Raw genomic sequence first — 533,597 nt, forward strand, 5'->3', positions numbered from 1 at the left:
GTGGAAAAAATTCCCCCTCTGATACAATATACATTAGACCCCCTTTTTCCCCCACGGGAGGTTCAAAACCTATGTGAAACCCGGTCAGACAGCTACCCCGGTGGGGGGTGTTTAAGAAAGGCGAGGGGGAATTTCTCCTCGTGATGACTAAGGCTAAATTAGGACAGGGAAAGCCTCAACGAGATTGCGGAACATGCATTAGTGGAGAAAGCAAACACCCAGCATTGGAGGGGGTAAGGCTAAGGAGAAGACGACAAGGAGGGCGGTATCAGACCTGATGTGAAAAGCAGCTTATTCCCTACCTGCACACTGCCAAAGTCTTCAATCCTCTTCCAAAACCTCTGGATGTTGTTTAGGATAGGGAATATTTTGCATCTCCACATGCTGCGGAGGAGACTAGCAGGGCTCCCAGCAGCTCCCGACCACCTGAACTCTTCCTCTGGCCTTTTTTGGGTGACCCTGAATGGGGAAGTCCATACCCCTGCCTGAATCAAGGGCCTGATCCTGACCGAGTTTGCCCAGCGCTGCAGACTGTGGAAGTGCCCTTGCCTGGCAGTGTCCAAAGGATCTTGGCCAGATGCGATGAGCTGCAGCGGCACGGCTACTCCTCTCTGCCAGCAAAGGGACACCCCTATAATGAAAGGTCTGATTTTAACGCCTAAAACTTTCTTCATCCTATAGCAATTCCTGCTCCCTGCGATGCGGGACTTAGAAGAAGCAAAGTGTTGCTCGAGGCTAGCAGCAAAGCAAACATATCTAATGAGCACGGTCTCCAAAAAGGCTTGTCTGCATTTCCTTAAAGCACAGAGAAAGGATGGGCCGGTGCTTAGGGAACTTGCTTGGGATTCAGGAACAAATGCCACTATGCCACAGACAACCCGCGTGGCCAAAGGCACGTCACGTAACCTCCCCATGCCTCCCGTCCCCAACAGGAGCAGCGCACAGATAAACACACCCAGCATCGCGAAGTCCTTGTGCACGAACACGTCCCCGTGGCCGATGCGGGTGACACCGGCCCTCGGAGCAGCAGCTTGCTGCTGGGGGCTTGTTCTTCCGTTTGCATTTTCCACCTCCTTGTACCTACATGGTTCTTGTTAAATGTTATAATTGCTCTCTCGTAGGAAAAGAAAATGAGAAAAATTAAAATAAGCAGGACCCCCCTCCACGCAGCCCAGGGAACAAAGCTGGCTTCAATTTCTTCCCCTTTTGTTACTGGAGTTCAAAAATCCTCTCTCGAACGGCTCTTCCCACCCTCCCCTCTCTCTCTCCTGCTTGTCTTGGATAGGAAAATTCCCACTGGGCTCTCTTATTCTGCCTTTTGTTTTCCATCCCGCTCCCATCCGTTCTTTTTCTGCCCGCTTCCTTGCTTATTTTTGGGCTTCTCCTAATCCAGAATTCATCGTTTGGCGAGGTTTGGTCCCTAATTCCTTGACTTGTCTTTGCAAGGGCCTGGTTTCAAGAACATATCCCCATTGCTTGTGTTCAGCTCCAACCTGGATCGATTAGGTAGATACGATCCAAAGCAGGTTCTGCTCCCCGGTGTCATGGATAAAGCACAATCCTGTGGGCTGAATGGATCAGAGGACCCCATCGGAGTAGCAGTACTACAGTCAACCCCAGCAGGGAGGAAGTCAATGATCCAGACCCCTCAGCTAGTCGTACCTGGTCCAGCTGCTGCAAATCCAGACTATGCCTAGAGATAATCACCTGCAAATCCACCCCGTACTGTCCATACTGTAACGGGGGAACCAAAAGCCTCGTCTGGGATGATGGAGTTGGGGCTGGTGCCGCTTGGACGAGGTGTGACCTCCTGAGCTCCCTTCTCACCTGAATTTTCTATTATTCTCCAATTCTATGAAAAAATGTTTTACAAAAGAGATTTAATGCCAGCTTGCACATCTAGCACCAAACACTGGTTGAAAAGGTTGAGGAAAACAGGTTTGGGGCAAAAACCAAAAAAAAAGTCATATATCTCTATATCTAGATCTATCTATCTATCCACCTATATCTATCTATAGATATCTACATCTATCTAGATATTGCAAATGGGGAAAATTGGTCCATATCTTCAAAATGGTTCCTTTGGCTGAACTTTGCCGAAAGCTTTCTGGAAGAGGGCGTTCAAACGAGTCATTCAATTAACTTGTTGAAAACCAATAGAAACGGGATTGTCTCAATCCCTGAAGCAGAACCCACCTCAAACCTTTCCAAGGCGCTGAGATCTGGTCCATACGTCTGCACCGTGCCCAGCAGACAGCACCGTACCTAGACTTTTAGTATGGGGCCCCCTTTCTCCAGAGATAATGATAATTATAAAAACATTACCATTTTCGGACTCCTTTTCTGTCCAGACCCCAGTTTGCCCATGCCCATGTCCGGCCCTGCCAGCAAAGCGGGGTCTGGAGCGGATCAGGGGCTCTTGGGCACCTCTGCAATGCAAATCATCATCGTGATATTAAGTCTGCAATTGCACTGGGCTCTTACTGCCTTGGTCATGGGTTGGGTATCTCTAAAGAGCAAGAGAGATCATGGTGAGACACATCCCAAAGAGGCCGTTCCTCCTGAACTATATTTTGAGGCACCCCCATAGATTGCATGCAGCTAAACGGCCGCAGTACCCACCTTGGAGAAACCCAGCGGGGCGCTCCTGACGGGAGAGGAGCAGGTAAGGGGGCAGGCGCTCCCATTCACATGGTAAAACACTCACGCCGCTGAACCCAGAACCGGGCTGAAAAGTATCGCTGTGCCTTAATAGGACACAGAGGGAGGGGGCAGCGGGGGAGTGTGTTTTCAGATTGTTTTTTGATACACAGCCTAAAATAAGGCACAGAGGAACTTCTTTTAAGAATGATTGCACTAAAATAGCCCTCTCCATTACACAGACACTAATAGAGCCTCAGTCCATTATTCCTATCAAAGTGCAATTTGCATTTACAAAGGGCTCCTGGGAAATGATGGATGGGGAAGGAATGGAGAAAGCGTTGTACGGCTGAGAGTGTTCGGCTGGGAGTACATTTCAAGTACAAGGCGTTTTTTCTTACACCTTTCCCTCCCAAGAAACTCGTGACGTCTGCTTAAATGAGCATTCAGATGCTAGCCTTTCACCCGCCAGCCCATCAATAAAAACCAGGGGATCCGAGGAGGGAGAGATCCATTTATCTTCATTAGGACTCTCGCCAGCCCCTCTGATCACAATGTCAAAGTGGCTCAGGAGAGAAAAAGCTACTGTTCGGCTCGCTTGCTTTCATACGCGCACACACAACTGTGTTTGCAAATATTTAGGGATGGAGAACCTGCTTTTCACATCACACCACCTGCCCGGAGCACAGGGAGAAAGATAAATTCATCAGCCCACGACACTTCCCCCCATCCCCAGTCTCCAGGAGGGAAGAGGGAGGAGGGGGAGGTTGAAATAAAAAAGCAAACAAAGATTTATGAATATGAACCCTCCATCCATCATCTCTGCTTGATCTAAAACCAGATTAAGGACAGAGGCCCCTTATTAACACTCATGTAGAGGAAATATAAAACCTTCTATTCTCATCGTTGTTATCAGCAGCCGTAAACACAGAATACTTGTCTTCACGTTCAAGATCCTTTCCGAGCGGTCCGCGCTCCGTTTGCCGTCTTTCAGTCGCTCTCAAGAGGTCGGCTTCGACGGAGGAGTCATGAGAACGCCTCGAAGGTTGGAAAGCTGCCGTGGGGCGAGAGAGGCGAGGGGCTCAGGCTTGTCACCTTAGCAAAAAGTACAGGGGAGGCTTGGACATCACCCACAAGTGCCAGGCTGCAGCACTTCAATTCTGATAAGACAAGAGCTCCTCAGCCCAGCAAATTTGCACAAGTTTAGTCTAAAAAAAAAAAGAGGCGCCCTTCTTTTTAAGGGTAGGATATAAAACCATTGGAGCAATCTTCCGAGGGTTTCGATGAACTCTTCATGGCTGGAAATTGTCTAACAAGGGTTGGATATAGATATAGATATCTCTATGTATCTAGAGATCTCTCTCTCTCTCTCTCTCTCTCTCTATATATATATGTGTGTGTGTATATGTGTGTGTATAACTCTCTCTCTCTAGTTATAGGGCTATTTCTGTGTGTGTGTGTGTGTGTGTGTGTGTGTATATCTATATATAAAACTATTTCTGTCTATCTGTATCTTCTATACAAATATTTTTCTCTATATATAACTAGAATTCTCTCTCTATATATATACAATCTAGAACTATATATATATATATATATATATATATATATATATATATATATACATACACACACACACACACACACACACACACACACACTCTAGAACTATATATATATATATATATCTAAAACTATATATCTCTATATAAATAGAGATAAATAGATGGTTCTAGATAGATCTAGAACTCTCTCTCTATGGTTCTAGATTTTATATATCTATCTCTATATATAGATCTAGAACTCTCTCTCTGTATATATATCTATTCTATATCTATATAGATCTATATATCTATTCTATATCTATATAGATATAGATATATATAGAACCATCTCTATCACTGGATAGATATGTGTCGTTGGATTTATACCTATAGATCCAACCTTGGTTAGAAAGTTTCCAGCCATGAAGAATCCACCACAAACCTTGGAAAATATATAATACATATATTAGATCTCCTTCAGTTCAGGCCCGAAGTGTCGAGGGAAGGCTTCTGTCCTGTGATACTGAGCAGAAGTCAATTTGACAATCACACCAGTCCTTTCTGGCCTTATAATCTCACTTCTCAGCAGCAGAGTAAGCTAGTCCATGTTGCGCCGCATGCTGCTGAAGCTGGACTGCTATTCGAAGCAGGGCCAGCTTGTTTAAAACTATCTGGGGTCTCCTTATGCTCCCATATCCTTTGAAGCGCAGACAAAGCCAGGCGGGACTCCCAGCACTGGCCCAGCGCGCACAAGAACAACCTAAACAAGACAGCCTCCAGAAAGGATGTATAATTACTTCCGCACTCCCAGGACTCGTGCTTTCCACACCGTCTCACAACGGCAAAGGCTTTTATTCAATACCACCGGCCTCTCTGCCCCGTTCAGCCCCAAGCTGCTGAACTACGTCACATAATAGGTGTTTTCCATTCCTGAGCTCCGGGCATGCATTATTGCATTGCTTTTTTTTCCTTGCGTTTCTCGACGAAGCATGTGTTTGAGCAAAAGATAAATGACATTAGGATCAAGGACGGACAGATACGTGGCTACCCCAGGGTAGCTGGCACAGTAGGCAGCTGCCATTGGGGGTGAGGAAGAGGTAGGTATGTGGAAGACGCAGGTTTAAGACACGGATATAAATCAGATATAGTGGGAACTTGAACATAGGCACCCTGCAAGTGGATGCTCTTAGCCTTGGGTCTCTATGGAGCAGGGGTTTCCTTCCATTGTAAACCCTAGAAACCTTCTGGATGCATCTACATTTTCCAAAAGCAAGAATAACCCACTGGAAGAGTCCTAGCCCACTCTGAGTTTCACAGCCGATGTCAGCCAACTCAGACTAGCAAATCCCATAATCATAGGAAAAGACCTCATGGGTCACTTAAACCCCCACAAGTCTCATTGCCATATAAACTTTGCAACCATGGACCGTCCTTGCCCTGATTCAACTCTGCCATTGGGGGTTGATAGGACATAGTCGAACCAACTTCCCTCTTGTGCACAGATGATGTTAAAATGCAGCCCTGAGCTCTGCTTTTATCAGCATTTATAACAACACCATTCATAACCAACACTAATCATGTTAATATTAATACTCAATGCCAATACTAATCAACACTAACAATATATCCGCTGTGTTTTTTTAAAAGGCTATATCCTATCGCATGCAAAAGGGCATCTAATTATAGGCAATGAAAGCTGAAGTGTTGAATGCCTTTTTGACTTAAGTCTTCAGGAATAAAGTCGGGTACCAGATCACACGCGCAGTTGGCTACACAGAGAGCGAAGGAGACAAGGAGCCGGGATCCTTTGGAGAAGCCCAATGTTTTCGGGTCAGCAGGGGCAGATGGGATGCAACCCCCAGGTACTGAAGGAATTGGCTGAGGTCATTTCAAAGCCTTTGGCCATCCTTTTTGGGAATTCAGAGTGATCAGGTGAGGTCCTGAATGACTGGAAAAGGGCAATGTAGTGTAGTGCCCATCTTGCAGAAGACAAGAAGAGGATGCAGGGATTATGGATCAGTCAGCTTGGCCTCGATACCTGCAAAGATCCCGGAGCAGGTCCTCAAGGAAGCTACTGTAAAGCACCTAGAGGAAAACCAGGCGATCAGGAACAGCTAGCACCGATGCACCAAGAGCAAGCATGCCTGATCAATCCTTTCCTCCTCTGATCGCGCGACACGCTCTGTAGGGATAGGGATGAGCAGCGGATGCGATCCACCTTGACTTTAGCAAGGATTCATAGATTCATAGATGTTAGGGTCGGAAGGGACCTCAATAGATCATCAAGTCCGACCCCCTGCATAAGCAGGAAAGAGTGCTGGGTCTAGATGACCCCAGCTAGATGCTCATCGAACCTCCTCTTGAAGACCCCCAGGGTAGGGGAGAGCACCACCTCCCTCGGGAGCCCGTTCCAGACCTTGGCCACTCGAACTGTGAAGAAGTTCTTCCTAATGTCCAGTCTAAATCTGCTCTCTGCTAGCTTGTGGCCATTGTTTCTTGTAACCCCCGGGGGCGCCTTGGTGAATAAATCCTCACCAATTCCCTTCTGTGCCCCCGTGATGAATTTATAGGCAGCCACAAGGTCACCTCTCAACCTTCTCTTGCGGAGGCTGAAAAGGTCCAGTTTCTCTAGTCTCTCCTCGTAGGGCTTGGTCTGCAGGCCCTTGACCATACGAGTGGCCCTTCGCTGGACCCTCTCCAGGTTATCCGCATCCTTCTTGAAGTGTGGCGCCCAGAATTGCACGCAGTACTCCAACTGCGGTCTGACCAGCGCCCGATAGAGGGGAAGTATCACCTCCTTGGACCTATTCGTCATGCATCTGCTGATGCACGATAAAGTGCCATTGGCTTTTCTGATGGCTTCCTCACACTGCCGGCTCATGTTCAACTTGGAGTCCACTAGGACTCCAAGATCCCTTTCCACCTCTGTGCCACCCAGCAGGTCATTCCCTAGGCTGTAGGTGTGCTGGACATTTTTCCTCCCTAGGTGCAGCACTTTGCATTTCTCCTTGTTGAACTGCATCCTGTTGTTTTCTGCCCACCTGTCCAACCTGTCCAGGTCTGCCTGCAGCTGTTCCCTGCCCTCCGGCGTGTCCACTTCTCCCCATAGCTTTGTGTCATCTGCAAACTTGGACAGAGTACATTTGACTCCCTCGTCCAAGTTGCTGATGAAGACATTGAAGAGTATCGGTCCAAGGACTGAACCCTGCGGGACCCCACTGCCCACAGCCTTCCAGGTCGAAGCCGACCCATCCACCATGACTCTCTGGGTGCGACCCTCCAGCCAATTCGTCACCCACCGGACTGTGTAGTCATCCCAGTCACAGCCTCTTAACTTGTTCACCAGTATGGGGTGGGATACCGTATCGAAGGCCTTCCTGAAGTCTAAGTATACGACATCCACCCCTCCTCCTGTGTCCAGGCGTTTCATAACCTGGTCATAGAAAGAGACTAGGTTGGTCAGGCACGATCTGCCTGCTACGAACCCGTGCTGGTTTCCCCTCAGCATAATTTGCCCTGCCGGGCTCTCACAAATGTGAGCCTTGATAATTTTTTCAAAGACTTTACCAAGGATGGAGGTGAGACTGACCGGCCTATAGTTGCCCGGGTCCTCCTTCCTCCCCTTTTTGAAAATGGGGACCACGTTAGCCCTTTTCCAGTCCTCCGGGACTTGGCCCGTGTACCACGAGCATTCAAATATTCCCGCCAGTGGCTCTGCAATGACGTCGGCCAGTGCCTTCAGCACCCTGGGATGGAGCCCATCCGGGCCTGCCGACTTAAAGGCATCCAGTTCTTCCAAGTGACTCTGCACCACCTCAGGGTCTATGCATGGCAGTCTGGCGCCTTGCTGCTGCCTCTCTACAACCCCCGTGAGAGACTTGTCGTGCCCCTCGCTTAGGGACACTGAGGCAAAGAACTCGTTGAGGAGTTCAGCCTTGTCCCCCCTGTCTGTCACCAATTGCTTCTGCCCATTTAGCAGGGGTCCTATTCCTCCCTGGGCCTTCCTTTTACTCCCTATATATCTAAAAAACAATTTCTTGTTGTCTTTTACTTGGGATGCCATCCTCAGCTCCATGGTAGCTTTGGCCCGCCTAACTGCCTCCCTACAAGCACGAGCAGAGGAGGTATATTCATCTTTAGTGATCTCACCCTGTTTCCACTTTTTATGTGCTCCCCTTTTGGCCCTTAGGCTCCCCTGGATTTCTCTGGTCAGCCATGGAAGCCTCCTGGCCCCTTTCCCTCTTTTGCCTCGCTCGGGGATCGTCTTGCTTTGTGCCCGAAGGATCGTTTCCTTTAGGCACAGCCACCCTTCTTGGGCTCCCATCCCATCAAAACTCCTACTCTGCAGTGCGTCCTTGACTAATCGCCTGAGTGCATTGAGATCAGCTTTCCTAAAGTCTAGCACTTTCACCCTACTAGTTACCTTACCCACTCGCCGTCTTATGGTGAATTCTATCATAAGGTGATCACTGTCTCCCAGATGGCTACCGATTTGGAGGTCCCCTATCATGTCATCTCCTGTTGCCAATACCAGATCCAGTATGGCATTCCCCCTAGTGGGACCATGCACCTCCTGTGTCAGGTGGAGGTCCTGTACACAGGATAGAAACCTGCGTGAGCGATGGGACCTTGCTGTCTGCGTCTCCCAGCAGATGTCCGGGTAGTTTAGGTCCCCCATGACTACCGCCTCTTTAGCTTTTATGGTCTCCGAGAGTTGCCTCAGGAGCCCCGCATCTATTTCTTCCCCTTGGTGTGGGGGTCTGTAGCAGACCCCTACCACCAAATCCCTTTCTCTTTGCCCCCCATGTAGCCTAACCCACAATCCTTCTACTTCCTCAGCCTCGGATTCTGTCTTGATGAGGGTTGATGTATATTGCTCACTGATTTTGACACCGTCTACCACAACACTCATTAATAAGCTAAGGCAATACAGTCTAGATTAAAGTACTGCAAGGTGCAGACACAGCTACTTGGATCATCGCACTCAACAAGCAATCATCAACAGCTCAGGAGGCATCAAGTAGGGTTCCCCAGGGGTCTGCCCTAAGTCTTACCAACTTCATTCATGATTTGAAGCATGGGATCAAGTGCATGCTTTGCAAATTTGTAGATGGCACTGAGTTGGGTAGAGCCGCAGACACTGTGGAGGACACGGGGAGGATCAAAACTGACCGGGGTGGACTGGAGAAATGGTCCCTCTTGTTTTCTTCCACGTTTTCTTGCAAGGGAAAACATTGTACTTCTAATTAACGTCATCTTCCTCTGCTAAATGCTCATTCTTGAGGTCATGGTACTCAGATGCACCCATGAGTCTTTTCTCAGCCGAAGTTTCCTTGTCAGGGTGGGGAAAAGGGAGCACAGAGGGCTGTAAAACGCAGAACGGAGCCAGCCAATCTAGGTGTGTCCAAAAGAAACCCAGCGAGGCAAGCGTGTTATTCAGTGGCTTGTGTACAACATGATAGGGTCACGGCGGTGACTCCAGAGTTAGGTATGTAGTAAAACAGTGTTCATTATGAGCCTGATTTTCCCATGAACTCAAACTTTCTTTGAAAAATGAGTTCCCAGTAGACCCAGTCAAAAAAAAAAAAAAAAAAAAAAAAAAGAACATTTCTCCCCCACTCTCCCTACCCAAAAAGCATGATCCCCCACTGAAATCCCCCACATGATCTCCACTGGGAGAAAATGGTCAAACTGCTAATAATTTCCGTCATAAGCTGAGTTAGACTCATAGACAAGGAGGGTGGGAAGGGACCTCAGGAGGTCACATCCAGTCCAACCCGCTGCTCCAAGCAGCACCAGCCCCAACTCCATCATCCCAGCCAAGGCTTTGTCTAGAGATGACGTGCAAGGGCCGCCCCGGTGATGAAAGTATCATAAAACAAAGCAGGGAGGAAGGGGGAATGGTCTTCGTAGGGTTATGGAGGTTGGGAAGAGCTCTCTCTCGTCTTAGCACGAGGGCACCGTTCAACCAGGGAAGTGATTTGACACACACAGCCAGGGGCAGAGCCAAGAAGAGCTTGCACTCCAGGTATTATAAAGAAATTGCTGCCAGCCAAATGCTCCTAGCAGGCATTATTTCCCCAAGGGCAGCACTAGCTTTTCAAGCTATGATCCTGGTCAACATAAAGAAATCTCATGGAAGAAATCACTCCCTGTCGAGTTCCCTGCGGCGTAGCCAGGGATGAGATACCCAGACTGAAGATGCAGGTGCACAAAACAGGAGCTTTGTAGACGGTGCCTGGGTCCTAATTCAAGATAGGTGCTCTGTTACCTACAGGATGCTAAGTAGGTGCTAAGCAATCAGGGCTCGTGCACAATAGGATGCTAAGCAGGTGTAAATTATTTGAGGTGTCTGAGTCAAACCTTTTTAAAAATCAATAGAAAAGCTCCCATGGACTTCAGCAGGCTCCGAAAACCCCAGAAGCCCCATCCCAGCCTGCAGCAGACAGGATGTAAATCATTGAAGATTGGCGTCCTCTTTGCAAACAGGTTCTTGAGCTAAACCTTTGGAGCGAGCCCATGCACACCATGCATGCAAACACGCAGAGAAAAGCCAATGCATTGCTTGCCTGCCTGCCTATGGAGATCGCCAGCACCTCATGCCATCAGGTCACGATCTGAGTCACAGTCATAGTCTGAGGTCATGTCATTTCAAAGCATGCCACATGCCACCGACCTTTTAACTCCAACCGTTTGGGAGGCGACATGCAAGAGTTCATTGAGCATGGGGGGAAAGGGACAGCTGGCTTGGACTTTGTCTGCACTCTCTTCGAGTGCAAAAGGACGGTGCGGGGCGGAGGATACTGTGAAATGGCGCCAGGTCTTGCTGTCCGATGGCCGCAAGCCAAGCAGACCTGCAGCAGGAAGGCACACCTTTCTGGCAGGACGTTGCTCAAGTGGCTCCCTGCTTCCATCACAAAGGTATTGCACGGCCTGCTGCTCTATCCCGGGACCGTAGCCATCAGATGCTTGCCTTGAAGTTGCTCAAACAATGGAGGAAGACCATGCAACCTCTTAGTCCTGAGGCTCGAGTCCTGGGGGGGCCGTGGGAGACCAGTGCTCGGCTCCCAGTTCTACACCAGACTCCTAGTGAACCCCCAAAGCAAGTTGCATCGTATCTGTGGGCTTCAGGGCCCCGACAGTCACCTTCACCGTATCACGGGCATGTCTTGGAGATGTCCTCGTGGTCCGGCTGGCGGCGTGCTTTGAGAGGAATGCAACGCACACCGGTTTAGCAACGGGACTTTCACAGCTTCTTTCGGGAGGGTGGAATAACGTCCTGAAAGGGAAGGGAAAGACCAAAAGGAGCAAAGGAAACCCCTCCATCAGACCTATGGTCCATCAGAGGCATCTTCAATCATTAAGGGGCACGTCACTTAGGGGCGGTTTGACTCTCTTCCAGAGGTCGGCATGCATCTTAGAGCTGTCCCCCTGCCCATGAGACCTACAAGGCTGTGGTGCGTCCCACGCGGGAGATGCCAAAACCCCCCATTGCTTTGGACGTTTAAACCTAGCAGGGCAGAAACACTCGTCCGTATGGCATAGTGCAGGGAGCGAGCCTGTCTGGGCTGGAGGCAGGGACCAGACAAATACCCCCAATTTCATCACCACTTCCCGCAATTTCACCCAAAACAAAAGCCGGGCCAGCTGCTCTTTCAGCTGTCCCCGATGCCTGCTGCCTTCCCGCGAGCACGCTGGGGTGATCGCGGCCGCAGAGATGAACCAATCGCAAGTAGGGATGTTCAGCTACAGGAACTTCACTGGCCAATCAGAACCTTCCTTTTACAACACATTTGAATACCGCCGATTTCTAATTCCCACCAGGATCGGGGTCATTTTCTCACCATTAGCACAAGCACTCTATTATTTGTTACATATAAACTACATGATATTTAATTAAAGAGAATAAAACAGACCAGCCCTGACCAAACCATCCCAGCCAAGGGTTTGTTCAACCTTTCCTAAAAACTTTTAAGGATGGAGATGCCACCACCTCTCTGGTGGCCTGTTCCTACATTGAACCACCCTTCAGGTAAGAAAATTAATCCTAACTACCAACCTAAATTCTCCTTGTTGCAAACGAAAACCATTGCCCTCCTTGTCCTGTCCCCTGTAGCAGCCATCCTCTGCACAACCATTGCCATCACCATCCTCTGCACACCCATCACGATCACCATCCCCATCCTCGGCACAACCATCGCCATCCTGTGTCTGCACATCTGTCACCATCCCCATCCTCGGCACAACCATCGCCATCCTGTGTCTGCACATCTGTCACCATCCCCATCCTCGGCACAACCATCGCCATCGCCATCACCATCCTCTGCACAACCATCATAATCACCATGCCCATCCTCGGCACAACCATCGCCATCCTGTGTCTGCACATCTGTCACCATCCCCATCCTTGGCACAACCATCGCCATCACCATCACCATCCTCTGCGCAACCATCGTCATCACCATCCTCTGCGCAACCATCGTCATCACCATCCTCTGCGCAACCATCGTCATCACCATCCTCTGCGCAACCATCGTCATCACCATCACCATCCTCTGCACAACCATCATAATCACCATCACCATCCTCTGCACAACCACCCTTCAGGTATTTGAGGCCTGTTACCAAATCCCCTCCAGGCTAAATACTCCTATTTCCATCCATCTTTCCTAATCAGCTTGCTTTCCCAGATGTCTACTCATTTCTGCAGCTCTCTACTGGACTCCTTTTAATCGATCCATGTCTGCCTTGAAGTGCGGGACCCAAAACTGGACACAGGACTCCAGGAGAGGCCGCACCAGTGCTAAATAGAGCAGAAAAATGACTTCCCTGGATTTGCGAGTGCTCCTATTAACACAACCCAGAGTGCCGTGGTGCAACGAGGATTGTAAACCACGAGCAGCCAAGAAGGTGCGTGTAGGCTTGCGACTGTATGACCCATCCATGGGCAGGACAGCCTGTCCCCAGCGAGGAGGTATAATGAATACAAACGAGCGGGCCGTGCCCCGCCGCGGGACCATTAACACGTCACAGCTCTCCGTGACATTGAGTGATGGGTGTTCGCCGTGGGCCTTAATCACCCTACGCGCCTGGCTACCCCGCCCCGTGACGGCGACACGGAGATGAATGGGCACCCCAGCCACCCGGCTCCAGGATCATTTTTCATCTGCGGTGTCGCTTAACCTTTGGCAAGCAAATGAGATTGATTTGCTCCTGGGCCCCTGCAGCCAGGGGAGCCGTGCCCAGGATGGTTCCCGCTGGGTCAGGGAGGGACACGGGTGATGAATGTCTTCTCCCTGCTAATCCGATTCTCAGCAAGTCGGATACGGACGGGCTCTCGCCCGTGATGGACGGCTCTCATGAGCCTTCATTCAATTACTCCCCCGCTTCACGCAATTAGCCGGGCCGCAAAGCCACGTGCGCCGCATGCCTTCCTCATCGCAGCACGCTGCCCAGATGAAGGGGAAGCCACCGGGGAGGGTGGAAAAGAGCCACCCGTTCCCTGCACACACCGGAGGCCGGGAGCAGGGAAAGGGCCTTTCCTGCAGTGCCGTGACCTCTCATTGCCTTCCAGTCGGCCCGTCATTCATGCATGAACTGCCTTTCCCCGTCTTGCAAGTGGCAATAACGCTCCCATACCCGAATTGTTCCCTCCAACGGGCCCAGCGTCCCGTCCTGCAGCAAACTCCAGTCCCTCTTTTGCTGGCCAAGTTTCTGACTTAAATCCTTCATGCCTATCAGTGCATGTGCACTTCCATGGCTCCTCTTCAGCCTCATCCACCTCCCTCACTGCTTTATCCCATCACTACCCGCACATTTTGGCTGGCATTCCCACATCCACCGCTGCAGCCTCACTTGGTTGGTTTTCCACTTCCAGTTTGCATGGAGATGGCACGACTCTCTTCCAAATTCATCTGTTATTGCTAGCTCTGATCAATTGTGTGAGCATTAACCCCCAAAGATAGGCGCCCCAGGTACTCCAGCTGGAGTCCTGGCTGTCGAAACAATGCTCCGAAGAAGGTCTGTCAATAGTTGGACACCCAAAAACCTTCTTCATAGCACCAGTCCTTGCTCCAGCTATTTGCCTCCTTTAGGGTGTTACATTTCTGCCCTTCTCCACCTTCACGGACCAGGAGCTTTCTGCTGGGGGGTCATCTCGGAGCATCTTCCCCAGCCTGGCAATTTATTCTAGCTTAGCACTGCTATGTGCCCCAACAGGCAATCCACGGGTTTTTCTCTCCTCCCATCAGGATTTGTGTCTTTCCTGACCTCCTCCTGACAGACCTAAAGAGTAATATTCTGCACAAAAAGTACCAAATGTGCCGATGGTATTTGCCAATGGTGCAATGCTGGGAGGCATCCCCCATATGGAGGAGGATCGGGATATCCTACAAGAAGAACTGCGTCGTCTTGAGGATGGGTGTCACGGAAATGGGATGAGGCTCCATAGCACAAAGTCTTGCATTTAGGGATTATTAGCCAGAGGAAATCGCTGCTGGAAGCTCATCAGATGGAAAGGACTAAAGGGCGAGAAAAGCTTGGTATGTTAATTGAGGATTATAAGCCATTAACATGAGACAGCTGCAAAAAAAGGTCAGCATGAATCTAGGAAGTAGCTGGCAAGGCATTTCCAGGAGAGAGAGGACGTAGGGATTGCAGGGGCACGTGAGACCTCACGGGCACACCGTGTTTTAGAGAGATTCGTTCAACCCGAAAGAAGTGCAAAAAAGGCCGGGGGAGTGAGTAGGGGAAGATCTCATGCTTTGCCTTGTTCCACCTAGGACACACAGGCAAAAAGGGGATGCTTTTACTTTCCTGATGCATTTCCAGAGACCAAACCCCAGCAAGGAAGAAAAACTTTTGGCCCCAAAACGAACAGGGAGACGCCTGCAATGACTAGACTTCACCTGGAAACGAGAAGCTGGTTTCTAGCAGCCCTTGGACAGGCTTCCTCATAGGTAGAGCAGGGGCAAAACCTCCTTGGGTTTTAAGATGCATCTTTATACATTTCCCAGCAGGATTATACAGCGGGGATGCAGGGACCTGGAGGCTTCTTTCAATCTCGTGTCCCTAAGAAATTGGCTGCCAAATGCAGACCATTGCTGTTCAGAAGCAGCTTTTAGGTGACAATTTAAGCCCTGGCTGGGATGATGGAGCAGGGGCTGGACTAGACGTGACCTCCCGAGCTCCCTTCCACCCTCGTTGTCTATAAGTCTATGACTGCCCAGCGAGGCTCTCACGGCCCCCCATGCTGTTGTCCCAAACCCGCCAGCGGTCGTTTCCCCCTCCGTATTTCCACCAAGACAGGCCAGCCTGATGCTTTGAACAGCGCTCTTGGAGTATTTACTTTCCCCTCCTCCAGGCCTGCTTTCACCTTGGTTCACCTCATTTCTCCTCCCTCCTGAGCTCAGCGGAGGGAAAGCGAGGCGTAGGTGAGCGCACGGGGCAGGAACGGGCCCCGCGGGAGCCCCTCGAGGCAGGCGGCTGCAGCAAGCCCGGGGAAGGCAGGTATCGAGGGAGGAAGCAGGGACAGGAGACAAGGAACAAGGGACCTCCTGGATGCCCTCGCATGCAGCAGCCGGCCACCCCATCAGATCCTGCTCATTAGCTGACCCAGCTCCGTCTCAAAGGCCGTTCCCAAATCTCATTCCTCTAACGGTGAGAAACCTTTGGGTTTCCAGCGGTCGCGTGCTCCTACAGACGGGCACGCGCCGAGAAAGCGGCAAGCCCGTGTCGTGCCCGGCGTCACAACCCTGCAGCCACCAGGCTGGCAGTACAAGAGGGCTGTCCAGAGCATCGGGGCTGTCTCCGGCATTGCAGAGCACGCTGCGGCACCTGCAAGCCAGGCCGAGAAAAAGGCTCATTAGCAGCTCCCAGCGTGCTTAAAACATCCCTTGAGCTTCCCTTTCCATTTGCAAGTCCTTGGGAACACTTCTAGTCGCGGCTTATTCACCCACAGCACAGCGGGTCAGGACAGCAAGGCGAGTGCCTGCACCGTGTACTGGGGAGACCTGCTTTCAAGTCCCTGCCCTGCCACAGACTTCCCAAATGCCCTTGGTTGAGTCATTTATAACCCATTTCAGCCTCAATTCCTCCACTCTGCCCTACCCAGAGACCTGCCTTCAAGTCCCTGCCCTGCCACGGCCTTCCCAAATGCCCTTGGTCGAGTCACTTATAGCCCCTCAGTTCCTCCACCCAGGGTTTTGTGAGGATGCATGCATTAAAGATGAGGAGGCGCCCCGTATTATGGCAATGGAGCCCTGGAGCTCTCTTACACAGATAGATGAAGCACACTAATAAATACCTAGTGCACTGATATTTTCACGGCCTCGCGGGCACTGGCTCCGCTCAGCCTAACGAGGAAGGACCATTACCACCATTCAGCTTGGCAAGAGCAGCACATGTCCACGGGCAGATAACACAGAGCAGCTGAAGCGTGGTGAAGCCAAGCCTCATTGTTCCTCCTCCGACGCCCTGAGGCCCAGGGGAATGAAAGGCGCTGCCCAGAGTCGCACAGCGCGACGGCAGCTCAATTAGAAAGAGAGCCCAGGCGTCCTGGCCTGCTGCCGGTCTGGGTCACGAAGGAGGTTGTTATACGTTAGCATTTGCACGTGCTAGCCGAGCCTCTGGCAGTCTGAGGCTGTCGAGTTGTGGCCGTCCATCCTCGTCCGGGGGAAGATGGGGAGCGTACACTTGGGATAGCATTAAGGGATTTGACAAAGGTCATGCAAGGAGTCGGTAGCAGAGCTCTTAACCGAACTCCCTTCTTTCCATCCCAGCCACCGAGCTGCTATCTGAACACAGCCCAAGTGATGTGGATGCTGCAGTGACCTCCCCACCTCCATCCCTACACACACCCCTCTATCCCAGGGCAGTGGGAGATGCCCAGAGGGCAGTGTCTGGGGGGGAGCAGCCCCACTCCCGGCTCCCCATCCAAGGCAGAGGTGCTTTCACCTGAAAATAGTGCTGCAGCCGGCAGCTCGGGGGGCTGTGACGATGCACAGGGACGCGAAGAACCGAGCCATCCACTGCTGGCAGCTGGAAATCAGCCCACGCAGGAAGGATGCCGAGGCTCTGCTATTGCTTCCCTGCGTGACCTTTGTTGAGTCCCTTAATCTCACCCCAGGTGTCTGCTCCCATGGATGACCACTGGTTGGGGATGATCTAGGCACCCTACTTCCCCACCACACCTGCAGACGGGATGTTGGGCAGACTCATAACCCTACCCAACTATCCCAGGCCAGAGCTATAACGGGACACACCAGGGCTTGGGGCACCTGCGCCATTAATTGCATAATTACTTTGCACGAGTGGCCGGCCTGAATTCATTGTGCGATTAACCAGTTCATTGCATAGTATATGTAATGTGTAGCAGGGGTCGAACAGTCCCCCAGACCAGCAATGCAAGAACTGCAGACTTCATCTTACTTGGGGATGACTGCCTGCCGCTCCGCGAAGGGCAGTGGAGGCAGGGTCGTTGTAAACGGGGTGTCAAATTAGGACTAGAAAGTTGCACCTGTTGTTAACCACCCTCCTCCAACCCAAAGCACAGCCCAGGGTCCCCCCTGGGCCAGAAAGAGCCGTTTCCACCGGCCCAGAAGGTCACCGTCTCTCAGCGCCGAGGCAGGATCAGGGCCGGTCCGCGGGAAGGGAGCCGTGCCCGCATCTCAGAGCAAATGTGACCAGACAGGTGACTCCCCACCGGCGGTCAGGTGGGCGCCAGGGCCCCGTTTGCCATCTCTGGCATCGAGCTGTGCAGCCGTGCAGGGGCTGCTCTCCCACTTCCAGGAAAGCGGAGGCAGGCAGGCCTGCCCGAATGCAAAGAGCGGGCCCGTGTCTGGCCTGGAGCCGTCGCTACTTGAGCCAACGGCTGGTGGATTCAGCAACAGGCCCTGGCTCTGAACCGCAGAGACCAGAGGCATCTGTTAAATGAAGAATACGCGCTATTTCCAATGAGGCTGGAAGAAAGCATCATTAAGGAAGAAGCAATCAGGACTCAAGGTAGAGGTGATATCTTTTATTAGACCAACTAGATTTTTGCAAAAATTTTCTTTAAGGAAGTTCACTGCCATGGGCAAGCGTTTCATTATCATCCCCTGTAAGCCTTAAGAGGGCTTTGTTCGGTATCATAAGGGTCTATGGGGTGCTTTAGGGGGCTATTAACAGGTCCACGGATCTCCCATCCAACGATATCCACGCTCTCCTGAGAGCTATCGAGCCGCCGGACACTTTCTCCCACCCAGCAGGCATATAATTATCCCACGCAATGCAGAATAGGGCTAAAGGGTGGGGAAAGGGGTCGACAGAACGACCAACAGCCCAACAGGGACAGCATGCCCCTGGGAGGTGGGAGATGTCTCATGGTTTCTAGATGCAGGGCCCTGGATGTAGGCAGGGATCAGGCCTGGGAATCCCACCAGGAGGCAGCCCCCGAGTCCCTGGAAGCCGGGTCTTCCCCGCAGCGCTCAGTGCAGGGGCTGGGGTGCACCTCATGCCTGGTGCAGGGAGCCTGGGTGCCCAGCGTGCAGCTTTGGCACCCAAAGAGGAGGGGAAAAAGCCCTAAGAGTGAAGTGCCGGATGTCCCCAGTCCCGAGTCCTTTGGGGAGCCAATTTACACCACAGCAGCAAGGTGTCTCTGGGTCTCTGGGGACAACCCATCTCCGGATATGACCACGGGGCTTCTCCCTGTGGCTGCGGGAGCTGCTGTGCCAATGCAGCCAGCACCCAGAGGGATGACATGCCATTTGTTACTTGCCACAGGTGTTTCTGGCTTTTGATTGCTCTTTAATTATGCAAAATAGGCAGGAGGGCAGCAAACGGGGGCGATTGCAGCATTCCCCTCTGTGGACAGCAGCGCTGGGGGCGAGTTGCCCAGCTCATGAGAAGCAATGTGGCCTGGATCTGTCCTCCCACCTCGTTTGACACCTCTAGTCTAGACAGACGTAGTAGATCACCTCGCATAATGCCTAATGATCTTGCTTTGGTCCTAATCCCGGCCCATCGTTGTAACGAAGCACACTGTGACCAGCATTGGTCCCCGAGAAAGTCTCCCCGAGGGCATCTGTTGTCCCAGACTCATAGAAAATTTGGGTTGGGAGGGATTTCAGGAAGTCGCCTCTAGTCCAACCCCTGCTCCAAGCAGCACCAGCCCCAACTCCATCATCCCAGACAAGGCTTTGTCTACCTGGATCTTAAAAACCTCCAAGGATGGAGACTGCACCACCTCTCTGGGTAACCTGAGTTTCACCACCCTCCTCACGAGAAAGTTATTCCTAATATCCAACCTCAACTTCCCTTGCTGCAGCCTGAGCCCATTGCTCCTTCTGTCATCTGCCCCCACTGAGACCAGTCCAGCTCCATCCTCTTTGCAGCCCCCCTGCAGGGAGGTGAAGGCTGCTATTCAATCCCCCTCGGTCTTCTCTTCTGCAGACTAAAATATTCAGTCTCCAGCCTAAAACACCTTCACAATATTCCTCCCATTACACACAGGAGAACTCAGAAACAGGCAAGTGACTAGGATGAAGTCCCGGGTGGGACCCTCTCCCCTGCTAACCAGATGTGGTCTCCAAGTCTTATTTTCGATGGAGTATTGATCCCCAGAGATGAGGGGAGTGATGAGGTGAGCAAGGCTGAAGAGGCAGGCTCCGAGAAGGGCTGGGCTAGATGCAAAGGTGCTCGTTTATGGAGGAAAATGAACGAACAGCGGACAAGAGAGGAAGCAAAACTCGGCTTCCACCTTCAGCATGCGTTCGATGGGGTGGGATAAAGAAGATCAGCACTTTCATTAACAAGTCACTTCCTCCAGGACCAGCAATAGAAAACAGTCTTTACAACAAGTTTCTATAATTAAATGAAGCAGCGGGTAAAAATATCGCCTGGCGTTTAAGGCCAGACTTGACCATTTCCTTGAGTTCAGCAGGCCCGTGACTGATGGCAGAAAAATAGCCCAAGCAACTCAACAGGACGCTCGTGTCCTTGCAGCGTGCGCTCAATCGGAGCGGATGCACATCTGTATTGTGAGGGGAATAAAAGAGAGCGAGGTGCTGTCTGAGACCCAAGGGATAGTCTGGGGGGAAAAGGCAATAATTGCAGAAACCAGGAGCTGATTCTGGGGATGCTCATCATGAAGAGGACTGATGGGCACAGCTCGATGGACTCTTGGCCGGGCACCTCAAGGTAGATCTTCTCCAAAGCGAGACGGCGATTGCTACGTGGACATGAGTCCATCCCAGGCCATTATCATGCCTCCAGCGGTGACCAGCTCGCTGCAGAGGTACAAAACCTTGCAGCCGGGCTAACCTGTTCCATCCTTTTGTCAATCCCGTCCCCGTCAAAATGCGGCACGAACCGCAGGGGAAGAAATAATCCACTTATCGTGGAGCAACGTTCCCACGTTACAGCAAAGGCTGCGAACGCATTTCCATCCGCGTCCCGATTTTGCTCCGGGTAAGCTTGCTCTTTGATGTGAAGAAAGCAAGATCAGCATCTTCCCTGAAGCTGGAAAGCTTCTTTCCAAAGCTCTCGATTAAAGCGTTACTTGAACGACTTTGGAGGGCTTCGTTCACTGCACACACACTGAAGGCCCTTTTATAAACCCCCATCGGGGTTGGGTTTCTATTGCTCGGGGGGTGGGGGGCAGACCAAAGCCACGGACCTTGGGTTTGGAGCTAAATTTCGGCTGGGCTCTGATCCCGAGTCCTCTCCGGTTCAGGGAAGGAAAGCGTTGAGATCGAAGGGGACCTGTAAAAAGAGGAGTTTTCCTTCTTGTTCATGGGTAAAGGCAACTTAGAAGAGGATCCTCCCCTCCAGATAAAACACTGCCCTTACTTTCTTCACTTTGAATAAGGGGTATCAAATCCGGCCTTCCCAGAAAGCCTCGGTAGTGTCTGAAAACATCTACTGCAGACTCTCGTACCTTGGAAAAAGTGAAGGTTGAGTCTTTAATGAAGACAGCCTCTTTTCTAAACGTTAAATCTGCACATTGGACGCATAAAAACAGGCCACATCTCTTCTTAAGATACTCAGCTTCCAGTCTCTGATAATATCATCGTTTCACAAGCCGTCCAGTCTCCACAAAGACACGCGAGGTAGACGAGAGCCGAATCTCTCAATGAACAGTGGATTTAAAACCCACACATTTTTTTTTTAAGCCATCTTTATCTGGGAAAATAAACACAAGGATGAGCCTCGGCGCCTCTCTCCCATCGCAGGCATCTCCTTTAATGTGGAGCATTGAACCCGGATCTAGTTTCTGCACAGGGCTCCGCCACAGACCCATTTGGGACCCTGGGCAAGTCACTTAATGTCCCCTATGCCTCACCTGTCCCTCTGTAAAGTGGACATAATGACACCTCCGCAGTTTGTGACGCTGCTCAAAGGCCCAAGCAGTCTTTGGGAACTGTTGTAAGACCCTGGCAAGCTAGACAAGCACTATGGCAAGATTTCACTAGTCACACTAAAAATGCCAAAAAGCCGGGGGTGGGGATGGGAGTGGATAGCATTCAGATAAAATAAAGTGCACGATGCTGTTTGGAAGTGACCTCCTGCTACAATGCAGCCCCATCGGGTACCGCTCCTGCAGCGCCTGCGATGGGAATCCAAGGAACAAGCCCGCGATCCTCCATCGGGGCTGCGATCCCCTCCTCACATCAGCTGAGATCTCGCGTCGGCCAGCCCTGAATTAGCATCGCACCAGCTACACGTCAGAGGAAGACGGGGCAGACCGAGGGCAGAGGCTTTTAGCAACCCCGGCACGAACAGAAGGGAAACCTGAACCCCGCTGTCTACGGAAGAGATAAGAGGATGGAGAGCGAGACAATGCATGCGGGTCTCTTGCTTCTCTTCTCTCCTCCTCCTTGCCAGACCTTGGGATCTTTGTCCTACTTGTGAGAGCGTGTCCAATAAAGAAACATCCATTAGCACAAGGGAAAAAGGAGGGAGGGGTGGAAAGGATGAGGGCGGTTAGTATGACACCAGGAATGTCAGAAGAAAGAAACCCGGAGGTATTAAAGACTTCCCAACCATCCTTGACCCATTATTGGGAGGGCTTTCAAGGGACTTCAGCATACGCCGCAAGGGAAGCGTGCCCTCGAGAGCGACGTGCTGAACAGTGCTGGTTTGCTACTCTGGACAGATGCGTGTTTGGGAGGAAAAAAAAAAAATCAGGGAAAGCAAGCCATGGGAGGATTTTTTTGCTGGGCATCTTGCATAGCTGGAGAAATTAGCAGCAGGCATCGCACAAGGTTATATTTCTAAGGGGAGGGGGGTCTAGGTGCAACTGCATAGACATGGAAGAAAAAAAAAAAAAAGTAAAATACAGTTTAGGAGTTAAAGGGAAGAAGAGAGAGAGGTTCCCTGGTGCAAAAAGCCCTTGGGTTACTCATCAGCTCTGCTCCTCTTGATATGTCTGGAGTCACCTGCGATCTGCAGCTGCAAGCAAAGGCTTGTGCTAACTGCGGCTAAGGTTTGCCCATGGCTCGAGCAGGAGCGTGACTGCCGCGTCGGGGAAGCTGGCATAGATGTGCCTCGCTCCGAACAAGCGCGGCGGCATGGACTTCAGATGGAGCGAGCCACCGACCAGCACCCAGGGCCCCTGCACAGCTGCTGCATCTTCGCTGCTGTTGTTACCTGCACCAGGTAGAGCGGGTACGTACCCATGCTGCCACCATGCTTTCAGCAAAACTGACTTCAAGAGGACCTGGATATTCATGTGGAGGGCATGGCAGCAGAATTAAAACTTATGAAAAAAAAAAAAGAAACCATTTTTATTTATTTTTTACCATTCAATTCAGGAAGCACAAACCAGCTGCGGACGTTTCCTGAGCCTGACGAAGGGTGTTTGTACCTGAAAGCTTGCAAAAAAAAGAATTATCCCAACTATTTGAGTTGGTCTAGTAAAAGATATTGGATTTACCCAAAGAACCTCGTCTGCCTGCGTGCTTAGAGCAAGTTGGCTATGACCTGTACCCCTTAAAAAAATAATATTATTGCAAAAACGACCAAACTTTGGTTTCAGACTTCAAACGCAACCTCTTACAACTCCGGGGTGTCGAGCTCTTTCGCATCTGCCTGCTGCAAGGGCCTCGCGTCTTCTTCTGAAGCAGCCAGCACTGCCCAGGGTTAGAGACGGGACAGTTGGACCAGAAGGAGCCTGCTTCTCCGTCAGCTGGGAAATTCCCACGTTCCCAACCAAGGTGGACTCTATTGACGCCCACCTTGTTAATCATCGATAAACTCAATCTGCAAAACAGCAGGTTAAACTCACACCCGGTCCTTAAGCAGTGGGTTAGTCATTCATCTGGGGCGAGAATTGTGTTCCTTGAAAGGCAGAGACCTGGGTTCAGGGCAGTAGTTGGGAATAAGGCAATGGATGGGTTTGCTGGGTACTTGTGAGCCAGGGTAGGGCTGACAGAGGAGACGGAGCGGGTGCAGGCTCCCTGGCACTGGAGAAGCAACGAAGAGCGCTGTGGTTGTAGGATAAACTCCCCGAATGCTGTCAGACCGGGTGGCCCAGGGGGTTAGGACACCAGCCCAAGACCTGCAGCAAGATCCCACCAGCAAACGCTTCCTAAACCCCCTCGCTCCTCCGTCTTAACATGCGTAGGCAGAGTTTTAACTCGCAATAGTTTCTTTGGGCAGGAGCAGTAGCCAGAGCTGAGCACCACGTTTCACCAGCACGCAGGTAATGCTGCAAACCTCTCCCCATAACTGCACGCGCCCATCAGAGAGGGCGGACGGGACAGGAGGGAAGTCCCCAAGTCCCTGCCTTTAGCCCGCTGCAGGTTGCTCCCCATCCGCAGCGATTCAGAGACGCGCACAAAAGGCAAGCACGTATTTAGCCAGATGTATGCGATGTATTGTTTTAATAGAAGTTACAATAGGATAGATGTACAGTCAAAAAATCAACATGCTAAATTTCTAATGCAATTTTATCTGTAAACCATGCAGTCCGTTTTGAATCAGTAGCTCCGCTAGTGTGTTTTAAAGAAAAAATAATAATAATAATAATGTTCCCTTTAAAAAGTTAAACCTAATTTACTAAATAGTCCCGTTACTGTGCAATGACTTGTGCAAAAAAAAAAAAAGAGAAAGAAAAAAAGCGGTTTTCACCACATTAGTTCACGAAGGATCCCCTCCCTCCCCAATAAAATACAAGCAGCCGATGGACACCGGTGGGAGTGGGCACGTGTGTATGGTGGTGGGGGGGAGGTCAAATCAGGACAAGCAAAGAGAAAGCAATTCAGTGCAGACGCCCTTCCCGATTAAAGTAGAAGCACTATGTTGGCAAACACGGAAGTATCTGGAGCGAAGGGTTTGCCCTGCCGTCCCTGTAAGTCCCTTTAAGTCCAGAGGAACTGGAGTGCAGGTTTGGAGGTATGCGGGTCTGTGTCTACACTAAAGCCCCTTCCCATCTCTCCAAGAGCCACGCAGGGCTCGGAGAATCAAACCGATGGAGCTCCTTATGATTGAGCCCAGCCAGGAACCGGGTCTAAACCATGGCTAGCTGCCATTGTCCTCCTCACAACGCGTCCTTGTCTGTGCTGAGCGAAGGGCCCTGACGAGCATCGTGCTTGCTAGCCTGGATCTTCATTGCCGTGTTTCCAAGACGGCATTTGTAAGCGGGGCTTTGGAAGTTGGGGGTGGAAAAGGGATGGAAACGCACAGGAAACAACAGCAAGCGTCTTCTGCAGGTGAACCCTACTCCAACCAGCTTCACCCCTTCGCCTCGTGTTTCTTGACTTCATCGCCCACGTTAAACCAGCTCAGATTTAATCTGATTAAGAACCAAACCCATGAAAAATCCTTCGCGGCTCACAGCATCGAGGGCCTCTCCCCGTCACGGACCTATTCATCAGATATTCAGCGAGAGGGTTTGATATCAAACCAGCGCTTTGCCTTGCAAGAGCTGGGATAAAACTCAATTTGCTCTCCAACTGCTCGGGGGTGCACAAGAAACCAGGTGACAAGAGAGGCCTTGCAGGAGGTTTCTCTTTGATCAGGTGTGCATCTAATTAACCGGACCGAGCCCACCGTGCGGGACAAACGAGCTCTGCAGTGTCATCTCTTTGCAAGTTCCACCTATTATAAAGAACCACTTCCAAAAAAACCTAGATCGTGAATAAAAAAGGGAAGCCCCCGGGTAAGACAAGTGATAGGGAGAGGGGAGGAGGGATGGAGATAACGCAGCAGAACCTTTTACTACTTAGGAAAAGGAGATAAAGCCTTTGATCAGCACGGTTTCCACTGGGAGAGCTGAAATACGCCCCCGCCGCTGCACGTGCACTGCCGCTTGCCCACCTCCTCTGCAATTGCACCTGATGCTGGGAGAAGTCCCGCCACGCCAAGGACGGCTGTGCCGTGGAGCAGGAAGTCTTGTTCTTCTTGGTTTCCGCTGGTGACAGCACATTTCAAGGGAGCGATCCAAAAGAGGCCAAGGTGACCGGTCCCAGCTAACAGAGGCCTGATACGGCGATGTATTCTCCTCCCGCACGGCCGTCCCCAGTGGCATTTGCAATGCTCCGAGACCATCGGCACCCCGCAAACCATTTCCGAACGGCACGGGAACATCCGAGCCATGACAAAAAGTGACGTTGAAGCCCAATTTAAAAAAAAAAAGCAAAGAAACCCCCAAAAAACCCAACAGGACATCAAACAACGTGCCCAGCACAGAAACCGTGGCTGCATTTAAAACAAAGTGCAAAATCGCGAAGAGCTTCCGACGGGAGCTCCAGCACCGGAGCGAAGACGCACACGTGCTGAAGTCTAATTCTGCCTGCTAAGTTAGTGCATTAAAGACTACAGAGACCATCCCCAACGGGGAGGCTGTCGCCGGTTTAATTTACACAGCCGCCTAAAGGTTACAACAGGAGATACCTGGGCACTTCTAAACAAGGGGAGCCATCTTTCACGGATGCTAAGACACTGGGGCGGGGGGAAAGGCGGACAACGACTCTAGCTCAAACTGTCGTAAAACTACGTGAAGTTCAGCTATGTATGTGGGTGGGTTAATAGCAGCATCATTTGTTTAAAGTGGCTCGGGGTTTATTAATTACAGTGAAGGGTGCCACCCCCGCTTCTTTATCGCGCGGCTAGAACAATCTTTCCCTCCTAAGCAATACCATCCGTATCAGAGGATACAAATCATTAGTAAGAGCGTTAGAGGGGATTTGACATGTCTTCCAGGGCTTTTTAAGCAATCTGTTTAAAAGATTAATTTTATTTTGAAGGGACGGGGCTGCATCTCTTGGAACAGAAAGTTAATTGGGAACAGAGCACCGAAATTCCATTTTTCATCCCTGTTATGCGACTTGCGGTTAGGTGGGTGACCTCCCGAAATCGGAGCCTCGCTGAATCTCCGACTTGGCGGGGGCTGCGTTTCCCCATTGAAAGTCCTGAAGGCAAGAGCCAGAGATGGTTCACATGATCCTGGTCCAGGCATGTTGCGTGGCCTCTCTGAGCAGAGCTTGCGGAGAGAGAGGAAATCAATCCCGTGCAAGCCTGGCAATCCCATTTCGTTCCTCTTTAAATTGAGCTTGTTGGAGACGGGACAGAGAGCCTGGATTCGGGGCACGGAGGGTCCCTGACTCTGCTAACGATGTGTTTTCTTTCTAAATAAAATGAATAAATAAACTGTCGCAGACCTTTTCCCAATGAAAAAAAGTGGAGATGACTCTTGGGAGCAAACTCTCAAGTCTAAAGCCTGCAGCAGGAGCTTAAGAGCTGGCTGCCTTTTCACTGCTCACCCCTCCTGCCGCACGATAACCCTTCCCCATCGTCCAGGCTGAGCCGATGCAAAGGTGCCCGACACCTCGGAGGGTGTTTCCCGCTGCCCCCCCTTCCTCCTTCCCATCCTCTCTCAAGGGGTGGAGGAAAATAATAAGCGCTGCAAAGCCGCCACCCTACCCGGCAGCGAAGTCAGAGGCTGACAAATGCGATTAAAAATTGTGTTTGACAGCTTACCCTCCCACTAATAAAAACTGGAAATGCCAGAGCACCTTCTTTGTCATGCCTGCTGATGCTCAATTATATTCTTGCCAGCAGCTGCAGCAGTTCGATTCTGCAGTATTTTAAAGTGCCTGTTACTCTTTGCGGCCTTTAGGTATCGAGTGGACTCAAACCTGGTAGTCGCGGGACACAGCTCTGCAAAAGCGGGGACAAAAGGATGCCGCCTCCTGAATTGGGGAAAGTGCACGGCTGGTGATTGGGCGGACGATGATGAAGCTGTCATGCTGGAGGCAGCATCGGGTGTGAACAGAGCCAAGCCAGCTCCCGCTCTTCTGCTCCTGCTTCGAGGAAAGCTTTTGCTTCTTTGGTTTTTAGGTCCCGTCAGCTCATGTGACCACTGCTCCCTTCCCATCTGCATCAGACACTTGCCGGGTGCCCATTCCTCCACTACCTACTTGTCCCATCACCTGGATGTAGCCAGGACAGGGAGGCAGTGCTAGAAGTTTATTGCTTACAACCCTGGCTATTAGCCTTTGGAAAAGTAATAGGTGCCCTTGGGAAAGTGTGCATTGCTGAGAATATTGGGGAGGGGAAGAAATTACCATTGCTATAGATGTATGCAAAATCGCGCACCTTGTGCAACCGGTGTGTAAAAGACGTGGCACACGGTAGCAAGGAAATGCAAAGACATCAGTCCACCGATGTGCACGGTGGAAATAAAGTGGGCTTGAACATGGGCCTGGAGAACCGGCCACCCAGACACCCATCAGGGACTAATGAGCATGTGGATGAAATGGGACGTGAACTAGTGCCATCAGCACAAGACTTCTGAGGAAAAGGCAGCAAAAGGAAATCTCTCTCTCAGGTCAGAAAAGGAGCTTTGGCTTCCAAAATACAACAGTCGTACAAGTTAAAAACTAAACAAATAAATCCCAACACATTTACATAGATGCCAAAAAAAAAAGTGCTAAGCTTGCTTATGTGTTGAAGCAGCACTACTGATGTGGATATGTGTATATTCAAGACCTTATCGGTTCCCTTTCTATTAGCTGTAGATGAACGTGGAGCTTGGCATGCCTGCTTTTATAGAAAAAAAATGACTCGCTAGCGCTAGAATAGTTTGCATCTGGACTTGATAGGAAAGGGGGAGCCCTTAGAAATGCTACCCCTAGAGTAGTTACAGTTAAGAGGGTAAATACAAGGCAAGGGCAAAAGTCTCTTCTTTATCAGGCTGAGTAAATCTCTCTGTACATAGCACGCCAACTGGCTTCCCTGGCGCAGGAGGGTGTATATGGAACTGATTCTTGCTACGGACAACAGAGGAGAGTTTTGCTCTTAGGCACTTTTTACCCAGTGAATTGTTGATCCAGTGGGTTGCTTGAGAGCTGCACGTGGCTCCAGTGAGTCCACAAGAGTCTGTTCAGGTCTCCTCTCGGTCGTGGACAGAGTTAGGCTAGCAGCAGCGCTCCCGCGCTCCGTGGATCGGGCTGGAGAAGCACTTAGCAAACAGACTCGAGTCATTAGGATCTCATTGCATCCCTCCAGGCGTGCAGACTGGGTGGAGAGCAGAGACCAGCTGAGAGGAGAAACCCAAAAAACAAAAAAACAAAAAAATCACGCTGCGATGTCCCACTTCATCTGTGCAATGCATTTGACTGGGTTTTCCCCCCTACCCACTGCTGCCGACATCACAGGACTATGCTGAATCACAGTGAAATAACTTCCCATTGCAAAAACGGCTCCACGAGGACTGGACATCCTAGTAGGCATGTTTTGAGGCCGTCTCCAATTCCAGTTGACGATGGCGGGGCACTCGAGTCGCTCTGGGCTGAGTATCATCGTCAAAAACAGCAGCAGCCCAAGAGTTACCCCGATGACAATGTCTGTCCCTTCCGAGAGACCCACCGCCAGCCGTGACAGATGTGTTGTGTGCGTTTCTCTGGCCACCTACCCGCAGGGAGTCTGCCAACGCGGCCCGACGTGAGCGCACGCAGGAACACAATAAAAGGGAACGGCTTTGCCTCTGTTTGCCCTTTTCCCCTAAAGACACCCAACGTACAAGCTGCACTCGTGCATGCCTAGCAGAATGACTGAAGAGCATGAATAGCCTCCGAAACTACAACACTCCTTATATTCCTTTTTTTTGTTTTCCTTTCCTGCTCTTAAATAACTTAATGTCAAACTGATTCTGTGAATTTGGTTAGTAAAAAAATTCATCTTGGAGTGAACATTTACCTTCAGCTTTAGTCTTTAGGGTCAAGGGAGAAACCCCTGAACGTAGGAGCTGACAGTGGCACCTGCTGGCATCACTTTTGCTGCAGCCGTGAAACCCATGCTGTGATGCGATCCCTTGATTATTTTTTTGTCAAACAATTATTTTTCTATCTTCAGAAGGGTAGGTTTTTTGAATACTATACATGTGAATAAAAAAATACATATATTCTCTTGGAACATGAATCCCAAAGTCCTGGCGCCTGGTGGCCGCAGTGCAGAGATTGGCACGTTCTGGAGACCCCAGAGTTTCATCCCGAGCCGCTGGCTCTCACAAATGGTGGCTATTGATCAGACTCCGGAGCTGTTTAGCCACAGTGTCTATCAGCTTCTGCTTGTCCCTCTCGTTCTTCCGGAACTGGGCAAAGACGTTGTTCTTGCGGCTGGTGTCTTTCATCCTGTGCGGAGAGGAAAGAACAAGTCAGGACACTTCCAACACAAACCTTTTGCTGGGGATCCCACCTCAAAAAATCACAGAGCCACAAGTCTGCTTTCCAGGATAGTTCAGCTCAAAGAGTAGCTTAATGTCTGATGTGTCCTCAGGGCGGCAATGATATCCTTGTATTGCCAGAGGGGTGGCATGGGATCTAGACGGTCTTTCCTATTGCTTACTCGGACGCTGTGTGTGCCAACAGGAGCATGCAGTCACTGCAACTAACACCATGCATTATAGAAATGATTTGCTCTTTGAGCTGTGCAATTGGAGGAAAGCGCCAATCTCCTTGCACGATGCTGGCTTATGCACAACCAATAATGCCAAAGCGCTGCCTAGGTTCGTGGCTCCCTAAGCTATATCTATCTTCCGCGTCCTTCCTCCCCACCTCAGCTCTGTTCATTATACCCATAAAGGCCTGTTAAATGGTCAGTGGATCATACCGCAGCCCTACGGTTGCTGTTTCAACTGCATGGGGGTCAGGAAATTCAGAAACGAGGTGCACGGTGTTAACCTTTATTGCTTAAAATGTGATGAGTTACCAAGCTAGCGGGAGGACTGTGACGTTCCCGACTTGTGAGTTTAAAATATTATGATGCAGTGTTAGTCATGGAGTTCCTGCATGAGCTTCCCGAATCCAGAAATATGTTCTCAGCTGCACTGATTAAAAAGTCTGAATATAAATTGCATTAATAAGACGGGCAAGGATTTCTTAGGGTGATCTCTTTTATTGGACCAACTGTGTAGCAGGCTTAGACAAGCACACAGCTGGTCCAATAAAAGATAACACCAAAGCAGTCTTTGCCCCTCACATAATTTCTGGCCCATCACAGCTACAACAGGACTCTTACACTACCGTAGAGACAAGCACACGATTAATGCTAGGCTCCTTGCGACACAGGGATCTGATGCGTCAAAGATGTGGGGAGGATGGACAGGTGGGATCAGAAAGTGAAACAAATGCAGCTGCGTTTCTTTCCAGCATGCGAAGCTTCAGGTTCATGCATGCTTGCAGGGCGATATGCATATCTGGGGGGCGCCACGCCTCATTACAAAACATGGTTAATGCGTTCACGACACGGTTTACTGCAGATAGGGCAGCGGAGGCAGGTGCCAGCTAAAGTCTGCACCCTACGGGACCAGTCAGCACCTGATGAACATAATGTTTCAGATGAAAACAGACTGAATAAAACCCAACCTGCTAGGTCTGAGAAGCTCCTGCTTTAGGAGAAAGTCCTCCTCTGTAAACGATGTTTTCCCAATCCGGCTTGCCAAAGGCACCTGTCGTTGGCCACATCACTTGTTCCTACTTTTTTTTGGACTTGGCTGCCTAAGTTAGACACTGAAGTGACTGGGACGCACGGACTTCAGTCACCGGATCGCTGGCACTTTTCCAAATTTCGGGGGTTTGAGTTATCGAAAACACAAGCCAAACCTCTGAAATGTGCCCTTAGCTCTTGCACGCTCCCTGAGCTCTTCTGCAGCATTTTATCAATTCAGTGGGTTTCAAGACCCTTTACAAAGCAGTCTGCTTTATTCCTTTTATTTTACAGGTGGGGAAATCAAGACACGGTGATGTGACGTGACGTTCCTGGGGTAACCTGAACAGGCCAAGGGCAGGGTCCGGCACTTCCCCGAGTGCTGGCCCAATCCCTCTTCAGTAGGCCACTCCGCCTCATTTATTTTGGCACCAATTACCTTCAAAGTGTTTCTAACCTTTTTCTGCCCAAGGGGACTCTGCAAGCTTGCAAAGGACAATGGGTGCGAGTAAAATTGCTGGATCAGGGCCACCTCATGGGTGAGTGGATTAAATCAGTGCATCAATTTACATTGCGATTGCAGGGGTGAAGACAGATAAGCTGGAGCTGCTACGTTTGGAGCGAGGTCAAAGCTTATCAGAAATGTGGGTGGGGGTTTGGAGGGAGCAGTCACCAGGATCTAGGAAACCCTGTTCAATATTTGCCAATAACATGGGTGTTAGCAGGTGGAAGGAACTAGCTGCCTCAAGAATTCAGCCAGCCGTAGGAATGGACGGCGGCCGTGCCAAAAATCACAGGCTGCTGACAGCATATTGTGCAGCGCTATGGCAAAAGCCATGGCTCGGGAGGAAAGCTGAGGGACCGTACGGGCACAGGCTATTCCAAGGTATGCCATACGAAGACAAAAAAAAATAGGAGACTGCATTTTTCTATCTGATTACCAATCCTGCCACCCAAGCTGAGCTGACAGGCTCTTGAGCCATTGCCATCATGCCGATATCCATGGCAGGATGGGAGTTTTAGATGTCTGGGGCATCGTGCAATTAGCACCAATTCCAGCAGCTGTCTAAAAGTATACTGGGACCCCCAAGCTGATCTGCACGTGCCGATGGTGCAATACGATATTCTGGGACATCCTTAGAGAGTTGACCAAGTGGCATGGTTTGGATAGTTTTATTCCGGGTATGGTATCCTTTACAACCACAGGAGGATGGGGAGGCAGGATATACAGGCAGCAAGATTCAAAAAGAGACCAGACAAATTAATGGACAACAGATCCATTAATAGCTATTCGGCAGCACAGTCAAGGATGTATCCTCTGGCATCTCTACGCCAAGCATGGCAGATGCCAGGGAGTGTATGAAATCAGTGTATGATCACTACGCTCTCCTTCTAAAGCATCCCTTCCTGCCGCTGTTGGAAACGGGATACTGGGCTACGCGGACCATTAGCCTGCCCCAGTATGGCACTCCTTATGTTCTCGTGTCAAGTTTAAGCTAGAGCCTACATTACCGCCTGAACGTAGCTGGGTTCCTTGCCCCGGACAGTTTCAAATCTCTAAACTGAAGCACATGGCCCAGTGTAAGTGGCCTGATCCCTATTAATCTCTGTGCATACAAAGTCATTTTTGCCAAGGGGTGGAAAAAACCAAACAAACCAAAAAACCCTTATTCATCTGTTGTTAAGAGCTTCCTTTCCCAAACTGTTAAGGGTGAAATCCCATCTTCGAAATATGCCTTCTAAGCTCCAAAGCATGTCAGTAGCACTCATGCCAACACCAAAGGGCACAACTTAGCCCTAACAACAGGTTATGAGTGTTTATTCCCATCAAATTAGGCATCGGCATACTGAGGAGATGGCAGACTACAGGGGTCAAGTCCCTTTATTTAGCTCCATTAGCGTCAGGCTAACTGAAACGGCTGACCTTGGAGTAGCCCCTAAGCAAGAGGATGGGTAGGATTTTGGAACTGGGTGATAAGAGGAGCTATATGCCCTTTGGAGCACAAAATGTCTTTATTATGTTACTGCACCACTCCCAGCACAATGGAGCCTCTATGCACCAACACAATGGAGTTAAAAAGGGTAATAAAGGAAAAAGTTAAATGTGGAACCCGCCCCCGCCAACCACCACCTCAAATTGAGTCAAGTTTTGTTGAAATTAATCTATTAAAAAAAAAAAAAAAAAAAAGCAACACGGCAAAAGCTTCTCTTTTAGTTGTAATTAGTGCATTTGAGACGATAAAGTTACAAGAGGGAACGGTTTCAAAGAGAGTTTGCATTTAGGTCGTTTAGTGCTCCATTTAAATCAAACAATAAAAGGATTCATTGCAAGGTGAATGTAAAAGCCCAAACGAGCAGCATACTTACACTCGTGATATCCTATGAGAGAGGTGTGATTAGGAAGAGAGATAATCATGAAAACAAGTTAAAAAAAATAACCAGCGGATCAGACTTTCATGTCGACTTGTTGGCAAAGCTAGGCACGTACAGATACGATTTGGGTTCTGGTTTTGGCGTCTAGGAGAGGGGAGGAAGCTTACATGCGTGAAGTCAATGAGGGCTTCAGCATTAAAAATCAACCTGTGGCATTGTGAATGCAAGCCTTTTTGGAAAACAGAGCCTAATGGCACGAGGTGGATTTGGTCTTAAGCTACACTGAGGACCCAGGAGACATCGAACGTCTGATGGGCGCATGAATGAGGCTGTTTAAGCATGTACCCGAACACCAGTGCGAGCTTTACAACAAACCTAACAGAGACACACGCTGAACTAGGTGCTACTCTTCAAGCGTCTCTGCTAAAGAAGTGGGATGTGTGACATTTGAGCAGAACGAGATATATTATGCGACACGGGCAGGGGGAATTTTTTTTGGTGGCCTTTCAAAAAAAAAAAGTTAGATTCCCTGTGGGTGTCTAACATTCGAGGGCAGACATATGGCAAGTGCCAAGGACAGATCCATCCTTCTTTCCCCTCCCAGGGTTTTCCAGCTTGGCAAGACCCATTAATGAATGAGCAGGATGAGATATCCCATCTGTCTCAAAGCTCAGTGCCGTTCTGCTAAAGCACCACGTGGATCGAGCACACAGGTACGATGCTCCGAATAACACTTAGCACTTGCATACAAGGGATGTGCAACTCCAAAGTGTTTTTGAAACATCAGCTAATTGATCTTCCTCCTCATTTCATAGATAAATGGCATCAATATGGCATGAGGCAAGGTGGAATTTGCTGTTCTCATCCAAAGGATGCCAGACAGGGTTTGGGGTTGGGGTTTTTTTGAGGATTTCTGTTCATTGCGTCGGCCTGTGGATCACAATATGCAAAAATAAGATAGCTTCCAAATATGCTGGGGATATACAAATGTGACACCAGTGAGGGGTCTAAACGAACATGCCACTTAATATATGTTACCAGCAATTTTCAGCATGGGGGACAGGTGGGAGATTAGATTTTCAAAAGAGCTTAAGGGAATTAGGTGCAGCTAGCATCACTGGCCGCAAAGGCTGTACATCTAGACGAGCAGCGTGCAGGGTTATCCCAACCAAGCACCCCGTGGAATAAACACCCTGGAGCAGCACTGTCTATGCTTGTGGAAGAAGAGAAGCTGGGGCTTTTGTCTCACAGCCCTTAGGCCTCCTTCGAAACACAAACCGCAAGGCCAATATACTGAGGACTCCAGCCCTCTCCCATAACCACACTCGGCATTGCAAGCGTGCAGTTATCTTTCTTATAGGGCCACCGCAGTCCATAAACACACCATTGAAAAGAAAAGCCATGAAAGCCTGCCAGGTGTCAATTTACAGCTATTTTTGGTGCCTCTATTAGACACGTCTATGCGGCGGAAGTTACTTATACTTGGCTTCAAGGACGCTCTGCCTAGAAGAAAGCAGAACGAGTGTTTTATGTAGCTTCAATGAAATGTGGCACGTAGAATGCAATTCCTGTTACAGCGGTAAGTACCCTGGTGCCAAAAAAGATGAAACCTCTGAACAGAGACAAAAATGCCAGCGAGCAATTTTTCTCCCTCTGAGACTGCAAGACTAGGTAACGCGAACAATGAAATGCATCGCTGGGAACATGCTTGCTCGTTAAAGCAAGTAGAGGAGCTGAAACTGTTAAAAGAAAATCTGGATCTGCACTTACTTTTCCAAGAGGGTCAGGGCTGTTGTTGGGTTCACACGAAGATACTTGCAGGTGGGTTGCCCGTAGTCAGCCAGGTATGTCGACCAGTCCCAGTGGAGGAACAGATCCAAAAGCTGCAACACAAAAAACCACAAGTGATGAACATACTGGCACAGGCTATATAAAAAGCAAAACAGAAGGTGCACCCGAATGTTAGCAATGCATCACGGGAGAGCAATCCCTTGGAAAAGAAGTTCAAAACACCTTACTCTCATCAGTTAGCCTGCATCCCTATCAAGCTGGGTAATCAAAGGGGAAACCGAGGCACAGACTGATTAACTGACTTGCTCCAAGTCTGACAGGGGGTCACTGGCACTCAGGAGCAGGATGCAGATGCCCTGGTGCGTTCACCACAAGATGCCCTTATGCTGCTGTTCAAAGTAGTACTACGTTTCTCCCATCTTCAGCTAAGCCACCTGCTACTTCACTCATCCTTGCCCAAAGACGACGCTTGCTGAAGACCGCTTCATGTGTTCAAAGAGCTTTACAACGCTTCAGACCGTGGTAAGAGAGGCGCTCGAGTTTGAATTCGTATTGGAACGCCAAACTCATTTACCGAGGAATGCTGGATGCACACACGCATGTTTTCCTGCAGTCCTGTTTCACGTTGCAACCTCCTCTCAGTCCCATAAGCAGTTCTAGCTGCAGACCACGGCCCTGGAGCTCTGGACAAAAGGTGGGAACGGCGATTATCTCTGAACCACTTCACCCACCCACGGCATCATGCACCCATGCTGTACATTGTCACTCGCTGTACTATGAGCACTCTCCAAACTGCTGGTACCATGGCTGAGAGCACCAACAAACGTCTTGCTACTATGGATTTGCATGGGGTATAACCAAAGGCAGCACAGAGGCAGAGAGGGCAGGGAGCAGAAAACTGAGCAGTGAGCACAGGGCAGGGAGAAGAAAGCGATGCAGGAGATTAGGCAGGGCAGGGGCACCGGAGGAGGACGTGGGGCTAAGGTGTAGCATGCCTGCCAAAGAGGTTGGCCCTACGGTGCGAGTAGATTTTATATCACAACTACAGCAAGATAGCAATACCAAGAGAACACCCAGCAGCCTAATCCGCACCACGTATCAGCACGCTGCAAAAGCAAACCTGCTGAAGAAACTGCACCAAAAACTTGTTTCCTTCATATAAAATCAGGTAAGAGATAGGAGGGAAAAAACTCATGTTCAACCTAGAAGCTGCATGTCAACGATCTCGGTATAGCGGACAGCTTTTACTGTACCTTGGGATGCTTTACCTAGGTCAGGAAACTTTCATTAAATAGAAGTTGCCGAAAGGATGGGACTGTCTATCAGAGTGCAAACTGTTGCAAATAGGGAAAAAATGGCTCAAGTGTTTTTAAGATCAACCAGTATCTTCCCTTACTTTGCCTTGTTTCTCAGGAAAGCCAATTATTTTAGAAGCAGTGGGCTTCAATCTTTTTCATACTGGGAGCCTCCTTTTTTAAGGAAATTCCACCCCATCCAAGAGATGACCTACTCCCCTGCCCAACCTGCATGAAACTTTTACCTGTATGCAAATAATAGCAAGGTGATTATGACTCCCAGTTCAAGAGTCACCATCTTCAGAAGAAAGGCATTACTGTTCTCCAAGTCCTGCAAAAGTTCAGGTGTTTGCCAACTATGAATATTAGGGATGCACTGCCCTCCTGCCACCTCTTCTACCTTCTCTCCCCAGGTCCCAGCGCCCTCGCGGTCACGGCAGAGCCCATGAGAAGAACAGCGCAGCTATTTTATCTAGTGCTTAATGTCCAGAGGTAAAAATTGGGACCATAGAGCCCTTTGTGCCAGCATCTCCATGGTTTTCCTCCAGGCTCTGGTCCTGTTTAACAACACAGCCCACCCCACAAAGAAGGGATTTGCCTCCATGAGGACCTCGAGGTACAAAACAAAAATGTGCAACAAGACTCTGTTTGACTATGTAGGTCATGGCAAAGAAAACAGGCTACGGGGAACAATCCCGCACGGGCAGGGGGGACGGATTAGACTGGGACCTAAGAGGGCTTTTCCGTCTTGCAAGTCTATCGGGCATTGTACGGCAGGTCAGCTCCGGCCCATTGTGTTAACTGCAAACTGAAGTTCAACATCATCTGTAGCAGTTTTTCCAAAGAGATGCATTAAAAAGGCCTTAAAGAAATAGATGCTTAAATATGATCCCACGTTCTCTCTTCATGGGTTAACTGCAATACGGGGCTCGCGGCCTCCTCACTGGGTCGGTCGATTCTACCACTAAATTGTACAGATATTCTGCGTTGCAGATAAAGCAGAACACAGGACAGCCGCACGCCCGTCCCGGGACGTTGACTCGTAGCGTTTCTGGTGGGCAATTTCTTTTTTCTTTTAATTTTTTTAAAAGAAAATCCTATGAGGAGTTCTTGTTCCTTTTGGACCAGGAAATCTCTTGCTATTTGAGAGAGGTTGCAGGAAAAAAAAAAACTAGACAAAGAAAACAAAAACCTTTTAAATTATTTTCAGATATACTTTTAAAGGGAGGGTAGTTGCACCTTATTAGACCCACTGAATTGGTGATGCATGAGCTTTCACGGGCACATCTCACTTTGTCATCTGTGCTCAAGAAAACTTATGTATACACCTCTGATTCAATTAATCTAGAAGGTGCAACTCTACCCTGGCTTTTGCCCGACTTCTGATTAACAACCATCTCTGTATGGTACTTGTAAGTTATTTCAGACTACTTTAAGTGCCGTCTGGCTACGGACAGAGGAAACCAGAAGTTAATCGCGAATAAGCACACCTGAAACAGAGCTCAAGAGCGGTGGCGGGCCCGTGCCAGGAGCTGCTTGAAGGCCAAGCTGCTACTTCCTGATCAAGGTTTGGTGCAAAAGGACCAGGAAGAGGTGAGCAGGGCGAGCTCCACAGCTACATCCCCAGCCTTGGTGCAAAGATAGAATTGATAATCCCTTTGCAATGCATGGGGTGACAGCTGGTTTCCTACAGATCGCTGGGCCAGGCTGTGACAATCTCAGCATTTAAATAAAGGCCTATGGCAGAGAAGACCCAAAAGGCCTGACCCAGGCTTTTAAAGGGACTTGATTGCAGAGGGAGAGCCACGAGGGGAGACCGTTCTGCACAGCTCTTCCAAATGACATCTGTAGAGCGTGCAGTTGCTACCTAAACGGGCATGAACTGAGACCAGGACACAACATGAGGATGGAGAGACAGTGGATTGGGGTATAAACCAGATTGGTGGGGTATAAACCAGATTAAAGACCACTGAAATCACCCCAAAAAGACTAACCTAATCTGGCCCAGGGGCATAAGACAGGGCTGCAGCAAGCGTCCGTAGGCATTTGAATTGAGGAGGGTACGTTTCAAATGGACGTATGAGCAGGCAGCGGAGCTGTGCGAGGCAGGGGTGATGTACTCAGGAACAGAAGTATTTGGCTTTGAAAGGGCTTGTGCCTGGCTAGACCCCCAGAAAGGAGAGCATCAAGAGGTCCTGTGCATTTTTAAATAGCAAGTCAGTGAGGAGAACCACTTCTCTGGGTCAGGAGAAACATGGTGGCAAAAGGAGGAGAACTTCATTTTAAGAAGCATAGCCAAGTCTCCAAGCCACAGTTGGATGCACTGGACCCTTCTGTAGGGAAACACATATTTAGTCTAAAAAAAGGTCTCTTTTTGTTTTGAAGGTCAGACTTCTGCCACGTTAAGGGCATAAAAGAGATGCATCCGCAGTGATCAGGCCTCTCACAAAGGAAGATCTTCCTCGTTAGGCTTTCCCATGACCAGGACCCGGCTGCGAGCTAACTGAGTAGGACAGGACCCTGACAAGACAGAGGCGAGGAAGGCTGAGAGGTCATCGCGGATAGCTCCCATCGTGGCGTAGGTTGAAAGTGCACAAGCGAAGAGTGCTCTTCGCACTTCAGTGTGGCGAGGAGATGGCAGACTTTCCCTTCGGGTGCTGTGTGTCGCCTCCATCATCCATCTCGCTGCAAGAGTGCTGCAAGACTGAAGATCCATACTTCAGTGCTGCAAGACTGAAGATCGCTCTTGGATTTCATGAAAAGGACCAGCGGCTGACCTAACGGCATGTGACAAGACATGTAGCCTGGACTGGTTGCTGCTTCACCTCTGGGTTCAATTCAAGGGCCCAGGGTCAAATAGACCCCTCTCCCAGTGCCTTGAACTGCATCCGAGACACTTGAGCTAACAACTGTCGGAGGCAAAGGGGGGCACTGCCAGTATAAGGCCTTCCCTGGGTTCAAGAGAGAATTTGAAGCAAACCTGTCTGCTTATGCTGGTGTCTCCCTGATCGAGTGGACTGGGGTTTTTTAAAAGTCAAATCCATGGTGTGATGTAGGAATCCACAATTGCGTGCACCCTTTAGACAGCAGGGTCAGCACGTTTTAGAAGAATCAAACAGACGCAAGCCATTCTTTGTGCAGCCAAACACCACTGCGAGGTCCAGACCTTCTGCCGGCGCTCGGAGATCACGGTTCCCAAGAGCCCAAACGTGACAGTGATGGATAGCCTGTGTATTTTACGACTGTTTACCCACATCAATCTTGCCAGATAGGCAGGCCGGCGGATACGTGGGTTGGCCAAGCCTGCACCTTTGGACTCTGGCTTCCTCGTATCATGCAGTCTGCAGGTATGTGCGGTGTTTGCTCAGGCGCCCGGCCTTGCAGTAAGGTGGACTGCAGGACCATTTCGTGTTCCTCCTAGGGTAGGAGGGAGAGAAGCCTTGAAATAGGAAGCCTGACAGCGAAGGGCAAGCTGTCTTGAGACAATTTATCTGTCACATAAATGTGGTTTTATTGGCTTTACTGTTTAAACTTTTCACCTCTGCTGCTAAATCTGAAAGTAAAAAAAATAAATAAAGGATTGTGCGCCGGCATTCACGCTGCACAGCTCCGCGAAGAGTTCAGTCTGTGCCTTCTGGGGGAGATTCCAAAATAAAATATGCAAATACCATTAATTCCTTAAACTAAAGGAGTCTACTTCTCAAGTGTATAAATCACACTCGACAGCACACACACGGGGAGGTAGGGGGAAGGGAAAATGAGCGTTACGATGATGCTATAAAAGTGCACGAAACTCTGAGCGCTGCCTGTGTCTCTGGGCTACATGCAAGATGATCGGCGAATGCAAACTTGCAGCTCGCTATGTGCCTCACGCATGTAGAAGCACATGCTCTCTCTGGGGAGAGTTGCTCCAAATGGGTCTCTTCGCTTATTTTTAAGGAAAAGTGGGGAGAGACAGAGGTTTAAGTCCTAGAAAGTTAAGACCAAAGGCAACACAGCTGCAGTAGGAACCTCCTTGTCCTGCCTCACTAGTAACTCTGATGTACAGAGATTCAAACCTCTGTCATGCCTCTGAGAGCAAGGGGTCAGGTCGATACCGAAGCTTAATCTTATCCCATCTCTGCTATAAAAGAATTTAAATAGAAAGGATAAAATAGGAGGCAAAGAAACATGAAGGGTGACTAACTTCTTAGCAGGACATTAGCTATCTTAATCAGATATTCTCTTGGAGGAGGCCAGGTTTTGGGGACCATGTCTTAAGAGTACTGAGGTTCGTCCCTTATCTAGAAATAGATTAATCATATGATCTTTCAGAAATGTGCAGTTTCTGGGCCTTAGTTTCCCATCTGTACAACAAGGATACACCTCCTCCTTTTATTCGCCTTGTGTGTTTTGGATCAGCACTCTTCTTTTTTGTCTGTATGACACCTATCGCAACAGGGCACCGATCTCACCTGGGATGAAGAGGCACTACCGTGCTACCAAGCAGTGGTTTTCAAACTGGGGTGCCTAAATTTTAATAATGGTGGTGTACCTTCCGATCAATCAACGTGCAGTAACGGCGCTGCCGTGTATTGATATCAGACATACAGAAGACGTCAGTGAACACATAGGGGATAGGAATAGCAATGTTTTGTGGGTAACAGGGCACGCAGACAAAAAAGTTTGAAAACAGTCTCAAATTGCAGCAAGGGAAGTTAAGGATAGAAATTAGGAAGATTTTTATCACGAGGAGGGTGGTGAAGCACTGGAACAGGTTACCCAGAGAGGTGGTGCAGGCTCCATCCGTGGAGGGGTTGAAGACCTGCGTAGACAAAGCCTTGGCTGGGATGATGTAGTTGGGGCTGGTCCTGCTTGGAGCAGGGGGTTGCACTAGATGTGATCTCCTGAGCTCCCTTCCAGCCCTAATTTTCTGATTCTGTGAAAACCCCTGCTATATAGTAATAGCTTTAGTTGTTAGGAATAAGATATACCATCTTTGCTCAAATAAAAGATAACTTTGAATGTAAAATGACCCCCCATCGTTAGATTCTATATATGGAAAACTTATAACTTTGCTAAAATTTTCCAGGAACAGAATCTAACTATTGGAGGTTTGCTTTCATCCCCCATACAGCATATAGTACCCATAGAATTAGTTCATCCAGAATTGATGCGTTTTACCTGTTTTGAAACTGCTTCAAGTTTTAGCTCAGATACCCCATGAACACACTTTTAAGCAACGCTTTTGTACTGACTTATATACAATATGAACCATGCATGATATTAGTCCAAAGGCTCACAATTTACCATATAGTTCATTGGGCTGGGCCCCAGCAGAGTCGAGAGCATTTTAAGCCATGGTGACCCCACAGCTCATTAACCAGATACCCTCCACCAAAAAGGATCCACGTGCAGCAAAACCATGTGAAATCAGTAGGTTTCTGCACGAGCCCTAGTAATGTTTGATAGCCTTGGAAGATCTAGGACCTGAAAGTCTGAGCGGCATGTGGGCATGGGATCCTCACATGGATTCAATTCCTGCAAGATGCGGCTATGAACCACTGAAAACAGAAGCTGTTGAGTTTCACACAGCAATTACTAATACCACCTAATCCACTCAAGAAGATTTCAGGGCTGGATAGAAATAAGATGAAGCGTACTTCCTAAAAATGGTCTAAATGACTAATTGACTTGTTGCAAAGTCAAGAGGTAGAGATGCGGGGAAGGCTATCACTGAAGGGAAAGGGCAGAAGCTGAAAACAACGGAGCGATATAGCAGGCAAACATGGGCTGTGTTCAGTGCGACCCCTCTCCCTCCCTCGGTCACAGATCTGCTACCAATTTAAATTGCATCTAGAAGCCTTCTTCCAAAGAGGGTTATTTTGATTTCGAAACTGCCCAGACCAATCTGTCAGGACAGCGTACAATATTTAAAACCACACTACCCAGAAAGAAGCTGGCCGTCACGGACAAAGAGACGCAGCCATACTGGAATGAGAAAAAAAATAAGCAAAACAGGGTGGAGGGTTATAGCTGGGGTAGGAAAGGGAGGTCCACAGGTTCTAGGATGAAACCCAATCTCTACAGAAAGGCCGCACTTCACCTACCGAGGGTGGTAGGTATGTGCAAGGAAGGCGTTTCAAGAGACTTTCCCCCCCCGCCAGACCAAGAGACATGTTTAAGATAAATCTGGCAGCTGGATATAAAATATTCACTGGTGTTTATACATTTTCAGCTACTGCATTTCTGGAACCCAGCTTACTCGGACTCCCTCTCCCCTGAATCCAGTCCCGCAAGACTTTGGGGAAATATTTTTTTGTTCAACTGGAGCCCTACCACCACCAACCATGGCAAAGTTAACATGGATTCACAGCAGGAAATGCTACAGACCTTCTCTTGCCGCTCACTGAAGAAGCCTAGCGTGCCTTATGAACAAGTCCAAAATTTTGGCGCTCTGGCTGGATGGCAGGGAAGCTGTCATATCCCCATTTTACTGAAGGAGCAGCTAGGTGAAAAGCCAGGTACTGTTTGCATTAAGTAAAAGGCAAAAGTTCATCGAGTCCAAAGTGAGCAGGCACACGCCCTATGTGAGCTGCCCAAATTCACAGAGGTCAGGAATGGAGCCCATGCCACTGGATTCCTTCCTTTGCCCAGCAATCCTCCTCTTTCGCTGCTAAGAGGACACCTTTATATAGGCCGTCTGCCCACGTGGGTCCTGCAGGAGCCAAAATAAATAGTCGTCTGTATTTGTGTTTACCGTGGTGTCCTCCCACCACCCCTTCCTCTTTCTTTTAGTTTCTCGGAGCTCTTTACTCGGCCAAAACAGCAGCAGACCTATCTGCATTTGTAACATGCCCATCATCAGAGCATATCAGTACCAAGGCTCAGTGGCTGCCACGTGGATTTTCAGTTGCTAAATAGTAGGGAAGAAAAATATACTCCTGAAGACCAATTCTTACTTTATTTCAAAGAGTCATAGAAAATGAAGGTTGGAGGGACCTCAGGGGCTCACATCTAGTCCAACCCCCTGCTCCAAGCAGGACCAGCCCCAACTACATCATCCCAGCCAAGGCTTTGTCTTCCTGGGTCTTCATCACCTCCAAGGATAGAGGCTGCACCACCTCTCTGGGTAACCTCTTCTAGGGTTTTACTATCCTGCTAGTCAGAAAGTTCTTCCTAATATCTAACGTTAACTTCCCTTTGCTGCGAATGGGGAATTTTGATCCCGTACAATTAACCCGAGGCCCTTAAATCAGTACAAACTCGCATGCTATACACTCTAAGCAGGCTAATGCTAGAAGCCACACACACACACATCTTAATATGCTAAGCTATTTCTTTTCAGACCAAGCAGCAAGATCATTAGACTGCTTGAAAAGAAAGTCCTTTGCCAACAGAGATGCAAAATATAACTGCATCCACCAACCACAGGGAGGGGAGAAACAGATAATGAAGGTGGAAACAAAACTTCCCCTTTGAGAAGGTCCAAATTAGGGCATTTCTAGTTTCCATACTCCTACCGCCCCTCCAGTCATTTGCCTCTAGGCACATGTACCACAGGAGATACGCATGGGCTTAAGCTCTATTAGGAGTTTGTTGATTTTCCATGGTGCTCAGGAATTACAAACTGTACTATGCCAAAGACAGACAGACAGTCGTGCTCAGGAGCATTATTCCTTAACAGAGAAATAACCGCAATTAAAAAAAAAAAAAAAAAGCAAACACACACCATTGAGGAAAAATACACACACACACACACACACGAGATGAAAAGGTAGAAAAGAACAGAGACCATTAACTAGCAAGTCTTTTAACCTGTTTAAACAAATTTAAGCGCAATTATCCTGGATTTCTTACATTAAGTGGAGCTGAAAGAATTATAGTTAACGCACTGCATCTTCAAGCGAGAGACAGTCAGGCGTCTGCGAGAGCTCGGCCGGGATCTAGGTGGTGCCAACAATGGCTGTTTGCAATTCTTCCCCAGAACGGGGTTTTCTGGGGTCCAATTCAGCGCCCAAAAAGATAAAGTAAAAAAGGGGGAGCTGTGCCAGAGGAGTTTGTCAGCCAGCAGTTTCTTGAATAGTATCAGTGTCTTCTGCTTACCCTGAATGCCAGGGCTCAGATTAGCACATAAAAAGCCAAATTATTTTATTATATTTTTATTTTTTTTTATTTTTATTATTGTTATTATTTTTTATGATTTTGTTTCTTTTAGCTGCAAGCAACACTCATACGTTGGCTCTTGAATCATAAACTTTAAACCGAGTCACTCAGCCAGCCCCCTGCCTCTTAGCTTTTTTGCAGGGAAGAAGCTAGTAAGAGAGCAGAAGTCTTCTCTACGCCAAAGGAATTTGTGCGTCTAGGTTCAAATAAGACTGCTTTAAAAAGCTACAGCATCTCTGCTCCTACATACACTTGCCAATCTGGGAACCCATAAATTGCACCTTTTTTTGCCCCGAGAGGATCCATCAAGCATCTTTACTCCTTGCTGGTAGCAGACGCCATACACAGATGCTTGCTTGCTGCCTTCTATGCACCGGTACTGATTTTTGTCTTACCGCTCCTGAAAGACGTTCCTAAATGTGGCCCTGTCCACACTGAGCTCCACCCTTGCTGCTACCAGTAAAGCTCCCCGATGAGAGCAGTGCAAATAAAGCATGCCCATTTTTACCCATATCATCTAACCCTCCACAGAGCTGGTCCAAATGGAGTCACAGAACATCCCCGTAAGACGACCTCGTCTCCACTATTAAAAACACCCCTTCTGCACACCAAGGATGGAAGCAAGAAATGCAATGGCATCAGTGCCAAATAATGGTTTGCCCCTCTCTGCTTCCAGCTACGTTCAACATTGCTTCAGCAGCATCTATGGCTAGCAATAGGTAATTTCTGTAGTGCAAAAAAGCCCCAAGAGACTCCAAGATGAGCACCGATAGACTAATAAAAGCAAAATGTTTATTAAAAAGAAAAAGGGTTCCTCCATGATCATATCAGGAGAGAAAGAAACACGCCTTTGAAGGACTGGCTGTGTGTGTGTTTGCACAATATTATGACCAAGATTAAAAGGAAAAAAAAAAAAAAAAAAGAACCGGTGATAACCCTTGTTCATTCACTCGCTTGTGACATGGTCCCGTAAAAACCAGGAAGAGTTTAGTCACCGATTTCAAATGGAGCCAAGGCCTCACCTACAGTATCAGCCTTTTGTATTTTTATTCACCTTTATGACCACAGATGCTTTGCAAAAGTCCTTTGCAGTAAGAAAGTGCTACTATCCCCATCCAACGGAAGGGGCATCGAGGTACGGAGACTGAGGGCTTACGTATACCGCAGTGGCAGCATGACCCCGTTGGGACACTCTTGATCGCACCCTACACAAGCGTGGGAGTGAGGTGGTGAAATTTCACTCCCACGCTTGTGTAGGGAGCGATCAAGAGTGTCCCTCTGGGACGTGCCTCGGAGACCGCTCAACACCGACTGCTGTAGAGAAACCTGGAGCTCCTCAGCAGCAAGTTTCCACACCTAGAGGCAATATCATTTTTGGGAGTGGATGGGGGGTGTCTGGGGCGGCTGCTGCAACACTACAGCTGTGTCCTAAATAACCTGCTGGAGGAAGCCACAAAACCGTACCTGCGTTTCCTCGGGTTCACCCGACTGCTCTGCCTGGGGAACGTTTAGGCAAAGGACACAGTGTTCTTCTTCCTGAATTTTAACTGGAAAATTGGACCTATTCTAGAAAGTCTGGATGTTACTTTTATAGTCCTATTTTTTTTTTCCGTCTTCTTTGCTGTTCTTCAAGGTGACACAATTCTTGGAAACAGCAAAAGAAAAAAAAAAGCTGGACGGTTTATGCAGAAAGGACCGGATTGAATGGAGCAAGGTCTGTGACTGACCACACCCAAAACCCAGTTTGGATTATTTTTGGACTCCTATTATTGCCTGTTTATAGGCTTTTGTATTCGTTAAAACTGGGCTTCCGGTGGGAAGGACTCCGACAAACTTTTTTCATCTGCAGTTTTTATATACAAAAAGGCTTTATGTTCTTTCATCTGTAAAGGTTGATAATTTATTACGAGGAATATCCCTAGATTTCCATTTACTTTGAAGTTATAGTGAAATTACACTGCAAGATTCCCTTTCCCCCAGAGATGTATATAAAGAAGCTTGTTAAAATTTTACAGCTATGCTGTATGTGTATCTGACTCACTGTATTTCTGATTGTAAACTATTTCAGCGTCCTCTGAAGAAAGAACATTTTTGGTTAATATTCATTATGGAGCACTGGATTCTTTAAAAAAAAAAAAAAAGTCTGCAAAAATTTAGTCTGTATGACTAAACTGGCAGCAAGCACTACAACTATTGCCTGGAATTCAAGGAGTTTGATGCAGAGCCGTGCAAGATGCAAGGGTGGGGCTGGATTAACTTGTCACGTCCCAGTGGCAGTCTTGTAGGCATTTGGAAATCCCCATAGGGCTTGATCTGTTGCCAATTTAAGTCAATGATGAAGCTCCCAATTACTTTAATGGTAAAGGATCTTAAAACCATAGAAAATGAGGGTTGAAGGGAGCTCAGGAGGTCACATCTAGTGCAACCCCCTGCTCCAAGCAGGACCAGCCCCAGCTCCAACATCCCAGACACGGCTTTGTCTACCTGGGTCTTCAACCCCTCCAAGGATGAAGACTGCACCACCTCTCTGGGTAACCTGCTCCAGTGCTTCACCTCCTTCCTAGTAAGAATTTTTTTCCCTAATGCCCAACTTCAACTTCCCTTACTGCAACTTGAGACCATTGCTCCTTCTCCTGTTATCTGCTGATTGGGGCCCTCAGTCACTTAAGTCACTGGACTGGATCCAAAGGGAAAGCTAAACTGAATTCTAGGGAAACTCCAGGGCTCCAAACCCTTTATACAGCATCTGCAAGAGGAGGGTGAAAACCGAGACGATGTTTTTAAATGAACATCTTAATGAAAACTGTAATCTCAAAGCTTGCAAACAATCTGGTTTGATCCAGTGACAACTGACTGGATGAGGAACAGGGAGTTACCAAGAATGACCTACACACCGCACAACTTCTTGCCACCTTGAATACCCTGAAGCAGCTATTCCCCAAGCTATTTATAGATTCATAGGTTCAGAAAAGTTTGCAAGAGTCATCGCAGTTCTGCACAGGGAAGATAAATAGATGCAATATAGGCCAACACAGATGTGTGGTGTTTTCCAAGTAAAGAAGAGGTTAACATTTCTGCCCGAGACCCTAAAGATGACCAATTTTGGGATGCAACGAGAGATAAGAAAAACCATCCTTGGAAAAATGCTATTTAATAGTACTTTACAGAACTTAGTACCAACTGAGAAACATTAAGTGCCTGGCAAACATTTCATTAGGTTTCCTATAAGGTATTTTTATGCCTCGTTTATTCCTGAACTGACTTCACAGGAGAAGGTAAGTGAGGAGCGGGAAAGACCCTCAGCACTTTAACCAACGTGGGAGACTCCAGGTGCTCTGCATTTTCCCTGAGCCAGAGGTGGGGGAATGGATTAAGCCACAGTGCAGATTAATGTTCAAATGTGCTCCAAAAAATAGAAGTTGTAAAAGGCAGGATTTGAAGAAAGGGGCAAGAATATCACGGGAAACATCTTCAAGAGGGTTGGGTTTTTTTTCTTCTTTCTCATTCTTTCAATATTTTCTCCGGGCTTCAGGAGCTAGGGAGCTCTCAAAGTCTGTCGCTGGCTTTGGCAAACCAGCACCTGCAGCTGTCAGCTGACAGACAGCAGCTGAGTTCTCCATCTCAGCCGCCTTTCCAGGCCTTTTTCTATGGAAACAGAGGCCGTGTCGGTGAAAATAAAGCAAGAGGTGAAAAAAAAACAAACCTGACAACACTTGAGACAAAACTTCTCCAGCCCTTCCCGTCTACCTTCCTGGCTTTACCCGATTCTGGGCCCTGGCACACATCACATTTAGGATGCAATTAAGGTGTGAATGGTGCTGTAAATAGTAACTTTGCCACATGTTAAAGCCAAGCTCTGGCATGATGGATAATACAGCAAACCAGCCACAAAGCTATTCCACATGCAAATATGTAACATCTTTGTGGCTCGTCTGCATCGCGTCGTAAACGGAGAGTGCAGCACGTTGGGGTTGGTCCATGACAGATCCCGATGCTCAGCTGAGCTTAGGGATTCAGCCTGGGGAAGCCCCAAGGTCTGGGACACATCTGTGCCCAAAACTATCAGTGGGATTGACCTGGGGGCAGCCCAGGGTCCTGGACCCAAACCCCTGCCCAGATCCCCAGAGGCAGTATCTCTCTAGTCTCAGGCTCTCCTGGGCTCTACTTCCCTAGGCCAAGGGAGCTTTAAAGAACAAGATGAAGCAGCCTCCTCCGGGCTTCCTTGCTGGGGGACTTCAAACCCTGTGCTCAGCAGCCCTCCCTAGGGTGCCAGAGCATGGGGGACAGGAGATTCCCAGTGAGGTTTAAAGTCTGCAGATGAAGCCCTCTGGCTCTTCCCCCAGCCCGCCCCTCTCTCTGGGAGCCCGCCAGAGATGCTGAGAGCGGGGTCTCGGGTATCAGCCGATTGCCAGTTTGACCTAAACAGCCTGTTTTGATCCGGACTGGCGTCATCCCAGATGGGGCCAAAAAAAAAAAAAAAATATCAGACGACTGTCATCTCACTGGTTTGGGAACTTCAATGAGTTGATCGTCAGTCCCTGGTCCCAGATCTTATGGGAGCTGGTTCAAGTCTCTAGTGTGGTCCCAGGGATGGATCGTGACTGCAGCCCCAGCTGGATCTCCAGGCACTCCTCTTTTAATGTCAGTGCAGGGCAAACCTGGGATTATGATCCTGAGCATCGGCAAGTACTTACGGTGCAAGTGGGATCCGATTCCTGATCGGACAGTTGTGCCTCCTGCCATGCACGTGCAGGAGCCAGGATCCTTGGGACTGGGATCAGATCATTAAACAAGCATGCACAGGGGCCTCACATTTCCATACCAAGAGGTTTGAGAAGGGCACCAGAAGCTGACAAAGAAAGAACATCTCTATCGTTTCAGCTGCTAATCGGAACATGTGAATGTGGAAGAGGAAAATTAATTGAAATTCGTTATGTCAGAAGGAAAGGAAAAGGGTCAAGGGAGAGGGATTGAAAGCTGAAGACTTCAACCCAAAAGCCCCGGTTGTGGTGCAGATTAGAAACCAAAAATTAATACAGCAACAAGCAGTCTTACTCTGCACTTGTGCACCACGAGGATCCCTGAGCCCATCCAGATGCTTCTAAAAGCAATTCAGTCCTCCCAGGCAGTCCTCTAAAGGTGGGTTTTGCTATGTCTACATGAAAGACTGAAAGCACAAAGATGACAAATGACTTGTCCAAAGTCACAAAACACGTCAATGAATGAGGTAAAACTGGAGCCGCTAATTGCGGTCCCATGGTTTCACCATTAGACCATACTTGCTTTCAGAATATCTTCTTGCCTATTACACTAAAAAAAGAACAACTCACTCTTTTCCATGCGATGACCTTCAGTTTGGGACTTCTCTACCTTCTAGCTATGTAGAGCTGGAACGTGGCTGCTATCCCCAGGGTAAGAACTCGCGTATCAGGAAAATCATTTACATTCAACTCAAAGAGGCTGAAGTGATTTATGCGAGAAAGTTACACATGCAATTTTAAATTACACCATTAGGAAAGGAAAAACATTTTCTTCATTAGACTGTATTGGATGCCTAACATTTTCTCTTCAAGGAAGTAGTTTGCATAACCATGCTTGCAATGCATCTGCTGCATGAGGATTCAACACTCCTCCAGGGCTAGCTTCCAGTGCACTCCTAGCTCTACTCACACTCTCCCACGAATGTCTATATCATAGAAGCTACCTCTATGGCAATCCTCATGACAACCTCAACAGGCTATTTCCATAGAGGTTTCCAGAGACTAACCACCCCTCTTTTCCAGGTGATGCTGTTGACGCAAGACTGAGCCATGCCGGTACGCAGAAAACACGCTGCTATTGCCTATATTTGCTTTATATGGAGAATATCAGTTTCTAGAACGGGCAACTCAGCATCGTTCACCACTGCCAAATTCGCCTGCGTGAAAAAATACCCCTGAAATCATCACCACGCAATGAGGTTTACTCCTGTGCTGAGCACTGACACACTCCATCTTGGGGCGTGATGATTGTGTAGGGGTGTCGACCCTCCCAGATTGGCCGGGAGTCTACCAGAATTGGCATCCATCTCCCGGTGGCTATTGAAAGCTATCTGGGAGCTTGATATTGCGAATGGGTTGAACGGTGCAATTAATGACATTGTTATGTTGGATAAAAAAAAATTCCCAGAATAGCTTCAGTCAGAGTTGGCAACCCTACGGCCACGGGACATTCGAGTTGTAGAGATGTTGGGTACATGAGAATGGGAGTTTGTCAACTACAGATGTATACTTGCTACTGAAATGCACACATCAGAACTTGTAGCACCCTGCCAATATGGTTATTTGCACTGTTCAACACTTGAGAACTGAGACTTTTTGAGAAGGAATACAGGCAAAAATAGCCCCAAACAGAAGACTATAGGCTGCCTACCATATACCCCCCCAAACATCAATTTAGTTACAGATTCCTGCATTTTATAGACCTATAAAATCAAAGCTGATGGAAATGTAGCTGCTCAGTTTCCTTTCCATCTTGTTTCCTTCAGTAACAAGGAAAAAAAACCTATTAAGCTTCCAGGAAAGAATAGTCTGGGCTCACCGACACCTCCCAAATGCTAGCATCAAAACAGCTTTTGCATTAGGGGATGATAACTATTTCCTCCTGTTGTGTTAGTTTGGCACTAAATCCAAGATGCAGGCCTGAGCCACAGTCAAGTTCTGCATAGACTTTTTGGGAGATGGGTGGAGCTCGTCTCTCCAATTAGCATTTCAATGCATTGTGGACAGGTGTAGCCGTGGCTTGGTGCCTGGATGCGTAGGCGAACGGGCTTTGGAAGACCTCTACTCTCACTCATGCTGGAAAGTCTCCGTGACATGTCCCAGGGGCTTCCACACAACTACTCCAGAAGAAACCTGGAGCTGACAGAGGAGCAACCAAAGGCTGAGAAGTTACAGCTGGGTCCGGCAGTTCCAGCCCTCCTTTCGGATAGATGAGAAAGCAGGGACATGATTGGCACACCCGAACTAGACTACTCTCCAGTCTCAAATGTGACTGCTCCTCTGCCCTCGATCCGGGTGCACCTACCCAGGTGAGTGTCAGGACCGGCAGGGTGCCAGTCCGTGCGGTTAGCGCAGCTAAGCCACTATTATTTCCCTTGTTGTTAGGACTACCCCAAGTCCATTGCAAGTTGCATTTTTCTTTTGTTTACACATTAAAGGCAACAAAAAAAAATAGGCGACCTCTCGCTAACCCCAGCCCGTCTGCGAGAAGCTGCTGCTGCCTTCACCTCTGAATGAACTTTCAGATTATCTTAGACGAGATTCACCTTGCATTGAACTTGTACGCTGCTCTAAAGCACACAGTCACGTAGCATTGATTAAACATTACAGTGCAACACGGCTATAAATTTAAATGAGCGTTATTGGTGCCTTTTTCGTTCTTGGAGAGAGAAATCAAGCAACGTGAAGTGGTTTCAGAAACAGGGAAGGCTTGAGGAATCGGCTCTTGCAAGGTCCTGTCGCATGCAAGAAGCCCGGACAGGTGCAACGAGAGGACGCTGCAGATGACGAGGCTAAAGCTGTACAAAAGCAAACGAGCACTGGTGAAACCCAAGCATTTTAGAGAAAGTTAAGTGGAGAGCTGGATTCTGGGCTCTGCGTCTCTCCCAGCGCATCATTCAGCTTATGCACGGAGTGGGGCAACCTGTCCCATGTTTGCTATCTCCGATATTCCCCGTGGGCAGCCTCCAGCCATGGCAAGTGTGCTACGTGAGCCGTGGGAAGGCTATTGCATCCTTGGTTGTCCAGAGTGGTTTTACAGGTCTGAGGCAGCAGCTGTAAGCTTAGAAGAGCTTAGAGCTGCCTCTAGGCTGCTCTAAACTCTGCTACAAATTGAAATAAAATTAGTTGCGGGTTCAAGGAGCTCCTACTGGTTCTCCAATAGGTTGCCCCTCTTTAATTCTGCGCTGATCTGTTATTGTTTGAGGGTCTAACTCCAGGTGCTATTGGACAAGTATACACACCACAAAAGACACCGCTGCCACCGTCGCTGCCTGGGACTCTTTTGAGGATTCGGCAAGCATGAAAATAAACCACTATTTACCCTAGAGGTGTCATGGCGTTCAGGGCATGGAAAAGGCAGGATGCCCAGAGGTAAGGTTGGCGAACTAATGCCTGTCATTGCCCGAGTTATCGCCACTCTCCAGAGCAGGGATTTCAGTCTCCAGGGCTGTGGGCCTAATACTGTACACAGCAAACACATACAAAGTAGTCTCGATAGAAAAATAACAGAGGCATTTTATCAGCTGATGATCAGTTCACTTAAAGGAAGAAAGGAAAAAAGGACTAAACTGTTTTAAGCTTAAAAAGAAAGTGCACGGCTTGGATAACTGAATGTATTACACTGGATCAGCTTCTCATTCATATGTATTGATAAGGCTTCAGGGAAGTTAATGGACCTAACAACTTGGATCTGCTCGGAGCTGACTTTTTGCCTTTATGCAGCTTACCTGACCATCTCACAGGGACAACAATTAAATACTCGCACCCAAATGTGATTCAGGGAGTCCTATAAAATGACCTCGTTCTTTCAACCCAGCCTCCTGAGGAACAGGTTCTGCACTGGCAAACTTACAAACAATGGTGTCTACTAGTCAGACCCAGAGGGACAAATGGGAGACAACACTAGGATATCGTGGGCAGGGAGGTCGACACAGCTGCTATGTTATACTCTTGGACCACGTAGAGACATTCAGTTTTTTCCAGGGAGAGTTGCTGTTTTCCCAGGAGAGACCGTGAGTGTACAGATGTTCAAAATTTTTCTCCCAGAGTAAGTATGGCTGGTCCAAGACAAAAGTTACCTCGGAACAACCAGGGTTAAATCACTCCCAGGAGAGCTTCTCCTGCGAGAGTGTGAACATTTGTACACATTTTTTGTCAATCAACTCTGCCATCCAGGGCCATCACAGTCCGTTTCATCACTGCTAAACTGACGGCTGGATTATTCCCCACGGATATACAAAGTCGGAGCGGCAAATTCTAAGCTGACCAAACCAAGTGAAGTCATCCAGGAACAACCTCCAAGACTAGGGGAGTAGCGTGGTTGGTGTAGCCTAATTGAGAAAATATTAAGAAGGAAGGAGCGCATAAAATAAGCAAGGTGGCTCAAGGAGCAAACCTTTCCCCCACTGGAACAGCCAGTGAAGCCAGCCTCATCGTTTATGGCAGGATTACATTATAAAAGGGGTCATGACGATAGAGCAGTGCACAGCACATCTTCACGACCCCTGTCAGCCTTTGCCTTATTCTCACAGCTCTACAGGCCATGAAGCAAGTACTCAAGCACAACCTAACATGGGATTTCGCTGCCTTTCTCTACCTGAGCTCCCACTACTTAGATTATGAGACTGAACTTGAGAACAAAGCCTGAAGCTACAAGGTTAGAGAGGCGTGCGGATGAGATGTTCGCCAGTTAAAGCAAGTCCGGTCTGGAAACGAATACGATAAGAGGAAGAGAAATGCCTTTTGTCCAGAGAGATTACTTCAAAAAACAAACAACTAACAAAATGTACAAAAGTCAGCACATGAAGGATTTATATGGCGGAGGAGAGAAGGGAACAATGCTATGGAAAAAAAAAAAAAAAAGCAGTACTTCCCAAAGGCGAGGGCAATTGGTACAGTAGCCAGAGGAGCAGTGTGAAAGGGAGTTTATGGTAACCCAGAAGGAAATCTTTTTCATGACATCCTCCTAAACTCTGGATGGCCTCTCGCACATAATGCGTTATTGAATGACACCGCACAGCAATTTTTTTTTCATACAAATACTCAGTGGGAGGCAGGAACAGTTGTGTCCCCCCGCCCCTCTCCCTTCTTATAGATGACACACAACTAAAAAACAGCAAAATACTGCAAGTTTAGCATGCACGCTGTCAAGAGAGATTCATGCAGGAAAGGTCACCTAGCAGTTAAACAGGATAGCGTCTGGGCAGTGAAATAGATATGCTTGGAATCTTTACTCAAGTTCAAGTGCCTGAAATACCTTTTTATTTTTTACATTCACTCCGAGTTCATATATCTGCTATTTTTCCATGATAACTTCCTCCTCCTCGTTCTGTTAGTTTTGTTTATTAAAAAGGATTATATCCATTGTTCTTTAACTAGCCTTGCCCTGGGGTCCAATTTGACTTCATTCGCATTTTTCTGCGTGTAAGTAATCCAATGCTTATTTCCTTTATTTATATTTTTAAATATTAAAGTGCACTGCAACGCCCTAATGTGGATTGTTAGCGAGCAGGATCTAACCTGGGACTTCTGAAGCTCTACTAGTCTGAGTTAAAAGGACCCGGGACTGTTAGCTGAAAGGCTGGAATAGACTCAAACCTCTACATACTCCAAGCACTAGTGAGAGACTGGATTAGAATGGGTTAAAATAAGGAAAAAGTTTGCACGGTCTGTGACAATGGTCTGGTTTGACCTCCGAGTCTGGAACCAGGTGTTCTCCGTCTAGATCTGCTGCTGGTTTGCTAGCGACTCTGAATGAGGTCTGTGCAAGCTTCTCCATCAGTGTAAGTGGGGCACTATGGCTTGCATAGCAGGTCGGACTCGATGATCTATTGAGGTCCCTTCCGACCCTAACATCTATGAATCTACATAGGAACAATTCTGGATCCTTAGCAGGAACTATTTGGTTTGCTTGACTGAAGTCTCTCATGCCGTACCAGTCTGTAACAGGTTCCACCAGCAAAGCATTTCACCAGCGTTAGCGGTACATGCAACGTTTACTCTCCTTATGACTTACCTGAGCTCTTAATGCATTGGTATTTTAAATTACCATGCCAAGAAAAGTCATTGAAAAAAACAGCCTACTGATCCTCCAAAAAATCCAAGCACACAGGACACCTAGTTGATGCAACAGAAAACTCTAGTAAAATGCAAGTTAGAAGAGAAATGAACACAAAGGTACACGTGAGTAGTGAAGAAAGAGGTAATTTTGGCATTCCTCTTATTCTTGAAATTAAGCCTGAGTACGAACTATCTTGCAGCCTTAAACACCAAGGAGATACTTGCTCAACTGCTCCCTTCAGGCTATGGATAGAAGTTGCACATAAACCGGTTTAAGTAATCAGCTACTGGTTTAAACCCGTAACAGCACATGCGTTCCGTGCACATAAACCAGTTTCAATATGGCTGAAACTGGTTTACGATAAACCTGGTCGAACATAGCATCAGATTGTACTGATCCGAGTCAAACTGGCTTATGCAAAGTCTGTCTTAGACCACAAAAACAGGACCTCATCTCCTTCATGCGTTTTGGAGACAAAAACTGAAACTGAACCTATCCGTACACTTTACAGGGTACGGCAATGACAGCTTCAGAACAGGCCTCAAGGATCATCTAAGTCCAACCCCCCTGCACAGATGCAGGATGCACTGTTGCTAAACCATCCCCTGGGAAGAGATTTTAGTGATGGGGGCCTATTACCTCGGAGAGGAGGTTAATGACAAGGGCCATCAAATAAAACTTGTGACCTAGAGGAGGACCCAGAGCACTGCCCCACGCGAACAAAGCTAATAGCTGAACCTCCTTACATCAGCTGGGCAGAACTTGTTACCGAGCATCTCTCTATTCTTATTTATTATATGATGCACCCAAGTCCTGGAAGGAGGTTTTAATGACATGCCACGTCATCACTCCCACCTTTACAGATCCAGCATCGTTTACCAGTATCACGCATGTTCAACCTGCCAGGAGTCCAGGTGTCAGATACCTGACATTTCTGCATGACTCAAATTATTCACAACGTTAAATGAATATCAGCACACATTGCAACATATATTGCATAAAAAAATCCACTGGAATTGGGTCAGTCTAGGCAGCAGACAGACAGACAGGGTTGGGGTTTTGTTTTGTTGGTTTTTAATCCTCCAGCACTTGCAAGTCATGCTGCCAGAACACACAGACAAGCTACCGTCGTCTTCACCGGTAAAAGTTTCCTCATTGCAACATGCCAGGCAAAAGGGAAAACCCGGGGTCATTTTCCCTCCCTCTGCTGCCCATTCAGTGAAGAAGGAACGGCTGCCCGCTGCAGGGATTTTCACCTAGGACTTCCCGGGCTTGCACTTGTTGGTCGGTGCACGTCAAAGCAAGCAGCAGAAGACAGCGAGAAAGAGCACGGAGCCAGAAAGGAGACAGCACTAAGTCCCGATCGACACACACTGAATGAGGTGTTCGTAGCAAGAGAGCTATTCCTCCAACACGGTGGTAAATGGAGACCGACATGTATGCATGCCCAATGCCAAGCACTGATGCACTTGGTGCACTACCGACCTCACAGCTTACACGCCGTCCTAACAGGTAAGAGATCTGGGTGCTCTCCTCCTCGGCTCTGCTACTGTGTGGCTGCGGCTAAACCACACCGAGCGCCAGTCATATTTTTTTTTAAATACAAAACTCGGAAGTGATGCTTCTCCACAGAAACAGCACTTTATTTTGAGGGAGTTAAACCATCTTTCACCATTCGGGACTCCTCTGGGCCTCAGTTTCTCCATCTGTAAGAACGGGAATGAGTTTGCACAGCAGAGCACTGGCTTCCAGGAGGCTCCTCAAAGCAGCAGTTAGTTCTTCGGACTCACAAGTCCAACGTGTCCCCCTAGCTCCAGACCAGGAGGGTACCATGGCTTAAGCTCTCTGGAACAGATGCTGAGAAAGGGGCAAGGCTGGGGGGGGGCATTTATTAAGTAAGCGAGGCCACTTGCCTGTCTAGGAGGGGCATTTGACAGGCTGAATTAACACTCGGAAAGTTCCAGGGGCAGGCCAAACTGGTGACAGGCAAAGTGCTCTCCTCCTATTAAACACCATGTACAAAACTAACTTAAAATAAACCCACCATTTGGTGGTTTTATTCAACCTATTTTTATAAGGCTACTTGATCCACATTTCCAGAGATAGAAATATTATTTGGAAAACAGCAAGAGTCATCTAGAGCTATTCTATAGAGAGATAGGCGCACAAGCAAAATGGATATTTAAAACAGCTGGAAAGACAAGACTGGCAGGAAATATTTGGCTAAGAAATAAAATAATTTTGCAGAATAGGGAGACAAGGTTAAAAAAAGTCAGTGAATTTGGTAAGAGGCCCTTTTTAAGGAAAAAGTTTTAGTTCTTATGCTTTCCAGAGACTAATAAATTATGATAAAAATGTAACCCCCTCTGCTAGTTCCAGATTAGACTCCATCTCTTCAAATTCCTTTTTCCATCCAGGCACAAGCCGTAGCATCCACTTTCAGTCTTTGTATTAGAGACTAGCAATGCCCTCAAATCTGTTACCTAGAATCCCTGCCACTTGGACAGGATGGTATTGGGAGGGCTTAATATTATGTGTAATATAATATAAATCTATCCCTCTATCTATCACTTTATATTACTATAAAGGAGTTTGCATTATATTGTATACAATAAATGTATATATCTATACATATAAACATATATATGTATAAATATAAAATTTATACATTTATATAAGCAGACAAGCTTCTTTGGGTGAATCTGAGATCTTCTATTAGACCAACTTAAATAGTTGGAAAAAACATTTTTAGCAAGCTTTCGGGTTTAAAAACCCTTCCTCAGCCTGAAGATGGGTTGGTCTAAAATATTTAAGTTGGTCTAATAAAATATATCAGATTCACCCAAAGAACCTTGTCTGCCTACGTCCTTAGGCTAACACAGTGACAACCTACACCCCTATATTTATATAATATACATAAATAAAGGGCTTTATAGATACTTATAACCAAATATGTTATTTATAATAATTTATATGTATATATTTATTAATAAAGGGAGATATCTCTTTATATAAAAGGCAAGTACTGAATGAGGATGTTCTCCACTGAAAAGAACCTTAACAGAAGGAATTGTGAAAATGAAGCAGCTGAACAGATATACTTTGATTCCCCCCCTGGTGCATTTTGCTCCCTTTGGGATCTACACGGGGAACCAATACACAGGTCCTCCACGATTTCAACTGAACGATGGTCTCAGTCACCGAAACAGCCATCCTGGGTGGGATTTAAACCCACTCCCAGGCTGTGTATCCTATTACCTGGCTTCCCCCAGCTGAGTTGCACTGATCTGATATACCGGGGGAGTTTAGAGGAGCCTAGGTACCCCAGGAAGGTTGCGATCTTTACTGTGCAAGAGGCCACAGAGCTGCACCAGGACGATTTTCAGCCACAGAAACTGTGGCATTAATGCTTCGATGCAGAGGCTGCAGACCCCACGGAGGGAATGAAGGCACTGATGGCATCAAGACTCAAGACTAATGACAACTTGGGTGAATGCCCCTGTCCCTCCCCACCCAGCCCAACCAGGATCATTTTTCTGTGCAAAGTTAAGAACCTTTTGAAGAGACTACCCTAAAGGAAAGGAGGTCCCTTGCTGAAAATGCTTTTTTAATAACAAATGCTTATTTCAAAAGATAGCATAGCAACCTTCAACTGTGATCCACCAGCCCGCTTGTCCACTCAGGCTGGTACCCTGCCTGTAAAAGTTGCCAGTAAATTGAAGCTTTAAAAAAGGAGGACAAAAAATTACATGAAACACAGGGTGATATCTTGTATTAAACCAACTAAATAGTTGCAAAAATGTTTTTTTCTTTGCAAGCTTTTTTGCAACTATTTAGTTGGTTTACTAAAAGATATCACCCTCTACCCCAAGAGTTTTGTCTGCCTATGCCTTTAGACCAACAAGGCTACAACCAATATCCATGAAATGCAGACGCTTGTGAAATTGCGTCCTAGGCAGGTCTAAAGGACTGCATTTGCAAGCCAAGTTTACTCCTCATCTTCTATAACAGCAAAGAAAATACTGAGATTATTCAACCTCTGCCCAGCTTATAGTTTGTGGAAGTTTCTTGGGGAAGGTTAAAGTGCAGGTTTCCCAGAGGAAAGCAGTCTTGCTGTATGGCAAGAATAAAGGTCTCCTGAATATACCCAGGGTAACTGCAGCTCAAAATAAATCAAGTCAAACTTCTCAAAGAACATGTTTTACTGTAATTTAAAACAATTTAGCTCCCAGGACCAGCATCAGGGTGTGGGGGATGATGGATTTACAGTTAAAGTAGCATAAGTGATGGTAAAACATTTAATCCTGATATTGTATCTTACTCTGTTTGTTCCTGCAATGAGCAGCATGGAGTGGCCCACTCCTGGCACCAACAGAAAGAACAGGATTTATGGCTATTTGTTGCAGATTAAAAAAAAAAAAAAATTACAGGAGGAATCCAGAAACAAAGTGAGAACTTTTCCTTTATGCCATGCAACACTAACCTCTGGATGGCCCCGCACTTATTGTCGTAGCCTTGGAAAGGTACAAACAAAGTCAGATTTCAGATGCCAAGAACCGGGCTCGGCTGGCCAACGAAGAGAAGAGGAGGAGACCGTACGAGCATGCCGAGTGCCTGAGAAAACTACCTTTGCAGTGACGCGAGCTGTATAAAATGGATCTCTATCTAGGTTTCCAGCATGCACAAAGAGTTGCTTGCCTCTGCAATACAAAGCAATTTCCCATGAAAGAAGTGATAATGGAAATGCCAGCCAGCTTCCAGGTCAAGAAAGTATCACGACACCTGTAGAGACTGCCTTCTGGAAATGGGCTGGGCTCAGCAGTGCAACAAAAACACAGCACATGATTTGAACAAACCCAGTGCAAGTGGTTTTCAAATGCCGAGCTGCTCAAATCATCAGGAACAACACTGCATTTAGTGGTTTACTTCATCCGGGGGAAAGAAATGGGTATGAAATTCAACAAGAGCTCTCTGGTTTGTGAGCAAGTGCTCTGCGCTGCCTTGTGCAAGAGTAGTACTGCTTGAACCGGTTGGTGATGATGTGAAAGTAGTCAGAAGACTATTTGATGGACTGAGTCCTTCAAGCCCGTGATGCTCAGCCCCCAGCCTGCAGGGCTCCCCACAGATCTAAGGGAGCGGTGACCACATTTATTGCTGCTCCGTTGATGCCAAATTTCCACTAGCATGTGGGGTTAAGCTGGTGCATAGCTGCACCGGGCGCATGGGGTTGGGGCACCACTCGTCCAGACGGTTTGGGAAGTCTACAATGGCATTCATTGCCTTGACTAAGGATGAATGCCACAGCAGGTCTTCAAAATCAGCGTCTTCCCCCCCAGTAGTGGCCTTAGGGGAGGGCAAACCAGGTGACTGCCTGGGGCCCCACGCTTTATAAAAAATATAAAAATTAATTACACTGAAGATTTGTATTATCAATATTGTATTAAGTACTTCACTGCAGTTTCATGGACAGGGCAAAGTGAAATTGAAATTGAAAATGTCCAACTTGCTTACAGGTCATGCAAATTAAGCCTCGAAGGGGCCCCAACAACCCTCAGGCCACCACTGTTCACCCCACAATTAGCATCTGAAACGTAATAGCCTTTTAAACTATGAACTGCTCTTTTCAAACGCACTTCCCCAAACATTTCCACTCAACTCCTGGAAGCAGAAAGCAGACAGCTTGGCTCTGTACCGCTGTCTGTACCTATCGGACTGTGTGTACATCCAGGACTCGTTAACAGCAAGCTTTCCGATTCAGCTTGGGCTGCATATAAAATCAGCAGCCATTTCATCCCTACGGGTAATTTGTTTGGGAAAGCTTCCAGGACATATAAGCTGACCCAGGTCCTAAACTGAAGCTAAACTCCACACCCTTTCCTATTTGTGGAACTGCTGTTTGGGTTTGAACCTATGCTGTTCCTGGTTCTGATTTTGAACTGGAAGAGTCTACTAACCATTTCCTGTTGTGAAGAGGCCCGGGATGGTGGGTATTTTGCAAGACCCCAGTCCCTTGAGATTCTGGGAGCTAACCAGACATGGATGTCATCAAACCTAAACCAGCTCAAATGCAAAGCACTAACATCACTTAAAACAGAGGATTAACACCAATGTGCCTCTTTGGCCATATGTCGGTGCTATACAATACAGCATTGCATAACTTCCTTCTATTCAGTCCATTTATTCTTCTCAAGGTTTCTTAGACGTCAGGGTTTACACACAGGTATGCCTGTTTCCTCCAGCATTTTGCCGCTTCGTTGACTTATTTCCGCAGCTTTATCCAGGATGTGCATATGGTCCTACAGGCAAAGACAACTCAAGTGGGCCAAGCTGTCTACTCTCTGCTTCCTGCAGTTAAGTGGAGGTGCTTGGAGAGGAGGAAACGCAAAACCATGTCATCCTATTTACAGAGTTGTTTACTACTATTTTTTTTTATTGCTTAGTACGAACATAAAGCAGGACCCCAACAGATCGGCATCAGAGATCCTCAACTGAAAGGACTTCTTGCAAATTTCCTTTTTTGTTGTTGCTGTAAACCGTCCCGGGGTTGTGAACTCCTTAAACAAACAGCTGAGGTCACTGTTAATAAAAAACGAGACTAATGTTACAGCCACAGTCGAAGCTATTCTGGAGGGAAGGGAGGCAAGATGCCGTATAACGAATCCGCTTCCAACAGCACGGCTATTGAAATACCTCATTAATCATAAGAATCAAGACATTTGCTAACCAAGAACAACTATATGTATCCAACCTATATCTGTCAAAGAACTTTTGCTCCTTTCTTTTCCACGTTATTTTCCATGGTAAAAAGCATGATGCTAACAACATCCCGCTCTTAAAAAACAACTGGATCTCAAGTGGGACGCCAGGTTTAAGCCCTTTCAAACTGCAGAGAAATGTTTAAATCCAGATGCAAACTGACAAAGAGCGATCCAAAGAGGCATGGATAAAATGCCTCAGATTCACGCTCTCCTGTGCATCATCAATACATCCCCCAAAACTAAAAAAGATGCAAAATGGTTAGCCTTGTTCATAAAGAGCTCACTGCTATAGATCAAGAGGGAAGTATAGTCTATGAAAATTTGGGGTAGGGGAGAGGGGGGAGATCTGCTCCCCCATTTTCACCTATCATAGGATGATCAATAGTTTCAATCCTGCCAGTCTCAGAGTAATGACAAGAAATGTGATGGCCAATGGCTTCTTAAAACTAGATATAGATGCATACGATTTCAAAATTAGGATGCAAATTCTGGCCAGGACGGAGATTTTAACACTTCCGATGACTGATGAAACTCTGCATGTAATCTGCTGCTGGGCAATAAACACATATATGGCATAATCAGCACCGTCCCATGCTGAACTGAAGTGGGGGTGACACTGCAGGTGTTTAAACTCTGAGCATGAACTATTTAGGAAGGAAGTGAAGAATAATTACAGGGGAATACCATGACCAGGGCAGGATGCAATCAGCTAAATCAAAAGGCAAAGGATGACTAAGAGATGCTAACAAAGAAAATGTTGAAATCAATAAACCAAGTCAAAAAGGAAAACCTGAAAGAACAGAGAGGGGTAATGGGACAGCCAGGCCGCCTACTCTGACCTGACAGCTATAGACATAGGATACGGGCAGACAGATTTTTCCTCTCCCCGACCTACTACGTCATCGCTGGATCCATACGGGATACAATCACCCGGGCAGACCCAAAGGCAACCACTTGCAAAGCTTCATTTCAAAGTGCCAGAGATACCACCATCTCCACTCCATGAGATTGCTCTCGCCCTTTTTTTCTTTGGAGCGCCCATGGAGAACCTGCAGCCGCACCGTGCGGGAACAGCGGAGACAAGCTAAGGGATACCTATAACAGAGGCTACCTGGAGTCGGCCTCAAGGCACAGCAAGGTACGAGGAGACTCCAAACGACAAGCATGAAGAAGTGCCCGGCAATTCAACCTCTTATTTCTGCCTTTCAAATCCTACAAGCTAGGTCTTGTCAGTCTTTCTGCTCTCAGATCCCTTTGTTTCTCCCAGGACAAACAGCTGGCCTCCTGAGCTTCATCTTTCATTCTTGCCGTGGTGCTTTTTGTGGCACTCCTGCTCAGTGAATCCTCTCTGCGAGCAGATCAATTGTGTTTGCTTCCCCCTCTTTCACATCGCTCCAAAAAGGCCTAGGCAGGTCCGGCCCTCCCTACGGAGAAGCAGGAATAAGTTGCCTGGCCACCTGAAAAATAACCTGTTATGAAAAAAATAAAAGTAAAAAAGCCAAACAGAAAACTTGTGGCACCAGCTTTGCATATGGTAAAATTCCCTCTCTGCTCAAGTGAAGGCTCATTGCATCCCCTAACTCAGCAGTGGCAAACTCACCCCACTGCCCAGGGTTGGATCCTGACCACGGTGGGGCTGGTAGCTACAGCAGGGTCTAGGGGTGGGGAGCCAGGCGGCTGCAGGGAAACTGAAGATTGGCACACAGCCCTTGCTTGCTCTCCCTCACCGATGGCCGCATCCAGTGAGGCCCAGGGGTCCTGAAGTCTGTGGCAGCCTATGATCCTCCATAGCCATGTCCCCACCACCTTCTTTGTAGCCCAGAAGGAACGGCCTGGGGGTCAGATCCAGCCCGTGGGCCACATCCGACACCCCTGCAACCCATTTAGACTAAGTTCAATGGTTTAGTGATCTTCAAAGCCCCGATAGCGATATATAAATACTAATAAACTAAGAAGTGCTTGCCCTCTCTCACAGTGAGAGAGAAAACAAAATCTATATTAAAAACATAATATATTTTAAATGCACAAGAAGGAAATTCGTGGTTTTTTTTTTAAAATAGCATATACTTAACCCTATGGGATGACTGGATTTAACACTATTAAAAAAAATAAACCAAGGAATTTATATGACAAAACATCTACAATTCAATCCTGCAGGACCTTGAACCTCTGTATTTTTCAGGTGCATCTAATGCTTAAAAGAGAAGTTAAAAGAAGCCAGCACACATTATAGGTAAAACAACACTGGCTGTTAGTGACCCTGGGAAGTTAAGGTGTTTTATATACTGGCATGCAATAAAATACATTGGTACTCTATATATTGTGTGCACGCGCAACTATAAGGTATATAAAATATACCTTATATACCCAATAGACATATATTACAAGGGTGGGTGGGTGTGTGCATGCACACACACACGAGCTTTCAAAATGCACTGACATGCAACAAAATACTTTGGTACTCAATACATTGTGTGTGCATGCATGCATGCAAAATATACCTTATATTAGGTACATAAGGTGTGTGTGTATGCACACACACACACACACACACACACACACACACACGATCTATGGAGCACCAAGGAATTTTACTGCATGTCAATGCATTTTGAAATCCGTACTGGGAACTGATCACCAGGAAGAAGTTGGTGACCTCAATGGTTTCAAAATCAAGAAATGGAAGAGAACCGTGAGGTCATAATTTACCACTGTCTTGTGCAGGATTCGTCACTCATGCACCTTTATTGCTGTTTTGTCAAATATTAGCTTTAAACGACAAGTAGCAAAAAGCAGCGTAACAACTTCCTTGGCTGGATGCTCCCACAGTAGGGCTCGCTGCGCTGTTGGGTACTCTACAACCAGATATGCTCTGAAGCATCCTATCAGAGATGGACCGGCGGTGAATGTCTCTATGGCAATCCCTCCTCTGTGTCGGAAGATAAATGCTGTGCCTCCAACTGATCTGATTCACGATGCCACGTGTGTTATGCGAGATAAAACGAGAATTTACGTTACCAGTAATTATGATACAAGCTGCTACAATTAGCCGAACAGAGGGGAGCCCTGGTGCTGTCTGCTCCCTAAATGACTCATTTTGCTTTAGTGATCAACGATTAATAAACTGCAGCTGGAAGTGACAGTGCTCAGTCAAACACAATAGTCCGTCTGCTCTCAAGTCTGACACAAGCCTTTGAGTCTCTGTGCTGCACTTGGGAGTGGACAGCGCAGGAAAGACAGCTCCAACTATTATAAATGAGCAGTGTGCAAAGCGTGGCAGTAACCTAGTCCTAGTTATTATCACCATCATCATTATAATAATACTTTACACCCAGACCTAAATGTTCACTTAAGGATTTTGTATTGCTTCACAATATATCAAGCCTTAAAACAACCTGCATGGTACAAATGGGGAAAACTGAGGCCCAGAATATAACAGCCTGATTTTTTCAGAGGTGCTGAAAGAAAAGAAAGAAATGAGACCATAAGTGACTCGACTCGAAGACTACAGAGGAAGTCACTGGCGTACAAAAAGGGCCGAGTAATAGCAACAGCAATAACTACCACAATAACATCATGGCCGGAAGATGAATAATATTCTCAGGATTTCTCATAACTTGGTTACAACATCCTTCCTACAAAATTACATCAAAAAGGGCTTTGTAGGCTAGCTAAAGAGTAAAATAAGAAGAGCGGAGGACAAAAATGAAAAGATGTCGGCAACAAATGTTTGCAGCTCAGACTTCAAAAGGGCATGGAAGGTGGATGAGGTGCAAATAAGCAGGATACTCCAGAGGACGAAGCGCAGAGAAGACCCGAGTCTTTAGAGAAGCACTTGTAGGGGGTGCTTTGGATGTGGAGGTTTTTGCTTTGAGCAAGGGGCCGGACTAGATGAGACTTCCCAAGGTCCCCTTCCAGCCTGACTTCTCTACGGTACTATGATCCGTGTCCACAGTAAACCTATATGCAAAATGACTTGAGGAAATAGAGAAAATGCTGATGTGAAGCAGGAGCAAATTAGAAAAGGACCAGTCTATAGAGCTTTAGCAACACAATTTTAGACTCACATTGTGCCCTGAGAGCTGAACTTGCAAGTGCTGAAGTAGACACTGTCATGAACTGCAGAGACCCAGCAAGCTCACTGCAGCTACATTTATGGTTACAATTAATATTAATTAACAGAGATTTTGGAGCAGAAGAGCGATCCATTCTTATAGCCAACTCCCTCCCCTCCACCCCCCTGGGTTGGAAATGAATTAGCTATTTGGAAAATGCAATGGAAAAAAAAATATCAAAACCTCTAATTCGTTTTCAACCCATCCACCAAAATGATTTAGCTCTGGGAAAGTGTGCAAGCCCCAAGTTATGAGTATAATTTACAGACGATAAAGATCTGACCCATCCTTTGCGGTTTACAGATTATGAAACAATCCAGCCTCCCTTGCCTGCGCTCCCCGTGCCTGCTCTGTTGCAGACGGGGTAAAAGGACGGGTTTGCGTCTCTGGTTACTTTGCCCTCTCTCCCTCCCTCTCTCTCTCTCTTCTAGGCATCATTGTAGAGTTTACAATTTAATTTTCTGCCTTTGTAATCTGCAGCCTTTGTGTACATAATGTCTAATGAAAAGGGTCTTTTTTAAATTAACGTGGTATTTGGAAAAAAACATATGTTTCTATTTCATTATCAAGCTACATTTATAAAGGAATAAAATGCTCAGGGTCGGGGTGATCAGGTTCAGTCAGGAGGAAGCTGAAATGCATAAAGAGGAGCGACGTTCACACGAACACCTCTAGACTACCAAGCCAACGTGGGACGTGGGGTAGGATCCTGCTCTTGCCGGTAGCGGCCAACGTCTTCCAGCAACACGCAGGATTTCCGAGGTGTGCATCAGACCCAGGCTCTCTCCCCAGACCGGGTGGAGCTCTGCCTCCTCCCGCAGCTGCGTGCGGCGTGTGCTAGCTGAATCGCCACGTCCCAAAAGGCAGCTTCTTCCAATAATTGATGCAAAAGTCTCACGTTACGTGATGCCCAGTAGATAAACAGCTGGACTTGCCAGATTTCCACCCCCTACCCCAATTCTTTTTTTTTTTTATTCTGCTTTGCCTCTCTCTCTCTCTCTCTCTCATTTAAGAGAGGAATGTAGAAAAGTCTAATTCAGAGACGCACCCAACTGAGCTTCAGGAGAAGCTGCATGTTCTTGGTGCCTCTCAGAAGCTGGCCATGGCACTTTAAATTTACAGGTATAAGCCACATGTGGCACAGACAGCTCACGTGACTGAGTGAATTGAGGCTTTCTAGCTAACCCTATCTACCGTGCCCTTCAAAAGTTAAAAAAAAAAAAAAATCACTAAAAATGCAGAGAATAAAAAGACAGGTCTTTTAGCAGCAATTTACATTCTTTGCATAACAGAAATCTTCGAAATAATGCATCAAAAGGAGCAGGTTGCACTGCCTTTTCAGGATACCGAAAGCTGTTAAGAGAGGTCTTTGCGAGACATCACAGAGCATTAAAAACCGGCAACACGGCCGGTCTCAAGTTTCTCGGTGTCAAGAACGATCAACTAAAAAGCTGGTGTCTGCTGCACACAGACCGGCAAAGGTAAACCACGAAGTGCCCCCGTCACAGCCCCGCTGATCGAGCAAGAGATGAAGAGGGACATTCCACAAATTTTAGTGTCTAGTCACATTTTTTCATTCCTCTCCCCCTCGCGTTGCTGACACCGATGATGCCTGATAAAGGGTATGTATTAGACATGCCTATGGACCTGCCTCCTTACAAATACTTCTCTTTTCAGGAATTACAATCAATCTTCTAACGTATTCTTTTTGCATATTTCTCCTATGACAGTCTTCCCTGTGCAAAACCGGGCAATAGCAAATGGTGCATTCAGCCGCCCCAGACAGGATACTAGCCTTCTACTGCTATAAGAGAGGTCTGATGCCTGGAGAGAATCGCAGAAAAGTAGGACTGGAAGGGACCTCAGGAGGTCATATCTGGTCCATCCTCCTGCTCAGGCAAGATCATCTCCGACTACGACATCCTGGACAATTGATTGTCTACCCCAGCGTTAAAAACTGTAGGAACAAACCATCCCACAACTACTAGGCACAATGTTTGAAGCATCCCAAACATGTCTCTAACTTGCTGCTGCTTCTTTCACACGGCGTCGGATATCAATTTCTAAATCCATTTGGTTTCATCACTCAACGTGCCAATCCCATTTGCCCGCCTGGGCATTTGTAAAGACTGTAGTTTTTGATGAAGTGCTGTGCTGTTGCATAGATGTTCGGGTCGGAAGGGACCTCAGTAGGTCATCGAGTCTGACCCCCAAACGCGTATGCATGCTGGGCACCGCATTCACACGGGGCTAGGGCACTGCCAGTGCCTTGCCACTGAAAGGCCAGGAAGGACTTTTGGTACAATATGTTCAAGAGATCCAAGGAGGAGGACTACTCTTCCCCTGCTTCACAGAGGTGGGTGAGTAGGGGACACACTTCTGCTTCCGACGCCGATCAGGAGACCAGAAGAGGTGCTTACAATTTCTTGCGCAGAACATTGCACTGGATGAGGAAGCAACTCCATGTCTTGTCACATGCAGATTTTATCAAATTATCTGATTTGATAAGATCATACTGTTGTCCACGTTTGTCAGCTCCTCCCCGCTTTCCAAAAATTCTGCCCAGATAAAAAGTTACAGCCTAAGCTGATGAGGGAGAAGGGGGTTGATGTTAAAAAAAACACTGGGTTACAACCTCAGAAATCGGAGTCCCAGGCTCAGATTTCCTGCAAGCGTGGAAGAGTCAGGTTAACGTTTCTTTGGCCTGGTTCACAACCTGTTAAGTGGCAGTAGCAATATTTCCATCTCCCTTCACTTTGTCTATCCTGTCTGCTCAGACTGCAGGCTCCTTGGGGGAGGGTGTATTATCACTAGGTGGGCACAAAGTAATATGGGCCTTGATTTTAGCTGAGGTTTACAAGTCCTACTGTTATGTAATGAAATGGATAAATAATAATGTTAGGACCTGCCTTTTTCTTTGGCAGGATGGCTCCAAGCCAGTCCACATCTTTTTTGGCGTATATTTTTAAACAGGTGACCCGCGGTCCCCATCCATTCCTTTCAGGCCTCTGACTTCAGAAATCGGAGCTAGAGAGCTGGAAGTCAGAATGCACAAACCATCACCGATCTTGCCCAACACATCTCCCAGGTTTGGATTCGGGGAAGTAGTATCCCACCTAATGAAACGGGGAATCAAACTGACACAGTCGTTTCTCGACGCAGAACGCTTGCCAATGCCCGGGGCCAAAGGACTTTATCTAGACAAATCCCCAAAGACTTCTCCCTTCTGTGCCGGCACCGGCACGCTCTTCTGCATGGATTCAGGCTCCAGTCTCCTTCCAGGCCCTCACCGATGCGAGTCTCAAGAAGCACTTCTTGATGGGGGCTTGTTTGTCCCCTCAAGGATTTCCACTGGATCCCAGGGAACTCCCCTGAATTCAGGACACCCTTCACCCCTATTGTTTCATCCTTTATCCTAGCATCTCAAAGGGAGCAAACTACTTTGCCTTCTCCAATCAGCACCACAAATCTACGGCGTTATCTGCAATAAAAACTTCTAAGAGTGCCGAACTATTTTGTTTATAAACGGCGTGACCATCTCGACGGTTTTCACCATCAAACGGCCCCCAGCAAGCCAAGTCTTCTTAGCTTTGCAGCCTTTCTATGAAGTCACCTTGCAACGACTTTCCTTGAAAGCAGAAAACTGTTTCCTTGCCACATTTCTGACCCAGGCAGCCTCTAAAGAGTTCAAAGTGACACTATCAACCTAACGGCATGCATTATGTTTCTACCTCTGCTTTGATTCGACTCCTGATAGAAACAGCCTTCGAGAACAAAAAACGGATTCAACAATTCCCTGGTTTTCCCTTGCCCCTGCCCAAGTGTTCACCTTTTGACAGCCTTTACGCCGTTTTACTGTTTCCCTCGAAGTGTCAGCTTGCCACGATATTTATGGCTCTTGTGCACAGACGAGGAACGGTAAGAGGAAGAGGATATTTAAACAGAGAAGTGCCACTGTAAACCCAGCAGCAACAGTGGATGCTACCTGAAGCTCTTAACTCATTGCTTGTTGAAAGGAAGACAGCATTTTCTGAGCTTGCAAAGTAGCTACCACAATCTAAATAATAAATCACCCGCCACCCTTTAAGCAAGGAATTTTGTCATTGAAAAGTCACTAGGTGATTGTACGATGTTTATTACCAAGATGACTAAGGAGTCGTTATTTTGGTCCCATAAATTATAAGATGAAAATCTAGGAGTGGAAAGTGCGATTAGATCTCCTGGCCCTGCCAAAAGAAGGGACGTCCCATTTCTGTGCACGTAGTAGCATGTTGCCCAGTTTAATTCTAAACCTATTAAATAATAGAGCTTTGGGGATTTCCGTGTGCTTATAAAAATCCCAGTGAGAAAACTTCAGTGTTTCAATCTCAATTTGTCACTCCCAGGTAGCAATCTCCCCCATCCCTCCTTCATCAGACTAATACTTTTTTGGCCTAGTGATTCTCACACCGTTTCCAATACCTGTGGGGTCCACTTACACAACAGGTAGCTGTGAAGAGCAGGACAGAAACGAGGAGTACGTACACATCATGGGACGGGGCATCGGTTTTAAGTGCGGCACACACAGATTCGCAGGTCAGCGATAAACTTGCAAGAGGGAATGGGTGAACTCCAAATGACCAGCTACGGTAGGGAAAACTCAGCAAAACAAGAATTACTGGAGCACGGTGGAATGACAGATGCGAGCGGGACGTTGTAATGCACGGCTATAAACTAAGCTGATTAGGACGGAGAGGTCAGGGAAGCCTCAAAGGAAAAGGCTGTTTGGAGCAAGGGCCGTATTCTCTATCTGGGTGCGTACAATGGCGAGGACAGCCAGGCCTGTGCTGCTTGGGCAGGACAAGTGATAACAGGCACAGCACAAAAAAAGGAATTAGAAACAAAGCATTTCATTCTTTTGTGCTAACGCCAGGGGTAATGATGGTTTATTACAGACTCCCAACCAAGGTCAGGGCGCATTGTGTTGGGGAGTGTACCTACACCTTCCAGCCCAGACAATATACAATTTAAACGAGAGAAAACAGTCATTTGCGGTGTTGGCGGGGAGCTGGGCAGAAGGCAGGGCAGCGTGGCACCCTGTAGACCAACTCGTTCAGAGCAGCGTGTGCTTTCAGAGGCAACAGCCTGCATTCAAAGCATCTGATCAAGTGGGCCGTCGCCTACAAGACCTCACCTGATCTGATACACCGAACGGACCGAAGCAGATTGTTGCTTACAAAACCCATGTCTCTCTCAATGAATTAGTCTACAAGGTGCTACCCTGCCCTCTCTTCTGCCTAATGGAGGAAACATCAGAAAGGAAAGAGGCAGAATCATCCTGCCCCCCTCCCCCTCTTTTTTGTAGAAAGGAAACTGAGGCACAAAACTTAAGTGACTTACCCAAGACCACACAGGAAAACCAGCAGAGCCAGGAATACATAATATATAATAAACCCAGCTTTCCTAAATTGCAGTTCAAGACCATCCTTCCTCTCCCCAGGATTTTGGGGGTGTCTCAGTCTACTGTATTGTTCTTCAAAAATAAGGAATTTAAGTGCTTCAGGGCTAGAGTCTTGAGACCCTCCAGTCCCCTCGTGGCAAATTTAAACACACTACACAGTAACAGTGCAAGCCAACAGAAGCCTGGGCTCCGAATTTCCTTGATTTTATCTGAGACTGTCAGACTAACATTATTTTGAGATTGCTTTTGGTATTTAATACTATTTCAACACTGGATCTGACCTCATGGAAGTGTGAACTGTAAACTGAGTGTTCCTCTGAGGTTACGGCCTTCAGACAGATGGGGCGGAGGGGGGGCACAAGGCAGGTGGGGAGGGAAGGCTGTAAGGGAAGTAAGGCATACGTTTTTGCCTTGCGGCGCTTGTGTAATCCTACTCAATGCACTTTATTAATTGTTCTTCCAATCTCTCTAGAATATTGTGTAACATCTTAAACGGGAGTTACGTAGAGGACACCGGGAACACCATCCCAGAGGCACGCAACTTCATACACCCGGCGTTGCGAAGGCACAAAGATCACAGACTACAGGAAATTATGGAGACTGTTCGCTGTCGGACAATGCACCAGAGAGCAGCAATGCAAGGCCATAATTTTCAAGAACAGGAGCACTGTATTTAGACCCTCATACTTGCGCACCTCAATTAAGCGCTCTGGTTTTCAAAATGGTAAAAAACAATGGGGTCCCATTACCTCAAGTGGAGCTATGCTACATGTCTCAAGCCATGCACCATCTGAAGTTCAAAATCCCAACAATCCTGAAAGGGCCCTGCCCCTCCATGCATATTTACCTCATCCCTGGAAAAAAAGGGTGCCTGATTTCGTATGTTGACCCATTTTTCATGATTTTTCACCTTGGGTAACTGCAGATGCTCCCAATGGTGATAAAAAAAAAAAAAAAGGTCAAACGGATTTATGTACTAAATCCAAGCACATTAGTGACTCTTTGGGGTCTCTTCCCCCAGCCCTGGTTTCCGCAGGTAGACCATTTACTCTGGAAAGAGCATTGCTCTCTGCCTCAAGTTCACAGCCTTTCAAATGTCACTCAGCTTCCTGGATTGTCACAGGACGGGGCAGAATTACGAGCCGAGACTGACTGGCTTTTTTCATTATGCTGTTTTTGGTCCAGCTCATCGTCTTGCCAATGACGGAGTAGGAAAATCACTGCCATTTCACGCTTCACGAATCCCCTGGAAGTTGTCATCACACGCTACCTCTCCCTTTTTTCCATTACAGCTTACGTAAGCTATCTGTATAAGCAACAAGTGGCAAGACTGCCATGAACTGGACTGATAATTGCATCCTGAAGTGGGGTTCCTGCTGGGCCAAATATCACAACTTGCTGATGAAGGGAGCCAGGAGTAACAGGCACAGAGAGGGGTCTGGAGCCAGCTCACCAATTTTCCTCTTCATGGTTTGAAACGTGCATGTGTATCCCCTTGGGATCCAGCAATCATCCCACTTTCCGTGGAAATCGATAAGAATAAGCAGGTGAAAAATGCACCCACCCCCCTGGTTTATTACTGTTATTCTTTATGGGTGAGGAGCAAAAGCCTAGTAACTAGTCGTCCCAGATTCCCCGAGAGACTTCAATGCAAAGGCAATGCTTGTCGGCGGGGATGTGGTCAGACCTTTCAAGCCTCTCTGGCGAATGCAGCCAAGCCAGCGGTTCAGCTTCTGACTTTTATGGCTGGTTTGATACAAATTTCAGTTCTTTTCCTCTGATGTGTCCCAAGACACTTTGCTGCAGCTTTACTTAATGATTCCCCTGTCATCAAAACAAACCCAATCATTTTCATTATGCACAGTCTAACAAAGCATTTCAAAACACATTATTGCGTGTGTTTATGAAAACTAATCTCATTTTAATGGCCTCCCTCACCGAACAGATTTTGCTATGATTTCATACTTGATATGTTTGGCCTTACAGATGTCTTAGATTTTCCTCCTTATTTTATTTATTGATCATATAACATTGATAGGACATTCTAGAGATAACTGCAAACCAAAGCAATTAACCGGGAGGTGAACTTTGGAGCCAAAAAGAGTTTGCCTGTGAGAATGAATCCGATTGGAGGCAAGATCTTTTTGTGGCTTTTCGCCGCGTTGTGTCAATAAACCTGATGGAACAAAGCTCAGCACCCCTCAGCTGAATTTTCCAATTTGATCACTTGAATTTTCCAACTGGATCACCTTCAGAAAGCCTCACTCAAAGTCCTGCAACCTTGCGTAACCAAATAAATACACGTGAATCGACGCTATCCGTGACACTAGGAGCAAGCTCCAAAACGGGCTGAACTCGGACCAGTTCCCTCATGTTGACGGACGCAGCACGTTGCAATGCATTAGGTACCCTACATTCACAATGGGGAGAGTAGAGAAACAGCAAGCTAATCCCGTTCCCTCAAACCTCCACGTTCAAGACACCGACTTTAGGTCTATGCTGAAACCCAGAGGTGCTACCGAGTCTCCACGGAGGCATGTCGAGCGTCTTTTAGAGTAGCTAACTAGGGCAACCAGTAGCAGTCTACCTGAGGAGCACGGGTTCCCTGCTCCCCTCCAGAAGCCCAAACAGGACTCTAAGACCTCGTCTGCTCTGCATTGCTTCTACTGCCAGAAGTTGCGGGAGCAGAGAGCCACTGCTGCAGGGGAAGGTGCAAGAGCTTGCACACATGTGGTTGTGGTTCATCCGCTGTGCCGGCCAAAGGCCCCGGTGCCCTAGGACCATTGCAGCTGGCAAAAGGCGTGGGGACAGAAGCCTTCTTTTTCCTGCCTCCGCGTGGGAGCTAGGAGTGTGGATGCACTGACAGTTTTGCTGGTAAAAGTCGAACTCTGCCAGCATTACTATGTACCGTATTTTCCCACATAAAACAAGCCCCCGAAAAAAATATGCACCTTGTTTTTGAATGGCAGAGGGGAAAAAGAAATAAAAAAAGACCTTTACTTGAAAATATGGCAAGTACATGGAGTCGGCTGAGGGCCCACGCAGCCAATTCGGCAGCCAGGGCTCGGCTCAGCTCCGCTCCGCTCCCGAGTCAGCAGCAGCTTCTGCAGCAAAAGCCTCTGCTGGGGGGAAAGGGAAAGTGTTGACAGCCGGCAGCGAGGCAGCCCATGTGCCTGTTCAGCACATGAAGCGCGCCTTTCTTTCCCGCAGCAGAGGCTTGAGCTGCAGAAGCTGCCATCATCATATTTTCTTGCTTAGCACGCACCTCCTAATTTCCAAGCAGCCTTTTTTTGGAAGAAACCATGTTTGTTATACGTCAGAAATTGCAGTCGTATAGACCAGGTGTCAATATTTAGAGATGGCTACAGTTCCCTGCAATTGTACCTGAACTAGCTTTAAACTAGCTAGCAAGAGTAGAGCTAAACAAGCTGCAAACGCACCGCTGGGCTGTGGTGTAGACATACCCTGAAAGGTAGTACCCCCAAGAGAAGAAGTGGTGAAACTAGGCTAAAGCTAGTTCAAGCACAATTGCAGTGAACTGTGCTCATCCCTAAATTTAGTGTAAAGAGAAGACTCAGAGAGGATTTAACAGCAGCCTGCAGGGGGGTTGCAAAGAGGATGGAGCTGGGCTGGTCTCAGTGGGGGCAGATGACAGGACAAGGAGCAATGGGCTCAAGCTGCAGCAAGGGAAGTTGAGGTTGGATATTAAGAAAAACTTTCTCCCGAGGAGGGCAGTGAAACACTGGAACAGGCTCCCCAGAGAGGTGGTGGCGTCTCCATCCTTGGAGGTTTTTAAGGCCTGGCTAGACAAAGCTTTGGCTCGGATGATCTAGTTGGGGTTGGTCCTGCTTGGAGCAGGGGGTTGGATCCCGAGGTCCCTTCCTGCCCTCCTCGTCTGCGATCCTAGTCACAAAAGACTCGCACGTTGTGCAAAGCAAGCCCCCACCAGAATCCAACCGGGGTACTGACAAATGATAACACCTATCAAGAAAAAGGGACACTTTTTCTGGCTTTGTTACTTATTCTTTGAACGGCAATTATTTAAAAACTGCTCAGAGATCTGAAAAAGAAAGATCTTCAGAGCAAGGGATATTTCTTTTACTTCCCCATAAAGTAACATGCACATTTTTTGGCACTGCAGAAACAAGCAGCAGCCCCCGTGGAGGAAGCATGGGCTTGTGGTTAAGATACAGGACTGGGACTTGAGACTTCCAACACACACAAACCCATTTAAAAACTAAACCTCTGACCACCTTACGCCCCTCTCACTGAGGACCCAGAGCGGTTCAGTAAGGTGAAGGCGGAGGTTTAAAAGGGTTTGTGTGGCTGTCAGATTTCTAATGGATCACACGGTACTCGCCCCTTGTCCTAGGTTTGCCTCTGAAGGTTCAGCCGTACAAATTACATTCACAGAAGGGAAGGAAGCCGGACTGCTAAAATTAGATAACTCTGAATAAACCTGCTGTTGAAGAAAAATACCCAGTTGAATCCAAAGTGGAGATCAATTTTTGGTGGTGACAACTGTCATTTAATCAATAGCATGTGCAGCCCATTATTCTGATGTTTGACATAAGCTCTTAAGTGCTGTGTTAACAAGGCCTAACGTGGGAGACCTTACATTGCGCAGGTTTGCCTGCTACTGGGAATACTTATACGATACAGTCTGTCAAGCCGGTGGAGCTGGGATGACATTTTTGATGATCAATGAAGTGTGGAAACGTTTCGTTCAGAGCATTCTCTGCAACAGAAGGTCTGACTGATAAATGACCATCTTACTGCTAGGGATTTCTTTTCTTTTTTGCATTTCTATTTTTTTCTATTTGCAGCGGGACTGCACAAAGGAAGCTTTACGATGCTTTTAGCAATGCTGTTTATTTAAGGACATACTGCGACTCCTGTAAAGGCCACTTGCTCTGCTGTTATAATGTCACTGGCTCCCCCCTCCCTCCCCCAGGAATACTCAAAGCAGCGCAGTCATTAACTTTAAACAAAAAGACTATTTAAATATACAAAAGGAAGAGAACAATAGCTGCATTAAACTATCTAACAAGCAGCCTGTTTTCCAAAGGGAATTCCTCGGGAGAGAATTGGTTCGGGCACATCCAAAAGGGGCAAAGCAGTTTATTTCTTTTCCTGGGGGGTGGGGTCGAGGGGGAGAAGGGCTGCAAAGAGCTGTGACGGCGCCGAGAGGGCCGAGCAGAGCCTGTTATCGTGGGGAGGGATTGGAAAGATTAGGGCAGCGGGGAGGGCAGCACGAGCCGTTACAAAACGGACAAAAGCTGCAGAAGAGCCGGGTGGTAACAACTTTGACAAATTATGTATCGCTCTTTCCTGTGCGATTGTTTTGAAGCACACTGGCCAAGGCAGGGAAGTTTCCAGCAGGTCGACGGACTTTTTAAAAATGTTACTTGGTTCCTTTAATAGCACCCCAAAGCCTCGCTTACACAAGTGACACTGGTTGCACTCTGAAGCATTTTAAACCACCTACCACGGTTACATAGTATCATAGTAACTAGGGTCAGGAGGGACCTGAACAGATCATCTCGCCTGACCCCCACCACAGGCAGGAATGAATGCTGGGTTCACAAGACCCCAGACAGGTGATCATCCAACCTCCTCTTGAATTTGCCCAAGGTAGGGGCGAGGACCACTTCCTTGGGAAGTTGGTTCCAGATTTTGGCCACCCTAACTGTAAAATATTGCCTTACCTCACACTTGGAGTCCGTGCTCGTTTCTGGAGAAGTTCCCCACCGGTGCCGTGCAGGTTAAGGGTCAAGACACGCTGGTTCAAGTCAGCTGTAGGCCAAACCAGCCTAGATCAGAGTGGATGAAATGGTTTGACTGGTCTCCCACGACTGTCCTGATAGGCTTGGAAAAAGTCTCCTAGAAAACCCTGCTTCTAGCAACTCGGTCAGGGCAGAGAGATGCCGAGAGGCTATCCTGTAGGCTGTGCGGAGTTTAAGCTGGTACCAGTAATCCTACTGTGCTTGTCAAACCAATTCAGCCAGATACAGATGGTCTCACTCAATCACCTGAGTCTACACTGGCTCAATTCAGGTCTCTACAAAAAAGACCAGGCCAAGCAGTCCTGGCTGCCTCAATGCGATCAGAGGGAACTCCTACCTTGAAGAGCCGACCAGTTGGTTCCTGACATATTATCGGGAAACCAAATCCTAGGAGGGATACTGCGCAGAGGCAATGAAAAGGTCTGCAGCCACTCAGCCAAGGCTAGCATGGGGCCTGCTGGAGCACTTTTCTATGAACTGAAAGTAAGTGTAAAGCATTGCCTGGCTGGTTTCTTGCAGGTGCTGTGGTACAAGCGGTTACTAAGAAGGGATAACAGCTGCTGCTTAACCAGTTGGGCCCAAGCCTGTCGCAGTGCATGGGATTTTGAGAACAGAACAATCCCATGCGCCGGGACAGGCTGGGGACCAACTGGCTAAGCAGCAGCTCTGCAGAAAAGGGCCTGGGGGTGACAGGGGACAATAAGCTGAATATGAATCAACAGGGTGCCCTTGTTGCCAAGAAGGCTACTGGCATCCTGGGCTTTAGTGGTAGCAGTATTGCCAGCTGATGGACAGCAGCGATTCTTCCCCTCTATTCGGCACGGAGGAGGCCACATCTGGAGTCCTGTGTCCAGCTGTGGGCCCCCACTACAGAAAGGATGTGGACACGTTGGAGAGAGTCCAGTGGAGGGCAACAAAAATGGTTGGGGGCTGGGGGGCAGGACTGGTGAGGACAGGCTGAAGGAACAGAGCTGATTGAGTCTGCAGAAGAGAAGACCGAGGGGGATTGAATAGCAGCCTTCACCTCCCTGCAGGGGGGCTGCAAAGAGGATGGAGCTGGGCTGGTCTCAGTGGGGGCAGAGGCAGGACAAGGAGCAATGGGCTTGTTGCAGCAAGGGAAGTTGAGGTTGGATATTAGGAAAAAACTCCCTCATTCAGAGGGTGGTAAAGCACTGGAACAGGTTACCCAGAGAGGTAGTGGACTCTCCATCCTTGGAGGTGGTTAAGACCCAGCTAGACAAAGCCTTGGCTGGGATGATGTAGTTGGGGCTGGTCCTGCTTGGAGCAGGGGGTTGGACTAGATGCGACCTCCCGAGGTCCCTTCCAGCCCTCATTTTCTAGGATGCTGCAATAAAGAGAAAGAAGTCAGCGGACCAGTTCTGGCTTCCCACGTGTAGAAGGGCAGCACTGAAACAAGGACGCTGATACCACTGGCAAGGTAGAGGTGTGAAGTGGAAAAAGGTATGACCAGATAAAAGTCAAGGGAGATGCATTTATACAAGACCTTAAAGGTATGGTCAGAAAGATTAAGCCTGAAAGGTCAAAGTCGGCTGCTGGATTAGGTATTACAACTGCCTGGCAGGACCCAAACACAATCCTAGTGACCATGTTCTGTATGAAATGAAGGAAGCCATGGGGATGGCAGGGAGCTGAGAGAGAAAGAGGCTCCAGTAACAAAGATGGGATGGGAAAATGGCCCAGATGAGAACTTATGCTCTGCGACTGTGCACTCCTTTGGACAGCCACCGTGCAGCCTGCTAAGATTCAGATGACCCAAGCGCTCTTCCAGCATCGAGCAAATTGTACAACAACTGCCCGCGGAGAACAGGGATGCCAGGAGTTTTCCAGGCACCTGAAACCATAACCCAAATTCTTTCTAAACTTGCAACAAAGGCCCCATACAGGTAACAGGAAATCACATCACTGCAGAAAAAAACAGAAAATGATAGCAGCAATTATTTTCCCTGGACTGCAATGTCCTGCATACATATCTATCATTACCACGATTAAATTATGCAATCTTCTTTAAACACCGTTAGCTGCTGTTATTAAATCATCCTTTAGCATCTGTATAGTGCGTCTCAGTAGTATCAAGACACTAAGCCGTGGAGCACGGGGAATGAGCATCGGGGTAAGGGGCAGGATGGACACAGGTGCTCAGAGATGAGGTTACAAATTGCTAAATTGGACATCATAGTAGTGCTGAAGTTTTTAGATTATTAATGAAAGTGTCACTGCCGGCATGGCTGTTTCTTTCTACAGTCCCTTTCACTGAAAAGCCAGAGAAAATTACAGGGAATGCACTACTATGAAACTGTACCTGCAACCTGGATTTTTTTTTTTGTTGGTTTTTTTTTTGTCTTCAGAGTGCAAACGATGCCAGCCTCCGAGGGCAGAGATGGTCCCGTCCCCCCCAGTCTGGTGCAGCAGCCAGCGCACGGTCAGTGTTCAACAGTAAAAAGTTCTCTTTTTGTATCTGCACTGCCTTGCAAACAGCAGCTATCTCTCTTACATTCATAACAACAAAGTTTATTTTGTATCTGCAAAGAGCAGATGCATCTCTTACATTCACCATCACATTGTAACAATACTATTAGAGACAGTCCATTTATTATGCATCTATTTCAATCTACTGCACACACAAAAAATCCAAAAAACCCCATTGTAATAGGGCAAAACCCAAATGTATCTGTGGCCCTTAACAACAAACCAGAAGATCCAAGATTCATCCATGGTTTAGTTGCCAGAATCCCAAAAACAATTTTATGGGGATTGAGTTAAAACACTTTATAACAATTTTTTTAAATATAAAAAGTAAGACATTTCAGCATGAAATGCTTCATTCCAAACAAATCTTCTCATCCTTAGTAGCAACAAGTGTTACCCACATTTGCACTACGGTAACCTGAAGCATTGCATATTTTCCCATGTGTTGGACAAACCACAGGCGGCTGAGAACTACAGGAGATATGTATATATGATTTCTAAACCCACCTGCTTCAGGGTTATAAACCAACCTCTATGAACTGGTGGTTAAGAAGGAACTTTCATGGCAGGCAGATTACTCTAATTGTTCCCAGGGGTTTCTTAATTCTACCAATGAAGCAGCCAGTATTAAACGATGTCAGGCCAGAAACAAGATCATGCAGAAATCTGGTCCAAGATGACAAGCCTTTTATTCTGAGGCATAAAATTCAGGCCCCTAAATCTCTCAAGTCTTCTCCCCCAAAATGCTCCAAACTGGAGATATTTAGATCTCAGCACCTTGAGTAAAAAAACAAACAAACAACCATCCAACATATTAAAAGCAGCTTTTCATTCCATTTATGAGATGCTCAATTTTGCACACCCGACTTTTCCGGGGCACAAGCCCCCTAGTCATGATGGTCATCACCTTTAGAAAACCAGAGCTTGTTTTACACCAGCAAGGACCCAAAAATTAGCTGCCACTTTTGAACATAAGAGTCTACCCAACTTGCTTGGGGCCATACTCAGTCAACAGCAGAAGCAGCCAAGGCATTAACCCCGTTCTCTCTTTGCTCTTTGGGAACGGCCAGGAACATCCCCCCCACCCATGCACACGCACCCACACACGCGTCTGTGTAAAGCAGCTACAATATTAAAACTGCACCCGCAACACTCAGCACAGTGACGTACAACTGCTTCCTAGAGCAATAGGCTGAATTCACTCTGTAGCAAAGCAATGTGGAGGGGGGCTAGGGGGGAAGGAAAAAAAAGTTGAAAATTGGCAGGTTTCCCTCCTGCCTTGGTTTACTGCCAAGGTCACTGAAGGGTCAGGCAGAGTTCTTGGTTTGGCCTTTTGTGTTTTCTTTTTTCCCTCCCTTATGTACACACTGATATGGTTTACAACCAAACCTCAACAGTGTTATCGAGTGGGGTTTTATCAGCGCAGAGTTCAGGGAAAGCAGGAAGAGAGGTCAGGTGCAGGGCAGGGTGTGGTGTTGCCCCACTGCGTTATCAGCAACTAAAGAAAGTGAATCCACCTGGCTTGTTTCTGGCTGTTAAGTGCAGCAAGGTCAGCCAGCATGCGAGAGGGTCACTCGAAGTTCACTTTTATGCAGGCCTTAGTTATCTACAGGATTTAGTTCATCAACTTTTCCAACTTGCAAAGACCAATTTCCTGCGCGGGTCCTCCCTCCCCGTAATCTGAACAGACAAGCCCAGAGTTCAGCCCCAGTTCCAGTCTTGAGCTTTATTTCGGGATGCAATGGTGGCTCCTATGTCTGCCTGAAATGAATAATTGGAATAAGGGCCCGTTGAGCAAGGCTTTCATGAGGCAGCTTCAGCTGGTCTCTACTGGCTATTCATGCCTCAAGAGATCTTGAATAATAAGCATCTCAACCTAGCATCCTATACTTGGTACTCCAAGAATTTATGCATTCAATCCAAACAAATCCCAAAGCTGCAGCCATTTCAAGGCAGTATTATAGCAGCAAAACCATCTGCTCCATCGGGGTTTCCAATGAAATGCTGGGGTCTCCAGCAAAAGCAGGACTGAGATCTGAACTGCAGAAAGTTCATTTAGTTCGTGTCTGTCTTCTGCACATCTAACTCATGTTTAGTGGTGACAAGTCTCAGCAAAAACAGCAACAGCAGGAATAATAGCTCAGCTTGGGTCTCTGTACCAAAGACTAGGAGTTGGGTCTTAAGTTAGATACGGTCCTGAATATGCCTTGGAAAGGGCAGCATTAAAAAGTGCCCAAGAGGCCTTTACTATAGGCCGAGGATGACAGAAAGGACCAAGTCTTATTAAGAAATAACAAAGCTGCATTGAAATGAACTCTCCTCCCTGCCCCGCAGCTCGGCTCACCCAGAATTAACATCTCTAATAAATCAAGACTAAGCTTGTATGCGTAGAGAGGCTGACCGGCTTCATCCAGAGCTTTGTCCGGGTCCTTAACCGAACGATGGTAACATGAAAGGTGCGGTAATGAACGTGCAAGACGAGACATTTTGCTCCTGTGCAGGGCATACCCATGGCAGCACATGCTCTTCCTGCAAGTAACTGCTCTCTGGTGTCCTGGAGAGACTACCTGCATGTACTCGTTGCTATTCGGAGAAGACTTACTACGGTGTTTGTGGGTTGGGTGGAGAAAGCTGACAAACTTCTCCAATCCCAAAAAACCTGCTTCACTTTTTGGAGCTGGTTGCTTTGCCTCTTAAGCCTACGGACTTCACAGAAAGTGCACTCATGAGATGGCAATGATCCTACTAACTGGATAACTCCAGCCAGTTAAACCCATCACAGGCAGCCACTTCATTTATGAATCCCGCCACGGGAGAAGATTCAACCAGGCTGTCAAACGACCAGAGTGGAAAGTCGGTTTGTTTAGTCTAATGACGAGCTGCCCAAGCCAAAGTGGAAGGGAAACAAAACCAGCCTTTGTCCCCATTAACGTGCTTCTCAAAAGACACCACATAAGACCGGGGGTGTTTTGCCCGACATGCGAGGTGACTGCTGCAACCCGTTCAGACCATGTCATGCACGTCAGCCAGTTTATAATTTCTTCATTAGCACCCATTAGTTCTTAATAAGACCTTGCCCACTCAGCTTTTTGCCCAGACATCACCACATTTTTGCTACTAGCATTTCACCTGCGTAGGTTTTCGGTGTTTCGTTCTCTCGGTGCCATTCAAAGTCGGTTCCATCAGCACTTCAATAGGCCACGAACCGTTCAGGCACCATCTCGCAGCCCTCAACTGCTAAATTACGATTTCTCTCAAAAACACAGATTCAATATTATTTTCCATTCTCAACCATCTCGCCAGGCCACTGTAACATCAGGCTCACCTCCCCCCGACACGTACTTCAGGAATCAATTCACTCCACGTGGTCGAGGGGAATCATTTTCTCTGCAGCTTGAAACAAATTGCTCGACTTCCCGCTGCAGCGCAGAGCCAAAGCTCGTTTTTATTTTCCAATTAGCGCTGTTCAGTTAATCCCACTCCCCCTGTACCCAGAGTTAATCTGCTCTAAAAAGGCTATAATCTTCCCCCCCACCCTGCAAAGTAAAATGAGTCCTGGATTTAGCTCTGATCTTCACCTGTTCGGGGTCTCGCAGGATGCAGAAAGGCAAGTTCAACCAGCGTGCCAAGGGACCACGCAGAGTTCAGACTAACACCTCCGCCATCGGCAGGTTAATTATAACTTCATTTTCTCACACACACCCACACACACACACACACTCACTCCATGCTTTTGTTCAACTCCAAATGACCTCACCTGCTTAATTTATTTTTTTTTGTCTATGTAGAGTAAATTTCTTGTCAACAAAGCAGAGAGGCCAGGCAGAGTTCATGGTAACAATTCACATTTTTAACAGGTTGCCTGGGACTAAATCCTAGTCTTAAACACCAAACCTTCTTTGGACTATACAGTAGCTTTAAGCAAGGAAAAATATAAATCCTCCACCATTCTAGCATTGAAAATAATAGTACATCAATGCCTCCTGGGCTGGCTCCTACGGACTGCAGTCGTCCGTCAGTCAGCCAGGAGCACCTCATCTGCTGGATATTTATGTGATGCTTAATTGCAAGAACAAAAACAACTTTCCAGACTGTGAAGTCTCCACAACGGTGGTTCTGAGCATCATAAATTACACCTGTACTTTTTATGGAGCGGAGCAATAGGCAACTCGTGTTTCATTCTGCTTTCACACAGATTTACTGCTGTTGGGATGTTGCAAATGATCTAAGATATCACCTTTCTCTCGTTATCCTTGCAGTCCCATGTACAGTATGCACGGTACCCTATAGAAAAGGCTGCACAGGAGGAATAAAGGAAATAGCTGATAAAAATACTGCTCTGGAAAAAAAAAAGAAATCGAAGAAACATCGGCTGCTTAGTGGCTCAGGGGACATGAGTGCAGGTGTGACATGCCTAGGACATGGGGATCCAGGCTGCAAATTCTTACATGATTTCTACCATCCAAGGGGTTTTAAATGTTTTAGGACATGGGAACCAGACCAACTTCTCAGTCTGGGCTGCACATGCCAGTGGGATTTGGATTAAACCTTTTCCAAGGTAGATCCTGCAGATCAGGGTGGTGCCAACATACAGTTAACCTTGCATTGGCAGCATGGACCCTGCCTACTGCAGTCAGAGACAAAATTGACTTTTAAAAAAACACTTTAAAATCCCAAATGTTATAAACCGGGGAGAGGCACCGGCATGATCCTGCTACCTGTAAATGCAAGTCGCCGTTACGGACTGAAACAGGAAATCATTAATCAGTAGGTACACGATGACTTGTATTAAAGGTAGGCTCCAAGCTTCTCTGGAACACGGTGACGAATGGCCTATTGAAATACATCTACTTCCTCATGCCCACGCATCGCCAACTTCCTTCCATTCCTGGCCAATCGCCTTTGACAATTTGACATTGCAGGTTTTATGTTATTTATTCACCGCCCCTTAAAATATTTCTTTTGACTGGTGATGGCTGATGGTGCAACGACCCTTTTAAAACTTGCAGATGTTAACCGCAGGATCATGCCTGGGGCGCTTGTCAGCGCACGCTGCCAAGTCATGTAGCGTTTTTTTGGTTATGTAATACGATGAGGCCAGTGCAGCAATATCCTGCGAAGGGGAGAATTAGCAGCATAAAAAGTGAACGTGGCACTACTTTCTTGCATTAAGGGATTCAACTTGGCGATTGGACTACAGACCTGGGAATTGGGACTTCAGGGTATTACTCTCTCCTCTTCCAGTGGATTTGGACCTAAGGCAGTTGACTTCACCTTTTGCATCTTGGTTTCTCTCTGTAAAATGGGTACAATAGCACAAGACCCATTTATCTGCCAAGATTTTGAGGAGACTTAATGTTTGGGCATTTTTTTAAAAAAGCTTTTTGGCTATACACATTAACTGCAGGAGTTTATTACCATGATAACATATCGGAGGTAAGCATGTGCTAAGTAAAAACTTTCAATAGTCTAGCTGTAATGTGGCAGATGCATAAATCATCTAAAAATGGATTAAACACAATGTGCTATATATATCCACAGAGAAGAAAAAAAGCAAATCACCTGTACTCAATTACAGAGTCAACTCCATCAAGGAATTCCTAAACCATAAGAACACCAGGATCGCCCCACAAAATACTTGCCTTGAAAGTCACATAGATCATCAATTATTTCCTGTTATACACATGCAGTGCAAGCTCCATAACCTAATATTTTGCAGGCTTTATTAGTTTTCTAAATTACCGAGGCATCTTACAAATATATAGAACGTCCCTGAAAACTGGCAAATTATTTACTTTGGTAGGAACAGCAGGGGTTTAAATATCGACTCCCAGAGACCGCGCAGAACCACCGACAAACGTAAACTACCACCATATGATAAATGCTTCTCTGAAGCTCAAAAACAGTAGCCCACATCCGTAAATATGCCGGCATTCACAGAGTATAAGACAAAATACTATACGGCTAAACTTTCTGCTAGGTCTCCCAGCATGTCCCGTGTTATCTCTCTGGGATAGGAAACCTGGGCCAACTGCTCGCTGATTGTAATCAAGCTGAACACCATTGTGTTTGCTACAATTTTGCTTACTGATGCCAGGAAAAAAATTTAGCCCCCGCTTTTTTATTGCTTCTGGATTATAATCCAGAAACAATGTCTATTCTCATGCGAGGTACAATATCTGGTATTTAGTCAATACTGTTCAAAAGGTCTTAAAGCATTTCCAAAAGCAGTTCTTTTTTATCCCCGCGCTCTGGATGGAGAAACCGAGGCAGAGACAGCGATTGGGCATCAGATCCCAAAGTCTGCTGCAGAACTGGGATCAAACTCAGTTCTCTGGATTCCTTCGATACGCCATCCAAAGGTGCAAGGCACGCAGCTTGCACAGGACTCTGGTTATTTTGTGAAGGAGCAAGTGAACAGCGTCGTTCTTACCTGTTCACCAGTTTATACAATAAGCAAAAAAGTCCAATAGCCAGTATTTGCCTCAGGGGTCTACCACGACGGACAGCAGGGAGGGGAAAAGCGCCACTCAGTTCTGGCCTTTTTCAGCCACTGATCTCAAAATGCTTTACAAACACGAAAGGGTTAGGGTTGCGTGCTCCTGAGACGTACATCTCAGTATTAGTACTCATATATTTATTTTACAGATGGGAATTGGTCACACGCATGTTAATTGACTTGCCAGGTTTACTTAAAATGATTCAGTGGCAGAACCATGAATTATAGCCTCCGTTAGTCACTTGACAGCACTTGCCTTCCACCTTTAAAAAGGGAAAGGCACACATGCCAATTGTAACCCTGTAATAAATGACATCTTACGCTGATTTGCATAAGGCAGGCAATAGGCATGGTAGAATATGGGCCTGGGAAATAAAATAACGATTCATTTTTCTTTCACATCCAGAACCACATACAGCAACCCTATGTACACAGAATCACAGACAAGGAGGGTTGAAGGGAGCTCAGGAGGTCACATCTAGTCCAACGCCCTGCTCCAAGCAGGACCAGCCCCAACTACATCATCCCAGCCAAGCACAGTTCAAATACAGCATCTGCGTTGTTAGACAAAGTTCAAATGCAGCATCTACTCAGTACGAAAACGTGAATATTTGCACCGTTTAAAAAGTCTGGCCAATCTTCAGCAGAACTGCAATAAATCATTGGTGTCAGCCTAGAAAGCATTTCTCATTTTCATATACAAAACCTTCCTTCAACTCCCAGCTCTATCCTCTTTCAACATTTGGACTGATTCTCCCAGATGATGTTAATGAAACCTCTTCAGGCACACGGCGGGTGCTGGTCTGAATCAACGTTGGTGTTAAGTTGTTCTCGCGGTGCCGGGCTGAGAATGACGGGCACAGGAACACACTGGGTGGCAGTGCATGGGCTTGTATTTTTCCAGAAGATAGAAACATAGAAATCACAGAAAATGAGGGTGGGAAGGGACCTCAGGAGGTCGCATTTAGCCCAACCCCTGCTCAAAGCCCCAAGTAGATCATCCTAGCCAAGGTTTTGTCTACTTGGGTCTTTGACACCTCCAAGGATGGAGATCCCACCACCTCTCTGGGGAGCCTGTTCCAGTGCTTCACCACCCTCCTCGGGAGGAAGTTTTTCCCAATATCCAACCTCAGCTTCCCTTGCTGCAGCTTGAGCCCATTGCTCCTTGTCCTGCCATCTGCCCCCACTGAGACCAGCCCAGCTCCATCCTCTTTGCACCCCCCTGCAGGGAGGTGAAGGCTGCTATTCAATCCCCCTCGGTCTTCTCTTCTGCAGACTCAATCAGCCCAGCTCCCTCAGCCTCTCCTTACCAGTCATGTCCCCCATTCCCACAACCATTTTCCTTGGTGAGGGGGAGAATCATGATCAATTTGACTATGCAGATTTATTAAACAGACACGTTCAAATTCGTTCTTTGCTTAAACCTTTGCCAGTGCAGAGGTGCAGCTGAGTACGGAGCGAAACAGAAAAGAAAGAATCCGAAGCCTGGAGCCACGGACCCTTCTCACCTCTTCTGCTCAGAAATTTCTGCCGTGCCTCAGTTTAAAAACTGAAACCGTCTCAGATGATCCCACACTCCTTGCAGACAATGGGATGATAATCTTTCCATCAACAGTCAGTTCCTGATCACTGGGGGCTGGATTTTATACTGCTGTAATTCCCATTTTAAAAAGTAGGTAACATTTTTAAAGCAGCATTTCGTCGTGCTGAGCACTTTGCTACCTTTGTCTTAATCGTTTCGAGTTAGCTACTGATCTTTGTGCGGCAATTTGAGAGTGCAGCAGTTACTTGCTATATATGTTAAGAGCCAGTCATGCACACAGGCACCCTAGGAGACAGAGTCCCTGCCACAGAGACTTATAGTTCAATAGCAGTGTATTACTGAAAAATTAAATGAAAAATATTCAATTAAGTAAATGCCTGACATTCATCAATTTGAAGGCAGATAGGACCATTAAATCACTTAATGTGACCTCCTGCATAATTCAGACTGTAAAATTTCACCCAGTTACTCCTAAACTGAGCCCAAGGACTTGTGCTGGCTTCAGGTACATCATCCAGAGAGAGATTCAGTGATGAATACTTCAAGAAAGAAACACTAATCAGTACTTTCAGCTACCGCATCCATAAAGTTTTTCATTCGCTTTTATCCCCGTTGTAGGGAGATAGAAACTGAAGCAAATAAGAAAAATGTTAGGTTTGTACGTAGGGGTTTGGGTTGTAGCCATGTTGGTCTAAGGACATAGGCGGACAAGGTTCCTTGGGCGAATTTGATATCTTTTATTACACCAACCCAAATGGTTGGAGAATAGTTATTAAGCAAGTTTTGGGGTTCAAAAACCCTTTGTCAGGCTAAGGAAGCTTCAGCAGTGCTGACAAAGGGTTTTTGAACCCAAAAGCTTGCTTAATAACTATTCTCCAACCATTTGGGTTGGTCTAATAAAAGATATCAAATTCACCCAAGGAACCTTGTCTGCCTAGGTTTGTACATATGTTCGTTTAGGCACGTATAACTGTTTCACTTAATTTTGTAAGCGTGGTATTTTTTCAGTTAGCTGAAGGTCACAGGGAACAATTACTGAATTCAGATAGTCCAAAGGATTTTCACTGTAATCAGTCGATTGACTCCGTCAGAAAGTCTCAAACGGTTTTGAATGGGACTGTGTTCTGGTCCACTAAAGCCGTGGCCCTGCAATAAAAATTGGCCCAAATTAAAGTCAAAGGGGTTTCCTTTCAGACGCCAGGATCTGCCCGTCTCCACTGATGCGACTGCATGAGCTTGCATTGCAAAGACTTAGTTCCCCCTTCCCACTTTGCTCAACAGAAACTCTCCAAAGTGCTTCAACCCTGAAGCCTCTGCCTTGATGAGTTAAGTATTTTACCCATTTCACAGATGGAAAAAAGTCTGTGTCGGTCTTTAGACAGCTAGGCATCTCTAGCCCTGGTGCTAGTGACAGGGCTTTTAGGTAATACTAACTGCCAGCTTTTACTCTGCTAGCCGCCTCGACCTGCAATGGTTGATTGAGCTCATGAATTCTGTCATTTAAAATTATTTTTTTATAACTTTCAATATTACTGGACAACCTTGAACAAATAATTATCAGAGGATCTGACCTGACCGGATTCTAAGCCCCGGACTGGCGCCATTTTAATCAAAATCCCAAGGGGTCAGATCTATAAATGCACAACCTTATCATACAATTGTATTTTTTTTATTAGTTACTTTCGTCTCCATCTTTTACAATCTGAGAGAATCATGGATTCAAAATTACAACGACAGACAAGCTGGCTAATGGCTGAGAGCTGTGCTATGTCCGGTAATGCCTTTGCTGGCATCTTAAAACAATAATACAGCGTTTATCAAAATTAGATTACGCTTTGCTGCAAGCCTCCTGGACTAACAGCTTAATAACGAGGTCTGAAACCGGCAAAATTCCCTTTGGGATGTGGGAAGACTTAATCTAGTGAGCAACACCCGTTATTAAATCATTTCCCATTTGACAAAACACCATTGTCTTTGCATTGGACTATATGGTTTATTTAGATGGTTAAAAATGTACCCAACTTGTACTGGGGCCAGGCCTAATTGCCAGGGTGAAATCATCTGGGTGGTGCCACCTGTGCCAGAGCCACGCACCCTTTAACGAGCCGCTCTCTGGGACTGCCCGACCTGGAGGTGTGAACGCACTGCCCGCACACTTGCTGCTTCACACATTGCAGAAACAACTGTGCACCATTTCTGACCTATCTGACTTCAAAGTGATAAATGTCAGGTATTTACTTAATGGAATATTTTTCATTTAATTTTTCAGTGATGTAGTGCCATTGCCCTTTTTGTCTGTTTTCTTTTTTTTTTTTTTTAATCTCCTCATTAGACCCATTCCCTTTCCTCCTGCCAGGGACCATTATCTTCTGCTATTCCTCCTTGTTTTACTTCTCGTCCCTTTTTTTTGGCATGCACATTCTCCCACTTCATGAAATCGGTTTCGATCCCTTAACGCCATCTTTTAAGGATTTTCATGGCTGTTCCTGACCACCTGCTCCAATCTGCTTCCCTCACCCCTCGGTCCCACATCCCCCCCGCCAAAGATCAGCAGCTTCAAGCGCCGTGCTGACTCCCGAGAAAAGAAAAAAGTTCTGCTTCAGCTGCTTGGCTGCTACATCCACCTGGGGCTTCAACGAGGGGAAGCCATCCTCTCCTTCCACCTGGGGCTTCAACGAGGGGAAGCCATCCTCTCCGTCACTCAGCTGCCCCGTGTTTGATGCTCATCAATATTTGCAGTATCATTTTTAACCATTCCTCATACATTCACAGTCACTTGCTTTTGGCACGCTGTTTCACACTGAGCAGAGGACTTCGCTGCTCCCACCTTTCCTTCCGGTTGTCACACAAGTAATCACAATCTCATTACGCTTTACCATGAAACCCAGGCAACGTCACAGCGGTAAGACTCGCCCAAGGCAGTGGAATCCAGTGCTGCATGCTCATGGCTAGGAAACAGTGCACGACTTCTGGCGGTCCCCTTTTCCTCACCGAAGAGTTTAAACAGTTGTGCTGGAGGGATTACTACTTAATGCTGAAAACAACTGTATTCATATTTCCAAATGGCAGAAGCCATGATTTAGAAGCTGCGATGACAGCACCCGTCAGGTAACGTTCAGAATTTTACATGGAAATATTGCATTTGCAATTGCATTTTGGGGATGACTGCATAAGGATTTCTAGCAGTTCCTTGCTCTGCACGTGTAGAGCCAAGCCCCGGGAGATCCTGGCAAGGGGTCACTGCCCAGAGGCACGTGCGGGTTAGCAGGTGTCCCCCTTCGGGTAGCGTTCCTACCAGAGCCCTACCATGACCGCTGCATTAGATACAACCCCGCACGCAAGATGCAGTAATCATGTTCTGAGACCGGTTTTGCTCACCGCTGTGTCGGTTTTGAGACTCTTCGAGGATGCCAACATTTCCATCCCCTTCCCAGGTGTGCCTTCCCTTGAAGCCATCCTAACCGGTTAACACTGGGGATAGCACACAGAGTGTTTGGTTTCTGCTCACATCAGGTAACTGAAATGAAATCTTGGCATTAGGTAGCAGCTCTGCGGACTGTAGCTTGGCACTGATCCCAACCAGAGATACCTGCAAGGCAGAATATGCCTCTATCAGGCATTTTTTTCTCCCCCTCCTGTTCCCCGACTTTTCCCTCATCTGAACATGTCAGTTTTCTGATCTCATTAAAATCTTCCTCTAAAGCAATACCAAAGACATTCTTCTAAACACAGCCTTTGACTTAACATATGTACTAATGATTTTGAACACGATAATAGCTTGTTTTTCTGTTGCACAAGTCCCCATGAGGATCCTCAAAAGCTTTTTAAACCAAGCCAGCCCTGCAAAATTATACTTGAATATTTGTCTGAAGCAATTCTTTTCTTATATACTTCCTTTATTATTGACAGGGTGGCCAGTAACAGTAGGCGTGGTAGTTTGGGGGTCTGGCCTGGTAAATTTTTAGGGCAATTTTGCAATGCTGCATTGAAGCCCCCTCCTGCAAGATGGGCAGAGACACTGGAAAAATAAAATGAAATTCCTACAGTAAAAGAACAAATTGGGTGCTAAGTCAGGAAAATAATCCTGTTGCCCCGTCTCCCTAAGAGATGGGATTTCCAGAATATTTTGACACTTTTTTTTTTTTAAAGCAAAACATTTTGCGTGGTGTCTAAACGGGCAGAGCTATTAACCCACTTCTGGTAGCAGAAGTGAGAGGTTGATATTTTAAAAATCTAAGAACTGCTCCGTCGTGTGTATTATATACATACACACATATGTAGACATGTGTGCATGCATGCACGCACACACTATACACATGCGCGTGCATGCACACACACACACACGCATAAAACTGTTGCAGCGGACAAAGGGACTGTCAGTAAAGCCTTGGCATAGTCTCTGTCCCACTGAACTGAGGAGACAAGGAGAGAGCAGTGCAATTTGACTCTCTCCCAGACTGCTCTTGCTGCAAACCTGGGATGCAGGAATGAAGTGAGAAAAGCAAGACAACTTTTCAGAACAAATGTCTTGATTTCCTGGGACAGAGGAGCAAGCAGATTTAGGACTCTTCTGAAAGACAGATTTGGAAATCTTTGCTGAAATAAGGGTTTGGTTTTAGTGGCCAACATAAGGTAGAAACATTTACCTTATTGCGAGCGAAAGGGTGCATGGGGGCATTAGTCAGTGTGCTGACTAATGTACAGATTGCTGTGGCAAAGAGGCTTCAATTATAGGGATCAAAAGATTAAAAACTGCTAGTTGAAACACTTCAAGAGTATGAATGCTGTTTTCCCTCATTCACAGGACCATTGTGAGGCTTAAGTCGTTGATGAAGGGTAGTTATAAGGTGTAATCAGTCTTTATCCAAAAGGCCAATCTTTTTGGAAAACACATTCATAATCCTACTGTCCTTTGTTTGAAGGCACTTGGGCTACTGCCAGCTGATGCTTTGGGGATGGGTTGAATACTGAAACATCTCCAGTGCAGTCTGGTCTTCCTGAAATGGATGCTCTGTGGTTAGAAGTCAAATGAGTTTCCTTTGGCCTATTCAACCTGGGGAAGGTGACACAAAGTTAACGTGGGGGCCAATCTTCAGGACAGTTCAACTGCACTAGGGGCACCTACGTGCAGTGAAGCTCAATACACTTCCAATGTCTATAAAGCCACAAGGAACGGAAGTACTAAGTACAGGCTATGAACGTCCACGGACAGAGGTAATTTAGCATTAAGTGCCCCAAGTAGACGAGACCTTCGTGGAATTAGGATGCTTAAAATAATTCGCCCGCCTGCCCCTGCAAAAAGTAGACGTGCAAAAAAGGCACAAACACAAAAGCACAACAAAAAAGGATGACCTGGCACAGCAAGGAAAGACCGTGACATTGGCTGGAGGATTTTTCGTCTCTCTTGGCACCTTCCCCCAGAGACCAAGTGGAAGGCAGGACTCTTCTGGGTGCTCAGTGAACATGCCACAGCTGGACCATTATTGCTCCATTTCGCGTGCGTATACAGAACGTGCCAAATCAAAGTATTTTGCTCTTCTGCACCACTTCGAGCCCAGCTTCTCGCTCTGCGCTAGTCAGACAGAGTCGGGGCTCTGCTGCCGGCTGAGCAGGCACTTGGAAAACTACATTTCTGGGGAAGTTTCCATCCTGTAAATACTGCGGGAGTTCCACCGCGGGTCAGGATTCCTTTGCTTTCTGCTGCAACTTATTTCTTGTTCTTCGGCCAACTTACATAACCCAGAAAGAACAGTTCTGTCGTCAGAGCGGGAGATGGAGACGCAGGATGTTTGGGCTCAATCAGTCAATGAGCAATACAACTCTGTTCGTGGCCACCTTTGTACCTTGGGTAACGTCCGGGACAACAGGGACATCGTAGGGGATAAAGACTACTGGCAAGAAATAAGCAGCGAATCTCTCGGACTGCTTTGGCATCTTTGGAGAAAGAAGCGCTAAGAAACCTTTGCCGTTCTTCAAGCCCACATGAAAAAGAGGCAACAGCAAATAAGAAATGCGCTGGTAAAAAGCACGTAAAAATTTTGCGTCCCGACATTTGCTTCGATCGCTCCAGAGGGACCAAAAAAATAATAAAAGTGTCTGCTCCTCGCGGCTGGAATCTGACAGGCGCCGCACACGTGACAAGATGGGGATCCAGAGCGGCGCCAAGCAGAAGCGGTGAGAAACGAGACCAGATGTCTGCTCCGACACCGTGGCCCTTCCAAAGGAGGAGCTGCCGAGCGGCGTGGAAGACAGCCAGGCGAAGGAACAATGGATGCCTGCTTGGGGTTTTCCCTTGTTATTTAATAGGTGAATGCTTAGCCTGCATACTCGCTTCTTTTCTTTCGCAGAGACGCATGGCGTACCTCCCGCCTCCCTTTATAAGGGCACACGCTGTGCGTCAAGATGCACGGCAAGGATTTGGGAACCTTAAGTTGCTCCGTCAGCTATGCACCGTGCTACCGTGGCACCGGTCTGGTACCGAGTTCTCCAGGACACCCCGTTCCAAAAGATAATGTTCCTTAAATCTCCGGATGAGAGAGAGCATGCTAACAGGCTGATCTTTTGAAACTCTCCCGGTCCTCTCATAATTTATTGATGAAAGGATTCCTCGCTGGTTAGGTAATATCCCTCTGGATCAAAGCCTGGCTGCGTTTCTCTTCTTTCTCCCATCTTCAGTAACTTACACGTCCTTTCTAATGGCCCTCTGATGAAAAATTCACTACTCAACCGGCTGCAGCGCCAGTAGCGCTGCTGGGGGATTGTGTTACTTTTTACCTGTTCAAATTAATCAGGTTACAGCTCAAACCTGCCGACAAAGCCTGCCCTCGCACCTCAACTCAAAGACCTCAACCCACTCCCAACGCACGAGTCCTGCAAATGCTGCACAGTTATGAGGACGCCTGGAACAGAGCCCAACCTGCGGCTCCGCCGAACCAACTCAAAGCACAGCTTTCGGTTAAAAAGGAAACCTTTGTTTTCGCACGTTGACACTTGCACCGAGGCACAGAGCTGCTTTTGCAAACTGGGAAAGCACCGGTAGAGTAGGGCAAACACTTAAGAGCTCTGCCCCTAACCTGCTTCAGACAAATCGCAGCGTCTCCACAGTTGTTTCCAGTCTGTAAAACAGGAATAATACATGCTCGCTCCCCCGCACCGCCAGCGCTGTCTGGAAGTTGAATTCATGTTTGCAATGTTCTGGGAGTGGCTCGTGAAGGCAAGGTGGCATAGTAGCGCTTATTATTAAGTTAGCAAATTCAGTACCGATCTGGCATGTTTATTCAGCCTTAAAACAAAGGGCACAAGGCCAGGCACCGCTTGAGGTCTGCAGAGGGGATCTTAAACAGCTCGCTGTTCGTGCGGCGAGGCCCTGTACAGAAGTGCATCCGAATGCTTCAAGAATATTCAATTTGAGAGAGCACTTCATAAATCAAGACAGCACTCAAAACTAGCCCATTTCTGTTAGTCTGGTTCTGGCTATGTGGGAACGTAACATCTCTTTGCAAGCCATTACATTAAAACAGTATTCAAAGGGCACGTCTACACGTCGCCCTCCGGTGTGGTAGCAATGTGCTACGGTGCGCTACGGCGATCACAGGAGTGATCACAGCAGCTATGTCGGTGTAACGGCACACTACCCCTGTACAGCGTGCTGCTACAAGCGGGGAAATCTAACCGTGCACGGCACGCATGGTGCAGTACAGGCATTTACTGCACCGTGCTGCAAGTAATACTAAAGCACGAAAGAGGCAGAAATGAAATAGTTTGTCAGTATTATCAAACTGAAATTGTATAGTCATTCTACCCAAAGACATATGTAATCTAGGTCGAGGGGGAGAGACAGACGCACCAGGCTGCTGTTCATCCGAAAAGAGCAGCTCAATTTTTTTGAGTATATTCATACCAAACTTGGAAGCCTACATCTCTGCTGACTGCATGAAGGACATGACTGATCGGCTGCAGTTGTTATACTCTGTTAACTAACCATCTCAACATTGAGAAGACGGCGGGCATAATTGCAATGCTTTATGCTGGCATAACCTAAATCAGGGGACCAGCACCAGTTGAATTTGTATAAACGCTCACCTGCGGATGTACTGCAACTCTGGGAGCCAAATTCATTCTTCACGTCATGCCACTGACCACGTCCATTGTAATGTCAAAAAGAATATGAACTATCAAAAGGAAGCTTTGTGGACCGTCTAACCAACTAGCTGAGAGGAGCCTTGAAGGCACCTAAGAAAATTTAAATCAAAGATTAGCACCAGAAGTTGACAGCTTGATCCTGCCATAAACTGTCTATAATTTGAGGAATGAGAGTAAATGCCCCAATTCACCTACTACATCAATAAGCGAAAACATAATGGTCAAGAAGATGCCAAATCCAGCGAGTAGCCGAAGTCTGAAAGAAGTTAGAGGTTTGCTTCAGTTCAGCAGAAAAATGCGGCCTTGCGGACTCTGAAACAATGAGTTTCAACCAGTTTCTTAACCTTTGGAGGCCAGTGTCCTCTTGTTTCAAGTAAAAAGCATTCGCATCCCCTTCAGCCAAAATAAGGCCCGTCAGGTGAATAAGACTGTTTTAAACAATATGCAACCCCTGATCTATCAATATTAAAACTTCACCGAACACAACCTCGCGTTGTGCATTGCTGTTCAGCCAGGAAATGGAAAACCAACTTAAAACCATGAATAAAATAGCACCTACCTTCTACAGAAGAGCACATCCTTTCAACAGCTGTGCGAAATCAGGAACCAAGGGCTTAGAGCTACGATTCTCAACCAGGGTGTCGCAGCACCCAGGGGTACTGCAGGATGCCGCACAGTATTTGCACCACAGGTGTGCAAACGCCTACACACGATTCAAAAGAAAAACCCAGAGATTTAAACAGGAGTCCACAGTGTCAAAAACTTCGAGGACTGTTGCAAAAAACTTGGACACAAGAGAAGAATTGCTCTATCGTTTCCACAGGCAAAAAAAAAAAATGAGCAAAAGCCAAGAGCTGACATTTTCTGCGGGGGCCTAGGGCTAGGAGGGGGTACTTTGCATCTAAAAATGTTGAGAACCACCAAGTTAGATGATTTACCAATGGTCAGTGCGATGTCATGGTGGAACAGAAACCACGATCTCCAGCCTCCTAGAGCCTTCCTTGTTAAAGCTGGGGAATTTTCTCCCTTGTCTCAATATACTCAGTCATACTCGAAAAACAGATTCAGGAAGGTACACCTTTCTTCTGTAGTTTCTCATGTTGTCTGGATGGATGGTTTGGGGCTGCTGGGGGCCTCCCAACTTGGGTTCCACTATGGGAATTAATCAAGCAGGCTCGTTTTTTACAATTTGCATCTCCGGTTCATTTTTTCAAGGAAGTGCCCAGAAGTGATCGTTAACCAAGATCAGGCCTCCCTGCAAAAAAGGCGACATTCCCAGAAAAATAAAGTGCTTCAGAAATGTGAGCAATGCACGTGGACCAACTGGTGAAGGACTAGTGGCTGCAACATCTGGCTTAGTTTAGTTCAAAGCCATAACCAAACCACAGTCTCCTCCACAGTGCCGACGCTGCTCTTGTAAAAGAAAAATCGTATATTATGAGATGACAGTGTAGTGTCCCAGCAACAATGAGCAAAATCTCTCTTGATTAGGTGTCAAGTCCAGCCATGCTCACTAAACCAAAACTCATGATAACCACGGCCTCAGAAGAACTCTGTTGTACCATGCAAATGGATGGCTTTGGAAGAGATGCATGCATATAATATGTCCTGGAGAAACAGGTGGGCTGAAATGCAATAGCTGAATGCCACCCAGCCCCGACAGCCTGTGGAAGAGCCGGTGGAGACTACATCTGAAGACAAACAGAAGAGCATTCATGCCCTTTGGAGTCAACATTTGTCAGGCTGTACAGCACAGGGGGACCTGCAATTATTAGACCTTATTCAAAGAAGAGTCAAGTGCCCACAAACCCTGCCGGCTGCAATCCACTCACTAAATACATGAATAAAATCAATCAATGCCCATCTTCAGGTCACTGAAGACAATGAAATTTAAGGGTGCCCAAACCCATTCCTGGCACAAGAATGACCAAAACCATTTTTTAAAGGACAAAAGCAGTAGCTTTAAAGGTCACAATAAGCTGGTTGAGGCATACACGCTAAGAAAATTAATCATGGTATTTTGCAGCAGTGCCTTGTGTTCTCCAGTAACACCTCCATGAAGGTAGCATGCAGAAGGGAAACGCTATTTAATGTGCGCTTGACAAATTTTATTATGCCAATAAAATAATCATAAAGCTGACCAAAACATGGCATTAAGTGTTGCAGGCCATGCAAATATACATTTAATGAGAGAAAAATCTGCCTGGTTGTTGGAACTGTAAGACCAAAGGAAAAAAAAAAAAGAAGAAAAGTGAGTGGATGTAAGGATGAAGGAACATAACTCCAAAACTAGTGCATAAAGCTGTCATGATTTTCCATTTGTTCACAAAACGAAATTTCAAAGGTGGTTCACACACCTGGGACAAAGCCTAGCTACACTGCCTGTTTCTTCAAAAGACGCAACATGGGTGGAAGTTTGCCCACTGCATGTCAAAGGACGGAGGCTGCACGCAGCCTGGGTGGGTGCTCCACAGCGATCTTTAATGCTAAATTGCACATGGGAATTTTGAATGCAACCTTGAAAGTGTGGCGGGCCAATAAGGGGTGCTCCTGCACCGAGACACCCGCCTCACTGCGTCCTACCAAAAACCAAGCTTCAGATGCCCCCCCAGGGACGCCAACTTCTGATCAACCCCCTTCCTGGGGCACACCCACAAGCCTGGAGTACCGCTGCCACCACCTGCTCTCAGGTCTCTGTGTGGGCCCTGTGCCATCCAGGATACACAGGCCCCATAGACCTTGGGATTTTGGGATGCTTCTATTAGCCAGAAGCATTCACCGTCACCCTCCCGTGCGGGAGGAGAGTAAAATAACCAAGCACACCTTAGCGGGTCCCTTCCCTCTTAAGCCCACACAGCGAGGCGTGCTAAACCGGATAGATTCATTGATCGAAGTGGGATGGGGAGGAGAAGGATTACCAATAGAAAAATACAGAAAGAACACCATCCTGAGCAAATCTGAGCGGCTTGTCCACCTTTTGTCACACAACCAGATTACAGTCAACTAAATTCCTAGTTGGGTTTCTGGTAATTTACTCACTTCAGCACCCTGGGAGAGAGGGAGAGTTGCAGAAGCTCAAGATGCGGTGTAAAGGTCCCCACACGGCTCTGCTTCTTCCTGGAAAGCCTCTCTCTTGAATAGCTCCCCTGACCTCACCTTCCAGCCCCAGTCAGGGACAGGTGTTGTTTGAGGCTGACCAACTGATTTGAAAAGCATCACAGCCTGACCGGACTCAAGCCACTGCTCCCCACCACCTGGGTCATGAGGCCAGGGCTCAAGACAAAAGAAGCTAGGTCTCCATCCTCCCACCGGACTCGGACCACGTATGCTGCAGCCCAGATCAACAGACAGGTGAGGAGACAGGGAGAAAGGAAAGGAAAAAAAGCCCCTGCAAGCTGGAGGCTGGAAGAGGATTCTTCCACAGGAGGCACCAGGCGCCATGAAGTAAAGGGCAGTTCTCAGTCGGTGCATTTTGCCTTGTGCTTTCAGGTGCCTGGCTCAGCACCAATCTGGATGATAAGCAGCAATCACGACTCTCCCTCTTCAACACGGTGGCACTGGAGTGGTTTCGCTGTAGCGCGAGAGCACGGACTGCCACAGCGCAGAGCCTTGCTCCGTTAGGGTTGGGGACCTGAAGGCATGCTGGGCATGGATCTTACTCCAAGTGGTGTCAATGGACGTTCTTCTAGGGACCTTAGCGAGCCTTGAATATGGCTCTAAGGGGAGGAGGGCAGTTGATCACCCACCCACTCCTTTCTGCTGTACAAAGAGGTTTGGAAGCAAATCTGAGCTCAGGCACTGAACAGCGACTTAGAAGCAGCTCCAACTCATGACCTGGCTGTTTGGAAGACATAGCCTCATCGCAGCATCAGGTGCCAGCTCTATTTATTCACGAGGAAAGTAAAAAATCAGCAGCAGCGGAGGCTCGCAACCTCACCCAAGCAGAAGTGCGACCCCGAGGGACCCCCTCAGCAGGCGACAGCTGATTTCACGCTGCACGTCAATACACTTGGCCTCCTTGCCAGAGATCCTCAAGAGCGCCCAGAAGCGGCGACTGCAGAAAGGTAGCTTTTTTCATAAGGAGCACGCATGCCTCCCAAAAACTAGACTCCACTTACAGAGCAGGCCGTTACTCGGATAATAAGCTTCGGTCTGTTGAATCCGAACCACTGTACTAGAGCAGGCCTGCCACTTCTGAACGCCTACCGAAGTGGGAGAACTTACTGAGGTCACCAGCTTTGCTGCCCCATCATTTACAAAACCCTTCTCTGGCTCAATGTAGGCTTTTAAAAAAAGAAAAACACCCTCCCCTTGCACATTATAAATAGGCTATTATCCACTGTAGTCTGTAACCTTTGTACATGAAACCTTCAAGGGTTTTGCAAATAGAGCGAGCGAGAGTCAGTTTTGCTCAGTGTTTTGACAAGTTTATGTAATGCTGGATGCAGCTGACTCATTAGTTACAGAACTAGCCACAAATCTCTTCAATAGCTCACACAAAGTTGAATTCAGACAGACTGGAAAATATGTGGACACAAATCCAAATTAAAAAAGTCAGGGAAGTATTCAGAACTGTGCTGAATGTTAATGATTGATCATTTTACTTATTGTCATCTCCAAGCCCCGGAGCGTTCTCCACTTCGATTCCAAGCAGTGATCCATGTCATTTTTGCTTTGCAAGGGAGTCAGACCACATTTGGTGTAACAATCTGTATTGGTTGTGGAAAGTATTTAGCCAATACCACCAACAAAACTGGCTGGTCCACGCAAAGATCAATAGGGCTTGTAAGTCAGAAATCGAATTTTTAAAGAGCTGGCTGACATCTTGTAGGAGAGAACATCCTCTCTTCTAATAGTGAAAGGAGGATTGTTTTTCCATTAATTCCTCATTCTTATAACACCACGGATCTACAAGTTTCCATGTATTTTACAATGGAGACCTGGAGCATTACCTCCATTTTACAGCTAGAGCAACTGAGGTATGGAGGTATGAAAGTCTGTTCATGGCACAATAATGCTAGAACAGGGGTCAGCAACCTCAGTCCCTGGAAAAATCATGGAGCAGGTCCTCAAGGGATCCATTTCTAAGCACTTGGAGGAGAAAGTAATTAGGGACAGTCAGCATGGATTCACCAAGGGCAAGTTAAGCTGGACCAACCCGATTGCTTTCTGTGACGAGATGACTGGCTCTGTAGATGCGGGGAAAGGAGCGGACCCGATAATATACCTCGACTTTAGCAAGGCTTTTGATATGGTCCCCACAACATTATGGCAAACAAGCTGAGGAAGTCTGGGTTGGATGAATGGTCTATAAGATGGATAGAAAACTGCCTGGAGCATCAGGGGGTAGTAATCAATGGCTCAATGTCCAGCTGGCAGCCGGTATCAAGTGGAGTGCCCCAGGGGTCAGTCCTGGGGCCGGTTTTGTTCAGTGTCATCACCAACGACCTGGAAGATGGGATGCAGCACACCCTCAGCAAGTTTGCAGATGACACCAAGCTGGGGGGGAGTAGTAGATAGGCTGGAGAGTAGGGCGAGGATTCAGAGTGACCTTGACACATTGGAGGACTGGACCAAAATAAATCTCAGGCGGTTCAATATGGACAAGTGCAAAGTCACGACAGGACAAACCCATGCACCGGTACAGGCTGGGGATCGACCGCTGGGCAGCAGCTCTGCGGAGTAGGACCTGGGGGTTACAATAAGCTGAATAGGAGCCAACAGTGCGGCCTTGTTGCCAAGAAGGCTACCGGCATCCTGGGCTGCGTGGGTAGGAGCGCTGTCAGCAAATCAAGGAGGTGATTCTTCCCCTCTATTCAGTACTGGTATTTTTACTGCTATAAATGATCCCATGAACTGTAACCGTGGCTCTCTTCTTCTCTGTGGTTCAGTCTCTATCCATCAGATGGAATCTTTTACTCTTCTACTAGGTGAAGCTATTGGGAAGTTCAACTAATTTCTGTAAAACACAGAGGTCATCACAAAAAAGGTGTCTTTTCTGGATCACACTATTCAGAGACACACTTCTAATAGCATAAGTACCAAAAATGTTATTCTCTAAGAAAAATCCCCAGTAACAACATGCTCTGAGTTGCAGAGAGAAGCTCCTTGCAGATAAACTTGTCTATGGTTAGAGTTGCCTGAAACCATCAAAAGCTTTTTCCGTCAACGAGAGAGAGATCCGAGTCGAAAACAAAATTTTCTTCTGAAAGCATCCGTTTTTCTCGGGAAGCCAAACCTCTAACATTTCTACAAACTCTGTTTTCTTCAGAACCGTTTTCGCAGGAAGGAAAACAACCTTGCGTGTCCGCTTGTAGGTGTTCTCTCAACCCAAAAAGTTCAGTTTTGTTACTGTTTGGTACCTACATGGTAACACTTTCTACAATGGAATACACCTTCGAAAGAGTTCATCTGTCATTTCCTCTTTAAGAACAAGTCATCGGATGATTGAAATGAAAAACTGGTTTTCACAGATTCACAGATGTTTAGGGCTGGAAGGGACCTCGTGAGATCAGCGGGTCCAGCCCCCTGCTCTGGGCAGGAAAGACTGCGGGGGTCCAAAACCCCCGGCAAGGTGTGCATCCAGGCTCCTTCTGAAGATCCCCAGGGTCGGTGCCTGCACCACCCCCTTCGCTCGGGGTCTATTCCAGAGTCTGGGCACACGAACCGTGAAGAAGTTTTTCCTTATATCCAATCTGAAACATTCTTGTAGGAGTTTATGACTGTTGCTCCAGGGGACTGGGTGAATAGTTGTTTGCCCAGCCCCTGATATATTGGTAAGCTGCCACCAAATCCCCCTCAAAGTCTTCTCTTTTCTATGCTGAGCAGTCCCATATCTGTCTGCCTTTCCTTGCATGGCTTGCTCTTCAGGCCTCTAATCATACGAGTGGTTCTTCTCTGGACTCTCTCCAGCTTCTCCGCATCCTTCCTGAAGTGCAGCGCCCAGAGCTGGATGCAGCGCTCCAGTTGCGGTCTCACCAATGCCGAGTAGAGCGAGAGACTGACTTCCTTACTTTTGCTTGAGATGCATCGGTCGATGCACACCAGCATACTGTTTGCTCTGCTACAGTGGCATCACACTGGTGGCTCATATTCATTTTATGGTCAATTATGACCCTCAAGTCCTTTTCAGACGTGGTGCTAGCTAGCGTAGCACCACCAAGCCTGGAAGCGTGTTGTGTTTCATAACTATGCCTGGCAATCAGGCATCGTAAATGGAAGTCACGTGGGTTCAGATTCAGATCTGCTGCAAGGAAGAACACACTGAACAAAGAACAGAGGAGTCATAAAGAAGGAGAAGGACAAATGGGGATGGGAGTGGAAGAGAAGCAAAGGGAGAAATGCTGGTGGTTTTAAGAGATTTTCCTACAAAGTGAGGCCAGATGCACTGTTTGCAAATAAATATAACTACAGAATTAGTTACTAAACAAAAGGCTTGATTTTGCTCATGACTTCTGCTCAAATCCCCACTCCCCCTAGTTTTTTCTGAACCACACCCAACTGCTTCAGGTCATCCTCATCTTTAAAGAAAGAAAGAAAACGCCATGACTACTAATACTATACCCTCATTCTCGTTCTCGATTCCATTGTCTGGACTTCTGCACAACACTGAAGGGGGGGGGGGGGGGGGGGGGGGGGGGGGGGGAATAGTAGTCCTACCATTTACATTTATATCTGGTCCACAGACCATAGCTAAACATGGAATGTGATGTTCTCCACCCAATGACTTTGGTGTCCCTGTCGCATGGTTTCTTGTGAACGCTCGACTGTTGGAGCAGATTTTAGATTTTGATTTGATTAGAACACACTGAAATGCTTGTTCAAGGGGAAAATACACCAAAACGCTCTGCTAGCAGGCACAATTAAAAAATAAGCCTTCCAACATTGGCAGCAAGTCCAAACATTCTTGTGCTTGTAGGTTTAGTTGTGCAAATACTCTGCATGCATCCTTCAAAGTAACATTTAATGGGGAATCAGCAACCCCAGCAGCTTTAATTCAAAACTTTCATTTTGCATTAACTAAAATGTACAATTGATTCTTTTTTAAATCTGGAACCTGAAGCGTGCATTTGGGAAGCCAAGTTCGGAAACAGTTTGATGCCTACTCGCCCAAAAGAACTCCATGTTCCCTCCCTTTAAAATTGGGCTGGTGCTACTGCTGTTCTCGTAGCATCCCCTCCTGGCAGAAAACCTAAAAGCCATATTTATTCTTGGGTGCAAATTAGAAAGAAACAGAGGTGTGCATACAAAAAACAAACCTGTAAACCTGTATATCCCCGCCAGCAACCCATCTGCAAGGTGTGGTAGGTTACAGGTTAGAACCAAAAGTGACAGACTTTCAGGGAAAAGAACCACATCATTTCAACGCGCACAGCTCCTTTCAATTTTTACACTGCTGGACTTGCTATTGGGTTTTCCACTGCACAGGCGAACAAGTTGGTGATTTATTTCTCAGGCTTAACAGAATCTCATTTTTTTAAACAGCAACTGTCCAGAACATAACAAACAGGGGGGTGGGTACCGTTACTGCGTGCTTGTGAAGCAGAACTGCCCACTTTAAACGTGTCCCTTTCGTAACTACAAGCTGAGTTACGGATCGTCCTGTCGCATGAATCAGGCAATCCCGAAGGAGTTTACAAAGGGAGGCACCTTCATTTTATACGTGAAAACACTGGGGCACAAACGAGTCGCGTGCGCTGCATTACGTCATTCTGTGAATAGTTAGCAACGCGTGCACCCCCAAATCCTGATGCCCAGCTCTTGATCTAGCTATTAAACCCTGCTGCCATCCTTTATGAAGCCACTTTTTTTCCTTCGAGGATGCAAGTAGCAAACACCACACCACAGGGCACTCCAGGGGAGCAGCCGAGGAGACGGCTGGATGATTAAACTAAACGGCGTGCAGTCCATTAGGTCCCTCCACCAGATGATGATGAAGGTGAAGGTGCAACCTGTAAAGATGAGGCAACGTGGTCTGGAGCCAAACAGGGCTGTCCAACTTCAAAGGGACCAGGGCCCACGTTGCCTCAAAAGCCTCATCAAATGGGGGCTCATCAGCAAGGGCCATGGGCTTTCCCACACATGCAGGGCACCCCACACTCTGCCGTAAACTGGGGGAAGGAAGGGTGCCCCAAGACCCTGGCTGCTGCTGCAGTTGAAGAAATAGGAGCTGCAACGGCCAGGTGGGAGCCCGTGGGCTGCATGTAGCCCATGACTGGACAGCACTGGATTAGAGGACGAGAAAACGTGCAGCAGGGCAGGAAAAGTATCAAACACAGCAAAACTAAAGCAAAAGGCTACGATGCATCCTTACAGATTTCAGAGGAAGGCTCATTAAAAAGGGTTCATCCCTCTCTGCATGCACCAAAAAGGGAGAAGTGACAAAATAAATTAAAAAAAAGGGAGAGCACACACATTTGGCTACAAAACCGGGATATTCGGTTTTTCCTGTATACAGTCTCTTTGGCTGCAGAGAACTGTCAAGCCGCCCAAGCAGCACTTATGAAGTACAGCAAGCTCCGGGTGAGGAGCATCCACGAGTTTGTCTAGTCCCTTTTTGAACCTGGCAACACTTTTTGCTTCTCCAAGCTCCTGTGATAATGAGTTCAAGTTAACTACGTGCTGCATAAAAAAGGACTTTTTCTCGTTAGTGTCGAACCTCTTTTCTACACATTTCAGCACTACAACCTCGTTTGGGATTTGCAGACTAACGGGTCCCTATTGACTTTGTCCACCCACTTCAGGACTCGTTATTTCATGTTTCTGCATTCATCACTTTGGAGCAGAAGGTTCTTCCCCGAATGTCCTCGATGCCTGTCGTGTCCACCAGGACCAGCAACCCAAACAATGCCGGCCAGGCCCCGGCTCTCGAGTATAAACTGGTGTGGTGTGTCCAAAAAGCGAAGGTATTGCAGGACCCTGGCACGGATCCACAGCAGGAGCATGTTCCCGGGGTATTGCTTTCAGAGGGAGGAGAGTGCCACCTACTGAAACCACCAACTCTGCTTCTCGCTGCCTGGGGAGTCTCCTTTCTGCATTACTGGGCCAGCAAGAGTCAACTGCCTTGAACAGCACAGTGCCTTGATGGGAAACACTACCCTGGTCACAGCATCTGCCTCGTTCAGCTCAGGTCACCACATGCTCCAACTCTTCAGACTTCCATCTCCTGCTTATAAAAGTTGATTTTTAACCCCTCCCCCATGCACACACACACACTTGGGGTTTTTTTGGTCTTGCTTAATGAACTGCTGAATCTACTCAACACCTCCAAGCCATGACAGATGGCTCCACATGCTGCTGCTAATGTGCTGGAAACAGCCAATGGATGCAGCTCTCTGCTTGAGCACTGTGTGCAAGGAATCTGAGAGCTTTAATAAAGTGGTTTACATTTCAATAGATTTGTGCCTTTTTCCACTATTTATATCATAAGTGTGATCAGATGAACGGAGGAATTAAAAAAAAAAAAATGTTAAGTCCACAGTCCATTACATCACCTTTTCCTCCTTGAAAGACATTTATTTTATTCCCCCCCCCCCCCCCCCAAAACTAAAACATTTCTGCCATAAACAGAACATGGTCTGAATATATGGGGCATACAAAAAGTACGCTATCCTTGAGGAATAGCGACTGCAAGCAACACGTGTTTCGTTTCATACAAACCTATCCGGAGGTTATCCGTGCAGTGGTGACGTGTAAATACCTGAACATGAACAGAGTTTGTACCTTCAGGTTTTCCACCCAGAAGACTTGTTTTTTTCCTGGTAGGCAGGTACGGCCTTGGAAGGCATTCAATATTACAAGGAGCATTCAGTCTCCTCCCTGATGGTACAGTTAACATCGACTTTTATCTTTAGATAAGACATTATGAGATCCAAAAGCGGAGTCGGGGACAATTAGCTAGCGATGCTTTTGCTCTGGAGCCGACTGGTTTTATGAGACTTAAAGCAAGGGGTCAGAATAGGAATCGTGTCACTGTACAGGGTTGGTGCTGCTCCTGTTGAAACTGGGATTTATGTTTAAAAAAAAATATATTTCAGTAATAAATGTCTTCAAAGCAGTGAACTGCTTGTTCTAAAACCTGCACATGTTAACAGTTAAGTCCCACTTCAGTTGGAATAAGGGGACCAGGATTTTACTCTAAAAATCCTAGATAGGGTTACAGTCCGCCCCACTGCGACAAAAGCACAGGAACGTCATGCCCGTGGGACTGTGCTGCAAGTTAGGGGCCTGTGTCATTGCTCGTAATCATGCCTATTTCTAACGAGGCAGGGAAGACAGTCGAACAAATTGCATGAACGCAATTTGACCTTAAAGAAATCCCTTAACCTAAAAATATAAAAGACAAACTGTTTCCACTGAGAGCTGCTATATAAAAACCGCCCTCAATAAGAGTGCCGGACTTCTTTCAAACTAACCTCAAACACGAAGCAAATTCCAATCTGCTATTTTCTTCTGGCATCCTGGAATGTAAATCTCAAGGACAGAACTGGCTGTTCAAATTAGTTCCTACTCCTGCAGAAGCAATTGTTTTCAAACACTTTTGAAAAGTAATTTTGCATGGGGTGTGCATTCTGGGGAGAAATGGCCTCAACAAAGAGCGCTCTCCTCCTTCCTCCCCCCCCCCCGCTCATACTTTAGGCATTAGGAAGAATAGAAAAACAGACTTTGTACAAATCTGTTCAAAGTTACCGGATAAAAGATGCATTCGTTTTTACTTTATCTCGTAATCAAAACACCAGCGCTGCGCTCATGACCTTTTTGGACCGGGTCTTGCAGAGTTCAGCCCTGTGTTTAGATGAGAACAAGTCACTCCGTCTCGAAGAGGAATCGACCTTAATTAGCAGGGTTTCGCCGCGAGTCAGTGCCGAAGCTCTGTTTCAGGTGATGTGACACACCTACCAGGTTTATCTCTTCAAGGTCTCTCAATCTTTAAAAAATGCAATCGTATCCATTTCACTCTCGTTCCTGATTGCCACATCAGACGCGATGTCAGCAACTATATTAAGGTATTAAATTCTGGCACATTTATCACGATTAGCTTTGAGAAACATTTACTCTCCCACTTGGATGGACATGATTTCTGGTGTCTGGGAGTCTGGTAGCCTGCCAGACAGAGCCCAGCTTGATATGCAATGTGGTTTCTTCTCTTGGGGGTGAGCTGACTCCATTTAATGGAAAAGCTGGAACAGCTTTGGCTACAAGCTCGCTTCCAGCACGTCTTGAGGAATATCTGCCTCCAGTCCATTAGCTACCGTTTCACACAACGCGAGCACAGATTTTCATGCTAGGAACCCTTTTCTAAGGATTTCACTCCCCCAAGTCCTAGGAGCTGCCCCGCTGCAATCACACCGGAGGTCTGCCAAGCCTACGGTCCTCTCCCTGAAAAGCCATCAGCACCAGAGGCCTTGGGTGTAGGAAAATGTGCATACCGTGTGAAATCTGGTCTTGGCTTCTAAGGGCTATAAGATGGGGTCCAGCCCCACAGTGCAAACCTGAATACCCCTGCCATCTCTGTGCCTCAGGGAACAGACCTTCGCGTACCATCCAAGCGACTTGAATTTAAGCAGCTTGGAATTTTCTTACAGGTTTTCATCAAAGATTCAAAACTTCAAAATCAACAACAATGGACAAAGCGTCATGATTTATTTTATTTTTTTTACTTTGTTTGTCAACCAACTTGAAGGTAAGTGTAACCTCTCCTCCCCTTCAGCAACTTTTCTACCAAGGCCTCTTCTTATTTAACCCTACAATCCAGTGGGAGGCTGAAAAAACTTGTTCCTTGTGCATCCTTTTCCAAGGATTTCAACCTTTCCAAGGAATGCAACGTTTCAGGCATTCACCAAGCCGGGGGGCTGGAGTTAGACCTATACATGCGGGGCAAAGGGGCTATTAAGGCATAGTACAACCTGATTGAGAACAAAGCATATCCTTGCTTTCGACAGAAAATAATGCAGTTGTGTGAGTGGGGGTGTGGGGGAGCACTATTACCAGGAGCGTTTCTCTTTCAGTTGATATAGCAGAGAGGGAGGGAAGGGGGCTGCAGTTTTGGAGGCAGAAATCTAGGTTTTGGCACAACACAGTTTTTAGCGATCCTGGTGCTCAGCAGTGACAGTCACGTAGTCTTCAGTAGAGCTGAGTCACCAAGCATCAAAAAGTACCCAAGTTTGCCACTTAATTCTGGCCTTGGAGAGCTCCGAAAGAATGGTACGAGCCCCTTTCACCCAGTGCCCTAACAGATGAGACTGGCTCAGACCTCGTTAGCTGTGGCAAGACTTTTCCAGTTAATGGAAAGATTATTTTTGCAAGAGGCTGCTTCGCAATGATAGAAAAGGATGATGCAGCAGCTCCCTGAAGCTGTCTTTAATAGATCAATTCAAGCAACAGTCTCGCTCTGCAATTAGCGTGCCGATCGGCTGGCCAACGAACGTGCTTGTTTACACTATCTGGCAAACGGGAGATCGAGTGTCATTTCATCATCAGGCTTCGCGCCCCTCAGCCAAGACCAACAGACCACGGTGGTAACTTAAACACTGAAAGCATGCACAGTATCGATCCCCAAGACATGACGGCAGCTAGCCGTTATGCTAAAACATAGCCCCGAGGGGATCTGCCTTAGGGAAGGACTGACAGAAAGGAAGGATTTCTATGAATGACCGGGAGGACTACTCGAGAGACTAATACGGACGAGCGCACGACCTGAATAGCGCTTCGTTTTACCCGATCGAAAAGCAAAAGGGTCTAGGACCTTGTAGGAATTGCTCACCGTTCGCTTCTCAAAGTAACGTCAGGTTAATTTTATTTTCAGTGCTGCACAAGCGAGTCCAAGTGTAGTTTGTACTTTGAAAAAAGGGACCTTGTCAAGAGAATGTCACAACGACAAGGCTAATGGCAACTCTGCCTCCGTTTTTAACAAGTGCATGTTACCTTCTTACCCATAGATCTGGAAACTTAAAAGTCTACCACTCAGGTCTGGACTCAAACACCCCCTCCCACGCACACCAGCTCCCTACTACTGAGGAAGCGCGTGCTAGCTTGGACCCTGCTCGCTCCTCCCCGCGCACGGTGATGCTGCCATTAGAGGAAACGAGGATTTACGGACTTCAAAACAAACTGTCGACGTGCATATTTTGCCTCGCCTAACCGTGCGCATCATGACACGTTAAGCAGGATAAGCTATTCTCCTTCTTTCCAAAAGAAAAATCAACCCACGTTAGCTAAGAAAGCAAAGATCTTCTCGGGAACAACCCTGGTCATAACAAGATACAAATTCTGTCATTAAGATGGGATCTGACTCCAATCCCAAGAACTGCGCCTCCTGCCACGCCGCACGTGCATGGCGGGATGCATGATTTTGGAAACGGGGATCCGGTCCCAACTACACCTGACTTGCTAATGCAGGGGAACCCCGAGGTCACAATTTGGGGCTTCCCCTGCGCCACCAAGTTGAAAGCTGGATAACCAATGCTCAGCTGAGAGTCGGCTGGCTCCGGGACCGTACCGAGGCCCCAGTTTGGCCCAGTGCCGTCCCCAGAGCACGGTGGAACCGACCACAAAAGGAGTACACAATTTTCGGGTAATGTTTTTGTGGCTGGTTTCACCTTTTGTGGCCCCATTAATCCCCTGAACATGTATCCAGGTTACTATTTAAGACACGATTAGCAGTTTAACTGCATTTTGAGCATAACATCTGCCAGAGGCCTTAAGCTGCGTGTTATGTAGCCTGCATGATGTAGTCCCAGTGTTAGGAGCCTACTCGGCCTTCTTTTAGTGTAGTCTTACACAGTAGTCAAAGGACATGCATTACATTTTGGATTGCAGTTAGACAGTCAATAATTCTGTTGGCACATTGGCCAGAATAAAATCCAGCTCTTTCTCCCATTACTCCTGCTGGCAGCAGAGAGACACCACCTCCAAAATGTATTTTTGTAATGGTAGCAAGAAGATACGGTCCTGAATACATTTGCTGAAAAAGCTTTAGACCTCAGAGGAAAGCCAAAAATCAGACAAGCGGCTTAGGAACAACACCCCAATTTCCCAGCTGAGCTACCCCCCGCTCAGATAACAAAATGATACTATGAGAAACGGATGGAGTATTTTGTCTGGCCTATTACGTTTAACTCGTCTAGGGATGCATCTATTCCTTGATAAAGAAAAACCCGGGATTCACTAATATTTTGTGAAATACAAATAAGAGCAAAAGAAATGCAAATGATTTATGCAATTACCGAACGGGAGACATGGAAAAAGGGAAATATGGGAGCAGGACATCACCGGGAGAGAATTTCAATACACTTTGCTGTAAAATCTGCTGTTTTATAGTGCCACCTTGCTGTCAATTAATCAATCAAAATTGATATTAGAAAAGAAATGCATGCCTTTTTAAAAAACATGCTGTGGCTTAAACTAGACTAGACTTCAACCAGGAATTACTGAGTGTAGCCCTACGGCCTGTGCTTCCCGAAGGTCAGGCTGGCTCACACTAGTGCCTTCTGGCCTTAAAAAATTAAGAACATTTTATTTAGACAGTTACTGCAGAGCTTTAATACTTCAAAGACTTCAGATGCGTCTCTGTCCTGCAAGCTCCCCAGCAACGCAACAAGCTCACTTAACACACAACCCTGATATCTTAGCCCCAGATTTGTGGAGACCCTTGTACAGCCAGTCCCTTTCTCCTTTAATATCCCCCGCTGGCTTTCCAACCTTGTCAGCACTTGCCAGATCCTCTCACTGGCTTGCTGTCTTTTAAGGCATCAAGTTCAAGTTCCCACTCCTCAACTTTTGCCTACATTTCACATGGCCTTTTTCTCTTGTATCCTGTTCTCCAAGTCTGCTTGCCCTATCAATACAATCTCACTTTTTCAATGCTTTAATATTCTGTTTGTGCCTTCTCCAAGAAGCTCTCCATAATTTCTCTGTCCTGGACTGGCTTCCCAATATTTTGTTATGTTCATGCTAGGCTAAGACTTCCAGACAGGGGCTGGGTCTTTTTTGATCACCTGTAAAGTGCCAGCTACATCTCTGGCACTAAACAGATCTTTAAAATACGGCTTTGGTTCAGAGGAGAAGCCCTGGAAGATCATGGCAATTGAATAGTTACCAAGGAACATAATGGAAGATTCCTGGAAGATCAGGACAACTGAAAGGTTTTCTGAAGAACTGCCTTTGGAGATCTCAAAAACAATTTACAATTTCTGAGAAATGTGGTACTCCAAGCCAAGAACAATGCTGGGTGGTTAGGCTGGTAGCTTTTGATGGAAGAGGACTACAGAAAGTTTGCATGTTCTTAGCACATATGCATCTCTCCACCTTTAAGACATCAACCACAAGAATCCCTGCCTCTTGTGTTTTTCCTAGACTATCAGAGCTACAACACCCCCCCCCTCCCCCACACACACCAAAAAAAGACCTAACAAAAGAAAGATTCATAGATTGAAAGGCCATTTACTAGGTCAGAGCCTATGTCCATCCAGCCCTGCGTCCTGAGGCGGATGGAGAGTGTAAAAAGGACATGCCCAAACTTCGCCACACTCTACTCTTCTCCCATATGGGGTAGGCTTTGTCTGCTAGTTTTGCTGGGTTTTTGGTTGTCGCTGTGTTGATCTAAGGACGCAGGCAGGCACGGTTCTTTGGGTCGACGTGCTATCTTTCATTAGACCAACTGAATAGTTGGAAAAAAGTTCCAACTTTTTCCTGCTACTCAGCTGGTCTAATAAAAGACAAATCACATTGACCAAAGAACCAGGCCTGCCACCAGTTTGCATATTTCAGCATTTTAGCAATTCATAACCAAACTCCAATGATTATCTACCTTGAAATACGGGTTGTTCAACTGGACAACCACACCAGGAGTCCTTTCTCCAAAAGGCAATGTGCTCTCGTGCTGGGATGACTACAGATCAACCCCATTCACACTCTGAAGGGGAGAAGGCACTTTGAAAAAATACATATATTGGTGAAACCATTGCCACACTACTTCTGACGATAAAGCACTGCACCGCAGCCCCGGCTTTCCACCCCGACGTTGTTGGACCTGACGGTGGGTCTCTCACCATCACTTCCCTTGTTTCATGAAGTAGTAAAACAAGTACTTTTAACACCAACCCTACAAGGTGAAGCTAAGACACCAAATGACGACAGTTCAATAAAGGTTTCTTTATGGATGCAGCCTGCACTGTTCTCCTAGACAGGTTACGAGTGACAGCTTCCAAACATGCATTGCTCACGTGCGTGTATTGAGTTGCATAGGCAGGAATCCTCCTGAGGTTAAGGGCAGCCACCTCTGGCCCTCTCTAGCCACCATCAATCCTGCCTCAAATCAACAGGTTAAAGGTGAAAGTGGGCCTTCCGACTCAACCAGTGTCCATTTCCCTCATCAGACAACTGCCTCCTGATCTCCCGCAACTCCAGAGGATCTGCAGTCACAGCCAGGAAAGGTTTGCTGTTACCCCCCAACTTGCCAAGAGCATCCAGCTGTTGACGATCGTGGCCACTCACCACGGCAGATGCCTGCAGTGACGGTTTGGTTTTGGGAAGGAAGCAACAGCCATCACACGTCCAAAGGAGGTTTGGCAAAATTCAGGATCAGGTTTAAAAAGAAACTTTCTCAGTCCAGATGCAGCTGCTCCATTCACTGAGGTTTTCAGTAGAACCAGAGTCTTTCCTGCCTGAATATATTGCTTGTTCCATCATCCAAGGAAAAGCAACTCGCACTAAGACACAGCAAACTAAAAGAGAAAAGGGCATTCCCCTTACACTTTTCCTCCTGCATCGTTCTCACAGCTCCACCTGGCAATCCTGGAAAGAAAAAAAAATCATGATCCTCCCCAAAAGCTACTAAGCGCTTCCACTGTACCCAGGAGTGGACAGCCTGAAAAAAAATTGAGGTTACAGCCAAGCACCACAGTACTAGAGCTAGCGGGTCGTAAAATGAAACCATTAGGTAGCAGGCTTAAAACTAACCAAAGGAAGCTCTTTTTCACACCACATGCAATTACCTGGTGGAAATCGTTGCCACAAGATGTGGAGGCTTAACGCAGTTTAAAAGGGAGTTGGACCAACTCTTGGAGGAAAGGCCCAGCAGTAGGTATTGCAGAGTTGGAAGGGACATAGACCAATTGCGTAACTGGTCCAATAAAAAACAATATTACCCATAAAAATCCTTTCCTCTCACTTTTCTTATGTCCTTAACTGATCTTTCCAACACCCGGTGCAGACACATTTCAACACATACAGGCTGCAGCAATCCCATCGATTCCCATTAGACCTTCCTAAGAATCAGACCACGAGAGAGAACAACACAGGAAGGACTAGGACTGGACAAGAGGCCAGATTTTGAAAACCATTTTAAACACCTTGATCTCAGTTGGAGTTAGACTTGTCAGTAGCCCACAAAAACCTGGCCCAATGTGGTTGTGCAATAGTTTAAGTAGGTTAATGGATAGAGAAGGTAGAAAAATCCCCCCCCCCCCATTTAATTTGTTTTTAATTTTTTATTTTCTCCTTCTAATGACAACACTTCTCACTGAGACACTGCCCTCCCTCCCAAAGCAAGTCGACACACCAACACTATCCATAGCTACACCCTAATGAAAGAAATCTAGGCAGATTTTCCCCAAAGCGATAGAAGTGCTAACAGAACATGCCTGCACTCCTGATTTTTCATTTGAAGGCTTTGAGGAGCATCCAAGCTCCCCAATTCCTCAGCATGCCAAGACATCCTTCCTGGAGAAGGGGCAATGGCTCTTGAGGGAGTCTGAGCAGCTGAATGGAGTAAGAGTTTTGTGATTTTACTCTGGCACGAGTAAGGGGAGCTGCCGACTGTCGGTGATTTCCAGCAGAAACCCTGAACCGTCCTTCCTTTGGGAATCAGACATCTAGCATTAGGTAATTCATGCTTTTCAAAGAAAGGTGCCCCTTGCAAGATAGCTACTTTTTAGTGCCCCAGACCCTTCTTGGAGAATTAACATGTCCATGCAGGTGTTAGCACAGAGGTGCACCCAAGGGAGCAGAGAGCCATCTCTCTGGATCACGAGACCGTATAGGCTGGAACGTGCTTTGAGGAGGGTACACCGAGAAGAAACTGGAAATTTGAGCAGTCCCTGAGGCTGCTGTAACTTAATCACAAGGCTAGATCCACAGTTCAGGAGCTTAAATCCCAAGAGAGGCTGGGGGGTTTTGTTCCATCCATGTCTATTGAGAGGTGCAGTGCTTATTCAGAGTCCTGGCTCCTGCAGAGAACAGTGCATGGTCTTGGTTTTTTACCACTGAAATCATAGAAAAATGAGGGCTGGAAGGGAGCTCAGGAGGTCACATCTAGTCCAACCCCCTGCTCCAAGCAGGACCAGCCCCAACTGCATCATCCCAGCCAATATAGCAGGATGAAAAAGGGAAAACAGGGACAAAAGGGTGGGGGGGGGGAAGGCAGAAGGACTAGGTGACAATAAGATGAGGAAATTAAGCATATACCTATCATTGATAAAAAGATCATTGTTTCTTCCCTTTTTCTCTCCCTCCACTTCTCATGGCACTACAGGTGTAAGGGGATTTCAAGGGCTGTTGAGTGTCTCGGCCAACAGGGCTGCAGAGGGCATCTACAAGCACGAAGGGTAGCGTAGAAATAGTCCTGGCATATCCCAGGTCAGTGGAGCAAGCAGAACCGTCTCATGGTTGGACCACAGGAAATCAGGGGTTAGGACCTGCTAGGTTTCACACCTGGTTTTGCCAGCAATATGCTGAATCTCCCATGACACCAGACCCTTGGTAATTTAATTCACTGATAGGTGAAGTGGGTATGCTGCCAATCTGCCTCAGAGGCACAGAAGTTTAAAGAGACCCTCCCTTGGAGGCATTACCGAAACCCGTGATCCTCAGCCAGGATACCACAGCACTCGGGGGTCCCCGGAGATCTTTTTAAGGATGCTGCAAAGCACCATGTAATGTTAGCACTGTTGGGTTTGCAAACGTGGTTCATGAGATAAACTAAGCTATTTCAAATAGGAATTTGTAGTGTTAAAAACTTTCAGCCCTGCAACAGAAAAATTGCTCTATTATTTCTTCCTCTGATCAAATAATGAGTGCAAAGTAAGAGCTGGCGTTTTCAGAGGTGTGTCTTGAGCTGAACAAGGGGTGGATACCTTAAGTCAAACAAGGAGTGTCCTGAATCTAAAACAGGTTGAGAACCAGTGACCTAAACCCCACATTTAACTATTCAGAAGTCTCCCATAGGGCCAGGTGATTAATGCAGTAGTCCTAAATACAATGGAGATTAATTTAGATGGGTTTTTAAGGAATCCATGACTCTGCATAAATTGTCCTACTTTCAAACAAAGGATTAGAGGATATATCTTCAAAATACAGGCACCTGATCCAAAATACAGATCTGGAAGTCTGAAGTCAGTGCCTATGTTTGAAAATACTGACCTGTAGGCATGCTTTATGAAATTAGCATTGGATTGTCTGATTTCAGATCATTTTTGAGGGGAAAGTAAATGTTGAGGAATCCAGGAAGGCCCTAATGCTTCAAGAGCCCCTGGGCTGATGATAGAGAACAATTCAGATATGTGCTTCTCTAATATCATTGAGTATCATGGAGAAGTTGCCTGGAAGGGACCTCCACAGGTCATCTAGTCCAACTCCCTGCCTGAGGAAGGATCAACCCTAACGTAGTATCATAGCCAATGCTATCCAAGCCATCCTATGCAATCCATAATACAAACTCTACCCAAGATGACCGTCAACCCTGACACAACATAGACATAACACCCTAGTCTGCCACAGATAAAGCAGGGGAATCAAGGCAGCAAACGTCCTGCTTCAGTGATTTAGCAGTAAGAGAAATCTGTGCAATTTTGGACTTCATAAACCAGAGGCATTAGGTCAGAGGACAAAGGCAACTAAATCGTTACTATACAAACCCGATGCAATTGCCCCTTGTAAATCCTTTGGAAAGCACCATCACCACCAGACTGAGTGCTATACCACCAGATGCTATTTATTAGGAAATATCCTGTCAGCTGCATGTTGCATCCATTTCTTTTACCCTTTTTGCCTGTGCTGCCTCTTTAGATTATAAACTGATCTTCAGGGTAGGAACTAGGTCTTAATCTATGTTTGCAAGAAGTATGTAGTGCAGCATGTGCCATTCTGAAGTGGCCCTTGGTTGCTAACAAGACAAACGATCATCAACCATGAACATCCTACTACTTTAAACAGATGTTGACCAAGTGGAGGGGATCCAGGGAAGAGTAGCAAAAATAATTAGGGGTCCAGAGGTATTATTTGAGCATAACTGAACTCCAGAAAGCCATGTCTGAGGTAACATAATGACTATCTTAAACCCAGCCAGTCAGGGAACTGCAGAATTAAGACCGGAAATCCTCTGTCGAAATATCCATGATCGAATACAGGTACAACTACACCTGGATCATCCCTGACCCATGCTTGCCCAACCTCTGTTTTTGAACACCTCCAGTGATGGAGTCCACAACTTCCCCAGGCATTTATTCCACTGCCTCCCTATATTTGATCGTGGATATTTCTCATGCTACTATGCTTTGCTGGCTCCCTCATAGGACCAGGAAGGAATTTTTTCCCTTCCTGCAGATACATGTGTCCGAGTTTTCTTTTAAAACTTCCCTCAAAAGCACTGGGTGTTGGCTGCAGCCCAGGCTGGGGAATTCGACTAGACTGCACCAACGCTCCTGCTGGGACTTACACCCAGAGTTTCCTGGCTAGAGGGTCACATCCCTCAGCTCAAGGTCAGACTGATCGCTGTATCTGGGGTCAGGAAGGAATTTTACCCCGTGGTCAGATTGGTACAGACCGTGGAGGGCTTTGCCTTCCTCTCTGGTGGGGGGCATGGCCCTCTTCCTGGGATCTACCCAACATATTTTAGCAACTTTGCATACATAAGCAAGACATTGTCTGCCGTGGTCCCCCTGCTTTACCAGGCAAGGGTGTCACGTCTTGTGGTTGTGAGGGTTGACTGCGCAGTGTTGCAAGGAGGTTAGCACAATGGATTGGTATGGGATGGTTTGGACAGGGGTGACCCTGCCTCACCCAGCGGGGAGTGGGCTAGATAACCTCTGGAGGTCCCTTCCAGCCCTGCTTCTCTTTGACTCTATATGTATTTTAGCAAAGAAAGACTTAAGCTGGTTTTTGCATGTAACAAGTGTTTTTATACAATCACCACGTTTATTTGGAGAGCGGGGGCCCCTGGACGACGGGCACATAAACACGTTGCCGCGTGGTAAACCAAATTTACCTACAACAAATGGAAGAATCAGGGCTTACTGTCCGAGGACACTTTTGCATGGCCACGGCATTATGCTCCCATCTTTCAAGGGCAGCTGGGGGTGCATTTGCTTCCAGCACAAAATTGACCAGCAGGACCCAAAGCAGAGAGCAGGGAAGGTGACGAGAGCCTTTTGGAAAAGGAGCAGCTAAACCTGCAAATTTTTAATTTGATCAGATTTTAATATAAAGCTTCTCCATGACCGTTTCAGGCTGGACATAAAGAAAAACTTCTTTACTGTCCGAGCCCCCAAGGTCTGGAATAGCCTGCCGCTGGAGGCGGTTCAAGCGCCTACTTCGAACGCTTTCAAGAGACATTTGGATGCTTATCTTGCTGGGATCCTATGACCCCAGCTGACTTCCTGCTCATGGGGCAGGGGCTGGACTCGAAGATCTTCCAAGGCCCCTTCCAGCCCAAATGTCTATGAAATCTATGAAAATCTATTAAATATATAAAAAAAAGTCTAAATTGGAAATCTATACGTTTCAAAACTATTGCTTTTCATCAAGTAACATTATAATGACCTCTGTCTTCCCTTGTAAGTGGCCAACGGGTTATTTAGATGTACAGGCAGTCCTTGACTTAAAACGTTTCGAGTTACAACGAACGGCACTTGAGACATTTATAATCTGCCACCCTGTTTCGACTTTCTGACATTAGCTTCAACTTTACGACGCTTAATCCGATGCCACGCCAGGCCAGCGAACAAGGAGGCTGCATCGCCCGTCTCCCTGGAGAACAGCCGTTCAAACTTTCTCGGACACTTTAAGAAAGCAGACAAACCTGCAGCCAAGACTCCCGAGAAGACTCCAGCCAAGAGCCCTTCAAAAAGTCCAGCAAAGTCACCTCAAAGAAGTCCTTCCAAATCAACGTGATTGCTATTTACAATATAAATCCATTCACGTAGCTATATTACTCATCTATAATTGATTGAGTACAAAATTCTGGGTTACTTTTGGTGAAAATCGGGTATTGGGCCTTGGTTCAGGAACCAATCCCTGTTTATAACATTGTTCCTATGGGGGAAAAAAAAAAAATAATCGGTTCCGAGTTACGACGTTTCGATTTAAGATGCAGTTTTCAGGAACCAATTGTGTCATAAGTCCGAAGACTGCCTGTATCCCATTTTAAACTCATTACATACTTCTTGCACAAAAAAAGCAGCTCACTTGCATCTCTACAGGTAACATGGGAAGACGGGGGGGCAGGGAGGGAACGGTATACTTGAGGGATGCATTCTTTTATTGTTAAGTATTTGTATCAGAGATAATGAGAAAAATATTAAATACATCAGAGCGAGACCTGATTGGTCGCTGGCTGTCATCCAACACAAACCCACAATAACCACAATTGGCTTTGAAACGCAGTAAAAAGAACATATTAAAATGTTTGCCATGTGATGAGTGGTAAGCAAAATGGCAGTTATACCCTCAAAGTCAGAAGTTGGCTAGCACTCGGTCCACCAAAGGGATTTGAAGAGGTGCCTTTCACGTTCGCGAGCTCTGCCAAGGAACTACTGTTGCAAAGGCTACAACAAGTGACGGGGGCACCTCTCCCAACACCCTAAAAACCTTCAGAGTGAGCAAAAGATGGAGTCTTCCTGCGAGTCTGCACCTCCACTGGATAGTTGACAGAGATTTCAAAACCTACTCGACAAATGTAAGACCCTGCAGTGAGGACCCCTCTGTCATCTGGGTAAGATGGTTACCCTTTGGAGCCCAGAGGAAAAAAAAAATTGGCAAGTGCAGGAGACAGTCTTCTTGGAAACTAGCCAAGACTGCTGAGCTGGCTTCGAGGAAAGATCAGGATAGCCCCAGACGGCAGCAGCTTCAGAGGAAAATGTAAAACCCTCTTCTCCAACCAGCCTTCCTACAATAAACCCATTAAAATGAAAAGCTAAAACACTTCCAGCTGGCTAAGAGATGGGGAGAGCACAGTAGCGAACTTCAGGCGTATGCTCGCTTGGGGCCGACACCAAATCTTCCAGGAAGTCATCGACGCTTTTCAGACTACTAAAAGTCCACACCACTTTCGACGAGGAGACTTGGGAGCCGAAATCACTTGGTCAACTTTATCCAATATATTTTCGGAACCAACCACATTTAGGGAACCAAATTTCAGTACAAGGTTTTACATAAAATGGGGATTAAGTCTGCTTTTAAAGGAGAAGGGAAAAATCTTCCTATACCTTCCTCTTTAAAGACACAAAAACTTGAGTATCTCTGCAGGGGGCAGCTGTTATATAAAGAACATTTTGCAGCAGGATGAGATGCAACTGTTTACCTTATCTCTAGATTAGAGGTGTTGATAGATTTAAAACCGACCTTGCATAGGAGGAAAGATCAGTCACGGGGCTGAAGTTTCAGGGACTGGTTCTGATTCTCGTTATTAAGCCGGAGCCTTGAAATCAACCTCTGGCAGCAGAGCAGCAGCTCAGATCAACTCTACTGTGCCACACAGGGGTGAAGCTGCTCCCAATTCCCTCCAATAAAGAGGAGCATCAGGGCCCTCTCCTTTATAAAGGAAGAACGTACTCGTTTATTAAGAGTTTATTGCATTAGAATTAACAGGGACGTTGGTGCATTCAGACTGTGAAGTTTCATGCTTTTCTTACAAGGATTCATATCCGAGACGTGCATTTATTCATCTGCGCTCAAGTTCAGATGTTGCACCAGGAAATGCATTTATCAGCCATTCGTTTCATGGGACTTCAATCTCGCATTGCTCTAAAACACTCTTCCTACCTACTATTGTTTTGCAACGGCCAAGAACTACCATTTTTGAAAGACTTGGATGAAAACACGGTGATTCTCAATTCTGCCACTTTACTTTGGATAGCATTTCGTAGAGTCATGTTTTCCCCTTCACAGTGAATTAGTGACTTTCCCTTCTCCATGCGGTTCTTTCACTTCCCCACAGAAGACAGGAACGGCATTTGAAAAACAGGTAATGTCACTGTAAAACCACAGAAGTTGGCAGGACAACTCGGAGGTAGGTACAAGACCTGAAACTACACTTTTTTTTTTTTTTTTTTAATGAAAGGTTAAAAGACTTCTAGATATTAAGTTGGCGGCATCCCTTTAAAAACAACACTGCAGTTCCTGAAAACAGCAGAGTAGGTCGAATACACACACACACACACACACACACTTTTAACTGGTATCTTCCTTCCATTCAGCGCTGTTTAAAATCAATATTGTGTTAATGGTAAGTGACTTGAGAAAAAACAGCCAACGAAGAGAAAAAATCCATTGCCAGACGAGCACAGCTTAAAAAAACATGGTCTGTATTTGCTGTAACCCTCATGCATCCTTCCTTCCATCTGTTTTCCGCTCTATCGGTATGCCCGATGGCCCTGCAAAAAGCTCTGGGCTGGCGAACCCTGGGTTGGAGAAGTCCTAGCTGCAGGGAGTTAGCTACAGACAATTCATGAAATGAGCAGAATCGCAGTGAGGTTGCAGAGAGGAGAGAAGAGACGCAGGGAACTTGTCCTATGTATTAAAGAGTCAAGCATGGCCCAGTATAAAATAAAATAAAAATCAATTATAGGCCAGTCCAGAGGTCTCAGAATGACACACAAGGATTATCTACTACTTGAGCAATACCCTCCTTGTATCAGTAACTCATGAAGCTCATAAGATAATGGGATGCTGCCTGTCCTGAACCCGTAGACTTCATTCGGCTGTGTAAGTGAATCAAGAATTTACCCTGTCCCTGGCTCAGGTCCATTTGGACAAAATCATGAAAAAAAAAAACCTGAAGATCCATATTTAAAAAGAAATCACTCTAGAATCAAAGAAAATGAGGATTGGAAAGGACCTTGGGAGGTCCAGCCCCAACTACGTCATCCCAGTATCACCATCCATGAAAAAAGAGATTGGGAATACACCTTGGAACAGGAACTCGGACAACAAACCTAACTACTCTCCTCTGGATCAGTTTTCTTAGTCACGAAGGAGCAGAAACACTGAGAAGACCATCCTTTAGCTGCCTCCTTCAGATTGGATCCAGTGGCCTGCATTTTATCCTTAGGAATCATATTAACCTTTCACATGCACTGGCTTGCAGCTAACACTAAACCTCTGGGAAACAATTTTGAAGGCATTTCATTCTTTGGAAAGCTACAACCTCCCTCTGCAAAATCCCCTTATTCATCCTTACACATCTGGAGAAGGACCAAATCCTCTAGATTTCCTAATACATCAGGGTCATGTGCACTTTAAAGACAGCTCCACACTGCCAAAATGCCGTATCTAGGTAAAAGTATCAGATACAGGAATGGCAATGTATTTGTATTCTGTGTAGCATCTATGACCATTTTGCAAATGGACTGTACGTTTCATGGCATGCCCAAGTACCTTATTGAACAGCCCGGAAACCACAAAGAACTGAATTTTGAAGTGTAAACGAGTTTATGAAGTCCCATTACTATTATCATTATTATTATGGAACCTAATGCAGCTTCGCACAAGAATCGCAGGAGGACAAACTGCACCAAGCATCAATCCAACTTGGAGAAGAGTCTCAAATCCATTAGGAGGGAAAAGCTGTTCAGGCACGGTGGCGAGGAGATCATAGATCGAAGGGACTATGCAGATGTAAGAAATAACCCGTGCGTTCGAACGTTTTCAGAATGCAAGCTACGTCAACCCTGACAACAAGAGGCACTGCATCATTATGGCAGGACACACAAAGAAGAGGGGTCTAAACAGACAAAAAAAGATTGTTTTAATAGGAGAGAAGCATCAGTCATCGAGTCTTACTTCATTCAGACTTTCTATCCAACCCCATCCATCTTCGGTGCCAAGAGATGACAGGCCCGGCTTACTTTTTTCCCCCTGCCTGGTATATCAATAACGCCCATTTCTATCCAGAACAAATGGCTTGCTAGAATGGGCCTTTCCCCTAAGTCGGCTTGCCAAGCCCTAGCAGTGCCTCGGTACCTGCTATGGTCAACATGGCTATAACGGGGTCCCTCGGGAGGTAGGCATCAGTGGGCGGAGCCTTTTGTAATCATCGTCATAAACAGCCACTTAGTCATTCATGGCTGGGGACCGTCTGTGAAAGAGGGAGTCGGGGAGGGGGGCAGGGAATAAAGAGAAAAGGGAAAAAAAAAGACAGACACATAGACCCTCCCTGCACAACCCAGAATGCAAATTCCTTCGCCCTCCTGAAATGCTTCTCCGGGCATTATCTGCGAACAAAAGTGTTCCACGCAGGCGGTCTCTGCATCACTGCCTTCTCTGTTAGCAACACCTGCTTAGTGTCAGCTTGGAGAGTCTCAGAGCTATCTTTTTTGCCATGTCTGCAGAAGCCAACGGCAGCACAATTGGCCATCGCCTAGGGTCACTCGCGTCTTTCTACCTCCCTCGCACGCCATCGGCCCTTTTCACCTCCGCCATCCCAAGGACCCCAGATAGCTAAAGCAAGGAGGTGGCCTTGAGCGGGGGGGAAGGGAGAATATAGGTCTCTGGCGTGAATCCCCAAATGCCATTTCCCCTCCCCTCCCTTTTCCTTAAGACCTGATGGTCTTCAGTCACACATCTTAAAAGAAAAACAAAAAACAAAAACACAAAGACTTACTTGTCTCAAGTCGATGAAGGCCAACTGCAGCGTGTCCCCTTGGAACCCAGGCACTGGCCCGGATCTGGCAAACTCTGTGGGAAAGAAAAGAGGATAAAAAGCGCCTTTAACTAACCATGGACAGGGAGATTGGCAGACGGATGACAAGGAAGACAAGAGAGACTGGGGGAGAGGAGGACCGCGCTTCTAAGGAGTCATGTCTCCCTCCCTTCAGCTTCTTTGTTCGCCCTTCAAAATTCGTGTCATCAAAACACCATTAATTCCACCGTCCTGACAGCAAGGAAACTGTACTAATTCGACCTGAAATTTATTCCCATGAGCCGCACTGGGCTTCAGAGTATTTGTTTTGTGAATGGACAAACAACTTGCAAAGAAGAAAGGGGGGTGGGGGTTGAAAAGTTTTTCCTCTCAACACAAAATCTTCAGCTGTGAAACTCTTTTCAGTTCCGAAAGCTATTTATATTTTAGGGCGCTGAAGGAATTTTCTAATTTCACGCCTGTCACCAGGTTCCATAAGCATTCATCAAAAAAATATGCCCAGCCGCATCACTAATTATTCTGCGGCAGATTATCTGCGTTATCTGGTATGGTGCACTACTGCCAGTATACGAGCCCCCAAAATGGGAAGAATCGCTCCGATTATGTGGCTTATTTATTTATTTTGGATGAGGACGTTTGACATCTGAATAACATTGACTCATAAAGCAAAGAGAACATTTCCAAGGCTGCGTTTGCCTCTTTCTGGTGTAATCTGGCCCCAATTTCATACGCACGTTGTTTATTTTTCTTCCAACGTATTGTTTAAACTCGAGCCGAAAACCAGCAACAGGGACTGTGCATTATGATCTCACTCTAGGGAACCTTGGCTGCAGCCGTTTAACAGCTCCGTTGAAAACTGCCATGAAGAAGCTAATAGCCATATTTCGCTCTGCTGAGCGTGCGTGTGGAAGGCATGCTTGCAACCGTTTGAACTCCCCCAACTTCATCAAGCCAAGTGTTCAACATTGATATCAAATCAGGGCTTCATTTGGGCACGGCGGTAATGGCCAGAGTGCCAATCTCAACTCAACCCCATCGTAGCCAGGAGGACGCGGTCCTTGAAAAGTCACTCGGAAAGACCACACATCAAGAGGCCATCACAGCTAGAGCGGCCTTTCGTTGCGTCCATTGGCTTATGGTATGTCCGACTCACGGACAGCTCATTTCTAAAAGCTGATGTTCATTTGGTGTCATAGTTGAGAAAGAGGGGACGGATGAAGAAAATACTCCGAGCATCATGTTTTAAGCAAAATCATCCCAAAGCCCAGTATCTATGAGCCTCTTCAGGCCAGTTATTTATCATGCGTTGGCACTTGGGCCAATGCCCTCAGCACCACACTCATGCCCCTAAGAAGGAAGATGCTGAGGAAGCAGAACAAGCTTTTAATTCCCAACCGCATCTTCGGATTCGGTTCCTTGTAGCTGTGGGTGAGGGGTCAAAGTGGCAATTTTGAGAACTCCTATGGTTAAGGACTGCCTGTAAATGCAGAGCATTGGACATGGTGGTCCCAAAAGCCCTCCCCGGTCCTGTGTTCGTTACTGGAGAAAGCCCCGAGGGTTCGTGCAGGGTTTACTACAAAGCCCTTACTGCTTCCAACCTCCCTCTGCAGGCCCTTTCCCTTGAAAGTCTCCCTCCATCATTTGCCTTAATCATGTGGAGAAGTCCCGCAGGCTGGTAGGGGCAACATGTGTATAAATGAGACACTCGGGATACTGCCTTTTGGTCAAATTCTGTGGTTTCTGGCATGAACACAGAAGTTGCTATTGGTTCCCTGATCTTTACGGTAAAATTTTGGAGGGAGCATATCCTAAAAAAAAATGGAGAGTATATCTTAAAAAATTTAAAAAAAAGGATGACGGCTAGTGGTCAGGTGTATCATATTACTTTTCAATGTTTTAAAAACACCAAAACAAACAAACAAACAAACAAAAAGAGTTCTGGCATTATCATCTCTGTCAATCCTTCCTTAAGCAACTGTCACCATGGTATGGTAATGGAATAAAATATTTTCCTTTGGAAAATTAAACCAAGTTCCCTTGTTATCAAATTCACTCAGACACTCAGGTTAACAGACATGTAAACCAAATCAACTTTCCTTACTTGTGCTACTGATAGAAACCCAGATAATTTAACACAAAATTGTTTTTATTTTTTTAATCTAAATTTAAATGACATCATTTAAGCTGACCAGGAACAAAAGGTTTGTCTTTGGTAGTGCCTAAATATGAATCTGAAAGCTTTTAATTTAGCATCCCAGCTTGAAGAAGGCTCTTGATTACCTGTATACAACTTGCAATTTCAACTGAAAATAGGCTGCAGGGTTTCTGTTCACTTTTTCTGAGCAGTGCTGCCATGCAGGGGCTACAAACTGCCCCGAAAAAACCTAAATGTATCCTAATAAATTATTTAAATTGATTCTATGTTAATAATTATTTTAAAACAATATTCTAACGCACTTTAAAAACATTAATGTCTTTAACAGAGTGAAATTCATCCACGTGCAAATGGCAGAAAACATCCGGAGGTGGGGAGAAGCCATGCATAGGCCTTTTTACAATAGGCAAATTTCACCCTTGCAAATCAGTCCTATGATCAGCACGGCAGCACCTGGGCACATCGTATGAACCCAAAACCCAAACAAGCCTAAAAACACGGATCAAAAAGCCAGCTACCACAAAGATCTAAGGTACAGGAAACAGCCTTCTGGTTTCCCATGCATGCATGAAGAAATATCATCAAGAGAGAATTATCTAAAAATCCTCTGTGTCACCTACAACGAATACGAAAAGGAAAGGGTCCTGAGTGAGACGGGGGTATGTTAATCCCCATTCTGGACAAGAGGAAAATTGTGATGTAACTATAGCTGAACCAGCATTCAAAAAATGTGAGCTCCGCATCATGAAAGCTCATATTCTACATCTCTGCTGTACTTTGCCTGCAAAAAGGTAGTACAAATCTACCTTGCCTCCTCCTTTGAAAGAAATCAGATTTTGAACTTCAACAGTTGCTAGAAACTAAGCAAGATCTGTACATTCAATTAGAAAATTCGTAACTGGCACAAATCCATTGATATCAACTACTCGTGCTTTACTATCAGAGAATGATCTTCATCAGATGCGAAAGGGTCATCGCTCCGATTTATTCAGGGACGCTTCAAGACTATGCCCTGTGATAATTCAGGTAAGCACTCTCGGCTCTAGCTGGATTCATTTAAGAAGCTTGTTACAACTCTGTCTTTAAAGGGATATAAAAGAGTTCGGTGAAACAGCTGTCACATGGGTATGATCTCTAGGATTTGTGGAAATCCAAGAAATCATGCACGGGTATGATTTCTATTATGCTATCCGAACAGGCAGGAGAAAACCATGTAATAGCACTACTGTAGGAAACATTCCCTGTAGTGTAGACTGGTTTAAATGGTTGCTGTCATAAAGCAATGCTAACGGGCACACCTTGCACTAATAATGCAGCCTGATATCCCAGAAGTGTAATGGCCTAGGAGATCATCATGGCTGTGACTATTTGTATGGCCACGCACATGAAATCAATAATATTGCTTATGCAATGGAAGAACGGGTACCACCGGGTAAACTGACTTCCAGGGACCGGAGCAAGAATGAGTGGGGTGTTTCACCACAGTTACCGCATGGGGCGGCAGTGCCTTTGGTAATCATAGGTCACATTTTACATACTAATGCTGCAGACTTATTGGAGAAGAGGAAACGCACAAAGTCCTTAAAAAGAAAAGAAAAAGAAGAGAAGAGAAGAAAAGAAGAACAGCTTTGGGGGAAAAGACACAGCCAGTTCTTCTTGGTTTTAATCTCCTCAATCAGATTTCAGTATAATTTTCTCGGAACAACCAGGCGCGGCGGTGGCCTCGGCACTGTCGGATTCGTTTATTGTACTTTCTCCACTACCAAGGCAAGCGGCGAGATAGAGCAAGCCACCTACAGTACGGCCCCTTGAGCAGAAAATCACCAGAGAATAGAGCAGATCAGTATGCGGCTGTTTGTACAAAGCATTCAGCCAGGCTAAAGGTTTGAGAGACTTGTGTTCAGGCCAAAAAAGTAATGTCTTTGCAAGGCCTACAGGCTAGGGCCACCCAGGGCAAGTTACAGAGGGACTCTAACCTCTCTTCCAAAACATTTCACCGATGAAAGAATCGAGGGACAGGAACCGTTAAGCCCTTTACAATGAACAAAGAATAAAGAGTTCAAACAAACAAGGAAAAAAAGCATCCACTGTAAATTAATTACACAGAATGAAGGATTTTTTTTTTCCAGACCCGGTACACAGCAAGTCTAGGCAGACTCTCGTCTAGATTGAGTAGTTAAGAGTAAACACAGATGGCTACTTTTTTCCTAAAACTATCTATTTTAATGGGAAGGCTTTTCTAATGTACGTGCCACACGAAGACTATGTAACGGTGTGGGCAAGTTGATAAGGAATATATTGGTATACACTGACGATAAAAATCCAATACTCTCATGGATTATATCCAACACTCATGGATTATATCCACTGAATAGAAGTAGCTAGCCAATAAAACTTTCAATGAATACTCATGCAAACTCATGTACATATACACACACACACACATTTTACATACACTCTCTCCTCATCCCACCCCATCTGTCAATCTCGAGTCCCACAGAATTTAAGTGTCTATACCTATACACCTGCATAATAAATGTGTGTACACATATATGCATAGACATGCATATGTTATGAAAGTATAGGGTGTGTGGGGGTAGGTATTGTCTCACACACACACACACACACACACACACACACAGGCAGTCAATTAAATTTTATATATAGTCACACCCAACCACTTGCAAACTCCTAGTATTCCCATTTCCCCAGACTGTTCAATTTAGACATTTTTTCTTTATTATACGTGAGGGAGGAGATTTTGTATGGAGGCTGGCAAACTTTCCTGCTGGTTTTGCAAGGCAGATATATATTTGCACTTCACAGCTACACGTTTTGCATTGTTTCAAGCGCGCTAAAGTAGGGTTTCCAATTTGAGCCATCCAAGATCTCCCTCCCCTGCTTTGGGAATGTTACGTCCAATGCTGCTACGGGTCTTTTTGCCAGGTATGGGGACTATGCCAAGCACCGGAGTTAAAAACAAAAAAACCCAAACCCAGGCCCCAAAGGCCTCTAGGTCCCAACAGGAACAAGGAAGGGCAGTTTTCCTGTTTTGGAGGAGAGAAAGATAGCTTAATCTGAGAAGCCTGGAAGTCAGGATTCAAATAATAATGGAAGGAGGAGCATCCCTCCCTCCTCAGCCAGCTCCATACTACGAGTCACTGGGTGAGACGGAAGCAAGGGGTAGCAGGAGAAAGAATCAGCCATGAAGAGTTGGAGGAAATATGATAAAAATTAAAGAAATTGTGAACAGGAGAGAAGCAAGTTCATCTGGCTGGGACAACGCTAGGAGGGGAGGAGTAGCTGGGTAGGCATTAATAATAAGGAAGCAGGAAAAAGGTTAAAATCGGCACACCTGGAAGCAAAGGAGTAGTAGAAATGAGGTCTTGCAGCCCAGACAGTAGCTCTGCTGAGTATTGGATAGGAGTTTCAGACCCCACAAACATAATGCATGCTGCTCACTGAGGGCTCTGGTGATCTGAGGCCAACAGGTCCAAGGCAGACATTCGGGTGACAAATGCAAGAGTCCCTCTTCACCTTTGCATCTTAGAGCTGCTAGCGGACACAATGCACACATTTTAGATGGGAGCATATCCAGTAACTGTTAGGGACCTAGGTGGTCCGTCCAAATGGCTGAGGGAATGCAGGGGACAGGAGTTGGGTCAGAGGTCAGGAGGCAAATTACCAGCTCTGGAAAGAAATCCAGGGGCAGGCTCCAAGACGCAGGGCAAGGGCTGGGTCCAGGAATCAGATGTCAAGTTACCAAGTTCAAGATCAAAGTCTGAGATCAGAACCAAACCCGGGTCAGGAACCAGGAAAGCCATCGGGCACTGGGACCAGAAAGCTTGCCGAGCCAGACTTGGGTCAGAACAGCTGGCTGGCCTAGGAGTCGGCTGCCACGGCTGGGACTAAATGGCTATGCAGCGCTCCCACGAGCCAATCGGGAAGCTAGCCAGGTCATTAAGTGAGGCAAGGCTCATTAGCCAGAGACAACACAGGTGCAGCTACTTGAGCAATTAACCCCAGCTGGGCTGCCTGACGAGCATCCCTGACAAGAGCTGGAACATCCCACTTGCTGGCCCCTGGATGAAAGGTGTCCAAGGAGCATCTGCTCGGTTGAGTTTGCTGCAAATCCTGTGGCAGACAGGGCAGTTTTCATGGGGAGAAGACTGACCTCCATGCAGGATAGTTGGGATTTGGCTTTTGTGACGAGATCTGGGGTCTCCTTTCCATGGTGCTCTTAACAGCTGTTGTTTCATTGAGCTGTTGGGCACTCGGAGAAGAACAAACCAAGCCACAAGCACCATGTTCCCCAGTACAACCACCAAAACGGGGACTAATGTTCCCGCACAAAGAGCAAATCATGTCCTGGCTTTCGGGGGAGCCGGACACCAAACTGCAATCTCTAAGGAAACCGAATATACCCATCTTAAAATGCTTTCTCCTTAAAGCAGGCTCTGAGCAGATTACCGATGACAGAGGGCTTGTAAGCATCAACCCTCCACGATTTTCTGGGCCACTGAAGCAACTCGAGCAGTACACAGTCAGGGCAAAATGCAAAGCTTTTGAGAACTGGGGACCCTCAGGAGAAAGAGGTAAGGAGCCATGATGGAAAGGTTGATCAGGGGCCTGCAGAATAGACATCTGGAAATTCTGCCGGACGAATGAACATCCCTCTTCACAATTTTATTATTGACCTTTAACTTTTCTTGATAGCTTTCCAATCCAACAACCTTTTGAAAAAATTCTCTCTGCAACAGCTAAATGTTCAATGTTTCATCCAATATTTAGAATTTCAGGGAATTCAATATACAAAAACTGGATCAGATTCAATAAAAAACATCCTTTCCTCACACCCTGGAACAAGAGTCTGGCATCTAGTTGCAGCTTCAAGAATAAACCTACTAAGTGTTGTAAAGGTGTGCCTTTGCTTCCTGACACCGAGGGCTCTGAATTGCACCTGCAGCAATAGTGAGTGACTCCCTGCTAGATTGGCAGGCGTTTTAAAGCAGAAGAAATGAGTTTTGTCATGCAACTTTTTCATGACCTGCAACTAAAGGCTGGTGTCTGTCAGCAAGTGAAAAGTCGACATGCAGCCAGTTCACAGACAGGACAAAGTTGAGAAATGTCCAGCGGTTGCTTTGCAAAACCCAGCAAGGAAGACAAGCAACGGAACTCACCAATTCAGGGGCTAAATATTAGGAAGACCTGAATTAGCTTCTCTAATGATTATCTACTCCAGGAGGAAGAGGGAGGAGTTGAACAAAGGTGGAAAAACAGCAGTGGTGCAGACAATACTGCTTACATAGGGGTGACAGAAGAGAACAGCTCATACACGTAAATATAAAGGCAAAGGAGAGAGAAAATGATTACGAGGCAGATGGACGCTGGAGGAGGCAAGGTCAAGAACCGCATGATGGGAGCCAAGCAAGAGGTCCTAGGTGAGGTAGGAAATGAAACTACTGATGAGAAACTCATTTCTCTCTGACAGTCTGCAAAGCTCCCAAGGTTTGCTTGAGCCAGGCCCATAAGGCTTTACGAAGTGCTGTGCTAATTTAGAGAGCCATATAAATGTTTCATCCTCACAAACAAACAAATGGATGCATTTTTGATAGCTCATAAATAGAGTCATCAGTGCTTTTACATGCAATATTTATATGCGCTAATACCCCGTGGAATCATTTTCATTGCCACCGTTACTCATTTATAGCCTTTAAAAGAGAGGTCATAAGAGGGAAAGGAAGGCAACACTAAGAAATTCAGTGATATGCCACTGGACACAAATTCATGCAGGGGGAAAAAAGAGGAGAACAAATGTAAGCATCAGAAGGCAGCACAGGCCGAAGAATTTGGTTTCTGCTCCCACTAATTCCAGGTACCCTACTAATTTAATAGCCGTGTACAAGAATGCCTATGTGGTCAAGTCTGGATAGAAAGATAACTTTCAGTGCAAACTTTTTTTTAATGTCCTAGGAAGCCAAGTTGTGTTTTTCCGCACAGAGCTGACATCTGATAGATGAGATGGTAAGAAGGGAGAGGACTTGCTTCTCCTTGGTCTTCTTGCTTGCAAGAAATCCTCTTGCCACAGATGCCGAAAGCAATACTCTTTCTATCATATCCGTGCTTGCTTTTGTAGCACCTTTCTCTGTTTTGCTTTATTGTTCCCATCTTCCTGGCTCTCCGTCACCTAGGAATGCCCCAACAGATGGGACCGACATCCTCCCAGACTGATTAGTAGGTGAAGTGCTGGTACAACAACATTTGGATTCAAGCTGCATTTTCCCCACCTTGGTGGTTTCAAGCGAGGGTGAGCTGCGCTTTTAGGGATTGGTTTACAAAAATTATCGGGGAAGAAAAACAAGGAGAAGTTGAACAGATTTAAAGAAAATGAAGTCTTATTAAGCTAACTGGAGGATGAAGGAAGCCCACAATACTACAATCAGATATTGCTACAGTTGGCAAATTAAAGGTTTCCCCTTATCATGCAAAAACATGATTGTTGTACTGGTGTTTTGTCCTTTTCCCTTCTGTTGGCTTATTCATGCGTTTCCTCTACCTGCAGCATCATAACCACAGCCTGGAAACTCTCTACAGTCTAATTTATTTCATCAAACTGCATCAAATACAGGAGGGGGCAAGGGAGGGGTACGTAACAGTCGAAGAGCTGACACCAGTTAGGTGGGGACTTGCTCGTAGAAGCGTTTTGCTCAAACCCTTAGATCAGGTTCTTTCCGCTGAACGTAAAGAGCAAAAAAACAAAAAAAAGAGCAAGAAAGAGCATATTAAATGTCCCGTGATTGCACGGTTGGCTAGGAAGGAAGAAGTTAGCATGGGATCTGGATTCCAGGCGTGGTGTCGGTCTCCATTCATGCTGCGAAATGCTTTGTTCAGCTCTGTTATTATCAATTAATAGAAGTACGAAACGTCAAAGATTAAAAGCGCATCGGGCAGCTGGCTGCGAACTTTGCACGTTACAGACATTGGCAACCTGCACCCGAGCAAAGGGAGGATGCACACAAGATTGTGGGTGAAGGCTGCAGTATTAAATGAATAACGGGATTTCCGCGTGAGAACATTTCTGGAGCCAGCAAACGTAGCCAAGAATGAGGTGGTAAACAGTTGCACTGGGACCAATATAGGCACATTCTGGCAGACTTACTTATTGGGTTGTAGTACTCCTCAAACTGGTTAACACATCTGTGTTTCTTATTGACTACACCCATGAGTGGTTTGAATGAAAATGTTCAGTTTAATGAAATTTTAAATGTAATTTTACTGCACTTTTAATTTCTCGTAAAACAGCAGTTAAAAGACTTTAGAGATTATGGAATTGCTTATTTTATGATCTAAGTACTGTAAAAACAATCTGCTTTAAAAACCACTGGAATCTGTTACATTGATGTAAAATACTTTTCTAAGAGTAATAGCAGCCTCCTTTTCTTTCCCTTCCTTTCTCTCATAACATCCAAATTTGGGTTGTTATACTTCTTTCCAGCTACCTCTGAGGGACGCAAGATTTGGAAAAATCTCAGAAACAGGAGGTCCTAAAATATTTTTTAGAAAGCCAAGGATGGAACTAGGCTACAAGCCACATATCAATGAAAGAAGCACGGTAAGCATTGTTAAATCTCAGGTTATTAGAAAGTTTTGGAAGTCTGCACACAATCCCTTCTTTAAATACATTTTCCCTAAAAGTATGGCCATCACTTTTTTGATTGTGGCCCCACAATATAGCGCATATACTGCTTTATTTCCTAATTTAATAGAGATGCTCTCTCTTTGGAGAGAAGAGCAATGCAGAAACCCAGACTTCTTGGGATGAATTTCAACTAATCACAGACTTGTTGCATCTCCCTGGACAACTTAGTCTTTCACTCTGCATTAAGAAGGTGCAAGTAATAGATGCTTCTCACTGTACTACCTGTAAGGGTCTTCTACACCTGCCTGGAAAAGGATGCTATAAGGCTATAATATTTGTCACTTGTCTGTTGTTCCTAGTAAAGACTTACTAACACTTTAATCGCTCTCGGAGAGCCACTCCGTCCTGTGTATTCAGCGTCCCGCACTTCAAAACGATGGCGGGACGCTTGAACTAAAGTTTATCAAATAAGGTTTAGTTCAAGTGCCCCCACCACCATTTTGAAGTGCGGGAATGCTGAACAGATGCGGCATGGAGGCTGCTGGGACACGTTAATTAAGATGCTCTGACAGACTCGATTAATCAAGCATGCGTTGGAGCAGATATCCGGCACGAGTACAGGTGCCCAAAATGACTTGTGCCCCTCTGCAGGTGTCGCACACAACAAAGTGTGTGGGAGCTGCTGTCACTAAATGCTAAGGAGGCCAGTAGTGTAACTCAGTTCAAAAATACATTAGATAGATGGGAGGAGAGGTCCATCAAGGGTTATTAAACTCGACGATTAAGGACATAACCGAGAGCTGGAGACCGGCAGGGTGGGCCGGGAATGGATCGCCATCGTGTTTCTTACGGTCTTCCTCTGAACATGCTGCTACTTGCCACCGCTGCAATTAGGAGAGCAGGCTCAACGACCCGAAAGCCCATCCTGAGCAAGACCTGCATTTCCAACATCGCACCAAAGACAAAAGCTGAACATAAAAAAGAAAAATCCATTTAAACGTAACGCATCTCTTGGGAAACAGCTTGGACTTGGAAGAGCAGCTCATCCACCTTTATGTGCAGGGCTGGCTCCTTCTCTCTTCAAAGCTGTGTCCAGCCAGTTTTAGACGTTTCAAGCAATATGGTTTCCTTTCCTCAGGGGGGAAATTCCACAGGAAAACAGATCTCATTTTTCACAGGTTTCTCTTCAATAGTTAGCCTAATACATTTTTTTTAAACAAGCTTGCAGCGCAACTCCTGCTTGCCTCTCTCACATCACCAAGCCAGCTGATATTCATTGGACTACCCATGTGAGGAAGGCATGCAAGATTTAGTCTTTAATGTTTATTTAATTTACCACTTCTCCCCAGGCCCCAGAATGCTTTCTTTGTGACGGTTATAAAATGAATGAATGGTTATACATAATGCTTTGAATACACACAGCACTATCCAAAAACTGCTAAGTGCATTACTTCTGAGGAAGAATTTAAAGTACAGACTGAGGCGTCTACGACGACCATGCCCTTCTCCTGCGTGTCAAATACCCGGGCTTGGTGCAGTGGTGCGATGCCTGCACTTGGATCCAGGCATCTGCTTGATTATTGGTTCTGCGGCCCAATTTTTATAGACTCATACATAACAGGGGTTGAAGGGACCTCAGGAGGTCACACCTATTCCAACCCCCTGCTCCAAGAGCCCCAACTCCATCATCCCAGCCAAGGCTTTGTCTAGCCAGGTCTTCAAAACCTGCATGGATGCAGACTGCACCACCTCTCTGTTCCAGTGCTTTACTACTCTCTCATGAGCAAATGTTTCCTCATATCCAACCTCAACGTCCCTTGCTGCTGCTTGAGCCCATTGCTCCTTGTCCTGCCATCTGCCCCCACTGAGACCAGTCCCGCTCCATCCTCTGTGCAGCCCCCCTGCAGGGAGGTGAAGGCTGCTATTCAATCCCCTTGGTCTTCTCTCCTGCAGACTCAATCAGCCCAGTTCTCTCAGCCTCTCCTCACCAGTCCCATCCTCCAGCCCACAGCCATTTTCACTGCCCTCCGCTGGGCTCTCTCCAATGTGTCCACATCCTTTCTGTAGTGGGGGGTCCACAGCTGGACACGGGACTCCAGATGTGGCCTCCCCAGTGCTGAAGAGAGAAGAAGCACTGGCCTCCATCGGCTGGCAGCGCTCCTACCCATGCAGCTGAGCATGCCACTAGCCATCTTTGCAACAAGGGCACCCAGCTGGCTCATAATTTTCTTTCATAATAATTTTCCTTCCCCCAGAGCAGGTAATATGGGAGAGTCTAATGGGTTCTACTAAATCTACCAGCTAAGGGCAGCGGGTAGTCCTGTTCGCTTCAATCTTGCATGGCTCTCATTGCTATGGCAAATGGCACCAAATATATTTGTAAAATAAACCAAAGTGCCTGGAAAAAACGGGAATCGCTGGTGCATTACTATTGCCTCAACCCACCGCAGTTGGTTGCGATTTGGTGTATAAATTATTTTTCTTAAAATGCATATTATTGACTCTAGGCAAAAATGAATCCATTGCAAATAAAAATTGTGCCTTAGCTCACAGGTTCTTGTTTCTATGCAATAGTGCGACACTGAAACACTACAGAAAGGTGCAGAGAGCTACTAAGCTTTCCTTTAAAAATCCTCAGGTAATTAAGGATTCATTTTATTTTTTTTTGCAAACTTCTAGTTGGTCTAATAAAAGCTATCAGCTCTACCACGAGTCCCGATTCCAGGTAATTAATGAAGCCCCCTTGCTGGGCAAAACATCAGGGAGCGGAGGGACAGGGGCAGAGCAAAATAAAATCCACTGCTAGCCATAACACCGAGGCAGACGAGCGCACACCGCGTTTCGTGGTAGAGAAGCTGTGCCGCGGTCGATGTGTTTTCTCAGTCCGCCGGTGCACCTAGCGATGGGGCTGTGTTTGTTTTTAGCACTGCATTAAGACCCTGACGTGCCGCCCCTCAGGAAAAGGATTCAAATCATTCACGCTGTCAGCAAAGCCACCAGACAAACAAGCCCGGGAAGAGCGCGCTTTTCTGCGAGCTGAAAAGGAAGAAAGGACTTTGTCTGCGTTTACCATTCTCCGCGGCAAACAGCGGGGTTGACAGTGATGAATAGGAAGGTTAGAGCGGCAGCATCTGTCTCAATTTTCCTGACAGAGATGGCATCTCGGGCCTTGGCTGGGCGGAGCAGGTCGCCTGCCCCTGCTGCTCAGGTTGGCGGCACCTGCTATTGAATGTCTGAGTACCCCTGATTTTTGTCTCGCACAACAATTGCCTCCAGATCTCATGGAATTTAAGGCATCGGGCTTTTAAAACCTATATTAAATGTCATCCATTTTACTTAGTGTTTGGGGTTTTTAAGAGAATAAATAGACGCTGCTTAGTGACCCATGTTACCAATGCGGGGGGATCTCGACAGGGTTACGAAAGTCTGTTTTCAGCCAAGCAAGAAAGAACTGAATTATTATTAATGACGGACACTTCCCATTATTTTCAGCTGCACAGACTGGTCCTCCATGGATGCAGATGGAGAGCACAGCTGCTGCTGGAGCCAGAAGATGCTGATGGAGACAATTTACAAGCCAGAGAATTTGGGACCGGAGGCACTCTTTATTTTTTTCCTAACCGAAATAAGATGCGACCTAGCTTACCGCATGTGACAATATCGTGCAGCTCCAGTGCAGTTCACGCTGCCCGCTCAGCCCCTACTCCCAGAGAGGTCAAGAAGAACTTTGAAAATTAGGGAAAGAATAGAAGGGCTGGGTCCTACTGAAGGAGAAATTTAAGCAGGCGACCTTCCCGAGAACTGATCTAACCTTCGGATAGGAAATGTCAAAGGTTGCTGCTTAATTGAAACAGCATTAGTTACACCTGGCACTCAACAGGGACACATTTTGCCTGCATCAAGCGGATGAGCAATGCTAACTGGATGTGAAAAGCAGTGACTATTAAAAAGACGTTATAAAGCTAGATTATAATCAATGTGAAATGCAGCAAACTGTTTCAGGGCCTGACGCTGCTCGACTCAAGTCGGTGACAATTTTGCCGTGGAGCTGAATGGGAGCAGTACTGGGTTGACAGTGTCCCGGGCTAATAAGATTGAGATACAGCTGCCTGCCCAGCACAGCCCAGCCAGAAAAGCAGAGGTGGGCATTTTCAGAACGCTACAATAATTTGTTTTCCCGAAACTGTTTCCTATATTGTTTTTCTGAAACTTTCTTTTTTAAATGCCCATCAACCCATGCAGAGGAAGTTTCATCGTCGTGAAGCTCAATATTTACTGTAGAAATGGGTCAGGATATAACAAGAGAACAACAGCTTGATTTTATATTGTGAAATTTTAGAGAAAATTAGTCTGAAATGTAGAATGGTCTTTTTTTTTTTTTGTAAATGCCATGAAAACAGCCTTGTCACTTAGCAACATGCTCACTGAGTATGCACGTAACATTTGGGTTCTGTAATAAATGGAAAAAAATAGCTCCATCAGATTGGAACATACCTACCAAGCCCTCCATATACCAAGGTAACATGCAATGTGGATATACATGTCTATAACTGGAAATGATGCAGATGGAAAGAACCTGTATTGGGCATCATCACCCAGGTGAGGCTCTGGGACTGGCAGCAGGAAATTTTTAAAAACTATTCACTGAGCAAATCATCTCCCCAAATCAGTGGAACCCAACGATTAATCCATCTGTTAATCCAGTGAAAAGTTTACTGCCACATTTTAAGGTAGAAATGCAAAAGACCAGGCTCTTTAGAGGGCACACGTGTTATTATGTTATCAACTAACAGTATGGTCTACGCCAGGGGTTCCCAAACTGCGGTACTCACACCCTTGGGGGTATGCAAGACATCTCAAGGGTGTACACTGGAGAAGTTGTGTAATGGCAGATTTAATTTTCATCATCATCATCATCATAATCCAATTATTAAGGGGTTAAAATATAAAACATGCTGGTAGGGGTACATGGGCAGCTGGTAAATCTGGAAGGGGGTATGCAATAAGAAAAAAGGTTGGGAACCGCTGGTCTATGCCTTATCCTACTGCCTCCCCATTGGGTAATCAAATCATTGTGAAGAATAATTAAGAAAAGCATCATAGCCATTCACTGCAGGAAAATAAATGTGTGGCTAACACGATAAATAAAAGATGCGTGCTTGGTATCACCAACTGTGGTGCCATTCAGTTATTTCAAATGAAAGTTTCTTGGACTTACCTGGGCTAAAAATCAAAACAGACCTATTAGAAAACTAGTCCATCTTTTGGCTGCTGCAGGATTATTCCCTAAATATAATCTCTAGATTTTTGCCTAGTCCTGCTTTAAATAGCCCATCTGATGGGGTTTCTACCACTTGTCCTTCAGAGAATTGCGTGCCCTGCCTAACGAGTGTCATTGTTGATACTACTTTTGACTAGAGAGAAGAACCGGAGAGATGCGATTACAGAAATTAAATTCAGATTGTACAGGTTACACCAGAAGACATGCCTGGGATGTGGGGAGCCCTACTACAGAAGGCGCCCCAGTGATATATTTTCAGTGCAAGCCTATCAAGCCTCTTGTTTTCATACTCTCTCTACTTGGCCCTATTGTGGAACACATGCTCCTAAGGGATAGGGACCATCTTATACTGTGTTTGGACTACACAAATACTTAATAAAACAGTAACGTAAGAGTAAAAATAACTTTAAAGGAGAAGTCATTTGGCTTTTGTTCAGTAAGTGTTCGCAATCAACTTACTGCCCGCATAGCCGGTCCCAATGCTCGCACAACTACCCAAGGTGAAACAATGAATGGAATGATTTTGTCCCTTACGTTCACACTCTTCCACATCCAGGTTGAACTGCTGCAAGGCCCCCAGGGTCAGCTGCCTCACTTCAACTTCCAGCAGCAGCTGCATCAGCGAAGTGGATAAGTGTTTGCAGGCCGACATACATGCAGTCTGAGCCACCTTACCCTGGAAAATAAATGGGAAATTAAAGAAAATGCACCAGATACCAACAAGTTCACTTTTGTCAACAAACAGTACCACCCTCTTCAGTACGTCCCCTTGGCTTGTCGGTGTTGGTACGGCTCCCAAATGTATGAAACTTTGTTGCAACCATCCTCATTAAAAGGATTCCCTTCTAGCAAGACTAGAACTTGCAAGATGCACAATCCCCCCTGAGAACAGCTCCGAACCCCAAGTTCTTGGGTGTGGAGAATACTAATGAGCACCAGGGTCATAATACTTAAGTAACAGGTTGAAGCTGTAGGATAATTTTATTTTGAACACCTAGTTTCATGAAAAGTGCGTACCTCAGAGGTGTGTCTTAGTTTTCAGGACAAAATAGTATCATTATGTGCAGTCATACGTTCTACAGGCCCAAATCAATAAACGCACTGACACCTGAAGACTTTCCAGGATTTGACAACTCTTAATATTCTGACTCTGCTCCCATTAAAATCACTGGGAGTTTTTAATCACTGATGACAGGAGGAGTAGAGTCATCCCTATTTGGGATGCCCACTAGGACAGTAACATTAGGTCTGAAACATGGACTTGCTAGGTCAGCTCCCCGGCACTGGGTTGGATGAGCAGTGGAGTGGGTACGAATACGTTTCCCACTTTGGGCTATACACAGCTCTCTTGCATGGAGTTGGAACAGTTCTGGAGACTGGAACTAGCACATTTGGTGCTCTTTGGCCTACTCCTAATACCACGTGGCACCTTCCGGACACAGCAAATGAGCTGAAGGAAACGTCCTTGAAGTAATAAAGTAATTGAAGTAGCCGTGGCTATACTGACAGAATCCCTCCTCGGCGGGGATTCGAGTCTTGGAAGTTCACGTCTGGTCGTACCATGTGGAATGAGATCCTCAACACTATCCTTCCCTCAAGCGATACCCAACCCATCAGCGATTAACTAGTGAAGCGTGCAAGAAAGAAGAGCAGCCCAACTGCTATCACACACGAGTCATTATTAAATGCTATTGTAGAGAAAACCAAAGCTAACTGGACTGGATAGACACTTGAAATGTGTGCCAATACCAACTTCTGCAACCTTACCCTGAAAAGAATAAAGGAATTCAAGTTAAATTGGCCAAGAATACACCAATAGGGATGATATACTGACTGCACATACAAGCATCCGAATTTTATCAAGTGACTTCTTGTGGCCCAAAAACCAAAATCACCATTTACTTGCTTTCCTCCTTGGAAGATTAAGAGTAGGCTGAGAAACACTTGTTTAGGATGGTTTAGACAGGGATGCTCCTACTCTGAGTCAGGAGTTTGCTAACATGACCTCCTGAGAGCCCATCCAGTCCTATTTTTCTGAGATTATAGAAGTTTGCCAGAGCTTTCCCCAAACTAGGGCCATGCCACTCAAAGAAGCATACCAGTATAGCCATGGTAGTTTCCCGAAGACCAATTAAGTTACTGCATAAGGGGGCTTCCCCAGGCCCTCCTCACTTTAGCTAAAACCACTTCCAAAAAAGACACTGGCCTTCTAAATCTCAAAAGACAGGTGTCATGGAGTTATGCTGGCATAGCTACAGTGGTACAATTTATTTATATGCAACAATCATCGTTAATGATTCGGATGCTAGAACAGAGAGCTTCTTGAGCAAGTTTGCAGATGTGAAACTGGGAAAGGCTGAGCACACCAGAGGACAGGAGTGCAACTCAGAAGGATCTTGGCAGATGGGAAAGCTGGGCTGGAGCTCGCAGGATGACGCTCAATGCTAACAAATGCAAGGTGCAACACACTGGGAACAATAATCCAATACAAAATGGGTGACACCCAGCTGGATGGCAGCACTACACAGAAGGATCTAGGAGTCCTAGTGGATCACAAACCCAATGAGTCTGCAGTGTGATGTTGCTGCACAAAAGGCGATACAGCCCAAAAAACTGCTTTCAACAGAAGCATTAAGCGCAAGACATGGGAGGCGACAGGGCTTCTCTACTCGCCACTGGTGTGGCCTCATCCAGAGAACTGTGTGCATTGTTCCACATTGGAAAAAGGATGTGGAGAAGTAACAGAGAAAGGCAACAAAAATAACAGGCTTGGAAGGCAAGTCACATGAGGAGGGGTTGAAAGGAACAGGCATGTTCAGCTTACAAACAGACATGGCAATCTGGAAGCATCTGAAGGGCTGCCGTAAAGGAGGAAAGCACCTTTCCTCTTTCGCCGCAGAGAGGAGGATACAGGAGGATGGCTTGATGTTGCAGCGAAGTAGGTTGAAACTGGATATCTTCTTCACTAGTAAACAGTAAGGCAGTGGAATAGATAGTCTAGGGAAGCTGTGGGATCTCCATCATTGGAGGGTGTTCAAGAAGAGGTTGGACAAACATGGATCAGGGATGATGTAGGAGTAGCTATGCCTATGCTCTACAATGGGTATTTCCCTGTGCTTTTGGGCTTTGCCAATTGCCATGTAGGGATAGGAAGGAACTTTTTCCTCCTCCTATTCCTGTGGCCAATAAGTCAGAAAATTTATCATTAATAGGTGAAGTAAACAATAGAGTGTATGCGTGTGGTGTATACAACTAATAAAGCAGCAGCAGATGGCATGAAGAAGACAGAACAGATAACAAGGGGAAAGCTGAGGTGTCAGCAACCAGAAACAGGCCGCTGAAGGCCAGATGTCTGTGCAACATCCTTGGCAGGAAGACTGGTTTGGGCTGGTTAAATAAGGGGAACCTTTCTATGTGACAACCAAACAGCGCATGCCTTGGAAAGAGGGTTCGAGAAAACTCGCCCAGAAACAAACTGTGTAAGAAGGGGGCAAGAGAAAAGATGTGGGAATGCCTCGCCACCAGAGCCCGTGCCTGTGCATGCCAGGTCGGACACCCTGCTCCATCAACGGATAGTGACTGGCCATCCTATCTGCAACGCCCTTGGGATTACGTAAGTGTCTCATCTGCAAGAGGGTATGGGTGAATGTATGTGCATGGTAGGGTAGTACAATTTTAAAGAAGTTAATGGTCTCTCATAAGTGTACAACTCCCCATTACCCTTCGCAATAAACTACCCTGCTGAAAACAAACTAACTCTTGTCATTAGTTCAATTTTTGGGTTGCATTCCTACAAGCATTAGGGAGAGATAGGAGGAAAGAGGGCTTCACCTTCCTCAGAAGCACTGGGTGCTGGCCGCAGCCAAGGCTGGGGATTTTGACTGGGATGCACCAATGCTCCTGTTGGGACTTGAACTGAAGGTTCCTGGCTACGGGGTCTTGCCCCTCCACACAGGGTCAGACTAATCACCATATTTGGGGTCAGGAAGGAAATTTCCCCCATGGTCAGACTGGTACAGAGACTGTGGGGGGTTTTGCTTTCTTTTGTAGTTGGGGGTGGGGGTTATATCCCTCTTCCTTGAACCTCTTGAACATATTTTAACAACCCTTGTAGCAGGTGAACCTCTTAAACACATTTTAAGAATGCTTGTAGCAGCAGGACATGGGCTACTATTGTCCCCTGGCTTTACCTGCGTCACGTTAGGGCGTTATGGTTGCACCAGGGTTGACTGTAGTTTTACTAGTAGGTTAGACAATGGATCTATAAGAGATGGTTTGGATAGGGATGATCCTACCTCGGGCAGAGAGTTAAGACTAGATTGACCCATCTATTGCCCTGTATATGAGCTAACTATTACTATTTTAAGGCATGCCTAGTCACAATTAATGACAGCTTGACACCTCCTTCCCTCTCCCAACTACACACGACTTGGTTAGCCAGCACAGCCTTGTCAACGATACCACACGGGCACAACTGATATCGTCTGGCTGATAAAAATCTACTATTGAACTGAAAAGGTTCGACTGAAAGCGGATTAAAATAGTTATGAGACAAAACCAAAACAAAAAACGGTTTTGTTCTTTCAACGGGAGAAACCAAAATGTGACAGACTGAATACCAGCTGGCGAACAACCACGATGTTTAAAAGAAAACAGTGGCAAGGAAGTAGACTGAGACTATAGTTGGGAGGAGATAGGGGAGAAGAGAGTTTTACTTAAAGAATTTAGGGTGGGACAGAAAAACCACTCTTTTTTGATTACGACAGGTCGCTAAGACCTGCGGTTCACCCACTCATTCAGCTGAAATCCCAACAGACGGGACAACTCCCAGTGCAGAACGTGCTGTAAAGCTGCCCAGCCAGCAGCTAAAAAAAGGGTAAAGCTTAGCTAAGCTTTTAGAAGGGATTCTTCTAAAAGCTAAATTAAGACGCTAAAACCTACAAAGGAGGGCTCACGAGGACAGATGGTGAGAAGACCCATGACGAGCACAACAAATGTTCCCAACCACTAAATCAGCATTAACTGCTAAACAAACTTCCAAGGGTGGCACCCAGGAGCCCCAGGCTCTGATTTATGGGGGTGGAAGGCAAAGCTAACATCTTCACAGTGGCAGCCACCAGCCGCAGCTGCACCCGTGCATCCCACGGCCCCGGTGCCTGGTGGCCTTGTTACACGTCTGGTGGCATCTCCTAAAGTGCAAGGCAACCAGAGCTGGCAAAGCCAGCATTTCCTTGGCCTTGTTACCATGCTTTCCCTTCATCATGTCCACATTTACCACCACCTTGATCTACTCCACTTTCCCTTGAACAGCTTTAGTTCATAATCTATCCTGCCGTAAGGAATCGAGTGCATAAGCGTGGTCTTCGTTCCACCGCGTTAGGTGCCCTAGAGACGGCGCAGACCTGGAGAGAGGGGAGAGGAAAAGACGACCCCAAACCTCCAATCTGACATGGCATTATCTGGGAATCTGACACGAAGAACAAAAGATCCTTCTGATACATTTGGACTCGCTTGTGTTACTGAGATCTATCCTGCTGCAGTAGCTGGAATTCGGGGAACCGATCGCTTAAGGTCATTAAAGATTTCATGGCATTTGTCTGCCTATCTGAATCCCTCCATCATTTGCAATTGCTTGCAGCATTTTTCTTCATTGCATACTTTGTAGTACCCCTACGTGTTGCTCAGGATTTGCTGTGTTCCACCCAAGAGGTTATATCTGCACACGTTTTTAAGTACATGAATACTTCGGGATGAGAACACTCTAGATACACTTACTATAATTACCCATGCATCTGCAAGCAGCCATATGTGTGTGTATGTGTAATTTTAAGGTTGTTTCCAGATAATTAAGACCAATACACAAGCATTAACATCAGTCAACTGGGTTAAGAAGCATGAACAAGGATACTGAAAACAAGGACTTCCTTATGCACCAGCGCGTTATTACAGGAACTTATAACATTCACCTCCAGCGATTTCCAACCCGCGTGCCACAGCACCCTGGGTGCCTTGAGATCGTTTCAAGGGTCTGTGCAACGTTAGCATCACTAGGTATGCAACAACTACTCACAAGATAAACCACAGATATCAAATAGGAAGCCGTTGCATTAAAAACAAATCTAATTTGTTGTAGTTTTTGAGGTCTTTGCACAAAATAAAACGAGTGAAAACTAAGAGCTGACATTTTCCAAGGGTTGCCTTGGGTCTACCGAGGGGTGACTCCAGTCTAAAGAAGCCGAGAACCACTGTAACATTGAATTGGGGGAGGACTATTTTATGGTTGAGCAAAATATAAAGGTTTTTTCCATCATTATAGTAAGGAACAAGTAGATTTTAAGGCTGTGCTAGTAAGCTGGCAGGACAGTTTCACGAAGCTGTTTTAGAATAACTTTAAAATAAATCAATGTCAGTTTAGTATATCTTAAATAAAACCTAGCAATGGTTTTAGTTGGCATCTTCTACAGTATGGGATTTTCCTTCTTATAAAAAGATGCAGATCTATCCATTACAGGGAAAATATACTGCGTCTCCTATCATGAACTGCAATAAACAATATCCGTGAGCGCTGCCTCAAAACAAACAGCTTTATTAAAATTAACATGAAACATGGGATCCATTAAGCCTACCATAGCCACAGGCTTTTTACATTTTATCATTTACTTGTACCCTTTTGACACACCGGGTTATTTAAACAGCATTTATGCCAATTCTTCATTTCCAAACATAGCGGTAATCATAAAACTATGTCCTGGTAACTTGTGTGTATTGGTTTGCAATTTTGTACAGATCCAGCCAAAGCTATCAAAAACGATCATTAGCATAACCAGGGGTGGGTGAGCGGCACCAGCCCCAGGCATCAGTTTTTTAGGGGTGCAAATACAGATGCCCCCAGAGACCTTATGCGCCACGAGCAGCAGACGACGTGCAGGTGACCATGTGGTGGCAGTGGCAGCCGTGGCCCCGGGAGCTGCGACTGCTGAGTTTCGGCTAAGACGGTCCCTTGCTCAGTGCTAGACTCAGAAACAACTCAAAACTCTTGTAAGGGGGCAAGATTAGGGAGAACATTACAGAGTTTATCTGATGTATGGAAAACGTACTAGCCTTGCCCAGAGCTGCACAGCGAAGTCTGTGGCAGGACTGGGAACAGCACCTAGGTCTCGTGAATCTCAGTCCCATCCTAAATCCCTTAGACCAGCGAAACCCTTCTATTAGACATGTCATCCTTCATAGCATCCCTATGCTCAAAAGCTGGTTTGAGGACTCCATAACCTATTCACATTGCAAAAGGTAGATGTGAATAGCTCATGACATGTTCATCAGGTATTTTGCCCTCAAGCTCATGCTGTCAGCTGCAGTGCTAATCATTTATTGCTATTATCTTATGGCCCACAGATCTGTAGGAAGCACCGACAGCAGCTATTCTTTTTAATCCATATCGAAACCAAGGTTGTTGCTGCTATTTCTCATAGAAGGTGCAAAAATCAAGGTCTCGGGAACTTTTGAACAAAGTCCTTATGCACTTTGCACAAGAGCGCTGCACTGATATTAAAAACCGGACGAGAACTAACTCCAGTGGTGCCACAACCTCAACCACGCAGCAGCCGGTTTTGAGGTAGAGTCTTGTCCCCAGAGTAGAGAAGAGAGCGTGGAAGAGGGAAAAGGAGAGAAATCCCAGCATGGCCTCCTCTCCCCTAAGGAAGGAAAGACCTGCAACTTTTCAAGACTGATCTGTGGCTCAAGGATCCGACTCTTTAAGTCACCTCAAGAGCCAGGGTAGAGATCATCCTCGAATCGAGAGATTATTGCCGCTGCTGCCAATATTAAAAACGAGCAAACTAAGTTCCAGGTCCAGCAATCACTACCTGCCTCTAAATTCCCTTTGTAACGTCAGCTGGAAACAACAGGTCATACTTCACGATGTAAGTGGTTGCATGCCGGTATGTTCAACAGCTGTCACATCCCACCTAAAAGGGGGTTTGCATTTCAATATGGCAGTGATCCTTGGCCATAATTTGTACATTTGTAACTTAACCGGTTTAACCGGCTTTGAGTGATTGAGATATTTGTAAGCCATAATCAACAGCTTTCATTCTCATATCAGCACAACTGGTGGCTGTGGATCCCAGGCACGCGGGACATCGAGCAAATCCCCATCTTGGCACTGCTGAGAGGTCCTGGCTAGAAACATCCTTTCCACACATACATACAGATCACATGAAGGGAAGGGCACATAAATAACTTGAGTCTAAGTACGGTACTGTGAAGGCAGGCAAAAAGAACAGATCATTATGATGAAGTATCAAGTTAATACACTGAATGCAGGGGGCAGAGGGAGGGAAAGATCATTTTATTATTATAGCATGACTGGACAACATCTTTGCTGAATCTCGATTGCCACTGTCCTTCGCTCTGAAGACGTTTCATTATTTTAAAAGGTTTAAAATTCTGCTCTTAATGTTTTACGATAAAGTCTGGTCACTGAGATCCAACATTTTTGGCTCTTTAAGATAAAAATACCATATACTCTACTCATATACTCACGCCCGATGCACACACATCTTTGCCCCCAAAAATAAGCCCTCCAAAACTAGAGTTCCTCTTTTAAGCAGGGAAGCTATGCTGGAATAGAAGCACAGAGATGCTGCAATGGCTGTTTGGGCTTTGCTGCTCTCTGGCCAGCATTCAGCAGTGATGGAGTACTCAAAACCATGATCAAACTGGCAGTACCTTTTAGCTGAGCAGCCAAAAGCTGCTGCCAATTCAGCAGCAGCTGCAACCCAGTTAAAGCTTGAGTTATTGCCTGAAGCAGGCAGTGAGCTGGATGAGGGCAAATAGGCTCCATGCTGTCAGCTCAAAGTCATGCCTCTTGGAAAATCTTTTCTTCTACATTTGGCCTTCCCAAAACAAGGAGTGCAGCTTACTTGGGGACATACAGTATGCAAGAAAATGCGCTGACAATTTTTTTCCATAATTAAAAAAAAAATCCATTAACACACTTATGAGCAATCTGCCCTTTGTCTGCTGGTGGACTAAAGGCTTACTCTCTCTCTCCCTGCCTCCCCTTACATCTATTGGCTACACTACTGAGCTACAGGCATGCAGAAGCAGCCATACTGGATCACACCAGTCCTCAGTGTACTCCCAGTATCTGCCTATAACAAGACTGGAGGAAGATAAAAGAAAGCCTTCCAGTGATGGTATAACCGGTGGATCTTTCCTCCTATTGCCCATCAACTAGATTGGCTCATACCCTGAAGCACAAAGGTTTTTATCCTTTCCAAAAATTATACATTTTTATGATTATGAACCTAAAAAAGCCTCTCCCTCTCTCTCACACACACACACGCACACACTCCAGGTTGTTTAGGTTTCTGCTTGGGATGTGCACAGATGCACGGACATGAGCTGCACTAATAAGGGTCTCTCTTCCCCTCCCCTGGCGAAGCCTGAAGCTATTTGTTCATACATGTTCACCTAATGAAGTGAACTTGCCTACATTCATATACCACCCCCCAAACTCCATGCCCCGTGCACCGAGTGCTGTGCAGCGTGAGTACATTGGAGGAACGGCCCCCTTCCTTTCCCTCTCAAAGACTCTTCTGGCCAAACAATCAGTTGGCGCGTGTCATATACAACCCAACGTGCTTCAGTTTCTGGAAGGGGAGCTTTTGTGGGGGTTTTTTTAAAGGTAATTGGCATTTTTTTTTTAATGCCATAGGGGTAGATCTAGGGGTGGCGTTGCAGTGCGGCCACATCCCCTCCTGGCTGTGTGCAGTGAGCTCCCCGAGCTCACAGGCATGTCAGCGCAGCTACTGTGGGGAGCTCCACGCGTGCTGTGAACACGATGAGCTCACCAGTACATTAGTGCAGGCTCTGCCCAGAGTCCTTGCTTTCAAGCAGCTTTGGAGCCTGCCGCCCTTCACTCTTCCCCATTCAGCAGCAAGGGAAAGGAGGGAAGGAGGAGCAGCTAGCGTGCAGTGCTCCAAGGGCTCCATCCTGCTACTGTTCAGAGGGAAAGGAGGAGATGGGATGAAGGCCTTGGCGGGGAAGGGAACAGGGAAGGGAAAGCAAAAGAGCAGTAGGCTTGCAAGCAGAGACTCCGGGAAGACCCCGCATTGGTGATCTCGCAGATGCCGAGAGCTCGCTGGCATCCAGGATCACAGCGAGGAGCCGTAGCCCTACCCCCTTCAGCTCTGGCACATGCACAATGAGCCTGCTTCTCTTTGTGTATGCAACACCGCCAAAGGGGGCAAGGTCACACTCCCAGCGCAGCACTCTACCCACGTCTCCCAGCCTCTTCTGACCACTCTGCTAGATTTCACCAACTGCATCTGCCCCGTTAACAATAACTACGTGTGCGTAACGGCATCAAGGCCTTGGAAGGGAACAGGATGCTTGAGAGAGACGCAGGGGACCTGGGGCAGGCGCACTAGGTCCAAACTACAGCCATTCGTCTCACCAACTCGGCAATGGCACTAACAGACTTCAAAAAAAGCCACAGCTTGTCTCCGCGCCTAAGAGGGCAAGTTAAGCCTAAAGCGTAATCTTTTCATTCAGATGACCCAGTAGCACATAGAGGATGTGATCAGTAAGGTCTTATGGGTTGAACTCAAATCTATCCCCATAATTCTCTCCAGGGCAGCTGTACAAGCTACCTGTTCACTATCCCTCAGGCATTTCACAGACACTGGTGCCTCCCCAAATTCTCCAACACATCAAGCTCAAGATCAAATCTTTTCTACAAGACGGGCATGGAGAAGGAGTGTAACTTGGACCCTGAACTGTCTCAGTGAAGGACATACACACACACACAAAATAAAATCTTGTTTTGATCAAAGTTACCAATAGGTTATAAAATAACTTGACAGAAAACCAAGGGGATTAAAATATTAACAAACGTTTCCAGGAAAAAATCTTTCTAGTATCTATTGTTTATTCAAGACCTTTATAAACCTCATAAAAAATTAACTGGATTTGAGGAGGAGAACCACAGGTCATAGGAGAAGGCTTACAAAAGCAATGTTCGAGACGCCTGCATGTCTGTCCCTTTTGCTTTCAATACTCTGCGCATTGCGGAGTTACTAAGTGGTCAATACCCTAAATAAAACACTCATCTCCCAGACACATCATTAAAGTGGGATTCATGGGCTTTGGTTTTTTGAAACTTGAGTCATTTTTAGAGCTGTTTTACTCTTATTTTACATTCAGCTCATGGCTTTAAGTGCAATCCATGCATCTCCGAGCTGCATCTCCCCCTCTGCAGTTGGGGTTTCCAGGACTCTCTCTCAAGGGAGAATAATGCTCCTTCGTGGACCTCTCGCTGGTTCCCGGACAGGCATCCAGTATGGCCCGCTGGAAGTATGCCAACAGATCAGGTGCAAGAACTCAACTTTCCTTCACCTCCTGGCACTGAGCCTTCCAACTATTTTGGATATAAATACAAGACAAGGTGAGCCTACAAGAGTTGTAATTCACAGTCTACCCCTGTACATGCCCTACAAATCCCTGCTGAGTCAATCATGTTTCAGGAAATCAGGCATGAAATCATCTAATTTCATTTGTATTTCATCCTTGGGCGGTAGATTAAGCCCTTCAAGTCCCAAGAGGCAGAATAGCCACCACAGGGAAGGTCAGCACGGTAACTGCAGAACGTCTGCATTGTTCATGGTAGCATATTTGTTTGAAAATAGCAAATATGTTAACAATTAGAGAAGGGGAAAGCTGAAAGGCTGCCTTGTTAATTAAGGAACTTGCTATCAAAGGACTCATTAAAAGCTACTGAAACTGGACGGCTGTTAAAATAAATACCCATTAATCTTAACATGCAATCAGGAGTATGTTGCCACTACCTACATCACTGCAGGGGGAAGGGCAAGGGTTCCTCACATACACACCTAACACTGTTAGCAAGCCTAAATATTTCTATCAATCATGTACAATGAAGCTATGGCTTTGAAAGTCCAGAAAAGAGTCTCCCATGGGTTATTTGAAGACTTTTACAAAGTCACAGAGATGCAGAAATAAGTGTTTTTGACTAGTTAGTAATTGAGCGAAGAAAGTGCTTGTATAACATCTGTTTATCTTCCAGGTAAAGATATAGCAGACTTCTCAAAAATGAAGCGCAGGCCACTCAGTGCTAGGCACCACATACTACATACACGGTTCGACAAAGGTACCCGTCCACAAGTGAAATAAGGGCAACATTTCATGAATACAACGCCAGACTTGACAAAGTGGCCCCAGGATTTCCATTCTGATCGCTACCAAACAACGAAAAGTCTTTAACTTTTAACAAACATTAGGGGAAGGCGAGGTTTAACGTAACTTCACCCTGTACTGCGTGCACCTCTTTCAAGCACAAGACAGCAGAAGGGCAGTGGATCAGCTGCCCAAATTCACTAGTAGTGGAAAGCAGCGGGACTAGGACTGGGCCAAAATGCAGCCAGTGGCCATGGAGGAAATGGGCCCAGTGCAAGACGCTACTGGAACAACAAACCCCGAGAAGCAGACAAAAGCACCAGCCAACTTATTTTAAAACCGACAACATCCGCTTCCACCTGAAATGTGCACAGAAATTTCCCCAATGTACACACTGCTATGTCCCACGCAGGCATCACAGGTAGGTGCCACGGTATGTAGAGCAGGCTGAAGCATGGCTGATAGGCAGATTTCCTATTTCCCAGCAGTTTCTTGCCTTCTTGTGTTAGCCTTGAAATCACATTAGTGATCCGTTCCATATTTCTGTGAGGTCCTTGATCCTAAAATCGACTCGCTTGCCTCAGGACTTGGTTGAGTCACGTTCTGCAGCTCCTCAAAAATGTAAAGGCCTTCATCTGGCACAATGGTGCTTATTATACTATTGTACATTTAAAGACACCCATTGAACAGCATGCCCACATAGAAGCAACTTGGCCTATTAAGGTTCTCTGGGAACTTTAATGTTGATATCCTGATTTTTCCAAAATTAAACTCTGATCTTAGTATAAGGCAATGAAACATTTTACATTAAATAGCCATCTTTTTCTTTCAAAAAAGAAAGAAAGAAATGGTGGGGGAGGGAGGGAGAGGGATGCATTTATGCCCTTGAACTAGATGGCCATAGAGATGTTTGATAACATCTTGCACTCTCAGGCATGTGCTCACCCATATACAGTGTATAAATTAAGCATTACTGTAGAGCAATTGCAAAACTAGGAGGGAATCCCAGAGCTAAACAACTTGGAACTGCTGGATAAGCGGTCAAGAGATCAAGTCATCTTTGCGTCTGATGCCAAGTGCTGGGCGGGCATCATGGATCCAAACTTGGATGGTGCGGGAGACCAGACCACACCATTTCCTGGCCTGGGGGCTGACCAAGCACGGCCAAAGGACTGAAGCACTGAACAGGGAGCTCAGCAGAAAGAGACGACCAACAGAAACTGTTTTTCAATCCTAATGACCAAAGGAGTTGCACCCAAGGAGACCGCAAGACCTAGCCAAAGAGATTTCTGAACTGTTAAATGTCAACCGTAAAAAAACCCCACCAGGAACATGGTGGAAGCTCCAGAGGAATGGAAAAAAGCTCAAGTTGTGCCAATATTTAAACATGGGGAAATGAGACAATTTGGGAAACTTCACAAGGTCTACCATGACATTCATAGATGTTGGGGTCGGAAGGGACCTCAATAGATCATCGAGTCCGACCCCCTGCACAGGCAGGAAAGAGTGCTGGGTCTAGATGACCCCAGCTAGATACTCATCTAACCTCCTCTTGAAGACCCCCAGGGTAGGGGAGAGCACCACCTCCCTTGGGAGCCCGTTCCAGACCTTGGCCACTCGAACTGTGAAGAAGTTCTTCCTAATGTCCAGTCGAAATCTGCTCTCTGCTAGCTTGTGGCCATTATTTCTTGTAATAATAATAATCCGTCCCAAATAAAATCACGGGAAAGGCAAAATGGGAAACAATTGGTACAGAATTAAATTGTGGTGAGCATAATTAATGTCCAAGCAAGGTACTTGTATGGAAACTAAGCCCTGTTGAAAGGAACCTCTTTTTTAAATTGAAATGACGTGCTTGATGAAAGGGAGCTGTGTCCGCATAACGTATTTAGACTTCAGTCAGACTTAGCCCCTGCCTCCACAATACTCTTATGGAAGTTAGCACTCAAACAGTAGAGCCCATGTTAAATGGATTTAAAGCTGGCTCACAACCTGATCTCAAAACGTAATGGTAAACAGGGCATCGCTATCCAAAGGGGCATTTCTAGTGCAGTCTTATGGGGAACTGTTCCTATCCCAGTACTATTCAATAACTTTAACCATCTTTTGAAAAAAAAAAAATCAACAAAAATTATATATGGGAACAGGCCAGCTAACTAAACCAATCACAATCATTCAAGAAGGCAAGCTCACTGAGTAACAATTTTAATGCAGCCAAATACAACACCATGCACCTAGGCACCAAAACCGTTCTGAAACAGGTCTTGGAGCTCACGATAGCTAGCCGAATGAGAGCTTGCAATGCAATGCTGTATCTCAGACTATGAATGCAATCATTGGATGTAAAAGCAGGGACATACGGCCTCTATAAATGAAATACCACAGCAAGTCTGGGTGTCCAGATTTCCAAAAGGATGTTGACAAACCAAGAAGGCTTTACAAAACAGCTGGAAAATGATTTCATGGCTGGAAAATATACCTTACAAAAAGGAGACACACAAGAAAGACCTTCTGCTCAGGGTTAGAGCAGTGAAGAAACAGCCTGGCTATTTTGAAGGAAGTAGATCACTAGTCTCAATTCACCTCCTACCTACACCTTTGGGAAGCCAGGCAACTTGCTGTTTTAGTCGCATAACTTAAACTAAACATTTCTTGAACAAACACGTTATGTTTTTCCGTTTAACAAATGCCTCTACTTTTACTTTTTTCTACACACACACATGCACGTTAAGCCAGTGATACTCAACCATGGTGCAGTGGCACTCTTGGATGCTGCAACATGCGAGGAGATCAAATGTAGGCTCACGCTCGTTCCCCCCCCCCCCATGCCTGGTCCCTCTGCAAGGAGGTAAGCCCTGGAATAAATACATTTGTTTTAGAAATGGGATGTTGCTCAATTCACAAAAGTTTATCCAGGGGCACCACAAGTCTAACAAGTTGGAGAACCACTGCTCTAGGTTGACTGCATGTCCCACGTTCACCGGGACAGTCCCAGCCTAAAAGCTGCCCCCAGGCAACCTGCTGGTTTCATCAAATGAACCGTTTTGTCCCATGCTCAGGAATGTTTCAGCTGAGACTACAGTTCAGAGACAACCGCGCGTGCTGGAGAGCCAGGGAGAGGAGTAGCGTCCCATTCTGCGATTGGGGGAATACGGTCAGTCCTAACACAGAGCGAGTGAATGCAGTACGGTCCCATGTTCTCTGCTTTATATTAAGAGAGGACATGATACCAACAGCTTTGCTTTTGAAACTTTTGTTCTGCTCCAAGCAACCCACTTTTGGTCACCTGTGAGCTTGGAATAATATTAACCATCCTGAACGGGTACTCGGACACAGTCCTTCAGTGTCTGAAAAGCACTCGGAGATCATTTAGACTCCACACCTCAAAAAGGAGATAGAAGAACAAGAGAGGGTTGAGAGAAGAGCAACATGGATGATTAGTGGTACGGAGGGACTTTCATATGAGGAGAGACTAGATGATAGGCCTATTCAGTTTTTTAAAAAAAGAAAAGGGGGGGGGTGACATAAGGGTTTACAAAATACTAAATGATGGGAAAAAATAAATAGGAATTTATTATCTACTATCTATCTCACAATACAGGAACTAGTGCTTGAATACAATACAGGAGCTTCATAAAACGAAGCTGCAGGTAGTAAAAGTCTAAAGCTAACAAAAGGAAGTTCTTGTTCATACCTTGTGCGATTACAGCGTGGACCTCATTGCCACCACGTGCTGTGGCAGCTGACAGTTTAGCCAGATTCAACAGGGGACTGGACAAGTGCCTAGAGGACAAGTGCATCAGTAGCTACTGAGTGTCGGGAGTGAGGGGCACAGCCTCTGAACTACAATTTCCTGGACCTTACATGTTGGGGACTGCAAGCAGGAGGGGAACAGGAAAAAAACCTTGGTCATCCCCTGTTTCGTCCCTTGTAGCCACTACGCGACACAAGATACTGGGCAAGATGGACCTATGGTTTGACCCAGTAAATAGTTCTTAAGTTCCCGTATGTTCTTATTACACAGAATGACATTGCCTGCATTTCAATCTGCTGCCAAAGTGGGGTTTGAATAGGTATTTAGCCACTAACATATCAAAATTTGGCATTTCAATATATTTTTCTTCCTAGAATATCCCAAACCTGCCAAAAACAGCTTTCACAGTAAACGTCTCCCCACCATCATAAGCACAGGTCTGAGACACAAGGATCTTTCTATACCCATGTGATAATTTAGAACAATTAACAACAGTTAACAAGATAGAGCACGGTCCACACCAGTGATTCATCATGCAATGCTAAAATATAAAAAGGTTATTTTTGAAAAAGTATAACTTTCACATGACCAACCTAAGATTGGTGATCAACACCCTACAGACAAAGGCTGCCTTAAGATGTGCTCATTAATGTACTAATTAGAACATGTCACGTTCCAATTCAAAAGCTCCAGCGGAGTCTCACCGTCACGTGTATTAAGCCTTCAAAATGGAGGGGCGCTTTATCTAAACTTCGCTGGATGAACTTTAGATAAAAGCACCTCGCAGCCATTTTGAAATGCACGGGGGCTTAATACACGTGACAGTGAGCTGTTTTAATTACAGCGGCTTTCTGGGAACTGCTCTAATCAAAACGGCCCCCCCACCCACATGTCTAGGCAGCCAAAAGGCCTGGAAAAAGAGGACGACTTGGCCATGATCTTTTAAAATCCATTTCAGGAAAATTTAATTTCCATTTACTAGCATTAGGCATATAAATTGTGCCCCTAACGAACACATGCACTTACTACAGCTGTGTGTGAATCAAGCAATTGCATGAACAAATGTCCAGTGCCGAGTAGGACAAGCAATCATCAGCTTCACACCCAATGCGGTTATATATAAAAAAACTGGGACCACAACTGTACAATGACATTGAGAAGTCATGCCCCAAAATATATGGTTTCACTCTTAATGCCCGAACATAAAAATGCCCTAATTTTAGATAAAGGTCAACAGCATGCTGGGAATGGTGAAGCCTTGAAGTCCACAAATGTCTATAAATCCTCCCACGCAACCTCACCAATTACATCACAGCACACGCAAGTGCATTTACAAATATAAAGTTGCTTGTAGACACATCGGCATTTCTTTTGCCTTAGAACATTAATTCCATTTACATGGCTGAAGGTTTGTTTTGTGGTGTTTTTACTGAAAAAGGGAAAAATGTTTTCTTTCAAAATTATTTACATTGTGGGAAAAAAATTGCAGCGTGGTTAGCTGGTTTCAGGAGGGGAATGTGCTCTGGGTTAAGACATGTCTCTCTTCATTATACATGACCGAGCAGGAACTCAAGAGGATGAGATGACTGATGTGTGACTTCATCAAGCGGGAAGATTAACGGGCACTTCTTGACTTCGTACTGAGTCAAGTCCTGTATTTGATCTGGATCTATGTGAAATGATCACACAAGCCTAAACACTGAAGCCAGTGTGTTGAGTACAGACTTGGATGAGGAGAAGGACTGGCACAAAATTACGAACTACACCGGTGAAGTTTATGTGGTTTCAAAATCTGCCAAGGATAAGAGGAGGAAGCTTTCTAGCCATTAAATTAAAGCTAGTGATGGACAGTGTTTATACACCGTGAGGGTTGTGAACACAGAGCAACTCCTGTTGGGTTAATAGTTACCACTTAATCTGGATACCCTGTTAGGTCCATCGCATTTTATGGCCATGATGAGGTTACTGGTATTCTGGTGCCCAGATTTACAGAAGTCCAGGAGAAATAGTAACAACTCAAATAAACTGCTACCTTTAAATAACATTATGAAATGAATTTAGGGCTCTGGGCACAACTGGCGACTCCTCGCTGGAATCTGTGATGTCACCCTGGTGTCAATGACCTCAGTTATAATATACGTGGCACCACATCAAATTGCAGAACGCACGAACCTCTGAAAGCCCTCGTTTATTCCTAACAAGATGTCACCTTGTGCTCAAAACTCTTCCATTCGATGTTGGTTTGGGTTCTGGCTACTTGTGGTATTTCCTCCCTTCCTACAATGTAGATATGATGAGAGAAATGAGATGCCTGGTTGCAAAAGAAAAGGGTGGTTGCTTCCACTGGTTACTAGTCTGGAACAAGGCCTCTCATCACCTGTGGCTATGGAACCTCCTCATTTCTGCCAATCACCTTTGCTCTAGTCAATATACAGCATGGGTCTATAAAAATAGAGTTCTCAAACTGTAGCATCTTCTCTGTTCCTACCCCAGTAATTACCACATTTACTCAAAAAGAAGATAACCCCCCTAATGACTACAATTCTACATATAGAAAATGTATGAATTTGTTATAATTTTGCAGATACAGAATCTAATTATTGGAAGTTTGCTTTGAATTTATCCCCCTCCCCTTGCTGCTGCAGAAAAAAAAAATCTGGAGTTGCTTTCTGCTTCCCCGCAACTTTTTTCCCCCTGGCAGCTCCTTCCTCCTCTCCATACCGTCACACCCTGCTCTCCCTGAGCACATGGAAGTGAGGAGCAAATTTGAAAACAATAGCCTTGAAATTGAAACATGGCTGTAACAATCTGCATACAATACCCATGCACTTAGTTTATCCAGAATTGATGCATGTTACCTTTTTTTGAAACTGCTGCAAGTTTTAGCACAGGTACTCCATAAACAGACTTTTGAGCAGCACTTTGGCACCTACTTAAACATAGCACAAACGATGCATGATATTAGTCAAAAGCCAAAGGCTTCTGGTTTACCACATAGTTCACTGGGCTGGACCCCACCCGAGTCAACAGCATTTCAAAGCCATGGTGACCCCACAGCTCAGCACTGCTCAGTATGTGGGTGTACTCCAGACCCCCCCCCCCCCCCCCACACAAAGGATGCATGTACTAATTAGCTCCTATTCATGACTGGAACTGGGTGTTCTTGTCACAAGTCCTGGGATGGAGAGGGATTCTGGGGGAACCGTGTGCAATGCTGTGGCTCACCATGACTTGAAAAACAGCTGCCAGTGAGGGAGACTGTATTTAGTAGGTGCTACCATATGTCTTATTCAGATGGGTTACACTGACTTATTCTTGTGGTAGGTTCCCATTAGCAATTAAACTGATAAGGACAGATAGAATTTTATTAGCAGATGTTTAAGATTGTGAATCCAAAAAGATGACAAAGCCAGCAGGAAAATTCAAATCGCCTGAGCAAGGGACTACAATTGATCTTAGCACGCAAGAGGTCAGCATGTTTGCCCAAAGTGGGCCATGTGTTTTATAGCCATGCTCAGTGTTGGCTGCATTTAATCATCTTCATCATTGGTTTCTATTACTGAGCACATGCTGCTTTTGGAACCAATTTAATGACGTAATATATTTAGTGAGATTCCCTTGTATGTGATTATAAGACGAGGGGCTCCGCCCCCCCATTCCGACTGGGGCGGGGGGAACTCATCTTGTTTCAGCAAGTACAGTATGTTAATAAGCACAAGGAACCATAAAAAGAGTGTTGGCTAGCACAATTTCAGAGTAGGGGCATTTCAGAAACTCACTCACCTCAAGTTTGCATGTCTTCTGCGTCTCAAAAAGCAGACCAAGGGCTGGATACCTATATCATACGGTAGGACAATGTCCTTGGACTGTGTAATTGCTTTCAGAGATGTGCTAAAAGCCAATGAAAGCCCACCTTTAACTGACTCCCACAAGGCGTATAAAAGATAAAGGGGATGTCGCCGCTTTGGAGGTTAACATTTGCCATGACTTATTGTCTACGCCAAGCAGAAAGTGAAATTGTATGGTCTCACATACTGTGACGAGGCAGCAAATGGCAAACACTTCTGGCCAAGGCAAGAAGCTTCTAAACAAGTGAAACAAAAAATAGCAAATACTTCCGTTACCCCCAAACAGCAAAACACAGCAAACGAAACAAGTACACAGCCATCCCAGATATCAACCTTCACAGCTCTTGTGGGAAAACTCAAGTTATTTGATTAACCCTGGAGAATGTCCAATACCAACTAATTCAGGATATATTTTAGATCAAATGAAAGGAGAAGCTGCGTTTCCAGAATCAAGGTGAAATCGCAGTGGATATTATGCCAGGAACCAGATTATAAACACACAAAAAACAGGCTGAAAGGAGGACCAGCAGACTTTCAGTGCTATCCAGACCTTGGCCAATAGGTTTGAGCAAGAGCACAACAAAAGAAAGAGGCACAATTTCTTAATCAGAAAAATGCACCGACTCTTGGAAAACTTCCCCACTGCACAACATAGGAATAAAAGGGACCCAACAAATCCAGTATGAACTAGAGATTCAAATTCTCTAAGAGCAGCCAGAGTTTCTCCATAATGATTATGGATCGACAGGAGAGGATCCAGGATCTAGCAAGGGCAAACAGAGAGGATTTATGGGGGTTTTCTTCCTTGCATTTGTTGTGCTATATCAAGAAAAAATGGAAAATAAAAGAAAGGGGAGGGAAGTGCTGTGGACTGTGAATGTCACAAATAACCAAAGCACCATTTCTTCAAAGCATTCCAGATTTATATATAAATATGTACATAGACACAGTCATTTCTCTGCAGGTAGCCAGTTCAGTATTTTGCTACAAGTTGTAGGTTAAAAGCTTTTAAGGCTGCCTAGACAAACACACAGTGCAAATGCATATTTTCCAAAAGCCGTGTCATTTGCCTCTTACAGCGCATGGTCCTTCATACAGATCTAGGTCCAGAATCCGTTTGGTTTTGTTATTAATCATTTTTTGAAAACCCGTGTACCATGAATCCACTGAGCACGTATAGTGAGTGGCCCAGCTAGTTCCTGGTCTCCTGTGGTGACAAATAGCAAGCACGTCAGCAAAAGATGCCAAAAACTCCACAGCAGACAATCACGGAGTAACCTGGTCCTTCCAAATGGGTGTTAATTGGGACGCTTTGAAACACGAGGAAGTGGCCATCCTAGCAAATGAAACTTACCTTTATTCTCATTTATGAGACTAGAAAACCCCTTTCCAATTCCACACTTCCAGCAATACCTTGCGGCAGAAAATTCAACCCATTACCTATTCCCTTTACCAGTCTTTAATTCATTGCCGTGGTGTTTTCATTAATGGTCCATGTGTTGTTGTATTATGAGAAATGACAGTTTGGTCTTTGCTACCTGCCTGTTCTCGATCATTATATATTCAGTACACCTAATTTCCAAATACACTATGTCATTCTGCCCTGTAATGAAACTGCACATTCAAAGTGCCTACACTCTAAATTAATATCTAACCTCAACGTCCCTTGCTGCAACTTGAGCCCATTGCTCCTTGTCCTGTCATCTGCCCCCACTGAGACCAGCCCAGCTCCATCCTCTTTGCAGCCCCCCTGCAGGGAGGTGAAGGCTGCTCTTCAATCCCCCTTGGTCTGCTCTTCTGCAGACTCAATCAGCCCATTTCCCTCAGCCTCTCATGACATGAGTCATGTCCCCCAGCCCCCAACCATTTTCACTGCCCTCCGCTGGACTCTCTCCAATGTGTCCACATCCTTCGTGTAGTGGGGGGTCCACAGCTGGGCACAGGACTCCAGTGATGCACATGGATCCAGAAGGGAGGCCCAACAAAGCCTTCTCAGGTGAAAAACAGAGAACCTCAAGAATTGAGGAGAAAGGGAATACCAGATGGAAGTAAGTAGTGATTTAGGTACAGAACCACAGAGCTGGGCAAAAGACTATGATTTTCTGCATGTCTTCATCTTTGATACTGTTAGATGTTCTAAAGGCTGAATCAAAGGACTTAAATTTAATTGCTTAAATAGGGGTGGATGGATTGAAAACTTAAGGCACAACACCTGCTTTCTGAGACAAGTCCCACCTTCTACACAGCACCATACCTAGACTCCTGGTGGCCCGGGGCAAACCCCCTTCACCAGAGATAATGATGATGATAATAATATTATCATGATTATTCTCATTATTAAAAATTACCATTTTCGGGCCCCCTTTTTGTCTGGGCTTCGGGCGGCCACCCGGTTCACCAGTGCTCATGTCCAGCCCTGCCTCTACAGGAAGAGATCTCATCACAAGTGGCACGAACCAACTCTTACTGGAAGTCTTAGCTGAGCCATCGCAATGAAACGACCTTCTTCTCCAAGTGATGTATCTGGAAGAAATCGGAGCCCCACTGCAGTGGTAATATGAGGGGAAGTTGTATTGACAATTAACTGGACTGTGGGGAAAGAAGAGATTTCTGTTTTCTGAGCCATCGGTTTCCCACTTTCCCATAGCACTGAGTTTTTATACAAAAAATAAAAACATCTTTAAGAACAGTTGACAACACAGGTTAATATAGTTTCAAACAAGGGTACAACTGGCAGAAGACCGAGTTACCGTGGACTGGGCACACATCAGGAACTCAAGAAAAAGGGAGTTCAATCCCCATCGACCACAGACTTGCGTAGGCTTGACACATGACAGCCGTTACATTCTTCCTGCCATTTATATTATATCCTCATGATACTTGACCTCTCCCCACTGAGCAGGATGAGAAAAAAATTCATTCATGCTTGCGAAATACTTCGAAATCCTGGGATAAAAGATGCTAAGGAACGATGGAGAAACTTGGCGGTCCAACCGCTGGGGTCTTCTGCCACCTCCGACTGAAGAGCATCTCGAATGAAAAGTGAGTTTGTTTACACGTATGAGCCATCCCTAATTCTCCTTCAAATCGGGTTTGACACTACAGAAAAATACTTTGGAGAGGAAAAGTCTTTCCACGCTCAACTAGATGCCCTCTTGTTCTTGAAGTGCACAGGGCGAGACTTTCAAAACTATCTGAAACAAATCAGACCCGCTGCCCACCGATTATCAGTGAGCATTATTCCAAAACGGGGACTTGAGAGAAAAAAAAAAAATAGATGACATTTTCATGCTGCTCTTTTGTGGCTTTTATTTCCTTCTGTTATTCGCTTTGGGAATAGCATTCTTTCCATTGGGAAGAGGCCGATTTTCCATTAAATATAAAGCAGCTGCCATATTGGAAACAAAAAGTTGATTAAACGCAGATTTTTTTTCCTAACGTATATTCAAAGAGCTAGAGCCATGTTTATTTTTTAAAAAGTACCCTTATTACCTTAATTGGCAGATGCTTTGCCCCAAGAAACCAGCAGGAATAGATTATACAAAATTGCAACATCTTTATTATAGGATCTTAAACAAAATCTATGCATTAAGCACAAGGTGAAAGACTGACAGTATTTGGAACCACACTGTGTACCCAACCCACACAGCAGACTTTTATACGTATAAAAACATAAGTGGTGGCACCAAAAGTTTCCTCATGCATTGCTGCTGCTAATGTGACTAGTTCAACTTTGCTATTTATTCAGGTTTACAGACTGTTTGCTGAGACTACCAAACACATCTGAGTGGAGAACCACAGGCTCCGGGAAATGGGCCTATGACCTGGACTCCAGTCATTAATGTAGAAGTGACTCAGACTGGTGAGCTAGCAGAAACCCCCCCCGATATCATTTCCAATCCCATCTGACGGATGTCAGGGGACTTGATTATAAAGGAACAGCGACCAGTACGACACGCGCGCATGTTGGCTCATTTTGCATTTCTTGCAATGCCCAACGCACAAATTCAAACCCATCTTAAAACATCTAAGGGTTAGATGGGAAAGCAAGAGACAGCTACTGTCATTAGCAAAGGGATTTAGCCCGGTGTTTGATAACACACCGGTTCTGTGTTGCCACTTACAAAACACAATGATTAAAGGTCTTTAATCTTGAGAATGGAGCTAAATCTGTAAGGACCTGTACTTAAAGGCTTTGCATTTGCCTCTATTGATGTTATTATGGCCTATCGAGACTGTACGTTGTCTGAAGAATGGAATTTTTAGGAAATGCCATACACAATGATGATGCTTTATGGTTAATTGTAGTCATTGCTGTAGAGCTAACTAGCATTGTATTCGAGCACTCAGACTGCTGTTGAAAAGAATTCAACTTAAAAATAGCAGAAGCTCATAGCATTTCCAGTGCAGCTGCAACTCGCAATACTCTGAAAAGGGATTCCAGAAGAACTAAAGGTAAATCCGTCGCATTTGAAGATTTTTGCTCCTTCCTTGAAGGCAGGTGGGTCTGCTCTTGCGGTTACATTAAGCAAGGCAGCGAGGGGCCTTTGAAGCAGACGCGGCGTTAATCAGCATTCCTTTTCACAGTCACAAGTTAAAGAGGAGACTTACAAGATCGAAATGAAGGAAAAGCACATAATTGCAAAGTCTACTGTACTTGAGCCTAAAGGGAAAACATGCTTTAACGTCTAATAGGGCTCCTGGAAGGTGCCTGCTGGAGCTCTGGTGCAGACAGGTTTGAATCCTTACCTTCACTGATGGGCTTTCTAGTGCCAATTTCAACGCTCCACGCAACTGCTTTTTTTTTTTTCCTCCTATTGCAAAGGTTTAAGCGCATTATAATTTCTCTAAATCCAAGCCTGCAGAGCCAACCTAAAGCCAAGCATGCCAACGTAACCGAAGGAATAGAAGCAACACCTAGGTGAGTAGGCACATGCTGGTTTAAAGGATTTATGGCACAGGGCATGTTGGCTTCAATTACTTTTCAGAGTGTTGAAAGCACACAAAAAGCCATGTAATTACAAGATAACTCAGCTTACCCAACCTCTAGTTAACCAACCCTCCCCTGGGTTAACCAGAGGTCAGGCTCCTCACCAGTCAGCAATGCGCACCAAGCAATAACATCTCTGCTGCCCTTCATGCCTGTCAAGGTTTGGGGTTTTGAATACTCTCCCAAAAGCACAGGGAAGTAAGGCACAGCCATCAAACCAGCACAAGGAAGGCAGCCCGGGACAGCATGTCCATGCAAGCAATCCTGTCCCTGTTCACCGCCTCGGTCTCTCCCGTCTAGAGCCGGCTGGGTTTGCGGGGCGGTTTGTCCAAGCTCCTACGGGACTGGCTCTGTACCATTATAAGTCAATAAGAATAAGATTAGGCCCAGCAGAGAAGTGCTATGAACACAGCAGAGATTTCAGGAACAGCCCTTAGTCCCATTTTCAGTAAATTAAATCACAAATTATAATCGCCTTTTTCCATTGTTATCAGTTGCAAAAACACGTTATATTCAGGCTATAAAAACCATCATGTAACCTAGTTGGTAACTAGGTTAAGACATGCTTTTTTCCCCCCACCCCCCCATGGGCAAGAAAAACATTTCTAATGGGGGAAAGGGGGGGGGGCTGGACCACAAATATTACCACTATTACACTTTAAATCTGGTTACAGCGCCTTTGTAGCAAAGCAACTTCATAGCATCAGATTTCATTTAAGAAAAAAAAAAATGAATTAAAAAAAATGCACAATATGATCCACTTGACCAATCTGTTCAAAAGATGTAGGGGACAAAAAAAGGATTAAAATGAAAATAAAATCTGTGGCAGTTTAAAAAAAAAAAAAGACACTTGGGAAAGTCCCGCCATAAAAAGGGATTATTTCACAGCTCACACTTTCCAGGGAACCTATGGAGATTATTTTTCACCGATTTAGACTAATGAAACAAATGCACCCCTCTCCATAGGAAGCCGACTCCATGTCTAGGCACTGGATTCAATTAAAAACAAAAAAACACACACTAAAAAGGTACATCTGGCTTCTGGATTGTGAAAGTTGTGAAGACTCAGAAGCCAGGCTTCTTTTTATATTTGTGTCCTTCGTGGTGTCCTGAGGATAATCACCCGGGAGAGTCCAAATACACGGGAGGACAATGTCTCCGATCCCGGGAAGGGGGGCGTTAATGCGAGGCACCCCTGTCCTGCAAAAGGCAGAGCATGCAGCTTCCCAGCACTCGCACTCCCTGCCAGCGCCGAGGGGGAGTGACTGGGACCAGGAGCCGAGCCATAGCTTTGATGGAATCGAGCCTCAAATTGCTTTAACAAACCGCTTTCTTTTCAGAAGCTGGCATTGATTTGAGACCTCGATGTTGACTTAGAAACCCCCAGGTGTCTGAAGCCTGTACGCACCGAAGACAGCGCTATGCTCAGTTTCCAGGAAAAGGAATATGCACACCCGACTGCATCGTGAAAATGTCAATACTACTGAAACAGCCCCAGAGGCAGCTTTAATAAGGAGCATGGGTTAAATGCAGAAGCTTAGAAGCCGAGTTAAATACTACAGATTAACATTTACTATCTCGCACCAGTAGAGCAGAATTGAGTCTACAGAAATGAGGTGCACTTGTTAACACGTGCCTTGGCTTGCAGACACTGGAGTAGAAAAAACAAGGTAGCTAGAGTGTACTTTGTTTGTGATCTATCCATGAAAATGCCACAGCTTTTCTACTGAACATGAAAACAAGCATAAATGACAACAATTAGAGGCATTCATTGAACCAGAATGCAGGTCCGCAAGGTCCGCTTTGCTTTCTTTGGACTAATTGCCTTAATCCAAATAGCGTGATAGTAACATCAAGCACTTGCACTACTCACAGAGAAACTATTCCAGCAATACAGCCAGAGGGGAAGGCTGAATGGTCTAAAGCATCAGATTTGGAACTGGCAGAGGGAACCTCAGGTTCAAATCCCAGCAGCGCTAACTCAGCCTGTCATCCCCGAGAGGGAGAAGAGTTTGAGCAATATGCTGTTTGCAGGGTATGCAGAAGAGGCTCTTTCAAAAGATCTTAACTAAGGCCCCATCTGCTCTGAGCAGACTCAAAACCCCCTGGTGCTTTCCCTAACGACAGGAATTTGTCCCAGTTTCTTTGGCCAGATGCTGCCAATCACCATCACTGTGGAAGGAAGCAGGTAATAGGTGCACCCCAGGGGTGGCCACCTTTCAGCGGCACCATATAATTTATACAGCACTTAAGGATGCATGGGAATAAGAGGCACGATTGAAAAGAAGATTATTATTGTTATTAGCTCAACAGTTCAAAATGTGCTTGCATGTAGTACGACAACCCTGCCCCTTGGGCAGTACAGGGAACTGGCACCAACCAGGACAAAACTTGGCCTTTTGCTCTGAGCTCAAAGGAGCTGACAGCCAGCCTCCCAGTACATGCCAACTCCAAGCCGTGCAGATGGGCTTTGGAGCAAACTGTAGCTGATACGCCTTGGCTAGAAGGTTTGCTATGGCTTTGGAAAAAAGGTATGGGATGCTGATGGACTAGATTTCATGGGCGATAGCTCTGAAGTCGCTCTTTATAAAAAGGATACTGCATCAATGCTTCACATCCTTAACAGAGAGCACCTTGTCTGTTGGGAAGCCTGCTTTTCCACAGCACCCCTGGATGCTCTATTTACTTTTCTTTAACTTTTGGAAACTGGTGGAGGAAAGGCTGTACGTTCTACCGGAGTCAAAGGGGTTAAACGTCTTTTCCGAGACATTCGGGTTCAGCTTTCTTCCCTATTGCTTCCTCCCTTCCCAGAATAAAGACCTTTTCTGGTTCAAATAACCCTCTAATATTTAAACTGCGAGCAGAGCATACCGAAGGCATACAACACACAGTCATACTCACCGACATTGTAGAATGGGCATCTACATCCCCCTACAGAGGACAACACAGGGAATTCAAATCAGAAGCGTAAGAGAGCAAAGAAACAGTGCGAAAGGTAGGGAGGAAAGAGGAGTTCAGTAGCACACTGGTTAGCACTCAAAGTTTACTCTTTAAACAAGACCGTCACGTGCTGCTCAAGAACTCAACAGTGCATTTAAGTAGGTGGACACAATCATTTAAAAGGACTCTTTTCCCCATGGGAAGTCGAGAAGGACTTGTCAGGTCAGCCCACGGCAAGGTACCAGAAGATCAGACTTCTATTCTGGGCAGTGAGGTTAACATACTATGTAATCACGGCAGTCACAGCCTATCTGCCTTGGTTTCCCCATCTGTAAAATAGATGCAATGCTTACCAGCCTCACAGACACACTTTGAGACTTAAATTTTCTAGTGCTTATTTAATGGCATACTGGTATTTGGAAATCTAAATACTGAGTTGCAGCTTACTGAGATGGTAGACATGGTGTTCTACTTTCCTGCCTGATGATAACTTTCTCCCTTCCCCAACTAAAATAAAACTAAGCTTCCTGACCCAAGCAGCGAACACCCTGGTGACTGTAAAGCTCTGCACCATTTTCCTTCTTTTAACATGTCATGGAAGCAATGTTTCACCTACTAAAGACTCAACATGGGTCGGTGTTTTCTTTAAAAAGGAAAAAAAAGAATCCCAACATTTCTTTTAAAGCTTGCTCACAAATACATGAGTCGTCAGGGTCACTGTGCTTATTTGCAGCATTGAAGAGACGTCAATACGGTTAATAAGGCACTGGGCAAACCGTTCCAAGGAACGAATCCTTGGAGTTTACACAGTTCCAGCTGAAATCTGTGTCTGCCATCTGGCAAAAAACGAGCACAAAGGAAAAATCTCCCTTTGCAAGGAGTTCATGCTCGAGACGGGAGAGGTTCTGGTTTGCCCGGCCGCTAAAAGATTACTTCCCCTTCCCAGGTCACCGTAACCTCTCGACCTCCCCGGATTACCTTCCAGAGAAGGTTATCAGGATACAAGACTAACAGAGGATTAAAGGAAACCTAAAATAAAAACAAAAACACGCCCCTTTCCCCAACTCTTCCCCGCTCCAGCTTTCGCTCCCCCCTCCCCCTTCCCAAAACAACATCCTTGCTTTGTTAACCTGACAGTTCACGGTAGGTGTTGACACAGCTCTCCATCTTTGAAAAGCTTAAAGTCAACAAATCACCGTGTTTGGAGTAGCCTTGTCAATGCAATTTACATTAACTTGTCCAACGAGAACTAGAAACAACAAGCAGCCATCGTGGACAAAAGGCCGTTTCATTCGCTCCCTTCCAGCCCTCGTGCGCCAATTATTACTCTACCCCAACCACGGCCCTTCACCCGCCGAAGAGCAAGGAAGAGCCCCTTTCCTTTCTGATGCATTCAAGTTCTTCGTCTCGGCTGGCAAAGCAGGAGAGCGTGCCGCGTTTTAATAACGGGGCAGCAAATTGCACTTGCTAATTCAGAAAGGAGAAGGCCACAGGGCCTCGGGTCTGCTGTGCTTTCCTCTCCAATAACACGCTATTTGTTTTGAAATGCCGTGAGCACTTAACAGACCATTTTTTAATTGTGGCTGTAAACCACCAAGAAAGTTTTGTGCAGCAGCGTAGTGCTACAGTCCCATTTGTTTAACCGTGAACTCTTCACCCTGAAACATGTGCTGGAGGTATGCTGGCGTTCTGGATCCAATATGCAGCCCTAAATTTGCCATCTTCCCAAACGAGCAGCAAGTTAGGAAGAACCGCACAGACCTCCTCAAAACAGCCCCGTCCACCCTGGCCATCAACCCGGCAATTAGGGCCATCAAGCCCACATGTAAAGCCAAAAGAGTGTTAACTGTTGAGAGAGAAACGAAAAGAAAAAATTCAAGGATCGAAAAGTGAACAAAAAACTGCTATTTTCCCCACAAATAAACTAACTACCCTCGTTTCAGGCCCTCTTTGCCCTGATGGATATTCAAAACTGCTACCGGCAGCTCTCCTCTCTTAGCCCCACGGAGGTTCAGCTTTTCTCCTGGGAAGGAGAAAGGAAGGAACATGTTTTGAATGTCTGGAAGCCTCCTGCGTCTCCAAGCATGTCGAGCTGTATTAACTACGACTGTATTTCCTTGCATACCACACGCACCTTTCCCCAAAAACATATCTTCACAAATGGGGATGCATGTCTTAAGTGAGGAAGCCGATGCTTTTCTGCCCAGAGTAGAAGCATGAAGACGCTGTCACAAAGCTGCTGCTGCTTTTCCTCTCCCGCGCGTCCGTATTCCCTACCCCACAAAAGGGACAGCGTCCCGTCTTCGGCAGTAGCCGTCATTTTAACACTTCCACAGCTGAACTGGAGCAGGGACAAAACCTCATCTTCAGCAAGCCCTGCCTTTCCTGCTCGGGGGAAAGCAAACAATTCAGCTGGGAAAAAGTTCAAACTAAAAGGTTTTACCTGAACAGGAAAGGGAGGGCGAGTGAGCTGAAGATCAAGCTCTGCCCCATGCAGCTATAAAAAGTCTGGGGCAGGGGAAATCTTCCCTCTCCCTTCCCCCAAACAAGGTGCGTGTGTTATTAGGAGGTACGTGGTATAAAGAGAATACGGTGATAGTTTGGGTCAATATTGGAGCTCGCTTACAACTACTGTAAAAGCACAGCTCTCCGGCACTCAAAAGCAAGGAGCGAAGCCATAATCCAGCTTAAATCTTAATTTACCCTGAGCATCGTGCAAAGTTACTATCCGAGTTTTTCTTTTCCCTCCAGGGGAAATTCTACCTCGAGGCACTTGGATCCTTCAAGGAGATTTGATCTACCCGACCAGAAGCTGAAAGCCTTAACCCTAAAGACCTCTGCTACTGCTCCATTAAAAAAGAGAGGACTATGTTACATATATTAAATTAAGCACACCTTCTCAGGCTCAAGGCTTTGGTCTCAGATTTATTATGGGACGGACCAGCTTTCTATAACTAGCATGGCCATGAAAAAAATCCATAGGCTTAGGCAGGCCAAGCATTTTGCTTGCTGGTCATAGTCACCATTGGAAGAAGTCCGTAAGTAGCCCTAACATTTCGGCTGGTGAAGGTTTGGGACAAACACATAATGCCGCTTTAGTGTGTATCATTTAACCCGTTTCTTGCTATTTAAGGATCTTGTGAGCTTGACAGATCTTCCTCTAGTGAACTTTTGTGAGTTAAAGAAAATAAAATATCCTCTACAAACTATTCTGAGTGAACAGAGTAACCGTGATCAACAGTCTTGGAAAATGACAATTACATATACAGAGAAAAGAAACAGGATGGGTGGGAGTGATGGGGAGTTTTCCTGATAAAGTGTCTCAACTCTGGTTTGCAGGGGCCATTTCAAGGAACATGAGGACAGCTCACTCTGCATGGACCCATCACTTGGATTGCTAAGTGAACAAACCATGGGTTTTGGAAACAGGACCGAGACTTCACCCAATGCAACAGCCACTCGTCCTGTATCAAAAGTCTTACGCTACTAATGACCAGGGTTGGATTCAAACCAACAACCTAGAGGCAACAAGTGCTGCTCTTCCACCACAGTGCCATAAATATCTTCTTCTATATGCTAATGTTTCATAGTTAGTCTTCCTTATTTCTGTTTCCATTGCCTGTCAAACCTTTTCTGCTACTTGCTTTCACACTGCTTCAATAGGCTGTTTTATAAATTTCTATGATGTACAATGCTATAGGTAGACCTGGGGCTTCTCTAGGGAACAGAACTGAAGTTTTATTAGCTGAATGCAATATAGTTAGAGACACACAAATTATAGGATCAATCTGCGAAAGTCTGCCAAGCCTTACAAGAACAGGGACGGGGGGGTGTGCACGACACAGGGGTTTAAATCAGCCCTAAATTGAAGCGGTGTTTTTTTAAAAGTCACTGCATCAATTTAGGGCCCCCATTTTGTCTACACATGCCCCAAGGAAGTAAACTGACTCTGTTGTAATTCAGAAAGCACTATTTTTTGTTTAAAGACATAGTGTCACAGTTCCTCCTGGCCTTAGGTTACATAGGAACCCCTCAACAATTTGGAACGAGGGTGCATTTTCAATGTTCTTCTACAAAATGTAGCTTTGATGCATCCTAAATTTTAGTTTTATACAAATAGTTTAAACCAGATCCACAGCCTTAAGCATTATTCTTTAGAATCTAATTAAATGACCCAACCTACCTCACAGGGTGGTGCTGGGAATTAAGCACATGTACAATGTTTTGAAGCTCATATTCTGAACTTATGGGACCCGTGCAGCACTGTTGTGTGTGCATGCGCTGGCTCCGTATCATTAACCTGGTAACTCATCATTAGGAATAGGTAGAGCAGTTTTTGGAGCAGCGATGGATCTAAAAAAAATTTTTTTTTTTAAACCAGGGTTGGAACAGAGAGGTTGCTTCCAGGCGGCACAATCTTTTTGGGGGCTAAGTAGCTGCCTTTCCCATTTCCAAAACAATTTTGATTAATTTGAAAAGGAAACGTTAATGTTTTAAGGAAGATAAATCACCCTGGGTCCATCTCATAAATCATTGCGGGCATGTCTTTCCTCTTTCACATCTCCATGTTAGCTATGCTTCATGCTTCAGTGAAAAGACACCCTGTCAAGCAGGGGATAGAGCAAGACTTCACAGAAGCAGAGAATGAACAAAGAGGGGATTTCTGCCCTTACTGGAGAGGAAGTGAGAGAGAGAGATGGAGAGACACACACAGAGTGAAAAAGAGAGAAAGTGGGTGAGTGAGTGAGTGAATGAATGTGTGTGTGGTGAAAGAGGAGAATACATTGCAGTGCTTTTTTTGGTTTTAAGTGTTTGATTTCCTAATACATATTCACCTGTATTTCAATAAACTGCCTCCCCTTTCATCCTAGGCTTACATGCACTGAAATCGTCACTACATCGCCCAAAATGACCTGGTGAGAAAGCATGAATTCCACTTACGCTACAGCACAACCTCTGCCATTGTTATATTCACAAATATCTTTGGTTTAGACACGGTACTTCGAAACACCACTCAAGGAACACTTTAAACTGTGTGCATCCCCTTTACCAGCTGATCCACATGAGACAACAACCTACTACTGCGACTAGCGTAGCTGCTCATCCGATTCAAATGACCAGATTAAAAACCTGCCGACGCTCCATGGTGGCAGCCATTAAACTTGTCAGACACCTATAAACTGAGAGGTCTAGTAGTTGAAGTATCCAACTGACATTCAGGTATTTCTATATCCCAATGCTAGATCCAACACCAAGGCCCAACCCAGCCTTGTCATCTCACCGACCTGTGCTGCACCATGGAATAGAGCCGGTTTGGAAATGCACTTGACCCAAAGCAAAAGTCACCCAATCATTTTGACCCCAAAAAAAGTTAGCTGTGGTACACGCCAGATTCAGGCATGTACTCCCTTTTGCAGTTCAGCCTCAATGGTGGACTCAAGTATGAAGGACTGGAATCAACTTCTTAATCTCACCGTTGGCATGTCAGCATCCCCCAACAACCAGAACTAGCCTTTTTGCAATTGTCAAATCTCCTTGACATCATGAAGAGCGCTCTCGTGGGGTCCAAAGTGCCACGGACGCTGGATTTCCTAAATGTACCACTAAGACATTTAGGAAATGTTTTAGCACTGGCTCACTGACACTGCTGGGTAGCTAAAAACCTTTGCAGTAGCTCAGTCACACAGGTATGGACAAGAGGAATGAAGCAAAGGCAGACAGAACTGCAACTGGACCAGAACATGCTTTGTCATCTGACTTCAAAGTAGGCAAAATTTACTGTGATGTATCGCAGCATTGGAAACCTCATATGAGAAAGCAGCAAGTTGTGAAACAAAAGCAACAAGTCGTTATTATACGCTGTATAAATGCCACCTTCGATGTTATTTCTTTCCACTGCAAAATTGTAAAGGAAGATACTAATACGTACAAAATCTACGAGACCCAAAGTAAAAAAGAAAGGAGATGCTTGTGAAGAAGTGAAACTGCCTGATGAAGATGTACTTTTACTCAGTGGGATACTACATTTCACCTAATCAAAAACACAATGAAAATGAATAGGTGTTTTTTTTTCCTAGGAACAACAGGTAAGAAAACTGAAGGCATATTTTAGATGAAGAAAAACTAATCTCTACTGTAGGATCCAAAGCTGTAGTTTGAGCCAGGGTTTCTGGTGGCTTCACGAGCACATTTGGGACATAAATACAACTCGAAATACCCAAAGGCAAAAATACATCCTCAAACTATGCAACGTTCTTCATAAAAAAAAAATTTTTAAAGTTCAACGCTATTTAGAAAAAACCCCCTACAATCTCAGATACTTAAAATAAAATGTAAACATGAATACATAATCAGTTATGTCCCTGACTTTCTTATCACTGATCTGTACGTTTCTCCCAGGCTTTCAAATAAACAAGCTAATTCAGGAGAAGTTTAAGGAAGCCTGACTTCTGATAACACCCGATAGGATATACTAGAATAAAACCATTCTGTTCATGACCTCTATCCCCATCGGTTATTATTTATAATATACGCTCCAAGAAAAACAAGGTTAACAGCCTGAAGCTTCAACCGTGGCATCAAACCCTTCTCCCCTCTCAGCTTCCATAAACCGGGCCAGGCTGGCACTTACAGGGAGGTGTGTGAACACGGCAAAGGTGCTGCGCAGGAAGGCAATCAGATCTACAAGGTAATCGCTGGCTCTGCTGCCCGGTTCTGCTGCCATCCAATCATAATCCGCCAGCTGCAAGAATTGGTCGATCTTCTGGTTCAGATTGGTGTAGATCTCTTCCTCTGCAGCATGGCGGGCATCCTAGAAAGCATGAAGAAAAGACTGTGGAATATGGTCCGAAAGGAAGTCATGCCTCCTAGCCTGGGCAGTGTGGGTGATACTAAGGTATAATGCAGAAAGGCTGCACCCTTTGCTTGTTCTTCATTAGCTTCCTTTTCCATCCTGTGCGTTATGTACTAAAGGTCCCTTTTCTTCATCAGTCAAGCCAGAAATGCCTGGTGTACTCTTCCAGTAGCACGTCTGGTCCTTTTTTCTAACAGCATAACAAAACACTGTGCTGCCAAGTAAAGGCTGAATTCACAGAACATTAACTCTTTCTGAATGTATTTCCATAATCCTTCCAGGTATCACAGGCACGAAGCGAGACGTTTCTGTCCAAAAGGAGTTATTTAGGTAGTCACAGAAAAACTACATAAGAGCCTACATTCAGCATCGATAATCATCTTATGATGAGCACTTGGTCTGGAGCAGACTTGGTAAAAAAAAACTTTGAACAGTCTCAACTTTAAAAATTTGTAACAAAAATGTTGGTGGGGGCCAGACCCTTCTCTCTCTTTTTTTAAACTTACTTACTCCCCATGATTTTCTATCTATATAATATCAATCAATTGGAGCTTCCGATTGAGTTTTCCCAAGAAAAAGAGATTTAGCCATACGGCTCCCACAAAAACGAACGCATTTTGTTGTTAAATTCCCTCGCCGTCGCAGCATTTGACTCTTCTGCTTCCAACAGAGTCAGCACTGAGACAGCATGTTGGCATTGTCAGCACTACTTAATAAGTAGGCTGACACAAATCCCTTCCTTCAAACAAAAAAAATAGATGACATTTGTCACCTGAACTACACAGCAGTCTCTTGCCCCATCTCACTCCTACAATTTTACTATCCCTCCTTCTCATAGTCTTACTAGAGCATCTTTCAAATCCCATGTCATCGAGCAAAGTCCAGTGGTCTCCTTCTGCCTACGGCATCTCTCTGCTCTTTACAAGCTGCTACCCAGAACAGAAGAGCTTGCACATTTCCAAAAATTGCTATGAAGCAGTCACACACTCTCTCTTGTTCGCTTGTGCTCGTGTTCTTTTGGGAGGTAGTGTTTTCTACTATTTGGTTGTGCGAGGAACTCGCTGGTAGATGCACTGGTGGTGGCTGCTATAATGCCCCGTTAGTAATATACACAGTGGCCAGGAGAGACATGTTGGTAAGGTAGTTTGGTGGTATTCAGATGCCATGTCAAAAGGTAACTTCAATACACTTGGGGCACAAACTAAGGAGCAAGCACACACAAAACTAACTTTTGGAACATAGTCATATATACCATGCCTTACTTCTCATTGGTTTTCCTGGCTGCTTTGCTTCTGTTGGGTGATAAGCACTAGCAATTGCACGTCTTTTTTAAAAAATCCCTATTTAAAACAGTTCAAAAGAAAAAGCATGTTGAAAGGACATTGCAGATTAAGAGATGCTCAGAATTTCTGCATCCGTGTTGTTAAAAATATTTCACACAATAAGAGTCTGTGGAATACGAACAACAGCTTACCCCCCCATAAATCATAACCTACAAGAAAAGCAAAGGCTATTTCTCACTTTGAATGTGGTGGTCCCATACAGTTTGGTTGTGTGGACCGTCTCTGGGAGTACATTGGTTATATTGGTTATGAATTCCTCTAGGAACCGGCAGGACTTCTCCAAATGGGTTGTATTAATGATAATTTGCACAAGCTGTAAAGGAAAAAGAATATGTTCAGATGCGTCTCGTGTTCTAAAAGTCAGGTCATGTCAAATGAACAAATACCAATTTATAAGGGGCTTTTGTTACTCTTGACACTGTCAAAACACACCATGCCCTTCTGAAGGCTAAAGGAGGATTGCCCCGTCTTAGCAACACATGAAACTTAAGAGAGATCACACTTGGGAAAGTGTTAACATCACAAGGATTTTATGAATTTTGTGAATTCAACTGTCAATCATTGCCCCTTTCAGGGCACTTCAAACACCTTTAAAATGCAAGAAGGTTACACAAGGTACCAAATCCCGACCAGAAGCATAACCCTAAATAACCTGTATTTCTGAGTGACAGCCAACGATATCACACAAGGGCATTTAAAAACGAAACCACAGACAGCTTGCTGGTAATCATGAACTGGTTTTACTTCACTACAGGTGGTATGTGCTACAGCATTCCTCAGCCTCCTGTCTTTGAGCGTACTACGTCTAACTTTTGTGGCTTTATTTATCTTTTGTTTTCGCTGCTTCCTTCATGAAGTGAGCAAGTGGCATGTAGACAGGATAATAGCTTGTGACGTTATGGACAACTACAAAGCAAAACACTCAGCTGGAGTCAATTCAATTCAAGTGTTTCACGTCCAGGGCAAGACAGTCCATGCTTCTGTTAGAGAACAACTTATTTAGCTATTGATTCAGATTAGTAATTTCTCCAGCAGGAACCCTGCCTTCTTGCAAATCACCTTGCATGCTATGGGTATAAGACAAACAAGAGAATAGCTTCAAGCAAGACATTTAATCTCCATGTGGCACTAAACACTGAAGTGTCCTCAGATTGTGGGGCTGATTGATGGACTAGATAGACTATTTGCAAAGGGAACTGCACTTAAGGCACTGGGAGAGAGAGACCAAATACATCGGTGATATGCTGGCACGTGCAGCATGAGATCTCCCGTAAATACCACCCAGACTGAAGTCCCCCGTGACAATATTTTTCCTACAATTTATAGGATTCATACAGAAATTAAATTCTTTGTCTGTAACCACTGAGTTTACCAGTCCACGCATACAAACCCAACCCCCAGTGACTGAATACTGATGTGGACACGGGCTGATCTAGGATTTTGAATACAGGGGTGCAGATGGCGAGGTGCATCATCACATATAAAACAACATTTTTCTCCAGTTAAAAAGCTGGACGCTTTAATCTGCTAGGGCCCTAGGGCTGTATTTTTCAGTTTAAGGTGGAAGCAAAAACAACTATAACTTTACTGGAATGAGTTCAATACAGTGCACAGGACTGTAAAATAGGAGCTATGTCACCAGGTGCAACTAGCAGGCCGCAGAATTGCAGAAGGGTAGTTTGATTAGTGGAACATGAAGACCATTCAAAAAGGAAAGGGTCGTTAATAATCATGAAACAAAGCAATTAGAAGGAATCAGATAGATTATAATGAGCTACGAAGCTAAATGAGTCCCTCATTGCTGCCCGAATAGAAATGCTGCTGTCACTACCAGGTGGTTGGGTTTTAAACAGAAATCAAAGGGGGGGGGGGGTACAAGTACATCCCCTAGATCCACCCCAGAAGTGATCACATTTATGTTCATAAGTGAGCAATTTCGGTTCCTGTCATCTAATCCTCAGGCTCCGACCAGTGGTATAGAGACAATTAAATTACTCTATCTTCTCATATACAGCATGCCCCAGAATAAGATATACACCTGGTTTTTGAAAGGCAAAATGAAGGAAAGAAAGGTCTTTTCTTGCAGTAAATGAGTTTCTTGCATTTACCTGCATTTTCCATCCAGGAAGAGCACACACCAACTGCTAAAACTTCCTTAGCCTGACGAAGGGTTTTTGAACTCAAAAGCTTGCTTAATAACTATTCTCCAACTATTTGGGTTGGTCTAATAAAAGATATCAAATTCACCCAAGGAACCTTGTCTGCCGATGTCCTTAGACCAACACAGCTACAACCTAGACTCTTGCATTTACCTGGGGAGCTGAGCCTGCTCATTGCTTTGCTCCCTGTGGATCGCATACTGACTTTAGTCTCTTTTGTCCAGTAATGGAAGAAACTCCTCTATCAGATTTCCTCGCAGATAATAAACACTTTTTGGGGAAAAGATGCAATGTTATATACAAGAAGAGGTGGTACTTCTCTGCACATTCCTCAGCATGCTGGTTCTCGCAATCTCGATTTTGGGCTTGATGAGTGCTCATTCATTTCCCTTTTCGTCTTCTGCATGTTGTTTATATAATGCCCTCCTGATTTGGCTTGCGAGCTTGGCCCTTGGAAGACGGATTCCCCTTCCAGAACTAAATACCCGCTCCCAGAAGTGGACCAGTGCTCCACATGACCAAAACCAGCTTATATCACTTGCCTAGCTAGGGGTTTCCATTTCCTGTCTAGCTGGGGGTTCCTCTTCTGCCAGTCTCACGGCACCAGGACGTCCAAAACAGACTGCACGTACTTTTTCAGCACTTCTTGGCTGCCCTACATCACAATAGCCTGAAGTATCCCGAAAGGGAGTGCCACTAGTGTGAATAGGCAGGCAAGGTTCTTTGAGTTCTTTTATTAGATAAAGATATCACTTATTAGATAAAAGAGATCACATCTACTCAAAGAACCTCGCCTACCTATGTCCTTAGACCAACGCGGCTACCAGCAAAAACCCCGCATTAATGTGAATACACAACATCATCCCAAGATCCTTGCTCAGGCTTCAGAAGCCTGCCCTGTTTCATCTCGTGCCCTGGCACCTGGATGATAGAGGACACTTTCCCACCTATCCCTTGCACAAATTTTTCAGACACATTTTCTGCATTTGACATGCCTAGAACCTGCTAACTAGCCATGCAAAGCTCCTCCCAGCCTTCCCATCTGCAGTAGTCAATCTGCCCGTGCCAGCCATCTCCAACCCCACATGCCAACTGGTTCTCTTGCCACAAACCAATATCAACTGTTCAAACTCCCTCTGGCTCCTTGGTACTTGACTCCTCTCCTTCTCAACTTTGGGATATAATGCTTCTGCACCCAGTAGCCCAAACAACTGGGAAGTTTTTTTTTCTTCTCCTGCAACCCCCCTGTGCCACCACTGCATTAGTTTTGACCCTCTCTTCCTTGTTAATGGATATGCCATACTACTGTCTCTCTGGATGGGAGATTGGGATGCATCTGGCTTAAGAGGTGATGTGCAAATTGGTAGATGGGAAAAGTCATTGTCCCTGCTGCAGCATGCTTAGCAATTAGATGGTGCTGATCTACCAGATCCCACAAGCATCTAGCACATTCATATTCAAAGCGTTTCTACAAAAAAAAAGAGCAGCTTACTGCTCATCTCCCAGTAACTGTGGTTCCCCACTTCTCTTGGAGAATTATAGTTACTCTCATAATTAACTATTCAAGTCTTTGTTCATGCGGGTCCTCCTCCTAATGCTTAGCTAGCAGTTCTCAGACCGACATGATGGAGGACTGAGCAATCATTACAGCTAACTGAATAAGGATTGCAGAACTGCCCTCCTGAGCTTGCCACCTGATCCAGTCGCCAGACACAGGGCATAGCCTGTACTTTTTACTAAGGGTTTAAGCCTCTAAGTATGTTCACAGATCTTATCCCATAGAAGACTTCTGCAGATGTTGCCTGAGCTCTACTTGAGCAGGGGCATTTGTTATCTGCTACCTGGTCACAAATTCTAATCCACAAGGATAATATTTGGGAAGAGAAAGCTTGACCTTTCATGGCCTTCTCTCATACCACAAAAAACTGGACAATTTCCTGAAAGGATTTTTTAATTCTGTCTAAAGGAAGGCTCCTAGGCTTGCACGCTTTGGGGGAGAAAACAGAGGTTGGTGGTCTACTTTAAAGGAATATTCAGCAACCACTTTTGCAGGAAAGCCAGAGTGAGGTTTCAGTACCGCCGTGCCCCTGTGAAAAACTAGCACCAGGTGATGTGCCATCGATGCTTAGATCTTGCCCACTGTCAGAGTTAAGATAACAGCAGCTAGGAGAGTCTGTTGATGGATGAAGCACTTTGACAAGAATCCCAAAGGGGTTTCAATTAAAAAGTCACAGGGAGAAGAGAGGAGAGAGAAAGAGAGAGAGCTATCTATATCTCTCTAACTAATCGATGGACAGATGTGGACCAAACTTTTCAGAAAACTGTAAAGTGTAAAATGCAAGAACAACATGGAAAGCTTGCACTGGAGGTCGCAAGCTGAGTCCTGTATCTTGTAGAGATAGTTGCAGGGGGTAGGAAACCTTGGAGACGCTGGTGTCTATAGGGTTGTCACTATGTTAAGGATACTCCCAAGCCAGGTGCTCTGCCCACTTTCCAGTCTCTCCTGCGCTCAAGGAGGAGCACCATTTGTGTCAACAGCAGACTCAGGGTGAGGAGGGAAGCTGAGGACATAGCCTTAAGTGACACGTGAGCATACAAGGTTGTAACCCTTGATCTGGCTCTGAGAAACACATTGAGAACGTGTAAAAAGGACTTCAACAGCCTCAAACGAGCTCAGCAAGCTTCTCCTTTTAGGATCACAGGCCAATGTTTGCCCCGCACTAGAGAGCTCAAACAATCGATTTTCAGTTGCAAGGTTTCATCTTACTTGCTCGTGACTAAATTGGAAAGGAAAGTTACTCATTTAGGCCAGTTTTAAATTAAAAAGTAGAAACGTGCTGCTGAAACCGTTCATTTGTAAGCAATGTGGAGCCGGCCGGAGAAGCCAGGCTTAATCATATGAAAAGAGCTCCAAAGCAAAACACTGTGGGCAGGCACCTCCTGACAAATTAGACCTTTGTTTTAAACTGGAGTCTGAAATGTCATGACCTGTCGGCATTTCCTGCAGGATCCTTCTTCAGCTCCGGAGCAGCAGCGCCAGCGCAGCTGAACAAACCCTCCACCTCCGCACTCTCCTCAGCCCATTATTTTCTTCTTCTAGCATCACCTTCCCTCCCAGAGTGAAACACACGCCGAATCAGGCTTATACTTAAAGCAGGGCTGAGCAGCTACCATGGTAAAATATGAAGTTATTAAGAGCCATTCACAAAGTTACTAAGAATTTGATTCTTTCTGTATACTCCGTGGCTTATTTCTAAAACGGGTAGAACAGGGTAGCAGTGTCATTGCATTGCTTATTCCCAGGGATCCCCAACAGGACAGGGGAAAGAAAAGAAATATGCCCCCAAGAACAAATGTACTCTGAAGACACCATCTATTGACTCCTCTGTGACATCCTAGGAAATATGAACTTTCACTTCTACCCAGAACTTTTACAATCTTTTCTCCAATGTCTGGTTTGTTCCTGAAAGCTTGCAATTGAAGATTTTATTTTTTTTTGCAAAAATCTGGTGGTTTAATAAAAGATATCACCTCTACTACGAGTCCCGATTGCTTTTTCCTTTAAACCAATACAGCTACAACCTGGATACTTCACACTCTGAAGAGCAGGACAGGGGTGAATCCCAGCTGGAAACTGGAGGATACCTACATGGGAGGTCTTGACGTGTTGCAATTCACATCTTGAATATAGAAATATTCCTAAAACACTAACAACGTTCAAGGCAAAGCAAGTTACAGCTTTCTCTTGTGCTCCGTTTCTATTAATTTTGCCTTTTACTGTAAGCTGCCCTGAGCCTTTCATGGGAAGGCCAGTACAGAACTTGATTAAATCAAAGCAAATGTTGATCAGGTCTCATCTTGGTATCCACAATCAGTAATTATAATACTGATCAAGGATATTACTACTACTAGTACAGATATTACAGAATTGCGCATTGTCTCTGATTATGAAGTCCACTGGCCTAAGTATGGTACGCATGTGTATGCAGCTTATAAATCTACAAACATTCAACTGATTTAACTTCTGAAAAAGTCTCCCGCAAACAACACGTGCCAACATGAAAACTGTTGGCTCACGACCACTTTGAAAAACTATCAGGAATGGTGTCTTCCATGTAGGAAGTTACTTCTCCGTCCCTGGACAGGAAATAATTTCTGGGACAGGGACTGTCTTTTAAAGTCCATGTTACTATACCACCTAACCCAATGCTGTTCTGATCACACACTACAATGCCAACTGGCTGCCTGAATATAAATGCTAGTCTTTTTTTTAAGACTATTTGAATTTATCATTGCCATATGTTCCTTGTTACACTAACTAGCTGAGAACTGAGCAAAGATATTCTTCTCTCCCCAAGCACAGAGCTCAGCAACGCTATAGAGCTTCCCCATAGGATTTAAAAGGTGAACACTTGACAGCAATACCGATGCTACTCCATTAACAAGGCACCCTCAGTGAGCTGTGAAGGCCGTACAAAGATCACATAACCTGAAACGTGGTATTGCTGTGATGAGAGGATTTTCCTGCTGGAAGGGAAACGCTTACCTCCGTCAGCCCTATGTTTCTCCTCTTAATAACAGTTTGTAAACAGTTGCTGAGTGTTCGAGTCAGGAGCAAGTTGGTGGATTTTCTAATCATGTCATCAACCTCGGTGGAGCTGGAAAGCAGAATTGAAAGAAAACGATTTGCAAACTGCTTTAAATCCAGGAGAAGGAAGGAGATCCCAGGTCCCCTCTACCCGGTATGAGACCACCTCAAAATCTTTAGCACCTTCATTCTCATAATTGCCCCTGTGAAGTATCATCGACCCTGCCTTCCAGGAGAGCGAGTGACGTACCCAGTGTCCGTGTCAAGGAGGTAGGACCTGAAACTGTCTCCTGAATCCCAAGCTAACACCTTGAACCGACCACCCTTCTGCTTTAGATCCCAATAACCAGAGGTGCCATTACATGCAGTTCCCACCCCCTTCAAACTGGAGCCGTGGAAACTCGGCGCTTCTGTGAATCAACCCCACAGGCCCTGTGCCTCTTTTACAGTAGTGCTATAGACGTGTATTTTTATACCATGACAAATCAGATTTGGGAAGATCCCTCAGCCTGAACAGCTGTTTATACAAACAATAAATGCAGAAGTGCAGCGCTGTCTGCTAGGCTGATTTTCAATGCTCTGCCTGCCAAAGCCCCACCACACCCAAGTGCAGCAGTGTCCCAGTGCGTGGTTAGAAGAAGGTCTGCAGAGCTGGCCCAGGTCTCCCCGCTGGGGTTAGTGCTCCCCCTCCTCTCCTCCATGCATACCGAGGCAGTGCGGAGTACAGCAAACCTGTGGAGGAACCTACCGTGAGGAGGGAAGGTCCTGAAGAGGAAGAAGGAGCCTAAGGAGGAAGCTGCCCCCTGCCCTCTGCTGTGATCTGCAGAAGAGGGTGTGGGAGGTTAACAGTGCCCCTCACCCAGCATTAACTCGCTGGTGCGCACTTTTCCAAGCCAAAAAGCACAGCAACCACTGGCAAGGCAGTGCCTGGTTCTTGCCATGGCAGGGCAGGAAGGACTCCAGTGCCGCCGAGAGCACACAGCTCTCCAATTTTACTGGGACAGATCTCAGAGATAACCATCCTCTAACGTCCCAGGGCAGAGGTGGGCAAAGTTCAGCCCATCGGCCAGCTCCTGCCAGCAGTGGAGTCCATTTCCCAGCAGCCCCTGCCCATGCAGCTGGGGCTGGTTTCCACAGAGACTCCAGCAGCATCCATACTATGACAGCAGAGGGCTGGGGTTTCCATGGAGACCAACCCGAGCCGTGCTGGCAGGGCACACAGCAGAGCGGGGAGCTGCTCCGGGGCTGGGTTGGGACCTCGCAGCCTACATGCTCCAGGCAAGGCCGTGCAGGCAGAGGATCGCGGCTCTGGACCATGCTGTCACCGCTGCAAGGAGCCGAGGCAGAGCTGCGATACGCTGCCTGCACGGAGCATGCCAACTGCAGCTCTGCCCTGGACCACACCGTCACTGCTGCAAGATCCCAGCCCGGCTCTGGAGCAGCTCTGCGCCCTGCCACACACCCTGCCAGCGCTGCTGGGGCTGGTCTCCACGGAAACCCCTAACCCTGACCCCCCCATTATCACAGCACAGCTGCTGCTGGGGTCTCCATGGAAACCAGCCCCAGCCATGCAGGCAGGGGCTGCTGGGAAATGGAGCCTGGCCGCCAGAAGGAGCCACCATTTTGCCTTGGCATGCCACAGGCCACCAGGCAGAGGACAGTGAAGGAGCTTCGGGGAGGGACCCCTTCCTCCAACTGAGCTGCAGAAGTCTTCCCAGCACTTCATCAACCTCTGCACGGGCCAAGCCTTTGGTATTAATTGGCATTACAAAAGGCAGATGTAGTCACACAGCAGTAAAGGGAATACTAGCTCTTCAGCTGCATGTAATCCTCCACCACGCATCCCAAGAAACACAATGGTGTAGCACCAGGAGACAGAATTACGCTTCCAAGCTAACTGGGGGACAACAGCATGCCTGAATTTCAAAGTCACGCGTATACAAATGCACGTTTACAGCTACCAATTCTTGCACGCGCCGATACCTACCACGCTAATAAAGGTTGGAGTTTTTCACAAGCATGGACTTGCGCGCAAACAGAGCGAGGTGCATCCGCACACGAGCAGAGCAACACCGCTATCTCATCATCACGCTGCACTGACGGCTCTACTGAAAACAGCCCCAAGCTGCTATACTTCTATTACCATAATTGATCTTTTCCTTCAAGCACCTGAGAGCTCCACCTGGTCCTAAAGGTCCCATTTCAAACCTGGTTGATAATCCAGGATGGGGAAGAGGGGACATTACGTGTACAAATGCTTACTTTGAAAGTCTGCTCCCTATTTTTTTGGCTGAATCAGTCTCCTACAACTGAGAACATGCAATCCTCTAACAAAGCTTTAATAGTAGAGGACTCAGCACTGCCTGGATTTTGGGAAGGGATGTTTGGGGTTTTAAAAGGTTCTTTTTTCCATTCACTAAAAAGCTAAATCGAGGCCATTAAGAGAGGCCATCTTTGCAGGTCACCTAAAGTACTGCTGGGGAAGCTCCTCTGGCCAGCAGCCCTGCCCTCTCCTCCCAGCTAGGTGCAATCCTTTCTTTTTGAAGCAGGTTTGGGAAAGCAAGTGAAATGCAGACTCCTTTGATCTATCGTCGGCAGCGCATTAGGCCTGAAACGACAGAGCCTTTATCTCTGAGAGCAGGATGACAGGCAGCTGGACAGCAAAGAACATTTCAGACTGGAAAGTTCAGAAACATTAATAACTTTAGGGCTCCTGGTAAATCAACCCTGTGACCTTTTGCTCCTTATCCTGTTTTACCTGACAAATGGCGAGATTACAAAGCAGAGAACGACAGGATAAACAAAAGAAAGCCTTCAAGTTATCTCCAGCCACTTGTGTCTGAGGCAGGCTTGCTCTGTACTTAGCTATCTAGCATGTCAGCTCCCTGAAGCCTGTCCTGGCAGCGGCTTGGCAGGCCCCTTCCCACCCCACAGCTCCCAAACCCGCTGATGTTGAGTGCGTGTAGTTGCCCTTACCTCAAGTGGGCTCAACCACCACACTCCAGGACCTGTGCCCACCCACAGATCACCCCCTTAAATGCCCCTTTACAATTCGGGTCCCAATTCCACTAGACTCTGGGCACATTAATCTCTTATTGCTATCAAGGGGACTAGTCAGCAGTCAGCACTCTGCAGGACCTGGCTCCTGATGACATTTTTAAAAGGCCCACAGCCAGCTGAAGCCTCACACTAGGTCCTTCTGGCCACAGTGGTAGGGTTGCTCTTTCTTGACCTTCCTTAGATGAACATGGTGCTTTGTTAGCGTGGGATGGTGCCTCTCAGATATTGCTTGATCTCTTCTGGCTGGTTCTTTATATGGCTTCTAGCATACTGTATCTTGGGTTTGAGCACGGCCATAAGCCACAGCCCAAGGAGCTGGTATCTGGACATCAGGCTCTTGACTCAGGCCCGCCTCTGGTTGGATGCTCCATTCTTGACACCAGCGGTGGTTTATTTCTAAAGCTCTCCCCATCTCCCCTCCCTCGCCCACCCTGCTCGGAGTTACTTCTTGCCAACAAAGCAATAAAAAGGTTAAATACAGCCAAAGCATGAAAGAAGCCAGACCTGTGAAAATTCACAGCCGGTAAAAGCAAACCAAGGGTGTAAAAGACACCGCTGCCAATGGGAGTGAGGCCCCCCTGCTCCTTTGATCCCACAGTTTCACTTTGCCCTAGAAGAGCTGGAGCAGCACAGGGACAGCAAGCACGGGGAAGATGTGGGGAAGAAGCCTGCAGAGACCGATGGTGAGAAAAGGAAGATGCACGTTCAAAATGAAAAGAAAGCAGGCCTGTTACATGCAAGAACAGAAGTGAAGCCTGCAGCAGGTCCTGACAGCCAAAAGCCCTTTTGTCCTGCTGGTGAATGATGTAAGATAATCATAAGATCATCCTCTTAAGCACAGAAGGCATTTTAGACTCCTACAAAGGTGGCCACTCCAGAGACCCAAGAGCAGCAAATCTCAATCAGGGTGCTGCGGCACTGGGGTGCCATGAGATGCTTAGGGGTGCTGCAGGGTAGTCATGCAATGTTAGCACAGTTTGGCGTGCAAACACATACACGTGACTCTCAAAAACGCAGAGATTCGTAGATTCACGGCAGCCCTGAGAAATGCCAGTTCAAAACTTTCACTCATTTTTGGATTATGGAAAAATACTAGAGCAGGAGTCGGCAGCATACGGCCTTGTTGAGCCCCCGGATCCAACCCACAGAGCCCAAGAGCTTTGGCTATGCCCGTGACCAGCTAAGCTGCGAGATGGTATGCCAGGGCTGGGCAACTTCCAGCTGCACCCTGCTTCTCCCCACTGCAACCTCTCCCCAGATGCAGCATGGGTCCAACTCCAGGAGCTGCACTGGGACTTGGTGGCTGGAAGCTACGTCCACGCAGCTGCTGCTTCTCCTACCCTGCATTATGGAAGTGGTGGCAGTGCGGACGCAGGTTCTGGCTGGCCAGCCCTGGCACAGCTCCCCACTGGCTGGGAGCAGCATGCATGCCCCAGGCCTCAGTAACGAATGCTTCTGGCAGAACAGGAAAAGCTGGTGGCGTGCAGATGCTCCTCTGGTGCAGATGGTGCTTTCTGCAGAAGGTTATTACACCAGTCTCCCTCATGCCGCCTGGAATAAAAGGCAGACCACTCCGAAAATGGAGGGTTTACTTTAGTCACTAACTTCACCTTTAAAATCAGCAACGACATTTTAACCATAACCGCGATGAACCACCGATGCTTAATGACAATGCTCAACGTTGCCACGGTGTTTCAGAGCTTCAAAGGGCTTTCTTTTTCAGCTCCCTGATATTATGCTGTCTGGCTCCAGACTCTCCTTTGATGCACGAATACATCAATTTGTGACACAAATAAGGTAAGTGATGGGTTTCAGTATGGAGAATGGCATCATTTCCAGAGGCTTTTAAGTGTTGTTTTCTTAGTAAGCAATGTGACCCACCGTGTTTTCCGGGCAGAAAATCAGCTTCCCCACTTAAGACACGCACCGCAGTTTTGGGGGGCTAACTTTTGGGGAAAAGGTGTGTGCACTATGCAAGTAAATACGATATTCAAATATTTCACTTCTAGTTCTATGTTGGGATAAAGGTGCTAGGTGAGCGCTGGGCAAGTCAACTAGGGATGATACTAATGTACGTACGAGACATACAGAACAGCCATTCGCACAGCCTGCACACGGGTATACTTCAGACTCCAAGGTGGGTTTATCCACAAAACAGGTAAAATTTGAGCAGGATTCCTCACGCTGCCCAACCAAGAGGCTTCAGTCATGACCTCTGGGTAGACCTACACTGTAGGGACAAGTCAGAAGCTCAGGTGTCTCAGACTGATTTGGTGATGAGCCACGATGAGACGACTTGCTGACAAAGGGCCAATGCGCATTCATGGGTCCTGGTCATTTTTGTGACACGGAGTGGACAGGGAGAACAGATCTCAGTCCACCCAAGTCAGCAATTAGTTGGTAACAACTTCTGGTCACCATGGACCTGGGTGCTCAGCATACGGTCTTGAAGTATAGCATCTACTGTGAATTCTCTCAAGTCACCAAGAATGAAAAGATTTCCCTAACTTCCTCTCATTCCCTGGAGTAGGACCATAGTATTTATATTTACTATATTAAGGATTTTTAACCTTTGGTCTCATCTGAATCCCAGCTACAGCTTGTTTGAGGCTCTTTCTATCCGTGCCATTCACTGCAGTATCAATCCTTTTGTTCTCCTCTTTCCAGCAGCACAATATGCTGATTTCTAATGCATACCTGAAAAATCAATTTAGAGACTGAGAAGCAGGATGTCCAAAAAATGGAATCCTTGGTTCGAATCAAGCCATGATGTAAAGACCGACTATTTCTTGTACTGCAGATCCTTGGAGTCAACTTCTGCAATCACTTATACATGCATAACAGATTTCAATGGGCCTACACACGCGAGTAAATTCACCGTTGCTTAAAAGTGGAATTTCAAATGATTTAGGTGCACAAGCTTCACTGACTGCAGCGACTTGCACTCCTAAACTTCTTTGGCACCAAAAAAAAAAATCTGTACTTAAGTTTTTGCAGAGATCGGGCCTTACGTTTGTAAGATCAAAGTGCTGTTCGACATAGAATTGACACATTTAATTTTCCACCTACTGATTCCAAGAGGAATATCTTCAAAATGAGAAATTCCTCTGGAGCTGGTGGAATCTGTCCAACAAGTGGAAATTTTTCAGGGGAGCTACTTGGGAGGAAACTTCAGGATGCATCTTATACAAACTTGTTCCAATGAAGAAATACTTAAAAACTGAGGGGTTTTTAAAATCAAATTAGTCAAGGAAAATAAAAGAAATGTGCATGTGCGCACACACACAGACACACTGTTTAAAACAAGAATTTAGTTTAAATACTTTAAACATCTTTCATAATCACGTCAACATAAAAGGAGAATATTTCTGTCCAACAAATACAAGGAGCTGGTTTAGAATAATAACTTAAAAAAATATGAGCCATGTTTTCTGCCGTAGGGTCTATTCTTCAGGAAAAGACTGTAGAGTATTTAAGAGAACTGTCTGTATTAATGACAGCTGATGTCCCATATCCCATAGCAGTAGCCATGACCTTCATGCCTACTGTGATTGACAGCCTGACCCCAATCACTCCAGGGTGCAAGGTAAATGACAACCAAGGAAGAAAAAGAAAGAGAAAGAAAGAAAACTTGCTGCCGGCTTTGTAGCCAAACTTCCTAATAAAAACTAATTCAAACTGTCAGGATGAAATGAAGAAAGTGTCAACAGGGGTTTTCAGAGAAATATTCGGTGCGTTTGGCTGGAAAAACCCAACAGCTCGGCTCCCTCCCCCCGACCTACCCCAACCCACCTCTCCAAAAAAAGGCTGAAAAATCCAATGTTGAAAGGAATGTTAATAACTTGTCCATGGGGAAGCCCCGAGGTGGGACCCAGGAGAACACTTTTCTTCCATTCTCTGACAAACCTAATCATCTCTGTAATGGTTAAAAGCATAAAGCTCTTAGTTGCGCTCCAAGACAAGCAGGGCTGGAGGAGCGAGATGGATCTGACATCTCTATGAAACGGAACCATCTCGCAGAAAGAGCAGAGGGCAAGGTGGCTTCGGAAGCCAAAATATTTAATGGCGACCCACGGGGTAAGACCCTAGGGGCCCACCAATGAGAATACCCTGCCATCCACTGCAGGATGATTAAATGCCAGTACTGACGGTGAGAAACCCCCCCCTGGATCTTAGCTTCCATGGCAGAAAAAAAGTGGACTTCTCCAACAGCTTCTCTGGTCAGCAAGGAAAGCAAATCAATGCCTACAAAGCATTGCACACGCGCTGGGAAAAGCTTAAGATATGGGCACCCCGCAGTCCCATGACTGCAAAACCTAATATCAGACCCACTGATACGCTGCCCAGCCTCCAGCAACAGTCAATAGCTGCAGCTACACAAGGGGAAGACAGCCGAATGCAGCAGAGTGCCTAGCTAGCTGCCCACTGTACAGACCTAAGGGATGGATGGTTGCCCCTTTGCATGAAGAAGTCACTACTTGTTAAGTCTATAACCAGAGATTTAAAAAGTCCCATCTTGTAGTAATTAAATAATATAATTGTTCTCCAGACTTATCACACACTTGCACCTTCTTGGGAAAACTGCATTAGGGCACCTGGGCAAAGAGGAAGGCTAGTAAATAATATTTTCTTGCATGCAGCATGCCCAGAATACAAGCAAACCCCTGGTTTTTAACAGACAGCTTGAAGAAAAATAGATTTCTTGCCTTGTAGTACAGGTAAAGGAATAGAGCTGGCGCACCAGGTCTGGGGCTGCGTATTCGGTCCACCCCTGCATGCCGGATCCTGGGTCACGTGCCAAGTTTAAGGCCATGTGCCGGGTCTGACCCTACATCCCGGCCATATCCAACACGCCAAATCCAGCTGCAGCCTGACCCTGTGTGCAGGCCTGATCCAGCATGCAGATCCACATCATGCAGCAGAGTGCGGGCTCCCCAGGGGTCCAGACATTTGGCAGCAGGAATGGCAGTAGCATTAAGAGCCATGGGAGCCAAGACAATTAATCTGCCACCAATCCTTGCTGTCAAATTTCCAGACCCCTTGGGATCCGTATTTTCCACATTTAATAAGGACCCCAATTCCCCCCCAGCTGGGTTGGGGGTAGGGAGGTGCATGTTTTATGCAAGAAAATACAGTATTCAGGATTTTTGGAAAACAGATTCAAACCTTGTTTGCTTTATTTATAAAACCCCAAGGAAAAAAACCCAAGATGTTACCTATCTAGAAGGAGCTGGAATTTCTGGAGCCGCAGAGCTCAATGAAAACAATGCTCTGACTGCAGCGAGTATTTAGCAAAGACAGCACGCGATGCAAGTGACAAGTCCAGCCCTTCGGTTTCCAACCTTGGTTTCTATTCCTGACTTGGACAATACTGTGCAACCCTGAGCCAGCCTCTTGACTGGTCTGGGCCCGAGTATACATGCTACACACCTACCTCACAGGCTGGACAATGGGGAGGGTTGAACAGGAAATCTCTCCAGCTGTTTAATTCTTTTATTTTTTAAATACTTTTCTACCAAGCTAGGCCTGTGGGTACACCTCTTCCCTGCCAGCAAATGAAGGAGCTTGAATCCTTTGGCTGAAGTCAGCCCCTATATATAAAGGGGATTATGGTCTTACCCTTGCCAAGTGAAACTTTAGGAGTTCTTCTCCAAGACTGTTTCATGAAATTCATGAATTTATTGAAATAGCCAGCTGGAGAAGTTTCTCCTTTAATCCATGTAGTAGAGGCCTGGGGTGGTAGCGTTTTGGCTGTCCTGAGCTTAGTTGTCCAGATGGTTGTCCTTGGCCCTAGACCAGTAACTCTTAACCAGGGTGCCATGACACCTGGGGTGCTCTGACAAACTTTCAAGGGTGCCACACAACATTAGCACAGATAGGTGTGCAAATAGGACTCATAAGATCAACCCAGAGGTTTCAAATAGGAGTCCATACCATTAAGACCACTCAGCCCCACTGTGGCCTTTTACCGAGTTCTTTCTACAGAAGAACTGCTCTACTGTTTTCTGTAGGCCAAAAAAGTGAAAGCAAAGAACTGACATTATCGGAGGGGTGGGTGCCTGGAGTCTAAAACAAGGGGTACTTTGAGTCTAAAAAAAGGGTGAAAACCACTGCCCTGGACAAACTGGTTGCATAGCCAGATGCCTATAGAACTATTCCTGACCTTTCCAAGACCTCTTTAAAGCAGTGCAGATGTTTGCTGAGAGGGTCTGTGGGGAGGTCCCGTTCTGAAGAGGCACAGGTGGATATCCGATCTAAATGGGGAGAAGGGAGCTGTGCACGGACTCCGCTGGTATTAAGGAGCAGGGCTTGTTGCTGTCCTCTCATAGTACACATAGGACCAAGAAGGGATGGTTTAGTTATTGATGAACCTGCTCTGAGCAGGGGGCTGGACTAGATGCCCTTGAGAGATCCCTTCCAGCCCTCCTTTCCTATGGTGGGGTGCACTCCTGGTTTTGACAATATGCCTGTAATGCTACATTGCCACTTTCACACAGCCCAGTGGGGAGTGAAGGCAACAAAGGGAAGGGTAGGAGGAATGGCCCGAAGAGGAAGCCCTGTCTAAAAGCGTCCCTCGGAGCAGGATAAGTGGGGCAAGTCTGAATTTTCAGGAGTAAAGCCATTATGCAACATCCCCTTGGCTCCCAAAGAGGTTGCACTGGGGGTTTAAGAATTCGGGTGGAAGCTAGTTGACCTACAAGTTCCCAAAAGAGGAGAAGAGTTTCATAGGCCATCCTCTGTACTTCCTGCCCCTGTACAGAAGAGGATACCCACATTTTTAGTTTCAACAAGCTCCTCACCATCCTTTCAGAAGCACTGTTCAAGACAGATGCTCAGCAAAGTCTCAGCCTCCATGTCTGATAGTCTACTCAAAATGGCCATGGTTACCTCTCTCCAGTGGGGTCAAGCTGCACAATGCAAACAAGTCAGAGATGTCCCAGAGGAAATGCACCAATTTTTTACTAGCCACCAAGGAAGCCAGCAAGGTACCGTGCTCTTTTCCTATAGAAAGCAGCAGGACGCTTATATGTACATAATCTCCTATCACAACAGAGGGGAGTGTGCCATCTCCATCCTTCCGCTTGGAGGAGGCAGTTCCAAATCAGTTTGACTGACAGAGGATTAAGGAAAGAAATGTTTATAAAGCTTTGTGAGATTTTCCAGAGAAAAGAAATAGAAACTACAAAGTTATCTTTGTATTTCTGTGAGTAATTGTGGGTAGAGTCATACTTTACCTCAGATGAAGGTCTTCAGAGAACTTCAGACAGGCGTAGATGAATTCCTTAATCTGACTGTAAACTTTAGGCACAAACTCGGAAAAGGGGAACTTCTTTGGAAATGGTTGCTGTAAAGTGCAAGAGAATTCAAATGAGCCCCGCAGCAGACACTCAGCGGAGAGAAACTCCTCACGGCCAAGCCTGGCGAGGGAGCCGCTTTCCAACAATGCGTTCCAAGTATTCAAATTAATTCTAATATTCAGCTAAGTTGAGCAACGAAACAAGCAGCCAGCATTTATTTTATATTATATAAGCTGTTCAGCCAAGTAAAAGATCAGATAATCACTTACAAATGGCGCAGCGGTGTGTAAAGGATTTGGATTCTGAAATGGGCCTGGAAGGGAACGTGCAGCTCAAAAGGAGCAGGCGGAAGAAAGCCACCCCCATGCCCATCTCCCGGATCCCTGACTCGCACTGGAAGACCCCACAGCTTGGATTTCCCACCGTGCCCCACACCAGACACTTTCCTCAGTCTCTTTCCACCATTTCTGTTTCCACCTCCAATAGCGGAGGTCTCGTCCTTGCAACAAAACTCTCCTTAGCTTGGATTCAACTACAGCACAGATGGCCCTGAGAGGGAAAGAAATTCAACCCTAGGTTGGAGGGGGAATGGACTTTTTAAAGCCTGAATGCTTAAAGAGGATTGAAAAAAATATCTGCCATTCATAATTATGTTGCCCAGGCTGGGAGCATGCTGTCTACCAGATGTTGAGTCCACAGCCAAGCACGCTTTTAAGAGACACTGGTTCAGTCAAATTTGGCCCTTCTTTCACATTTTGTGAAAACAAGCTTTTACAAAATCCAGGATGTAGCTCGCTTAGAAATCTGAAGAAATTAAAACAAATAAATAAGATCAATCCAAACATTTCCTTAAAATTAAAGTAAAATTCCAGTGGGAGCAGATATTTTTACATCTCCCTTGTCTTAGACTGCAAGCGCTGCAGACCAGGGTTTGCACATAATGCTCTGAAAGCAAAAATGACTAGACACCAACAAATTATTTTCTTCATCCAAACCGACAAAAATAAGCTGGGGGAAGCGCACTTGAAATGCTTCCCACGTTAGCCTTAAATGTTGGTAACAACCAAGAAGCAGCAGCGGACTTTTAATGGTACACAAAGGAACTTTTATCCTGACAGGGGCCTGTTATAAGCTTTCCTTACCTTTTCAAGTTCTGCATCCTGGAAGGGGAATTGCCCTACAATCTTCTTATAAATTTCTTCATTAGCTACTGGTATAGGACTGTAGTTATCCGAATCAAGTATATTTCTGTAAAACACAGAAGAACAATTACAGCGAGCCTCCATGGGGAAAGCATCTAGTGGTGTCGAACGTGACTTTGGGTGGAAATTTGCTCCTGTGCAGATGGGCTAGCCTCACCAGCAGGACAAAGGTATTTGCAAACAGACGATGGAGTAAGTTAATGGTAATGTTGTAACACTGTACTACAATACAAGAAACAGGTGCCACGAGTTGGCTCATAAAGACTTAATTTGAAACAGCTGAAATAGGCTTAATACTGTCTCCACGGCCCGTGATTATAGGTATTGTCCTTACCAAAGTGGTAGCCTAGGCCTTATTCAGGTCCCTTCCTCCTGCCCCCAAACACACACCCCTCTGGACCCAGTTGAGGGTGCTTTGGACCTTGAGAAATTAGAAGCAAAAGCCCAAGTAACATTTTCCCCAAAGACGCAAGCTAAACTGTTGAGTACTGTAGTCCTCCAGTGATCATTTATGAACCCCCATAGACCCAGAAGGACAGGTAAGTTCCCCCACAGATCGCTGTAAATGAAGTGTCAAGAGGCTCAGCTTATGGCACCACAAAGCATCATGGGATACATTCCCAGAGTTCTTCTGATGCCATTAATACGTGTGGCTCTCCTCCAAGCATAGGAAGTTGGGTATGACTTGACAACAGGCGTGCTTGCTCCTGGATGCCAATTATGCAAGTCAACACTATCATGAAGGTATCCTACGTAGAAGGCGGTCCAGGGCACAGCGTACGTTGATGTCACACAGTTAGCATGTCCCTCTATGAGATGTGTGCTATGGTGTTTTTGTATTTTCTTTCCCTGTCTCAAGACGATAGTTCACAGGCAGCGTTATAGAGGCCAACATTTACATGCAAGCATGTTACAAGTAATCCTTTGAATAAGAAAAAAAATTTGACGCACGTAACATCCACGTGCATTATTCAGTGTATTTTTTCTTCAAAAGTTTCATACCTGAAAACTCCTGACCATTTCTTAAGGAGGGTCTCACTGTATTGGTCTCTGATTTCCAACAGCATGTCAAATAGCTGGTTTACGGGGAAGCCATATCCCTGCAATTAAAAAAAAAGGCACCCAAGTTCAGTGAAGAACTGCCGACACTGGAATTAAAAAGTCAATTCTGCTCTTCTCAAAGTCACCAAATTTACACTGCTCTAAAGACTGGATGGCCCAGGGATATGGAAACTATGCAAATGATTTCATTCCTAATAGCCAATTCAAATTCAACCCAGATTTGTAGTGGCTGAATACTAATGGCTTAAGAATTGCTATTTACTAGGTCATACCATAGGTCCATTTGACCCAATATCCTGTATCGCAGGGCAGAGAATGAATGCTGAAAGGGAGAGTGAACAGGGGATGACCAGGGTTTCCCCCCCTATTCCTCTTCCACTTATAGCCTCCAGCATTTAACGGCTAGGAAGTTCCCATTTAGAAGCCATACTCCTGGCTTTAGTTAGACAAGCTTTAGTTAAAGCACCCCAGCTCATTCTGAAATGCGGGGATGCTGAATCCACGCAACGCAGAGGCTGCTGCAGCGCACTAATTAACGGAGTCTGCTCCGACATGTGCTAATTAGCATGCATCGGAGCAGAGGTCCATCACATGTATAGCTGCCCATGGACACTGCCCGCAGGTTGCGCGTCCCGTGAGGAAAGCAAGCTGGCTTCCAGACCGTCAGTCTGGCACCTGAATTCATCCCTCGCCAAATGCAAAGGAAAGCAAGCCAACACGGCAAGCCGACATCCATCAACAGGTTTAAATCCTTTCACAAGAAATGCAAACAAGAGAGGGGAACATACCTGGAGCGTGTCTGCAAACAGCACTATGAGGTTCTTCAAGTCTAAAACCAGGTTCGGGTCAGAACAGTACGACTAGAGCAGGGGACAGGGAGAAAACAAAAACCGGTTTTAATTTCTACTAATAGAAGTTGGAGTCATTCTTTCAGTAATTCCTCATAGCAGGTGATAATGCCGAGACATTTGATACAGCCTGTCTATCCGCAGGCTTTTAACAAGCCTTTATTACACATTGTGATTTGTCATAACAATAACAAGTTACAAATACCGATACATTATTTTGTTCCACAACAGGTTGCACTTGGGACTCGACATGATGAATAATCATCTAGGATGGAGCACAGCTGCCCTCGTATAACCTAAAATACCCAGGAGTTTCAGTTTTCAAGCGTAGGATTAAGGAGGAAAAGGTAAAAAACAAATAATTATGCTGACAGACCAAAGAGAGTTAGCATTACCTACTACTGAATATTAATTACGTTGCATTTAATGTTAATAAAGGTATTGCAAAACACACAATACCCCCAAGCTCCCTTTATGAAGAGGATCATCATTTTTAATGGGAGGGCTCTGGTGGCATCAGAGGGAGAAACCAAACTGCTTGGCTATTAAAATTAATGTCCAGATTTTGATGCAAGCAACAAGGGTTTACAGCTGTAAGATCTCAGTCTAAAGACAGCATATCGCCTACTGACACAGCAGACCAGAATCACAAACGTCTCGTGTAACACTGCACATCATCTTTACACTAGCAGACAACTTTGCTAAAAGGTGAAATATGCAAAATGTCAGACTCTTACCAAAAATAGAACCACTATTCATACGCTGGAAAAAGAAACAGATTTAGAGCCCATTGGAAACTCGAGAAGGAAGGACTCTATTAAATCATCGTGAAAGATTGAAAGAGACATTTTCCATTTCACTGTCCAAAAAAAAGAAAGAAAGTCAAAGAGAAAGATGGTGCCCTAAAGCTATCAGGAATGATAAAAGATGTCCCGCTGAAACGTAAGGAAGGAATCCAGGCAGAGATTGGCTGAATAGAAATATCTGAAACAGCCTCACTAATGTGACAGCTTCCCAGCAAATCCGAGTACCATGGGACGGACACGATGGGTCTCTGTGCACACTCCTGTAGTTGCGTATAAGTGCTGATGGACTGAACACAACTCTGATCACTAAAGACCTCTTTTTATTGCAGATTAAAATTCGGCAACACCAGTCAGCACAGCTTGTCACACCATCAAACTTGCTGGAATTGAGAAGAGAAGCACTTTGATTTGCTTCACTCTCATGGTTTGCACTGCCACCAAAAGCCCCTGGATTAAAGGGAGCATGGCTTTATATTAGTAATATTTGCATCTATTTTTCTCTCAATTTCCACATTAAAGGAAGGGATGTTAGTGTTAAGCGAAAAGCTCTGACAGCATCCACCCCACCCAGGTGAACAGTGGTAAAACACCCTCCAGTTCAAAAGAGGAAAAAAGCCCATGGGTACAACATTTATGGATGTATGGCAAATTTCCAACATTATGGCACCCATATGCAGCCTTGCCTTTAGCACATTTGTTATGAAATGCATGCCGTAAACCCTTGAAAACCTCACACCACTAGCATTTTCTGCAAAGAGGCTTGTGTTTCAGGAGCCACGGTCTGAGCACCGCTGGCTGATCCCCATCAAAAGAGCTACCATGCTTTGGAAACATTTGAGGACCACAGGGAGATGCTGTATTTAGTCAAGGGCACGCTGAGAGCAACAGGTCTGTAGCATGGGTTCCCCAACTATGAGGAAAGCTGCACTGCTATTTTATAATGCAATTCAGACACGGCCACTACGACCAAAACTAAGCGAATGGAAAACTAAAGGTGGTTTAAAAGTAAAGCACACTATACGCTTTTGAGGCTTTCCTGTCGCACAAAAACAGTGGACCTAAGAAATAAGCCAGAAGCCATTCTGAAACGCAGGGGGCTTAATATATGCGACGGTGAGGCATTTTAGTTAGAGCAGCTGTCTGGGAACCGCTCTAATTAAAACACCTCCCTCCCCACCTGCAAGCACATATACAGGCAGCCTATGTGCAGCTGGATCCAGTAAGACATACCTGCCATAAACTGACCCAAAACACCTTCTCCCCATTTTCAGAAGTCACCAGCTGTCATTGAGAGTAGCTGAATATTATTTTAGTTTCACCCAGAAAGAGAGGCTGTTAATTTTAAACTAAACTAATTTCAGAGTAACGTAGGAAAAAAAAAAAAAAAAAAAAAATCAAAAGAATTGTAAGCAACCTAAAAAAAAAAATCTAGATTTTTCTTCTAAAACCTTAGACCAATGGAACTTTTTCTTCCCTTAACAGCACGGAGACACTGAAAAAATTCCCTTTGAAATGTTTGCGACTGGAACAGGGCAGCATTATGCTAGCACGAGAAGAAAAGTAAGACTGACTAGCACTCGTTTTGCCCAAACAGACAAACGCCAGAAGTATAACTGTCGCACGAGTGGTAAAAAGTAAATTTAAATTCTTTTAAATCCCTTCAGTTTTAATCGTCCAAGACACTAACATAGGAAAGGAAATCTACATGTTTGTTTTTAAAAAGCCATATGATTTTTAACTTGGCAGTGTCTCGCGCTGGCATTGATTTGAAGGGAACACCAAGCCGGTCTGTATCTCAAATAGAGATATTAGTCGAGTAGAGAACAAGCTGGGGCCCTCTGCTGGGGCCTTTTAAAATGACTGACCAAATAATGAATTAACGATTTTTTTATTTTTTTTTGGCAAAAATCTAGTTGGTCAAATAAAAGATAATCACCTCCACCACGAGTCCCAATGGCTTTTGACCAAATAATGGAGAGCTGAAATGAGGATGCAGTCTTCTGAACAGATGAGGATCATTGCAGAAGATCCTGGGGGATCCAGGGTTCACAGACCCGAAGAAAAACTTCCCGAAGACGCCACCAGTATCTCCACCCCAAAGCACCCAACAAACTGACCAACCCGCCCCAAGCAACACTACAATAAAAAATAAAGCCTTCCAAAGCATCAGGTCATACTCATGGCAGGAGCCGAATAATCTGTAGCTTTTACTTACCGAATGTGTTCTTAGGGCTGCGATGGTTTTTGACAAAGCCATTTCCCACAGCTCATCAATGTAGGCTCTGTTTACCAAGCCCTGGGTTGTATGCAAGATGTGATCTTCAACTACAAAAAAACTAACAGGAAAGAAAGTGGCAGAGCAGTCAGAGCTTAGAGTCCATGACTTCCATGTGGTTTTACAAACATCGCATGCAAATGACTTGCAAAACGAGCAAAAAACCTCAAATCACCAGCTGTATAGAGAAAAGAATTATGTAACTAATGTGCAGGCATCTCTCCTAGCCATATGACTATTTTGCTTTACAACACTGAGTTAGTTATTCGGTCCTTCCAAGGTAAAGTTGTTCTCCTGAAATACTGTTTTTGCATTTGGACTGTCGAAATGGGTGAACTGTAATAATCTTGCCCCATTTTACTCTGGCTTTTTAATGTTACCACCTTTTAATTTTACACACTAAAAAAGCAGTTCAGAAAACAAAAAATGTCACTCTTCCTAGGAACGGGACTCTGTGCATAGAGAGGGACAGAGTTTTCATCCACTATTAATTGAAGTTATCTATCTAGTTGCTTAAGACGTACTCCTGATTAAAACTGCATCGGTCCAGCCAGCAGCAATCAGAGTATAGTTGTGCCACTCCAAAGAAACCTCTGCTATGTCTCTCTTTTACTGGCATTTCTTCTAAGCCAGTTTACATCTGTGAATGCAGTAGAAAGCTCAGTCCATCAGAATAAAATAATTGTCTCCATTTCTCCTGTTGCCAAACATGGTAGCAAATCACAGCAAAATTGTGCATAACACATTAAAAAAAGGCCAATGCACAGAATCTAGACTGCAAATCTCTATCCAGTGGGGAACATTTAGCCATGTGTCCTAAAGCAGGGGTGCTCAACGCATGACACGTGGAGCCACATGATCTGACCAGCCAGGCTCCCCATGGGTCTGGAAATTTGGGGTGGGGGTCATGGCAATTAGCACTGTCACCACCCCGTGGCCCAAATGACATGACCCTATGCACAGGGACCCGACCCAGCACCATGGGGCTGTGAGCAGACTGGGATAATGGGGACCCACGCAGCGTGCACAGGGCTGGGGTGGCTGGAGGCACCAGGGCCCCCACTCAGGCAGGAGGGCTGAGGGAAGAGGCTAGTGAGCCCCATCCAGCACGTGCCACCCCAGGCCCAATCCAGCTGCAATATGGCATGTCAGATCAGGCCCCCAGACTGGAGGCAGACCCTCCCTGCACCACTCTTCCAGCCTGTGGGGCCAAAAGCTTGGGTACCACTGCTCTAAAGCGACAGCCAGGCTTCACGGTACGTTTCATTAATGCCGACTACTCAGATGGATAGAAAGTCATTTCCAGTCTTGATTGATTAGCATTTCTCCAGGCCACCCCATTTGTTCCAAAACAGCCGCCCTAGGTCCTGTTCGCTCGAAGTTTGGCTGGTTTTGAAAGACCGGGCCATACACCAGGCTGCAACAGCCAGGAGTTTTCTGTACCCACAGGGAAAGGCTGCACAGTTATGCCCACGTCACCCCAACTCCTTGCCAACCTCCCTCAGGGAAAAGTCTCAGTGTTCAGACCAAGATGGTGACAACGTCGGCATAATCCAGCGTGACTCTGGCTTGTTCATCTCATCCCAGTACTCAGCTGCCGTACACGGTGCACAAGCCATGTTTACTCCCAAATATGTGAACTGTGCAGAATAACTGGTAAGTCTCTAGACTGCTGGCACCGGTGACAAAGTTTACGGATGCACTAAAACGCCTCTCCCTCAGATGCTTCGGAAGCACAAACCGCAGTTTTCCTGCTTTGGCTCCTTAAATGAATTGTCAAAAAGATGAACATTTCCTTTTCTGTTTGCCATTCAACAACACAGCACACACATATTTAGAGAATGTGTATATAAAAAGAATACCTACCCTACAATTTGATTAAAATACTTCCTGTAGCCGTCTAATGTTTCATGCTGCAACAAAGAGAAGTGAACAAGGATTCAAACAAAGGAGGACACTGAAATTGGAAACAAACAAGAGACCACACACGCGCAACAATGTGGAGACAACATTTTGCTGTGTTATCAGGCAAAGCAACTGTGAAAGCCAAAGCTATTACAGGCGTACCATGTTTGAAGGGGGCTGCAGCACCAATCTGGCCTGTTTTCTTCTCTGTTTCCTGTAATAGTTCTCGAAGGTTTCTCGGGCACCCTGAAAAACAGATCAAATTCATCTAAACCACCGGCGACAGCATTAAATCCATCCACCTCCATGCAAAACTCCTGCATCCGCAAATTAAAAACGTCATTTGCTCAATTTTTTTTTCTGACCTCAGTGCCACATTCCCTTACAGAGTTCGATGCAGACACTAAATGTCAACAATTTGCTCCGAGTACAATTACAGGCGAGTATTTTGCCACAAGAACATCTTAAACAACCCTGTTACGTTCGTACACCCAAACTCTTCCAGTTCTACCGTGCAGAAATTGTGCATGTTTCTACGTATAACTCCCACACTTACTATACTAGACTGCAAATAATACCATCAGGTTTTGTACAAAAACCTGGCGATGGTGGAGAACAAGAACGTTAAGTGCTAACAAAAAAAGAGAGAGAGAAGGGGGACCAATCCTACAAAAGGTTACAGAAAATTATTCAATTATTCCTTTATTTATCTGGACACTGGTAGCAGCCATCTCTGTCTGAGCAACTATAAAAAGCACACGGATCAACAAAGCTCGGAGTAGAAGCAGTGCTTGCAGCTCCAGATACACGGGGCACTGACCCTCGAGTTAAAAGGAAGGTGTCGATTAAAGCTACAAAAGATCAGAGACTTCCTACTGTGAGCTCTTCCACTTGGCGATCATCTCATTTTGTCTACCTTTAGGAGAGATTTGGAGCATCCTCAGTTATTCTCATTGATGAGATAAAGACATTGAACTCCTGCACAAACACCACAGTCACCATGTTAGCCGTGCTTGTTTTATCCATTGCCTTTCCTTCTTACACCATTGCTACTTCTCTCCCCCCTCCTGCCCCGTCTATCGGTTTATGTGCCTGAAATGAGTCTACAAACTATTTTGGGAAGGAAAGGAGACGCTCTATTTGGGCTTTGATGAGCCAAGCACTTTTTAGATCCCTTGAAAGGACATCAAAGGCAACAGTAAGCGTTACCAGTCTGGGAAAGGGAGAATGAGAGCCTTGGGTCCGTATTTAAAGTGGGAAAAGTTAATTAAAAGAAGCTGACAATGGAGTCAACGAGGTCTCCACCCATCATGAGTACACAAATATTCTGATTTAACAGGCCCTTTATTAAAAAGTTCTTGGGAAAATTCTGCAAATAACACTTTTAATTGTAGACACTCCTCCTCCTCCTCCTCCAAGAGAAGATGGGGCTCCACAACCATCCGCACCGCTCTCACTGGGTACCACCAGGGTGCTTTTAACATTTATTATCGAGACTCAAGGCAGATTTGGATTTAGTGTAAGCTCTTGTGACTTTGCAGGAGTACAGCTTGAATTCAGCTTTAAGTCCACAGGAAGCCTAATCTTTTCAAAGAAGCATTTTAGGTGCCAGAAGCTGCTTAAGAACGGGGCGGGCACATCGGAAAATCCTATCATCTATCTTCTGATAACACTCCCGTGTGACATAACCCCTCTACTTCATCATCCAGTGCAGGTAACAGGACTGCAGGGCAGACATTCATATATTCACACAAGTTTAGGGCTGGAAGGAACCTCGTGAGATCATCAGGCCCAGCCCCCTGCTCTGGATTTGCACATTTTAAGGCCAGAAAGTGACTTGTGGTCATCTAGTCTGACCTCCCTCGTAACAATGCCAACAAGCAGTTCCTGCATCAAGCTGTTAAATTCTGGTTGAATTTTTCCTCATTACCCCAAGTTTTGGTTTGAAACTCTCCACCTTAACCACCGCCTTTTACAAAAGGAAAACGCCATTTTGCAATAGATGGACACCCAGTTTGAGGACTCAAGGATTTCCTCCTTGGTCATCACCAGTGAAAACACGAGGTTCGCAGCCCAACATGGACAAAAGACCAAGCTGGGAAATTCCAGAACTCAATGCAAAACTAAGCACATTTTTTTTTGTAAAATTATTCTGTGCGAAATATGCAATTTGGAAATTTCATATGGCTCATTCTAGATTAGTAGAACAAGAGTATTTTGTGCTAAGCATAGAGGTAGAAAGCTGTGAAGTCAGGTAGAAGAAAGGGCAAGGTAGCACCTTGGAGACTCACTGGTTCAGAGAGCCATTTTCATAGTTGGTCGGGACGGAAGGGACCTGAGCAGATCATCTAGTCCGATCCCCTGCCATGGCAGTAAAGGATGCTGGGGTCAAGTGACCCCAGCAAGGTGATTATCTAGCCTTGTTTTGAAGACCCCCGGGGTAGGAGGGAGCACCACCTCCCTTGGAAGTTGGTTCCAGATCCTAGCCACCCTGGCAGTGAAGTAGCGCCTCCTGATGTCTAGCCTGAATCTACCCTCTGCCAGCTTGTGACCGCTATTCCTTGTTACTCCCAGGAGTGCTCGGGGGAACAGGGACTGTCCCATAGCCTTCTGGTCCCCCCTGACTTGTTTGTAGACGGCCACTAGATCCCCTCAGCCTTCTCTTGTGAAGGCTGAACAGGTTCAGGTCCCATCACCTCTCCTCGTAGGACCTGCCCTGCTGCCCCCCGATCATGCGGGTGGCCTCCCCTGGACCCTCTCCATGCTGTCCACATCCCTCCTGAAGTGCGGTGCCCAGAGCTGGACGCACTACTCCAGCTGCGGCCTGACCAGTGTGTCACATAGAGGGGGAGGATCACCTCCTTGGACCTGCTCAAGATGCATCTGTGGATACATGACAAGGTGCGGTTGGCCTTCCTGACCGCGTCCCCACACTGTCGGCCCATGTTCAATTCGGCATCAGTAATGACTCCCAGATCCTTTTCTACCTCTGCACTGACAAGAAGGGAGTTCCCCAGCCTGTAGGTCTGCTGCTGGTTCTTCCCCCCCAGGTGCAGCACCTTGCACTTGTCAGTGTTGAAACCCATCCTGTTCTCATCCACCCACCCCTGTCACCTCTCTAGGTCCAATTGCAGCCTATTCCTCCCTTCTAGCGTGCCCACTTCCACCCACATCTTAGTGTCATCCAAGAATTTGAACAAGGTGTTTTTCACCCCCTCGTCCAAGTCGCTGATGAAGATGAAGAACAGCGCGGGCCTGAGGACCGAGTCCTGGGGGACCCCACTGCCCGCATCCCTCCAGGTGGAAAATGACCCATCCACCACCACTGTCTGGGTACGGCCCTCCAGCCAACTAGTGACCTATCTGACTGTGTAGGTATCAATGCCACAGTTGCCTAATTTTTTTTTATGAGAATGGGGTGAGAGATGGTGTCGAAGGCCTTCCAAAAGTACAGAAAAACTATGTCCACTGCTATCCCTGCATCCAAGGATTTTGTGACCTGGTCGTAGAAGGCCACCAGGTTGGTCTGACAGGACCTGCCGCTAATGAACCCGTGTTGGTTGCCCCTAAGCATAACCTCCCCTGCCGGCCCCTCGTGGACATGCGCCAGGATAATTCTCTCAAAGAGCTTCCCTGAGGACCGAGGTAAGACTAATGGGCCTATAGTTTCCTGGGTCCTCCTTCCTCACTTTTTTGAAAATGGGGACCACACTGGCCCTTTTCCAGTCCTCCGGCACCACACCAGAGCACCATGAGTGCTCGTAAAGCCATGCCAGGGATCCCGCAATGACCTCTGCTAATCCCCTCAGCACTCGGGGGTGGAGATCGTCAGGATCTGCTGATCTGAACACGTCCAGTCCCTCCAGAAGTTCCCTGACTAGGTCCTCACTGACCCGAGGCCTGGCTGCGCCTCCCCTGGGGCCTTCGGGGATCCTGGTGGGTGGGGGATGTCCCAGTCACTGCTCAGAAAAGTAGAGGCAAAAAATTTGTTAAAAGAGGTTAGCTTTATCGTCTGGTGCAACCACCAGATTTCCAAGCGTGTCCTGCAAGGGCCCCACGTTACCAAGTATCTTCTTTTTTGTGGGGAGAGGGGTTTAGGTGGTAGCCGTGTTGGTCTAAGGACACAAGCAGACAAGGTTCTGTGGGTGAATCTGATATCTTTTATTAGACCAACTCAAGTAGTTTGAAAAATTAGTAGAATTTTTCCAGCCATCTGAATTGGTCGAATAAAAAATATTCTGTGGGGAGAAGCACTTTTTAAACGCTACGTAGCAGACGGTTAATGGAAGTTAAGGATTCACAACTGGTGCCCACACTTTACTCTCTCACCTGGCTCTTCCACATCCTCTGATCTCCTGACAGAGAAGAAATGGATGGAAGAAATGAGACCAATGCCCTATTCCCAGCCCTTCTGCCGACTTACTGAATTACTTAAGGCACGTCATTTAACTTCTTGCCTTGGGCTTCACAATTTGCATAAGCAGCCTAATTGAATTGCCCTATGTACAGGTGTTTGCAAGACTGGTCCAAGAACAGCTTGAGAGCCTTAGCTGAAAGGCACTACCCACAACAGCAAATTGCATTTGTACATAAAAAGTGTTTAGAAACATTTTCTGTGTCCTTGTATTTCCCCAACAGCATGCCAGCATTCAGGGGCTGTTGGTGCTTGGTGATGAAGAGCACCAACCGCTCAACAGTGCTTTCATTGCAGGCCCAATTAAAAAAAAATTTCCATTCCAGGCAAATACAGCACTCATTTTTACTTTTATCTTTGAATTTCTACATTGTATTTAGGGCTGCTGAAGCCTCATCTTTGAGGCTGAAGTCCCCGTTGCATCCATATGGCAAGCAAAGCACTAGCAGGAGCCGTGCAGGACTCTCCGTAGCACATCTTCCAACGTGCCTCATCTTTGAGGCAAGGGATGGACTGCAGGTCAGTCTGCATGGCCCATTCGCTTACTGACTGCTTTGCTGACACTGCCAATGCAGGGACAATTTCGAGCAGTACATTAAAACATAAGTTATAATATTTTAAGACAAGGGAAGAGTGTCTGCTTGGAAGCACCTTGAAACTGTGAACAAAAGCTACTGCAGCACACTAAACCCAAGTTTAAGAAACAATCTGTGCTGGCATGGATCCGAGGAGAGGTTAAATGCTCTGTATTTCACTCCATTCCTGCAAGCTGCTCAAGTGTCTTCACTTTTACCGCTAGAACTCAGTGATATCAGCCGTATGATCTTGCATTTCTTAAGGTGAAATATTAAACAGGACAGGGTTTATGCCAGGTCTGGCTGCTAGGCCCTTCAAGAGAGTCAGCTTCCATCATCCCATTTTAGATCCATCATATTTTTCCCCTCAATAGGGAAAAAAGTTCAATGCACAGGAGGGTCTCCATTGGGAAAACGGAGTGAAGAGAGGTAGTCAGTCATGTTAGTCTGAAGTCAGGCAGAAGGCAGGGTAGATTTGCACCTTATAGAGTAAACCAGAGATGCACCGAGTTTAAGCTTTCCATGAACCCAAGCTCACTTCATCAGATGCTGTGAAAGGACATGCACAGAGCAAACGGTGTATAAAATGAAGAGAATGATTTGAATACAAAAGACAGGAAGAGAAAGAGGGAGGGGAGAGGGAGAAGGAAGGGCAGTGCTGGGAAAGGTAAACAAGCCAGCAAAAAACCCATGGGAACAATGGGTTCAAAGCACTAATCCAGGCAATAGGGGAAGTATCTGTAGCCCAGTTTAAACCATACTTGGCACACTCCTATCTGCAGATGATTTCTTTCTGCAATTTCCCATTCAACCTGGTTTTTAGGATTTTGCTACCCAAGAACAGCCACGCAGGGGTCAGCGATGGAAGGTCCAGAGACTTTTGCCACAGGCCTTTGTGTCTTTCTGGGAGTGTCAGATCGGTGTAAGCTCATTTTTATACGCATGGATCGCTCGGTCCATCCAACACAGATGGCAGAGGGGCACCAAGCAGGTATGGTGTATACAACATTGGCATATACAACCTTGGCTGTTCTAGTCCACATTATTTGGTCCAGTGCTGATGTATCTGTATCGATGAGGGGACACAGCTGACATCTAGGTCCACTGCAAGGCCTGGTGCCTCCATGAGTATCCGAGTCGGGTATCCTGTTGCTTGAGAGACTGAATGAGATTGGGGGGGCTGTCCAGGTCAGAACAGGTTTCTTGCAAATGGCTACCCTGAGAAGGTCGTCCTTTTCCAGGAGGGGCTGGAGGTCATTAATGATGCATCTTAAGGTGTCCAAGCTGAGGGCTGTAGGTGACAACTAGAGGGACTCTGTTGTCCCTGTCCTGGGGTTGCTTACGGGTCTGGTGAGACCCTTACCAGGCACAGCCGAAATACAGCTGGCAAGAAAACCCTCCTCGCTACCTCCAAGGCTGAACATGGCAGCAGCTCCTCTCCGGGAGCATCATTCAGATCGAGTGAGACCGCTCGGACAAGCGCGGGGCAGTCTGCTGTTATCACTGAATGCGCGGTGCAGGCTCGCACCAAAGACTACTTTTCACTTGCAAGAAAAGCTGCGACCCCATGGCTGCAGGCAAACTCCAATGACAAACGCCGGCAAGTGCAAACAGACTGGGGTTCAGCGCCGTCTTCTACGCGGAAGAGCACACACGCCACTGTGCTGACTCGATGCAGCATCTTCTGGGAGTCACGGGGTAGCTCGTTCCTAATTATTTACTGCACGCAAAGCCTGCCATCTCACCAAGCAGCGTAGGCGAGATTTTGTGGTAACATTAAAGGGCTCGGGGGAGACTTTGAACGCGACTAACTAGGAGCGTGGTGCCAAGCTAAAACTGATCAGACATCTTAATGTTACAGCGTCGTTCCAAAAACAACTTGGTAGATGACACGTCTTGCAGTTTGGGACTAGCCTCAACACTTCAGTTAAGATTAAGAAGGACAGACGCCTCCGTTCGTCCCACAAAAATAACCAAAACATTTCTTAACCCATTAAGGACTCTTCCTCTTCTCACGTGCATTTCAAAGAGAAGAAGATCTGAACATGGCCCTTCCTCCTACAATCCCTTCAGCTGCCAATAAACCTGCCAGCTTCTTCCACCTTCCTGTGATCCTAGCATCCTCTCTGCTAGTTGCGACTACCCTGTATGTATTACTGGGCTTACGCTGGAGCACATCGTGGGCATGGGGCATTAAACGAGTGGCAGGCATCCTGCGACATAAAAGAATACAGACCCCAAGTGCAGACTATACTACCGAGGCTGGTCCCCAGCGACGGAGAGCACCAAGAACAGCCTCCCTCCCTGAAAAGCCACTACTGCGATCGACTCTCGCAAACCGAGTTAATTCGACACAAACTGCCAGCTTCCTTCGCGTCTTTTAGGAACGCATGCTGGCCGGCAGGGATTTTCTTCTAAAACAAAATTAAAAGGGGCAGTTTAGAGAGAACAGTTTCTAAAATGAAACATTTGGAGCAACTTTAATAACGTTCTCTTGCTTTCTTTCCAAAGTAACCCGAGTCCAGGATCAGCAAATACTCTCGAGATGGTACCAGCAAGAGTTGCTTGGATTTAAAACCTGGGATGGAGATTTAAAAACCAACTATTTTAAAACAGATTTGCTTGGATTTAAAACCTGGGATGGAGACCCAAGCCTATCAGACTATTCTCTTCCTTTTGGAACGAAGGCTCTTCACCCCCACAACTTCTGTTGTTTCACAATTTCTGAAGCACAAATTACCCTTTATCATTTTTTCCCCCCCAAACTGGGAAAGGGGTAAAGGGGAAATGGCACATGAAGACACTGAAAGGAGTTAACGGATGTTAATGCTTTCTATTAGACACAAAATCCCCTGTGGTTCCTCCCAATGATCTCCCTAGCCATGCCACGTTATTCCCCAAAGTCCTCCTTGGGGGCAATTTGGGATATTTAACAAGAGACTACACAAAAAAGAGGAGATAATTCAGAGACACTATGCCAGTCCATAACATGTTTGGTCATGAAGTCTTTTCTGGCCCTCCATTTATACTTTAATTGCTTAGTTACAGCCTGGTTTCCTGATTCTGCTCCCCGGTACCTCTAAAACAGTTCTTCACTCATTGTGCGCCCCGCTCCGCACATCACTGGCACAGCCTGTTTTCCCTCGGTTGTTGCTCAGTTATCTAGTTTTTTAAAGACAATCTAATTTATTAATCCTCCAAAAAAAAATATTCCTTTTCTGTGAACACCAAACATATTCGATTCCTCTGGATAGCAAGGCGAACAAAGATGAATGCGGTCATCTAAACTGTCAAAATGAGGGAGTCAATAGGAAGGCAGAACCACTCCTGGCAATCAGACTGTATTTTCATATTATTCTCTTAGAAATCGCCACACAGAGTCATGAACCGTTCGTGTCAACACTTCTCTTTGGCCCTTAAAACTTGCACTCCATCTCGACAGGCTCACAAGCCATCGGCACATTCGGTGTTGACCAAGGAGCCTCTGGGAGATTTGTGGTGGGCGCGGCAGGTCGAAAGAGAAAATCCTACGGTAGACAGTATTTGTACCATGACTGGCAGAGCTAGAGTGTGCCTGTGCTGCGTTATTCACATCTTCAAGAAACACCAGCACAATGCAGTAAAAAACGACTCTAAGCATTTTCTGCAAAAAAAAGCCACAGGTGGTAACTAAAAGAGCCACTTTGGGGGCTTCAATGGGAGTCTCCTTGCTGTAAAGCATCATTAATCTACCTGCCTTCCCTGTTCACTCTCAGACTCTTGCAACAAGTCATTTTGCTGGATGGTCTACACGTCCTCCTGACTGCTGAAAAATCTTCCAGCTTCTTACTAGCTACTTCTCTAGAAACCGGCTGTTTCACTCGGCGTAAACTCAACAATCAGTCTCAACAAGCTTCAGCAAATGGGAGGACTGGACCAAAAGAGACCTCATGGGCCGTGGCCAGGCGAGGGTGGCGGTGCAGTATGTGGCGCTGCAGACACGTCTGCTGCACATTCAGCTGTTCTCCGCGCTGCAAGATAGCAGCATGGGGTTGGTTTGTTTTTAATTATTATTATTACAGGATCTCCCAGGGTAAAAAAAAAAAAAACCCTGAAAAAAGTTAAATAAAATTAAATTAAGTAAAACCAGTGTGGAGCAGACACACGGGGTAGTGTATACCACCCAGAAGTGGAGCCTGGCCAGCCAGAGCCACACTTCAGCTGCTGGCCAGGCTCCAAGCAGCAAGATCACCACTGTTGCAGCCCCAGAAGGACCCCCAAGATGCCGGGTAAGGCTGCTGGGGACAACCCAATGCTGGCCCCAACCTCTTCCACCCCTCCTGGGGTAACTGCTGTGTGCCAGAGGGCGTGTGGCACAGGTGTTCACCAGGGACAAGTAGCAGGCTCACAAAGATGTGAATGCAGTCATGAGGTTCAACAAGGACAAGTGCAAAGTCCTGCACTTAGGAGGGAGCAATCCCATGCACTGGTGCAGGCGGGGGGGGGGGGGGGGGGGGGGGTGACTGGCTGGGCAGCAGCTCTGCAGAAAAGGACCTGGGGGTGACAGGGGACAAGAAGCTGAACAGGAGCCAGCAGTGTGCCCTTGTGCCAAGAAGGCTGACGGCATCCTGGGCTGCATTGGTGGGAGCGTTGCCAGCAGATGGAGAGCAGCAATTCTTCCCCTCTATTCAGCACTGGGGAGGCCACATCTGGAGTCCTGTGTCCAGCTGTGGGCCCCCCCGCTACAGAAAGGATGTGGGCACACTGAAGAGAGTCCAGCGGAGGGCAGCGAAAATGGTTGTGCAGCTGGAGGACAGGACTGGTGAGGAGAAGCTGAGGGAAATGGGCTGATTGAGTCTGCAGAAGAGAAGACCGAGGGGGATTGAATAGCAGCCTTCACCTCCCTGCAGGGGGGCTGCAAAGAGGAAGGAGCTGGGCTGGTCTCAGTGGGGGCAGATGACAGGATAAGGAGCAATGGGCTCAAGCTGCAGCAAGGGAAATTTAGGTTGCAGATTATGAAAAACTCTCTCACGAGGAGGGTGGTGAAGCACTGGAACAGGCTCCCCAGAGAGGTGGTGCAGTCTCCATCCTTGGAGGTTTTCAAGACACGACTGGACAAAGCCTTGGCTGGGATGATGTAGTCGGGTCTGGTCCCGCTTCGAGACTTGCATTAGTAGCACAGCAAAACAACAGTCGCACAGAAAGTGCCACAGCATCGTTCATCTCCTAACCTCTGTTCTCTGCTTAATATCTTGAATCAACTGAGAGCTAAAAGTGGGTAGCGTGTGTGGTTTCCAAGATGTCTAAGAGGATCTGTAACGCACTCAGCAGACTTTCCACCTAAACAGTCTTGTCTGTGCAAATAGGCTTTTATACTTCACTGGCTGTCTCTCAATAGTCTCCAGAAAAAAAGGGGAAAAAACCCACACACACATTTGCTCATTTATTAAGATTTATTTGATTGGAACATATTTCTCCCCCACCCTGTCCTCTAGTACTCGAGTAAGCAGCCAAAAAGATTCAAAGTTTGTCAGACTGCACATTTATTTTAATCACTGGGCCAGGAAAAGTCATCAATAATGCCATATGCTTTATAAAATTACTGGGCAGAACTTTATTTCTCAAATTAGCTTTGGAGCATCCAAGGTTGGCAGTGACTGCCAGATGATTAAAGCTTGAAGAACACCACTTCAGCTGCCATCAGGGAAAATGGAATATAATCACAAAAATTCAAATGAACATCTATGAAACCAAATAAAGTCTCCTAGCTCAGGGGCAGCAGACAGTTGAAAGTACATCGAGTTATGAGCTGCATGACAGTTACTACAGGCTTCATGTTCAAAACTGAATATACGATTTCACCTATTTTAGCATCATTTTCAGCAAATCTGCTGCACAATTAGGAAGAAGGTTCACAGCTGTCAGCCCCGAAAAGTATATTTTGGATCCAAAACATGCTGAATACACAGCATCTCACTAGGTTAATAAAGAGGTTTAAGCATTACTAGTCTTGAAGCAGGGAACTAGCCAACATACTAATCATTTGAGAACAGACTACTGTTGTGTAAAATGGGGCAGTGATCATTCCTGGGTATTAATCCTCGCTGAAGACACAGCGAGCATTTCACAATCCTTGTAACAGGTAGACACTCCGTAAGCTCACGTGTAAAAGGTCTTTATAAAAGTAACCTCCGTGGTACACTATTTATCCACCTCGAAGCGCGGTGTTTGGCTCAACCCTGCTGGGATCTGAATTTATAGTTGAAAGGAAACCAGGTATTTCAAACCTAAAGTCTCAGCATAATCCTGGGAGCTAGGCTCAATTCGCCAGTCTCCATACGCTTCTCTCACTGAAGTCAGGAAGAGTTATGCCTACGGACCAGCTAGGGTCACTCTAAGCATTTGGAGGAGGTAGGTTTCAGATCAGTTGAAGAGCAGCTCATTTACAACCACGGGAATCCCATCCTCGTTACATCTCCTTCTAATCACTGGGGCTCATGGGCGACAAGTGCGTCCCGAATCGGAGGGAAGGGATATGCACCAGATCCCTGATGGGGGGGGGGGGGGGGGGGGGGGGGGGGGGAAATCACCCAGCGGGCGATCACCAAGCTAGCGGTGAAACCAACCAGAAATGCACTTCTGGTTTCGCGGCTGGTGCTTTCAGCAGGTGCACGGCCGATCTCAGGGGTGCACGCACACCTGCGTGCACATCCTACACGTCACCAATACTGGGGTTTGGTCAAAAGTAAATGGGTTAACAATAATCTCCATCTCCCACCTGTTTGTGATAATCCTAAACCAGAACGCCAGAAGCTATTAGTACATGCTACTGCTCAGCCCAGGCTTTTCTTAAAAGAATTTTTTGGGCTTTTTGTGCTCCTCTCTAGACCTTGTTCCATGGAGGTTTTTCTCAGGCACCCGCTGCTTCAGGAGCCTGCCCCCACACTTTTCTTTAGAAAGATAGAAAAGATTCTTACTTTCTCAGGGAAAAACAAAAAAAAACAAAGCTGAAAAAGCATCACACCCTTCATTACATACCCCTACTCCCGCCAGAAGTTTAAAACAGCCATTCACAACAAATGTATATGGGACGTTTTAGGGGATTTATAGACGTGCTCCAGGGGGGTGCTTTAATTAATTAGCAAGCCGTGCTAAATTAAAAGCACTCGAGTCAAGTGTATCAGCGTGTAGTGGTGGCAGGGCGCTTTGAACTGAAACTCACTGAATGACTGTTAGGTTAAAGCACCCCGCCGCCATTTTTCAGAGCAGGGATGCTGACGGAGGCAATGCTGGAGGAAGTTAATTAAGACTCCATTAATCGAGTCTGCTCTGACATGCTGGATTCACAGCACATTGCAGCAGCCTTGCTGCATGTCTATAGGAGCCCTTAGTGCTCACACAAGCCTGCTTGCCAATTGCTCTTAGGTCACAAGTGGAAATTACTCCCATGTTCTCAGTACAAGGGGCAGAAGACTGCTGAAGCCAACAACAGCCTCCCCCTGCCCCCCTACCAAGCACGCACCTTACAAAACTACGCTCAATCATCTTTATCACATCTATTCGTTAAAGATCTCCTCGTGCCACCTCCCTGCACTGGTGCAGTTTAGGCTGAACTCCAGCTCTAGGGATTACATTAGGGCAAAGTCAGCTCCGCCAGTCTCAACTAGGTGCACCACACACTTCTTATATCCACCCTTTCCTCCACACTAGTGTTCACCTGGTAGGAATGGCTGCTGCTCATTTTAATTAATATACCATACATTTGTAATAATACAACATTATGACCATACACCCATTAATAAATACTAGAGAACAGTGCGATTCTGACCTCACTCCTAGTATAGGCCATGGGTGGAAACAGACGCTGCTTCATTGCCTTTTTGCCACCAAAAAAAAAAATGTTATGGTGCTACAACGCCCAAGTGCACAGACAGTCGTGCCTCTTGTCACACCGCAACTGCCCAAAATTTTCAGGCGTGACAAAGGTGGTGTTAATTTGCGCCACTGTTTAGTGATGGATATCTACTTGCTTTCTGGCATGAGAGCGGAAGCAACCTGGACCTGCTCGCACTCTCCAGCTGCCCCAGGAAGGTGCTCTGGGGGATAGCTTTTGTCTCTTACAGAGATGTGCCCCCTGCAAATCTCCAAGCGTGTGTTTTCATATGCAGGAAAAACTGGGGTACCCTTCTTCATAGAGAAACATCCCCAGGATCTCTAGGGCGCATCTCCAGAAATGGGGAAACCAGAGTTTCCCTGCTTAGAGATGCACCCCCATGTTTTCCAGGCCACATTTCCATAAGCACAGGAAGTCAGGTAGGTGTTCCCAAGGCTCAAGGGACCTAATCCTGTGTGGAAATTTTCAGCACACATGGGACATAGTTCTGGGAGACCATGCTGCCCATTGATGCTACGGTACCCAATGCAACAGGTGACGCGTTTCCCCCAATAAAAGCAGATCAGTTGTGCCAGAACACATCCCAGTACAGCTGATCCACTTAACTTGACTACTTCTATTTCTAGTCCATAGTGTTACTTCTCCCAATTTTCTCCAACAAGCAAAAAGTCAAACCCACAGCTCCTTTTCCAAAGCTGTTTAAGTTTACAGTAGTGTAGCAAGCGGGTGTCCCGGGGCCCGTTTAACCACAGGCTCACCCAGGTGTCTTAGGGCCAGCAGCCCACCTCCTCGCCTGCCATGCCTTGATGTTACTAATTATCTGATGTTAAATCAGGCAGGAGGCTGCAACGTTTATCAGCCCTGATGACAAGGGCCTATCTATTCCTATAATCTATACCTATCTAGCTCTCTGATCATCCCTTATCATATCCCATGACTCGCAGATGTTTCTTCCAGCGAGGTAGCTCTGGAACTCAAGTTGCAGAGTCTCACGTGGGCCTCACTCCCCACCGGCACTCGCGGGGTCCCAGTGCCCTCCCCCTCGGTTTTTTCTTTACACACACACACACACACACACACACACACACACACACACACACACACTGGGCCCCAGGCCCCACACACTGGGCTCCAAGCCTACATACACTCTCGAGGCTCCAACCCCTTCTCTGGGATCAGGGCTCTGAGCCCTGGCCCCAGCCCTCCCTGAGCTATCCCCTTATCCCTGGTCACAGAAGTTTCCTTAATAACTCCAAGGCTCAGGGCCCCACCCCCTGGAGCTTCATGCTGGCTCCTATAAGCAGCCTCAGACCTCCACCAAGAGTCTAGGCACTGCCACAGGTCCCTCCACCAACTAGGGCCCTGCCTCAGTACTCTGGGCGAGTCTGGGTTCCCCTTGCTCTATTTCACCCACCAGGGATCTGGGGCTGGGGTTAGGTGGTGCCCCATACTTACCTTTCACCAGGGCAGTAACTGGCCTGGCACTTCTTGGGGACTGTCCCATCACAGATAATCCTACCAGGCCACTCGGCAGGGTGCACTTTCTGGTCAACCCCCAGACCATGAGGTCTTCTTCCCCACAGCCCCAGCCCTTACCTCCAAGGGATGTTCTGCGAGCAGCAGCTCAGCCAAGTGTTGTTCCTTTGGTTGCAGCAGCAAATTGCTGCCCCTTTGCAGCTCAGGGCTCAGCTCTTAGAGAGCACAGCTGGGCCCTGCTTCCAACTGGGCAACTCTGCCTAATTGGCATTGCAGGCAACTGCGGGTCACCTAGCTGCCACTCAGGCCCCTGCTAGTAACAGAGCACCCTGTGCTGTTACAAGTAGTAATCCAGACGCTGTACAAAGAATAAGAGCATAGGTCCATCTAGCCCAGCACTCTGCATCTCATCGTAGCATAGAGCAGGTGAGGGTACCAGTCTGAGGTATTACAAAATTTCTGGAATCTCAAGGATTACCTCTAAATGATTTGTGGACGACAGAGCATTTTAAAGTGGTGTGTGAAGAGGTTCATGGTTGTTTGGCACTTAACAATGCATAGAGCAACATGAAATAATCTGCAAAGCTGAAAGGTAAGTTTGTAAGGTGCTTGGGAACCCTCAAGACGAAGTGAGATCACTAGTTGATGCGCACCCCAAGGAAACAAGGCCCCAGTCTAGAGTACAGCTCTTAAGCAGATGCACAAGTAGCCCTAAGTGAAGCACACAGGGAGACCCTTTGAGCTCAAGTTAAGCACATGAAGTGCTCTGCTGGACCAGAGTTCAAGAGAAGGCCTTTGCCCAGCTCAGACTGCAGCACAGAACAGCAACATCTGAATATATTAAACACGTTTTGATGGGGAACAGAAGACAAAGGAAGCTAACAGAAAAAGGAAAAAAAAACCCAGCCAAAAGCTCGTTATGAAGTTCAGGCCCCTTGTGAAGACGACCTCCAATACCTAGAGCTGCACACTCTCATTAGTGCCCACTGTAATTTCTACAACCACTGCACACTTGGAACAATGCACTGACGACAACAGCAGCAAATGGCAATCCTTCTGCCCTTTCATCTTGTCCTGAACCCCTCCAGCATGAAGGGATGGCAAGTCACCTGGATCCCACAAACTTCAGTTTCTTATGTGCTGGACATTACAACTAAATAGCTTCCTGCTTGTGGCTGCCTCCTTTCCCCGTTCAGTATTGTTCAATCATTTCTCTTCCACAAGTCAGCTCAACTTGATGGCACTGAGGAGGATGGCAAACACAGAAGTTGTTTTTTCTTTTTACCATATTTCATCGCCAGATCTTCAAGTGAACTGCCGCAAGCACAGATGCATCACTTGAGCTCGAAACAGAAGCTCTCTTTATCCACAAAACAGGTAAGACAGCAGCAGCTGAAGTATCTCATGCTGCCTTCCTCCCCTTGCAAGTACATCCAGCATAGTGGCCACAGTCCAAAGTCTTCTAGGTCACAGGATATGGCAAACTCCTTTCCCACACCCCCGTTTCACCTATGTCCAACAACAGAATATCCACTGTTAGTCCCTACCAAACCAGGGTAGATTCGATGAAATTGCCCACTAGAGAAAACTGCTACATCTCATTTGAAATCCTTCCAGCCCAATCAATCCACATCCACCGCTGGGTTTCAATACAACACAGTAAATTTGTGCACAAGGAGTTTAACCCCTCCAGAGCTTGTAGAGAACGGAGCATGAAAGGGAACCTGTGGATTTTGTGGCTAGCTATTCAAAACACCTTGAAAGCTGTGGCCAGAGCAGGAAGCCGGTGTGAAAGGGAAGCAGCATTCAGAGATCACTTGACACCTCCAGAAGCCAAAATTAAAGAACTGGGTGTGGATTAGTGAGATTTCAAGAGCAACACAGAAAAACAACCCAGTGAGCACTTAAAACTTGCGGCTTTTGCTCACTTTTTTTGTTTTAAACCTAAAATGTAAGTGAGGTCAGACTGAAGTAAGTTCTTTGAAATCCATGCCCCACAGACTGAAGGGCAATGTGAGCCCGTGTTAACCGGGGGGGGGGGGGGGAAAAGAGAGCAGTAAAACACACGCGGCATGCAGCTGCCAGCCGGCTGGAGATGGGCCGAGTAACACCAGCCTGTCTCCCGGGGACGAAGGTCTGAAGATTCAGAGACAAAGGTCCCTCCAGCCCCGTCCAGATCTGGCTCCATCGCTCGCGTAGGTCTCAGCTAGCTTGAAGCCTGCACTGCTAGCACACGAGCTCCACCAAACCGACATCAAAGAGGTTTTACTAGAGGGGAGGATGGACGAATAGCTGGAAGCAGGCCTAACAACCATTTCGGGAGCAGACACGTGTGGTGGTTTCTCGCATACGCCCAATGACTGCGTGGCTGACCACTTCCGTCAACTCTCGGATGCCGATTTGCCTTCCAGAACCACAGAGGTAGTCATGATGGGGTTAAGAATATATACACACACACACCTTTTTTTATATATTTTTTTTTAAAGGATTCCCCCCTCTTTGGGGTGTTTTCACAGCAGCCACCCTCTCTAAGGAGCCTGGGCTCCCTCCTCTGAGAAAATAAGGGCATTATCCCTCCTTATTGATCAGGATGTCAGTGCAGCATTGTTCTTTCCGCTTAGTCTATAGGAAGCAATATCTATTTTCCATTTAGGCAGGGGTAAAGCCTTTAATTTCACCATCCTGGCTGCAGCTGGAGTTCCCTTTTAACTGCCTGGCCATGGGAGTGAAGACAGTTTTATATGGGGGAAAACGCTGAAAAGGCCACTTTAATATGTTTGCATGTGAAAAGGGGAGTGCTTTTCCTAGTGCTCAGTAATGAGGGTCAGCGGGATATTACACTTCGCCATATGGCTAATTTGCACAGCAGGTCAAACGCTCTATTTGCTTTTTAAAAAGGCGGCCCTATAGATCGGGCTGCACTGAAAACAGGACAAAGAAGCACGAGTAAGAGATGCCCCCTACCGGGGGAGGGGGGGGAACGCCAAAGAGGAGATGCACACACATCTGCACACACACATCTGCACATGCACACAGCCAGTGCCTGGAATCCCAGTCATACCAACGAACGTGACTTCCACAGGGTTTTGCATTTCTGCATTTGTTTTCCACGAGGTAAGGACACGCTGAAGATGAATTAGCAAAGCCTTCCAGTAAGTAAGGCGGCAGGCAGAAAAGGAATGCTGCTTCAGGGAATCCCAGTGTTATCAATCCGTTACTATCCACGGAGACACTTGCCAAACGGCGCAGACTACTCAAATCAAGCTTTCACTCAATTTGCTTGCAATATGAACCTGTGCTAACTCTTGTCCCCCTTCCAAGCGGCTGACGAGCTGCCTGACCTCCTGACTAACGAGTGCTGTTTATTAGCGTGATGGCCCTTGTAACCCATGTTTGTCTTGGCACTTCCTCCTCGCTGTGTCCCAGGCCTGACCCAAAGAAGAACTTCCCCTGCAGGGGCCAGCAACAGTCTGCGGTACTAAGGAAAGAAAAAAAATCTGATCACTAAAGATTATGGAGCGGTGGGGCCCGGGCTTTTGAAGAGAGTAAACATTATGATTAACAAGCCTGGCCTTTGTAATCCGCTCGCACCCCTCCCCTCCAGACCAGAGTGTTAATTTATTAAATATCTTAACAAAGGGCCTTTATTAGTGGCCTCGGCTAGGCTGGCTCCTTTCAGAACATGACCAGCTACATCCAATAAAGCTTTAATTGACTACTACTTTTCATAACCTCTGACCTGGGATGACAAACGGTTGGACCATGCTGGTGAAAGGGTAAACCCCCAAGGAGTTTGCATCCCGACCAGGCTTAGCAAGCCATGCGTCTAAGATGCATTTGCTCGAATGAACACGACGAAAGCAAAATGAGGATGGGTCAGTCCCATTATTCCCACTCTGGCCTTGAAAAGTTCTTCTCCCTCTTCCGAGTTATTCCTAATCAGGAACTACATTTATCCTTGCGCTACCCGTTTTAGGTAGACAAGCATTCACATTTTCTAACCAGGTAAGGAATGGTTGTTCTCATAAGAGACCTGCTGCCACTCGGTCGGAAATGATGGGCCAGATGAAGCAGGTAAAATGTTAGGTAAAATGTTAGGCCCCATACTATGCAAAAGGTCAAATCAGCTTATAAATTTTAAGTCAAGAGCCCAGTACCATCTGAGGCACAGAACTTTTAAATCATTTGTCCAAGGCTATACCCACAACTGTATTAAAGCTACAATTAGAAATCGGGAATTAGTGTCTCCCAGTCATGCGCACCGACTTTCCACTGAAATGGCTAATTACTAACATCTCTCTCCCCTGTTCTCTCGCCCCTCTTTTTAGGGGAACCAGCTCAAAAAAGGAAGTGTGTGCATGGGGAGGAATGCAATTATAAAAGACAGGAAGCCTGAGTTCCTTGAGTATTATCAAAGGGCTGCATTTTCTGCAAGTATGAAGTGTACAGCACAGTCATGACCAAACTTACCCAAGGCAAGGCCTGCCCTTGGCAACCTGCTGGGAGTCTGGGGCCTGCCCTCGTTAATCTGATGTGTGACAAGTAGCCAACACCTTGATCATTCCTGGAGCAACTAAAAATTGTGGTATGTAGTAGTCTGCCCTGATAAAAGCAACCAGCTCACCATAGGCTATAACCTCCCTGCTGCGCCCAGGAGTCGAGCACAAAAATAAGGAGAAATCACGGCTTTGGTGCGTGCATCTTTTGCATTAAGAACAGAAGTCACCAAAAATACCCATGTGCACACACACGTGGGATAAACCAGCGATCCTCAACCAGGGTGCCCCACAACCAGTGATCCTTCTAAGGCTGCCCCACCAGATTAACGCTCGATTCACAAGATAAACCCAGAGATTTCAAATAGGAATCTAGTGTTGAAAACAAATTGACCCACTGTCATTCAAGTTCTTCACAATGGAAACTTTTTCCATTAATTTTTCCAAAGTCAAAAAATGACTTAAAGCTAAGGCCTGGCGTTTTTCCAAGGGCTGCCTTGGAAAAATGTGGTTAAAGCCATCGGCCTGTAGCAAATTCTGAAGAACACACGCCATTATAATACTTTTCCTTAGCGGTCCAGACTACCAGGAGAACATCAAACCCGTCCTCTGCTCATTATGCTGATCTTCCTTTTAACATCAGAGTGCGAACCTTATCTTCAAGAGATGGCTGGGACGCAGCATATTGAAAGTATTGCTTGGAGAACCAGAAAAAACCACTCCTCTGGCAGTGGAGGTGCTCCTCTCTAACCTCAGTTATCAAAAGAGTAAAGTTCTCCTGGACAGGAGAGATTTTAACTTTAAATTTTATTTATTTTTGAAGAGCGAGGCTTGGGGTCAGACAGCATAAAACAAGTTCTCACGGGAACTCGAGTCCACCCCAAACCTCACCACCTCCACTCCAAATGCAAGGCACGGCAAAGGTAGCTGGAGGGCCAGCCATCACCGAATGGCATATACATAAAACACCCCAAATGCATGGCATACGCATTCCCTGCTGACATGAAGATCCAGAATAACAGATTATAGTCATGTTGCTTGACTGGAAGGTGTTCGGATGCCATGATAAATAACAAAGGTAGCATTAAAACTTAGAATATAGAATAGAGATAACTGGCCCCGTCAGGAAAAATGAGTGCTTTGCTTCTATCAAAGCATTTTACAAAGCAAACAACTTACTGGCCAGGTACAGACATTGGGGAGGTTAAACTGGGTTCCAAATGGCTCGCCCTAGTCTCAGTGACCGGCAATCGGTCTAAACCTGTAACTAAAAGGAAATCCCGTGGACTCAAACCGGTCTACAAATTGCAGAACCTGGTTTAAGATAAACCTGGATCTATGCAGTATCAGACTCACTCGATTTAGGTCAAACTGGTGCATGAAACTTCTGCTACTGCCCTTGCACAGCCCTGGGGCTGGGAAAACCCAGCCACTGGCCCCAGCTCCAGGGCTACTCTTTTCACACCCCCTTCCCTTGCACTGGTCTGTTTTTTGCTCCCCATGCAGCCAGCGCTCTCAACCCCCATCCCACAAGCTACTCCGGGCGCAGCCGCTTTTATCAGCGTTCACCGCTGCCAGAGCCGAGCAAGTAAGTCCCGGTGGGGAGAGGAGCGGGAAGGATGGGGGTGTAGCTTTCCTGGAGGGACCTCACCCCCTGCGCGCGGTCATGCCTGCCCCCTCCACCCCAATGAACCCCGATCCCCTCCAGCCTGCACTCCCAACCACCCCGACTAACACCCCTCCCATCCCAGCTTACCCAATATCAAGCAGACATTTCAAATCAATTTAACCTGCCCCCAATGCCCCCGAATGTCTGTATTAAGCCTTTATAAGCTTCAACGGATGGGAACAGGAATGCTGATACACTGCCTTTCACAACCCATTTGATCTTCTGTTTTCCTGGGCTTGCTGGTCTCAGGTAAAAGTGAAATATTGCATCATGGGAGTAAAATTAAGATTCACCGTGAATTTTATTTAATGCTTGGAACGTAGCTCCGTGAAACTTTGAGGCCTGCGACTCCTTTACTAAAGCACAGGATGCTGGCTCATTGAATGCTCTTTAATTAAAGCATTTCTTAAAAAAAAAAAGCAAAGCAAAGCATAGCTACCAAGAAAGAGCCTAGAGTTGTCACGGCAAGGGACTGACGTCAGAAGATCTGGGATCTCTTTCCAGGACTGCCAGCAAAACTGGGGAAGTCAGCTTCTGCGTTTCATTCCCCCTGTCTGTAAAATGCTAACCTTGCACCAGAGCAGTGAGACTCAATTCACAAAGGTATAAAACACGAGCCAGGAATGTTTTCCTTTGCATATAAAAGAGCGACTGAAAAAAAATCTATTGTAAGCGTCTACCACTCTTTGGTTCCTTGTTCAGTATTGCTGCGTTTATTCAGCCCCCAATATGCCATGCAGAAGCACAGATTTTCAATTTATCCAAAGGACGATTTCTCCACCTTCCACCACTCTTGGTTAAGTGCAGCTTCTGAAATGTTTACTCAAAAAAATCTAGAAGAGCATACAACCGAGCGCAGACTTTCTTCCCAATCCCACGGCACTTCCAGGACAACCTGAATAAATCACAGGCTACTTTGGTGCTCACAAATTCTGAGAGATGAGACTTTTAAAGATTACATTTTGGTAGTATTTAAAAAAAAATCTACATATTTCAAATATATTTTTTTAATTCTCTGACAGAGAGAGAGAAATACCCCGGGCTCTTGCCCCCGCTAAGCGTCAGCATTTCCTTGTCCAATTGTTTAGAAGACAGCTTAAGGAGGGAAGAGCACACAATCTGGAGCTACTGCGGCTGGCAAACGAACGCAATCGTTATCGTGCTGATCTTTAAAAACGTGAGCGAGAAACTAAGTTTTTCTTTGTTGATAGCTTTGGCTTTCACATTGCTCTGCAGCTAATACTCCTCAGAATGGGTGGGGAAAAAAATAATGTGCAAATTAAGATGCATTGGCAGATCTAATCCACTTGACTGATTAATAGCCAAAATTATCTCCAACTGGTAGCCGATTCCCAGGAGTTCAAACACCAGAGCACACGCAGGAAGAGTGCCCAGTCCTCATATGAAATCCAATTTTTTCCTTAATTCAGTCGCTTTCATTGGTAGGATTTCTCAAGTGATGAAGTGTTTAATAGGGCACGTTTAGGGTGCATGTCTAAGTGGCCCCGTACACACCCCTCCTCCCACGTCCGTTCCTGCATCTGATCCATCTTGCCCGAGGAGTATGCTAGGGACTGAAATAGTCCAGATTCCTTCTCTTTACAATCAAGGAAGTTGAAAAGTCCATTTTAATTCAACTTGAGCTTTAAAAGAATTTTCCTAGAACGACTCATATGTGCATTGCCCTCGCTAGAGCAATCACTCAAGCCGACTGCTGTATCTCTGGCCTTCCTCACAACCCTACCAGCTACCCCCCACGTAGCAACCTGACTGCGTTTGGCTCCAAACCTCTCCGAGGCAGGGATCACGAGTTCGAGTTTGTTTTGTAAAGCATCCAACACACTTTAGGAACCTCAAGGGGCAATAAATACTTTTAGATGGTGCAACGTGCCCACGGGCCAGCTAGAAAGAACAGCATCTCCCGAGGCATTTGCTGTCAGGGTTATCCAGAATTATAGCCTTGCTTTCTAGGAGTTGGCAGAGCTCTCTGGAAGCAGAGGATCAATTTGGGGGCAGAGAGAGGTATTTAAGAGATATTTTTAAACATGCGTTTTGGACTAACCTGCTTTAAAAGTGCTACCAATAAAAAGAAGAGTAATGACTCTCTCTTCTATATTGTTTTTCATCCTCAAAAGCTTTGCCAATGCGCTGACTACAAGCTACAAAAATAAGGAGTCAGTGGCAGCATTTTGGTGAAATGAGGCCGTCTCAGACTGCACGCAGCAGCACTGACCCACCGTCTAGGACAGAGCTTCAGCAACCTTTTGCCACCACAAGCTGGAGCCTGCAACGTAGCCTCCTGCCACTGACCACAAATCTCCCCTCTCCCCCCGCGCCCTCCCCCCAACCAAAGAGCTCAAGCTGCCTATACTTACCCTCATTGCAGATTTATAGATACTTCATAGATGTTTGGGGTTGGAAGGGACCTCATAAGATCATCGGGTCCAGCCCCCGATATCTGCCCCCCTCCACTGAAGGTAAGTTCAGACATAAGAAAGCAGCAGGAAGGGGAGGGCTGCAAAGGAGGGTGCTGCAGAGGGGACAGGTGGTTTGGTGTAGCTGGGTGCTGCCCTGGCCTGGGTCAGAGATTTCTGGGCCAGATCTGGTCCCTGGTCTAGAACAGGAAGGGTAGAAGAACTGGAAAAGATCCTACGGTCAGGGTGCTGGCCTGAACTTGGGGACCTGGATTCAATTTCCTTCGGTTGAACACTACCCACGTAAATTTGGATGAGCCATTATGGGCATGGGCATACTAACAAGTTCCCAACAAAGGTGGGAACAGCTAGGCATAACTAGCAGTTAGTTAGGGTATAACTGCTCTTCTCCCACTGCAAGTGGGGCTGGACCCAATGATCTTGCAAGGTCCCTTCCAGCCCTAATGTCTACAAAAATCTATGAAAGTGGGAAGTAGATAACTGACGGGGTTGAATTAGTCTGCATTACCACAAGCCAAGAGTTGGCAGATGCTATGGAGCAGGAACATGCCAAAGTTCACACCGGTGCCCTGAAGCAGGCTGTTGTGCCCCCATACCCTTTGCGTCTTGGCTCAAGTTCCCCATCTATAAAGCAAGATAAAGGCCACATACATACCTGGGAGAGAAAAACAGAAGACCATTGTATTGACACAGCAGGAGGAGCCACTCTAGGAAGATCATAAGCTAAACCTTTACAAGGCTGAAAGAGTCGAATTCACGTTAAACCATGCAATAAGTTTCATTTGAATACATTTACTAGGGACCGCTCTTCGTCATTCTGTTGGAAAGTGCCACGCCCAGCAACAGTGAAGGACACAGGAGCACATGCCAACATGAGATGCACTTCTCTAGACTTCAGTAGCTAAAGAGGAAGCCACGTCCATTTTCAAGTAAACTTCTGTCCCGTATCTCTAAGAGGAGGCCAAGCTCTGACAGACTAGACCTTTACAGGTTAACAGAACGCGAGCTGGAAGAAAGAAACTAATCTCCGAGACGAGCACTGGGTAACGTTTTAAATAAATGGCTGTGTTGTAACAATGGAATATTTGTCAAAGTACAACTTGATCACCAGAATTCATCTGTTTTTCATAACTACGTTTGACCTAAGCTGCATTGACTGAACAAGGTAGCCTGTGTTTTGCATTCTGCAAAATATGGCTTCCCCTAGGTTCCTCCCCCCTTTCATTTTTAAGACCTCACTAGAAAAACCATAGTTATAATGTGACTATAGCCTAGAAGACAAAAGTGTAGTAGGGTCTGGCCAAGGATGATGCAGAATGATATTTCCGCTTTACAACAACAGCAGCTAAACATTTTCAGGTCATCTCTCTGGCAATCTCCCATCAGTTTAGGTGTCCTACACAGTTAAGCTGTGGCACATCCGCCTTGCGTGTACTGTTTTTCATATCTGTCTGCATTACCAGTCTTCTTTTCCGTTTCCAAGAATATTCCAGCACCTTTATTAAGTCCCAATGAACTGACGTAAGTGGAAAGGGTTTACGGTTAGCATCCATTTCATACCATATTTTAAGTTTATAGAGCTTTAGAGCGGATACTAGTTAAACACAAAAAACCAAGAGACAACCATTCCTCATAAGGTCCCAATAAACAAAGCCCTTGAAGGCAATATTGCTTGCAATACAAGCTTTGCACAGAAGGAGCTGGCTACATCCCTTCTGGAAAAGAAATCAGTGCTAAGAATCAGCAACGAAGGATTCATTCGCAGGAATAGCACCTTACTCTGTTAATACCGCCTTTCCTTTCAACAGGACTACCTCAAAGAGCGTGGCGAGAGGTGCAGAATTGCTCCCAAGTGAAACAAAACCATGGGGGCAAAGGAAACATGAAAAGAGGAAGACAAAAGGCGGCAGCAAATTTGGGGGGGGGGGGGGGAAGAAAAGCTTTAAGGAAAGCACTAGCTGGAGAAGAATTCAGGTCATTTATATTTTTCCTGTTTTGCATTTTGCCTTCTTAATCACTACCTCTTAGTACAGAGCTAATAATCACTGACAGACAAGTACTTTGCATTAATTGCCTGGAAAAGGATCACAGGAAATATGCCACTTAAATGGGAGACCTTCACATTAGAAAAAAAATACTATGCCATTACACTAAAGATGGTTTTATTATTGCTCTCCTTGGCAATAAGTCTCTTCATTGTACCCATTCAACTTCAATACTTTGAAGTGACAAAACATATCCACCCTGCACATGACCTTAGCAGCAAGTAAAAGCACACTGTGAAATTCTAGGCCTAAGACTGTTGTGGGGCATTTTAAGCCTGGGGATAAAAAAAAATATATATCTCAATTCAACTTGCACATTTGCTTTGTCTTCTAATGGAAGTGGCTGTTAAGCCAGGTTGGTTAAAGCATGACGTTAACAACACTACCATTGCAGGATTGATCCCTAGTTGGACTAGATCTGCTGGGAGAAGCGGTCAGCCAAATCTAACCGCTCACGTAGGTTCTTAACCTGCACACAGGGCCGTCACCCAACGCAGGAATGGGCTTGGTGTTAGCTATAGCGGATGACCTGGCAGGGAAACTGCAAGCACAAGGGAACCCAGAAGATAGAGATCATGGATTGACTGAATTCACTATTTGGCGAAGGGTAGGTAAACTAACTAGCAAGGCTGAAGTGCCAGACTTCAGCAAAGCTAACTTCAGTGCGCTCAGGAGATTAGTTAGTGCGGCGTTAAAGCTCCAGAGCATTGCCGAAACGGGGGTCCAGGAAGGGTGGTTGTTCAAGGTGTGGGAGGAGACAATCCCATTGTGCAAGAAAGAGGCCAAAGGGGCCAAGCAGCCCTCTTGGCTGATGGGGGAAGCCCAGGAAAGCCTAAGGGCAAAGAAAGATGGATACAGGCTGTGGAAACAGAGGGAGCTACCAAGGAGGAGTACAACTCCCTGGCTCGCACTTGCAGGGAATCGGTTAGGAAGGCCAAACCAGGATGAGATCTTAGGCTGGCGACAAAAATGAAGGACAACAAAATGTCCTTCTTCAGGTATATAGGGAGCAAAAGGAAGATGCAGGGCAGCATAGGACCCTACAGGATAGACAAAGGCAGCTGGTGGCAGGTAGGAGGGACAAAGCAGAGCTCTTCGATGAGTTTTTTGCACCTTTATTCCTAGACACAGACCAAGACAAATCTCCCAGTTGGATCATCGACACAGGAGGGACACCAGCCCACCAGTTGCAAGTGCAGACTTAGTGAAGGAGCACTTGGAGGGGCTGGATGTATTCAAATCAGCGGGTCCGGATGAACTTCATCCAAGGGTGCTGAAGGAATTGGCCCGTGTCATAGCAGAGCTGCTGGCACAGCTGTTTGAGCACTCATGGTGCTCCCGTCAGGTCCCAGAGGACTGGAAAACGGCCAATGTGATCCCTATTTTCAAGGGAAGGAGAGAGAAACCAGGAAACTATAGGGCAGTTAGTCTCACCTCTGTCCGTGGGAAAACTCTAGAAAAAAATCATTAAGGATCACATTTGTGGGAGCCCAGCAGGGGAAATAGTGCTGAAAGGAAGTCAGCACGGGTTCATTGCAGGGAGATCCTGCCCAACTAACCTTGTTTCTTTTTATGACCAGGTCACAAAACGCTTAGACGCAGGAGTCGAGGTGGATGTCGTCTACCTACACTTTAAGAAGGCCTTCGATACGGTATTGCATCCTATTCCCATAAATAAACCGACACGCTGTGACGTAGATGACAACACGGTGCGATGGGGTGGCCCTGGAACGGGCTCCAAGGGAGGTGGTGCTCTCCCCTACCCTGCAGGGTCAAGAGGAGACAGGACAAGCACCTAGTTGGGGTTGTCTGACCCCATCTCTTTCCTGCCCAGGGCAGGGGGTCAGACTCAATGACCTACTGAGGTCCCTTCTGACCCGAACATCTATGAATCTATGCATCTCTTGAGGTCCCTTTCACTTTACTAATCAAATCTATTAAAAAAATTACAGTAAAAGAAAAAAAGGAGGAGCTTGGTATATTTGCACAAGTTTACCTGGGATGAGCAGTTTTACAAATGCATTTGATCCCATTTTGGGGATGAGAGGAAAAAATTAAAAGGGGAAAAAAATAAAAAAAAATCAGTGTCCATACCACGGAAAGTCCTTAGACTCCACTACAACTGCCAATAAAAGTGTGGTGTTAGCTCCAGCTACTGTGATGAGTGCCATATGCAAAGGCATCGCTCTGTCCACATTGTTAGGGTTTAGCTGTAGTCTCAGCTTACAGACTGGGTAAATCAGTGGTCATCCACTTCGTTAGATTCAAGGGCCCCCTTAGAAAATACAGCCCTTCACTTGCACTCATTTCTTGATGATGAAAAACCAAAAGCAACTATTCTTCTGTTACAAAGAAGGCAGAAAGGCCACAGCAGGTCAGGATACTTTTAACCCTATGGATTTTTATCTGAACTCTCTGGGTTTATCTTGCAAGTCGCACATAACCGTATGCACACTGAAATATAGCATGGGAACTTGTGGCACCCCTGAGATGATCTTGCAGCACGCTGGTTGGGAATCGCTGGGGAATAGCCTTTGTCGCAGGAAGGAGGTGGTGATCCAATAGGTGTTTTCCACCTTTACAACATAACCCAGGGACCATCACTTTTCAGCCACTACCAAATCCCCTGCAGTCCAACTGGCAACCTATGTGCTCCACGATTCATGGCTGGGTGAAAAAGGAGCCACGTGTGGCTCTACCCTGAAAAACATTGATAGCATCTTCTGTCCAGTGCATTCAATCAGCTCCGCTTGCTTTGCTGGAGGAACCACTGCCACGTTTGAATCCCGTCAACACGGCAGAAGTAATATGGTTTGAGGGCTTGGGACAAACAGCGCAGGACTCCAAACTGGACGGAGGGGAACAGAAGTGCGGACGTGGGTTTGAATCAATTCTTTGTAGCCTGGCGTGCATTAAAAGATGAATAGATACATGCTTCTACGAAATCAAGGGGCACGTGAGACGAGCTCAAACGCAAAGAAAACCTGGCATTCAGCAACGAGGCTGTAAGTGCCTCCATTCACCTTCCACACAACAGCATTTGTAGGTAACCTAGCATTTGACCCTTCAAGACAACATGGGGATGATAATAACTCTGGCTTGTGGAGGGCAGACAGGTCAGGAACCCCAGATTAATAAATAGAGGAATCACTAAGGATGGGTACCATGCACATACACCCTCACGCCCTCTCCCTGCTACTCAGGTCACTGGGTTTACGCGACTTATTTCAACTTGGGGCCTATTTACCCAATTAAATTTACAACAGCTCTTTAGGGAAGAGCCTGTGCTTCATGATCTGTTTGTATACCATCACCACAAATCTCACCATCCCACAGCATAAACACTAAATAATTAGGTCCACCAGCATCACGCAAATGAGAGCTGTTTGGCAGGAGAATCTGGAAGTCGGCTTAGGTGCCCCTTACTTAAAAAGGGGAAAAAAAAGCCAACAGAGCACCCCAGATGTCCAGACATTTCTCCAATAATTCACATGCTAAAATACATACAACAAAATGGTATCTGATTTTCCATGCAGTGGGACAGAAGAGTTGCATTAAAGTCCCCAGTCCACAGCTCCAGACATACCCTTTGGTTAATGTTTGCAACAACTATTAAAAAAACAGGAACTGTTTATATACTGCATTCGCACACATCCACAGAAAGAGCAGCTCAACTTGAAGGTTTCCAAAGCTCTTCAAACTACATCTCTACAGCAATACCGAGGGGCAATCATCTCTGACATGAGAAGATATTAGCCAGGATGGAGGCCCATGGTCAGGGTAGCACCACCCTACGCAAGGGTACCAGCTGCATCCCCGATCTATTGGATGCTCAGCCTCTATGAGCAGCCTTTGGGCCACTGGGTTTTTAAGGTCTGACCCAGGTAATTCAAATGCAGGAGGCTACCTGAAACTTGCACTTTTAATCCCAAGGAGGCAAAGGAATGAGTCAGTCTGGGCAGGATTTTTAAAAAACAAACAAACTTGGGAATCCAGGTGTTTGCAAAATAGGAGTCAACCACAAAAGGTGCTGTGTATATTTTGTTAAACATCTACCTAGCATTTATCAATTTGGATCTCAATCTTTGTTTTTGCTGCATACCAGCCATGAAGCCACCAAAGCAGACTGGCTGCAGAGCCCCTTGGTAGTGGTATTCAGCCTGTTACTCAATGCACTTATCTTCCTTTCTACTGTTAAAACAGCGCCATTTTATCAGAAAGCAACGCATGGGCACCCTATTCTCAGACCGCAACGGCACCGCTTGTCCGTTGTACAGGCTGCGCCTTATTTCCACATTCTCCTGAACAAAGGAACAGGCCCCTGCAATAGTGGGCATATGCGTCATAAGTCTGTCCTGCACATTGCTCACCCTTTCCTGCACAAATATTTGTAAACAGGCTGAGAATTAATGTTCAGTCAACCAAGAACCTTCATAAAAGGAGGACCTTTATTAAAAACAGGATGACAATCATTTCCCAGCTCCAGTACCTATAGGCATTTAAACTGCGAAACACCATGCATAGCAGGAAAACAGCAACCCCACAGCTGTGCAATTCAAAGAAACATGGTAGCTTATTTTACAGCCCTTCTTTAGAAAGGGGAATTTCTGGTCCACACATGACAATTCTCTTAGGATCCATTTAGGTACAAAATACGTTGCTGTAGTATCAGAGTGCAAAAAGTAGCATGCAAAACATTCACAACTTCCTTAGCAAGCGGCTCTTTAAGAAGTGCATATTTTCTGTTCGTTCTGCTGAATAAAAAAAGCCACCTCAGGGCATGCAAGAATGCCAAAACTTTAGGTATTTCAATGAATCTAAAAGTGTGGATATCAGACCTGTAATCATCATTGACTGATATAAGACAGAGGGAGCCAATTCAGTAGGTAGACTATCAGAATCAGGGCACGGGGGTCCAGTAGAAAACTCTGCACTTCCATGGCATACCCGGAGCAGTATCCACACCAGGTACACTCCTGAAAATGTCAAAGGGCGCTGCATTGCTTCATCCATGCTAAATTTGGCCCCTTGACCACTGGTACCAGCATCCTGCTCCCTGTAAGCACAAGGCTGATCACAACAGAAGCCAGAGGCTGTCAAGACCAGTCAGCCCCAAGACAGCATGCCCCCACTGTCCAGCTGTGAACTAATCCCAGCTGCAAAAGGAGGGAGGCTGAAATTCTCATTGCAGCAGTATTAGAAAAGCATCGTTTACAGGACCAGAGACTTCCTCTGGGGAGAGCAGAGTCTAACAGCATTATCTGCTAGGGCGGCAGAGACCTGTGGCCTCAAGTTTCACCTGAGAATATACTAACTTTGTTGAGGCAGGCTTTGTTGTGGTGCGAACGCAATACTCTTCCAGACAGACTTAGCAGATATGTGTTCCTCTTCAACACTGCTCCCATCACCCTTGATCATCCTGAGATGTCATTGTTCGAACACCTTCCGTACAGCAGAAGTACTCCCCAAACTCTCAAAATGTTTCTGCGGCTCTTTTGTCATAGCCACCCTCAGGTGTTTAATTAGGGGGAGAATGGATTGGACTAAACAAGGAAGATCTATTAAAAGGTTACATGGATCGGCAACACGCAAGTCCATACTGCAGAACTCAGCAAGGTGACTGCATGCAATAAATAAAAATGGGTGGGTGTTCACCTCTAAAAACCACCCTCTGCAATCTGTCTTCCAGGGACAAGGAGCCTACACTGGGACTACAGTGGGGAAGAACCATGGATTTCATCCTAACACATCTGTTTTCTAAGCTGAATAGTTGGAGAGCCAAGGCTGTCTGTGATCATATCTAAGCAGCTTAGAATGAACACTGATTTCTTTGCTGCTTCTTTGATTGGAGCCAAGTGGTATCCTCCTGGGTAACAAGGTCACAGGGTTAAAAGAGCAATATGACAATTACAAAAAGTTAAATCTATGACCATTGCAGACAGACATACTACCCAGAGTCCATTAGCACGTAATACAGAGTGGTTATCACAGGTCACTGACACCAGTTCACTCTAATGGCTTTTCCTGTGTCCTTATCAATCCGGTGCACAAAGTATCTCAACCCCAGCCGTTCCCTATGATCTCAGTACAGTGTTTACAGCTATCTAACTCCACCAGGCACCGGTGGGTCAGCCAAGTCAGCAGACGGGGAGATATGCCACGGCAGAACGAAGGGACAATCTGTGAAGTGTCTCAGATGAACTAAGAGTTACCAGAGGTTTCTAGAAGGAAAATTTTCCACTCAAGGGGGAAGAAAAAAAAAAGTTGAAACAATTTTAAATAACATTACGTTCCCAAGGACATGTGGAAACACACTTTGCAACCCTGGTTTAAAAAGAAATTTGCCACAAACAACCCAAATTGCAGTTTGCATTCCAGTATTAATGAATTTCAAATATTTCAAAAGGGGAAAAGGCAGTACAGTTCACAGCAAAGATGCATTTGGGCAGCTATTTGACTTAAACTGTCAATTCAATAATATAGACTATCAGCTCATATGGGGATAAACACATTATTTTATTACCGTCTCAGTGCTGGGCAGTGGACAAGAAGAAAACTAAGGAAGATCTATGATCATCAATAATGGCAGACAAAGCAATAGCTGGCAGTCTGCAATGCAAATGAAACATCGGACCAAACATCCCAAGAGGAGGAAGGTTAATACTTTGAAGTAGACAGCAGAAGAAAAGGGAGAAAGATTTAGGCTAGAGGATTGACATTTAAGACGTGGATATGGGGAGAGCCTTGCAGTGCTCCATGTCTACGGGGTCTTGAATTCCAGATTAAATCCGTTCTGTTTACAGGCAAGGAGATATGACGACTAATTGCCAGACTTACAAATGCAATCTGGATCCTGGAAGTTCCCGGGGTTCCCCTGTGGTTCATGAAACACTAGCTCTAATGTTACCTGCAATCTAAATTTAACCAACAACCCTATGGACAAGTGATCCAAACTGGACGGCGGCTCCCTCTCCCAGCCAGTGTTGGCTTTGCCTGGTGATGCAAGCAAAAGCTGTTTAAAAATTGCATTAGGTCACTAAAGCAAGGAAAAGGGGATGACCAGACAGGGAGACTTGAGCTGAGCAAGAAAGGGAGTATTTCTATAGTAAACTCTCAAAGTAGGACTCACTTTGGACATCATAAAGTGAATGAGGAGCAAGGCTAATACATAAACAGGAACAGAGCTCTGTAACCTTAAACCCATGTCTACATTCGGTTTAAAACCAAACAGACATCTTTGGACATTTGTTCTTTAGCCTAACTCAATCCCTTTGGAGCCTGTTTCAAAGCACAGGGAACATCCGCACTGGCCGTCACAGGAACGTTAGAAACCTCAAGCTAGCTGGTAGTCAATTAATATGAGGTTAAAAAAAACTCGAGAAGACAAATCTCAAGTCAACATGAGCAGGCCATTCTCACTGCCTGGAAAGAGAAGCCTTTCTTCTTCAATTAACATTCTGCAGCCTCAAGCCAAATGTATTAAAATGCATCTACACTAAGAGTTTCAAATGAACTGAAACACCTTTTTTCCTCTTTTCCTTTCTACACCGCTATACAGGGATCACCAGGCAGGGCTACACCACAGAGCTCTGCTGCTGGAGCAGTGCTGGCACAGCCCCATAGCCGAGGCAGAACGTGTCAAGAGGGGTTTTCCTCCAGGTAGCTTGGCTCTACCACCTCCCTGAGTGGCATGAGTTAAGCCAACGAAAGGCCTCTTCCGTTGGTATTGCTGTGTCCTTGCCATGGCTTTTGCTGGCATGACTTTCATCAGCTATGTGCACGTGATGTCTTTGCATGCCTAGCCCACTTTGCAATGTCAGCAAAACTTCACAGCGAGCCCAAACCTCAAGTGTCAGAGATTCTGCTGAAACCATAGCCCAGGACTCCACTGACTCTTGTTTTTGACTTGCGCGCTGCTCTTAAATTACTGTTGTTGGATGAGGTTCCTTTCCCTACTTGCTTTAACTTATGGGAAACATGAAACAAAAACTGTTTTTCATTTTACATTATGTAGAGCGAAGCAATTCCATGTCTTGGCCTTGAAATACAAGACTTGCAACAGCTGTTCAGAGGCTCCACCAGATAAACCATCTGGCCAGAAGCTCACCTTTCCTGCTTTATTTTGGGTATAGATCAAAGCAGCTTGCATGCTCCTTTGGTCAAGGAGAACCTAGAACTTAAAGCTTCAGTGGCAGAATCACAACTCAGATATGCTGTAGTTTGTTCCCTGCTTTATAAAATATATATATAAGCCCAATCCAGCATACTTCTCTACTGCTGTTAGATGCAGATATACATGCAAAAGCCCAGGGGGCTAGCCAAACTGCAGATTCGCACAAGAATTTTAAATGGGTGCTTTTAAATAATGTCTTACTGTAAAATAGGAACTGGGTATGTATTGCTATTTATATGCAACTCACTTGGCCTAATGGCGGTCAAGCCATCAGAGCAGAGAGGGGCTGTTGGGGCTCTGCAGGTGACTCCCAACATTACTCCAGGCAGGGCATCAGCAACTCCCGTTTCGAAAGCAGTCCCAACCAAAACAATGCCAGGTACTACAGCCAGGAGTGCCATCAGGAGACGACGTGTGTGTAGGGGGTTTTTTCAAATGAAACTAATAAGCCAGCAATGAGGAAAAAAAAGATGCATGCCCTATCAAGTCCGACTTTCCCCACATGATTCAACATGTTGTAATGCTTGTTGCATCCAGAGAACACAATCTGGATAAAAACCCTATTGTTTTAGATATGGGTGAGGAATGAGACTACCAAAACACTCTTCCACCCAGCTTAGGAGTGTACTGTAAGTCCCAGAATGACAGACCATGAGGGCTGGAAGGGAGCTCAAGAAGTCGCATCTAGTCCAAGCCCTTGCTCAACGCAGGACCAGCCCCAACTACATCATCCCAGCCAAGGCTTTGTCTAACCGGGTCTTCAAACCTCCAAGGATGGAGAGTCCACAACTTCTCTGACCAACCTCTTTCAGTGCTTTACTATGCTCCACATGAGAAAGTTCTTCCTAATATCCAAACTCAATTTCCCTTGCTGCAGCTTGAGCCCATTGCTCCTTGTCCTGCCATCTGCCCCCACTGAGACCAGCCCAGCTCCATCCTCTTTGCAGCCCCCCTGCAGGGAGGTGAAGGCTGCTATTCAATCCCCCTCGGTCTTCCCTTCTGCAAACTCAAGCAGCCCAGTTCCCTCAGCCTCTCTTCACCACTCATGTGCCCCAGGCCCCAAACCATTTTCGTTGCCCTCTAAATCCCTTAATCTATTCTTTTAATTTGAAAGAGCTGCATTGCACAGATACATTTGGGGTTTTTTTTAATTGCCACTATTTAAAAATGCCATCGTTCTCCCTCTGACCCTCCGGCCACCGTTGACTGCCCAATATTTTTACAACGAAAGGGACTGCTGACGAACAATTCCATAAAGCATCCCTATCAGGGCCTGTCTTTCCTAGTTCTGTTACAAGTCAAGGACCAGTGCTCAATTAACCACAGGCTGACCCTTGTTCACTTTCTTTCCCTCTCCTTTGCCCTTCCTGCGAAAGTTCAGCACTTCCTGGAAAAGTCTCCCTGCCTGTTTGATATTGTACTTCGCCTTAGTTGCTGAAGGAAGGATTTACAGGTGCCTGGCCCCGTCTGCAAGACCATGACCGAAGGCTGACCTCGTGTTACAATATGTGAACTTCTGCCCTGCTGATAAGGCTGGCAGATATGAGTAGGATTTTTCAAATAATCCTTTGGGAATTTATAAGCAGCACAGCCATAAAACCGAGGTGACTGGAAGGTCGATTTCACTAAAAATAATAAATATTGCAGTGTTTATTCAAAGTGTGCCTTTTTAACTGCAGGCCAAGCATTTAGATAACGCTATTGTAAATGACAAATATTAGGATTTTTTTTGGTAGCTATTACATTATGATCCTTCCGTCTGACATTGATGTGACCATTTCCCTTGATGCTCGTCTGATCTTCGACATTGTTCCACACAGGCTGGGCCCGAGCAAGCCAGCTCCGGATTCAGCCACAGGTCAGGAAGAGGGTAACCAGTCTCTCTGGAGGTCTCTACATAGTTGGGTGCTTTATTTCCCTGTCCTTGCTTTCCAAACACATCTCGAAGAGTCTCTTCTAACTCTCTTGCTTCTTCCGGGCTTTCTGGCCGAGGCTCGGCATTGTGGGGGTTTGGTCATCTGGTCTCAGCATCAGCCTACAAGACGGGAACTCCTGAATTTTAACCCATTCACGAAATTCCCCCTATGACTTGCCCATATCAGTGTTTTCACCCCCCCCAAATCTGTCAAACAGGGACCATACCTATTTCTCTATCCCACTGGGGTCCGTGTTTGGAAAGTACTTTCCACTTGTATAATGCTAGGTAAAATGCTGGGCCCCAAACAGCTTGCTTCAAGCTTTTTAAGTACCTTGCTAGCATCTCCACACCCACGTGATGTAGGTAGAAATAGTATACATCTGCTGGGGGACTCTACTCTACCCTCAGAAGAAGGATAGATTTGATCTAATGCGACTTTTCCCATCTCTGGCTAGTTTTTGAGTACATTAGTGAGGCTCCAGATGCACTCTCTCCCAGGACATATTGGCTGAGCTAGCACATTAATTATGCTTTGCTCCCAGCTCCAGCAGAAAAGCAATCAAATCCAGATCTGCTGCATAGCAGTGCAGAGCATTGGCCATGAAACCCGTTTGCAAGAGGTCATGTTTTTTCAAATATACCATAGTGGACCACACAGCCAAGGGCTTTTCAAGACAAAGAACGAACAGCAAGTGCTGTAAGCATTAGGTAAACCAGAAAATAATCTCATTGTCTAATGGCAAATATGTACTATAAACACCATTACTCTGAACACCTAGTGATGGGGAAAAAAAAACTAATGTCCCATTTTCAGCTCTTACATAATAGCATTACATACACCCTTCCATTAAACAAATATATGCAAGGCTACAAGAACAGTCTCTGATTTTGCTTTAATTATACAGATACATCACTAAAGCTCTTCCAAATAAAATGACACTAAAATCTAGTGAGGGCTTCAGACCAGCTGTAATCTCCAATTAGCACACTCCCTGAACCGGGTTTCCAACATAGTATTTTAATAAGAGTCTTTGTCCAAGACAAATACATCACAAGTACACTCAATGCAACACATTCTGGGTAAGTTAACTTTTTCATGCCAATAAAACATCACTGCAGAGTAGCCAAATTATGTAATTATTAACAGATGAAGACACACAAAGATTATATATACATTTTTATGATGATTCCTTTCCCTCTGCAAACTCATTTGTACGTATTGCTCGGGGGACTGGCTTGAGATCTACTATAAAACAAACAAGTCTCTCTCAAGTCTGGCTTCAGGGTAGCAAGCGAGTTTAAGCTGCTGAACTGTGCACACTCATATGTACTACCATGGCTTTAGGCTGGCTGGCCGCTTGCAAAGAGCCCTCTAAAAGGTCTCTGCAGGAGTTTTAATTATGCAGGAGAAGTAAAGGTTGAAGCATCACTCATGAAGGCCACCTCATCTGCTCTTATTGAAAAGGAAATTCATTTTTATCTAGATACCTGCAACCAACACCTGCAAAACCATGCCTGGGTCAGCAATGGAGAGGAGCAAGATGTTAATTGAATCGTAAGGCTCTCGAGAACATGACCTGGGCCCACCGGTCTAGGCAGATCGAGTGTTTCAATTTCTAGGCTCATGGACTTCAAAATGCGGATGGAAACTTAACTGGATCTGAAAACGCTGAGATGTATGTTAGGAGTTTTATACTGCCACCCAGAGTATTTGAGAGCGGTCCAAGAAAAATCATTTGCAACACCAAAGACCCTCAGGGCATCATAGATCCTCTGACTTTTCAGAGAAAAAGCTCTGCCTGATGGGATGTTTGGAGGAGGAAAGAAGTGAGCAGGTTGGGTGGTTTATTAGTTACAGGCTATTATCTCTACACTTTTTTTGTGGAGGGGAGTATTTGGCACATTTCTACCCACTGCTGTAAGTAGTGAGAAGGCTTTTCCACCATCACAGGTGACCAGCAAAGTTGAACAGTTGTTGTAAAAATGTATCCTAACAACAAAATAGTGATCAACTAACTAAAGGGCAGCACAAAATGGTCTTTTTTCTTGAACAGTATCAAGATCTGTTGGGCTAAGGAAGACAAAGTAATGTAGAGCTGCCAAAAAAACAGAACCGAAGCAATAAAATTGCAAATTGTTAGGCAGCATTAAATGCCTTGATATTTTAACGAGGGAAAACTCTCCCTTCAAAATAGGAGAGGTGAAAAAAACAGCCAAAAATTGCTCTTTCATGCTTACTCAATATATTGCTTTGTACAGATTTAACAGTTACTCTGGTTAACGGAGAATTCTTTTAGAGAAATAACACGATTCAGAAATATGTATTTGGCTCACTAGAAACCCAGGAACTGCAAGGGTAGGAGAAAGTTTCACTTTATAACTTTGTGGTCTGCTAATATAAATTAGCAGCTTGCTTTTCATTCAAAACCCTTCCTCCGCTACAGCCTCCCAGGTATTGCCTTATTTCCCCTTAATCACATGCTTCTAATTTGAGAAAGCAATCCATTTTCTATCAAGGTGTATACTAAAAACACCCATGTATTAATACACATTATGCAACAACTTTTTCCCCCAAGCATGTTGATGTGGAGGTGCTCCCTACCCACACCATTCGAAGCCAAGTCACACTTCAGTGCCACCAACACACCGCGCTGTGTGGACTTACCAGTACAGAATATATGTGCAAGCATCGGTGCACGGGGGAGAAGTCCACCAAGTCCTGAGCACCAGGCACCTACCAAGACACCAAATTGAAAAAGGAAATGATTAACATAAAATGGACAGAACCAGTGGCAGCAATAACAGCATACCGTACATCAATTCAGCTACGCAATATGGAAGGGACTTGGACAATTTTGTGTGTATTCAATCTTCAATAAATACTGTATAAAGGTTTATTTCTGCTAGCTGATAAAGTTTGGATTCATGCTACATCTACCATTCTGCTTCTTCCCTTCTTGAAGCAGCCAACTAGAATCACTGGGCTCTTTTGTTAATCACTCAGAAAAGAGGCAGGAAATGCATCAAACCAGGATAACTAAAATAGCCTAAAGGTGCAGAGAGCTGAGGTGCACAGCTAGAACCTGCTACTAACCGTGCTTGGATATGGTTGGAAATTTAGCCTCCAGCGCTGCCGACCTGGCATTTTTCACCAACTTTAACACTGATGTAAAGACCTAACTTCACCATTTCTCAGTCATATTGCAAATCCAATCCAGGGCTGGGAAACTACAGAAGGGAGGGCAAGAAAATAAGCCACAAATATGACATTGGCTGCTGTGGCTCCCCTGGATTTCTCCGTGGATTCTGTAGCTCCCCTGGATTTTTGCAGGTTTGAGTGTTAGGTCTGCATTGCAACAGGGTTGATGGCTGTCTTACGCAGAGTTTAGATGATGGTTTGTCTGGGATGGTTAGGATAGGGATGATCTTGCCTCAAGCAGGGGACTGGACTAGATGTGACCTCTGGAGGTCCCCTCCAGCCCTCCTTCTCTAGGATTGTACTTTTGCAGGTTTTCACCATGTGATTATGGTCCAGGTCAAGGATGTTATCACAGCAGGCTTAAGCAGAGATTACTCTCTCTGGATAAATCCTCTTTTAAAGCAAAGATTAGATTTGCTAGTTCTACACACATGCACAGCTGGGCAACTACATGCGTCTCCTGCCCCACTCCCTCCATACCCAACCTCCCTTCCAAAAAAATCTTCAGTCTTAAGCGATCTTGACTCTAGACTTAAACTAGGCGTGATTTAGATGGAAAATCCTCCAGACAAGACCCTTCTCTTCCAATGCGACAGTTCAGCGCTCCCAACAATAGCTCCCTAGGGGCAGAACAACAGAAACAAGAGACATGCTTCACCTGCCTATGACACAAACTACCACCAAGACACCCAACGATTCTCCATGATACAGAATATAAAAGCAGAGGTTTCTTTTTTCAAAGTGTTAGCAGGGGCAAACAGTGGTTCCCAAAGCTACTGCTGGTGGCCCCAGGTGACATCTGGCAAGGAAGGAGGAAGCAGGAAAGGAGCTGATGCTTGAGGGGCTCTCTTACCAAGGAGTGCATAAGATTTTAGACGTGCTTTACTACTGAAAAAATATTAAAGCCAAACTTGCACAATATACCAGACAGTGCTTTAGAACCAATTAAGACCTCCGACTGAAACCTTAAGATTTAAATGGACTGCTTATTTAAAGCATTTCCAGACACCCATGTACAACTTCTGTATAACATGCATTAAAACCACCTACACGTACTCAAGCCAAGTGCTCAAAAATTGTTCTAATATCCAGCCCTGGGTTGAAATGTGCTTATGAGCAAGAGGAACACCTCATTTCCTTCACATGCAGCTGCAAGTTTGATTGAAACGCCACACCCTGTCTTTTGGGCTCTTTTCAGACTCCATCCTCTGCACGTACAAAATGCCGGAAACAAATAACTGCTGTAAGTTTTAAAACATTGCCCAGCTATCTGCATTGTCCCTGGACAATGGAAAACAATACTTTTATTGCTCTCCTCCCATTCATTTGCTTTCCTGGTTAGACTGTTGTGTAACTTCCACCATGCACTTATCAAAAGAAAACACCATCAATTAAAAGTTTTGTATGAAAATCCTACAGGGCTGGTCCATGAGAAATGCCATAAGGACTGATGTCAGCATGACACCACGTTTCTTATGAACTTTCCATTCTGACAATGCTCACCCTACAACATGAGGACAAAGCTTAACACGAAAAGCACTGGAGGGCACGGGAAATGAGGCACCCTTGAAAGCCAGCGTACTTCTGCCCACAACGATAACTGAGGCCTTCAGGAGAACAGACATCGCCAACACACACGTTGACTGCAAAGCTTAACCAATCTCTCCCCGAAGCACTTGTTTTACCCTCTTAGCAAAAGCTTTTTGGCTTTGTGTTCAAGGACCAACAAAAGATTTTTCTAAGCCAAAAGGAGAGGAACCTGTAAAACCTCTGAATTGTTTTGGGGGGGTTTTTTGTTTTTCGGTTGTTTTGTTTTTTTAAGGTGGGGGTGGTAGAAAACAGCCAATACTCTGCTGTCAGCACTTCTACTAATTCTCTAATGTTAAGTACAGAAAACATCTCCAGCCAACCTGAAATTCTTCCATCTTCAAACAGCAGCAAGTCCTCAGACCTTAAACACAGGTCATCACAAAGCTGAGCTGTCGGTCCCTTTGAAGTGCATTGCCAGCTAGGATACCTTCTGCATTAGCAAGATAATAGCTCATTTAGCCTTTAAGATGCGATATCTTTTATTAGACCAAGTAGTTGGAAAAAAGTTCTTAACAACTTTTCGGTGACTGCACCCAAATCTTGCTAAGAACGTTTTTTCCAGCTACTCGGTTTGTCTAATAAAAGATGTCACATCTACCCAAAGAACCTTGCACCTCATGGCTTAGGAATATTCTCCTTTGCTTTCCTCCCAAGCTTGCCCAGAGTGGACTGAACCTGTGGCTCTTGTTGCCGGTATACAGAAAAAAAGTCTCATTTAAGTCTGGAAACACTTTCCTAAATTCCAGTGAGGAAAAAATCCCAGTCCTATAGATACTTTTCAGTGCCCATTAATTTGAGTGCTCTATTCTTTGTACTCCTCCAGTTAAACATGCAGTAAGCACCTTCTGAAGTCCACATCTAGTAAGGCTTTAGTCCAATGCATAATATTTAGCAAGCGTGGAGGGGGCTGCTCCTCATCTCTCCATGTAGTGCAGGTTTTTTTGGGCCAAGCATCTTCACTGGCCTTAAAGAATAAAGCATTTGTCAATGGAGGAGCTCTACTCCTGGCTTTGCACGTCTCCAGTACACCTCGTTTCATCTAGCTAGATGTTAATGACACTGCAGTTCTTTTATCCCCAGAGTGAGGGATTATAAAAAAGAATCGTGCTCTAGATCTGCTGCATCTTCTGGCGTGGTCTGTGTGTACTGAGACTGCCTTAGGGCATGGCACACATTAACCCACAGATAAAAGCTTGCTCTCCTGGCACCATCTCATGTGTGCAGTAGTAGAGTTTACTGGATAATCCTTGAAAATTAGACAGCAAATCCTGGAAAATTAGACCCTGAGGTTATGGACACATGAAGGCCGCATTCATTAGCTGGAAGCAGAGCATTCTCTCTCCGATTAAAATGACTTTTGCATAATTGTGAGGGGACACAAGACAAGGATATAGATCAGGGAGAGCTGATCAAGCAATGTTTCCCTGGGAAACCAGTTCATCTCTCGATGCAGGGTTATCTTTAAGGCTGTCTCTCCCTGCTCCCAGAGTGCTGGATAGAGCCGACTTGGAGTGCTGTAGCCTTCATTCCCACAGTCGGATTGACCTGAAAGAGCGCCAGAGCTTGACAAATGTAGGCTACGCCTAACACCTGCTGACATCCCGAGTGCCAGACTTTTCCCCAAAAGGAAGTACTTGGAATCTGCCGATTTCTTCTTGAAGGCCAGTACGTTCTTACCCAGAGCACCTCTTCCTTTTCAAATACTCCCCGCCCCCAAAAAACAACCAGGCCATCAGTTCCAGCCCGTCTACTTCACGGGGAAAATGTTAGACTCGGAGATGGCAAGTCTTTTTGAAAGGGAAGAAAGATGGGGGCTGAGGTAGAGAGGGTATCATCCCTGTAGCACTCAGCAGATCTAAATATGAATGCAGACATCTTGGCACCGTCAGATAAAACAAAGAGACCCCTTTTCTCTTGGCCTTCTGGATAGTCCTGTTAAAGGACAGCTGGGGACTAGCAAAAAAAAGACCTTTGGCCATAACCCCAACACCTGGATCCCTTCTTCCCCAACTGAAGGACGTTCAACTTAAAACCTAAAGTTAGATTTCTTCCCCTCCCCACCCAATTTGTTGTATGCAAATCAAAAGGAAATATTAATCAAGTCTTAAGACTCAGGGGTAGACCACTGCTCCCTGGTTTAATCTGCTTAGCGCTCCTGAACGAAGAGTGAAGAGCCAGCCCTGCCCAGGCCGCGAGGTCCATGCACTAGTCTGGTGAAGAGTCCAAAATCTCCCTAGAAATAGCCCAAAAAACATGCCTGAGTGGTCCTAGGCCAACACCACTACTCACTACAGTAGATAGGATGAATAATTTCCTCCTAGTAGAGGATAATCTGAGGACAAAAACAAACATTGTCCTTTTCCAACTGTGAGGAGGAATGCATGAATAGCTGGGGCTGGATCCTGAAGCCCCTTCACTGCTCTTGTGTTCACGGCAGTAGAAAGCAAGAGCACAAGCTGGCAGAGCAACTGGAGATCCATGCTTGGCTTTCCTGCTGACTTGTGGTCAACAGCTGTGGCTGCTGAAGGAGACTTTCAGGGCCTGTTGGTCCATGTGCCCCGAGGATGCACCTTACAGAGGACTTCAGGGATTTGTGCCAGTCATGTTTTGTATTTCATTGAGAGCTAACCCTGGATAGTTCTTCTGGAGAGAAAATCATGGCAGGGTACCAAAGAAACAGGCCTCTATCCTTCTGTAACCTGCAGCATATGAAGGATGAGAAGACAGCGCTCTCCTTTAAAGCCATTTCCTTGTCTGCTGTCAACCACAGCTCCTTCCTTCTGAAGTCTAAGCACCATGACGGTAGCTAAAGTTAGGAGTCAGCCCCTTCCCACCCTGAGGTACTGTAGCTGTGAAGAGCACCGGTTTGATCAGAGCTTGGGAAACTATTAGGTTTCTTGGAGACCGAGGTCTGTTGCAGCACATCTAATTTCTGCCTGCCCATCTGCCACTAAGACGACAGAGATGGGTGAGAAAACGGGGATCTCCAAGCTTAAACTCACTCGGGGTGAACTTGGCCATTGCCTCTGAAGCTGCAAGCCAATGCTAAATACTTACCCGAGTAAAAAGGTTAATACCGTACTTTTCGGTAACGTTCTCTAGGCCACTAATAGCTGCATTTCAGCGTGCTCCCTTCCGGATGATAGCAGGTACATTTGCACTAATAAATGATTGTTTCCTTTCCTTGGAGCCCCCTGCCCCCCCAGCCCATGCTCCCAGGAGACAGAAATACAATTAAGACAGTTAAACGCTTCCTTTGCCATCAGCAACAAAACGTGTGAAGATATTTCACCGCTCGTCTCGAGGAGTTAGTGAGGAAACAAACAGGAGCTGGCTTTTCAATTAATGCGTTCAGATTTGAAGTGGGCTGAGTAAACATTATTTCTGCACTTGCTAATGACAAGATGCTTAGCCCCTGCCACTCTCATTACTGCTCCCTCCGGACCTGCTGCAGCTTCACGACGGATTTCATCACCAAGGACAGCAACTGCTCCTTTCGGGACGGACTCCTGTATTTGCAAAGACAGCTCTGCTGCCAGTTGAAACCATCCATTTTCCAGGAGGTGCCATTAAAACAGACACGAAAGCGTCTCTAACTGCCTAAGGAGCTAGGGATCGCAGAGGCTTCTTCGGTCGTCTAATCCATCATCCTGCCAACGCGAAGCTATTCCTCACCATGCGGTTGATTAGCCTTCTGCCAGCCTAGCTTTAACTATGCCAAGAATCGGGGCTGTCACGCTTTCTCCAAAACTGCCGACAGCTCGATAAACCGCACCACTGGGATGCTTCTCCTAAACTTAGTCTAAAATACTCTAGCTTCATCTCATTTCTCCAGTTTGCTGTTCTAAGTCGTTCCTTTCCCTTAATACTTGTGCCTTTCCGCTATATGCAGATTTAACAAGCCCCGTGTACCCTGAAGCACACCCCTGAGTTCACCAAGGGGCATTTTTACCTTATTCTGAAGCAGGCTGGACATAATGGACACAGACCTAGTCCAGAACACAAAGGGGCTGGTAAATTAAAATATAATCAAACCATTAATAAATCCATATTATTCCTCAAGAAGAGACATTCCTACCCTTTTTCTATATGCTTCCCCTCCACTGTAAATGTGAAATTGGGCACAAATAGTAGTACAGCACAAAAACTCAGTGAACCAAGCTGAAGTATTGAGAGTCACCATCACACCCCAGCACTATCAGGATCAAAAGGAGGAGCCCTGTCCCTCCTTCTGGCTGCTGCCTTGAGGTGATCCGGCAGCAAGAGAAAAAAGAATGAGAGAAATGATCATGACAGGAAGGTACCAAGCAGAGAGTAAGAAGCTGGCTGAGCAGCACACAATGCTGCACTCTCTCTACAGCAACACAGGGTATTACAACCACAAGCCTGCCCTCTGCCTCCTACCCTGGCTTCCCGTAGGATGTCAGTCAAACTTCAGGATACTCGAGGGGCTAAAATATATAGCTCCAGGTTAAAAACTGGGGTCAATTAATTCCCTTGGCACAGTGCTACTCTCTAACCTGACAGAGTGAACTCACCACTTAACAATCCCTAACCTTGCCCCACTATACTTTAGTTTGTCTATTAAAAAAATCCAGACCTAAAACATGCGCGCTTCAAAACAAGCGACCAACGCTTCATCACACAGGTCTCTCTCACTGGGGAGTGGATGAGAATAATCAATCATGTAACAGATGTTAATTATGTCACGTAACGCATTAGCAAATGATGATTAGATACCATGCCAGTGGGTACAGTATTGTAAGAGATATTGAATACAATAGAAACAGACAATGGGGCAGGGAGTCAGACTGTGCATTCAGGAATCTAGCAATAAGGCTAAGAAGAGATATTGCATTTATGCTTGGGTAAGTTGTGCCTGTTTGTCCCCCCCCAAAAAAAATATCCCAGGATTGGCATGTACACACACACACACACACACACACACACCACCCTTCTAACTGGGGCTTAGTGAGCAGCTGAATACAGTGCCACTTTTCGGCCATTGATTCAATGATGAAATCCCAGGATAACTGTACAGACATACACTGCAATATCCCGGGATAAAACTATTATTACCTCTTATCCAGGAAACTTTCTTAGGATTTCTCTCAGGAAAAATGGGAATGGCATCTATACAATTTCACTTTGACCCAGGGGGGGAAAAAAAATGGTTTATCCTGGGATAAATGTGATACCCATTTGCAGTCTAAGACTGAAAAACAGCAGTTGGATTCCTCTCAGGACAAAGTCTTTTACTCTGGGTGCCAACAGACTGTACAAGCCCATTGTACCATCTGACGTACCTGTAAAATATCAAGACAACCTCTCCCCCACCCCAGCAACTGGGACTAATTTAAGGAAATTGCCATTCATATTGCAGGTGTAAATGACTGTCCCTGAACCTGCTTTGAGGCATGTCAAAACTTGGGGCAATCAACCTTGGGATAAACCAAACGTCTGTTTTTAGCCTAAGGGTCAGAAAAAACACACTGTGCACACACACACACACACACACTGCACATTGACTACTGGCATACCTCTTGGACTTCAAGGGAGAAACACAACCAGAGAATTTGGCCCTGATCTGGGAAGCATTCTTAGCGTGGTAGGATTTAAACCTGAACCAATACAGAACCAGGTATTTAAATGACCTTTATAATCAGTTTGAACCAGAGATGTTCATTCACTGTCAGCCAAATGTATGCAAAAGGGCAAAAAAAGCTCGGATGTTTCATAGACTTTTTTCTTCTTTTAACTTAAACACCCATGAAGGATATCAGATTGCCATCCCCCATACAAGAGTGGGAAAGGAAGAAACCCTGACCTGGCAGAACCACTGGTTCTGGTTCATGTTGAGGCTGCCAACAAGATGTTGACAATAGCTCACAATAGTCCATGCAAGAAGTACCTGTTCACTTATGAAGTCCACTAATCAGCTTTCGTAAGATAAAAGCCAAAAGAGGCTAAATGCAAACCGGTGAGCTAGGTGAGAAGTACTCTTTGTCCCATTAGCAATCCCCCAAATATCTAGCCTCCTGGCTTCCACTTCATACAGTTACCTCTTCATCCTCCTCCTCATCTTCAACATCCAGGATACCCGAATCCTGCTCAGACATGGGGCTAGTGTTTTTTACCTCCAAATCTGAGCCTGCACAGACTTCTTTCTTGGATTTCTTTCCACCGCCTATCCTGGGATGCTGAGACACAATGTTATCCAGGTTTCTTTGCTGCTGAGCCTAGAACCAAAGCAGATTAAAAGTTTTATGTTAGTTTCTACAAATTTATGACTTGGGGACAAGAGATATTAACTATTCAGAAACTACTATAAAAAGGGGGCAATTATGGCACACTTTCAAGTCTGCAAAGCTATTTCACGTGTTTATTAACCTAGATATTCCAAAGAACCAAAAGACTCGTTTGAAAACCATTTGAGAGATTATACAGTACAATAACTAAAAGTGTATCACGACTCCTTACAAATCAAAATACCATCATGATCAGGCTGCCACACTGATCTCTTTACAACACACATGCACAGTATATTAGGCTATAGGCCATATGGTGACTGTCACAAGATTAATTTAAAGGACCTACTTAACTCTTGGATATGTTCCTCTTTCCAACCCATGTCAGCACAAAGCCTTCCACATCTGGACCCCAGAGATTCCTGAAAGCATTTTTGTGGTATCCTGGGGGAACTTAGTTGTACCGTGCTGATCTGTGTGACCTATTGAAAAGGTACTTAGCCAAAACTCTTGCACTGGTATTATCACCATGATTCAGGGACCGGAACAGGTAATGCAACAGAAATGTCTTCACACCAAAATTAGTGTATGGGCCTCTGGTCTTGATCTTTGTTTCTAGGGAGGATTAGTAGAATTGTCCTGTTGCAAAAACTAAAATTGGATTTTATTATTAATAAACGTGACCGACAGACAGGAGAATTGCCTAGATTCACAGTGCCACTGTGCATCTTCAAACTGAAGTGCAAACCTGGAACCGTATGCAGATGCTACTGTCCTAACCACAAATGCAACCCAAGGCAAACAGGACAGGCTTATTCTGAAGCAGAACCGGTGCTACGCACAGGATAAGATTCATTTGGACTACATCATGTTTTGTATTTGTCAGTGATGCCGAGGAGGGAAAGAAGAGAGCTTGAAAACTCCCATTTAAAGGGGTTAACTTTCATGAATGTATTTGGAGGGAGAGTGGGGGGAGTTGATGAAAAGAAATGTTTGCAAGCATGCTTTCTCCTGCTCTGTCTGCAATGTAGAAACTGTGATATTGCACTACCATGGACAAAACTTGGAAGGGATGGGAACTAGAAACCAAAGACTTTTCATAGCCCAAAATGAGGAGCAAACAAAATATTTAAAACAGTGAAAGGAAAATCAGAGATCCCCCTCTCCTTTTTTTGTTTTAAACTTTCAAATATATTAATCACATCAAGGATGACGGCCGCTCTTTTAATATCAATCCCTTCTTAACACTTGTACAACACTTTGCCAAAGGCAGGGTAATCTATCCAGATTACAGCTACAAAGGAGCTGTAAAACTGAGCTAACATGCTATGTTAACAAGCATTTGATGCGCAAAATACACCAGGATCTGTTATGCCATAAAACCAGTTGTGTTCAATGTATTCATCTTTAATTGAGAAAAATTACATTCAGATCAAAGAACTTTAAAAGGAAAAGAGCAAGGCAAGGATGACCAGCGTCCGCTGTAACAGACTGATGGAGATGAGCATGAATCAGTTTGAATGGTAAAGGCCATTGAAGCTACTTATTGTACTGTCACAGCACAATCTTGACCTCTAGTGGTTGGAAAGCAGTAGAAATAAGAGTAATTGTGTCTTTAAATGACGAGAGGGGAGGAAAAATAATGGCTAAGCAACAGAATTAGCAAAAAGATCCCCTCCTAAATCCCTCTCTCAGCAACAGGGATTTAGGACAGTCTCAGGAAAAGGTCAGTCTACCTGCATTGCGGAAGAGAAGTCTTGCTCACAACTGCCCTACTTTAAACTGGGAAACCTAGTGGTATACCCTAGATTAGAGTCCAGGAGCTCACCTCCATAAAAACCTGTTGCAACATCATAAAAAGGAGAATGAGGAGTTAAAAAATAGCAATAAGTACTTGCTCATTTCGCAACCCAGAGACCTTGGGCTTGATTCTGCTCTCAGATACACCCATTTACATCATCGACTAAAGTGAAGCAAAATGAGGCAGTAACAGTGAATCCATTGTAAGCCATACCAAAACCAGCCAGTGTTTCCCTGAAATCTCCTTAGCTTATATAATCATGTTTCCACTTGCCCTTTTTAAAGAGAGAATAAGCAGAATTGTCTCTCAGTGGACTCTCTTGCAAAGTTTTCCACAAAACCATCTTTAAACGGATCATTAAACAGGTTGTACAAAGAGAACGTCTAGAAAAAATAAATGAAAGCAGTCAGGCTCTGCTCTCCCATGACTCGGTGCAGCGAGGATGCTGCAGCTTAATCTGGTCTTTCACTGCCCAAGCTCGAAATATAACAGCCTTACCAAATCACGCTGGAACACAGAATTAAAGGAGGAAAAGAGAAGAGCCCTTAAGCATGCTCAAAGCATCAGAGCAGAGGTAAAGTTGTGCTCCTTCCCATGTGTAGATTAACACCATGCTTTTGTTTGGAGGCAATACGCTCCCCAATTCAGTTTGCTCTTATGCACACAGTATTAATAGCAGTACCAAATAGGTTTTGAACAACAGAAAGGATCAGAACCAAACCCCCCGACTGAAATACACCTCTAACAGACAGAAACGTCGCGCCCAGATCGGGGCGTTCAAAACCCAGATCCGAAGGCAAGCCTTCCTGAGGTTGAGCTAGTCTGGATTCACCCTGTTAAAAGAGAAGGGAATTTCGGCAGCAAATCCAAATCCAAGCCTCTCTCTGAGGTTTATATTGTGGTTTTAGTTCAAGCCCATCTCTATTAAAGATTATTCCTCCTTATTTTTTCTATCCCACCACCCACAGATCTGTGAAAGGCAGTTAGAGAGATTCCCATGACGACTTAAAGCTTCTCACCGTGAGAAGAACAGCTGCACACTTTTATGGACTACAAACGCGTCCCCGATAATAAAATAAGCCCCTCAAGCACAGAATTTCCTAAAAGGACTACATGCATCTTCGTTTAGCTCAGAAACTGCTTAAATTATGCTTAACAAAAGCAACACAGCCATCGTTTCACTCTGGAGGAGGTTCTCACACCAGTTGAATGCTCAGTGTTGCCAATGCGCTAATACAATATTATGGCAGCTTGCATTTCAGCAACACCACATCCTCTCCTGCAAGTGCGACAGCAAGCTTGAGGAGTAGTCCACAAAGCCCAGATCCAGCAAGGAAGGAGGGTGCAATACGGGTTGATTTGGTAATCCAGGTATTGCATTAGAGCTGTAGTGGTGGGGAAAAGAGGGGGATTGATTTGCTATTAGTTATGGGTTTGGGTTTCATGGGGTTTGGTTTTTTTTTTTAAAAGCTTGGCGAGAAGCAAATATGGACTAAAGTGACCTGTAAGTGAGAAATATCAAGTTTTCTTCAGCTTCAGCAGACTTGGGTGAAGTCACTGGAGTTTCAGTTTCACCGTGTGCAAGAGCGAGTCGCGGAGAGGCCCAAAGGAAGCAGCACACATTTCACCGCCAGCCAACTCCCCCTTGCCTGCACCTTCCAAGCCCCCTTCCCTTCTGGGTTTTGGCAAGGAGAAAGCTCTGCAATATGTTTGACACTGCACATAAAGAATGAAAAATGACCTGCGGAGCAGGCACATTTGGATTTTAACATTCTGTTTCACATAAAGGCATCTGTAGGAAGCCCAGAGAAGAGGCCACATCAAAGCCCAGGCGACACTCCTGCCTGCCCTCGGAAAATAGAGTAACCCGGAGCTGAAGGGAAGGAGGGAAGCCCTCAAGGGACAAAAAAAATATATATATAAAAAGCCTTTACCTTTTGGTGTGGTTTACATGAAAGCAAGTGCATTTTTCTATTATTCTGTAAAATTACCTCTATTATCCAGGACTATCAATCTTTCCAGGCTCTGCTTAATGTGACAGTAAAAGAGGGAAGTTTAAAAAAAAAAGGCTGTTCATAACCAAAGTTATATTTCACAATAGGACATGAAGTGTTCGATTCACATAGCTTAAATTCCCTTTAAGCGCAGCTATTTACATATGCCCACAGGGTAGTGGCAGGATAGGCCAGGCTGACAACTGTCCTTCTCCAAAGCCACCCTTTGGGGTGCGATGGGGAGGGCTGAATAGCTCAGGTTGCAGGATGCAACCTCCAAACTGCTAGTTCAAATGGAGATGGGGGATGATCTACATTTGCTCTGGTCACTGTCTACAGCTGGCCGGTGGTTTCAGTCCACTCCCAGACCTGGTGAGTGCTCACCTAACCAAAACCCCCAAAACAGCTACTCTGCTTGTTGGCGTTGTCGGACACCGCGGACTGAGAGAACGAGCAGAACAGGCTATTCCCTCTTGCAGCACACAGTCCCGCTTGCAAATCCTCATTTTGCCATTCCATCCTTGTACTTTTGCCTCCTTGATCAAACACCGGAGAAGAGATGAGCAAGACCACAAAGATGGGTAACTAACTGGGTGACTACATGATTACTGGGGACCATGCTTTATAGGTCAAGCAAGCCTCCACTTATCCTTGGTGGAACAAAGCCCTCATTAAAACGCATCCTCCTCCTCCTAGGCAACTAACCGTTTTACAAAAGCAATGCAAAGGTGGATTTTTTCCTATTAGTTTGCAATGCTGAGGGCAAGCACATGTCAGATCTTCACTCCCGGCACCCCCTCCCCTGGCCACGAGACTGACAATATTTACTATAAAAGAGATTCTAATTAGCTCTTTCCTGATGAGGCAGCAGATAAGAACAGTAAAGGAAGATTTATGATTTAAACAGGACTGAAGTATCGCTGTGGTTAGCTTTGGTGGTTTTGATTAGTTACTGAACATTTGCTGCTGTGATTGTTTTATAGACCCTCCTAATGGACTGAGACGTGGAACTTTAAAATATTGTTTCACAATATCCCTAGGAATGGAATACATATTCCTTAAAACAATATTACAAAAAGCAGACTGGCTACGGGGGAAGGAAGAAGAAAGTTAATAAAAAATGACAGTGTACCTGGCTCCCTGCCAAAGATCCATTTGAAAGTTATAAAATCCCTCTCAGATCAGATAAAAGTGTGTATTATTATTGTAAGGTGTAAACTCAACGCACTGACACAGCTTCTGTTTTAAGTTTTAACTAAAACCCAGTCACTTGTCAGGACGACAAGGGCTTTTGCCAATCTGCTTTCTCAGCATTAACTCATTATCATGGGGTGCAATTTGTCAAAACTGAATCTGACACAGTTCACCGTCAGTGCAGGAAACGGGGCCTAAGGACGTGATTTTTACTCGATGCTTGGTCTTAAAAAAGGCTGAAGGCGTACTTCTCCGAAGAGTTAATACCTCTCCAACACGTCCAAGTTAACACCCAGGGCAGAGTCCTGAGAGCATCTATTCTCCTTTCCCAAGGAATGACCTAACCCCTCCACGCCCCAGTGCTGGAAGCCAGGTTGGGAACTTGAGCTAATACAAATGATGGCAAATACCAGCTTGCTGTAATACAGACTTACTGGACAAGGCACAAAAACTGGGAGCCAGGAATTCCCGGTGCTACTTACTGCCTCTGCCCTGGCCCGAGCGATATAGCCTCCGAGACGCGTCTTCCCCATCTCTGAAATGGTCACCACTACACGCAACCTGCATCCAGGTTTCATAGCAACTACCGAGTTTACGTTCGGTCAAAGTCTAGAAATTTTAACAAACTATTAATTACTATTATTGGCAGGTTTTGTGACACTTGCTACCAGGCAATGATTAGCAAGGAAGATCTAAAACTTGAAAATGATTCTTCAGGTTCAAGGTGTGGTCTTCAAAATGCTCCCAGTTAAAAACTTTAGCCAGTCAAAAGAGGTGGGTCAATTATTCATTGCAGAATGGGGCTTAAAGACATTTTTTGGGTTGGTTTTTTTTTTTTTGGTTAGTTAAAGAAAGTCTCTTTTCATTGTAACATCGCCCTAATAAGACCCCTGTGCATGCACACCAGAAGTGACTAGATGATAGTATGTAATTACATGATTTACTGTTTGCATTTCTCTTGAGTACACAGTATAGAAGAGCTGAGAATTATTCATTTTACTGAATAAATGAGCAAGCCAAAAATCAGTTGCAGCAGGAATGCTCCATCACATTTCCCAAACACCATGCTTTAACTGAACAGAAGCTGGTTACCCGATAAAGATCCTAAAAACTTCAAAACTTAAAAAAAAAAAAAGGACCAAAACCCCATTCTGACTGCTGCTTTATAATCCAAGGCAAAAGTAGGCAATTCCTCCTACTCGGGTGACTTCATACAGCCGTCAATTCCCACCAATTCCTATTCAAAGAAGTTTCTGATTGTAAATATTACATGAAATGTCCTGCCATTCACAGAATTGCACGCTCTGCCTTTTTTTGTTTTTTTTGACTGCTGTCTTTTCACTGAGGCTACAAAAGATGCACGATGTCTTTGCTGAAATTTAATTATGCCTCCAGGCAGAAGTGGAAACTCTTAGACTCCGATTTCAATTCCAGTTGCATTAATCAGAACTATCAATCAAGGGGAAAAATGAGTGGCATTTCATTTTAATCATGGAAAAATATGTATTTTTAGTTATTTTTAATCTGAAAATTGGGGATTTTTTATTTATTTATTTTTTAAAATCAGAGAAAACCCGGGTCCCTGCTCATTAGCAAAATGTTCCACATGCGTATGCCCTTCACAGGACAGGCTGCCTGTTCTCAAGGGGACAGACCACCATTTTAAACACGGCAACCCAACTCACCAGTCCTTTTCGTTTCTTTAGAGGGCAGCCCTCTGTTTGCTAGCTCATCCATGCCTCCTCCATGAACACTAGTCGCTAGCTAGCACAGCTATAGCAGTTTGACAAGAAAAACTCTTGGAACAGCAATATCAAAAGTTTGGAAGATGTGCATTTGGAGTAGAGACTGCCGTTTGGTACGCGTTTTAATACTGCCTGAAGTAATATGCCACAATCCTGGCAAGACCCCTGTGAAGCTCCTCTTACACTGACTGTTACTATTGATTGATGCCCCCTTTCTTCAGAGGGGAACTGGAGGCACAAAAGGGTTGAGTAACACAGCAGGTCCATGCCAAAGCTAGGATTAAGTGCCTGGGTCTCTGCCCTGGCATTATTTCTCTGAACGCGCATACTTACTAAATAACTGGAGGACATTTTTGAGCATCTTTCTCCAATTTTGGCCCCAGCTGTTTTCTTTTTAAAAAGCCATTTTGTCTGTGGGAGCTTCAAAGCTGCTGCGCTTCACAACACTCTCTACATGCCTCATCGAGGACTGCATAGATAAAAGCAGAATCTGGAAAGGACGCTCGTTTCCATTTGCCAATTGGGTTTTGTTTTCTGTCTGAGAAACAGCCCACTGGACTGAGAGAATATTCCGAGCACCTATCTTAGACAATCACGATTATCCAGGACCATATGAAGATACGGAGAACTACTCAAGGATGCCGCTACAGTGTCTTGGACAAAATATATCATTTATGGCCTTCTCCCAAGCCAGCCTGCAAGTCTGATTAGCCCATAGGAAATATCTGGGAAGACAACGGCCTTAATTTCAGTCAAGTAAGAGCTCTTTCTACAAATCTAGACTATGAGTCAGATCTTGCGCGATGATCTGAGATAACAGGTCCCACAGCTGGTCTTCAACAACTTCAAAGCTATCTGTAGTCTTCCAAGAGTCGGAGCAGATGAATGATGTTCCCTTCTGGCTTCTCTCCATGAGAAACAGAAGGATTCACTCCTTAACTAGGCTGTGCAAAGAACCACTCGTGTCTTCCATCACATCTGCACCAACGGCTCATCAGGTCTGGGAACTTAGCGGTGCCCCATCCTGCTTGTGCGTCTCCTTCGACTCATTCCACCTGCCTTTGACTTCGTCGCAGGTGGCACAAGTTCAGCTCTCAATGGCACAGCATCTCAGTCAAAAAGGGCTGGGCAGCCATACATTCACGTTAAAAACGGGAGGTCTGGAAAAGCTGAAGGGATTCCCCAATACCTGACTCAGCGCTCTCTATGCTGCCACTCACCCCTGCAGAAGATTCCCTTATCTGCACAAGGAATGCCTAATTCCCTTCAGGAAGGATGAAGGTGGAAATCATACAGCCTGCATTCCAGCTAAGTTGCAGTAGTGGCATCCATTATGAATCACCAATTTATACTGTGCTCACAGAGTTCAGGTACTGAGCAGAGGGACAACAGTGGGGTTGCTTCTTTCTTTCTGCATGGAGATCACATCAGAAATATCAGCACACATAAAGCTCCCATCAAGGAACGTTTCCTATTGCTATTTCTACTTAAGTTAGCAGTTTTGCTGACAGCCCAAACAAGACCTGATCGTGTATCCCAAGCAGATCTCGAGTGCTAAAGTGAAACCTCAGCCTTGTCCACCCATAGGCAGGAACCTAAGGACAAGTGACAAGCTTCAAGGAGTACAACTACTGGACTAATCTCCATAGCAGGTCTTCCTATAGTGGCGATTCTCAACCAGGGTGTCTTCCCGTGAGATCCTTTGAAGATTGCCACGAGGTACGAGGAGATGAGCAGATCAGCACAGGATCTTGTCCCTGATCCTCCCCACACAGTGTGGGTGGGGGTAAGCACTGTAATATATTCATTTGGTTTTGAAATTAGGTGCCACTGAATTCCCAAGTGTTAGAGGGAAAGCCTCAAATCCAAAAAAGGGTGAGAACCACCTGCCTATAGAAAGGAAAGTCACAACTCTTTCCCAAGCACCCAACTCATCTCAGGCACACTTCTTAATTGACGAGGACTGGGACTAACAAATTCAGATTTTAGGAAAAGCCCACAAAAATCGCAAGGGCTATTCTAAAAGAATTTATGCTGGAAAAAGTTAGAGCTGGAAGCCTTGAAAAGAAAAAAATCCTTTATTCTGACAAAAAACGAGTCAGAAATATTTTAGCACTACTAGGCTCACAGAGACTTCATTGAGATTATTAAAAGAGACTTGAAAGTCATCTCTGGAATCCTCCATGCTCTTCTCAGACAGTAGAGACTGACCGAGATCTCAAGCCCTGAAAGACCCATCCACTCTACCGCATCTCTCAACCATACCAACTCTCTCGTATTTTAATTCTCAACTAAAAACATTTTCTTTTGCTTATGCATAAGATTAATTCATCACATTTCTGCTAGCTTATCCTGTACTCACACGGTCATTTGATGTGTGGACATACCCTCAGAATTTGCATTATACCTTTTCTTATTAAAAACTTCTATACAAAAATGACAGAGACGATGATAAAAATACAACTGTCACTGCTCCTTAAATGTCCAAGAATAATTCTGTTCTTCTCCTAATTTCTCCAAGGAGGAAAATCCCATGGGAGGGTAGGAGGGACAGAAAAAGCAGAGGGAATAAGAAAGTCACCCCTACTTCTGCAAGCACGTCATTTATAATGGATACTTAAATACATATTGGGCTTTTCTCTTCTTTTTAAAGAAAGCATATTGTATAGAAGTTGTGTACGAATTTTCTTAACATTTCTTTCACTTAGATTGCATTGGGACTTTTAAATGTGGGATGTAATATCCTATTAATAAGTACACCAATTTTTCAGCATCTATTCTGCAAGTTTGCTTTTTTTTTTAAGAAGGATTATGAAAAGAAATAAAAAGGAAAGGACTCCTACATAAATCCACTCTCTCAAAACTATCTAGACAAAAAAAAACTACTAATCAAAAACAGAATTTATCAGTAAATATACTGAACAACTACCTCCTCCTTCAAAGAAGATTCCTAGGAGAGACTTCTCCCCCCACCACTGTGTACTATTTGCACTCCACTGTGATTTTTTTCTTCTAATCACGCAGTATTGGCAAGTACTCCAGGCTGTAACCCGAGACTTGAAATTAGCTCTTAATTCCCACATAAATTGCTAACAATGATAAATTTGAAGTTAGTCTCAAAATGAAGAGCAACCATTCATGGAGATTTAAAAATGCATATATAGATGCATTTGAGTGTAGAGGGTAGACTACGAATATAGATACACACACGCACACCCCCTCTACACTCAAGTTTCAGTAATTCCTGTCCAGAATGATAGTGTAAAAGCCAGTGTTATTTATTGTACGTGCTCTGCCCTCTACAGGTCAATATGGAAACTACAAAGAAAACTATTTTTTAAATGGTTTCTCAGCATCATAGGTGCACGGCCTGTTGTCCTGAAGGGTCAGAAGTTGAACCCTAGAAGAGGAGTTTAAAGGGCTGTTATACACATCTGATTGTATCACTGCAGGACTGGTTACCTGCCTTTGACCATCACACACAAGGGAACTACAGTACCTTCTGTTCCATCTACCAGGTGATCGAAGACTCAATAGTTTTTGTAATAGGGATGAAATCCTGGCTCTGCTGAAGTCAATGGGAATTTTGCCACTGACTTAATGGAGCCAGAATTTCGCCCCTTATACATGAAATATAAACCAGATAAGATCCGACACTGAATAGATTCCCATGTGTTTTACAACTCGGTACTGTGAAGATAAATCCCCCTTTTTGAACACCCCTCACCCCCTCCACAAATACAAAAGATTGGCCATGATAACCACACAAATCCCAATGCAAAATACCCGTTTAGCAAACAGATCTAGGATTACAGTATTTTTAATTCTAGCAATAAGCAAGATCTTATCTTCGAAATATCCTAGCAACTGACCTCGACAGTCTCCCCGTTTTGGCTAAAACGGACAAGTCATTACAGCCCACGGCTCCTACCCTTTACATTATTTATTTCATAAAAGTAAGGTATGCATTTCAACCCCCTGTTACTAGCTCTTCTAAACTGAAGAACATCAGCAGCATAATACAGTCGAGCCATTTGATCCAGAGGATGCTTTTCCTCAGCCAAATTTTGTAATTTAAGTGATGCTGTCAGCAAAAGTAAAGAAAGAAAAGATCAACATTAGTTTCAACGAAGTACTACATGTATTGTTATTTCATATCTTTTTATGATAAGAGAGCAATCACCATATATTAAATATATTCACACAAGTTAAACCTACACTAGACGTTCTCATCCAACATGCTGCATTTTTATATTATTCACTGCATGGCACTAATAGCCCAAAAGGGGAGGGGTTACAGCTGTATCAGTCAGACCCTGATCACTTAAAAACCAGCATAGCTGTTCTTCACAAAAAAAAATAAATAAATAAAAATAAAAATACCCACTCAGCTGGAAATGTCCGCGCCTTCACTATCCCCATGCAATACGTGGGGCTCAGCCCTGTGGATACCAATAGCATCACCTGCATGCAGTCAGATTCAAACTGGTGTGCCCGTTTTCCAAAATCCACCGACGGGCAGCAAGAGCGGCCCAATTTTGGGGTGTGCTGGATACCTTTAGTTCTCAGCTAATGGGCATGGAATATGAAACTCAGATTGCTTATATCTGCATGTCTTAAAACGAGATTAAAGGCAACTTGGGGACACCACAGTTGAAAATTCTGGCTTAAGTAACCCCCTCAGGGAAGATTCAAGTACTTGTCATGTTCTACACTGAATGTACGTTACTGCTTGATGTGTTGTGGTCACCCCGCCTGAAGGCAGCCACTATTTCATCAAGTGAATTCTGCAGAGGCTGATGGAAAAAAAGAAATCTTTAAGCATTTAAGAATTAGTAGCATATTTTACTGACAGGCTTCCTTCACAGTAGGACATGTTACGTGTCAGGATTAAATAAGGAAGCATTTTTCCAAGTGTTTTTTTTCTTTCTGTTTTTGTTTGTTTGTTTTTTAAAGTAAGTAGGAATTGGGGTAACTAGTTTCATATACGATATTCTTGCATACTTGTAAGTCACCTCTGATGGCTTACATTTCTAATCGATATAGTATTTTAAGACTTAATCCAATGTACGCAGTATCAATATTGCAAAAGATGACAAAAAGAAAAAGAGAGACAGACTATATACTGACTTCTGAAAAATAATTTTTCAACCCTTTTCATTGCCCTACGTTTGCATTATGAAGCTGAACTTGAACAACATACTGGTCCTACATACAAGACAGGCTTGTCATCTCCCAAATACTGAACATCTTCTCTAAAATTGCTTTCACAAGGCCTTCCTGTATTTTGATATTTTCCTGGTGACACCGTTTAGCTTAGTGGGATCTCTCATGGTATCACACTGGCCCATGAAGTAAGGCTAGCCGAGAACCTTGTTTTTTTAGCCAGCTGTCCCTCTAAAGAGCACTTAACATTTCACAACCGCTAACGCCGATTAGCATTCAACTTTTCTGCTTACCAAAAGGTCAAGCACACTATCCCCATCTAATAGCTATGACTCTTGAGCATGGATTTCAATTCCAATGGTGAAGCTCCCCTGATTTCACATGGGAGATAATTTCATCTATGAAGACCCAAACAGGTGCTGGCTGATTTGCTCAACCTTCTCGCTGGCTGAATGGGAAACCAAATGCTCCTCTCCCAAATGTGAAGCCCATTTTCTGATCATAGATTCATAGATGTTAGGGTAGGAAGGGACCTCAATAGATCATCGAGTCCGACCCCCTGCATAAGCAGGAAAGAGTGCTGGGTCTAGATGACCCCAGCTAGATACTCGTCTAACCTCCTCTTGAAGACCCCCAGGGGAGGGGAGAGCACCACCTCCCTTGGGAGCCCGTTCCACACCTTGGCCACTCGAACTGTGAAGAAGTTCTTCCTAATGTCCAGTCTAAATCTGCTCTCTGCTAGCTTGTGGCCATTGTTTCTTGTAACCCCCGGGGGCGCCTTGGTGAATAAATCCTCACCAATTCCCTTCTGTGCCCCCGTGATGAACTTATAGGCAGCCACAAGGTCGCCTCTCAACCTTCTCTTGCGGAGGCTGAAAAGGTCCAGTTTCTCTAGTCTCTCCTCGTAGGGCTTGGTCTGCAGGCCCTTAAGCATAAGAGTGGCCCTTCTCTGGACCCTCTCCAGGTTATCCGCATCCCTCTTGAAGTGCGGCGCCCAAAATTGCACGCAGTACTCCAACTGCAGTCTGACCAGCGCCCGATAGAGGGGAAGTATCACCTCCTTGGACCTATTCATCACGCATCTGCTGATGCACGATAAAGTGCCGTTGGCTTTTCTGATGGCTTCGTCACAATGCCGGCTCATGTTCATCTTGGAGTCCACTAGGACTCCAAGATCCCTTTCCACCTCTGTGCCACCCACAGTGATCACTAGACACCACTCTTGCCAGTGGCTTGGAAATGCCAATATATTTCTGCCTAGACTTGGAAACCAGTCAAATTGAAAAAGACCAAAACTTAAAGACTTCGCAAAAAAGTGCCATTACAAAGTTCACATTTCTTGAAATTCTCTCCCATAAAAGAAAAAAGTTTTATAACCCTCCTACATATGGCACTCAGGTATAACATACAGCAAAGAATAATGCCCTCGACTACATTTCATCAGATGTAGTAATGTTTCATCATTGGCAAAGATAGCCTGGATCCTATTACTAACTTTTTTCCATTTTTAAATTTACTAGCTAATTTTATAGAAACAAATAAAGGGACCTGTATATTATAGATGTAATAACGATAAAAAACACAAGTCTGAAAGAACCACAAGGAAAATCTCACCCCTTCCAATTTTAATTTATAAGCTATAAAAACCAGCATGCCACAATTGTGCTGGGTGTTTTCCCCCTGCTTGTCTCCAGTAGCTCTTTCAAGCAACTGGCACACATGCAGCCCAGCTGTGCGTATTTAAAGCAGACAGGTGCTGGAATCTGGATTGCTAGACAGCACTTAGAGGCAGTGGGCAAATGACACACGGCTCTCTCACAGGTAAATCCACCCGCTCTTGATAAGTAAGAGATTTTTTTTTCTGAAAGGCAAGCTGTCAAAGTGTCACCAAGTGAGGATAACAGGGAAAGTTGCAGGAGCCAATTCAGATATGGCTTACAAAAGATATAATGGAACGACGCGTTCTTTTTCGCGAGTGCAGTTTTGGCCCAGAAAAAGCATACGCGATTGACTGAAGTTCTAGGTCAAGAGACATTTCTAGGATAAAAAATAATAAGGGTGGAGCCCCAGAAAGATAACACTGAACCAGCAGCAACTTTCTGGACTGACAAAAAAAGCAGGGTCTTGCTACAGGTCGCCACAATGAACCTTAAAACCAGTATTTAACACAAAACAGTTGACCTGATTAAATCTGACCTCATCACAGAATAAGAGAAAGCCCAAAGCCATCTCTGTACTTCAGAGCACCAAGAAATGGAAATGGTTCACCAAGCCCTTGAGAACTAGGGCCGACTTGGCTGTTACTTTACTTCTGAACTCTTCTGCACTCCGTGGCGTTCCAGGAAAACATTCCTCGTCCCAAGATGAATCTGGCCTGCACATGGGATATGGATAAAAGGTGGTGGTGGTAGAGGACAACGCGACCTTCAGCGTGTTTATGGGAACATCTTCAACGATGCAAGTCAGCATGGGGTGGAAGTATGTTGTCAATTCCAACCTAGGGCTGGGAAACAAACAGGAGACGTTGCCAACACACATGCTTTTTTTCAGAACGTTCCACCCCTCTTGGAGTCTCGGGACGGCTAAGAAGTTTTGTGTTTTTTTTTTTACTTCTGCAACAGTTACTTTTTGTTCAGTTCATTGTGTTTGTCAAAAAAGAACAACGGTAGTGAAAGGCAGCAATGGCTATGACTGCTCATCTTTATGATCAATCATTCACTTCCTATCCTTGTAAGTACTGAAACTGGATTGAAGTGACATCTTCAGGCATCAGGTTTCTTCAGCTGATACTGTGCAGAACCCTTCACAAACAAGCCAGGATATGTATTTTAGTTCCTTTTCTGATTGAAGAAATATGTTAACAAGCTGGGAAATTATGTATCAGGCAGTCTGCCCAACAGGTCAATGTAGAATCAGAGAAAGTGAGGGTTGGAGGGACCTCAGGAGGTCACATTTAGTCCAACCCCCTGCTCCAAGCAGGACCAGCCCCGACTACATCATCCCAGACAAGGCTTTGTCTACCCAGGTATTCAACACCTCCAAGGATGGAGACTCCACCACATCTCTGGTTCCAATGCTTCACTATGCACCTCATGAGAACGTCTTCCCTAATGCCCAACCTCAACTTCCCTTGCTGCAGCTTGAGCCCACTGCTCCTTGTCCTGTCATCTGCCCCCACTGAGCACAGCCCAGCTCCATCCTCTTTGCAGCCCCCCTGCAGGGAGGTGAAGGCTGCTATTCAATCCCCCTCGGTCTTCTCTTCTGCAGACTCAATCAGCCCAGCTCCCTCAGCTCCTCCTCACAAGTCATCCCCCGGCCCCCGAGATGCATTTATTCCCCTCCACTGGACTCCCTCCAATGTGTCCACATCCTTTCTGCAGTGCAGCGCCCAAAACTGGACACAACTCCAGATGTGGCTTTGCCAAAGCCAAACCGAGGGGAATAATCACTTCCCTTGATCTGCTGGCAATACTCCTACTAATGAAGTCCAGTACGCTGTTAGTCTTCTTGGCAACAAAGAGCACACTGCTGGCTCATATTCGGCTTATGGTCCACTATAACCCCCAGGTCTGTTTCTGCAGAGCTGCTGCCCAGCCAGTCGGTCCCCAGCCTGTCTCGGTGCATGGGATTGCTCCATCCTAAGGGCAGGACTTTGCACTTGTCCTTATTGAACTCCATGAGATTTCTTTTGGTCAAATCCTCCAATTTGTTGAGGTCTCTCTGAATCTGAGCCCTTACCTTCCAGCATATCTACTACTCCCCGCAGCTTGGTGTCATCTGAAAACTTGCTGAGTTGCGCACTTCCATCCATTAAAGTTCATCATGGGGGCACAGAAGGGAATTGGTGAGGCTTTATTCACCAAGGCACCCCCGGGGGTTACAAGAAATAATGGCCACAAGCTAGCAGAGAGCAGATTTAGACTGGACATTAGGAAGAACTTCTTCACAGTTCGAGTGGCCAAGGTCTGGAACGGGCTCCCAAGATTCATAGATGTTAGGGTCAGAAGGGACCTCAATAAATCATCGAGTCCGACCCCCTGCATAAGCAGGAAAGAGTGCTGGGTCTAGATGACCCCAGCTAGATACTCATCCAACCTCCTCTTGAAGACCCCCAAGGTAGGGGAGAGCACCACCTCCCTTGGGAGCCCCTTCCAGACCTTGGCCACTCGAACTGTGAAGAAGTTCTTCCTAATGTCCAGTCTAAATCTGCTCTCTGCTAGCTTGTGGCCATTATTTCTTGTAACCCCTGGGGGCGCCTTGGTGAATAAGTCCTCACCAATTCCCTTCTGTGCCCCCGTGATGAACTTATAGGCAGCCACAAAGTCGCCTCTCAACCTTCTCTTGCAGAGGCTGAAAAGGTTCAGTTTCTCTAGTCTCTCCTCGTAGGGCTTGGTCTGCAGGCCCTTAAGCATACGAGCTGCCCTTCTCTGGACCCTCTCCAGGTTATCCGCATCCTTCTTGAAGTGCGGCGCCCAGAATTGCACGCAGTACTCCAACTGTGGTCTGACCAGTGCCCTACAGAGGGGAAGTATCACCTCCTTGGACCTATTCGTCATGTATCTGCTGATGCACGATAAAGTGCCATTGGCTTTTCTGATGGCTTCGTCACACTGCCGGCTCATGTTCATCTTGGAGTCCACTAGGACTCCACGATCCCTTTCCACCTCCGTGCCACCCAGCAGGTCATTCCCTAGGCTGTAGGTGTGCTGGACATTTTTCCTCCCTAGGTGCAGCACTTTGCATTTCTCCTTGTTGAACTGCATCCTGTTGTTTTCTGCCCACTTGTCCAACCTGTCCAGGTCTGCCTGCAGCTGTTCCCTGCCCTCCGGCGTGTCCACTTCTCCCCATAGCTTTGTGTCATCTGCAAACTTGGACAGAGTACATTTGACTCCCTCGTCCAAGTCACTGATGAAGACATTAAAGAGTATCGGTCCAAGGACCGAGCCCTGCGGGACCCCACTGCCCACACCCTTCCAGGTCGAGACCGACCCATCCACCACGACTGTCTGGGTGCGACCCTCCAGCCAATTCGCCACCCACCGGACTGTGTAGTCATCCACATCACAGCCTCTTAACTTGTTCACCAGTATGGGGTGGGATACCGTATCGAAGGCCTTCCTGAAGTCTAAGTATATGACATCCACCCCTCCTCCTGTGTCCAGGCGTTTCGTAACCTGGTCATAGAAAGAGACTAGGTTGGTCAGGCACGATCTGCCTGCCACAAACCCGTGCTGGTTTCCCCTCAGCATAATTTGCCCTGCCGGGCTCTCACAAATGTGAGCCTTGATAATTTTTTCAAAGACTTCACCAAGGATGGAGGTGAGACTGACTGGCCGATAGTTGCCCGGGTCCTCCTTCCTCCCCTTTTTGAAAATGGGGACCACATTGGCCCTTTTCCAGTCCTCCGGGACTTGGCCCGTGTGTCATGAGAGTTTGAATATTCCCGCCAGTGGCTGTGCAATGATGTCGGCCAGTGCCTTCAGCACCCTCGGATGGAGCCCATCCGGGCCTGCCAGCTTAAAGGCATCCAGTTCTTCCAAGTGACTCTGCACCACCTCAGGGTCTACGCATGGCAGTCTGGCGCCTTGCTGCTGCCTCTCTACAACCCCAGTGAGAGACTTGTCGTGCCCCTCGCTTAGGAACACTGAGGCAAAGAACTCGTTGAGGAGTTCAGCCTTGTCCCCCCTGTCTGTCACCAATTGCTTCTGCCCATTTAGCAGGGGTCCTATTCCTCCCTGGGCCTTCCTTTTACTCCCTATATATCTAAAAAACAATTTCTTGTTGTCTTTTACTTGGGTTGCCATCCTCAGCTCCATGGTAGCTTTGGCCCGCCTAACTGCCTCCCTACAAGCACGAGCAGAGGAGGTATATTCATCTTTAGTGATCTCACCCTGTTTCCACTTTTTATGTGCCCCCCTTTTGTCCCGTAGGCTGCCCTGGATTTCTGTGGTCAGCCAGGGAAGCCTCCTGGCCCCTTTCCCTTTTTTTCCCCTCACTCGGGGATCATCTTGCTTTGTGCCCAAAGGATCATTTCCTTAAGGCACAGCCACCCTTCTTGGGCTCCCATCCCTTCAAAACTCCTACTCTGCAGTGCGTCCTTGACTAATTGCCTGAGTGCATTGAGATCAGCTTTCCTAAAGTCTAGCACTTTCACCCTACTAGTTACCTTACCCACTCGCCGTCTTATGTTGAATTCTATTATTAGGTGATCACTGTCTCCCAGATGGCTACCGATCTGGAGGTCCCCTATCATGTCATCCCCTGTTGCCAATACCAGATCCAGTATGGCATTCCCCCTAGTGGGACCATGCACCTCCTGTGTCAGGTGGAGGTCCTGTACACAGGTTAGAAACCTGCGTGAGCGGTGGGACTTTGCTGTCTGCGTCTCCCAGCAGATTTCCGGGTAGTTTAGGTCCCCCATGACTACCGCCTCTTTAGCTTTTATGGTCTCCGAGAGTTGCCTCAGGAGCCCCGCATCTATTTCTTCCCCTTGGTGTGGGGGTCTGTAGCAGACCCCTACCACCAAATCCCTTTCTCCTTGTCCGCCATGTAGCGTAACCCACAATCCTTCTACTTCCTCAACCTCGGATTCTGTCTTGATGAAGGTTGATGTATATTGCTCACTGACAAAGTGCAACCCCCCCCCCCTTTCTTCCCCGACCTGTCCTTTCTGTACAATCTATAGCCCTCAATATGTACCGCCCAGTCATGGGATGAATCCCACCAGGTCTCTGTTAGCCCCACTAAGTCATAGGTAAAGGGAGGTGGTGCTCTCCCCTACCCTGGGGGTCTTCAAGAGGAGGTTAGATGAGTATCTAGCTGGGGTCATCTAGACCCAGAACTCTTTCCTGCTTATGCAGGGGGTCGGACTCAATCTACTGAGGTCCCTTCCGACCCTAACGTTTATGAATCTATGAATCACATCTTCCAGGTCGCTGATGGAGATACTGAACAAAACTCGCCCCAGGACCAACCTGTGGAGCACTCCACTTGCTACTGGCTGCCAACAAGCCCTCAAGCCATTGCTTTCTGCCCTTTAAGCCTGACAATCCACACAGTTTTCTATCCAATTTAACAGTCCATTCGTCCAATCCATACTTCCTTAGTAGTTTGCAAAAATATTTTGCGAGATAATTAAAAAAAAAAAACTTGCTCAAGTCAAGGTTCATCATGTCCACGGATCTCCCCGCATCCACAGAGCCAGTCATCTCATCGTTGAAGGCAATCAGGTTGGTCAGACATGCCTTGCCCTTGGTAAATCCATGCCAACTGTTCCTAATCACCTTCCCCTCACAGTGCTTTGAAATGGATTCCTTGAGGATCTGCTCCATGATTTTTCCAGGGACCGAGGTGAGGCTCACCAGTCTGTAGTTCCCTGGATCTTCCTTCTTCCCTTTCTTAAAGATGGGCACTATATTTGGCTTGTTCTAATCTACTGATCACCACAAATTTCCCAAGGTAACAGCCAGCAGCTCTGCAATCGCATTGGCTAACTCCCTCAGCAATCGTACAGCTCTTTTACATAGAAGTGCAACTTCTCCCCTTTTCCTTGCAGTTGCTTTTGATCTGGTCAGGGTCGCCCCTGACAGTATCATTGGTACCCACATAGATCAGCAGCATGGTGTAGTCATCAGAGGGCCGTATGGTTCTCAGTAATCCCTCCATGACCTCTCGGATTTGAGCTCCCGGAAAACAAATGACTTCCCGAGACACATCAGGCCAACAGACTCTCCTGCAAAAAGGAGTCTCCAACCACCACCACCTATTGCTTCCTCTTGGTCACAGTGGTCTGAATCCTCCCATCCTTGGGGATGACTGGCCTGGCCCTCTTATACCAATGAAATATGCTCCTTCTCCTCTGTTGCAAGGGCTCCATATCTATTCTCCAGGCAAACTGCTGCAGGTGGGGATGAAGACTTCTGCTTGCTGCCAGAGGTCACAAGCTTCCAGCTTCCCCCTTCCTGGGAGTCCATGTCCTCTTCCTTCTCTAGCGGTCCTTCCTCCACAGTCCCAGAGGTCTCTTCCAGCATCAAATCAATGAAGTCCTCATGGCGAAGGATGCTACGGAGCTTATTCCAGTGTGGATACCTTGACTGTGAAGACGTTTTTCCTAATGTTGAGCCTGAAACAGTCTTCTAGGAGTTTGTGGCCATTACTCCTGGTCCCCGCCACCCAAGGCTGCCCTGCTGAACAGTTTCTCACCAAGCCCTTGATGCACTCCCCTAGTGTAGCAGTAAGCTGCTGCCGGGCCCCCTCTCAGCCATCTCTTCTTCAGGCTGAAGAGTCCCAGATCCCTCCGCCTTTCCTCATATGGCTTGCCGTGTAAGACGGATCATACGAATGGCTCTTCTTTGGACTCTCTCAACCTTGTCCACGTCCTTGTTAAAGTGCAGTGCCCAGAACTGGACGCAGTACTCTAGCTACGATCTCACCGATGCCGAGTGGAGAAGAATCACCCCCTCGGTTTTGCTGGAGATGCATCAATTGATGCATGCTACAGTATTATCTGCCCTGCTGGGTACAGCATCACGCTGCCAGCTTATATACATACTGTGGTCTGTTATTACCCCCAGGTCCCTTTCATTCCTGGTGCTGGTCAGGTTGGCGTTGCCAAGTCTGCAGGTGTGCTGGGGGTTGTTTGTCCCCAGGTGGAGCACTTTACATTTCTTGATGTTAAACCTCATCGGGTGCCGATCCACCCAGCTTTTCTAGTCCGTCTGTATCTGCAGTCTATCTTCAAGCTTGATCATGCTTCCCCATAACTTGGTGTTGTCTGCAAACTTGCCCTGTGAGCTCTTTACCCCCACATCCAAATCACTGAAGATGTTAAAAAGCACTGGACCAAGCACTGACCCCTGCGGGACACCGCATGCCACTTCTTGCCAGGATAAGACAAATCCGTTCAGTAGGACTCTCCGGGTCCTACCCCGCAGCCACCTCACTGTCTTGCAGTTAAAAGCCACAATCCTCCAATTTTCTCATGAGAACATTGTGGGATATGAGAAGCTGGTGAATGGAGCCACCGCCAAGATAAAATAAATAAAAGTTCAGTTTTCATGCCCATTCACTCACTGGCTTATTTTCTGCTGACAGTGACAAGGAGGTGGCTAATTAGCATCAATTTTACCCTGACATTTTGTGATAGGAATACCTGCTTCCTCAGACCTGGGCAGACCGCCAAGTTCATTTCACCAGTGCCGGAGAAAAGAGACGGGATTTATTTGTACCATCAATGGGCAGTTAAGCAAGAGGGTAACAGTACAGAAATGGATGCATCATTTTTCAAACCACAGTACTTCAGCAGAAAAAAAAAAAAACAAAAAAAAAAACCATGCATGCTTTCTAAAATGCAATGATTTCATCAGAGCACCAATACTGAGCGCTAGGTTACATGAAATTGTGGACATTTATGACTGTTTGGTGCAACGGGTAATTTTAGAATCAAATTTCTAGGTCAGTGCCACCTTTGCCTCCACCTTTAATTTAACTCTTAATTCTGATGTTACAATGACTCTACAATATCTTGATAACTAAAAAAAAAAATAAAAAAATACGCAAGTACCTAATTAGGGTCTTTGTAGTACACCTTCCACCAATCTATGAAACAAGGGGAAAAGAGCAGAAATACCAAAATATAAAGTTTATTCCTTCCCCTGGCGTGGCAAGGAGTAGAAGCGTGAAACTTCCTCATGAAAGTGATACGACATCTTTCCTCGTGTCAAAAGCTCATAACAGGCTGGGCCTGACAACCGCTGGTGGCCCATAACTCTAGAGACCCCATCAGCAAAGGCAGTAAACCATTTTCTGAACCAATCAGGGGTTTTTGCTTACTAGTGAAAGAAGACTGCAAATCATGTTAGGACTTGGCAAGAAGGAGGAGGTTTCTTTCTCTTGTAATTAACTGGACGCAGATACTAACTTTTAGCTGGAAGGATCTCAAACGAGTGGGTTAGACCTGATGGACCTTGGAGAAATCCCAAATTAGACCTTCATTTCCCTATCATTAAAGTGAAAACTTTAAAGCTTTCCTCTCTCAGAGATCGCAAGACCCTGAATTCATTCAAAGTGCTTGAGATCCTTTCACAGAAAATACTAGGGGAAACATTAAATAATTTTATCATCTGTCTGGTCCCCAAACACCTAATGCAAACCTGCTTCTATGCTCCTGAATCTTCTTACCCGTAAGCAGTTGATGCTTTTTTTTGCCCACAATGCCAAACAGCTTTCTTAAAGTGAATTTTATAGGCTCTGCATGGGTATGGAAGAACAGGATGGATGGTAATACCATCACACATTTCAACACCAAAATTCATATCCCTAAGCACTGGCAAGATGGAAAAAGGAGCTAATCCTGACTTCCAGCTCCCAGAATGCGTTTATAACCCCACCACTAAACAGAGAAAAAAAAAAAGTCATCTGAAGAAGTCTGCCATACAAGTCATTAAAATAGCAGAATATTTTGCTGCCTTTTTTTTTGTGCACAGTATACACACTCTTTGAGGATTTGTACTGACTTTGTAGAAGCACTGCAACTTGTTATAAACTATTCAGTGACCGGGCGGGGGGGGGTCTGATTCCATACAATGCGGAGAGGATACAGACCGGGATTTCAATCATTGCTCTGCTAATAGCTGTACAATTCAAGCCAGAATTAAAACTTAGTGTGTGGCTAGTGAAATGTCTCGTTCTTTTCCCTTTTGCTGGAGCTTTTTTTTTTTTTTTTTTTTTTAAACAAACAACACTATAAAAGTTAGCATCATGCCTTGGAAACGTGTCTAGAAACCACTATTTTAACAGCTGGAACATGACTGTGTCTAGAAATATACATTAGCTTTCTAAGTCTATCCTGGTGGTCATAAAGGTGATTTTTTGTTCCCACGCTGGGAAGAGCGGAGGGCAATAATAAAAGGACTCATCCAGCTTGTGGAGGAAAAATGGTTCCTTATGCATTTCTGAGGGAAAGTTCAGAAACTCCTGGTACTTCCCACTCAACCTCTCACAGGCCACATGGAAAGCCTAGTACACTGCACATGTGATAAAAAATTTAAAAAAAAAAAAAAAGAGGTTTGGCAAGGTGTCAGTCTTCTCAGTGAGTGTACAAGGAATAAATACCCTTCGATCCTATAAAATCTCTCAGCACCAAGGGGTCCCCAGGACCTCGTGAAGGAACACCTTGAGAGGCTGGACACCTTCAAGTCAGCCGGTCCTGACAGCTTACATCCCAGGGTACTCAAGGAGCTGGCGAGCATCATAGCTCAGGCCCTGGCACGGGTGTTCGAGCACTCCTGGTGCTCTGGTGAAGTACCCAAAGATTGGAAGAAGGCCAATGTGGTGCCTGTCTTCAAGAAAGGGAGGAAAGTGGATTCGGCAAACTACAGCCCCATCAGCCTGACCTCCATCCCGGGGAAGGTCTTGGAAAAGATTATCAAAGAGGCCATCCTTAACAGACTGGCCAATGGCAGCATCCCGAGGGATAGCCAGCACGGGTTTGTTGCGGGTAGGTCTTGTTTGACCAATCTCATTTCCTTTTACAACCAGGTGACCTATCACCTGGACAAAGGGGAAGAGACTGATGTCATACATCTTGACTTCAAAAAAGCCTTCAAATTTGGTATCCCATGATCACCTCTTAGGAAAACTGGCCAACTGCGGCCTTGGCTTCACCACAATCCGCTGGCTGGGGAATTGGCTCCGTGGTTGGACCCAGAAGGTGGTGGTTGATGGAAGTCAATTGTCATGGTGTGCTGTGACCATTGGGGTCCCCCAAGGCTCTGTCCTTGGGACAACACTATTCAACATCATCATTAATGATGTGGACATTGGTATTACAAGCGGACTGGCCAAGTTCACCGACGACACCAAACTTTGGGGTAAAGCATCCACACCCGAGATCAGGAGGGTGATCCAGGCGGACCTGGACAGGCTCAGGAAATGGGCAGACGCAAACCTGATGGTGTTCAACACCGAAAAATGCCAGGTTCTCCACCTTGGGAGAAAAACCTGTAGCATGCTTATAGGCTCGGCAGTGCTACGCTGGCTAGCACCACGGATGAAAGGGACTTGGGGGTCATGATTGACCACAAGATGAACATGAGCCTTCAGTGCAATGCTGCAGCTAGTAAAATGACCAAATCGCTGGCTTGCATCCATAGATGCCTCTCAAGCAAATCCCGGGACGTCATTCTCCCCTTGTACTCGGCCTTAGTGAGGCCGCAGCTGGAGTACTGCGTCCAGTTTTGGGCTCCACAATTCAAAAAGGATGTGGAGAAGCTTGAGAGAGTCCAGAGAAGAGCCACGCGCATGATCAGAGGTCAGAAAAACAGATCTTATGACGACAGACTGAGAGCCATGGGACACTTCAGCCTGGAAAAGCGCAGGCTCAGGGGTGATCTGGTGGCCACCTATAAGCTAATCAGGAGTATTCACCAGGATCTGGGGGAACATCTGTTCACCAGAGCACCGCAAGGGATGACAAGATCAAACAGTCACAAACTCCTTCATGACTGTTTCAGGCTGGACATAAGGAAGAACTTCTTTACTGTCCGAGCCCCCAAGGTCTGGAATAGACTGCCGCCAGAGGCGTTTCAAGCACCCACTTTGAACGCCTTCAAGAGACATTTCGATTTGTATCTTGCTAGGATCCTATGATCCCTGCTGACTTCCTACCAATGGGGGCAGGGGGCTGGACTCAGTGATCTTCTGTGGTCCCCTCCAGCCCTAATGTCTATGAAATCTACTCTAGCATAGAGGGAAAAGTGTCAGCAGAGATGCTATAAGCAAGTCTTGCCATTCACCCCATATTTTGGTGAACTAGCTACCTACATATGGACCTAAGAGGCATTTTGCTATTACTGCTTCTTGAACAGTAGGGCCAATCTGCTGAGGCAGGTTATCAGCCCATAGTGATCCAAACCTGCCAGGACCAGGTGTGGTTTGCTTGGACCTTCAAAGTAGTGCAAGGCTAACTGCTTTTCTTTCCAGTTTGTTCATACAGAAAAAAAGTGTCTCAGGCTCCTCGATCATTTGCTTTGCAAGCAGCTCCAAGGAGACTTTTGTGCAATGTTAGAGTCCCAGTGGGACCTGCCAGCACAATCCACTTGAAGAGGTGGGCAGGTTGGAGGGAGGGGGCTTCATGACAGTCAAAGAGCTTCTTAGGGGTTTGATTTGGATAACCTTGGCTGACCTTAGCCTGGTGCTCTCAATGTACCCTCAGACTGGAGATCCTGTCCACTTCACCTTCAGGAGACAGCGACTCGACTTCGACTGCAGAGGCCTTGAAACTCCTGCTTGCTCTCGCAAAGCTGGTCAGCAGCTTCACCACACTCCTCAGATCCCAGCGGTCACTGAAACTAGACACTCAGGAGGCTACATCAGTTAAAGCAAGGAGACCACAGGCTCTGCAAGGCAATTGCTAAACCAGTCACACTACTTGGATGCAGCAGAAGGTACATACAGATCTACAAAACCCAAGAAATATCTGTATGCAACAACTTCCTTTCCAATGTCTTCACCACTGTTGAACCCTGTAGGTTTTGGTCCTTCAAAGATCCTAAAACCCAACCCATCCTCAAACTATTTCTTACAGGTACAGTCCTCTGTGGCCCACAAACGATGAGGTCCAAGGAGGGAGAGAAGGGAGGGTTTGCTTCTCTGCTTCTTTGTCTGGGAACAGGCACTCCCACCCGATTTTTGGGCTGCACCTCTCCTGCCAAGGGTCACAGGTAGTTCAGTGTTTTCCACTGGGCTCTGGGATTCAGTCATGATTTACCATCAGATGTAGAAACACCAGGCTGCGTTACGAACACTGAAGTTCACACTAGTAGGATAATTCATTGAAAATTTAAAAACACTTTAAAAGCTGTATTATGCAGATACTTTGACTCCAAGATCAGTACCAAGATACTAAAGAGAAAAAAAAGTTTGGGGCAAGTGAGATCACCCTAAAGATCATCCTGAAGTGTGAAATCAGCACCAAAAGCAACAATCACAGGGAAAATTTTTCATTCTATACACTCCACTTTGTTTTCTGATGTTTGTGCATTTTCTGTATGACCATAAAGTATAATTAAGATGTTTTTACAGTTATGTTGGCCACGCTGACACAAATGCACATCAGGAAACATCTAAAAAGAGATCTTGGGTTTATCCTGGGGCTGACTGTCCTACGCATACAGCTTGGTAACAATTCACTCAAATTATCCACTGCTGTCCTGGTGCAAAGTGGTAATTTGGATTAATAAATACTTCACACAGATACTTAAATGTAGGACAATAGGTTTGTCCCTCTGGAAGATCCCAGGATAAAAAGCTTTGTCCTGGGAGAAATCTGATATCCATCTGAGGTCAGTTCTTAGCCAAAAAACCATTGCACATAGTCAACAGTTGTGTATAATTGAAATACATAGAAGACTTGAATTCTTTGCACTCTCAGACTCCTTTAAAAGGAAAAGCTTCAAACAACAAGGGATGACTTCCTGGATCTCTGACATGTCCTATAATGCTCTTGCTCCTCAGTGATTTACGGTCATATTCCATGTGCTTTAATTTTCTGTTCCCCTTAACCCCATCCAGTCTCAGACAGAAAAAGTTCACGTTTCTGATATTTTTCCATCTTAAGTTTTTTGCTTTCTTGTTACTGGGCCATGTTCAAAATAAGCAGAACTGGCAAGTCCTACTTAACGTAAGCTTTCAAAATGTTGTTAAGTGAAGAAAAACCTTTTCTTCTTAAAATGGGCACGGCCTGGTTTAGGAGTTTAAAATGTGACTAACAGTTTTCTAGTAAAATATCTTCACTTTTTTTTTTTTTGGTTTTGAGGTACGTTTCAACATGCTCTTTCCTACGTGGGAACAGACCTACTAGAGATTATATTTTCTACCTTCTCCAAATGGTCTCTCTTTTCAGAAAGACCTGTTTTCCTCAAGTGCTGACTCTTGAACCATTAAGCCTTGTAGTAGGCTATTTAACAGGCAAACTTTTACCAAACCACTCCCCTACCCCCCCACCAAAAAAAAAAAAAAAAAAAGTTGCTTTAAAGCAATTCTATTCTTTCCTCCCCACAGAGCAGTGCTTTAAATTGAGTACCTAAAAAACCTACATCAAAATATCTTACCTAAAATCTCTCTGCTAAAATCCAAAGACTGTGATAGCCCTCATCAACCAACTGGATACTGTAAATAAATAAAAATACTGAGGCCAGCTCTCAAGAGATGCTGAAGCTAGCATATTAATGTCAACTATAAGTTTCTGCACTGCAGTTACCTGTGTAAAAGTTCTCTATAATTGCCTAGAAACTGAGAGTATATACCATACATAGAGAAATGCATAAAAAACACACTGGGAGAGCTTTGAGCAATCCTTTTGAATTGGGAAGCCAATATCAAAACCAGAAGTCCCCATGATAAATCAAATGGTAAAAATATTTGGACATCTCTGCAAAAATATTCTTACATTTATACATACAGTAGGTTTTAATTATATGGTAATAAGGAGCTATATGCATGTACATTTTTTCTGATTTACTAGATCACTTTTTTTTAATTATAAAAGGTCATTTAAAAAATTAAATAATTAAAAATAGAAACAGCACTGTGGCAAACATTTGGAAAATTTTCAGAGTCAAATGTTTATTGGGACTCCAACTGATTTTAATGAAAACATGGTTATAATTTAGAAACCAGCACTTTTATGTATTGCATAAGGAAGGTCCCTACAACGCAACCTCCAGGGCATTTTTAAAAATCCTGAAATGGTCGCAGGGTTCCCTGGCCAAAAGCCCTAAACGAAAACCAAAAGATGTGGGTTGCAAACTATTCCAAATATCCACAACAAGTGAAACTGGATGTAGAAAAATATGTTCTCAACATTTACTTCTGTTTATGATGAAACTGGAAACAGATGACCACTAACAACATATTGTGTGAACGGGTAATTAACCAGCTGCAGATGGAGCACGGCTGCTGATCGTTACATTCACTGTCCTGAACATTTCCACTCCGCTCAAGCAGAAAGGTTAGTGAAAGGGTAACCTGGGATGCCCATTTCTGCAAGATGGAGTCTACGAGGGGGAGAAGGAGGAGGAGTTGCACTTGGTGTAAAAAAGCCATACGATTGCTCAGAGCCCCAGCATGAAACTGGAGAGAGGCCTGTTAGGGCCTGCGTTAGGGTCAGAGGGGAGAGCGACAAGAGTGATGCGGTGGTGGGGGTCTGCTACAGACCACTAGACCAGGAGGACAGAGGTGCATGGGGCTTTCTTTGGACAGCTAGCATTAGTTTCCCAATCATAGGCCCTGGTTCTCATGGGGAACTTCAGTCACCCTGGTATCTACCGGGAGGGAAATACACAGATAATCCAGGAAGTCTTGGGAGAGCGTTGGGGACAACTCCTTGGTGCAAGTATTGAAGAGGGCAACTAGGGGCCATGCTCATCTCAACCTGCTGCTCACAAACAGGGCAGAATTGGTGGGGACTGCAGTAGTGGATGGCAACTTGGGCAGCAGTGACCATGAGATGACCGAGTTCAGGATCCTGAAGAAAGGAAGGATGGAGAGCAGCAGAGTAAGGACCCTGGACTTGAGAAGAGCAGACTTCGACTCGCTCAGGGATTGATGGGCAGGATCCGCTGGAGGCCAGTCTGAGGGATGAGTCCAGGAGAGCTGGTTGTGCGTCTGCGATTCTCTATGTTCTGCCACATTTTGGAGATAGCATGCTTAAATCAATGAGTGTTGACTGGAAATGAGCAACACCTTTCAGGCTCATTTGAAAAAAATCCTTTTGTTCTTCTAAAGAGGTTACAACATGAAGGTCAAATTTCAGTAAGACTGTTCACTGGTAGTACGATACCTTTCACGGCTGCTTGGCTGACCAGGGAAAAGTGGAAGGGGAGCCGACTTCAATGCTGATACCACGCGGCACATGGAGAATGCGGCTCTTACCAATGGACCTATTTTTTTTTCTTATATTAGCTCCCCCCAGTCTTTACATAACAGCTTGAGATCTTATCCCCTTTTCTCCCCCACCACAATCTTCCCCACAAATTAGTACTCTGGCTCTTTATTTCATCACGAGCTTTAACCCACCGCTGGGCTTGTTTGATTTCATCTGCTCTTTCCCTTTACTCCAAGACTTTTGCAATGCCGAACGGAGGAGTCGCACTGGACGCTTCATTACCTGCACTGATCTCCCACGCAGATTAACTTTCCACCTCCTAACAGTTTAGGAAGATCCAGTCTGTCCACTGCACCATGCTAACCACATTTCTTGGGGTCTGTTTCTGAGATACCGAGCACCTTACGTGTACTTACACTGTTTTCTCTCAAACCCACTGCCTTATGCGGTTATTCCTCACCCTCCCCAGCTTTCAACTGTCCTTTAGTTAGTGCACACCCAGACCAATAAACATCGCCTATTCTTATTCTCATTAGAAAGAAATACAGGGCAATCACTTGCATCAAACACAGGGATTGCTAAAGCTCCAAAAACACCATTGCTTTTCAAGTACTTTAGGAATAAGCAGAGAGCACTGCCTCTTGCAGGTGGCACCATATTACCTAGAGATTTCAGCAGAAGTGGGTGGTTGTGAGGACCATATAGGAGTATACAAAATAGAGGGCAGTTCCTCCTAAGCATCTAATGACATGAACTGCTGTTTACAAAAGTAGGGTTGGGTATTTCATAGTTGTTCGAGTCGGAAGGGACCTCAATAGATCGAGTCCGACCCCCTGCCCTGGACAGGGAAGAGCGCCGAATAAAGTTTAGGCAATTGACCAATCAAATTTTGGTCAAAAATTTGAAAAAAAATTGCCAATAGATCCATATAATACACAAAAAGCACACATTTTCCACTAAAAAAAAATTGTCAAAATCTTTTTTTTTTTTTTAATCATTTCTGTCCAGAAAATTACAAAAAATGTAGGTTCTCTTCCCTAGGTTATTTTATTTTATTTAAAAATCGGTCAAAGATTAGCATTCAGTTGACTGGTCAATTGAATAATATTCAACCAGTCAACTGACTAGCTTGCCAACCCTATAAAAAAAGCTTATACATTTCTGATTTAGTTAGTCTGCAAGGTGCAAAATATACCCTGCCTTCTGCCTGGCTTCAGACTAACATGGCTAACTACCTCTCCCAAGACCACATAGGAGCAAATCTTAAATAAGGAAGGAGGTAGGACATGAAATAATCTGGCTACAGAAGTTGTATTACTACTAGAAATACCATCAGTGGATGCCTAGCCAAGCGCTCCATGTTTTATTGCAAGTTCTGGCACAGATTTGATGCCTACATTTAGACAGGTTCCCCCCCAACTTTGTAAAATGGAAGACATGGTACTGGACCCACTTTGGTGATGGCTAAAATACAAGTGACCGGGACTTGATCACATCTGTTAAGTAGAAAAAGAATAAAGTCCAAACTAGTTTGTGCATGCTTATGTTCACACACACAGCTTTAAAAGGGGCCAACTTCACAAAAGCTGAAAACAATTATGAGCCAAATCAGTTGGGAGAAAGAATTTAATCAGAAAAATGTGAAGGCTAATTGGGAATAGCTTACAAACACTTTACTAGATGCTCAAAAAGCCACAATCCCACAAGCAAAAAGGCAGCCACCCGAATTTAAAAACCAACCTGGATTAGAGAAGTTACAGAAGCTGCAAATACAAACATATAAACAAATGGAATAAAGGGAAATGCTGGTAACAGCTATAAATCACAAGTTAGAAACTGCAGCGGAAACAACACGCAGAAGCAAAAGGACAAAATACAAATCTGTGACCAAAACAATGTGAATACACCAGGAGGAGAAAGAATCCTTCAAGGCACCTTAGACACTAACTGGGTCAGAGAGGCTGCAGACTAGCACAGCTAACTACCTCTCTCTTTAAAAATTAATCAATAAATACAATTTTTAAAATGGTATGGGTCCATTACTAGATGGAGATGGCAAAACTTTCTGGAATCCTGGTTCTTATAGCAATACCCACAATTCAAGATGGGATACTGAAAGAAAAAAAAAAACTCAAGACTTCTTGAAAAGGAACCAACACATGGCAAAAAATTGAAAAATATACTACACATTTTTAAGAGACTCAAAGTAGCTCAATTTACTTAATGTAAAGTAAGTACCAGAGATAAAATCTGGTAAAAGGGGATGTGGTTAGAGTCGATAAATACCTACAAGGTGGAATAAAATATTGACAATAAGCAAAAGAACAACAAGGTCCACTAGCTGGAAACCAAAAAGCTACATACATTCAGACTAGAAATAGTGCCTTAAAAAACACAAAAAAAACCCCACTGAGAGTAAATGAAATGAAGTGATAAGAGCAAGCTCATTCTGAATTGGGAGATAGGAGATTTTTTGCGTTAGAGTGTGCACTCTTCGAGGACAACACCACAGCAATCAACATACACTGAATGTATCTACAACCCCTCAGAAAACTAAAGGACAAAGACTGGAGAGAGGGAAAGAGAAGATAAAGGAACAGACAAGTAGGACAGGTCAATAAAAGAGAAGTCATTAACCTGATTCTTGAATAACGGGAATCCAGTAAAACCAATGGTGGATGTGTAAGATGAAAGATGGTCTCAGATATTTGATTTAGCAGTTTCAGGAAAATCATGAATTAATTCAAACTGGCCTGGATATAACTAACACCTACCATCTTGGTTGGCACCAGGGAGTGAAATGCAAAAACCTCTAGAGCTGAAAGCCTGTCTACAGGCTTGAATAAAACAGTCACCGTGTCAAGGCAATGTTGGCATCTGGGGGAAATCTGAGGGTTATTTCTGATAACCTCTTCCCTGCAAAAATGAATTCTCCAATAGAGTGACTGGAAAAGCAACCTTTATGAAAAGTGAACTAAGAACATCACAATATACATCCTGATGTACTTTTATAATCCAAACAGAAATAAGCAGACTTACAACTTCAAATCTCTGTACCTTAAAATCTTAAAAATTGTTTTTAAAAGGTGGCCAGCCTGTTGGGAGATGTTACCAAAAAAAATCGAAGACTAAGATCTCTTCATTACATCTGCAGATGGAAACCTCAGCAAAGGATGCCAGAAGAAAACTCTCCCAGAGAAGTGAGCCCTAGGATGTTCCCTTGCTTATGACTCCGTTCCTTTTATGCTACTTCCTTTAAACTTCACTTACACCAAACTTGGCCCACCTTAAACTTAACCCAGCCAAAGGACAACTTGAGCTACTGTAATGCAAGCTAAAAGGATTCAAAATTAACACAAAGGTCTATGACAGGAACCATAACCGCCCATGACCTCTGTCTGGCAAGATGTCTAATGCTTACCGGACAGCTGTAATGGACAAGTGAGAAGAAAACACACATTTTAAGAAGATCAAGCAGCTATGAAGAACAGAGAAGTGAAGCTGTCCTACTGAATCTCAAGCAGATGCAAGAGCCAACCTCTTTAAGACTCCATGCTCGGAAGCCCAGCACCACAGACCAGGAGGGCACAGTCCCTCCCTATCCAGCACCAGTCATACTTGGGATGCCACTGAAAAGAAAGGAAAAGACAAGGAAAAAAGAAGAATTAAGGGGCTGAATCTGATGAAAGACTAGAAGGCATGGAAGTGCATTGCCTCGCTACACAAGGAAGGGAGAGAGAACTTGTAAACAGGCATTTATTATATGAAAAGACAGTTTTGCTGCAAGGAAGATATCTGTGGGTCCAAAGATGGCTGATGAGGCCAGTCTGGGATCGACAGACTCTGTTGCAATGGGGACGTGTTTCTGTGCAGGGCGGGTGGCTCAGGATTCTTGCTTCGGTCCACAACACTGTTTCAGCCGCTCCCACTCTTCGGTATCCTGTTTGGCATAAGGCTTGAAAGTAGTGAGATGCTTGCAGCAGACTCTTCCTCCGTTTGGGAAGGTCCTGGGTGTTCGTCTTCCACAAGCTGATGTTGATGTTACATTTTTTTTCAAGTTGGCTTTGAGGACGTCCTTGAAGTGCTTTCTCTGCCCTCCTCTTGAATGAGCACCTTAACTAAGCTGGGAGAAGAAAACATGTTTCGGGGGCCTGGAATCAGACATCCAAATGATGTGGCTGGCCCAGCAAAGCGATGATCATCCAACATCAACTTCGATGTTTGGGGCATTTGCTTGTGAGAAGACACTAACACTGGGACATCTGCCTTCCCATTGGATTTGGAGGCTCTTCTGTAGGCGGTGTTGATGGTATTTCTCCAACAACTTGAAGTCTATCCTATACATTGTCCACATCTCAGCTCCATACAGCAAGGTGGGGATCATGACTGCTTAATAAACCATGAGCTGGGTTTTGATTCTGATGTTGGGATCTTCAAACACCCATTTCCTCAGCTGTCCAAATGCGGTACCTGCATTTTTAATGCAATGTTGGATTCCTTTGATGTCAGCCTTCTGCAAGAGATGGCTTCTGAGGTATGGGAAATACTCAACGGTAACCGGAGTCTCGCCATGAATCTGAATTACTGGAGCTGCAGGCTTGCTCATTAAGAGCTTCCTTAGTCTTCTGAATGTTAAGCATCAGTCCCATTTTCTTGTACGTCTCAATAAAGACCTCAACAATTGCCTGAACGTCTGCTTCTGAGTAAGCACGCACTACAGCATCGTCAGAGTACTAGAGCTCAGTAGCTGAGGTCGGAGTGGTCTTGGTTTTGGCTCAGAGTTGGCTGAGATTAAACAGCTTAACGTCTACTCAGTAGTTTAGCTCCACTCATACGGGAAGCTTGTTGGTGGTCAGATGTAGCATCGTGGTAAGGAATACAGAGAAGAGTGCTGGAGCGATGACACAGCCTTGCTTAGCTCCCAATCTTAACCTCAAACAGATCTGCGATAGATCCACTACCAAGAACCACCGCTCACATCTCATCACGGAGCAGGTAAAGAATGGCGACTAATTTTGGTGGGCATCCATACTCCAGAAGGATCCCCTCCACCACGCTTCTTGGTTGACAGTCAAAGGCTTTTGTGAGGTCAAAGGCGGCCATGTAGAGAGGTTTATGTTGTTGCCAGCATTTTTCCTGCAGCTAAAAACAGTACACCACATCTGTTTTAACCTAAGACATTGCTTACTGTGACCCAAAGGAAAAAAAAGAGAGAAAAGACAAAAAGGTAAATCAGAGAGCAAGGTGATTTATATAAGGCCAAGAAAGGAGGCAACATGGGGAGGCTTAACAGTGTTCTTAGACAGAAAGTAGCAGGACAACTGACTGTCATCTAAAACATGTATGCGCTAATGTGGGAAGCACAGGGAGTAAAGTAGAAAGAAATGCAAGTCCTAGATCATACTGCTTTGATGATGCTACCTGGATAAAAAGTGGGGCAGGGGGAGACTTTGCATAATTGAAATGTTTTCATGAAAGGGTATAGCTCGGGGCTCAGCAACCTATGGCCTGTGGGCCAGATCCGGCCAGTGAGCAGACCGATTTGGAGCTGCAACAAGTCAAGAAACAAGCAGCACATTCCAGCCAGAGCAGCAGAGGAGACATCTCAAAGGTCCATTTGCTTGCCGTGTTCAGTTTATTCTCTGCAATGGGGGGGTGGGGAAGGGGTATCCCCAGAGTCTTAACACTTGTCTTTTTTTTATTCCCTTAACTGCATCTGCCAATTGCCAGGTGGCGCAGGGGTGGTCCATGGCAGGAGCTGGGTTGCAAGCAGCAGCCTATGGTGGCAAGAGGTGCCAGCCCACAGTGCCAACCCACGGTGTAACTTGTACACGAAGGATAGGAATCTTGTTTAGTACCATCTCTGTGATACCCGTGTTGCCTCTTCAGCTGCAGGCCTTCATCCATCTCCCTAGACCAGCGGGGGTCTTTTTAGCAGGTATGCCATAAATTAGACCTGCACCCTCCCCAAGTGCCACTCCAATCCCCTTCCCCTGCATGCTCTGTTTTTGACTTCTTCGCCTGTGCTCCCTGCCCAATCTGCTGCTCTGCTTTTTGCTTCCCAACTGGCTGCTGCTGTGTTGCCGGTCGCCTTCCTGACCTGCCATGTGCTATACTCAAAGGCAGGACTGCCAACTGTCTGTCAATTTACACACAATCTGCAGAATAAACCATAAAAGTGTCCGTAAAGTCCATAGAAACACTGAGCTGCTCATAAAAAAAAAAAAAAAGACTAAGTCTTTTTTTTAAAGATGCATCATCTTTAGGCTGGATGCAAGTGCTGATGGGCAGACGGAGCAGAGCAGCACCACCTTGTACCTGAAGAGTGCAACTTGGTGTCCTGAGAGAGCTCTCCATCACGGCCCTGTGGCCCACGAAGCCTCCATAGCCCCCTCCACCCTAGCCACGTGCTGCCACTGCATCCTGTTGCCCCCTGCCTGCCTGTAATGGCTGCTCACCTTGAGGACAGGCAGGTCTGTATAGTCCCAGGCTGCCTGAGGCACCTGGCAAAACAGAGAAGGGGGGGAAAATGAACTGTATTTGCCCAGGTTCCCAGGTGTGGGTTTGAGCCTGATTTAGGAAGTTGTTGTTAAATTCCTAAATTTGAACTCGACCCTTGTTCCTGCAGTCCCGAGCCTGGCAGAAAGGTTACATTACCATTAAAGTAAAACACACTTCAGAAGAAAAAAAAAGTTTGGCTGTCTCTAAAAAGTTTGCAGATTTGTTAGTAAAAAAAGTTATTCAGTTGGCAACCCTGCAAAGGCTACTCATGGTATGCGTGACACCCACATGCTCAAATATCCTGGTGACACATGCAGTATAAGAACACGAACAAAAAAAACAAAACAACACAGACGCTTTGGTATTGAAAGAAAAGCATCAAAAATGAAATCCCAAATCTGCATGTGCAGCAATGGCCAATTTTAATGCTGAGCATGAGAAATGTAACAGTGTTCCTCAAGGTGCAGTTGTTTTTCCATCTCTAATGAAAGATACAAAACCAAGTTGAGTTTGAAACTTTAATTTCAGCTGGTTTTATGTTTTGTAACCAGGGACGAAGGGACAGTTCATGCTTATGTAACTCAAAATAACTGATATTAAATTTTCCAAGCCAGCTCTCCTTTGGGTAGAAAATAAGCAGGCATGTCTTAAGCCTGAAGTCCTTTATTTGAGAAGTAGTAAGAAGATGAGAAAAAGAAGGATAAGGGGACCAAGACCGCAACTCATCTTTAACTATAATATTTGCTAAGGGGGAATGATAACAAATATATGCCAAAGACCATCAAGGAAATACTTTCCAAGTAATCAAAACTCTGGTATGTATAATTTCCCCTGCCACCAAGGTCAGTCATCCTCAATTGAGTCAGACCTTTATTCATTTTCCCGTAACACAGCAAGTTTAACAATCCAAGAATTTTCTAGTGTCATCAAAATCCATAAACACATTTTATTCTATCCAGAAGAACATTGAACTTGGCGGGATAGAGTACCACAGCAGTGGCCCCAGTTCAAGAAAAATCCTCTTTCAAAGAATCGAAAGATCTTCTAAGATGGAAACGAATTAGGTCTGGAAAAGTGTATGTGTAATCTAAATAAAAACACTCTTCTCCTCTAAACAACCATACACAAGATGTACTTCGCCTTTCAATTATTTCACAAATGGCTCGTTTTCAGATCATCGTAGGACTGGGGCTGGCAACCTTAATAACCTGTGAACTAGAACAATGCAGCCCCAGCCTGGAACGGGTTGAGTGGCTTTGGAGGTGCATCAGCAGGGGTGGCGGGGACGGGGCGGCCTGTACCTGTGCTGCTGCTACTTCTCCTAGGCTCCCATTCCCCAGCCAGGGCTCAAATGCAGCTTCCATCTGATGGTGAACTGAGCCAGGGACAAGCACCAAGAAGCTACACCTGCCCTGCTATCACTTCTCCCTGCTTCCCCTCCTCGCCTGCCTCCTGGATGTGGCTGGAAACTGCCTAGCCCCTGCTCAGCTCCCCACCAGCTGGAAGCTGCTCCCATGCTGCAGCTCAGCAGCACGGGACTGGGAGGAGCAGTAGCAATACAGGTACAGCTTCCAGCCCACGCAGTCAAAACCCTCCATCTCACACAAGACCCAATGGCTCCATTGGGCTGGACTCAACCCATGAGGTTTTAAATGCTGCCTTCAGATGACAAACTAAGAGCACAACTTCTAGTCATTAGTGAAAGTCTCACGACACTATAAAAGGTGAGGAGGTGAAGGAACGTGGAAGAAATCCTTAGGATTAGGTCAGTTTATAATTCACGCAACAGAGTTCCACTTCTCGTAGCTGTGCACTAGTCTACTTCTAAAACTGCAAAAGGGACAGCAGTGTTTTAAGAAGGAAACTGCATTAAAATACGGAAAGTTAAATCAAGTCCCCTGCTGAGGGGAACACCCCCAAGCACTCCTCTTTCAGTTGCCATGGGGAGATTAGGTCCATCTGTTCCCACACAGGTTCTGGCAAAAACAGACATTCCTGCAGGACACCCTGAGGTCCATTGGAATAGATCCCACATCAAACAGCTTTCAGTTTATAGGCAAAAATGGAGGCACTTCTTGAGTTGGGTGGTCTCAAACTCAAAGGGCCTATGAAATCACCCAATACATGGCTGTTTCTTCCACAGGAGTAGATGTGTGACCAAAGTCCACCATGCCTTGTCAAAACTCAACTTATTTCACTGCATTCTCCTATGGCAGACTGGAAAAAAAGCATTCACCCAACTAACTGGCATGCTACCGCAAAGCTGTTCCAGACTAACGCTATGTACCCATGGCCCAGCAGACAGCACTCGATGACAACTCAGTAGATACAGACTCGATTCCCGGTGCTCTCGCTAACTTGCCGAGTGGCTTGGGGCAATTCACTTCACCTCCCTGTGCCTGTTTCACTATATGCAAAGTGGAGAAAGAAGCTGACCTTCACAAAACACTTTGAGATCAGCTAATGAAAAGCACTATATGGAAAAATACTTTCCTATCATCCTATATAGAGAGGTGGCTATAAATCAAACCGCTAACAGTCCAAAAGGAACGTGTGATAATTGACATACGCAGAAAAAAAATACTACGGACTCGGTGAATCTTGCTTGATAGCAGGATTAGGAACAGAAATAGCGAGTGCCAGAGTACATAAACAGTAGATGTCGACAGCTTTGCTCTCCCGTTTTACACAGACTGAAAGGCCAATCTGTACGCACGCTGTATTACAGGAGAAGTTGTATTCAGCTTCAGCTCCAGTGTTTTTCCCCCTCATTCCGTTTCTAGAGAAGTTTCAGATTACTTTGAATCTGCCTGGTCCCAATCCTTACCTGTAATTATAGGAAGGAATAACTTCCAAGTCTGTAAGAGCAACCATAGTAAGAGTTTGAATCATCTCCCTTTAAGTGATTTTCAGTAGACAAAAAACCTGTGCAAGGGGGTAAAAGGGAAAGAGCGTGCAAGGGCTAGGTAAGCAATCATCCTCTTATCTTCTGTACCCCCTTTTCTTTCAAATCTTCAGGTCGTGACAAAAACCTTTCTAACCTTCCATTGACATCTCATTTACCATCTGGAATAAGAAATTTTCCCAAATCCCAAGCATGCATCAATAAAATGCTCTGTACGTCATGAATTACCTCCGCAATCCTGCACGCAAACAGACACAAAAATAACCAGGCTCGAGTCCATTCAATTTGAGACCCATCTGAATGACTTGTGCGTCTCACTCGACTGTAAATCCACCACAGGACACGCTTCCAGAGGCCCACCTCCAGTATGCAATGACCTGACCTATGGTTCACATTTGGTCAGCATTTCCGACAAACAGTTTCCAATTGATTTTACTGCAGTTTCCGACTGAACTAACATTTTCCAAACCTTCAAAGAAATTAAGCCTCCTCCATGTACTGGACAGTCTTCAAAGCTTTTGTTTTTTTGTTTTACCTAAGACCTGATTCTACAGGAACCCTTCTCATACATCAGTCCATTACTGGAACAAGGAAATATTTTCCACCACATTTTTTACTAAGGCCTGGAAATAAAATTAAAGCGAAAAAATACATCAATCACTCCAAGGAAAAGTTAGATAATGCACTAAATGCTTAAATAAAATCAGGCTTGCAATACTGATCATGAAAATTCACCGCCTAAAAAAAGAAGGTCTGCTCCATCCTAACCGTGACAAAGAAAGAATTCTTTGAAAATGCAGCCAAAAATGCAAAATTTGTTCTAGGAAAGCGTGAATGAGGAGAACAGTGCATACGTAAACTGTACCAGCGTTTTTCAAACTATGGTTTCAGAAATCTCTGCGGTAATCCACAAACCCAGCAGAACAGAGGAAATCCTGGTGGAAGAGGAAACGAGGTACATCAGATTCGATCTCACTTCAAAGAGGTTCAACAAGATGAAAGGCCCGTAGAATCCAATTCACAATATTTCAGTAGTAGCCCAGGGAAACAAACCCACCGGGGACCAGTGAGCTTTCCCACTGACAACCTTTGCCAAAACAAGGCTTTGATCCTCAAAACTGAGCCTGTAGGCATTGAAGCAACATTGGTAACGAGGCCTGCACCATGGGAGCTTGCAAGATGGCTATCCTGAATGCTGCAGTAGGAAGAGAGATGCACAAAGTTCTTGAGTCAGAGGTGACATCTTATTAGACCAACTAAGTAGTAGCAAGAAAATTCCTCTCTTTGCAAGCTTTTGGGCTCATACACCCTTCTTCAGGCTGAGGAGATCAAAGATTGTAAATGTTCTCCTAGGTAGAAAAGAAACTATTTTGCACAGGGAAGGTAGAGGGTGGAAATTTATTCTCCCGGATATCTCCGAGTCCTTTTGTGAGAGTGCTGCTCTGTGATGTGCAGATTAAGCCGTCTTCTTCCCTGGAGATGTCCGACGTCAGAGTCGGACAGGGACTTCCTCGGTTAGCAATGAAGTTTACTTTTCCAAATGACTAAAATATGATATCTTCCATGCAGTAGGAAAAGCTCTTAAAAGGGCAATTTACAGCTCAGGCTGGGAGTTCACTGAAGGTGGATGGCTCATTCCAACAATCCATTCGATGCCATGTGAAAAATGCTGTAGCTTGTATGCTCGTTAAAAAGGTGCTAAAACACTTCATGCTCTACTTAGTTCTCTGCTGAAAAGAATTTATTTCAAGGATGCCTTCCAAAGTCTTGCGTGGTATTGGCTGAACTTGCCCAACGGCCATCTCTGCTTGCCCAGGCACCTTGTATGATTACATATGCCACTGATAAAACAGTATTGAGAACAAAATGGAAGAGACTTATAGATGAAGGAACCAGATGCTTTCATACAAGTGAGGGAAGCCAAGGCTAAAGAACTTACCATCCAATTAAACAAAAACCACTGTTCAGCGCTAAATGTACAACCTAATTCACTTTGACTTGGTTTTTCTGCATTTAGCCTCTCAAATGGATCAGAATCCTTACGTTTTACCTGAAAAAAACAACTCTCACAAAGTCAGTGTTTTGAACATATTCCTTCAACAAAGCTAGAAGGGAAAAAGTTTTATTTATGTGGTTTTGCATATTTTTGTGCTTCTTTCCCCAGGAGCAGCACTCGGCTGTACCATGATGTTGGGAGATGATAAAAAAATCTAAATAAAGACCAGGCGTATTTTCTGTCCATATGCACACGGCTCTGGGGCTTCACTGGGATCATACATCATTGCAACACGGTACATTGCTTACCAAATGGCAAGGAGATGCATATTTTACTCTGAAGTTGTACTATCTTGTCAATCAAATGGCTAGCCTAGTGATAACAGAGATCCTTCAGATGGCATATTCAGAGGAGGAGTAATGGTGCCTATCTCTCCATAAATCTAAAATACTGCAGAATCATTCATGGCGGAGTCAGAGAAATAACTAATGTGCTGTCACAGAAAGTTGGGCTAAGGGATTTATTTAAATAAAACTATTTAAGAGATCTAAAATAAGAGATATTATTGGCATTAAAATTGAGCAAGAGAGCCTGGCACATAGGTTTATGAAAGGTATGTCTAATGGATTGAGCATAGGACTTGGAACAAGGATCTCAGGGCTATGCCAAGCTATGCCACTCTACATACCAGAGATAGAAAAGAAATCTCATTCCTCCCACCTCTCCACTTTTTGCGATGAAGTCTACAGGAGGTTGTCTTCATTCTTAACAGCAAAGGATCTATAGGAGAATTCATATTAAAATCCTAACGCTATATAAGATGACTATTCACTGACAGACCTATGAGAAGGTAAGGCAAGAGGAGAAGTAGGCATCCAAGTCTTCATCAGCGAGAGTTACATGTATGCAAGTTTTCAGGAGATGTTGCAATCCAGTAGACTAGCACAAAGTCCAGAAGGCTCTGCTGTGCAAGAGAATAATATTTATATCCAACACAAATCCTGAGCATATCAAAACACAAAGAAGAGAAAGGAAGGACAAGAGCAAGAATAAATACCTTTTTAACAGCTTAACAAGGCAAATGCATATCAACAGATCCATCTAGTGAGATAAACTTATTTTTATCACTTTAAGAGATATTATTGGCATTAAAATTGAGCAAGAGAGCCTGGCATATAGGCTTAGGAAAGCTATGTCACAGAAAAGGCAGGCAATAGGAAATTCCACAAAAAAATTGAACAAGAATTAAAACGGTAATAAAGTCTGGGGGAAAGGGAGGACGAATTTTAAATGCGTGCCATAAAGTGTAAATGCATAACGAGATCACAAGATGGAAGATGCTGTAGAAGCGCGGAGCATTGCCATCTGCCTTTCCCACAGGGATGTGCAAAAAAGGAGACTTTTTGAATGTGCAATTAATCATCTTCAAGGCAGGTGACTCTTCCACGAGCACTTGCACTGCAGTTTATCTTCCCGAACACTAACTCAATCAATCAACCCACCCCCAGAGCCAAGTGTTTTGTCTACTTTCAGCCTGGGGCAGCCAGTAAAAGAAGTTTTGGCCACAGCCATCTAGCAACCTTATCCCCATTTCCCAGCCAAAAGGCTATAGTGATGATTAGCAGCTTCAAAGTACCATAAAAAAAATGTAACAGGGCAGCAGATTCAAAGAGATCCATGTTTTACAGAGTAAGCCTACCTTTTAAGAGGCTTTTCAGTCTTTAAAAACGGTCCCCCTCTTACACACTAAAAATCACTTGTCTTGGGAGTCTATACAGCTTGGTCTGATTGTTGAAACCCTCTGCTTGACAAACTGTAAGTTATTACAGAATCAGGCAGGATCCTTTGATGTGGCATTAGCAGAGAGGGCCCCATCTAATGTGAGGAGCATTTTAAACATCTTGGGTTTTGAAATCAATTGCAGAAAGAGTGTGTTCTCAGTTTACCCCAACTCGCTGCAGCCTGAGAAGAGATGGGCAGCTTTACGTGCTTGGCAGCCTAAGCAAACGCCATCTGAAGGAACACTTGCGTCTGCCTTTAGCAAGCTTTCCAGGAGCGAACCAATTTCCTTCCTTGTATCTTGTTTCTTTGCAGGTTCCTCAAGAAGTAAACACTAACTTTTGAATCTTAATGAGTGAGTTTGTGCAACTCCCTCCCTTTCTTCTCCCCCAGCCAATATATGCAAAGGAATTTTGGTAGCCAGAAATCATCCAGGCATGAGGATCCGGCAAAAACCATTGGCGTTAGAGGTTCACATCCTGAGAAATAGCAAAAGTTCTTCAATGCCAACACACAAGAATGACCTTGGTCTTCAGTTGTATTCGACAAACAACCCAAAACAACCCCCAGAAACACTGCCACCCTTCCCTAGAATCCCCCCAAAAGGGTGCAGACAACAGAAACCAACTACTGATTCTCTAATCGAAGACCAAGAGGTGAGCGGAGGGGGGTTGCACTGATCCCACCGAAGAGCTGAACACACAAGCATGTGTGCGCGTCACGTTTAAAATGATGGGGACCTGAAAATGCAGGCAATTCTTCCTTGAATGATGCACGCACAGAGAAGAAGGTGCAACCACATATTAAAGGGTTATTTACATCAGTCCTTGGGCAAATAAAGTTTTTCTTCACTGCATTTTCTGATGTGGTGCCCAGTCTACCTTAAAGAAAACCCAGCAAGGAGGATTGCATCACCTTCACTGGAAGATTATTCTACTGCATATTGCAAGCATCTATCAGGATAGTGCTGTTGATACCTGCATTTTCCCTTCTCTAATTTCATTTCATGGACACTCAGCTATACCTCCTTATGCCTCATTTTTCGACAAAAGGTACAACATTTGAAGGCTCTCAAACTCAGCTCTCTCATGATCAAAATTAATAGTTTCTGGAGAAAAAGATATGCTATTAGATTGCTCTAAAATTTCATCAGTTTACTTGATAACATGACACCCGTAACTAAACACAGTAGTCTACATGCCGGTGGAGCTGCATCTGAAGGAGCTCATTTTAAATGTGCTCCATAAACAGGATGCACCTACAACTATAAGACATGCGTTCTTCACTGCATTAAACCAATTTCTAGAGTTGTTTGCCCATCACTGTACACTATCCTCTTCTCCTGCATTACTGCCTTTCAGGTTTTCCCATTATCCTCAGTTTTTGCTCTAGATTATTTTTAATTGACTCCAACTTTGATACTTGCCACATGTTTCTTTGGAGACCTCGCCTCGCATCAAGGTTCTTTTTTCTCCGTGCTTCCAGCTCCTCCTGCTGAAGTGTCATCTGGAAGTTGTCCTTCATTTAGGTCATCAGTTAAAGCACCAAATTAAGATGCAGGCTAACCAAGTAATCATTTCACTAGACATCTCCCAATTTAATACATTCCCATACATAATTAACCTTTTCAAGTACACACCAAGCCAATTTTCTGTCTATCGGGCAATATCTAATAACTGGATCCAAGTATATGGAATTAATTGTGTAAATAACCACAACAACAAAAAAAAATGTTATTCAGCTAATTAATGTGCAAATTTAAAAAATGAGAAATTCCGAATATGCTGCCATCATTCGGAACCACAAAGGGACCGTATTTGCTTTACATTACCATGGCAGGCATTTGCCTTTTTCCACATGCAGTCTAAAAAGATGGCACTGATGCAAGTAGCAATCAGCAAGATGAATCACAACTGGTCGTTTCCTTGCAGCTCTGCTGGTCAAAATAGCTGGTCTTTCATCTCCAATTCTGTTTGTGTTGGAGGTATGTAAATCAAGAAAATATGGAACTAGAGAACATTAAAAACGCAGGGATACTGATTGTTCTGGTACGTCTTCCAGTGCTTCATGTCCTTCCAATGAAGAAATGCCGAGCAGTCTCTAACACATGCTGCCTTACTCTTGCTATGTCCTGTTAGAAGTTGTACAGTAACAGAACCATGTCTTCAACCCATTTCTCCAGGAAGTTAATGGCGTTTCATAGAAGGAAAATCAACCAAGTGGGAAGGGGACAAGTCAGAGGCCGTTCAATGCAAGCCCTGAGGTCCCTACAATAGAGTATCATTTTATTTTACTAATTTCCACAGGCCTCATATAGTATCATAGACAATGAGGGCAGGAAGGGGCCTCAAGAGATCACATCTAGTGCAACCCCCTGCTCCAAGCAGGACCAGCCCCAACTACATCCTCCCAGCCAAGGCTTTGTCTAGCTGGGTCTTCAACACCTCCAAGGATAGAGATACCACCACCTCTCTGGGGAGCCTGGTCCAGTGCTTCACCACCCCCACGAGAAAGTTTTTCTTAATATTCAACCTAAGCCTCCCTTGCTACAAGGAGCAACGGGCTCATGTTGTCCTGTCACCTGCCCCCACTGAAAACAGTCCAGCTCCATCCTCTTTGGACCCCCCTGCAGGGAGGTGAAGGCTGCTATTCAATCCCCCTCCATCTTCTCTTCTTCAGGCTAACTAAAACCAGTTCCTTCAGCCTGTCCTCATAAGTCGTGTCCCAGCCCCTGAACCATTTGCACTGCTCTCTGCTGGACTCTCTCCAACTTGTCCACATCCTTTGTGTAGTGGAGGGGCCAAAACTGGACACAAGACTCCATATGTGGCCACACTAGTGCCAAATAGAGCGGAATAATCACTTCCCTCGATCTGCTGGCAACGCTTCTACCAATGCAGCCCAGGAAGCCGTCGGCTTTCTTTGCAACAAGGGCACACTGCTGATGCTCATTCAGCTTCTTGTCCATTATAACCCCCAGGTCCTTTTCTGCCCAACCAGTCAGCCCCCAGCCTGCACGGGTGCATGAGATTGCTCCGTCCTAAGTGCAGGACTTTGCACTTGTCCTTGTTGAACCTCAAGAGATTCCTTTCGGCCCAATCCTCCAATTTGTTGAGGTTATTCTGAACCCTAGCCCAACCCTCCAGAGTATCTGCCACACCACCCCCAGCTCGGTGTCATCCATGTACTTGTTGAGGGTGCAATCCATCCCATCTTCCAGATCATTAATGAAGATATTGAACAAACTTTACTTACCGATTGATTACCGAAATATCAACTGGAAAAAACTTTAAAAGTACACAAATTAGGCAAACCAACTAAAATACATGCATTAAATGCCAAGCAAAAATTAAAATTCTTACAACACATGGGGTCTGCCACCATTTTTCCCCATTGCTATTTCATGGAAGGATACCATGCTGCTCCACAAAAGCCTTATTGCTATTCAATCAAAAATTGGTTTTTCATCTTTTCATCCAGATGCTTATCTTGCTGGGATCCTTTGACTTCCTGCCCCTTGGGCAGGGGGCTGGACCCAACAATCTCGCAAAGTCCCTTCCAGCCCTGATGTCTATGAAATCTATAACTGGACGAAACCATCCAGTGGTCAAGGGACATCTAGGCTGAGCATATCACAGGCCGTTGCCGGTATGAAGATGCCTGACCGAGACAATCCAAATGTGAAGGCACAAACTGAACCACCCCCCGCCCCCGACCTACAAAGACTGTGACTGCCGTTGACTATTCCCCACCCCAGCAATTGTAAACCACATGCTAAAACCATTGTCAAAAAACATCCTACCACCTTACAACTCTGTACGGTGTGGTTACCATGTGCAGGGTCTTCCTCCGTTTCCTATCACTGGAGCTTCTTAACCATTTACCCTAGGCTGTATGACTAATTGCATGTTCAGAGTGCAAGAACACACATCAACTATGCACCCACATAGCTACCATGCCAGGGTCCTTTACAAAGTCATGTAAATAACCACAATTAAATAACCTAGCATGATGAGACCCAACCCAGTTGGGACAAAGACTAATGTCATATACCAAGCACACAAAATTCTGGCTCAGGAACTTGAGTCATTACTCTCCGTTCTTATAACTTTAAAATGGGACTTCTTCCTTCATTTTTCCCCACCCTCAGAGTACAGATATAATGGTAGTTGCAGCTTTTTATCTATACCTCGTAAATCAGGATATCAGATTTGTCTAAAAGCAATGGTGTTTGAATCTCCAAGTCCATACCTACAGTTCTGCAAAAGGAAAAGACTTGATAAACGGGCTCACTTAGTTGGGTCCTCCTTCCAAGACCCACTGGTAACACATGCACTTAGTGCACAGCATTTACAGCATGACTTCACAATCCCATTAATGCCCTCAAGTTTGAGGAGTTGCATACAAAAAAAAAACTGTTTAAAAAAAAATCAAATCAATTAAAATGATTTTGAATAGATTGTAAAACACCCCAGAATAAGGACCTGGCCCCTAAACATGCTATTCCAGTAGGGTCCACATCCCCATCTAAAACTCCAGACACTGCTGCAGTACAAAAAATAAGCAACATTTTACAGACATTAATTTAATCCCTTACATTCCTGTGAATTAAGTATTATTAGTCCTCTTTAGTAGATGAAAAAATTGTGGGAAACAAAAGGATAATGATTTGCCAAAGCCACCCATCGAGTCAATGCTAGAGCTGGGGCTACAAGCCACAAGTGGCTAAATGAATTCCCTTCTCAGTTATAGGGTTGTATTTAGAGAAAAGAAACCTACTGGAGGTCATTTTATGCATCCTCTCATCCTTGCCTCAAAAGACAAACTCTAAAGGCTTGTTCCCTACAGAAGATTTCATAGTTTTGTAACTGAAGACTGAGATCCTGCAGTCAGCAAGCAGCTATGCACAAGGGAAGACTGTTTAGTCTTTTTTTTTTTTTCAGCTTTAAGATTAAAAATTATTCTAATGAGTGGAAACATTTCAGTGTATTAAAGACCATGCTTTTAATACCTCAATTCCTACCCTTGTTAAAGCCCCACATTAAAATATAGCTTCACAGGAGGCGAGGGAGAGAAAAAAAAAAAAAAATACACTTTGCTCTTGTTTCACAGCCTAAACTGAAACTCGTGCATTTTCCCACTGCTTTATTTGAACCAGACAGCCTGCCTGGTAGAAACACAACAGTAGGTGCATCTTCACGTGGAATCTGTCCCTTGCAAAGCTGATCATAAACCAGCAACATTAGGAAAAGCAAAAGATGATGTTGCAAGATGTTTCTACTACTACCAAAATACATCCATTTCTATTTGAGATGAGTGGCTTTACATGCAGCTGAGAACATACGGCTTCTCATGGCAAGAGCACAGGTTACTCTGCTGCAAAGGGCTAAGGAGGCCGATCAGATGGATTAAATGAGCAGTACTGACATAGCAGCCACTCTCTCCCTGCAGGCTCTTCTGAGAAGACGAGCAAGGAAAGCAAGTGGTAAATGTAGGTTAGTGAATAAAAGCACAGAATTACAGCTCAGGACACCTTACTTCTAAGTTCCCCTCCAGCACTAACTTGCTGAGACTTTGGGAAAGCTGCTTCGTCAGTCTGATCATTTAACCATCGATCCTTTCACAGCACATCTGTGCAGCATCTACCATAACGGGGTCTTAATTACTCTGACCAGCTATATTTGAATCACTTACTATACTGTGTGAACTGCTATACACGTGTGTTTAATCTGTGAGTGATCAGCACTGTATACAGTTAAACAGCAAACGGTCATAAACTTCACGCACGAGCATCTGGGGCAGCACATTTGCACAGCTGGCTAGTAAAGAGCATTTCACAAGGGATGCTTCCCCTCTTCTGCTCATGTCTATTGGCAGAAAGTGTAGCATCTTCTCCATGCCCTCAACTCACATGGCTTTAAACAGGCGCAGGCCCACTGGGCCAGGTCCCAAGCACTTTCTTCCAAGATGCGCTCAGGTTTGGGCCTTCTGGGCTGGCCCCAGTTGATCCCAGACAGAAGTCACGGTTCTTAACTGGGCCCGGACCCGGTAATCCAGTGCTAGCTAATCCAGCTGCCCAACCGCTCCATGGAGAGTTTTGCATTGCAATGGGCTGCGTTGTTCTTCTACCGAGCTATGCAACTGAACGCCACATGCTCCTGGATGGGTCAGCCTCATTTTCCACAGGCTCCTTCTCTGCGTGTCAAAGCCTCATTTCTGCCAAGAAAATTTTTATTCAGTGTTTGCTGGTTGTTGTAGATCTGCTGGTTTTCTTCTTCACTGGGGACAGCCTGAAGACCTTCAAACTAAATATTTATTTTCTTTTAGGTTTTATGTCCCTAGCTTAGGATGGATTTGCCCCAAGGAGGTTCCTACCTCAGTGACACTACAACCCACACCATCTTTTTATTCTGCATTCAAGTCGAAAGGTCATCTCAATCCAGCCGTCCGCAACCCAAAGGCAACCCTTATGCAAGCTGCCTGTCTGTGTGCACATGCTGGGTGGTCTCGAATTGACCGGCACTGGCAGGATAGTGTTTCATTCAATATTTGCCACTCCTTTTTGCATGAAAGCCCATTGTACAAGGCCCAGCAATTGGAGGAATCTGCAGCGACACCCAGTGCAAGACCTCACCGACTGTGGATGCCAAAACCAGGTATCCATGGCTGGAAAATAAATAAATAACTAACTAACTTCCTGTGTTACACAACGTGGCTATCACAGCATGTGGGAAAATGCAAGTGCTCCAACTGCGAGGGGGCGGCTGACGGTAAAAAGAGCAGACGAAGACGGCACCCAAGATCCCCCGTAGCGGGAGTTACCGAAACACCCGAGATCCACATCAAATTCTGTAATGATTTCCTGCCTATCCTAGCTTTGGAGCAACGACCAAAATGGACCCTGCAACACTTGGCTTATATTCTGGCATTTGGCAACAGCTAAAAAAAAACGGTTTTCTAGCACAGAAAACACTTCCATTTGGGCCGAAACATCTACCGGACATCTCGACGGGCCAAATTCCCAGAACAGAGAAATCGAAACCTCCAAATGGGGGGAACAGGCTAATTACCTGCCAGCAACCTCAGGAGTGGAAAGCCAAGGCCTTAATAACACAGCATGTTACCATCTGGCTACCACACAGTATCTGGGAAAATGTTATTGTTCTAACTGAGTTTGATTTACTTGTCAAGATAATTGTTTCAGTATTAATTAAATGTTCCCTTCTGCAGCTGCAGGGAAAGCTCGCATGGATAACGCACTGATCACACAGTGCACACTTCCCTTGAATCAACAGAGCTGAAGCATATGGCATCCCCAGAGCAGGTCCATTAAATATTTTGCCTTAATAATTTTAACTGGAGAATTTGATATCACGAGTACCTGCGGGTGAATTCGGCACAGTACACAACTCCATCAAGCAAACAAACTTTACACGAGGAATAAGCAGTCCTCTGCTGAAAGCTCAGTGCACGAGTCCCTACCATGCATCTGGCTCAGTTATGTCCAAGAATAGCACTGACTCAAGACAACGGTACTTGGCTCTCAAACAGTGTTTCTCAACTCCAGAACTGAAGGCGCTTCAAAGCTATCCAGCCCCAGGGTACCTCTGGGAAGCAATCTCCCGGGGCTCGCTGCTACCCCCAGCATGCGGTGCAGCATGCCTTGACAAGCACAGCTTGGTCTTCTGGATGGTCAGGTCGGGGACACTGTCCGCAGGGTTGGTTTATGTTTTCAGTTCACTATTTTAGGCATGTTTTTTTCTAGGAAGACACTCAAGAAAGCCATGCAGATTTTGCAAAATGAAACCTATGCTACATGATTCACTTTGTATTTGCTATTTTTGTGTATTGCTCATACTGACCACTGTGTTGGGTACTTTTTAAAGAATACAGAAAGGGACCATACCAGCACCAAGGAGCTCACAGTTGGACAGGTAGGCAGATAAAAAGGTACGGCAGCAGTTCCCAATCTGTGGTATGGGTACCACCAGTGGTACACGTTAACAGATTTATTATAAATTATTTTATATCACAAAAATTTGCTGGTGGTACTTAAGGTTGCATCATTTTAAACTGATGGTATGCAACGTCTCAGTTTGGGAAACACTGGATTAGGGAAAGGGGAGAAAAAAAAAAAAGGTTTTTTTAATAGGAATTAATTGATTCGATCCAAATTGGCTAGCTGAGTGCTATAAGCATATCATTCCTCAAAACAAAGATGTGTGCATTGTCCTAAACCAAACTCTTGAAATTCTTTAAATTAAAAGCATAACAGAGGAGCTACCCATCTGCTACCTTGCCAGTCCCGTCACCTCTTTAGCCTATCATCCGTAGGAGAGCCATCGCACTGACGCATTTGCTTTTTCAGCACTTACCCCCATTATACAGGTCTGACCAGTCTGAATGCTGTAAAGGCATGCTCCTCTGATGCCATTCTGGCTGCACAGAATCATGACCTTTCAGCATGTAGAGCTCTATGGTTTCACTTGCACAATTTTCCATCATTTTGATAAAAGCAGCCAACAGCTTACTTCTCTAGATCTTCCATTTTAAATGCTACAAGAGATGGAACAAATTTGAAGCTACATCCCTTTGGCCCTATTTCACCCTTGTTCTGGGTTCAATTTGTGACCACTGCATTTGGAAAGAGTTGTGTTGACTAAGTATTAGAAAGCATCCACAGCTTCTTACAACAGATTTTTACTTTGCATTTGCATAATTCTATTTCTTTGTTGTTAATTATATCAAGGCATTTTTCTATTGAGATTATAGGCTGTGACATTGCCTTTGCAACGTGTGAAGTCTCTCCAAAACCTCCTTTAATTGTGTTAGGGTAGCATCTCTCAGTAGAGTCCCATGCTGTGTACATTTGTGCTGTGTTTTGATCAAAGTCCTTTTCATGCTTGGTGCAAATTTCAACACTTGCAGTAGTTGGACTCTCTAAACCAAGTGCAGGTCTTTGCCTATCACCACTAATTGCTCCCTGCAATTCTGGGGAATGATTAGACACTGCTCCTGAGTGAACCTGACATTAAAAAGGCTGCTTGAAGTGCCATGACTGGTAATTATTATGTAAATCCTTATCTGTTTAATTAGGACATTGAAAATGCTTAAATTGTAGAGAGAACTCAGTACCCTGTTCTCCAGCTAACCTACACAGTCAGTCAATCTCACAGAACAAGAAGAAACTTTCTGTTTTTCAGATGAGCATGAACTAAGAACTCTAACAATTGTTACAGAAGAATAAACTTCCATTAAATGTTATAGTTGGGAAATGCCATGAAAGAAATCAGCACATTTTAGGTATTTTTAAACAATCGATGAAGGTGATTATTATTACACCAGGAGATTTATTTCGAATCTACCTCATTTCAGATGGTTTCAGATAACAAAACTTCCTCTGTATCCACAGACCTTAGGGTCCAAATTTTAGTATATGTACTGCCGAAGGAACATTAAATCAGATCCAAAATCCATATTTGCTACAGTTTGAAAATCATGAACAAGATCACTTGCCTGGGAATGAACCTGCTAAAGATGTGAGATGGTGAGTGATCTCAAGTCCTGCCACAGGGGGAGACCGTATGGCATATTCCGCTTCCAGATGCAGAGGTTAAGTCAAATCTACCAAAACTGATTTACAACAGGTGGGGACACTTGAGGATGCAGGTTCCTTTCTGCTTAATACACTTTCTGCCATGTAAACTGTATCATTCTTCTCCCCTTAAAGATTAGCTACTCTCTGGGGTAGGTTTGGATGTTTCCTTCCAAATTAATTTACGTTTATGAAAATCCCATTATATGGCAATAACCAGAAAAGGGTGGTTACACACAGAAGTAATGGTGCTCTAAGACCAGGGTGCAAATTATGGGGGAGTTCAGCCCCCCCCCCCCCATAAGAGACGACAGCCCCCCTGTAAGATTTGAAAACCATAAGGGGGGCCTCCAATTAGATTGCTCCTTCCAATGAGCCTGTTTAATTTTTGTGCATGTCCCCCCCTTCCCCACCTCCAGTCAAAGTGTAATTCGAACCCTGCCCAAGACTTCAATGAATCATTGCATCCTCAGCAATTAGTACCATCCTCACGCTGGTTCTGACACCCATTCCCTGGACTGAACAGAGATCTGAAGGAGCCCCTCCATTATCCAAGGTGGCATCTGACATGAACGCTCTTATTGTGGACCCCCTAAAAAAATTAATCTGATCTTCTGCATTCAGCAACTGAAGGAGTAGAGCATACAACAGGATCTTGATCCCTGCCAATTAATAGACAAGACACGATGCAAAGGCTGTAAGAAGAATTCTTGGATAGGTCTCAACTTGTGATCTACAGAAGTAAGCTTGTAGTAAGATAAGCATTCTCCACAGGCTCCAATAAGGAGATCTGTTTCTGATAACATAACCATTTTTTCCTTTATGACCATCTTCATATTCAGAAATGCTCTTCTGAGATGAAGCCTTGTACCCCATAGCATTAATCTGCAGCCTACAGCTGAAATTCTGGGGCACCCCATTTATCTGCATAAATCCAAATGTAGGAACCGTCTCAATTACTCTGTCTAAAGCCCCGATTAGCAAAGTTGTCCAGGAAGACAAGAGAAATGATTTCCTTTCCTTAAAGCCGCATTCAGATTCCTGCAATCCCTGGAAAGACACTACCACCATCCTTCAAATCAAATGGCGACAATCAAAGAGGAAAAATAAAAGCTGCTACCCACATGCAAAACAGAAGAGCCATGGGTGGAATGGCAAACGTGAAAAGAAGCCTTCTTCAGGACCTTAATTTACGCAAAGTCTCTCTCTGATGGCTAATTAGGTGTCCGACAAGCTGACTCCTGAAGTCTAGAAACAGGATGAAGATTAAGAACCACTCCAGTCTGACAGACAGCAGACTTTTGTTCACATCTTTGGATTTGTTCCCAAATCTCAAAGTCAACCTACGGACAGAGAAGTTGCCGTGTTTCTTGTATAACTCCATGGGTGCCTCCACCCCTGACAGACCCCACTTTTGACCAGAGCGGTTTGCTCCTAAGTTGTAGGAGCTCGGTATCAGAGTTTTACTCAAATTGCAGATAGCGCCAAGGAGATGCATACCTCTTCCTCAGCACCCTCCATTTGCTCTAGGTACCACTTGCAAAGGACAAACTTCTTCAACCTGCCACTGACCTGTATTCTTTTTTGTACAGTATCTGGCAAGAGCCAGAATTAAGGACTTTTCCAGCAACTCCAAATAGTCTCAGCTCTCTAAAGCAGAAGCTATGAAAAATAACTTGGTATTATTGCATGGTGACCTGCACCAGCAGCCAGAAATGACAACCTGGATGTCCCAAGGCTACGTGCAAGTCCCCGTGTCTTTATTATATGCTACAAGTACACGTAGGGAGGGATATACAGGTATCGTTTTCCTACAACGGCCATCCTAATCATAGGATCAATACTTTGCCAAAACAACTCATCCAGTGGATTGTTTGAAGTCTCAACTTTTTGCGCATAATTACGTAAAAATTTGCCTTAAATCTGACAGCCTTTATCTGCCAAGAAAATAAATTGCTTTTGTTCATGTGCAGTATCCTCACAAAAGAATCGGTTTGGTCCAAGACTCAGTCATCTGTGCACGTTCATGCAATGCTAAATTCCACTGGAATAAGCATAAAGGGGGGAAAAAAGCACTGATTTATTCTCCCTAAAGAATATTTCCCCTAAGATCTCACGTGAGAGGCTGGGGCAAAACAGGGCCTAGACATTTCCTCAAAGTTATTGGTAGTGGCTCATGCTTTCTTTGACCCAAGAGAGGCCAATCTGGTAGTCTACTCCCCGCTACAGGGGTTCCCTTCTGGGTCTCCCAAATACTGGTTTCGGATGCAAGGGTGATTTCTTTCCCCAAACTATCCCACCCCCGCTTCCCCCAAAGAGTCTGTATATGGGCCCACCTCCCTTGAATGAAAAGCTCACACGCACACACACAGAGCACATGTTTAAGTGTTTTTCAGAAAGGGGATGGATTTCTGTATCCAGACCTCAAACAGTTTTATTTCAGGACTTTTAAAAAACTTAAAGTAACTTATGGTTTCTCTCCTAACCAAAAATGAAAAATTAATATGGATGCAATGGTATTTTTCTTGGTAACTGTCATGTTTTTCCAATTCTTTCCATGTTATTGCACTCCAGTTTTATATATAAGCATTGTTTGTTCAGCTGATCCACTTCAGTTTATCCCGTATGATTAAGACATTCATTTGGAGTTTTGGACAATGGCGACTCCTTTTTTTCCTTTCAGAAATCAGGAGGGATTTATACTCAGTACACTAGCTATTTTTACCACAGAAGAGAGCTTTAGAGTTGCATTGATATTGGATGATATATCAAATTTGAATAGACTTGTTTTATACCGTGCCATCCCTTTGTATCCGAGCCTCTGCATACTGCAAATTTAGACAAAACAGAATCTCTACTGCAGCCTTTTAAGATGACTGGCAGTGGAGACTTAAAGGCATTAATTCCTCAGATTTTGCAAGACCAGCTTTAACTACAGCAGGAGTTATACACGTGTAACCAAGGGCAGAATTTAGCTAAATGGCCATGGGATATAGGGCTAGTACAGGCACATGATGCATCTAAAGCCCATCAAAAGGAAGGGCATGCTTACACTTAAAAGCACAAATTCTTGTCTATAAGATATTTTTTAGTCTCCAAGTTGAAAGATGTCACTTTTAACACCACTCTGATCGGTTTCTGAAAAGCAATGACTTCAGTCGTTGGCAGCGGAGCTTGGGGGTAAATGCAATTGGTGTGGTTTTTATAATCATTTCCCTTCCCCGCCCCCTGCAAATCTCCAAACTAGTTTCTCTCATCCATTGCTGTGTCCAAAAGGAGAACATACCAAGCCATTCAAGGGGAATGGAGGGAGAATAACAACCACCATCCATAAGAGAACAGAGGTAAAACAATGATATCAACTGTACCCCCTCCCAATCCCTCCTTCATTTTTTTCATTATAGACATTCACGTGCTTATCTAACATGCTCTTACACACACCTCCAAGGCTGGAGTCTCCACAGCCCTGCTGGGCAATACATTTCAGTGAGAAAATGTTCTGCCTAATAACTCACCTGCTGCAATTTAAGACTGGGACTCCTTGGCACGAAGAACAGCCTATAACCACCCCTTCATGTATCTGAAGATCATTATCAAATCCCACTTCTCTTTGCCAGACCGGTTGCTCCGATACTACTATGGTAAGGAGGGCCATACGGCCGAGGTGCTGATTGCACCAAACTACCTTGGACAACTAGTTGCTCCCCTTCAATAATGCAGCACTGGTTTCTACAGCATCATATTAGAGGCTTTAAATCAGATCTAGGGCACAGAGTACTGGGTACCAAATGGTCCCTGTCCTGAAGAGTTGACATTATTCAGACCTGTGATGACTCCACTTTGAAGTGACCCAGTCAAGGGCTTTTCTGCCCGTTTCCAATGCTCTGCTCAGCACTGCTGCCCAGTTTTGGCCATCACATTTTAAGAAGCATGCAGAGAAATGGAAGAGCATTAGACATGCATGATAAAGATGGCCAGGGGACTGGAAAGCAAGCAGGACAGAAAGGTTGAAGACATGCTTAGTGTGGAGACAAGGAAACAGAGGGGGACATGATAGCATCTCTCAAATATTTAACGGTCTATGCAAAATTCAAGCCTGCCCCATCAGGTCTGTATGATGGAGTGGCAGGAGAGAACAAATAAGATAAAAGGTGCAACACATGCTCTACAAGCAATGAGTCAAACTCCTCATCACAGAAGCCCCAAGCCACGGTCTGCACCACCACCACCAGCGGTTTGTAGCGATCTAGCTAGACGTACAGCACCAGTTCTTCCAAACGTCCAGCTAGCACCGACATCAGCATTAAACTGCAGCTGCAATGCCGACAAGTAACAAATCCTTGTATGGGATGGTTTGGATAGAGATGATCCTGCTTTGAGCAAGGGGTTGGACTAGATGTCCTCCAGAGAGCCCTTCCAGTGCTTCTTTACTGTGATTACTCAGCCACAGAAGCGGTCATGGAATTGCAAAAAAAAGAGATGAGAGCCTGTCCATACGACTAAAGGGGAAGGCATAAGGTCCATAAAGCAGCCTCTATATTAAATTGCTGCCTGTGCTATAAATGTTTGGGCACCCTGGACTTAGAGCTTGAACCTCCTGGAGACTTCTCACTGCCTGCAGCAACAATGAACAAGACTTACTAGCTTTCCCCCAGCTGAGTCACTCAGCAAGAGCACTCCTAAAAACAGCACTTTTGCAGAGAAAGCTGTATATTCCCCAATGGTAAAGACACGTGTCTAAAGCAGCTCCTGAGGTTAATTTACTAATTTTGCTCTTGTTTTCAGATTAGCTAGGTTAACCAGTAGAAACCCAAAGGAAATTGTCAACAATCACTTCTTTCCTGGGGGGCAAGGAGTTAAGACTTCTATCCCGACATGTGGAGCCTATGTCTGGTTTTACACTGTTGTTTTTGGCTCTTCAAAAGGAAGGAAATTAAATGAACAAGTTCATTTTTATCCTCCCGAATGCCTGAATGTTTAGATGCAGAGCCCTGGCACTGAAATGTATACATACCTCTTTCTTCTGGCCATGCCTTTTTATCAAAGCTGTTAAATTCAGGAGTCCCTCCAACATAATCCCCTGCAATTGTTATCACCCACACACTCAGCACCCAATAAATGCTCCAGCCACAAGTCTGCCTTGGCAAGATTAGTAGATCGTAGGATATTACAGGCTAGTAACCAAGGCACATGGATAGGGCACCTCCTGGTCCTGTCCAGCCACGATCTAATGGACTGTCTGAACAGACTCATTTCAGCATTAAACTGTCCACATGAATTGGCTTTTAGGACCTGTGCACCTCATCCCTAAAAGGAGCATTGCACAAGTTACAGGAGGCATCTCTGGACAAGTCACCAGCCTGTCCGGCGCTCTATAATCACACCCAAAACTGTCCCTGCTCCAAGCAGCCTACAGCTTAGCTCAGACCCAGAACAGCTCACTCTCCTGCACTAAAAGTGCAAAGGAACGAATAGGAATCGCAACTTGTGGTAGAGATGATATCTTTTATTAGACCGACTAGCTTTTATCAAAAAAAAAAAATCTTTTAATTGCAAGCTTTTGGGCACAAGCACCCTTCTTCAGGCATAGGAGAAGAGATTGTAAAAGTTCTCCTAGGCAGAAATTAAAAGTTCATGTATCATAGGAGAGTTGAGGGTGTGGTGAAATCTCCTGTTTGAAACAGTTCATTTCATCTGCAGATCAGGCTCAGACAGAAGTTGAAATAGTCTGAACAGTGAAAAGTTAAATGAATAGTGCACCATGAAGACTAATGGGAATCAAAACTGGCCATGGGAGCTGCTACTAGTGAAAAGCTGGTAAGACAACATGAGCTGGGTCAAGATTAAAGCTACAGAAAGCGGAAGAGTTACCGGGGTTTAACAAAAGATTCAGTAACACCTTTCTTGGGAGGTTCTTCCAGGATAAATGAACAAAAGCATAAGGGCTGAAGAACTTAGCTTTTAACATGGGAGTAGACAAGCGTACAGACCGAGGAGACTCACAGAAGCTACTGTTTTGTCAACCTTATTTCTAGAAAAAGGCCGGCAGCCAGATTAAGTGAGATGTAGGTGCCTAATAGGAAATTAGTCACACTGTAGGTCTCCTAGTCCAAAACATCCCAGCATAGTAGCTGTCTAACCCATGGAGGGTCCCAACCCACCCGGCATCTCCTCTTTGGAGCTAAACTTCCCTATGCACTGGTTGCTCTGCTTCTGCATGTGCCCAGAGCTGCTCCAGACTGCAGGAGGGCTGGGGTGGGTGCCACAGGGTTTGAATCCCCGTTGGCTGGAAAGAAACTGGAACTAAGGTCTCTCCCACTTCATAGACAAGTGCTCTAAACATTAAGCAAACTGCACACGAGGCAGCAGCGCTACCACCCATGGCAGAGGCAGCGCTCCTTTAAAGCCCTGCTCAGTTTGAATGAAAGGTTGTTAGACTCCTACCCTCAAAAGATGACCCCAGACTCTGGGTCCCAAGTGGGCAGAGGCATGCCCCTTGCAGCACTGAGTCAGGCTCCTCAACCCCAGAGGCACCTTATGCTCAGCCTCCAGCTTTGCTTTTTGCTTGCCCTCCCATTGCCAAAGCACCTAAGTGTGGGTTTGGGATCCTGTTTTAAGAGCCTGGCACCTCGAAGTTAAGCAAGGCAGCTCAACGCTCAAAACTGTAGGCACTCAAGTCTTTTAATAGACTTGGCCCTCTGCCTTCCTATTCTCTGGGCCCATGCTTCGCTTTGTTTCCATTCCTCCCATGTTGGCCTTCTTCCCACAGTCTTTTCTTGACCCTTGTCCCCTCTAAAACACTCTCCTTATTTCTCATTGGCAATTTCCATTAAGAGAAGAAAACAGAAGTAGTGAGTGATTTAAAAAGGGGGGGGGGGGGGAAGAGAGAGCATGCGCGCAAGAGAAACAGGAAGAGGTTTAAAAGGATAGGAAACCAAAGGAGGGGCTATCAAAAATAGAAGCTGACAGTGACTGCTGAAACAAAATCTGGAACAAATTGTGCCCATTCCTAGACTCGAAACTGCATTTGACTCGTTCCCCTCAGCCACCCTCCTTCCCCACAGTTTATCACTCATTTGTCCAGCCTTTGCTTAAAACCAGCTCAAGCTCACGACTGGCATTGCCCTTTCACACATCTGCTCAACAACTGGCTCACGGGGGTCCTCCTACCGCTCTGGTGTCGCTAGTCGCTGGATTTCTGAGATTCAGCTTTTGACACTACCACCTATCCACTGAACCAGCTAACCTACAACAACCCGTCGTATAATTTTTCGAGGCTCTACAAATACTTTCTGGTTCATAACCCAATACAGGAGGAAAACATAGTACAGAAGCAGACCATAACCACCCAGTCAAACCAAGCGAAACAGAGCTCTCATTTCATAAACACCAGGGGAAGTCTCCCTCAATTGCCATGGTTTTTTAAGTCAATTTTTACATCAGAATTGAGACATTAACCAGCTTTCCCCGAAATGGTAGCTTAGAGCAGCCTGATTCTGCCTCCAATTAGGAAGTTGAAACTCGCTGCCGAGACTTGACAAGAACACAGTATTTCTGAAGGCAGAGTTTAGAGACTGCGTTTCCAGCAGCCACAGCTGCCGGGAGCAAAGTGCTCCAACGCAGATTACAAGAAATAAATAAAAGAGTTAATAACTGGTGAAGTCTCTCAATAAAGCAAAGACTCACTCTATAATTGCCCTCTGGGGGAGTGGAGCAAGAGCAGGGTGCAAGAGAGACCATCAGAGCAGGAGGACAAGACTGGCAGGTTAATCCAGGATGAGGAGAAGGTAGGGGCAAACCGAGCAGTAAATATGCTGAAAGTCGCATTGCATTAGCCAAGTGAAAAAAGCTCCTGTGTGTGCCTCACTCTATGGAAACAAGGGGATATACCCCAGGAACCTGAAAGACTTTACACTTGCAAATGAAAGAAATATTTTAAACAGCCATAAATGTGTAATAGATTCTGTGGGTCTCTCTCCTACCAAACACCCTGAGGCTGAGAACATAAAAAAAGGCTTGCAGATGTGCACAAATGACAACATCCATCTCCTTCCTTCCAGATCTCTTTTATATACATATACATGCACACACGTTCTCAAACTTATGTCACACTTGCCTCGTTAGGAAAGATTATTCTACAGTTGTCCACCGTGAGGATTTTCACATGTTCTTCTGAAGTACCTAATACCTAGTACCCATTCTCAGACTGAGGCTGACACTGGGGAGGTGGTGTCATCTGGAAGGACAGTTCCTACAGACAGCATGCAGAGAAGTTTATTATGTTTTTAGGATGATGACAAATAAAATGTTATTACTTGGATAATTTTGGCAAATGTCTTCCCAATGATGAGCCACGGCTACAATCATGTGAACCAATTACAAGACATGGCACAGATGTACGAGGAAAGAGTGAGTTTCTTCTCAATTTCTTCATGCACTTCAGCACGGTCTTAAAAAAATACTCTATGCTTAGCTCCTCAAGTCTTCAAAACAAACCTCATCCCTTTAGCCCTTACAGAAAAGTGTATGGGTTGCCTCCGGTCACCTTTGGGATGGTTTCCATATAAGCCGTCTGGCATTAATGAACTCCAATGCGTTCTCAATGATACTACCACCTAACAAGGATTTCTTTTTGAAGTCCCCAAAGAATTCACAAAGCATTAACAGATAAAATGATACACGTATTCTGTAGGCCTGGAAGAACTCCCAGACTTCTTTTAATAGGGTGGGAACTACTCAGGTCATTCTGTTTGTACAGACAATGATTTTAAAAAGTTTATTCTCCCCAAAATAAAATCAAATGAGTTCCTTCTGGAAGATCGGCAGCCTTGCAAGCAAGTCCATCATGCTAGATCTTAAAATCAGTAAACAAATACTTGGCATCCAACATCACAGCACTCTTACAGAACTTAAATCCACGCCCCTTGGACCTTCATGCTGGCTGCTATGCCGCTCATCGTGCCCTTTCCAAACTTCACATGGGACAGAGAGAAATCGATTCCTTCTGCTACTAAGGCAGTAGCCCTCTACCCCTCTTGAGCAAAAGACTTTCATTAGAGAGTGCTCCACAGATGCTGCGGAGCAGTCCTGACATTATCCAGTAAAGGGGAGTGAGGCGCACACAGAACCAGCTTGATAAACCAGAAACCGGTCATCATCTTTTGTAAAGCAACATTAGCCTTCCTCATGTTTGCTTTAAAGATATCAAAGTTAGTAACTAGAAAAAACACACACGTTAGGCCTAAAGAGCAACGATGGTATCGCACATCAGAGTTAAGTTCCTGAAGTTTGCTCCTGCGGTTTAAGGCACTAACCATATGACACCTACATAACATGTCTCTCAGTTGACAGGCTCAGTATGGACCGGCTTTCATCCATACCAAGCAAGGTGCAAGACAGATGCAAGCAATAAGAGGTCCCCTTGCTGTCAAAGTGAGATGTGTAATCCCAAACTGTCACCTGCCCCTCCACTGAGTGATATCAAGGCAAGCTTCTTCTTCGTCACGTCCCCAGTCCAACCTTCCTATACGGTCTGCTCCCGTTATTCTGCGCAGGCCGCTGCTTCTGGTGCGAGTGTTGCCAAATCTTGTGGTGCTACAGGGCATCTCAGGAGACGATCAAGACAGGCTATGCTTTCCAGCAAGTAGAGCAGGGACCCGAAAGGCTGGACACTCCTCTTCGAGTCTCGATTCTTCTTTGAAGTCAGTGAGCAACCGAGAGCTGCAGCACACAAAGGAAGTCCAGGAACCTCTGAGCTTCAAAGAACAGATCCAAAAGCACGCACCTAAATCACACTTAGAAAAATGATCCAGAGTGGCCACTGACACTGGTTTCCAGACCTCTCCTCCAATCCAGCACATCAGGGCAATACCTCACTCTCCCTGAAAATACCAGAAGTTGTTCAGCCGTTTACATGGGCCTATGCGCTTCAATCTTGGGCAAGATCCTCTGCCTTTGGCCATTCAGGGCACACTTCCCTCTTTATGCATTGCAACCTTGAATTTTATAGGCAAACCATTCAAAAAGTCTCAGCCACCAAACCTACAAGAAAGAACACGATCAGTGCTAGGCATGCAAAGAGCAGTCAAATGTACCTTACCGTCTCAAAAAGCACCTTCATTTGTTTCTGATCACCCTACTGGTCTGGCTCCATTCTTTCTATAGCTAGGAGTCAAGTGCTGCACCAGTGAAACATTCAGTTTATTCAAACTAACTAGCTCTGTGCAAACCCAAAGCCCCTTCAGATAACACCAGCATGCTTTACAAGAAAAAGGCATGCATCTCCTAAATGAGCCAAACTGCCTGATCAAGCATTCCTCGGCAGAAAGATGTCTATTCTATTCTCTCCCCATCTGTACAATTTGATGAACATCAGTAAAAAAATGTTCAATTGGTGGAAGAATTCAGGGTGCAGAATGTAAAATCTGATATCCGAGTAGTTATCGTCAGAAACTAGCTTCATTTCCAATCTGCTCTGCCTGCTTGACATCCTTCCGACTACACTAAGTGTTGCACGTAACGCAGCCGAGGAATTTCTACAAACGTCTCAAAGCCGGGTAGGGGCAAACAGGCTGCAAGACAATCAGCAAGAGGTCTCACACACTTCCAGCAAGAGCAGTGAAGGTCCTTTCTATAGTAGGGAAGTAACTGTAATTTTAGTGTCAGGACAACTTATTGGTTAGGGATAAGGAGGAATGGACCTTGAGTTTCCACAGGTCGCCCCACCCATGTTGCAAATAAATCACTGCTGTTGTCACCCATCCAGTCCTGAAGGTCCATGCCAAACCCCATCAATGAGGCTTCAGCATGCTCCCCTCACCCTGACCCTCATGAGCACACCCGTTTCGACAGTCCTTGCACTCATCCACTTAGGTTGGGGTTCTTGTTCACTCCCCAACGTTTTACCCGTGAGAAAGGGAGCGAGAGAAAACCCGTTCACAACTGCATCTCATTTGAGTCCCCCGCAAGCCTCCGCGAGGTTCTTTATCTTGTTATTCTAATGCAAACAGACTTCTGTGATTTTTTTCACATCCAAAATTTCACCATTGCAGTAACCGCAATCCTGGCAGGCTCTCTCCAGCCTGGAAAGGGAACAAACTTTCAAATCATTTATAAATAACCATTTCAAGAACACAGCTTTTATTCTTTCATCCCACAAAAGGCAGAAATTTCGCTCGGAACCACAAGCTGTCAACTTCCCAGCAAACCCGAAATCCTACTTAACTCTCTATTGTAAACAGTGTAGTATTGAGCTACCACATCAATAAATAAAATTCTTGAAGGAATTATTTCTGTGTTTGATTCACATTTGTTCTGCATATGCCACTGAACCCAAGGTATTCATAAAGCTCGACTCCTAAAAGCCCCCGCTTTCAAAAAGGACCACGCAGAAGGGGAAAGAAATAGCCTTCCCCAATCCTATCATTGTAGCCTCACCCCAAAAACCAAGTAGCACACCACCAGAGAGGAGGTTCATCTTATCAGTCTCCTTGAATATGTTTCTTGGGTCAGAGCTGAAGGGATTGAAACGTCCCATCAAAACTTGACACCAACAAAATCTCCCTGGGTGGGCAAACTGATGCAATTATACTTGATCCTTCAATCTGGAGGCCCTCGGTTTTTTGTTTTTTTTTTTAAAAAGGAGGGAAAAAAACCCAAAAAACTTTGGCTTCGCCAACACTTTCAAATTTGCTCCCTGATATCTGGTGGAGATTTTACAGTTCATAACCTTTGTGGAGAAAGGCAGGGGTTGCTCTTGGAAAGGAAAGCAACCAAGGGAAAGAGTGACTCATTAGGCTTGTGCCGTCTAAAGGCTGGGAAAACCGTTTTCGACAGCTGCCAAGCCATCGCCCAGCTTGAGAGAGCTGGGCAGCTATACCCGATTTAACAGCTACCTAAATTCGCTCCAGAGGTGGCTGCACTTCAGTGAGGAGTGGTGCAATTCCCAAGCAGCTTCTTAATGGCTTTGAAAGCCTTCAAAATGAAAGGTGATGAACCCAAGACAGATATAATGAGGAGAGGAATGTACTCTAATTACTTGAGTAAAGACCTGGGAGCCAAGAATAACTCTGGCAGCCTCCCGCCGGGATCAGGGTGGGAAGGCTCTCCTTGCAGACCTGGGTGAGCAGCTGCACACTAGGAAGTTGATCCTCTGCAAACCCAGGTGCAGCAAATTAGGCTGGGCCATCTCCCTTTGCACCCAGAAGGACTATGCATGCAGCAAGCACTGACACTAAAGAAAACCAGGGAAAGAAAAACTTCTTAATTAGGACCGGTGAGCAGACAAGTCATCCTGAGCAGCATTACAATTAGCTAAGATTTTTAGCAAAAAAATCTCTTAAGCAAATGCTTATCATCAGCCTTCATTATGAACAGCTTGGCATTCAATAGCAGGAGAGCATACGGGCTGACCATTTCAACTTTCTGGTCTCCTTGAAGTAACAAAGAATTCCTCGGGAAGATTTCGGAAACAGAAGGATTATTTAGCCACCCACATACCGACAAAATTAGCTAGTCATGGAAATTCAAGATAATAAATGCCATAATTTTGCCTTAAACTTTGCAATTTTTTTCCCCCTTCAGAAAAGCCTGTTTCTAATTTCTGAAGAGGGAAAAAGCCTCATTAGTTTGTTTTTCCGTGGACCAGAACTCCCGAAATATAAGAAAATTAACACGCTAATCTAAACACACCACCCGAGCCTGGTCTTCCACTTGCGTTGCAGGAACAGAAGTTACCCAGACAAAAAACAGCCTCTCTTCACTGCTGAGAAGCCTTAAGTTGAAATCCTGTTTATCCAACTTGTATTTTTTAAGAAAAAAGTCCTTTATTTTTACACGCACACACTTTTAAAAAGACAGGACTAAGTAAATATCAGATTTTAAGAGAGGAAGGAAGAGCTCAGCTTCAGCACATTTCGAAAGCTAAGTAAGTCAAGAAAGAAACAAAACTGAACAATTTTGGCTTTCTCCACACTGCACGTTAAGTCATCGTTTATATTATTAGGCACTTTAAATTAACTAAATCATGCTATGCTCCAATAGTTAGCGTTCGCTGCCAGGACCTCATAGAAGTATAGCAGGATCCGTACAAAATACAGGAGCTTTATTTTCAGGTTTGCTCCAAAACCTGACACTTTAACTAGCGAAAGAAAAAGCAAAAGGACATTTACAGTTGAGGCAGCCGAAGTCCTACTACATGTTTTTTCTACAAGACGACACGACTACTTCAGGTGATTAGTCACCCTAGTACAGGGGACCCTAACAAGGCCAAGGACATCCCGTAACCTTGCAGTAGCGTAGTAGAGAAAGTGCTCTGCGAAGGTGGCTGAAAGAGGCATGCCCCACATGCCACTAGGTACCAAATGGTCTTGAAGCAGGTGGGGACAGGCTAGGATAACCATGATGAGATTGTGCAAGCACCTGAACCTAGATCCTCAAAAAACACTTGCCAGGAGGTGCAGCAGCAAAGCCACCTCTGTGCCTACGTGTTAATTTTTCTAAATGCAAAAGGCATCCATGTTCTTGGGACTGCAGTGGGCGATTTTAATATTAACCCTGTAATGGGACCTGCCAACATTGCAGGCTTCGTGCGGTTCATAGGATGCATGCTTACGCTCTTTTTTTTTTTTTTAAACTAGTTTATGACGTTTGGGTCCAGGCCACTTTCTTCTCCAAGTCTACGTGAAGTTGAGCACACACCAAATGGGGTACAATAGTTTTCAGGGCTTTTGTTTGGGTGCTATGTAATACCTAAAATAGAAACCACGTGGCACTTCTTGAGGGATGAAAGCATGCAACTTTTCGAAACTATTAGCTATTAAAACACCAGTTGGAAGCAACTATTCAGTCCTTTGGTGCAGCTCAACAGCCCCAGTTGGCTCAAAGCCTCACCCTCACGTTGGGGTAAGGAACCTAACCTGGCATAATATCCAGAATGCACTGCAGCATCAAGGTACATGCATGGAAAACATTGTGCTGCTGTTCAAAGCTTTTGTTAGAGCTGTGATTCTCAGTGGTGGTGCTGGGGTGCCCTGTGGTACCACCAGATCCTCTGACGGGTGCCTTGTACATGTGACGAGATAGGCAAGTTGTAACGAGATGCACACGTTAAGTTAAACACAGGCTCAGGCCAGTCCCTGCATGAATGATGAGCCCCACCTGTACTGCCCAGCCCCTCAGCAAGGAGGTAAGCACTATGCTATATAAATTCATCATCGAAACTGGTGCCACAGTTCACAGACATTATGGAGGTGCCTTGAGAGCAGTGAAGGGTGTTGAGTCCAAGGTCATCAACAGCTGTTGTACATGTAGAAAGTTGACAGGGCTCTTTGGTTCACAGGGCAGGGAGGGAGGGGAAAGGATCGCAACACCCCCCCACAATATATTTAAAATCTAAAAAAAGGGAAAAGCTTTTATCCCCATACAAGGTGCAAAGGGCCTATGGGGCTCTCTGCCACAATGCAGCAGATGACTTCTGCAGGATTCAAACACCCCCCTGCCCCCCAAAAAACACACTACAACCTGGATGCTTATTTGGACACTAAAAACATCCATAGTTAGAAGACTAGTGAAGATTAAAGCAAAGCCACCAAACCAGAGTGTCTTGGAAAGGACAAAGTCACTGCTTTAGAGATTACAGACACTAAAAGGGGACATGGCCGGGGGGGGAGGAAAGGAGGGAAAAACCTTTCCCCATCACTTACTGTAGATTTTCTGAGAAGCAATCCAGAAGTCAGTGCACTGGACGGAGATTGGACATCTGGGTTCAATTCTCAGATCCACTAATGATCTGCTGCTTGAGCACGAGCAAGTCTTTTTTACCTGCCTGTACTTTTGCATTTCCCTTCTCATTTGGTCTGTCTTCAAGATTGCAATGGTTTCTTTTGTCTCTCTCTACAGTGCCTAGAATAATGGGGCCTGTAGGCCATACGGTAACAAATAATAGTTCATGCACCATACTTTGAAGCAGCTCACCTGGGAATACTGTAACTAGACAGACCAGATTAAAGATACAAAACTTTCTGTAAAAACCCCCAAAATGGACACAGTGAATTAGACGCACATGTTGGACCCCTCAGAATTATTTTTAACTCATTTTTAAATGCTCCAGTTTCAAATTGATTGCGTCCTTTTAACACAAAGCCACATTTGTTTCCAGCTTCTGTCCGTGCAACATGAGCTTTCTGTGGAAAGATTCACTTCCCTCCATTCAGAAATGACATTACAAACAGAATCAAACTATTTAAAGTCAGTCGAGAAAAGCCTTTACTCTCCAATCTTTGGTGAAACAGGACATAAGGGATTGATTGCTCAAGTTTGAAAGTTACTTGGGCCTCTACTGAGATAATCTTTATAGATCATAGGATCTATTGAAGTGGTTTCCAAGAGTTAAATCCTCAGATCAGCTTGTCAAACTTTGGGGCTGGTAAAGTCAGAGAAAGAGCAAAAAATGGTAAGCAACTGTCTTCAAATATAGAGAGCATGCATACACACACACACACACACAAAACACACAGCAGCACAATCACATCCTGCATTTATGCAACCCTTTCCATAGCAAAGTCCCAACCACACAATTTCATTATCACTGCCGAATTCCTTTACAAATGAAACCATGCGATGGAATGAGGATATTTCTCACTCTAATCCTAAATACATCTAACATTATAAACAACCCAGACAGTTGTGACAGCCACCAAACCAAATGCTTGTAGCCTAGCCATGGGCCAAGTGTTTTTTAATAAAAACACTAAGAAAACCACAGCAAAGTGTACAGGGCATCTGTAGACTGGTACCCAGTCGAAAGAGGACATACAATACACACAACCTATGAAGGATGTCATCAGTTAAAAGGTCGACTTAAATATATCATGCTAAGTAGGATTTATGGACGGGCAGGAGGTGCAAAAGGAAAGGAATTGGCATATAGGGAGGAAAAGGTTGATCCAAGTGTCAGAAGCATAAAAGGGAAATGAAGGGGGCACCAAGGAAAAAGAAGGGGGTGCAGAACGAAAGCAAGAGGCAGAGATGTCCGTGAAGATGGATTTGCAAAGACCCCTTCAAGAAGCGGTACAAGTGAAGAGATACTGTGTTTTATATTTGGCTCAATTCGACTTTAGAGGCAAAGATGTGTTTTTTAACCCGTTTAGCTTTAGCATATTACAACTCATTCTGAAACATTTTATAAAAGGACATACTGGCATCTGCGAGCCCTCTCAAATTGATGTTAAAAGGACAGCTCCAGTACTACAAAGCATTTCCTTTGGAGAAATGCACTTTACAATACCTATTCATGCACTCCCCACTGGATCCAAATGTCAGAGACATGTTGCAAGCACTATCCCCTGCATACCAGAGAAGAATTTCGATTTACACTTCACATTTGTTTCAGCAGCGTTGTGCTCTTTTGTCTGGAAAAGTAATTTTTCAAATGAAGTGCTCAATCCTTCATCCCTCAGTACAGTACAGCAAAAAACATCTTTCACGCACAGTATGGTACACAATAGGCTTTGTCTTGTTAAACAAAAGAACATGGACTTCCTCTCAATTGTTTCCAGCTGTTTGATCAAGGTTTTATGGGATCAGAAGTCAAGAGTAATTGGCATCTGGCTACCTGCATAAAAAATTAACATTGAAATCTGAAGAGCTCTGTAAGATTAACTGATCCAATTATTACTCCAAAAAACAAACATCAAATAGTGTTTCCTGAGAATACACAATGCTGGTGAAATGTAATGTTTGTGCACTTGGAAGTGACCAAGTGTTATGCAATTTGCTATTGTGTGGGATTGTTTGCTTTCTTCACTGAAGACACGAATGTCTTCCGATTGCAACGTATCCCGTATTGCTTCAGAATCGGGAAGGGCATCTGAGCAGCTCTGACGGAGGAGCAACTTCCAGCATGCAAAAGTAACAGCCAAAACTATAGCACCAAAGCCACGGGCTCAGATGGGCTTGCTATTCGCTTGGACTGGGTTTAGAACTGGGACTTCTTGACTGCTAACTATCAGGGGATGGGAAAAGACCACTGAAGGGAGAACCAGCAAAACCACAAACTAAGTCATTTTGTTCTAGCATATTTAGCAGGAAGAAATTTTGCTGAACACAAGGAAGTAAAGGCATTCGTTCTTACTGAAAAAAAATAGGCTTCCACATAAAATGATTAACTTTTTGCATAAGAACTACCCAAGATCCCCACAATCTGAAGGGCATGACTAGCCCACTCTTCCTGCCAAACGGGTATTACACCACTTCACACATTTTAACTTCTATTCCAAGTGCTATCCTACATATTACAACCCCAGAAATTCTCTCTTAATATATCTGTGCATATACATTAATATGCAATATGCATATATACACATACACAATGATCACTATATGTGTAATATACATATTAATACACGCATATATATTATACACACAGTGATCATCGTCCTGAAAAGCAGCACTGAGGTGGCCAAGGCAGGCTACAGTCTGGACCTTCTTCTCTCTCTCCGATGATTGCCAGTGCTGTGCATCTCAACCTTTGATATTTCGGGGCTGTTGGTTATAGCCGTGTTGGTCTAAGGACATAGGCCAACAAGGTTCTTCAGGTAACTGTGATCTCTTGTATTAGACCAATTAAATAGGTGGGAAAATTGGGTTTTTTGCAAGCTGTCAGGTACAAACCCCTCCCAAAACCTTGCAAACAACTATTTTTCCAACTGTTTAGTTGGCCTTATAGAAGATACCACGTTTACCCAAAGACCTGTGCCTCAACTTTTGACACACTTCCCCACCACACCCTTGAGAGGTTGGGGTGTGCTATCCTCCCCACTGTGAGGAGCAGGGGCAAAGAGACTAATGCATACACCCCCCAACGAAGTATTTAGGCACCTAATTTCTATTGATGTCAATGGGAGTTAGCGGTCTACTTGACTTTGAATATCAGAGCCAGTAACTTGTCCAAGTCACAAAGCAAGTCTGCAACAGAGGATGGAACAAAGTCTCCAAGTCCCAAACTAATACATTATCCACTGGACCATAGGAATTAATATTTGTCATGTACTGTGCAAGAGATGGAATAATACATTGCTTATTAACTTGATACCAACTATATATAAGTGGACTTTACTGAAGGCTTAGTCCTGGGCTCAAATACCAAAAAAACCCCAAAAACAAACAAAAAAAAAACTTGCAAGAGATGGACACAGTTACTGGACTGGTTTTTCTAGATTCCCCAAAAAACCTAAAGAAACCAATATCGTGTGGAAGCAAAAGCTATATTCACTTTAGAAGCTGCACCAAAATGAAAGCCTGAACAAGTTTTCAAGATCTAGTTTATAATAAACCCTTCCTTCACAGTTGCTAAAAATCAAAGATGCCTGGAATAGTAAAATGACTGAACTTTGTAACTAGGTTATAGCTAAAAGATGCAAGTAAAATCAAATACTGGTGTTTTGCCTCTTGCAGCTCGTACTCCGTTCCCTGGAGCATCCAGAGGCTTTAGGTCAAATAAAAAAATCCAAGTCACAGCTGCTAATGTTTTACTTGAAATCCTCTGAAAATACATATTCATAAGCAGCTGTTCACACTTTCCATCTCCCTCATAATGAAACCTGGGTTGCTGAACATCTGCAACTCAGTCACCCGCTACTGTCTCCAAACGTATCTTCGCCACCACTTCCCTGCAATCCGATTTCACTGCCCAACCTACCTTGACCCATCCACGCGACGAGCTATGACCAGCAAGCAACAAAACAGGGGTAGGGCTGCTTTAAAAAAGGCAGTTGAGTGCACTAGAGTCATTCTTCTGTCAGCTTCAGGTAACTTCTACATACAAATGGATATTTATTTCCCTGGCATTACAACTGCCAATAAAGGATTACTGTAAATAGTAATGACAAGAGAAGCTGCTAAGAGGTGAATATTTTGCTAACTCATTTATGCCTGGGAGGCTAAGACTGGGATTGAACCATGCAACAGAATCAGCAGAAAGAACTTAAATATCCAGTGATAATATTAGGGCCCAACCCTTCGGGTCCGTGTAATCCCAGTAAACCCAACCACAAAATGCATGCGTTTCAAGCTTAGGGCACACACATGCACCTCTAAAGCATGAGGAGATTGCTAGTGAGGAAGGATAACATGGACATTTTGAATTCAAAGTGGGCTCAGAAGAATATGCAGATGTTCTGCAATAATGCAAGCACAACAGTTAAGCTGGCACAAGACTTCATTTCTGTAACCGCTGTCTGCCCAGGCTCCCATGTTCCTCAACAACCATTTGAATAAAAGCAAAAAAAAGAGAACAGGTCCTGGAAGATTGTAAATCTTACATTACTGGAGATTTCATCAGAGAGGGATCCTATCTTGTAGGAGAAGAAAAGCTGGGAGTTGGAAGCTCCCGAGCAACTTCCAGAACTGGGAATCCTGCACCGAAAACCACATGCCTGGAGCCACCTCTTACTCACACGAAGGAATGGGGAAGTTCTTAGCTACAGTACCTCGTTGTCATGATCACAAGTCAAAAACAGAGGTACCATGCTATTAGGAGCAGAGGAAAGTAAGGCTGGAAGGGCCCTCACAAGGTCATCTAGTACTCGTCCAGACCCCGGCTCAAGGGAACATCATCCCTGGCTACCCCACCCCGGTCAAGCTCGTCCAACCTGCTCTTGACAATTTCCAGGGATGGAGATTTGACAACTTCTGGGGGCAGCCTGTCCCAATGCTTGACCACCCTCAGAGAAGTCAGAAAGTTCCTGCTAGTCTCCAACCTAAGTTTCCTCTGCTGAAGCTTAAGGCCACTGCTCCTAGTCCTGTCCCTTTACAGAGAAAAGGGGACAGGACATTCTCTCTATAACCGCTCTTCAGATATTTAAAGACGTAACAAATCCCCTCTCGGTCGTCTTCTCCAGACTAAACAATCCTAGCTCTTTCAGCCTTTCCTTTGATGTCTTGCTTTCCAGGCTTCGAGTCATTTTTGTCACTCTGCCAGACTCTTCTCAATCCAGACTGGTGCTTTCAAAGCACTGGATGGGCCACGATGCCAGATCTTCCTCATGCCCAGAAGCATTACCTTACTGAGGGGAAAAGACAACAGCTTCCCATTCTGCAGCTTACATAAAGGTCTTGGGCCTTCAAGGCTATTACACAACAGCCTTCAAGTATGTTGGCCAGAAAAGAAGGACCAAGGAAGCCATCGATCCATCATTAACGAACCAGGGGAACTCCGAGCAGAAGATGCAAAGGTGGAGCTACTCAACAGCTACTTTGCCTCCATCTTCACAAAAATTTAAGCCACAGCCAGACACCTAGTAATGATTATCTGGATAAGGAAGAGAGCAAGCTGAAGGATGAGATTAAAAAAAAAAATTAGATGGTCAAACAGCTTTTCCTAGGACTGAATGAATTTAGAGTCAGCAGGGCTGGATGAACTTTCTCCCAGGGTACTGAAGGAACTGGCAGAAGAGATCTTGGAGTCATTGACAACGATCTTCATGATGTTGTGGGACACATGCCAAGTATCGAAAACTGGTAAAGGGCCAGCGTAGGACTCGGAGAGCTACAGACCAATTAGCCTCACCTCAATGCCTGGGAAGCCACTGGAGCATATCCTAAGGAAGGCTATTTGTAAGCACCTGGAGGAGGAAAGGCTGATCACAAGCTGCCAGCATGGATTTATGGAAAAAATGAATCAAACTAACTTGATCTCTGGACTTCAGCAAGGTTTAAAAGGTCCCACATAGCCTTCTCATAAACAAACTGGAGAAGTGTGGGCTGGACAAAACTACAACAAGGTGGATAGTAGCTGCAAGCAAAGGGTAATCAGTAATGAATCCATGTCAGAATGGCAGGAGGTTTTAATCCTGGGCCCAGCACTGTTCACCTTGTTTATTAATGATTTGGGTGCTGGCATAGGAAGTCTCGAGCAAGTTTGCAGACAACAAAACCAGGAAGGATTGCGAGTATGTTGGAGGATGCAAGCACAATTCAGAAGGATCTCAACAGATTGGAAAGCTGGTCTAGAGCTGACAGGATGAAGCGCAATATGGACAAATACAAGGTGCTACACCTTGTGAAGAATAATCAAAAGCACAAATACAAAATAGGTTAGACTTGGCTGGATGGCAGCACTATGAAACAGGACTCGGGAGCCTTGGTAGATCACAGACCCAGCGACCTACAGTGCGATGCAGCCACACAAAAGGTGAATGCGGTTTTGGGCTGCATCAAGAAAAGAATTAGGGGAAAGACGCAGGAGGCAATAGTGCCTCTACTACTGGGCACTGGTTAGGCCTCATCTAGGGAGCAATGTGCAGTTCTGGACTCCACAGTTTAAAGCAGGATGTGGAGAAGTTAGAGGTTCCAGAAAAGGCCAACAAGTTAGTGGACAGCAAGTCATACAAGGAAAGGTTGAAGGAGCTAGGTATGTTCAGCTTGCAAAAAAGGCAATCAAGAGAAGACAGGATAGCAGTCTTCAAATACTTGGGCTGCCATATAGAGGGAAAGCACCTTTCTTCTCGTGCTGCAGAGAGAAAGATGTGGATCAGTGGCTTCAAGTTGTAGCAAAGTAAGTTTAGATTGGATATCTAGGGAAACTTCATGGCTAGAACAGGGAGGCGGTGGAACAGACGCCTGGGGAAGGTGCGGACTCTCCATCGTTGAGGGTGTTCAAGAAGAAGAGGTTGGGACAGTCACTGATCACAGATGATCTAGTTGTAGCTATGCCTAGGTTATACGATTGGTATTTCCCAGGTTTCTGGGCTTTCCTGGTTGCCCCTACTCCACCCTTTCTGCATATGTCAGGGTGTTTTTAAGCCTCCCTTAAAGGCATTGGGTGTTGACTGCAGCCAAGGTTGAGGATTTTGACTGGTGTGTGCCAATGCTCCTGCTGGGACTAATGCCAGAGGGTCTCACCCCTGTGCTCAGGGTCAGGGCTACTGCCATACTTGGGGTCAGGAAGGAATTTTATCCCGTGGTCAGACTGGTACAGACTGGGTACAGTCTTCCTCTGCAGCAGGGTGTATGGTCCTCTACCCAGGACTTCTTGTGCACATACTGAAAACATTTTATAGGAGCAGGACATTGACTGCTGTGGTTCCCCTGCTTTACCTGGACCAGTTGGGGGTGTTATGTCTGTCTGTCTCTGTTGCGTCAGGATTGACTGTCGTTTTATGTATGAATTGGGATGATCCTGCCTCAGGAAGGGGGGCTGGACTAGATTACTTCTGCAGGTCCCTTCCAGCCCCACTTCTCTGCGATTCTCTGAACCTTTCAGCCACATGAAATTTGCCCTAAGAGATCAAAACAGAGTCACGTCTGCCAGCAGCGTTTTCTATTCAGCCTTTTCCATTCAGCCTTTTCCTGCAAGCATAAGAAGCATCTAACACCGCACAACACCGAGTCCTAGCCGCCTAGATTTACAAAATATGGAAGACATTACAAGACTCACTTTCTCTGAGAAAAAAAAAGAACATGGACCTATAAGCAATGCCTTGAGGCATTTCAGCAGCTTAATCCACATGGGGCTTTGAATTTTTTTTCCTCCATTTTTTTTAGTCCGTTTTAGAAACTGTTGGGTCCAGGAAGCAGTAAATGACAAGTATTTGGCTGAACAGGGAGAAAAAACAAATAAATACTTTTTTCGTGGAAAAATCGCTTAACATTTCCAGAGATGTGTTTGTTTGCGATAAAAAGACCGCAAAAGCTCAGCTGGACACAAGCTGTGCCGCCTTGGCGCGGACTGACATTTCATTACAGTGGCACCGTGCAGACCGCCAAGCAATGGGGGCTGTCAACATTTCCATCAGCAACAACTGCTCGTAGGGGTTTACAAAGACAGAAGAACACATTTGCTCCAGCCTGGCTGAGGTTTCGTATTCAAGGTCTCCGTCTTGGCAGAAATTAGTATGATAAAAGTATATCATCTGCAGAAGGGTTTTGCTGTTGCTGCTGGCAAAGGAAGAAGAGATATACATTAAGAGTGAGATGAATGCAAAAAGCAAGCAAGCAAGCTTTGTATACAGTCATAGTATAGATAAAAATGCCATGGAACGGTGACAATACTGAAATTGCCCTATTGCTGCCATTTTTCTACTAGACGCAATATGCTGGGTGCTACGAGGCCACACGCAGCTAGTTATGGTTTTATGACTGTCCACCAACTGCAAGCTCTCCGGTAATCCATAAGAGCATAACAGAAGCCTGCCCGCGTCTATGCACGGCTACTGAGCTGGTGATAGCAGCCACTGTTGAGAAACTCTGAAGGGTCTTTTCATTGAGGCAGGCTTTTTCAGATACCCCCACCTCCCATACGTATCCGAGTGTATTCTGCCACCTCTCACTCTACTTAGATCATCCAGTATAAAAGTCCAGACAAATCAATGTGTTCTTAACATGCAAGACGTCTAGAAACAAAGCAAGCAAAAAAAATTGCTAGCCGAGAAGTGCTATTAAAAAGAGAGAGAGAGAGAGAGAGATGATTTTTGAGGCCCTTGGACTTCGAGGCTCAGACGCAGAGTCAACTTGTGCCTCCAAAACATGCCCCATGCAATTTTCACCCTTCAAGACACTCAGGTGGGAAGTTTCCAAACTGTGCATGCATGCACCCCACACACAAACATATGCAAAATATATTTAAATTCTGCAGTAGCTATGACAAGCTATCCAAACTGCAGCTGCAACAACAGCCCAGCACTGGAAAGACGCCCCAGCAACATCTGATATATTAACTTTTTTAAAAGTCTGATTTATTGGGCCAGTATCCCCACTTAAAAATAAAACATGCACAGGTGGCTAATAAAACTGGACTTTAACAGCCACGCTTGCAAGAGAAATTTATAAGAGCCAGCAGAGCTCATAGCCTTTTAATTGCATGTCAAATATTAGGACCTTAAAAAAAAAATAAAACTAGTTTTTGTTTTTTGTAGCCTGTGCCAAGTGCTTCTAGAGATCAGATATCTGGCATTGCCCTCAGATACTAAAGGGTTACTGCAACCTCTGAAAGGCCACTGGAGGTTTACTAGCTTGAAGGCAATGCCACCAACACTGAAAGAGGATGAAACAAAAAAAAGAAAAAAACAATGTTTTGGTATGCTAACTTGGCTAAAATGAAGGCTTTAAAACATTCTCATTTGTTGTTAATAGAAACAGTGCAAGAAAGAGCTTCAAGAACCCTTTTCACATACTAACATGCAAAATGCATAATATATGACAAATTTCCTTGATACCGAGCATCCAAATTGCTTTTTCCTACAAATCCATTCATTAAATATTTCAATAAGCCACTTGTGCCACTGCACTTGACAGGACGTTTAGGGAAAAAAAATACTTCAGAAAACAAATAGCACTGATTTCCCTCACTTTGGAAATAAATGCTGCTACGTTCAGAGGAGAGGTCGAAAGGCAAGTGCAGCACGCTGTACCACGTCGAGACAACACGCGGCATTTCCTTCCAGACATTTCTGTTGTACCTCAATACCAAACCACGACAAGGGAGTGTAGGTTGTAGCCGTGTTGGTCTAAGGACATGGGCAGACGAGGTTCTTTGGGTTGATGTGATCTCTTTATTAGATCAGCTAAATAGTTGGAAAAAAAAATTCTTCTTTGCAAGCTTTCAGGAACAAACACCCTTCTTTGCAGGCTTGGTCTACCTGAAGAAGAATTTTTCCAACTATTTTAGTTGGTCTAATAAAAGATATCGGATTTACCCAAAGAATCTCGTCCACCACACGGCAAGGGAGCCATTCCCACTTGACAGCAAGGAGATTATGGCACAGAAAGATTATGCGACTTTGGCTAAGCCACGTAGCAAGCAACAGATCCAGAACACAACTCAAGACTACCAATGCCAAGTCCGCCGATCTAGCTAACGGACCATAGGTTGCTTCTGCGAAGACAGACAACTGGAAACACACAATTATCTTCAAGCATTTTGGAAGGGCGGGGGGAGTACACTACTAAAATACCAGGGCCCTACTGGAGGGTGCTCCATGTACAGGCATCATTTGACAGTCCTCACGTCAACTAACGCACAAATCCAGTTATGACATGATTAAACCAATGCATTACAAACCAATGCCCCTTTGCAGTGGATGACAAATCAACATTAAAGCAAACCGCCACACATTAATCAGAAAATTAACTGCTCCCCCACCAAGCTATGGACTGCATCAAATTACCATCAAGGGACAGACCCTGGAGGTAGTCAAGCACTTCCCTTCCCTTTCGCCACCTCCCTTAGGAAAACAAACCTTGATACGGTGTTCCAGCAAAGGATTTAGTGTGGAAGCACTTCCTGTGGGAAACTGTTTGGCCATGGTTTTATTGATCACGACCTCCAGAGATACGCCAAGATCCAGGTCTGCAATGCAATCGGCATCCCCACTCTCCTCTACAGATATGAAACGTGGGTGACCTACCATTGATCTCTCAAGAGCCTGGAAAGCCGAGAAAGCCCCGAACACATCTTCTTGCCAACAAAAGAAGAGGATTCCCATCTGGCATGTGCCAGACTCTCCTCCAGTCCACCATTCCCCTAGGCCTCTTGCTCAAGCTCTCAGCAACCACATCTGCCAGCCCAAGGAATCTTTTTAATTGACAAGTAAAACTTTTTACTAACAACTAAACCTTTTTACCAAAATGTTCCATGTGATGTAAAAGTGTAGCCCATCTGCCAGACCCTGGACAGCAGTAACAAGCACTGTATTGCCCCCACACCTGGGGCACCTTACTCACCTCACACCCTGAAATCTTCAATTGCCCCCTACATCATGCTGTCCTCACCAGCTCATCTTCAAACTGACCCCCCACTAGCCCTGCTCCCCCCCATCCCAGCACAGAGTCCCACTCACCACCTTTCCCCCCCACCTGGCCCACAGCTCCATCCTAGCTGCACTGCCCACTCCAGACCCCCAGTAGCTGTTACAGGAAGGCAGCACTGAGACACACTAGCAGCATGTGCTAAGGATGAAGGGGAGGAGGATATGGAGGCTCCCATGGACCACAAAGCCCTGATGGAGGTCTCACTGCAGGGGGCTGAGCTGTACCCCCATCCAGACAAAGTAGCTCTGCTTTGTCTGTCCATTAACACTTGTATCCAGCTTAATTCCCATAACAAATCTTCAATCAAGCTCGCTGTTCCTTAGTTTTTCAGTGGACCATTCAACTTTTCTTTTCCTTTAACAGACAAGCATTTTTTTTTTTTTTTTAAACAAACTGTTTGTATATTTATGGACAGTTACAAGTGCTCCTACTGTGCTATTGATAACTGTTGGACCCAGGAACCAGGACCTCACCACCCTCCCAAGACCGTACATTGTCTGGTGCATGCCAAAAACATCCAGCCTCACCAGAAAGTCACCATACTGTCCTCTCAGCTTACACAAACAAGCGTTTTAAAATAAAACATTTTGCTACAAATCCAGCCCTGTGGAATCAATACTTGTATGCGTGAGATACTGCCTTGTGTTTTCAAAAATCATTTATAGCATGGTGCACCTAACATGAGGGAAAAAGACATGTTTTGGTTGAAGTAGAAACAGGTGTCAGGACTCAGTTTCATAGTTGGTCGGGTCAGAAAGGACCTGAGCAGAACATCAAGTCCGACCCCCTGCCATGGCAGGAAAGAGTACTGGGGTCAAACGACCCCGGCGAGGTGTCTATCTAGCCTCCTTTTAAAGACCCCCAGGGTAGGAGCAAGCACTACTTCCCTTGGAAGTTGGTTCCAGATCCTAGCCGTGCTGACTGTAAAGTAGTGCCTCCTGATGTCTAGTCTGAATCTGCTCTCCATCAACTTATGGCCGTTATTCCTTGTTACTCCCAGTAGTGCTCGGGGGAACAGGGCCTCTCCCATTGCCTGCTGGTCTCCCTTGGCCAGTTCATAGACGGCCACCAGATCCCCTCTCAGCCTTCTCTTGTGGAAGCTGAACAGGTTCAGGTCTCATAGCCTCTCCTTGTAGGGCCTGCCCTGCAGCCACCTGATCATGCGAGTGGCCCTCCTCCAGACCCTCTTGACGTTGTCCACATCCCTCCTGAAGACTCAAGTCCCATTCCCAATGCTGCTGCCACGACATGGCAAACACACTGGCCCAATCTAGTCTAGCTTCCACCTCTTAGCAATACCATCTGCAAAATGGAAGCACTCGCCTTCAGCCACTTCTGACAAACCATTAGTCAGGCACTTAGAGCAACCGGGAGAAAGCACCAACACACTTAAAATCTCTTAAGACTTTGCAATCAGGGTGCAAATGTGTCAGGATCAGATCTCCCTCAATTAGACACCACATGTGATGATCGACTGCATACAATGATATCATCCTCTCCTGGAGAGTAAGTTGAGCTCTATCTCATCAGTGAATCTATGAGCACTTGACCTTGCTTGCGCTTATTTAAGCTCTCACTTTTTTACATCTGCTCTGAGGGAACACAATGTTGAAGGACACGATAAAAAACCCTATTATTTCCATATGGAGTTGAAAATAAAGGGCTTTAAATTAAAAGACCATCTGAGGAAAGGGCTCACACAGGACCTATAAGCAGTAGTATGCATAAGTGCTCAGAGTCGCTTTTTCCCTCTTCAATGCTTGATTCTGCTAAGACAAATACTCTAGCCCCTATATTGTAGCAAGACATTTCTTTGCATGTCATTTGGCAGATGCAATTGTGGGGCCCTGCCAATTCACCCTGAAGCCCTCCGTTTTAATCAGTATCACATAAAGTTTAACACATGCTTTGAAATGTGCACCAGATTCAAAGCTTCGCCTCAAGGGGGTCCTGCTGAATAACACATACCATCCCGGCCGCTGCTCCTCTAGCAATTATCTTTCAACTTTGGCTGAACCATTAGAACTGTCAACGCCAGCACGCTGCCAACCAGAGGAAAGGTTGTGGGGTCAGAGCTAAAAACAAGACTCCTAAAGGCTGGAGTGCGAGGAGGATGGTATGGGGTGTTTGTTTATACTGCTGTCTGCTTATAAGAAGAACTCCCAGGGTGCTTGTTTTATGGGTTAGCAGAACTACAAACAGTGTTAAGAGGGGCTGAAAAAGGTTAACAATGAAAAATGAGTGTCAGCATCCGCTAAGCCCCCCTAGAAGGCAGAGAGGTCTGGGATGTTGCACGTCATAATAGGCAACAGCGTCTAGGGGTCAGAAGACCGAATGAGCCAGGAACTTCCAAATTCGAATCCTAGAGCTAGGGCCAAGTCTTTCCACTGCCCTAGTTGAATCGTGAACCCTCCGAGCGTCACTTCTGCTCGCACTGTAAATTGCAAACCATACACACCTACTTCCCGGGAGCGTTGAGGATTTGTGCTCGTTAAGTGCTAAGAAGATATAAGAGCACTAGGTAGTCCGATGACTGTGTGGGGATTATGGTTTAACAGAGCTGGAAGCAAAGCGAGACAGAGATTAAACAAACAGAGCCTCCATGGTTGGCAGGTGGTCAGTACTGGGATTAGGCAGCTCCCTATACAATTCCAGCTGGAGCGGTGTGGGTAACTCAGGCCGCTGACAGACGCTCAGTTTAAGGCACAACAGGATCTAATCTGCAATTCCAGCAGTCGTGTCTGCTGCCCAGCTATGCAGGGATCAGACTGCAAATGGTACCTTACTTGCCAGCACAGGGGCAGCCCAGGACCATGCTCCCAGGCTCCCCCTGCACCAGGAAGTTAAAACCTGGGTGTCAACAGTCAGCTAATTTGTCAGATGGGGCCAGGGAAGGAACCAGCATCTAGAGCTGGCCCCAGTTTGGTCCCCAGCCTAAGCCCCAGCAGACAATCAGCTGATTGTCAAAACCCCAACCGGGATTTTTACAGGTCCCCGTCTGCCAGGAGGGGAGCACGCAGGGCTTTACATATCCTGGCACACAGGGACCAAGATCAGGGAGTCTCTCCAGTCCTTGAGTCCCAACACACTAGGGCCTTTAAAAACTGTGTGCAGCTGCCTGTGTGGTTTTCTGACATCCCCAGTACACAGGGACCCTAGATTAAGGAAGGGGTGCCTTGATCCCAGGGCCCCTTCATATGCCAGGGACAGCAGAAAGCCATGTGTTCAATCAAGCTGCACAAATGGGTGCAATGAGCCTGAGATTGGGAAAACACTCCCTGACCACCAGACTACCTCCCCCTCATCTGCCTCCAGAAGTCATCTACAGGCCTGGGGTCCAGGGACTGGTCCAGTCCTAACCTAAATGGGTAGGGGACAGCTGTGTTTGCCCCATGCTAGATCCAGATGCTCAGCTGAGGTGCTGGGATCTATCACGGGCCAGCCCCAACCAGCCACACATTCAATTTAAGGTGGGATAAAAGAAATAAAAAAAAAACCAAGGTAAAAAAAGTTTCTACCCATGGAATAAATTTGTGGCTCATTTACTGTATAATCATGCCTTAAATTCACTTGACTGTGTGACCAGGTTACTATTTATGGCAGTGGTTCTCAACCTGTTTGCCATAGTGGGCCATACTCGCAGCTCTCCATGTGTTGTGGGCTGCACCCTGTGGATTCATTTAAAAAGTGTTTTAACAGGATGTCGCATGGGCTGCAACAACGTGCCGACTGAACCACATGCGACTTGCAGGCCGCAGGTTGAGAACCACTAATTTAAGGTGTGGTTAACCTAATTGGATCTTGAATGTAACATGTGTCAGGGGTCAAAGAAAGAGCCTTGCCCCATGGTGAGGCAGGTGCCAAGATGGGACTATTGTCCATCGTACAAAAAAGACAACTTTCTCCTTTCAACATTACTTCAGCATAGTCCTTCCTACTGTTGCATCTCTTGGTTGCATCTGGCTATAAAACGAGACCAAGTATTTTGGGGCATACCTGCACAATCTCCATCAGAGAAAGCCAAATTTCTCTATTTGTAATACAAATACATATTAGGATTTTGTTTTCCTTAATATATAATTTTTCGGTCACTCCACTGCTAAACTGTTGTGCCTTGTAATCTCTCTTCATATGAAGGACCATAGTGTCATCTAGGAGCCCTCTGCATAGATGCAAATCTAGGCTTTGCTCCTAAACTTCACCAGGTTCATACCCATCCAGCCTCTGCTTGAAAAGGCAATTAAGCAACAGGCTACTAAGAGAAGCTGTGGAGTCTCCATTCCTGGAAATTTTCAAGAGCGGGTTAGATACACATGCAGCTGGGAGGGTTTAGTCAAAGATGGTCCTGCCTTGAACAGGGGGCTGGACTAGGTGATATCATGGGGTCCCTTCCAACCCTATATCCCGTGACCCTGGACTTCCAACCTGTAAAGAACAATAGGAAAATGGAACAAACTGCTTGGGGGAGAAGAGGAGGCTGGAATTATTTCTTAAGATCTGACCTTAATCCAGTTTGTTGAAGTTTAAAACCATTGGCTCAAGTCATGCACACATCTGAACTGTGCCATCAAGTCCACCCCCCCCCCTTAAATCTCCTCTTCCCATTGGGTTTGCATCCACCGTACCCCACCCCCAATGCTTCTCAGCAATGCTACTGCCAAGCCAGTTATCCCCAATTCTGTATTTAGGCATCTGGTTCTTCCTCCTTATGCAAAAAGCCATATATTTATGTTGGTTGAAATTGTGCACGTCATCTATAGCCCAGTTCTCTAACTTATCAGGACCCCGTTGCATTGTAATCTTGTTCTCCACTGAGTTTTCAGCCCTTCCTAGGTTTGTCTCATCTGTAAATCTGATGTGCATACTCTAGCCATACGTCCAAGTCATTAACAAGCAGTAAACCGCAGAGGATGAAGAACAGACCCTTGCTGAGCTCTGTACGAGAACTGTTCCCATTCTGACATGGATCCATTTGTAGTTCTTTGTTTGCGGTTACTCAACCAACCAACTGCACAGCCACGTAATGGTAATTCTGTCAAGCCCACAGAACGGCATACGAGACTCTGTCAAGAGCCATAGTAAAGTCCAGATAAATTATGGTCTGGCACATTTCTTTCATCCAAACTGGTCAGGAGAAGAAAGAAAAGGAAAAAAAAAATTGGCTGGGCATGATTTATTCTTCACAAATGCAGTGACCGATAGTCGCCATCCCCTCATCCCCCAGATATTTACAAAGAGAATATTTTATAATTTGCTGTAGCGATTTCCCAGATAGTGAAGTTAGACTGATGAATGATAAGGCCTTGGTCCACTTTTCCCACTTTTTTAAACAATGACACTCCTTAGCAAGGTCCCAGGGGGGTAAAAAAATTGGGCTACATTCATCAAGTATCTCTCACAATTTGAGAGAGGCTCCTAACTCACAGCAGGCAGTTTGCAGGTCATGATAGATACCATGCCCTGGGACAGCTGTGTGTCTGGTCAGTTGGTATGCCTGCCTAGTCACTGCTGTTGGCTCCTCACCTTCACAGGAGCAATGTGCATGCAGAGTTTAAAAAGGAAAAATTAAAAAACCCAAGAAAAATGCCATTCAGTGCTTCTGAGAACTGCCCCTCCTAATTTATGTCTGCTTGTCATCTCCCTCCTTTAACAGATACCAGGACACAAATCAACATATTCATTAACAGGGAGAACATGAGACCCCAATTCTTCCTGGTTTAATGAGCCTTCAGGATCTCCTGGGCAATGCAGAAAGTATTCCAGAGACTGCATTTGATATTAATTATGTTAATACCACATGATTTCTGAAACAAAATTCAGTTCCCAATCTCAGCTCATCACAGACTTTGCTTTATGAACCAAAAGACTGATTTATTTGTACTCATCCTATTCATACAGTGTTTACGCGAGGCTATTTGGAACTCGCTATCTCCAACCAGGAACACTTGTAGCCATTGCACTGCTCTTGCTACACTGCTGCATCCTCAGCTGGTATAAATTAGCATAGCTCATTGATTTCAGTGACTCTTTATACCAATAGCCCTACACTTAACTCCCCTAGGCTTGCTTTCTTGAAATAATACCCCCTTTTACTGCTACTTTCTATGGAGCCATTCCTTATTATGCTAAATTCAAGCAGCTTGTGATCATTGGTACAGAGGCAGCTTCATCTTTCATGCTCACATTTGCCATCAGTTACTGCAAAAAAAAGAGCAGCAGGGTCTCTTGCTGAACCCACACCACTCCTGCTTCCAGTTTATCACCTTCTTGTTCTGTTAAGAGTAAAAATTAATATTTTATAGTCTTTGGGGCTTCCTACATACATCCCGTGAAGACCAAGATAATTTGGATGGTATTATTTCCTCCATATTAGCAAAAAGTTGATCCAGGACAACTTCTTTTAGTTGGCATCAAATTTTAAAGCTGTAAAGCTGTCCGATCGTGTCTTAGGCACACGCCAGGTGGTGTGTTCCTACTTGCAGTCAATGCTCTACATCTGGGTAGTTACATTTCTTTGCTTTCCAACAGACAAATACCTCTCCTGCTTTGCTTTCCCTCACTCCTGATGGTTCAAGGCAGATGTACGTTTTAGTTATTCTTTTGCTCTTTTCCACTCCTTGCACCTTAAAAATGTACTTCACTGCCACTTTCCACTGTAATATTAGATTTCAATGACAGAGTAAATCTTCTGTTAAAAGCGCTATATTAGTGTCTCCTGTGAAGAGGGGCATTACTGTTGACTGACATCATAATGCTACAGGAAAACGAGGGAGTATAAAAGCAAGTCCTTGGGCTCCAGTGTTGACTCGCTGCGTGATCTCCATGTTACTCATTCATCTGTAAAATATAAATAACGCTTTCTTCCTTCACACAGTGTTGTACCAAGTACTAGAGCATATTTTAAGGCTGAGAGTACATCACCAGCACCGTCACTCACCGCTTTCCTACTTGCTATTTAAAGTGGAAAACTGGTGCTACAAAGCCTCAAATATTTCTCCTCCAATAAGTGCTAGGACATAGGCAAAAGCTGGCTTAAATAGGAATTGTACCTATTCACCAAGAGGGAAGACAACCTCCTATTTCCTGTTGACAAAGACGGCCACTGCATTTTGCAAATAAAGGCAGGCATCTGCTATAGGGATCTTAAGGTGTGAACACATCAACACAACCACTGCGGGGTCATTTGCCCTGGATTTGGAGCCACAGTAAAATTCGCTCTGCAGTAAGGCGCAGGCACGCAGCCAGTTCCCCCCAGGTGCTATTACAGCACCTATTGCCACTCGCTGGTAGGGAGTCAGTTTGCATGGAGCAAACTGCTACCCCAGGCTGAAGCTGGCCAGATACATGTCAGGTGTTATGGCCTACATCAGGCAGCCCAGGTGGTGTTCAACAGCCAGTCTGCAGGCTCCCAGCCAGCAGCCACTGCAGCTGGGATCTCCAGGCTCACACTCCAGCGTTTACTTCCTACCCCACCCCTCCGGGCAGGGCAGCCCAAGAGCCCACGCAGCAGGGCGTAAGCCCGTGACGGTCGCTCAAGGCGAGGTCCAGGGCTCCCAGCCACTCGAACATTAGACATCCCTGAAATACAGCATACTGTACTTGCATACCTAGGCATTTTCAAAAGGAAACTTTACTCAGGCTTCAAGTGATTACCACACAGTAAATATAGCATGTGTTCACGTCCTTACAACTGAAGTTGGGCCAGTAAGATATAAACAGCGCAAGTTCAAGTGCACGAGGCAAGGGGAGTGATATTCATAGACGTTCGGGATGGAAGGGACCTCAGCAGATCATTGAGTCCAACCCCCTGCCCTGGGCAGGAACCCCCTAAGTTAGGAGGATAGATTTTGAAAAGTTCCCTTCAGCTGCTTCATGCTAAGCTGTGTGGACTTTACAACCCCCTGAGAACAGACTTTAAGACTCCAAACCACCAAAGAAAACCCAAAATAAAACACTCGAACTTGCAGATCTACGATATTGCACTAATTATGCTACAACATTTCCTCATAATCATTCTCCACTACTCAGGGCCTCTCCCTCGTGTGAAGAAAGGTTTTGATTTCTTTCACAAAATAAGCCCATGAAAACACTTAATTTTTCTTAAGTGCCATTAGCAGAGCCTTTCCGTCCCAATGACTCGCCACGCTCAAAGGCTGCAATGGTTGGGTGACTCCTGAATTCAAACAAACCTAATCATGTATCTGATGAAGACCTTCTCCTTCCCTCCTTAGGCTCCATTTCCACTTTTGGGGCGGGGGGAGGCAAGGGAACAAGACGAAAGTTTTGATTTAAGATTTTATTTACGAACAAAAAAGGGGAAGCTGTTCTAAATTTACAATAAGTGAATTAGAAAAGCATGTTAAGAGGCTTAAATGACCAACACTTGTCAGCAGAAAGAAGAGGTTTGTGTAGTTTCCAAAATTAAAAACAACTGAAAAAAATCATTTAAGGATTTCACTTGGTAATGCAAACGCCCACCCGTCTAATTTGTACAGCAGTCTCATTCAAAGGGCACTCAAAGTTAGGTGCTATGCAATCCTTGCCCTTAAAAAACAGATATGAAACTCTTTTGTCAAGTTTCAAGAGTACATCAAACCACCCAACCTCTCGTGTCAAAACAAAAGAAGTCTTTGATATATTCTAATAATACGACTGCTTATTAGCAAGTCAGATTTTAGCATTCCCACGGGTGCCACCAAACTCTTCTGCCGAGTTTCATGTTTGTGATACCTTTCCTTGTTGCTGGTGATCTGGGCAGATCCCACAAGGCGAGAACCTCGGGCCCCTCTCAATGGGCACTCTGCAATGACGACACCCCGGCAGAGGAAAGACAGCACACAGCACAAAAACAAAACTTGCAGATGGAAGTTGTCGGCTGAAGCTTCGTGCACCCGTGGGCATTAGAAGACTAAATTCCAACATGAACCCTCTACAGTTTTACTAGAAAACAACAGTCTGGAAATACCTGGGGCCTAATCCTGACACCACAGCCAAGAGAGACCTAGGGGTCATAACTGACCACAAAATGTAGCATCACAGTGGTAGCTCATGTTCAGCTGGCTGGCGTGCATCAACAGACACATCTGACGCAAGACTAAGGATGTCATCCTCCCGCTCTACTCGGCATTGGCGAGGCCACAGCTGGAGTACTATGCCCAGTTCTGGGCACCGCATTTCAAAAAGGACATGGAGAAGCTTGAAAGAGTCCAAAGGAGGGCCATGTGAATGATGAGAGGTCTGGAGAGCAGGCCATACAAGAAGATGCTCAAGGACATGGGACTGTTCGGCCTGGAGAAGAGAAGACACAGGGGGACTTGGTGGCAGCCTATAAGTATATAAGGGGGAAACATCAGGGGCTGGGGGAGCATCTGTTCACCAAGGCACCCCAGGGGAAGACAAGGAATAAATGGTCATAAATTGCTAGAAGATCACTTCAGATTGGATACAAGGAAAAACTTCTTTACAGTTCGAGTGTTCAAGGTCTGGAATCGATTCCCCCAAAAGGTGATACAATCACCTACTCTGGAAATCTTCAAAAGACAACTAGACACACACCTTGCTGGGGTCATTGGACCCCAGCAGTCTCTCCTACCTAAGAGCAAAGAGGCTGAACCTGATGATCTTGTGAGGTCCCTTCCAGCCCCTAACATCTATGAAATGGGCTTGCATATCTAGGACAAGTCACTGAAGCGCTCTGCCCCTCAGATCCCCTCAAGTTTTTAGAGTGATATCAATGTTACCCACATTTGTAAAGTGCTTTGACATCTCTATCTAAAGATTTCCACGCTGATACACAGGGCTAGACGCATGCTGTTCGCCTACCAGTTTAGCACATACTCCCAGAACCATAAATCCTCTTGAAGTATCTACCATCAGCTTTAGTAACATTGGGACAGGAATGTCCACTACTGAGAAACAGTAAGAAGGTAATACAACCTACGCAAAGTATTTACAATTTAAACAGCAGAACAGTAAAAGATCAGTAAATCATGGGGATGGTTCAGCACAGTACAGACATGCATGTAAAATGCAACACCAGCTCTAGCTCGCTTTGGTGCAGTACTGCAGATACCTGGGGCGCTACCGTTCATAGCACAACACAACAAGTTGGTGATGGTTGTTTCCAGCAGGGGAGCCCCTTGTTTCTGCTACACTTTTTCCGACAGAGCTTGAATGTTATGACAGTTGGATGATGAAGGATTTATTTTGAGACGCTTCCCTCGGTTTTCAAGGGTTTAAAATGGATCGAAAAAGCAACCACGAAAAAAAAAAAAAAAAAAAAAAAAAGCTAGTCCAGCATATGGCTGCCCTGTAGTTAAACTTTTGATTTTATGATGTAGCTTTGTCTATGAATAGTTTCACAGAGCATAGCATGCTACAGGGATAGTACAGTCCCTGTGGCCATTAGTCATACGTACGCTGAAATAAATAAGCTCCATGATTTAGAAGTTTCATTTTTGAGGTCATAAAAAAATTCAGAGGAATACTCATTTTATTAATAAGTTTCTATAAAGTATACATTTTAAACACAGACTTAAAGGCCTAGAATGCCTCTTAAACAAACAGAAAAACATTCCATTGAAAGCCAGGAAACGTTAGAATAAAAGGTCTTTTATGATAATAAGCACATTTGTGCTCTGCTCTTGTGATGTGGGAAGCAACCGAGTTCGAGAGAGAGCACAGGGAAGTAAGACGACCTTGAACAATGTGCACCACCGGGGACAGAAACATGCTTATGTCTGCAAACATGCCTTTCACTGCCTCCCCAACGTGGCCCACATGTGCTGCTGGCTGCCCTCCTACCTATACGCAAACATTTTCATCAATTTGCCCAATGCCTTCATCTCCTGGACCGAGTCTCCTAAAGATCCTGTTCTCCAACTCCAACCTAGTCGTTATGCTACCACCGCCACCTCTCCCCCCCAGATTTACCTATATCATACCCCTCCGCAGCTAACTCGACAGGCTCCCCTATTTGTTTCTGGATCTACTAAACATATCCTAGTTCTTAAAAAAAAAACAAGTCATCATCATCTTTCACAATTCTGCTTCTCTCCTCCTGGCTTCTTGTGCCCTCTATTCATGCAAAAGCCTTCTTTTTTTGTTCTGCACACAACCTGCATCTAACTTTCCCTCTGATCACCTGCCCAATCTTTCCCATCCTCTCCCCTAGCCATTTCTGTAAAATCTACCTAAATGTGCTGTACAGTTTGCAGGAAAGGTGCCACTCCTCGGGAGGGAAAAAAATGACTCCAAAGTTTTTGCTCGAGCATGGTGCTCATGTGAAAGCAGCACACTGGCTAGAGTCCTAGCTCTAGCTTTAGTACCCTGCGGTCCAAACATCTGCTGCTCAGCTCTGCCAAGGTACCTGCCCCACTTCCAGCAACATTTTTTTTCCTGGCTGTGCGCGCCTATAGCAGCAATGACCAGCTACAAGAGGCAGTTAACCCATGGAGCACACCAAGGGATGGGGCAGATGTGCTAGAACTTAGTTTGAAAGGAAAATTTGTCATATTTTCTAGCATGCAACATGCCCCCAAATAAAACATGAACCTTGTTTTCGCAAGGCAGAAGGTAGAAAAGATTTTTCCAGCATTCTGGCCAACTGTGCGAGACAGAATAAACCCCCTTGGGAACACCGAAGGTCCAGAATACATGACATCCCACGACAGTCTGGGTGAGGCAGAAGGAGCTTCAGGCTGGTGCCAAGCCAGGAAGGGTCCTGTAATACCTAAAAGCTTATGTCTATACCAACCATACAGTTGGTCCAATAAAAAGATAACTCAGAACAATTCTTGCCTTCTACCCGTCTCCTGGATCATCATGGCACCATCATCATCTCAACATTCACACAGGGTAACACCAGACCCTCACAAGGGCAGCAGCAATTCTATTACTGTAAGTAGTTCTTTATTTCAAGTCCCTGAAATTAAAGTGCCATTTCCACATCACATGCTTAATTAAGATAGTGCCAGCAGCCCACTTGTGCCTGAAGCAAAGTTACGGTGCTCAGCCAATAACTACGGCTACGAGAGGATTAACAGGACTCGCTCTCGCTCTCTCTCTCTCCCGAGTCAGGCTAGCAGCAGCTATTTTGGCAGCTGCATGGCATGCACAGCATCTCCAGATGTGCTTCTTTTCCAGTGAAGGAAGCAGCCTCCCTGCTTCATACATGCACCCCAATTTTGCAAGGCTGATTTTTTCTTCTTTTTTTGGGTGGGAGAAGAGAGGAAGAAAAACACAGTATGTGGAATCAGGAAGGCATTTCCAAGCAGTTTCTAGGAAAACAATTTTAGGAAAATAACTTTTTTTTTTTTAAAACCTCATCCACATCAGTTATAGGTAGAATACATTTAAGTTATCAAATCTAGTACTGAAAAGCAGAATACACTGGAATCATTCCTAGAAGTTTTCAGGTTAATGACAACAAAGGATAACATCATCAATTAATGCAGCAAGTGCCAACAAGCTATTTAACAAGTAAGTAGGAATGTAAATTTTAAGCATCAAGACAGAAGTTATGAAGTAGCAGAATGTTCAAAGATTCCTCCATCCCCATATTTTAGTTCATAATGCATAGAAGAACTATTCATTTTCTCAAGCAATTTTCAACCGGCTTGAGCTGCTGACAGCAGGGTCCATGCCTTGGGAGTTTGGATCGCTGTTAATCTGTTGCATTAGACTCTTTCTGCATGTGCATAACTGCCATGTAAAAAGCTATTGACAAAAATAATTAGGTTACAAGATTCCTTATCCTAACCTGTGTTTTAAAATGTTAATTCTTGAATAAACAAAAAGCTTCTTTGCTAAGTAAAAAGGATGCTGTTCTACTGTTATGTCCATTCCCTGCCTGTTAGTTTGGTTTCATGTGCCCCCTTTTCATAGGCCTAGACTAGAAGTCCTCTGGAGCCTGAATTACCTCCATAAAACACGCCTGAACAGCACCTAGTACAATGCCACCAGTAAGTGCTATAGCTTAAGATAAAAACAAAAAAAACAAAAACAAGTAACAGTAACTAACATAAGGGAATCTACTGCGTTTATTGCATTTAGAGAAGAGAGAAGTACACAAAGTACCACATCTACTTGACTGCAACACAAGGTCTTCCCCAATCAACGCAGGGGGAAAAGCCCCTTGTCTTGGGATCACATTTAAGGAAGCCTCACTAAATATGTTATCATTAAACTGCTGCCAAAAGCAGCATGGGCTCAGCAACGAAAAACAATTACGAAGCTGATTAAATGCAGCCAACACTGAGCATTGCTAAAAAACATACGGTCCATATTGGGCAAGCAAACATACTGATAGAAACCAGCCACAAGGATAGGTTAATACAGTGCACTTGAAAATACTACACTATTATAATTTTACTTACACACACAGAGCTGTGCCCCTCAGCGCCAACTCCTTTTCCAGTCATGGTGAGCCACTACACTGCATACATTTCAACTTCTTCATTTCTAAGGCTGAGCTACACCTTTCTTTCCCATTTCCAATTATTCTTGTTCCTTCACCAGCCTTTTATGTCTGGCAAGCATCACCAAATGGAGCTCTAAACAATTCACCCGGAAACCCTCTACCTGTTGCATATGATTACTGTGACTCCACCCTCTACAAGGTAGAGCCACACCAGGTTGCCTTGAGCCTTATCTACATATAAATTTTGGAAGACCCCAGGACTCAGGACAAGGACACCTGGTTCCACTCACGAGTTGGGGGCCAATTAGCACATGGATCATTTTGGAAGCAGGAGGAGGTGAAACATATCTGGAGCACACACACACACACCACTGCTGATCTGTGGGCTCACCATAGCTTGAAATACTGTTGATTCCACTGGGATCCAGCCCAATGAGCTATATGGTAAATCAGAAGCCTCTTGGCTTTAGACTAATATCATGCATAGTTTGTACTGTATATAAATAGGCACAAAAGTGCTGCTTAAAAGTGTGTTTATGGAGTACCTATATTTTTAAAACTGCTGTAAGTTTTTCCAAACTGCATCAATACCGAATGCACTAAATCTACGGGAATCTCTAATAGTTTGCCTGTAGGCAAATAAACACATCTAAACATAATCATATCTATGGTAATTTCACGGTCAGTGGTTTCAAATTTGCTCCTCAGTTCCACATACTTAGGGAGCACAGAGTCTGACTGTAAAGGGAGGGGAAGGGCTGCAGAGGAAAGTGTTGTGGGGTTCCCTGGATCCTCCTTCATCCCCTTCTTCAACATGGGCACTATATTTGCCCTTTTCCAATAGTCTGGGACCTATCTGGACTGCCAGCGTTTCCAAAGATGATGGCCAGCTGCTCTGCAAATCACATCGCCCAGTCCCTCAGCACCCTCGGATGCATCCTATCCAGCCCCACGTCCAGCTTTTCTAAATAATCCTTAACCTGTTCTTTTGCTACTGTTGGCTGCTTATCTCCTCCACAAACTATGCTGCCAGGAACAGCAGTCTGGGAGCTGACCTTGCCTATGAAGACTGGGGTGGAAAAGGCATTAAGTACTTCAGCCTGTTTTGCAAGTTTTTCTGCAAAAAACACCTAGAAAATTAAAACAAGTTTACACATTTTCCATTGATAAAATCTAATCATTGAGGGGTCATCTTATATTGAGGGTCATCTTAGATTTCAGTAAATATGGTGAGTTGCCTTATAATGTATCCTAGGCCAAAATGACTGGCAATAGGTTTTTTCCCCCCTCCCTTTAAAACATTGGTTCTTCACATTTTTAGACTCGAGGCACCCCACAGAAAATGTCAGCTCTTAGCTTTCACTGCATTTTTGAAGGCAAAAAAAACAGAGCCATGCTTCTGTTGCAAAAGAACCCAGAAAGACCACAATAGTTTAGAACGTTTTTCAACACACTGGCTTCCCAGTTGAAATCTCTGGATTTATCACAAGAATCATATCTGCATACCTAACAGTGCTAACACTGCATGGCACCCCTGAAAGGCTCTCTGTTTTAAAGCTTCCTTGCTTTTATCATACCCAGCCTTACTTTCAGCAACTATAGTTTTCTGCTTATATAAAGAAAACATTTGGTGTGGGACAAAATTCAAGCATGCCCAAGAAGTTCAAATCTAAGTCCTTTAAATTGGTGTTTGTCCAGGTCTGCAAAATGATTTTACATGCATGATAATGACCAACATTAACATATCCAGCCCATGTGGCAGCGGATGCCAAGATTAAAACAAGACACGCACAAAAGGCCAGGCAAGGCAAAAAGAAGTGACCTTTGGAGCCAATCTACTCCTGCCAAGAGAGACTGACACAGTAGAACAAGGACATTCTCTGCACAGTGCATGCAGAGAAACGCAGTTAAATCTAATTTACTATAAAATATACACATACAAAGCAAAAACAACTTCCATATGCACTACAGAAGATTACACAAAGTTTAGAAATCGCGGGGACGACGATAATTAAGAGCACTGCACAAACTGCATTTTTAAACATTTTTCTGGGCCACCGAAAGGCCAGCAATCAGGATCTGGAGTTCTAACAGCAGTCTGAGAAAATGTCATTCTATCCCCCTACCGAGGCAGGAATGGTTTGCTCATGTGGCTTGGAGTGGTGTGCATGTGTTTGCATTTAAAATGAAGACCAGGGACATAGCGGGATTTCCCAATAATGCTGAAATTGCCACATGCCACGTCTCTACTTATCACCATCATTCTAAATAAATTAACTGACAAAAATACAGCCTCAGATCTCTGGAATGCTGTCAGCTATTGTCAAAGCAACCTGAACCGGCAAGCCCTGCAGCCCACTCTGGGCCCCAGCTGGCCCCTAGATCAGAGTCCTGAAAGTCAGGACTCTCATACCAGGGATGACCTGCTCACCAAGTCATCTCGACTTTGGTGGAACCATCAGGCATAATATACTACTTGATATGAGTTAGGGGATGCTAATCTCGCCCCAACTCCATTAAGTGGATGGCATCTAACCTTGCAACCTCACAATATTTCACTTAGCCAGGACAGTTTTCACTCCTGGATACGCAAGCTACGGGGGTCACACATGCCACAGCTTCTGCAGCCAAACCTATTACCTTCCACCAGTTCTGCTGTTCCTCCTACCATCTCCCTCTGCCTCCTCGCAACCTCCCCAGGCCTGCTCCCATCTTTGGGGCTCTGGGAGCTCCCCTATTTCTCCCATACCCCAAAAGGCAGGGGTTGAGAGACCTACATTTTCTCCTCTGCCACATACTGGTGTCCTCCATTCCCTTTCTTCCCATACCAGAGGCTTTGGGTCATGCCTGTTCTCATCTCTTCCTATACCAGTGGTCCCTATTCTCTCAAGTGATAATGCCTGTGTACAGCTCCAGGGCCTGTTTGAATACTTCAGATCATCCATACATATAGCCTCCCTGCTCTGTCTCTATTGTCAGGGATGAACACATACCTATCCCCCACATATTTGCCCCTTATTTCTCCCCCTACAGAGACCTGTGCGTCCTCCCTACTCCCACCTATCTCAGTCACTCTCAGGGGTACGTATGTCCCACACCAAGAGCTGTATGCTTGTCTCCTTACTTAGCATGTTATACTTTAGCATGCTGACACCTGAGAGGAAGAACAGAGACCTGGTCGAAGCACTATTATGCTGGAAGATATCTGCTGCCATCCACTGGTGCTCTGATCAGCAATTGAAGAGCTGCAGCTTCAAGCACCTCTGAAGAGAGGAAAGGAGTTCCCGGTGCCATCAAGCTGAGCATATAGCAGCCTTGGTAGTCATCATGCAAAAGAGCAGGCAAGAAGATTTGAACTGAGCTGGTAAAGTCTCATGACTATTTTGCAAATGGAATCCATTAAACTCTTTGGCAAAGCACCATGCATAGTACTGGTGCTATATACATTATTTAGACAGTAAATCAGTGTGTCACTTGCCTGCTATTATTTATGACTTTTTTTTGCATAACAGTATTTCTATAACATATGCAAACTGGCTTTAAGAATTATGTCGATCTATGCATTTGTATGTGCACGCTGCAGAAAAATGTTTTTAAAATAAATATCCATGCCTGAAGTTTTATAACACAAATGATTACTTATTTTATTTAGAAAAACAACACACCACAGATCAGATGACCAGCCAGTTTCACACCCTAAGTCTCAGAATAGTAAGAATAAAAAGTAATAGGGTGTCAATACTATTACTATTATGTATTTTCAGAAAAGAAGCAACATTAAAATGCATTAATGGTTCAGAAAGCATAGCAAAAAAGTTAAAATAAAAGCAATACAGGGTGTTTAGCACCAAGCACTGCAAGTCTAAAAAAGCTTGGGAGTGCAATTAAACGTAACAAAAAATCCAGAACACTACAATAGAGAAGTACACAGTCGGGACACTCAAATAACCTTAATTGTGTCTTATGATGATATCTTGCAATAAATGATAAAGTAATGATTAGCGCATTAGTGATTGTGGTCTCAAATTAAACTGATTTTAAAAGAAAATATATTTTTCTTCATGAAGCCAGCTACATCTGGGGCCTGCTTTGGTCCTATACTACAACTTTAAAAGGAAAACATTAGATAAGCAAAAGGGCAATAAGGATAGCAGCATATATTAAAAAAATATTTTAATGATATCCTTATCTAAATCTCAGCAAGGAGGGAAATGTTGCATCATAAATAAAAGGAAGAAGAAACTTTTTGTATGAATGAGTAGCTTTGTTCCTAACATGAATGGAAATGCAAGGTACCATCAGACAAAATGCCATTAATCTAAAATGAGATTAACATGTCTGTTTTGTTTTAAAGAGTGCATTCATTCATTCAGATGCCTACTATGCTTTGCCACTTCGTACAAAGATATGGCCCTACGCTTCACAAGTTACACCACCTCAACGCACAAAAAAATGGCATGGGTCTATTTTCATCATTCAATTGTAATATCTGGCTTGGAAAAAAATAGCATCCATTGCCAAGAAAAGTAAATACTACCTTGAAAAAAAATGCAACAGGAACACCAGTCCATTCAAGCTAGTAACAAGAGATCACTACCTATTAAACATAAGCCTAAAAAGTTCATCCTACTGATGCTATGAAAAATATACTGGTTTCCATCTGTCTATTTGAAAGGCAGACTGCATGTTTTGGCTGTCCAGACATAAACTTTATCCGATAATGACTTTTGGATTGGTTATTCTTGGCCCCCTGTGTAGAAACAGTTACAGAACTTGCACTGGATACTTAGCACGCAGCACCATTTCGAGTGACCTCTTTCACGTGCCTCACATATTTCAGATGTTAAGCTAGATAATAAAAACACATACCGGATATCATCAAGTGTTAATAAGATGAAATCCATCCCTAACCACCCTGCAACTAACTCTAAGCTGGAAGAAAAAAAACAAGTTCACGGGGCCAAATTCCAAAACAACTTCAATAAGCAAGTGCAAGTGTTTCAGCATTGCACGCTGTATAATTAGGAATAATATTTAGGGCAGCAGAGATTCCCATAGGATCACAAGTAATAAGGTTCAGGATTTTTTTTAAGCACACATTAGGCAAAGGACTCAATGAGGGGTCGTGATTTTTTCAAGTCATAATTTCTCAATGAAGCAACACAAGAGCCTCCCGTTTCCTTTGCAGGATTGACCCCAGGAACTTATCACTTGACTTCACCCCCACTGGCGGTTTCCTGTCCAACAGAGGGAGCCAACGAACTCCCAGCATCTGAACGCCGGCCAGAAACGCAACGCCGGCTCCGTGCCTTCCAAGACAGATCCTTCCGATTATCGCAACGTGGAAGTTTCAACTCTTGTCATCGTCAGCCTCAGACTTGTCATGTTACAAACATTTCCTTCACCATCGGATCAAGCCCGTTCTGCTCCCGCTGGTGAAATCAAACAGCTTCAAGGGAACTTGCATGACGCTAATTTAAACTGAATGCGTATTCCCTATCCCAGTCCATTAGAGCTGCCAATCACGGCTCCTCAACATTCCCCCAGGCCTTTTGCCAGTCCAGACTATTACACAACAACTATCAATCAGCCATTGAAGAGATGGAGAAAGCTGTTGCGATGTAAGAACTGGCACTGGTAATTTAGCGAGGGAGTTCTTCGCTTCTGGTCTCATCAAAATAATGGAAAGGGACGCTACGCCGCTAGAGACGCCCAAAGCTTGGATCCTGGTCATTAAGAAGGTTCGATGGCACTTTTCGTCAGCACACACACACACACACACACACACACACACACACACACACACACACAAAAAAAAAAAATCAAGTTCCAACTAAATTTCCCAGCGGGAGCTACAATTACACATGGCTCTGTTTGCTCCTGTCCCTAAAGCGCGGTACAGTAATGTGACATTCACAGTAAAACATGCTGACAATTATATCCCTCATACAACTCAATTCGGCAGCAAAGGAGTCCTATTTACAGTTTGCATCTTAAGGCCCTAACATGTTGCACGTATTATGCAATTAACTGGATAACTGCGCAATATATTTTGCTACGCATGCAAATTAATCGCATGATAAAAATGGCCAGCCAGCTACAAAGATGTTGCTTGAAAAGCATACAACATTTTTGTAGCTGGTTTCTATCAAGCATTAAACTGAACATGTGACATACCACATATCCAGTGATAAGGTCTTTGCTGGGTCCTCCAGCATCCAGAGCACAGAGCTAGGCACAGGGGAAACCACTTCAACCCCAGAAGCAAGAATGGGGGTTCCCCTTCCACTCCTTGAACTGAGCAAAACACAGAGGGTGTGGGGTGAAAAATCTCCCCGACAGAGCCAGGAGCACAGGAAAACCCCTTCCCTAATGTAGAACAGAACCGAGAGGAAGGGAAGGGACCCCCAGCCCTGCTCCATGCTGGACAGGACTTTCCCCACATGCCTGGCTCAATGTTGGGGGGTGGGGTGGGAAGGAAGGGCTTTTCTCAGCATGGGGAAGGAACCCCTAGTCCTGCTCTGCACTAGGGAAGAGCCTTCCCTGCACTCCTGGCTCTCTAAGGGTGAAAGGGATGGGGGGCAGGATTCCCCCCTCAACCCTTGCTTTGCTGAGCAGCAGGGAAGGATTTCCTGGTTATGTCTTTTGCTTGGCACGGGGGAGGGATTTTCCCCACCACCCTACACTTTGCCCAGGGAATCCTTGGCATACATGGCTCGCTGGGGGAAGAGGTCTGCCTGACACTCCTAGGCTCTGCTCCAAAGGAGGGGACCCCCTGTGCTCTCTGCCAAAGCCAAGAGCCCTCCACAGCTCAGGGGAGGGATTTCTCCCATACATATTCTGCCCAGCACCAGGGGAGGGAAATCAGGACAAGGATTCCCCCCAGCCTCTTCCTTCACCCAGCTCTGGGTGCTGGGGGGGCATGGAGTAGGGGATATTTTTTCATGGAGTCCTGTCACTCCTACAGTTGTGCTGCTGACCAGCATTGAGCTCTGAGAGGAGCAGCAGCACAGCCTAGCAGGCCACTTTCCCCACTGCCCTCTTGCCAGCCTGCCCTTTGCACACGTAGCCATGCACATGGCACAATATTTTCATGGCATGAAAAAAGCCATGGCACAGTTGACATGACACCTGCCAGGAGCCCTAGTTCAACAAGACAGTAGAGATCTTCTGGTACGAGAAAAAAATTTATGAGCAGACTTTACTGCAGCCTTACACATGCAAGGTTTCTCAAATCGTCAATAGTGTGTGCCGTGTTTTCAAGTCCTTTCTGTGCAAGTCTTTCACTCAGGAAAAAGCAGATTATCTTGAACATTTTCCCCACGAAGACACTCACATAAGGATGATCTTCTGTGCAATACAAGAGAGCCACTGGAAAGCCCTATAGTTCAAAATTAAACAATTCAGTTCAGAAGCCCTTGTGATCAAAAAAGTGTGGAATAAATAGAAAAGAAGTGCAAGATCGACCACTATTACAGAATGAGAGGCAGCAACCAGAGGAGAGGGGAAGCAAGACATGAGAGCATCAGTCTATGGAGGGGCCACATTAAAAGGCTGATGGTCAAATGCAGGGCTGAAGACCAGGAAGCCATGGGCAACTTGCACTGTGCAAGTGCTCAAAATAAAAAAAAAAAAACTCATGTCAAAACATGAGAGAGACGAGACTAAGGAGAGGAAGCAAGAGTGATATCTATGACCAGAGAAAGCATAAGCAGTTAGTAGAGCCCTTGATGATGCCGGAGGGGAGAGACACCGAAAACAAGATCAAAGGAAAGGTTGGAAGTGGAAATGGGGAAAACAAGTGTCCAGGACAATGTATGTCAGAAGAGAGACATCATCAGCACAGTAGTGCATAGAAGTACCAGGAACACAGTGGACAGAAAGAGCCAGGTTTCAACAGTCCAAAGAGATGGAGAAACAACAGGTCAAGGAGTGGTGCAGATACTCCATAAGGAGGCAGCAGAAAGAAGAGAATGAGGATGGGATTAGTTTGTGAGAGATATAGGGGGAGGCGAGAGCAAGGGAAGCCTGGGGCAGAGCAGCAGACAAACATCCTGCCCAGAGATGAGGAAACAATGCAAAGCAAGATACTGATTTGCAAGGACAAAGAAGTGGTGTCAGACTTTTATTCTGCCTACCAATTTTATTGAAGACAAACATTGACAAAACTATGCATGCGACTGTCTCCCCCCCCTCAACTTCCCGTCATCTGCCAACAAAAGAAACCAATGCCCGCCTCTCAGTGAAACACGAGTGATCTAGTCTCACTCTTCCCCATCATGGCAACGCAGGTGGGAGGGAACAACAACACAAAACATCTGCATCCCTTTTATGTGCCAATTATTAGGAAACACTAATCTGGATGTGAAGCATATTTAAAGAAAAGCCCATTCTCGGCATTAGCTGTGACAGCAAAAGACAAATAAAAACTCTTTTCTATGCACGCAAAGCAGCAGGAACAAAGAACGATCTTTCAAGAAAGTAAGTTGCTCTTATGACAAAAGCTAAAGCATTTCCATTAAAAATAATAGTTTTCTAGTAACTAACTGGCCACATCAGGTAGAATTTCTGCCATCTACTAAAAGTAATTTTAATAGAAGTTTCCCTCGCTTTATGCGGATTCTGTAGGTGCGAATTGGCTCTTATGCCATGACCCTTTTCATACAAAAAAGTGTATTATATGAGAGGTAGATTCACTCTTATACGTTCATTGTGGTGGAAGCCCGCAGTCAGTTGCTTTGTGCGGTGCATTGTGGGAGTGATACTCACCAAAACAGTCTCCTGTGTGGGTCTGTGCTCCTCACTCGTTGGCTGCGAGACACGTTTCTATAGCTGCCATCCCCAACATGATAGTGCCCTGTGCTTGTGTGTACTGTCTGCTGCTGGCAAGTACCAAAATTGTCTTGGAAAGGTGGTAGAAATGGGTCTAGGGGTCAATACAGTCAAGGTCATGGAACACATCCTTATTCGTTACATTGTAAAGTACGTTCCCTTCATGCGAATTCGAGGTATGCGCTGTTTTCCAGGAGCATGTACAGCATACAGCGAGGGAAACCTATACACAAAACGAGCACTTTCCGGACATAGTTACAATGTGTCTGGGTGTTTGGTAGGATGAGATCAGCCACTCTCTCTGTAGATTCAGATTTCAATCATAGAAGAACGGGACTGGAAGGTACCTCGAGAGGTCATCTAGTCCAACCCCTGCCTGAGGCAGGATGAGCCCCGTCCAAGCCATCCTATACAAATACACTGTCTAACCTCTTAGCACCAAAGATTTGTTAACTTGATTTAATATTAGAAATACTAGTTATGCTAGAAGGAGGAGTCTACTCTCCTTTATTTTCGAACTAATGGAATTACGAGTAGAAAGCAGATTTTTCAATACTCCAGAGACTTTTTTTTTTTTTTTTTTTTTTTAATATCCTAAAGAGATCAACAAGGATAATAAAGCAGCACGCATATCATGAAAGACAGATAAATGGAAATCCTCAAAACAGAAGAGACTAGAAAGAATGCTGTTCAACAGATTAAAAAAAGAGGGAAGAGAAAATTAAAAGGGTTTCTGTGCAGTTGACCATTTCTTCCTAGGTACAAGAGTATAGATAATGAACCAGGTTTATTTTCCAAAACATTAACCCAAGGGCAGAATGGTTGTGAAACAGTATAAAGATGTACCTAATGTTTTGAATGAGTTTGGGCTGCAATGCAAAGTCGTACTTACCGCAAGCTAACATTTCACCCCTGACCACAGCAAACTGACACCAGCTCCTTCAGCTCTGCAAATTTTCACCATGCAAAGCACAGCAGCCCAAATGCTGCGTTACCCCATTAAGTGGGAGATCTGGCTTATACAACCCAACTCAGCCTCCTAGACTTTGGGCTACTAGAAGTCTAGGGCAAAGTACAGAAAAACATGTCATCACTTTGCGGCTGTACATGAAACAGAAAACAGGCCCTCGCGCCAGCCATGGAACAAAGGATCATTCAGTTTCATACAGCAACAGGACTCGCTCCACGTTTCAAGAGTCATTTTTAACTGTTCCTACAAATCCTTAGATGCTTTGGCACAGAAACGGACAGTCTAGCATAGCCCGTGTGTTTTGCTTTTCCAAGACGCCACAAAACAAAACCCTACCTGTTTCATTGCTGTCTCACCAATCTTGTCCGAGTGCTTGCGGATACTCTCCAGGAAGTCTTTGAGGTCTGACATGGAAACTTCTTTGATTTCTTCACGCAGTTTCGGAATGTTATCCACCATGATCTTGCAGAAGCGGTAGTGGCTCACCTGCGGCAGATACGTGTGCTCAAGGTGCTCTAGTGTCTTCAGTGCAGGGTAATGTCTGGGGAAAATAAGAAATCCAATTCAGAAATGGGCAACCTTCTTCTGCATTTCTGTATCCCCTCCAAGGACGTTGGTGCTGAACAGGCATATCAATATATGAAAGGACTTGTACGCACACCTCAGTGCCCACACGCACCACAGTACTGCCAAGTGGCACGTTCCCAGGTGGCCAAACTGAACGACAGCAAGGTTAGAAAGTGGACACACTCCGGAGAAGTGATTACAACACTTCCTCTTTACTCAGATTTGTTCCTGTGTGCATGGATTCCAGTCTCATTTCCTTTCCAATTGTTTAAGTGTTGCCGAGCACCATTATACACTTTCAGTGTCAGAAGTGTCTACATCTACAGAGTAGACCAACCGATTGCTACATACCTTTTTGACCCCCTCAAAAGGTAGGTTTGTAAGGACTAGTGTTTGCAAAGCACTTTGAGATCCTTGCATAAAAAGACCCTAGAACAGAAAAACATTATTTGTGCCCAGCCAGCTTTTTGTTGTTTTAATAAAACGTCTAGAGATCAGGGAGATTTCAGGCCAGGTGCTGTTCAAAATCAGTGACAGTCCTTGCTTCAGAGAGCTCTGTTACAATTGTTTTGTTTTGCTTGTTCATATATGAGATGACACGAGTGTAATTAAGTCCTTTTGGATGCAAGATGAAGGATAGCTAACCGTGAACAAAACTGAACAGATGAAGAGCAGGAGTCAAAAAAAAAAAAAAGTGTGCCCCTGTGTTAGCTGTGAGTCATCAGTGTAAGAAATTTAAGAAATTATTTTAACATGACTAATAAGGCAGCCAGTTCTCTGGTGGAAAAAAGGCAATTTTCAGCAGCATCCAAATGTCAGAGATAATGAAGAATATCGTATCCAAAAGGGAAGCACTGGGGAGGTTCGGATTTCACAAGACCGAACACAAGACAAAGGTGAAATCTGGCCAGCACCACCTGGAGTGAACACCCCCTACTCGCAAAAAAATGTTTGGTCATAAGATACGCACCAACGTTGCTCAAACCTCTATTCAAAACAATGCTCGCTTCAACTACAGGCAGGTCAAGGGGAAGTTATTGTAACTTTTAAATTGTAGGGCCCATCAAGGGCTGCAGTGCACAAGTCCTATGGTTTAATCCTGTAACCCGGTCACTGTTTATGTTACTGTGAGGTATGAAAAACTATTTGCAATAAAATGTAATCCCCTCTAGAGAGAAACTTAAGAATGGACAGAATGCCAGAAACAAAGCCAGAGGAATAAACACACATTGGGATTTTGTTATATTTTAGGACAATGTTTGTTGAATTAGAAGAAGCTAAAAATGTGGCCTGCAGGGACAGTGCGTGTTCACTGATGAGGTCCATGACTGCCTGCCGAAAACAAAGTCTAAAACATCTGGGGCAGAGAAGAGTTCAACATTGTTCTAGTTTCATAAGTGCAAAGGCCAGCAATTCCTGCTAACAGAGTACTGCGGCTTCAGCCCCACCATACCTGGAGTGTCCTTTGCACAGCAAGGCTTCCCGCTGCGTTCTGCTCTTTGTACAAGAATTGCAATGAGCCAAGGTGCCAAAGTCTGAATTTCTGCATCTCTAACAAAACCATCTTCTATTACATCATATTTCACCCCAAAGGATCCCGAAATGCTAGTCAAGCTATAAGCACAGGAGAGTGTGGGGGTTTTTGGTTTCTTTTTTTAAGCCAGTGAAATGCAAGACACTGATTTCAATTGGAAACTCCATCCATTCATTAATGTTTTGGGTTGGGTTTTTTTAAACCAATGAAGGGATGGTAGTCAGGCACAAACAGGCCAATGGGGGCAGGAGGTTCTTTAAAAATCGGGAACACTTTTGTTGGATTGGAGAGTATAAAGGAAAATATGTTTCCTGCCTTGTTCTTTCCTCTCCTACTGGTTCCACAGTGTCTCCTGTGGGGTTAAGCTGCTCACTTGAATTTTCATCTTATAGCCCCTGCCCTCCTAAAAGTATTAATTTTCTGTCACACACCAACATAACCCATTCCATCTACCTCAACAGTGCCTTATGGGATCATATTCCAGCCAGACTCCTGTATTTAAACCTGAATTTTCCATCACACACCCAGCCTTCATGGAGTGTCAAGACATACTACATAAGCTAAGAGGAAGGAGAGTTGCAAAAATATAGCTTGTTCTGCTGGCACTATAACCTCAGCCTTCTCTGCATTACCTTCTGTATTTCTCTAACAGCATCTTCTATTACATCATATTTCATCTCAAAGGATGACCTGTTTTTCTGTATTTCTCTAGGGAAATATGACTTCATTTGGCTGTCCGCTCATTTCTTAATATATTTGGAAAAAAACTTTGTTATTGCCTTATCTGTTGCATCTCAAATTGTGCCTTGCCCTTCCTAACCTTCTCCCTGTATACCTGTATTATGCAATACCTGTATATTCCTCCTTAGTACTATAACCAACTTTCCACTTTTTGTAGGATTCCTCTGGGGGTTTCAAGTCACTGAAGAGAGATTGCGGTCTAGCCAGGCTGGCCTCTTGTTGCACTTCCCATTCTCCCATCACATCACTATAGCTTGCTCCTGCACCCTTAAAAGGGCCTTCTTGAAATACAGCCAGTTCTCCTAGACTAATTTATCCCTCAGACTTGCCTCCAAGGGGATCCTGCCCACTAGTTCCTTGAGTCTGCTAACTGAAGTTCAGTGTCTTTCTTCTGCTGCTCACTGTCCTTCTTCCCCTTAGGAACTTGAATGCTATCGCTTTGTGGTCACTGTCAACCAGGTTGCCTTCCCCCTTCACAACCTCAACCAATTCCTTCCTGTCTGTGACAAGAGCTCCCCTCCAACTGGCCTGTCTAACATCTGTATCAAGAATTAAGAGAACCAGGTTCTGCAATTTGATTGCTTCCATCAGTTGTTTAAAAGATGGCCTCATCCATGCCTTCCTCCTGGTTCGGTGGACCGTAGCAGAAACCCCCGCCATGACATGTCTATGCCCACCTGGACGTCTGCATAATGAACATTACAGGTTTCTTTCTTGTATAAGAAAGGGAAGGATTTAGTTAAGTACACAGATTGTTACAGGATGGAGAAACTACCGCAGCCAAAAGGGAGCTAAAAATCACCAGCAGCAGGAGAGTAAGGTCCTGATCTTGATTTGCTGGAAACAGTCTGTATGTCTCCAAAAGGCAGCAGGATCTATGGTATCATTACTACAGGAAGAGTCAGCTAATGAAGCTTCTCAAAAACCACAGGTAACTGGGATGCAGGCAATGGCCGGGCTGCGAAGCATATACGAGCATAAAGACTTGATCAACACCACACAGAGATGCATCCAGGATGGAGGAAGCCAGCTGGCTTGGAAGAGCTTCCAGCAGTGCTGCTGCAGAAGAACTACCCAGCTCACTACCACTCCACTCTGCTTATTTGTGTGCATGAATAATACTGCCAATATAACCCCAGCCAGATCAGAAGCGAGTGCAAGACTCTGGAAGCATAACTGAAATAGCTAGGACACAGGCAGCATCCTCACGTGAGGTAAAAGCCAAGAGGGATGGACCAACTTACCAGTTCACAGAGGATGTAGACGGAAAGGCCGTGGTTACCCTTGACCATGCAAGAGAGTGTCCTTTGAAGGAAGTACAGAAGAGATGGTCCTTTCTAACAAAGGAGAAAAGTATCTCTGGAAATCAATTCACAAGTGTGCAAGCATCCTCTAACCTTAGTTTGAAAGCAGCTGGTGATGAGAGCCCAGAGGGAAGAAAAAAAAAAGTGGACTTACTCAAAACCATAACTGGCTCAAATCATCTGAGATATCTAAACAGATGCTAGAAGTATGGAGAAATAAGCAAGAACCAGATACTTTTGTACACAACCAGAGTTGTAATAGTTGGTATCCCAGATACTGGTGGGACAAATTATAGGACTGGAGTATTAGCATAGAAAAGTATCATTTGTTTGGAAGAACAGATGAAAGAAGAGGTACTGCTTTGATATATCTAGAACGTACGTACTTGCTATAAAGTTTAGGAAAAGTATAGACAATTTTGTTGAATGTCTCTGAAGATAAAGGGAGTAATGTCACAGCAGGGGTCTACTACAGACAACCTGATAACCAGTAGGAGCTGGTGGTAGATGAGACTTCTTTTGAGTAACTATCAAAGGACAGAGACCAGTGGTAATGCTAGACTTCAACACACATGTGAAGAGGGAAAAAATGAATATGGCAGGAGACAGATAATGATGTTCTTGGAATATATTGGAACAATTTGGGATAAATTTGGAACAGCTGTGGTACCAGCTGAGTTTTAAAAATCACACCTTACTGTGCTGAAAAAATTAGGCAGAGTAATCTCTGAATCATTAACAATTATCTTTGAGAACTCTGTGGAGCACAGAGGAGGTCCCAGAGGATTCAAGAAGGGCAAACATAGTACCCATTTTTAAAAGGAAGGAAGGAGAACGACCTGGAGAACTAGAGTCCAATCAATTTAACTTCAGGCACCAGAAAGATTCCGGGGATAACAAATCCTACCAACCAACCTATACTTCCCTCTTGACAGAATAGCTGTCCTAACAGGCAAGAGAAAAAAGTAGTAAACGCAACACATCAACTTTGTTCATATGGGATAGTCAAAATCATTACTCTAAAATCAGCTAATCAAGTATGGTTGAGATGTAGCCCCAGTTAGGATTACAAACAGTCCAACTGGAATGGCACTAAGTGGGGCCCATAGGATCTGTCCTGTATTATCAGATCTCTAATAAATAAAAGCGAAGAACTTGATAATAAAAGCGGGGGCAGGGGAAAGGAAGCAGGAGGGAACTTATAAAATTTGTGGGAGACACCAAGCTAAGTGTTGCAATTGCTTTGGAGGATCAATATTGATCAATTAGAGGAATGGTCCATAGGGTAGGGGGAGGAGCTGGAAAGTGCTACGCAAAAGAAGAAGTCAAGTACAGCAGTCACGCAGAAACTGATGGATCTGAGGGTTATAGTGGAATTGTGAACTAAATGAGTCAACAATGGAGACAATGAAATGTTGATGAAAAAAACTGAGTTCTTATTTAGGCAAGCTGGAGAGAGCCCAAAGGAGAGAAGAGAAGCAAGAACAATGTTTGGAAACTGCATAGCCTATGTGGAAAGTTGGAAGAATTAGATCAGTTCTCTAAAAAAAAAGGTGGGTGGGAAGAGAAGGATTAGAGGTAGAGTTTACATATTGGATGACAAAGCTGTTTATTAAAAAAAGTGACTCTGATCAATTGTACTCCATGTCCACTGAGGGAAGGACAAAAAGGAAAAAAAAAAAAATCACCTTAATTAGCAAAAAAAGATTTAAGCTGAATATTACCACAAGACAAGAACACGCTAGTGAGAGACAGGAGACTGTGAAACTCTTCTGCAGCAGTGGTTTTTAAAAGACAGATTAGATAAGCATCTATTGAGCATACCTGACCCTGCTTCACAGAGGCATTTGGACTAAATCTCAAGATCCCTTACAGTCCTACAATCTGACACTCTAGGGCGTAGTAAATAACCAAAGAAATTGTGATGTTTTCAGAAACCCTGTACATCAGAACAAAATGAGGACACCTGCATGCATTTCCCTGCCTCCCTACTTCTGAAGCAACCTCTGAATTGGGGTCAGGTCCTGTGGGAAGTCCAGGATCTTTTCTGCAGCCTATGGTTCAGTCTGAATTATGGAGTCCCTTCATCTCAGCTCATCTCTGATCTTGATGCAACCTCAAAGCTAAAACAGATCCCCAGTTGCAACAACACTAGGCTCTTCCCTTCTGCCCAGTTCTTCTCGGGGGTCTGGATGCTTACCTCTTATTGTTACTTCTGCAAATACTTTTGGCTTCTTTGCCATTCCCATGCCTTTTCTCTGTCTGAAAAGAACCTTTTTAAATGGATTCACCACTCTTGGCAGATTTGTTTTCCAGAAGGCAAGTCATAAAAAGTTAAATATTGTCTCTTGTCCCTTGCGTGGTGGATGTGTTAGCAGTTTTGTCAGCAAATGGCTGATTCTTTGTGAATATGCATCTGTTACTGCACTTTTAAGAAGTAATTTTCCTCTGACCAAATCACACTGAGGTTTATTTAGCATACATCATAAATATAAAAACAACCATGAATTGCTAGGAACCTATCACTAGAAAATCTGGGTAAAAATTAAGAAATGTTGCAACTTAAATTCTAACCTCTACCTATATTAGACTGGAAGATAGACTAAGACACTGGTAAAAACTCAGAGAGCTTATTTAAAAAAAAGGAATAAAAAATATTTTAAAAAGAGCAGACTGATCTCTACCCTTGGGACTCTGATTAGGTAAAAACTACCTCAAGTGGCTGTTTGCAGCATATACAGACTAGTGATTCTTCAATAACTCACCTTTTAGATTTCATCTGCTCTCTCAGTTTGCTGTACATCTCCAGAACTGGGGAGAAGAAGGACAAAGACATTAAGGCAGAATGATACAGAAATGAACTCTAAATGAAACTGCACAACAAATCTTTGTTTCCTCACCAGGAAGACACAGCATTAGTTTATCAACTGTAGTGGAAATATTTCTCTGTTGTAGTCGACATTGTTTCAGTTCTTCCATTGCTATTATCAACTGTAAGAAAAGAAAACCAAGTTAGACCAACAGCGGTAGATCACATTTTTGTACTAAATCTCTCCCCAAGAGCCCAAAGATAGATCTACAATCCTGTGCTCCAGACCACCAAGTAAGTCGGCATTCACTCAAGCAGTGTTTTGCAATGTTATCTTGGTAGGAGGAGTACATTTTGCTCATTTAATCATGCAACTCAAGCAAAACAAAATTAAGCAGAAAATCTGAAGCAGTTGGAATTCCTGAAGCCTCAGCAGGTCTTTCATTTCAAAAAATGATTTTCCCCATTCTCCGAGTGTTTCAAGAGAGCCTATTTCTGAAGGGGTTCTTTGCAAGCAAAGAACAATGACTTCCAGTAGCTTAACCTCCAGTGAAAGAGCTGTAGATTTGCTCGACGGAAGCCAGAAAATGACTGCGACAGCCTGAGGGATTTTTACTAGTCCCTCATCATCGTATCTGAACAGCTTCCACAAGACCCAGAGCCATCTTGTTTTGTGACTTGTATAAAATACATACACACGCACTCAGGTGTGCATGTTGCTACTTTTTTTTTTTTTTTTTTTTTAAAAGCAAGGTCAAAAAGCATGCCTTGAGCCTCAGCAAGTCATGGTGAAATCTAAGACAGTCCTTGATCCAAAGGAGCCTGTTCCACAGTATTGGGAGCAGGCCATCTTCCACACAGAGGAGATGTAACCTTTCCAAACAAAGTTCCATTGTGTCCGAGAACCAGAGATGTCCAAGGCAGTATTTGCCTCGCAATCAAAACCTTGTATTTCCTTGCTGTTGAGACTGATTTGCCCTTTTTCAATTAAATCCCCTTACTTCTAGCCATCTCCAAGGAAACCAACTCTTCCCTTCATTGGCATGCTATGCCACAGGTGTCAAACTCGCCATGGGCAAGATCCAGAATGCAGAGGCTCCTCTGGGGCTAGATCCACGGGGCCATATTCGGGCAGCAGCATGGGTCCTGGGATGCACGGTTGCATGGAGCTGCGTTCATGAAGCATGGAGTCAGGGGCACACGTCCATGAAGAGCCAGGCTCACGTGGCAGTGCAGAGCCAAGGGGCAGTGCATTTGACTACAGATGGGCTGGACACCTTGGTTCTGCGGGCCAGATCCGGCCCACATGTTTGACACCCCGTTCTACACCATTCAATTACTGACAGAATTGCATCTTCTCTGTTGTCATCAACAGGTGCTGCATGGCTATCACAAATCATTTCCACAGCCGGTTCTAGGAACACGCGAGCAGCGCACTCGCAAGCAGTAAGCACTGGAGGGGGTTGCATTTTTCAGAATACTAGGAGGTTGGGAATAATCCAACACTTGCAGGGAAATAAGATCTCTGAAGCATCTATGACAAAAGTATTTCGCTCGGAAGTGCAGACAACAAAATGAATTTTGTTAACTAGGAAGACAGAAGAGGCAAGATGAGCAAAAGATTACTGTGGAAGTGAAAGGAAGAAGCAGTATGAAACTCGTAGGATGATCAAGAAGATGCCAAAGACAAAGCCTTTCAATGCCACTAGAGCACTAACAAACAAGTGTCAAATTTCCTATGTATTCCTCCTCTAATATTAAAGAGGTGAAGAAGACTGAATACAGGTCAAGCAAAAACCAACCCCACACATAAGGTAACTTCCCATGCCATGACGTTATGCCTCTGCACATATATGATACAAAACCTGCACTGACCCAAGGTGCTGCCATACTCAAGTATGGACTGGGAGCCTGATCCTTCCAGGTTTGTGTGAATGCAATTACTCATGTGAAGTGAGACCAAAGGATTAAGCTCACAATTTGACCATTAATACTTCAAGTCTCCGTGCTTTTTTAGGTTTTCCCCCCTCCACTGAGTTTTTAGCTTCCAAATATAGCAAACCATAACAACTCCTCTATTCAACGTTTGTTGCATACAAGGAAAGGGAGCTGCGAGTATGCAAAATACTGCACACATTAACAATATTCCCTGCAGAAAAAATAAAAAAACCCCATCAAGTGTTGCCTGTGCAGGCTATTAGCTTTGAAGCCACACCACACAATCCATCAACATAACACAGAAATAAAAAAGTACACAGAAAACCCATCACATCTTAGAATAAAAATAAATAAGGGCTTACTTCTTTCCCTTCATTCTGCAGTTTTCTATTTGTGTCTGTCACTTGATTCTGCGGGGGGGAGGGAAGAGAAAAAAGAAAAATAATATTCAATATTTGCATGTAAATCAAGATATTCTCAGAGATTTGTGTGTAAAGAATCTCTGTTATGGTTTTCCTGGCTTCCATGCCACTTGTTAGCATTTGTAAGACCACAAAAACACGTGGTTGATTTGGCCATTTGCTCAAACAACATTCAGCAGGCTTTTCCGATACAAAAGATGCTTAATCATAAGAGCAACACTGGCAATATGGAGATACCTGGTGGCCAGAATATAGTGGCAGCTACTGGAGAGCAGTGGAAAATACACCCAGGACTGATACAACCTTGTACTTTCCACTAAATCAATGGCAGCTGGAGAATATGGTTCTGTATCGCCAGAGAACATGTAGGCAAAGGAGCCACAATCTGCTCCCCGATAAGAAAATTTTTCAAGAGAAACTAAAAAGTGAGTTGGTTTTTTGTGTCATTAACCTTACACAAAGTTAAGGTCTTCTGGAGCTCTTCTGAGAAGAGACTGAAACACCTGCACATTCTTTAGAGAAAACTATTGCTCACGCACATTCAAGTATACTCGTGTAGAGTAGCTGTCATTGGATTTCAGCTGTTTGACTCACTTCTGGTCACTGAACTTTTTTTAATTCTTCAAGAACTTTGGAAAAAAGGGGTAAATCGCAGCCCCTTGAGCCACTATAAGGAACAAAACTACATTCACTCATGAAGAGACCAAATTAGTCCCATTCTTACTACTGTTGCTGCTACAGGCATGCTTAAAAGGGGGCTGGAGGAAGGTGTGGAATCACTAGCAGTTCAGATTTAATTAATTTAGCATTGCTGAGAGACATCCTTGGTCTTCTACCTTGCACTATAGGGATGGGACATGTGACAATGAAAGCTCTCCATATAACACTGTCCCATTTTGCACCTTAATCCTTCCTTGGAAAGCATCAGCTTTAAAAAAAAAAAAAAAGTCAAATAGTTTCATGGTTTCAGTCCTCTGCATCCAGGATACCGAAGGAACTGGCAGAGGTGAATTTAGAGCCTTTAGTAATAATATTTAAGCAGCTGTAGGAGACAGGAGATACCAGAGGACTAGAAAGAGAATTATATAGCGCCCCTCCTTAAAACAACAAAAAGGAGGGCCTGGGATACTATAGACCAGTTGGCCTCAGTTCAATACCTGGGAAGGAAGTCCAGTTGCAAGCATATGGAGGAGGAAAGGCTGATAACAAGCACCCAGCATGGATTTAGTTAGAACAAGTTGTGTCAAACAAACCTGATCTCCTCCTTTGAGAAAGCAACTCCTTGGGTGAATGAAGGGAATGCTATGGATATCATGTACCTGCAAAGCTTTTGACAAGGTCTCCCACAACCTTCTCACAAACAAGCTGAAGACACGTGGGCTAGACAAGACTACTATAAAAGGTGGAGAGATGCCTGGCTCAATAGCCACAAGCAAAGGGTAATTATAAATGGCTCCACATCAGAATGGCAGGAGGTTGAGTGGAGCCCACTGAACTGGGCTCAGTGCTGTTCGCCGTGTTTATTAATGATTGGGATGCCAGCATAGAAAGCACCTTGAGCAAGTTTGCAGACAACATGAAACTGGAAAGGACTGCAAACATGTTGGAAGACAGGAGCATAATTCAGAAGGACCATGACAAATTGGAAAGCGGGGCTGGAGCTAGCAGGATGAAGTTCAGTGCTGACAAATGCAAGGTGCTGCACCTCGGGAAGAACAACCAAAAACAGAAATACAAAGTGGGTAACTCCTGGCTGGATGGCAGCTCCATAAAGGAGGATGTGGGAGGTTTGGTGGATCACAGACTCAATACAAGTCTGCAGTGTGATGCAGCTGCACAAAAGACAAAAGCGGTTTTGGGATGCATCAAAAAGAGAATTAGGTGCAAGACACTGGAGGTGATAGTGCCTCTACTTGGCACTACTTAGGACTCTCCAGGAGTACTACATGCAGTGTAGGGCTCCACATTTCAAAAAGGACATGGAGAAGTTAGAGGAAGTCTGAAGAAAACAGGTTATGTTCAGCTGGCAGAAAAGAGGGAACATGATACCAGTCTTCAAACATTTGAAGCCCATGTTTCTGGGTTTTGTTGGTTGTCACGTGGGGCTGGGAGGGAATTTCTTTTCCCCTCCTACTGTTACGTGATTTTAAGGGTTGGGGGCAGGGGCATGACGACGACGACTTTTTTTTGTTCGTTTGAAGCTTTCTTCATAACCATTAGATAGTGGCTGCAGCTAAGGCTGGGGGTTGTGACCGAGGTGAGCCACTGGGTCCTGCTGGGACTCAAACCCATAAGTTGCTAGCACGTGCCTCTCCACTTGGGTCAGACCGATCACCATACTTAGGATCAGGAAGGCAATTTACCCCACGTTGGTACTGGTATGGACTGTGGGGGTTTTGCCTACTTCTGGTGCAGGGGGTGTGGTTCTCCTCCTCAGATCTCAAGGGTATTTTAACAACCTTGGTAGACAAAGTTCTTTGAGTAGATGTGATATTTTTTATTAGACCAACTGAGTAGTTGGAAAAAACAGTTCTTAGCAAGCTTGTGGGCACAATCACCCTTCTTCAGGCATAGAAAGTCTCTGCTGAGACTCCAAGAAAGGTAACTGCAACCAAAAGCCTGCTAAGAATTTTTTTCCAACGACTCAGTTGGTCTAATAAAAGATATAACCTCTATCCAAAAACCCTGGCCTACCTGTGTCCTTAGACCGACAGCTACAACCAAAAACCCTTTTAACAACCTTGAAGCAGCAGGACGTTGGCCACCATGGTCCCCCTGCTTTGCTCGTAGCAGATTTGGGTGTTATGCCTTGTGGTTGCGTCAGGGTTGACCAAGTTGTTTCATTAACGGGTTAGACAATGGATTTGTACAGGATAGTTCAGATAGGGGTGCTCCTACTTCACACAGAGTTGGACGAGGCAATCTCTGCAAGTCCCTTCCGGAGGCATGCTTCCCAATATCAGTTACCTAAACTACCTTGCCCCTTGGCTACCAAAACGTTACACTGCTCCCGTTTGTGACCAGCAACCCGGTACCTTCACAGAGAGGAGGATTCGCCTCACAACTTCAAGTTTTTCTTGTTGCTGGTTTGGGTTTGTTTTGTTTTGTTCTTTATTAAAAGACGCTACCACCGGAGCATCTGCACAGTGGCACCCCGCCTCCTGCAGCAACTTCTGCTGTCCTGCCAGGCTGCCCGCCACAAAAACTGCTCATTTCCTTTACAATGCACTGAAGTTTTTACAGGCAGGAGCAAAGCATCTCCTCTGAAGATTATTTCTCTATACCCTGAAAATCCCACCAAGAAAAAAAGTGAGTCCATGCAGAGTAATTTAAAATGGCTCCCAATATAATGCCAATTCCATTTAGGCCCTCCATTAAAAAAAAAAAAATCCCACATCTCTCTCTACTAAACAACAAAAACAGGGATACATGCTGTCCCTGCCTGGTTTTGAGAATTTTAGAACTACAGCTACAGAAAAAAATTAAATAAATAACTCTGTACAGTCAGCACAAAATGATTTCTACATCAAATCATATGCGCTCAAAGCTTTTCAGCAAAGAATTTATAAAACCAAATACAAAGCACGGAAAGGGCTGACAAGAATAGGCAGGTTTGCATGAAGAACAAGAAGATGGGCTCACGAGACTGGCTTACAGGATGCTCAGCTTACTAGTTCAATTTTATTATGGAATGGGTGGTACTTTTTTTTTAATTAATCCTTTACCATTTAAAGAGAGACAGTCAAGGTGGAGGACAGAAGTAAACAACAGAAGTCAGCGTGGACTGGGAAAGGATCTGGAGGATCCAGACATGGTGTAAGACTCTCATTGAAAGCACCACATTCCACGACATATAAAAGAGAGGAAGAGCAGAAGTTTAAATACTTCTATGGCTTTCTTCTGACGCTCTGCTCCTACATAGATATGCTAAAGATGTAAAAAACACACACACACACACACACACACACACACACACAGAGTTTTTACATCTTTGGCAAAAGCATACTTGGTGTTATTTGTTAGCACCATAAGGAGACCATGATGAGCCCATGTCCCAGGGGGGAAATGTACTGCTAGAGATGAAATCTTCTGGCTGAGATAAGAAACCATGTTCCAGGCTAGTTATTAACTTTAATATCCCAACAGTGCAGCCCCCCAATAAGTTGAAGTACTTTAACTTTCCTGGTTCTGATCAGGTTCCAGTTCTGACCCTCTTAAAAAAAATCCAATCATGTGTCTACATGAGGAGGCCTGACCACCTTGGCACTGCTCCTGTAGTTAAACCTCTTACTCCTCACTCTGTAGGGAAAGTTACCTCTTTACAAAAACTCTTACCTTCAGCTTCTGAGCTTCACCCCTAACTTTCAGCAGCTCCGTGATAGAGTCCACAAAGCCCTGGTAATGGAAGTTGCACATTTTCTCGATCTCCCTGTCATGGTTTCGGATTCGGGCTTCCAGTTTTTCCATGAAACGGCCATGCTCTTCGCCATCGTAAACCGACCTTAAAGAGAATTTGTAAATGGCTGTCACCACTGATGTCAGAGAGAACAGACACACAAAGTTCAAGTCTTTAAAAGTAACCTCTCACCTCTGTATAAAACAAGTCAAGAAGCCTACTTTTTTTAAACCCCTGGGTGTGAATGTTTCTGTCCCCATATAATCTTTTTTTTCTTCCCCTACAAGCCAGGCATTTGGATTTCATTAAAGAATATTTCAAAAGGTTAAACACATAATCCCATTCGTAACCATAGAGGGAGGCTTCCACCTCTAGCTGGTGTACAGTCACGTCAGCAATGGACTACAAAGGACTATTAATTCAATGGCATAAGGTTGCCTTTATAAAAGGCACTGAGTTTGAACCCAACTCCTTTGCTAAGGACAGATGGTCAGAAAGCCCGAGGCTGAATCAAATCAATCTATCCAGGCTAGTCTAAGCCGTGTAGATTAAACCGATAAGCAAGTGAATAGACATCCACTTTTGATTCCAGAAATGCAGCCACCTGCCTGCAGCGGCCCAGGCCAGAAGCCAGGGGACGCTAGAGCATGCCTCCCTGCTCGGGTAAAGGAGACAACTTGGGCCAACACTAACCTACCCACCCTACGAGACCAGGTTTGCGAGGGAAGTGCAAAGCATCTTGGGATGCTAGGGGACTGAGTTCACTTGAATCTGGAGGGGATCTGGGACAGAAGTTCAATAAACCCATTTAACCTAAATCAATGAAGTCTGATACTACCTCCACCTTAGTTTATCTTAAACTGGTTTCAGTCATTTTGAAAGTGGTTTATGTGCACTAAATTTGTTGCGTTACAGATCTGAACTGGTTTCTGATCACTGAAACAAGTTTGCATCTAAATTTCTGTCCCTAGCCCTAGTGCCTCTGTAATGTAGCAGACGTAGTGGGAAGGCTGTCACAAAACTATAGTCACCTCTGCTGCCGACACGAACAAGGCATAAAAGGTTTAAATCCCTGCCCCACTACCACAGAAGTCCTTCCAAGTCCAAAGCAAAGAACCCCCTCCTGGTGTGCATCGGGGGGAAGCTTCAACGCAGCCATCACATTACAGACAATCTCCAGATGGATCAATTAAACATTTTCCCTGAATTCACATACACAGGAATGAAAACAGTGTGCAAGACTTCCACCTGCCTCTGCACGGCAAACAGACCGTCTCAATAGCCAAATAAGCAGCTGATATTCCAGAAAGATTGAGCTTGATGATGCAATGTATGAAAGACTTTCTTACTGTAAATCACACTCATTTTCTAGGGCATGCAGAATAATAATAATAATCTTAAAAAAAACAACTACTGTAAAGCTGCATAATGCATAGGACTTCCTCTACAAGATGGATCTAAAATCTAAACCTAGCTTTGCTGGATTCTCCTCTGGTCAATTTTAGAGGACTCAAAGTTCCTAGTTGGTTAAAAATTAAATTTCAGAGACCCCAGCTGCTTTAATTACAATACTGCTCTCCTAGCTTTCAAGCATAATTATCCAAGATGAAAATATAATCAAAAACAGACTATAAAAATATAGAAGCCTTTCCATAGTGAACAGATATAACAAACAACCCTTTAGAGATCAGAACTAAATAGCTCCTCGAAGGCATTTTTAAATTATTGTGGCTCATTTTCAAAGGTACTAAATTGATTTAGGGTTAAAAGTCTGCTATCCGATAGAATCAGACATTACTTCTGACCATTTCATCCTCTGCATTCAGGACAGTCTCCACAGTAAAAAAAAGCCATGGCCAAACTGGGACTTAGTGCTGAGGGCCAGACCCGAGTAAAAAAAATCTTTAAGAAAGTCTGTTCTTACAACTTGAGTCACGCACCTCCAGTCACCTGCATATGGGGGTTCTTTCCTTACTTGCATTAAACAAACTTTAAAAACTAGTCCAACTTCACATACTGCAAGCGAGCATGCTAGATCAGTCAAAAAGCAAAGCCGACAGAGTTCACAACATATCTAGCACTGAGGCAGAGGCTAATTTCTTCCATTAGTACAAAGCACCTGAAAGGGACCAACTTCAAATGTATAAAAGCTAGGATACTGCCATAGTATCAAGGCTGGTGGGTTTACTGCACAGTAACCACATTCAAACTTTGACTATAAACTACTATTAAAGTTGGAGATCGACTGCCATCTAGTGATGGCCAGTTTGTTTGCAATATTACTTCTATAAAAATTAATATAGTACCCTCCATACTACTGACCTCTGCCTAATTACAAAGCCAAGATGCATATATAACACATGCTGTATTTGGTTACATGTATTGATGAGATTTTAATACTCAATTTTAAAGTAAAATGGAAACACTAATTGAAAAAAGTTCCAAGATGACATAATATGTTCCCACCAAAGGAAAAAAATTCTGTTGTGCATTTATATAACACCCATTATCCAAGAATCCCAACATGATTTATGAACGTTAGGCAAGTTTCACAACTCCCTCATTTTACAGATGGCCAAACTCAAGACACAACGGTCCAATGACTTATTTCAGGGCCAAAAAATGAGTCAGTGACAGGCAACAACACCACCCCGGAGACCGAGATGTCAACCATCAGTTAAAAACCAAGCTCCTCTTCTCTTCCCAAGTCTTTTCTGTATTCATCACTATTTATACTGCTATTCCCCCCCGTCGGTATGGCCAGTAACATCAGTGTCATCTTGGATTCCACCCTTCCTTTATGACACCAGCATCCAGGTCACGTCCAAATCTTCCTGGTCTTGCCTCCACATCCCCGTCCCCAAGACCCAACACATTTGTAGCTCGTAGACTAAAACACTGACTGGCAATGAACTCCACGTAGGCGAACTACGGCCCCGTACTCTGGCTTAGTGGTGTCAATGAGGACTCCAGATGGGTGCGCAGGATCGCTGCAGGATTCAGGTACGATTCGTTCTTGGATGTGTTCAAAGTTAAAGAGTTCGTGCATAAAAGCAAAATCTATCTGCAGCCTTTAAAACTGGTTGGGACCATTTTAAATTTTATTCTGCCCACACAGATGACCCACTTCGTTTCATCTGACTCGCGAATTTAAAGTTGCTGCCACATTATTTCAATTATCCGCTACCACTTCCTGGATATTAAAAAGTAAAAATATACCACTGGGAACACCTAGAGCCTTTGCAATGTGGCCTGTCTGCCAACCTTTTTGGCAGGCATGCCATAAATTAAGCCCCAAATTATGCCTAAGTGCCACTCCAGTCCCTTCCCCAATCTGCTGCTCTGCTTTCTGCTCCCTGACTTACTAGTCATTGCACTGCCTGCCCCCCGCCCCCCAGTGCCACGTGCAACACCAGAGCTACTTGTGTCACACGTGCCACAGGATGGTGACCTAGTCGGACTAGCAGTACAGACGTCCACAAAACCCCACAGCAATTTCTACACTAAACCTTTGAACTTCTGTTTGAACAACAGCATACCCTTAGAAAGCTATCCAGTCTTGACTCTGTTTCCTCCAAATTTACTGCAGTCATCTTGGCCGAGCAACTACCAATTCTGACTTGACTTGCAGTTCAGTTCTCAGCTGTTCTGCCCAGCTAACTGCTGCCATGAACTCCTCCTCCCTACTTGAATTGTAATTTAATTTTTTTTTATTTATTTAAAAGTATTGAGCCACAATACCCGATACAGAGTCATTTTTTTAATTTAATTTTAATACTTTATTACACCCTTTCCTGCTGTTACATATTCCTCCAGCATATCCCAACCCGCACTTTTACCATCTCTCCACCTGTCTACATCCCTTCTCTCTGCCTGTTCCTTTTCCACCTCACCCTCATTTCTTCCTTGTGTCCTCTTTGCAGACCTCACACTGATTTTAAGCCCCACCTGACACTGCATTCACAGAGCAGGGTTGCAGAGCACTTTCCATCCCAAGGATTTAACGTTCTGCACAACATCTAATAGACAGTTATACAATCAGTAAAACAGCATTGAACAAAACAGATCCATTTACAAATGAGAAAAAAAAAGTTAAGACTACCGGCATCATCGACTGTTTTATAACGTCCATGCTTGTTAAAAGTCAGCTTTTGTTTTTCAGAGGTCAAATGGAAAAAAAAAAGCTTTGAGAAGAGTTATAACAATAGGCAAACAACATAATTATCTTGTTTCCAATATAAAAAGGTTTATTTCATGGAACAGAAGCAGCCAAACTTTCCCAACATGAGCAGTAAGGTACAGTGGGGTTTCGGGGGGTAGGATCCATCAAGCAATGGCCACATTCAAGTGACAAATGGCTCTGGGCCACCTTCAGTCTTGAGGCTATTTAGAGCCTGGACTACACTGCTCTAGCATGATCCCTTCTCTCCCAGAAGACCAAGTTGTCATTTCTGCATCCTAGCATCTCTGCAAGCCTCCCCTTTGTACCAAGAACCAGGTAGAAACAACCTGTATTTGGACTATTAACTGGATATCCAGGAGGGATGGGATGGGATGGGACGGGACAGAGGAAACATCAAAATGCCTCTTTAGACCTACAGTTGAGCGAGACCATGGGAAGGGGGAGGAGGAGTGACACTGGCTATCGCCTTATGGCTAGAGTACAAGACTAAAACTGTAAAATCCCACATTTAGGTTCTGTTCTAAGCTCTGCCAAAATGACTTAATGTGTGGCTGACGTAGTGAGCTCCTCAAAATTAAGTCACTCTGCTCATCTGTCAAATTGGGAGACTAAAAGGCAGGTACAGAGAGAGAGACTACTTCCCAAATCTCGAGAGAGGTTGTGATGATTCTCTTATTAAGATTTGGAAACTCTCCAATATCCTGAGATAGGGAGTGCTACAGGGAGGAGTTCACAAGGAGTTATTACATGCAAGTCTAACAGACTAAATTCAGTTCAGAGACCGTACTTCAGGTCTTGTCAAGCTAGAGTTCATATCTCCAAGAAAAGCCTTTTCCAGGTTTATTCTACCTCTTGAACAGGGTAGCTACAACAGCAAGCTATGCAATGTCTAATAATGGCAAACTACAAACCTGACCCTGTCCCAATGGAGACTTTTGCCTGCTTTATGACTGCAAGATTGGCTTTCATAAGAACTGAAATAAATTAAGTTAAAACTGCAGGAGGGAGGGGAAGAAAAAAAAAAAAAGGCAAACTCTCCCAAGGAAATCTCTGTGGACAAAACGAAAAAAAAGGATCTGGAACAATGCAAGGACATGCTAGGGACAAAGAAACAGAAGTGTCTGGCTTTCTGTTTTCAATTAATACGTGGAACAAATTCCTGGGTTTGTTCTGGACTTTAAGTTTCTTGCTCCCCCCCCCACCATAAACTTCTGTAGTGGTTACAGCCTTCAGAAACATTTTATTCTCATTAGGCTACATAAAAGCATTAGCATTGTTGTTTATTACAAAAGTTAAAATAAGATGAAACAAAAATTAACTACCGAGTAACATAAAAAAAATGTCAATTGGTGCAACGTGCCTAGAGAAGAGGTCAAAGAAAGTTTGAAAAATGCATCCTCCCTTAAAAACCCTAAATGAAATACTCAACGGAGTTCATCGTTTCATCCTCTGGAGCTTCCGGCAAGTTAGGAGTACGTTGGTGTTCCTACACTACACGCAATTTCTGACTGATCACAAGCACCTGAGACCATTTTGAGAGAAAACGGTCAGTCTGAAGTGTGCTTTTTCAGCTTTACATCTACTTCTATTTTGCAGTTCAGTAAGTTTGTGTCATGAAACTTAATCAATCCATCCATCCAGTGTTAGGTTTCCCTACCTAGCTAAAAGTGTCCTGATGCTTGAGTGGCAAAAACAAGGAAAAGCACAGCATTCTTGCAGGTTATATCTTAATCTTGATCCAAAAAAGTCTTACGTTAATCTTATTAGTTAGAAAGAGCCCCTTTTACTTGTGCTGATACTCCACACCTGTATTTTCAGCCTATTTTCCCTTTAACAGCAACAAAGCATCAGCAAAAATACTAGGAAAATTGAAGTTCCATTACCATTAGATTTTACAGTAGGAAGCAGATGCAGAAAAGCCATGCTCTTCGTAGGGCTGCTCTTCTCAGCATAACTAGTCTAATGAATCAACAGGACACGGCAGATGTGCTCTACCTTCCCTTGGGTAAGCTTTTGATGGTCCTACATGACCTACTCACAAGCTAAGTAAATACGGTCTAGAATCTAGACTGTAGATGAAACTGGACAGTGCCTGCTGGAAAACTGCTCTGAAGAGTAGTTAACAGCTGCTGATAACCTAGAGGAGCATTTCAAGTAGGAGGCGCAGGGATCTATACTGACCCCAGTTTTCAATGTTCTCCCTAACTACTTACCTGGATGATGCATTAAAGTTCAACAATAAAAGAAATAAATAAAATCGACGAGTGACACTAAGGTAGATGTTATAAGAGCTTTGAAGAACAGGACCATCACTCAAAGTAAGTAGTGATAAATCATCCAAAAAACATATGAAACTGCACCTGTCTTGATTGAAACTGCTAGGTCATAGGGAAGAGACATAAAATGCAAAAACTGAAGAGAGAATATCTGGATAAGCCATAGGGCAACCAGAGGATCTGAGGATTATAATGCATCACAAACTAAAACGAAGTAGTATGATGCGGTTAAGAAACAAATCTGATTTTGGTAGGCATTTAAAGGAATGTGGCACACAAGACACAGGAGGAATTACTCTGCTGTATTCAATGCTACTGCAGCCTCACGTTGAGTTCTGTTCCCAATTTTTTGCACCACATTTTAATTAAGTGGACAGGCCGAAGAGAGTCCAGGGAAGAACAAGGTTTGTAAAAACACGGCCTGTGAGGAAAGGTTGGATTGGGTCAGTTTAGTCTAACAATTAGAAGACTGAAGGAGATAAGTGTCTTCCAATACAGAGGTGTAGGTCGTAGCCGTGCTGGTCTAAGGACATAGGCGGACAAGGTTCCTAGGGTGAATCTGATATCTTTTATTAAGATATCAGATTCACCCTAGGAACCTTGTCTTCCAATACAGAAGCAGTTTTTATAATGAGGACAACAAATCAAACCTTTTCCATGTTCCTAGGGGAAGGGCATGAAGAAACCGGCATACTCTGCAGAGAAAAATGTACATTCTTTTTCTTCGTGGGGGAGAAGGGAGATTGGGGGACAGGGGGAGCAAAAAAGGTACTGAAGTAGTGAAACAAGCTATTAAATTGTGCCAGCTCCTTCAGTGGAGGCTTTAAAAGAACAGGTTAGATAACTGTTGTCAGAGATGGGTCATACACTTATCCTGCTTTAAGTCCTGCCCCTGCTCTGAAGATGACCCCTTGGGATCCCTACAATTTGAAGAGTCCACAGTGGAGTTAAACTCTGAGTCTCTCTTTAAAAAGGAAAGTAAAATGGCATTTAAGAAATGTAAGAACTACCACCTAGTAGATGGTCTGACCCAGCCCAGTACCCATGCCAACTAGAGGGGGCCTTGGTAACTACACAGCTATCGTCTTGCAGCTTGTCCGTGCACATCTCCAAGCAGATTGTCACTGGACAGCACTCAATGGCTCCTGAGATGCCTTCAGAGAGCAGCAAATAGGTGTCATCACCTGGCACCCTGGTTATTAACCTGTAACCTTCACTCCCATTCCCGTTTGGTCTTTTGAGGTCTTGTACAATCAGGCTGTAAACCTAGTGGCCTTCCTTTAGCCAGAAGGGGCTTGTAGTTCCTGGTGGGCCTCTGTCATTGTGCAAGCAGGCCAGTCCCCAACAAAGGCAGAGCATGAATGTAGAGGGAAAGAGAATAGGACATATCCAGACTTCTCCACCATTTGCTCCAATCCCAATGCAGCCAACGGGTCCATCCTAAATGTAATCCTATCCCCTACCCCACCACTTTGCCTGTGCAGGTGACCTTTTTTGTAACCTCCAATACCAGGGATGCCCACCCTCGTAAAAGCAGAATTTCTTTAGCAGTCAGTTCTATCAGAGACTGCTCCAGTTGTATGAGGTTTTGTTACAGAGAAACAGCAGGCGAGAAAAAAAAAGGACAAGCTAACTACTGCAATTATGCACAAAATAAAAGGCAAATTCTAGAGGCCTTCTATATGTACCTGGGGATTACGCAATACATAGGCAGCTAGTGTAAACTTAATACTAGGATCTTGGACACACCAGTATGAACTGGGACAATTATCAGCTCTGGGGATGGAGTAAAGTTTTAAAAACAGAACAAAGTGGCACATTGCAGTGTGAATCCATTTTAGGAATTAGATTCATAAGATCACTATTTTTCCCTAGTAAAATGTTTTGCATGATGAAGCTTTACAGGTCATCATTATTTAATTACCTTGGAGTGCTAGTCATATAGACCCAGACCCTAGTAGGCCAGGCACTTGTATACAGAACAAAAAATCACACACACACACACACACACACACACACACACACCTTGTGTCCAAAATGCCAGGAAGCAGCAGGGCTGGGTGGCTTCAGACTAACAACTGACTACCTCTCTTTGAAGAGTGCAAAGGATAACTACGGATCATTCCTCCTCCACTTGGAGTGGATTAAGCTAATCCACAAAACTACTTTTGTTCCGTGAGCGCGCACACACATGGAGTTAATACAAAACAGCTATTCTGCTTTCAAATTCACGCACACCCCCCCTTATTTTGGAGTAAACTCACTTGTACGTGGGCCCAAGCCCATTGAACTGCAGCCTTCTGCTCTCAGCATTATGTTCTCTCCCCCTGCTTAAAATGCTAGGGGTGACTTGAACCACTGTTTATGCTAGCGTTCCCCATTACAGGGGCTTACACTTTTTTTTTTTTTTTTTTTTTTTTTTTTTTTAAGTGTGCGCAAGTGGAGACAGGCAAAGGCCTAAAATGTGTTGTTACAATTCAGATGGCTTTTTAAATGTGTATTAGTGAACCCAATTTGGAAGTCTTTTTTCCCCAATGTGGGATGAACTTACCCACAGCAAAGCAGTCGCACCCACATCCTGTTGGGCATCTGCCAGGACCTCCCGCTGGTAACACAATACCATTCTGCCGGCCATCTGGGTTGGCTGCCTGCTGCAAGGTCATTATAACCAGATATCAACCGACTGCCAATGGCCATGCACAGCCAAGTGTCATCCTTCGCAAGAGCAGCTCACGAAGAGTTCACGAGCAGGCGTCTCATTCTTCGCTGTTTACTGGTTGTGCCTAATGCTACTACACCATGGTCCCACATGGAGATGCGGAACTTCACTAACCTCTGGAAAGGGGCTTGGTTTAACTCATCAATCCACCAGTAACTCCATACAGGTATACAAGTAGGTATCACGACAAACACAAATTAAGGGGCACAACTGGAAAGCTACTAGTCTTTAGACATGCAAAGTTCAGAGAGGTGCAACAGCCTGCAGTTCCAATGGGGAGCTAGCCCATATCTCCATTAAATGTGCCACAGGCTATGTCCACTGAGCCAGTCTGTTAGGGACACCCCGTGGATGCCAGCAAACCAGTGAGCCTGCTAAATGCTGTACTAGGTTGAAGTGGTATAGGACTTTCCACTAAGTCTAAAAGCTGAATGATGAAGCTGTACCACACAGAGCCCCAAAGCGTGACTAGTACCAGTGTCTATAAGCATTAAGTTGCGTTCCACCACAACAATTAACAGGAGGGATTGTAGGGAAGCAATGTTATATGGGCTCAGGTACTCTAAGCACACTATTGTGCTAGTCTAAGCTTTCTTTGCCTTTTTGAATCATGGAAAAGTAGAACCAGAAGGGCCCCCAGGAGGTCACATTAGTCCAACCCCCTGCTTGAGGCAGGATTGCCTCCATCCAAAACTACCCTAGAACAGAAGTTCGCCTAACCCAGCAAATCTCAACCATGGTGCCACAGCACCCTGGGGTGCTACAAGATACATTTCAGGGTGCTGCCACACAGTGTTAGCACTTAAATGTTCAAACACCTACACATGATTCACAAGATAAACCAAGAAGTGTCAAATAAGGAAGCATAGCATCATAAACGAAGACAGAAACAGTCGGAATGAGTTCTTTGCAACAGAAGAATTGCTCCAGCATTTTTCTCTAGACAAGACATGAGTAAAAGCTAAAAGCTGCTATTTTCTGAAGGGGGTCTCAAGTCTAACAAGGCTGAGAACCAATGCTCCAGCTTCTTGGTTGATGTAAGAGCAGCACCAGAAACTGCACAAGTTCTCATTTCATTTTTGGGGAACGTTGTTCTATTGCATATTGTGATATTTTGCAGTTGGTCTCTCAATAAAAATCGGGTAAGGACAGACACACAGACACCCATCTTAACATATGCAGCTTTCAACTACTCGCATATAAAGGACTCTGAAATGTTAATATTCTAATCACTGCATCCTTGCAAAACAAGCCAAATGAGCAAAACAATCAAAATCTAAATATGCAGTGACATTACTGTTCAATGAGGTTGTGTGTGCATCTGTTGAAGGTTCACAGAGTACATCTTGGTGCTTGTTCAAACAGCAGGAAGTTGAAACCCCTCTACATTCTTGGCCATGCATTTTGGACCCTTCCTCCCGCCATGAAGCACAACTGTCAGAAGCATCCCACCACCAGCAAAATAAGTATTACATGGGGAGCACGGCATTACCTGCCATAAAAACAGACATCAGATGCGACTGATAACATGCACATGTCAAGTATGATTAAATCCTTGCAGTTGTACACACAGAATGACATGTGCAGTAATCTTAAATGCCTTACATAAGCGTATATATTTCACACAAACAGCCCCTAGACTCCAAGGAGAAGCACAATGCATCCCTCACTCCATGACCTTGAAGAGCTGCTTTATTCTGCAGAGGGTTCCTCTCTGGCTGAACCTTTTGAACAGTTAAGTACCCACCTCTTGCATGCATCCACATGCACAGCTGTCCCTGGCTCTCAAATGGTATCGATAGAAAGATCTCTCATCGCCATTCCACCTTCATATCAGTATCTTACAGTTACTTCTCCATCTTCCAGATGGACATTCCAGTCATTCTGCAACTCCGCAGGGTAACGTTATCCTATTCCTTTCACCTATAACCAGTCCAGCAAAAGATTTCCTAACCTAGGGAAGCAAAGGATCTCCCAGAAAGACGAGCAACAGTAACACCATCAGTGTCCACACACACCACTGATTCTCAACCACGGTGCCATGGTTCATGGCATGACTCACAAGATACACCTACAGTTTAGTGGTAGGTTCCTACACAGGAATCTGTAGTGTTAGAAACATTCTGACCTGTTGGGATCCAATTTCTTTGCAGCAGAAGTACTGCTCTCATGTTTTGCTGTAGTCAGAAAGAGTGAAAACTAAGAGCTGGCATTTTCCCAGAGGTGCCTCAAGTCTAAAAAGGTTGAGAACCACTGACATACACCATCCTTGATGAAGACTCCAGACTTCAAAATCCAGGTGTTGTCACAAACCTTCCCAGCCCACCTTAGAAAGACTAGTGAACCATCCAAAGTGACAGATGAGACCTTACAGCACCTGAAGCAAGCATTTTCTGTCAATTGACTCCAAAACCTAGGAGAAGGACCAGAGGGGTTGTTAAGATGCACATGAAGACCCTTCAACTGCCTCACTACTGGACTGGATGGACCACTGGTCTGACCTCATGTGGCACTCATGTTCCTGATACAATTAGAGAACACTGCCATGTAAACTAATTAATGACTTCTTGAATGGTGCATAATCCCATCACCTGTGGTACAGCACCAATGCACACCTTTATAATAAAATGGAAACAACAGCTGCTCTAACTGCTTCACAACCAGACAGGAAAAATGTGGGGAGTGATCTTCCAGAAGGGAAGGACCATGCAGTCCTGCATCCCACAGGTAGTTTCCTGCTATAGCTGCAGGGTAAGTACTGCAGACATCCAAGCAGGTGGCCTCTGAGGCTCTGGACTGCAGCCACTCACTGCTAGTCATGCCAGCTGTATGGTATTATCCCATGCCATAAGTAGGAGCTGGCCAAGCCCAAAACCAGCATCCCACCAAGCAAGTCAGCTTCACGAAAGGAGATGCAGATGCGCACATTTATTCTTATCTTTTCCGAGTGCCCTTTCACCCTGTTCTAAAGGCACTACCTGGCATTAGATATGCTACCCACAATCTGTTTTATACTCACAACCATGAAGATCACAACAGCCAGCATTTCCTCCACTGAAAGTGGCAGTGGCGCACAAAGGAAGATTAAGAGGAGAAATCCTGGGAATCGTTCTGCTTGACCTGAAGCTTCAGAATTTTAATTGGCCTTCTACTAAAAATCAAAGGCAACCTACAGCAGAACAATGCACTTACCTGCAGTCATTGCTATTATGTAGGGCCATAAAGATACAAAAGTATAGCATCTTGATTGCAGATCAAGTGTGTGGTTTACACATGCTACTACCCACACAGTAACTGCTGTAAAGCCTGTAAGGCAGATAAACCAGAACCCACAATATAAAGTGGAGACCTGCCTTATATAGAAGGATAGTGCTGCCAATGCCATACTCTCTCAGAGATACAATACTACAGACAAAGCTTAATGGATCACTGCTCAGCAGCAGCAAGGGTCAATTTAGGTGCCAAGTTAGCATGCAAATGCTTAGCAAGACACCGCAATGAAGTTCCCTACAGCATTCATCCCCTTCCAATCACTTCACACAGCTCCACTCAGCACCTATTCCCTACAGCAGGAGAGCCCAACCCTGGGCCTGTGGCATCATGTCATCCAGCACACCAGGCTGCTCTCCACAGGTCTGAAATTTTGGCAAGAAAGGAGCAGTGGTACTGCTCCCCTGCTGCCAAAATTTCCAGATCCATGGGGAACCCCAAGCCCCACGTGCTGGACAAGGTGCTAGATCCCAGTACACTGGGCTGGACAAGGGCAGTGCTAGACCCCAACTCCAACATGCAGGGGCAGGAAGGGATGGCACCAGAACCCTAGGACCCAATTCTGGTGCATAAGGGACAGGAAGGGGATGGCACGAGGCTCCGATCCAACACCACTCGTGGCCCCCAGGGCCAAAAGGCTGACCACTGCCCTACTGCACAAAGTACATCCTGAAAGGTGCCAGATGGTAAAACAGACCATGGTGGAAGGAGAATGACATGGGAGTGTCTATATATACACACACCTGCAGCTGACTGCTGGTTCTTTCATCTGGCGTTAAAAATTGGAGCAGTTTTGCTACATGTGCATCATTCCCATCTCATCCACACCTACCAATTAGGATGCAGCAACCACTCCTTTTTTTAAATGGCTCCATATGGACACAGATCCATATCCTCTATAATGCCCTTCGGTTCCTCTTGGTTTTCAGTCTCTTCTCACATGAAGAGAGAGAAAGAGCATCCTGTCCTTCCATCTGCCTTCCTTAAGTTACTGACAATTCACTTGCAACATGAATCAAGATTTGCAAGCGATAAATGTGGCTTTTTAGACTGTTTCCAGTTGCTCTGGATGATTCTGGTCTGCCTTTCCTCGAGTCAGAGACCGGAGGCCAGCCATTTCACTTTGCATGGCTAATATCATGGCTCGGGCTGCAAAAAACTGTTCTTGCCTATCAGACTTAAGCTCCTAGAGCAGAGGCTCTTCCTTTTGCTCCTTGGTTTCTTACCTCAAGAAGGTAAGCATAGCCCAAAAGGCTGCATGCGCCCATCATCTCCTTTGCACTCTGCAAAAAAGAGAAAGACCAGCTGTTTGCCAGCTACACCTGCCTGGCATAAGACAGGTCAAAGCTTCTTAAGGCCTTCCTGTTGGAACCTGCATTGCCTGAAGCTAAATAGACCTGTGGGCATCCACACTTCAGGCAACAGCTCTCAGCACCTTGCCAACGGAATAGGGCCCAGCCTACATCCTCGTGGGCTAGCATCTTAAGCTCCTAATTTTTTCTTGCAAAGAAATAAGAGGACGAAACAGACTGGCTGTCTCCACATCTCCATTTGACCTTGGCTATGAAAGCCTGGTAGTCCACAATATGAAGGACTGCAGACCAGGAACGCATTCCTCCAAATGAACCGCACGATCCTGGAACACAGTACCAGAGCGAAGCTCACCGCCCCTCTACCTATGGCTGTCTGCCCTGGCAAGGTCTCATTGGGAAGACAGAAATATGGCTGCAGGGATGGAGCAGCTTGTAAGTCAGCACAGGACTGCATGCAGGACAGCCAAAATAGAGCAGGGATGTGCTCTCCCCTTCCACATCTACCTTTAATGGCCAAAAAGCTAGTGTGACACTGGTCATAACCAGTTAAGAACTAATGCAGCAAATATACACAGGTAGCAGCTTTGGCAAGTACTGTATTGCTCCCGTTATAAGCATCCCTTTTTCCCCCCACTCCAAAAGGGGCATTAAAAGACCCTCACTACTTATGTGGGGTCAGTTTATAATCCAGGCCCCTCCAGTCTCAACTTCTGTCACTGCAGCACATTTTTGCATACAGTGAAAATACCAAGCCAAACTTTTCAACACAGTTTTATTTTGTGCTTTTTGTGCACATAATCCTTTGTGCCCTTTTCTTGATTACAAAATCCCCCAGGACAATGCAGTAAAAGCAATAGCAGAATTATAGAAAGTTAGGGTTGAAAGGAACCTCAGGAGGTCACATCTAGTCCAACCCCAATCAGATCATCTGAGCCAAAGCTTTGTCTATTGGGGTCTTAAATACCTCCAAGGATGGAGACTCCACCACCTCTCTGGGTAACCTGTTCCAGTGCTTCACCACCCTCCTAGTGAGATAGTTTTTCTTAATATCCAACCTCAGCTTCCCTTGCTGCAGCTTGAGCCCATTGCTCCTTGTCCTGTCACCTGGCCCCACTGAGACCAGCCCAGCTCCATCCTCTTTGCAGCCCCCCTGCAGGGAGGTGAAGGCTGCTATTCAATCCCCCTCAGTCTTCTCTTCTGCAGACTCAATCAGCCCAGTTCCCTTAGTCTTTCCTCACCAGTCCTGTCCCTCAGCCCCCGCTCACCATTTCTGGTGCTCTGCTGGACTCTCTCCAATGTGTCTACATCCTTTCTGTAGTGGGGGCCCACAGCTGGACACAGGACTCCAGATGAGGCCTCCCCAGTGCTGAATAGAGGGGAAGAATCACTGCCTTTTATCTCCTCCCACCAATGCAGCCCAGGATGCCGGTAGCCTTCTTGGCAACAAGGGCACACTGCTGGCTCCTGTTCAGCTTCTTGTCCCCCCATCACCCCCCGGTCCTTTTCTGCAGAGCTGCTGCCCAGCCAGTCACCCCCCGCCTGCACCGGTGCATGGGATTGTTCCCTCCTAAGTGCAGCACTTTGCACTTGTCCTTGTTGAACCTCATGAGAGTCATTTTGGCCCAATCCTCCCATTTGTCAAGGTCTCTCCGAATCCTAGCCCAACCCTCCAGTGTATCTACTACTCCCCACAGCTTGGTGTCATTTGCAAACTTGCCAAAGGTACACTCCCTCCATCCCATCTTCCAGGTCATTGATCAAAACATTGAACAAAACTGGTTCCAGGACCGACCCCTGGGACGCTCCACTTGATACCAGCTGCCAACTAGACAGACATCGAGCCACTGATTACTACCCCCTGAGCCTGATGCTCCAGCCAGTTTTCTATGCACCTTCCAGTCCCATTCATCCAACCCAGACTTCCTTAGCTTGCCAGCGGGAACGTTGTGAGAGTAGTTCAAGGTCTCTCTCTTTAGTCACTGACTTATATTTTGGGAGAGAGGGAAGAGAAAAAGGGCTTTGCCCTAACACTGAACCTGATAATGTAGCATTGTATGAAAGTCTACTTATAAACCACAATACAGCTTGGTCTCCATCAGGCTCTGTACAATCCTAAGAAATCCTAATTTTGCTTCTACTGAAGTCAGGGGGAAACCTCCCACTTGTCTCAATGGTTGGGATCAGGTCCTTTATTAATATTTATGAAGTGCTCAAAGAACTACTTAATCACTTGTTTACAAGAACAAAGCAATCCAGACTGAAAACAGAGGAGAAAAAACAGCCACCACCAAAACAGAGCCATCTCTGGGGTGAACTAAATAAGGCTGTTCTGTGCCAACACATCCCAACAAGACTGAGAGGAAGTGAAGAACAACTGCAATTTAAACTGTGATAAAATAATCTGGCTGCAACGTTTGTATTGGAGAACAGCTTCAGATGATGAAGAGGCCTACAGAGAAAAAGCTTGGGAAAAAAAAAGAGCATATAGCCGCAAAAAGCGCTAGGACAGCAACCCAAAGCCAGGCAGCGAGAACAGCTAATCGCCAACACAGATCCTTCCCAACCGAGGCAAACATGGAGAAAACTGGCCATAAGCACAGCTTTTTGCATCCCTCCTTTTTGAGAGCACGATGGAAACAATTCCCAAAGAACAAAAGCGATGCGTCAGCAGAGTCCTACCCTCTCTTGCTCTTTCAAGTTGGAAGGACAGTTGATTTGCACCATGTGTCGGACAGGAATGTTATAGCTAGACCCAAGCAAGATAAATGTCAGCCCCTCCAAGCTGGTAAATATTAAATTGAGATGAATCATCTTCACAATGACTGTAAACAAAACACATGGGTTTCTGCAAAGGAAGGGACTGAAATGGTGCGCCCCACTCGCACTTACTTTGCAGGAAGTCTCTTAAAAATGTTTACATATGTACCATTGCTGGAAGAGTGTCGAAATCGGGGGCAGACAAACCCACAGAGCAAGAGGACGCCAAGCTAAAGCCAAAGCATTCTTTACTCACTTCCACTACGCCTACCGCAGCGTTCCAGTAAGTTCAGTCCTTTATTAGGGACAAAGCCAGGGGAACATTTACAACCATGGCTAGGATACAAATCCAGATGCCATTATATACAGGCAGGAAGGCCTGCTGTAGAGACATCAGTTTTCTAGCTCTCATGTTTAGTAAAATGACATTTTTTTTGGTTTGTTTTTTTTGAGAAGACATGGTTCTTTATGCTCACTGGAACATGATTCAATTGCATCCCAGGTAAGTAAGGGAAGTAATGCTGGAACATGATGTTGGTGGGACTGATACCGAAAGTGTACACGCAGTCCTGGGATTTGCATTTTATGGGCTTTTTTTTTTTTTTTTTTTTTTAGAAAAAAAAGTCAGAGCACTGGAGAAAAACAGTGCCTTGCATTAGAAGCAGCTTAGAGGTCAAACTGGTTTAGTTCATCAGAAAAATGACGGAGAAGTGACTGATCTTTATGGGGACTCTGCGGGCCGCGGGCGAGCCGGGCCCGCCTTTGTGCACGCGGGCTGTGGCCAGCAGCCCAGGCACGCGGGGTCAGAGGAGACCGTGCGGCGGCAAGGCACGCACGGGCTAGAATTAGTCACAGAGGCGTAATGGTTGATTGAAAGATTATTTACTTACACCCAAGATGGTCGCGGTGCAGGCTGGACAGTTTCCAGGTGCAGCTCCGCTTAAATCCTCATTGAAGGATTACGACAAATTCGGTTCTTTGGCCCCGGAGTTGTTAAGGCTCCGTGGGTTCGGCAATTTCTTTCCACAGAGTTGTCGAAGCTCCGTGGGCTCTGTTCGGTTCTTAGGCCCCGGAGTTGTTAAATCTCCGTGGGTTTGAAAATTGAGTATAGAGGAAAGGAATATGTCTAGGATTGCGCTCGGCGACGGGGAGAGGCCAGAGGTTATTTAGACCTCTGTTGCCTGCTTAAGAAATGCGTTGGGTCCATGAGGATCCGTAGCACTTAGAGATCTTCACGCTCTCTAAGTGATTTCTCTCCTAGTGTTCATGAAGTCCTCCAACTTGGGCGGAAACCACTCAAGCTCTTTATACGGCTAGCAAGCCAATCTCTAGCCGTTACGTGTACATATATTAGAATCGGCCAATGTGGCACGAATCTTCATACAAATGGCGGGAACTCCTTTGCACCGTGCATTTCTGAGCTGCAAAAGAAATGCACCATGCAAAGAAAGCTACAAACTGGCGGGAAATTCCCCATTGCACTGGAGTTCTCTTCTGTAGCAGAGAACTCCACCGTGCAAGGAAGCTGCAATTGAGCGGGAACATAATTTAGCGATGCCGAAGCGCACACAAACAAAAAAAACCTCACAACTTTGGGTTGTGACAGGGACAAGTTCAGGGATCCCATCAAAACTGTAGAAGAGAGTTTAGTCAATTGGTTTATGCTTCTCTTCAACAGCTGAGCACAGAAAACGAAGCATGTTCTGTAGACACCACCATTCTTGCTTGCAGCATGCATGAGAAAGGAAAGTTAGACTGATTTAAATCAATTTATTAAAACAAGCATACAGATGAAGCAGGAGCTCAATTCTGTTGTCAAACCTCAATGTGATCTAACAGTTAAGACTAGAATTTGTACTACGGTATCTGCCCAGTCTGCTGTAGAAAGTTTTGTGGAAATCACTGCTTGCAAAGACAATTTATACTCACCGCTGGAATGAAAACACGTACAGCTATATGCCCTATATAAATTGTTAAGTGCTAAAGTGAAAAGATCTCAGTTTCAGCTCCATGTAATATATACACACACACGCTCCATGTAAAATATATATAACACTGAAGACAAACATGCTTGGTAAAAATACATTTTTGGTTCTGGACACTAAAATATAATAGATTCAGTTGTTAAAGGCATTTATTCAAGTCACTACCATCTTTACAAAACAACATCAGAACAGCAAAAAGTCAAATTTGAGAGATTCAAAACTTGAAGCAGCTTCCCTGATGGGACAACATCAAAAAGGTGGCTCCTACGTGAATACACAAGGAAGAGGGGGAAAGTGGGGGAGAAAACGCACAAAAAAACAGGGGACCCAAAGTCAGCCAGATACAGACCTTAACGTCTACAATAATCAGAAACCAAACTTATACCCAAAACAGAAGTTCAGCACACAGACTGGTTTAAAAATGGTGGATCCCGATCTAAGATTTGCTCTCATCCAACGGGTGAATGTGTTTTCTGTTCACTACCAATCTAAACCACGCCACACAGAGAAAACCATGCAACTTAGACTCCGCCTCAGGCTTTTTGAATGCCTGTTTCTAGCCTTAGTTCCTATTTTTCTTCCAATATGAAAAAAATCCCCTGGCCTGTCAGCCTGGAACAGCAGGAGCTCCATTACCTGTGCCCAGGACCACCCTCTTAGAGGAGTCTGTGCAAGGCCAACACTCACTTAAAGCAAGGTCACCAACATGAATTAGTTAGCAGACACAGACTGCAAGTTTCCTTTAATCACAAAAAACAGAATTTGAAATAAGAGCTGCCAATGAACCCTTAATTATTCCAATGCTATAATCTGCTCTACCTGCAAAACACATTGATGGACTCAATCCAGTTGACTTCCACATAAGTCAAGGTATCCTCCTCTGCTTTACCATTTAGGATTTTACTTACCATGCAACTTATCTTGCAAAAAACTAATACTCTTTGCATCTCAACAGCATGCAAAACAACCCAAATCACCAACCAGGGCCCCACTGTCACAGCACCATCTTTGTACAGTGCCAAGCAATCATCTGTCTCGCTCCTGCCAATACCCAGAAGGTCCAGAGCTAGCTTAACTGGTTACAAACTCAGCAACTAATTCAGGACATTTAAGACATTGATTTTTTTATTACTACTACTACTACTACTACTATTATTAAATAAAGAGTCACAGGAAGCAGATGTGATATCCTACAGCAGCAAGGTCATAGTATCATTAGCCTGCTTGGAAATGCAGGACGACAACTTTTCCCACCATGCCATTTAGCGTCTTACCCAACTCCTGCAAGAGATAAGACTGACCATAAAAGCTAACCACTTTCAGAACTGAACCTTTAACTTTGAATTTCTCCCCGTTTTCACCCATGCAGCAAAGATCCCAGAAACGGGTCAATGCATTTCCGCCTCCTCCCAGCTAGAAGGGACTGGTATAAGTTTAAAAATACACAAGGGTAACAACAGAGGGAACATAAGTCCTGGCTTCCTTGGCATGGTGTGCTGCCTTAAGGCCATAGACCATGAGGGAGAGGATGAAGTCTGGCCAACACCTGCAACAGAATACCCTCAAAAGACCAGAACTCAAGTCAAGTCAGACAGTGGTGAGGAACCACAGGTACAGAGAATCTGACTAGATGACATGTTATATGGCAGATTAAAAACAAAAAAAAAAATCCTTTAATGAGTTCACTACATTGTTTTGGCACTTTGGGACTGGACTCTGGTGCAACCCGATGCACCTGACCCCAGAGGTAGCGGCTAACCATGAAAACCAAGGATAGTGCAATGGAGGAAACCAGTGCCACACGAGGGAAATCTCAGGAGGTTCTCCACACCCATGATCCTCAAGTACCCCGAGACCCCAGTCAAGAGCAGAGCTGCGTTATGGTTGTGCAAGATCCCTTTCCAAGACAGCTGACTCATTTTAAAGCCACTCTTGGCTTTAAAGCATAATAGGAAGGAAATGAAAACAGGGAACAGTAGCAGCAGTAGGTGTATAGTCGCACAAAGGTTTGGCACATCTGAAAATTAGTGGAGTTTTTGAACTAGGTGGATACCAGCGATTTTCCCCAATGTTCCTCCCCAGCTACAAACAATTCTCTACAGGTGCCACATTAGCAATGATTTATGAGACAGTTTACACAGAGGACCATAGGTGGTTGGATCTCACAAGGTCACCTAGGCCCCTGCTCGAGAGAGGATCATCAAACTAAACCATCCCAGCCAAGTTTCTTCAACCTGCTCTTGACAGTTTCCAGGGATGGAGACCCCCTCCCCCCCCCCAAGGTAGGGAAGAGCACCACCACCCTTGCAAGCCCATTCCAGATTTGGGCAACCCTTACCGTAAAGAAGTTCTTCTTCATGTCTAACCTAAATCTACTCTCCGTAAGTTTGTGGCTGGCATTCCTAGTTATTCCAAGGGGTGCTCTGGTAAACAGAGCATCTCCTATTCCTTGCTGCACCCACCTGTGATGAATTTGTAGGCGGCCACACAATCCCCTCTCAGCCTTCTCTTGCAGAGGCTGAAGAGATCCAGGTCCCTCCGTCTCTCCTCATAGGGCCTTGCCCGCAGGCACCTAACCATATGAGTGGTCTCCTCTGGACCCTCTCAAGGTTGTCCACATCCCTCTTGAAGTGCGGCGCCCAAAACTAGACGCAGTACTCCAACTGCCGCCTAACCAATGCCGCATAAAAGGGGAAGTATCACCTCCTTGGACCAGGTCATCATGCACCTCCTAATGCACAATAAAGCATGGTTGGCTGTACCAATCACTTTGTCACACTGACGGCTCATATTCATCTTGGAGTCAACAGTGACTCCAAGATCCCGTTCGGCTGCTGTGCTGCTGAGGTCATTCCCCCCCCCCCCCCCACCTGTAAGAATGCTGGCCATTCCTTCCCCTTAGCTGCAGCACCTTGCACTTGTCCTTATTGAACTGCATCCTATTCTGTTCTGCCCACTTTTCCAACCTGTCAAGATCTGCCTGCATTCACCTACCCTCTGGTGCGTTAACTTTGCCCCGTAACTTGGTATCATCTGTGAATTTGGATAGAGTGCTTTCCACACACTCATCCAAGTCACCGATGAAGACACTGAACAGCACCAGTCCAAAGACCAAGCCTTGTGGGACTCTGCTGCCCACATCTTTCCAAGTCAGTACCAACCTGTCCATCACCACTCTCTGGGTGAGACCCCTAAGCCAATTTGCCACCCACCTGACCGTGTTATCATCTACATCACAGCTGCCAAGTTTACCTACGAGTATATAATGAGATACCACATCAAAGGCTTTCTTAAAATCTAAGTAGATGACATCCACCTCGATTCCTACCTTCTCACAGTGTGGGTCCCAAAATGGGATCTGGTAATCCAGGTGAGGCCTCAGTGCTGGACAGAGCAGAAGACTCACTACCCTTGGTTTGAGAGCAACACTCCTATCAATACAACCCAGTATGATGTTGGTATTAATTAAAGACCATTTCTCCAGCCCTGCCAGGTCACTCTGGCACCTTACCCTGCCCTCCAGAGGGTCCACAACTTCTGCTACCTTGGTGTCATTTGCAAATTTGTTAAGCATGTACTCAATCCCATCATCCAAATCATTAGTGAAGGTGATGTTGGGGACCAGTATCAGACCCAGGACAGACCCCTGGGGAACCCCACTTGATGCCTCCTCCCACCTAGACACTGAGCTGTTGAGAACTACTTGTTGAGCACAACCCAACCAGTGACATATCCACCATATAGTATTTTTGTCTGGTCTTTATTTCTTTACCTTGTTGATGACAATGCTGTGGGAGAGAGTTTAAAAGCCTTACTAAAGTCGAGGTCTAATTATATGCACTGCTGTCTTCCCATCCACGCAGCCTGTCACCCTATCATAAAAGGAAATCCGGTTGATCAGGCATGACTCTCTCAGTGAATCCATATCGACTGTTCCTAACCATCTTGTTCTTCTCAAGGGCTTTCACAATAAATTCCTTGAGGATCTGCTCCATGGTCTTACCAGGTAGCAAAGTCAGACTGACTAGTCTGCAATTCCCCAGATCTTCCTTCCCCACCCCCTGCTTTCTTAAGGGTGGGCACTTTATTTCCCCTTTTCCAGTCATCTAGGACCTCATCCGACCTCTACAAGTCCTCAAAGAAGATAGAAGGAATTGGCTGAGGTAATTTCAGAGCCACTGTCTACCTTCGGGCATATCCCATTTGGCCCTGCCAACTTGAAAGCATCTAGTTTCTCTAAGTGAGCCTTACTGCTCCAGGCTACTTGTCTCCTTCCTTATCTTTGCTGCCAGCTGCACTTATCTGATACCTGCCCCTTTAAGACCAATGTAAAAAAAGGCATTAAATAATTCAGCCTTCTCTGCATCATCCATAACTAGATTGCCCTCTATGTTCCACAAGGGTCCTATGGTTTCTCAGGTCTACCTCTAGCTTTTGATATACTTGTAAAATCCCCTTTTATTGCCTTGCCAGCTGCATCTCAAATTGGTGCCTTGGCCTTCCCAACTTCCTCCCTACACACACACATGTGATACTCAGATACTCTTCCCTAGTACTATGACCAAGTTTCCACTTTTTGTAGGATTCCTGTTGGAGTTTCCTTTTGGGACTACTGTCCAGCCAGGCTGGCCTCTTGTTGTACTTCCCATTCTTCCATCTCCTTAGCATAGCTTGCTCTGACACCCTAAAAAAGGGCCTTTTTGAAGTACAGCCAGGTCTCCTGGACTCCTTTCCCTACCCACCCCAGACTTGCCTCCCAAGTGATCTGGCCCACCAGCTCCCTGACTCTGCCAACAACTGCTTTTCTGAATCAAATGTCTTTATTCTGCTGCTCTTCTCCCTTCTTTCCATTAGGATCTTGAACCCTTAACCTTTTGGGGCCACTGTCACCCACATTAGGAGATTCATATGTACAGGACAGCACAAAAGAATAAAAGACACTTGTGGAAGAAGTGGGCATGTCTATAAAGCAAGATAATTCAAAGAGATACAGTATTGATGGAAGAAGGAAACTCCTTAGAAAAGTTACAGTCAGTCAATTCGGTCAGCCCATGCTTCAATGGGAACCAACATTTAAAGTGACACCACCACCTAGTGCCGCAGGCATTGAATTGCATCGAGTTTAGGCTCCTCCCGCAAATAAAGCAACTGCGTTAAACATGTAACATGCTTTTCAACACAAAGGCAACTAAAATGAGACCAGATTCATTATCTGGAAGGCCTTGCATTGAACTCTGAGTACAGAGATGCTGAAGCCAAGTACTTCAAGCTGATGAGCAATCCAGACTCCAAATGTACCAAATTTTCATGCGTTTAAGCCAGACATAGAATCATCAAGAGGAAAGTTTGCTCAGACAACTGAAACTTGAACAGCGGAGTTACCAAAAACAATTTGGAAACACTACATCACCTCCTTGTTGAGCAAACTGCTAAGATTACCACTGCAGAAAAGCAAAGCTTTACTGAAAAGAAAGACCAAAAACAACCCACCAAACAAACATTGGCTCTCATCTTTAAGGCATGTCTGAAGGATGTTTTAAGCTGTACGTATTTTAAAGCAAGTTCAGAATTGTGTGCAAAGCTGAAGAGTTTTATATCCACCCAAGAAAAAAAAATTAGTGGAGAACACAGTTACTACCCTACATTTAACAATCTTCATAACTAGACACCTTCTTCCTTTCTGCTTCCCAAGTTACATGTAGCATCATGCCTATTAACTCAAAGAAAACCATCCCTACCTGCCACTGTGCACATAAGATAATGCATTCATCAGCTCTTATCTCCCTCCATTAAGGAAAGGGCCTCTAAAACCTTATCTGTGCTAGCAAAGTGGCCTCATGCTGAAACATGATAGTCAGCAATACATCTCTTTTTGGAAATAGTGCAGAAAACCAATGTCTGATCTACACAAGGGATTTAAATTTGCTTTCTGCCATGGTTCAAAAGGAATGGATTGCCATCTATCATTTTCAGCAATGAGGCAAATTAAGGAGCTAATTAGCAAACTAGGAAGTTTGACCGGTTTTGTTCTAGTTTTTTTTTTTTTAAATAAAGGAAATATGGATGCTTTTCTACTAGTAACCATCATTTGTGGAGCGGGATCAAACTGAAGTCTTTCTACTAGCTCTAATCTATCCAAGGAAGAGCACTTGCTTTTAAGTAAGATTCCTGCCTAAAACCAAGTTGCATAGCATGGATTTTTCCAATGAAAATATAGTCCACAAGATAAAAATAAGTCCTCACTACTAACCCAAGGAAAAAGACAGCATTCCAAGTCATCCAGGCTTATTGCTTTGCAGTGCTTTACTGAATATTAGTATTTGATTTCCCAATATCAGGGCCATCCTTCCCATTTACAAACAAACAGGGCTTAGTTTACATAAAGATGTGAAGGATTAAAGTATGAGGATCAGCAACTGCTATTTGCTCTACATTTCAGGGTGTAATATTTTCAACACAGGGCCCACTTACACAAAAACTAAATTAAGTTGTCAACTCACCCTATTAGTTAGGGCTGAAAACTGGCATCTAACACTATACATATACCAGAAGAGGGAGCTTTTTCAGTTAGCGAAGACTTCACTCTACTGACTGGGACAGAAATATTTTAAAATACAAGTTCAAAACTATAGAGCTCTTATAAATAGCCAAGGATGTCCTTGTATGGACCTGAAACTTGATAAAACAGGAACTGCTAGTGCTATTAAGAAGAAAATACACAATCAATCCAGCTCCATCTTCATCAAGAGGGTTAGCAACACACCAGGCACATGCTCTCCACTCGGCTGTCTACTGTCGGCCTTGCCACCGTATTTGTATGTAATCCTGTCCAATCTAAACATGTATTCACAGAGACTGTTAACGCACTTTTAAAGCAGTTACCTTGGGAATCCTCTGTTGTTTCTGCTTTGCCTCTAAACACACTGCTTGGCCTTAGACAAATCCCAATAGTCACTTTAACCATTTGTAGAAATAGTTTCAAAATTAAAATTCCCCAGTATCCACTGGTTTTGATGCCACCCTGTCTGGGTTCTCAACCATAGAAAATGAAGGCTGGAAGGGACCTCAGGGGGTTACATCTGGCCCAATCCCCTGCACAAAGCAGGATCAGCCCCAACTACATCATGCAGACAAGGCTTTGTCTAACTCAGTCTTCAAAACCTCCAAGGATGGAGACTCCACCACCTCTCTGGGGAGCCTGTTCCAGTGCTTCACCACCCTCTTAATAAAGGAGTTTTTCCTAATATCCAACCTCAACTTGTCTTGCTGCACCTTGAGCCCATTGCTCCTTGTCCTGTCATCTGCCCCCACTGAGACCAGCCCAGCTCCATCCTCTTTGCAGCCCCCCTGCAGGGAGGTAAAGGCTGCTATTCAATCCCCCTCGGTCTTCTCTTCTGCTCAAGGTCAATGCCAGATGTGAAACAAGGTCTCATGTCAAATGGAGCCATAGGTACTCAGTTCCTCTGAAAGCTTAAAAAAAGGTGCCCTGGAGGCAATTCAGTGTCTTGAGAATTATGGCAGGTGCTGTACAGACTTAATTATGGCTGCAATTTTGACCTCACCTAATATTATCCCTACAATTCGCTATTAACATAGTGGCTGCCCTGACAAGACTTTAAAGGCTCTGCAGCCCCTAATTACATCAGGTGCATGAACTACTTTAATACCTCCAAATTACCCAATTAACAGGCACAGGTTCCAAGGCAAGTTGTTCTAGCACCACCTTAAAGAAAAGCAATTCAAGGTAGAGACAACTGTACGAAGTATGACTTCACCTATTTCATGATAGAACTTTTTCTTCATCATAAAGGAAGAGGAGAAAATTCCACATCATCGGAACTGACCATTGTACCGGAGTATAAACAATAGTGAGGGAAAAAAAAAAAAAAAAAAAAAAAAAAGAGATGCTAACTGCATGGGAAAGGGATGAAGGAAAGGAGACTGTGAACTTTGACATCAAAATAGGGACAAGTCACAAAACCCCTCAAATAAAAACCTGGCCACTTCAAATCTTAGAATCTTTCTATTTGACCGTATTGGTGGTAGAAAAAGGAAAGGTGTGTACACGCAAGTGAAGTCAAAAGCAGCACCTTCCTTGGCAGACAAGGCAGTACAAACTGAATGCAGTTTGGCGGCCACCTTCACTCATGCACAAAAAAAAAAAAAAAAAAAAAAAAAAATCAAATGTTAAGGAGGCCAAGTGAATTTTAAAAATACTCGTTAAGGCAGAGGACAAATCATACAAATCACTGGGGGGCAAGGAGGGTGGGAAGTGTAACAACAGTCCTACATACCATTATGGAAGAGCAGCCAACATTTTTTTACAGCTGTACACATTTTTTTTTTTTTTTTTTTTAAACAAAACTTACTACACTGAAGAGCAACGGCATCTCAAGTCTTACAAGGTTGTGGAATCAAGAGGTCATCTAGTGCTACCTGCTGCAGGTTCAGGATTCACTCTCCCTGCATTACATGACTCTTGTTCGTTACTACACACTTGATTCTGAAAACTCAAAAATACGTCCGTGTTTTTGCTTGAAAAAGGTAACAAATTAAACCGACGTTAACTGAAAAAATAGGTACCTGGTCATTCAAGTTTTAATGAAGTCAGTAAGGAATTAGGCCGATTTAATGACTTAACGAACTTCAGTGAGTTATCCCAGGGCTGAGTGCAGCACGAGAAGTGTAAAACGTATGGATCAGATTAAAAAACAAATAGATAGAATGGGCAGATGGGATATGTAAGCCAACTTCTAGAAATAAGCCTCTTTCCCCCTCCCTTGCAGGGCTGAGCAAGTGAAACGGTTACACATAACAGAAGGAGTCAGAAGACTCTGCTATCGCTTGCTTTCTTGTAATCTTCTGCACACTGCCAAGGCATTTGTACCAGTTTCCCCGGCCTGAAGATGAAGATAAAAAGAGCTGGTCTGTCATACGATAGTGCCCAGAGTCTACCATTAGTTGTATTTCACACAAGAGGATCAAATTCCTTAACTCTTGAAAAACACTCTCTCTGGATCACAAATAAAGATATCATATTGTGTTGCAGAACAGAACTGAATGTAAAGAAGGGCTGCATCTTAACAGAAGTCCTGTACTATTTGTACCTTTGCAACCATTTTTCTGGGCATGTTGTGAAATTGAGCTTAACACTGTAGATAATCGCTTTACAACAAGTCAGAAGTTCCTTTTAAAACAGGCAGTCAGCAACATACAGCACAAAGACCAAATTGTTGTGGACTTTATTTATTTTTTTAGGAATCAGAACGTGCCTCTCAAGCTGACCAATTTACAACCAACAATACAACGGGAACGAAATCAGAACGCCAAATACACAGCCGAGTCTCCAGATGGCAGCAGAGTGAAAGATTTCTTTTTGGAAATTCAGGGCAACGACAGATAATATAGCGCAGGAGGGGAAAAATAAAATAAAATCAAAATTTGAGGGTGCACGTGTGCCAGAATTATTCTATGAACTTCCCACCACTCCAGCCCCACTGGTGGGAACACTAGTGTGGACAACCCCACATTTAAGTAGTTATTTTGAAGAAGCAACTGATGATACAGGGCCTTGCCAACATTCACAGCCTAGCACACAAAAGGGAGTGCACCTTCAGCATGATCATATCATCGTGTTAAAGCCTAAAACCTTCAACGTGACAATTAAGTGCATTTCTCAAATTTCAACTTTTTAAATAGCATGGCCTCGGAAATGCCACCTGTGCCTCCTGCTCCAAGTCTCCTCCCCTGGGCCCAACTTCTCCTGTGCTGCTGCAAAGTCCCACTCCCCATAACCACTGCCCCTCTTAGGCAGCAAAGCCAATACATTTTGGGAGTCCCTGGCTATGCATCAGGGCAGACTGAGGGGCCAACCCAATTCAAGGAAAAGAACAAGAGGGCAAGTCAGCTGAATGGCAACTCCCATAAAGCAGAGCACATAGCATATTTCTGTTTCCTTTAGGGTAAAAGCTGAACCCATTGAGATGGGGGAAGGCAGTTGGTTTTACAATAGCAAAGGTTCATCTGTGAAAAAAAGACAGACACATTCAAAAAGTTTTCCATCACATGATGACTCTTGACAAAGTTTTAAAATCCATTGAGTTAGGCTAGGTTCAAAACACCCCTCAAAAAAGGCATGCCATTCTGTCCTGCATTCAGCTATTAATGTGTGTTATCTAGCAGTATCCAAGTCCTAGACAAGAGCATACTGCTAAAATCAGTAGCAGCCTGCCTAGGCTAGCATGCTCCACCAGCACGGGCAACACAGGTAACAGCCCAACTGTGGGAATTGTTAAGAGTGCTACTGGAATTGAGAATCAAGCATGAGAGGACAGGCTCCACATACAGGTCAAGTTAGCAAATTGATCAAGAAGAGGCAGCTAATTCGGTTACTTCCAAGAGAAACAAGCAAAAAAGTGCTAATTCCTAAAGAGATGGATTTTAAATATTAAGGCATGACAAGTGTAATAAGTATACTAAAAGACAGCATTATGCTATGCCATTTTTAAGTATATTTGAAACTCTTTTTAATACAAAACCATGCATCTGAAACAAGTTCTGACCTCCCAAAAAAGGATGGAGAAGACAAGTTTATTGCCAAAACTCTCCGTATCACAAGGTGCTACCAGGTTTATCACAGAAGAGCAGCACGGTCAAAGCTATGCGACGTTCAGATCTCAGCCCGGTCAGGACTAACAGCCCCCTAGACTTTAGGTTTTCAAGTCCAGGGTTTGGCATTTCCCCATTCTGTGCCCACAGTACTTGTAAATGCAGGGCTGATCCTTCCCCTCCTGCACTGACCTGCCCCCCTTTCCTCCCTTCCCCCAAAACATACCTCTGCCTACTGATTACAAACCACAGCTCTTAGCAGAACTGTAATAACTCATCACAAAACTGGTCCCTAAAAAAAAAAAGCAACCAGCAGATATCCATACCCAAGATCTTTAGATGCTTCAATTTTTAAAGGAGTAGTTCTCCGAGGGTGTCTGGTATCTAAAAAGGTTGAGAAGTGGCAGCTCTTAATTTACACTTGATTTTTTACTACAGAAAAATAAAAATCAAGCAATTTTTCTGTTGCAACCCAGAAAGACCACAGCAAGTCAGAATGCTTTTAACACTACAGATTCCTGTTTGAAATCCCCGAGTTTAGTCTTGTGATTTGTTTGCATATCAAACAGTGCTAACATCACGTGGCACCCAGCAGCTCCCAGAAGGATCTCAAGGATCCCACAGCACCCCGGGGTGAGAATTACTGTTCTACAACAAGTTTTAAGAAAGCTTCCAAAGAAACTGCACTCCAGTTTCTACCAATGGTTCACCATTTTCATAATAAAAATTTCATACAAGTACTAACTTGTTTCCCTGACAACAGGCCCATAACGCAGGTGAAGATGAGGAGCTTTGCACAAAGGTTCAGCCTTCTTACTCCACTCCCTAAAGTTGCAGCATTTATTTGAGGACTGTTTCAGAACAGTCAGGTAATCTTGTCTGGGAGTTGAAAGCGATTCTTTGAAGAAATGCAAGCATCCCAACAGTACATACTACCTCTAAATTACTGAGATGTACCCTCTGCCCTAACTCCCATCTTTACACAAGTTGTCTGGGAATTTATGTTGCTAAAACACCTATTGGTTACACAAGTTGGCAAATCATCCCCACACTGCAAAGTTAATATACAGGCCAAAAAGCCCTGCACCACAGGGCTAAACACTAGCCTACCACCAGGGACAAGTCAGAAGCCCATGTAAAAAATGCACTTCTTTTGAATTCTTCCTGAGTGTTTCATAGATTGTAAAGGGCCGGAAGGGACCTCGGAAAATCGTCCGGTCCAGCCTCCTGCATCAAACAGGAAAGATAACTGGGGGTCAGGAGACCCAGCAAGGTGGGCACCTCCAGTCTCCTCTTGAAGATTTCCAGGGTAGGTGACTGCACTACTTTTGGAGGGAGCTTATTCCAGTCTGGACACCCTGACTGAAGAAGTTTTTCCTAACGTTGAGCCCGAATCAGTCTTCCAGGAGTTTGTGGCCATTACTCCTGGTTTTCCCCCTCGGGTGCCCTAGTGAAGAGCTTGCTCACCAATCCCTTGATGTACTCCCCTAGTGTAGCAGTAAGCTGCTACCAGGTCCCCTCCCAGCCTTCTTTTCTTCAGGCTAGAGAGTCCCAGATCCCTCCACCTTTCCTCTTATGGCTTGCTGTGCAAGACTTTGATCATGCGGGTGGCTCTTCTTTAGGCTCTCTTGACCTTGTCCAGGTCCTTGTTAAACTGCAGTGCCCAGAACTGGATGCAGTCCTCCAGTTGCAATCTCACCAATGCCAAGTAGAGCAGAAGAATCACCCCCTTGGTTTTGCTGGAAATGCATCAATTAATGCATGCCACAGTATTATTTGCCCTACTGGGTACAGCATCATGCTGCCAGCTAATATTCATACTGTGGTCTGTTATTACCCCCAGGTCCCTTTCATTTGTGGTGCTGGTCAGTTTGGTGCCACCAAGCCTGTAGGTGTGTTGGGAGTTGCTTGTCCTGAGTACAGCACTTCACATTTCTCGATGTTGAACTGCATCAGACTCCAATTCACCCAACTTGCTGGCACTGCTACATGCTTCCCAGCTGACACCTGCACCTTTAAGTTACAGATTTCATTTATGTAGAACTAAAAGAGATAAGGAGAATCTCCCTAAAAATGAACACAAGTTGTAGAATATAATTCAAAATCCTACCAAAGCAAGCTCTGCATTTCAAGAGGTAGTGAGATTTGTTTCTGTATTGGAAGCAGTCAAGCTACACACAAGCACATAGCAGATCAGTGATGTGCACACCCCAAACAAGACATGCCCCCAGTTCACAAAACAGTCCTGGCTGTAATGCAGCACACAAGGGATTAAAACACAATGAAAAGTAGGAAGCCAGGCAAGTCTCCAACCTCTGCATGAGCCCCAGCCTGCAGACTGGACTGGCAGGATCAGAAGTGCAGAAACCAAAGACCGCTGCCCAGCCCTTTTACGTCATGCAACTACTTTCTTAGTTTCCATCCAGCAACTCCTAGTTTTATCCCTGATGGCCACCTTTGTTACAAAAGCCTCATGTCTGGAGTCTTTTCCATTCTCTCTTTTTTACTGGAGGAAGCTTGTAGCTACAGCCATTTCAGAGGAAAAAAAAAACAAAAAAAAACACACACTTGAATGAAGATGTGCATCGGATAAACTGGAAGTAAAAAAATGGCCTATTAGGTCACTTAGTCATTCCACTTTCCAATTCAAAGTATTTCCAGATCGTAAACTAGATTGGGCAAGCCACTTAAAAGCACTCCCCCTGACCTCCCCCCTTAAAAGTTTTAGATGCACAGGTTTTCCTCTCAAACAGCCCACTGCTCCTAGTAGCATCCTCAGTTTCAGACAATACTGAGTTTTGCCGCTTGATGGCACCAAAACAATCCCTAAATCCTCAGGAAGGAAGATGCAAAATGTCAGATTTACAAAGCTTTGCTGGGATGAAGCACTTGAACAAAAACAAAATACACACACAACCTCCCAAGGGAACCACTAATAATATGAAGGGGTTGTTTGTTTGTTTTTTTTAAATAAGAAGTAGTTAAAACAAGTTAACTGCAGTATTTAAAACAGTATGACATGTAAACTGCCTGCGTGATTGCCTATAAATCCTTGCAAAATGGCTATTTTCATGTGTGCCTTAAGACAACACTTGACCCACGGGCAGGCCCATGCATTTAGTGCCAATATCCACAGTACTGCAAGGAAAACAGCAGGTCTGCACTATGGAAGCCACTTTGCATGAGACACGGCACAAAGCAATAATTCAAAGAAATAAGCATAGGCTGCAACCTTAGTAATAAGACCTTCAACAGTTACGGTCTTAAGGCAACACTCACCTCTTGTAAAACTGAGTAAAAACAGCATTTATAGTAATAAGCCTTGTATTTCTGCAACGCCTCAGTTCCCACAAGGTCTTGCATTCAAAAGCTTGTCTAACTATCCCAACTATGCGGTGGGTCCAATAAAAGATATCAATACCTGTGTAGCAAGGGACGTTTTGAAATGTGTGTATAGAAGATTCAAACATCTAACTGGCTTGACAAAAGCCCAAAAACTGTGCCAGTGCTACATCCAAGGCCCAGTACTGCAGTCCATACTCAGACAACATTACTTTGGCAAAGGACGGGCTTTTACAGGGGAACTGGAAAAGTCAAGTAAGCCAGTATTCAAATTATTGAAAACGCATCATAAAAAGCCCTTCCTCTGCAGAAAACTTGATCTTTTAGTTACGAGCTTCCCAGAGGGTGCATATACAATGAATTACACCATCTCATCTGCATCCTCTTCTATAGAGAGGACCATCACCCCCACATACTCATTAGGCACCTTACAGGAAAAGTCCATAATAAGTACCCTTGAGGAATTGTATAAACATATTACGGCTCTCATTAGGACTCCTATTACACAACTGCCAGGGAAGTCTTGCCTGAACAGGCTACAAAGGAAGGAAAACAGGTTTGAGGAGTCTCTCTTAATATCTAGCTTCTTCTGAAATATGATCATTCCCTACCTGTGCCAAGCACTCAAAAAAAAAAAAAACAACAAACCCACGTTCACCATTTAATAGACTGTTTCTCAAGTGCATCCATAATATTTAAAAAAAAAAAAAAAAAAAAGCACTAAGCAATACTATTATTTACCTTGAAAGTTTATAAATCAGTCATTATTTCACTAGATCTTCTTCCACAGGAATAATTTTATTTGATGATACAGGATTCTGATTAAAAGTTAAGATCACAGATACAACCCCAGTCCCCAGAAAGTTGCCATCCATATCACAAAAACACTATCAACTGAGATAACTGGTAGAGCAACTCAGAAAGACAAGAGCAGCACAGACAAAAGCCTGGAAAAGGCGAACGCGGCCAAGTTAATTCTACAATGCAAAGCAAATCTGGAGCACAGGGTACACAGGGATCACTAGAACATCTTGAATTTAATGGACTTGCATGCCTTTTATCTAGGGACCAAGAATATAGGCCATCCTTCCAGGATGAAGAGCTGTATTTTGGAAAGCAGAAATTCAGAAAAATTCAGAGTTGTGGATACACAAATGACCATGTGCTTCCAAGGCAGTGGGGTAGCAGAGCGAGAGCAAGGGCACAAGCGCTATCCCTCAAGTGTATAAACAGGGGAATACTGTCTAGATACAGGGAGGTAGGATTACCACTGCACATACAGCATTAGCAGAGCTATTAATAAAAATGTTGCGTTTAATGCTGGCAGGAACACATCAAAAGGGATGTTGAAATAGTGGAAAGGGTTTAGAAGAGATGCAAGAATTACCTGAGCTTTGCACAGCCTGTTTTTACAAGCAACAAGGTTCAATCTATTTAATTTAAAGAAAAACAAAATAAGATGATTTGATCACTAAATACCAGTATAGTATTTCCTCCAGAAACAAAGCTAGACAAATTCGGCCTAGAAATGAAGGTGCAACTTTTTTAGGGTATGGGTAATAAACTGCTACAAGTTTACCTAGGGATAGAAAAATCAGTTGCATCACCTGGAGGCTAAGACAGACGCACCTAGTCTTTATTTTGAGATGTGCTCTCAACCAGAAATCGGGGACTTGATGAATTCCCAGAAATGGTCTGTATAATGTAGCGTTAAACTCCAGTAAACACTGCCAGTGAAAGCCAAGTTTCTCTGACAGCTAAGAGGGAAATTACAGTGCAATTATACCTCCGGAGTCTGAATTCTGATCAGATCACACTACCCAAGAAGAGACAAGCTTAGTTCTTTGAACCAAGTACTGATTATCTGTTTAATACATGTATAGGCTGCACATCAATGCAAGTCATAAGGGCCTCAGAAGAACTAGTATCAGCTATATATATGGCAGGTGACATTTTCAGCACCAACCCAAAGTAAGGCCCACTAGTGATATTTGTCCGTTTCCAGCCACACAGGTATCAGAGGCAATAAATCCAGTGACCTTATCACATGATGTTGCTAAAAAGAGAGTCTGGGGATCTTTAAAATGGCATACTTCATGGTCCAAGCCAAACTTTAAGCTTTTATTTAAGGAGAGACAAGGGAAGAAAAGAGAATGGACTTGGGGAAAATGTATTTTGTAGCCGTGTTGGTTTGAGACAAAGAAATGCAAAAATCTCAGAGCTCGACTCTGAAATTATACTTTTTATTAGATCAACTAAGAAACAAAAACACAAAAAAAATGTCGTCTTTTGCTGCAAGCTTTCAGGCTCACACACCCATTATCTGGACCAGAGGGACAGACTTCCATCCTCAAGTCCCTCTGTGCAAAATTGAAGTTTGCTTCCTACCTAAAGGGACTTTTTACCATCTTTAAAGCTTTTCCTGACCCAGATGAAGGGCATGCAAGCCCAAAAGCTTGCAGAAAGACTTTTTTGTGATTTCTTAGTTGGTCTAATAGAAGGCATCATCTCTGAACCAAGAGTTCTAGATTTTTGCATGGGCTCAGGAACAACTTTGGGTGACAAGTAGCATGGAAATCAAAGAGCCACTGGTATTTGCCAGGGAAGAGTGGAGGTCATAATCAGATTCATGGAATTGTGGGCAATAAAAAAGAGAGCTAATTACTCAAGAGCAATTACTGGAGAAGGGTCATCACTTTAGGCGAGGTCCCCCAAGCTAGATCACAACTTTCTGGAACTTTAAAAGTATTTAGGCGTTTTAAAATTTAATCTACTAAGCAATAGTCCTAGACTGCTCAGAAGTCAAGACTTTCATTCTTGAATTATTATATATCAAGAAACAAAAACCTCCCTTGTAAAGCAACTTGACAGTTTACTAGAAGCGCTTTCCCTCTCCCCAGTACTAGCACAGACCAGTTACTTAACAGCATGGGTTAATCTGATCCCCTTGTTCCTATTTTACTAGGTTGGTATAGAATCATCTCATGTCCGAGCTACCAAAAACTCCAACTCATTAAGCTTTTGCAGGGCATGTGGGTAATGGTGACAGAGGAAGTATACATTTTGCTATATCAACCAGAAAAATATATCGGGGTAGGTAGCAGTAGAGCAAATAATTTAAATACAAAACATTAAAGTTAATGCAAGTAGACACCTACTGAAAAAAGCTCCCTTGTTCCAAGCCAATTTTATGGCAGTAGCTAACTTTTCCCTCCAAATCAGGTCCACAAGGTCAAACAGGAACCACAAGCACCAGAATTCCCTATATTCACAGAAATGTAGAGCCCCAAATCTGATCTGCTTGTGGTCTAGGGGAAGATGGAGAAGCCAAATCCAAATCAAACGAGTCCTGCTCTGCAATAGCACCCAGCAGCAAGACGACCCACCCTTCCTGATCAGACATGGGTAGGTGAAAACTGGCAGTTGTGCAAGTCATCACTCAAGAAGGGTCAGCACTGCAAGAAGCATTTAAAAAAAGTCCACTTAAGATGTGCAATTCCTCTGATGAAGGAGGGCGAACCTCACCCAATATCCCCTTACAGCAGAAGAACCCAAAGGAACAAAATGTTAAGGCCAACTTTGTAGTGCAAGAGCAATGTTGTAGCCACAGCAGTCCAGAAATTATGCCAGAGGCAAGGATTTCTTAGGGTGATATCTTTGATCAGACCGATTACATAGCTGGATAGCGTGAGACAATTCTAACCAACTACAGTCAGTCGAATAGAAGATATCAGCCTAAGAAAAAAATCCTCGCCTTGAAGCTAACTTGGGAAGAGGGCGACCAAAATGTTTATAAAGGCTGTGCACCACTAAAAAAGGAAGACCTAACACTGTGATTACATTCGTCAACACCACAAATGCGGGTCATGAGAATTAGGAAGCAACTGGTGAAGCCTCAAGTTCGGATGTCATGTGCAACTTGCCTTCAGCCATTTTTTTTTTGGGGGGGGGGGGGGGTACCCAAAGTTTCCAGCACTAAGGTGGGGGGAATTATTTACATTTTTTTCCCCCCCTTGGGAAGAAAAAGAGGGGGGGAGGAAGAAAAAAAAGAGAGGAAAGGGAGGCAGAGGAAACATTCTTTAAATAAGCACACAGTGCCCTAAATCTGCTTAATTTCTTCAAGTAACCACTTATGGTAAATCTCCTCACTGGGATGCAGGCTGTCTCAGGTGTCTTTCAGGTGAGGCCACCTTAAAAAAAAAAAAAGATAATACCTTTCCTTTGCCATGATGCTGACAGTCTGAGGATAAGATGGGCTATTTCAAGGGCAGGGACTCTGCTTTTGTTCAATTTATACTGCACCAGCTACAGTGAAACCCTGGTTCACAACTAGGGCTCCCTAGGTACAACGATAACGCAAATGAATATTCGTGACAGCACGGAAGCTTAAGTTATACTGACATCCACATGTCAAGTATTGAAAAAAACAAAACAAAACAAGACAGCCAGACCCCAGAATCCATCAAGCTATTACAGCCAGCTCATTTTAAGAAGGCAAAACCCTTAAACATTCATATGTTTAAAGTTTAATAATACAGGGAATGACAGCAACAACAGCCTTCCACGTGCAGAGACAGCAAAGGTTCCTAAGAGGGTTTTCCAAACTTCAGCTTCAAATGAAAACCGAGTTGACAGTCAACTCAAACAGCCACCGCAGGAGCAAAATAAAGCACCACCACACATTTAGGCCAGTTATTTAAGACAGGAAGTGGATGATGCTGTATTCAACTGATGGCGCAAGAAGAATTTTTTAAAAAGGGTAATTACTTGGGCCCAGGGCCAACTTGCTCCAAAAGGATCTGGTTGACCCCAAAGTGGAATAAAAAACAAACCAAGCTCAGAGATTTCTTGTACTTTTTGAAGGGCGCTCTGTATCCAGACACCAGCCACAATGCTTGGAGCACTGCTCATGGTCCATGCATGGAGTGACTGTGTCCCACCACGCACCTCCAGTGACCAGGGACAGATAAGTGCACACAAAAATCATGGAAGTAAGTATACATAATGCTGAAAAAAGGACGACTGCAGCCATCCAACCTCTTGCACAACACAAACCGGGGGATTTAACCCAGCAATTAAACACAGCTGAACTTGAAACATGCTAGAATAGTTTCCCCTATTTTTTTTGTCTCACCACATATTTAGTAGTATGCAAGCTAGGATGTTTAAAGCTGCATTAATTGTCACTAATGCTAAAAAAAAATTATTTTTCTTGCCTACTTTGTACTTACAAAGCACCTGCTCTCAAATACATATGAAAGGCCATAAATTTTCCTCCGTATTCTCTCACTCCCAGTAAATTGGTAGGATGTGAAAACCACAGCTCACCCAGCAATTTAGGAAAGTGTTTCATGGGCTCCCCTTCATACACTCAACACTGAGAGATTAAGGGGACCGAGAAGTGTAAGTAAGTGTGCCATTCAACAGGAGTTTAGAATTCTGCTGCGAGAAGAAAAAATAAAGTCCTATCGTTTTTCCTGTATGGAAGCATGCAAAGAGAAAAAAAATAGTGTATACTGCTTCAATAAATGACACGGGATGTGTAAAAATAAGGTTCCTTATTAGATCAAGACAATCGACTATTTATGAGTTCCACCTCCTCCTTGTATATACTTATCTCTTTCTACCCCCACCCTGCACCCTTCATTTCCAGCATCCACCCAAGGTTATAGCTACAATAAAGGGTCTTGAACATTTCACATGGAAAGCAAAATGGAAAGCAAGAGATTTGCACCAGCTTAATGGGGAAAAAAAATTGAGTTTTTAAATGGATTTGTCACATTTAAAAAAAATCCTCAGTCACCATGGCTAAGTACAGACAGTCAAAAAGCCAGAGGAACAATTGATTCAATCTAGGCAGCTTCTCCTAAGCTGCAGAGGTTGAACCGATAACCAGCTGAACTGACATTCAGTTTTCAATTGGGAAAGGCGGGGGGGGCCTGTACAGACCCAGGCCAGTAGGCAGCGGGTGCTATAACACATTTCCCAGCCTGCTGGCCATTGCCAGCCTAGTCAAGGGTCCCCAACCCCCTGCGGTCCCCTCATAGGGGACTAAGGAGCCCACTGCCCAGGTGCTGGCCCATCCTTGTAGAGCCTCCATCCAGGGGGGTTCCCCAGCCCAGGCAGCCCTTGGGAGCCAAAAGGGAATCCCCCCCCCACTGCTTCAGCTGCTGCTCCAGGACAGGGAGAAGGAGTCCTTCAGGCAGGTGCTTGCCCAAGCAGCCCAGCATGGAGGCACTGGGGAGCCCCCATCTTGGGGTGCTTCCCCCCCACCCCAACCCGGGGCAGCCCCAGGGAGCCAAGGGGAATTTATTCTGCTCCCCTGCAACTAGCTTTGCCTTGGACTCACAGAAGCCGAAGCAAAACTGTCTGTGGAAGAGCAGAATTCCCCTCTGTTCCCCGAGGCTGCCTGAGATTCACAGGGGCTAAGACAAGCAGCTCTGGGGTCCAGGAGGGGAAGAATTCCCCTTAACTCCCTGGGGCTGCCCTGCATTGGGAGACCCTGGGCTGGGGTGGGGTGGAGGGAAGCCCCCCCCCCCCAAGGCAGAGGCTCCCTGGTGCCCCCATGCTGGGCTGTATGGGCAGGCACCTAGCTGGGAGGACTTCTTCTCCCTCCCTCCTGGGGCAGCTGCTGAAGCAAAAAATCAGCAGTTGGGAAGGACTGAGGGCCAAGAAGCCCCCACCATAGGGGCTGTCCCTCTGCCCACATGCTATGTAGACTCTGGCTAGGGGGTGCTGCAGGGCTGTTCCTTGCCCTCCTCCGGGTTCCTATGGACTGATGGATGCAGCCAGGAAGCAGGAGAAGGAGCAGAGGGGTGAGACCATCCCTGCTCCACTGGAGCAGATGGCATAGCTCAAGGCTGCAAAGCATCCTGGGATGCTGGGGGACTGAGTTAACTTGAACCAGGAAGGGATCTGGGACAGAAATTCCATAAACCAGCTTGACCTAAAATCAGCTGAGTCTGATACTACATCTATCCAGGTTCATCTTAAACTGGTTTTGGCCATTTTGAAAGCAGTTTGTATGCACTGAACTTCTGTTCTGTTACAGGTTTAAAACAGTTTCTGATCACTTAAACCAGTTTATGTGAAACTTCTGTCCCTAGTCTTTGTGGAAGCACTAGAATTGTTTCAAGCCTAGTTTAATATTAAGCTCAAATGAACAAGATGGGATTTAAATTATTTCCAGAAGCGTCCACACAAGCGTTACCATCAGCTTAATAATACTTTCAGTTGATTTCAAGCAGGTAAGCTAGTGCAACATAAGACCTAAAAAAAAAAAAATCACATTATTCATGGGTTTAGTTAGAAACAACATATAGGAAAGTGTTAATTTCAGAGAAAGAGAACAAGCACTATTATGGCTTAGAACTAGTCCTGGTGACTGTTTGCTGCATGACCTCAGGTACATGACTTACCGTCTCTGCGTCTGTGGCAGATAAATCCAGGAACTTCCAAGCTCTAATCTTGCATCAACTCCCTTCACAGACCCAATACCCTACTTTTCTTATTCCTTTCTTTTTAAAAGCATATCAGTCTCTAAACGATGCCCCCAAATCATTCCGTGCTTTATAAAGCACTTCTAATTGGACCACATCTAACCTACATGTAACTTTCCAATGAGTTCAGCACACAGACACACCCACTCTCCCATGGGAAACTGCTATTTTCAGCAAGATCAGGCTATGAAACACACTCAGCTAAGGAATGATCTTTATGCTGCTGTATCTGTTCCAAGTGTGAGCTGATCTAAAAATACAAACCACGTTAAGGAGACACAAAAAGCATGCCAAGAGCTCATTACTGAGTGACGGGAAGTCTGTTTAAGTGAAGAACATGCTTCCAGCTGAGCTTCAGAACCTTGGAAAAAAATAAAAATCAAGGGAGAGGCGGAAACACGACCTTTGAAAACAAAAATGAAGTCTAATGAAATCTCATAGGTAAAGCCACTCTATACCTGGAGACAGGAGCGGGACCCAACCCCCAGTACAAGCATCAAGTTTTCGACAACTTAAAAGAAAAGAAAGAGGAGGGGGTAACAGGTTTTCACATCTATACAATGCAACAGTCACATCGAACAGATGGAAACAACCAGTCATGGATATTGATTAAATACCATGTTATGCAGCAAGCAAGGTATAGAAGGTGCAGCATTACAATGAAGGTCATGATGGCATGGGGCTGATCTAAACAGAGAATCAATGTTACCAAGGTTTCATAAAATGGGAACAAAACTGATTGCTCCTGAAAGAGCTATGAAGAATCCTGGAAGGCATAAAATAAAACCACGCAGAAAAACCTACTGGGACAGCGCATGGGAATTTGATTAGCTGTGGGACTGCAGAGCACATCAAGAGCGAGTTAAAGCTTGGACAAGGCCAGAAACAGTATGTGAATTCAAGAGACAACAGTTACTGGATTTCCCAAGATGTTGGCACTTCTAAGGCAAAGAAAGAGGGGGAGCACTTAAGTAATTTTGAAGACATCACAACAACCAGCTAGTGCTTATTCTAAAAGCCTAAGTGAATAGCATTTGACTTGAAATTTAATATATTTGCTACAATGAAGTCATAGAATCATGGAAAACAGATGGTGTTGATCTGGACTTCCCCCCCACAACAAGGATCCAAGTCCTACATAAAGCAGAAATATCCCTGTCTAAACCACCCCAGGAAAAAGTGCGTCTAATCTGCACTCTAGCACAAAGTAATGTTCAAGTCACTTACACGACAACTCTTTCTAGAAGACAAACTGAAACGCACTAAAAGAAAAGAATCTGCAGTTTATAGGAACTGCCAGAGTGGATATGGCCAGACGGCATCTGGTCCAGAAATCTGTCCCTGACATGGGATACAACTAGATGCTTCAGAAAGAAGGTGCAAGAAGCCCTACAGAGTGCAGGAGGTCTAAAAACTCTTTTCTATCAGGAATTCAAGACCTGAAGTAGAAAGTTTTCTACCTCCCCAATACTCAACAACATAAGCCATTATAACCTTGAATATTCTTGCTGGAGATAGAAATAGATTGCTCAAGGAGAAAAGGGGGAAGTAGCTGGACAAGAATGGAAAATAGCTCTCCTGACCAGAGAAATTAGTTTACAAGATCAGGTTTCACAAGTGCTGTGACAGTGATAACTGCCTTGTAACAACTTTGATACGGTTGGTCAAATGACAGAATTACTACTTGCTTGCTCAGACTAGCAGCCAAAATGATACCCTATAAGCAGAGGTTAGCTCTCCTTTTCTTTGCAACGGTCCCCACACGCTCGCTGGATGTTCAAGGAGCCAACATATAAGTCGCTTCCCTCTCCTGACTGTGGGCAAGAAAATAGACACTTAATCGTGCATATACCTGAAATGCAGAATAAACTGGATTACTGTAAAAGTAGCACATTGCTTTGCATAAGAATGGCACCTTCCCACTCTGCAGGAATTGAATTGTACTGAAGATGACTGCACAGGTGGAGAAGACCCCAGAGCTAAGGGAGAGAAAGCTCATTTTCATTCCCTTTTTTTTTTTTTTTATGACCGAGTTGTAGGGCAAAGTTAAGCCTTTGCTTATACTTGTGCAACTCAAGTTAGCACTCAAATCGGAGGCAAAAAAAACTGCACATCCCTACATTTAACTGTTTCTAAAAGCCTCTGACACCATTTTTAAAAAATCAGCTGTTATTTGAACTATGGTAGCACAGAGACAATGTTTGAGGACCAGGGCCTTGTCTACAGGCACTGTACAGTTCCTTAATGATACTTCCCCACCACAGACCTCAAATCATTGTTATCAAAATCCATTGCCAATTTTGGAATAGGAGGACAAGTAAAAAGCCCTTTAATGTGTTTCAGATATGTGAAGTGTGAAAGGAAATCCACTCCTTTTCATAAAATCTGTTAAACCCAAGATCTTTGTAATCATTAGCAGCTTTTGAAGGCTCCTACAATGAGATGTCAAACTTAGTGACACACTAAACTGTTGTGGGAAAATCCTTTATATAGTGTTGAAAAGTGCCAGATATAAGACTTTCCTTATGTTTTGAAATGCATGACAAGGAGTAGAATACAAGCTACAGGTAACAGTAAAACAAAATTGCTTGATTGAGGTGTTGAGTTGTGGTCATTCACAAGAGCTCCCTCCTATAAAAAGATCATCCCAACCTCTCCAAGTAGGTTAGTAAACACTTACCCTTGCTCTTTTCCATGTGGTGCCCCATATGTTCGAAAAGGAAGAAAGCAGGATGTGGGAGGCTCACCTGTTTGTCATCTAAGTGTTGTCTCCCACATCCTGGAAGGAAGAGTCCTTGTTTTCTTCTCACTGTGCTGTTCCTTTCTTGAACTGTTTCCCATTTCAACTTACCTAGCAAAGTGCACTTCCTTGAAGAGGTCAGGAAGTATCTTGCACTAAAAGTTTGTGTACCTGTCACTTTTCGACGCTGTATAAAGGATTTTCCAGCAACCATTTAGTATTTCACCAAAATCTGACATCTTCAAAAGCTGTTACTAAGTACAAAGATTTTGCGTTTGACAGATTTTCCCTTTATATTATAAATTCCCCCACCCCTCAGCAAAATACAGGGGTGAAATTACACTCCAAACATCTGACACACATTAATGGGTTTCATAGTCATGAATTCTAGACTATGAGGACAATGGATTTTGACAACACTAAGCGATTAGATGAGAAATGTTCCATTCAAACAAATATCTTGGCCATCAGTAATTCTGGGAGGAAAAACCTGAAATGATTTCACAACACTGCAATGGGCTTCCGATGAAATGTTATGCTGTTCGGTGACAACCGATAGTGGAAGAGCACCATTTTCTCCCTTTAAAACTACCTTTGGTTAGTAACACACAAAAGATTTTTATCCTATGATTTACAGGATTTTATTCTAGTCCCTAGCAGACAAGAGACCATTAACAAAAAAAGCAATGCTAGCAAGAGGGGGCAATTTTTGCCAAATTCATCCGAGGCTGATGTACTGGGCTCCTCTTGTCCCCAGCAATAACACTGGGTTGAGGAGCACTGCTGTGGCAGGGTCAGGAAGTTTGCACAGTTCCTGTCCCTGCTATTTCTGTTCTGCTGATAAGAGTTTTGCAGCTAGCAGCACTGTTAGTCTGGCACCTCTCGCCAGCCCCAAATTCCTACAAAAGACTTAAGAAAAGAAACCATTACACAGCATTTTGAAATCTGCTTGAGCACAGTAATGTTCTTCAATATATTGAGCGAGCTCTCCTGCAAAACAGCAGGGAATGAGGACATTCACATTATTGGCAAGAGTTACTAGAATACACAGCCGGTTTTTTAATCGACTAAAGCATTCCACATTCTGCAGGACTGTTCCTTACAGAATAAATTGCAGCTACTTAACCTGAAAGTAAATTAACATTTTCATCTAAGCTTGCAAAATGATGGACATGTATGCTACATTCAGTCAAGGTGAGCCTACTTAACAGAGGGCTTCTGTCAGCTGCTTGCCTTTCATCTAAAATCCGGTAGAAGCTAAATTGTGGGCCTTTCCACAAGCCGTGGTTTCAGTCTGCTTTTGCTGTTCCCTACTTGGCGTTTTCTCCGTGGCCTGTGAAGCACATCATGAGCAGCGCCTCCGCCCACTCTGCAATTCCCTCCTGAGCTTCTCCATTCTTTGTCACCAGTAATGCCTGCACGCATGCTGCAATTCCCTCCTGCTGCTTTCCTCCTTGGCAAAAATCAGGCTGTGTAAGGGAAGGGAAATTTTTAGAGGACAGCAATTGAATTTCTTTGGTCCGTTTACTGCATCGCTTTTAATTAAATATTAGCAGATGAGAAGTTCAAACAAAGCCTCCACCTTCAAACTGAACGGTTGGTTTCTTTTCCAGGATTCCTTTCCTTCTCCACCCCAGCTTTCAGGGACCCCTCCACCACCTTTCTTCCCTCCCCACTGAAATAAGGTCAGCACAGCTCAAGCAGCATCCAAGGCATCAAACAGCACAAGCAAAACCAGAATCAAATTAAGCACGTAATGAATTTTGCTTCCTGCCTTTAGGGAGAGTGCAACTGATACATCCTTTGTAAACACTGCTGTCTCCTGTCTAGCCTTTCATTCCTGTCCTCTTGTAGAGGTCTTCCCCAGCGGGGTTTGTCCTGGAAGACAACTCCGTGCATCTGGGGGAAGTGACTGCAGGAAAACACCAGTGTCTAAGCCCCTACTGAATCGATTCCCTGGTAATTGCACACAAGTACAGGTTTGATTTAAATCAAGGAGACCAAATTAAATTGGACAAAATTTAAAAAGTTGATGCAAGGGTGGCAGCATACAGCCCAGTCATTAGAGCTGGCAGCCACTATCACCCTGCTCCAGTGCTGGGTTAGGCCCAAGACGTTCCTTCCTTTGCTGCCATTAGAAATCGAGTGGGATATTCCCAGGCGAGCAGGACCCACAGACTGGAGTCTAGATGAGAACACAGGAGATACCCATTCTGTTCCTGGCTCTACCATCATCCTTTGTGAAGTCATGGACAAGTCACACCACCTTACTGCTCTGTGCCTCAGTTTCCCTGTCTGTAAAGCATGGGCAGAATTCTACAAGTGCTTTGAAATCCACAGGTTAAAAAGTGGGACGTGCATTTACCACTATTTTACATTGCAATCTCATATTGAATTGGCTTTCCACCAACACACACTCCTCATTCTTAATGCTTTTCAACTGTCCTCTTCCAATTAAGCCCCTTTGTTTGGGATGATCTTGTTCTTCAGGGTTGGGGGCTGTTTCTGTGCAATCTGCTAAGGAGGCTAGTAGATGTATAAGATTTGAAAATAACTTAATACAGCTTGCCCCAGGACAGGCAGAATCTCATTGCGTTATTCCCCCCTTATTTCTAGCTTCTGGTCCCTTTTTTATTCTGTTCTTGATCTTGATTGAAGTTCTCTGTAATTTTAAAATTAAACTTTGAATGCAATTGCCTCTTCCAGATTAATGTCTGGTTTTATTTACCATCATTAATCACAATTACTACAGCACCCCATTAAAGCACTCCATTCCCTGTCCTTCCAGTCATTTCACCACCATTCATTTGGCTTTGGCTGAAGGCCTATAAAAACAGTTTTCAGTCTTAACAACAGAACTCAGACCTAATCCAGCTCGATTTCCTAAGCAGTTTTTCCTAATCTATATTTAGAAGAGGGATGCAAGAACCACTCCCACATTAGACTCCAGGCAGCCAGGCATCCAGATTCAGATCTAATGCATTGAAATGTTGATCGAAGAGGAAGAACTAAACAAGAAAAACCCACATGACTAAAGCAAAAAAAACAGATGACTCAACAGGGCTCTGAGGGCCAGTTCTGTCCACACAGAGAAACCTGAAGAATCAGGTCTTTGAAGTCTAAAGCTTACCAACTGCACATTCAAACAAACAATGGCAAGAAGTTTCTGGCAGCATTTAGAAGTTGGTCCATTTTTAAATATCAACATTTGAACTCCCCCAAGAGATGTGTCATTTTACTTGAAAGAAAAAGTCAGCCCTAACTACTTCTAATTTGAAGCAAGAAAAGGCAATCGCAGGACAAGTTAGCTTTGTTCTTGCTCTCCCCATTTTCCAGGGGGGTTGTTTTGGTTTGGTTTTGTTTTACATATGCTTGATTCTAGTTCAGAGATGAAGCAAATTCACCTCTTTCCAGAAGCCAGTTTCACACAGCAGTTCCAGTTTTTAAATCCTGAGGTTATTTTTGGAATGATCTAGCTTTCTAACTAGGAGCAAGATGCAGCATTTTGGTTTATGAGTGTGTGTGCATTTTTTAAATGCCGGAGAATTTTTAACAAATCCATGGATATTTCATCTGCCATGCTTCTTTCAGACACCAGTTTAGTCATCCCATCTAAAGAAAGCAAGTGCACATTTGTTCAAGATGAGCAAAGAGTGCTTTTAATGGATATTTCCAACAGAGGAGGCAATCAGGCCTAGTACATCCCAGCATACAAAGCAAGATTTGTAAATGGATTGTAATGACTAAGGGCTCCTGGCTACAGTGTCATGCCACTAGATCATTGGGTCCCAATTCACAGCTGTATCTCAACAGGGGTCAACATCAACTCCTGAACATTTCATATTAAATAGTGAAGACGATCTAACACTGTTATTCCAGTTACCGTATTGTCTTACATATCACATACCCTCCAAATAAGACATGCACCTTTTTGGGGGGAAGGCAGAATGAAGAAACACTTTTCCAGCGTTATGGCCACAAAGCAGGGACAGAGCCTAATCTTCAAGTCACTCACCTTCCCATTCCTATACTGTTAAATCTTTCACAGCTGAACTGCCAGCAGTGCCTGGCTGCTTAGCAGCAGCTACAGTTTCAGCTTTTGGCTGAAGAATGGCCTCCATGGGTGGATCCAGGAGTTTGAAAAGAGCTAAAAATCAGTGTGCAGGGCTGGGAAATAGAAGAGGAGGGACTAGGAGTAGCTAAACTGCAAGTTCTTTGGCAATTGTCCTTAAGAAAGGATCATTTGATTAGTGAAACATTAAGATACAAGGAGAGCAGGTGGTTAGCACCTGCTAAGTGAAGAGCAACTAGCATCAATCAAGTAGATTATAACAACTCATGAAGTCAATCAACTCCCTCAACTGTCTGAATAAAAATGCCACTATCACTATTTTGGACAGAAAAATCAGCTTTCCCAATTAAGACACATGCCCCATTTTTGGAAAGCCGTTTTTTCTGGGAAAAGATGTATAGATTGTGTGAGTAAGTAGGGTAACCTCTTATATGCAAGAGCATTTTCCTAGACAGTCACTGCACTCTGGAGCTTACACTGGCAGTTTCTTAGACTGGCCTATGGACATGCTAGAATATTTATATTACATTAGCATCATGTTTGATATCTGTTCAAATTTGTATTTTATACTACAGGGCTCAGCAGGGTCCCTTAGACTGACTCCAGAAGTAAAGCTCTGCTAATTGCATGCCTTCCAATTACAGCACCGTCAGTTTGTTGCTTAATGAGACTCCATCACTGCTATAGCATTAGAAGCAACTGAATAAGACATTGCAACCACATCTCCTTTTCTTGCAAAGGGCTTGGGTTTAATATTTGATAGGAAGCATCTTTCTAAGCAGATGTGTACCACAGTGTCATACTAGGGTGTTGACTGGATCCAAGATTAAAACTAGCAGATAAAGCTGTAGAGTTTTGCTGCTGCTGGGTTGCAACCACATCTCCTGAGCTGGCAGCAATTGTAGAATACACAGAGCTTCACATGTTGCCCTGTTCCCCCTATGTGACTGTATACAGCAAAGCTAGGGCTTTGAAGAGTGCTCAGACTTGGCCTAATTCTGCTCCCAACATTCAGCACTGAATGTTTTCAGAAGAAACTAGCTAGACCAATATCAATTAAAAAAAACTGAAGGGAGCAGTTGGACATAACATAAACCCAAAAGAGACAGCAATTAAGCCAAGGAGGGAGTTGGGAACACTGGCACTTGTGGGGATCAGAATGTTGCTCAATCTCAGCAGGATTAATTAATTCGCTTTTCATCCTTCCAAAGCCAGGAAACAGTTTCATGCCACATACTGTAACAAACCTTTGGTATAGGGACAGAAAAGACACAAACTGGTATAAGTGATCGGAAACCAATTCAGATCTGTAACATAACACAAGTTCAGGGCACATAAACCACTTTCAAAATGGTCAAAACCTGTTTAAGATAAACCTGGATAGATGTAGTATCAGACTTTGTTGATTTAGGTTAAATCAGTTTATTGAACACCTACCCCACATCCCATCCAGATTAAAGTGAACTCAGACAGTCCCCCAGCATCCCAGGATGCTTTGCACCTCCCCCAAACTCCCCCCTCACAGGGTGGATGAGCCAGCCTTGGCCCAAGCCATCCGCTCCAGCCCAGCAAGGAGGTGTGTTCTAGCATCCCCCTGGCTTTTAGACCAGGCTATGACAGGCAGGTGGCTGCAATTCCCAAATCAAAAGTGAATGTCTGTTCACTTGCTTACCAGTTCAATCTATGACGCTCAGACTAATAGGCAAAGATTGAACTGATCCAGCTTTGGGCTTTCTGACTGTCTGTACTTAGTATTGGAGAAGCCCATGGAGTGCATTTCTGTCAACTCTGAACAGACCCTAGAAGCCCCGTCACATGTGTAAACATGCTCCCCTATGGCCAAATGTCTTTACCCTCATAGCTCAGCAGCATGCTGCAAGCCATAAAGTTACTTCATTTAAAGTTTCTCAAAGGCTTCAGAATCCTTCCGGATAAAAAGCACTACACAGATATCAATACCAGAGCAAAAAGACTAAGTATTCACAAGACATCTAGCTACTGCTTATGTTTAAAGCCGATTAACCCTGCAGCACACCACAAATAATCAATTCACAAAGCAGGAGAGTTGCCATACGGCTGCATAGTACTGATGAGGTGCTAAGATGTTGATCCTTGGGTAGTAGGCATGGTAAAGCAGTAACTGCATGCAATAATGCAGGAACCTAGCAGCAGCAAAACTCTACAGTTCTCTCTGCTGGTTTTAAAACTTGAATCAAATCAACACCTCAGCATGACACCGCAGCACACATCTGCTTAGAGAGAGGCTTCCTACCCAGTATTAAACCCAAGGCCTTTGCAAGAAAAGGAGTGTTAATGCAAGTCATTGGCCAAATTTCAAAATCAAGTAATCATATGCACTCATTCCACAGTGGAGCATGTGGCATAACTCTGTGCCCGACACGATGTATGGTGTTGCTATCAATGAAGGGAAGTTTTCCATTCCTCCCAAAAAGAGCTGCACTCCACTGTCAAGTGAAGCAGTACCCCTATATTCCTTCACTGCCTCAGAGGTGTCTTGCTAATCTTAATCAGAACTGGACATTAGGAAGAACTTCTTCACAGTAAGGAGTGGCCAAGGTCTGGAACAGGCTCCCAAGGGAGGTGGTGCTCTCCCCTACCCTGGGGGTCTTCAAGAGGAGGTTGGATAGGCACCTAGCTGGGGTCATCTAGACCCAGCACTCTTTCCTGCTTATGCAGGGGGTCAGACTCAGTGATCTATTGAGGTCCCTTCCAACCCTAGCATCTATGAAATCAGCAGGAAAAAAAAAGCACTTCGAGCAGTAAAAAACGTTAACACAATATAAGCTCTTTATAAGGACTGTTGCTATCACATTTGTGTAGCACATAAGGATCACAGCCCCGTGTGCTAACTGGGGCTTGCAGCTTGATAAGAACGTGCCCTTATTCAACCATTGCACAAAAAAACCCATTTCATTCAGGGCCCAGTTTCTGGTCATAGAAGTCATAAAAAGTCAGGGCTGGAAGGGACCTCAGGAAGTCATCTAGTCCAACGTCCTGCTCAAGGCAGGACCATCCCCATGTTCTATGGCACAGGAGAACAAAAACAGATTTAAAAGGTCCAGTTCATGGGCTTGAATATTCATAGAATCACAGCTGGATTGCTAATTAGCTGAAGGGTCGTACTCAGAGGGTGATGGTGGATGGGTCATATTCGACCTGGGGGGGAAGTAGGCAGTGGAGTCCCCCAGGGCTTAGTCCTTGAGCCCGCAATGTTCAATTTCTTTATCAGCGATTTGGATGACAGGGCGAAAAGCAACCTGTTCAAATTCACTGATGATACCAAAATTTGGGGTAAGGTGGGCACGCTAGCAGGGAGGGAAACATTGAAGAAAGACCTGGATAGGTTGCAAGGGTGGGCTAACAAAAACAGGATGCGTTTCAATACGGACAAGTGCAGGGTGCTGAACTTGGGCAGTAGTAACCGGCAAAACATATAAAGATGGGAAACTCCCTTCAAGAGCACGGAGGCAGAAAGGGATCTTGGAGTCATCACTGACTCCAAGATGAACGTGGGCTGACAATGCGAGGTCACGGTCGGCAGGGCTAACCGGACCCTATCATGCATCCACAGGTGCATCTCAAGTAGGGCCAAGGAGGTGATCCTCCTCCTCTATGTGACACTGGTCAGGCCGCAGCTGGAGTACTGTGTCCAGTAATGGGCACCTCACTTCAAGGGGGATGTGGACAACATTGAGAGGGTCCAGAGGAGGGCCACCCGCATGATCTGGGGAAGCAGGGCAGACCCTACAAAGAGAGGCTATGGGACCTGAACCTGTTCAGCCTTCACAAGAGAAGGCTGAGGGGGGACCTGCTGACCATCTATAAACTCACTAGGGGGGACCAGAAGGGTTTGGGGGAGACCTTGTTTCCCCCAGCGCCCCCCGGGATAACAAGGAATAACGGCCACAAGTTGTTGGAAAGCAGGTTTAGATTAGACATCCGTAAGAACTACTTCACACAGTCAGGGCAGCTAGGGTGTGGAACCAACTTCCAAGGGAAGTGGTGCTGGCTCCTACCCTGGGGGTCTTTAAGAAGCGGCTTGATGCCTACCTGGCTGGGGTCATTTGAGCCCAGTTTCCCTCTTGCCCAGGCAGGGGGTCGGACCTGAAGATCTACAAGGTCCCTTCCGACCCAACTTCTATGATTCTATGAATATGTTTTATTTGATGCCCTGCCAAGTACACTGTGACAGCCCAACATGGGGCATTTTTTGACAAGGTTGTTACTTCATCTTTGCACAAATGGTAAACTGGTCTCATTGAAAGAGCTAATGTCAGAGAAGTAAAATGGAAAAGGATGCGTGTTGGCTTGTTCTTTCAGACCCCTTTAACAGGAGCCGTCAACACTTTTAACATGTTTTAATAACTTTATATCAGTGTGCAGGCCGAGCCCCGATCCCACCTTTGTCACCATGTGCGGCGGCGATTCTGATCCCATTCTCGCCGCCATGTGCGAGCCGGGGGCGAGCCAGGCCCGTCTTCGTCGCACGCGGGTGTGGCCGGCAGCCCAGGCACGCAGAGCTGGAGAACCGTGGAGTGGTTCAGCACGCGTGAGCTAGAATTAGTTATGGAGGCGTAATGGTTGATTGAAAAGATTGTTTACTTACACCCAAAGATGGTATTGGTGTAGGCTGGACAGACTTCCAGGCACAGCTCCCGCTTAGATCCTCGCTAGAGGAACACGACAAATCGATTGCTCCCATGGAGTTATTCAGGCTCCGCGGGTCCAGTTTGGTTGGGTTCGAAAGATTCCCCGGAATTACCTAGGCTCCGCGGGTCCGAAGTTACAGGAAAAGGATACGTCTGGGATTGCGATCGGCGATGGGGAGAGGCTAGAAGCGAAAGCTCCGTAGGTTCGGTTCTGTCGCCTCTATTGCCTGCTTAGGGGAGGCGCGCCGGGTCCGCAGCGCTTGGAGATCTTCACACAGAATCTCTCTCGTCCTCCCTCCTCCGGCTTGGGCGGAAACTACCCAAGCCTTTTGTATAGCTAGCAAGCCAAATCGCTAGCCGCCACGTGTGCCTATATTAGGAATTGGCCAATAACGTGGCGCGAATCCAAATACAAATGGCGGGAACTCTTTTGCAGCGTGTATCACTATGATGCAAAAGAAACGCACCCTGCAAAGAAGCTGTAATTTGGTGGGAAATCCCCCATTGCACCAGAGTTCTCTCTCACAGCAGAGAACTCTACCGTGCAAAGAAAGTGACAAATAGCGGGAAATAATTTAGCGGTGCCGAAGCGCGCACACAAACAAAAATCACAACTTTGGGTTGACACACAGTATCATGGTCATTGTGCAAGTGCGTTGGAAAGGCTGAACATGCGGTTTTGTTCTTACCCAACATCAAGTCCTAGACAATGAGGGTTGGCAGGGACCTCAGGAGGTCACATCTAGTCCAACCCCCTGCTCCAAGCAGCACCAGCCCCAACTACACCATCCCGGACAAGGCTTTGTTGAGCTGGGTCTTAAACACCTCCAAGAATGGAAACTCCACCACCTCTCCGGGGAGCCTGTCCCAGCGCTTCACCACCTTCCCAGTGAGAAAGTTTCTCCTAATGTCCAACCTCAACTTCCCTTGCTGCAGCTTGAGCCCATTGCTCCTTGTTCTGCCACCTGCCCCCACCAAGAACAGTCCAGCTCCATCCTCTTTGCAGCCCCCCTGCAGGGAGGTGAAGAATGCTATCAAATCCCCCCTCGGTCTTCTCTTCTTCAGACTAAATCAGCCCAATTCCCTCAGCCTCTCCGAGTCCACCAGACCCCTCACCGTTTTTGTTGCCCTCCACTGGACTCTTCAGTTTGTCTACATGCATGCAAGGAAAGCTCAGCATGAGGTTAATTAACAAGCTGTTTAGCTGATGTTACGCTTCATGCAGATGCTAAACAGCCAGAAACCCTTTGGTCCAGTCTCAAGAACCAGCTTGCTCATCTCCCACCCAACCTATGGGCACTGCTACCTTCCTTTTCTTCTGGGTATTGATCTTGTTCCTGCTCTAACATGTTCCTACTTCATTGACATGCCACCACCTCTATGAACTCATGCACTGCAGGCACACACAGTTTGAACTCCTTGCCTTTGATATTCACTACTGCTACAACAGACAGGGCTGACAGGTCTCCTCTGTCTCCACCCTGTTGGGGCATGTCTATTCCCAAAGACTTGAGAGCACTGCCAAGAAGCACACCCCACCTACCCCAAACACAGAAGAGAGGCAATGCAGCTGCCCTGAGGGGCCCTTGATCCCGTTCTCAAGTGCACTGGGAGACAGAGCTGGAGAGCAGCCATGGGGGATGCCCTAGGGTGGCTGCCCCACCTCCTGGGGGTATGCAGAGAGGAAACAGGAAGGCACTCTCAAGAGCACTGCAGCACCAACATAAACATGCACTTACAGTCTGACCACAAATTGGTCTGCTAAACCATCTCCCCCAACCACCTTCAGATACCTTCCAAAAGCTCACTTCCTACTCCTTTGTAGGCGAGACCACAGAGCAAAAACAACAGAGAGCAGGAAACTAAATTAACGGAAGCATCAAGATACCTTACTGAGCAGTTGTGTGATTATCACCCTTGCCCTTCCTCCTTCTGCTTAAGATTTGACCCTTGCTTATCATGCTATATGAAGCTTAGATTTAGGATCTTTGAGGCAGGAACCAGGTCTGTACTTGTCCAAGAGCACACTGCGTATACTGGGGCAATAAGCTAGGCATCATAACACGGCACTGATACAGTAAAGATACAAGCTGAATTTCAAGGGAAACGTCCCAGAAGCGAAGAAAAAAAAAATCTATTAATTGTTTTAGTAGAATTATTTGGATTAAGGAACGGGATAAACTAAAGCCTGACATAGCAACACAAAAAATAAATAAATAAAACTTAAAAAAAATCCCCACCAACAAACAATCAGAAAGCTTTTTATGAATGAATACATCAGGCCCTGCTGACTTTTGAACTCCATTTTGGGGTACTGAAGGAACTGGCAAAGGTGATCACATAACACTTGGCAATAATATTTATGAAGTCATTGAAGACAAGCAAGGTAGCAGAAGACTGGAAATAAGCCAACTTAGTGCCCCTGTAAAAAGAAGCAAAAAGAAGGACTCAAGGAACTATAGATCAGTTAACCCCACCTCAATTCCTAGGTAGGTACTGCAGCATATCACAAGGAAGTCCATCTGCAAGCATCTGGAGGAAGAAAAACCTCTCTCAAGCACTCAGCATGGACTTACTAAGAGTAAATAGTGTAAAAAATTTGATTTCCTTTGACAAAGCAATTACTTGGGTGGATGAAGGGAATGCAGTGCACATAATGCATCTGGACTCCAGCAACACTTCTGACCAGGTCCCAAGTGAGCTTCTCAAACAAACAGGAGAAACATGGGCTAGATAAAGGTACTATATTATGTGGATAGATTACTGGCTCAATAGGCACAAGCAAAGGGTAATTATTAACAGGTCCATGTTAGATTGGCAGGAGGTTCTGAGTGGAGCCCACTGTCCTGGGCTCAGCGCTGCTCAATATGTTTAATTAATAGATTTGAATGCTGGCATAGGGTGCTTCCTGAGCAAGTTTGCAGGCAACACAAAACTGGGAAGGACTGCAAACATGCTGGAGATGGGAGCACAATTCAGAAGCATCTTGACAGACTGGAAAGCTGCACCAGAGCTAACAAGATGCAGTTCAGTGCTGCCAATGCAAGGTGCTACAGCTTAGGAAGAATAACCAAAACCACAAATACAAGATGAGCAATACCTGGCTGGATGGCAGCATTATGGAGAAAGATCTGGAAGTTTTGGTAGATCTGACACGCAATACAGTACAAGTTTTAAGCGCACAAAAAGTGAATATGATTTTGGTATGCATCAATAGAAGCATTAGGTGCAAGACACAGGAAGAGACAGTGCCTCTTTACTTGGTGCTGGTCAGGTGCTTAGAGCTCCACATTTTAAAAGAAGGACATGGACAAGTTAAGAGTCCAGATGCAGGCAACACAAATGATAAAGGGCTTGGAAAGCAAGCCATACATGGAGAGGCTGAGGGAAACAGGCATGCAGAAAAGATACTGAAGTGTGGACATGATAGCAGTCTTCAAATATCTGAAGGGCTGCCAAAAAAGAGGGAAAAAACCTTTTCCCTCTTGCTGCAGAGAACAGGATGCAGACCAAGGGCTTGAAGTTGCAGCAAAGCAGGTTTGAAAGGGATACCTGGAAACACTTCTTCGCTGGTAGAAGAGTGAGGTAGCGGAATAAATGCCTAGGGAAACTGTGGGATTGCCATCATTAAAGTTGTTTCAGAAGAAGCTGCTGGACAAACAGGAGTCAGGTATGATCTAGAAGTAGCTATGCCTATGCTCTACTATGGGAATTTCCCACAGGGCTTTGCTGGCTGCCACACAGGGATGAGAAAGAATTTTTTCCTCCTCCTTTTGCTACACATTTGGGGAGCAAGGGGTGGGTACGAGGAGAGGTGGGCAGAAGGGACTGCACCTTCCTCAGAAGCACTGGGGGCTGCTACAGCCCAGGCCAGGGATTTTGAATGGGCTGTGCCAATGCTCCTGCTGGGGCTTAAACTGGGAGGGTCCTGGCTAGAGGGTCTTGCCCCTCCGCTCAGGGTCAGAGCTCTCGCCGTATCTGTGATCAGGAAGGAGTTTTACTTTGTGGTATGGACTGTGGGGGTATTTACCTTCCTCTTTAGCAGGAAACATGGCCCTCTTTCTTGGATCCATTGAGCATATTTTAAACAGCCTTCACAGCAGCAGGACCTTGGCCACTGTTCCCCCTGCTTTACTTGTGGTAGGTGCAGGTGTTGTGCCTTATGCCATGTCAGGGCTCACTGTGTGGTTTTGCTACTAGGTTGAACAATGGATTTCTATAACAGGGTTTAGATAGGGATAATCCTGCCTCAGGCAGGGTGTCAGACTAGGTGACTTTTGGAGGTCCTTTCTAGCCCTACTTTTCTAACATTTTGTGATTAGCATCCTCTTAAAAAGATACATAAGAGCAAAAAGAGCTAGATATCCTATAGGGAGCAATTCCACATTTGACAACAAGGGGTTGGATGAACTGAATGACAACAGAAAGTAAAGAGCTTAAAGGACCAAGAAGAACAGTCAAAGAAAATGAAACTTGGATTAAAAAGAGTTTTCTTTTATTATAAGCTATAGCCACAACCTGAAAGCTTTCATCAGACACTGTCTACCAGCATATTAAACCTGCAAGCCATGAGCCCAGACCCAACATAAAGCAAATCCCACCAGGAAGGCTCAACGAAAAATAGTGTCGGACATTCCCTCCCCCTCACCTGAGACAACCAAACAGCACTTGCCCTACTTTGGGCAAGTAAAAGCCCCTTACAGTCTGGTGGACAGGCTGTTGTTCTACACTTCCGTATCCTGAGCACGACAACATCTGGCCTGCCCAATGCAAGTCTGAAACAAAGATCTAGCCATCTGTCAGCTTCCTAGTAGATGCCTCTGAGCAGCAGCAGTTGTACAGGACCTGCTTTACTGCAGATCAGCATGGCTCTCCATTTGTGCCCCAATGACAGGTGCAGACTTAACTCAAGACAGCAGCCACAGCCACTAGCAAAGGCCTCCTCTCTCCCCTAGCCACCTCTTGTTGGTAGCAGATCTAGAAAATCAGGAGCCATTCACCTCCTAGCAGAATGCAAAGGAAAGGAAAAACGCCACTGAACTTTGTGCTTTCCCACCTATGCCTCTGCTCCCTCGATAAAAGAGCTTCACAGAGGTTTAGGGCTGGATGCAAAGCTGATGAATCACTTATCCACATGTGACACTGGACAATGGGGAGGAGGCTTGTTCACAGATTCTCACTGTTAGAAAAAAAAAAAAACAACCCCAAAAAACTGGATATGATCAAAAGCAGCCAAGGACCAAGTCACAGAAGCAGCTGCATCCTCAGCCCTTCATGCCTGTCAGAACCAACTGATTTATAAAATGGGATGGTTACATTCTCCACTTATCAGTAGTATGTAGGAAAAAAGTATTTCTGCTCAGGTGAAAGAGGGGTAGAGAGGGGAATTATTTCATTGCAGACAAAAAACCCCTCTGGGTTGCAAGGGAAGTGCTAGCATGGGTCCGGGGGAGGATAGCCATGTCAGAAGTTAGCACACAGCTATGAATAAATCACCCTCCCACAAAAGTCATCATACAGCATCCAAAACCCTAAGCAGGGCAGCACCGTGCGAGACAAAGCACCTGGCCTGCAGCCGACTATAGGAGCAAATTCCGGAGAAACATTTTTAAATTTATGCAACATGCTATCAGTGTTCTTTTTAAAGCAAAAAGTACCTACTGAGCTCCTTGTACAATGACTTGGCTGCATTCAGCTAATGCTGGGCTATTGCTCAGAAGAGGAAGGGCATGAAAAAAATCATGTGCACATGAGAGGTTGCTATCAGTTCACCCAGAACAGGCAGCCACACCCCGAGCGTTCAGATCAAGGAGCAGAACCATCATTGTGAAAGTCCTGTTCAGTCACAAGAGAATTAGGGCATTCACAGCCAACAATATGCAGTTTGCCAACTCGGACAGATAATCATTTTAGAGTGCCCTTGAAAGCAGTCTTCACAGGCACAATACTCCCTTACTTAATTTCAATTCACTACAGCTGCCCTGATAACTGCGTGAAGCAGACTTGCACCCTGCTGGAAGCCAGGATGAAGGAAATTGTTAATTAGAGCTGCTTGGGACAACCACCAAAAAAAAAAAAAGCACCTTTTCTTGGGACAAGTGACATTTTAACCCTTGACTGCCTGACAAACCAGATGGATTTGCCCACCTGAGCCACAGGAGAAAATCAGAACCAGCCAGCTGTCAGTTCTCCAGAAGATGTAATGTCAGATTTGCTCGTGGGGCACTGCTCAGCCGCTTGCACCCCGGGCTGCAAGCCTGGAAGAGACTAAAAAGCTGAACTGCAGCAAGTTTCACAAGGCAAAACTGTTGTCCACCAGAAAGTCCTCCTGACCCAATCAAGCAACTTAAATTCAACATCAATTCGTCCACTCCTAGACAAGCTCCCAAAGGCCATGCATGTGGCATATCCAGACTCTTAAGAGGAAAAAAGAGACTTAGAAGACAATGCATTAGCTATATCACCAAGCAATGTTTCCTAAAATGAGAGCTTTGAAATATTAAGCACTTGATCCTCAGCTGATGTTACCTGGCAACTTCAGAAAGCCATACCCCCATTATAAATAGATAATACCTGCTACTTTGGATGCAAGACCTTTCAGGAAAGGGGCATCATCTTGCTCTACATCTGTACAGTACCTACACCACAATGGCTCCTGGTCCAGAACTTGGACTCCTAAATGCAGTGGTAAATTATAGTAAGTAATAGGAGCACACACGGCCTAGTAACAAAAAAAAATGAAGTACAGAGAGCATGAAATGTCACTTTATACCTACAGAGACTAGAGGAATCCAGAAAACTAGGCATACTACCAATTCAGAAGACCTCAGGATCATATCTGCAAGAAAAAAAGATCACCATGAGAGCTTGCTTGTCCACAGGATGAACAGCTGTTGGACGAGCAAGAAGGGAAGACCAACCCCTAATTAGAAAGGCCTGGGGAAGGAAGGCTTCAAGCAATACCACTTGTTATAAGATCCTAGAAATCCAAGTCATTGAGGTGGCCATGTCCACCAGGACCCAGAAACTGCACAAAGATGCTATTTGAACACATCTTCCATATTGCAACACCACCTTGATCCCTAAGGATCTGGCTGATCATGAGCTCAAGATGAAAGACTGCCAACCCACCAGCAATGAAAACAGACCATGGGACTAGTGTGAAGCAGCAATATAGCAGCAGCACTAGCAAAGCTATACCTGTTCTCCCACCCCACCAGCACAAGGGTCACAAAAGAAATCCAGCCCGTGTGGTAACTAGCTTCTATTTCAAAGGCACCTTTCGCCCCCTCACAGCACCCCTAAGAAGGGTAGCAATTTATATTTTAAAGAGGAAAAATGAAGCACAGCAGTGTCATGACCATGCCAAGGTCAACCAACAAGTCAGTAGCTGAGCCAGGAAACATGAAGCCAAACGTATTTACTCCAAGCCCTGTGATTCATTTAGTTCAATTCAGACCACTACCACACATAATAAAAGCAAATCAATCAACAGTTCACAACAAACAGTAAATCACCAAAAAAAAAAAATCCCCATCCCCCACCCACCCCCAAAATGAAGCCTCAATATACCCACAATCCCAGAACTACTGAGAGGCAAGTTGTGCATTAGCCTACTTCATAGTTACAGTAATAAGACTGCATCTCTGAAAATAGTGGTACCATACTACTAGCACCATTTGTTTTATTATAAGCAGCAAGATGCATCCAGAGGCTAACACAAATAAAAAACAAGCAACTCAGTGGATTTGGTCTTAAGAGAAAAAACAGCCTCTGAAGAATGGTCCAGCCACTTCCAGGCCTCAAACATAGGAACCAGTATCTGATTACTCTCAAGGGGCAAGTTAAGCACATTACATAGAGGTGACTGGTGCTAGTGAATTTAATTCTAGAAAGGAACTTGCTTTCTGCAAGTCTGAGGAGGAAGTTAATGCAGTCTGTAGCAAAAACTAAGGTCCCATTCCTGCAAACCACTGTCTGGACAGGCCTCTACCCTGAACGGAGCCCCTATAGCATGCGAATACATTTAAAAATATAGATTATTATTAGAGAGAGAACAATTTACCAGCACAGAGGTGTTTGCAGAATTAGGACTCAGAACTGCAAGAGCAAAGGCAATTATACAATAGACAGCACTCCAGGAACAACACTATACAGTACTAATTAAGCCTAGCCAATGCATTTACATGCACTCCTAGAGCTAGAGCAGTACAGGTATCAGAATTAGTGCAGCTGCTGATGCTTTTTTTGCTGTAAGAGCATTTTGTACAGGACATTAGAAGAATGCAATGTTAACCATTCTTCAAGTGGGCTTGCATTAAATTGTCTTTTTTAAAAGACTTAATTATGGGCATGAGAGCACTGGCACAGGCTGTAATCTTGTGAAAATGAGACTGCTCCACTCTCCCCATCTAGGTGGCAGAGGAAAGGGCTGAAAGATGTTCTCAAGGATTCTCTTCATCTTATATTAAGAGCATTTACAGTTGTTACAAGCAGCTTCCTGAGCTAGCTCAATGGACAAAAATTAGTGTCTAGACAGTCTGGGCTGCATCTCCATGACAGATTCCTCTAGAGGCAGCTTGTATTTTTTTTTTTTTTTTAAATTGAAGTAATTCTGAAGGAATAGGCCTGACTTAGCCTGCTCACCATCATATGAGAAACATTATTCCCTAGAGTCTAAAATAAGTGGTCAGAAGGTTTCTAATACAAAGAGAAAAATTTTAAAGGCAAGACAGACAGCAAAAATAGATTTACGCAGCCGTCATCTCAACAGTATTTTGCAACTATCAAGGCACTCTCGGCTGCTTTCCAGCTCTCCTGCATAGCACAAGCAGCTGGGGTGGGCATTTCTCAGGGGAGTCATACCAGGTCCAGGATCTACCCACAGATCAGCCCAAGGCAGAGGACATGATGGGGCAGCAGAGAGAGGTCAGAGTGCATCAGCCCTAAGCTACTGTCATTTGGAGAACAGATCACCAGGGAGGACCATAACCAGATGCTGAAATAGCCCAAATATTAGTCTGAGGGTGTTGCAGTCACTCCAACCTCAGAGAGTTAAGAGCAGAAGAGCTAGTCAAATAGCCTGTTTTTATTACTATAGCCACATTTTTACAGATGGAGAGAGAACAATTAGGCCAATATTTTCTTCTCCGATTTACACTGCCTCCATCCTTGGCTCCTTAACCCAAGACTCGTTGGGCCCCAATGACCAGGAGTGATAAGAACCCACTATTCTTATTGCCAAGTTGGAGACGCTGACCACTTCCAAAAATGAAGCCCAAAAACTTCCAGTGGGCACCTGCAAACTGGCACACACAAGAACAGAGGCCTTGTTTGATGTTTTTTGGTCTTAACTTGCTCAGAACCACAGAAGACACTAATAAAACAGTGTCCCAGGCCATACGACCCCTTGTTAGGGAAAAAGTATAGATCAAGAGTCTTGGGCAAATTTGCACCCAGGTATAGGTCTGCAGCCACAACCAGGAATCAGCATCCATTATGCTTGGCATTGGACAGACACGTAACAAGAGGGCGTTTTCTGCCTCATAACACTTAGAAGCCAAGTAAAGATGAGAAACTAATGGTGGAGGGGGGTATAAGATCAGAAAAAATTATGAACACCATGATAAACAGCAGTTCTGCCGTGTCAGCTACACGCTCATCCCTAAATGTTTGTAGGCTTTATCAGGCACTCGAGGAGGATTTGTGTTAACGTAAAGGCACTTATATGAAAAACAAGTTTTGCAAGGAAAACTTGATTATAGTTGCAAGTAAAATTATTCCATTTGACAAAAGAAACATGTGTGGACTTAAAATGGGGGTGGGGGGGGGATGATAAATAACCATGTAAAGTAATGGGAGGTAGATAGATAGCCATGCTAGCCTGAAGTTAGGCAGAAGTTGCTTACCAAAGCTTATGCCTCTCCAAATTAGTAGATCTATAAAAAGTTACGTTAAAGGAGTCTAGGCAGAATGGTAAAGTAATATACTGAATTCTGAAGAGATACTAGGAACTACCAGTCTTACTATTAAACCTAATTGACAAGGGAAACTAAAGATAAGGGAAAGATGCCTCTGGCAAAGACAAAGAGATTGTATTTTAGTGGATTAGGAATAAAAGAAGTCCTAGCAATATTTTAATTACTTAATCAAAACGGTAAAACACAACACAAGAGACAGAAACATTCCTTATATTTTTGCTGTATTTGGAAAGAAACAAGATAACAAATACATCATGAGAGACAGAGTACTTCTCAGTCCATCAAGGTTGTTAAGGACTAAAACATTTTTAAAGACAGTAGGCCTAAATAACTTGAACCCAGAAGACCCAAGCGAGTTGACTTGAGATTTCCAACGTGCTCCTGTTAAGTTTAACTAAATCTTGGAATACCAGGGAAATTCCAGAAGCCAGACAAATGTTAACATCACTCCGGTAATACTATATTAGCATATCACATTGGGCGGGGGAGAACCCAGGTAACTAAATGCCAGTTTGTCTGACACCAATCCCAGGCAACTTCATGGAAAAGCTGATATAGCTTAAATTAGATTATTCAAAATGTTTAATAGCAACCAAGATGATTTTACGTAAAAAAAAAAACAGTCTTGACAAACATGCATGATTTCATTCTCCAGTGAGATTACGGATGTGGTTAAAGTACTGCACAGATTTAATCACCTTAGACCAGTGATTCTCAACCAGAGTGCAACAGCACCCCGAGTGCCTTGAGATCCTTTAAAGGGTGTTGTGGAATGCCACAACGTTAGCACTGTTAGGTGTGCAAACCTGGTTCACAAGAAACTTAAGAGTTTTCATACTGGAATCCAGTGTTCAAAATATTCCAACCTGTTGTGGTCCAAGTTCTTAGCAACAAAAAAGCCATTCTTTTATTACAAAAAGAGTGAAAACTAAGAGCTGGCATTTTCCAAGGGGTGCTTCAAGTCTAAAAAAATTGAAAACCATGGGCTTAAACCCTATTACGTGACATTTCAATTAAAAAGCTAATACTATACAATATCAAAGCACATGCTACATAGATTAACTGGTAAATCTCAAAACATTGTTGTCAAAGGGACATAGTTCTAGCGGCTTTCTTTCCACATGGAAATGGAGTAGGCCCAACACTATTCCACTAATGATCTGGAGTACATAAAGTCACTTCTGAAATAATTTCCAGATGACAGATAAGCAGAATGGTAAAGAACAGGACAGAGGGATAAGGAGGAGCTCCTGTCCCTGCCTACAGTGGTGCTGAGACTGAAATGAGAAAGTTTCCAGTGCTGAAGTCAAAATTTAAAAAAAATAAATAAAAGTTGGAAAGGATGTACGTGAAAGCCACAAAAACAATCCAAGGACAACTGCATTACAGTGACAAAGTGCTCAATCTGTATAATTTATCAAAAAGATTAAGATGCAACTTGATTACAATGGAGAAGCATTTTCACAGGATAAGTAACACCAATTACTGAACAGTTCTTCAGCCTAGCAGAGAAATGCACAACAAAAACCAATGGCTTGGAGCTGAAAGCCAAAAAATTCAAGTCAGGGGGAAAGATACTACTTGTTAACAGTAATTAACCACCTGAACAGACTAAAGGAAGTGGTGGATTTTCTAGCCCTCGGCATCTTCAAATCCAGAAGAGTTTGTCTACAATCACTTTCTAAAAAGCAAGTTATTTGGGCTCAATACAGGGGAAACTAGTTAAAAATCTACTGGCCTGTGATATACAGGAAGTCAGACTACAATGATCTAATAGTCCCTTCCAGCCCTAATCTCTATCAAACCCATGAATCATTTATTAGGAATCTAGAAGAGGGAGTAAACCATGCAGTGATAAAAAAAAAATTATAATACTGTGGAGGATGTGCAAATACTAATAAAGATATGCACAAGAAAAATAAAGTGAGAATTAAGATACAGCTTTAAAGAAAAAAAAATAATAATATAACCATGCAAACATACAAAAGAACTATCTAAACACATTTAAATGCAAGGGAGACACTGGGAACACAGTAATGCTGAAAGACATTTAGAAGAGATAATGGACAGAAAGTCAGGTATGAGCTTGCAAGGCAAGATGATTTTTTTTTTCCTTTAAAAGGAGAGAGAGCAAGTATAATTTTAAAATCAGGATGTGCAGAGCCATCCCCCCATTACCAGAGAGGAAGGTAGCAGTTGTTCTCTGTACTGTTTTGGTGAACCTGCATCTAGATTTACCTTTCTTGCATTAAGATGGATTTACTAAAATGCAACAAATACAAAAAAGGAAGCAGAATCAATCAGTGCACTGATTATGGGGAAGACTTCTACGCAACAGATTAGCCTGGAGAGAATTTTAGGACAACAAGGCATTTTACCGAGCAGGTTACCAGTCACATACTACACTAATGGATGATCTTTGAGAACCTACATTTGTACGAAGAAGCATGATTAGGAATGCTACGATATAATTAGCAAAAGGAAATATTGAGACTGAACAGCAGAGAAACATCCTGAAATTCCTTCTCCTTATTCCAGTGGCATCCAAAGGCTCTTGGACAAGCATCTGCTAACATGGTTTATGTTCCCTGCCTAACACCCACAAAAACAAACCCTCCAAGCCAACCACCATTTACATGCAGATATTAAGAAACTTTTTCCTACTCTCCCCAATTCCAGCTTACCCACCCTCACTCCCCTGCCCTCACCCAAAAGAGATCCCCGTCCTCTGCCACGATAACCTCCCTATAGGAGAGGGGGTGCAGGCATGGGAGGGACATCGCTCTGCCAGAAAAAAACCCCCCAAGAACATAAACAAAAAACCTCAAAAAAAAAACCACACAGCTCCTCCTTTCCACCCACCAACACACACAACATTATATTCAAAAGAACCACAGCAGTCGGGTAGATGAGGCAAGTTGAGCTAGCAGCTGACTAGTCCTTCTGAGTAAGGTTTTTACTTGCAAATATTTATAGACCGACTCCTGCAAATAAAGGGAGTTGCCCGGAAGACAGTCACACGAGAATCAGAATTCCACTAGAAACAACTGTTAAAGGTATAAAAGCAGCTGGTCAACACAGATTTTGTTCTGAAGTGGTACGAAGGTGCCATCAGGTAGCTTTTTCAAAGGAATCAAACCAGTGCTGTCTCTCTATACTGCTGCATTGGGTCCCTCTTACCTGCCAGGGCCACCATAGCAGTTGTCTCTTAGTCCGTATCATTAAAAGCAATGCTCACCTCTGATCAGTCCCCATCAGCCAATTTTCAAACAAGCGAGCAAGTATCTTTGCGTTTTCTTCCCATGCTTCCCCTCACACCTGGGTGGAAATTCCCACAAACAAGTGCAATCGCTCTTTTTTTTTTTCCATGGAGAATAAGCTTTCCCTTGCCATCATGCCTATTATAAGAATTTGATCATGATAGAGCCACTGGCATGCATGGACTGTGGCCTATCACAAGGACCAATACTGTGTCAATGCTTCCTCAAACTCCATTCCCATTTGGCAGATCTCATTTAATATAGATTACAAGCATGGTTCCTTCCCCAAAGAGCTTGTCTGATGACTACACGACCTCTAGCACATTGAGCTCTGATAGTGCTTAGGAGCTAGGTACCACAACCATTCATTAAATGCCAACAAGCAGAAGCATCAGCACTTTTACACCATTAAGATTATAGTCACACCAGGCAAGCATATCCTTTATTTATGATGAACCAGAAACCATGACAATTAAACAATAAATATTGCAACTCTGTGAAGACAAGCCCCTCTTGCTAGCAGGATTTCAGTGCTATTTCCTACAGCGTCAGAAGGGATTCTGCATCTAAAGCACATTATGAAACTGCTATTCCTAGAAGGCAGACTAGTCTGACTCCGGAAGACACTTCTTCCATGATGTCCACAAGAAATGAGTCACTTCATTTACATCCATTTCTCTGGGCTCCCCCATGTAGCATGTTTGCTTTATGTAGAGTTTAGACTAAGCTCTCTGGAACAGGGAAGTAAAATAAGAAAAAAAAAAAAATAATAAAAAGAGGAGAAAAAGAAAGAAAAAAAAAAAAACATTCCCTCCCTACCTAATTAGGAAAAAACAAACAGGCTAGAATCACTTCCACAGCAATCATATTTAAACAGGAAATATCAAAACTAGAGACCTCCCCTAGCTTCAAGACAGTTGCAGATTCATGGTAGAAAAGTTCAAAGATATGCCTAGAGTCTGATGCCTGATTTGTCCTCTGCTGAATACATCAAAATTAGGAAATTTAAAGTCTCCTGCAGTACATCTTACATAGCAAAAAACCACAACCTTACATCTGATGTCAATGGACAGATGATTCCTAGGCATGCCACCCTCTCCTCTTCTTTTTTTGGTGTCAATTTAATTCATTTTAAAAAGATCCAGCTCCCAGCATAATTTTTTTACTTTTAAAAGGGACACAGGCAGACTAAAAATCTAATACTTGGATAAGTGGCAATCTTTTAGGAAAATGGTTCCATCTACAATATCATGTAGCAGTAAAATCCCAAACTCAACAGAGAAAGAGAAAACTGAGACTGACAAAAGCTAGTTAGTCTCATTACAAAAGTAAGAATTAAAACCTGTAGAAAAGGGGGGGCAGGTAAGAAGAGTTTTTAAAAACAGTAAGTTTTTGGTAACATAATTAATTTAGTTTTTGAGTCTGCAAATGATTAAAAAAAATAAAAATGTACTACCCTGATGGACCTTGAACACTGTGGATAATAAATATCAGCTGCCTGTTCGTATCATTAGCATCCCATGAGCTAATCAGAACAGACTTCTGTGCTCATCAGCTACACAGAGGGTTTATTTGGAGGGAGCAACTGATATTTTACTTGTAAAAACGTATAATCTGGTTTCTATAAGGCCAGGTGTGTGCATGATGTGCAAACTAAATAAGACCAACAGGCCCCAGATGGGTATCATTTACTTGATCTTTAAACCAAGAAGGAGAGAGAGAGAGAGAGAGAGATGATCTCTCACATGAAACAGGTTTTGACTTCACAGATCACTATCGCGTCTTCCAGATTAACAATGCAGCAGAAATCACTGCTGCAAAATCGTAAACTGCATCACAAAGAAAAAACTGGAAGGACGAAACACTATACCTAGACTTGGAGAAACAAGTCCAGCGTGGTGACGGGGAGCGAGGGGGAGGGCACGCATCGAAGGGTTTTTGAACCCGAAAGCTTACTTAATAACTATTCGGGTTGGTCGAATAAAAGATACCAAATTCACCCAAGGAACCTTGTCTGCCATCAGTAACATCAGCACTCCTGTAACCGTGCTCATCTCCACCCGAGAGAGGAAATACACACAAAAAAGTCAGCAGCTACACACATTAGGCAAAAAGCTCTTCCCAATGAAAGAGGGTGCTCGCAAGAACCGCTGGCAAAGGGTGTTTAATAAGAGAACAAAGGCTCCATTAACCCAACAGAAGCATTAACTCATATCATCATCAGGATGGTAATTGTACCCGTTTGCAATTAGTCATGCTTTTTATTTTGGGGGCAAAACAAAGCCGAGACAATACTTGCAACAAAACAACAACCACACACAAAACAAAAAAAACACAACAACAACTTTCCCGCAGATTCTGGGGCGTGTGATCAAGTCTCCACATCCTTCCTATTTACACACATTGTCACAAGCACTACATCCCAAAGTGACAGCCGGCTCCATCGAAGGGCAAACGCGCGCACAAACACGACCGCCGGCTCCATCGAAGGGCAAACGCGCGCACAAACACGCACTCCTGAAGGGGTGGGCTGCAAAATATAAATCGGTTGAATGGGGAATGTTAAATCGCACGTCAAACCACCCCCCCAAAAAAACCCTCTTGAATGCGAGAAAAGCAGTGGTTGGATCCCAAGGACACGCACGCACGCCGGGGTGGATTGGACACTTTTGGAGACGGCGCCCACGGCTTGAGGGGGAGAAGGATGCCCGGCCCCGCTTCATGGGCCAGGGGGTGACCCGCACCCCTCGCCCCGGGACGGATTGGGGGGCGACCCACACACCCTCCTCACCCCAAAAGCGAGGCCCAAAACCGGCCCCGGGGGACCCTGCACCACGAGCGGCTTCAAGAGGCCTGTCACCCCCCGCCCCTCAGGACCCTTCCTCACATCCCCCTCCCCACAGGGGGGAGAGCTGGCACCACAGCCCGACACGAAGCGCCTGAGCCCGAGCGCAGGGGAGCGGTACCGGAGCGTGGGGCCGATGCAGGCCGTGTCCGTGCTCTCGATCTCCCGCAGGATCCGCTCGTGCTCCGCCGCCGCCTCCAAGCTGCCCGGCTCCGCCATCTTCCCCGCCCGCCCGCCCGGGCTCCGCCGGCGCGCGCGGCGCCCGCTGGGAAATGTAGTCCGCCCGGGCCCCGCCCCCCGCGCGGCATGGGCGGGGCAGGCCCACGGGCAGTGACTCCTCAGGGGGGGTGTGCCCCTCCAAAGACCCTCAATGGGGGGAACCGCCACCCACAGACCTCCCCTCAGTGACCCTCAATGTGGGGGAGGCACCCCCAGTCACACCTGCCCCTCCCTGGGGGGAGATGTGCCCCATCAGACCTCCCCCCAGTGACCCTCAATGGGATGGAGACACCCCCAGTCAGACCAGTGCCTTCCTAGGGGGAGATGTGCCCCATCAGACCTCCCCCCCAGTGACCCCCAGTCAAACCAGTGCCTTCCTAGGGAGAGATAAGCCCCATCAGACCTCCCCCCAGTGACCCCCAGTCAAACCAGTGCCTTCCTAGGGGGAGATGTGCCCCATCAGACCTCCCCCCAGTGACCCCCAGTCAAACCAGTGCCTTCCTAGGGGGAGATGTGCCCCATCAGACCTCCCCCCCAGTGACCCCCAGTCAAACCAGTGCCTTCCTAGGGAGAGATAAGCCCCATCAGACCTCCCCCCAGTGACCCCCAGTCAAACCAGTGCCTTCCTAGGGGGAGATGTGCCCCATCAGACCTCCCCCCAGTGACCCCCAGTCAAACCAGTGCCTTCCTAGGGAGAGATAAGCCCCATCAGACCTCCCCCCAGTGAACCCCAGTCAAACCAGTGCCTTCCTAGGGGGAGATGTGCCCCATCAGACCTCCCCTTCAAAGACCCTCAATGGGGGAGACAACCCCAGTCAGACCAGTGCCTTCCTAGGGGGAGATAAGCCCCATCAGACCTCCCCCCCAGTGACCCTCAATGTGGGGGAGACACCCCCAGTCACACCTGCCCCTCCCTGGGGGAGATGTGCCCCATCAGACCTCCCTTTCAAAGACCCTCAATGGGAGGAGACACCCCCAGTCAGACCAGTGGCTTCCTAGGGGGAGATCAGCCCCATCAGACCTCCCCCCAGTGACCCTCAATATGGGGGAGAGTCCCCCAGTTGGACCTGCCCCTCACTAGGGAGTCACATGCCCTGTGGGACCTGCCCTCAGAGACCCTCCATGGGGGGAGACGCCCCGATCAGACCTGCTCCTGACTGGGGGGACACATGCCGTGTTGGACCTGCTCTCAGAGACCGTCCATGGGGAGGAATCACCCCCTTTAGGACCTGTACCCCATTGCACCCGCTCTGTACAAGGGGCAAAGCACCCCTCGTCAGACTGACTCCCAGCCAGCACCGCCCTTCTCAGTGACCTCAAGGGGCGTGATCCCCTAAAAACTGCCCCCTCAATGGAGGGGACTCCCCCCCACCCCAGCAAGTCAGACATTCCCCCAGTACCCCTTACTGGGGGGAAACCTCTAGTCAGACCTACCCCCAGTCAGACCTGCCCCCAGTGTCATTGACAGAGGGAGACCCCCCCCCAACCAGACCTGCCCCCAGGGCTCCTCAATGACCCCCATCATACCTACTCCACACTGGGGAAGACATCCCCTGTCAGACATCCCCTTAGTGGGGCAAGAAATCCCTAGTCAGACCTACCGCCACCCAAACCTGTCCCCAGTGCTCATCAATGTGGGGAGGACACCCCAGGTCAGACATGCCTTCCAGCAGCTCCTCAGTGGGGACACCCTAAAATCCCACAGGCATCAAGTGTCCCTCCTCCCTGGAAGGAGATGCCCAGTAAAATTGCCCCAGTGCCCCTCACAAGGGGCAAAACCCCCTAGCCAGACCTCTCCATCATACCTGTCCTATCATGCCTTCCTTTCCATCAATTTACTCAGCTTGGACTTGAAGCAATTCAGGTCCCTTGCCATTGCTGCTTTGCACAGATCATTCCAGACCTTTATTCTACTAATATTTAGAAACTTCTTCTAATTTCCAGCCTAAATTTACTTTTGATTAATTTATAGACATTTGATCTTGCATCAGTATTACCTTTTAACTTACACAGCTATTGTCCTTCCTTGTTACTGACCCATCCAATCTACCTATATAAAGGATAATTATATTCCCACTCAACCTATTTTTTGCTAAGCTAAGCAAGCAATGTTCTTTTACTCTCCCCTCATAAGTTTTCCATTCCCCTAATCATCCCTTTAGTTCTTCTCTGCACCTGCTCCACCTTTAATCTTTTTTTAATATGAATGACCAGAACTATGCATGATATTCTAAATCAGAGCTTACCAATGCTTCATACAATAGTACTAATGCTTCCCTGTCTCTACTAAAAATACCCTGCCTAATAAATTCATGGAATTGCACTAACCTGTTTCACAACCATATCACACTGGTGGTGATTGGGTTATTGTACCTTCACCCAATACATCCAGATCCCTCTGTCATCTCTAATCTATGACACCCCAACTTATAGCGGACAAGTTATTGAATAATCCCCTAAATGCATGACTTTGCACTTTTGTAGTATTACATTTTATACCATTCCCCTTTTTCCAATCCACAAAGTTATTTTATTTGACAATCCAGGCCTCCTCATTATTGGCACTACCTCCCAACTTTGTGTCATCTCCAAGTATCATAAGCGCCTGAACGTCTGTTCTTGCACCAAGGTCACTAATGAAACTGAAAATACTAGAGAGGATGGACCCAAACCAATTGATGAGGAGTGTAAACAGTAGCCTATCTAATCTGGTTAACTACACATTCAATCTACATTTTTCCCCTCCTTTTTAACCGACTATTTTATCATCTTACAATGATAGTAAAAAAACCTTACCTTCTCCACCTCAGCTAATATTTGGCTGCAAGGAAGACTACAAAATGGCAGTCCCTGCCCCACAGAGCATACACTCTAAGAAAAGGCATAAGTGGGTGTAACAAACAATGGACTGGGGGATAGAAAGTGAGGGTTAAAAATGACAGGAGCGTAATAATGCTAAGACTCTTTATGAACATCATTTGCTCTTTATTAGTCAGACGTGTGTTTTATTTTGGCTGTTTCAAGTTTTAACACATAAATGAACTGAAATATTAATAATATTGAGAGTCACTATTGGCTGTGTTCCTCCTGGCTGAAAGCCGCTGATGTGGATTTTTTGTCTTATCATCATCATATTAGATGAAAGAGCATTAAAAGGACAGTTCAAGCCACTCTGTGCATCTTCAGCGTACTGGCAGAGGAGAGGCAAGGGAAGTACTAAAAAAAACTATACATCATGCTAGTGCACCAGCTCTCTTAGATCAATTTCTATAGTTGCCAAGTTTGGTGTCTTATGGGACCAGATGGATATCATTCTGGATGTGCTTAAACCAGAGAAGAAATCTGTACTCTGATGGCAGTCACCATGGAGATTTGATATATGCTTCTAGAGGACAAGAAACAAATAGAGATGTAAGCGATATAAGGAAAGAAGATAAAAAATAGTGAGCAAATTTCATAGTCCAGCCAACAGAAGCTGCATTTCTCTCTCAATAGGTTAGAGAAGGGCAAAGGAACATTTGGGGAAATATGTATTATACATCCCACACTAGTAGCTGGTCTGCAGAGGATACAAATCTTTTAATGTCACCAGTAAAAGAAGACAAGTTTCCTTGGGTGAATTTGATATCTTTTATTAGACCAACCCAAATGGTTGGAGAATAGTTATTAAGCAAGCTTTCGGGATCAAAAACCCTTCGACAGGCTGAGGAAGTGTCAGCAGTTGGAGTGTGCTCTTCCTGCATGGGATGAAAAATAAACAAACCTTTCTACGGAAACTTAAAAACATAGACCACCTTCCCAGCAACACCCTCCTAGCCACCCTGGACGTTACCAGCCTATATACCAACGTCCCACACCAGCATGGCATCCAAGCCTGCCTTACATATCTACAGGAACAAGATTACAACCCAGAATACAGACCCAAAGATATTACTGAGCTTATACACTTCATCCTCACACACAACAATTTCACTTTTAATAATCAACACTTCCTCCAGATGATGGGAACAGCTATGGGCACTAAAATGGCCCCACAGTATGCCAACCTTTTTATGAGCCACCTGGAAGAAGACTTCCTTAAGAACTGCCCCATCAAACCCTTGCTGTACTTCAGATACATCGATGACATCTTCATCATTTGGACTGAGAACCTGCAATCTCTGATTGAGTTCCACCAGAAATTCAACAGTCACCATCCCTCCATCCGACTTTCTTTAGAATACCCCAGCACCAACATCTCCTTTTTAGACACAAGGATCAGTATCCAGAAGGGTAAAATACAGACCACAGTATACAAGAAACCCACAGACCAACACACATATCTGCACAGAACCAGCAATCACCCAAAACACACCAAAAAAGCTGTGATATACAGCCAAGCCCTCGGATACCACCGCATCTGTACTGAAGAGCACACCCGGGATCGCCACCTCACCAATCTTAAAAAGGCTTTCACCCAGCCAGGACACTCGTCCAGAGAGGTAGATCGCACGTTTGAAGAGCCACCTGGATACCACGTGAAGAACTGCTGCAGTACAGAAGAAAACCCCCCACAAATCGCACACCGCTGGTTATGACCTATCACCCCTCCCTTGAACCTGTACGGAAAATCCTCAAAAAATTGCAACCCATATTAGAAAGAGACCCTATCCTTAAAAAGATCTTCCCAGAGCCACCCATCCTAGCCTTCAAACAAGCACCGAACCTTGCCAACCTCATCACCAGAAGCAAACTTCCTCAAGCCCAGACACACCAAAAGGATCCAGACCGTGCCAGGACAAGAAATGCAAAACCTGCCAACACATCTCCACACCCCCCACTATTACTGCACCCCACAACAGAGCCATCAGCATCCCTGGATCTTACAGCTGCACCTCCAGAAATGTGATATATCTCATCCAATGCACCAAATGCCCTGATGAAAGATATGTAGGAGAGACCAGACAACAACTGCGCACCAGAATGAACGCACACCGGAAATCCATCAAAGACAGAAACACTCAATTACCGGTGGGGGCACATTTCTCACAGGAGGGCCACTCTCTCTCCAATCTCTCAGTCCTGATCCTCAAGGGAAACTTACACAACACATCCCAGAGACGAGCCTATGAGCTCCATTGCATCAACCTGCTGGATACTAGAGATCAGGGACTAAACATAGACACTGGATTTTTGATACATTACAATCTACCTGGCCACTGACTCCCCAGCCCAGCCTAGCCCCTGGCTTCTTCACTTTTCATCCCATCCAGGAACAGCACACACCGACTGCTACAGCTTCCTTAGCCTGACGAAGGGTTTTTGAACCCGAAAGCTTGCTTAATAACTATTCTCCAACCATTTGGGCTGGTCTAATAAAAGATATCAAATTCACCCATGAAACTTGTCTGCCTATGTCCTTAGACCAACACGGCTACAATCCAAACCCCTGCACCAGTAAAAGAAGGCATTTCTGTGGTTGAAATAGTAGACACTCTGACTGTTATAGGTTCAGTCAGTAGGTCAACGTAGGATGACAGCTTGTACAAATAGGAGCACATTTGTGAATTGAACTACAGTGGATCACAGGCCCCTAAGATGAGCTTCCTGTGGCCAGGGAAGATACCAAATGCACTCTTCTATGTGTTTTGTGTCTCTCACTCTAGTGGCAGAGCCACAGATTAAATTTTCTACACAGTTACCCACTAAGGTATTGAATCCTTTTACTTGATTATTAGAAGCTTGTGTCTGAGGCCCAGTGCAATACTTCTGAAATCAGTGGATGACTATGATTGATGTTGGATGCGGCACCAGAGGTCTCTGAGGTCCAGCCTTTGGTGACAACCTGTGATGTTGTTTAAGATAAACATAAAAATGACCACAACATTGGACCCACTCAGAGACAGCCCCAAATAGTTGAGTTTAATATTTAATACGACTAAAGTTGACAGGCAGACCTAGAACTGACTAGTAAGCCCATCCCACTGATGATGATTATAGGCGATCATTCGCAAACGAGTAAGATTGTCTTCCAAGGATCTTTATAATGAGTCCGCAGGTGGCTCCGTAGCCCAATTCTAGATCCACATGTCTTGTCGCAGTGAGGACAGGTGTTTCCAGGAGGGATGGGCACTGTGTTGCTGCATTAGATGTTCTCATGTTCTTTTCACCTGCTCCTCTTTTCCTCCTCTGCCTGTCGACAAGCTGTTTCAAAGCTTTGAGGTCCCTCCGAAAGAGCCTTCCTCCATTTTGGTCAGTCCCGAGCAAGAGTCTCCCAAGTGTTGATGTTGATGTTACACCCCTTCATGTTTGCCTTTGGGGTGTTTTTGAAGCACTTTCTTTGCCCTCCACTACTTCACTGACTTTCTTTCTGCTGTGAGAAAAAGATCCTCTTTGAAAGGTGGAAGTCAGGCATGCAAACAACATGACGTGTCCAAGTTGGTTTTGGATGATCATGGCCTCAATGCTGTTGGAATTTGTTTCGGCCAAGAGGGTGATGTTTGTGCATCGATCCTCCCAGCTAACTTGAAGGAGCTTGCAAAGGCACCATTGGTGGTACTTTTCCAAGCTCTTGAGATGTCTTCTGTACGTGGTCCAAGTTTCAGAGCCATAAAGCAGAGCTGGAATGAGAATGGCTTGATAAACTAAGAGCTTTGTTTCAGCAAGGATGTCATGATTTAAAAAGACTCTCTTACTCAGACGTCCAAAGGCTGCTCTTGCACGTTTCAAGCGGTGTTGCATTTCCACGTCGATGTCTGTCTTTGATGAAAGATGGCTGCCAAGATAGGCGAAGTGATCCATGTTCTCCAGCAATTCTCCATTAATTTGAATGGCCCGGGGGGAGGTTGTTTCTCCATTTGGAGCAGGCTGGTAAAGGACTTGCTTTTTCTTTATGTTTAGAGTTAAGCCAATACTCTCATAGACTTCTGAGAATACATTATGAATGGTTTAGAGGTCCGTTTCAGATTGAGCAACGACAGCATTGTCATCCACATACCGTAGCTCCATCATGGATGTTGTCATGGTCCTCATTTTGGACTTGAGTCTGCTGGGATCGAACAGTCTTCCACCCATCCTATATACAATTTCAATTCCAGGTGGGAGCTTTCTGTCAATAAGGTGCATGGGTGGAGATGAAAATGGAAAACAAAGTTGGAGCAATGACACAACCTTGCTTCACTCCAGTTTTCACCTCAAATGGTTCTGTTTGATTCCCATTGCTGAAAACCCTTGCTGACTTGTTGTCATGGAGAAGTCTCAAAACACTGATGAACTTGTTGGGCAGCCAGTATTAGACAGGATTTTCCATGGGGCTTCGCGGTTTATAGGTTTACACTAGTAGTGTGAACATGAGAGTAGCAATCAAAACTTCTTGGTATTCTAATCCTGGTTCCATCCTTTCATTATTACCTAGGGCCAGTTATTTCACCTCTCTTTCTCAGGTTTTTCATTCTTAATTAAGCTTAATTATCAAGTTTGTGACAATTAGATAAAATCTCTTCTCAGTTATCTTCTTGCAACCCTATTGTCTTCTGTGGGACTCCACACCTGCAGAATCTGCAATGACGTTCTCCGTTTTCACTGGGATTCCACTGATTCTGCATGTAGGTAAACTGGTGCGTGGCATCTATCAATAGAAACTCTCCCAAAAAGGGTTTCACTGAGCGCATCTACAGGAGACACTGACTGCACAGTAGTGCGTCACAGCACAAACCATCCTAATAGCTGACTGCACAATGTTATTAAGCTAATGCACAGTAAGCATCATTAAATAACTGTGCACCGGCGCTATTGTGCAGTAACTCTACGTACGGCACATTAGTTAATACTTATTTAGTTAGTACTTATTAAGTGAGTACAAAACTAAATGTGCAGTGTCTAAGGCACATTAATGAACTTGTAGACATGCTCACAGTGGCTCAAGCCAGGTGCAACTCCTTTCTCAGAGAGAGCAACCTAAGAGTAGGCTAGCCCAGCCAAAAAAACATTGTGGCTAGGTCATCAACTGGAGTTATGGATTCAAAATAGTCCCAAGACAACAAATCTGTTTTAACAGAACACCAATTAAGCCCTCTCTGTAAATGAAGAAAGCTACTCTCATATAAAGACCAATGACTCTCTTGGCATAGCTACCTGTCCTCATCCTTACCTCTCCAGCAAGGATGAACAAAGCCCAATGTTTGTAAATCATTTTGAAAATGAAAAGTGCTATGCATATATGTTAAAGATTATTCTTTCATTTGGTAGTTTAGGCCAAAAACTTTTTGCTTGTCTTCATCATACAGACTGATGTTGACTAGAGGAATAGTACAGTTAGCACCATTGGCGATCTAGGGCAAGTACTCAGGGTAGAACAGGGAAGAAAAAGGTTAGAAACGACTTAGAAAGGTTAGATGCTTTCATGTCACCTCTTCCTGATGAACTTCACTAGGGAGTACTTAGGGAACTGCCCAAAGCAATCTTACAGCTATTAACAAGTATCTCTGAGAATTCATGGAGAATTGGTGAAGGTCCAGAAGACTGGAAAAGGGCAAACATAGTGCCTGTCTTTAGAAAGGGGAAAGAGGAAGACCCAGGGAATTACAGGCAGACAAGGTTCCTTGGGTGAATTTGATATCTTTTATTAGACCAACCTAAATGGTTGGAGAATAGTTATTAAGCAAGCTTTTGGGTTCAAAAACCTTTCGTCAGGCTAAGGAAGCTGCAGCAGTTGCTGTGTGCTCTTCCTGGAGGGAATTACAGATCATTCAGTCTAATTTCAGTTCCCAGAAAGATACTGGAACAAATAATAAAGCATCTGTTTGTAGACAACAAGGTCATAGGAAATAGCTAACAAGGATTTATCAGGAACAAGTTGTATCAAACGAAGTTTCCACTTTACGACAGTAAAGCAGACCTTTGTTATGCAAAGGAAAGCAGCAGATATGATACATCTTGACTTTTGGCCTTGTTGAAAGGGGTGCAGTGGCAGTGTTTAAGGTACTGTGCTAGTTTTAGAGGCACAAGCTCAAGCCCTGCCTTTGTCCAAGCCTGCCTCCATTTAGCCCAGCTGTAAATAGGTACCTATTCATCCAGATTGTGTGTGATGCCAGCTACATCACTCCCTTATGGGCTGTTGCCTAAGGAACTAGTATGTCTTAATCCCATAGTCTTCAGTGGGCTATTAGGCTTGGACAGGATTTCCTTTGACCTTGTCTCATGACATTCTCAAAAGCAAGCTAGGGAAATAGGTTCACCTATGCCTCCATTACTCACTCCAAGTGAGTGTGCAACTGGTTGAAGACTATATTAAAAAAGTAGTAATCATTGGTCTTGTGTCAAAGTAGCTGCATCAAGCAGGATTTCACAGGGCTCCTCTGCAGCACTGTCCTGCACTGCCGGGGCCTCAATCTAGCCCCCGCCACTTCCCTCCCCCAAGGAATGACCTACTGGGCTGGGGTGCACACGTGCATGCATGTGGGCACTCAGCCCCCCACCCCAGCCTCAGATCGACTCCAAGACGCTCCGAGATCTACCGGTGGCTTGAGATCTACTGGTTGGCGACCACTGAGCTAAATAGATAGATTGCCTTGAGTCCCTTGCAATAAAGCATCTTTTTTGATCCTTTAATCACCTGTGGCTCTTCTGAACCTTCAACATTTCTGAACATCCCTATTGACGTGTGGACACAGTATGCTAGGAACTGTTACACCAATAACAAACACAGATGGGATATCACCACCTATTTCTACTCACTAGTTTCCTTTCTATACAGACAGCAATTGCAGTAAACCCTTTGGCCACAGGGTCACCCTAGGAGTTTATTTTCAGCTGGTTATTTCCTCTCATCTCCTATGTCTTTTTCATGTCACAGTTTCCCTGGATAGAATCCACTATCCAGAAATCTGACCTACATCCTTTGCTCCTGATGCATAACTTCACACGTGGCCATATGAAAACATATGTTGCCAGTATACCAAACAGTCCGGATTGCACAGTACTAGTAAGACATCCTCTTCATCAGTTAGCGCTACCCAAATCTATCAGTAATCACTTTATATTTCCTTTTGGGTCATTGAAAAGAATGTTAAATAGTTGAGGGCCATGAACAGATGTCTGCCACTTAAAACATGTCTCCTCCCCATTTTCAGTTATATGCTGAGACCTGTCAGCTGGCCACTTTTTAATCTGTTTAATGTGTGCTGTGGTGACTGTGTATAGTTCTCATGTCTTAATCAAAATGCCATACAGTGTTAAGTGGACTACTTTAAAGAAGTCTGTTAAATGAACATTATTTCCTTTATGAGGGGTATCAAACTTATCCAGACCTGTGAGCTGGATGATTGGCACAGGGTCAGTCCGGCGGCTGGATCAGACCCACAGACCAACACATGTCCTGGAGTGGCTGGAGTAGGAGCCACATCTGGCACAGTCCTGCTCTGGCCACTCTGGGACTGCTGCACACAGCAACCGCTCCACCACTCCAGGGCTGTGTCGGGTAGCTGCTCTGCTGATCTGGGAGGTGTGCTAGAGAGGGCACAACGTGCATGTCCCTGGAGCACCAGAGTGGCCACCATGGGCAGTGTGGCCACAGAGAAACAGAAAAACACATGGCCACTCCGGGTTGTGCTGCATGTGGCAGTCACTCAGCTCTTCCAAGACATGAGCTGCGACACGCACTGCTCGTAGTATGCAGGGCCATCCAGTGCACCCAGCATGCTCCAGGGGCTGGATCTGGCCCATGGGCCATATCTTTGATACTCTTATCCTTTACCAACCAAACTCATAATCTCCTACAAAAAAGAGATTGTTAATATGACCTATACTAGGGCCTATACTATTTAACATCTTCATCAATGATGTGGACATTGGTGTCACAAGCAGACTGGCCAAGTTTGCCAATGACACCAAACTCGGGGGTAAAGCATCCACCTCTGAGGACAAGAGGGTGATCCAGGCGGATCTTGACAGGCTCATGAAATGGGTGGTCGAGAACCTGATGGTGTTCAGCACCGAAAAATGCAAGGTTCTCCACCTTGGGAAGAAAAACCTGCAGCATGCTTATAGGTTCAGCAGTGCTACGCTGGTTAGCAGTACAGATGAAAGGGACTTGGAGGTCAGGATTGACCACAAGGTGAACATGAGCCTTCAATGCGATGCTGCGGCTAGTAAAGCGACCAAAACGCTGGCTTGCATTCATAGATGCTTCTCAAGGAAATCCCGGGACGTCATTCTCCCGTTGTACTCGGCTTTGGTGAGGCCGCAGCTGGAGTACTGCATCCAGTTTTGGGCTCCACAATTCAAAAAGGGTGTGGAGAAGCTTGAAATAGTCCAGAGGAGAGCCACGTGCATGATCAGAGGTCAGGAAAACAGACCTTATGATGAGAGGCTGAGAACCATGGGGCTCTTCAGCCTGGAAAAGTGCAGGCTCAGGGGTGATCTGGTGGCCACCTATAAGTTTATCAGGGGTGTTCACCAGGATCTGGGGGAATGTCTGTTCACCAGAGCGCCCCAAGGGATGACAAGATTGAACAATCACAAACTCCTCCACGACCGATTCAGGCTGGACATAAGGAAGAACTTCTTTATTGTCCAAGACCCCAAGGTTTGGAATAGCCTGCCATCAGAGGTGGTTCAAGCACCCACTTTGAACGCCTTCAAGACACATTTGGATGTTTATTTTGCTGTGATCCTATGATCCCTGCTGACTTCCTGCCCCTGGGGCAGGGGCTGGACTCGATGATCCTCTGGGGTCGCTTCCAGCCCCAAAGTCTATGAAATTATGAAATGACAAGATCTATTTCCATAAAGGCTTGGTGGTTGGCATTAAATATATTGTCTCTTTTAATTCCTTATAAACTAAATCTTTTTTGAGGCATTCTATTATTTTGCACAGGACCAGTGTCAGGTGGACAAGTCTATAATTATCTAAGTTTCCCTTTCTAAATATTGACACGGCATTAGCTTTCTTACACTCCTTAGGAACTTCCCAGCGTTTCAACACCAATTAGTCATCAACAGAAACAGTCCAGAGAGCTCCTTGACCCACTTTTATAAAACTGTTGAATACAAATTGTCTGGACCTGCTGAGTTAAAATGCCTGTCTTTGCTAATACTGCTTAACATCTTAACTATTGCTGGGATAGGAAATGTTTCATTATCACGATCATCCTTATATTCTGTTTTCTAAAACATGGGGCAGAAATATCTATTGGAAATGGCTGTCTTTTCTGCATTTTTGTTTGCAATTCTACCAATTCTCTTTCATAATACACTTGGAGACTAACTTTGTACACCAAAATAGGAAAAATGTAGGCCTAATTTCCAAGTGGTTTTAAGTGCATCTCCCAGGGTGCATCCACGGTAGCCTAATAACGTTGCACAGTAGCATGCCGGTCAAAAACCATGCTAATTAGCTACCATGCAGTTACATAAAAACCCATGTACAGGTGCTACTGTGCCATAACTGTAGGTACTGCACATTTAGTTAGTACTAAGGAAGTACGAACTGTAGTTACTGCACATTTAGTTAGTACTTCATTAAGGAGGAGATGAAAGCACTAAACTGCAGTTACTGCACATTTAGTTAGTAGTTCATTAAGGAAGTACTAAAATAAATGCACAGTAACTAGTGCACATTAATGAATGTGTAGCGGTGCCCCCATAGTGTGGATCTGGGAACATGAGAGTGGAGTGGAGAGGGAGGCCAGGAAAAGTGAACTGGGGAGTTTCATTCTCTGAGGTTAATGAAACAGAGAAAGATTCATCTTTAGCATGATTGGGAACTTTTCTGTGGCACTGCTGGGCAGTCAAAGAATCCCACTGCAGAAAGGTTTCAAGAAAACAATTCTTCAGCAGGGCTGTGGCCAGAAGGGGAAGCCCACCTGAGGAGAGGAAAGGACCTACCAGGTGAAGTTACCATAAGTGACCAATGGCACAGAAGAATTGGAATAGAATAAAATAGATGACTTCCATCCCATTCTGTCTGGCTTCCCAAGTGCATGTTTCTGTACTGATATATCCTTCCCAACCCCATCATTTTCTTCAGTGGGGTTTCAGACACTATTTGACTGTGGCAGATGGTGACATAGCTTGCTTAGTTCCCTTCCCGTGTGTGTGTCTGACAGCCACCTGCATGATCTGTCATCCAGAACTTGTTTCCAAAGCCTTGATTCCTCATTCTCCCCCATGTTCTGCATTGTTCAGTCCCTTAACAGCTTCCTTGCACTGCCGCTTAGTCACTCCCACATGGTTTCTTTGACTGAGCTGGAGCCTTGCAGCTCCTATGGCTCTCTGATTACTTTCTCTTCAGCCTTCTCCACCTTTCCAAACTTCCTGCTGTTTTCTACCCCTCTGCTCTCTTTTAAAGCCTCTTGTGACATAGTTGAAACTTCTAAAGTGAACTGCATGTAATCTGTCCTCTCCACCCTAAGCAAGTTACCTGAAATCTGAAAATAAATACATGTGAGATTTCTAAAGCAAGTGATATTTTAAAAAGCAGAACTGCAGTGCTACACAGCTATGCTGTGAGCGTAGAATGGCCATGAATTACTCTTTACTTTGGGTGTGTAAAAGTTCATTGCAGCTGCATCATTTACTTCTCCCAGGTTAACCTTTGACAGGCTCACTTTTACTCAACAAAAAGTTTGCATGCTAATTGCATATGCATCACAAATTTGCATATCCAATTACCTAGTAATGTAACCTAACAACTTTAGGTCTTTTTAAGAATTACTGCCATGTATTGATAACCTTTCCTCCGATACGTATTTGCTCTTGCCTATCAATGGCCTATGGATATCAATGGATATCTGAGTTTTCAGAATATATTTATCATGCAGGTAAATTCCAACTTTCCAACACCCAAACGTCTGTTACCTGTAATTCATGTGCTGTCCTGTATCCGCGTTTCTTATAAAAAATACAAGATATTTTTAAGCCTTGTGATATTACTGAGATATCCTCTAAATTCCTGTAAAATCAAGCTTTACCTATACATCTAATTACACAAATTATAATTATTCTTGTTTTGTTCATATTTTTATTGCGCTTTCCTTTCATCCAAGTAGATTGCTGAAAAGGAACATAGAGTACTGACTAAAATATTGCAAGGATAGACTAAAGTCACAAAGTTTGAACTGAGGTCTGGATACCAACGTTTTGGGGAGAAGTTTCAGATGTGGGGTTCCAGTTTAGTTAATTTTAGAGACAAGGCCCTGTGGTGCCACTTGTTTTTTGACGCTCAGCTGAAGAATTTCCAAATCTGCACTACCCCTAAGAGACACCCCACCAAACCAACCCGTTTTCTGGGACCTCAGAGTTTAATTTGCAGCAAGGTTTAGAGACAGTCCATGGAGACACTTGCAGCTGTGAGTTAATTGTGCAGAACTGGGTTAATAGTGAATTCTGCTGACCTCAGAGAGTCCTTGAGCGTGAGGAGAGGAAAGAAGGAAGTGTAGACAGGCAGAGCAGCTGCGGAGGAGGAAGTAGAAGAGATAATTTACCAGGCTTCTATCTCTTGTGCAGAACTCCAGGTATAAGTAAATTCATCATTAAGTTTCTCAGGAGGAAAGGTCTATGATATTATGATTGCACAGGTCATGTCTACATGTGCATTTACTGTGCAGTAACTTGCTGTACAGTAAGTTACTGTGTAGTAAGATGTTTTTAGATGGGCATCTATACGTGTAGACATTACAGTGCAGTAACACTGCACGTGCACCAATTTGAAAGTAAAGTTACTCCCGAGTCCATCTACACAAACAGGATTACTGTGCAGTAAGGCGTCTACATGTGTCTTACTGTGCAGTAACTACTCAGTAGTAAATTTGCTACCTGCAACATGCAGGTAGCAAATTTACTCCCAAGACAGCATAAGGTTCCATAGTTACTGCACAGTATGGGCACGCATGTGTAGACATGCACCTGTACTGTGCAGTAATTTTCAGTTATGTACAGTAACCTAAGTTACCGCACAGTAACAGGGCACAGGTAGACGCACCCATGGTGGGGCTGAATGGGATTATCCTGAATTCCACCCAGAGCTAGGAGTCCCTCTTGCACCTTTGGGTGGGCAAAATGGCTCAGCCACAGCAATAGATGGGAATGTGGCAAAAAAGTCTCTATTCATGAGTGAGAAAAATATAGCCCATGGTCTATAATATGACAAGATATCATGTCGCATACACAGCTCCCTTCTCTCTATGGACATCAGCATAAGAAAGGATTCCTGCTGTGCCTGTATACCTGTCCTCATTGCAGTCACTGGTATGAAAGCATCAATAGTGATACAGCTGGATGGCAATGCAGCTGTAGCTGCTGAGTGATCTGCTGACATTCAGGGAACATCAACCCCCTTGTACTCATACCTGGGTAATTAGGTGCTGCATAGGGAGTGTGGGAATGTTATGACCACCCATGGTGAGAATGACCTTTGGATAGGAAGATGAACATGCTGAGATTAGGAACAAAACCACAGGCTCCTCTCTCCCAAAGATCTGGCCCATTTACACCTGAAATAGTCATGGAAACAAAAGCAGCAATCAAGGCTGGCATATAAGGCCACAGACAAATCTGGACTGAAAATCAGAAAAGAGTTCTTAACCTGTCGAATAGTCAGGTTCTGGAACAACCATAAATAGTGAGGAAAACAAAACTTTATTGCTTTCAAGGCAGAGCTCAGTACATTTATGAATGAGATTATATGACGTGGCATTGGTATCATATATTATTCTGAGCCTTGTCCCCTGTAAGATGCTTCTTAAAGATATAATCAGAGCCTCCTTTTCTGGGAAGGATATGCCACTCATGTTAAAATACAATAGCCCTACCAGCACTCAAGAAACTACTGTTCTGTGCTATTGGCTATATAAGGCTCCCACATCCATCAGCAGATGGTCAAAAAATTGCATCCTGTCTTCTTCATCACAGATCTAGTTATGGTGAGCCCCTACTCTGATAACCATTTTTATGCCTTTCACTGGACCATTTTAATCTCAGTTATATCTATTATGAGGTGAGAAGCTGCTGCTAGCAGTACAAGCACAGTTGTGTCTATGAGAATCTAATTTCTTTAGGCAGTTTCATATACAATGCAGAGACCCTTAAGCTATTACAGGCTTGCATTCTCAGATCAGCAGTAAAACGTATTGATCAGCTTGCCTCTAAGGGCGCATGCACCCCATATACTTTCAAAAATGTAGAAGTAAAAATCTTCACTTAGTTTCCCCTATAGATCCGCACGTAGATCTTTTCAGACTCAGTCTTGGCAAAAGGAATTCCCCCTTTCATTTGTCCCTCTCCTGGGATGGACCAGATACATTTTTCCCTTTCACTTTCACCTTCTTGCAAAGCTGACTGAACACAAAGCTTACTTTCCTTTTCATAAGCTTTAACTTTTGGCATTACATAGTCCTAATTCAAAAACTGACAGCTGATAACAAGCACTTCCGATTTAAAATGTCACTGACATCTAGTGTAGGTTTTTTTAATTGCATGCAGATCTGAAGGTGAATATCGAATGCTGCTAACAAGAGTAAAAGACCTAACTTCCTGCACTCAGCTGGAAGATTTTGTTTCATCTAGTGAAGGTATCCCTTACTTTCTGGCCTTAACTATTGTATGGTATTGCCAAGCACTGTTAAATAACGATCATGTTTCATCCTGCATTTCAGTAACAGATGAGCGCGCTTTGTATGGTAGCTATAGTTTGGATAGTTTATCAAGTTCTTTAGTATCTTGGGAGAAAAAGTGCTATATCAGGAGCATTCATTAGGATTAGTGAATTGAACGGTGAAGTTCTCACTCTGCCAAGCTCAGAACAGGGTAAGGACTACAGACTTGTTTTTCTTTCAATCTTGTAATCTCTTGACTCTTCCTTTTATTGCTCCCTCCTGTTTCAGGTGTCCCATGACCACTGCACCGAGCAGCAGACTGACAACTGACTGTTTCTTCCAGTTCTTGTAATTTATCCTTCTATAAAGCTTTTGGGATTAAAACCCCAGCGCCTCACTGGTCCCAAAGTGAACCTGGCAGTAGTAAATCTCTTTTAGACCTGCTGGCAAGACATCAGAGACCTTAGCTAAAAAGGCTGCCAGGCCCCCCACTTTCCTGCCTCTGGTTGTTGAAAGCTTCTCTCTTCGACCTGGAGTCTGCTGTGCAGCCCAGGGTTTCTGTACGAAACGCTGGTAGAAACATATCCCCCCGAAGTGTCGCATGTCAATCCCCTCAATACTTTCAAAGCTTTGCCAGGATAGTAGGCCAGGAAAATCCAGCCTGGTGGCACCATCCCTGTCACTTATTCTTGCACCTTGTAATTGGCCAGGCCTCCGCCATCTCCAGTGCATGTTTCTGGCACATGTGTGAGCTGTGTGCCCTCACTCAGACTACCCAGGACTGAAGAAAACACTTTCACACACTTAAATAGCAAACTGTTTGAGACAAGGACCATCATTTTGTTCTGTGTTTGCACTGTGGGATCCTGTTAGGCTCCTATTTAATACATTCTGATAATAAAAGTGATACACATTCATCCATCCCTATCTATGTTACACTATACCACTGCACCTCCCCAGGGGAACTGATGCAGCAGTGGACATGATGGCACACGGTACCTTGTTACGTGTTGGGTAACATTTCAGGAGCATCTGGGTTCATAGGGTGTACAGTGGTAGTACTTCAGCTACTATGTCCTACGGGTTCTTGTACCTAGTGGATCCCCAAATATACCTGCTTCAAAGCTGAAATTTCTGTTCCAAGAGAAATTCTGAAATTCTAGGCAGGGCGAGAAGGGACATGGGGACCAAGAAATATCTTATTTTGACAACACCTAAAATTTGGACCTTGAACTGAGTTCCCTACTATCCCCTGAGCCCCTGGCAGCTGAGAAGAATCTAGAGCAGTCTGTGGACTTGGCTTACCATAATTTGCAATTTTCCTCTCTTAAAATTTTATTTCTATAATTAACACAGAAAAAAGAATGGCTAATTTTTTAGTTGGTTAAAGAGAAAGAACCCACCAACCTTCCAGTTGCTTCCACCAAGTCTGATCATATCTGTTTTTTATTTGCTCACTTCCTGCCACATTCACAATTTGCTGCAGTGATTTCACACTCATGTAACCCCCTGCCCTTTACTTACTTTGGCAGGAGCAATTCAAGATGATTCGGTCTGGAGGCAATTGGATGAGCTGACTGAAGAGAGTGGGTGGGTTTGTGTTTGCATATTTTGGCATCCTACCCATGTGTATTTGTGCAGGGACTGAAAGATCAGAAATAGCTATATGGCAGTAAGGGAATTTTGAAGCATCACAGGGAGCGTCTACACCTGCAAATGCTGCAAGGTGGGTTTACTGTAAATTACTCTAGGGTAAACCCACCCTGGGCAGATGTCTACACGTGTGAGGATTTGGGAGCAAATTTGCTGCTCCTGGCAGCAGTCTGTTCCCACACACTATTTCTCTCCACCAGCCTGTTGCAGCCCCCAGGGGAAGCTCTAAGTTCCCCCATGGTGCTAGCCCAGAGGCTGGCAGGGAGCATGGGGCCAAGAGCCAGCTGTCTCCTGGTGGGGGCTGGAAGATTGCTTCCTGCCCCCGAAAGCTGCCTGCTGCCAGGGTAGGCTCCGGTGGTGGAGCCTGGGCTGGGAGAAAATCCCCCTGCCCCAGCAGCAGGGAGCTCCCAGCCCCAGCTCCCTGAATGGGGGGCAGGGGCCTTGGAAAGAGCTGCAGGGGAGGGGCAGGTCCCAGCCCCCTGCTTCAATCTGCCAGTGGGCAGCTAGCAGTGATCCCAGCTGCAGGCTCACTGCTAGCTGCCTCACGACAGATTGGGGCGGGGGGCTGGGACCTGCCCCTCCCCCACTGCTCTTTCCAAGTCCCATGCCTCCCATTCAGCAACCAGCCCAACCAGCCCTGGGTTGCATGAGTTGAGTTCCCAACCAGCCCTGGGTTTCCTGGGGAAGTCTGCAGCCACCTCCAGGCTGCATGTGTAGGCTTCCCCACGTTGCCCAGGGTTGCCTGGGAGCTGTCTTGGTCATGGGGCAGGTCCCAGTCAGTTCCAGGCTGGGTGGGGAACTCTCCCCATGCAGGGTGCTCCCAGTCCCTGCTCCACGATTGTGATCATGAAGCGGGGGCTGTGAGCTTGTTCCCAGTTCCTACTCTGCAAGTGCAGAGCTGGGGCTGGGAACAGGCTCTCAGGCTCCGTTCCATGATTGCAATCACAGAGTTGGGGCTGGGAGCTCCCTGCTGCCAGGACAGAGGGACATTGTCTCCACTCAGGCTCTGGTGGGAGAGCCCACCCTGGCAGCAGGCAGCTCCTGGGGTCAAAGAGCCATCTCCTGCCCACTACTGCCCTGCTGACTGGGAGCAAATTTGCTTCCAGTGGGCCATCTACACATGCCGTACTATGCAGTAATTACTCAGCACTTAATTTGCTACTTGCATTTGCAGGTAGCAAATTAACTGCCAAGTAGAGGAAATTGCTGTGCAGTAAGGATCAGCACACATAGATGATGATTCCTACTATGCAGGCATTAGCTCTACTGTGCAGTAAAGTGTATAGTGTAGATGTGTCCACAGTGAAGAAAGTGCATTGGATGCAACTTTCCTGTGTTACTTTTATTTCCTTTTCTCTGACCAAGAGAGGATGGGAGCAGAAGACAAACTGCTGTGCCAACCATTAGAAGGGCTGGAAGCAAATGGAAAGAAAAGCCAACTTAGAGTGGATTTTTTGCAGGGTTTATTTTTCAAATGAAATTGGAACCAGGTCCCAAGGGAAGTGGTGGATTCCTCATTTCTTGGAGTTTTCCAAACCAGATGAGATAGCTTCCCAAAAGAGATGAATTAACTGAACACGAAGTGGCTTAACACGAGGGTAACTGGATGAAGTTCTATGGCTTTTGACACACAGAGGATCAGACTAGATGGTTTAATGGTCTCTGTTGGCCTTAAAATCTGTGATCCTATTACATTTATGGAGCTAAATAAAAGGGGTGTTTTGTATATTTTAATAGATAAGTGTTTTGCATAAAATAAACAAAAGAGGTGTTTTATATATTTGAATAGATACATATTTTGCATTACTTCGTGTCCGATACCTATGATATCTCTGGACTACATAGACTCCAAGGGCCAAATTCAGAGCTGGTGCAAAGTGGTTCAACTCCAGTGGATTCAGCCAAGTTTTATGCACGTATACAAAGCCTATGTTTAGCCTCTAGCTGCAAAACAGCCCAGCTGAAACTCTACCCTAGTGGCATATGGAGAGCTCCCAAGGGGAACAGGATAGTCACAGCTGTAATGAGATACAGGGGGTACCCTGGCAAGCTCTGCAGACTATGAGAGACTGGCCAGATAGTAAAGTTAATGAGAGGTAATTCAAATTACTGTTGCCACTGCTAAGTGTCCCTGAGGAACTGTCCAGCACAATATCTCCTGAAGAACAACATGGAGCTGGTGCTGAAGGCAGCCAACTGGATGGCCTGAGTCGGTGGTGAATGGCATCGAGTGACCTTTCCTTCTACCCTGAACAAACATACAAATATAGCTCCACAGTGGGAGTAATGAGAGCACACCTAGGTTCTCCCTGGACTCCTACGGTTCAAGAAGCAGAGGGTGTCCCCTCACCAAACAGCTAGAGGGAGATCAGCAATGTTAGATCAGATGTTAGTGGAACGCTTTAGCACAGTAGTGCTCAACATTTGCCCCCAAGAACCAGCTAAGTGGCATGGGGCCACTCCATCAGCTGAGGTTGGCACCCACATTGGGCTGGATCAGGCCCCACCTCACTTCAGTTCAGCCCCATGTGGACCCTGCACCATCTCGGCCTGGCCCCACACTGTCTTGACCCAGGCCCACATAGCCAGATCAGGCCTCCATGCCTCAGCCTGTCCCATGTGACCGATCAAGCCCAATGCAACCTCAGCTCTGTGCACCCAACCTAGTGCACAGCGCCATGCTATTCAGCACATGGGGCTCCCCAGGGACCTGGACATTTGGCAGCAATGCAGCAGCAATTAAGGTTGCCTCACCCCCCCACCACCAAATGTTCAGACTCAATGGGAGCCCTGAGGGCCACATGACATGATCCTGCAGGCTGGGAGCTGAGAGCCCCTGCCCTAGCACAATGGGGTCCTTGTCCAGGATTGGGCCATCTACACCTATGATAATACAAATCAGTATTAATAATAATATGCATGCAAAGGCCTGCCTGAAATTGCGGGTTAATTGTAGCAAGTGGACACAGAGTTTATTGTAATATTTTCTCTTACAAGTTTCAGTTTGCAAATGTGTTGATATGCAACTTCTCTTTTATGCAATCCCCTACAATCACTACTTAGGGTATGGGCAAGATAAATGGTCTCTCAATATGGCAAGTCCAAGTTAGTGATTCCCCCTGTCATTCATCCTTTATAGATGTTATGGCATCTTGGGTAGGCATCCTAAGGTGGCATTCATGGCCACAGCCCTACAGTTTACCCTGCTTCATGCCTGCCACCCCTGCAAGGACATAACGGGATAGTGTAAAGCTTTTTCTATCAGTGAGGTCTTTTCCCCAGTAACTGTACAGGATCTTGGTGCCCTGTGTGTAGCCAGACCTCTGCATCCTCTGTCAGTACACTATCAATGTAATGTCCTCATGGGAACCAACTGATAAGCCCCTCTAATAGATACAGAAATGCTATTTGTGCATTTTGCATTGAATAGTCTTTGGGTAACAGACAGGGACCCAGCTCAGGATCCTAGGGCTACTGTAACACCATCACTTGTATTAAGGCCAGAACAGTGTTAACAAGAGCTCCTTGAAAAAAATCTGATAAAGATAAGAAGTAAACTCACAACTCCAATACAATCAAAGGGACATTTGTGCTGCAATTAACCTTCTATTACTACCAGCCAGCAGCTACAGATATCACCCAAGACCCCACAGCCCTTTCCTTGCTAACACACACCATTATAAGAGCAGCAAAATTAGCACAACATTCCTCAACATGCCTCAAAGCAAAGCAACAAGACAAATCAAATTATTTTTAATTAAGCACCTGATCAATCTACATTCATTATCATCAGCTGTAAAAATATAATAAAATTAGCTATGCCTCATTAAGAAATAGAATTAACCTTAATTCATATATAGGATAATTAAATTATTTTAATTAATCTGATCAACCAACATGCTTTGCCACCAGTTGCAAAGAATAATCAAGCCATAAAATGCACCATTCAAATTAAGAAATGAGACAAACTTTAATTCACAAGTACTGTGCAGGCAGAAATAAACAGGGCAGATTAACTGGGACCCTGAAGGGCAATACAGGAAGAGAGATGCATAGATAATCTGTGAGTGCACCAGACACCAAACAGGCGCCTTTCTCAATAATGTATTGCAATATTACGAAGCCTCATAATGGATCAAGACTCCACAGTGCTAGGGGCTGTACAAACCCAGGACAAGAAGATGGTCCCTGCCCCAAAGTCCTCACAGTCTAAGCACAAACAGCCTGCTGTTTGGCCTGAACCTATTCAGCATCCACAAGACAAGGCTGAGAGAGGATCTGGTGGCCATTTACAAACTCACCAGCGAGAACCAGCGGCAACTGGGGGAGGCTCTCTTCCCTTGGGCACCACCCAGGGTTACTAGGAATAACAGCCACAAATTGTTAGAGAGCAGGTTCAGGCTGGACATCAGGAGATGTTACTTTATGGTTAGGGCTGCCAGGCTCTGGAATGGGCTCCAAGGGAGGTGGTGCTCTCCCCTACCATGGGGGTCTTCAAGAGGAGGTTGGACAGATATTTGGCTGGGGTGATATGACCCCGGCACCCATTCCTGCCCAGGGCAGGGAGTCAGACCTGACGATCTGTTTAGGTCCCTTCCGACCCTAAGTACTGTGATACTATGATACTATAATATATATAATCAATATATAAAATAATGAATGATCGAGAGAAGCTTCTGCCCCCTATGACTTGCTGCATAACAGTAAGAGGACAGTAAATGTAATAGAAGAGGAACAAACTTAAAACCAGAAAAAGGAAATACTTTTCACTATAATGCTTAAGTAAACTTTGGAATTTATTATTTGTGCTGAAATAAAAATCTTAGCAAGGATCAAAGATAGATTAGGTGTTTATATGGATCAGAAGACTATTCGCAGTAGACCTGTGCTGTGCATATCTTTTGGCATATACTAAGTTAAATGAAAAATGCAGTTTTGGAACAATCAAAATTCTAGTCAAATCTAATCGTTTCAGGTAAAAAATAAGTGTTCAGAAAAATAAAAAGTTTCATTTCCACATTTTAAAAACAAAATATTTAACCTTTTAAAAAAAACCTTATATTTAAAAAGATTTTTCAAAGGGTTTAAACAACCTCCAGACAAAATAAATTTTTCGTTCTAGGTCCCTGTGTCCTGTCCTCCCCTTCCCCCCCACTTCAGAGATTTCAAAATGAATTGCTACCAATTTTCATGTTTCACTAAAAAAAGAACTATGTGTTTTGTTTCAGATCAAAGATAAATTGATTTTTTCCTGATTTGTTTTGGCTTGCAAACCAAAAAAAATTCATTATTTTTATGTATTACTTTTTATTAGTTTTATTTGCACAGCTTTAATCCAGAGTTATGAGCGTTAATGCTGCCAGACATTTCAGAAGAGATATTAAATCTCATGCTGCAGAGTTAACCTCTGTCTGTGGATCTTAAGGAATATGAGGTAATTTAGCATTGGAGGAGAGATCATCCAACATCTGTCTAATACAGAATAGCATCTTCCTCTGAACTATTTGGCACTGAACAGCACCAGAGTAATGATACTGAAAGGGATAGACCACAGCTCTCATTCTGTACAGAAATTTCTTCATTTCCTATGTCAATCTACCTAATACTGTATAACCTGTCTGCTAGAAAACCTAAGGCCTTTATCAGAGAGTTCATGATATAAATCACAGTCAGCCCTGTGTATAAGAATTAAAAAGATATATATTTGGGAAAAGCTTATTCTGCTGGACAGATTCTAGGATGGGGAAAGCAATGGGCTTGAACCTACAACACATATCAGTCAACTGCAGAACCCCAGCACCGTGATAGTATGTCTTAGAAAGAATATTCTGTTGAAAGCAATTTCTAAAAGAAGCCAAGAAGCACGGACACACAGTGACAGACCTGATTTGTCCTGAAGCTTTCCTCTGTGCCTTCTTTTACCCTTGTAAAATGCCCAGCACCTAGCAGGTGATACCAGGCATATCTATAAATAATAACCAGACCATCAAAAGCTAGCAAGCTGGCTATAAAGCAAGAGCCAAGAATAGGTTCCTTCAGGCACAAAGAGGTGGTCGTGCACCTTCATTTTTTATGGGACCTGGTGCCCATTGTACCTCATCTGGTAAAAATTAGCGTGGACCTGACTCTAATAGTACAGTCAAGTCCAGCCTGGGTACCTTGGCTTCCCAGAGTCAAAGAAACGTGTCTTACTCACATTGCTGCCACTAGGAGAAATAGATCACACATCACATTGCCTACAAATTATCATTAGGAGTGTTGGAGGAAAGGGGCAGCTACAGTAATGCCGCCCTTATAAGTTGGGTTCCAAAATAATAAAAAGGAGGAGGGCCTGCTTTCCCTTTATATTGTACTGTTTTCCAACTTTAGTAGCCTTTAGAAAGACTACAAAATAGAAGCAAATCATAACTGTCTCTATTCTAAATCCTTTTACACCATTTGTTTCTGGTGTAAATAAGAATCAGTCCACATTATTTTAGAAAACAACTTACTACCCGCAGTGGTTGTGTAAAACGATAGTACATTGTCCAAGGCAGATATCCAATCAATAAACTCAGCATTTTTTAATGCTTGAACAAATATTTACTACCTGAATGTCAAAACTACATAATTACCATAATTATTTTAAGTGTCATCCATAGTTATAGTGAATCACACATACAGAGGAGCAGTTCTGGGCTAGATTCAAGAGTGCTGTATAGTACAGTGGACAGCATCTTACAAGTCCTGCTATTAAACCACTCATTACTGATAAAGGGCTAGATTTTCATCCTCTTCTTCACAGTGGGCGCATCTACTGAAGGAGCTTAACTTTGCGTTAACATAGTTTACTGCGAAGTAAGCATGTGCATCTACACATGCACATGGTTATTTTGCAGGAAACCTCCCTAATCCGGAGTAAATTTGCTACCTGCAAATGCAAATAGCAAATTTAGTAATGGTGCCATAGTGCTCATGTAGATGCCTGACCAGGAGCAAAATTTACTCCCGATCACAAATTCACCAGGAGGCAAGAGATAGCTCCCTGCTCCCGGGAGCTGCCTGCTGCTGGGGTGGGCCCTGCTACAGGAGCCTGGGCAGGGACTATGTCCCCCTGTCCAGGCAGCAGGGATCTCCAAGGCCCCTGCTCCAAGATTGCAATTGGGGAGCAGGGGGAGATCTTTATCTCCCAGCCCCTGCTCCACCATTATGACTGGGGAGTGGGGGACTGGGAAACCCTTATCTCCCAGCACCAGCTCCATGACCACGGGGCTTTATCTAGCAGCCTGAGCTCTGCAGGTGCAGGGCTCCGCTGGGACACCCTTATCTCAAACCCCACAACCCCAAAGCTCAGGCTGGGAGATAAGCTCAGACTGCTGGCAGGGGCAGGGAGCCTGTTCCCCGTCCTGCTCTGTTAGTGTGGAGCTGGGGGTGGAACAGACTGGGGAGCTCGTTCCATGCCCCCCCAGCTCTGCACTCACAGAGCTGAGTGGGGAACAAGTTGCCCAGCCTCCACCCAGCATGCAGGGACAGGTCCCAGCCTCATGCCCCAATAGAGGCATGGGGCTTGGAAAGAGCTGCAGAAATGGGGTAGGGTGCAGCCCCTTGCCCCCAGCTCTTTCCAAGTCCCCTGCCCCTGATCGGGAAGTCAGGGCCAAGAGCTCCTCACTGCCAGGGCAGGGGGACATTGTCCCTGCCCTAACAGCAGGTAGCCCCTGGGGTCAGGAGACAGCTGTCACCTGGCCTGGTGCTCCCCGCTGGGCCCTGAGCTAGCACCCAGGGGTAGCCTATAGTTTCCCCGATGGTGGCAGGGGCCATTGCACGGCTGCAGGAAACTTGGTGCAAAGAGCAGCAAATCTGCTCCCTAATCCCCGCATCGGTAGACGCATGCCCAAAAATGCTTAATCCAGAGTAGTTTAGACCAGAATAAATCTGGGCCAGAGTAAATGGATGTGTAGATGTGCCCAGCAAGTAGCACCTTAGTGCATGCATTTTCCAACCCAAGTCAACAGTGACTAATTAGAGCAGTGGCCACTTGTTTTGGCAGGTGTGCCACAAACTAAATGCCACTTTGATCCCCTTCCCCTGTCTAATCTGCTATTCTGCTTTCTGCTCCCTGCTCTGTACTCTCTGCTCAACCAGCTACTCTGCTTTCTGGTCCATGCCTAGTCTGCCCTGTGTCCCCTGCTTCCTCCTAAATCTGTCACATGCCACACAGGCTGTCTCTGCCACTTGCAGCACACATGCTGCAAATTGGCCACCCTGTACCTCATGGCATAAGGTGCTATTCAACATGTCCTCAAGTGACTGCATAACTAAATTAATTAGGGGAGGAAAATAATGGATATCAACCAGACTGGCACATACATGCAAGCATATAATTAGCACACAGGGGCACCAATGCCATTGTGTCCCAAAGGACGCAAGCACACTAGGTAATGCTGCAGATAAAGAAACAGATAATGTGTTATTGGCATTGACCAAATGGATAGGAAAGTCACAGATACCAGCAACATCAAAAGAAGAACTTGTCCCAGGCATAAAACCTGGATCTTGCTTTGACAAAAGAGCGGTCTAAGGAAAGAAAATTAGGACACAGTAACAGCAATTCCCCATGGAAGTCGTTAGGATAGGATATAGTAACGAGCCTTTGTTTTCTTCCTCTTGCAAATTAATAATTCTAAAGCAGGGAAGGCAAAATACAGCCTGTGGGCTGGATCTAGCCTGCCAAGGGATTTTAACCAACCTGTGGTGGGTCCCTTGGTCCTGCTTGGCCCAGGCACAGGGGGGAGCCTGGGTCATGGCACTTGCAACTGGTCCCACCACCCCTGGGCACACAGCAGGGTGGGGTGGCACAGCGGCCAGACAACACTTCGCAGCCACCCCGGTGGCAGCGGCTCATTCCAGCAGTTTACCAGAATAGTTATGCTGCATCATTAATGAATAATTAATATCAATACATGAATAAAGATGAGTTGCTAATCTTTACACAATTATTTTAGAAGAGCCATTACAGTGAAGTTACATGTGTAGACAAGCCCTTAGACCACAGACTCATAGAAAGAAGGACCGGAAGGGACCAGTAACATCATCAAGTCTGGTCCCCCGCCATGAGCAGGAGGTAATTGGGCTCAAACGAGCTCAACAAGGTGTTTGTCCAGTCTCGTCTTAAAGACTGCCAGACATGGCGACTGCACCACCTCTGCCGGGAGTGTGTTCCAGATCCTAGCTACCTAATACCTATATTTATAAAAAACCAGCCTTTTATAGAGTCAAGGCCCCTCTTGGAAAATGCCAGCTCTTAGCTTTCATTCTTTTTTGACTACAGAAAAATAATAGGGCAAGTCTTCCGCTGCAAGGAACTCAGAAAGACACAAGAGATCAAAGAATGGTCTGAAACTAGGAATTCCTATTTTAAAATCTCTGGGTTTATCTTGTGAATCATGTGTGGTTATTTGCACACGTAATAGCACTAAGTTGTGGCACCCTTAAAAGGATCTCTCAGCATCCCACGCTACCATGGCACCCTACTTGAGAAATAGTGCCTTAGACTGTGAAATTACGTTCACCCATTGGACTATGACCCCTGTACAAATTGGCACAGCTCCATTGTTTTCCATACACCTGTGCTAGCTCACACTAGCTGACGATCCATCCAGGTATGTGCTCTGGAGAAATGCAGAAAAATCCTGCGTATCTCCCTACTAAAAATCATGCCCCTTGTAATGTACTTGTAGTTGGGGATCCAGAAGTAGTGATGCACAATGTCATTAGGAGCCATTGAACATTTTGGCATACTCCATAAATAATGCAGATATTGAAAATATCTGTATTATGAGACCTATCCTACATGTACATTGAACTTGGAGCCTAAAGCTCTCTTAGCTAGGATTTGCTGACCCTTTCGGCTTAGACAAATAGCTGAGGCCTTGCTGGGTTCTTTCTTTCAGTCAGGTATTTCTTTTGTGCAATCCCATTTATGTGTGAAAAACAGGTGTGATGTCTGTTGCCCCGAACACTTAACAACAGGCAGTTTCGCTTCTCCCAATTCCTTGCCAACCAGTTCAGTGCTCCCAAGATCTCTGACTCCCTGCACCTTCATGGGGACTTTCTGATAGCTACCCCTCTCTCTCTCGGCTTTCTACATCTATTGCACCAACTCACACATGGCTGCAACCATCCCTTCACCCTTGTACTCGCAGCCAGTCAGAAAACAACCCCTGACCCCACACTAGTTAGCTTTAATTGGCCTTGCCATGTGGTCAGGCACTTTGGGCAGTTGCTTTCTAGTGTTTCTAGCTGTCACTACATAATGTTGCATTTAATTGCTCCTTTCAATTTATCTGAAGGTTGTTTAGCACACCCATCTGATTTGACAAGTCTCTGATTGTTTCTGATCAAAGATATTCCAGCCGGGTGGATTGAAGGGTTTATTGTCACAACCTGACTCTTTATGGGGAAAAAAAAATCTCAGTGCATGTTAGTTACTGAAATCAGTGGAAGTTCGGTGCCTAGATGTGTTTGTAAAGCTGATGTCTCTTTAAATCTTCAGCCACTTAAATATTTTTATAAATGTGACCCTCCGTTCTTTGTAGGCTTCAGCCATAATCTTGCTAGATGATAAATAATGCAACTGCCACAACCCAGAAAGCCACTCAGAGAGAGTCTGCCAGCTTGTACTTTGTGATACTGTACTTTATGCAACTGGTAATAAAATAAAGAAAGCAAAGAAATGATTAGGAAGAAAAATGATTTGGGAGGAAAAGAAGTGAAAATACTGCATTATTACCCTATCAGACACGGAAGTAATAGAGACATTAGTTGAAACACTGAAGCCTTCTGTAGAGAGCAAACCACAAATCACTTCTAGGAAATCACCGAGAAATTAGAAAGGCATGGCAAATCAGCAAACTTAGGGCACATTCAGCTGTAATGTGATTCTGAGATCTCTTGGCATCTCACATTTAGGCCAAATTTATAACTCCAGCACTTATACATATTCAGAGGAGGTGGTGGGCCAGATCCTCAGGAGGTTTCATAGTTAGAATGAAATGGTGTCAATTCGGGAAGTTCAATGGAGCCACAGTAATTTACATCAGCTGAGGACACAGCTTTGTGGCTACATTAGGAGGCTTAGAACCAGATCACCCCATGTGGGAAGATGGGGTGACGGTATCACCCCCCCATGGGGCCAAGATTTGTTGGGATGATGTGTCTCTAACCAGTTCCAGACTGAAAGAGCCCACAAAAAATAAGGAGAAGCTCATTTGGGCAAAGAGGCTGGGTTATTCATTTTTAGCAAAGCAAAGGCATTTCCTTCCTGAGGCTGCCTGTCCATACAAAATGCAAAGAGCAAGATCAGACTTCACGTTTGGAATAATTTCTCAGCCTATTGGCACTCTATGGACCAACTGTGTTGTCCAGTAGTTTGTGCTAGGGTAGATACCCGCAGTCCTTCCCTTTGGGAGGCTGTGAGCAGCTACAATTAGTGACTGGACGGCCTTCTTGGGAGAAAGTATTAATTAACTGTAACAGAATAACGTAATAGAAAATGACAAACCTCCCACGTCTTTCTTCATGGCTGAACAGTAGGTCTTTTATTTTATATTGTAACCTAATTATGTAAAGAATCAGCAATCCCGTGATTGGAGGATGATCTCTGCCATGGCTCATTGATGTGTCTTGATGTAACTGAAGAGTCCAATCCTTGAACCACAGATGTGTCCAAGTGGGAGACAAGTCTGGGAGCTGACCCTGCCTGTGAAGACCGAGTCACTGATCATCTTCGAAAAGAGGGCTAGCCAGCCATGGGGTAGAAATCATCCTCGTATTGAGGGCTAGCCGACCACGGGGTAAAAATCATCCTTGAATTGAGGGCTAAATGATCACAGGGTAGAAATCATCCTTGAACCCCGGGCTAGCCGACCACAGGATAGAAATCGTCCTCAAATCAAGGGATAGCTGACCATGGGATCAAAATCATCCTTAAATTGAGGGATGGCCAACCATGGGGTTGAAATCCTCCTTGAATTGAGGGCTAGCCGACCATGGGGTAGAAATCATCCTTGAATTGAGGGATGGCCAACCACGGGATAGAAATCATCCTCGAATTGAGGGCTAGCCGACCATGGGGTTGAAATCCTCCTTGAATTGAGGGCTAGCCGACCATGGGATAGAAATCATCCTCGAATTGAGGGCTAGCTGACCATGGGGTAGAAATCATCCTCGAATTGAGGGATGGCCAACCATGGGATAGAAATGCTCCTTGAATTGAGGGCTAGCCGACCATGGGGTAAAAATCATCCTCCAATTGAGGGCTAGCTGACCATGGGGTTGAAATCCTCCTTGAGCTGAGGGCTAGCCGACCATGGGATAAAAATCATCCTTGAATTGAGGGTTAGCCGACCATGGGGAAGAAATCATCCTTGAATTGAGGGCTAGCCGACCATGGGGTAGAAATCAACCTCAAATTGAGGGATGGCCAACCATGGGATAGAAATCATCCTCGAATTGAGGGCTAGCCGACCATGGGGTTGAAATCCTCTTTGAACTGAGGGCTAGCCGACCATGGGGTAGAAATCATCCTCGAATTGAGGGATGGCCAACCATGGGATAGAAATCATCCTTGTATTGAGGGCTAGCCGACCATGGGGTTGAAATCCTCTTTGAACTGAGGGCTAGCCGACCATGGGGTAGAAATCATCCTCGAATTGAGGGCTAGCCGACCATGGGGTTGAAATCCTCCTTGAATCGAGGGATACTCGGCCACAAGGCAAAAATCATTCTCAAATCAAGGGGCAGAAATCATCCCCAAATTGAGGGCTTGCTGACCATGGGGTTGAAACCATTGTGAAATCAAGGGATAGCTGACCACGGGGTAGAAATCGTCCTTAAATCGGGGGGGAGGGGGGGGGGACGGACAGCTAACCATGGGGTAGAAATCATGCTCGAATCGAGGGACAGCTGGGGTAGAAATCATCCTTCAATCAAGGGCTAGCCAACCAGCTGTTTCTCTCCCGTGCGGGCAAGGCCACTCCAGACCCACAGGACCCACACCCTCCGCCTCTTGCCCTGCTAAACCGGGATAAACCCGCCGCCTCCCCGCTCCCTCCCTCCCACTCAGGCCGGCTGGATCCGAGGCCCTCCGAACGCCGGGGCGGAGGAGTGGGCGGGGCGGCACACGCGCAGCCAATGGTGCGGCGCCGAATGTAGCAGGCGGTGTGTGAACGTTCCACGGCCCATTCACAAGTCGGGCCGCCACGTGGTGCCCACAACCAGCCCCGGATGGCGGCGCCGGGCGGAGCGGGGGCCCTCCGCTCGCTGGGCCGGGCGGCCTGCGTGCTCACCGGCGCGTCCCGGGGCTTCGGCCGCAGCCTGGCCCTGCTGCTGGCGCCACGGCTGGTTGCTGACTCCGTGTTGGTGCTGGTGGCGCGGGCGCAGGAGGCTCTGGAGGAGCTGGCGGCCGAGCTCCGCGGCTCTTGTCCCGGTTTGCGGGTGGAGTGTGTGCCGGCCGACCTGGGCACGGCTGCCGGGCTGCAGCGGGTGCTGGGTGCCGTGCGAGACCTGCCGGGGGAGGCTGGACTGGAGCGGTTGCTCCTCGTCAACAATGCGGGTAAACCCTCGAACCCTGTGGGGAGAGGGGGGTGCAGGTGGAGAGGGATCCTGGTGGGGCTGGAAGGGACCTCCAGGGCTCACATCCAGGCTAGACAAAACCTTGGCTGGGATGATGTACTTGGGGCTGGTCCTGCTTGGAGCAGGGGTTGGACTAGATGCGACCCCCTGAGCTCCCTTCAGCCCTCACTGTCCGTGATTGTGGGACAGGATCAAACCTTGTCTAGTTGGGGCCTAAAGCTCCAAGGATGGAGAGTCCACCACCTCCTGGGCAGCCTGTCCCAGTGCTTCACCAGCCTTCTCATGAGAGAGTTTTTCCTAATATCCAACCTCAACTTGCCTTGCTGCAGCTTGAGCCCATTGCTCCTTCTGTCATCTGCCCCCACTGAGACCAGCCCAGCTTCATCCTCTTTGCAGCCCCCCTGCAGGGAGGTGAAGGCTGCTATTCAATCCCCCTCAGTCTTCTCATCTGCAGACTCAATCAGCCCATTTCCCTCTGCCTGTCCTCACCAGTCCTGTTCCCCAGCCTCCAACCATTTTCATTGCCCTCCTCTGGGCTCTCTCCAGTGTGTCCATATCGTTTTTTGTAGTGGGAGGCCCATAACTGGACACAGGACTCCAGATGTGGCCTCCCCAGTGCGGAGTAGAGGGGAAGAATCACTGCCCTTGAAGTCCAACTATCCTGTACAAACCATAATCTAAACTCGTTAACCGTCAACCCTGACATAAGAGACATAATACCCCTAATCTGCTGTAGGAAAAGCAGGGGAGCTATGACAGCCAACATCCTGTTTCTATAAAAGGTTGTCAGTACACCCTGCTGAGATCCCATGTAGAGGGCCTGCCCCCTGCTACAGAGGAAGGCAAACCCCTGCGTCCCTACCGATCTGACCTGGGGTAAAATCCTTTCCTGACTCCAAATATGGCCCGTATCCCTGTTATTGTGTGCCAGTATAAAAACAGATGGTTTTTGTCTGGGAGTTTGTTTGTGACGACTTCAGTGGAAGATCTGGACTTTAGACTGTAAGCTGCCCAAGATGTTGTGGTTTCATTGGTTTGGCCAGCGCTTTGCACAATAGGGCTGTCAATCCTGATTGGGGCCTCTTAGTCCTGTTGTGATTATCTGTATTGCAAGATAGCAAGAAGTAAAAGTGAAAAAGGAGTGGTAGTTTTTGCAACAGAAGCAATGGGTGATTTATGCACTAGAAAGATTGGTTAACCATAATGCTCTACTTGCTAACAGATTGCAGTCCTTTCGAGCGGCTACAAAATCTGTTCCTTCCTCTAACCTTTGTATCTCAAGTCAGGGTGGGTTAGGTCACGGAGTGACCCATGACAGTGCCAAAAAAACCCCTTTCAATTCAAAGCCAAATAGATCAATGAAAAGCTCTTCTTTAGCAATCCCTCGTAGTTGACGATGGTCATCTTCCATGATTGTCTTATCTGTGTGTCCGAAGATGACTGAGGCCTATCTGGGATTGACAGGCTCTGCTCAGACGTGTTTCCGTGTTTGGTGGGTGGCGCTGGATTCCCGGTTCAGACCATGACGCGCTGTTTCTGCCACTCCTGCTTTTCCATCTCCTGTTCTTGCTGTGAGGTTTCAAAGTACTGAGATCTCTGCAGCAGACTTCCTGCATTTGGGGCGGTTCCAGGCAATCCTCCCTCGAGCTGACATCAGTGTTGCATTTTTGTTTTAAGGTGGCCTTGAGGACATCCTTGAAGCATTTTCTCTGCCCTCCTCTGGAGCGTATGCCTTGGCTGAGCTGGGAGAATAAAACTTGCTTCGGGAGTCTGGAATCAGACATCCGGATGACATGGCCAGCCCAACAAAGTTGAAAAACACTTCTAACATTAATATGAAGGAGGACATATGCAGAGAGTTTTGAAGTGACACCTTGTAACCTTGGAGTTACATTAAGATCATACTTGCATTTTATATTCTTTTTCCTCTATATTGGTATAAGTCTTATTTGCTCTCTCTATCGATAAGACAGTGGGGAGAGTGTTTTTTTTCCCCCTCTCAGTTTACTAAGTGACATGGAAACGGTCCAAATTCGGAAGTGAAACTAACAGTGCACAATGAGGCTGTAATCCCAGCAGAAATGTGTGAGCCGTACTAAATAGACTCCTACTTAATGAGCAGGTGTCCTTCAGTAGTCCTGCTCTCGGTAGTAGAATAAATGTGTGTATGTATATGTATATGTGTGTGTGTATATATAATTATATACACATTAATATGAAAGAGGGTAGATATATGCAGAGAGTTTTCAAGTGACACCTTGTAACCTCAGGGGTACTAAAACATTAAGATCATCTCTGTCATATATGTGTGTGTGTGTGTGTGTGTGTGTGTGTGTGTGTGTGTGTATGTATACACATACACATGTACGTAAGCATAACCATAAATATATATATAAAATATATATATGGTTTTCAAGTGACACCTTGTAACCTCAGGGGTACTAAAACATTAAGATCATCTCTGTCATATACGTGTGTGTGTGTGTGTGTGTGTGTGTGTGTGTGTATACACATACACATGTACGTAAGCATAACCATAAATATATATATAAAATATATATATGGTTTTCAAGTGACACCTTGTAACCTCAGGGGTGCTAAAACATTTAAATCATCTCTTGCTCCCATATATATATCATAAGCATAACCATGTGTGTGTGTGTGTGTGTGTGTATATATATATATATATATATATATATATATATGATTCGGAAAGAGTGAAAATAAATATCCTGGCAGCTGGCCACGTGTTCCTGGGGAACCAAGAGTCTGGATGCAGGCTACCCTAGTCTAGTCCTCTTCCCTTCACCCAGGTAGGTAAATGCAGAGGGGTCTGTTTTTATGACCACAGTCTCTTCCCTGCCACACCACTGGAGCCTGCTGAGGGTCACTGGAAATTGCTTGTACACATCTGGGCTTTGAAAAGACTGCAGGAACCAGAATCCAACATAGAAGCCCTGTAAGTCCCATTCAAAGCCTATTCAATCAAGGGAAAGAGCCCTGCTGACATCAGTGAGCTTTGAAGCTTCCCTGTTACTCCTGAAGTAATGAGTCTCTGGACTCAGCTCCAGCCTGCATTAGCCAGAGGAACTGAGTAAATCCATGCATGTCTTCATTAGTACTGTCATAGCAGTAAGGAGGGGCCGTGATTAGATCTTGCACTGTTGGCTGGCATTAAATTGTTAGGAACAACCTTTTTTCAGAAAGATGCCTGCATTTATCTCTGGGCACCTTAGTGGCAAGCTCTGAAGGGAGCACTGCAAATGATCCTGCTGCCAGAATGAGAAGGGTGATTGATGGGCAGAGGAAGAGAGATGCCACTGCTGGTCTCTAGACAATATAGACTGAATGCGGGACTGGACGTGAACTGTTGAGTTTGCTTCTTGACTGTGCCATGGAGTCTAGTAGATTCCTTCACATCAAAGCCAGCAGTTGCCCTCCACCAACATAGCTGCCTTGGGGCAAAGCCATAGTAAACAATAATTCTTGCTCTTTTCTTACGACTAAGATAAGTGGCAACAGTTCAAATAGCAGCTTTGCTGGTCTCAGCTGGGACTTTGCTTTGGTGGGTAGGTGGTAGGATTTGAGGGGGCATCCTAGGTTGTTCTTTCCAGCCCCTTGCTAGTACAGACAACAACATCATATTCCTTCTGCAAATTCATCAAACTCCTGCTCTGCTCATGGTGCAGGTACATTAATGACTGTGACAGGCAAATCCCTACTATAGACAAGGCTTCTGTATGTGTATGATATTGAACAAGTCCACAAGGTAAGATCACATAACTTGCCTCATTTCCTTCCTCCGTACAAATTAAAAGCGCTGTACAGGACTATGGTAGAGTGGATTTAGTTAACCTCTTTTCCATACTCTGCGGCTATCAAATGCTGTGCAAATGTCACATGCGTGGTAATGTTTTTCCCCATTCCCAGGGTCTCTTGGAGACATTTCCAAATTCTTTGTGGATTTTACCAGCCTGGATGAAGTCAACAGCTACTTCGCCTTCAATGTCACCTCGGCGCTTTGCCTCACCTCCTCTATCCTCAAGGCCTTTGGAAAACGCCCCGGTTTGCACAGAACAGTCGTTAACATCTCTTCGTTGTGTGCCCTGAAGCCCTTCAAGAGCTGGACATTGTATTGCACTGGAAAGGCCTCGCGGGACATGATGTTTCAGGTCCTGGCACTCGAAGAGCCAGACGTTCGAGTTCTCAACTATGCCCCAGGTAAGCTTTGCCTTCCTTGTGTCCTCCGCAGAGCCCCTGGCTCTGAGTGCCAGTGCCGGGCGCTTGATGTAGATGACTTACACCACTTTGCCTTGGTGGAGAATCAGAGCCACTGAGTGTTGCAAATGCAGGAGAAACACGGATCTGCTACAGGAAGGCTGGGTAGGCATGTGCTGCTTCACAAAAAAACAAAAAGCAGTAGAAAATAGCTGTCCAGCCAGTTCTAGAAATCTCTTGGGGTTTCTTACTGCTTTCCTTCCTGTTCGGTGTATATTGATTTTTATTTTTAAGAAGAACTTCTCCTTTATCTAGAACTGCTTTTCATCCGTAATAAATACGGACATAAATAAACCATGTGCTCGTGGAACTGGCCCTGTGCTGGGTCAGGAGTTCCTCAACCTATAGAAGGGGAAAGGGAAAAAAAGCCAGGAGCACAGGCAGAAAAAAGACACAGGTGGTGACCATTTAGGTCCTTCAAATGGTTATAGGTCATGTGAGGGGTCATCAGTAATTCAGCTAACGCGTCCCCTCTTATTGCCACCTCTCTAATTGTATTGACTCGGCTTTCTGAAGCGTTGGACTGGTCGTTTGCCCTCCTTTTCTGATAACCTCCTCCCAGTAACTGCAGGCCTGACTCTGCTCTGGTTGACTCTAGAATAAGAGCTTGATTCATTGATCTCCATAGGAAGTCTTCCCATAGCTTCAGTAGTTCATGTGTTGTTTCCCCTGCCCCCTCCTTCCTGTTTTTTGAAGCATTGGGATGTTGACCACTGCTAGGGTTGGGGAGTGGGTGGGGAGAGCAAAAGTTTATTTGGGGGCATTGATGCCCTTTCCCACACCCTTAGGGTAGGGGGATTGCCCTGTAGCAATTCTCCCACCCCCCAGGGGCTTCATGCACCCCCAGGGTGGGGAGATCGCTGCAATGGCAATCCTCCAGCCCCGAAGGTGAGTAAGGTGCCCCCGCAGCTGGGGTCCCCTCAACTGGGGTGTGTGGGGCTCCCAGCCATGGGAGCCTGCTCCTTGCCAGCGCAGGAGGAGCAGGATCAGACTGCCCCTGCACCAGCAATAAGGCACGATGGGATATATAACGTGCAATTGCACAATCACGCCACTTGTCATGCATGTGCAGCATGGCAGCAGGTGTGATTGTGTGAATTGTGTATTAGATCCTGTCACACCTTTACCTGCTCATGTAGAGGGGCCCTAGAGTAGATTTGGGGGGTTTGAGGGTTTCTTTTGACAGCCCCTGTTCTCATGCAAAGCAAATACTTCAGTGGAGTAGATGTAGAAGCAAGCTTTATTAGAATTTCCAATTATGATTATTGCTAACAAAATAGCACAGTATATACCTGTGTATCCTTGTATGACCCAAGTAGAAATAAGCAGTCTTACAACTTAGAAGCTCGACATCTTAAAAACTTAAGAATTGCTCACAGGTGGCTAGCCTGCTAGGGGGATCTTACCCAAATTTGCTACGAGACATGGGATCTTCATTATTTCTGCAGACAGGAACCTCAGCAAAGGAAGCCAGAAGAATCCATCTCAAAGCACTGAGCTATTTTTCCACATTTCTTGATAGCACCTTTGACACATGTGGTCAGGAAGATGCTCATGTCATCCTGTTGGTCAGCTGGAACGTACTGACCTGAACCCTTAATCGAGATTTGATGCCCTAAGATGGGTTAGTCTTTTCAAGAAGTTTCTCTCACCTATGACTTGGTTCCCTTTACACTGCTTCTCGTAGCCTCACCTATGCTAGCGTGGTATAACGTAACATAGCTAAAAGCTTACCAAAGGTGATATAATGCAAGCTAAAAGACTTCCAACTTAACACAAAGGTCTGAATGGCCCAGAAGGGCTCTTTTAATCCAGAGGTTCCTAGTAGGGCCTCTGACTTACCTTCTGTTCAGAGAATTGAATTTGGCTCAATGACTTTACCTCTATTTCCCCCGTATTCGAGATGCCCCAGCCAACCAGGTACAGAATATCCCAATAATTGACAAGTCCAGCCCTCCACGTGTCACATGACTCTTTCCTTACCTCCTATAGGTCCGCTGGATACAGACATGCAGGAGCTGGCTCGCACCAAGACGGGAGATGCTGAATTGCGCCAGTTCTTCCTTGACCATAAGGAGAGCGGGCAGCTGCTGGACTGCAGCGTGTCCGCCCAGAAGTTAGTGACCCTTCTGCTGGACGACACGTTCAGCTCCGGGGCGCACGTAGACTTCTATGAAAGCTGAACGTTCGCCCTCTTTGCTTCTCTCCTCAACGCTGAGTTTTCTGCTTCTTAGTTGCCTATAAAACACCTACTTTCCAGAAGCTTTCGTGCAATAGGTTTGAATATCTACGTCACAGTGGAGCTGCAGCTCTTAGCGGTTTTCATAGCATCTTTCATCTGAGGGTCTCTGGGGGGTTTGCAAATATGAACTAAACCTCCCAGCCGCGTGATAGGGGTGGGGAAGACTTATTCTGTCCTTTGTGACAGAGACAGAGAATGGCTGCTTATGGCCAGAATCAGCAAAGTCTGATCTCTGTCCTGAGGAGCTGGCAAACATCCAGTCCTCCAGCTGCTCTGCCTGGGTGAGGCATCCTTGAGGTCAGTGCCCCCCTGCACAGAACAGCGTACGGGATTGGGGATTTAAAGGCAAGTGGAAGAGACACAGAGATGTTTGCGAGGGAAGTGGAGGATTGGGGTGACAGAGCTGTACTCTCTAGTGGCACATGGATAGAGAGCGATATATCTACAGACACTACAGGGCTTTGCCGGGAACGCCCGTTCTGCCAGCAGAGCTGAATGCATCTCCACTCAGCGCGCCTCTTGGGTGGCAGGTGTGGTGATCAGAGCTGCATTGCTTTTAAATTCCTTATCTTCAGTCCCTGCCTCTTTTCCTTCCACTTCAGGCTTTTAGGCGTGTTGAAGATATCAGTCATGCCCTCTTTATGCCCGTCTCTTCCTCCGTGCTTAGTGTGTCATTCCAAAAAGAGTGAAGCCGTGTGCCTTCAAAATTGCTTTTTTGTGATCAGACTCTTACTGATTTGCATTTCATCCATGTACCATTGCTGAAAGTACATGTACCGAAACATGTACCACTGCTGAAAAAATAAAAAAAGAGGACGTTCTGGTTCTTGGTCTTCGCTGCGTGTGGTCTGGATGGATGCTGTGTTTTCCTGAATCTGCAGACAGTTGGGAGCAATGGCTCTGAACGACCAGTGTAGCCTTAGGCATGGTCACGCGGCATGGCAGCAGCTGGGCAACACCTGGACTAGTGTGAGCGGCTGGAGTGACCGCCTGGGGCTGCGGGACTAGGAAACAAAGGGAAGGCAACTGCAAGGATGTAGGGGCTGTAGGGGAGCAGGTTGGCTTACAAAGGACTTGCCCCTAGGTTTAAGGGGTTGTTACAGCCATTCCTTGAGCTGTTACGGGGCACTGAGGAGGGCCTTGCTCCTTTCCGGGCAAGATGGTAGGCCCAGTGCCCTTGGGGTGTGTTTGGGTGCTAGTGTGGTAAGGCGCTTCAGGGGATGGACTCTGATATCTCTAATATATAGAGATATATATAGTGGTGTTTCCTTTTAATCATGCAAAAGGTGGATTTGAGGTTACTTTTTTAATCTGAAAATTGGGGATTTTTCTTTTTTTTTATCAGAAAGCCGGGATCTCTGCTCATAACTCCCCAGATATAAAGGAGGAAGGAGCAGATCTCTGAAGAGGATCTTGTCAGGCATAAGCAGTCTTTTTGACCCTTAGGTCAAACATAGCGTAAAGCTTACCAAAGGTGCAAAGTGCTCTTTCACTCCTACATTTTTGACTTGGGTCCGTTAGAACCGACTCATGCGACCTCTGTTTTAGAGGCTCCTGCTACACGTTATATATATTGCACGATATTGCTCCAGGCATGGAGCCAAGGAAGGTTTGTAATGAGCTTGACCGTATCATTATTAATTTCTTTGTTAATAAAGCATAAACCTAGGACACCACTGGATTGGAAAGAATCATATTTGGAACAAGCTGGGAAAGGGGCTTGCTTATGGCATTTGCATTCACTGGGCACTTTGCATTACACACAGTCATAACTGGTTTTCCTAACTATGTTTCTCCCTTCACATACAACGCAAGCTGTTTTAGTGAGGAGTGACTGCTAGGACCAGCTTCTGCCTCTTCTTTCTTGGTGACTGAATTTCAGTCATTTGAGCATGGGGAGAAAGCAGTCCGTATTATAGTATTGTTTTTTTCCGTGCACACAGCACTCGTGGGTGAATACTTCATCAAGGACAAAACAAAGCAGGCGGCAGTTCAGCCAAATTATCCTCCCCATCACCAAACAATGAGGAAGGAAGTCACTGGACACTGCAAATACTGCAGCACAGTCTCCAGAATCACTATGTGGAGGTGGGGGTTGGCTTTTTATTTTAAGGATAAATTAATTCATAACACAAACAGGGTTATTTCTCTTTTTCAGCCTTTTTTTTTCCCCCTTAGGCATGCAAACCCCACCATATTCCAGCACCCCTAGCCTTGCTCATTCCTTCTAAGATCCCCATACCAAGCACCATCACCTATAACAGAATCAAAATCCTGGGTTTGGGGTAGGTTCTCCCATTTCAAGTCAGTCAAATCCCTCTGGGTAACACATATCAGGCGGGTGTTTCTCAGAGCATTTAACCTGCTAGAGATCAGCATTAATGTCCAGGGGAGGTGAATTGGGCAGGTCACACCTGCCGCTGGTCCTGTCGGGCATATTCTGGATGCTACAACCCTTGTCTACTGTTGCTGCAAACCAGGTCGCACTCCTCGTTATTTCAGAGGATGCCAAAACCTCTAGCTTTGGATTTCCCCAGGGATTTGTTTCCTGATCCTGCTCAGCTTTGGTTGTGGACCTTGGCGTGCAGATTATCCCTTGGACTCGGTACCTTAGCATCTGATTCTTGGCCTGTGACCCTGGCCTGTTTTGGACTCTGCCCCTGGACTTCCCTTTGGACCTGGTAATTTGGCTCTGACCCAGCCCCTGGCCCTTGCCTTCTCTCTGGCCTAACCATTAGGTCAGGCCACCTATGACCTGGTCCCGAATGTATCCAGACTCACCCCTTTATTGGAGTTTGGCTTTACAATAAGGTAACATGAGTGTGCTGGATTGCACTAGATTACACCTACAAACAATCAAACTAAAGCATCACGGCAGCAGCAGCTGTCAGATCGCAGGTGAAGATGCTATGTTATATCCCATGACTGGGTTTGGTCCCACCTTCCCACTACCAGCAACGTTGAGGTCCTCTCCGCTATTGCACAAATAGGGCTGAAAACGTCTACTGGGTTTCCACACAGCTTGGAGGCCTGGCCCCATTCTTTCTCCTGGACGCTGCACTACATGAAAGCAGTGGAAAGTTTTTGCATCCAGCCAATCCTGCTGTCCCGCGGTCGTGCAGTTCAGCTGCCACCCCGTGGTGACTTCAATAAAGTCTCCATTTACCCGAACGCCCAGAGCATCTTGGTGAGAGAGGAGTCTGTGGGCGAGGGGTGGCAAAAGAAATGAGTTCTTGTGCACTTTGCTATTTGGTTAGCAATGGCAAAGATGCCCGGAGTGAAGTTTGTGCAGCAGTTTCCATTACAAGTCTCTGTTTCCAAAGGCTTATAGCAGTGGCAGACCTAGACTGGTGTGCACTACAAAGTGCTGCCTGCACAGCTGTGGGTAAAAACAGGTGTGGGATGTCTTCTGGGACAAAGCCTTTTAATCTGGGCTTCTACAGACTACAAACCCATTGTCCCAATTGTGAAGCATCCAAGGTAACTTTTTCCTGGGCCAGTTGAGGCTAATTTGAGTTAATTGCCATTCATTCTAGGAAAAAGCTGCCTGTGCAAAGTGCTGTTTCACTCCTACATTTTTGACTTGGGTCTGTCAGAACCGACTCAAATGCAACCTCTGTTTTGGAGGCTCCTGCTACGCGTTATATATATTGCACAATTTAACTGGTTGATTGCACCATAAATTTAGACCAGCCACACATGCAAAGTAAGGCAGGCTATGAGTGCAAAGTAATTATCACACAATGAACTGGTTACATTGCACAGTAAATCTACACCAGTCACAAAGTAATTATCAATCAATTAAAAACAGCTATTCAGGTATAAAAAGAGCCAAGCAGCTATAAAATTAGTGCTTGAACATGTGTCACAACTCTAGAGCTGACTTCTATCCAGCTGTAATTTGAAGGTGTAGCAGGGCCTTTACCGTCGGTCAGCCGGGCGTGCGAGACGAGCATGCTGCCCTATGTAACATCTCACCGGGGGCTGTGCTGTCATTGCCATGCTCATGGCAGCCCTCTGATACTCGCAAGCTGTAACCTTGCCAACTCGCATGAACTTGTTGTTGGCAAGTCTGGATTTTGGCTAGTGATGTGGTCAGTCTGATCACACACAGTTTCAGCCCTGTCTTGGGGAAAACATCGCTCTGGCTGCAGCGTCCTAACTCTTAATGTGAGCGTATCGCTGCATGCTCCTAAACAATTAGACGTGACTCAGGGTTTGCAGTACAGAGACCTCAGCCTATCGAACCTAAGGGGACAACCACCCTTAAAAGTCTCAAATCTGTTTATTTTCACATCGGGTGTAATTAAAGCATGGAGCTGATTGCCACGAGATGTTGTGGATGCTGGCAGCTTAACCAGATTCAAGAAGGGACTTTTGGGGGGGAAAGGGCCATCAGCAGCTATAGAGCACGGGAGTTAGGGGTATGGCCTCTGAATCAGAACCTCCTAGACCAGGGCTTCCCAACCGTTTCCTTAGCACGACTCCATTTAAACCCTGGACATTTTTTCTGACCCCCAAAACAACGCGGACAAGATCAACACGTCATAAATATGGCACGACAATGTTTATGCTCTTTATATTTTTCATTAAAAACATTTTCACTCATTTTAACTGTTGCATAGTGATAAGCAGGAAGTGTATTCATCATAATCGGTCTACACTCTCAAGCGTCTTTGCAGCCCCATTTTTTATCGTTGCAACCCCAAATGGGGTGGTGACCCCAAGGTTGGAAACTGCTGTCCTAGACCCTAAATGCTGGAGGCTGCAAGCGGGAGAGGAGCAGTGGAAAGCCCTGGTCATCCCCTGTTCACTCTCCCCTTCAGCATCCGCTCTGTGCCCCTGTGATACAGAAGAGGGGACAAGATGGACCTATGGTCCGACCCATGAAACGCCGAGTCTTATTTTCTTGTGTTCAGCACTGAAGAGAGCTCAAAGGTGACTCTCAGAAATAAAGGCCTGAAAAATGGGAGACATAACTTTCTCAGTTCATCTCGTGTATCAAGGAGAAGGCTGGAAGGAGACTTGATCCGTGCATAGGCACGTGTCTGATGGGGACTTTGCAACCCTGCCATAACCCGACAGAACTGCTGAAGGAGGAAGTTAGATGCGTTTACCTTGAATTGAGGTGCACGGTTCCTAGCTGCGAGGATAACTCAATGTTGGACCAACTCACTGTGCTGAGGGTGAAATCGCCATCACTTGGAGTCTACGACAAGCTTGCCTTGCTTGTTAAAAGATAGTCTTCAACTGATCTCCTGGGAGAAATCCCAGTTCCTCTGTGTGGGGTTGGGGTAAGACGTATGATTGTGACAGGCTCTTCTGTTCGGGGATGGAGGAAGGGCTATACAGATTTGGGGACCAGAGCTAGGCATGGCCCTGGGCTGCAGTGAGACTACTTGAGTGGTGGCTCTCATTTAAACGTTTCATAGCCCCACGGAAGTAGAGACAGAAGAGGTTTGGAGAGGTCACTTAGTCCAGCCCAGGATCAACTAGACTCAAACCTTTTTCAATGAAGAAATGCTTGAGAAGACCCATGGACCACAAGTTTCCCCTCCTGCAGCTGAAAAGCAAATGCTCCCCTGCCTTTCAGGCAAGGTTCACTGCTGTATCTGCTCAGGGACAGTATGGATGATGGGATTGGCATTTGGACCCGAACTGAACCCAACTCTCGCTGACTGGTCCCAGTCCAGAGATCGCTGGTTTAGACTAACATGTAGCCTGGCCTTTGGTTTCAGTCTGAGGTAGAAGGTATTGAAATGTCGAGCCTGGAGGTGACGGAGGCATGATAGATTGCTGGATTGGAGGAGAACAGGGAAGTGGCTTTGTTCACAACTGTCCCTGGCCCATGTTGGGATCTGCATGTCCTACTTCTGGAGAGGAGTCTGGCAGGATTCAGGCTACTTTGAAATGCCAAACCCCCCTGCAAATTAGGAGGGAGCAATTAGAGGTTTCCAGCACCTCCTTAGATGGCTCCGAAAAGAGCAAATTCCAAATTCATGTGTGTTGGGCGCTGATTCCCACTGACGGGATGCGACCTGGGTCAAACGAACCCTTGGAGACCTCACGTTCATATCTGAGTATTGCAAACACCAATACTCTTGGCATCTTTGCAAACATCTCCCCTACTCTGACTCTCGTGTGGATGAAGTGGTCTGGATGGAGAATCCTGGCACCTTGTGGGTACCCAGACGCTGTCTCCTGGGATAAGGGAGCAGTGATCCTGTCCCCCATGGTGCCGTTTGCAAAGTGCTTGGAAAAGTGCATCCAAAAAACCAATGTTTCAGGGATTTATTTGGTAGCCGCGTGGGTCTGAGACAAAAAGAAATGCAAAAATCTACAACTCTTGGTTCAGAGATGATCCCTTTTATTAGACCAACTAAGACATTGCAAAAAACCAAAAGTCCGAAAGCTTGCAGAAATTTTTTTGCAACGTCTCGGTCTAATAAAAGGGATCATCTCTGAACCAAGAGTTCTAGACATTTGCACCCCAAAAAAGCAAAATATTTTCCTTCCTTTGCTGCCATTTGACATCTTGTCAGCAGGGGGCACCTCCGGACCAGGGAACAGCAGAGGCAGCCGCAAGCTGCAGGATGCAGCGCCCAAGTAACTGGAACTGGGACACAGGGGAAGCAACCCAGTAGGGAAGGAAGGAGAGTTGGGAACGGTCTTGAGTGAGAGAAATGGAGAAGAGCCAGCTCTGGAGGCTCATTGGAGAAGAAATGCTCTTTAGAGGGACAACTCCCTAGGGGAAAAGGGTAGGAGAGTGCGGCGCTTACTGAGGGGATGGGATGGCTTTGCATGGAAAACTAGGCTGCTGTTTTTAGTGCAAATACCCCAGGGAACCTGCCAGAGAGCTGCCGTTGCTTTTGCCCTGTGGAAATAGCGGGATGCCTCTGCGAGCCGGATGCGGCTCTCATTGTGCCCTATTGACTCGTCCCCTGCTCTAGATGTGTCGCGGAAAGGGTGGTATTGTAGCTCTCACCACTGGGTGGCACGGCTCCCCCACCACTGCCTTTCCACCTCTGCAAACAGGGGTGCCAAAGCAGGGCCTCTGTTCCCAGGGGTTCCCTGCTCCCGCCCGAGCTTTCTAGGAGCCACTTGTTTCCCAGAAAGGCTGTAAATAAATGCACCACTTCCCTGGGCTCAGGGTGAGCATCCACCGGTGCTTCCCAGCTGGGTGCCTTGCCTTGGCGTAGGCCAGGCACAGGAGGCATGATAAGGGAGATTGGGTCCCATGCTGGCCTCTGTCCTGGTATTATCACTGAGAAGTCCCTGCCCAGCCCTGTGTTTCATCTGAGCTGGAAGGGGTTGTTAGCTTGTAAAAAATGTCCGTATCTGATGACCGCAGTAAGCGAACAAGGCCGTGTTACCAGCTCTTCTGCTTGTACAAGTTCCAGGAGATCTGGTGCTTAATCTTTAAGCTCCAGCTCCTGGAGTCATGAGATGACCCGAGGTACTCGGTGTCCATTAAAATAAACACACCCTAAGTTTCTAGCCCTGAGTTTCTTGGCAAGGGACCTTCTTGAAAGCCTTGAGGCCCAGAAAGTGAATAGCACAAATCCACAATATGGTTAAAAACCCCCAATTTGGAGTTTTCTTTTAATGCTTTTCCTGGGCCTGGTTCCTGATTCTCAGGTGCTTGGGTTAGCAATACCGGTGGTAGTCCCGTGTCCTGGGAGAGGGTACAGCCTGCTGTGCAGATCGCACACAACCGTGGGTCCTCTTGCCCTTGCACTTCCAGACACCGTCATGGCTGGATGTGTTGCTGGGCTGGCCCCATGCTCTTTAGTGGAGCACTGTCCTCTGGGAAAAGGGCATGGGAGTTAGAAGGAAATAAACATTATGAGTAAAAAAAGGATGTGCAAGGAAAAAATGGTCCAACATAACCACAGAGCATGGGTCATGGGCCTGGGGGTAGGAAAGCCTCCAAGCTCCCTGGGGAGGACTTCTGTGTTTCAGGAGCATCCCCTGAAGCCAGGACTCATAGTTTCATATAGTTTCATAGTTTCATAGTAGTTAGGGGTCAGAAGGGACCTAAATAAATCATCTAGTCTAACCCCCCGCCACTGGTTGGAGCACACGCTGGGATCACACGACCCCAGACAGGTGTTCATCCAACCTCTTTTTCAATTTACCGAAGGTAGGAGCAAGGACCACTTCCCTAGGAAGTTGACTTCTGGCAGCTTTACCCCTTTTAAAGCCTCCCCGGGCAGCTGAATGGTCTGTTGATGACCAAAGGCAGAGGTGGGGGCAGTCGGGGCAGCTGGAGCAGGGCAGCAGGGGGGAACTATGGAGCATGGCTGGAGGGACAGTCTTAAGGACTCAGGGGAAGAGTGGGGGAGATTGGGGGCTAAGCTTTGTGGAGGGGTCTTTCCATATCATGGAAATGTAGGGCTCTGCTCCTAAACAGCCATGTGAGGCTCCAGCTGGTCTACAGTGAATAGTAGTGATGATGCAGGTGCTGTGCCATGGGGCTTTGCCCTGGTTATTCAGTGGCATCAAGACTGGAGCCCTCACCCGATAAAAGCAGGGAAGACTTTGTGCCAAAGACATCCTCTGTAACCTACCACTCAGCAATGGTAGATGGCCAGTAGCTGAGCTTCGGGACTTAGTCACGGGCTCCTGTGCTGCTGCATTGTGCAGGAACTGGGGAGTAGCCCTTTAAGAAGTCCAGGAGCCCTTGGAAGGTCCTCACTGGGCGTGTCTACACATGCATTTATACCGGTTTAAATTTACTGCACAGTAAATTACTGTCCAGTAAGTGGGAAGAGGGTAGCATCTACATGTGCAGGCATTTTATGCCGGCTTAAATTTACTGCACGATAAATTACTGCGCAGTAAGCGGGACTAGGTTGGCATCTACACGTGCAGGCGTTAAAGTGCATTAATGCTGTGTATGGACTAACTTGGGACTAAAGTTAGTCCCAAGTCAGTCCACACACACAGTGTTACTGTGCAATAAGGCAACGCCATGTGCATTACTCCGCAGTAACTAATCAGGTATAAATTGGATATCAGAATGATGCAGGTATCAAATTTACACTCAAGTCGGGATAAGTCTCCATATTTATTGCACAGTACAGGCGTGCATGTATAGATGCATGCCAGTACCATGCAGCTATTTTGGTTACTGCGCAGTAAATGCGCACGTGTAAATGCACCCCCCGTGTGCTATGTTGGTTAGTTTGTGGTACTAGACCCGGCATTCTCCATACGCAGTGTTAAGAGTAAGCCTGTTCCACCCTTTTTCTCCTCCACCACCCCCACCGCTGAAGCAAGCCCTGGGAGTTTGTTTGTCCAGCCGTGCTCCTCCGAGCCCGCAGCTCAGCTGCCTGCACCGCTGGGTCAGGTTTCCTGCGAGGGGGGCACAGAAACCCACTGGAGACAGAGCAGTGTCTGGGCCTGGCGGAGATCAGCTGTCCCCAGCTGGCAGGGCAGCGTGCCACAGGCGGGGCTGCCTCTCATTCCATCGCAGCGAGACGATCTTATCTACAAAGGGGGCTCGCAGCCTTTGGCCAAGGCCGGCTCCTGTTTGGGGTTTGGAGCCCCCTGCACGGCTCCCCAAAACAGCCACTGCTTTTTTCAGCTTCTCCATGTCTTCTTCCCCCTTTGGGAGCCGTGCAGAGAGGGGTGGCTTCCCCCCCAGAAAGCCAGGTCACAACTCTTCCCCCGTCAGATGGGATTACTGCCCTGCTAATCGCGCTGTTATCGAATGGAAGTGATGCTAAATGGTCTGACACTGTCAATCACCGGGAACAGCTGTCGCTCACGTGGGCTGGGGGGGTCTCTTCTAAACTCTCCTGGCAACAGGCCGAACAGGACTGCGCTCCCTAGCAGGCACGGAGGGTAGGGGGGAGGGATGGAGATAAGTTTGGACCAAAATCCACCCCTCTGCGCGTGCAGTTGTTGCAAGCTGCAGCCCTGGCCTCCTCGGGCAGCTGGCCTGAGTTTGCAGCGATGGAAGTGCCCTGGCTGGTTTTCCAGCTTCCTCCTCCCTTCCTTCCCAGCTGTAGTTGCTCCCCGGTAGCGGGGGAGCCCCCAGAGCCCTTTCTCCTGCATTATAGAAATGAACTCAAGAGCTGTCGTCACCGCAAAGCAAACCTCCTGCCAAGCCCTCTCCCGCCCCTCTAATCACCGCCAGACTGGGACAGAGAAGACAGACAACTGGGAGGCCTCTGGGATTGCCAGCTACAAGAGCCATCTCCTCCTCTCCCTTTGTGCTGATGCTTTGCATTCCCTTTTGAAGGGTGTGGGTTTCCAAGAGACCCGGCTGGGGGAGGGATGGGAGCCAGCGTGGAAATCGTGCCTCAAGTGTGACTGAAGTGAAGCCAGGAAGATTCCCCCATCGGCCTGGACATCGCTTTCAGCTTCTCCCAGGCTTTCCCTTCTGCGGGCCAGACCACGGCTCCACCAAACTTCTGGGTCAGGGAGGAAGGCAGTCTAGTGGGAGTGTTGATTTAAAAGCCGTACGCAAGACAAGACAGCCGCGAGAGGTGTGCGCGCCCAGGCCTGGTGTTATCCCTGGTGAACAGTGGAGACAAAGCTGGAAGTCGAGCAATGCGGTTTAAGTTTTGTCACTAGCTGGGCTGATTTCTTGTTTAACAGCCACTGCGATATGCCTCGAGGAAGCACTGTCCAGGCCTTTCCCTGGCCTGTGGGAACGGCCAGACTGGACCACAGCCGGGGTCCATCAGGTGCAAGGTCCCCTCTCTGTCAGGGGCTAATACCAGGTGAACCTGGGGAAGGTGGAAGGAAGCCTATGGCAAGCAGTTACGGGGTAACCAGAAAAGATGCTGCTCAGTTAGTGGCTGACCCATGACTTTTACCCCCTGGGTCTCTGCTTTTCCTTTAGACCGAGGCTTAATTGCCCCAGCCACTCACTGGGACGGCCTTGGTGCTCAAAGCAGGAAAGCAAGAGGGTGCCATTCACGATGTGGGGACAGCAACTCAGCAGCACCCAGCCCAAAGGGTTTGATTTGCAAGCTAGCTGTGTGACCTTGTAATCCCAGATCACCTGATAAACTGGGGGGAAGTCTGCAGGAGAGGTGAGCATGGTTCACGTAGCTCTGGGGTCTCGGAGACGGCTTGCGACAAGGATCCGGCTTGCCGAGCTGTACTATCCAGCCCTTCAAGCTCCTGCTGCACTGGACTTTGGTGGCTGGGCAAGGGTGGCAGCATTCATTGCCACGGCTCCTGGGACTGCAGCAATGAACACTGCTGCGGCTTATCCCACCTCCAAATTTCCTGCCTTCAGGCAGGATCCCTAGAGCGGAGCTGTGTCCTCTGGGATTTTGGAGGGGAGAGAAGCCAGGCCCCCCTCAGAGCCCAGACATGCCAACTCCCACCCCCTGCTCTCACCACTAGACACACTACCTCCTTCGGGCCCATCTCGTGGGCAGCCAGCACAGCCACCTGACACCTGGAGACCGCAGCCTGGGCAAGGTTTGTTTTGCAAAGCAGCTGAAGTGGCTGCTGGGATCGGCCGAGCCTGAGTCCCCGCGGGCGACTGAGCCGATGAGTCTGCCTAAATCCCTGCCAAATCCTCGCGGTCGCAGCGCGAACCCTTCCAAATTAAAAACGGGGCACATGCAAATCTAGGCAGCTGACCCCATGCTGCCCTGGGGTCAGGGTGTCACCAGGCTGCGAACCAGTCTTGGCCCCGGCATATTAAATATGGGGTGAGGTGCTGACTCCTCTTGCTACCAACAAGGCGGAGAAAATCCCAGCTGAGTTTTCTGTGCTGTTTGCAATAAATACATGGCCGATTTCATTATTTCAAGGCCCGGTAGTTGGAGAAACTGAGCATCTGTCTTGCCCACTCCCTTCAACGAGGACCATGAGTGACCAGCACCTCTGAGTATCAGGCCAAAGGCAAAGGAAATCTTCCCTGATTAAAGAGCCCCTGGCAAGGTAAAGGGAATGGGCCAAGCACTCAGCTGCTATAAATGAGCGTTGCTCCTTTGGAGCTAACAGGTGAGGTTTGCAGAAAGTGGGCTCCCGTACCTACAATACCCCCACGCTGCTTGTCACAGCACCAAGCAGCCTGGAAGTTCAGACCTGGCCTCTTGCTATGGAGCCAGGAGCCGAGCCCTGGGACGAGCAGGGGCTCCCAGGGTTTAAGGCTCCTGGTCTGCTCTGGACCGGTTCTCTCAGGTGGACTGCTTCAGGGCCAGGACCCCAGGTTTTTTAGGGCTCTCCAGGGGATACCCCTCCCCACCCTGCCAGGTGGATGGCTCCAGGGCTGGTGGCTGCATTCCCTTTCCAAACCTTGCCTTGGATTGCATAAAAGACCTTCAAAGCCAATGTGTTTGGGACAAACCATTCCAGGCTCAACGAACCAAAATCTTCTGATGCAACTTTATTTTGTCAGAAAACTCCCCACCAACTCTTGCTTCTCCACAAAACCATGCACAACCTGAACTGCCGTATTTACTCCATTCGAAGATGAGGTTTCTCCCCTAGCTAGCATGGAGAAAAAAGCCCCTTATCCCAGAATTGAGTGCAAGGGCAGTCGGGGAGCAGGTGGCTGCTGTAGTTTGGAGGCCAGCTCCTACCCAGATTATAACAAATTAATTAAATTTCCATGTATAGACTCTATTTACTGGGGGGAGGGGTCATGTTAAGTTTGGGGTCATCTTAGATTTGAGTGAATACAGTAATAACACCTCATTCGTGTCTTCCCAAGCCTGAACACTTGCTGAGAGCACGTTGCACTCTGTATGACTATAAACTGCACAGCACTGGAGAGTAGAGATGCAGATGCATACAATGCACCAGTATAAAATGTGGTATGAAACTGGGCCGAGTTAGCCATACAGGTGCAGCTCCATCAGGGCAGAAATCTTCCATCAAATACAAGCCTAGAGTCCACAGCAAAAGGGACAAGGGGGCACCCAGGAAGAACAGTGCTTTGCCATCCTTTCTCTGGTCCTCTCTCCTTGTCCTCTTCTTGTTCTCTCCACTCATTTGTGGATGTCTTCTCATCTAATAAAAAGAAACCTAAACAGCTACAGGTTGTCTTTATTGCAGGAGAGCCTGCTGGTAATATATAACATGTGGTTGGTCAGTAAAGCAGAGACTCATAACAGATTAACTCAGTTTAGAGCAAAGGAGCAATCAGTTATCTGGTAAACTGTGCTGTTCCCCGTGACTTCAATGCCTTTAATGAGTGATTATTTAGTAGGCTATATTGAGGTTAATGGAGGCCCATTTCAGAAATGATCAGTTATTAATTAAACCATCTCAGGGCAAAGCTCCCACGTTCTTTTTCCAGGTCTGAATGTGTTGATTTGTTTCCCTCGGTACAGAGGGGTCTCGTAGGCTTCGCTTCGGTCCAGAATTGGGAAGGAAGTTGCAAACATCATCAGTTCCATTTGCTTTTGTTTCCCCTTTGGTTGATGCCTTGACTTTTCTTCCCTGTTTGCTTTCTGGGCAGCAGTGTGGATGAAATTCCCCCGCATGTGCTCTGCAGGAGGTGGCCCTAGAGGAGCCTGCCCCGAATCCAGCCTGGCAGTATGATCCTTGCTTTTGCACCACCCCCTCCTACTGCACAGGTGTAACAAAGAGCTGGTCTCTGCTTCGGGGGCTCTGCAGTCCAAGCAATGTGTGAGTGAAAGCTATGGACACACTGGTGGACTGGCCAGGGTGATGCTGCCTTGTTCCCAGTGTGCATGTATGCCCTGGGGATAACACAACCCCCCCAAAAAGTAATACCCCCTTTGCTGACAATCTCTGGATGGAGATGGAGCTCCAGGTTGGACTTGTAAAAACCTGGTTCCTCCCAGGGCCCAGATCCAACGAAGGCCACCCTGTTGTCACTTGTGCTACAAACTGACAGGTGTCATCATCACTCTCCAAAGCCATCGAGGAGCAAAGCAGGGGCTTTTCCCACTTGAGGTGTAGCCGGCTCCACCGGCTTTTGTCTTCTCTTTGCCACCGGAGGGTGATGCATCAGAGGCTCTCCCAGTGCATATTGCCCCCACCTGATGTGCACCAAGTTAAAAGTTGCAGAAGCATTGCCCAGCATTGGAAACAAACTGCATCATTAGTGTCTGAGCCAGACCCCGGAGTCTGAACCTGAAGTCCCTGTAGCCATGCTGCGTCATACCAGCCAGGCATACATGCAATAAATGCAGCTAAGCAGCCCATGATCACACCCCTCTGAACTCCTCGAGCATGGATGGGGCTTGCGGCAGCAGCGTGCCATGGAGCAGCCTTCCTCCCAGCTCTTTATTTCAGCAGGTGAGACGCATCCGGGGTCTCTGCTCCAAGCCTCTCGCTGCGTGACGCCTGCCGGTCACTGTGTAACTAGACCGAGAGTAAATGAATGAGGAGGGCAACTGCAAAAAAACAGAGCCAAAGGCACCGGTGACCGAGCCTGCCCATGTGTGTCTATGTTCACTGGGTCTTTGGTGCCACAGTTTCCACTCTCACCTGCTTCCTGTTAATCAGCACCTACATTACAGGACCTGACGGCTAACAGCTGGAGATAACAAAGGTGCATCCCCTGCTCTGCTCCCAGGGGCCTGGGCTGATGGCGCCTGCTCATCCTTTGCGGCTGGAAGGAAACGCATGGGCCGTGGTGCACATCCCTTTGCAATGACCCCCTCCATGAGCTGCAAACACTTAGAACAGCAGAAAGTCAAAACAGGGAATTGCAGCGGTGTTGTCTCATGTGCCCCTGGCCGGGCCAAAGTCCCGTGCTGTCTCAGGTGCAGAAGAGGCACCCAGGTCATCTGAGTGTCACACCGCCCCTGCCCTGCCTCCCCTCTCCGTCTGCAAAACGGAGGCAAAGACAAGGAAAGGGAGTCGTTCTGCCATGTCCAGGCGCCTGATGCGAGCGTGCGTGTCAGGCGAGCTGTACGCAACACTGGGCGCCATCGGTCATTTCTCGTGGGGGTGACACGGTGTATTCTGCCAAAACCAGACCATAGCACAAGGCTTTCTGAACTCAGTGCAAGTGAGAGTCCGTGGTGCAAGGAAGCAACAAGGCCTCCTTTCCCCCACCCTCCCCTGCTTTCTAGCAACCATCGTCCAAACTCCTCAACCCGTCTGTGAGAAGGGCAACGGGCAGCTTCTCTCTCCAGGTGCTTTCAATGGGCTTTTGCACCAGTCGCACAAAGCTTTGTTAACAGCAGGTAATAAATGCCGTTTCTCAAGCACCAAACCAGCCGTGGTCACATCCTTTCTAGACAAAGATTATCAGCATCGTCTGAGTGAATCCAGATGCACGAGCATGGTTTGATCCAGAATTATTCGTTGCTGTGGTTTGTGTTAGCACCAAGACACTGCAGCCATGGCCAGGACCCCCTTGTGCTCTTCAGTGCAAAATATAAGACATCTCCTGCCCTAAAGAGCTGAGGGTGTCAAAGGATGAGGCCAGGAGAGAAAGGAAGGCACGGAGAAGGGAAGTCACTGGCTAAACCAGTCATTCGCATCCTCGGTAAACCCACGGCACCCCTCATTAGACCCCCAGGCCCCTTCAGAACATGCCAGCTCTTTGCTTTCTCTCATTTATTGACTATAATAAAATCCTGGAGCAAGCTGCACAGAGCTTACAGCAGGGCAGAATGATTTCGGCACTGTGGATTCCTATTGGAAATCTCTGGGTTTATCTTGGGACTCAAGTGCTGGGGTTTGCATACCTGCGGCACCCCGAAAATGATCTCACGGCAACCCAGGGTGCCATCATACCTCGGTTGAGACTCAGCAGGGTGAAGACACCACATATTGCAATCAATCATGGGCTTCAGGCCTCTGATCCCACGCTCTCCCCTTTGAACTTTGTGTTGTTGCACCTTCCATCAAGGTTGTCCAACATTTCCCCATTCTAAGGCCCCGTTCCCAACCACCTAGAAGTTCAACATACGGACTAACGTGTCTCGCGCTGGGTGTCTATCTCCAGCTGAGCTTTTTGGGGAGAATTTCAGCCAAAAGAATTCAGATGTTGCTCAGCAAGAGGTGAAGGGAAATGAATTGTTTTGTCTGCGTCAAAAAATTCCCGTCACCATTTCTTCGAGATGCTCCAGCTGCACTTTGCATATGCTCCTCGGTGCCGGTAGGCAAATGAATCTGCATAAAGTGAATATTCGGTCAGTAAAGCACTAGCCTCCCCTGGAAGGGGCTGGCCAGCGTGTGGGCCTCACTGTCCCCCAGGGCTAGAAGCAGAGCCTACCCCTCTCCATGTCCCTATATCCAAGAGATGGTGGTTGGGATAGTAGCAGCTTGGGCAATGGAGCAGGAGGGTCTGTGTTTCTTCCCTGCTGCTGCCAGGAGATCAGAGCAGCTGTGGCATGCAACTTGGCTGTAGCTGCCACTGATCCGATCCCAGGTTTACCGTCAAGGTCGTGCTGTTCCTCCCCAAGAGATCCAGACAGACAAGGGGCCAGACCCTGCTCCATCCAATAGGTGCTTAAGTGCAATCCTATCCCCTCCTGCTCCAGTCCCTGAAATCCCATGGTTGCATCGACTTTGGGAGCACACCACTGAGCCACAAAACAGCAGCGAGAAGGAGGCTTCACGTGGCTTCTGCATTAACGGCAGTGGAGGGACTCCAGCAGGAGGGAATAGGGTTATACATAGGTGCCTAATAGGTGAAGAGCAGCTCCAGTAAGACCCACTGCTGGAGTCCATGAAAGGTAAGCGTGAACCCTAGCACTATACAGCGCTGCTGAAATGCAGCCACCTACCTCCCCAACTATCCCCAAAAGCTCAGCTGGAGGAAAACCCCCAACTCAGGACCCTTCAGCCCATATGGCTAACTTCTAAGTGGCCGAGACAGGGAGGTCTGCGGGGATGAGCAATGGCCTAGCCAGTCCTGGGCCTCTCTGCTGAAGGCATGCATTGTAACAGACCCCAGGGCTGAGGCCACCAAACCACCCTCCAGAGGCATCATGAGCTTTTTCAGTGCCTGGAGCAGGGTAAGGAGAGGGAAGGGGAAGGAATCACACTGATCACTAAGAGGCAGGGAAGGGACAGAAGGAGGAGTCTTACCTGCTCAGGCTCCCCTCACTGAGCAGCAGCTGCTACTGCTGCTGCTTTAGCAGCACGGGCTGGGCTGCTGCTACTGCCACTGCCGCTCCTGTTCCCTGTTCACCTCCCCATGGGCCTGGAGGCAGGGCTGGGCCTCCCATGGCAAAGTCCCCAGGGAGGGAAGGGGCATCTTTCCATCCCAGCCCCCCCCCCCAAAACAGATATACTGTTGGGCATGGCCCTGTCTCTGCCCAGGTGTGCATGCCAGGGAAAAGGGAGGTGGCCATACTGGCACCCCCTCTAAGTCAGCACCTGGGGCTGGTGCCCCTCTCACCTTAACCTAGCTAGTGCTGCCCACAGACTGTGGCAGCTTTGAGCCACGGGACTCTGTGATGAAATGTGACCTTGGGGTTTTCTCTGACCTTGGGGTTTTCTCCTGCAGAACTGGAAAATCAACGGGGAAGGTTTTTCTCCACATAAAGGACTCCTTGGGTTCCCATTCACAGAGCTCGCAGCCCTTTATAAAGACAGGTGCGGTCCCTTTGTACTGTCCTGGCTCTCGGGAATAGGGAGTGTAAGCCACTGGCCAAGGGCACCTGGAAAGTTGGTGGTGGAGTCTGGTTAGAGCTGAGTTTTGCTGGTACCCGGAGCGATGTGTGAGCCCCTGCACTGTGCTGATGTCTTGGGAGCACTCCTATTAGAAATGCTTGTGTACGTGTGTGCGTGCACACACATGTGCGTGTGTGAAAGAGATATCAAGCAAGCAAAAAAATGACCATATCCTGAATCCTAGTTTCCATCTCTCTGTGCTTCACATATTACTTCTATCTATCTATCTATCTATCTATCTATCTATCTATCTATCTATCTATCTATCTATCACACCTTACTTCCATCTGTCTGCCTGGCCATCCATCCACCCGTCCGTCTGCCTTGCCTATCCAAAGCTAGAAATCTGCTCATCACCATGGTATCTGCCCTCGGTGCGGTAGCAGTGTGGCTGTACGGGTGGGCAGAGCTTGGCATCTAGCGTGTTGCAGGAAATGTCGCACTAATTGGGCTAGCAGATATTGTGCCCATTTGCAATTCCTCTCCTTTCCCCCCACCCCCTGCTTCACATATGTCGGGGCATTCAGAGACACGCCGGGGGGTGGTCCCCGGGTTCTGTCGCGCTGTGTATCGATGGGCCCAGCCCCGGTATGCCATGGCACCCCACCCCTGAAATGGGGAAAGGAACTTCCCAGGGCAGGGCATTGTAAAATGTTGTACACAATGTTGCTGCTTTCCAATTTCCACACTTTCTAATTTCTGCATTTTACTTGTCAGAAAAGAGATTGGACTAATTCTTGGAGGAAAAGGGCATCAGGAGTTATTGAGCAGGGGAGCGATAGATACAGCCTCTGCACCTGAACTTCCTAGACCCTAAATGGTGGAGGCTGCAAGTGGAGGAGGAACAGTGGAAAAAGCCTGGGTTATATCCAGTTCACTCTCCCCTTTAGTATCTGCTTTCTGCCTCTGACACAGGAGACCGGGCAAGATGCACTCATGGTTGGACCCAGTAAATAACAGCTCTTATGGTCATGCATTTTTTGTGTCTGTCATTCTTTGTCTTATAATCATTGCCCATCTTCTTTATAAGCCAGTATTTCTTCTGAGAGGGACTGAAGCTCTCGGTGGCTCTTTGGTGGCTTGATATTTGGGGCAGATGGAGGGGAATGAAGGCTCTCCAAGTCTTAGATGTGCAATCCTCTATTCACAAGTCGGCCGTGTAAATAATCACCCCGTGGTCAGGTGCTGTGCTCCCAATCCAAGGCTGCTGGCTTGCAGGTTTTGCTTTGTTAATGGAGGAAAGAGCGATCAAATAGCTTAAAACGTAAACCATAGCTTAGAGTTTCCTCCCGTAGGATAGCTCTGCCCATGCTCTAAATCCTCTTTTCCCAGACATCCACGCCCACTTCCTTTAAATGCGGATGAAATAATATGTCCGGGGCAGCAACGAGGCCTTTGACCCGCAGAGAGTGCTCCACAGGTGGCTTCGGGAGTCCACGCCTGAGGACTTTTAACCCTTTTCCAACAGGATCACGAGCTGGCACCAAGGAGGGGGTGTTGCAGGGACAATGCTGCTAAGGGAGAAACTCTCTCAGGGGCTTCATTGCAGCTTTCCGAGCCGCAGCCGTCAAAATAGAACAGCATGTATATGTGGGTGTGGATGTAGATGTGTATAGCAATCCAATGTATTATAATGATGTATTACACACCAGCTCTGAGCCTCGTGAGCAATGATGAGACAGCCCCAGTCCCAAAGAGCTCCCCGCCTAAGCAGCCAAGAGATGACAGGCGGTTACCACCAGTCCAGGGGCCAGACGGAGGCACCAAGAGGGTTCGGGTCAGTGTGACCGTGAGCAGGCTGCAGGGGTTGGGTTTTTTTTGTCCAGACCAAACAGTTTTTACCTATTGGATTTACTTGTCTTTTTAAATCGACGCTTCAGGGGCATGATGAGAAAGACACTGTGTGCAGGGAAGTCTAGTTTGTCCACGGTGGAGTTCTTCGCTGCTTCTCCAGACCTGGGGCTGACCCAGCTTGGCTTGGACCACAAGTCTAATTCAATTTGGCAATCGCTTTATTCCTAGCTGGCACTTCAGAGCCCTTTGAAGTCCATAGGGATCTTCCTATTCCCATCAGAGGGGTTGGGTTCAGCCCTGCCCGAGGCGGGCGACACTAGGCGGGTTGTTTCCCCGTTGTCTTGTGTGTCAGCTCCGCGGTCAGGGCCTCTAGCACCAGCCTGTTGCTTTGGGTCCCCTCGGAGGGAATTGTTCAAACCAGACCGAAAACGGGGGGAAAAAAGGCATTTCTCAGCAAGCCTTTCAGGAAGCGATCGTGCAAACATTTGCTGTTCGTCGATTAGTTCTCTGTGGTGCCGTCCATTGTTTTTATCAAAACAAAAACTGAAATGTTGGGGCCTACGGTAACTTGAGCCTCCTTTGAACTCTCTCGTGGGGTTTTTATTCCCATTAAAGAAAGGGGGAAAAAATCTCCCAGATCAGCTCAGAGCAGAGAAGTTTCTTTCTTTCCCTTCTTTTAATAAAGCATCTCAGATCTCCAAGTTGCAACTCATCTCACACCTAAGCGAAATTGTGTTCTGCACAAGCCTTTCAGCTGTTTTCTCAATCTCTCCTCTGTCTCATTCTCAATTCAGTCAGTTGCTATAGGTATGTTTTAATCCCCAGCATGGTAGATTTTAATTAGTCTTTGTACAGATGGCCAATTAACATTCATTACTTTTGCCTTGAGCGATTAATTATGAGTTTGGATAGAATGGGAGACGGAGACAGAGGAAAGATGGGCAGGTGAATAAAAAAAAAAAAGGGGGATTTTAATCGGCGTTTGGTTTTTTGTTGGGTTTTTTTTTTTTAACGCGGTGAAAGAGAAGGGAAGAAAAGCGGCGGCGCGGTGTGAGATACCCTCCTGGCGGAGTCGCCCAGCCCCAGAGTCCAGGCGAGACCCCAGCCCACTTACTCTTGCTACCCGGGGACGCCAAAGCCCGGTGGAGCTGCATGTTGCAGGCAGGGCTGATCTGTCTGGGGTGAGGTGAAGGGGCGAGGGGAGGGGTTCCTGCTTTGCGTTTTCTGGTAGCACAAAATAATTTCATTTAAATGCTAATGGGAGCGCTCGGTCTGAAGCTGGCGAGACCCTAGAGGAAGCTTGGGAGAGGCGGGACCCGATAGACAACTGCTTCCAGAGGGACCTGGGAATACTCCTTCCCTCTGCCTAGACCTGCTCCGAACGAGACCCACAGGAGGGGAAGGTCTTGGCTGGTAACAGGTGCGATTCTGCGGGGAACGTGGACCCTTTCGAGAGAAGAGCAATGTTTTAAACCTTCTGCCCGAGGATCTCCAAGTGCTTTGCAAATGGGGACGAACGAATGCATGAAGTGGGCAGTGGGGAAACTGAGGCACAGCACGACGAAATGAGCTGCCAGGGGCCACGGGTTGCAAAACCAAACCTCTTGTCTTCGTGCCTTCGTCACAAGGTGACGCTGCCTCTGAACCAGGTGTCTTTGGGCTCCAAGCTTAAATTACGTGGGGCTTCATTGTTTCTGATGAAGCTTTCAGGAAAGCATGGGTAACCCTTGAGGGCAACCTTGGAGGTGGACAGATCAGTCTTCTCCCCATCTGATTCCCTCGGTTCCCCTGCAGGCTGGCTGGGACGATGTAGTGGGTCCCTGCAAGTCCACCACCCCAGCTGGCAAGGCACAGATGTCGTAACGCAGGGCTTTGTTTCCCCGTGCTGCTCACATCAGTAGCACGTGTGCACACACAACACACGCTATGCCAGCCGTGTGTGTGTGCTTGGAGCACACGGGGTGGAGAACCACAGACACGAGCGACTCGGTCCTGCTTGTGGAGGCTGCATGATGGTAACATACCCCAGTCCGCTGCCCCTCCAGGATTGATCCCTATTGCATGGCCCAACCAGGATGCCACAGCACCCTGGGGTGCCTTGAGACCCGTTCAAGGGTGCCACACAACATTAGCACGGTGGGGTGGGCAAACACGATTCATTAGGTAGACCCAGAGATTTCAAGGAGGAATCCAGAGTGTCCCAAACACTCTGCCCTGCCGTGGTCTTTCTGAGACCTGTTTGCACCAGAAGTGTGCTAGGATTTTTCTGTAGCCAAAAAACCCAAGTGCAAATGAAGAGCTGGCATTTCCCAAGGAGGGCCTCAAGACTCCCGAGGGGTGCCCCCTGTCTAACAAGGTTGCGATGCACTGGTATAGTCTCGAGGGTCCCAGGTCAGCACAACCACCCTATTTAGTGCTGCAATTGTACATGGTTTTAAGTCTGGTTGATGCTAACGAGGGGCATATTTCAATGCCTCAATGAGAGAGAGAGACTCCACCGCATGCACGAGCCCTGTCCTGAATCGGGTCCCTGCTGCTACACCGAGTCCGGCTATACTTGTTTTTCTGCTGCTCCCCCCAGACACGAATCTCAGTCTAGCAGGAAGTCTCCCATCTCCCGTCTCGTCTCAACGTGCTGTCGCGTACAGACACCCTATCCCACAGAGGCCCTCAGATGCACCTACACATGTTAGCACTCCATACGGATGGGCATCCTCCGTGCACAGGAAAGAAGTGCAGCGTTATTAGCAGCGAATAACGAGGAGGTTGGTAATTCCCCATCTCCCCCTGGTAGTTCCTCTCCAGCGCTTTACACCCAGCATAGCCTCCTCGTGGAGAAGGGTGCAAGGAAGCCGCCTCGTGGGCTCGGTCATCACTGGGCCACATCCAGGGCTGTCGGGGGCAGGTCCTAGCTGTCAAGAGGAAATAAAACTGATTTGGAAACCTTCGTGAGCAATCACGTTATCTTCCCTACCTGGGGAATGACTGCCCTATTGCTCCCAGCGCTCCTTTGGGTCCGATGTGAGCTATACTGGAATAAGCCCGGAGTGACTGGGGCAGGTAGGTAGGTGTGAGATGAGCCATGGAGAAGTAGACTCAAGCCCCTGCTTTCCAGGGTTGAAACTGCATTTAAAGCTGAACTCCTCTGCACTGCCAGGCTCAGCACTGAGCGCTCCCCTGAAGCCACCAGAATTGCTCTCCCGGGTCAGGAGGACCGGCCTGAGCCACGCTGTGCAGGACAGGGCCTCCCATTCACCCGGCGCAATCCCCATTTCCAGCTCCAGCACATCACTAATTCTTTCTAATTGATTTTTCACACTCTCGGGAGGGGGATTATGACATCCAATAACAGAGCCCTGATGTTCTGGCTTTCTCCCTCTGTGAAAAGAGCCTGAACCGCTAGACTCCACCCCCCAGAGCTGGCATACTTTTCGCAGCCTTGGGTAGCCATGGTGAGACATTTCCCAAATCCTTTCACCATCTCCGCTCGGATCAGAGGCCGGCTCAGCTTCGGATTGCCTTTCGCTCGCTATTGCCACGTCGCAGGCGCGCCGGTGGGGTCTATTTCTGGGCCTCTCCCGGTCGTCCAACCCATCTGGCCTGACAGCACTCGCTCCGGCCACGGCCCCGGTTCGCACCTGCGTCCCGGGAGCTGGAGCACGGAGTCGGGGCAAATGGATCGTTTCTGTTTCCCGTGATGCTGTTAGGAAGATGTGAGCTGTGCAAGCAAAGGGCCCGATCCTGCTTTTTCCCGGGAATAGCTCCCTTGATTGCAATCAAGCCGCCTGCAACCGTGACCCTCAGCAAGGCCCCTGGTAACCCTACACTCCCTTCCCATGCACCCCCTCCCTGCCCCCAACACAATTTTGGGGGATTTCTCAGAGGAACTTCTCAGACGCAGCCCCCCAGGCTGGTGTCAATGGTGGGGGGCTTTGACATCAGACTCCTGACTGGGCCAGCTGACCTGTGCACGCTAAATGAGGCCCAGATACCACTTGCTGTTTCACCACCGTAACTTTGAAAGGCAGAACCCAGCCCATTGCTGGTCCCCGCTGGCAGCTGAAAACTGGAAACCTTCCCAGGAAAAGAAGGAAGAGCATCAGCTCCAAATCTGCGTCCACCTGGGACAACCTGCCATCGCTCCCATAGGGCTGGCTTCGCAGCTGCTGGACAGCTGGATGGCAGAAAATGTCCTTCAAGGGTCGCAGAGAGCTCTGCTTGTCTGGGCTTTTGCAGACACATTCTCCCGTCATTTTTGTGACATTTCTCTTGATACGAGGAGAGATTCATGCAGAGAAAAGGGACCAAAAATCTCAGCTCAGACTGACCCCGTCAGAGCCGCCCTGAGACCATCAAGACTATCTAGGGGCTGAAGCCCATCCTGGAAAATTAATTGGAGGAATGGGGTTTAATTAACTATAGCAGGGAAAACATTGGAAGTGACAGCGTGCAAAGTGCTGTCAAATGCGCAGTGTAAACACGTGCCGCCAAAGCTCCTCTCAAAATACTAGTACGGTAATGATAGGCGTGACTTGCAGTGATAGTGGGCAAAAATATATCCAGGTGCAAGCGTGTGGGTTAGGTGGATGGTATCGTATGCCACCCAAATGTATTGGACTAAGGAAACTTTGAGAAGGGGCAGGGTCTGCGACTCTGCTGAGAACGGTTTCTCCGGTAAGCCGGGAAGGTTGTCACGTGAATTAAAGGGAAAGCCTTATTGGGAGCTGTGGCAAGATTTCAGTGGCAAAACTGGACCAAAAAAGGAAACACGCAGTGCATCTACACGTGTTTTTTTTGGCACGCCTAAACTTAATGTGCATTTGCCTGATGTGCATTACGGTGATTTAGGCGTGCGTCTACACATACACACTCAAAGCACATTAACATGGTGTGCAGACCGTGTCTTTAGTCCCAAGTCAGTTGACATACACAGTGTTAATGCTCCTTAGTGCGTCTACACATGCGTTAAGGAGCTTTAGCTATTCATGTCAGGTGCAAATAGCCTAAAATTGCCATTTTTAAGGTGCATTAAGAGCATGCACACGTAGACCCATGCCCTTAATTTGCCTTATAAATGACTAATGCACCTTAAATCAGCATGTGTAAATGCTCCTATGAAGTAATGGAAATTAAATGCTGGGCTAGATCCTAAATCTGCCTTCTGCCGGCAAAGTTTGACTTCCTGCCTATAGGCTGCTTTGCCCAGAGACTCTCACATCAGGATGGGCCAAAGGAAGGATCTCTTTAAAGAGGCAATATTCATCTTTATGATATCGATGCCTCTGTTATGCTTGGGGTAGGCAGATGCTGATCTGCCAAAATGCCTCCTTGGTGGTTTTGGTGAAACAGCTGTAGCCACAAAGTCCCTTGTCTCAGTCTGGAGAATGAAATCACGCGTGTTCACACCACGGGTTTTGTGCATGTGGTTATACATGCAACTCTGCTCGTATTCAAGCTGAACGGTTCTTCTTTCCCATTTGGACCCAGAGGAAAAGGTTGGCGGTCTCCTGTGTGCTGGGGGCTTCACCTCCTGGATAACCGCAGTGCAGCTTGCGCCCAGCTCCGAGTTACCTGACTCATGTGTTAGAGCTGTTCTGTAACCTCTGCCCACACACGTGTTCATACATGCCCTATTATAGCAACAGCATCACCCTGCAGAGGCAACGCACTACAGATGTGCAAAATGCACCGGTACAAAAAGGTTAAAGTAAAAGGCTCCAGCTTGAATTATTGCACTTCCCTCCTGAGACTGACCTCAGCAAGGGGATTGCACGTGAGCAGGCACAGACAAATACATGCCCTGGGGCACTTCATAGCCTGTTTGCTTTTAGCAAATGGCCACCCCAGAATAGCTATGGACCAGCAACATCGCCATCCATGCAGCTGACACGGGTGGACTATTGCACCTGAGAAATTCTCCTTCTGCGTAAGGGAAGTTACCCAGGCGAGGGAGCTGTGTGGGCTGTCTGTTGCTTTTTCCCATCAGTGTAACACTGATTATACCAGTGTAAACCTGTCGTTTGTCCAGGCCCATTATATTGTCCTTTGTGCTTCCAAAAGTACCTGGTTCAAAGCTTCATTGCTGCACCCTCGGGAGCGGGGAGAAATCAGGCACTGGCATATAAGCTGAGACATGTATGACAACATTTAAGACACATTTTATTTGCCACCATGGAGCAGAGAGACAAAGGCCCGGGTTGCACAACTATCCGTTTCACTGATGCTCGGTGTGCCGTTGAGCAAGTCGGTTCTGCTCCATCTCGGAAAGGAGGCCGGCGAGACGGACCTACCTTTGGAAAGCGCTGTTAGGTGAGTGATCCTCATCCAGGGTGCTGCAGGGTGCTGAGATCCTTTCAAGGGTACCATGCAACATTAGCACTGTTCGGTGGGTAACCCCAATTTGCAAGATAAACCCAGGAATTTCAAAAAGGGATCCAGAGCATTACAAATCTTCTGCCCTGTTGTGGTCTTTCGGAGCTCTTTGCAACAGAAGAATTGCTCTAGTATTTTTCTGCAGTCAAAAAATGAATGAAAACAAAGAGCTGGCATTTTCCAAGAGGGGCCTTGAGTCTAAAAAAGTTGAGAACTACTGTGTTGGATCTACAGATGAGTAGATTATTCAGGAATAATTTGAACGGGTGACGAATAATCGATGGACCCACCCCCGGTATCGTTACCTGGCCAATCTCCGATGCTGGGGAGGAAAGTGGAGACCCTGTCTCCCTCCTCAGGCGCTCGGTGCAAGGCTCGTCCGTGATACCGCACACAGCCCTGGGCAGGCGTGTGCCACCGCTTGTTTGTTTTATGCACAATCCCCACCTGCAGAGCAATGGCAGAGTATGGCCCTCTGTAAGTATATGCCATTGAAATGTGCACATTTCCTAAAAGCAATATGGAATAGCTAAATATACTGTGCACAAATCTGTTTACACTAATAATGGCTGGGAGCCTGCCATCCATATGACTGCAAGAAACCATCGATTCAACATAAATTCACTGAAAATTACTTAGAGAGCGAGAAACTAACTGCATTTTTTTCCCTTTTTTTCCCAGCCTGAAAAGGGGAAGCACGGAGACATTGGCATCTCTGCTGCTGACAAGCATGGCTCCGCTTGGCAGGCTGCTGGAGTTTTCCTCACTCTTTCCTTGCCATCTCTCTGTCTCTCTGCAGAGGAGGGTCTGGACTCTGTGCAAAGGGAAGGAGATCATCTCTCAGAGGGGCCTGACCATTGCTCTGGCGCGGCAGAAGCAGCCACCAAAACACACTTCTGCTCAGACGTCATAGCTGCAGCTGGCCCCGGGAGCTCTTCCTTCACTTCCCCCAAAAGAGTGATTTTTACCCTTAACATCTGGGGACCCACATATTCATTCCTGGCATAAGGGCAGTCCCTGCCCGCCGAAACCAGCAGCCAGGCTCCGACGAGGTGAGGCTGGCAAGGGTGAACATGGCTTGCTCGTCTGTGAGCTACAACTCAGTTGAGATCCTCTGAACTGGGGTAAGAAAGTTTTGCCAACTGAGTTATTCTGGCTAAAAACCACACATGCACACCTCCAACTTTAGTTGCTAGGTGCGTCTGCTTGCCAATATAATTTGTGTTTTCCAGCAAGGTGGTTTCAATTTATGGCAAAAGAGTTCCTTTTGCCAAGAGAAACCGTATCTTCACTACGGGGGGTTGCTGGTCTGGCGGAGGCTAGTGCTTACTCACGGATGAACATTTTGTTTTACTCTGAGAGTAACCGGTTTGGGTGCCGTGGGCTAAGAGGAGAAACCTGGATCTCAAAGGGATCCTTTCCAAACACAAGGGGAGGCTGAAGCGTCTCCACAGATTCTTCCCTGAGATTTGGCTTCTCGAGCTCAAGCTAAGAAGAGGAAGAAATGAACACAATATTTACCCACGTTCCCAGGAAGCAGCAGCGGAGACGGACGGGTCCGAGTCATTATTTTGGCGCGGGCAGATTGCTAACTTGTTTAAATTAAAAATCCAAACTTCAAAAAAAATTGGCAGCTCCCGGCACAGTAGTCGAAATGCTGCAGACTTGGCTCCCGATCACCTCCGCAACATAATGTTAAATGGCATCAAGACAGTATATCAGTCATTTACATATGTTGCTTATAGACGCCAAACTTATTAACACAATAAAACTGCTGCTAAGATGCCTCCCTGCCTATTTTTCTCATTGAGAATGTCAGTGTTGTAAGCACCTAGCAGTCTCAGATGGAAACACACTTGGTTTGCCTTTCATATGGCAACAGGGAAAATAAATATATGAATCATCTAGGGGCCCTCAGACCAGTTCCAAGCAAATCCAGGAGGAAGACTGAGAGATTCATGGATTTTAAAAGGAGACATCCAGACTGACCGCCTTCATAGCATCCACCAGCAGTCCCTGCCTCGCGCCCATACTGTCTGGTGAGCTATAGCATCTCTTTTAGAGAGACGTCCAGGCCTGGCTTACAGACTTTTGAGTGATGGAGAACTCATGCCCCTCGATGAGTGGTTTCAATGGGTGATTTTATTCATAGGTAAAAATAGCCTCCTCTCTAAAAGCCAGATGTGAAGCAAAGGTGCTACAGATCTGCAGGATCAAACCCTGAAACATGCCAGAGGCATTTCATGAGCATGGACCGACAAATGCTTTGGAAGCAAATCAGGGGCCGGCATTATTCTACCCACTTTCCAGGGACATAATAAAGGCCTAAAGAAGGGAAGTAACCATCCCGTGGTTCCCAGAGACAGAGGTGGGATTACAATCCTGTTTGTCTGAATCTGAAAACTTTGTTTTATGCACAGTCCCATTCCTGCACCCAAATAGCACCTCATTGCACGCTGCCCTATGGGACAACTGCCATCCCGGGGGCAGTGATGGTGATGGGCCACTGATTTATCGAGCAGAGCGAAGGTCGGCTGGACATAGCACCACTGCCCCCAGACACTGCCCGCAGGCGATTGCAAGTCCAGTGCAGGACCAGACTTCCATAGATACGTAGATGTTAGGGACTGGAAGGGACTTTACAAGAGCATCGGGTCCAGCTTTCCAAGGGGGATGGTAAAAGCAGATCCTTGCATGAATGCCCTGGGCTTCCTGACAGTACAGACACGGGGGCAAGACCCCGACTTGGTTTGACTGGAGCAGCTGCCCCTCACCAAGAGTTTGCCTGCTCCTTTGAATGCCTTTCTCGGGCTCCTTTAAGAACTTGTATCCCACGTTGGTGTCAACCAAAAGGGATATGCTCCTCCAGGATGGGGGTTACTGCTAGAGTCTCACGCAGCCCCAGGCAATCTTACTGTCACAAAACCTCTCCGGGGAGGGCAGCACATTTACCTATGTCGGGTGCGCTGAATAGGGCCCACTCAGGTGAAGCGCCAGAGCAAGCTTGCCCACGCCTAGGAGGCCCTCCCATTGCCATGTGCTGCCAGGGGCATCTTGCATGCAAAAACACACAGAATAAAGCAGGAGAAAGATGCTCATGCCCACTGTAGAGCCCCAAAATGATCCCTGCAGCATGGGGGCACCTCCGACCCGTCAGAGGAGCTGGCAAAGAGCTGAGGCCTGATGCATGGACTGATTGCCGTGTGCACAGCGGAGGTGGCAGGAAGGCTCAATGGGTTATCTGCACACACATCCCCCCCATGGCCCCGTTCACTTCTGCTCCAGCCCTGAGTTCCTTCTGGCACCCAGCTCACAGGTGGAGCCGATGGCACAAGGGTTGCAGAATCGGGCCCTAGGTAGGAGATCCCTGGATCCAAAGGTTAGGCTAAGGTAGAGCTAAAAGCAGTGGTATTTCTGCCAGCCTCAGGGAGCCTGCCTGCACAGCACCCCTCATCCTGTAATCCCTGCCTAAATGGCTCCCTAAGGGCAGGGTCCCCCTCCGGTCTTGTGAGATGGCCTGCTGCTTCGTGCCAGCCCACCGAGCTCTAGCATCAGCACACCCACTTGCAAGCTGCATGTGAATCTCACTGGGAGCCTAAGGCCTATTGATTTCAAATCTGGCAGGGATGTGCTAATGCGCCCATTTTACAGAAACTGGACTCAGTGCACCATTAAAGTGACTTGACCAAGGTTGCATATGGCAGAGCCTGGATGCAAAACCTTGGCTCTCAGGACAAAACTTGTTGTTTTCATTACAGGGCAGCTAAAGGACCCCGACTTGTATCCCCCAGACACTGAGCACAGTATCAGCACCTGGGCAGACAGACGCTGTTGTCCCAGCAGCCACGCGCACCCTGACACCTAATCGCTGGATTAGGTGGCTGGAAAGCCCAAGATTAGGAGATGAACCATGTCTCCCCCTGTATCAAGATCTCAAAAAGATGCTAAAGCTCAAAACATAAGTCAGGCTTGAGGCAGAAATGAAAGGCTGAGGTTCGCCGCTCTTTTCTGCGCTGAAGGAAAGACAAGGTGATTGTAAGGGTCCCTTCTGTCCTCCATGCCTCTGAATGGCTTTGCTAATAGTGGAGGCATTTCAGAGGATGATGCTACATGGTCTCAGCTTCATAGACCTATAAAATCATAGAAAATGAGGGCTGGAAGGGACCTCAAGAGGTCACATCTAGTCCACCCTCCTGCTCAGAGCAGGACCAGCCTCCACTGGGCTGAAGATAGAGATGCTGCCTCAGCCATTATTGTTGAGTCCCTGTAGGTTTGAGCCTATATGTGAGCTCAACATCCCTGGCTTGTTGCTGAATCTGAGGCCTGGAGGATGGCATGATGAGCTGCAGGGGCTATGGGGAGGAACCACAGACTTGGGGGTGATGGGAACAGGACTGAGGACTGCATAATGCTGCCGCTGTCGTGAAACCACAATGCGATTGCCTCCTACAATGCAGCACAGAGACAGTAGGAGCAGAGCACCCAGAGCAAACCCTAGGCTGGATGGTGGGGGGAGAGGAGGATCAGGACACAGTGAGCAGGCCTGCCCGGGAGCATGCTCTCTAACGGGCTCTGTCATGGGCCTATTTGTTCCTGAGGTCCAGCCTGATGAAGTACCACACATGTGGGGGCCAAATGCCTGGCACTTCTGCAACCCCTTTGAACCCAGGTTCTCCGAGTGCTCCCCAGCTCCTTGAAGGACAAGACAGCCAGAGATAGGAACATATGAACCTTGCCCAGTCTCCTGTGTCGCACGGGCAGAGCAATACTGAAAGGGAGAGAGGGGCTGACCAGGGTTTTTCTCTCTCGCTTGCAGCCTCCAGCATTTAAGGTCTGACTCAGGGGCTGTATCCTTAACCCCTGGGGCTCAATAGTGCCTGGTGCCCTTTTCCTCCAAGAATGAGTCCAATCCCTTGGTGAATCTGGCTCAACTCTGAGCTTCCCTCACATCTGGTGGCAATGAGTCCCACACTTGAACGACAGACTGGGAGAAAAAGAGCTTCCTCGTGTTCATTTTAAACTTACGACCTACTCCTCTCATGCTGTGACCCTGCTTCCAGTCCCAGATAGCCCTGCTGGTCCGAAGAGGAGGTGGGCAAGAGACATGACCAAGGCTGAGGGAGGCAGTAGCAGAGCCAGGGGCATCCTATGAGCCTAGGTTCAGCTCTTCTCCAGCAACATCCTTCTACTCCGTGTTTGTCCCTCCAGCTCTGGAGCTGGGAGAAGTCCCTTCCAGCTCTCTCCACCCAGCCATCCCGGGGAGGATAGGAGAAAGGGCCGGGGGTGGCAGTGTGGGGGGAGATGCCCTTGGGCAGGGAGCAGCCTGAGCTGGGAGAGGGTCTGCAGGGACCACAGAGGCAGAGAAGGGGGCAGGTTTGGCGGAGAGGTGGAAGGCAAGAGCCTGGCTAAGAAGGCAAGTTCCCCCAAGGGCTATTGCAGGATAAGCTGTGTGCAGACGGGGGCAGGCAGGAAGGAAGGCAGGGAGACCAGGCAGACACAGGTGCCTAAAGCCCCTCGGCCTCCTTCCATCATCCCTGCGGCTGAACAGCTCAGAAATAACCCCCCGCCCTACCCCAGAGCCGGGCCAAATCCGGGGTGGGGGGTGGAAAAAGCAAAGCAGGGCTGAGAGGGGAGCCGGGGTGCGGGGGTCCCCTGCCCGCGGGGCTTGCAGGGGCCATGCGGGGTGGAGGGTCTTGGCTTCAGCCAGGGGTCCTCGGCTCTCCGCTTGCTGAGGACACACGGCGGGAGCTTTCCCCGAGAGGAGCCGCGGAGAAACTTGCACTGAGCAGAGCCAGAAACTCGGGTTTTATTGCTAGCAGGAGCCGGGGGAGAGAGCGGTGCAGGACGGCTGCGGGCTCCGGGCTCCGGGCATCCTCCCCGGCTCCAGCTGCAGCCCGGGAGCGCGGCGATGGTGCCGGTACAGCCCGGAGCCGTGCATCTAGCTCCGTATTGCTGTAGCCATGACATGCGCCTAAGACAGATAAATAGATCATGTATATGTATTAAATATATTTAGATACCAATAATAGTAGTATAGAGGGTACACCTTGTATTACTATCTATCTATCTATCTATCTATCTATCTATCTATCTATCTATCTATCTATCTATCTATCTATCTATCTATAGATTAATATAGATCTATCTATCTATCTATCTATCTATCTATAGATTAATATAGATCTATCTATCTCGAGAGAGAGAGAGACATATGATACCTACATATTGCTGTATCTAAAACATTCGTCTTTATAGGATAGATAGATAGATAGATAGATAGATAGATCTGTATCTATATCTAGCACAATGATAACGACCATGGTGACAACTAGATATAGCCATAGATATATAGATATTGCTGTATCCATGGCATTCGTCTTTATAGATAGATAGATAGATAGAGATGATATATATATATATATATATATGTGTGTATAGATTATATATATCCAGCCATCTACAGAGAGATAGAGAGCCCGAGCGAGCTGGTTTCTAGATATCGCTGTCTCCGCACCACTCCTCTCTGCCCATGAATCTGGAGCCGAGGGGTTTTGCGATGATTTTTTTATTATTTTATTTGCTCTTGTTGCTAGGACTGGTATTATTATTATTATTATTATTATTGTTATTATCATTATTGCGATTGTTCACAGGCTCGTGGGACACGGGTTATCCTGCTGCCGGCACCGGTGTCGCTCCTGTCCGTGCGTGGCCGTCCTCACCCCGCGATTGCTGCCCTTCCTGGCCCGGGTCCTGCGGCTCGTGCTCCCGGGGCGGCTCCAGGTCTCGGGGTTGCGGTCCTGCCCGCTCCGCCCGGGAGCTCGGCGAAGGGGAGCGGAGCGAGCTCCGCACAAGGGAGCTGCGGGGTCCGGTGCTGCTCGCTGCATCCCGCATCCCCGGGTCCTTGGATCCCCGCGCCTGCTGTCGGGGTCGGGGTCACTGGAATCAGCCCCGTGGCAACTTCTTCTCCTTCATCGGCATCACTAATGTCAGTGATTATTGCTCTATATCCCGCATTATCGACCACGAGGAACAAGAAGTGTCTTCTTCTTCTTCAGCATCATTACTGTTGTAGTTATTATAGTTATTATAATATTCACATCCCGCATTATCAGCCACGTGAAACAAGTGAAATCTTCTTCTTTTCTCCTTGCTCATCACTACGGTGCTAGTCCTTGCAGCTATTACAGGTTTTAGCTTCATACCCCGCACTGCCAACCGCGCCAGGCAAGAAGAGGGATCGCCTTTTTCCTCTTCATCACCAGCACCATCGTTGCTGTTCTCCTTGTGGTAGTCATTAGAGTCCTCTTCCGCACTGTCTCAGCCACATGAAACGAGTGAAATCTTCTTATTCGTCTTCTTCTTCCTTCCTGTCCTTCTAGCTCGAGTCACTGAGGTTATCACAGCTCTTAGATTGATATCCCGCACCATCAACCACGTGAAACAAGCATGGAAACTTCTTCTTCTGAATAATAATAATAATAATAGCAACAACAACAACAATAATAATAATGATGATAATGATGATGATTACTGTTGTCGTTCTTAGCTTCACATCCCGCACTATGCACCTCGTGAAACGAGTGGAAACTTCTTCTTCTTCTGCCTGCTGGCCCCGTGGCTCCCACGCGTGCCCCTCAGTCCGGATAGCGCTGCGGGGCTTCCCCGGGTGGGCGGGCATGGGGGCCACCCGCACCCCTGCTCCCGCCCTGGCACCGGGGACCGGGCGCAGGGGTCGCGGCTGCAGGGGAGGAGGAGGAGGAGGAGGAGGCCCCCCTTCTCCCCACCCCGGCCCTTGCCCCGGCTCCGCGGCCGGCTGCACGGAGGGACCCGGGGCCGGGCCGGCCCATTGCAGCGCGCTGAAGCGGAAAACAGACTTTGCGCCGCTTTGTGCCGGGGCAGCGCGGCCCCTCCCCGGGCTGGAGCTGCAAAACGCGGAGCCCGGCCTGCGCGTCCACACACACACACACACACACACACACGTCCCAGGCACGGCTCGGTGTCTCTGCCCGCCCCTCTCTGCGTGTGTCTGCCCGTCCGTGCCCCCACGCGCGGGCTCTGCGCCGAGCCCCATCCCGGGGCGGGGTGGTGGTGGGTGGTGGGGTGATGGTGGGTGGTGGGGTGCCTCCTCCGCGGCTCCAGTCCGGCTTTTCGTGGCGATCCCCGCCCCCCCCGCCCCCCCCAACCTCCGGGCAGGTGAGTCGGGCCAATCAGAAGCGCTCCGCCAGGTGCCGGCCGTATTTGTAGCGCTCCAGCCTGGACGTGGAGCGCACTAGGGGCCGGGGCCGGGCCGGGGCGCAGCGCAGCCGGCTCAGCCCGCGCCCGGGGTCCCGGCCCGGGGCGGAGGTGGGTGGGTGGGTGGGGGGCGGCTCCCTGCGCCCGCCCTCCTCCCGCCCGCCCGCAGCCGCGGAGCAGCCCGCGCCCAGCCATGTTCCCGCCGGCCGCCAAGCGCTGCTTCAGCATCGAGGCGCTGGTGGGCAAGGACACGCAGCTGGCGGGCGAGGAGCCCCTGCGCCCCGCCGCCCTGGGCTACCCCAGCCCCGCCGAGGCCCTGGCGCACGGGCTGCCCGGTGCCGGCCGCGCCCTCTACGGCGCCCCCGAGCTCGTCTTCCCCGAGGCCGTGGCGCACCCCGCGCTGCCCGTGGCCCCGCACCCGCACCCGCACCCGCTGGTGCCGCCGCCGCCGCCCGCCTTCCTGGGCTCGCAGCCCCGCGACCCGCTCGCCTTCTACCCCTGGGTGCTGCGCAACCGCTTCTTCGGACACCGCTTCCAAGGTCAGTGCCCTTAACTCTGCCCCCCGCCCGCCCCGCTGCTTTCTCCCTCGGATGCAGCTTGGTTTTCTCCCCGGTTGAGGATCCCGCGGGCTCCCGGGGTGGGAGCGGGTCTGCCCGGAGATGGGGCTGAGCCCGGGGCCCCGATCCTGGGCACAGGGGTCCGACCCGAGACGGGGGTGTCCTGGGAAGTGGGCCCCTGGGCGTGCGTGTGCCCCACGGGGAATGGTGTCTGCACCGGCTGGGAAATATTGCTGATGATTTCTTCCGGGGATCTGAGCGCTTCATTGCACATTGCTTAACGACACCCACACTTTGTCCTGGTGCGTGTGTGTAAATGTGTGTGCCCGATGGAGAATGAGGTCCGCACCGGTTGGAAACATTGCTGATGATTTCGTAGGTATCTAAACACTTCACTGCATACATTTAATTACACCCACACTTTGTCCTGGGGGGGGAGGTGGGGGTGTAAATGTATACGTGTGCGTGCGTGCCCGATGGAGAATGATGTCTGTACCGGCTGCAAACATTTCTGGTCATTTCTTCCAGGCATCTAAGCACTTAACTGTACACCCAGGATCAAGTGTGTGTGTGTGTGTGTGTGTGTGTACGTGTGTGTCACGTCCAGTTCTCTCGGATGAAATGGAAAAGAGAAAGGCGCGGGGTGGTGCGGAGGCCGCCCGGGGATGCGGGACGCTGAGGCGGGGTGCGGGTCTCCGTTTCAGGGTTTAAGGCAAGAGCTGAAGGTCCAGAGAGGTGGGCAATTCTTCGGGCCGCGTGGGAAAAACTATTCGTGTGTGGACGTGTGCGCGGTAAAGAGTCGTGTCTCTGCCAGGACTCCTAGCACTAAACTAGACGCACACTTTATCCACGTGTACGTGTGTATAAATCTCCGCCCCGCACCGCGGTGTGTGTACGTACATATGTATAAATGCACACAATACCCCGGTGTGTGTGCATATATATGTATGTAGGAATATGCACACAATATCCTGGTGAGTGTGTTTTGTACATACGTCTAAATCCCCACAGTCCCAGGACGTGTGTGTGCATATATATGTAAAAATATATACACACAATATCGTTGTGTGTGTGTGTGCACATATGTATAAATACACACAATATCGTTGTGTGTGTGTGTGTGCACATGTATAAATACACAGGATACCGTGGTGCGTGTGCATATAAAGGTGTGTATAAATATACACACAATACCGTTGTGTGTTGATACATATGTGTAAATGCACACAATACCGTTGTGAGTGTGTTTATACACACGTATAAATACACATCTGTAAATGCACACAGTACCGTGGTGTGTGTGCATATAGATGGAGGTGGAAATATACACACAATACCGTTGTGAGTGTGTTTATACACATGTATAAATACGTATCTGTAAATGCACGCAATGCCGTTGTGAGTGTGTTTGTACACATGTATAAATACACATCTGTAAATACACACAGTACCGTGGTGTGTGTGCATATACACGTATGTGTAAATATACACACAATAGCGGTGTGTGTGTGTTTTGTACGTCCGTATAACTATATAGACAATACCTTGATTTGCATGTGTGTGTGTGTGTATAAATATACACACACAATACCGTTGTGAGTGTGTTTGCACACATGTATAAATACACACGATACCGTGGTGCGTGTGCGTCTGGATGTGTGTGCAAAAATACACACCATATCGTTGTGTGTGTTTAAACGTCTGTAAGATGCGTACGATACGTACGGTTTGCACCACCATACCGTGGTGCGTGTGCATATAGACGTGTGTGCAAATATACACAAAATACCGTCGCGTGTGTATAAATATATACACAATATCGTGGTGTCCGCGTGCATACAGCTGTGTGTCTAAATGCACGCACGCGTGTGCCGGGGCGATCCCGGTTACACGCCGCGCCGCCGCATCCCGCTCGCTTCTGCCCCGCTTGCACACGCGCCGCGGGACACGCGCACACGCAGAGCACGCCGCGTGCATCCGCGCACGGACCCCGCAGCGAGGAGGGAGGGGGTCCGCGGGCACACTCGCGCCGTGCGTGTGCATCAGCGCAGGACGTGCCTGCACCGAGACGACGCTAAACGCGCACCCCGCTGTGCAAACACGCGCGCATCCGCACCGCACCGCACCCCTGCAGAAACACGCGCACACACTGCCCCCCCCCGCCCATAGAAACGCACGTGCGCGCACACACACGTGTGCACACACACTTCTCGCCGCTCTCGACCCCCAGCTGCAGCAACCCGCGGCCCGGTCCGCCCCGTCGGTCCCGGGCGAGCGATGCAATGCTGGCGGCGCGGGGCAGCCTCCGAGGCGGCTTTGTGCGGGAGCCGAGCGCGGATTAGGTTATCTCCCCTGGCTCGTGCAGCTCTTGATTGCTGCAGGGTGGAGGGGCAGGAGGGGTCCTGGGCTCTGCCTGGGGGGCTCCCCTCCAGCCCCTGCACCAGCCCCATAGCACCTCCGCCTGACCCCCGGGGCCAGGGGCAGAGCTCAGGCCTGCTTCAAAGGGACCTGGTGTGATTTATGGGCAGCAATAAGTGCAGTGTCACAGGGCTTTAATTACAGGGCAGGGAGCAGCGCCCAGGGGGTGCATGGGAGGTTGCTTCCCCGGGGCCCGATCCTGACCCCCCTCCACCTGCCTCGGTCTCCTTCCTTCCCCCCCTCCAGAAGCTCAGGGCCCGGAGGGGGCTGGAGTGGGGGCAGACATCGCCCCCAGCTAGGCCTCAGCCAGGCCCAGCCCTGACCCCGGGTTTCTGTCTGCAGGGAGCGAGGTGTCCCAGGAGAGCTTGCTACTGCACGGCCCCTTCGCCAGGAAGCCCAAGCGGATCCGGACGGCCTTCTCCCCGTCGCAGCTGCTGCGGCTAGAGCGAGCCTTCGAGAAGAACCACTACGTGGTGGGAGCCGAGCGCAAGCAGCTGGCCAGCAGCCTTAGCCTCTCCGAGACCCAGGTAAGCGCGGCCGGGGCAGGGAGGGCCTGCACCGCTTCTCGGGCTGTCCGTCCAGCCACCTCCCCATCCAGGCTTGCTCCTTTTTTTTTCACTGTGTCCGTGGCCCCCCAACTCTTTGTCTGGCTCCACGGCGAGCGTCGTGGCAGGCACAGCTGTAGGGCAGGGTCCACGCTGCCAAAAGGCACGCCGCTTTTCTGCTGGGAGCTCGGGGGGGTGGAAAACCCAGGTCGGTGAAGGGGCTTGGATTGTCAGGAGGCGTTTGGACCATGGCGGGGAGAAGCAAGAGGTTGTGGGACTTTGGAGGAGCCCTGGGGAAAGGAGCATTGTCGCTTTCCTAGCGAGGCGAGACGGGGAACGGTGTGTGCATTTTGTAAAATCCCATCCCGTGTGCTCGGGAACTGCCTAGGGAGTGCAAGGAGCACGCAGCCGCTAGCTCTCAGCACAGGGATTAACAGTCATCTTTTTTAATAGGAAGAACAGAATAATGTTTCTGTTACAAGGTGGGCTTTTATTAGCATTATCTTTTATATTGACTGCTGGAGTCTCAGCCAGGGGGGGGGACGGGTAAAAATATTTGCAAAGACGTTTTTCCCCTCCCCAAAATCCCCAGCAAATGCAATCCTAGTCCACGGATTATTATTGATGCCGTCTCCATTATTTTTATAACGAATGCCATGCTAATGACAATCTGCATTGCTAAAACCCCGCTGCCTGCAGACGCTGTCGCATTCATCCGTTTCCCGTGGCACGGCTGGAACCGAACGGTAGTTTTTCTGCAAACACGTTTTTATCATTTTTTTTTTTTTTTTGCCGTCCAGGCCGATGCAAAGAAACGTCCCCCCAAATTGGCTGTGTGCGAAAAGGCAATAGAGATTTATTTTGATTTCAACTTGCCAGTTTTAGAGAAGATTGTTTCAAGGCAATTTGCCTTCTGGTGTTAAGAAAAGAAATACGGCAAGAATGCAGGATTCAATGTGGGTGAAAAAAAATATGCAGCAGAGAGATAAAATACCCACAAGTAAATATGCAGACTGTATCAGACGATATTCCCTCTGAAACGGTGACCGCTGCTCGGTGCTGCAGGGAAGGTGCTAAACTGCCCGTAATGCACAATTATGGAATAATCTGTTGATAGGAAAAGTTTCTCGCTGAGGCTGTTGGGGAGAGAGGCTGATTTATTCCCTGACTCGGGCACGTCCATATCCTTTCGGTTTTGTTCTCCGGTCCAATGTAACTGCAGAGATTTTAATTTCCCATGTGTGCATCCCCCCCTTTTTCTGGAATACTACTAAATCCTGTGCAAACCTGTGTTATTGTGCACTTCTATATAAAATTTGCACGGGGCTGAGCCCAGCCATGTATCTGCACACGCTGGTTCTTGGGAGGATTCGTCGGCAAAAAGTTGTCACAAAACGTTTTGGCGGCATTACTAAAGGAGAAGAACAGGAATATTGCTGCAAGCAGCAGACATAGATATCGATATCAATGAGACGGAGCAGCAATATTCAGATCTGTGTCCAAACTCGCGCTTCACTAAATTAGTAGTTTGGTTCTGCACAGAGCCTTTTGTAATTCTTGACTTTTATTCTGTATATTCGCTATATTTATTTCTTATCTTATATATAAGAAAATATAGATATTGTATATTAGAAAAAAAAAAGATAAGCGTATAAACCGGGACCGATCGGTTCAAATGCCTTTGTCCTAAAGCCTGTGAGAGAGGTCAAAACTTGGCCGGGAGAAAGCCGTTCTTTGCCGTGGTTGCCGTCATACGTGCCGCTGTGTGCCTCCTGTCATTATTCATGTCGGCAGCCGGCTTTAAGAAAAACTCCGAGAGGGTAATGAAAAGAAAAAAGCCAATTAGTTTGGAAAGCAGTATCAGTAAAATATTGCCCAGAGGGTTCAAAGAGTCTTTGGGATTGTCCTGTATTGCCCCTGGCCTAATTGCAATTTGTTCAGAAAATTGAAAGCCCCGTATCTCTGGATCTGGGAGCCTGGGCTTGTTTACAGACAGACACAGAGAGAGAAATTTGTCTTGCGCTCGAGACTGGATTCAGCCGTCACATGTATTTTTAGTTCTCGAAAGCCGGTGGAAACGTTGTGTAGCTTTTTAGCAAGGGATTATTCATCATCCTGGATGAGCTCGGGTCAGAGAGGTTTGGGGGGAGAGACTTCCCTCCCCCCCCCCGAGAAAACCCTGCGGCGGGAAGGGGCGGCTTGCGATCCCTTTTGTTGTACTCGGCAGCACCTCGCTCCGCCAGCCGTCCCACCCGAGTCAGGAGGAGGAGGGTGCCACTAGCCCCAATAAGGGGACGGCGAAGGAGTTGGGGTCCCAAATGCAGAATCGGTGCCGTTTCCAAGGAGAACGCAGAGTTTCTGAACCAGAGGCAGGCTCCCCCCACCCCGTCCCCTACCCCATGTAGCTTTGTGGTTGTTTGAAATCTGTATCTGGTCGTGCACGGGCTGGGGAAAGAAAGTCCTGGCTTGCTCGGAGAGGGAGACAAACTCAGGACGTGAAATCTGTCTAGTATTGTGTGAACGGGCATCGAATTACTGACGAGCAGCCAAAGGCCTGCGCTGCTCAGGGAAGGCGACCAACTCTTCTAAAAATAGGAATTAAAAACTCTAGCTACATCATACTGCACACATACACACACACACACGTTACACACGCACACACCATTTCATGTATTACTACGGTCTGGGTTGTACGGATGTCATGCGTGCACACGCCCGGAGTCCGCTGTGCACGCACACGCTTCCCATCCGAGACGCGGTGACACCGCGGACCGTCCTCGCCTCGTATCCGATATACGTGCTGCCTCCTATGGAAGACGCGGGCACCATTTTATATGTAATACCCCACCCACACATCCCTCTTATATAAAAGGCACGCACTTTTGCACGTGTGAGAAACGCGCAGCCCCATATAGAAGCGCGCGTGCACACATTTTATTTCAGATGAGGGAAGTGCTAATTGCCTCGACGAGCCCTCCCCCCTCGCCGCGTTCAGCAGCTCGAGTCCGGGGCCTCAACCAGCCCAAGGGAAGAGAGACGCGAAGGCTCCCACCTCCGGTCCCCACCAAGACCCTTTCTGGGACGCTTGTTGGCAGCTGTCTCCTCTCCTCCTCGGGACAGGCAGCTGCAGAGATGCACCTGGAGTTGGGCACAGCTGGAATGGCAGGCCACATCTGGAGCAGGCCCCCAGGAAGGTTGAGGGGCTCGAGGAAATCCTTGTCCCTTCCCTTCCCTTTGGGTCCCAGCTCAGCAAAGGCTGGGCACAATATCCAGGGGTGTCCTCGGAGCAGGGGGTGTAGCGTAGGGCTGTTTGCTCCCATTTAACTGAGTTAATGGATAACAAACCTGGGCCGGACACCCTGAGGGGAGCAGAGCCGGACACAGGCATGGGCGAACCGGGGCCTAGACAGAAAGAGGACCCGAAAACGGTAATTTTTCCCCGTTGTCCAATTATTATTAGCATTATCTCTGGTGAAGGGGGGGCTCGATACTAAGTTTGCCCGGGGCTGCCAGGAGCCTAGGTACAGGCCTGGAGGTGAGGACAGGAACACACGTCACGTCGCCAGACCAAGCACAACACATCTGCTCACAGCTGCGTGCAGTTGTGGGTTTGTGCCGATGCCAAGGTGTGTGCAGGATTACATGGCGGCGTATGTTTGGATGTGCGCAGGAAGGATTGCGGTTTTGTCTGCCATGTTGAGGTGTGTGTGCATGGTTTGTGTGTGTGTGCATATGGAGAAGGGAGCTTGATGTGAGTGTGTGTGAGAGACCTTGGTGCTGGGTGTCTGTGTTGCTAGTGCGCTGTGCCCGCGTCGGTGTGCGTGGGCACGGTTGCGGGTTTGAATGGTAGTGTCTGCGCAGTTTGTGCGCTGTGTGCGTCAGTCTGTGCAAGTGGGGCTGTGGGGTTTTGCTGGACACCCGGTCCTTTTGGTGCGGTATCTGTGTCCACGTGTGTAGGAGCGGATGCGGTTCACATGGCACTGATGCGAGCGTGCGCGCGCGTGGCGTCTGTCACTTCGTGGAGGGGGTTTGCTGGGCGTGTAGCGTGCTGCACGTGTTGGTGCAGCCAGGAGGGGCTGTGGCTTGGTGTGCAGGCCGGCGGGGGTGTGGACGGCTGCGTGCGTGGCGGATGCACGCACAACTCGGCCAACTCCACTTTGCACATCTCCGCTTTGCAGGGGGTGCTCCACGCTACCCCCGATGAAAGCAGCTCCTCCACTTTCCCCCCAGTGGGCATCTCAGGGGACGGGTGTGATGGAGGGGGTCCCTCTGGGCGGCCGCGTGCGAGCCGTTTTGTCGAGGGAGATGCGGTGCTCCCGAGAGTTGGGGTGGGGGGAGCCTGTCCCCCCCGAGCTGTGGTTTAGGGCCTGACCCCACTTTTCTCTGCAGGGGAAAATTTTTTCCCCACCTCCAGCAGGAGGAACGGTGTGACCCACAACCCACGAAGCCTGCAGCTCTTTGCTGGGGGGAATAGGCCGGTGGGGGGGAACGACTGCTTGTAGTGGAAGTGAGTTGAGTACAGGCCTGGGAGCCAGGCACTCTCGAGCGCAAACCTGCTTTGGAAACCTTGGGTAAGGCATGCCTCAGTTTCCCTGTCTGTAAAATGGTCGGAGGGGGAGTACACGGGGCGCGTGGGTTCCCAGCACACATGTGCTACGTGCTAGGAAGCTGGAGTGAGATGCATGACGTCGGGGGAGAAAATGTCTGCTCTTCTTCCTTCTTTGCACTGGCTTTGGGTCTGGCTGGCTGCGAAGGCGAGGGACGGAGAGCTGCGGCTGGACTCGCTCTCAGTCCCACCGGTGACAGTGGATGTCGGCGTCACATGAGGCTCGGGACAAAGAGTTGGGCCTGGACGTTGGGAGTAGGTTTTGGACACAAGGGGCACGATTTCCATTAGGAGATGCAAGGTCCCGTCTCGCTGTCCCTGGTGTGTCGGGCACAAGCAGGTCCTTCCTGTCTCACATAGACGCTCACTGTGACGGGCAAGCGGTGGACACGGAGACGAAAGCGCGCGTTCTCATGGGTTGATTTATGTCTATGAAATCATGTAGCAAAGTTGAGAAAACACTTGCCCGGCACTCAGGGAAGGGATTGTGGCGTGAGCCCGAGTCGGGAGTCATGCGGACGGCAGCGTGGCACTTAAAAATTGGGGCCGGTAAAGTTGCGATTCCCAGACTGACTCTCACGTAGCCGCGTGGCAAACCTGGCCTGCGCTATCTGCATTGCTCTTGAAATCCTTCTAAATCCGGCGTGCGTTTAAAGAGAATAGCACCAGTATCAACAATGGCATGTCGACAGCGGGAGTGAGTCAGCACTCCTCTGAGAAACTTCGAGCTCAGGCGTGCTCTTGGTTACCGTGCCCTGAATCTGGGTGACTTTCTTGCTTTTACAAGTGTCAGGTCGAGAGCATAATTCCCGTGGAAATAAGGCTCTGGAAAATGATTCCCTTGGAAAAATATTGCAGGTTTCGTTCTTTCTTTTCCGTCTCGGTGGCTCCACGTCGTTTTCTCCGGTGACAGCCTGACTTCTGCACTCTCCCCAGGAATATAGCCTGGGATCTGGGGAGCAACTTGTCTCCCCCCGTGAGCTGGTGGGAAACCAAGGGCCTCTCTGCAGCCGTGGCGGTGGTTTACACATGCACCAGGAGTAAAAAGGAGCAAAGTCTTTATTTTAGCAACAGCTTCATTTCAGAAATGCAGAGGGAGTGGATTTGCCGGGTAGGAAGGCGCTGGAGTTTCCCAGTTCCTTCCCTGACCGTAATGCCTCCTGCCCCCTTCACGTCCTCATGCCCGCGCGTTTCCCGTTGCAGCCTTCGTGCAGTATTCTCCTGCGTTGTTGCCGTACCGGTGAGCGGTGCTTGTGTTCGAAGAGTAAAGCTTGAGGAGTTTATTTGTAGGATGGAGACCACGAGCTTGCGTTTGGCCGTGAACTCAGCCAAAGGCAACCTCTGGCTTGGTTGCATATATTGAGAACCATTATTTAGTCACCTTGTCGATTATTTGTTCGTCTTTCCCATGAGACCTTCGTTCTGGTTTCAAGACACTGCTTCAAAGGCGCTCGTAGCGTTATGTGGTCTGGTAGCTTGAGACCCACAAGCTCTCCCTGTATCTGGCAGCCACAGTAATGAACCCCTTACATTGACCGCGGTTGATTCCCAGACCGCCGGGACTGTCGCAGGCGTCGCTTCCTGCAAGCTAATAAAGACGGGTGAGATTTCACGAAGCAGGGACCGAGTGTTAGACCCTGGGTACTGCTGTGCTGAGGACGAGGGGAAAAATGCTGCTCAACCAGTGTGGACATGTATGATTTATTCCCGTTTCACCCACACCTGCTCGTTTTGCATGGGCAGAGAGGTACGGGACAGGCGGAGAACGGGCTGACCAGGGCTGTCGTCTGTTAGAAGGAGAATAGGGCGAAACCAGGGGAAATGAAGAGTTTCATTAAGCATCTGTTGCCAGGCTGGCGTAGAGTTAGGATTAGCACTCGAAGTCGGGCAATGATGGGAATGGAGAGAAGTCCGCTGGGTGCAGGGGTTTGTTCGACACCCCTCCTGCGCCGCGAGCAATGGATGGGCAATGCATGACGATCGGTAGCGTTGACCCCAGTGCTTTCATCGTTAACGGTACCGGCTTCCACCACGTGCCATAGAGCAGGGTTGGCATCAGGGGAGAAGACCTCTTCTCCGCCTCCTCTTCTCCAAACCCATTTGGCCCCGTGGATGAGTGGTGCAGGAGGAATGGCTTCAGGTTTAAACTACCAGCAGTCCAGATTTTTCTACTGTTTTGGGGGGGATTTTTGAGTTTCTTTCTGGTTTTCATTGTAACATCAGGCAGCCTGGTCGCGCTGCTTGAGAATTGCAAGCAAAACTGCTCCCCTTGGAGCGACCGAAACGAGAGGAGACACGGCGCGAGTTTTTCCGCCTTCTGTCTCCTGGCCCGAGAGCAAGGCACGTTCACCGGATCGGAAAGGCACGGGCTGAAAACCGATAAGAAGACAGACCTTTTTGCTCTGCGTGTGAATGGGCCGCAGGACGCGTGGCCTGGAGATGTCGCAGAAGCCAAGACCGTCGTGAGAGGGGCTGGATGGAGAATATCCGGCCTTGTAATACTGCGCTGCTGCGATTCGAAGTCAACGTTTTTAATCCTCCAAAAGAACCGTAACAATTCCACTTTATTTATATGTGGAGTTGCTTGTAATCAGGGCCTGACAGTCTTGGCTTTTGCACAGGTGGCATTTTGGGACACGCCGTAAAAATAGCACATCAGCATGGTTTTCAGTAGTTTTAATTTCTGAATTTTTAGAGCATTTAACCCCGTGGGTCCTGCCCTTGGTCCTAGGGTCTCCGGAGGACAGTGTCATAGTGTCACAGACAAGGAGGGTGGGAAGGGATTCAGGAGGTCACATCGAGTGTAACCCCCTGCTCCAAGCAGGACCAGCCCCAACTCCATCATCCCAGCCAAGGCTTTGTCTACCTGGGTCTTCAACACCTCCAAGGATGGAGACCCCCCCACCTTTTGGGGAGCCTGCTCCAGGGATTGTGTAAGGCCAGGTCTTTATCTGTAGTTATTGATTTACATTATGGGAAAAAAGCTGCCTTTCCTGCAGCTGAACCTGCAAATGTGGGGTTGATTTTTAATCCAAGCACTGCAATGGCTAATGCTCAGAGGTCGTTCTTTTTTGGGAGGAAGGAGTAAAACCACGTGCTTGAAGATCTGAACTGATTTCTATTTGCGACCGGGATGGGTTTCATAAGGGACAAATTATTCCATATCATCTCATAGATGCTCTTTTTGTTCCTGGGAGCCACTGTCACCGACGTGATAGTGGCCCGACGGCAGGGTTTGCCTGGGCAAAGCAGTCTTCATTTTCCAGGCAGTTGTGGTGCCAAAATGGATTTCTCTAACCTGAATCCCCTTCAGACGGAGGTGCTATTTAGCACCTGGAGAGCTGCTGCTGAGGCTGGTTTTCAGGAGAGGATACAGACCTGAATCTGATTTCTATGCAAACTCTTAATTGCTCTGTGCCTCAGTTTCCTTGTCTGTAAATTGGGGATAATGTTTTTTCATTTTAAATAGTTTGTGCTTACCTGGCCTCACCTCCCTGTACAGTTCGAGAGCCCCATAATCATGCATGTATGCATCTTCTATAAACACTCTGAGATTAAGGCTATAGGAAAGCCTCGGTGGTTGTTCAGCGCAAGTCTCGCTATACATCGGGTTTTTACAAAGGAAGCCAACGAGCAGTTTTCACACTATCTCCCACTGCCATAAAACATCCGTATGCAGAGGAGAAATGACTTGGGTATTTCCAAGCGGGGGGTTCGATATTGCTTTAGAAACCGGGGACGGGAATGATTTTGCCCGCAGCAGAACTGCAGCCAGCGGTGGCGTGGAAAATAGCCAAGTGCCAAAGCACACAAAGCAAGCCAGGAAGCAAATTTGTGTTGTATCCAAATGCTGCTAAAATATAACGGGGAGCAGAAAACCGGGATCCGGCCAGATCACCCCTGGTCCTGTGTGAACAGATCATGGGATCTTCAGGGATCACAAGGACCTCGGGACTCTGATTTCCCTGGGGAAAGATGCCAGCTGGAAAGCGCTCGCTCGGGGCATTGATTCAGGATCGCTGGGCAGGAACCAGGCCCCAAACTGAATCAGCATCCTGGTGTCCTGCACCCCGGGGTGCTGTTGGTTTTCCAGGGGCACCTTCAGCCCAGCTGACTGGGTTGGGGCTCATGGAGTTAAGAGGGTCACAGTGTGAGGGTCACGCTGGGGGTGTGCTTCACTTTGCAACCCACCCGGGTCCTCCCCTGTACCTCCAGACTAGACGGGACCTTTTCTTCGCTCTAGACATTGCTGGCGTTGGACGTTTTTCTCCTCCTCCATCACTTTTCCACCTCTTCATAAACTTTGGGCAGAAGAGAGCAGTAGCCCGTGGCGCTCTGGATGGCAGCGGGGGCAGGCGGCTGTGGGAAGAGAAAGGGTTGGGCGGTGGGTTGCAAACCTGCTGGAGCTTGGAAAGACCCGAGTTCAGGTTCGGGCACCTTTGCCAGGCCCCGCTCTCAGTGAGTGTTTCCCTCCTGCCTGGGAGGGTTTGTGCGCACGTGGCTGCGAGGTGCACAGACCCTGTCGGCGTCAGGGGCCCTGTCGGACATCATCCCGCATGGAGTGACATTGTGCCGGCCAAGGGAGCAAGCAGCTCGGAGGCAGATGATGGCCATCAGGCCTTGCCATTGACTTTGTTTTGTTGCTCTCATGGCCCAGTCCAAGTGCCAGAGGCTAATGGGAACATTTTGCTTTCCACATTATAAAGGCATTCGGTCCCAGAAGCGCTCTGGTGTGACGGGGCCCATGGGCCTCCACGTCTCTGCTGTAAAATGGGCTGAGAGCTGTGCGGGTGTGCGGGCCCAGCAGGAGCACCGGCTGCCCCACGAGACAAGCGTGTAACTCACTTTCCGGTGTCACAAGAGGCTGGTCCCCGTTGGCTGCCTGTCGCTCCCGTGGTGATGGCCAGTGGCCACCCGCATATCACCTGAGTGTCTCTCGCTGCGTCCCTTGGCCCCAACGCTTGCTTTCCAGTGGAAATGAATGGTGCCCGTGGTGGGACAGACTGGGAGCACTGGATGTCCAGGCTTGTACCGTGAATCGAATTCAAAGGTGGTATGAGGGGCCCGCAGCCCACTGGGTGTGTCTACACATGCGCATTTAATGTGCATTAGCCTAATTTAAGGCACCTTAAGGATGCATGTCTACACAGGTGCACCCTTAATGCACCTTAAAAATGGCAATTTAAGGCTATTTAAGCCTAAATTTGATACCTTCATAAAGTGGGTATCAAAATTATGCGTGAAGAGCTAAATCAAATTAGCAAACGTGTAGTTGCGCTAATGCGCATTAACATGGTGTGTGTCCGTTGACTGGGAATTAACCTGAGTCCCAAGTTGGTCCGCACACCCCCATTAATGTGCAGTAGCGCATGCACATATAGACAGGGAAGCACAGAGGAGGCCACGTGGTGTATGTCTCGTCCATCTCCACCTGCATGTGGCCTGCCCACGTGCGGCCTCCTTGGGTGCCTGGTCCTGCGCCTAAATCCCTCTCTGTTTAGTCCATACTATGCTAGAAAGCAGCGTTGGGCCCTGCTGTGCGAGGTGCTGCGTGGCCCCGGGAGAGTCTGCGATGAAGACTTCCAGCCCTTTGTGCACGGGGACACACGTCCGCGCTGCTCCCTGGGCGTCACGGCTGCTGATGCCGGAGACTGAAATAAAGCTGCCCGGCGTCTCACTCCACTTGGCGCTGGGGGCAGCAGCTTTGCAGCCAGCGGGAGGGGAGCCGAGTTCGAATCAAGCCCCCGACTCCCAGGGTAACGAGTTGCCTTCTGCACAGCGTGGACAGTAGCCCCTGCCTTCCTCTCGGGGGGCCGAGCACGTGGCTCTGGAGGAGCTCAAACCCCGCAGCCACGGGCACAGGACAGGGCACTGGAGAGAGAAAAATCAGCCGTCATTTATGCAGGGAATTGGGCACCGAAGAGAGACCGGGGAGACGGCACCCCAGAGACCTTCCCCCCATGAGCTGTCAAGGCCTTGACTTCAGGGCACTGCTTGACTTCCCTTGGGCCCGTCCAGCTGTGAAATACAGCGGTGTGGACCGTCCCAGTCTCCCTCTGCCTCTCTCCCCTCTTCCATTAAGAGTATCCGTATCTACCCCACCTCTGCTAACTGGGGAAAGGGACCGTCCTGTTCACACTGCCCAAATAATTCAAGCTCTGTTCACACCAGCCGAATCTCCCGCACTTTGTCTCCGAAACCTCCTGGAGCCTAAATCCCTTGGAGACATTGGAGAGCCCGGTCCTGGCTTGTCACCCACCCAGCTCCGCGCCGATCCCTGGGACCCGGCCCTCGGGTGGGACCAGATTGCTCGGGGGCTGGGGTGGCCGGAGTGAAGGTGTTTGCAACGCCTGGATGAGACCCAGGGGCCGCGGTCAAGCCAGACCCTGTGAGCAAAAAGCTGGATCCTGCCTGACGTGCGCGGCTGGGTCCAGCCTGAGCAAGGGAGCCGGAGACGTGGAGGGCTCCGTGCTGCTAAAACCAGGAGTGCTGCAGATGGGAAACAGCTTTGGCTGCCTCGATGGTCCCCTGCCCATCATGTCTGGCCAGCTCCCAGGCTCAGGGGCCGCCGGTGCTCTGTGCAGGCTAAGTGACTCTCCCAAGGGCCTGTGAGGAGGCAGTGGCAGAATAGTCACGCGCTTCGCTCCTCCGAGCCAGGCAGGTGCCCTAAGCCGTGCAGGGCCGGGCTGCAGCAGGACAGACGGATGGTGCCAGACGGATGTCTTCAGCAGACTGCAGCGGGGCGAGCCCTGGAAAGGGCCAGGCGTGCGTTCACACGGGCTGCGATCTCTTCCCATCCACGCACTGGGCTCTGCAGGGGGGGCGGCACAGCGCCGTGTTTGCACGGACCCAGGGTACGAAGGCCGTGGTCAACCTCCGTGGCGGAAGGAGCAGGACGGATGCAACGCGTTCCTTAGCACAGTGCAATAAACCACGCGAGCGCCCGGCCTGTGTGCACGTGCACATGCATGCACACACGGGCCTACGTGTGCACATCCACAGATGCAGGTACACACACACAATAGTGTTACACACCCACAGGTCAATATAACAGGTCCTGGCGTGACCTTGCCTCATCATCTTTAATGCATCATTTGTCACCCCTCAGGGCTGGGCTTAACCCCTCCAAGCCTCAAAGAGCTTTAGGTACCTGGACCTCCAGGGGAGTTTGGCACCTAAGGACTGGCCTGTCTCGCCACGTGCACTGTGCACATCAGGGGCTCTCCACTTCTTTTAGACTTCAGGCACCCCCCACCCCCTTGGTAGACTCGAGCCCCCCTTGGAAAATGCCGGCTCTCAGGTTTTGCTCAAAAAAATCCCAGCGCCATGCTGCTCTTGCAGAGCTCAGGGAGACACGCAGCAGCTCTCTGTGCTTTCAACGCTCTGGATTGCCATGTGAAAACCCCGGGTTTATCTTGTGGCTCCTGCTTGCACACCTAACAGGGCTAACATTGTGTGGCACCCTTGACCCTGGGGTGGAGAAGCAAAGGGCCTGTTGAATTCAGGGGTGGTTTTTGCTCTTGGCTCCCGTGAGATCAGGATCCAGCTCTTTCCCCTTTGGCGGTGGTTTTTCAACTTTGCTTGTGCTTTGCAGCAGGCAGCTAATTCCCTCCTAAGCGCCTGGAGCAGCGGAGCTGGGATAAAAGCTCTTTGCATCTGCACGACAGGAGACGGCTCTGTTCCCTCCAGCAGCCGCTGGAGGGTGCCCCACGAAGGCTGCCAGCATCCCAAAGGGGACAGAACTGCACAGTGATGATGATGATGGTGATGATGCTTCATACTACATGGCACGAGACCGCTTCGTGCCCACGGTGCGCCCCTGCCAGCCGCCCAGGGCTCACCTGAGCTGGCGCTGCGATGATTTGTACTTCTGTTGGTTGCTAGATGCACAGGCACGTGCATCCTGTCCTGTTGACAGGATGTGTGGGGGCCTTTCTGAGACACTGGGGGAGGGCAGCAGCTTCCAGATGTGCTGCTGTCCCGGGCTGAGGGCCTCAGGCTTAGCGACTGGGTGCGTGGAGGGGAGGGGACCCCAGGACCAGGGCTCCCCGCACTGTGCAGCCAGGGGAGGGAGGCTGCAGGCTGCGGAGGCCGGCCAGGCTTCTCTGCAGCACCATCTGGCGGCAACCGAGCTGTCCCGGGCCCGGTTCAGGGGCTCCCCCCAGGGCTGCACCAGCCCTTTAGCCAGGAACCGGCCAGTTCGACTCCAGTTGTGAGCCGGCACTGGCTGGCATTTGTCTACACCCATGGGCCTGCGCTTCCCGGGGCCGGAGAGCTCCCAAGAGCAGCCAGGGATACTTGGGTAGCAGAGCCGGTACCTTGCCTTGCTGCCCATGTTGCAGGTGGGAAAACTGAGGCACAGAGGAGGCCACGTGGTGTGCGTCCCGTCCATCTCCACTTGCATCTGGGAGAGGTTTCCTCTCTCCCTTGTGTTTTGTTCTCAAGAAACTCCATTTGCAGCTTGCATCTGCAGAGACCCCGGTGCCACTCGTTGCCTCTCGGGCTGCTCTGGGCGGGATCCCTTCTCCATCTGCGTTGCCTGTTCCCCTTGGCGCTTTCCCGGCTGCCTCTGAACCCACGGGCATGAGAACTAGCACTGGGAGACCTACCCACGTTTCTGATGCCCACCCCCTGCCCCTGTCAAGTGGAGGTTTCCCTAAGCTCATCACTCAGCTCGGGACTTAAATCCAACAGGTCTCGCTGCGATTCTGGCCTGGTGCTTTTCTGCTCACGCTTTCTCTCTCGTTCTCCCGCCCTCCGTGGGGTATTGCAGCCCTAGTGATAGCGGCAAAATGCAATCAGATGGCCTTGCTGATCTCGAACGATCAGGACCTAATTCTGGCAGGGGAGAGACCCCCTCCAATCCATGAGCCATCGGCAGCCCGCAGTGCCCATGGCTTCCAGGTTTGCCAACACCGGCTCTTTAAACCTCAGATAACTTGGAGCAGTTGGCAGGCTCGTGACGGCGGGTTGGGACTCTCCCCATGGGCATGTTCCCAAATTGGTGGCTTACCCTAGTGTGTGCCCTGGTAGACGCTGCAACTGTCTTCACTGCAGAAAAATACAGCGTTTTAATCTTGTGATTGCTGCTTCCACGTGTGGAGACACGTCACTGTGGTTTGCACGTTGGGTTCGCTCCGTGTGTCTCGGCCTCGTTAGCCTCAGGCCACTTTCACCTGTTTCTTGCCTGCAGAAAAAAATACTAGAGCAATTTTTCTGTCACAGACACCTGAGAGAGACCCGACGGGGCAGGATGTTTTGGATACTGGGGATTTCTATTGGAAGGCTCTGAGTCTAGCTTGTAACTCGTGCGTCGGTGTCTGCACACCTACCCAGGCCAGTGGTGTGTCGCACTGTCACCCTGGTTGAGAATCACTGCTGTAGCTAGGTGAGGTGAGCCCCAGGGGTCAGCTACCTGCATCCCGGCCGTCTCGGGGCTGGTCTGCGCTATGGACCCTCTGTCACTGGGCCTGATTGGGCCTCCCAGTGGGGACATGGCACAGAGCCCTTCTGCCAGCACCACCTGGCCACGTGAACCAGGCTAGGGGTGCATTTCCACATCACACTTAGACCAGACTAAACCTGTATGAATGTTAAGCAGTGTTAAAGTTAGCGCATGCTGTGAGTGGTTGCATGTTAAGGGTTAACAAAGGGTTACGGGTAGGTCTTGCTTGACCAATCTCATTTCCTTCTATGACCAGGTGACCTATCACCTGGACAAGGGGGAAGAGATTGATGTCATACATCTTGACTTCAAAAAAGCCTTCCCATGATCACCTCTTGGCAAAACTGGCCAACTGCGGCCTCGACCTCACCACGATCCGCTGGCTGGGGAATTGGCTCCGCGGCAGGACCCAGAGGGTGGTGGTTGATGGAAGTCAATTATCATGGTGTGCTGTGACCGGTGGGGTCCCTCAAGGCTCTCTCCTAGGGCCTAAACTGTTTAACATCTTCATCAATGATGTGGACATTGGTGTCAGAAGCGGGCTGGCCAAGTTTGCCGACATCACCAAACTGTGGGGTACAGCATCCACACCTGAGGACAGGAGGGTGATCCAGGTAGATCTTGACAGGCTCAGGAAATGGGCGGATGAAAACCTGATGGTGTTCAACACCGAAAAATGCAAGGTTCTTCACCTTGGGATGAAAAACCTACAGCATCCCTATAGGCTTAGCAGTGCTACGCTGGTCAGCACTACAGATGAAAGGGACTTGGGGGTCATGGTTGACCACAAGATGAACATGAGCCTGCAATGCGATGCTGCGGCTAGTAAAGCGACCAAAACGCTGGCTTGCATCCATAGATGCTTCTCAAGCAAATCCCGGGACGTCGTTCTCCCCCTGTACTCGGCCTTGGTGAGGCAGCAGCTGGAGTGCTGCGTCCAGTTTTGGGCTCTGCAATTCAAAAAGGATGTGGAGAAGCTTGAGAGAGTCCAGAGAAGAGCCATGTGCTTGATCAGAGGTCAGGAAAACACACCTTATGATGAGAGGCTGAGAGCCCTGGGGCTCTTTAGCCTGGAAAAGCGCAGGCTCAGGGGTGATCTGGTGGCCACCTACAAGTTTATCGGGGTGTTCACCAGGATCTGGGGGAACGTCTGTTCACCAGAGCGCCCCAAGGGATGACAAGATCAAACGGTCACAAACTCTGCTGCGACCGATTCAGGCTGGACATAAGGAAGAACTTCTTTACTGTCTGAGCCCCCAAGGTCTGGAACAGCCTGCCACCAGAGGAGGTTCAAGCCCCGGCTTTGAACACCTTCAAGGCACATTTGGATGTTTATCTTGCTGGGATCCTATGATCCCTGCTGACTTCCTGCCCATGGGGCGGGGGGCTGGACTTGATGATCCTCTGGGGTCCCTTCCAGCCCAAATGTCTATGAAATCTATGAAACACCATTTCATGCCTGTTCTGCTCTGACTTGCCACTAGAGGGCTGGTGATCAGGGGCGTGGCTAGGAGCCGGGACACCTGGGGGGGGTTTATCCCTGCTTGGGAGTGGGTGGGGGGCTGGGAGCAGTGCACTCTGGGATACTGGAGGACTGCTAATTGCTCATTGCATCTGTGGAGCAGACTGAAGTTACCCTAACACAAGCTAGGTAGCACAGCCCAGAGTTGACCCTCGCCTGAAGTGGCATAACTTTGAGGTACTCAGAGGGCACTTAGCATAAGTAACGAGCTCTGTGTGGACACTCGTGTTTTAAGTGCCCTTAGCATACTAAGGGCACTTAAAACACGAATGTCCACACGGAGCTCGTTACTTATGCTAAGGGTACTCAAAACATGAGTGTCCACACAGAGCTCAGTGTAACATATAACTTCCCCCTAAGTTGCCTGAAGCCACCTCCTGTCAGCACAGCTGCAGCCACACCAAAGGTCTTGCCGGCACCGCCGCATCAGCCAGCGGGTAGCCGATTCCATATCTGTATCCGTAGCTGACACAACGGTGTAGAGCAGCCCAGCTGCCGTTGAGGTTTTGCAGTGAGATGGGAATTGTGAGTTACCACAGTGCAACCACACACTGATTTTACAGGCACGACACAGTTTTGAACACTTGTAGCCTGGGATAGATGTTCGGCGAGTCTCCAAAAAGGCTCTGCCAATGCGCTGCCTGCCTCTTATTCACCGGTAATCAGTAGACTCGGGGGGGGAAAGGAAGTTAATTAAGACCAAAGCCAAACATCAGTGTGAGGCAGAAGCAGTGGTGGGCTGGAGTGCTGGGGAAAGCAGAGGGTCTGCAGCGAGCCGGTCTGGAGGATGGGCTTAGGCTTAGCCCCAGCATATTTCCATGAGAGCTGAGCCACTGACTCCCCCATGCCCCTCTTTTTGTCTCGCCCAGGTGAAAGTGTGGTTCCAAAACAGAAGGACGAAATACAAGCGGCAGAAGCTGGAAGAGGAAGGCCCCGAGTCAGACCAGAAGAAGAAAGGTTCCCATCACATCAATAGATGGCGGATCGCCACCAAGCAGTCCAGTGGGGAAGACATTGATGTCACTTCCAATGACTAGCCAGGGGACAGGCTGCCGGCGACTAAACCAATGAGAGGAACCAGGGGGAGGAAGGGGAAACACGGGACGGGAACAAAACCAGACTCTCGAGACTTCACACAGACAAAAGCAAGCGACCACTGCTGACTTTCCTCCGCGGTGCCCAGGCCCAAAGGAGAGGCCGACAGCCCAGTTCCTCCCTCATCACACGGTTCAGCTCTTCAGCGCACCGGGCGGCCTTTGGAAATGAGAGCTCCCACACAACGGAGGAGGAGGAGGAAGAGGAGGACGAGGGAACGCCAACCCAGAGACTGCGCGCTCCGAGGCAACGAGCCGAGCCGCCCTTCCCTGCCTCTGGAAGCCGTCCGTCAACCATAAGATCCAATAAAAACGTCCACCAAGAAGCTCCATGTACACAACCCTTTTCTGTTTCTTCCTTTTTTGTTTTGTTTTTTTTCCTTCCCCTCTTTTTTTTTTTTTTTACACATTTTTATTTTAACTTATTTTGTTTTGTGCGTGTGTGCGTGTGCGGTCCCTGTCGTAGGTCGTCAACAGCTGTAGCGTGCGTTACTGCGTGGTAATAAAAGCAAAATGGGCTCAAAGGAGAGTGGGTGTCCGTGGGCATGCGTCACCCTTCCCAGACCCTTTCCCAGCGCAGTTTAAGGGGAGGGAGAGACTTTGGAGGTGGAGAAGCCTGATCCATAGCGGGGTTTGTGGCCAAGTACTGGGATCTGGGGGTCTGTACAGCTCTTACCTGGGGCATCTGTTGAGTCTGAGGACCTGAGGATCAGCTCTGTGGGCCCTGACCGTAGCTGGACCCATCTTTCAGAGAAAGGAGCAAGAAACCCACAGCTGTGGGGATGGTCCAGCGGCACGGCCGGGGTCGGGAGGGGAGGGTGGTATTTCTAAGCAGTCAGCCCGGGGTTCGGTCATGCCCTGACGCTCGGGGCTTTATGTGGTTATTTTTAAATCATCCTTAGCATCAGTCTAATCTTGGAGCTCCTGATAACCAAGTGAATCAGCGGTGGTGGGAAAAGCTGATTTGTTTCCCCTTGAAAAATAAATCCACAAAATTATTTAATCCCGTGGGTTTTTTTGGCTTGTTTTTTTTTTTGTGGACGGTTTCGCTTTTCTTCAACCCGAAAGATGAAACAAAACCATCGCTTTTTTTGTGTCCTTTCACCTCGGCGCTCACTTTCTGGGTCTCTGAAAACCAAAATGAAAGCCCAACGGGCGGCTTCTTTGTTTTGTTTAGTTAAAAAAAAATAAAGAAAAAAAAATTTAGACGGCTGTAGTGACACTTTTTTTCCCTTTAATTTGGACAAGATACATTTAAAATATATATATTTTTTCAATGAAAAGCATTGGCCAGCTGGGAGCTAAGTGTGGGTTTTGTACCATTGTACTGAGTCCTGGGTTCAGCTGTTCATGAAACTCTTCCCAAAACTGGAAGGTTTTTATTTCAGCCATGGACCTTCCCCCCCTCAACCCCCCAAAATTGTGTCATTTGCAGTTCTTACACTCCTGTGTTTTAAAACTGGGGTTGGTCATTCAGTGAAGGAGGAGGAGAAAGCTAGGTGGTCAATCACTGCAAACAGCTGCTGTGCAATGCTCCAGAGTCTGGGTGAATCCTTGCGGACGACGAACACGATCGAGGGCTCGTTTCTGGAGGGGTGGCAGGTGGGGACGGGGCGGTTCGGCCCCGGGGATGGGGGCAGGAGGATGAATTTTACATTTTCCCATGTGCTCAGCTGACAGCTGCAACCATCACTTTTCTGGGTCTGCCCCTGCCCACAAGCCCCCTGGACTTTGCCCTGTGGTTTGCTGAGCGTCCAGTGCCACTGGCTCTGTGTCTTCAGGGCATCCTCCCACCATACGCTGGGCTTGTGGACCAGACAGTGCAGGCTTTGCGCGTGGGGCGTCTGGTCCAAGGGTCTGGACCTTTTTCTCTAGGAGCTGGGAGCCTTGACTGTCCTACAGTCCTTGCCAGGCATCAGTCTCATCCGCTCAGTGAACCGGGCTGGTCGTTTCTGGCCTGTCCCTCATGGATATCCATTTCACAGCTCAGCAGAGGGTGAGGCCTGGCTAAGCTCGGGGAGCTGAGCTCCCATGGCAGAGATCCAGGCAGGAGGAGCTGTGGACGATGTCCCCTCCGTTCACTTCTTTGGGGCGTCTTGTTGCACTTAACAGGCCTGGGCCCAGCCGGCTGCACCGCTGCCAAGGTTTGAGCGCGGCCCGCACCTTGGGAGGGAGGCAGCTTGACGGGGCTTTGCTTTGAGCATTGCAGCATCACCTGCATCTTACCCCCGTGGCTGCGGCGAGAGCCCTGGCGTCCACCTGCCTGGCAGCTCCTGCTCTGGGGCCTGAGCTGGTCCTGGGAGGAAACGCAGGACTTTCTGCCGTGCTGAGGACGAGCAGTGAAACTGGAGACGCTTGCACTGCTGCCGATAAGATCTTAATTCTGTTTATCCTGGCAATGTCAGCGTGAGTGACAGCACCGCGGTTCGCAGCTACTGTGTGAGACAGGGCAGCTCACAGCTCCTCTGCCTGACAGCGACGGGGCGGTGTGGGGGAGGAGGGCGCAGAACGCTCCCCGCACGCCTGCCGGGGTGCAGCAGGCCTGGGCGACTCCAGGGCACGGCACGGCACGGCACGGCTTTGGACCCCCCACCCCAGTCTCCCAGCACCTCTTGCAGGGGAGCAGCCAGCAGGTAACCCCAAAGGCCAGGCAGGGACAGGGAGATGAGGCCACTCCATGGATAGGAGTCTCTCTCTGTCTCCCTACATGTTACATCTATCTATCTATCTATCTATCTATCTATCTATCTATCTATCTATCTATCTATCTATCTATCTATCTATCTATCCATCCTATATATACAGACCAATGTTATGGATACAGCAATCTACCGATATCATCTCTCTCTCTCTCGAGATATAGATAGTAGTATAAGATGTACCACCATGCTACTTTTATATCTATCTATCTATCTATCTATCTATCTATCTATCTATCTATCTATCTATCTATCTATCTATCTATCTATCCTTTGGTCCCTGTGTCTGTCTGTCTGTTTATCTATTTCTACCTAATCTAGCTACATGTTTATCTATCCCCCCCGGCCTTTTATCTATCTATCTATCTATCTATCTATCTATCTATCTATCTATCTATCTAGACAAATATTATAGATACAGCAATATACAGATATCATTTCTCTCTCTCTCTCTCTCTCTCTAGATAGCAGTATAAGATGTACCACCATGCTACTTTTATATCTATCTATCTCCACATTACCACCACACACTACTTCTGTCCTCTCTCCCCACGTCCTGTCTATTTGCACACATCACTTCTCTTCTCTCTCTACATCTAGCTCCACACCTCTCTCTCTGTCTCTCTCTCTTCCCATCCATCCATCCATCCATCCCCCGCACATTAATTCTATCTATGGGACCTGAGCTGAGCATCAAACAAACTCGCCTCCAGCCGCACGTGATCGCATTGTGCCTGGTTTGCAGTCGCTCCACATCTGTAGCAGCCATCAGTGAATCTGGCCACGGACTCGGCATTCAGCTGGCGCTGGGCAGAGTAGCTGCATGGTCACCTGGCAAGGAGGGGGCACTGGAAAGTGGGGTGTAGCAGCAGCGTCCAAATCCCTGTGTTGCCCAAAGGAGAAGGGAACATGCATTCATGACCAAGTTATTCCAGCCTGCGCTACAGGCCATGTGCTGGGCTCCTCCCAACCCTGGACCTGCTCCTGCCAGTTGTACAGGGCAGACTGGCTGGGATGGATTCTGCTTTGCTGGGGGGCAGCTGATAGGAGAAGGGCCGGGAGAAGGGCACGCCAGCCCCTACACGCCTTCCTGCTGCCATGCTCCCCCCATCCCTTTGCTCCTCTGGCACGGGCCAAGGCTGCTCTGCTCTGCTGCTGCAGCTGGTCTGGGGACAAGCAGCACAATGTTCCTGGGGGGAAGCCAAGCCAAGGCATCTTTCAAAGCTAGCAGGTGCTGGGGAGCGGGATGATGGGTTCCCCTCCCTCTGCCACATCTGTGAATTGTCCAGTAAAGAGCACATCAAGGGTGCCGGGGTCAGGGGATGGCATCGGTCAGTGTGCGGGGATCGAGCTGTTCATGCTCCAAAGATGCTGCCATTAAGGTGGCAGAGACTACGTATGTCCTGCCAGGTCAGGAGATGCAGGCTCAAGAGCCCTGAAGGGGGGTGTGAGGGCCTGGGAACACAGGGAAGCACTGGATGGGAACAAGGCTGGCCTGGGAAACTGCACCTGCCCGCTGGAAATCAACTGCGGGGTGAGCCACGCTGGGCTGCGCTGTCAGGGCTCGTTAAGCACGATTAAGAATTACCAGCCGCTGCGAAGCTCCCCCGAGATCTTTGATGTCTCCTTGGCTTGCTGGGAATCATGTCTGAGACAGGGGGAGGCCAGGGAGGGGTCAGAGGCCTCTGGGTTTGTTTGCCCAAGTGCCGAGTCCCAGCTCTGCCCATGTGGGAGCTGCCCGGGAGAGGCGCTGGGTTAATGGCTGAGGGCTGAGCAGCTGCTTCGAGGGGTTGTGTTTGCTGCGCCGTTGCCACAGCTCCGTGTCATGCGGGACAGTCACGGGGGCTTGGCAACGGGGCACGAAGCCTTTCATCCCCCAGGGTGGTGGTTCAGGTGCATCTCCGCTGGCAGGACCTGGAGCTGGTGCTCCCAGTCCAGACCACACCTCGCGACCCAGGTCCACCATTAACAAGCCACCTTCTTGGCAGGTGCTGCTGCACGGGCCACAGAAACAGACTGGGTGATAGTCTCCTGGTCTGCCCACCTCGGCGTGCTTGTCCTTCTGCCTTGGTCGCCTCTGTAGGAGATGCTGCCTGGTCTCTTCAAAGCACTGGGGACTGTGTCTGTTGTGAGTGCCTGGCAGCAACGACTTGGAGACTGAGTGGTGAATTTGGGATGGAAAAGCTCATGAAATGGCCTGGCAAAGGGCCCCTCTGCCTCTGTATGGTCCCAGACGGTCTGTGTTGGATCCTAGACTCATAGACAATGAGGGCTGGGAGGGAGCTCAGGAGGTCACATCTAGTGCGGCCCCCTGCTCCAAGCAGGACCAGCCCCAACTACAGCATCCTGGCCAAGGCTTTGTCGAGCTGGGTCTAAAAAAACTCCACCACCTGTCTGGGTTGCCTGTTCCTGTGCTGTGCCACCCTCCTGGTGAGAAAGTTTTTCCTAATATCCAACCTCAACATCCCTTGCTGCAGCTTGAGCCCATTGCTCCTTGTCCCATCACCTGCCCCCACAGAGACCAGCCCAGCTCCATCCTCTTTGCAGCCCCCCTGCAGGGAGGGGAAGGCTGCTATTCAATCCCCCTCGGTCCTCACTTCTCCAGACTAAATAAGCCCAGCTCCCTCAGCCTCTCCTCATTAGTCCTGTCCCCCAGCCCCTGAACAGTTTTCATTGCCCTCCACTGGACTCTCTCCAATGTGTCCACGTCCTTTCTGCAATGGAGGGGCCACAGCTGGACACAGGACTCCAGATGTGGCCTCTCCAGTGCTGAACAGAGGGAAGAATCACTTCCCTGCATCTGCTGGCAATGCTCCTACCAATGCAGCCCAGGATACTGGTAGCCTTCTTGGCACCAAGGGCGCACTGCTGGCTCCTGTTCAGCTTCTTGTCCCCAGGTCCTTTTCTGCAGAGCTGCTGCTTAGTCGGATAGGTCCTATGTTCTTCTTGCTGCCAGGGTAGCTGTGGGGGCCTGGTGACCAGTCCTGATTGGGACCAGGCTTCAGTTACCTGCTTTGTACCCCGGAGAGGTTACAGGCAGGTGGAACGTGGCGCTGGCCGTGATTCAAATTCTTCCTCTCCATCATCATGGAGGGTTTCTTGGGAAACCCTGGGTCTGAGACCTACCTTGGCATCCGTGCCTGAGCGTGCAAGAGCTAGTTGATCAGGTGTTTGAGTTGAAAAGGGGTCTGCATTCAGGGAAACGGGCCCCCAAATCAACATGATCAGTCTGGAAACCCCTCTGCTGTGCACCATCCCTCAGGAGGCCCTTCCTTAGCGCTGGCTGAGGCACCAGTCTACGAGTCCCCTTGTCATCATCCATGGAGACGTTCGGGAGAAGGAGGCGAGACAAGACTTGGATTCCTGATGTCAAAAATCAGAAAGAAAAAATATTACACCTTCCCAGGAAACTTTCCACCGCATGCCCTAGCCCAAGACTTTTCTCTTTGCAGCTCAGCAACAGACTCTCCAGCTCTTCCCCAGAAAGATGAACGTGGCCAAGTCTATGACTCCGCAGAAGAAGGCTTAGCCAGCTTCCCTATTATAGCAGGAGAGGAGAAGGGGACAGACCATATGGCTGTAGTGAGCCGAACATTTCACAACTCTACTCCCAACCCTTATCTCATGGAAGTACTTTGCATTAGCATCAGGGGCTCATGTGCTAGGTGCTGCACAAACCCATAAGGAAGAGCTGGTCCTTTCTCCAAGGAGCCCATGATGTGAGACGCATGCCTGTCTTTTCTGGCATCTCTCTTCCCATGTGCATGCCATCTCGCAGGCTCAGTCGCCTTCCCCCAACACAGCTATGACAATTTAATTACATCTTTTAAGACCTTTAAGTAATTTAATTAACCTGGGTTTTTCAATCGAGTCCTGGCCGCTATAAGCCAAGTGGACAGAACATGGGTGACACGGGGCGTCCATGTGGGAGTCTGCTCTGGTTCGACTAACCGGATTTAAGCCTGGATGTAACCTCTGGGTGCAGACCGACTCGAGCAGACAGGGAGAAGGGAGAGGGGACGGCTGCGAGAGCCTCTTTGATGCTTCCAGCACTTTCTGTGCACCCCTAAATTAAGCCACTGGGGGTGCAATGAGTGTGGGTGCTCCAAGCCACACACCGGAAACCTAGGCCCCGAGTGTGGTGCCCCCAGGGTGCTCTCACCGCTCCCTATCCACGTTGGTAGGAGCAGAGGGGTAGGACTTATTGCCTTGGTGCCATGACTGCCATAGCGTAGACACGCCCCGTGGGCTTGGGGCCTTCGCAGCAGGTGGAGCAGGGCTCTGCTGCATCCTACCTTGGCCTTCAACGTGGCAATGCCTGGAGGCACCCTCCTGGGCTGCTAATGCCCCCCTGAGTGCCCGTCTGAGCTGACGCTGAACCCTTCAGTGGCCGCCACTGTGTCTGAACCTCATGGATGCACCAGTTTGCAAACTCCCAGGGCTGGGAGAACGAAGCTATCACAGCCACATGCCAGGACCCTGGATGAAGTCAGAGACACCCTCAAATGGCTCACTCCCCCTCTCCGAAGTGCTTTCTGCACTCTCCCCCCTCCGGCACAGCAGCTATTAGCGAGATAGCATCTCATTAAGCCAGTGTCCCTTTGTAGGGAGACACAAGCCTTTTGGTTGCTCTTGTTCTCAAGCGCGAAGGTATTAGTGTCACCCACCCTCCTCATAGCCAGGAGACAAAGCGGTCCGAGCCCCCGCGGGTCTCTCTGAGCCATGCGCTGGGCGCGGGAGGGGGGAGCCGGTGCAGGTATGGCAGGTATGTGCAGGGGGTGATGGCTTAGCTGCTCTTCACACCTGCGCCAGGGATTGAATGTCGAGGGCGAGGCGATCCCAAAACAACCCTGCCTTCCGCTCACCGTGAGAGTCCCCTGGGCTGGCTGATAAAAGGGAGGCGCTGCAGCCAGCGGATCCGGGGCCGTGTTAACAGAGCCTTTTAGTCGGCCGGGACTGCTCCTTCATCACGTCTTCCAAGGCCCTGCAGGGTCAGTCACGCTCTGCTCCAGAAGTGCCGTGGGACTGTCTGACAGGGGAGGGGGTCTGGTGCCTGCTGGAGGAGGGAGAGTCCTGCCTCTGGGGTTAGCTTTGCAAACTGGCCCGCCTGGGAAGGAACTGGTTTGTTCTTCCGGGCCAGGAAAGGGAGAGAAGCATAGGACAGGAGGCCTGGCAGAGTCTGCAGGAGGTCACATCTCATCCCACCCATGCTCTAGGCAGGGTCAGCCCTCTCTGAGCCATCCCCAGGTGAAACAGTGCTCAGCAAAGGAGATTCCCGCAAGGTCTCAGATCCCAGCTCCCCGGAGTTCACATATCCAGGGTCCGTGCTGTGCTATGGGACCTTATTTGCAAGCCTCCCCCATTGCAACACCTTGCCTCAACGGGAGACCTGGGATCCCGGCTTTGCCCCATAAACTATACAGGGCCCTGGCCCCAAGCCCCGTGCTAAGGCTCGTTGCCCTCCAAAGGGTCGAATGGGGCTCTTCTTGCGTCACGCTTGCAGCCTGCTGTCCTGGGCATGCAGCCAGGGCAGCCCCGGCAAGCACTGGCTGTAGTTTCTGGCAGGCGGTCATCAGGAGGGTGATTGCCTGCATGTGTGTCCCCCTCCAGAGAGAGGCGGCAGGATTAGCACGGGCCCAAGCAGCTTCAGGAGCCTCCGATTCTCTCTCCCCACTTCTCACTCCTTGGTTTGCTCTGGAATTTGCTCCGAGATCTGGTTACTAAATGCCTCTCTCCGGCCCTGCCAGGGGTCACACACCCATCATCACCCTCCCCCCTCCACCGCAACACGCACACACACACACGTACACATCCGCCAGCGCTCTGTCCCACTGACCCGGGGGCTCAGCCCGAGGTTGGCTTAGGCTCTGAACAGGTGTCTTCCCAGGGGCTCTCAGGACAAGCCATGTAAGCACCGAGCACTAAACAAACAGATGACATCCAAGAGCGAGACATGCACGGCCCTGATAGGAACCGCCGCTGAGACGGGACAGGAGCTGATGCCCGTCTGCAAGGGCCCGACGGGTGCAAACAGCCTGGGGCGATGGGGGTGCGACTGGGAGCAAAAAGGTGGGATGAGAAAGTGAATGGGTAATTTGGAAATCAGAAGCTTCCTGGCAGCGAGAGAGCAACTGGCACCTGGCGTGTTACCTGCTGGGAAAGGGGGTTGTGCGTGTGTGTTTGTGGTTGTGATTGTGTGTGCATCTGAGGACAGCTCAACGAACTGGAGAAAAGATTGTAGGGAACAGGACAGTTGGGGGCAGCAAGGGACAGATGGGTGTGGAGTAGCTAAGCCTTGAAAAACAGCCCCGAATGGGAGAGAAGAGGTCGTTCTGGCTTTAATTTCCAAGGGCCCAACTGATCTCACGCGGACTGGTGCTTTACAGAGCTGTAATTTCGACGCTTAACAGTGACTCACTCTTTACCTCGTGCTCTGTAGACGGAGCCACGCACTTACGGAGGTTGTTTTTTAAGGGCAGATATTCAACTGCACAACTTAGAGTCACATAATGTGGACTTGCTCCCAGACCACACAGTTTTCCTCTTAAAGAGACCCACAGCTTTTTGCAAGCCCAGCCTTTAGATTGTGCAGGGGGGAAAAAAAGGGTAAAAGACACCTGGTAGGAGTAGATTTGCATTGTTTTTGCCAAGGAGCCCTGGGTTTTATTGCATGAGGAGGACTTGCCCTCAGCCCCACTATCAGAGCGATGCTCTTGCATTTGAGTCCATCTTGCACTGGACTGTGCTCTTAGCTGGGCCAAGCACTGCAGTCTACCTTGCCATCCCTGGGATGTACCTGGGCAGGAAGCCGGCATGGCTTATGGTGGAGTCCAAGCAAGACAAGCTCCTGGGAGCACATCAAACCTGCCCTGTGCTTCCTGACATTCCCAATCAAGCTCAATGGCTCCATCCTTATTTGCAAAGTCCTCGGGCCTGGGACCCTAAAAGAGCAGAAGCGCCGGGAAGAAAATTCAGCTGACAACTTCACTTCTTGGGGAGGGATGGAAAGGGAGTGTGGAGGACGCAGCATTTGCAAGGCTCTGGCCCACAGCGGTGCAGCAAATTCCCCCAGGAACCAAAGTCCATCCCAACGTCTTTCGGGAGCACGTGTGACTGTGCCTTCTGCAATATCAATGCACGGTGTACAAAGAAACCGTCGGACGAACTCACCCCTGAACAACAACGCAGCACACAACTCCTACCGGAACAAGCTGCTCGCCACTGATGCTGCTTCCACTAGGGACCAGATGCGAGACCAAAGGCACGAGCGATGCCAGGCTCCGTGCCGTTCCTCTTGAAGACGCCCCACTCCTACGGAGGCGAACGCAGCAGGAGAACCTACACAGAACAGACAGGGGCTGAGACAGCTGTGTAACACCCAGGGATGAGGCCTTGCTACTGTCCCCTCCAGTCAGTTCTCTATTCCGTTAAACCACGGTCTGCAGTGGGAATTGCTAGGCTACAGCTAATGCGTCCCAATGGGAGATGACGGCAGCCCCTCGGCTTGTGCTGGATGACAGTGCGCAGGCCAAACCCTAGTGACTATATAAGCAGGGGACAGCCCTGCTCTGGATGATGGACTAAGACGTGGGCCCCTTGGTGAATTTGGTGATTTCAGCTGTCTCCTTTGCCCACACGTCCTAGGGAGCTATTCCTCTGGATCCTTCCATTGTGAAAAGTGGCCCGACCCACAGGGCTGGAAGGAGAGCAGTGACCAAGGCCTTTTCTCAGCTCCCCTGAATATGCAACTGGCTGGTTGGTTTCGAAGCTGCCTTCTGAGCTATCTATCCCCATTCCTCACATAGCTCATCCCAAGGGAGGCAGCTGCTCTGCTAACCACGCTCCCGGTGAATCAGGCACCTTCCACTCATTGCCTTGTAGGAGCCAAAGTTTGCATTACGGAGCAAGCCAAGGGTTTTGCTCTTCAATCCTGTGGGCTGAAAGGGGTCTAAAGGGCTTCAGCCTTGGGGAAGCTCATGGGCCGTCCTGGCGCCACGGGCTCCTCATACTCCTCCCAACACGCCAGTCCGCCTTGTCCTTCTCCCTTTCTCTCCCTGATTTTCCCCTAACGAACCTAAAAGGTGCAAGGGAACGGTCTACTGGTGTGACCAGGGTCTCCATTGAGAATGGTGCATGGTTACATCATTGCTACGGAGGCCTGACCAGCCAATCAGAATGGGATAATCTGGGCTCTTTCCCTCATGAATGAACAATGGGATTATTGGGATAATCTGGGCTCCTCCCTGCATTTTGCCCAGCAACTTCTAATTGATCATCTCCACTTCTGCCTGCTGAGACCTGCTTGCTTGTTGCTTTGTGTCTGCACTTCGAACTCAGAGCAGGGACAGGAGCTAAGACCTGGTCCACACACCAGTTTCCCAGCATGGCAAGGAAGGATAAGGTCATTTTAATCACCCTTAGTGGTGCTGACCATGGGCTTCGTCCTAGCGCTTTCGTCTGGTTTAGATATTCTGGATACCGTGGAACTTGATTCAAAATCCCATATGAAGCAGCGTAGAATACTGCAGACACTGAATAACTCACCAGGATACGTGCAGAAAGGTGCTGTGCTCGTTCTCTTTCCCGGACGGTAATATGCTATACTGCATTACCGCTTAGGCAAATTGATCTACACCAGCTTGGTTAGCAGGATGCAGCCCGTGTGTCTAGACAAGCAGCGCAGTTCCTCGTGGTGACCATGTCGCTGTCTCCTTGGCTTTCTGCCCCTTTTTCTTCCCATGCAGTGGGGATTGTCTTCTCTGAGAGACAAGGTACACTTTGCTCTAGGTGATACCTGGGTCTAAATTTCACAAACTCACCTGGCAAACCATTAGGATCCAGTGATGGCATGCAGGGATCGCCATGCTCCGCAGCTCGGGAGATCCTGGAACGTAACCTCAAAGGGTAAAGTCAGCATGTCCCAGGCACCAGGCGCATTTCAAATCCCAAGTCAGGCACCAATGGAAATCCCATCTGAACCCATCCCCTCTGCATAGGGTGAGCTGCTCCCACTCACCCTTCACGCAAAGGGAGGGAGAATCTTTGTCCCTGGTAAAAACGAGGTAATGATTTACCTTGTAAACTGGGGGGGTGGAAGGGACTCATTTTGGAAGTAATTGGGGTGGGCACGAACCTTAGTATTTTACAAACTGAGACATCAGGTTACGAAAGCTCTGTGAAAAGATTAACCAGCAACCCCTTGAACAATTAAAATTAAATGACATGCAAGTGCTCATCCCGGTCAGGTTAGCTGAGTTCCTGCACATACCCCCCAGCGGACATTGCTTTTACGTGGCTACGCTGGGAGGAGCTACCCCTGATAAGGGCGAGCCCAGGGAACATCGCTTCGCTGGTCCCAGGAACGAACTCTGACATCTTTCTTTTTTGTTTATGGATGAAAAATGTTATGGTCTTGCCTCTTACATTCGGCCGGGGTGACCTGGGGTGTGCCTTCACACACACGCACACGCACATGCACGTGTACACACTAGCAGGTCTGATGTCATTCAGCAGGGGGCAGCGTGGCGCACAGGTACGTATAAGCAGAGGCATGTCTGATTTCATGCAGCCGTCAGAGAATACGCGTGTGCACACAACATTCCCTGTTTGTGGCTGGCAGTAATGTGTACGCACATACGCACGCAGAGGCATCCGACTGCATCTAGCAGAAGCTGCAGGGAATAGACAAACCTGTGCGAGTGTGCAGGCAAACTCATATCCCTACTGCCCTGATTTCATTGGGCAGCGGAGAATACATGTGCACACACATGCACGCAAACAGGTATGATTTCATCCAGCAGGAGGCAGGAAGGTGTGCGCA

General features: G+C 46.2%; 3 protein-coding genes across 7 annotated transcripts; 2 read left to right on the top strand and 1 right to left on the bottom strand.

Annotated features, from left to right (window-relative positions):
* Window positions 1-24,029: 24,029 nt before the first annotated feature.
* Window positions 24,030-428,566, bottom strand: EXOC6B (exocyst complex component 6B). Of its 5 annotated transcripts, none has more exons than XM_059721415.1 (24): window positions 428,455-428,566; window positions 360,754-360,919; window positions 356,359-356,406; window positions 354,150-354,240; window positions 354,015-354,060; window positions 347,440-347,644; window positions 246,404-246,505; window positions 238,143-238,211; window positions 200,566-200,649; window positions 200,365-200,411; window positions 198,439-198,559; window positions 195,358-195,429; window positions 194,510-194,607; window positions 193,448-193,553; window positions 192,243-192,352; window positions 182,696-182,767; window positions 181,906-182,017; window positions 175,379-175,513; window positions 173,636-173,815; window positions 166,966-166,995; window positions 139,809-139,950; window positions 124,161-124,234; window positions 35,235-35,347; window positions 24,030-29,797 (listed from the first exon to the last, which is right to left on the bottom strand). In XM_059721415.1, exons 1-24 carry the CDS (start codon window positions 428,550-428,552, stop codon window positions 29,671-29,673), a joined length of 2,448 nt encoding a protein of 815 aa, XP_059577398.1. In that variant the 5' UTR covers window positions 428,553-428,566; the 3' UTR covers window positions 24,030-29,670. The 5 variants fall into 5 exon arrangements, with proteins under 5 accessions (XP_059577398.1, XP_059577396.1, XP_019351180.1 ...); XM_059721413.1 differs by having other exon boundaries at window positions 246,329-246,505; XM_019495635.2 differs by lacking the exon at window positions 182,696-182,767 and having other exon boundaries at window positions 246,329-246,505.
* A 31,437-nt stretch (window positions 428,567-460,003) lies between these two features.
* On the top strand, window positions 460,004-467,740 carry SPR (sepiapterin reductase). The gene is made up of 3 exons (XM_014597097.3): window positions 460,004-460,367; window positions 464,318-464,608; window positions 466,658-467,740. Exons 1-3 carry the CDS (start codon window positions 460,040-460,042, stop codon window positions 466,846-466,848), a joined length of 810 nt encoding a protein of 269 aa, XP_014452583.2. The 5' UTR covers window positions 460,004-460,039; the 3' UTR covers window positions 466,849-467,740.
* Window positions 467,741-501,011: 33,271 nt separating this feature from the next.
* On the top strand, window positions 501,012-522,284 carry EMX1 (empty spiracles homeobox 1). The gene is made up of 3 exons (XM_006261299.4): window positions 501,012-501,430; window positions 504,209-504,393; window positions 520,854-522,284. Exons 1-3 carry the CDS (start codon window positions 501,085-501,087, stop codon window positions 521,019-521,021), a joined length of 699 nt encoding a protein of 232 aa, XP_006261361.1. The 5' UTR covers window positions 501,012-501,084; the 3' UTR covers window positions 521,022-522,284.
* The last annotated feature ends 11,313 nt before the right edge of the window (window positions 522,285-533,597 follow it).

The sequence above is a fragment of the Alligator mississippiensis genome, chromosome 2, assembly GCF_030867095.1.
Source record: "Alligator mississippiensis isolate rAllMis1 chromosome 2, rAllMis1, whole genome shotgun sequence".
Lineage (NCBI taxonomy): Eukaryota > Metazoa > Chordata > Crocodylia > Alligatoridae > Alligator > Alligator mississippiensis.

Coding starts and splice junctions, on each gene's coding strand:
- SPR (XM_014597097.3), top strand. CDS start 460,040: ATGGCGGCGCCGGGCGGAGCGGGGGCCCTCCGCTCGCTGGGCCGGGCG. Junction 460,368..464,317: donor GCTCCTCGTCAACAATGCGG/GTAAACCCTCGA, acceptor CCCCATTCCCAG/GGTCTCTTGGAGACATTTCC. Junction 464,609..466,657: donor AGTTCTCAACTATGCCCCAG/GTAAGCTTTGCC, acceptor TACCTCCTATAG/GTCCGCTGGATACAGACATG.
- EXOC6B (XM_059721413.1), bottom strand. CDS start 428,552: ATGGCGGAGCCGGGCAGCTTGGAGGCGGCGGCGGAGCACGAGCGGATC. Junction 246,506..347,439: donor GTGAGACAGCAATGAAACAG/GTAGGGTTTTGT, acceptor CTTTGGTTCTAG/GCTCAGCAGCAAAGAAACCT. Junction 195,430..198,438: donor CAGCCCTAAGAACACATTCG/GTAAGTAAAAGC, acceptor CCCCTGCTCTAG/TCGTACTGTTCTGACCCGAA.
- EMX1 (XM_006261299.4), top strand. CDS start 501,085: ATGTTCCCGCCGGCCGCCAAGCGCTGCTTCAGCATCGAGGCGCTGGTG. Junction 501,431..504,208: donor CTTCGGACACCGCTTCCAAG/GTCAGTGCCCTT, acceptor TTCTGTCTGCAG/GGAGCGAGGTGTCCCAGGAG. Junction 504,394..520,853: donor TTAGCCTCTCCGAGACCCAG/GTAAGCGCGGCC, acceptor TGTCTCGCCCAG/GTGAAAGTGTGGTTCCAAAA.